The 565,793-nt window shown below is 39.1% G+C and overlaps 2 protein-coding genes and 1 pseudogene across 5 annotated transcripts; 1 reads left to right on the top strand and 2 right to left on the bottom strand.

Moving 5' to 3' along the window:
* Positions 1–45,927: 45,927 nt before the first annotated feature.
* On the bottom strand, positions 45,928–76,380 carry STK17B (serine/threonine kinase 17b). 2 transcript variants are annotated; one of them, XM_055398019.2, is made up of 9 exons: positions 76,127–76,380; positions 74,649–74,733; positions 66,314–66,475; positions 60,124–60,336; positions 56,386–56,530; positions 55,154–55,280; positions 52,678–52,726; positions 51,345–51,524; positions 45,928–49,115 (listed from the first exon to the last, which is right to left on the bottom strand). In XM_055398019.2, the coding sequence occupies exons 3-9, from the start codon at positions 66,433–66,435 to the stop codon at positions 48,833–48,835; spliced, it is 1,119 nt and encodes a 372-aa protein (XP_055253994.1). In that variant the 5' UTR covers positions 66,436–66,475; positions 74,649–74,733; positions 76,127–76,380; the 3' UTR covers positions 45,928–48,832. The 2 variants fall into 2 exon arrangements, with proteins under 2 accessions (XP_055253994.1, XP_055253992.1); XM_055398017.2 differs by lacking the exon at positions 74,649–74,733.
* Positions 76,381–102,672: 26,292 nt separating this feature from the next.
* On the top strand, positions 102,673–103,664 carry LOC129537615 (histone-lysine N-methyltransferase SETMAR pseudogene; annotated as a pseudogene).
* Positions 103,665–104,952: 1,288 nt separating this feature from the next.
* On the bottom strand, positions 104,953–551,145 carry HECW2 (HECT, C2 and WW domain containing E3 ubiquitin protein ligase 2). 3 transcript variants are annotated; one of them, XM_055397171.2, is made up of 29 exons: positions 551,072–551,145; positions 361,172–361,498; positions 274,652–274,759; positions 258,773–258,867; positions 253,360–253,435; positions 241,812–241,981; positions 239,061–239,203; positions 230,810–230,910; positions 228,732–230,081; positions 227,578–227,673; positions 217,990–218,140; positions 217,223–217,326; positions 216,585–216,709; positions 206,113–206,298; positions 191,201–191,335; positions 185,206–185,308; positions 182,795–182,891; positions 167,107–167,190; positions 160,668–160,777; positions 150,739–150,859; positions 149,140–149,253; positions 138,833–138,985; positions 136,958–137,056; positions 132,839–132,968; positions 131,622–131,768; positions 130,825–130,939; positions 127,493–127,578; positions 126,359–126,471; positions 104,953–107,142 (listed from the first exon to the last, which is right to left on the bottom strand). In XM_055397171.2, the coding sequence occupies exons 2-29, from the start codon at positions 361,461–361,463 to the stop codon at positions 107,031–107,033; spliced, it is 4,716 nt and encodes a 1,571-aa protein (XP_055253146.2). In that variant the 5' UTR covers positions 361,464–361,498; positions 551,072–551,145; the 3' UTR covers positions 104,953–107,030. The 3 variants fall into 3 exon arrangements, with proteins under 3 accessions (XP_055253146.2, XP_088684800.1, XP_055253149.2); XM_088828674.1 differs by lacking the exon at positions 551,072–551,145 and adding an exon at positions 550,139–550,256; XM_055397174.2 differs by lacking the exons at positions 361,172–361,498; positions 551,072–551,145 and adding an exon at positions 292,904–293,275.
* Between the last annotated feature and the right edge of the window lie 14,648 nt (positions 551,146–565,793).

The following is a 565,793-nucleotide window of genomic DNA, read 5'->3' as shown; positions in this document are numbered from 1 at the left end:
CTAGGAGTAAAAGTTACCAAGGCGCCATCCCTTCAGCACAGGCTAGGGGAGTACTGAAATAAGCAGTTAAAATGCAGTGCTGACAGCATGGAATTGTGGTCCTCAGGGAGAACACAAAATACAAGCTTCTTAATTTCCTACTGAAAATGTGGAAGGGATGTGAAAAGTGCATGGCCAAACTGTTGAAAGACAGAAAGCAGAAATACACACATGCGTATATATATATACACACATACATCCCAACCCCAAAGAAAGGCAATGCCAAAGAATGCTCAAACTACCGCACAATTGCACTCATCTCACACGTTAGTAAAGTCATGCTCAAAATTCTCCAAGCCAGGCTTCAACAATACATGAACCGTGAACTTCCAGATGTTCAAGCTGGTTTTAGAAAAGGCAGAGGAACCAGAGATCAAACTGCCAACATCCACTAGATCATCAAGAAAGTAAGAGTATTCCAGAAAAACATCTATTTCTGATTCATTGACTGTGCCAAAGCCTTTGACTATGTGGATCACAATAAACTGTGGGAAATTCTTCAAGAGATGGGAATACCAGAACACCTGACTTGCCTCTTGAGAAACCTGTATGCAGGTCAGGAAGCAACAGTTAGAACTGGACATGGAACAACAGACTGGTTCCAAATCAGGAAAGGAGTATGTCAAGGCAGTATATTGTCACACTGCTTATTTAACTTATATGCAGAGTACATCATGAGAAACACTGGACTGGAGGAAGCACAACCTGGAAACAAGATTGCCGGGAGAAATATCAATAACCTCAGATATGCAGATGACACCACCCTTATGGAAGAAAGTGAAGAACTAAAGAGCCTCTTGAAGAAAGTGAAAGAGGAGAGTGAAAAAGGTGGCTTAAAGCTCAACATTCAGAAAACGAAGATCATGTCATCTGGTCCCATCACTTCATGGCAAATAGATGGGGAAACAGTGGAAACAGTGGCTGACTTTATTTTGGGGAGCTCCAAAATCACTGCAGATAGTGATTGCAGCCATGAAATTAAAAGACACTTACTCCTTGGAAGGGAAGCTATGACCAACCTACACAGCATATCAAAAAGCAGAAATATTACTTTGCCAACAAAAGTCCATCTGGTCAAGGCTGTGGTTTTTCCAGTGGTCATGTATGGATGTGAGAGTTGGACTGTGAAGAAAGCTGATCCCCGAAGAATTAATGCTTTTGAACTATGGTGTTGGAGAAGACTCTTGAGAGTCCCTTGGACTGAAAGGAGATCCAACCAGTTCCTAAAGGAAATCAGTCCTGGGTATTCATTGGAAGGCCTGCTATTGAAGCTGGAACTCCAATACTTTGGCCACCTCATGAGAAGAGCTGACTCATTTGAAAAGACCCTGACGCTGGGAAAGATTGAGGGCAGGAAGAGAAGGGGACGACAGAGGGTGAGATGGTTGGATGGCATCACCGACTCAATGGACATGGATTTGGGTGGACTCTGGGAATTGGTGATGGACAGGGAGGCCTGGTGTGGTGTGGTTCATGGGGTCACAAAGAGTTGGACACGATTGAGCGACTGGACTGAACTGACACATACACACATACACACACACATACAGAGAGAGAGAGAGAGCCTTCCACAGTGGCACAAGAGGTAACGAACCCATCTGACAATGCAGGAGACAAGAGATGCAGGTTCAATCCTTGGATCGGGAAGATTGCCTGGAGGAGGGCATGCACACCCACTCCAGTATTCTTGCCTGGAGAATCCCATGGACACAGGCACCTGGCCAGCTACAATCCATAGTGTCACAGAGTCACAAAGAGTCAGACAGCACTGAAGCAACTTCAGTTCAGTTCAGTTCAGTTCAGTCGCTCAGTCGTGTCCGACTCTTTGTGAGTGAATCATGAATCACAACACACCAGGCCTCCCTGTCTATCACCAACTCCCGGAGTTAACTCAAACTCATGTCCATCGAGTCAGTAATGCCATCCAGCCATCTCATTCTCTGTTGTCCCCTTCTCCTCCTGCCCCCAATCCCTCCCAGCATCAGAGTCTTTTCCAGTGAGTCAACTCTTCCCATGAGGTGGCCAAAGTATTGGAGTTTCAGCTTTAGCATCAGTCCTTCCAATGAACACCCAGGACTGATCTCCTTTAGAATGAACTGGTTGGATCTCCTTGCAGTCCAAGGGACTCTCAAGAGTCTTCTCCAACACCACAGTTCGAAAGTATCAATTCTTCAGTGCTCAGCTTTCTTCACAGTCCAACTCTCATATCCATACATGACCATTGGAAAAACCATAACCTTGACTAGATGGACTTTTGTTGGCAAAATAATGTCTCTGCTTTTTAATGTGCTATCTAGGTTGGTCATAACTTTCCTTCCAAGGAATAAGCCTCTTTTAATTTCGTGGCTGCAATCACCATCTGCAGTGATTTTGGAGCCCAAAAAATAAAGTCTAACACTGTTTCCACTGTTTCTCCGTCTATTTCCCATGAAGTGATGGGACCAGATGCCATGATTTTTCGTTTTCTGAATGTTGAGCTTTAAACCACCTTTTTCACTCTCCTCTTTCACTTTCTTCAAGAGGTTTAGTTCCTCTTCACTTTCTGCCATAAGGGTGGTGTCATCTGCATATCTGAGGTTATTGATATTTCTCCCAGTAATCTTGATATCAGCTTGTGCTTCCTCCAGCCCAGTGTTTCTCATGATGTACTCTGCATATAAGTTAAGTAAGCAGTGTGACAATATACCGCCTTGACATACTCCTTTCCTGATTTGGAACCAGTCTATTGTTCCATGTCCAGTTCTAACTGTTGCTTCCTGACCTGCATACAGGTTTCTCAAGAGGCAAGTCAGGTGTTCTGGTATTCCCATCTCTTGAAGAATTTCCCACAGTTTATTGTGATCCACACAGTCAAAGGCTTTGGCATAGTCAATAAAGCAGAAATAGATGTTTTTCTGGAATACTCTTACTTTCTTGATGATCCAGCGGATGTTGGCAATTTGATCTCTGGTTCCTCTGCCTTTTCTAAAACCAGCTTGAACATCTGGAAGTTCACGGTTCATGTATTGTTGAAGCCTGGCTTGGAGAATTTTGAGCATGACTTGACTAACGTGTGAGATGAGCGCAATTGTGCGGTAGTTTGAGCATTCTTTGGCATTGCCTTTCTTTGGAATAGGAATGAAAACTGACCTTTTCCAGTCCTGTGGCCACTGCTGAGTTTTCCAAATTTGCTGGCATATTAGCACACAGCATATAATAAAAGGCCCTAAACAAGGGTGGATGGTTGTTGGAAGAATTGAAAGTAGTTCTGAAAGTTTGGAGAGTAGATGAACAATTTAGAGAAAATCCGGAGATGAAGCTGAGGTGACACACAAGTGCTGTATTTTAAAGGACTCTCTAAAACAGCATGTAATAGTGAAGAACTAATCTGACTTTATTTTGGATCTGTTTCTTTTAACTTTTGGGTTCTGTTGTTTTCACTACAAGGTAAGAATGTTGTCTATAGCCTGAAATGCACATGACAGCCCATTCTCAAGGCTCTGACCTGTAAAGGTGTAATAGTTTCCATTCATACAGAGAGTAAAAAAAAGGAAAAAAATTTTTGCAGAACAGAAAATAACATTTGTGTTGTGGGAGCTTTCCTGAAACATCATGACCTGATCTACCTGGACAGCTGCAAGAACAAAGAATTCTGACACCATGAAATTTGCAACAACCAGCAACATCCTCTCACCTTTGAGTATAAAGAAGATTTGAATTCTAACTTGGTTAAGATGTTTCTTTGCAACACTAGTCCACCATCTTCTCTGTCTGCTGGGCTTTCCAAATAAAGTTGTTACCTTGCCCCAACAACTTTTGTCTCTATTGGCTTGTCATGTGGCTCTATGAGCTTGGACTGGGTAAGAGTGCATGTATGTGCTAAGTCGCTTCAGTCATGTCCAACTCATTGAAACTCTGGCTCCTCTGTCCATGGGATTCTCTAGTCAAGAATACTGGAGTGAGTTGCCATTTTCCGCTCCAGGGGATCTTCCCAACCCAGGGATTGAACCATGTCACTTACATCTCCTGTATTAGGAGGTTGGTTCTTCACTATTAGCACCACCTGGGAAGCACCTGGTAACTGTGGTATGGAGTTTAGACTTCAGGGACAAATGACTGCCACAGAAAATTGTTTTGTTCAGAAATAAGATCTCATCTTAAAATTCATAAGGAATTTCAAGGGACCTGGAAGAGCTAGAATACTCTTGAAAAAGAACAAAATTGAAGGACCACACTTCATGATATTGAAATTTAGTACAAACCTACAGAATCAAAACAGTGTTCAACAGATAGAGCTGGGAAAACTGGATATTCACATGTTAGAATGAAGTTGGCCTAACACTATATACAAAAATTAACTAAAAGTGGATCAACGTCCTGAATGTAACAGGTAAAAATATGAAATTTTTAAAAGAAAACATAGAGAAAAATCTTTATGCTATTGGATTTGGCAATGGTTTCTTAGATATGAAACCAATTGCATAAGCAAAAAAATAAAAAATAGACAAACTAGACTTCATCAAAATTTAAAACCTTTGTCCATCAAAAGACTCTATCAACTGAGTGAAAATATACCCAACAGAAGGAAGCAAATATTTGCAAATCACACATCTGATAGGGGTTAATAACCAGAATATAAAGAGAATTTCTAAAACCCAACAGTAACAATCTGATTTTTTTCATGGCAAAGGATTCAGTAAGACATTTTCCAAAACGATATTTACAAATGGCCTATAAACATCTGAAAAGATGCTTGACATCACTAACCATCAGAGAAATGCAAATCAAAACCATGAGATATGGAAAGATGAAACACTTGGATATAGAAGATATGGAAAAATTGGAACACTTTCACACTATTGGTGGGAATGCAAAATGGTGCAATCATTATGAAAAACAGTATGGCAGTTCCTTAAAAAATTAAAAATAGAATTACCATATGATCCATCAGTTCCACTTCTGGTATTTTCCTAAAAGAACTGAAAGCACAAGCATATGTGTACACCATGTTTATAGCAGCATTATGCACAATAATCCAAAAGGTGGAGGAAACCCAAGTGTCTATCAAAGGTTCTATCAAAGGATGAATGAATAAACAAAATGAGGTAATACAATGGGAAATTTTTTTATCATGTGCATACTAGTATTTAGTTTTAAAAGTTATACAGGTACATGAAAAATTCTCAAATAGAGCAAAATTTTACACAAAAATATGTCTCCCTAGCATTCCTGACCGATCTTTCACCTCTCCAGAGACAACCAATGTTACTAGTTTCTCTGGCAGACCTTGAGAAATTTCTATACACAAACATATATATCTCTTTCATTTGTACAAATCCTTGCATAAAACACAATCTATTCTGTAATTTGCTTTTCCTACTCACAATATATCTCAGAGATGGATCCATATCATGCACTCATTCTTTTTGATACTGCATAGTGTTCTGTTGCAGTTTCTCCATGATTTCTTAAACAATTCATTATTGATGGCCACAATAGTAATATATTCAGACTTATGGAAGAAGGAAATTCTGACACATGCTACAATATGGATGAGCTGAAACTGCAATACTTTGGCCACCTCATGCGATGAGTTGACTCACTGGAAAAGACTCTGATGATGGGAAAGGTTGGGGGCGGGAGAAGAAGGGGACGACGGAGAATGAGATGGCTGGATGGCATCACTGACTCTGTGGACATGAGTTTGAGTGTACTCCGGGAGTTGGTGATGGACAGGGAGGCCTGGCGTGTTATGATTCATGGGGTTACGGAGAGTCGGACACGACTGAGCGACTGAACTGAACTGAACTGAACTGAACAAAGGCATTGGGCTTCCCTTGTGGCTTATCTGGTAAAGAATCTGTCTGCAGTGAGGGAGACCTGGGTTCGATCCCTGGGCTGGGAAGATACCCTGGAGAAGGGAAAGGCTACCCACTCCAGTATTCTGGCCTGGAGAATTCCATGGACTGTACAGTCCATGGAGTCGCAAAGAGTCGGACACGACTGAGCGACTTTCACTTTCACAAAGGCATTATGCTAACTAAAATTAGTCACAGAGGATAAATATGTTATGATTCTACCCACATAAGGTATATAGTCAATTTATATAAATAGAATGATAGTTGTCAGGGGTTATGAGTAGGGGGAATGAGATACTATTTAGCAAAGGGTACAGAGCTTCCATTTTGCAAGATGAAGAAAGTTCCAAAGTTGAATGGCAGTGATAGGTGCACAATGTGAATGTACTTAATGCCACTGAACTGTACACTTAAAAACGGTTTAAAAATATAAATTCTGTTTTATGTATATTTTACAATGACTAAATTCTTTTTTAAAAAAAGAAGAAAATTGAAGCCAAATGAGGAGGAAGAGGAGAAATGACAGGATCATATTTGCATTTCTGAAAGAGCACACTAGCTTCATTATAGTGAAGAGGGAAAGGTAAGGTGAAGGCAAGAAGGGGTCCTGATAGGAGGCTACAGGAGTTCGCAAGAGATGGTGGTGGCTAGAACTGGGCTAACAGTGGAAGTGAAAGAGAGTAGACAAATTCAAGAGATATTTAGGAGGCGGTTGCATTAGAATGTGAATGCTTAAACAGGAGAAATAATGTTGAGGATCATTTTACTGCTTTGTATACCCGTATGGAATGATGAGGTAGAGAAAAGAGGAAGAGAAGTGGGCTTTAAAGAGAAAGTGATGAGTTCAGTGAGGGACATGGCAACTGTGGGATACCTGCAAGACATGCAAGTGCACATGTGGCCGGTAGATACTGTACATAGTTGGGGGGTTTCCCAGGTGACACAGTGGTAAAGAATATGCCTACCAATGTAGGAGATGCAAGAGACACAGGTTCCGTCCCTGAGTTGGGAATATCCCCTGGGGGAGGATGTGGCAACTCATTCCAGTATTCTTGCCTAGAAGATTCCATGGACAGAGGAGCCTGGTGGGCTATTGTCCATGGGGTCACAAAGAATCACACACAAATGAGCACACAATTCATTATACATAGTAGTCAAAGCTCAGAGATAGTTTGGGAGCTAAGGACATGGATTTGAGACTCTGTCATATAGGTGACATTCAATCCATCGATCCATAGATGAGATGACCCAGGGAGTGTATAGAACAAGAACAGAGGAGAATCTAGTATAAAAAAGCAAACAAGGTTAGAAAGAAGGAAACCTAGGAAGGAGAACCAAGAAGTGTCCAAAGAGAATTGAAAACAGAATATAGACTTGTGAAAACCAAAGAGAAAAATATTTCAAGAAGGAGAATTTGGTCAACACTGTCAAATGCTTTGGCACATAGATTCAAAAGTATCCACTGAATAAATCAATACAGAAATCAGTGGTGAATGTGGCAAAGGGATTTCAGGGGGATGTGGGTCCAGATACCAGAGGCGGGAGAATGAAGCGGGGGAGACTGTCAGTTTAGACAAACATTTGAGTTATGAACAAGAGAGATAGACTGGGGATTGTGGGAAGGCATGGATACAAGGACCTTATTTTTTCAAACAGGAGTGTTTTGCTTCTATTTTATGAAAATAGTAAGGGAGAGGATGAAGATGAAGGAAAAAGTTAAAAGGAGATAGAATTACTTCCAGATGAAGAGACATCTTGTAGGGACACTCGTAAAAGGAAGAAGGATGAATGGAGATGTGGGTGTTGTGGGTTTGTTGGTGTGTAGTCGGGGGTCATTTCCAAAAGTGAGTTTCATTTTCTTTGTGATGTAGAAAGTAAAATCACTTGAAAAGAACTAGATGGAAAGTAGGTGTCAGGGGTTAAAGGAAATTTTAAGTCAAATGGAAAAGTTTTGAAATGACTACTTGGCAGAAAAGGGAAGAGAACAGAAGTGATCGAGGAAATTTAGGAAAGGCCCAGATGAAGCCGAAGCCTCTGAATTAGTGACAGAAATCTATACTTCAAAGATGTTCAACAGACCAGGCCGGGCTCAGAAAAGAAAAACCCATTTCCCAGGCTGGTATGTCAGCAGGATGACTTTTAACTCACAGACAGACTAAAGAAAGAGACAGACAGGCCACTCAAGATTGGCAGGCGCCAGGGTTAATAAACCAGGGAACTTACATGTGAGACTTGTCTTGGGTGCTCACAAGATGCATAGATCTCTGCACATACCTGCCAGTATCTTCAGTTTATATAGAGGCATTAATGGGGTTCAGTCACATAGATATGGTCCAAGTAGTCTCAACAATACATTGCTCTATAAGACTGTGTCTTTGCAAACAGCTCCCACTGTGAGAACAGAAGAACATACATTTCAAGGACAGGGGAGGGGATGGGATGCCTCTGATTGCCTGGGTCCACCGTATGGGTCAACAGGCAGTCACATGCTCTCAATGACCTCCAACAGCAACAGAGCAAGAGAATGGGGCATCTGATAAGAGTGGAGTTGAAATCATCTTGAACCTAAAACAAGTAGAGGAGAAAGGGCTGTTGAATTGACTAGGTGGTGGTCTTCGTGAGGGTAACACATTGGGAGGCACTAACCATCAAAGCAGAAAGGATAGGAATGAGGGTGTTGACTACTGACTGTCATTTCAGAAGTCAAGCAATTCCAGGTATTGACAAGGTCCCCATAGCCATAGACATAGATGATGGAAGTAAAGGACTTTGGCCATGGGTGATCAAGGAACTAAGCTGCTAAGGCTACACTTGTTCCCCTGAATGTTGAAGTAACAGAGTGGAAAGGAAAACCATGAGCGAGTCCTCAATGAATGAAGCAGGAGACAAGGAGAGCAGGGGCTATGAGACTAAAATCACTAATTTTTCTTTTTTTTACTATAAAACAGAGAATAAATGTTGAAGACCCCTTCTCCTGAACTTGGGATGTTGAAGAATTGAAAATCCCACATAGAAAAAAAATCTTCAGGGAGAGACAAACTTCAGTCAAAACCTGGAGTTAGGGGTAAGGTTCAGAGACTGGGGAAAGGTATAGGATGTTTTCATAGCCCCAGGGCACAATGAAAAGATCTGAATACTTGTAGATTAATGGAAGGTTGAGTCAGCCAAAGAGAAGCAAAAAAAAAAAAGTAGAAAGTAAGAACATGAGAAACAAACCAGAAAAAAAAAAATAACCTTTAAGTGCTCACACCACTGGCAGTAACCAAGAGATATACAGAGGTGTCATTGATTCAGTAACCGCCCTGTGCGTGCCTGCTAAGTTGCTTCAGTTGTGTCCAATTCTTTTCGACCCTATGGACTATAGCCCACCAAGCTACTCTGTCCATGGGATTCTCTAGACAAGAACACTGGAGTGGGTTGCCATTCTCTCCTCAAGGGGATCTTCCCAACCTGGGGATTGAACTCGGTCTACCTGCATCTCCTGCATTGCAGGCAGATTCTTTACCCACTGAGTCACCTGGGAAGCCCAGTGATCACCCTACATGCTGACAAAAGAACTAATCCCAACAGCTCCCAGAATTAAAGTATTCCTGTTTAGAAGGAATTAGGGTAATTGGTAGAATCCCTGTACCAACTGGATTACTTCATGGAGGGTACTTGTCTACAGGCCAGCGAGAGACAGAAGGAATTACAGCAATCATCCAGACAGAGGCGAACCTGGAAAAGTCAGCCATTAACCCTTTCCCCATGTGCAAATTTTTCTTCTTCGGTCCTCTGCTGTCTCATGGTCTGTTCACCCAAAACTCAAAAACCATAATTGAAAGAAGCATCAGGGAATCCTGACTTTCCACATTGCCTTCATTTCTAGCTCCCCATTGGGGTCAATCTTTCATTGGTAGAATCCTGTTTCTAAATTTGTCTTCTGTTGTGCACCTTGCCAGAATCATGGAAAGAAATACTTTTTTAAAACTTGCAAAGAGAGTTCTTTTGTATTTGTCACATTGTGATCCAGTGACACTATAATAGTGTCACCACCTGCCTATACAGGAGATGCAGGAGACACAGCTTCAATCCCTGGGTCAGGAAGATCCCCTGGAGGAGGGCATGGCAACCCACTCTAGTATTCTTGCCTGGAGAATCCCATGGACAGAGGGGCCTGACAAGCTGCAGTCCATGGGGTCGCAAAGAGTTGGACGCGACTGAAGAGATTTAGCACACAGCATACACGTGATCCCTGTCAAGCAAGAGGAATGTGGCTCCTGGCACTGAATTCCCACGGTAGTTCTCATAGCAGTCAGTAATGTCACCAAGTAGTCTGTAGCTGAGATATAATCTCTGTCCTCACCATTCATGTTAAGGCAGGTTCAAAAACCTGACATATTTCCAAAAATATTAGGAATAAGTTTTTGATTAGATGTGTTGGACCATAGGACTCCTCAAAATTACAGAAAGACACTTTATCATTCCTGTTATTTGTCTCCTTGAAAGACTGCATCACGCAGTCACTTAGTGCTTAATTTGGGTAGCATGATCTATAGGCTTTTGACTAACTAATCTACAAAGAAGGAAGTTCATTTAAGAGAAGGTATCTGGGAATAGAAGCTGGTTACTTCAGTTTAACCAAATATGAAAGACCACATGAAGAAGAGAAGTTGACTTGCTGATACTTTGGTTCCTGGAGTGTCAAGATCAGTTGCCTTTATGACCTTGTGTTTTCTTTGATGGTTTGGGTGTTTTTTTTGCTAAAATGATTTTATTAGACATGAACAAATGCTTGCTTAAGGATTTTATGCCCAAATTTGTGCTGATTCTAAGGGAATCTTTTATGAGAAGATATTTTATTTTCCTTTCAAATATATTATGTAAGTTTATGCTGCTGAGTTCTGACTTAAGTTATTAGTTACTACTCATCTTTTCATCTTCCATTTTTGAAACTGTAACATGTGTGAAAGGAAGGCGTGTGAGTTATACATGTTCCTTTTGAGGAGGTGTGACAGCTTTTTATGATTGTGGGGCGTGGTGTGAAGCTGAGAAAATTGAGTGTACAACTTAAAGCAGAGCTCAGAATACCATATTCTCTGCCCATGCCCTTTTCTATTTATGAATCTGTATTCATCCTCATCTTGCCCAGTGGACAAATATGTCTTGAACACCAGCTACGGGCAAGGTACTGTTCTAGGCTTGAGAGAGACAGTGGGACAGCCAAGACCTTGGCACCTGTTCTCATAAGCAAAAAGAGACAACTAGCACGACAAAATAGGTATATTAATCAATTACTTATTTCAGATGGTGAAAAGAAAATGAAAATGAAACAAAAAGAAAATGAAACAGGGTAATGAGAGAGACTTGCAGTCAAGGAAATTCTCTCTTAGGAGGAGACGTTTAAACTGAGACTTGAATGACGAAGACAAACTAGCCTTTCAAAGATGTCAGGAGTGAGTTTCCCAGGTAATGGATGAAACTGAATGTGAGAATGAAATTGACACATTCAAGGGCCTGAAGAAGGCCAGGAACACAGTGAAGAAGGATCTTATTTTAAACAGGTGGAGAAACTATGAATTGAAATGGTGTGGGAGTGGAAGCAGGAAGGCCAGTTAAGAGTCTCTTGGGGTTTTGACTTCCCTGGTGACTCCGACAGTAAAGTATCTGCCTGCAAGGCAGGAGACCTAGGTTCGATCCCTGGGTTGGCAAGATCCCCTGGAGAAGGGAATGGCAACCCACTCCAGTATTCTCGCCTGGAGAATTCCATGCACAGAGGAGCCTGGAGGGGTCACAGAGAGTCAGACACAACTAACACTTTTATTGGTATAGGTCAGGGAAGTAACAATGGTGCTTGAATTTGGAGAAAGCAGTGGATATGGCGGAGAAGGCAATGGCAAGCCACTCCAGTACTCTTGCCTAGAAAATCCCATGGATGGAGGAGCCTGGTAGGCTGCAGTCCGTGGGGTCGCTAAGGGTCGGACACGACTGAGCGACTTCACTTTCACACATTGGAGAAGGAAATGGCAACCCACTCCAGTGTTCTTGCCTGGAGAATCCCAGGGACGGGGGAGCCTGGTGGGCTTCCGTCTATGGGGTCGCACAGAGTCGGACACGACTGAGTGACTCAGCAGCCACAGCAGTGGATATGGAGAGAAGGGATATATTTGGGAGAAAATCCCAATAGGACTTTCTGATAGACAAGATGTAAGTAATAAGACTAGGCTGAAATGACTGGGTTTTTTTTGTTTGTCTGACTACTTGTTTGTTTTGGTCTGAGTTGCTTGGTAGATGGTAGTACATTTAACTGAAAGGGGGAAAGCAGGGGTGGGGAGACACATGCTGGACGGTACAAGAAAATTGAAAAAAAACACTGGGTTTTCAAACACAGTAAATGTAAGATGCCTATTAGCCATCCAAGTGAGACACTGAGAAGACTGAAAGTTATACAACTCTCGGTATAGCTCTGAGAATGAGATGGCTGGATGGCATCACCGACTCTGTGGACATGAGTTTGAGTGTACTCCGGGAGTTGGTGATGGACAGGGAGGCCTGGCGTGCTGTGATTCATGGGGTCGCGGAGAGTCGGACACGACTGAGCGACTGAACTGAACTGAACTGAACTGAAGGAACAGATTAGAAGTTCAGCCATAAGCAGATGGTAACTGAAGCCATGAGATTAAAAGGAATCGAGAAAGACAGAGTAAACAGAAACAAGAAAGAAAGGTGGTCCAAGGATCAAGCCCCAAGGCTCTCATATTCTCTTTCTGAAAGCTAGGAATTTAAAAATTACATACTCTGTCAACCCTTTAACAAAGAGTTATGCAAGAACAAAGAGTTACAACAGATATCTTAGATACAAAAGAATCCTATGACATTTGGTTGACAATTCATGCATGCGGTATTTGTGGAAATCCCGAGCTATATATGGACCAATTCCCATAAAAACAAATAACGATGCTGCTTTATTACCACACATTGACCTTCAACTAATCAAAACCAGATCTGGAAAAACACAAAGTGATGGCACTTGGTTTCTTTGAACACTAGAGGGAGATATATACAGCTGCAAATCAGAGAGAGGAAAAAACTTTTTTTCCTATACAATTTGTCTTTCACCATAGAGTCACAGAATATTAAAAATTTTTATATTCCGGCAATCATTGAGAAATTGATCATATCTTAACAGTAAAATTAATTACACATGTTTGGAAAGTAACCAGTTTCTTTGTTAAACCAGGTTTTGCTGAAAAGCTATTTCATATATGCTTATTATATGCTATATTTTCCAGCGACATCTTAATCATTTTTCTCTTGGGAAAAGTGAAGCAATAATACAGAAATCAGGCCATTTTTATTTAGAGAAGCATCAGTTCTTCCTCCCAAGGAATTCTGGTAATATGCTCATTGTAATCGGAAGTGTCAAAAGCTTTGACCCTGGACCTTATGTCTGTGGACGCTGGGAACGTGCTGTACTTCATCACGTTCAGTGTTTTTCAGGTGACTTAAAGGTCATTGGAACCGACTTCATTCTGGGCTTTTTATTTGCCCGATAAAATGCTCTTCAACTTTGCTAGGTAATCGCATAGATATGTAGTATTTTCATGATTGCTTGGGGCAGCTAGAAAACTTTCCCTTTATTTACTTTGGTAATCTTTCCAAGGAACATACTCTAAAGTGTCCTCTTTTCCTGATCAAAGGTTGAATATGAGCCTGATCCAACAACTCTCAGCCTACCAAATACTTTCTTTGACCTTGTAACTAATTCAACACTGAAATGCTTCTGGTAATTGAAGGGGGAAAAAATGTATTTTCTATTCATAGAGAAGGAATCTAGTACAGGAAAAGAGGTAATTTTCTGAAATCAAACTGGTGTGAATCCTGACTTTGGATGGATGTTAATTAAATGTATTGAGGTGATTAGTTCAGACATATATCAAATCATTATGCTAAACAACTTAAACTAATACAATGTTACGTGACAATTATATCTCAAAATAAAAATCCTAACTTCATCTCTACTGGTGGTGAAGGCAAACATTACTTTGCATTTCTGAACTATTATTTTTTTTTTCTATAAATTGAAATCACAACCTTTTAGAATTGTGGAGCTGATTCAGATATTGTAGGGAAAGCATCTAGCTTAGCTCCTAGGGAAAAAAATCAAGCATTCCAAGTTCCCTGGGTCTCCCTCTCCTTCCATGTGAAATGCTTTATAAAACAACACTGTAAATCATATATTCACAGATTGCATGCTATAAGGCATTGGTCAAGTGCTGGAGTTGTGTACAGAATGTGACCTGAGCTGCATCACAGCTATATTGTCCTGTGCTCTACGGGACAAAGACAGATATAGGACCTTTCCAAGTGATCAACCACTCATAAATATGGGCTCGTGAGTCAGGAGAGCAGAGGGGTGGCATTGGAAGTCTGCTGAGGACTGCTATCCCTGGAGGAATGACTTCCCCTTTCCCTCCACAATGTAAATTCCACCTCCCCACTCCCATCAAAGTCCAGTTCCGATCCTCCTTTTTCCAAGAGATATTCCTGGCCTAAATCAACTCACCCTCTCCAAACACCTCTAATATTTACCCAATTCAATCATCTGGCAATTCATGCCTGGCATTCCTACTTAACCATTTCATTTACACGTCTCTCCCCAACCAGGTGGGTTCTTATAAGGCACAGTTGATATTATGTCGTATTTTGTAGTGCTTAACTTTAATATACGTCATAGTCTCTACATAAGGTAGGCTGTATTTGGATATATTTCCATGTCAGTTTTCATTCAGTTTACTTTGAAACTCATTCACATTAACTGTGTAGGTAGTTTAGAGCATTCTGATGACAACATCTAAAATTTATCTCTTCTATTTAAACCGTAGATTAATAAAAAGAAAGAACCCAAAGCATAACATATTAGGCTTACATTTGTACCATATACTCTGGTATCTCTGCCGTGATTTTTGATGAGTATTCACTTTCATTTGGAACAGATTAGTTACCATGATGTAATGAACATCACTCACAGATAAAATACAGCAGAGTATATGATAAATACCTTCATCACCTGCAAGCCATTTTTTTAAACCTCTTTGTCAAATCTTATTAACAGTCAAGAAAACTATGAGTGGTAATATGACACCTGTAAAACTCTGAGAGTTGGCATTCATGACTCCATTTTTACATACATAGAATGGAAACAGACAATGAAATTTTATCATTATTTTTCTTTTTAATTTTTTTATTGAAAGATAATTGCTTTACAGAATTTTGTTGTTTTCAGTCAAACCTCAACATGAATCAGCCATAGGCATACATATATCCCCTCCATTTTGAACTTCCCTCCCATCCCCCTCCCCATCCCACCCCTCTAGGTTGATACAGAGCCCCTGTTTGAGTTTCCTGAGCCATACAGCAAATCCCGTTGGCTATCTATTTCACATATGGTAATGTAAGTTTCCAGGTTACTCTTTCCATACAACTCATCCTCTCCTCTCCTCTTCCCACGTCCATAAGTCTATTCTCTATGTCTGTTTCTCCACTGCTGCTCTGTAAATAAATTCTTCAGTACCATTTTTCTGGATTCCATATATGTACGTTAGATTACTATATTTTTTTCTCTTTCTGACTCATTTCACTCTGTATAATAAATTCTAGGTTCTTCCACCTCATCAGAACTGACTCAAATGCATTCCTTTTTATGGCTGTGTATATATACCATAACTTCTTTATTCATTCATCTGTCGATGGACATCTAGGTTGCTTCCAAGTTCTAGCTATTGTAAATAGTGCTGCAATGAGCAATGGGATACATGTTCAACCCTGGTTTCCACAGGGTATGTGCCTAGGAGTGAGATTGCTTGGTCGTATGGCAATTTTATTCCTAGTTTTCTAAGGAATATCCATACCATCTTCCATAGTGGTTGTATCAGTTTACATTCCCATCAACAGTGCAGAAGCGTTCCCTTTTCTCCTTTCCGCTGGAAAGGTCCAGCGTCTACAGTTTGTAGAACTTTTTGATGCGGGACCTGATTAAACTTAAAATCTTTTGCACAGCAAAGGAAACTATAAGCAAAGTGAAAGACAACCCTCAGAATCGGAGAGAATAATAGCAAATGAAACAACTGACAAAGGATCAATTTCCAAAATCAAAAACTTTTGATCAAAAATCTAAAACTTTTTGGCGAGTGTGAGGTGACATCTCATTGTGGTTTTGATTTGCATTTATCCAATAATGAGTGATGTTGAGCATCTTTTCATGGTTTGTTAGCCATCTGTATGTCTTCTTTGGAGAAATGTCTGTTTAGGTCTTTTTCCCACTTTGATTGGGTTGTTCACTTCCTGGCATTGAGTTGTATGAGCTGCTTGTATATTTTAGAAATTGATCCTTTGTCAGTTGTTTCCTTTGCTATTATTTTCTCCCATTCTGAGGGTTGTCTTTTCACTTTGCTTATAGTTTCCTTTGCTGTGCAAAAGCTTTTAAGTTTAATCAGGTCCCACTTGTTTACTTTTGTTTTTATTTCCATTACTCTAAGGAGGTGGGTCATAGAGGATCTTGCTTTGATTTATGTCATTGAGTGTTCTGCCTGTGTTTTCCTCTAAGAATTTTACAGATTCTGGTCTTACATTTAGGTCTTTAATCCATTTTGAGTTTATCTTTGTGTATGGTGTTAGGAAATGTTCTAATTTCATTCTTTCACATGTAGCTGTCCAGTTTTCCCAGCACCATTTATTGAAGAGGCTGTCTTTGCCCCATTGTATATTCTTGCCTCCTTTGTCAAAAATAAGGTACTCATAGGTGCATGGGTTTATTTCTGGGCTTTCTATCCTGTTCCATTGGTCTATATTTCTGTTTTTGTGCCAGTACCATACAGTCTTGATGACTGTAGCTTTGTAGTATAATCTGAAATCAGGAAGGTTGATTCCTCCAGCTCTACTCTTCTTTCTCAAGACTGCTTGGCTACTCATGGTCTTTTGTGTTTCCATAAGAATTGTGAAATTTTTTGTTCTAATTCTGTGAAAAATGCCATTGGTAATTTGATAGGAATCACACTGAATCTGTAGATTGCCTTTGCTTGTATAGTCATTTTCAAAATATTGATTCTTCCTACCCAGGAACATGGAATATCTCTCCATCTGTATATGTCATCTTTGATTTCTTTCATTCAGTTCAGTTCAGTTCAGTCGCTCAGTCGTGTCCGACTCTCCTCGACCCCATGAATCACAGCACGCCAGGCCTCCCTGTCCATCACCAACTCCCGGAGTACACTCAAACTCATGTCCACAGAGTCGGTGATGCCATCCAGCCATCTCATTCTCCTTCGTCCCCTTCTCCTCCCGCCCCCAACCTTTCCCAGCATCAGAGTCTTTTCCAGTGAGTCAACTCGTCGCATGAGGTGGCCAAAGTATTGCAGTTTCAGCTTCATTAGTGTCTTATAATTTTCTTTGTACAGTTCTTTGTCTTCTTAGGTAAGTTTATTCCTAGATATTTAATTCTTTTTGTTGCAATGATGAATGGGATTGATTCCCTAATTTCTCTTTCTGATTTTTCATTCTTAGTATATAGAAATGCAAGTGATTCTGTGTACTGATTTTGTAATCTGCAACTTGGCTAAATTCACTGATTAGCTCTAGTAATTTTCCAGTACTATCTTTAGGGTTTTCTATGTACAGTACCTAAATCAAATCCCTTATGATTATACAGTGGAAGTGAGAAATAGATTTAAGGGATTAGATCTGATAGAGTGCCTGATGAACTCTGGACAGAGGTTCATGACATTGTACAAGAGACAGGGACCAAGACCATCCCGATGGAAAAGAAATGCAAAAAAGCAAAATGGCTGTCTAAGGAGGCCTTACAAATAGCTGTGAAAAGAAGAGAAGCGAAAAGCAAAGGAGAAAAGGAAAGATATAAGCATCTGAATTCAGAGTTCCAAAGAATAGCAAGGTGAGATAAGAAAGCCTTCCTCAAATATCAATGCAAAGAAATAGAGGAAAACAATAAAATGGGAAAGATTAGAGATCTCTTGAAGAAACTTAGAGATTCCAAGGGAACATTTCATCCAAAGATCGGCTCAATAAAGGAGAGAAATGGTATGGACCTAACAGAAGCAGAAGATATTAAGAAGAGGTGGCAAGAATACACAGAAGAACTGTACAAAAAAAGATCTTCACCTCCAAGATAGCCAAGATAACGTGATCACTGACCTAGAGCCAGACATCTTGGAATGTGAAGTCAAGTGGGCCTTAGAAAGCATCACTACGAACAAAGCTAGTGGAGGTGATGGAATTCCAGTTGAGCTATTTCAAGTCTTGAAAGATGATGTTGTGAAAGTGCTGCACTCAATATGCCAGCAAATTTGGAAAACTCAGCAGTGGCCACAGGACTGGAAAAGGTCAGTCTTCATTCCAATCCCAAAGAAAGGCAATGCCAAAGAATGCTCAAACTACCGCACAATTGCACTCATCTCACACGCTAGTTAAGTCATGCTCAAAATTCTCCAAGCCAGGCTTCAGCAATATGTGAACCGTGAACTTACAAATGTTCAAGCAGTTTTTAGAAAAGGCAGAGGCACAAGAGATCAAATTACCAACATCCGCTGGATCATGGAGAAAGCAAGAGAGTTCCAAAAAAACATCTATTTCTGCTTCATTGACTATGCCAAAGCCTTTGATTGTGTGGATCAAAACAAACTGTGGAAAATTCTGAAAGAGATGGGAATACCAGACCACCCTACCTGCCTGTTGAGAAACCTGTATGCAGGTCAGGAAGAAACAGTTAGAACTGGACATGGAACAACAGACTGGTTCCAAATAGGAAAAGGAATACGTCAAGGCTGTATATTGTCACCTTGCTTATTTAACTTATATGAAGAGTACATCATGAGGAACGCTGGGCTGGAAGAAGTATAAGCTGGAATCAGGATTGCTGGGAGAAATATCAATAACCTCAGACATGAAGATGACACCACCCTTATGGCAGAAAGTGAGGAGGAACTCAAAAGCCTCTTGATGAAAGTGAAAGAGGAGAGTGAAAAGGTTGGCTTGAAGCTCAACATTCAGAAAAGAAAGATCATGGCATCTGGTCCCATCACTTCATGGGAAATAGATGGAAAAACAGTGGAAACAGTGTCAGACTTTATTTTTTTGGACTCCAAAATCACTGCAGATGCTGATTGCAGCCATGAAATTAAAAGACGCTTACTCCTTGGAAGGAAAGTTATGAGCAACCTTGATAGTATATTAAAAAGCAGAGACATTACTTTGCCAACCAAGGTCCGTCTAGTCAAGGCTATGGTTTTTCCCGTGGTCATGTATGGATGTGAGAGTTGGACTGTGAAGAAAGCTGATCGCAGGAGAATTGATGCTTTTGAACGGTGGTGCTGGAGAAGACTCTTGAGAGTCCCTTGGACTGCAAGGAGATCCAACCAGTCCATTCTAAAGGAGATCAATCCTGGGTGTTCATTAGAAGGACTGATGCTAAAGCTGAAACTCCAATACTTTGGCCACCTCATGCGACGAGTTGACTCACTGGAAAAGACTCTGATGCTGGGAAGGATTGGGGGCAGGAGGAGAAGGGGATGACAGAGGATGAGATGGCTGGATGGCATCACCGACTCTGTGGACATGAGTTTGAGTGAACTCCGGGAGTTGGTGATGGACAGGGAGGCCTGGCGTGCTGTGATTCATGGGGTCACGGAGAGTCAGACAGGACTGAGCGACTGAACTGAACTGAACTGAACGGTTAGTCGCAAAGAGTTGGACACGACTGAGTGACTGAACTGAACTGAACTGAACTGAACTGAGGGTTAGTTCTCCGGTAGTCTAGGGTCTTGGATTCAGTGCTCCCACTCCAAAGGCTCAGGGCTTGAACTCACCCCCTCAGTGTACACAGAGGCAGCAATGAGACTGTTCCTATAATTATTTATTATTCAAACTGCAGAATAAAAGGATGCTGAAGCTGGAATAAGGATGCTCTTCAAGGTCATGGTGGATAAAGACTCACCCGTGAAATGAATCACCTCTTCCCCAAGTGTCAAACCATAATATAGGAAAGTCCTTGTCCTAAATCTTTACTGAACATCTCTGTGATGTGATCCTCGTGCAATGTGGTTTTGTTTTAGGCTGACCCCATTCCCTTTAAGGAGCACCTAGACAAGGTTCCATGTTCAAGTGAACAATACAGGAATGTGCCTTCAAATACTATTATAATGGAAGCAACATTATTTTCCAATGAGTGGTATGGTAATTATTTCTTGAAGAATACTCAGGTAAAGGTGACAGTTTTTGAAAAATAAATGCAGAAAAAAATATGGAAGCAGATACCGTCCCCTTGTTTTTAATCATTCACAAATCTCTTAGCTGCTGACTCAAACATTTAATTGATATTATCTTCTAAATTCTACACCATTTCTCCCCCTTTTCATATACCATTCCTTAAATGGGTGGTCTTTACCCACTTAATCCATTTTCTAACTCTTACTACTTGATCTCTTTGAAAATCCTCTATACTCTGGCTTCTACTTTCTCAGTCCATTCAACTAGACTAATATCATTAATTGACCTTGACCCACATTTCATTTTTCTTAACTACTATTCAGAATTGGAGAAGGAAATAGTGATCCATCCAGTATTCTTGCCTGGAGAGCCCCATTGACAGAGGAGTCTAGAGGGCTACAGTCCATGGGGTCTCAAGAGTCAGATATGACTTAGTGACTAAACTACCACCACCACTATTCAGAATGTGATGTTGCTAATTACTTCCTGCTTAAAATGCTCTCCTTTGTGATCTTCTGTGACTGCCCAGCCTCATTTTAGTTCTTTCATGCTTTTCTGGCTCTTCTTTGCTTGTCCATCCATTTGTAGATATTTCTTAAAGCTCAGAGTGTCCCCTCACCCCTCAGATCTCAGACCAATGGTTCATCTACTCTTAAAGCTTTTTTATCACCTTAAGGTTTATGGCTCCCAAGTCTGTGTCCCCTGCTATGTTCTCTGTCACTTGAACATCTATCTATGTCCAATGATCCACATGAATTTTCCCTTGAATTCCCTTTTAATGTAATTCTGTCCGGAGCTACAGAAACAAAACTGATCTTCTCTTCCCAATTTTTTCATTTTTTTCTGCAGTCTGTACTCAATATCTTGAGTTCATCTTGGTTTCCTCCTTGTCCTCCAAATCCTGTCAGCTTCTGTCATTACTTTTCCATAGAAAGTCTTACAGATCATTTATTTTTTTCTAATCCTACTGCCACTTTTTAAATCTAGAGTCCACACACATAGATAACTGTATGAGTCTTTAAATTGGGTCTCTTTGGTTGGTTGGTTTTCTTTTCTTTGTTTGGTGTTTGGTTTTGGTCCCTAGTCTATAATATACACACACTTAAAAGCAAAACAAACAAACAAACACTAAAATGATGCATAACAGCTCCATCTTGGGGTTTGATGTTCTCAAATTCTATTTCATAAGACTATCTTCCAATTCCTTCCTCTTTACCAATCCATTCTTATCTCCCACCACTTTCTTCCCTATACAGTCTCTATATTGTGCAACATAGAACTTCTACTCAGGTTGTGATCCTCCATATTTCAACTAGGACTTCCCAGGTGGCCCAGTGGTAAAGAATCTACCTCCTAAGCAGGAGACCTGAGTTCGATCCCTGGGTTGGAAAGATCCCCTGGAGAAGGAAATGGCAATCCACTCTAGTATTCTTGCCTGGGAAATCCCATGGACAGAGGAGCCTGGTGGGTTATAGTTCACAGGGTCACAAAAGAGTTGGATGTGACTTAGTGACTAAAAAACAACAATATTTTGGATAAACTTACTTGTCCTCTATATCTTTTTTTATTTAACTTTATCTCAAACAAATTCAAAGGTACTCTATCAATTAAGTGTTTGCTCAAGCATCCAAATGGTCTACTTTTTTTTAAACAAGAATTCATACAATGTGAACTTCCAATGTATAAACATTGTTTGCTTAAATACTATTCTCTCTTCTTTACCATGCTCAAAGACCACTTTCTCTACAGTCTTCCCTGACCCTCTCAGGCCTGATATCCCCCAAATATACCTGGCATAGTTTTAGACATATAATTGAACAGATGCAAAAATATTCCATTTGTTCTATATTTTGGAGAAGAATGACCTCAATGAAGTTAATTGCTTTCTCAGACCCAAAGGATACACATATAAATTAACAGGGAAATAGGATATATTTCTAGGTTAAAATTGGTATTATTAGTAGAAGAAATAAATAGAAATGAATACTCAGTGTTAGTCTACTTTCAGTGAAATTAAGCCATAGCTTTTATAGTAAATTAAGCCTACTAGAGTCAATTAAATACCTATCACTATAGTGTATGTAATAATCATTATTTCTGTTTTTATAAGCTTTTCTCTAATTACAAAAATAAAAAATTGATACCATAATGGTGAATATATGTAATTATATATTTGTCACAGAATGTACAACACAAAGAGTAAACCTTATGTGTTTGTATGTATGCACACACACACAGATTGCTGGGTCTGTTCCAAAAGGCCTCTGAGGCTCCACCCACTCCCCCACACCCCCAGTTTTTACTCTATGTGCTTCAGTTTTGATAGTTCCTGTGACCTGTCTTCAAGTCTTCTTTTCTTTTCTCCTGCTCTTATTCTTTCTAATTTATCACTGAAAAATCTTGAAAACGCTTTCATTGATGAGCTCCTCTCTAAGCACCTGCCCTCCTATATTTCTGCCTAATAACACACTGAGACCAGTGTCCAGTGGGCCTCTCAGAGCAAAGTCTTTTGCTCCTCCCTCTCCCCCTCCAACTCTGTCTTGTCCTGTCAGTGGGAATCTTCCTTTCATAAAGGATTTCAATGATAAGTCTTGTCCTAGGAACTGAGATCATGCTTGGTGAGTTTCTAGTCAAATTTTTTTTTTCTATTTTTCAATCCTTATTGACCAGAAGGCTCTTCTAGAAATCAACACATCATGACTCTGTTCTGTATCATGTACCTTCCAGGTGACCTTCATGTGGAATAAATTTGGAAAACTGCAGGTTCATTTCAGTAAAGTGGCATTGAGCAAGTTATATGTTCCTATCCCTGTTGGAGGGTTTTTTCTCCTCTGTCAAGGGAATCTTCCATCTGCAATTTGAAGGAGAGAGTTTCCACTGATCGCGTTTCTGCCAAGGCTTTGTCTCATCATGCCTTTCCACTGCTCCAACACACATACACACACACACAGACCATATACCACTTCTAGGATCCAGTATAGTTACTGTTTCCACACTCACATACAAAACTCTTTTCTGTTACAACATGGTGAACACTGTCACAAAATCATTATCTCTATAGGATGGTCTTTTGGATTTTCAGTAATAATCTTACATAGTACTGATGTGCTCAGCCATGGCCGACTCTTTACAACCCCATGGACTGTAGCCAGCCAGGTTCCTCTGTCCATGGAATCTTATATAGAGAGGTACTTAAATAGGACATGGTACCTAGCCAAAGATATCCAGAAGGTTTGCTCAGAAACATTTCTTGTTGGGTCAGCCTTTATTAAATCCTCCCCAGGAGATGATATTTTGGGAACAAAATATTACTGGTAGAGAGACGCATGTGAAGTTTCCAAAAGCCCAAGAGTATGTAACCAATGAAAGGATAAAATTTCAAGGCCTGTACAGTAAAGCAGCTGTTAGATGATTTACTGGAAAATTCCTTCAAAACATAACAGAGGCTTCCTACTACAAAGGAAATCTTTTCCTTCAAGTCCATAACATTAAAGTTCAATATGATATGCTCTCCAAAGACCTCTCTAATAACATCTGGGGTTTTCATGATCACCTTCACCTTAGGGATCTGACTCTCTTTTCATTGCCCTGAATAGCTAGGGCACCACTGGTGTGAGGCTCACGATGTGTGTCCTCAACTTCATGGTTTCATTCCTTTTGTGCAGTTTCCAGTGTCAATAACAGAGGCTAGGACTTCATTTTTCAGGCATACCAGTGACTCATGCTAAACTAAGCAAAGCAGATAACCTCTCACTTTCAATTAGAGGAATTATCTTAGACCTGCCAGCAGGGCACTGTGTGGATTTATCAATACAAAGCAGCAAAGAAAAGTGAAAAGCAATACTTGTAGGGTGAAGGGACGGGTGACGGAGACAAGAACACTGTTTCCAGTGCCTCCCTCAGCTTTCTTAATGGGTGACTGACACAAGGAATGACTTTCTCGGATGCTCCGGCACCTGAGTGATTCAGCCAAGTCCTGGCAGAGGCCTGCGAAAGCGGCCAGAGACTGAAGATAACTCCACAGAGCGGAGACTGTGGGGGCACCTCTGTGACCAAATGGGCCTAAAAGCTCTTAATACGTCCCCAAACCTAAACTTCCCCATCTAACCTCATCCTTGACTCTGCTGACCTACAGGACCATTTCTTAGGAGTTATCAGAAACGTGTTGGACTCTTCATAAGGTTGTATTTACACATAAAACACCTTCTGGCTCAAACTTCAAGGAGGACCCCATCTGTACACAGGGCACCGTTGAACCTGCTGAGGGGTAATCACTCCTGGGACTTTGATCCATGGGGGAAAAGCGGAAATGGCAGTGGAGGCAAGAGACACAGTGATGTGAGCTGAAGTCAGAATCAGAGGTGGTCCCTGCCGCTTGCCTCCTTTTGTATTTTTAACATGCCAGTCAGTTCCAGCCTGCCTGTCCCTGGTTGTGCCAGAAGCATGGCCAGGACATCACTGCAGACAGGAGTCCCCCCAGCAGACAGCCCCTTGTTGGGTCACTGATTAACAATGAGGAGTCTGCTCTTCCTTGTTTGGATGTTCAGACAGAAAGAACACGGCTTCAATACGTGTGACTAGCTGATTGAACCTCCAGGCTAAACATTCATACTTTTCTTAAGAAATGAACATGGAAATGGTCCAACGGCAATGGGAATGCTGATGCAGGAATGACTTGTTTAGTAACTATGACACTCATCTATGACACACGAGTCAAGCATCCAGAGTCAGATGCTGGCATGGGCTGATGCTGTGGGAACGGGAGCAGAGAGCTATCAGCACAGGCTCCTGCTCGGCCTCCTGTAGCCACAAGCAGTAAAGGTTTGAGTCGCTGTGTGGGTGACTCAGCTTTGCCTCTGTTCTCAGAAGATAAATTCGATGTCACGTGCTTGACTCTTGGTGAAATAAGTTATTCTGGGAAAAATGCAAACAGACTTCAAAAAAAAATTCCAGTCAATATGAAAGTTGCCCTATCAGAAAAGGTGCATATTTGGGCCATGACAAGAACTTCTTCGTTCCTTGTGAAAAAATATTATCTTCAAAGTTGTTGAGAACTGTTTACCACATGGACCCTTTGAGTTGTGCTGATAAGGAGGAAAGCAAACATCACTCCCAACCATGCTTCACTGGGCTGTGGGGACAGCATGCCCCCACGCTGCCCCCTGGATGAGGCCAAGGAGCAGCTGTGAAGTCTGTTTTCATGGCAGCAATGAATGGTCCCAGGGCTTATTGTTTTCCTGTGGCAGGAGATAAACCTGTGATCCATTGGAGAGTTGTCTGATCTAAGTGTTGGACAGCTTCCCGTCTGCACTTTGTGGAGGTGTGTGTCCCAGGAGGCAGGTCCCCTTGCCCTTCTCTCATCCCCCTGTGCTGACAGACCAGTGCCCTCATTCAGAGCTCAGGCAGCAAAATGCTCATAGCAGATCGGCTCAGGCCCAGGGATGACTCATGCCCTACCATTCCCCTCGGCCAGTGATTGGTGCAGGGATCAAGTGAAAAAAAAAAAGAAAACACTGCTTAGAGGCTTTGGGAAAGGTTTTCCTCCCTAATAAAAAGGAACCTTGACATGACTGAGCAGCTGGATTAACCCTTCCTTCAACCCTACCTCTGAACTTCTTGTTTAGGGAGAGGATATACTTCCTATTGTTTAAACCCCATTGGATATGGTGAAAATTGCCAAGGAAAAGCATTCTTACTGGCCTTATTGGTTCTTGGTGGTAAGAACCTAAATTTACTTTCCACCTCTGAAAGAGAGCTACAAGTCTCAAGCTATTAGCTCCTACATAAAAATAAGTACACAAGCACAGTGAGCTGTGTGAATCAAGGCAATTGCAGTTGAATTTGCTCATCTGTAAAATGGGATTAGCAGCAGTAACAACTGCAGAGGTTTATGATGATTTAGTACAGATAAAGCTCTTAAAATAGAGCACAGAGACTCAATTTAAATGTCAAATGTAATTATTATGAAGATGAGACAAGAAGGATTGATCATCTTGGGTTAAATTAGGGCTACCAACTAGAAAAGATTACAGCAGAGCCTGGTAATATAAAGGAGACAATAATTGCAGTTTAACAATGTCTTCATCATGCTCATTCTCTCCAGAGTAGATCGGTGACCTGACTGTGACAGCAGCTCTTATCCCTTTCATCTCCAAGCTTGGTTCAGTTTACTTGCAGGGGAGGGCTGAAAACTGTCCCAGAGATGGCCCTGCCCTGCCCCTGTAACTTGTGACTATGTTACCTTACATGACAAGAGTTCGACAATGTTTGTGTATCTGACTCAGTGCTTCCGCTTCCAAAAATCATTACCAGGAAATAACACAAAATTCGCCGATAAATTTATATCCAATAATATTTGTTTATATGGTAATTTTGTAAGCCAAGATAAGATACAATCTAAAATGCCTGGGAATCAAAATACAGTTCAGTTCAGTCGCTCATTCGTGTCCGACTCTTTGCAACCCCATGAATCACAGCACACCAGGCCTCCCTGTCCATCACCAACTCCCGGAGTTCACTCAAACTCACCTCCATCGAGTCAGTGATGCCATCCAGCCATCTCATTTATGATATGGGCTTTCTAGGTGGCACTAGTAGTAAAGAACCTGCCTGCCAATGCAGGAGACATACAGAGACCAGGGTTCGATCCCTGGGTCAGGAAGATCCCCTGGAAGAGGGCATGGTAACCCATTTTAGTATTCTTGCCTGGAGAATCCTATAAACAGAGGAGCTTGGTGAGCTACAGTTCAGTCCTCAGTCATGTCCGACTCTTTTCAACCCCACATCTTCCCTGTCCATCACCAACTCCCAGAGCTTGCTCAATAATCATGTCCTTCAAGTCGGTGATGCCACCCAACCATCTCATCCTCTGTTGTCCCCTTCTCCTCCCACCTTCAGTCTTTCACAGCATCAGGGTCTTTTCCAATGAGTCATTTCTTCTCATCAGGTGACCAAAGTATTGGAGTTTCAGCTTCAACATCAGTCCTTCCAATGAATGTTCAGGACTGATTTCCTTTAAGATGTACTGATTGGATCTCCTTGCTGTCCAAGGGACTCTCAAGAGTCTTTTCTAACACCACAGTTCAAAAGCATCAATTCTTCAGTGCTCAGCTTTCTTTATAGTCCAACTCTCATGTTCATACACGACTACTGGAAAAACCATAGCTTTGACTAGATGGACCTTTGTCAGCAAAGTGATGCCTCTGGTTTTTAATATGCTGTCTAGGTTGGTCATAGCTTTTCTTCCAAGGAGCAAGCATCTTTTGATTTCATGGCGGCTACAGTACACAGAGTTGCAAAAATTTGGATAGGAATGAATCAACTTAGCAGGCAGGCACACATGCAAATTGTGATACATTCACTGCAAAAGATGTTATTCTCTCTAAAATTTAAAACAAAATGACAATGTTCTTAAATATAGTGATGAGTACAAGGTGGGCAGAAGGCAGAAACAACATTGTGTTTGGCATTTTATCTTAACAACATTAAAAAACATTTTTTAAAGACTGAAAGAAATATATCTCCTAATTCCATTAACAAAAGAAAGGTTAAATAAGTTTGGTATAGGGACATAATGGGCTTCCCTGGTGGCTCAGTGGTAAAGAATCTGCTTCTAGTGCAGGAGTCACAAGGGCCATAGGTTTGATCCCTGCGTTATGAAAAATCCTCTAGAGGAGGGCCTGGGGACCCAATCCAGTATTCTTGCCTGGAGAATCCCATGGAAAGAGGAGCCTGTTGGGCTACAATCCATAGGGTCGCAAAGAGACGGACATGACTAAAGCGACTTAGCATGCACATAGGCACATGATAAAATATTTCAAAATTTTTAAATGAGTAGACTTGAGTCATATTAAGGCAACACAGATGGATCTTAATAAATATATCAAAACAAGCTAAACAAAATATTATATTATTTAGGCACACGTAGGTATACATGTGCAAGCTTGTATGTGTGTGACAAAACTAAGAAAAAAAGTGGTGATAAATATAAATATGGGACAGTAGTTCTCTCTGGCAGCAAGGCATGGGGTTAGGAGGAATAAGGAAAATACAAACAGATAGAGGTCAGTTCCTACCCTGTAGTTCCTGACAGGGCACAGGGTCTTTTGCTATTCATTACATTATACAGTGATAAATAAACAAAATAAAAGATGTCCATGCCTGAGCCACTGACAACAGTGTGACACAACTGATAATTATGATTTATTCAGTTCTCACATTTGTTAAAAGATGAGGTTAATGATGACTTTTCCCCTTTATACATTTCTGCTGCTTCTGCTACTGCTGCTGCTAAGTCGCTTCAGTCATGTCCGACTCTGTGTGACCCCATAGACGGAAGCCCACCAGGCTCCCCCGTCCCTGGGATTCTCCAGGCAAGAACACTGGAGTGGGTTGCCATTTCCTTCTCCAATGCATGAAAGTGAAAAGTGAAAGTGAAGTCGCTCAGTCATGTCTGACTCTTCGTGACCCCATGGACTGCAGCCTACCAGGCTCCTCCATCCATGGGATTTTCCAGGCAAGAGTACTGGAGTGGGTTGCCATTGCTTTCTCCATTATACATTTCTACAATTTCTAATTTCTACAATTAGCATTATACTTAAAAAACTTACATTTAAAACAGTAAACAAATCTAGAAAGCCTATGCTGCTACTGCTGCTGCTAAGTCACTTCAGTCGTGTCCGACTCTGTGTGACCCCATAGACGGCAGCCCACCAGACTCCCCCATCCCTGGGATTCTCCAGGCAAGAACACTGGAGTGGGTTGCCATTTCCTTCTCCAATGTGTGAAAGTGAAAAGTGAAAGTGAAGTCGCTCAGTCATGTCTGACTCATAGCGACCCCATGGACTGCAGCCTACCAGGCTCCTCTGTCCAAGGGATTTTCCAGGCAAGAGTACTGGAGTGGCTTGCCATTGCCTTCTCCGAGAAAGCCTATAGCTATAAAAATTCAAAAGACAAATTATACCTGAGTCTGGAAGAGCTAGTATTTCCAAATTTAAGTCAGCCAATTGAATCAGAAGCTCAGGTTTAATTGACACTAAACTACAAATAGTCAGTGGTTATATTAGCTAGACCTGATTTTATTTTCTTAGTCCTGATGATCCAGATTCTTCTCTGAGAAAATGACCACACTGGGTCCTAGCTATAAAAATTTAAAACTGCTATTTTTTCTTATAATTAATTATAAGAGCTAATATCAATTATTCAGTACAGTTCAGTCGCTCAGCCATGTCCGACTCTCCGCGGCCCCATGAATCACAGCACGCCAGGCCTCCCTGTCCATCACCAACTCCCGGAGTACACTCAAACTCATGTCCACAGAGTCGGTGATGCCATCCAGCCATCTCATTCTCCGTCGTCCCCTTCTCCTCCCGCCCCCAACCTTTCCCAGCATCAGAGTCTTTTCCAGTGAGTCAACTCGTCGCATGAGGTGGCCAAAGTATTGCAGTTTCAGCTTTAGCATCAGTCCTTCCAATGTATGCCAAACACTGTGTCAAGTGCTTTTCATCCACAGTCAGATTTAATGCTCACACTAAACATATGATAGTTAGTAATATTGTCAAAATGCGACAGATGACAAAACTGAGGCACAAAGAATGTACGTGCCTTGACCAAGATCACACAAGTGTTAGTCCCTCAGTCATGTTTGATTTTTTGCAGCCCACCAGGCTCCTGTGCCCATATCATTCTCTAAGCAAGAACACTGGAGTGGGTGGCATTTCCTTCCCTAGGCAATCTTCCCGACCCAGGGATCAAACCCAGGTCTCCTGCATTAGGCAGATTCTTTACTGTCTGAGCAACCAGGGAAGCCCCAACCAGCAAATAAGGGAGCTCAAAATTTGGACCCAGAGTTGCTATGAATCAAGCTTCCTCCTGAGCACAACTAAAAATTCTCACCACGTGCTGATCTCAATAAATATGTGTCTACCAAAGTGGAAGTGTAATAAGTGTGAGAGAGGAGCCTATAGTTTGGTTCTCAGAACCACGTGTGAAAGCAGATGTACAGGCATGGCTCTCCAGGGCAGGGATCTGAAGATAGAAGTTGGTAAATTACAGACCCCAAGGATATATAAAAGGAGCACTAGCATGGCTCTGAGGCCATGACTACTTAGATTTATAGCCAGGTTTCATCACATATTAGTTTTGTGACCTGAGAAAATTACTGGAATTCTCTGTGCTTCATTTCCTATGATTGTACAATTATTAAACAGTAGTAACTACCTCACGGAGTCATTGTATGTGTTAAATGAATTAATTTACGTAAAGCACTTAGAACAATGCTTGGCACATAGTACTTCTTGAAACATTACCTATTATAATTCTGATGTATATTTCCCCAGTGCATAATCTTTTCTCTCTCTCTCACTGTACATTCATCTGCTGCTGCTGCTAAGTCGCTTCAGTCGTGTCGACTCTGTGCGACCCCATAGACGGCAGCCCAGCAGGCTACCCCATCCCTGGGATTCTCCAAGCAATAACACTGGAGTGGGTTGCCATTTCCTTCTCAATGCATGGAAGTGAAACGTGAAACTGAAAGTGAAGTGAAGTCATGTCCAACTCTTAGTGATCCCATGGACTGAAGCCTACCAGGCTCCTCCGTCCAGGGGATTTCCAGGCAAAAGAGTACTGGAGTGGGGTGTACATTCATCAATTGCTTTGAATTATCTGGGAAATGAGTTCAGTTCAGTTCAGTCGCTCAGTCATGTCCAACTCTTTGCGACCCCATGAATCACAGCACGCCAGGCCTTCCTGTCCGTCACCAACTCCTGGAGTTCACTCAAACTCATGTCCATAGAGTTGGTGATGCCATCCAGCCATCTCATTCTCTGTCGTCCCCTTCTCCTCCTGCCCCCAATCCTCCCAGCATCAGAGTCTTTTCCAGTGAGTCAACTCTTCGCATGAGGTGGCAAAGGTATTGGAGTTTCAGCTTTAGCATCTGTCCTTCCAATGAACACACAGGACTGATCTCCTTTAGTTAGAATGGACTGGTTGGATCTCCTTGCAGTCCAAGGGACTCTCAAGAGTCTTCTCCAACATCACAGTTCAAAAGCATCAATTTTTCGGTAATCAGCTTTCTTTACAGCCCAACTCTCACATCCATACATGACCACTGGAAAAACCATGCTGCTGCTGCTGCTGCATAGCCTTGACTAAACGGACCTTTGTTGGCAAAGTAATGTCTCCGCTTTTTAATGTGCTATCTAGGTTGAGCATAACTTTCCTTCCAAGGAGTAAGCATCTTTTAATTTCATGGCTGCAATCAGCATCCGCAGTGATTTTGGAGCCCAGAAAAATAAAATCTGACACTGTTTCCACTGTTTCCCCATCTATTTCCCATGAAGTGATGGGACCAGATGCCATGATCTTAATTTTCTGAATGTTGAGCTTTAAGCCAACTTTTTCACTCTCCTCTTTCACTTTCAGCAAGAGGTTCTTTAGTTCCTCTTCACTTTCTGCCGTAAGGGTGGTGTCATCTGCATATCTGAGGTTATTGATATTTCTCCCGGCAATCTTAATTACAGTTTGGGCTTCTTCCAGCCCAGCGTTCCTCATGATGTACTCTGCATATAAATTAAATAAGCAGGGTGACAATATACAGCTTTGACGTACTCCTTTTCCTATTTGGAACCAGTCTGTTGTTCCATGTCCAGTTCTAACTGTTGCTTCCTGACCTGCATACAGGTTTCTCAGGAGGCAGGTCAGGTGGTCTGGTATTCCCATTTCTTTCAGAATTTTCCACAGTTTATTGTGATCCACACAGTCAAAGACTTTGGCATAGTCAATAAAGCAGAAATAGATGTTTTTCTGGAACTCTCTTGCTTTTTTGATGATCCAACAGATGTTGGCAATTTGATCTCTGTTTCTCTGCCTTTTCGAAAACCAGCTTGAACATCTGGAAGTTCATGGTTCATGTATTGCTGAAGCCTGGCTTGGAGAATTTTGAGCATGACTTTACTAGTGTGTGAGATGAGTGCAATTGTGCGGTAGTTTGAGCATTACTTGGCATTGCTTTTCTTTGGGATTGGAATGAAAACTGACCTTTTCCAGTCCTGTGGCCACTGCTGAGTTTTCCAAATTTGCTGGCATATTGAGTGCAGCACTTTCACAGCATCATCTTTCAGGATTTGAAATAGGTCAAATGGAATTCCATCACCTCCACTAGCTTTGTTCGTAGTGATGCTTTCCAAGGCCCACTTGACTTCACATTCCAAGATATCTGGCTCTAGGTGAGTGATCACACCATCGTGATTATCTTGGTGTTGAAGATCTTTTTTGTACAGTTCTTCTGTGTATTCTTGCCACCTCTTCTTAATATCTTCTGCTTCTGTTAGGTTCATTCCATTTCTTTCCTTTATCGAGCTCATCTTTGCATGAAATGTTCCCTTGGTATCTCTAATTTTCCTGAAGAGATCGCTAGTCTTTCCTATTCTGTTGTGAGGGAAGGTATAAATAAATACAGAATGGAAAAATAACCTTTATAATATTAACAGATCCACTTTTATGATATTGACTGAAGGCTTAAAAATGCAGAAGCTTGTTTTCTTCAATAGTTGAAAGAATATAATTCTAGGACCAGGAGATGTGAGCTCAGGTCTTGGCTCTGTCAGTAATTATACAACCTTGGATAAGTCTCAATTGTATCAGCCTTATTCTTCTCATCTGACAGCGGAGGGGATGATGCCAGGATGGCCCGCCAGAATGCTTTATTCTGGGGCATTTTGGCAGGTTTGTGCTTTCGTTCCATGACCCACACTTGGTGAGCAACTGCTCTGCCAGACTAGGTACTGGAGTTGGGACATGCAAAGTCTGGTACTTTGAGGAATTTATGGCTAAGGAACTGCAGACCTGACTGAAGAGTGTGCGTGTGTATGAGCCTGCAGCACTGGGTAAGGGCTGAAAGCAGATATACTATTTCAAATGATGATTTCCAAATCCTAGAAAGCACACCAACAACACAAGAGGGAATAATACGGGCATTACCTTGCCTATTCAGAAACAGGTTTTTGTTTTTTGTGGTTTTTTTTTTTTTTGACCCAAAACATATGCACGATTCCATGGAACTTTCTACCTATAATTGCCACCATCTGAAGTATTTTTGTTTTGCATTTGTTTTGGATCCTTTAAGATGCCACAAAACTATAACTCACTTTCTCAGGACAGAACATTTTATTTGTTTGGCAGAAATTTTTCCACTGTCTCTGTTCAATTATTAAGTTGTTAGATAGAAAATAATGATATTACCACTCTTCATGCTTATCACCCTTGACATTTTCCTAATAGAAACTTCGTTCATTGACTGAAATCCTGTTTGATACTATTCAACATCAAAGACATTTGGTATACCAATCTCTTTGGAGAAAAGGATGTGTGTCTTTAATTTAGTTACAGATGGAACTGAATTTGATAGCCCCAGATTATTTGCCAATAATATTTCTGTAGCCACAAATAACTGTCAACTCAGCATTTTAGTTTTGAGTCAGGTCAGGAAAAGGCCTACTTTGGGTCTGATTAATCATTTGTTTGTACATTTTTTTTTTCAGATGTTCACGTAGTGCCCATGTGCACTGCCATCAGAGCAGAAAAGTCCACCAAGCTGACCAAAGCCATAGCTTGGTGTTGAATTTTAAGCTTTGACTCCCCAACCCAAAACTCTATGCCTGTGGTATCTGCATAAAGGAAGCAGACTCCCCCAGAATAAAAATCTAAAGATTTTTTGTTAACCTATCATCACAATATTTGATGTTCCTTAGACTGGGCCAAATTTTCTTAAATATTGATTCTCAAAATGTAATAAAAATAGAAATACAAGTGGCTAATAAACCATGAAAAGATGCCTGGCCTCATAAAATATGAAAAATTAAATTTAAAATATAATAAAATGAAAATTGAAAATAAAAAGTAAAATTTAAATAAAATATAAAAATTAAAATACAATATTTTTATAATATTGGTAATCTCTTGAAAACTGAAAATACTCAATGTTGGCAAGGATGAGTAAGAGGAGCTCTCACTTAGCTGTTGGACATTAAAATATTCGTTCAGTTTTCCCAGAAAGGAAAAAAATCCCAATATTCTATATATTCTTTTACTTTAAAATTCTACTTTTAAGAAATTATATTCAGAGGAAATAACAATGAATATACACAAAGATTTGCATACAAGAATAATTGCTGTATTGTTTCGATAATGAAGTTAAAAAAAATTAAATGTCCAAAAATAAGAGATTGGTTAAATAAAAGATGCTATATCCATACAATAATATAGAATAGAATCATTAAATATGTTTTGTGGCAATAATACATTTGTGATTTATTAAGTAAAAAATTATCATCATTATAGTGGTTATACCTAAACAAGGGATCTAATTATTTTTCATTATTTTTCATTTTTTGTTTTTCTGTATTTTCTAAGGTGAATGCATTTACCACTTTAATAAAAATTATAAATTATAATGTAATTTTTATTAAAAATTATATAAACTATAATGCAAGACTTCTTAAATATGGATAAAGTTCTAAATGCTATTAAAGCAAATAGATACTAGTATTCACCCCAGAATCTCTGTGATAGTAACTTTATTAAAATTTATATTTTACTAGTCTATATCAATTCAATCTAAAGTAATTTAGAATGTAATATTTGTTGAAGACAGTGTAAACATATAGACATTTTGTATAATATAGTAGTTTTTCACTATTTCAGTGGACAAAGAGCTGAGATTTGCAAACTTGCACTCTCCGTGCAAAGCACGTGGAAATAATAGGAAGAGCTGACAGATGTAGGTACTTTTGAAACTGAGTCCAAAATAATAGGGGTAGAAAGCCAACACTCATTGGTATAAAGGGTGCATGCACTAAATTCCTGTCACTGCCCCTCACTGGCTGCATAACCTTGGCTGACTCACTAACTCCAGGAAAACAGGAATAACAATAATATCTACTCCTTCCAGCGACTGTGAGATTTAAATGAGAGAAGGAGTGACAAAAATAGAATTTGAAATACACATGGCAAAACAAGTAAACTTTAGCTAAAAAATGCCATCCATTGGTTCATCATCTGATTGGTATATCAGAAGCCTCCTACTCAGGTCTTTGTGCCCAGCCAGAGGAGGACGTCAAACAGCAAAATCGGTCAACAACCACCCACGTTGCTCTACTTGCTCATGTTCCCCAGGGAATAAAGAGTGCAGTCCTTGGAAAGGAACTGAACTTGGAAATACCCTTGCATTCCTACTTTGTGTGTGTGTGTCTTAATGGAATCCTTTTGTAAAAACTAAGAAAAAAGCAGTGGAAGAAGAGGCTTTGTTCACCATATTTAATATTGCCAAGCCTTGGGGAACAATATACTCACTGCTTTGAGACCCAGATCCCAGCAGGGGTGAGGCTTCAAGGGATCCTCTTTGAATTCCATAATTCTTCTCTTTTCTTTAAGGTTGCTTAAATGCTACCAAACTCTTAAGTCCCTGGACAGATGAAGGTCACTGAGTAAACTGGTAAATGTTGCTAAAGCCAGGAGATGAGTGCCTCAGTACAAGGAAGGGCCTGATTTATTTCTTCAGAGCCTGAGCATGAGGAACAGTAACCACATTATGTGGTAAAATAATTAACCTGGTAAAAACAATGATCACTTACAGTAAAAACGTAAGAAAAGTTGACTTAATCCAGGGAAATGTTGGTTAATTTACTGATGCTTTTTGTTGAATCAGTAATTGAAAACTCTAGCTCCATGTTCCCTAAAGTAATAAACCCCTCAGTCCTGAGCAGGTCTGGGGGGAAAAAAAATGTTTGCCTCCTGGAAAGGACAAAAGCTAATTTTTTTTCAGATTTTAAAGAGAGATATAATTTAGAAAAGGGATAATCACAAGCAACATTTTCTGCTGAGAACAAAAACCAAAGCAAAAACATATTTATGGACATTCCCAAGAAACCACTATGGCAAATCTCATTGGAACTTTAATTCATGTGGAGGCTTTGAAACATCAGCACACAGCAGGAAATGAAAGGGCATTTGAAAAATAAAGGACAACACCAGCTTCTCTATCCATACCTCTATAAATTGCAAAGAAGGTCCTTATTTTTAGCAAAATTGCTATCACATTTACAAACAACATTTTTGGAGATGTGTCCACAGTTTAGTGCCAACAGTACTCTGTCACTACAAATCTAAACCCACCAGAATAGTCTGTCTTTCAAAAGTAGTTTTGCCTTAAAATACATTCACATGGAGAGCAGGGAATGAGAACTATCATGTATAATGAAAAGTGGGGGCCTGAGAACAAGAGAAATATGCTGGAGAGCTCAAGAAGTATACAGGGAAGCAAAGTTCTTTTTTAGCTCCCGGAGAATTCCTCAGCAATTAGTGGTTTGTCTTGAAATGATAGCAGTTGCAAGAACTGTGGCCAGAGACCCATGGTCTGCCTACATCATGGGAATATCCCTGGCCTCTGAGACGAAAGAAATGCATAGAGTTATGGAGGCACAAAATATGTTTTTCAAAGCTTGATAGGCATCTCTTTCAATAATATATGAAACAAACAAAAGAAAAGGCAAAGAAAAATTGTCCTTGATCAGGATTTAACAGACATTTCAAGGTGGTGGAATGTGTTAACACTGTAAAGTATTGTTTATGAACAAGGAAATGTTTCAGTGTGCCAAGCTACCCTCCAAGAAGTATCTTAAAGTTTCGAAAGAATAAAGTCCAAGATAAATGGTTGTGGGATTTTGTCGCTAAGATGACTAACTTCCTGGTATTACTCAAAAAGATATACAATACAGTGTCATGAAGAACTTCCAAAATCATCAGAGTTTAAGGACAATATATTATTTTAGTTTTACATTTTTTGCTGAAGCAGCTTTGCTCCCTCCCCTATCAAATACCTGATTATAAAAGAAATGCATGCTTATTGTAGATAATCAGAAAGCATGAAGAAATATCATCTATCACTCCACCACCCATCTGCCAATATGATTAGTATACTGACAAGTTTTTCTTGACTTTTCCCTATATGTATATTTTTAATGTAGTTGAGATTACAGTGTGTGTATGCATGTGCATGTCTTTTCACATAATGTATCACAGAATTATCCAAGGTCATGGAGAACACATCACAATTGTCATTTTGCTTAACTTTGTTTCCTGCTATTGTATATTTTACACATTCTTTAGTACATTTGTATAATCTTAGTGTTCTGTTATTTCAAGTAATGAGCTTTCATTGCTTAAACCATTAAAGTATTATACGTTATATTTATTTGCACACATATGCATCTGTCTCAGTTTTGGTGCTGACACAAAATATTTATCTTATATTTATTTTCTTTGATGCAGTTCCTCAGAAATTAAGGAGACTCGTTTGAATCTCAATTATGTAGAAAATTAAAAATCAATAGTGAAAGATAAATATAGCCCAATTTTTAAATGGGCACAGGATTTAAATAGACATTTCTTCAAAGAAAATATACCAATGGCTAGTAAGCACACGACAAGATGCTCAACTTCATTAGTCATTCAGTTCAGTTCAGTTCAGTCGCTCAGTCGTGTCCGACTCTTTGCAACCAAGTACAAATCTAAACCATAAGAAATTTAACTTTATACTCACTAGGATGTCAATTATCAAAACGACACTAACAAGTATAGGGAAGGATATGGAGAAACTGGAATCCACATACTGTTGGTGGGAATGTAAATTGATACAGTCACTTTGGAAAACACAGTGGTTCCTCAAAGGTTAAGCATAGAGTTACCATATGACCCAGCATTTCTACTCCTAGTTATATACTCAAGAGAAATGAAAAAAATATATCCACACAAAAACTTTGAAAATATATATCCACACAAAAACTTGTATTAGCAACAATATTCTTAACAGCCAAAAAGTAAAAATGTAAATGTTCAATAACTGAGGAATGGGTAAGCAAAATGTGATATATCCATACAGAAGAATATTATTCAGCAATAAAAAGGAATGCAGTGCTGATATATATGACCATATGGATGAACCTTGAAAATGTGATGCTAAGTGAAAGAAGCTAGTCACAAAAGATCATTTTTTGATTCCATTTCTATGAAATGTATAGAGTAGGCAAACATACAGAGACATAAGGTAGTTTAGCAGTTGCCTAGAGCTAAGAAGTTTGGGTTTTCTTTGTGGGGAGATGAAAATGTTCTGGAATTAGACAGTGGTGATGGCTGATACATTTTAATAAATATATTAAAAATCATTGAATTGCACACTTTAAATAGGTGAACCATTTGGTATGAAAATTATGTTTCAATAAAGCTGTTATTTAAAAAGAGCACTCAGCACATTGTGGAAAATGTTTGACACTGGCTCATTTTTCATAATTTAAATGTACCAGTAAGGACCCACCATATTTTTGGCAAGAGAGTTTGCCTGACTGCAAAGCACTCTTTGGTATCAAATTTCTTTAAACGTGTTTGAAATGTTCTTACAGTCACAGGAGATAATTACTACAGTCTCTAGTCAAGTTTCAGATGGTTCACTCATAGATCCCTGCCTTTTTAAGAACAGAGTTTAGACTATGCTTCCTGAGTGAAAGAGTTACTTTTGAGAGAAATTAATTTAACTCACAGGCTTTTACTATAATTCAAAGTAAATGTGAGCTTCCTTATCCAGGAACTGGAAAAAGATTTATTTACATTTGCAATCATTTTGACAAAAACTCTATATAAATCTCACATATAGAGGTTATTTCCATTTCCAACCATTCTAAGAATAAATGTAGTCTAGCCAGTTTAATTTAGATGGACTTTGTTTGTTGTTTAATTTTCACAGGCATTTTAGACAACCCACAAATTACACCTATTCCAACAATCACACAGTGGGGCTGGGGTAGGGGAGCGACCGTAAATATTTCTGTGGTTATTTTTCAGAAAATATAATTTGCCACTAGGGATGACTTTTAAAGTTGATATTAATCATTTTCACTTTTGCATGAATATACTCCTTTCTGAGATGCAATTTTCATAAGAGGGAGAAAACCTGAGTACAAAGCCTTAAAGGAATTGGGAGGGGGAGCATAAAGAAGGAACTGAGGTGCTTACAGAAGTAGAGACAGGTTTACCTACCACCACTCTGGCAGGGCAACCCATAAACACCTAAGTGTCTTATGCTCCTATCTCTGTTGATAGAAATGGTGGGTATGCTACCAAAAAAACAAAAAACTCTCTGAATTCATTCCATTCTTCATCCAATCAGTTCTCTTCATCCTATATTAGCTCTCTCCTCCCAAACCATGTCTTACTGAAGACGCGCCTTCACTGCAGGTTAATATGACTCCAATATGGAGAGCTGCATTGTGGAAGGCACTGAAGGGCGTTGTTCAATTTCACTGACCCACCCCAAGTTAGTTTCCTCATTCAGTCAGCTATGCAGGGACAACACCTTGGCTTCATGGCCAGCCACAGCACTGACCCAAATCAAGCAACACATTCCAAAACCAAACTCATTTTCCTCTCAAACATGCTCCTCCTCCACTGTTACCTATATTACTAAATTGATTACCATTGAAATGGTTACTGTATTGCTGATCCTGCTCAGAGCCAGTTGTCTCCCGTATCTCACTGGGCACACTGCTGAACCCAGGAAATGCAAGGTGGGCGCCAAGAGGCTGGAAGAAGACTCCAGGAGTAGGAGCTGCAGACATGTTTACTTTCTCCTGGCTAGCACAGGAGCCATAGCAACAGCCATAATCTAACCTCACATAACATAGCCTCTCTGCAGTCTCAAGTCCTTCTCAGATGGTGCTTACATAGGCACACCACACAAAGTAGCCCATGACCAAGCAAGTACCTTGTGGTTGCGCATGTGCAATGCTATAAGTGATCTCAACTGTTACACAGTCATTATTTACAAAATGTGGGGTGAGAGAGCCTGACCACGCCTTCTTAGCTAATTTGTTCTTTCCCTCAGTTCAGTTCAGTTCAGTTCAATTCAGTCGCTCAGTCGTGTCCCACTCTCCGCGACCCCATGAATCACAGCACGCCAGGCCTCCCTGTCCATCACCAACTCCCGGAGTTCACTCAAACTCATGTCCACAGAGTCGGCGATGACATCCAGCCATCCCACTCTCCATCGTCCCCTTCTCCTCCCGCCCCCAACCTTTCCCAGCATCAGAGTCTTTTCCAGTGAGTCAACTCGTCGCATGAGGTGGCCAAAGTATTGCAGTTTCAGCTTTAGCATCAGTCCCTCCAATGAACACCCCTACAGTTACTCAAAAGAAAAACTTGAAAATCATCCTTTATATGCTCCATCATCTTATACAGCCAAGAAATGAGGAACTCTAGCAGTTCTATACCTCAAATCTCACTTGAATCTGCCCATTTCTCTCAGCTCCCTCAGCCACCACCATTTCTTACCAGGATGACTGAAATAATTCTCCCAAGTAGGTCTCTGCTTTCAAATTTACCTCCTTTCAATAGTCTCCACACAGTGTCCAAAGAATGAAAAACACAAATTAAGATTATGTGAAACTGGAACTTCCCTGTGTTCCAGTGACTAAGACTCTGTGTTCCCAATACAGGGGCCCAGGGTTTGATCCTGGTTCAGGGAACTAGAATCCCACATGCCTAAACTAAAAGATCCTGCATCAGCAACTAAGACCCGGTGCAGCCAAATACATATTTTTAAAAATATTATGTGAAACTCTCATTTAAAACTAACATCTCATGACCTTCAAGTAAAAGGCCTGCCCCAGCAGCTGCCCTCCTCTCCCGGCCCTTGTCTCACCTCTCTCTGGAGATATTTTTGGTCCCTTCAATGAATCTGGCATTTTGTGCCTCAGGGCCCATTCTGCCTCAGGACCCATTCTGCCTGAAGAAGGTCTTCTGATGAAGTCTATTTAAGCAGCAGCTTTTAGGACTTCTCTGATGGTCCAGTAGCTAAGATCCTGTGCTCCCACTGTAGCAGCCTGGGTTCAATCCCTCATCAGAGAACTAGGTTCTGCATGCTGCATCTAAAGATCCCATTTGCTGAGGCACAGTCAAACAAATATTTAACTGGTCTTTCCTACTTAGCAAGCACTACATAAATACTATGACTTAGATGATTCAGTCCTAACTTTAATTGACTTTATGATACGTTTTCAGTTTCTAATCAAGCATGTATAAATTGAAATTTAATCTATTTTCCTAAATGATGCAGATTCTAATCACTTTCTCCTGTCTTTTAAAAATTTAATACTGGATAATTATATTCCAATCTGGTGTGATAGAAAGGGCAAAGAAGGCATTTGAACCCAGGTGGACTTGAGCTCAAATCCCCACAAGTGATAATTAGGTAACTGAAAAATTGCTTAATCTGAAACTCAGTTTGAGGAAATCTACAAAATGAAAGAAATACAGTCATCCCTCAGTATCTATGAAAGATTGATTCCAGGAGAATTGAGAATAGTGAAGTCTGCAGATGGCTTCAGTTCAGTTCAGTCGCTCAGTCGTGTCCGACTCTTTGAGACCCCATGAATCACAGCACTCCAGGCCTCCCTGTCCACCACCAACTCCCGAAGTTCATTCAAACTCATGTCCATCGAGTCAGTGATGCCATCCAGCCATTAGTCCCCTATAAAAAATACAATATTTGCATATAATGAACCTATGCACAACCTTGAATGTACTTTAAATCATAAGATTTCTTATAAGACCTAATACAATCGTCGCAACACAAATTGTGCTTTTGGAAAATTTCTGGAATTTTTTTCAAATATTTTCCATCTGCTGTTGGTTGTATCCATGGATGCAGAACCAGTGAATAACAGAGGGCCAACTGTATTCAATTTGCAGAGTTGTAAAGATTAAATGAAACAGTATAAATAAAAGGGTCAAATATAATTCTCAACTCATTGTGCGCCCTTCAGTCAGTCAGTCAATTCAGTCACTCAGTCGTGTCCAGCTTTTTACGACTCCATGGACTGCAGCACACCAGGCCTCCCTATCCATCACCAACTCCCAGAGTTTACTCAAACTCATGTCCATTGAGTTGGTGATGCTATCCAACCATCTCATCCTCTGTCGTCCCCTTCTCCTCCTACCTTCAATCTTTCCCAGAATCAGAGTCTTTTCAAATGAGTCGGTTCTTTGTATCAGGTGGCCAAAGTATTGGAGTTTCAGCTTCAGCATCAGTCCTTCCAATGATTATTCAGGACTGATTTCCTTTATGATGGACTGATTGGATCTCCTTGCTGTCCAAGGGACTCAAGAGTCTCCTCCAACACCACAGTTCAAAAGCATCAATTCTTCGGTGCTCAGTTTTCTTTATTGTCCAACTCTCACATCCATACATGACTGGTGGAAAAACCATAGCTTTGACTAGATGGACCTTTGTTGACAAAGTAATGTCTCTGCTTTTTAATATGCTGTCTAGGTTGGTCACAACTTTCTTCCAAGGACCAAGCTGCAGTAAATTTAATGGCTGCAGTTACCATCTGCAGTGATTTTGGAGCCCCCCAAAATAAAGTCTGACACTGTTTCCCCATCTATTTCCCATGAAGTGTTGGGACCAGATACCATGATCTTAGTTTTCTGAATGTTGAGTTGTAAGCCTATTTTTTCACTCTCCTCTTTCATCAAGAGGCACTTTATTTCTTCTTCACTTTCTGCCATAAGGGTGGTGTCATCTGCATATCTGAGGTTATCGATATTTCTCCCAGCAATCTTTATTCTAACTTGTGCTTCATCCAACCCAGCATTTCTCATGATATACTCTAAGTTAAATAAACAGGGTGACAGTATACAGCCTTGACGTACTCTTTTCCCTATTTGGAACAAGTGTGTTGTTCCATGTCCAGTTCTAACTGTTGCCTCCTGACCTGTAGACAGATTTCTCAAGAGGCAGGTCAGGTGGTCTGGTATTCCCATCTCTTTCAGAATTTTCCAGTTTGTTGTGATCCACACAGTCAAAGGCTTTGGCATAGTCAATAAAGCAGATGTTTTTCTGGAACTCTCTTGCTTTTTCGATGATCCAATGGATGTTGGCAATTTGATCTCTGGTTCCTCTGCCTTTTCTAAATCTAGCTTGAACATCTGGAAGTTCACAGTTCACGTACTGTTGAAGCCTGGCTTGGAGAATTTTGAGCATCACTTCGCTAGCATGTGAGATGAGTGCAATTGTGTGGTAGTTTGAACATTCTTTGGCATTGTCTTTCTTTGGAACTGGGAATGAAAACTGACCTTTTCCAGTTCTGTGGCCACTGCTGAGTTTTCCAAATTTGCTGGCATATTGAGTGCAGCACTTTCACAGCATCATCTTTCAGGATTTGAAATAGCAGAACTGGAATTTCATCACCTCCATTAGCTTTGTTTTTTAGTGATGCTTCCTAAGGCCCACTAGACTTTGCATTCCAGGATGTCTGGCTCTAGGTGAGTGATCATACCATCATGATTATCTGCATTGTGAAGATTTTTTTTTGTATACTTCTTTTGTGTAGTCTTGCCACCTCTTCTTAATATCTTCTGCTTCTGTTAGGCCCATACCATTTCTGTCCTTTATTGTGCCCATCTTTGCATGAAATGTTCCCTTGGTAACCCTAATTTGGGCCCTTAGTAAACTATATTCTTCCTCTTTTAATTAACATCTTATGCATCTCTGAATAGACATCTTCACAGGTGATATTTTTATATAAACACACAACACACCTATTCACATACCATAAAGAACTGAACTGAAAGATCTTCAAAAATTCAACAGATACTTAGATACAATGTTGCATGCTGTTTGGGACATGGGAGCAAAGCCTAAGTAATTAAATCTCTTACAAATTTGATGATATAAGTGGCCTCAGCCACTGGCCATTGTAGTTATTCTATTTCTGGGAATAAAGGAGACAGGTTTATTTGCAGTATCCCATGCTTAATCATTAGTATTAAATGAATTAGGACCAGAACTAATCAAAGAAGCAAATAGCTGATTACTGCTGTTTTGTTGAAGAAGTAATTGATGTTCACACAGGTTTAAGCAGCCAAAAAGGCCCCTAAATAAATGACACAGCTCTTTTTCTCCCTTTATAGCTTGTTTTCAATGGTCTTTAGTCTGTGATTACTTAAATATTCATTTATTTCAGAAGCCTTTTTGTGCAAATCCCAATTAAAAAACCAATCACGTTCTTAATAAATTGGGCTAACAACTTCTTTCAAAAGAAGAAACAAGTAAATTGCAATGTTTCATTTCTAAAATTTGATTTCCTATGACTGTATAGGCAGTGAATTCAGTTAAAACCAGGAAAGCCTCATAAATTTACTCATAGTGATTGATTAATATAAGAAAATATATCTGTGACATGGAGAATCTTTCTTTGTTCAATAATACTGTCTTCTAATTTTTTCCACATACATTTTGCACTCATTTGTTTACTCAGTAAAACTAGAGTGACTCTACAACTTACAATTGTATCTGTAATTGGTGACCCACTTGCATTTTACCATCTGGCTAGAAATATTGGTATAATTAGCACATATCTTTCTTTTGGCCTTTCAAAGGGGTATTACAATCACTAAATTTAAATTCCAATGGTGAACCACAGAGGGCGGAATCCTTCCGACTAATTATAAAACAATCCTTTTTTTTTGCTTATTCTGAAAGTTTACCACAGCATGGAATTGGCATGGAATCTAAATGTGAGATATTATTCATTTGATGCTGACCACATTTGCACCCACCCTTGCACATTAGAGATATTCTTGAACAGTTCATACTCCTAGAGCAGAATTCAGTAGTTGTGACGAGGCACTGTCTGACCTGCAAAGCAGGATTTAATAACTGGCCCTGTATAGAAAAATTTTGTTGACATTTTTCTGGATGATCTAGACAGTCTAGATATAAATGAAAGAATGTATACCAGTATGAGCTGAAAGGAAATGAATACAAAATTTATAAAGAAATATCATTGATAGGAATTAATAATTAATAGAAAGAGGTGCAGTAAGAGAACAAAATTTTTAGAATGACACCTAGAGATTTAATGCCGTGTTACCTAAGGGAGATAATATGAATCCAGGAAGTTCGGGTGAGGAGGTAATACAGAAAGGGAGAATATGATCATCAATTTACTTAGAGGTAGTTTAAATTTGAGGATCAGTTCAGTTCACCTATATCCAAATAAAGATAATACATGTAACTTCAGTGACTAGGAGAAAAAGGGGCTACAGAGAAAAACTAGGGAGTGCCTGTGTGTCAGAAAAAGAAGATATGGCACCTGAAAGTGCTCACACAACTGAGAAAAAAGTTCCAAATTTTTAATAATACCTCCTTCCTACGAATTGTCAAGTCTGCACATCATTTCTCTCATCACACTTCATACTTGGTGATTTTGCTCATCTCTTTGCAACACGGTGCACTGCCATACATTGACATTTTCTAAAAGTATTACTTAGAAGAAGTGAATAGCCCTTCTTGTTTTCAAATTTATGTGCTTTATCCAACAGACTGGGTCTAATAAACACAGCTGTATTAGAAAAGGAGTTCAAAGACGATGTGGGTCAAAGGCTAGAGGGACTCCAGGCAAGGAGGTTAGCATTTAGGAATAACAAATTTAGAAGTACTTTACAGCAAAAGACAACCACAAATGTAAAAAATATGCTTTTTAATTTGTAACCAAAAGGATCATTAAGTTGATGCAATTTTTTTTTACTGGAGTATTCCAAACAATTGTAGGCAATATGCCTTAAGCAACATGATTACTGAATGAAAGCTGAGATGGACGCCAGTTGTAATTTGTGTGAAATTTATACTTGAGTTTAAAGTTCTTTAAACTTTCATAAAATTATAAACTAATAATTCTCCAAATTGGAAATCAGATAACTTAATTTTAATACAATTCAAAATTAAAGTACAATTGCTTATACAACAATGAAAAAGGACAAGTTTCCAAGTCAGATATCAAACTGAAAATTCAAATATAAACAGAGGAAATGTAAACAGTTATAAAATATCAAGTTATAAATGTTACTTACTTACAGCAAGGCTATTCAAATTTTGGTCTATGAATGATTTGTGACTCATTCAAAATGAAAGAAAGAACTTGTGCCAGAATGGAAATCTATTATGTCACAAATCGGCTATTTCTTTTATAACAAGACTTTCCTGATAAAGGAAGCAGTGTGCTGATTTATATTCTGGCACAGGTGCCTTATCTCATTACAACCTGGAGAACAGGTCCTGCTTACTTTCTTTAAAGTGCCATGATAATTTTACTGCTCAGAGTTAGGTTAATTTTAGTGTGGGGGGAAGAAAGTTGAAATGACACACGATTGTCAGCTATACCTCTTCAATTTTTAATCCCACTGATAAAAAGATCCTAACCAAAAAGCAAATTATATTTTATAAACTCATCACAATATAACATTAATCTTCAGATGATTACCAACATCTATTCACCTTGAGGGGATCTCCATATTCCCATTTCAGTGACATATATCAACCGTTTTGATTAACACTTGCTTTCAATCTTGCGGGAAGAAAATAAGAATTATTTTATAATTATCAAGAAAAAATTTAATAAGTAATAGTTATTTGTGAATAAGTTCCTCTAAAAATTGGTTTATTCTCATATATCAATCAGAGAAAATTTTAAGTTCATCTTTATGAAAAAATTGAACTCTTTCTTATACTGTTTGGGTAACAACTAGTTGCTTTTACAATGAAAATTGGTAGGGAAAAAGGTACAGAAATTTATACCCCTATGTATTCTATTAACTAAGGGGAAGCAGATAAACTATTTTAAGATTCCTCAGAATAAAAGTAAACTGGCATAAAATATTTTTTAAGAAACAGTTTATAATTCAAAATTCAAACATCGCTTGATTTGAATTATATGGCATAATTCCTCTGGAAATTAAAAAATATAATAAGGTCTTTTGTAAAGGTAATAGTTTCCTCTTTCTCCAATGACTTACTAAACTTTACCTGCATTAGCTTAATACTGAAGGCAAATAAATGGACAACCAATGATTCAGAAAATCTCATCAGTTTTAGATATACAGAAGCCAAATTAGCTTCTGCAGTGACTAGTTTACTGAACCGATAACTACTTCTTAAGGAAGTTAAATGTATATTTACATGTCTTACTATGAGAGCTTCTTCAGCACCTGAGCTGAGTGCAATATACTGAAGGGAAGAAGCTCTAACAGAAAGTTGTCTAAGGACTTATTTCATCTATCTATACATATATACATACATCTATACAAACTCATTTACACATATACACACACACAAGCAGAAATAACTTTTCCTTCAAGAAATGTTGAAGATGTAAAAGGAATTCTCCATTTACCTAAATAAAGCAATCTGATGGTTATTTAAAAGTTTTTAAGTTATTTGGAATCTCACAAAATTTCAAGAATTTTTTTAGAATAACATAATTCAAAGGGAAAAAACTCAAGGATTTCTTTTGACAAAACTGAATTTCTTTTGACACAGTATCATGGTTGCAAAGTTACAGTTATCTTAACTTGATAGCATGAGTTTAAATAGTCTCCAGGTGCAAAGTCATCAAAGATTACCCAATAGGAGTCAATCCCCACCCCCTTAGGACTGAACACAGTCACCAGCCTCCCATCATTCTGCTGTCCTTGGACTATTACTTGCAGTGGCCCCAGTGAAACACCATTAAAGGCCACTCTGCTGAGCCTTGTCACACACTAGGAAGAGTTCTTCACAACTTTGGAAGAGCTTGATGTCATCCTGTTTTATGATCACATTCACCTTGCTACTGCTGACTGGCATTGTGCTAGCAGTCCTACTGTGCTATGATATGTTTATGCATACTTTTACAACTCTGAATGATTGGCTTGTACTCCAAGACTCAGAATATACTTAAAATTCTGCAAGTTGTGTAAGCCTGTCAGTACTTTCTTCTACATTCAATTAATAAATATATTTCATTGACTGAAAATAGAGCACATTCAATTTCATCTAAGTATCTTCTACTCTAGAGAATCTGGAGGATGAATACCCTCTACACTTGTATAGCTTCTATTCTCCATCTTTCAGACCTTTTTAAATCTGAAGTATGGTGAGAGTGAGGAAAAGACATTTGAATTAAAAATGATGCCATGCTGTTCTTTTCTCTGTTTTAACTTGTATAGAATATCCCTAATCCAATTTCTAACCCCTCCTCTGCTCTGGTTAAAGGAACTGTCTCATATAGCAGATCATATGTAATGCAGTTTCAAAATATCCATGATTGAAAAACATTTTCAAGTGTTAAATATCTCGAGCATCTACAGAATAGCTATATTTTCATTTAAACTTGAAACTGTTATCCTAAACAAAATTCTGTCAATAGAGGCATGGTGTGGGACTTACCTTGGAGAATCTATTAAATTCAAATGTCTTCATTTTGTTTAGTTTACATCAACCATAATATAACCCAAATCACTTTTTTCCTGATATGGAAGACATTTTGATAAATTCATTTGAACCCAAACTCTTTCATTAACATGTAAACTCACAAGTACAATTTTATTTTTGTTATATATTTAAATATTTTTTGAAGAGTTGATATCTCAGTATAGGGAATGAAATTATGCTAGTCACTACTAATTTAGCATTCAAACACTTCCCTAAATTCTTCAATGCAAAAGTGAATTTACAATATAAACATGCCATATATGAAACTACAAACCACAATCTCACACTGGAGTGGATTTCAGATTCCAGATTCAGTTCAAATGGGGTAAGGAGAAAAGTGCTAACAGAGCAAATCTGACACAAGTTCGTGGGGGTTGGGCAATGAGTCATCAAAGCGGAATCTTTTGGACACCATGCTGCTGTCCTCCGGGATATTCTCTTTGTCTTCTCTGTCACTGCAGGTACCATTACAAGAGGGTTTGTAAGTCTTGTCCTCAGAGGACCTTACTGTATTATCCTGACTTTGAGAGGAACTGGAGGTTTCTTCAGGGTGAAACAAGTTTCCAAAGTCCCACTGCTGTAGCCAAGAATGAGAAAGGCAGATTTCGGCTGTCGGCCTTTTCCTTTTAATGAAAGCACCGAGAAAAAATTGAGATCTAAAAATCAGGTTGGAAATGTCTGTAGTTCAGTACATTATACATACCCATAGTACAGGATGGAATAATAATAAGAAAAGTGGAACACCTACAGTTTGTTTAATTCTGACATGTGCTGAAAATTCAATTTATCATGAAGCTTACAGACAGGACTATCTAGTCAAAACACTTGGGAACATATTTTAGCTTCACAAATAAATATCAGTAAAATTATAAAGACTCTTGGGTTTATAAACCCTTTGAAGGAAAATACATGTAAGTAAATTATAATCTCTATTATTAATTACTTTATTCTTAAAAAGTAGTAACAGTTAAATCTTGAAAACAGAGACTACTCTTCAAAGATGTTTACCTAATATTTTTAGTTTTAAAATTTTGCTTTCTCTTGTGAAAGCAACATGGTCAAACATCACAATATTTCAGAAAGCAAGAAAACTTCAACCTTAACATAACCACCATTACCATTAGAACGTAGGTTTCCTTAGTCTTTGTTTTGATGTTCAATTTTTATGATTATAAAACAATTAAGGTGCTCATTACAGAAATTTTAGAATCTAAGTGAAAAATATTTAAGAAAACTAAACAGTTTAAAACCATAAACACATAGAATAATTTATTTCTATTAAATAACCATCTATGAGTGGTAGCCTGCCAGGCTACTCTGTCCATAGGATTTTCCAGGCAAGAATACTGGAGGTGGGTTGCCATGTCCTCCTCCAGGGGAATCTTCCTGACCCAGGGATCGAACCGCAACTCTTACGTCTCCTGCATTGGCAGGCAGGTTCTTTACCAAGAGCACTACCTGGGAAGCCCAAAATAGAGCTAGTCAGTGTTTGTTAAGACTTGCATTAAGTGTAGGTTTTTTCCTTAAGCAAATAAGGAAAGTGAATCCTCCAGGAGGTTAAGTAACTGTCAGAGAGAGAAGACTTGACAAGTAACAAAACCAGGATCCCGGCCCAAGACAGTATATCACAGCTTCTGAGTTACATGCAGCCAAGGCATTTTAAGGGCTTCCCTGGTGGCTCAGAGGTTAAAGCGTCTGCCTCCAATGCGGGAGACCCGGGTTCGATCCCTGGGTCGGGAAGATCCCCTGGAGAAGGAAACGGTAACCCGCTCCAGTATTCTTGCCTGGAGAATCCCATGGATGGAGAAGCCTGGTAGGCTACAGTCCATGGGGTCGCATAGAGTCGGACACGACTGAGCGACGGAACGGAAGGGAAAGGCATTTTAAGGTAAATATGGCTGACCTGGAGGCTTCCCAGGTGGCTCAGCAGTAAAGAATTGACCAGTAATGCAGGAGACATGGGTTCCATCCCTGGGTTGGGAAGAACCCCTGGAGGAGGAAATGGCAATTCACTCCAGTATTCCTGCGTGGAAAATTCCATAGACAGAGGAGCCTGGTGGACTACAGTCCATAGGGTTGCAAAGAGTCAGACACGACTGAGCAACCGAGTACACACAGACAGGACTTATCCAGGTAAAGAAAAGGAGGTCAGCTTTTTCTTTTCCTGCTTTGAAGTTGCCAATGAGTTTTAAGTAAGAGGTAAGAGTTTTAAGACATACTTTCAAGTACCTTCTTTAGTAGGCAGAGTATTTGCTCCTTAAAAATTTGACAATGAGTATTTGAACTTGTTTACAACTATAGTTATTTCACTATAAATAATTCATAACAAAGTCTTATCATAACCAGTCACGTATATTATAAATTTTGATGTGTGTGTTCAGTTGCTCAGTTGTGCCTGACTCTTTGTGACCCCATAGACTATAGTCCACCAAGCTCCTCTGTCCATGGAATTTTCCAGAAAACTGGAGTGGGTTGCCATTTCTTCCTCCATGGGATCTTCCTGACCCAGGGACTGAACCATGTCTCCTGCGTCTCATGCATTGCAGTGGATTCTTTACTGCTGAGTCATCAGTTCTACTACTAATTATTTTAAGGAATTTCAGAGGATAGTAGCAGGTTGAGAGAGAGATAACCCAAATCTTCTCTTCATTTCAAGATTTCCTGTTATATATTTAATATTTCCTATGTTTGAAGTTATGGATTTGTCATCTCATACCACCTCTCTTCCCATTTTACCTGAAACTTGAGAGAGCATACATCTAATAATTTTATATTGTTTTATAACGTATCTTTCTTAATAGTCATATGTAATTTATTTTGTAATAGTATTTAAGTAAATTAATATTACTTACTCTGGATTTTTTACTAAAAGGCTCTGGATGAAGTCTGTGGCCAGCTGTGAAACTGATGAAAAAGTTTCTTCCGAATAATCTACATTAACTTGAGAAATATTGAGGTATGTTTCCTGATTATCTTCTCCCACAAACGGGGATGTGTGAGTTAATAACATATATGCTATTACACCAACATTCCTGAAAAAACAAATAACTGAGAAGATGGGGACTTAAAATGTGTGTTAATCTTAAAACATTTATATAAAGTAAAATTGATTCTCAACATATTCCTGTCCTTAAATCTTGTGTAGTTAAACTACAGATTTTAAACTGCTTTTCAAAGTTCCCACAGTTTACTATTAAAGCTGAAATAATTATGCTGTCTCAAAGTTTGCCTCACAGAAAAAGATTGAGGGAATGCACATGTATGTTATATAAAAATAATGTATTAAATATGTATCATTACATCTACAGTCTGCTCTTCACACAGATACCTGTTTATCAAGTACACAAAGCTGTCCTGAGTGGCATTTCCCAAATGGTGTTCAATGACACAGTAATGATCTGTGAGACATAAATAGTATTCCATACAAACAGAGGTTGCAGGTTTGGTATAGCACAGTATTGGGCAGACAGATTTCTTTTTAATTGCAAAACTTTTAGAACCATAAATATGTTAATGACAACTTCTGTGTTCAGGAACCAGAAAAAGACAATACATATATAGCACCTATTTCACCACTTATTTAGCCATAGGACCCTTTTTTCTTAGCAAATCCATTTCATCCCCCTACATGGCAAATTAAACTCTTCTGATGGAGTCAGTCCACCACTGTGGTCTCAAGTAAAGTTCTGGTATCAATGCCATCTCTACCCTATAATATTCTCTCTGTGTCAACCATATAAACTCACAATACCCAAGAAATACAGTCTTATAAAAATAAAACTTTTAAATGGATCTACTCTCATTTTTCTATTGAGTAAATATCTTCCTAGTTCTACTGGACCTAGATCATATGTCTCCCATCTGGTGCTTGTCTGCTGCTTCCTTCATGGTTATTAAATAGCATTCTATCTTTATTATAGAACATATAGCATAGTACTGTGACTATTTTGTCCTTTCACCAGAAGGAGTCTTCCTCCAGGAAAGGGATTTTCCTATTTATTCCTGTACTTTGGCTCAGAGCCAAAGTGTTACTAAAAAGAATGAACAGGTAAATGTTTTCCTGTGGCATAATAATGATACTCAAAATCTTTTAAAGATAGCCTTACTACTATTTACATTTTGAACCAAAGAATATGTGCTAACCAGCTTTCAATAAAGGAATACAAGTAATTAACAAAATCTTACCACATATCTGTTGCTGTGGTAATGGGATCGTAGTTCAGGATTTCTGGAGCTGAAAGAGAAAATAAAATTCAAATTCAATAATGACAAATCTAAAAACATGAAAATTACTTTGCAGTAAACTGGATTTAATTTTAAAGAATTACCAACATATCAGTAGAAATTTAGCACAGGATAATAAATTCTGTGCTAAATTTCTACTGATATATTGGTAATTCTTTAAAATTAAATCCAGGAGGAGAAGGGGATGACCAAGAGTGAGATGGCTGGATGGCATCACCGAATCTGTGGACATGAGTTTGAGTGACCTCCGGGAGTTGGTGATGGATAGGGAGGCCTGGCGTACTGTGATTCATGAGGTTGCGGAGAGTCGGACATGACTGAGCGACTGAACTGAACTGAACTGAATGTTTAGAAAATTATATAACCAGATGGTTCAAAAGCACCAATTATATTCTGGGAGTAACCAGTAGCTATGCAGTATTTTTTTTTTTTTAATGATTAAGATTAACCTCAGAAAAAGCAATTATGAAGAAGCAAAATGTTAGGAGCTAAAATCTTTTTACAATTTTAGTTTTATTACTCTGTTAGGAATTAGTTTGAGTTATTTTATTAGAATGATTTCAATTTTTCTGTGAAGAGAGCTGATCACTGAAGAATTGATGCTTTTGAACTGTGGTGCTGGAGAAGACTCTTGAGAGTCCCTTGGACTGCAAGGAGATCCAACCAGTCCATTCTAAAGGAGATCAGCCCTGGGTGTTCATTGGAAGGACTGATGCTAAAGCTGAAACTGCAATACTTTGGCCACCTCATGCAACGAGTTGACTCACTGGAAAAGACTCTGATGCTGGGAGGGATTGGGGGCAGGAGGAGAAGGGGACGACAGAGAATGAGATGGCTGGATGACATCACCGACTCGATGGACGTGAGTTTGAGTGAACTCCGGGAGTTGGTGATGGACAGGGAGGCCTGGCGTGCTGTGATTCATGGGGTTGCAAATAGTTGGACACGACTGAGCGACTGAACTGAACTGAATGTTGAGAAAATTATATAATCAGATGGTTCAAAAGCACCAACTATATTCTTGGAGTAACCAGTAGTTATGCAGTATTTTTTTTTTAAACGATTAAGATTAACCTCAGAAAAAGCAATTATGAAGAAGTAAAATGGTAGGAGCTAAAATCTTTTTACAATTTTAGTTTTATTACACTGTTAGGAATTCGTTTAAGTTATTTTATTAGAATGATTTCAGTTTTTCTTCTCCGGGTAAACAGACTCATACGCATTCAAAAATGACACTATGAACAAACCAGCTTCCTCGAAGTGTTTTAGATTTTCAAGTAGATTAAATATCCCTTTTAAACTATCTAAAACCTAGTTTCCTAAGCAATTAATTTTCCACTGTCTCCTCCTTTGCCCCACCCCCACCAAAAAATTTAATGGTAAACATAAATTCTCTATACTTTCTGAATATTACTATAAATTGCAAATTAGTAGAGTTCAAACTAGTGTCTATACTTGAATAACTTTTTAGTTTCACAGTATGGTTTCATAACTTCTCCAAGCATAACAGTCTGGTTAATAAAGCCTTTGAGTCACATATATGTCAGCCTCCGCTGCACCACCTGCTACCTTTTCACATACTTCTGTGAGCTATATTATCTATAATTACAACCATTATTCTAGGACACTGTAGCCTCTATCAGCATTTAGAAGTTAGTAATTTGCTTTGTTTTTCATTTTGGGAAAGTCAGCTCCCTTACTGAGTAGCACCTGTTCTGTTTACTTGTATCTTTTCAATGCCTGAATAGGGATATCAATATGGGCAACAAGAAAAAAGTGCAAAAAGATTGTTACTACAAATTAAAATACTTTACCATTTATGTGCTGCATTCAGTTCAGTTCAGTTTAGTCGCTCAGTCGTGTCCGACTCTTTGCGACCCCATGAATCACAGCAGGCCAGGCCTCCCTGTCCATCACCAACTCCTAAAAACATCTTTCATCTCCATGATCTAATTTGTTGATTTAGTACAATATTCCTAGATTATCTAATAATAGGCTTTACTTAATACCCTTCTTTTTCAAAATCCTCCTTTTACAACTCTCAGCAAAAACCTCACTAAGACAGAAGTAAAAGTGACATCTATCAAACAAAAAGTCTTCAAATGCAGTAACACTGATTCAGTTTTCCTCTTTTCTCACTTTCTTCTGCTTCCTAACTTCCTTTTTACCTATTTTTCTTTATGTTCAAAGCTTTTACACACAAACATTAAACTTTTAACTTATATGTCCAATGTCCTGTAAATTGTGATCGTCTCAATTCACTATCATTCATTTAAATGTGTCAAAACCAAATTTCAATGCACTAAAATACTTGAACCAAATATATCCTGGAGTTACATACCCTAAAATAGTTCTATATAGGTATATCACTTATTAATAAATTTCAAAGTGGTATATAAAATAAAGGAATTCTTACCCAAGTATTCTGGTGTTCCCATGATTTCCCGAAGTTCACATGCATTTCCTATTTTTCGAGACATTCCAAAATCTACAATTTTTATGTCCCCAAGAGGATATATGCTGCTCAATAATATATTCTGTGGCTAATAAAGCACAACAAGAAATGATAAATAATATAAAACAAGGAAAGAATACTAAAATCAGAGGTAACTTAAATAGAATTTGTTTAGCTATTAAACATTTATTGAATCATCCAGCAAACATTTACTGAACTACTACTTAGGAGGAGCTATATAGTCAATGACAAATAAAGAAAAAATATACATACTTCAAGAGTATTCTTGGTTTTAATAAAAAAGGTGGATACATTGATTGATTCACTGATTATGTTATACAGAATACTCAGTAGTAAAGACTGCTTAATTCTGCCCATAAGAAAGTCCAAGAAGGCTTTGCAGTAGAGATGATGCTTAAGATGAATCCTGAAGGCTAAAGAGAAGCATGCCAGTGAGAAAAGTGGTCTAGGGAATAGCATGAAAGAAGCCATGAACAAATAAAAAATGCATTTACACCCAGAAAGAGCTAACGGTTCAGTACAGCTATGGTTCTGGGTCTGACTATCCCCAGGATTGTACCTGAGACAGAAAGAGGCATGGGAGAGATCGTCCAGGAAGGGAAGAGTTCAGTGTTCAAACAATGAGAGACAATCTGATTCCGATTTCAAGGTTCTTGTATGGTTACAGAGGAAGGATAGGAGAAAGGATAGTAAAACGAGAGGCTGAAGTGGTACCTCAGGGTTTGGGAAGGGGCCTGAATGGTCTGGGGCGGGGTGTGGAGAAAGGAGAAGCCAAAAGACTAAAAGCCTCAAGAGAAAGACGAATGAGTATAATGGGAGCAAAGGAGTAAGGACTAGCAGGTTATCTAGAGGCAGCTGAAAATTAAGTATTTCAGAGACAGACAATTTTATAAAACAAAAAGTCCAAGATGTGGCAATAAGAACAGGATGGAGTGACATGATGGTAGCATTAGAACACATGTAATGATGGTTTTTTGCCCAGTGATTAATCTGAGCTGCTCACACATGCAGTCTTCTATCAGTCAATACAGAAGTCAGTCCACGCAGCGCATGCACAGTCTAGACAAGCATGACCTATTGTTTCCTCTCAATACCAGTTTGCAGTTAGTTGTGCAAAGCAAGAGCATAGAAGGAACAGAGATGTAGTGGTACTTAAAACTATATTACATTACCTTCAAATCAAGGTGTACAATGTTATTCTGATGTAGGTAATGAACTCCTTCAAGTATTTGTTTAATGAGTCTGATAATGTCATTTTCAGAGACCATTTCAGCCAACTCAGGTAAACACAAATTGAAAATTTCTCCACCTGCAGCACTGAAATAAAATTCAAAGAATAGAAACTTGAAAAATCATTGATCTAAAAATGACAACTTTTAAATACTATATACCTTTAAGTAAAAGATATGGCCACCTAAACTTTAATCTCTCTATATACACACATTTAATGGGGGGTGGTGGATGGTGCTGGGAGGGATTTTTAAGAAATAAAATAAATGACAAGAATAGTTTAATGTCTGGGTGCTAGTATTTACCTATGAGCTCAGATCCGCTCTATTTTACTCATTTATTCATTATATATAAATAAACATACCTGTCATCTGTATATAGATAGATATTTTGTCAGAAATCATGCAAAAAAAATCTGACGGGGATGACAGAGAAAAAAAATCTAGATGGTTATTAATAAAAATTTATAAGGTATGTTTGGGAATATCTCAAGTAAAGCCTACTCTATATGATAAATCAGAAACTCATTTATTTCACAGAACACTATTTTCCCCCTTTTGGTTCACTCCTGTATCCACAGCAACAAGAAGAGTGTCTGACACATAGAAAGTTCGTAGTAAGTGTCTGCTGAATGAATGAATAATGGAATAGACAGTCATTCTTCAGAGCAGCTGAAAGTACAATTCATTAGTCTTGGTGACTGTCAAGAGGAAGAAGCATGTCATATATATCTAGAGTCACAAGAAGGAAAAAGAATCAGTGGTCACAAATCTGAGTCTCATTGAAAATCATAGAACTGACCCTTCACACCTGCAGAGGTAACCAGGCCATCAGGTCATCTGTACAGAGCGTGCCAATTAGAACCTGCAGGGCTTTGTTGCTTCACACTTTACAGTATTTCAGAGAAATCTGTCAGACAGCTGCTAAGGCACATGTGGGAATGCTTCAATAATGTTTACTTCATATCTCAATGACTTCCAGCCCCCTAAAACTCCCAGAAAGTTCATGAGAAACTAACTTCAAGATCTGACTTCAAGGTTTCATAGTAAAGGCGATCTGCGTATGAAAAATTTACTTTGCTATAAAACATGTAGCAGTGACCTCCAAAGTTAGGTACCGGAAGACAACATTAGAAATTCATTCATCTAAAAAAGAAACTAATCTTTATGAATAGCTAATATTCAGACTACACATGTGGCCCCTCAGTTTACACATCAGTTGTTTATTTGTCATAACCCTGCTCAAGGTCTCCTGAGGGAAGAGGGACTCCACAGGCCAAGCTACTTAGGATACCTCACTTCTTCCCTTTCTGGTTATGTTATTCAGCTTTAATGAAATGAATCTTCTCAAAACAAGTGGGTAAAATATATTCCTGCAAAGACACTACAGATAAGGTTAATAATGCAGTCATAAGCAAATAAGAAAATGAAGAAATACTTCAGATTCTCTTGGAATAAGTTGTTTGCTAGGCCCCTTATAAAATACATCTGATAAGAAATCAGACCAAATAATTAAAAATTAAAAGAAAATTGTATGGAATATGGATTCCTAGCCACTATTAAAATATGGAAAATACCCAAAACTATGGGAAATACCAGAAAGATCTAAATTCAGTATCCAGCAGTGCACGGCAGCATAAAATGCTTAGGTGAAAAATTCATTCTTGAACACTTCATAATTATTTATATACCAACACTGACATTACACTCTCTAAAGTTGATTTAATAGACAGAATCCTCATTAATTCTAAAATTCAAAATAAAAGAAAACCACTTGAGAAAACACATGTAAAGCACTTCCCAGTGCCTAGACATAAGAGGACAGCAGGCTGCTTGTGGAAATACCTACTAAAACAAGGCAGCCTAACTTCCATTCAGACTCTGCCTAACTAGTTACCTGAGCTGGGACAAAACATGCTTCTGTTTCTTCTACTGTAACATAGTGATACATAACAAAAAATGACAGCTCTAACTTCACTGGCTTGCTGTAAGAATTAAATCAGATAAGTCACATAAAGTACTGAGTACAACAGATGTTATAAGGATCAAAGCAGATCACCTATAGTATTTAATACAGTGTCCGACACACAGTAAATAATCAATAAATATTAGCTATTATTATAATGAGTCAACAAATATTAATTCCAAATCTAGCCAACATCCAGCCTTTCTGAATTTGGGGGCTGTTTGTTAAACTCTGATTATGAAGTCAACTTTAAAAGTCTTTTCTAAATTAAAATTCATTTTTAGAAACACTGTATTATCTGTCTATATATATAGAAATGCACACAACATATTCTTAAGTGGGAAAAAAGGATTATAATACCATACACTTAATAGATCACAATTTTGTTTCTGAAAGTGTACATACATAGAAAAACAAAATAATTTCAAAATAGAGGAATATGTCATAAAAGTAACCACTGTTTACAAATGATTTCTATTTTCTATACATTCTAAATTTAACACAATAAATAGATGTTACTTTTATACCAGGAAAAGCATCCTAAGGGTTTTGGGTTTGTTTATTTCAGTAACGAGATCAAACAAACACTGTGACTGTCAGCCAATCATACTGTCTCTACCTCTTAGGTTGACCAGCTGACCAGTGTCTTCTGTAGGACTGCCATTTTTCCCACAAAAGAAGGAAAGCTCTTTACCATAATTTACCATAGCTTTCCAAAGATGAAGCTATGGTAAACAGAAAATGAAGAGGAGTTAAAAGGAGGAGAAGAAGTGATAACACAAGAAGCAGAAGTTAGCAGAAACTGGAAGCATAAATGGAAAGCAGTGAGGAGCAGCAGACTAACAGACCCTTTGTTAAAACAAGGCACCCAGACCAGTGACTACAGAGAAGAAAAAATATCTCTGTAATCAGAGAAGCCACTTATATCATTATTGTCCTGAAAGGTAAACTCAGATATCTATTTCTACCCTTCCTCTCTATTGAAGAGTTTGCCCCTTGAAGGAACTCAACTAAGAAATTCAGAAATTTGGAGTATTTATGTTTTTTTGCTTATGTGCTCGTATATACGTTGTGCATCTGTGAGTGGATGTGATAATAGTACTTTAGTACAGTTACACTGTCACATAAATCTATGTACTATATACTACATACATCTCCATTTGTCTTTTACAGCTTTCTAAAGCACAGTTTAGAAATTAGTAAGGAAGTCAAGAATATCATTTAAAAAACTCCCATAACACAATAAAGTTAACATGATGAAGATTAAAATCAAACTACATGGTTTACCTTTCATTCATGCAAGGTTACCTTTTTATTCACCTTGGGTAACTTCACTGGATATGCTTTTCAAATGAATATACAAATTATTTCAATCCTATCTGCCCATCATACTGTTGTGCAGAAAACTTCTATTTTCTGTGCCACTGGCAATGAAAGTATACTCAATTTCACTACTCTCTATAAACACTGTATTGTCATTTGTTTACTGAATGCTGTTTAATTCATTTTGGGGTATCTGTGTGAGGCTACACATTATAAGTTTTCTGAAAATATATGAATATATACTATGTTCCTCTAATATTTTATTAACAGGAATCTTTACAAGTTCTTGTTATACTTTTATCATTTTTGTTCTTGACATTTCAAGCAACCTTACCCACCAATTCAAGTAGGTACTATAAACTTAACTTCAATTTTTTAAAGAGTATACTTACTATTCCAATATCAAAATGATTTCACTTGTATTTTCATAGACTTCATGAAGATTAATCACATGGGGACAAGATTTTGCCAATTCAAGTACTGCAATTTCATGTAGAATCTCTGCTCGACAGTCCTGTCCCCTTCTTCTCTTTTTCAGAAACTTTGCAGCATATTCTTGTCCAGTAGATTTTGATATACACTGTCTAACTACAGCAAATTTTCCTCTGGGGAAAAAGTAAGAACAAAAGTTAGTATAACACAGATACTGTTCTAACTTTATCAATCCTTCAAACATCCATGCCATTAGGAATTTACCCTTGCTCTTTTAATCTAATCAAATACTACATGTACTTTTATAAAATTTATAGTATCATCACACAAAAATACAAATGGCAAATGTAACATAAGACATAATTATATTTATTCTTCACCATCATATCATTAACATGATACATCACCATTGTAGGGAGAGATCTCATTTGCCCACCAACTCCATGCCATACTCCTGACATGAATTATTTTGTTTAAGTATGATAACAATCCTATAGAGTAAATAGTATTCTGTCTGGCAGACTCCAGAGAAAATATGTATCTTGGTCTACTCCCCTCTGCTAAAAATTTTAGCTTTCCTTCAAATGAAAAAATTAAATGCAAAAATGGGTATTCATCTTATTTACTTCTATTACTGTAAACATTTTGCCTTTCAACATCACTTTTGACAACCTTTGAAGCTTTCTATCACAATTTGTCAGTTGTTTTACCAGAGTATCTGTTAGTATTGCTCAGTAGTCCACAAAGCTTGTAACAGATATCAAAAGTATACATGTCCTATGGAAAGTATCCAAAGACACTTCATGATTAACTAAGAAAATTCATGGTTATCAAAAGCTATGTACAAACACATTATTAAAGTCATGTTTATTGTTTTAGGAATAAACATGTTTTAGCTCTATCTAATAGCAGTGCTCAACATTTCAGCCAATTTTTGAAAGACTCTGGCAAACCTATGTATTCTAAAGTAAAGATTGTGAAAGTCGCTCAGTAGTGTCTGACTCTTTGAGACCCCATGGACTACACACAGGCCATGGAATTCTAGGCCCGAATACTGGAATGGGTAGCCTTCCCTTCTCCAGGGGATCTTCCCAACCCAGGGATCAAACTCAGGACTCCCACATTGCAGGCAGATTCTTTACTAGCTGACCACAAAGGAAGCCTGTGTATTCTAAGCCTACAGTTTCCCCAAATCTAGTTTCCCAAAGACTCAAGCTATTTTGAGTCAGATTGTTTTAAAAAACTAATAAAAATTATTGACTGCCTACACAGAAAATGTACACAGGCTTTTAAAAAGAAAGTTTTACATACAATTCCAGAGGGTTTTTAGATTTCAAAGACTATCCATAAACTTCCTAAGCCTGGTTCATGTGTTCTAAAATTAAGAACCTCTATCCTAAGGCTCAAATGACTCACTGAATACCAACAAATCAGGTATAAATAAAAACCATACATTGGATTTGGGGTAGAAGGCAGGGACAGAATAAATTGCTTATGCATTTTTACTTACTATTGTCAAGGGCAGGATGACAAAGATCCCTACTCTTTATATTCTCAATTTCCTCAAAATTGGTGCCAATGAAAAGCACTGACAGGAAATCAAGATGAAAAGGTACAGCTACTAATGTAAAAAAAATTTTAAGAAAGTGGTCAAGCTATAATTTGATTCTTTTACATATATCACAATAAATACCAACTCAGAAAATTTGCATGCATAAACTTATTTTTTGATAGAACTTTTCATTTAAGAGTTTAGAATGTTTAATTTGTATTTTCTCACCATATGCAAAAGGAATACAAATCAAAGCATTTCAATGAGCTCACAGAAAAAGTCAATCAGTCCCTTTGTTTTATATTCAAAGTGTCCATGTCTACAGATTTTATACTGGATAAATTGAGTCAGACCAAGATTAAATGACTCATGAAAGGTCATATATGGAAATAGACTGCCATGACTTAAATTGCGGGATGTGAAATCCTAGCTTTCTATTCTAACGTCTACAAAACAATTCCTTCAAGATAGTTTTTTTTTTAAAAGAAGTAGATTCACTTCTGCCAATTCTTATTTAGATTCAGAAGTGAAAATTTGTCTAAAACAAAAAGGAAATTTTAAGTTTTATGAAGAAATTCATCTTGTAAAACTTAGGAAACAGAAGCTAGTTAGCCAAGAACTCTGTCCATCTGAAAAAGTTTACAGCACCAGCTGTAACAATTAAGTTCTGCTGTAATTTTATAATTATATCTACAAGCCAGAATTCTCTCAGAAACAAAGAGCAAAATTAAATACTAACACTTTAACTGTTTCAGGTATTCTCATGAGGCTTACAAGAATAGTAATTGTTAATGCAGAGCAAAGATGACCAAACAATATTGGTAATTACTTATTTGCCAATGTTTATCGCTAAGTAAAAGCCTTATGAGGGACAGAAACCCTATCTGTCCTAATTATTAATCAAAATCTATACTTCACTAACACATAATAGAAACTGAAATATCTGCTGAATGAATGCAAGAGTTATGGACCTAATACAGTACCATACATTGTGCTATTCTGCATACTGTACTTAAAGTATTTACATTTTTAAACCTTTTTTGAAACTCAAAATTTTACACACATTTATGTGTGTCAATCGCTGTCGTGTCTGACACTCTGTGATCCCATGGACTGTAACCCACCAGGCTCCTTTGTCCATGGAATTCTCCAGGCAAGAATACTAGAGTGGGTAGCCATTCTCTTCTCCAGAGGATCTTTAAATATTTTTACCATAATTATCAGATGACTTAGGGGGAAAAACCAAGTATTTGTTTTCCATTCTAAAATGCTAATTGTCATTTAAGAGTATCCAAAATAAGGTGATGCTAGTGGTAAAATATCTGCCTGCCAATGCAGGAGATGTAAGACATGGGTTCCATCCCTGGGTCAGGAAGATCCCCTGGAGAAGGAAATGGAAACTCGCTCCAGTATTCTTGCCTGGAGAATCCCATGGACAGGGGAGCCTGGTGGGCTACAGTCCATGGTGTTGCAGTCGGGCTACAGTCCATGGTGTTGCACAGAGTCGGACACGACTGAGAGTCTAAGCATACACATAAAATAATACTTAACACATAATGTCCCTATACGAAATTTAACAGAAACATTTAGGAAAATTTAAAACTCTTAACAATAGTACTTAATGCATAACCTAAAAGGGCAAGGCAAACTAGATTTCCCAGCAGCTAAAAGGTGTAGTTAGTTACCCTTCTACATTCTAGAACAGACAATAAAATGTGAAAGGAGGGGGGAGGGTAAGCCACAAAAGAAGCTGACATTTATTTCGGCATCTGCCTCTCCCTTCTAACCACAAGAAGTCCTATGAAACCTTGATTCAGTTGGGGGAGGGGTGGAAAAAACTTACCCAACATGTTAAAAAACAGGAACAATGCAGTTTTTTGAGAACAGTCAAAAATTAACTGCTAACTTTTACATATCTTATTCTAGTTTGTTTAAAGAAAAATTCTAAAACATTAAACATCTTAATATTAATTTAAAAACTGATTTATGAAGATAATTTTGTAATCATCACATGCTAGAGTAATTATGTTTGTATGTTTCAAAATGTATAAGCCTCAGAAGAAACAAGATTACGATCCTAATTTTCACTTTGTAAAAATGTGGGATAATATCAAAATTGGTAAAATATTTAAAGAATTTAAAGCAAGTTCATGGCAGATGAAAGGTCATGACTTCAATTTATAAGGTTTATTTATGAGACATATCAATATTTACGAGTTGACTCATTAGGCCATATCAACTAAAAGAAAAAAGGTCTCTTTCATGAAGTTATTAAAAGATGAAATATTAGGAATCTGAATTTGTTTTCATCAGAGTTTATCATGAGTTTTTGCTCTAAAATGTTATAAACTGAGCCAAGTTAATGATTGTGATTTATGATGGCACCCCATTTACAAAACAATTTCAAATTATTAACACTGTTTCCAAAGTTTATGTTCTCCAAAACCATCGAAGAAAAAAAACCAGTCTAGCTCCCACACAGGCTATCTCAATAAAGTTTTATTGTATTCTGGATGGTAAGATATTAACAATATTGCATCCATTCTAGACTGTTTCACTTTAATAAAGACACTCTGATGCTGGGAAAGGTTGGGGGTGGGAGGAGAAGGGGACGACGGAGAATGAGATGGCTGGATGGCATCACCGACTCTGTGGACATGAGTTTGAGTGTACTCCGGGAGCTGGTGATGGACAGGGAGGCCTGGCGTGCTGTGATTCATGAGAGTCGGACACAACTGAGCGACTGGACTGAACTGAACTGAACTGAACTGAGGATAAAAAGCTACAAAGTGATCCAGAAGAGGATACATGGATCAAGGAACACTGTTTGGAAATCAGGTCATAAGATGACCATCTAAGGAAACTGGCAATGTTTAGCTACATTCAAATCTCTAAAGGATTTTTACATGGATATTAAATGCAGCTACAAAAGGGGAACTATGTATAAGGTAGAGATTAGCAGAAAACAGAATTCTGTGTCTAAGTGCCCACAAAATGAAACAGACATATTCTGAGGAAGTGAGTTCCCTATTCCTGAGACATTCAAATCGAGGCTGGATAAAAAACTTGTCAGGAAAAATTGCTGCACTGCATAAAAAATTATATTAGAAGGCCACTGACCATTTTAGTTCTTCCAAAGCAAAGACTCTATGACTATTTAATGAGTAATGAGACACAGTCAACTAAAGAACACTTACTCTTTCCTGTATAATGCAAAAAGAAATAATTACAGACTTAGAACTAAACTATTTCTTGAAAATACCCTGAAAGGTTTTAAAAACTATATCTTTTCATAAACCATTAAAAGGCCCAAATATTTTGCAAACAAAATTAAATAAATAAATATGCCTGGAATTATGAAATAAATATGCTTTCATATTTAGTTCTTAGTCCACTCCAGTGTTCTTGCCTGGAGAATCCCAGGGACAGGGGAGCCTGGTGGGCTTCCGTCATGGGGTCACACAGAGTTGGACACGACTGAAGTGACTTAGCAGCAGCAGCAGTAGCAGCAGCTAATGACATAGATATTATCACCCTTATTTTGTAAAAGAAAGACTGCTCCCAATATCTGACAAGTGAAAAAGCCAGGACTTGCCTTCATCTTTGACATTAAAGACCACCAAAACAGAATTATTTGGCATGTTTCAGTCATTTTTTGTTTTCACACTGAGACTATCAAAGACAAAAAATCATTCATACTATTTTACTATGCATCCATCAACACAAACATGGGCTTTACTATTTTAACATAAAAATCAAACTAAAGACAGAAAATGATCACCATCCTCCCTTTGTTAAGTGTTTAAATTTAAAGCTCAAAATACTGAATACATTACAAATTATTTAGTATATCTTTTGTAATTTTCATATATATTCATACAGTAGTGTTAAATTTAGGTCTCATAATCTCAGGTCACTCCTCGGCCTGAAGGAATTTATACCTTCGTTAAACCAAAATGGATCAGTATCAGTGTAAATAAATACAGGTTTTACTTACAGAACATGCATTGTTTGTCATATGGAATTATACTATCAAATATGAATTAATTCATTTTGTTTAGAAAAGAGAAGGAGGAGAATCTGCGCATTTTTTTAGGCCAGCACAATATTCTAAGAATTAGAAAAGCTATTCAACAAAAACTTTATAGCATTCTACTAAATATTTTATAAATATTAACTTGTTTAAGACTCACAACAACCATATAAAATATATACGATTACCTGCATCCCCACTTCTCAGAGGAGAAAACTACAGAACTGAGAGGTACAGTAATTTGAGATCAAATAGCAAATGGCTAACCCCAAATTTGGATGTGACAGTCCACTATGCTAAGCTGCCTTTCCTTGGACAGACTCAAGTAAGAGCCCTGACTTCCCACCATGGGCTACGAAGCAAGGTGTGATATATCATACATGCTCACTAACCCTCCATGGATTTGATTTCCAGGTCACTTAAGACTAGATCCCTGTACAGTATCAGCAGAGATGAGGACTTTTCTTTCTAATCATTGCTAAATAATAATCAAGTGAGTTTTATAAAAGTACAGACAAAGAAACCCCATGATCTTTAAATACACACACATCAAAAGTTTCCTTACCTTCCCAGTTCTTTAGATGTAAGTGTATAAAAATTATTAAAGTTTTCCACTTTAATTGGAGTTTGAGGAGTGGTAGTTAGCATGCCTGAAATACTTCGGCAATCAAATCTTCTCCTCAACATGATGACTCCAAGATAGGCTTCTTCAGTCACTTATTTTTATCTATTTAAAAAAAGAGAAGATGCAGGGTATAACTGATATGCAATTAAGAAAAAAAAGATGTTATCTCAGACAGGATATGCGTTATACTGTACAGCTCCAAATATAGCCATAAGGTACAACCAAAAAAAAAAAAAAGAAGAAGACGGAAGAAAATTTAAAAGCATATTCTACCCAAAAAGAAGAAAAAGAGCAGACACATAAATTGGTATCACCTATGGTACTTGAACTAAGTTACTTAATTTCATTTCAGAATAAAATGCCTGTAAGACCTACCAAATTCTTTTAAAAAGTTAAAATTGTAATATAATCAATTTCACTTTAAAACTTTGACTCTTTAAAGTTGTATCTTCACATAACAAGATAATTTAACATAGAAAATTATTCATTTTAAATTTATTTTACATGGGCAAACAAAAATAATGGTAAATTCACATGTTGTGAGTTATATTACTGACATCTGAGTCACTAAAAGAAATAGACTTGTTTCAAATAGACTTGTTTCATGGCCCTTAGATTCAGAACCCAGCACAGAGCCTGCTATGTATGAAGAGCTCTATAATTTTGTCGGATGAGTGAGCAACTACACATAAAGCCCTATTCTGGAGTTCTAATCTATATCTGAAGCTCATATTTGTCTGGAACTTTTATAATATTTACAAGTGTTCAATTTTAATATTAAAACTACTATTTCACATTAATTGAACTCATATAATGACAGACTACATATTTTTAGATACTTCCTTCTGTTATGCCTATCAGAAGATCCAGTATTATTCTTCTAGCATACTCTTACAAGAATCCCTAAGCTTTTTTCCTTCTCTGTCTCAATTTTCCTCCATTTATTTCCTACTTGACATGTTCTATACCTTCCTATATTCAAATGCCACCTATATTCAACTTAGCAAGTGAACAGTGTGATTAGAGGGGAGTGTTTTCAGTTTCCATATTTCCTTGGTTTTATTTTTAAGTCAGCATTTTTTTTCTCTTGGCTTTTGGAAAAACAAAGACCTAACGAGTTTTGAGGTACATTTCTAGTGTTCCAAAATTAGCAGAGTACCATTCTGAAAATAACATTTGGACTGAACCACATCTAAGTCTGAATCCCATTTATCCATCATACCAGTTATGAGGCATTTACCTTTGCTGCTGTTCTGAGCTGAGTTATGTCCCTCCCTTCAAAATTCCTACCTTAAAGTCCTAATCCCCTAGTACCTCAGAAACTGACTATATTAGAAGAAAGGGCCATTAAATGTGTAATTAAATTGAGGCCATTAGGGTGGGCCTTAAAGCAATACGCCAAGTCAAGTATTTTCATTAAAAAAATGTGATTAGGATACAGAAACACACAGGGGAAGACCAGATAAAGACACAGGGAGAAGGTCATTCACAAGCCAGAGAAAGGCCTCAGAGAAGCCAAGCCTGCTGACACTTAGATCTCAAAATTCTATTCTCCAGAATTGTAAGAAAATTAATTTCAGTTGCTTAAGTCACCCAATCTACAGTACTTTGTTACGGCAGCCTAGCAAAGTAATACAGCTACTTTTAAAAAGAAAGAAAGTAGTATTTCAAATGTGTTGGAGGGATACAAATATAACAAACAGGGGTTTCAATCTTATTATTTTGTTCAAATTAAAAATAAATAATTAATCACAGACAGAGTTGGTCCCTTCTTTTCATTCCGCTAGCCCTGGGTCGGAGAGCTTATCATTTCCTTGCCAACATATGTCCCATTCAGACAGTTTTGTGATTTACTTTGCATTTCTCCTGATTACTAGCAAGGAAAGCTGCAATTCTGCTGCCCCTAAAGTATGGATGAATCATAGAATGTATCTTGCAGTGCTCTAAATACTAAAAATTAAAATACAAACTCATGAAGAACGACACTGGTACAGTGCTAGTCGTGAAAGCACATCATGGAGTTCAATAAACAAATACTGTTAGTACTCTCTAAAGATCTCCAGTGACAGTCCCTGCCACTGTTGAAGAGCTGTACCCTATTTCCATATACAAAACTCTCACCCCAAGTTAGCTTAAACTAGTTCTTAAAATTTGTCTTTTTTATTCTGTTCTGGTGAACTATTTATATACTTTAGTTCTGATGGCACTCAGTTTCACCGTTCACATATTCCTCTCTGAAAAATCAATATGGTTACCAATTTCTATGCTTAGTCTTTTTTTCTTCAGGTCATTCTTGGGCTTTAAGATTTTTTCCCTAAATTTAAAAGTCTATAGATTTGTATGCTTATGATCATATTTATGTTATTAGCATATGTACAGGATGAAGGGATATACCTGTATCAAAGATACAAATTGGGCTACATTCCCAACACTGTTCCACATCAGGCCTTAGGAATCATGAGCACAAGAACACATATTTACCCATAAAGACAGAGTATAGGCTCTTGATTCTAAGATGTTCACCTCATCTAGATTCTAGAATCTAAGATGTTTATCTTATGCTGTAATACATCAGCTAAAAAGCAACCTATGATAAGAATCTAGTAAAACAGATATATTTTATAATTATTTTCTGTTCTCAAGTTTCAAAAGAATCAATGTGAATCTTAGATGTTGTCAAAGACATGCTTAATGAAGCATGATTTATAATAGTGGAAAAAAGCCAAAAAGCTTTCAGAGTGAATGCATCCCAAAGTTTAACAAGAAGGAAATGGTTAAATATACCTAAATAACAGGATATTACATACATAAAATAAAAATTGTGCTTTCAAATATTTTAACTCATATAATGAGAAAAGGAAGACAAAACTTTACAGTATGTTAATTTTTTTATAAGTATATACGTTTGTTATATATAATTTTCACATATGTTTTAAATAATATTTTTAAATATAAAAGCAAATAGATGAAAATACAGGAAACTATGACAATATACTAACAGTGGTTATCTTTGGATTGTGAAGTTATGGCAGTGTTTATACTCTCCTTTGTTTAAGTTATCTATATCAAGCTAGCATAGCCAAAAAATTAACAAATGCCTTTGGCTAAGATGGCTGTGAATATATATGACTAGACTTGAAATGCAGAAACTAACCCATGTGCAACAGTAAAACATATCTCTTTACACATTAAGGGTTTACTTGACTGAAAGTACATGAGCCATTATTGCTCAGATTTTTTTAAGGTCTCAGTGTTTTCTCTGCATTTATTTAGAGCAGATGGTGTTCATTATGCAAGTAACAGGTCCATTCTTATGCAAAGACCATACATGCATTTAGGGTAAATACTAAGCAAGAATCAATACCCTGTTTAATACCACCCAGAAAAAAACAATTTTATAAATTCTGAATTAATGTCAAAGTTCTATATAATAAATAATAATTTGTAACCTTAAGATACATGCCTTTATTATTATATTACTTGTGAAAATTCAAATTCAACTCAGGATCCCTCTAAAAAAATCCAAAGTGTGATATATAAATATTATACTAACAGGTATTAAGTTTTATAATACCTATTTAGTTATTAGAAGGAAAATAAAACCTAGTGTTTTTTTGGACTGGAATAAATCGTGATAATATAAACATGGCCTAATAATCAAGCTACTTAATAGCATTTCCTAATACTAGACATTGGTGTATGCTTAGTCTTTTACCCTAACAAATTTTTCCCCTCACACGTACTGTTGGTCATCACAATGGATGAATGGCCTATATATATTTGTATATTTGTATGGCTACAAATGCAGCTGTAAGCAGTGCTGGACAATCAGCAGTTTTTAAAATACATGCTGATACAAAAATCATTTTTTGAATTGTGTTACATTTCACTCTGGCTCTGAACATGCTGGAAACACAAGCTACGTCCCAGAAAAAAGGAAAAACACATTTCTGAAGGTTAGACTTTAAACTTACCTACAGACTGCTAATACACCTATATTACAAACCGCTTTAGGGATCTATACAGCATGCCCTAAGTGTATGTTCCTCCTATTTACAGCACTTGCACCAGCTGCCACAGAATAGATTTTTTCTATTTCCTATCCTTTGGCCAATTTTGTATATAACAGAGCAAGAATGTCACCTTTGTCCACCAATCCCTCCACAAACACCATGCTACCCTTTACGTAAGATTTAATTCTTGGGTACATGAAGGTTATCAGTTAATTTTCTGTCTTTCCTTGCATCCTCCTAAATTTCTCACCAAATTCTCTTTAACTCCAACAAGCAATCACCAACCTTTTCTTGCTTTCTACCATTAATTCACAGACCTATAATCGATTCTAAATTACCAATAATCTGTGCTAGTTATTCAGTTGTGTCCAATTCTTTGTGACCCCATGGACTGTAGCCTGCAAAGCTCCTCTATCCATGGAATTCTCCAAGCAAGAATACTGGAGTAGGTAGCCATTCCCTTCTCCAATGGATCTTCCCAACCCATGGATTGAACTGGTGTCTCCAGCATTGCAGGCAGATTCTTTATTTTCTGCTGAGCCACCAGGGAAGCCCAAATTACCAACGTATCACTTTAAAGAACTTTACTCCGTGCATGTGTGCTAAGTTGTTTCAGTCATGTCCGACTCTTTGCGACCCTATAGACTGTAGGCCACCAGGCTCTTCTGTCCATGGGATTCTCCAGGCAAGGATACTGGAGAGAGCTGTCATGCCCTCCTCCAGGGGATCCTCCTGACTCGGGAATCAAACTCCTAGTTCTTACGTCTCCTGCATTAGCAGGTGGGTTCTTTACCACTAGAGCCACATTGGAAGCCCATAACACTTTATTAGGCTACACTAAAAAAAAAAAAAAATCTCAAGGGACCTAGTAGGCAAAATGTGTATGTGTGTATGTGTGAGCAGGTACACAGTTATAGACATAATCAGGCACTAAAAACAGTAAGAGAATAATAGAAGAAGGCAAGATACAATAAAGCTTCCAATTGCACAGTACAGGCAGGTATAATGGAATCTCAAGTTTATTTGCAGAGATTTTTTTCTTCATTAACTCTCATTACAATAATTACAACAAGAATTCAGATGGGATCAATGAAGGAAGGAAGAGAGAAAACATTAGGCTTGATCTGGACCTAAGTTTACTAGAAGAAAGCAAATATGATGTGATCAATAGTAAGACAAAAAAAAAAAAAACCTCATAAACCTCTAAATAGCTCTATTTTTAAATGCTCATCATGATATTCACCTCAAAGTTATCTTATAAAAATGTTTTCATAAAATCTAACACATCATATGACAATAAATAAAAACATCTAGAAAATTAAATTGTCTCCTTTGATCCCTGCATTAGCTCCCTGGTACCTAGTTCAAGCCCTTACACCGAGACACACAAAACCCTTCGTGGCCAGCTTCATTTCCTGCCACACTTGTATCTCATATTTTGCCTCCACATCTCTGTTACACTTCTCTGTCTGAACATCCTTTCTACCTTTCCTTAAATGGTTAACTTTTTATTTAATCTTCTTACCTCAACAAAAAATGTCATCTCCCCCAGGAAGCTTTGCCTAAAACCCACAGGTTGTCTTTAATGCCTGTCCTTTATGCTTCAAACAGGAGGACCCTTGACATACCTCTTTACCTCAACATGTAACATGTTAGACTGCAGTTATATTTAGTGTCTAAAGGATAGCAACCATTTGCTTTCATGCCTAAACTCCCCGCATGGTGTCTGGCACCTGGTAGGAATTTTTAAAAATGTCTGATGAGCTGAACTTAATATTGAATATTAAGTTAATATTAACTTAATATTTCTTAAGAATTAAGAGATACAGCAAGAAGAATTTTTAGGTACATCTCATGTCTTCGAGGGTTTAGCAGAATTTGAGATCCATCTTGAAATTATAATATTGGGGCTTCAAATGCAGCTAATCTCTGCTTAATTCAATATTTGGCTAAATAAAATAAGAAATATTTTAAATTGCTATCAGAGAACTTCAGTTTTAAACAGGATAGCCATGAAGTCTGGAAATATGGATAAAATTATTAATATAATACCAACAGATAATTTATTCTGCATTTACCTATCTTTCCAGACTAGGTAGCCACATGTTATTATACCCCTACTTCAGCTAAGAACATAAGTATTTTAAGAGCTATTTCAATCAGGAAATCCAGATACTTGTCCTGCAAAAGGACTGATAAATTAAGATCCTCATGAAGAAATCTGAAAAGCAATGGAAAGCAAAGTAAGGCACAAGATTACAGGGGGAAAATTTTTTTTCTTTCTGCATGAGAATTTACAGCTACCAAGTTTTCCCTATGAGACAGAGGAACTGGAGATTTATTTGTTTAGAATTCATCAAAATAAAGAACTTTCTACTAGTGTGGCAGAAGGATCCATTTCTAATTAGTCATTGATTAGAAGCAAAGGTATTGGTGTAGGGAAAGGGAAGATGATGATTTTCAATTTCACGGAAGAGACCATTCCTTCTATGTATTCTACTAACAGGTTCATTGTTTTTTTTTTTTTTTTTTAAAGATTGAATAGAAAGTATAATCCAATAATTTAATCCTTTGAAAAATCACAACAAGAAGCCAGCTAACTGACTCTAGTCTAACCAGTCTAGTAAACACTATCCAAAGACTAAAGTCCCAGGTAATGACCTTAGACCTGATTTTGTGTCACTTCAGTAAGGCCAGGTGCTGTCTCTTCCACCTTCAGAAGGAGAGTTAAACCCTATAATCGTGAACCAGGATGGAAAGATGTTGAGAACGGAAATATAGTGGGCCAACAAACATACAGTGCTTTTCATTCATCAGATGGAAAATTAAGTTTCTATTGTAAAATAAAGTACTGTTTACTTACAGCATCTCTGAAGTACTGTTTATTCAGTAAGTATTACAATGCAAAATGAAATATGATACTCAGATTAAAGATGAAACTATCATTTCACTGTTAATATTAAAATGTTTAAATGCTTAAAATATTAACTATTCCCTCTTTTAAAGAAGTTGCAAAGGGTCTAGGACACCACTGCTGTATATAAATGAAAAGAAACTCACTAGTTCAGATGTTTCAAGTGGTCCTGAAGTTCAAGGTTACATGTATTTTTGGGGAAAAATGATAAATCAAAAAAATCAAAAGTTCACAAAGCATGTCCTGAAAATTACATTTGTCACAACATATTTATATAAAAACAGGTAACTTAATTCTTACACACATTTGTTAACTGAAAATAGTCAAAGAAATCCTTTGATAAAAGTCTATCGTAGAATACAAAATACTTAAAATCACTGAATTTTGTCATCAAAATTGTAAAAAACTAAAATAACCAAAACATTTAGTTTTCACAAGCGGAAAGTAAGTACATAAATGGTTGTTAATGTTTTTGACACAACCAATACCCACGGAACAGAAAGAATTCCTAAAAAAAAAAAAAAACCCAAAATCCTTTAAAAGCAATACATCTAGTAGCACTGTCCTACTTAGCTGCCAGTACGCACTGCGATTGTACACACAATTGTAAGACAATTTTAGGATTCAGTGAAAGTGTCAGCAATGGATTTCCTTGATTCCTGCATTTAAAATTAGGTCTCTAAGTAAAAACAGCGAAATTTTGACAAGGAAATCTCTTATAATTATCAAACAGCTTCAAAAACCAAGCATGTAAAACGTATTTAAATGTTTACTTAACATTAGTAAAAAAAAAAATTCTCAGTGCAAGTTTAAAGATAGAATTGTTTGATTGGAAATACGCTATCAAATGCCTGTATCTTCTTCAGCTTTGACAGTGATCAATTAGTCAAGTCTCAACTTTCCTGAAAACTGATTCTATCTTAAGTGAAAGCTGCTCAGTTGCATCTGACTCTTTGTGGCCAGGATCCTGGAGTGGGTCACCTTCCCCTTCTCCAGGGGATCTTCCCAACTGAGGGATAGAACCCAGGTCTCCCACACTGCGGGCAGATTCTTTACCAGCTGAGCCACAAGGGAAGCCCAAGAATACTGGAGTGAGCAGACTATCCCTTTTCCAGGGGATCTTCCCTACCCAGGAATCAATCGAACCAGGGTCTCCTGCATTGCAGGCAGATTCTCCACCAACTGAGCTGAGGGAAGCCGGATTCTATCTTAGCCAACCAGTAATTCAGTTTTCAATGAGCCCAAGAGAATCTACAACTATTCTGTCCACACACAAAAATGAAAGGACTTCGATAACACAATTTTTACTTTTAAAACTTGAATATATTGCCACGTAAATATAGCTCACCTTAATTTCAAGTCCATATTTTAGAAAAGTGATGTAAAATGAATGATAGGTGCCTCAAGAATAAAGCAGCTATTAATAACTTCAGCTATTAAAACAGAAAAAAAAATTAAAAACTGGACATCTGTTCAGAGGAGGATGAAAGGGAAAGAAGAGGAGTTTTAAACTAGGACACTGCTTCTGTGGACCAACTTTTTCAAACACACACCATTTTATGGGCATGTGGTTTAATATTTGTAAAACAAACACTTTGGAAGTTGCTGAAAACTACTTCTGGACAATTTACTATAAAACTAGTGGTGAATCAATGACAAAGTAGGTTTATCATCTTTTAATCAGATTGTGTGCCCAGGCTCAAAATGCCAGGTTATATATGCTGCCACTTGCCCAGCCATCTCAGTAGACCATGCTGTCTCAGGGCACACATTCTCAAACTCTTGAGAACCTTAAAGGGCAATCAATGTATCACACATCACTGCGTATCAGTACCAGAGATGTAAACATTACACGCTGGCGAAACAATCAGCGAATGTGACACACAGACCTAATATAATTGAAATCTTATATCAGTATGTGGCTTTAAAATGTTTTCTTTTCCTTAATTTCAATTTGCAGATTGATGTTGGAGGGCCTCTGTCCCATCACAGCCAGAGGAAGAACTAACATCAGCTACTAGCCGCCCGCAATCTCTTTCAGCTTCGTCTCTAAGGGAATTCAAATGAAGCGCTTTCCTTACATAAAACAAAGAGTTGAGTAAATGTCAAAACCGTAGCCGTCACGCAGTTGTATTACACGGTGTCAAAATAAAGCCAGATCGCAGGAAATCACGGAAACAACTGCAACGCGACTTCTCTATTCACTGACTTTAAAAAATCTGTTCATAAGTAGTCACTGAAAATGTCCCACAAGATGAGCACAAACTCTCCCGATGAAAGGCAGCTGTGAGCAGGACGTGTCCATGAGTCCAGATGTGAACACGTCCCGGGCCCCACACCCCAGCTGTGAACTCGGGTAGGAGCAGAAGGAACCACGTCGACGCGACGTGGAAAGTGCGCGAGCGAGCCGGTGGCGAAGGGGGCTCCCGCCGGATGCGACCCGGGGAGAGACCGGGCCACACACACACAAACACACACGCACGCACACACGGACCCGGCTGAGAAAGGTACTGGGAGGTCCAGCCGCCGCCCCGAGCGCCGCACCCAAAGGAACCAGGGAAGCAGGACTCCGGCCGGAACGCAAGGGGGTCCGGAGCAGTCGGGCCACCCTGGGACGACGGTGTCTGAGCCCACCTTCCCCAGGCCGGAGGTCTGAACCGACCCCGGATCCGCCCACACTGCCGGCATCCCTCCTCGAGACCCCTCCCACGTTCTGGGTCTCCGTTCCACCCGTAAAGGGGGCTGCTTTAGGGGTCTGGAGTCGCAGCCCCGAGCCCACCCGCCAAACCCAGTAGAAAGAGGACGCGCGAGGCGGAAGACACTGACCGCTCGGGCCGCAGCAGTCCTCCCGGGGCTGCCCCCTCCAAGGGGGCTCCACTCCCGCCCCACGCAGGTGGCCACGACAGGACACGTTCTCCAGCTCTAGCCCCTTGAGGTGCCGGGTACTTCCGAGCGTGGCGGGACCCACTTTTACCCTTCCGGACAACGGCCAACAGTTGTGACCTGACCTCCCCAGTGAGGTGGCTCCCGACTACGGCGGCGAAGACGGTGACGGGAGCGTACAGTTGAGGTTTGAAAACTGCAGCCGCGTTGCGGGGCAGGGCTGTAGGCTAGAACCCACCCCCTCGGTGTCGAGAACCAATCCGAGCGCGCGCGGAGGGCGGGGCTGTCACGTGACGGGCGGGGCGGGGCGCCGGCCTCCAGCGCGTGCTGCGGGGCAGGGCTCAGCGGTGAGGGGGTGCGGCAGGCGCCGGCCGTCGGAGGCTAGGCGGAGCTACACGGCAGGTGGGGCGCTCCAGCAGTTACGGCGAGGGAGGAGTGAGGTGGGCGGTAGCCTGACCGCGCAACCGGCTGTAACTCCAACCGAGTGCATCCCGGCCTTCAGAGTGGTCAGTCCACGAGGACTGAGTATCTGCAGACTAGGGACCGGGAAGAAGCAAAATTAGTCGCTGCTTCGGACTCATTCCCAAACTTATGTGCCTGTTTTCAGGCTGTTCCCAGTCATCTTCCTTATCACCTGAAAACACTCGGCCCGTGGAGACTCCAGTTTGCTATAACTTGGCAAGCATCAACATCGCTTGGGGATTTATGGAACTTGGGCTCCACCTCTCTAGTCTGCTCCAGCGAATTGAGGTCTTCTGAGGCGTGACTGAAGTCAGTGTAAGGAGAGTCCAAATAAGATGAATTGTTGTTTATGCATTTAGGGTGCTAAGGGAAAAGATGAAAGCCCTTCAGCAAGCTACTCAGGATCTGTTATATATTCAAGAGAAAGAAAATTTTGCAAGTCTCGTGGAAGACGCAGTTGAAGGGTATTTTAATAACTGTATAAGACTATTGGAAAAATAGGGCTAACCTGGTGGCTCAGCGGTAAAGAGTCTGCCTGTCAATGCAGAAGAGACAGGTTCAATCCCTGGTCTGGAAAGATCCTCTGGAAAAGCAAATGGCAACCCAATCCAGTATTCTTGCCTGGGAAATCCCATGGATAGAGGAGCCCCGAGGGCTACAGTCCATTGGCTTGTAAAGAGTCCACAACTCAGTGACTGAACAACAACATTGGGAACATATACCGGGAGGAGAATCGTTTTTTAACAGATTTCTCCAAGCAGATTCCCATCAGGCCATCCATTTCCTCCTCCATATTGTATTTTTCCCAAGATAAGTACATAAAATGACTCACAGAAGTCTTCTTGTTACTTAACTGCCTCATCCCAGTTTAATGTGTTTATTCCCTAAACCATATCACTTGGAGAATATTGCCTTCATCTATCTACTTTCTTGTTGCTAACAACTGGACTGACAAGAGAAGTCTAAAGTTAAGATGCAGAAAAAATAAAGCTGCATGCTGAAATGGATTTTTCAGCTATCGTTATCTAAGAATACAAAAACAGTGAGACTTTCCATCTTTTCTTTTAGGAACACGGGGTGGTTCCTAGAAGGCTTAGCACTGGGCCAGTAACCTACAGAAATCTCATGCCTGCAGAATGGTGGTGATTTCTGTTTTGTCTGTGCTTGTGTGTGTGTGTGTTTAATCCTGGACCTCCTCAGTGTCAACATTTGATCAATAGGCAGCTCTTAGCAGTCTCTTCACAGTCTATCTTCCCTTCTGTTACTAACCCCATCTAACCACATCCCTTTACACTACAGACCTTTCCTTCTCCCATCACTGCTTTAAACCAAACTTCCTTGTGGTCACAAGCCCTCTGCTCTAACCAATCCCTGCTAGGCTGGCAAGTCTTTTCATGTCTTGTTTTTTCCTACTTCTGCCTAGGCTCCAGCTTTTCAGCATCCTCCTCATCAGCACCTATTCATAAATTTCCAACTTGAAGAAGTTACATCCTCCAGAAATCACAAATCTTTACTGATTTCTGATTTCTACTCACAGCCTGATCATCTCTTTGCCCTCTGTTCCTAGGTGCAGGACTTATACTCGTTCCTTGTGTTTCTCTTATGCCCCTAAATAGATTGTTAACCCTTGCACCTGAGGTCAGATTTGCGGGCTAGCACTTGTGTGCTTAGTTGCTCAGTAGTGTCTTACTCTTCACAATCCTGTGAACTGTAGCCCACCAGGTTTCTCTGTCCATGGGATTCTCCATGCAAGCATGCTGAAGAGGGTTGCCATTTCCTTCTTCAGGGGATCTTCCCAACTCAAGGATTGAACCCATGTCTCCTGTGTCTCCTGAATTGCAGTCAGATTCTTTACCTGCTGAGTCATCTTATATCAAGAGCATTCAGCTACGCTTACTTGGTCTCGGGCTCTGTGGTACAAGTAACAAGAAATTCCTGGTATTGAGGAATAGACTGTACCATCTGTGATTTTGCAGTAAAACTCAGGAGTCAAAACACCCTTTCATCCTACCTTATTTACTAAAGTCATTCATAGTCATGTCAAAGGTGCATGTCCTTGCCTTCATCCCTCGAGTGGGAAATACCCCTGTGACCTCCTGGTCATTCTGTGGTCATTGCTGCTGACCATACAGTTCAATAAACTGATCCTTGAACACCACACACTGACAAGAGATGGTGATTGTTATGGGCTGAATGTGATTCCACCAAATTGATGCGTTGAGGTCCTAACCCCCAGTACCTCAGAATGTGACATTGTTTGGAGATAGGGCCTTTATAGTCCGTGGGGTGACAGAGTCGAACACAACTAAGTGACTGAGCACGCAGGCAAGAGCATACAGGTGGGCCATTATCCAAGATGAAAAGATTACACCTCAGCAGAAATGAAAAGGCAGCCTACTGAATGGGAAAAATATTTTCAAATCATATATCTGATAAGGAGTTAATATCCAAAATACATAAAGAACTCATAGAACTCAATAGCAAAAAAAAAAAACCCATTCTGATTTAAAAATGGGCAATCTGAATATACACTTTTCCAAAGAAGACATACAGATGGCCAACATGTACTTGAAAAAAATACTCAACATCACTAATCATCAGGGAAATGCAAATAAAAACCATAATGCAATATCACCTCATACTTCTCAGAATACTTATTATAAAAAAAAAAATGTTGGTAAGAATGGGGAGAAAAAGGAATACTTGTACCCTATAGGTGGGAATGTAAATTGGTAATGGAACTATGGGAGTTCCCCTGAAAATTAAAAACAGAACTGCCTTGTAATCCAGAAATGTCACTTCCTGGTATTTATCTGAAGAAAATGAAAACATTAAGTGGAAAAGATATATGCACTCCATGTTAATTGCAGTATTATTTACAATAGTTAAAATAGGGAAACAACCTAAATGTCCATCAATAGATGACTGGATAAAGAAAAAAAATATATATATACATATATTTGTGTATATATATATACACACAATAGAATATGATTTAGCCATAAAAATGATGAAATTTTGCCATTTATCCAATATAAACAGACATCAAGGGCATTATTCTAATAGAAATAAGTCAGACAGACAAATACTGGATTATCTCACTTACACGTGGAATTAAATACAAAACAACACACACACATACTCACACACACAGTTTGTAGATACAGAAAACAGACTGATCATTGCCAGAGGCAGGGACTGGAGAATAGGAGAAAAATGTGAAGGCAGTCAAAAGGTACAAGCTTATAGTTATAAAATAAACAAGTCATGGGGATGTAATATACAACATGGTGACTACAGTCACCATATTACACTATATTGCATATTTAAGAGTTGCCAATAGAGTATATCTTAAAAGTTCCCATAACTAGAAAAAGATTTTTTTTTTGTTAACTATGTAAGGTGAAGCGGAACTAAAAAGCCTCTTGATGAAAGAGGAGAGTGAAAAAGTTGGCTTGAAGCTCAACATTCAGAAAACTAAGATCATGGCATCTGGTCCCATCATTTCACGGGAAATAGATGGGGAAACAGTGGAAACAGTGTAAAACTTTATTTTGGGGGGCTCCAAAATCACTGCAGATGGTGATTGCAGCCATGAAATTAAAAGACGCTTACTCCTTGGAAGGAAAGTTATGACCAACCTAGATAGCATATTAAAAAGCAGAGACAAATGCATTCTTTTTAATGGCTGAGTAATACTCCATTGTGTATACGTACCAAAGCTTTCTTATCCATTCGTCTGCAGATGGACATCTAGGTTGCTTCCATGTCCTGGCTATTATAAACAGTGCTGCGATGAACATTGGAGTACATGTGTCTCTTTCAATTCTGGTTTCCTCGGTGTGTATGTCCAGGAGTGCGATTGCTGGATCATATGGCAGTTCTATTTCCAGTTTTTTGAGGAATCTCCACACTGTTCTCCATAGTGGCTGTACTAGTTTGCATTCCCACCAACAGTGTAAGAGGGTTCTCTTCTCTCCACACCCTCTCCAGCATTTATTGCATGTAGACTTTTGGATAGCAGCCATTCTGACTGGTGTGAAATGGTATCTCATTGTGGTTTTGATTTGCATCTCTCTGATTATGAGGGATGTTGAGCATTTTTTCACGTGTTTGTTAGCCATCTTTATGTGTTCTTTGGAGAAATGTCTGTTTAGTTCTTTGGCCCATTTTTTGATTGGGTCATTTATTTTTCTGGAATTGAGCTGCAGGAGCTGCTTGTATATTTTGGAGATTAATCCTTTCTCAGTTGCTTCATTTGCTATTATTGTCTCCCATTCTGAAGACTGTCTTTTCACCTTGCTTATAGTTTCCTTTGCTGTGCAGAAGCTTTTGATTTTAATTAGGTCCCATTTGTTTATTTTTGCTTTTATTTCCAATATTCTGGGAGGTGGGTCTTGGAGGATCCTGCTGTGATTTATGTCAGCGAGTGTTTTGCCTACATTCTCCTCTAGGCGTTTTCTAGTTTCTGGTCTTACATTTAGCTCTCTAATCCATTTTGAGTTTATTTTGGTGTATGGTGTTAGGCAGTGTTCTAGTTTCATTCTTTTACAAGTGGCTGACCAGTTTTCCCGAGGTGGATGAAACTAGAACCTATCATACAGAATGAAGTAAGCCAGAAAGAAAAACACCAATACAACATACTAATGCATATATATGGAATTTAGAAAGATGGAAATGATAACCCTGTATACAGGACAGCAAAAGAGACACAGATGTATAGAACAGTCTTTGGGACTCTGTGGGAGAGGGTGAGGGTGGGATGGTTTGGGAGAATGGCATTGAAACATGTGTATTATCATATGTGAAACGTATCGCCAGTTCAGTGTCGATGCGTGTTACAGGATGCTCGGGGCTTGTATGCAGGGATGACCCAGAGGGAGGATAAGGGGAGGAGGGAGGTGGGAGGGGGGTTCGGGAGGGGGAACTCATGTATACCCGGGGCGGATTCATGTCAATATATGACAAAACCAACCAATATAATATTGTAAAATAATTAGCCTCCAATAAAAATAAAAATTAAAAAAAAATAAAAAGCAGAGACATTACTTTGCCAACCAAGGTCTGTCTAGTCAAGGCTATGGTTTTTCCAGTGGTCATGTATGGATGTGAGAGTTGGACTGTGAAGAAGGCTGAGCACTGAAGAATTGATGCTTTAGAACTGTGATGTTGGAGAAGATTCTTGAGAGTCCCTTGGACTGCAAGGAGATCCAACCAGTCCATCCTAAAGGAGATCAGTCCTGGGTGTTCATTGGAAGGCCAGTTGTTGAAGCTGAAACTCCAATCCTTTGGCCACATCATGCGAAGAGTTGACTCATTGGAAAAGACCCTGGTGCTGGGAGGGATTGGGGGCAGGAGGAGAAGGGGATGACAGAGGAGGAGATGGCTGGATGGCATCACCGACTCAATGGACATGAGTTTGGTTAAACTCCGGGAGTTAGTGCTGGACAGGGAGGCCTGGCGTGCTGTGATTCATGGGGTCACAAAGAGTCAGACACGACTGAGCGACTGAACTGAACTGAAGGTGACAGATGTTAACTACATTTATTGTGGTGATCATTTGGCAATATATACAAATATCAAATCTTATGTTGTACAGCTGAAACTAATGTTATAAGTCAATTATACCTCAGTTTACAAAAAAAAAACTTTTGAAAAATGGATTATGACGCAGACTACACAGACTAAAGGACGACCACTGGAGGACAGATTGAGAAAGTGGTCATCTGTAAGACAAGTGGAGAGGACTCAGAAGAAACCGAAACCACTGACTTCTGGCCTCAAGAACTGTGAGAAAATTTATTTCTGTTGTTTAAGCCAACAAGCCTATGGTAATTGTTATGGCATCCCTAGGAAACTAACACAGCGGTGCTCCTCAGTCACTCCAAGAGAACCCCAAGAAGTAACCAGGGATGGAGGTCTTTTCTGATCATGCCAGCACACTCACCACATTCTCTCCATTGAAAGTGACCCTCCCCAATCACACGGGTCAGTCACCACATGCTGACCACATGTCAGTATGATATACTCTGCATGTAAGTTAAATAAGTAGGTTGACAACATACAGCCTTTCCCAATTTTGAACCAGTCCATTGTTCCATGTTTGGTTCTAACTGTTACTTCTTGACCCGCATACCAGTTTCTCAGGAGATGGGTAAAGTGCGCTGGTATTTCTATCACTTTAAGAATTTTATACAGTTTGTTGTGATCCACACAGTCAAAGGCATTAGCATAATCAATGAAGCAGAAGTAGATGTTTACCTATAATTCCCTTGCTTTCTCTATGATCCAACAAAAGTTGACTATTTGATCTCTAGTTCCTCTGCCTTTACTAAACCCAGATTATGCATTTGGAAGTTCTCTGTTCACATGCTATTGAAGCCTAGCTTGAAGGATTTTGAGCATAACCTTACTAGCATGTGAAATGAGTGCAATTGTATGGTACTTTGATCATTCTTTGGCGTTGCCCTTCTTTGGGATTGGAATGAAAACACCTTTTCCAGTCCTGTGGCCACTGCTGAGTTTTCAGAATTTGCTGCCATATTTTGTGCAGCTCTTTAACAGCATCATCTTTTAGGATTTGAAATAGCTCAGGGGGAATTCCATCACCTCCACTAGCCTGGTTCAGAGTAATGTTTCCTACTCAACTTCACCCTCCAGGATATCTGGCTCTTGGTGAGTGGCCACACCATTGTGGTTATCAGGGTCATGAAGACCTTTTCTGTATAGTTCTTCTGTGTATTCTTGTCACCTCTTCTTACTCTCTTCTGCTTCTGTTAGGTCCTTACTGTTTCTGTCATTTTTCTTGCCTATCCTTGCATGAAATATTCCCTTGATATCTCCGATTTTCTTGAAGAGATCTCTAGTCTTTCCCATTCTATTATTTTTCTCTATGTCTTTGTGTTGTTCATTTAAGAAGGCTTTCTTATCTCTCCCTGATATTCTCTAGAATTCTGCTTTCAGTTGGGTCTATCTTTTCCTTTCTCCCTTGACTTTCACTTCTCATCTTTCCTCAGCTATTTATAAAGCCTCCTCAGACAACCACTTCGCCTTCTTGCATTTCTTTTTCTTAGAGATGATTTTGGTCACTGCCTCCTGTACAATCTACAAACCTCTTTCCATAGTTCTTCAGAAACTCTGCCTACCAGAACTAATCCCTTGGATCTATTCATCTTCTCCACTGTATAATCATAAGGGATTTGATTTAGGTGATACCTGAATGACCTAGTGGTTTTCCATACTTTCTTCAATTTAAGCCTGAATTTTGCAATAAGGAGCTGATGATCTGAGCCAGAGTGAGCTCCAGGTCTTGTTTTTGCTGACTGTATAGAGCTTCTACATCTTCGGCTGCAAAGAATATAATTAATCTGATTTTGGTATTGATCATCTGGTGATGGCCATGTGTAGAGTCGTTTCTTGTGTTGTTAGAAGAGAGTGTTTGCTATGACCAGTATGTTCTTGTGACAAAACTGTTAGCCTTTGCCCTTCTTCATTTTGTATTCCAAGGCCAAACTTGGCTGTTATTCTGGATATCTCTTGACTTCCTACTTCTGCATTCCAGTCCTCTATGATGAAAAAGACATCTTTTTTTGGTGTTAGTTCTAGAAGTTGTTGTAGCTCTTCATAGAACTGTTCAACTTCAGTTTCTTTAGAATTACTGGTTGGGGCATAGACTTGCATTTCTGTGATACTGAATGATCTGTCTTGGAAACAAACTGAGATCATTGTGTCATTTTTGAGATTGTATCCAAGTACTGCAGTTTGAACGCTTCTGTTGACTATGAGGACTACTCCATTTCTTCTAAGAGAATCTTGCCCAGCATCAGGCTTTACTTTCACCACCAGACACATCCACAAATGAGCATCATTTCCACTTTGGCCTAGTCACTTCTTTCTTTGTGGAGCTATTAGTAATTGCCATGCACTCTTCCCAGTAGCATATTGGACACCTTCAGACCTGGGGGGCTCATCTTCTGGTATCATATCTTTTTGCCTTCATTCTGTTTGTGGGATTCTTGTGTTAAGAATACTGGAGTGGTTTGCCATTTTCTCCTCCAGTGGATTACATTTTGTCACAACTCTTCACTATGACCCGTCCGTCTTGGGTGGCCTTGCAAGCCATAGCTCATAGCTGCACAGAGTTATGCAAGCCCCTTCACCAAAACAAGCCTGTGATTCATGAAGGGGCATAATCACATTAAAGGTAAAAATAGATGAAATTAATTTTAGCAGTACATTTTCCTAATCCCATATATCTAAAATATTGTCTGTCATTTCAACATATGAAATGATTAATGAGATATTTTGGTTTGGCTTCCTGGTGGCTCAGACTGTAAAGTATCTGCCTACAATATGGGAGATCCAAGTTCAATCCCTGGGTCAGGAAGATCTCCTGGAGATATTTTACAACCTTTTTTGATATTGTCTTAAATCTGGTGTATTTTACATGTACAACATATCTCAATTTAGATGCTAAATTTTCATCAGAAACACTTGATCTGTATTTACATTGTACAAAATTTGAAAGAAAATGAAAGTGGAAGTTGCTCAGTCATGTCCAACTGTTTGTAACACCATGGACTGTAGCCTGCCTTGTTCCTCTGTCCATGGAATTCTCCAGGCAAGAATACTGGAGTGGGTAGCCTATCCCTTCTCCAGGGGATCTTCCTGACCCAGGAATCAAACTGGGGTTTCCTGCATTGCAGACGGATTCTTTACCAACTGAGCTCAAGAAACCACTGAAAAAAGACTCATATCCTTACCTTGTTTCAAATGTAAAAGTTTTTAGTAACTGAACACAGCACCACTTTCTGATTTCAAATTTAATTAAAGTGACATAGAATTATAGATCCATCACATTACATTTCAAGTGTTTCATAGCCACATGTGGCTGGCAGCGCCAGTACTGGACAGCACAAGTCCAAAGGGCTAGACACATGTTTGCTAATTGCCTCTGAACCTTAAATTGTTTAATGCACTAGACACAGTGTAGGTTCTTGGTACATCATGGCATCAGAGTAATTCAGTTCAGTTCAGTTCAGTTCAGTCCAGTTCAGTTCAATCGCTCAGTCGTGACCGACTCTTTGCGACCCCATGAATCACAGCACGCCAGGTCTCCCTGTCCATTACCAACTTCAGAGCAGTTAGGAACTTCAAAAACCCTTAAGGTTCAGTAGTCCTATTTCCTTATATTAGAAGAAAGAGTACCTAGAATGGGAGAAGTTAAGTAACTTGCAGAAGATCATACAATTAGACTATCAGCATTCATCTGGACAAGAATTTAGGTCTCCTTATTTTTAATCCTGAGGTCTTTCTACCTCATGATGGCAGACATTCTTTAGGAAGAAAGAGGATTTTTAAATTTACTTGACTAATCACTTGAATAATATAGGCAAAGAAAAACATACTTATAACCTAGTTGCATTTGTATAACCTGATAAAGACAGGGCAAGCTAGAGTATTTCAGGCCTCCTTCCACTGTGGTCTGGGGGCCAGGTGGTCTAATCTGTCAATCCAGTTTACCTCTGCTTATCACTGCTTCTTCTGCTTGCAGCTGCCTCACTGCACATCTCTTCCTCCCGCCTCTGGAGCATCCGGCCACATTTCTCTGTCGCAGCTGTCCTCTCCCAGCTGTCTACCACAATTTGTTTAAGGCTGTGCTTCAGAGAGTCCTTTATATTTGCAAATCAAAGTATTCAGTAGAAACTGCAGCAAAGTTGGAAAAGAGCTTTTATCCAGCCACAAACATACCAAACTCTGAGGTCCTGCTTCCTGAGGGTGGGCGTGTTATTGTGTGTGTGTGTGTGTGAGAGAGAGGGAGAGAGAGAGAGTGGGGCGGGGGGGGCAGGCGAGAAGATGGACATGTGGTTAAGTGTGTGACATCGGACAGACCTGCACTCAAGTCCCAGCTCCACCATTCCTAGGTGTGTGGCCTTGGGCAGTCCTCAGTCTCCTCCCCTGCAGAATGAGGACAGTAGGAATAGCTGCCTCCAGGAGATTTCAGTGTGAAAGAGCGCACAGAGAGCCCAGTGCCTGACAAGAGGAAGGCCCCACTTCACACAAGCTGATGTTACTTTCCAGTAGTCTTCAGGCTCCCTGAGGATGAGGACTATGTGTATCAGGCTCAATACTGCATCTTGTGACTAGCAAAATCCCTGAGACATAGTAGGTCCTAAACGAATACTTGTCAAATGATGTTATAAGATACTTATGATTTCCCTCAAATCTTCTAACTGATGCTGAGAGAGAGAAATGGAGGGGGGCGGGGGCGACATGGTGATAAGGAAAGGGGAGAGAGAGGTAGCTCCTTCCCTCTTCAGAATCTACCTGGAGGTGACACCAGGCTCACAATGAAACTGTAAGTTCAACAAATAGTGACGTCCAGAGGGTTATGCACGATAAAAGAATTAGTCATAGTGTTCAAAGGGGAAGAGATATGGAGTGGAGCAAGTAAATATAGAGTGTAAAATTGTCATTGATTTGATCTGAGTAGATAAATGTTCTGTCCAACAAAGCACCTCCTTTTGTACTTCTAAGACCCTTCTTTTACCAACTGCACATTCCGTGAATCTTGACCTGGTGTCCCATTCCCCAGAACACATGACAGGTAAGAAACAGTAAAGCTTCCAGGAATCTTTCACTAAGCAAGTCTTCTTATAACAAGAGAGCACATGTATAGATAAGGCAGAGCTAACTTTTAACCTCCTTCTTGGAGGTGATCTTTGCCTCAACTGGCTAAAGGTGACAATATAAGCAATGAGAAGGCTCATCTACTCCACTAGCTGAGTCTTTTCCTGGCATAAAAATGTTGGTAATGTGGGAAATGATAATGATGATCACTAGATATACAAGTATATAATAAATGCAAGAGGAGGGGCTAGAATGATCCATGTGACGATGAATTCATATAAGAGACATTGAGAATATTCAAAGCATCCTTGAATGTTTTCAGTAATTAGCCTTCCATTTAGATTTACAGAGTGGCACTTTATATCTTAATGTAACAAAAAGATATAAATATAGAGCTGTTCAGAAACCCTTTAAAGGGCATAGCTTATGAGAAAGTGGGTCTGTAGTTTACTAACTATGAGATTTTGAGCAGGTTATAATATCCCTATGCCTCTCTTTTTTTCATCTGTAAAGTATAAATTATAATATGCTTACCAAATAGCGTATATAGTAACAATTGGTCATAAATTCTGATCCTGGCCTTGTTCTAAATTTGATGTTTTTGTTAACATTTACTCCTTACACTCCTGTGAGTAAAGTACTATATTTGCCTGCTTTAAAGATAAGAAACTTCAAGAAACAAGGAAGTAATATACTATACAACTAAAACCTGAGTTACTCCTGGAGTAGTAACAAGATTTAAGGCCTTTTACTGTGGATACTATATAACTGTAGCTATGAACAATAGAGTACAGGTTCTTGGATGTTTAATTCACTTTAGTCGCTGGAGTTCTGGCTCTTTTCATTCTTTTGTTTCCTCTCATACCTCCATTCCAAAATTCCTTCACTGCTAAAATAATTTTACAAGTATATAACAAATACAAGAGGAGAATGGTGTAGAATGATCCATGTGCAATGGATTCGAGTTAAGAGATATTGGTATGAACTAATGTTTAGTTTAATACAGGTGCTGATGTTTACATATAGATTTATTTATAGATCTCTATGTGTACATGAGTTAAGACACATATCTTCTTGCTCTGTCAGCTGAGAGCACATAAAAGCAATGACACCCCAAGAGCAAAGTACACCTCTCACGCGTGTCTTGGTTTCTAATATTGCTCTTCAACAAAAGGAAACAAAGCTCTTTGGAGAAATTGATGCTTCTAGGACTGGGGCAGGAAACACACAGCTGCACCTGGAACACTGTGTAGTATGAGAAAGAAGGAAGTGCAAACCAACCAACAAACAAACAAAACGACTACACAAGGATGGTGGTGTGTCAAAGGGATTTGGGAGCCAAATGGACAAGCCCCCAGTGATCAAAGCTAGAACAATTTGAGCTATATAATAAATGAAGTACTAGTGGATTATATACCAAAGTATAAAGTAAATATCTGTGAGTACGTATAAATATAAATGATTGAATAAGTAAATGGGAAAGAATAGACAAACCTCTCATGCAGAATTATGAACACTTTATGTAGCCACTCCACCCTCAAGTTGGCAGAGTCTAACTCCCTACTTCTTAAGTATGGGTTGTGCATAGTGACTTTCTTCCAAAGAGCACAGTATGGAAATGGAGAAGAAAAGAGTAACTTTATGGTGAAGACCATGAAAAATAGTATATCAAGACAGGGGTTCAAGGTTAACACCAATAGTTGTAAGTCATTTTGATAATATGTACCCATTATTTGATGTAATGCAAATGACATGTTGCCTCTGTGGTCTTCCTCCACAAAACCCATAATCCAGTTCAACCATGAGAAAAACATCAGACAAATCCAGTTGAGAGACATCCTACAAAATACCTGACCTACAAAATACTTCTCAAAACCGTCAAGGTCATCAAAACGGAGGTAAGTCTGAGAAGCTGTCAAAATCACATGGAACCTAAAATGAATGATGACTAAACATAATGTGAAGAAAGCTGATCGCCGAAGAATCGATGCTTTTGAACTGTGGTGTTGGAGAAGACTCTTGAGAGTCCCTTATACTGCAAGGAGATCCAACCAGTCCATTCTAAAGGAGATCAATCCTGGATGTTCATTGGAGGGACTGATGCTAAAGCTGAAACTGCAATACTTTGGCTACCTCATGCGACGAGTTGACTCACTGGAAAAGACTCTGATGCTGGGAAAGGTTGGGGGCGGGAGGAGAAGGGGACAACCAAGAATGAGATGGCTGGATGGCATCACCGACTCTGTGGACGTGGGTTTGAGTGTACTCCGGGAGTTGGTGATGGACAGAGAGGCCTGGCGTGCTGTGATTCATGGGGTCGCGGAGAGTCGGACACGACTGAGCGACTGAACTGAACTGAACTGAAACATAATGTGGTGTCCTAGATGGAATCTTGGAGCAGACAAATGACATTAAACAAGAGATTGATAAGGAAATCAGAATAGACTATGAACTTTAGTTAACAGTAATGAATTAATATCAATCACTAATATGACAAAATGTGCCTTACAGATGTAAGACACTATCATGGGAGACTGGTTGTGCAGTACTCTCTGGACTATCACTGTAATGACTATGTAAATCTAAGTGTTAGTTGCTCAGTCATGTCCCACCCTTCGCAACCCCATGGACTATATATAGCCTGCCAGTTCCTCTGTCCATGGAATTCTCCAGGCAAGAATACTGGAGTGGGTAGCCATTCCCTTCTCCAGAGGATCTTCCGGACCCAGGGATCAAACTTGGGTCTCCTGCATTATAGGCAGATTCTTTACTGTCTGTAAATCTAAACCTGTTCTAAAATAACAAGGTTGTTTTAAAAAAAATAAATGAATCTGTTATTGCTTATAATATGCAAATTTAGGGAACTATAGATTCAGAAATTAGAGTTGGAAATAACCTGTGAGATCAAAGGAGAGGACAAAACCCCACTGAACAACCAAAATAGAGTCCTGCTATTATTTTTGCAGTCTATTAAAAATATAATTATAATAATAATTTGATACAGGCTCTATCCTGTCAACCTTCAAGCAAAGTTTCCAAGTCTTGGATAAAAATACTTATGATAAGATGTAGAATAGGATCCAGAGAATTGTGTGCTTCAATAGAATATATATCACCTAATTACAATCATAAAGTATATCTTTCATCTAACAATTCTCAAACTGTGTTAGGGAGACCCCAGTACCTTTTAAGGAATCTCCAAAGTCAAAACTATTCTCATAATAATATTAAAATGATATTTACCCTTTTCACTCTTATTCTTTCACAAGTGTATGGTTTAGTTTTCCAGAGATTACAGAATGTGTGATATTACAAAAAGTTAATGTAGAAGCAGTTATGAGAATCCAACTGCTTCCTATTAAGCTAGAAATCAGACAAATTGCAAACATGTAAAATAATACCATCCTTATTCACTTCCTTTGTTTTGGGTAGTATAGCTATTTTTCATAAAATATATCATTTATGTTGACATAATTGTTATTATTGATATGTAATTGTTACTTCAAAGTAATACATCTTTTTAAAATTTCTCTTAATTCATAAATATGTTAAATATTGATAGAAATTACCTATATAAGCAAAAACTCTTTGAGATCTTTAGTAATTTTTGAGTGTAGAAAGTTTGAGAACTGGAAAGATGGAGAATTACTGTACTAATCATAGTGACCAGTTTGCTCTTTCAGCTTTGGGACACTTGTCATTCTATTGTCACCGTGTATCTCAGCCCCTCCAGTGTTTTAAGAATTCCTCACCTTCTGAGTCTATAGAAGTGAAAGTGCCACATACTTGTTTCCAGCCTCTCTTGCGGCTAGATCAGAAGCAGTTACCTTAGGTCCTATCAAACTACCTGAACACATTGAGCCTTAGAAGCTGGAGAAAGTGAGGCTGGGGTCACATACAGCTTTATAATGGAAGCAGAAGTGGCAAGGAGATAAAGTCCTAGAAGCAGTAGCTCTAATGCACCTCATTAATCCACTGTTAGCTGTGTCAACAGCACCTATTGCTGTAGAATCCTGTATTTCGGCAGCAGTGGTGTCTTCACCTGAACAATCTACTTATGTGAATCTGGTTATTATTCCTGGTTATCTTGTCCTGACACTGAAATCTCCAGCTGGGACCTCTGTTCTATGAGCGGCACAGTGTGCTTTAAATAGTATTCCTTTTCAACTTTAAACATCCAAAGATGCTTAATGCTTGCAATTAATAACCTGACTATTCTACCAAAATTGGTTTCTGAGTTAACTTCCATCTTGACCTCTTTCAACACCAGCCTTTCTGAAATTCCGTAAGTGAACCAAGAGTAATTAAAGGAAAGAAAAAGCAAAATAAACTCACCCTTTACTTTATCTACTATAGAAAACAAGCAACTACACAAATAAATTTAAATGTTTACATTTTGAAAGATGAAAATAACTTTTGGCCTTCTACTCTAAACTTTTACCTACGTTTTGGAATTATGATCCAACTTTCAACCAGCACAGTATAAGATTTTCATGTGTTCCTTCCCAGTTATGCAATTTCTATAAAACAAGCAAGAGGCTCTGAAGAGAATGACTTATGACACCATGCCATGTGCTTAGTTCATTATAAGTCATTTCAAGGACCTCCAGTCATTCTGAGCCAATCAAAACAGAAATGTTCTAACACATTTGAGAGTATCTCGTTTTATAGAGTGCTTAAGAAAGGCAAGAAAAGCACGCTAGATTTCAAATGTACCAAATTATCCAGAAAGGATTTTGAAACTGGTTCCTGTTAGGTTACTTTTCTTTATTATTTAATGTGGTATATAAAATATAATGCTTTTCTGTTTGAGCTCCTAGGACCTGGAATGGTTCTGCCTTTTAAAATTTGGCAAGCAAATTATAAAATATTTTTATTGTGCTCATTTTCTTGCTAGATTTCAAAAGTGAGAAGTACGAAGACAAGTTAGGCTCTACAGATCTCCCAATTTCATGTTAACTCAGATGAAGAGGGGCTTAAATTAATTTTGACTAGAAAAAGCATCTTCTATAATTGAAATACTACCTTAGATTAAGGATCCTTTGAAGTAGTGTCTCGAAATAATTTAGCAAAAACAGATGGGGGCAGTAATCCATTGCTTTTTCCCTCTCATGCTCTTTGTCCAGGTTTGAGTTTAGGGTCTTGGATCTGGATATTTCCATATTTAACTTCTCAGAGGAAAGGTCTGTTTACGGGAGAAGTCAACAGAAAAGCATTCATCAGCACACCTTACCTTACACTTTACCCTGAAAAACAGGCAGATGTAATGACCAATGATAACCTACTTCTTGCAAACCTAATTTGGGGGTGCATCTTTTAAAACATGAGGTTTTTGAGGGTGTATTTGAGAGAAGCTGCACAGACAAACTCATTTGTCTTTATTCCTTCCTGTCTCTTACCTGGGGTGTCTTTTTTCTCTACTTGCTAAGAACAGGAAATTACAGAATAAAGATTTGATCAGTTCTCATCACTTCAATGAGACTTGCTCAGTTTAACTTTGGCCAACAGCACCTATATATTTGCCCAAATAAATTACACAACGCATCAGAATAGAATAGTTTTATGTAGTTTTAAGTCATCTTTTAGTCTTCCAAGCCTGGAGTTCTTCTCACTATTAAAAGCCTATCTCTGAGAAGGTTGCCCTTTCAAAGTAAAAATAGGCAATACCTTTGAGACATTTTCCATTACTGGTTGACCTAGAAAAATCCCCTTCTCGAAGCTCAGTCCTGAGCAGGTGTAAGAAACTTCCCAGCCAGTCATGCATGTGAACGTGGCAGAGGACAGACTAGTACTAATAGCACCTGAAGTCTGGACAGCATTTTAGAGTGAATAGAGAGCTTTCACACACAATATTTTGTCTGAGCTTCAACAACCCCACATTTATTGTAAGCAAGGCTAGAACTGTTCCTTGTTACAAATGAGAATGGACTCTGAGAGTGACTTTCCAAAGTGAGGTGAGGGCTCAGCCTAGAACTGCAGACTGTAGACCTTTCTGGGCCACCCCTGAGAGAGGACTGTCCAGAGAGCAAAATCATCTGACTATTGTTCTCTCCTCTCCCACCCTAGTCGTTTACTGAAACATTACAGGAAGCCCAACAACAGAGCAACCATGAACAATGGACAGGAAAGGAGAGCCCAAAGGCCAGATGGCAAGGCAGGCTGAGCCCCTGGAGGATGCAGCACCAGGAGCCTTGGTGTCACCCCAAGCTTCGTGATCACTTCTCCCCAACCAGCCTGGTCATATTGATTCCCTGGATTGCCTGAGGTCATTTTGGGTGAGAATTAGGAAAATCAGGAATGATTTATCACCTAAAGAAATAAGATTTAGCACAGAACTAAGAATTCCAAACCAACAGCCAAGGTTTGAGAAAGAAATTTAAGAGAAAGGAATGTACCTGCTTTTAAAAGCTGAAATTTCTGTGGCAAGACTAAGTACACAGGATTTAAGTTTTGTAGTGAAATGACAGGAATGTTCTAAACAAAGCATGGCGATACTTCTTCATGCAAAATGCTAAGTATATATCATTTCATTTAATTCTTGCCACCTGCCTTGAGGTCACCATTATTATTCTTGGTTCTCATGTGAGGAAGCTCAGGCTCAGAGAAGTTGAATGACTGGCTTAAGGTCATACAGCTAGAAATGCAGACAAAATTTGAACTCAGATGACAAATTCAACATCCTGCTCAGTATTACTGCACTGCATCCTAAGTAGTAGGTTACTTGTTCTCATTTTTTATTTCCCTTTGTGTCCCATCTTCAAGACTCATTATATTATACAGATGAGTTTTTTAAAAATATTTTATTTTCTTTATTAGCTGGAAAAGTTTTTATTGTAAGACATTTACAATCATCCATTCTTTGGTTGCCTGCAAGTACAACAAAGTTTATTAGGAAAAGTCAGAATAAATTAAATCTGTAACAGCTTACAAAATAATGAGTTTGTATTACTATAGCAAAAAGCTACTTACCTGGTATCTAACTTCTAAGAAGCAGGAAGTATGCAAATAACTCTTCTGAGAAGCAGAATAGATGTTACAACAAGCATTCATATGTGAGAAGATTCACTTTGGTGGTGATTATGTCTTTTATGTGTACTCTGTAATTATTTGGGATGTTATAAGACTTCAATGATAGGATACTGCAGAAGCTTTCCCTCTGATCTTCCAGTGACTGACTGCTCTTCCACCTCCAGTTCTCACCTGTCCATTGCTGCGCCCTGTTCTTTATAGCACTTTTTATCATAATTAATAATTATGGATTTATTTGCTTACTGCCTGTCTTCCCCATGAGACTATAAACTCCCAACAGACAGGAATCATGACTTTTATTCAGCAGTGTTTCCCCAGCACCTATCATGGTGCCTGGAACATAGTAGCAATTCAATAAATGTTGATAGGATGGATGGATAGATGGAAGGATGGATGATGGTTGGATGAATGGATGGACAGACATGTGAATATTCCCAGTTTCCAAAGATTTGAGGAATAGGTGAGTTAGTAATCTGGTCCAGGGAAGGCTGGATAACTTTTGGGACCAAGGTAAGTCAGTCATCCTTTCCCTAAAAATAAGCCTGAGAGCTGATGGTAAGGAACTTTGAGGCCAGTATACTGGGGCAGAGTAGAAAGGGAAGTCAATATACTAAGCATTTACCAGTTGCACAGCAATGGGCTCAATACACATTATTTCATTTCACATAAAAGTACTGCATGAGAAAGGAATTTTTTCTATTTTACAGATGAAAAGAGTTAGACTCAGATTGGTGAGATTACCCAAGGTCATTAAACAGAATACAGAGAGTCAGAATAGGAACCTTGATTTATCATATGTCAAAGACCATACGTTTTTCCTTTTAAAACAAATTTGCTTTCTTTAAAAATTTTTTTAATTGGCCTGTAACTTACATATAAGAATTGATCCTATTTTAGGTGTATAGCTTGATAAAATAAAAAAATATATATACATCTTGCAACCACCATCCAGATAAATAACATAATCCAACTTGATTATTAATAAACATTAATTTATTTAAATAATAGTTCCTCATTCTGAGATTGCCTTTCTCTTCATTTGGGTGTTAAAATTTATTACATTTTATGATAATAATTGTAAGAGTGTATGATACTTGCAAATTGTTGTCAGCAAATATTCAACTACATGTAAAGTTCATAACACTAAATCATTTCCCTGCCCCACTAACCACATTTTTTCTTTTGGGTTGTATATGGGGCTGAATTTTATTGCTACATGACACCCAAGTGGGAAAGCCACTGCTTCACACCATTCTCTAAAACCTGGGAATTTTCATTCTTTTATTCAAGAATAAGCCTAATGTTCTCATCAACATCCTATTTATTAATGTAGCAAGAATGTTTGGTGAGTTCATGATAGTGATACGTGATTATTAACTAAAGTCCATGCTTTATTCAGATCTCCTTGGTATTTAGATGATGTCCTTTTTCAATTCCAGTATTCTATCCAGGATAGATACCATTGTACCTCATTAAGTTCCTCTTTGTATGATCATTTCTCTGTTTCTCAGGGTTTTCTTGGTTTTGATAACCTTGATAGTTTTAAGAAATACAGGCCAGGTATTTTTTATAATGTCCCTATATTGGAATTTGTCTGTTTTTCTAATGGTTGAACTGCAGTTATAGGTTTTGGGAAGACCACAGAGGAAAAGTGTTATTTTTATCATATCAAGGGAATATACAATCCACATGATTTACGACCATTGATATATTGGCTTGATCACCTGGCTGAGGTGGTGTTGGTCAGGTGGTTTCACTTTAAAGTTTCTCTTCTCTCCCTTCCCTATTCTGCACTGTGCTCTGTGGAAGGGAGTTATTATGAGCAACTGACATTTAAAGGTGGAGTATCTACATAAATTACTTGGAATTCTCCTGCACGGATAATTTATCTCTTCTTCATTTATTAATTATTCAAGTATTTATTATCAATATGGACTTATGGATATTTATATGTTGTATTTTAATTCAGTACTACTTTTTTTTTGCTCAAATTGTTCCAGCTTTTTTGGTTGGCTCCTAGATCCCTTTGACATCCTCCCATTGCAGGTCTTTGTTTTTTAGTATTTCCTTACTTTCCAGCACTACAAGATGCACCAGACTCATCTTGTATGTTTCCCAGAGTCAGTAAGTGCTAACTTTCAAAATATGATTTTAAATATATATGATTTATACCTTAACTAAGGACCTTAACTCAGGACAGGTCAAAGTCATGTAGGAATCATTAGTTTACTCGTATGTATGTGTACAACCATCACCACACCCAAACTGTGTAGCTGGTTAGAAAAGATCTGTGCATATACTCCCACCACAAAACTACTGGCATTCTTGCTTGGTTCCAAGATTCAGACAGCCTATTATCTTCATTCCTCCTTAAACATCATTTTGAGTGTTATAACAGACAGTTTAATTGCAGATGAGAGAAAACAAACCCAAACATTTTAGCTCCAAATCATCAGTAGTATTGTATGAGGAAGAGATTCTGATGATATAGACATTGCTTTTCAAACCAACGAGTGCATACCCCAAGTTACCCAATGTCTGGCCAAGGAACAGACAAAATTAAAGTGGTAATGTACTGGGTCATCACATTTCTTTTATATCTGTGGCAGTGGGCAAGCAGTTGTTATTAAAGCTAATGGGAAAAATTCGTATTTTCAAATTAAAACCAAGTCTAATGATATATAAAAGTTTTACTTGAAAGTAAATGAAACATACATATGATTTTGTGTTGGTGGAGCTGACTTCAAGCTACATTTCCATATTTGGCGCATCCTCTATCACTACTGGTGATTTGATGCAACATTTAAGAAATGTTGACATGGTTTTCTGATTGAAACTGGAATAATAGTAAATCTTCCCTAATTGGTGAATAGTTTCTTAGCAAACTTAAAATGGTTTGTTCTGTTGTTTTGTTCTGTAAGAGGTAGGGAGAGCGTGTACTGGTAGTGTCATGACAAGGTTCAAGAGTTTGGATTTGAGTTCCATTTTCCAATGCCAACTAAATACCAGATAGACATGAATTATTATTATGTTCAAGAATGTAGTGTTGCAAGAGGTAGTATTTTATAACAATATTATAAATTATCAAAGAAATATATATTTGACAGAGATTAATGGTTTGGAAATTGCTGGCTTTTCCTTTTAGTTCATTCAACTAGACATCAGCTAAACATCTTTTGATATGACCTATAATAACTCGGCAATAAAACATGTGAAATTCATTTCTATCAATATATACAATGTATCTTTATTAGATATTCTCATTTCAACTTACTGTTACTCCAAAGTTTACTTTGCTATATGAGTCAACCTAATATCTGTTTAGAAGAAAGTATCTATTTAAAGGGAAAAAAATGTCATTAACAGGTAACATTTTTTCATCAATAAATAGAGGAAAATATGAAAAAAAACTTTTTTCCATTCCTTGATAAAGGGGTTAAACGCTTTCTGGGTAAAGGATGAAATTTTTTTAAAAAAACAAGAAAGACTGCTTGTAGGTGATTACAACGATAGCGGGAATTGTGCATTGTTAAAACATTCACCATGTGAGTTTCAAGTTTTCTTAAAAGAATATAATGAAGGTAGATAAATTTATCATAATGAAAGCACAGTGGGGTCAAAGGTTATAGAGAGAATATTATGACACAATAACCATGAAGTCAGTGTCATAGGTTAATCTCTTGCTCTTCTCTTTCAACAACAATATCAAACTTCAGTTAGTTATAGAAGATGAGTCTTTGCTTTAATTGCTCTTATGTGATATAGGAAATTCATTTCTAGTTTAAAACACATGAGTTTACTGGCACATCTATTTCATGAAAACTTGACATAGATTCTCAGCTTACATGAATGAACACAAATTGGTTTTCAAAAAGATACTAGTAAGCATGCATCATTTTCAAGTATATCATTTAGTGACTATCTACCCTTCTAGCATGTATTCGCCTTTATCCGTATCTCCTATTAATTGCCATGTCTCAGTAGGATTTATTTGGTCAGTTCACTTATATTACCAGCCAGTCATAAAATAACATTACAGAGTAAATCAAGTGTTCCAAACTGGAAGACCTGCAAGGTAAATTCAACCTACAGACTTATTTGCTTTGATCCACCCAGTATTAAGGGGCTTCCCTGATGGCTCAGTTGGTGAAGAATCTGCCTGTAATGCAAGAGACCCAGGTTCAATCCCTGTGTCGGGAAGATCCCCTGGAGAAGGGAATGGCTACCCACTCCAGTGTTCTTGCCTGGAGGTTCCATGAACAGAAGCCTGGTGGGCTACAGTCCTTGGGGTCACAAAGAATCAGACAGGACTGAGCGACTAACGCTTTCACTTTCACCCAGTATTAAAGAGACCTAGAAATACTAATTTTAGAAACCTAAAGTTTTAGATTTCTGGGTTTCTCCTGACAAATAAACTCTGACCTGAATCTTTCAACACTGACCTGAATTTCATGTGAGTAGAATTTGCTGGAGCAAAGTATTACAATGCCTCCTTTAGGCAAACCTACCATTTTCTATTGCTTACACCCAGCCAGTTGCACTCAATGAATACACCCAGCCAGATGCTTGTTTTACTGTTGTTTTACTTGCCTGGCCCCTGTAGGCTTGTGAATATGTGACCCCTCAATTAGACTGATGTGGGTGGTAGTGGTGGTGGTAGTGTGCATATATGGTTACGAAATAAGCATTCAACCAAGATGGTTTAGCAAATAGTCTCAACTCATGTGAGTTAAGAGACTATGAATTGTGTTAAATCATTCCTTTAACATTAATTTATGCACTACCAAATAGTAAAATAATCTTTTAGGGATAAACAAAATAGATTCCTAATTGTAAGTATCATGAAAAGAGAACTTCCTGTATCCACAAAGCTGCATACTAATCCAATGAGACCTTTATCCCTACTTTGCTCTCTTTCTTCTTGAGATTTTTTCCTCCCCAAATGTATCACAGAAAAATCATAATCTATTTTTTTTTAAGAAGATTTATTTTGGATTAAGTGATTTCATGATGCAACATGGTTTTAAACAAAAATAGAGATCAGTATGAAAATAAAACAAATTGTACACATAAAATATCTTTCCCTCAAAGCATTTCAGAATCATAAAAAAATTAACACAAAAGTCAGAGGTTCAGGTAAGGATAAGAATACAGACTTTCCAGAAAACAAGCAAGTCTACATTTCAGAGTCCCAGGCTCCATTTAAGACCACCCATGATTCATTTATAGGATGTCAACAGTCTGCATTATTTGCTTGGAGAAAAAAAGATGAAATTTAAACATAAGGTAAAATGAGAGCTGTATAATCTCAATGTCAATAGCAAATACTTCCCATTATTGTTCTCTATTAAAAGTAACATTGAATAAATATGAGGCTTAAATCAACTCAACAAAAATAGAAACATAGCTATTAATTATAATATGGTGTAATAGACACAATGGGTGGAATTTGTGAAATTTGAAGGCTTAAAAAAATACACCACCTGTGCTCCACTGAAATCTTAGACATAAATGTGGCATTTTTTTTACAGAGCCTAAATATTAAAAAGTAATCATTATTATAAAATTAGATTAATACTTTCAGTAATAGGCAAGAGAGATGCATGTATCTTTATTTACTTTGGAATGCCTGCATCCCTATTATAAAAACATGTGATATTATGCACTTTCTAACATATTAACAACCTCAAATTTTACTTATGATACCATATAAAGAAAAATAGGTTGTAATACCATCTCTTAGAGCATTAAGGTCCTAAAGGAACATTCAGTTTTGTGTGTTTCCTGGTTAGTCCTTCCAAGGTATTTCTTGAACATTATCCATCCTTTCTTATAGAAGGTGATAGTAACCAGAAGTTTACTGATTCCTTAGCTGCATCAGTAATATTTGATTCAGCTTGAATCATACACCATACCTATCAACACTGCTCAGGGTTGTAATATCTTAAAAGAAAATTGGATAAAGATATCACCTGCCCAAGGCCACTCCACATAAAAATTTCATGTGTAAGTTTAATTTTCCTGTGTTTCCCAGAAACCATACAACCAGGACCTTCCAATTCTGCTGAACTGCCTTATAGATTAAATCTAAGCAAATGTATTTCAGTCTTGATTAATTTGTTGAAAAATTGGAAATACAGATTAGGTCTCTATGTGCAATTCAGTAACCCAGTTCTTAGGTTTTTTGCTTATACATGACCAGGGAACACATAAGTTACCATTAGAAACCATGAAAAATGTTTCGGAAGTGACTGTAATGTCAAAGAATGTCTGCTAAAAAACAAATTAAGCAAAAGAAATGTGTCAAGCAATGTGTGCTCTCTTTTTCCCTAAAGTTCAATTATAGTAACAACAATTAAGTTAAAAGTAATCCACAACACAATTTAATGCTAAATCGTTGGATCTCCTAATTAAGCTATGGTTAGCTTTAATACTTTTGGACTAAACTCTGTTTTGCAATACAGAAAAATGTTATCACCCTACTGAAGATAAGGGAATCCACCAGGTGGATTACCAAGGAGTGCTCTTATTGGGAAGCACATAATTCTTTTTTCTCAAAGTCAGAAACCAAAGTATATGTTTCTACCCACAGCCTCAAGCCATAAGGTGATCCTTTCACCCTTGTTTTAAGTTTCCCCCTGCAACAGTACTGTTGACTGTTCGGATATGCGTAGGGCACACATGTTCAGCATATCCTTTATGCTAGCTCCTTGGAATGCAGTTACCACTCCTGAATCTTGCCAGTTGGTCCATAATTAGCATTACATTCTTGGCAGGGGTCGGGGAGAAAGTGGGGCCGGGGAGGGGGCACCACTACTGGTTCCATCTTTTCTGATTTTTTTGTTTCTATTATTCTTCTAGTAGGCAGCAAGTGGTTGGCCTTAAAACACAATTTAAAAGCTTGATGTCTCTGACATCCCTTTGCTTCCATGTGAGACAGGCACAACTAGCTAGAAAACACAATTGAATTAGAAAGGCAATATAGGCTTCGCAAAATTAGAACCTAAGTGAAAGTGACATTCTCATTGATTTAAACTCAATTTTATAGAAGTAAGGTGTCTAAGATTTAGAGTATTTTCACTCATCAATTAAATCAGAAGGCAGGTAAGAACACAAAAGGACCTGAAAGTCAGATTCAATTTGAGGGTGAGGCCATGGTCTTTATTTGTATTTGTACTATGCAGTGTGGTTTAAGTGTTTTGTAATGATGGTGTAGCATCATTTCATCGTCAATGGGAGTTTCCTGAACTGGGTTGGATTGGAAAGACTCTTCATTATCAGATGTTTTCCTTAGTTAGAAGTGATCAAGTCATAATTTGTGCAGAAAGAAGAAAAAAAGTTGGATCAATGTGAGGAAGACAAAGAGGAAAAGAACCTGCAGTGGTCCCTTCACCCAAATCACTGGAACTCAGCTATCAGGGTTTTCTAGATCCATCCTTGTTTAAAATTAAAAAATAAAATCAGGCTTCTGATTAAAGTGCTATTTCATTATCTTGCTTCCAAATACTATTTGAGAAAACTAAACTTACTATAATATAGAAATCCACCAAAAGCAATCAAATCTTGCATTTTGTTTTTAATTTCTCATAATACGTAGTAAAATGGAAACTTATATTAAGGATATTGGGAGTTTTTTCTATGAAATGCTAATTTCTTCAAGGACTTTTCTGAAGGTGTCATGTCTCAAAAGTGTTTGAAAAAATGAGAGTTCTGGTAGACAAGCAGCTTGCAAATTTCAGTGAAACTGGAATAGGCTGGTATACATATTAGTGTCCACGTTTCTCAAGATGAAACCTGGAACAGTAGCTGTGAAGTACTGAAACTGATTTCACAAGCCACCTGTGAAAATCAGCCTCAATGCAGACAGGACCTGATACCTTCTACTCCACGGAGTATGTGAAGATCAAGACAAACTAAGCACCTGAAAGCATTGAGAAACTCTAAAGCACTGTTTAAACATATTCCACCATTAATCATTTGAATGCAGTTTTTTAAACTTGATTGTTATACAAGAGAAACAAATTTTCCTTCATTTATTACAGAACTTTTACTTAATTACAAATATAACAGATGCTAGAAAATTGCAACCACACTTCTCTGGCCAAGATTCATTCATTATTTTTTTGCACAAGGAAAACATTTTGACCCCAGAGATGGATGCGCTCAGGAATTGGGATTTTTAACACTGCAAAGGTATATAGGTTGGTGCAAATGTAACTTTGGTTTTGCATTTCTGAACTTTGCCATTTGATGCTGGAATACACTCTTAAATGTGGTTATGTTATACATAATTTTAATGTGCATTTCTTACTTTATCTTTTTTACTAATGAATTATTACTTGTTGTTTATTTTATATGTATTTTAAGCTATGGAAATTATGTTAGACAAAAGGTAAATTCAGGCAATTTTCTTATTTGAGTTCAAAATGGGTGGTAAAGCAGTGGCAATAACTCGCAACATCAACAATGCATTTGGCCCAGGAACTGTTAATGAACATATAGTGCAGTGGTCGTTCAGGAAGTTCTGCAAAGGAGACAAGAGCCTCGAAGATAAGGAATGCAGTGGCTGGCCATTGGAAATTGACAACGACCAATGGAGAGGATCATTGAAGCTGATCCTCTTACAACTACATGAGAAGTTGCCCAAGTCAAAAATTCTATGATCGTCTGGTATTTGAAGCAAACTGGAAAGATGAAAAAGCTCAGTAAGTGGGTGCCTCATGAACGGACCGCCAATCAAAAAATAGCCATCATTTTCAAGTGTTATCTTCTCTTATTCTACGCAACAATGAACCAGTTTTTGACCAAATTGTGACATGCTACAAAAAGTGGATTTTACACAACAACCAGCGATGACCAGCTCAGTGGGTGGACCAAGAAGGAGTTCCAAAGCACTTAGTAAAGCCAAACTTGCACCAAATAAAGGGCCAAGGTCACTGTTTGGTGGTCTGATGAGGGTCTGATACACTATAGCTTTCTGAATCCCAGTGAAACCATTACATTTGAGAAGTATGATCAGCAAATCGATCAGATGCACCAAAAACTGCAATGCCTGCAGCCAGTATTGGTCAACAGAAAAGGCCCAATAATTCTCCATAACACCCAAGAGCAGGTCACACAACCAATGCTTCAAAAGTTGAACAAATTGGGCTATGAGGTTTTGCCTCATCTGCTGCATTCATCTGACATCTCACCAACTGACCACCACTTCTTCAAGCATCTCAACAATTTTTTTTGCAGGGAAAATGCTTTCCAAGGGTTCATCAAATCTTGAAGCACTGATTTTTATGCTACAGGAATAAACAAACTTATTTCTCATTGGCAAAAATGTGCTGACTGTGATGGTTCCTATTTTGATTAATAAAGATGTGTCTGAGCCTAGTTATAATGACTTAAAATTCAGGGTCCGAAACCATAGTTACTTTTGCACTAACCTAATACACCATAGTGCAGATGAAAAGAAACAGGGAAACTATTGAACTTAATTGTGTCATTTTGGGGATAACTTGAAGATCCTTGGGTTGGTCCATCATGGTTCAGTTCCCCACCTTCACACTTTAAACCCTGTGTGTAAATGCACTCTGGGCTTCCATGTGCATGCATGTGTGCATGGTCAGCTGTATCTCTTTTGTGACCCCATGGATTGTAGCCTGCCAGGCTCCTCTGTCCATGGGATATCCCAGGAAAGAATACTGGAGTGGGTTACATTTCCTTCTCCACTCCATTTCCTTCTTCCACACTTGACTAGTATCATCATACTATTATACGCCATTAGGTATCAACAGAAAGAGCATTTATATGATTTTTTTTTTTAGCATAGTATCTCCCACATATGAAGTCGTCACTGGAACTCCCAGATGGAGCAAGATGTTCTCTTGATTGTAGAACATATCAAATTTTACTTAAAATATTTTCTGAACCTTGGTATGTATTCCAATAGACTGTAAGCTTCTTGAGGACAGATTTTGAATCTTGTAGCTCAACCATCAACCATAGCAGCTGGCACAGAGTGAATGCCAATGTCTCTTCTCTCACCTAAGAGATGTTCTGCATATATTTGATGTATCATGACTGTCTTTTATAAAATGGTATACTATATGCATCATTTATGAACATTTTAAAGAAAACAAGCCCAGACAGCCAAATTATCTAGGTTCATAGTCCAGAAGAAAATATTTATGGATATTTCTATTTGTAGAATATATTAAAGTTGAATTTATTCTGTAGAAATGTTATTTAATGTTTTAAATGGCTATTATCAGATTCTTTTGTTTATACTAATGAAAAATAAGAGATTGGTTACCATGGTATTCTGATGTGATTAGGTACATCTTGGATAATTTCCAGTTCTGAGAATGGTAGCAATTAATGATTATACTGGTATTTGGAAAGAAATAATTAAAGAGATATTTTATTTCAAATCTCTTACCTAATAATACAGAATATGACAACAAAGTGTCACAAACCAAAATGCAAGCTAACATGGTCTATGAAAATAGTTTTGAAGGAAATGCTGTATTTTTGAAACCTTCTATCAGCTGCTTAGGGAATGCCAGCTCTGAAACATCTTATATACCATCAAAAATGTGTTTTTTTAAAAGTATGTTCTACTATTTTCCCTTATAATGAAAAAAATACAAACAAGTAAAAATAGTTTGGAAAATTAAATATATACTTATATTCATGGTAAGTAAGTACAAACTAACATTTCCAGTTAAGATTTTTTTTTTCTTCTCTTTCTTTCTGATACAATTATAGTACACAGATAAATCTTTCCTTCTTTCTTCCAGATTGTTGTAACCTTTTTTTCCCAGAATGTTTCTCCACACTGCAGTACCTGCCTTTAGTGTAGGAATACAAAGAGTAGTATTCCTCTTGAGGGTCCCCATAGTAAATGTAGTTTAACCAGCAGAGTTATCAGTTCTTACCATCATCAACCATCTATGAAAACCATGCATTTGACCTCTATAAAACATAAGGTTGCTAACACCCTATAACAGGAATTCCATGGCTACTATAAATGTTGTTCTCAAAGAATTGTTTGGGCAATGCCTGTAATACCATAGGCTGGCAAACCAAATGTTTAATCCAATGCTTTTATTACCCTCAATTTAACTTCATTATATCGAACACCTGGTTAGTTGCGTCCATAAGTCAAGAAATAAACCATGATGGTGAGTAACCCCAAAGTAATAAAAATGAAAAACACCCTCTGATAAACGAGGCAGAGACAACGCTAGTGATGTCATGCAGTTTCTGAGATATTATAGAAAAACTGTTTCTTAATATTGATAAGAAAATTATGCATCAGTGAAAATGCAGACTTAGAAATATAGTACTGAGACTTTCAATTTGTGATGTCTTCACTGATGAGGGAAAATTGAATTCTTATTACTAAAGAGAGCTGATCTCTTGGGTCTTGCTGATGGCTCCCTAACTGAGCTTAGTGTTTAATGAGGCTGTACAAATAAAAAGCAGTGGGGGAAATACGAAATATCTGTATTAAATGCCATCCTGTAAAGTATTTGATGGATGGAAGAGTCTAATGCATTTTAAATAAATGCATATCATACTATCACATATAGTGAGTCTTAAAAAATTATTACTTAGATGCACAGTCCTTGTAGTGGTAGACATGGCACTGTGAAGGAAGTTTGATTTAGAAGCTATTTTCTATTATACTTGTCAAGTGATGGAGTTGTTGTTAGTCATATTATAATGTCCCTTCAACTTTGGTACATTCAGTGCAAAATATTTTGGGGAATTTTTTGTACCTTTATAAAAATAAAAGGCCTTTTTGTTCCCTTGAGAGTGCTTAAAAGGATACATACAAGCATGATGCCCGAATAAGCATGGAACATGAACATGGAACAGATGATACACATAGTATGATAGGTAGATTCTTATCTACATCTTAGAGAACATAAATATAATGAAACTATAAAAAATAAACAGAACTCACTGTGTACTTTTTTCCTGATACGCTGTGATTAATTGCTAATTATTTTAAAATTGTTTTCATGCATTATAAAGCATAAAATCTGTCATTAGTAATTCATTGTATAACAGTTTGTCTTCAGCCATAATTACACACATATCACTTTGCATATACATTGTCACAGACCACCTTATTGCAAATCTTAAAGGTTACCTCATATTGACTTGGTTTCATTTTCCACTTGTGTCCCATGAAAGCTGAAACCTATGGTACACACCATGCAGGTACTCATAAGCAAGAAAATTAATACTCTGTTATAACTTAGGGCTTAAATGAATGTATTTTCAGGAAATATATTTGTTTTTATTATACTATTTAACTTGCACTAATTTGGAGATTGGGCCAAGTGCTGTCAGTTTGGCTTGAACCATGTTCAAAGATAAGTTTCATGATTCTCCTGAGTCTCTAAAAGTTACCATGGAGCTGATCGTGTACAGGTTCATCTTTGTCTTGGAACATAACAAATGGAAAAAAGTTTGGCAGTCAAGAACTGTTGATTGAAAGACTGCTGGGTGGTTCCCTGGGCATCAAGCTCACCCAAATCCTTCCGAGAGGATCATCATCACTATCCAGTACCCAAATGTGACAGAGCATCCATTCCTGGAAAATAACAGCATTCAGTTTTACTCTAATGGAAGCGATGTTGAAACTTCCAACATTCAGTCATTCTTCAGGAAGGCAGCTTCTGGAATTGCCTGTCTACACAGAGCTGGGCATTTTGCCTCCAGGTCACTCAAGTCCAAAGGTACTGGTCTCTTCAACTGCTGTCAAGAGTTTTTCATAAAGCATGGAGAAGGATGGGTATGGAGGGAGATCCAGACGGTTAAAACAAGTGTGAGCTCTGCAAACAGAAGAAGCAGTACAGAGTTCAGAATGCTTTGAATGAAATGAGATCCTTTCTTCTGGTGTCTGCGCATGCTTGTCTTTCATATTCAAATTGGTTTGTTGCCAATTTTCACACTCCGTTTGGAAACACTTTGAAAATGTTTTGACTTGAACAATTCAGAACCGAATTCTTTTAAGGGAAATAATATCTTAAAAATTTTTTATTTACGTTTTCACAGTCATTTAAAATCCATATTACATATATATTACTATTTGTTTAGTTGTCTAAGAATTACAAAGACAAGTTTGTATTTTTATTTCTCTTTTGATGTTAGGTTTCCCCCCCCAAAAAAGTCATGAAGATAAGCTCTTGCAAAGTAATTTGTTTTCAGCGTTGGCATTTGCCTGAATGTTTCTTAAAAAGTCAATGGTTTTGCATTTTTTCATTTTGTTGGTCAGGGAAGAGCACTGAGTGTCTCTGAAGACCTCATGGCTTAGAGTTTTGGGAAATTCCCTGGCTGGACTTTCCTGTCGTAGGCAGTAGACCATTGTTACTTCTTTGACTCCCGTGCTATAATCTGATTTCTCCTAATTCATGATGCAAAATAATGGCCATTTAAATCATTATGTTACATTCTTTTTTAGAAATACCTCCCCTTTGGCCAAGATAGGAAAAAATATGCTTTCCTGTTATTTGCACCTGAATCACAATAAAAAAATAGACAACCTCCAAACAGCACATCTTATCGGGAAGCAAATCTGCACTTTTGACATGAAATAGGAAGCAATTTATTTGGAATGTACAACAGTTTGTTTGCAGGAGCTAAACAGCTTTGCTTTTAAAAACTGCTCCTGAATTAATATGGAATTTTAGGAGCTGTGATCATTAACAGGCTGTTTTTACAAAATCACATGGTTTTAACCTTTTATTCTTATAAATAACTTTAATATGTATGAGATAAATATAGTTATACTCCTAGTTGCAGTGTAGTGTTGTGGAAAGATCAGAGGTTTGCAGTTGGAGAAACCTGAGTTTGAATTTCAGCATTACTGACTAGCTATGTGATTTGCAGTGAATTATTAAAAAACCTGCCACTCAATTTCTCATCTATAAAATGAGAATCATATTATTTGTTTCAGAAGGATATGAGGATTAAATGAAATCATAGAAACACTATTATTTGTCTCAGGAAATATGAGAATTAAATGAAATCACAGAAACACACTTAATACAATGCCTGGCTCACAGTGTTTGACCAATTAATAAGGGGTGCATTTTTAGCTACATTTCATTACCATCAAAAACATTTACTCTGATTGCCTTCATTAAATTGCCAAAGGATAATCATGACTCGTGGAAACTGAGATAACAAAGAGATAATAAATAAAGCAGGTGTGTGGCCGCATAGCTTATTAAAAACATTAACACAAAGGGCGCTGTCATATTAGAAAAATACAGATCTTCCTCAGCTTACAATGAGGTTACATACTGATAAACCCCTTGTAAACTGAAAATATCATAAGTCAAAAAAGCATGTGATAACACCTAACTAACTGAACATCACAGCTTAGCTTAGACTACCTTGTACATGTTCAGAACACTTACATTGGCCTACAGTTGGGCAACATCATCTAACACAAAGTCTCTTCTATAATTAAGAGTTGAATATCTCATGTAATTTAATGAGTTACAGAATGTTTGTATGGGTATGGAATGGTTGTATGTGTACCATTTTTCTTTTTTCACCCTGGCTGACTAAGAGCTGAGGCTCACTGATGCTGTCCAGCATCATGAAAAAGTATAGCACTGAATATTGTTAGCCTAGGAAAAGATCATGACTCAAAACTAAAAATATGATTTCTATTGAAAGTGTATCACTTTTGTGTGTGCGTGCTCAGTCATGTCCAACTATTTGTGACCCTATCGACTGTAGCTCGCCAGGAAATCTTCCTGACTCAGGGACTGAACCCACGTCTCCTGCGTTGACAGGCAGATTCTTCACCACTGAGCCACCAGGAAAGTCTCATAACATTTTCAAACCACTGTCAAGTCAAAAAATTCTAAGTCAAACCCTCCTGAGTCTGCGACTGTCTGTACCAATTTTAGGACACAGAAATAGAACTGGCTCAGAGTTTACAAGTTCTTGTTATTATAAACTCTAGAATATGTTGGGGGAAAATCATTTAATCAATCTTTGCAATCAAATACTTTTTTCATAAACCATTTCAAAATTGCATTTGACATAGTATATATTATACCTCCTTACATCAGAGCCTTAACTCGGGTCTCAAGAAGAACATTTTACTTTTTTAAAGAAACTGAACTAGCATACTGAAAGTCTTAGAAATGGTTTAAATATCTATCTTGTGTAAAACACTGGTATAAAAATACTAACTGAAAACTTTAAATCTGTTACAGGCAAAGGGGAAGAAGAAGCAGAGAAATGAAGTATATTTTGAATATAATTATCATCCAGGCTTTGTGCGTGAGACCCATAACATTCATTATCCCATTAGACTAAAGACAGTACTTCTTTTAAATGAAATTTAAACATTTTCACTTCATTGGCTACCAACAAGGCTGAGACTCTTTCGCCAAGTCAGTTTATTTGTAACACCTCCTGTTTTGTGATCTACATGTTCATCTACTTTGCCCATTTATTTTTTTCTTCAAAAATTTTTATTTTGATAAATATACATCACAAAGGATGTTTCATATTAATCATTATCAAGTATACAATTCTGTAGCATTAAGTATATTCACATTGTTCTGCAACCATCACCATTATCCATCTCTAGAGATTTTTTCTCTTTCCAAACTGAAAATCTTTACCCATTGAACTCTAACTCCTATTTTCTCCCACCCCGACAACCACCATTCTATTTCCTGACTTTATGAATTTGACTACTCTAAGTACTTCATACCACCCTGAATGCTCCAAAATCACTGCGGATGCTGATTGCAGCCATGAAATTAAAAGATGCTTACTCCTTGGAAGGAAAGTTATGACCAATCTAGATATCATATTAAAAAGCAGAGACATTGACTAGAGTCCATCTAGTCAAGGCTATGGTTTCTCCAGTGATCATGTATGGATGTGTGAGTTGGACTGTGAAGAAAGCTGATCACCGAAGAATTGATGCTTTTGAACTGTGGTGTTGGAGAAGACTCTTGAGAGTCCCTTGGACTGCAAGGAGATCCAACCAGTCCACTCTAAAGGAGATCAGTCCTGGGTGTTCATTGGAAGGACTGATGCTAAAGCTGAAACTCCAATACTTTGGCCACCTCATGTGACGAGTTGACTCACTGGAAAAGACTCTGATGCTGGGAGGGATTGGGGGCAGGAGGAGAAGGGGACAACAGAGAATGAGATGGCTGGGTGGCATCACCGACTCGATGGACATGAGTTTGAGTGAACTCCGGGAGTTGGTGATGGATAGGGAGGTCTGGTGTGCTATGATTCATGGGGTCGCAAAGAGTCGGACACGACTGAGTGACTGGACTGAACTGAACTGAAATACTTTATATAAGTGGAATCATACAATATTCATCCCTTGTGATTGGCTTATTTCACTTAGCATTTTCCAGGTCCATGTTGTAGCATGGGTTGCAATTTCCTTTTTTCCCTAGCTGAATAATATTCCATTGTTTGTATATACTATGTTTTGTTAATCCATTCATCCATTGATTGACACTTGGGTTGTTTTACATTTTGACTATTGTAAAAAAGTATTGCTATGAACATGGGTTCCAATTTTTCTATATCCTCTCCAACACTTGTTTTTTTTTTCTTTGATAAGTCATTCTTATGAGTGTGAAATAAATTTATCATCTAAAGTTTTAGGATTTCTTATTGACTTGTAAGAAATACTTCAAAATAAAGAGATTTACTCTTGTATTATCTCTCACTAATCTCTTCTAGCCTGTTCACCTTTTTATTGGGTTGGCCAAGAGGTTTCCTCAGCTTTTTCTGTAACATCATATGGAAAAATTAGAATGAACTTTTTGGCCAACCCAATATATAGTTATGCATTTTATTTATAGAGCAATATTAACCTGATTACCTGCTACCCATTTTTAATACATTGTCTTTCTTCAGAGTGCTGCTGTGATAAGAAATGTTGAAAAGATGATCTCTAATGTTTACACCTAACAGAAGTTGTTCACTGTCTTTCTTTGCTTTTGGTAGTGCTAGTGTACCAAACAGTATGACAGATCAACTTTTGGGACAAGTCTTAAAAGAGTAACTCATTTTATATAGGTGTAATCTCAAATAGATATGTGTGAATTCATTTTTGTGAACTGAACCATACTGGGGAAACTAGGAAATAAAATAATTCAAGTAAACCCTTTCTCTAGTTAAGCAATAATCCCTGAAGTGAAAGTGGTAGTTGCTCAGTCATGTCCGACTCTGTGATCCCGAATTCTCCAGGCCAGAATACAGGAGTGGGTAGCCATTCCCTTCTCCAGGGGATCTTCCTGATCTAGGGATTGAACCCAGGTCTCCTGCATTGCAGGCAGGCTATTTATAGTCTGAGCCATTAGGGAAGCCCAATAATTCCTGATTAAGGTTTCTTAGGACAGGACAGGACTGTAGGTGTAGTATGTCTATCACATGCTTGTTAAGCCTGTTTCTTCCCTCTTGATAACCAAATAATTTCTCTCAACTGAAGGTTAATTTTACCTCATCAAGAATTAACAAAATAATCACATACATGAGGATGACAATTCATAAACAGTAATGTTTGCAGCCATGAAATTAAAAGACGCTTACTCCTTGGAAGGAAAGTTATGACCAGCCTAGATAGCACATTAAAAAGCAGAGACATTACTTTGCCAACCAAGGTACGTCTAGTCAAGGCTATGGTTTTTCCCATGGTCATGTATGGATGTGAGAGTTGGACTGTGAAGAAAGCTGATCGCCGAAGAATTGATGCTTTTGAACTGTGGTGCTGAAGAAGACTCTTGAGAGTCCCTTGGACTGCTAGGAGATCCAACCAGTCCATTCTAGAGGAGATCAATCCTGGGTGTTCATTGGAAGGACTGATGCTAAAGCTGAAACTCCAATACTTTGGCCACCTCATGCGACGAGTTGACTCACTGGAAAAGACTCTGATGCTGGGAGCGATTGGGGGTAGGAGGAGATGGGGACGACAGAGAATGAGGTGGCTGGATGGCATCACCGACTCGATGGACATGAGTCTGAGTGAACTCCGGGAGTTGGTGATGGACAGGGAGGCCTGGCATGCTGTGGTTCATGGGGTCGCTAAGAGTCGGACACGAATGAGCGACTGAACTGAACTGAACTGAATGTTTGAATCTTCCAATTAACTTCTTATGCATACTTGGATTGAATGATGAATTTTAATTCACTATGGTCTTGTGGTATGAAGAATTCTAAGATGATCTGCCATGACCCATGCCTTTGTATAATCCCCATCTTTTAAGCATGACAAGGGACCTGTAATTTGTAACCAATGGAATATGGCAAGGGTGAAGATATATTGAAGATATAATTAAGTCTCACATCAGTTGATTTTAAGTTAATTAAAAGGGTGATGACCCTGAACTTGGGCCTGACCTAATTAGGTGAGACTTTTAAAAGAGCATCTAGAAATCAGAGAGTCTCACTGTTGCTAGATTTGAAGAGGTAGATTGCCATGAATTCTGTAGATGCAAGGAATAAATTCTACCAACAACTTAAGGTAGTTTGGAAGCAGGTCCTTCCCTAGTTGAGCTTCCAGATGAGAATGCAATCCAGCCAACATTTTGATTTCAGCTTTCAGATGCTGAGCAGAAGACCTGGCTCAATCATGCTCGGACTCCAGATTACAGAAACAGTGACATAACCATGTTGTTTTAAGATGCTAAATTGGTGGTAATTGGTTATGCAGCCTTGGAAAAGTGCTACAGGTCTCAATGCAGTAAAGTAGCCTAAGAAGAGGTAGTTAAGTGTAATAAGTGTAATATAGTAGCATCACCCCTATCAAGGGCAGTGGTGCGGCAAAGCTGGGAGTCAACAGCAGTCCTTTTATCCCAGGTTTCTGAGCAAAAAGACAGGAACTCTGAATGTCTCTGCTGTTCAGTAACTTATCCAGTAAATCCATAAGCCTGGATACTCATATTTTTTATTCAGTTCTCAACACAAAAGGAAGGACTCGACAACTTTTTGGATCCTCTTCAGTCATAAGATATAATCACCATCATTGATCCTTAACCTAAAGCTATCACAGATTCCTAAATTGCACCTGCTTGCACAATATATAGTTACTATAACAGCACTTTCCTTCTGAATAAACTGAACAGCTCCTATGAAAAATGTTTCATGAGGATGGAGAAAGTATGCGTTGTTGAGGGGGAAACTGTAGAAAGATTAAATGATTCCCCCAAAGTCAAATCAAGAATAGACCACAACCTTGGGTCCCTAGGGGAAGTCCAACATTAAACTGAAAGCAGGGAAACTAATGCTTTGGTTTTTTTCACTTTTGGAAGCCTGAGTGTTCATTTCATCCTACTTCATGACTTTAAACTGCTAGTCCTCAACACCTTACCAGATTACACACATTTTGAGGACAGAAATTAGAAAAAGCTTCAAATATTTTTTAAATGAATGACTCAATCAAAACATACAGGAGCTTCAGGGAAAACGGTCCAGATTTGGTCAGTTCAGAAAAGTCTGGGAGATGCCAGGGGATTTTTCAGGTGCTCTAACCAACAAGTTCTATCTCATGCTCACCACAAAGCAGAGATATTCAGAGAGATATAGGGGGAACTCATCAGAATCATCCAAGAAATGTGTTTACAATGGAGATTTTAAGTGCACCCCCTTAGATGCTACTTTAGAAGGTCTGGGGTGGGCCTAGTGATCTGCCTTTTAACTGTCACTCCAAATGAGTCTGATGCAGGCAGGCTCCACTATTGGAGAGACATCAATTACATTAGAAATAAGATATCTATATTGGCTATTCTCAGCAGAGTTTTGTGTGCTTGCAAAAATTTCAAAACTCCTTATAAACAAGACAGCATTGCTAATAAGGAAATTGAGGAATAGTGTGGTTAAGTAAATTGCCCAATATTTACCATCAACTTGCTGTGTGAGCCAAGAACAGGGGAAAAAAAAGCAAAACAAAACACAATCCTCTGAGGCTTCTCACACCCCCTCTCCCACCCCATTCCATGTCCTAAGAAAACTCTAGCTGAAAATAACAGAAGGGCCCTTGGACTATGTTGATATTGGCAGCAAAAGCACATCCAGTTATTCAGTCTCAATAAAAGAACATTTTTCAAATCTTTCAAAGCCAGCCACACTAAGGCTATAATGAGTTTACCTCATTTTACTCTATGCAGCCAGAACCACTCAAGGAGGGCAGGTCTGAACTAGTCTTTGGGAAATCATGCTGGCATTAATATAAAGAAGATTTAAAAGCCCTCCAGACATCTGCTCTGACTTAATAGATCTCTTGGTGCTTTCTGGATTCTTTAAATGTTAACCAGGAGGTCATATGCTTAACCCTCTTTTCTTTCCTATAGACACAGACAAGTCAATTATCCAAATCCAATGAGCCCAAAGTATCACAATTATATCTGAAGTTTCATAGATCGATTAATTGATTAATGTATTTCTGTGTGTGTATGCATTTATAAAGTGATTCTCCCAGAAGTGACTTTTGGTAGCTTATAAGGACTCAAGGCCTCTATTTGAGGCCAAGAAGAAATTAGAATCAAGATTCTAAAGAGAGAATGAGAAAACCATAGGCTTCATTTTATCTAGTAGATATAGCCCTAGAAATAAAATGTATATAAATCTAACAAATCCTTTTTATTTTCATTATCATTTAGAATGTGTTTTGTCAGTACTCTCTTTTCAGTTGGCAGTGGTGCCTAATCCTTCTGATTTGTTTCCTTACTCCTATTTCAACCTTTTCATTGAGTAATTAATAAATCAAAAACAAATACTTAAAAGCATTCTGGAAAATCCCTAAAGGATATTAGAATATCACACTTTAATGTCATGATTTCTTTGGAAATGGGAGCATTCCTGACCAAGTTTACTTGTCAAGCTCAAATTCTCCCCATCTGAGCCCGGCTTCCCCACAAGGAAATCAGGTGTCCAGGCAGTCTTGCTGGCAGGGCAGCCCGGATGAAGGGGCAGAGTCGGCCAGGAGCTGGGCTGTGAGGTGGGCAAAGACGGACTCTCTTCTTAGGCTCTCCAGGGCCCCCACACCTGCAGACTCTCTTGGATTAGGTACCCCCTTGAAAACCCCATATTTGAAAGCTTGGCATTCCTATACAAAGTGCCCTGATAAATAAAAATTAATTATGCAACTTACATTTCACTTATTCCTTAATTCGTTGAACAAAGAAGTTCTGAGGTCATACTGCATGCCAGACATTGAGGATGGATAGTCTGGTCTCTGTCTACAAGAAGTTTATACTCTGACAACAAAATGTGCAGGCAAATGGGACCTGCCAAAGGTTTCGCAGTCTGTGCTCTATCCTAGGGGTCTGAAATGCAGCCTACCTTTGACTCTGCTCACCAACTCATAATTCCTAGCTCAGGGCTGCTTTTCTCCAGAAAACTATAAGAAACCTTTGTCTGCTCCCAAAAGATTCCTATGGGCTATTAGTGACCCTGCATACAACGAATTACGAGTCTGCTCTGTGGCGTCAAGAAAGGCTTTAGAGAGAACACTATTTGTGCCAAGCCTTGAAGGATTTTTAGGTGTGTAGGGTTTTTCTGGTTCAACAACAAAGAGAAGGACGTTCCCAGCGGACTGCCCAGAAGTGAGAGGAAGCACTGCAGGAAACTTGAGCACTAAAGTGCTTGAGTGACAGGAGCCCAGACTGGATGTGAATGCAGAGACCTTTTCCATTCATTCCATGCATTAAAGGCAGCTAGAGAGTGGGTGTGGAGCATGAGGTGGCACAGGTGCTATTAAACACAACAGGGAATACAGGAAATGGACAAGGATGAAGACCATGAATTTAGAGCTTTTAACTGGCATGAGAAATACACAGTTACCAATCACACAGAGTGACCAATTCAACTGAAGTAATTCAGCGATTGCTTTGTTAGCCTAAATTTATTAACATAAATAAAGCTATAACTTTTGTCATAACTTTTATAAATATTCACAATTTCTCTTTTATCCCCACTAATATTTTCTCAGACCATGGAATTTAGGGCAGGAATTCTCACTGAGACTAGTTCACAAGTTTTTGTGCAATCCTGGTGGCACAGCACAACCCTGACTCTTACCAGGTGTTCAGTAAATGTAAAACAAAGGAAAGGAATTCTATGGTACTTACTACACCCACTACACGCATGTGATACGCCATTTGGCAGTGATGTTGGTTATCTGTTCACTGAAATATCTGTTAGTCCCTTCTCTAGGTTTAGGTAATTAGTATCTAAATGGTTATTAGAGGAATTAGATTAACTAATATCTTATTCTAAAGTCTTATTAGGTTGCCTGGGTTAAAATGAACTGGATCTATAAATACAGTGTAGAATGTTCCCACAGTGGGAATTCCTGCATGGGGGATAATCAGCAGAAGAAACTCTTCAAACTGTGCCTGGTAAGCAGGTCATGTCTCACCTGTGGGTAGCCCCGGGAAAAGATGAAGAGCACATACTTTTCAAATGTAAGAATTTAAACCCAACAGGAGAAAACCCAGTAAGGAGTAGTTCCAGATTGAGAGCTCAAACAAAATACAAATATCCTGGCTGGATACAGCACATTTCTTAAATATCTTAAAATTGTAAAATGCCAGGTGAGCTCTGAAGGCTAGGGACTAGTGACAACAGTCAAAATAGCTGAATTAATTGAATGATGTGTTAGGCATTATTTTAAGCACTTTGCCCACTGTAAGCAATGGCAAACCTAGATAGCATATTAAAAAGCAAAGACACCTATTATACAGAGCGAAGTAAGTCAGAAAGAAAAAAACACCAATACAGTATATTAATGCATATATACGGAATTTAGAAAGAGGGTAACGATGACCCTATATGCGAGACAGAAAAAGAGACACAGATGTAAAGAACAGGTTGTTGGACTCTGTGGGAGAAGGCGAGGGTGGGATGATTTGAGAGAATAGCATTGAAACATGTATATTACCATATATGAAATAGATCGCCAGTCCAGGTTCTATGTATGAGGCAGGGTGCTCAGGGCTGGTGCACTGGGATGACCCTGAGGGATGGGATGGGGAGGGAGGTGGGAGGGAGGATCAGGATGGGGAACACATGTACACCCATGGCTGATTCATGTCAATCTATGGCAAAAACTACAATATTGTAATTAGCCTCCAATTAAAATTTTAAAAATACAATAAAAAAAGCAAAGACATCACTTCACCAACAAAGGTTCATATAGTCAAAGCTATTGTTTTTCCAGTAGTCATGTATGGATGTGAGAGCTGGACCATAAAGAAGGCTGAGTGCCAAAGAATTTATGCTTTTGAACTGTGGTATTGGAGAAGACTCTTTAGAATCCCTTGGACTGCAAGGAGATCAAATCAATCAATTCTAAAGTAAATCAACCCTGAATACTTGGAGGAATTGATGCTGAAGCTGCAGCTCCAACACTTTGGCCACCTGATGCAAAAAGCTGAGTCATCAGAAAAGACCTTGACGTTGGGAAAAGATTGAAGGCAGAAGGAGAAGAGAGCAGCAGAGGATGGGACGGTTAATAGCATCACCAACTCAATGGACATGAATTTGAGCAAACTCTGGGAAATAGTGAAGGACAGGGAAGCCTGGCATACTGCAGTCCATGGGGTGGCAGAGAGTCAGACATGACTTAGCAACTGAACAACAAAACATCTCACTTCATCTCTAAAACAACTTTGTAATGTAATTACTAGTGCCTATCCCAATTGTTCAGATGAGGGTATAAAGACAAAAAAGTGATTTTGGCATATCTTGTCTGGAATGGTCCAGAGTCATATGTTAAACTTAAGAGCTTACCAAAAATATTATGTGCTATGGCTTAGCATGACAGGCAAAGCCACATTCAATTCAAATGAGCTGCTTGTTCTCACAGGGTTAGATCCTAGAGAAGGGAGATAGTCAATAGGTACACAAAGGTATAGCATACTTAAGCATCTTTAATAAACTAATATTCCTAGTCATCATGGGTATATCTTTGTTAGCACATGCTGATTCAATGGCAGGATACAATAAAACCTTAAAATATTATTAGAGAGCATGAATTGAGTAAGAAGGAAGAAAGGGAAAGGGTGGTAGATGGCCTTATATGAGATTAAACCATGGAGCAGACAACTTTATTACAGGAGAGTCTTCTGCCAATTTCCCCTCAACCAAGGCCCGTCAGCTGACCAGCACACGGTGGGGAGTTGGGAAACCAGGGAGGGATGCCCCAAGACAAGTACAAAAAAGAGGTAGCACCAAGGGATCCTTACAGTCTCTGTCTCTTGTTCTGAACTTTTTTTTTTTCAATTAAAGAGAGTGACATGAGCTCCTCACTTACTTTCCTATTTCCTAGTTTACAGTTCAGTTTGCCAGTAGACAATGCTATCTGTACTAGAGGAGGGAGGGCTGAATTATGGATGACACTGTAAAAAGTAAAGCAATACTTCATGATACTGAAAGATGTTCATGATTTCTGATATTTGGTAAACAAAAAGCAGGTCACAAACAGTATATATGCTCTGATTGTATCTTGTTTTTAAATGTGTGTCATGTATGTGTGTTGGGTACGAATGAGTAGAAGTATGTTTAGAGGTTATCTCAGTAGTGGACTTCATATATTTTTATTATATATTACTATAATATTTATTAATTATAGTATATTAATGATATACTATCAGTTCAGTTCAGTTGCTCAGTCGCGTCCGACTCTTAGCGACCCCATGAACCACAGCACGCCAGGCCTCCCTGTCCATCACCAACTCCCGGAGTTCACTCAAACTCATGTCCATTGAGACGGTGATGCCATCCAGCCACCTCATTCTCTGTCATCCCCGTCTCCTCCTACCCTCAATCCTTCCCAGCATCAGAGTCTTTTCCAGTGAGTCAACTCGTTGCATGAGGTGGCCAAAGTATTGGAGTTTCAGCTTTAGCATCAGTCCTTCCAATGAACACCCAGGATTGATCTCCTCTAGAATGGACTGGCTGGATCTTCTTGCAGTCCAAGGGACTCTCAAGAGTCTTCTCCAGCACCACAGTTCAAAAGCATTAATTCTTCGGCGATCAGCTTTCTTCACAGTCCAACTCTCATATCCATACATGACCATGGGAAAAACCATAGCCTTGACTAGACGGACCTTGGTTGGCAAAGTAATGTCTCTCCTTTTTAATATGCTATCTAGGCTGGTCATAACTTTCCTTCCAAGGAGTAAGCGTCTCTTAAGCGTCTCTTAATGCAGTACTTGGATGCAATCTTAAAAATGACAGAATGATTTCTGTTCGTTTCCAAGGCAAACCATTCAGTATTACAGTTATCCAAGTCTATGCCCCAACCAGTAATGCTGAAGAAGCCGAAGTTGAACAGTTCTATGAAGACCTACAAGAGCTTTTAGAACTAACACCCAAAAAAGATGTCCTTTTCATTATAGGGGACTGGAATGCAAAAGTAGGAAGTCAAGAAACACCTGGAGTAACAGGCAAATTTGGCCTTGGAGCACGAAATGAAGCAGGGCAAAGGCTAATAGAGTTTTGCCAAGAGAACGCACTGGTCATAGAAAACACCCTCTTCCAACAACAGAAGAGAAGACTCTACACATGGACATCACCAGATGGTCAACACCGAAATCAGATTGATTATATTCTTTGCAACCAAAGATGGAGAAGCTCTATACAGTTAGCAAAAACAAGACCAGGAGCTGACTGTGGCTCAGATCATGAACTCCTTATTGCCAAATTCAGACTTAAATTGAAGAAAGTAGGGAAAACCACTAGACCATTCAGATATGACCTCAATCAAATCCCTTATGATTATACAGTGGAAGTAAGAAATAGATTTAAGGGTCTAGATCTGATAGATAGAGTGCCTGATGAACTCTGGACAGAGGTTCGTGACATTGTACAGGAGACAGGGACCAAGACCATCCCCATGGAAAAGAAATGCAGAAAAGCAAAATGGCTGTCTGAGGAGGCCTTACAAATAGTTGTGAAAAGAAGAGAAGCGAAAAGTAAAGGAGGAAAGGAAAGATATAAGCATCTGAATGTAGAGTTCCAAAGAATAGCAAGGAGAGATAAGAAAGCCTTCCGCAGCGATCAATGCAAAGAAATAGAGGAAAACAACAGAATAGGAAAAACAAGAGATCTCTTCAAGAAAATTAGAGATTTCAAGGGAACATTTCATGCAAAGATGGGCTCGATAAAGGACAGAAGTGGTATGGACCTAACAGAAACAGAAGATATTAAGAAGAGGTGGGAAGAATACACAGAAGAACTAAACAAAAAAGATCTTCATGACCAAGATAATCACGATGGCGTGATCACTCACCTGGAACCAGACATCTTGGAATGTGAAGTCAAGTGGGCCTTAGAGAGCATCATGACGAACAAAGCTAGTGGAGGTGATGGAATTCCAATTGAGCTATTTCAAATCCTGAAAGATGATGCTGTGAAAGTGCTGCACTCAATATGCCAGCAAATTTGGAAAACTCAGCAATGGCCACAGGACTGGAAAAGGTCAGTCTTCATTCCAATCCCGAAGAAAGGCAATGCCAAAGAATGTTCAAACTACCGCACAATTGCACTCATCTCACATGCTAGTTAAGTCATGCTCAAAATTCTCCAAGCTAGGCTTCAGCAATATGTGAATCGTGAAGTTCCAGATGTTCAAGCAGGTTTTAGAAAAGGCAGAGGCACCAGAGATCAAATTGCCAACATCCGCTGGATTATGGAGAAAGCAAGAGAGTTCCAGAAAACATCTATTTCTGCTTCATTGACTATGCCAAGGCCTTTGACTGTGTGGATCACAATAAACTGTGGAAAATTCTGAAAGAGATGGGAATACCAGACCACCTGACCTGCCTCTTGAGAAACCTGTATGCAGGTCAGGAAGCAACAGTTAGAACTGGACATGGAACAACAGACTGGTTCCAAATAGGAAAAGGAGTACGTCAAGGTTGTATATTGTCACCCTGCTTATTTAACTTATATGCAGAGTACATCATGAGGAAAGCTGGGCTGGAAGAAGCACAAGCTGGAATCAAGATTGCCAGGAGAAATATCAATAACCTCAGATATGCAGATGACACCACCCTTATGGCAGAAAGTGAAGAGGAACTCAAAAGCCTCTTGATGAAAGTGAAAGAGGAGAGTGACAAGGTTGGCTTGAAGCTCAACATTCAGAAAACGAAGATCATGGCATCTGGTCCCATCACTTCTTGGGAAATAGATGCGGAAACAGTGGAAACCATGATATACTATAATACATACTATTTTTTATTATATATTTGATTATATATTACTATATATGTATTTATACTATATACCCATCTTTTTATTTTTACCTTCTTGGCATTTTTGTGAAAATTTTTCTTTACATGGGTCTTCCCTGGTGGCTCCAGATGGTAAAGAATCTTCCTGCAATGCGGGAAACCCAGGTTCAATCCCTTGGTTGGGAAGATCCCTTGGAGAAAGGAATGGCAACCCACTCCAGTATTCTTGCCTGGAGAATCCCATGGACAGAGGAGCATGGCAGGCTATAGTCCATGGGATCACAAAGAGTCAGACATGACTGAATAACTAACACTTTTCACTTTTCTTTACATAAGATTAAAAAGTGAAAAAATGTCTCGTAATACAGGGGCTAGGGAGTAAGGGGCACAAACTTATGTAAAAAATAAGCTATAAGGATATATTGTACAACATTGGGAATATAACCAATATTTTATAATAACAATAAATGGAGAATAATCTTTAAAATTGTGAACCACTATATTGTACACTTGTAACTTACATAATATTGTATATCAACTATATGTCAATTTAAAACTTTTTTAATGAAAAAACTTTATCTTTAAAAATGATTTTACTTTTAAAGTTCTATTCCACTGGAAAAGCTATCTCCCTGAGACACTCATTTCATAATTAACTCTTACTTTTTATTTTTTAATTTGGGTCAGGATTGCACTTATAATCATCTACAGACACAGCCATTTTCTAAAATGAGTGTTTCCCTCCTTTGGCAAAACCAACACTCCCCTATTACGAAAGCAGCTCTCCCACTGCCCTGTCCCATCGTCCTACTGGGCAAGAGCCTCTGGGAAGAACACATAAAGTCTACACCACCCTGGAAGAGAGGATCTGACCTGCATTTTCCTGCAGGCATGCAAGCAGCCTGTTTTTCAGAATGTGTAAGACAGCATTTGCCATAAAGTGAATTTACAGTCTCCAAAGCCCATCAGAGCACAGGGGACAGGAAATCTACAGAAATGCAAAATACAAAGCTAACTACCAACCAGGAAGCAGAGGAAGTGCAGTAATGTGCTCAAGTTAGCCACCTCCACAGAGACACGGCCTGCCTCCATCATTATTTACTATCTGGTCTCTATTTATTACCAAAAGATAGAAAAAGAGAGCCACGGATTCAACTTGTTCTGGCTTCAGAGACACCCCTATAGACTTTAATACACTTTTTGGCCCAAGTTGTGAGTAGCATTATTTACTGCTACCGCAATAAGGACTAGGAAGTCTGAGAAAAGAATGAGACTCATTTGCTTCCTTGAAGGCTGAAAGGCCCTCAATCCTCCATGTCTAGAATAAGATGCCCTTCCTTCTGCTGGGACTGTCTGTCTTCATCCTTTACAGCCACTTTCACTACCACTTCTCCAGGGTACAGCCTCCCCTGCCTGACACAAGATGATGCCAGACTTCCTAGGGAATACACATTTTAAGGAAGAAGCATATCCATTCATTTTGTATCCAGTGTACAATGTAACATTTTTAACGTTAGACATCATCTCACAAATAAGAAAAGGAAATACATTGGGGTTGAATAGCTTGGTACAGACAAGTTCTTTAGTTCTACTATTAAACCTAGTAGGAAACAGCAGGAATGATGGCTTTAGTGTATCTGTGCTGATAGTAGGAAAAAATGGACTCAGCCATATATACCATCTCTTTAGATCAGAGCCAATCTTACAGATCTTTTTGGCACTTAACACGCCACATTTCATGATGACAGTTATCAGTGAAGAAATCATTTCTGATAAAACTGTATGGTCATGAGTTGAAGTTCTCCTTTTATGTTTTTCTTCTGATGTACCACTTTTGTGAAGCAAATTTTAATAGTTTCAGCAGTATGGTGGCTCCCAGAAGAATCATAATAACAGGTTTAAAAGAACAAAGAAAACATACTATCCTTAAGGACTTTCATGCACATTATTCTCACTCGTCACAAATACTCCTTGAGCATGGCATTGTTATTTCTACTCTTCAGAGATAGATCCAGGCTCGTAGAATCATATAGCTAGTGTATCAAAGGGCTTAAATCTGCACTCATATCTCCTAAGAAGGCTATGTATGTTGATGAACCAGTGAAGTAGAATAGTCAAGTAGCTCTTTCCTCCCACTGGACCTAAAACATTAGAGCCTGTTACAGGCGAGGTATGAAAATGGTCTGCTTGCCTGATGTACCTCATATCATCTTTATGTATGACTTTTACAATCTGGGTAGATTTGGAATCTAGAACCTAGAGCCTCAGGTCACAATTACGAAAGGAAGAAACAACAATGCCTGTTGCCCAACTGTATGTATGCAATGCTATGAAGAACCCCACCATTTATGATGAGTCAAGTATATGAACTTCCTGGAACTCCGGGGGAAGTAGACAAGTGAATATGGCCTGACCCCCAAGATTCTTCAGTAACCTGTCAGTGCTACTTATTGATGAACTGAACCTAACAGACCACCCCTTCCCTGGCCATTTAAAGGGGAGAAACAGAGGCTGAGAGATCAAGTGGTCTTTTCTGATCCCAGAGTCAGCTGGTGGCAGAGGTGGGCAAGAAATCCCAACCTCCCAAGAACTCTAGGTCTTCTAACTTCCAACCCTGCACTCTTTCCAATAAGCTGCAGCCTGACATATATTACAGATGATATGGCAGAAGTAATAATAGCAGCCATCATCAGCTGGGCCAGGGTCAGCATTAAATGTTTTATATGCATGATTCCATTTAATCTTCAGAATTACTGACCTACAATGTAGATGAGGAAACAAACAGAGGTTCAGAAAGATTAAGCAACTTCTCCAAGACTACACTGCAGGCAAGTAACAGAACTGGGGTAGAGCTTTGTCTTTTGAAGCTAAAGTTTGTTGTTTACACCAAATTGCCTTTCTCTGCTCACCAGGTTTGGTGAAAATTTCAGGGATTAAATATATATTAGTAGCTGATATATCTGCCTACTATTACAGTTTAAAGTAAATCTTTACAAAAAGATTTCAAGAGAAAGAACACAATTCATCTGTCCTTTCTTGCCTCTTTAATGCATCCTTGAGTTTCTCAGAAAGCTGAAAGGCCCTACTCAGAGAGTGCAAGTCTGCTTTTGTGTTGCAAACGTGGTTTAAGGGAGAAAAGTCATGTTTCAGACATAAGGAAAATAAAATAAAATTCTTCTTTAAATAATGAAATTAAATCTTTTACATTTGGAACACCAAGTCAGCCAGCTAATACTTAGATGTTTGCATGCAAGCACCTCTGTTCACAGATTGAGATGTACCCAAAGAGGTGACTCAGGTCAGCCCTGAGCGAGCGCTATTTATTGCTCTCTGTATCTGTATTTTCAGCAACACTTTTTTCCATGTTTATGCTTAGAACACTATTCTTAAAAACCAGTGCCTTACAACTGCTAAGAAGTCAGTCTTAACAAGTTTCTCAAAGTCATCTGTACAATTGTCTTGGTATCTCCAGGGGATGGTTCCAGAACTCCCTCAGAGATACCAAAATCCATGGATGCTCAAATATAAAATGGCATATTATTTGCATCTAACCTATGCATGTCTTCCTGTATACTTTAAATCATCTTATGCTCAGTTGTGTATGACTCTTTGTGACTCCATGGACTGTAGCATGCCAGGCTCCTCTGTCCATGGAATTTTCCAGGCAAGAACACTAGGGTGGGTTGCCATTTCTTACTCCAGGGGATCTTCCTGACCCAGGGATTGAACCCATGTCTCCTACATCTCCTGCACTGGCAGGTGGATTCCTTACCACTGAGCCATCTGGGAAGCAAGTCATCTCTAGATTGCTTGAAATACCCAGTACAATGTAAATGCTAAGTAATAGTTTCCAACATGTAGCAAATTCAAGTTTTGTTTTCTGTAACTTTCTGGAAACTTTTCAAAAAAGTATTTTTGACCTGTAGTTGTTGGGAATCTGTGGTTGGCTGAATCTGTAGATGCAGAACTCATGGATACACATGATTGACTGTAAACTCAGGATAACATCATCAGTAACTTAATTTCACTTGGGAAGATTTAACCTCCCCAGAAAGCAGTTTTATTATTAAAAAAATTAAATAAATAAAATACTATTTTATTATTAGTAAAATGAGAGGCAATCTGAAATCCTTTTTACTCAAAAATTCAATATATTACTGCTGATTGATAAAGGAGTTCTGAAACTAACTCTTCTCTGTTCCTCTTTATTTGCTCCCTGCTTTCCTTCTGCTTCAGTTCCAGTTTTATCCATTCAACCCAGTTTTTTTTAATTCACATATGCTGCCTTACTAGTCTCTTATATTTATTAGTAGCAGCAGAAAAGCAATTTTTTCCACTCAAGGAAATATATCATTTTATTATGAATGAGAGTACAATGCAGAGAGGACTCACAAGGTGGTAAGGCATGTACGAGATTGAAGAGGCATATTTACATGATTTAATTTTCATAAGAAACCACAATGGTCATTTTTAGTGAAGGGATTCAAAATAGTTAAACTTAAAACTTAAAACTAGAGCTTCTGAAACAAATTAGAGCCACAAGTATGACCAACATTGCTTCTCCTGTCGTTAACAAATGCTTTGGTTCTGTTGTGTTTTGTATTTTAAGATATGTATGTATGTACTTCAAGTATGATCAGGAATATTTTTCTTTCCATCATTTAGAAAGGTAATCCAAGATCAACTCATTCTAAAAGCTTTTTCCACTCTTTCAAACTTTCGACATAAAAACGGCAATAAGTCAACATACACTTAAGCTAAAGTTCCCCCCTAGAGCACTGTAGTGACAGTAAAGAAAGGTTTTCTACTTTACCTGGGAAGAGCAGTGATTTTCCCCCATTTCTCCACACAGAATCTTCTTGGGCCATTACTGCCTCGGAGAGAAGCAAATCCTTCATAGGGAATGCTGGATGTGCCTGTAACAAACTATCAACCCAAGAAAACAGAAGGAAAAGGTGAAGCCAAGAGATCAGTCTCTAGGAAAGCCTGGCATCATTCATACACAGAGGTCCTGGGGAAGAGCAGTATGCTGCTCACTGGTGGTAAAGTTCAAAAGATAATACTATATAGAGACAGAATAACTATAATGTGAGAATTCTGACAAAGAACTGGAGAATCCCAAGGAAGGGCAATGCATTATAAAGGGAAAGGGGATGTGGACAGTTTGTAGAAAATACAGCATCCTATAGATCCTTTAACTTAGAAGCTTAAACCATGGATACTTTCCATTGGAGATTAATAAAGTGGACGTGTCAATTAACCTAAGTCTACTTAGCATCAGTCCCTGATCAATTTGAGGTGAATGAAAAATAAAAAGAACTTCTAGGCCTGCAAATTTGAGACTCAGATCTGTAATCCAAAGGAGCTAAGATCCAGCCTACTTGTAAGATTTTGTCTGAGCAAACAAAAGGCTTCCTCATGTCTGATATTTCTTTAGCTGCAACCAACAAACAATTTCCCTGTATAACTATAACACCATAAGAAAATAATGAGTTAGTTTTCCCAGTATTCTTAAACTTCAACGTTATCTCAAATTTGTGGAAAGTTAGATGAAAGAAAAGAAGGGACTCTCTATCAAGGAACTGGATTTCTTGATAAATGAGACTGAAGATTCTCTCTTTCTGTTGACAGAGATGCTGGCCTGCAGAGTACTTGGAGGGCCTTTGGATGAAGGGATCAAACTGCCCTGAAGGCGGATATTGTCCTGAGGACTCTTGGATGGCAATCGGCACTTCCTCACAACTCTAATAAGATGCTTGGACTAGTTCGAGATGTTCTGCATAGTGATGGAACCAAAGAATAATGCAATCAGAAACGTCTGAAAACAGTATACTCAGAATATGCAGATAAACATGGGATATATTTACTGAATATACTTAGCCATTATTAAAATATGAAATTCCAACAATAATTAATGCATTAAAAAGATTAACTAAAGGCATCTTACCTGTAACAACCTCAGTCGTTGTTCATTGTTGAATCTTTCCACTGCAGCCCAGAACCACCGAATTACGATGTGATTGTCATGATATCCTATCAAACCAATCATGAAAGCTAGTATTACTTTCAGTTTTCTATCTTAAGTCACTATGACACTGGCATGTCAACAAAAGACTCCCAGACATAAATCATCATCTTGGATTCGTTAAAGGTTATTTACAATTTTAGACCAAGGAATAACACTATTAATGTGATCACATGAGTGTCCAAAGTAAAACAAAACACGAAATGGAACCAAGAAATCTGTTTCCATTTAGAGGTCCCTAATGAAACCAGTGGAGAGAACAAGTGAGTTATCGTTAACCATATCATTTTTGAAAAACATAGTTGCTGGTATTAGAAATGCTTAAACCTTTCATTCATTCAAGAAATAATTTTCTATAGGAATCTGAGCAAACTCCAGGAGACAGTGAAAGATAGGGAAGCCTTGCGTGCTGCAGTCCACGAGGTCGCAAAGAGTTGGACACAACTGTGTGCTGAACAACAAACCACTATGCCAAGCACTGTACTACATCTGAGGATTGAGGGTACAATAGCAAAGAAAATAGACCCTTAGGGCTTCTGGTAAAGAGAGAGACATAAATCAAATAATTATACAGATAAACATATACTGCAAACTATTTTAAAACTATATATAATGTTCATATTTTAAAATCAAATTACTTTTTGTTAACAAAAAGGGAAAATAATTACACTACTTTCATTCCTTCAACGAATAAATTTCAAATAATCATCAACCTAAGTGTTACTTTTACTCCATACTGTAGTAGAGTTTAATAAAATGTCAATAGTATCATCCCATAGGAGGATTAAGCGAGTAGCAGTGGATTCCAAAAACTCAATGGAGAAAAATTAAGTTCAGAGAGAAGGTTGACAAAGATCACGGCACAGTTAGTGATTCAGACCAGCTGACTGACATATTCAGTGTGCAGAGAGCTACTCTAATTCTGAGTCAGCAGCAGTTAGTCCTGAAGAGAAGGTGGGTAGAAACCATTTTCCTTTGAATTTTTCCTCACATGGATTTTGAGGGGACTCTTGCCTTACTGTTTACCATTGGTCAGTGATGCCCTTTGGAGAAGAAAGGGATCCAAATGAAGGGTAAATACAACTAGATTAGACACGGAAATCCAGAGGCTCATTGTCCTGCCTTTGGCGAAGATTAGCTATTTGGTGCTGAGAAAAGAGTTTTGTCGTCTATAAAATAAGTGCATTGGCTCTTCATAGCTTTAAAGTTTTCTGACCCTTTGAACTGGCCCTTTTATGCCTCTCCTTTGCTGGCTGTGCCAAAACCATTTAGAGAAGGAGGAGGAGTGAAAGTATCTGATCATATTCGCTACAAACAGCTGCCCTGTGAACATATGGCAAATGGCAGCAAAGCCGCCCCTTCATTCAGTGCCAACTAGCTGGATTAGCAAACATGGCAACTGGGTATCTTGCCCTTTTCCTGCCCCTCCCTCCCCCAGCACTCTCTTCCCAAGGATTTTATTTGATAAGATTGACAATAAGCAAAGAAATAGGTACTTGATTAGTCATACACAGAGAATAAAACTCTATCCTATGTAAACACAAAACTGGCTGATGTGATTGAATGTTAGACTCTCCTGGGGGTGTGCGTGGTGGGTAAAGAACGAGCTAATAGTATTTATGGTAACACATAAGTTACGCAGCGTGTTGGAGAAATTCTATTTTAGTGAATGAAACTGGTTTAGTTAACAGTTATAACAGCCAAGGCCTATGTGGATTATACAGAGGGCCAATTGGTAAGGACTTATTAGCAGCAATGGACACTGCAGTTTAATCCTGCCTTTCAGAGAAAATGGGCAGGCAAAGCCAGCCCAGGGCAATAGTGATGGACTGGAAGAGCCAAGCAGAAGCCAAAATAAAAGAAACTGAGCCAATGTTAAGGTATATTTTTACTCTGTAGTTTTAAGTTTTTTTTTTTCCTTTAAATCTCTGTTTCCATTTACTAATAACTGGAGAACTGCTCAGCTCTAATTTTAGTCTGCTAAGTGATTAATTCAGGGACTTAAAGCTTATATTCTTCACTCTCCAAGTTCATAATTACTGCTCACCTCTTACATTCTAAGTTAAAAGACAAAAGCAAAACCCAACTGTCATTTGTCATGACTTTCTGAAGACTTAATAACACTACAATGCTGCTGAGTCACTTCAGTCATGTCCGACTCTGTGTGACCCCCTAGACGGAAGCCCACCAGGCTCTCCCGTCCCTGGGATTCTCCAGGCAAGAACACTGGAGTGGGTTGCCATTTCCTTCTCCAACACTACAATAAATTTCAGAAAATGTATTTGTTCTTTGCTTGAAAGTATTGAATAAAACTAACTCTGGGTTAGCATCAGGTCCCTTTCCAAGTGTATTGATTCAGCAATCAAATCACAATGGCTTTAATGCCAACTGCTAATTGAAAACTTGTACTGATCTATAGAAATGCCAGTCCTAAAGCTTCCTATCTGATGACGTGTCCAGTTTTAAGCTGCTTCCCCAGTGGCTCAGCAGTAAAGAATCCACCTGTAATGCAGGAGATGGAGGAGATGTGGGTTTGATCCCTGGCTGGGAAAGATCCCCTGGAAGAAGGTATGGCAACCCACTCCAGTATTCTGGCCTGGGAAATCCCATGGACAGAGAAGCCTTACGGGCTACAGTTCATAGGGTCACAAAGAATCAAACATAATTGAAGACACTGGGCACGAATGCAGTTTTAAGCTAATCTTACAGCAGTTTCCTTTTTGGTTGAACCTAATGCTTGAATTCTAAAAGAGTTTGTTCAACAAATTTGAAATCTGAGAACTGTATCTTATTCTATTCATGAGTTTCAACTGTGAATTACAACTGGTAAGTAGTTCAAGTGAAATGTAGAAAAACGATGTTTGCTCATTAAGAAGTTAAGAGGGTGTGCCTCTTCAGGTTTGAGAATGAAGACAGAATAGGTGGAGTTTAACCAGTCAGATATGAGCTCCTGATGCTTCACTAACAACACCATAAAAAATTAATTACTGTTCCTATGGTCACATTTCTTCACCAACAATTAAGACTCATGACATCCTCAGATGGTGCGTAAACAGTCCTCCTTCCACTTGACAGATGAGACTGCTAGGAGAAGAAGGGCATGTACTTGCCCACGGTCTCAAAGGAGAGTGTGTCAGACCTATGATTAGAGAGCAAGTGCCTCTGCCTGTCCTGCATCCAGATCCACATGTTGAACCACTGGCCTCCCTTTAGTCTGAAACTTAAAATCCAGCCATCTATAAGTCAAATTTCACCTCCTCTGTATTCTGTGTTGTTTCTCCAGTCACTTAGGTCTATTTCAGCTGTGCCTGCGATGACCAGTTCTAGTTCTCTTGCATCAAAAACAGATACCAGCCTGGCATCCACCACCTGTGGAATAAAAAGAATACGGGGCATGGTTAAGAACCTGGGGAGGCCTCAGCTACAATTACACTTCATCTGAAGAGGAGGGCACAAGGAGTGCTGGGGATACGTAGATGCATTCTGCGGAGGCACTTTTAAAACTGCAAAGTTCTCTACAGATATATTTTTAGTAAAAGGCTGATGAACTTTTCAACAGAATTTTTAATTTATAATTGGTCACTAGTGAATTCTATTTTTTTCTCTTGGAGAAGATCTAGTGCTCCAGTCATTTTCATAGTTTATTTTTATTTTAGCGATGGGGGCTTTTTCACAAAAGAAGTCACATGAAATACTTTTTACAACTCATTCTGACCCTTGGATACTATCATTTCACATACCAGGCATGAGATCTGATTATGCATATCTAAGCATGAGTAAGATGCATAAGTTAAATGTTATTAGTGGTCATTAAACTCTCAAATGCTATTTGAATTCAGGTCATTTTATTTCAATGATTCCTTGTAACAGGGCAATAAATTTTTTGTATTCTTGAAACAGATAGGAAAAATTATTGAAGTGTTTAAATTGAATTAGCAACAGTAAATACAGCAAAGGAGAAATGAGAATATGACACATATGAAGTAGAGTGAGATGGACCAAGGTATAACTGGGGTCAGCTGAGAAACCCACTATAGCTGGTTGTCTTTACCTCATAGAAGCCACGCACTAAGCTCTCTGTCTGCTGCACAACACCCCTCTCAATCCTCCATTTCACCATCCTCTCAATGTACTCCTTCTTGTTCTTCTCTGTGACTGGGATGTTGGCACCCCCTGGTTTTAATTCTCGTTCAGTAATCTGTGATTAAAAAACAAAAAGGCTGACCATAAAGCAATACGTTTGATGATATAAGACTACTGCTACCAATGAGCTGGAATCAGCCGCTAGCTGTCCTAGCCCTGGGAACATTTTACAAGCAGGAGGTCAGTACCAGCACAGAGCTGGGCTTTCAGCAGTGCTCAGGGAAAACAGGCAATAAGTTGATGTCTGAGCACCTCCGTGGCTAAATATATATGTGCCACAAGTGCTCCAGGTTAAGCTTTAAATCCACAAATAAACCTTCTAAATGAAAACAAAGAGGTTTCAAATTCTGTGTCACTGCTATTTGAATGTCTGACAAGACATTATCACAAATTTCTTTAGTATTCAGAATCAATTACATATAGAAAGCAAATATTTAGGTAAAGGTTTACCTTAAGGAAGCAGAATTACATTCAAGCAAACGTTAACTTGAGACCTACTTTCCAAAATATGAAATTTAGGAGACCAGCCGGGTATTAATATCTAACTTCCGTCTATGGGGTCACACAGAGTCGGACACGACTGAAGTGACTTAGCAGCAGCAGCAGCAAGAATATTACTTATGAAACAGCATACAACTTCTGAAAGAAATTTTTAACCAACTCTTTTACCAACTAAAAAAAAGAAGTGTTTTCAAGCCTTTACCAAAATAGTGTTTACTTTCCCCCAGCCTCAAAACAATCCATTTTAGTTCTTAACCATGAATGAGAGTTAAATACAAGTGCCAATTGAATATTTTAATATTCAACTCTGTGGTAGCATGGATTTTTTAAAAACTATATTTTATATCAGGTACATTCTAATATCTTATGAGGATATTTTAGTTGGAAATAAAAAGAAGATTGCTTACAGCACACAGTTATCACTATCTATAAAATAAAACATCTTAATCTGAAGCTGGCATTATAATAACCTTTGTAACCAAGATTATTGTAACTGTACATAAATCTGGGTTTAAACCACCCAACCAGCCACAAATAAACATTTGATCTTAGCCACTGAATTAATCCTTCACCAACCAATAGTCTTCAATTACCACACACAATCACCATTATTCACACACAGACCTGCCCAAAAACTTCTTCGTTCACAGTGAACGTGAGGTCCAGGATGTCATGGATGTCATTGTCTTTCATCCACTGCAGGCTCTGATGGAACTCTTCATCAAGGTATTCTAGATCACTCAGGTCACAGAGACTAAGATGACAAAGAGAAACAAATATGTAGGCATGGATATTAGCAAAACCCAGAGTCGTGAAGAAACTAAGAATTAGCGACAAGTACAATATCAACTAAATAGGCAGTGATTTCTGGAATGTGTTTTGTCAAAGTCAGTAACCAAAGCAGTGAAATAATTCAGAAATAAATAAAATTTTTAAATCCTGATATGTTAAATGCCTTAAGAATCACTCAATTTGTTTTATCTTTTACACAGAACTAGAGGTGCAAAGAGTGGCTGTCGTTTGCACAGCCACCCACAAATAATGCCAGAGGTGGAACTGGGACTTGGGTTGACAACTTCGGTTCAGTATTCTTTGGCTAGGTTAAACTATCTTAAATTATCATTTTCCTAATTAGAAATTCTTTGTACATTTCTATACTGTACTTTAACTTTTTTTCCCCCAAAAGCTCTTTTCCCCCAAAGACTAGAATCTATGATCCACATTCACATATATCGCTTTTTTCTTCATGGTTCTTACGCTTTCTATGATTTTGAAAACTGAAAGCCACAGAATTGCTCTACAGTTTTAATAGTTTTCTATATTTCTCTCTTCTTTCTTCATTGCTGAGAGAAGTTCTACATGAGCTGGAGCTACTATTACATGTCCCTGTTGTAAAGGTGGTAGCAACTGATTTGCTTTGTTGTTTTGGAATTTCCTCCCCTCAGCCCAGTTTCAAAGATGATTTTGTTTAGTTCAGTCTACACATATATGAGACATCAAGTATGTGCCAAACATCTTAATAGCTACTTGATAAACAGTTACTGCCCTCAAGGACCTAATGGTCTACTTGGAGAAACAAAGACACAAGTAGATAAGTTGATTTAAGGTGATAAGTAATAGCCTAGGGTGGATAACACATTATTTGTGCACTTTTTAATATGCATGTTACACTTCAGTTAAAATAAAAAAAGGTACGTAAGGTAGATACAGGGACCTCCCATAGCAAAAATGCAAGACATTTATTTTGACCTGGAGACTGACTGATTTTTCTGATTATATTTTTCATTTGGTTCCATAATGCTTTCACATACAGGGTCTCCACCAAAATGTTACAGAGTAGGAATACTTATCTCAATTTTACTGATGAGATCAGGTCAGGAATGTTATATAAGTTGCCTGATGTCACACAGCCAGTAGGTAGCTGGGACAGAACTTGAAATCAGATCAACATTTAAAAAAAATTTTCTCATTTTTAAGATGAGAAAACTGCAAATCAGTAACTAAGTCAAGATCAAAAGTGGCTGGGGAAAAGCTGTTTTGATCTCCTGATTTCTTGTCCAGTGCAAATTCTACTCCTTCCCCCCTCTCCCACAACGGTATTACATTTTCTCCAGCAACAAATGATATCTTCAGTTTACTCTGAACAGTTGATTTAAGACACAGCTCAACCTAATCCATGTAAACATTTGAAGATCAAAACTAATCTTTGGACAGTTTTTAAATAGATTATTTATCAAGCACTGTAAGTGCCAAGTGTTGAAGCTATAATACCTGATATGATCAACCAAGCTGCATAATCACGACCTGGAGATTTAGATGAAGCTTTTTGGAGTAGATGATACTTCAGGATGTTTCAAGCTAAAGAGGTAAAGGGGAATGAATAAAATGGAGAAAGGGAGAAAAGAGAGGCAGGAGAAGACAACCTGAACTGAGCACAAAGGGATGGAGCATACAGATATTCCAAGCATATGGGCAGCACCAGAGAGTTAACCACAAGACAGAATGTCCAGAGAATGAGGCTGGAAATGTTTCTAGAAGCTGCTCTTGAATGTCATTCTAAGGAGCTTGGTGATTCAGAACTACTGAAAGGTTTTAAAACAGGCAATGACACGATCATATATGAGATGTGACTTTAAACTGTTTATCCAGAAGTGGCAGTGTAGAGGATTATTTATAATGGGGGATGGGGTAGGTATCATTGGGTGGAAACCAATTAATAGACCACTACAGTAACCTGTCCAAAGTAAGATAAGGATTTAAGTTAGAGCACAGCTATCAGGGTAGACTGGGAATGTGTTCGATCGTGTCTGACTCTGCAACCTCACGGAACGTAGCCCACCAGGCTCCTCTGTCCATGGAATTTTCCAGGCAGGAATATTAGGGTAGAGAAGATGAACTTTAGAATTATTTAGGAGGCAAATGTGGAAATGAGTAAACCATTTTTAGTGGGTGGGTAAAAAGAAGCATATCTAAAATGAGACAGCAAATGAACTCAAGTGACAAGATAACTGATTCGCTGCCAGTCTTGAGGGCCACTAGTTGAAAAATTCCTAAGGCCACAAGTTTAGCAGGAAAAACAACCTGAATGATTTGTGACCTGTACCATGGGAATGGGGTGGGAGGTGGGGAAGAGAGGAAAGTGTGCTGTGCATTTACTACCCCTGTTTAAGGGTGACTCCCAATTTCTGACCAGAGTGATTTGAGAACGTTGGCACTGTGAACTATGACTAGGCACGTGGGAGAAGGTATATTTTTAGGTCAGGAGAAACTGATGAATCGAGTTTTAACCATGTTGGTTTTGAGGAGCCTGTGAGACATACAAGAAGAGACATTAAATAAAATATTGACTGCTTGAGCTTACAACTCAAGAGAGATCATATCCAAGGGTGTGGACTGGAGAGTCAGTAGATGCGACAGCTGAAGAGATTTCTCATGAGAACACATACAGAGAAAAGAAGGGGGACCAGAATGGAAGCTTCAGGAGTATCAAGGTTAAAGGGCAAGTCAGGACACCCACAAAGGAGGCATAAAAGTAAAAGGTGAACCCAGAGAGCATAGTGTCATGGACACCAGAGAAGGAAGAAATCAAGAAAACTGGATGGGTCTGGGAGGGATCAATACTATCAAAAGCAGCAGAGTGGTCTATTAAAATAGAGACTAAGAAACATTCTTTAAAAGCTTCCATAGGTTATTGGTGGGAAAAGAGCTAGACTGAAGCGTGTTGAGGGCATGTCAACAGTCAGTATAGACTACTCTTTCAGGAAGTTTAAATGGGAAGATAAACGATAAGGCAATGAAATGGAAAGATGCAAATGGGCCAGAAGAATCAAGAGAGGCAGAAGGCCAGTGTCCAGGTGCTCAGGGCTTCACTGGCAAAAGTCTTCCTACTGGCCCTCTTTAAGAATCCATTAGAAATACTTTCATTTGAGGTCTAGGCTTACAGAAAGCAGATACATGGATACATGGCCTTGGTTAGGGAATGAGCTGGTCAGAATCATGTAATCATGCTGCACTTTCTTGTTGCAAGTTTGAGCTACTACTCTCACAGACAGTTGCTTTCTGTTCAGCCTTGTAAATGACTACTGATTACAGGACAGAAACTGTTTGCTCTATATTTTACGATAATTGCAATCTTTCACTGTGGTAACAATGAAGAAAAAGTTCTGTGAATGCTAAATTTTCATCTGCCATCATAAATTACTGCCTTGCATATAGAGAGATTTCAAGAAAAATATGGGACTTGAAAAATATGGCCCACCTCTAACAAACAAATGTTAAAAATGGAGAGTGAAAATTTGAACCAAGAATAAGCAGTTGAACGTTTGCTTAAGGCAAAATGTAAAATGCATTTTGTGAAAGATGGGGGGCTATGAGTCACCAAGACTAATCCACAACTATTCTATTAATAATTGGCATTAATACCACAGGAATTTCAGCACTGTATTTGAAGTACAATTGTTTTGAAGAAACATGTGTAGCAACAAATGAGAATGAATTACTCAGAGTAGAGCAAAACTAAGCCTTTGGAAACAAGACAGGAATAAAGGATCAGAAGCTGGAAAAACCCAGTAACCATATTTGAAATTAGATTAGTTGATTAGTTTCAGAAATCTAAACCACTATTAAGTACATAATAATAGATGTGAGATAGTCAAAACATGACCTTGACAAAAGATTCTTTTGGATAAAGAAAATACTTCGTTCTTTACCTGCAAATTACACAAGCAATAAAAATACTCTTACATTCTGAGGAGAGCCTTATAAAAGGGCCGTGTGAAGAAGGCATCCAACAAATACTGGTGAATTAGTGCAAGACCAAGGATCCTACCACTGAACCGGAACCTGTGAAGGAAAAGCAGGAGATGGTTTACATGTCTTGGAGCAGTTTTTAAATGGTTCTGTTTCCTCTCAAGAATGCCTTCCAGTTCTAACCACCTAAAATTTTCTAAGACGAACTGCCTTCCAGGTTCATGAGAATTTGTATGCACTGTAGGCTGTGTCTTCATTAGTTGATTTTCACATCTACTTATAGCAGAAATCTGTTTCAATCTGATATTCAGAGAGATACTTCTCCCCATGTCAGTGATGACCAGCATGTAGCACTCTACATGGCCAACATGAAATCCCTGTTAGCATGACAGTGATATTTCCTTAAGTCACTTGTAAGAAATGTTGACAGAATGAGACCAGTAATGGTGGGGAAAACGTCCCCTTGTAGTTTGTGTGCATGAATATTAGCAGGATTTCTCTAGTGCAAACCTAGTAGCAGTTCCCTTTTGAGGAAAAGCCCAGTCCTGGAGTGAGAAAGTTCCTAGTTCTATTCTTTCTCAAACCCCTCTCTTAACAGTAACTGTCACCATCCAAGAATTATGCATGTGTACATTTGAGGGAGTTTCCTCATGGGACATTCTGTTCTCTAAAATTTCAGTGCTCAATTCTATTCTGAATCACTTCGGAAACTTTATTAAATATATCTGTCATGACTGGATTTGCTGAGATGTACATATATTTTCTCTTTCAAAAATATTCAAGTTTCTAGCCTTTTGAAAGCCTGATGCCTTCTGAAAGTGTAAATCCACACTGAGGTTCATAGTGTCCAACTGTAATTTTAGTGTTAGGCAACCATCTTAAGATGAATGTCCAGCAGCTTTGTTTTTCTTTATTTCCACTTAGGTTAGCATAACTGCAATAGCTACTCTTAGGAGGACTTCTAATTGTAGTTAAACGGAAGTTAATTTGAAGAATAAGTCCTAAACCTTAATGTCCTCCACCCACCAATATTAACCTCATGACTCAAAGAAATTTTTTCCATGATTCCTATTCACGTTCTTTTTGTTTGTTATTATAGTGAAAACAGAAACAAGCAAATGGGTTATACAGATACTTTAAGTCTATAAATGAAGGCATGTAAAAAATGTCACAGAGTGTAATTTGAGGTTTTAAGAATAAATAATTCCCAGATGGGAATCCTATACCAGCTTTACTTGATTTTGTGTGAAAAATTAGGAGCGGGGCAATTCCTGGCTACAAACTTGAAACAGTGACTGGGATAAGTGGCTACTGCTGTGACCCTACACTCCTGCCTGCCTGCCAGGGTTCTCTTCCACCATCAGTTCCTCTAAGCCACTCTGTCTTCCTGTCCTCCCTCCCATTAGAAAACCAACAGGCCTAGCTGCTCTGCCCCTCCCTACATGTTAGCTGCTTCCCCAAGGACTGTTCTAGAAGCTGCCTGACCTTTGGGTCAGGATTTTGCCCTACTCACCTCCACCAGTCCCCTGTCACAGCTCAGAGTCACCCAAAGCTTCAGACAAGGATTTAGGATCTTGCTAAGAACCTAACATCATCTCAGGAAATGTTTTCTCAGGAAAAAACCTTTTGGATTCTACCCAATTCACTTAAAATTGGTCTTACAGAACATAATCTGTTCCTAGATTGGAGAGTGCCTATATGTTAAATTTGATAACGCAAACAAGAGTCAAATGAGATAATTAACTGAAAACATGATTTTCTAAAAAAAAAAAAAAACACAACATTTTTTTTTTTTAAAGTTTAGGTGCTGATAAAAACTAATATCACAGAAAATCAGCTAAAGAAAAATTTGGGGAGAAAAATACTTACCATTCATGGTGATTGTCTACAAAGGCAGACATGGGACTTATTTGTACTGTGTATGTGTCATTGGCTGAATATTCAAATAAGCCATAATATGGGTTAAAGAGTTCTCTGGATACCAGGAAGAAAAACTCTCTGGAAGGTCCACTGTAATCCAGCCTTTAAAAAATTCACAAAAAGAGCAGTCATTATTTTTTTTCTATTTATTAGGCACATTTTACACAGTGCTCAACTTTCTGTAAAACAGGAAGTCTAATTATCAAGTTTGGTGGTGGTGGTTTAGTCATTAAGTCATGTCCAGCTGTTTCAACCCCATGAACTATATAGCCGGCCAGGTTCCTTTGTCCATGGAATTTCCCAGGCCAGAATACCAGAGTGGGTTGCCATTTCCTTCTCCAGAGGATCTTTCCAACCCAGGGATCGAACCCATGTCTCCTGCATTAGCAGGCAGATTCTTTACCACTGAGCCACCAGGGACATACCAGGACTGTCCAAAATACTACATGTTAAATGATCATGACTCCTGATTGCAGATATGTTGTGACCCAAAACAGCAATTTTTTGGGTCAATGTTCAATAATGTCCATGTAAATGTTCATTTACATGGAACATATCCAAAAGCCAATTATCAGATAATGGAGAGATAGGCAATATGCCAATACCTTGATTGTATAAATATGCATCAAAAGGTAAATAACTTAAGTGCCCAGAGTCAGGCCATGGGGAGAGAGATTGCAGTGGGAATGCCTTATTTAAGCAAGTTAAACCTGAGGGCATCAGTTACATACATCCATGTGAACATGGAGTCATTTTTTCCAAAACACTTTTGCTGCTGCTAAGTCACTTTAGTCGTGTCCGACTCTGTGCGACCACATAGACGGCAGCCCATCAGGCTCCGCCGTCCCTGGGATTCTCCAGGCAAGAACATTGGAGTGGGTTGCCATTTCCTTCTCCAAAACACTTTTAAATGGGGGCAAAAAGAGACTTCAGTGAATTGGTGAGAGGATATTACAGATACAAGGCCTCCTAGGGAGATCAGAGGCAAAAGATGGAATGATAGGGTTCAGATGAAAATTTTAAATTATAAAACACCAAGGAAAATTATAGACAAGAAAAGTGAGGGTGTCTAAAGCTTCCTTGGGAAGGTTTGAGAAGAGGCTGAAATTCTAGCACCTGAACAACAGTGTAAATTCCATTTTACTTACAAAGACATCAGGGTCAAAGTAAAATCTGAGAAATGATTGTGTGAGGTTTGAGGACTGACAAGCGGCAAACAATGCTGAGAACAAAAAATGCACCAAAGAGGGGTATGTAATAAAGCAATTTGATATGCTCAATTCAAAATGAAAAAATGCAAAGTACATCTATCTACCCTATGGTAAAAAGTTGACATAAGGGTTCAAAGACAGGAAGGAATTCTGAAGGGGGAATGAAAGCAATGGATAAATTGGGGTGGTGGGATTTAATAAGACTTCTTTGTTCACTTTATTTTTTTCCCTCTATGGAATTTCCTTCAATGGCCACTTTTGTATTTTTTTATGACAAAGAAAAAATTCCATACATGTGGTATGGAATTGTGTGATAGAGAAAAGGATCTTATTATAGGTAGAAGAGGGAGCTGGAATAATAGTAAGGAAAATTAAAAGGCTTTCATACATCTTAGTTGAAAGTTTAATAGAATTTTCTTAAAACAGACATCAGCTATCCACATACTAAGTTCTTAAGTTTTGCCATATCTGAATATATATGCACTACTACTTACTTAATATTTCCAGATTTACTTGCTTTTCCAATGTCACCTTGTCTTACACAATATTTTGGAATTGTGATGTGTTAGCTTTACTTCTTTTCTAACATACATGAAAATAAACACATAAATATTAAAATAAAAAATATCAGTCTATGTAATAGGCCAAGGCAGCTTCTGGTGGTTTCTTTCCACTGTCCTAGTTCTGGTTTCTGACACCACCACCACCAAGTAGAATACTTATTCCACTTGAACATTCTTCACACATTTATAGGCTTTCCTTCAACAAATATGTGAGTGCCTATTAGGTTTTGGGTATTAATCTAGATGCTCAAGATGCAAAGTTTTATTTTTATGTCATTTTCTACAAGACTCTAAGTTCAGCAGTGTCTGTGTTCCTGGTCCCTGTCCCCTCCTCACTCATGAACAATCTCCTCTCAAGGCAGGGCAGGGAATTCCCTTGTCACGTTGGTCCTCTGCTCTGAACACTCTCTTAGGTGTCAAAGTCTGACCTAAGGGGTGTGTCTCTACTGATCACAATACTCAAGGTGTGGTCTTGTCAGCAAAAAAACAGCGCTCTTGACCTCTCTTCTTGGACACTTTTCTCCACTACTGCAGCTTAATGCCACCCTGCCTTGTGGGCAGTCACTTTACTTTGTTGACTCATCACAAGCTAGTCATCAGCTCAAACCTTTCACCTATGTTGCTTTAAACTAGGACTCTCCCACCCTGTCTGCACGTCGCTCTATCTTTTTAAAACCTAAGCACTAGACACTAATATTAATACTTGCCATGCTAAATTTCACTTTGTGAGATTGAGTCCATGATTCTAGTCTACCTAGATCCCTGTGGATGCAAAACATCTCTCTAAATTTCCTGCTGATGATGAATTACATCAGCAGACACCTGTGTCTTTTCAGAAACAGAGAAAGCCAATCAAAAGTATCTTAGCGGTCATTTTGTCCATCCCCTCACCTCACTGAAGAGATGACTCGGGCTGAAGGAAATCACTGACTTGTATCAAATGAAAGCTGCAGTGGAGGATCCAGGCCTTGACACAGGTTTCCTGACCCCATGTGTGATGTTCATTACTCTTTACAGTCCACTCTTCAATATATTTAAAACTTTCATCAGGACTAAACACAACATTGCTTATAGAGGAGACGTCGGAAAACTGTGACATGCAGGCCAAGTCTGGTCCAGGCCCTCACCTTGTAAAAAAAGTTTTACTGGAACACAGCCATGCTCATTTGTTTGTGTGTTGTCTGGGGCTGTCATGATGGCAAAGTGAGTAGGTACAACAGGGAACGGCCTGAAAAGCTGAAAATACTTACTATATGGCTCTTTACAGAAAAAGTTTGCCAACCTCTGTTACAGAAGAAAGTAGGAGGAAAATGTTACTTTATTAAAAAACCTAGCTTACTCTAAATCCTCTTCTTTAGTGAAGATCATTTCAAGAAAAGGTAAAATCACAATATCCTAGGGTGCATGAAATCTTCAGGAGTGGCCACAACTACTAAGCAGGAAGCCATGAGCCCTGGCCTGGAGGCAATGTATCTAGGTCTAGGAGGAAAATGTATCTTGCTCAACTGATCAGGCTTTTATCTGCTCTTTTTTTTTTTTTTTAAACTCCAGCAGCACTGATACAGTTACTCTAAAGTGAAGACATTTTTAAAGTTTGATTTGATTATAATCTGAAATTTAGAACCACATATCTGACAGCAGGTTGTTGATTACAAATTACATATGTCTACCTAATTCAATAAGACGTGTCCCAGCAGGATACCTTATGCATGCGCTTCCTGTAACGTCTTAGCAACCTCTTCCATATAAATAGTTAATATGACTCATATCACAGGGATCATTTGTTACATTCCTGTTTTGCCAGTTAGGTTGGTTCCACAGCTAAAGACTTGGCACGGATATACAGAAACTCCGGACAACGGGTGTGTAGCCACACAACAGCTGCATCTGAGGGCATTTTGGAATAAGCACAGATGTCTTTAGGGTGGCAATGTCTTTTTGAGCCCCATGAAGTGCTGATAAGGCATTTTAAACACCATCACGTTGCTGGGCTGACACCACCCAAGTTGAGAGTGGCATCCAATATTTCTTAAATAATTTTATTCTCTTGTTCTTTATGTTCAATTAAAAATTACCAAAAACAAAGTATCCCAAAGGAAGCAGACTATAAAATGAAAGAGGATAGTGGCATTGGGAAGTCTGACTGTCATTTTCTATACGTTTTCTGGAAGACAGGTTTTCTTTCTTACAAGCTGGTTCAGGCACACGTGGTCTACACACCTTCTGATTCACTCCCATATATGTAGCAGCAAGGCATTAGTTCTTGAGGCACTAAAGAAGTAATAGATGAGTAGGGAATTTTGTGAGCAATTAATACGACAAAGTTTTACCTGGAGATACCAAGCCAAAGCCTAGAAATAGAAGCACCTTCCTTCAGCATGGTTTGGGTCAGTTAGGTTATCCTGCAAATGTCTCTCTTTAGAAGAAAACAAGCAACACCTTAGTTTCACTTGAAGCTTAACAAATATCTGAGGAAACATTGGTCAAGGTTAGGACCCGAAACAACTTCTAGACCAGTCAGATGTAAGAGTTGCTGGTTATTTTATAAGTAGGGACTCAAGAAAACCTTTCAGATCTCATCCCCCATCTAGTTTCTTGCATTTGCCTAAGTAGAAATATCACAGGACGTGCTCACCTGTACTTAAATCCCCAAACTAGAACTGTTTGCACACATCCCCTCCCTAGTCCAAGTATGGCTTTGCAAGACGGATGACTGATGTCATACAGAAGGTACCTTACATATAATGAACTCATTCTTTCTTAAAGAAAGGTGCCTTTTATAGAGTTGGCCAAGGAGGACAAAAAAACAGAGGCAATCACAGTGTAAACATCCTCTCTTGATCCAGGCCATTATTTCCTTACTTGTTTTGGGTACTAAGAAGTGAATGTAAACCTGAAACTAACACACTATTATAAATCAACTCGACTTCAATAAAAAAAAAAAAGAAGTGAATGGCCCAGGATGTCCTACGTGAACACAATAGTCTACATAGCTAACTTCGACATCAACAAGCTTTAGTTGCTAAAACTTTTAATTCAGAAGAAAATAATACACTGAAGAATATGCAGTACTTGTGGCTCCCCTCTTAAAGAAGCAATGTCTAGGCAGACAGAAGCCCAAGAAGCAAGCAGACCATGCAACTGCCCGCCACACTCAGTCCAGGTGACTCAGTTTCCAAGTCATTCCTCCACTGCTGTTTTTCTTCTACTCCCCACTTTGCAAGAGCAGATAACCAAATTAGGCTGGGTGGAAATTTAAATGACTAGAACAAAATCTCCAGCTCTGACCACATTAAATCACAGTGTTTGCTTAGAAATTGTCTGTATTTCATAAAAAGCCAAGCATAACATGACATTAACTTAGTGAGATATACTAATCACTTATCAACTAGCATAATTACATAAAAAGGCTCTAGAATTATTTTTACATTTTTAATTGAATACAGGTATCTCTAATATTCTGGGGTTAATTCTACCTCACATGGAATTTGTAGCTGTCCTATAAATTTACGACCATGACACTTCTCATCAATTTCTCTTGACTCAGCTCTTTCATTTCAGGAAAAATCCATATAGGATGTGTCAAGACCTACACAAAGAAACCCCTTAGAACAGAACTGAAGTCTCTGAGTGAATCTGCTAATTCACACTCTTTTGGAGAGTAGTCAGACACATTATTCTGAAAAGATAAATCCTTCGTCTTTATGCCCTCACTAATCTATTGTAAATAAAGACCTTGATCTTGACAGCTAGAAAATACTATCAGTGAGATGGTATCCATAGAAATTGCAACATATTGTTCCCTCATTGATAACAAAGTTGACTTTGGCAACATAATACTCTATACATACCAATACCTCTACTAATTCAGACTTTCCACAGAATTAACTCTCTTTATAGACTTACTTACTCTACTGACCTCAAGTGCAAAAGGAAGCATACACATACCAAAATTACCCTGGTGGCCCCATCACGCAATAACGAAATAAGAAAAGTTGTTCATGGAAACAGTTTCTGAATCTCCCCAAATCCTGTCTCTATGCTATCTTTTAATAAGTGATCTTTTTAGAATAGCTTTTGATTTATAGAAAGGTTACAAAGACAGTAGGGAGAATTCTCATACACCTCACACCTAGTTTCCCTCTTAACATTTTACACAAGTATACTATATTTGTTACAATTAATGAACTGATATTGATAGATTATTAACTAAAACTTACACTTTATTCAGACTTTTTTCACTTTTGCCTAATATCCCTTTTCTGTTCCAGGATTCCATTCAGGGTACCATACTACATTTAACTGCTATGTTTCCTTAGGCTCATCTCAACCTCATCTTAAGCACTTCTTAGGCACTTCTGGTTTTTGATGACTTTGACAGCTTTAAGGGGCACTGGTAAGGTAATCTGGTAGAATGTCCCTCAGTTTGTGTTTATCTGATATTTTTCTCCTGATTAGACTGGTGTTACATGTCTTTGGGAGGAAGACGATAAAGGTAGTGTCATTCTCATCACATCATACCTAGGATATATACTGTCAACAGGATATGTCACTGTCATTTTTTTATTTTAGCCTTGATCACCTGCCTGTATGTTTGTAAGGCTTCTCCACTGTAGGCTTACTTCTTTCCCACCCCTTTTCATAGGGTACTGTTTGGAAGGAAGTCACTATGTGTAACTCATAAGGAGCACTGAATTATGCAGAAAATTATTTGGAAATCTTCTGCAGAGGAGATTTGTCTATTCTTCTTCATTTGGTTATTCAATTATGTATTTATATCAGGATATATTTATCTTTACTTCAGAGTTCTAATCCAATACTACTTTATTTTGTTGCTCAAATTATTCCAGCTTTGACAAATGGGAGTTCTTTCAGATGGTTCGTGTGTCCCTTTGACATTGCTGTGAATTGTTTTGAGTTTCCCTATACTTTCTGGTACAAGATGCTTCAGACACCATCTTGTACCTTTCCTGCCCCAGTCTGAGAATCATCCATGTCTACAAGGAGCCCTAGTCCCCTTTACTGAAGAACAATATTAAAAGCCAACATCTACGCAGTAGTTGTATATTCTCTTTTAATACCTATTACTAGAGCTAAACATGACAAAATTCCAAAATAACACATTTTGAGGACATTAAAATTAATGAAGGAAAAGGGACAGAAAATTTTCAGCTCCATTCTAGAATTCCACAGAAAAACCTAGGTAGCTTTTCTCTTTGGGTATTTATTAGAAACCAGAAAGAAATGTTATAATCTTTAATTTTAATGTAATAAGATGGCAAAGGCTAAAATCACTTCTTAATTTTATGTTGTTTTGAGGTTAATCTTGCAAAAAATTTGATGTATTCCTAATGACTTAATAACAAAATAAATTCAATATCTAATAATACATATGTATGATACTGACATGATAAAGCATGAGATCAGAAATAACCTGGCCCTATTCCAGCCTCAATAAGCCTTATGCAGAGATTGTCCCTGAGGGCTAAGGTCACACCTCAAAATATCTTCCGTCTTATTTTCCTTCTGGGGTTACAAGAAGAAGACAGGTAATGGAGGCAGGAAATATTTGGACATTAGTGGCAATTAAATAAAGAGGTTTCAACCCCTACTCTGTCTGGGCCTCCTCCTAGTAATGGATGTCAGTCCAGATCATGGGGAGACAGCTTTAAGATGATAAAGCATGATAAGCATCTGTTCTATTCAAACCTAAGTAACAGCGCTTCCAAAGACTCTTGACTACATCTCTGAGATCTCAACAAACTGTGGTCTAACAATTATGGAAGACAGCTGGAGCTCTGAGGGAGGAAAAGTATTCTCATCCAAATTAGGCTGGTTATGTAAGGAAATACTTGGAATCCCATGCATACCTGTGATTAGGCTAAAAACATTTGCCTTCATTTTCAACTGTGCACCTGCATCTTTAAGGCAACAAACAAAGGCTAGAAGTCCACTAAGGCTCATCGGCAACAAAAGACTCAAGACGCAGGCAAGCTTCTCAGACTTTCTCACATTATATTGTTTTCCCATCTAATATTTTATTTTAGTCTAGGCACAGCTGGGAGACACTACATTTAGCAAGATAAATTATCAGTCACTAGCTGAAATAGTGAAAAGACCCATGGGTAGGAAAAAAATTCATATAGATTAGAGTTCAAGAAGTGAAGTGAAAATGTTAGTAGCTTAGTCGTGTCCTGCTCTGCAATCCCATGGACTGTAGCACGTCAGACTCCTCTGTCCATGGAATTCTCCAGGCAAGAATACTGGAGTGGTTGCCATTCCCTTCTCCAGGGGATCTTCCCAATCCAGGGATGGAACCGGTGTCTCCCACCTTGCAGGCATATTCTTTACCGTCTGAGCCACCAAGGAAGCCCAGAGTTCAGGAGTTTTTCCTAAATCCCAATATTGGTTTAAGAATCCTGTATGGAAGACAAGAGGCCTAATTTTGAATTTTAATTTTGCTATTATCTAGTTTGACTAGCACATGAAAATTATTTTATAGTTTGACAGCTCCATTTCACAACCAAATACCACATGGCTGAATTTGTTGAATATTATTAAGATTCCATAATCTACTTTATTCCTGGGCAAGACTGAGCGTGTAGCCATAGAATGATCCATAACAATAGGAGTTAAGCAGTTGAAGAGAAGACAACTGAAATTCCAGCAATCATGATATTTTTAAAATTCACTCTAGTGATGTCTACAAAGAAGGTGCTAAGACTCCAAACCTAAACCTGAAATGAGGAAAGAGGAATGACTCTAGGAGAGATGAGAGCTGCCATCGTCTGAAGAGTCATAAAACCACTGGCATGCCTATTTGAATGGAATAAACACTGTGTAGGAGTCTTCATGCGTTCATTTCCTAACTTTATCTCCACGAGCACGCATGGAAGAGTCATAGAAGGCTGGACTCTCTTTATGGTGGGGAGTTATTTTGGGAGGTGTGCCAAAGACAGAGAAAAAGTGGGGACAGAAAAATAAGAACTAAGGCCTAAAAGTTACTGCTGGGGAAGGGTCCAGGTAGAATAGGAGGATTTTTTTCCCCGCTTTTTCTTTTTGTCTCTCTCTCTTTTTAATCGAAGTATAGTTGACATACAATATCAATGTCAGATACATTTTTATAAACTGTATGATAACCACCAAACCATCATGAGTCTAGTTACCATCTCGTCAGCATGGAAAGCTATTGCACTGTTACTGACAATATTCCTTGCTATACGTTACATCCTGTGACTTATTTATTTTACAACTGGAAGTCTGAACTTCTTAATACCCTTCGTCTATTTCACCCATTCCCCCATGCTCACATCCCCTCCCCTCTAGCAAACACTGGTTTCTAACTCGTGATTCTAAAACTGAACTTTTTTGACAGGTGAAGTATGATTTACTTTGCATTCCGGTGCACATAACAATATCATAGATGTTGAAATGCAGTTCCTTGTTTTTTTTCTCAAAGTCCATGTCTTGAACCTTCTTATATTGTTGGTGGGAATGTAAAATGGTGAAGCCACCATGGAAAACAGTATGAGGGTTCCTCAAAAGAACCAAAAATAGAGTTGCCTTATGATCCAGCAATCCCACTTCTGGGCATATAACCAAACAAAACTCTATAATTTGAAAAGATACATGCTCCCTATGTTCACAGCAGCACTATTCACAATAGCCAAGACATGGAAACAACCAAATGTCCATCAACAGATGAATGGATAAAGAAGATGTGGCACATATACACAATGGAATAATACTTAGCCATAAAAAGAAATTATGCCATTTGTAGCAACATGGACAGACCTAGGGATTATCATACTAAGTGAAGTAAGTCAGAAAGAGAAAAACAAATACCATATGATATCACTTATATGTGGAATATAAAAGATGACACAAATGAACTTATCTACAAAACAGAAACAAGCTCACAGACATAGAAAACAAACTCGTGGTTTTCAAAGGGGAAGGGATGGGGGAGGGATGGAGTGGGAATTTGGGATTAGCAGATGCAAACCATTATATATAGAATGGATAAACAACAAGATCCTACTGTATAGCACAAGGCACTATATTCAATATCCTGGGATAAACCATAATGGAAAACAATTTTAAAAAGAATGTACATATATATAACTGAATCACTTTGCTCTACAGCAGAGACTAATACAACACTATAAATCAACTATACTTCAATTTTTAAAAAAGCACATTTTCCTTTTCAGAGAAAGAGTTAAAGAGAGAAGAAATGAAATTAAGATTCTGCTCTCAAAAATGATCTATAGTTATGAGCTTTTACCAAAGAATCTTTATGTCAAATGATTTAAAAACCAGGGGAAGCTTTAAAAAAATAGCTGAAAGGTTTAAGCGTATAAGAACAGCATTTCCTGCCAGAAGGATTTCCTGTTTTAGGCAACCACAGGGGACGTTGTGGGGAAACATCCGCCTGCAGCCTCAGCCCACGCTTCAAAGGCCACTTCTCTGTGCTACTCACCCTTCCTCCCCGACGAATGTGACGTACAGCTTATTTCTCTGCAGGTCTTTTCTGGAGTAGCCCATAATTTGATTAAAAGCATCTTCGAGCAAGTGATCTCTTCTGATAATTAACCTGTCCGTAAAGAGACAATTTGAAATAATACAGACGATTTCCTAATCCTTATCTTTCCAGAACTGAGCACTTGCTATTTAATTTCCATTTACCACAACTAGGTGAAAAGTGGGATGACTTACTATCATCACTGTCTGCAATAAAGCACATGTCTGTCTTTAACTCTTAATAGCATTAACAAAAGTTACATCAGAGAATCACTGGTAAATAGAGCACCCCACCTAAGACCTGTAAAAACAATGCAAAAGTTCTTCTGATGGTCAAATTCATTTATCCCAGGAGGAAAATGATTTAAAAACAACATACACACTTACAAAACTTTTGTTTATGAAAGGAAGATTAAACCTAGTAGGTAATATTTTAAGCATTCTATGTAATGAATGCACCTAGACCAGGAATTCAATTCTTAAGTAGCTAGAAAGATGACAGTGAGAACAAGAAAGATGAATTCTTAGTGTCCTTTAAAGAAGAGGAGTTTACGTAAATTTCTCTAACTTTAAAATTAGGTGAACCTTGAAACTCTATAGGTGACAGATAAAAATGAATGATACTTGCAGTTGATTAATCTACTTAAGACAATGGCAATATAAGTCATCTCTAAACAGGTGTCAACTTGCCCTTAATGCAAATAGTAATGGAAAGGGAGATGACAGGGAAACCAAAGGCATGAAAGTTTGATCAGCAAGATTTTCATAAGTGAAGCTCAGAGACGTACAGTGTTTGGAGCAGATTGATGTTTTTTGAAGGTGATGAAAGGGGAACCTGCAAGTTCAGTGGAGCAAGCCCTGCACGGGGGCAGTGAGCTGTGCAGCTGCCGGGCTGGGCACTTTTTCTGGCACACCCAGGCCATTGTGGTGCTACAGTCAGACCCCCTCCTCTGTCCTCTCTCAGAAGGCATAGTGATCTTTAGTGGGGACATGAGATGGGGTGGGGGTGGGGCTGAAGGGAGTATGGGCAAGTGGGAAATTCACACAATTCTGGGCCAAACAACCTGACGATCTTTCAATTTCCCCATTTAAAAGGAGGTAGATAAAGACAGGCAGAAACAACATTCATGCCATATTCTGTCGGACAAGTGAAGCTTATTTCACAGAAGGAAACAGAGCTAAGCACTGGTGGTATACTCCAATCAGCCAGGCAGTGATGTGCAACACATCACCATGCAGCCTTAACTCTAGTGAATATGTGAACAGTCAACAGAGAGGTACTTTTCAAGAGAACAAAAATAAATCAGCTTTTAATTTTGCTTATATTTTTACATGAAACATGATTGTCACTTTCCTGTCTGCTTTAAAACCTTAAGTTTAATTGTGCTTAATTCAACAACTATATTTTAGGTGATATTGTGATTTACACACACCAAAATAATTATGTCAACTAAACAAATTCTGGTCATCCCAAACCACAATCTATTTCCTACAGTCCCCAAAGCATCACATCCTATTACCATCTACCAATCCTGGGGTTTGTATCATTTTGACTTACTTTAATTTCCCTGGGCCTTGTCCATATCCTTTAGTCTCTAACTTCCTGTAAAAGTTCCTTAGTTTGGCTTCAAAGTCTCGCTTGTAAGGGGCTGGAGCACGGGCATTGGCACGCTGAGTACCTATAGCAAACCACAAAGAGACAAGGGAATGGATTTGATGTTCATCACATCACCATGAAAAAAATATTACCATGGGGCTGAGACCACAGTTAACAAGTAAAAGGAGGCTGCACTTTCAGGTTCCTGCACTTTCACCTCTCCAAGTCGAAGGATATCACAGGGCTTAACCAGGATCTTAAGATGTCTTAGATGTCTTCCCTGTGGCCTTTTGGTTGAGAACAGCAATTCTGTTCAAAGAATTAATAGTGCCTATGTGTTAGTCAAGTATGTTCCTCTTTTCAGCCCAAACTAATATGAGTCAAACAGAGTTACTCATGTCTAATGGTGAGATGGTATCGCGGCAGTTAGACAGGAAGTCACAATGTGAAAGTACGTGATATACAAAGCAAGAACAGTGAGTTTCCATACTTGACGAAAAAATTCAAAAAGTTATTTTTGATATGTACTATAATGTAACCAAGAAATACTGTAGACACATAATTACATACATTTCATACTACAGGGTAGAATACTGATCTAAAACAAAATTCAGCCATAACTGCAGAAAGCCCACGTCTCCTGGTTGTGTGGAGTAAATAACACTACTATTTGCAGTGTTCTTAATACGTGACAAGTACTGTGGTTACCTACAGATTATCTAAAGATGTTTTACATATCATTCCACAGCAAGCATAATTAATAAAATATAAAAGCAACATAGTTCATTCCCCTTTCCATAGAAAAATCTGGTTCTGTGTTACACTGTGACTAACTGACAAGCTGGGAGACAAAATCGATGGTGGATATGGGAATCAGCCACCATGACAAAAATACGGGATATTTCCACTAAATTTCACAACACAATAAAAGACACAAGAAAACAAACTTGTGATGTTTCTTACATTACACACCATGTAAGCTCCTTCCATATATCCTTATGCATGAATCAACTAAGTGATGATTATTTTTTACTAATACTGTTCAGCAACAGATGCTCAAAATGAACAAGGTCAAGTTGATGGAGTGGATATCTTGGTTGGGAAGACAGAAATAGTACATATCAAACAACTAGAGAATGGTTAAGTCCTAAACTAAATGGTATACAAACTCCTATAAAACGGAATAAAACTATAGCCCGGCTCTATAAAACTAAAAATAAAAAATAAAACTATTTATTTTTAAAAATATTAATAAAAAATAGAACTATAGCTCAGGTACAGCTAGGCTGTACCTGGCCCTATCAATCTATTTTGTTTGCCATGTAATGTTTTTAAATTAACTGTCAACATTTAAAATTTAGGAGATTTCAAGTAAAAAAAAAAAATCTGATTTCTTCTGAAAATTATCTAGGGTCTTTTGTAACAACTGGCTTGCATTTCCCTAGGAGAACAGTTGCCCCGTGAGGTGAAGCCTGTGCTCCCCACTGTGCCACAGCTTCTCAGTGACAATGCATTTGAGACCAATGTTACAGAAAAGTAATAGTAAATGAGGATAAACAGAGATCAAAATGTTATTGGAACCAGGCTTTATAAACACGGGAGAACCCATAGTCTATACTGAGGCAAGGCAGCAAGAGCTGGAATAAGCATTGCCTACACGTTCACAAGACACTGTGGAGACCCCACTAACCTAGAGCAGATGGGGAATGCTGGAAAGTAGAATATTACATCAGTCAGAAGTTTGATACCAAATCATGAGAAGACTTTTTAAAAACCTAGACAAGAAGTGTGAGCATGATGCAGCAAGCAGGGGGAACCCTTTATAGGTTCTTGAGCAAGGATATAACAAACAAGTAATGTTTTCTTTTAGAAATGATTTTCAATGTGTGTTGAGTGGATTAAGGACGGGAAGGAGGAAAAATGAGGGAGGAGATTCAGTTAGGAGTAGTTGTGGAAACAGAAGCCTAAGGGGATGAGGACTAGCCTGGGCTGTGGTGACTCAGAGGGGCTTTTACAATGTGAAATAAGAACTGGTAACCATAGATAAGTAAGGAAGAGAAATAGGAAGCTCACGTGGTAATATAAAACCTTTTAAACAGTAACAAGAGTTGTCATTTGTTGTGTCTGCTATGCAATAGGGACCATTCACTTCACAAAGCGGATCTTGGGAAATCCTCACAAGTCTAAGAAGCAGGCATTGTTATTACTACCGTCACCACCACTTTGTAACTAAGGAAGCTGAAGGCATATGCCAGTGAATGGTAGATTTAGGCTCTGAGCCCGTTCTGACTGACGCTGGAGGATGGGGGGCATGTGAGGCTTTATACAGACTAAGCTGGAGATGACAGCTGTTCAGGTGGATATACCCTATCAGCACTTGAAAATATAGCACTGGAGTTTCAGTGTGAGATCCAGGCCACACTTGGGGACTAAATGAGCCAGCGTATGTGTGGTACAGCACTTCATGCAGTGCCTGCTGCATCAGCAGCCCCATGTAAATGCTGTTATTGTGATTATCTGCATAGCGGTAAATACTAAACACATGGGGAAATGCAGTGGGATCTGGGGAATGGAATTTAATAAAATTATCTATTGATTAGTAATATGTGCAGAGTTCTATTGGCATAATTACGAATCTTACCCAAAAAGCTATGTCATAAAGGAAACAAATAAACTTGACCTTAAAAGGCCTGGGATACAGAAGGCTCCTAGGCAGTAGTTCTCAATCTTGAATGCATATCAGAATCACTGAGGATGCTTTTTAAAAAACCCAATATTCAGGCCACAACCAGGACATACTACATGAGAATCGGTGGGGATGAGACACAGACATACGTGTGTCATGCAGGTCTCCAGATGATTCCAACATGCAGCCAAGGCTGAGAACCATTATCTCCCACAAGAAGGTCAAAACGAACCAATGAAATCTCTGGGCACATCCAGGGACAAAGTGGGGGTACTTCCCATGTATTTGTAAGACATCCTCTGCAACATGAAGGAACATGATCTGCATAAACTCTAGTCTCTTCTCTTGGATGGCTGAGGGACAGAGCCCTGCAGCACAACTCCAGTCAGAGTGGCAGAATGAAGCTGTTGCGGCTGCAGTCTGAGTAACTGCAGACTAGTGAACCCAGACAGCTCAGAAAGCAGCCATGATGAATCAGCTTTCAAGAGCACAGACATTGATAGGGAAGAGGAAAAAGAGGAACAAAAGACTGAAAATCTTTCCAGACACAAAAGAAACACAATTCTTCAAGAGCTGATTACTTTTTAAAAACAGCACATATTCTACTGCTATATAATTTGAGATGCTTAAAAGGATGTGGGAAATGCCATAATGCATTCCATCAATAGCAACACAGACACTTAATAAAAATGAGCTCTAACTCCATTTAAGCTCTAGGTAAAGGAATTCAATTACGGAGACACTGGAGACAGGAACTGTTAAACGCAAATATTCTTTTGCTAATAGTTGTATTATGAAAAAATCATTTACACATTACATCATGGTTTAAAAATTACAGTAAATTATGCTGCTGGCCCTTGTCAAATTCTTAATGCAAGTCAGGTGCAACTGCCAAGAAAATCCAGGGCAGAAACAATATTACTTCCACTTTGGAAATAAAGAAAAAAAAATGTCTTGGAGAGTGAGCTCACAGAACTGAATAAGAATCATAACTGCAAATGAAGTTCTAGGATATGATTCGCTTAGAGAGAGTCATAGTCTTCACGGTCTTAAAAAAGGAAGTCAGATACAGAAGGTCAACACTGCATACAAGAAGTGATCAAATGAAAGGCTGATTTTACGAAGAGTCAGTATTATGTTAATTATTTGCAAGAAAAATTTCAGTAACAGATGTAAGACTTTAAAAAGAAAAAAAACATTGCTAAGCAGTTCTAAAGCATTCCCATGTAATGCTGTTAACATTATTTCCATAGACTCTTACAAAACTGCACAATTCTATACAAACTTAAAGAATTCTACCAGACAGAGGATTTCTTTTCTTTTCTAGGTGATACTAAGAAAAATCTTGGCATCAAACTGCTAAGAAGTCTGGGTCTTCTCTGATGCTGGGTGTGACACCCAGAACCCGGAATGCTCTGATGACTGGCCCTTGGTCTGTGGTGGAAGGGTGAAGCTCAGCCCAGTTCAGCATGGTTCCAGGCCTCTGAACTGGGATGCCTCAGAAGAGCATTTCTTTTCTGTCACTTTCTAAAAACAATAAATGCTATGATTTTCTTTTTTATAATTCCCTGTTAATGAATGAGAATAAACTATCAAGCACTCAAATAATTTCTGGAAAACTCTATCTTCTGGACCATAGATCAACAATGGAATTAAGAAAAAACTCAAAAGTAGCTGGTACAGAGCATAAGCAAGGAAGTCCTAGCGTTTTTGCTTTATCCTCTTAGAGTAATGGAAGGTCCTCACATCACTGTTTTGACCTTGTGGATAATTCTACTTACATACCATGTGTTTAAAAAAAAAGAAAGTCTGATATCTGATTTTTCAAATGTTGGCAAATTAAAAGCAGTTTATTAAAAGAAGGCTGGAGGGCATGCCAGGGACTGGTATCCTCTGAGAACACCAAGAGTGGGGAACAAGGAAGAGTCACAACAGAAACACAAAAATAAAAACACCTGCATATTGTGACAGAGACGGTAGTATTTGGTTCCCCTTCAGTCTTTGGAATCATACCCGCCCCGTCCCCACCCACTAATGAAGAGCTTCCTTCATTTGTATTGTTTGGTTCCTAGATCATCTTTGTGGGGCTGAGCCAAGAGCCCCACAAATATACAGCTCGAACAAGTAGAAAGCTAGGATACCAGAACAAAAGCAAGGATAAAACTGCTTTTCTAAAAACAAGTATAAAGCTACTTCAGAGACTGTGAGGGAGAGGAGGGAAGGGAGAGGGCGAAGGGAAGTGGGAGGAAGACAAGAGGGAAGGAGGGAGAAGGGGGAGAGAAACAGGAAAAGAGAAAGTGGCGAGAAAGGGAGGGAGTGGGGCGAGAAGGGAAGAGAAGGGTGAATATTCCTGAAAAGCGCTGACAAGACAAGCAAAAGCTGGGGTGATAAGGCTCTGGAGGGAAAGGGGAAAAGAGGGTCCTCAAGACAGCCTTCAGTGAAGACCCACACGCTCTTGAGTGCTGTTTGGTCTGGTTACTTCCCTTGAGCAAGACCTGGTGCTCCACTGGCTTCCAGAGGTTCCAGCTCAAGTCAAGGAATAACAGCTCTGTCTGAAGCTACCCTCCAATATGAAACAGCCTTAAGGCACCGAGGACAGGAAAGCAGGGAGAGATGTCATGTACTGATAAAAGTCTCAGCAAACGGTAGGTTAAACAAATTCTCTGATGTTCAACATTAGAGCTTTGGTCAGGTGGAAAATTCACATAAGTGAGCTCATCTCCAACAGTATCAGATAAATGAGGTGCTCTTAATTCCTAGAAATGTGCAGCTACTAAAAGTCCTGAAATAAACTTCTGGGTCCTATATTGGGCATAATAAACCATACAGTAATTGGAAAGGTCTTTTCCTTCTGGCATAACTAAGGTCAGGACCGGCACTATAATGCCACTAATAAAACTAGAAAAACAAACCTTCACATTCCAAAATTTTGACAACTTTAGGTGAGCACTATAACAGCTGCAAAAAGCAGTGAGTCAAAATTTCCAAAGCCCTTCTCTCTCCTGCACTTGAAAAGACATGTAAATGTGCTTGGAATGAGGAAAAGTGTGGAAAGTTTAGCAGGTTCCTAGGCGTTCCGAAAGATCATTAAAATTTATGACTGTCATAATTTTCACAATATTATTTCTCACACCACTAAAAGGGATGAAATTCTAGTCATAAGAAAGAATATAAGACAACTTTCAAAAATCCATTTGAAATGTTTTCATAAGAACTTCAGGAGTATTGGTAGAAGAAGAGGCTATTTTACTCAAAGAAACAGAGATTCTTTTCCACAGGGTAAATGAGGCTAGTCCTGCCTTTGTATCATGTGGAATTAGTTATAGCTACTTCCGTTGATATCAGGCAGTACATCCCAATTTCAAGATCAAATAAAGCCCACTGAAAGAGAGTAGGCCAAAAATATGGAGATGATTCTTCCTGAAAATTAAAACCACCACAAACACTGCAAGCAATTTAGATATCTTTGGAAATCGTATAACTCTCAATCTGCTTCCAGAATGCATTTATTGCCACCATGAATTACTCATGTACATTTGTGATGCTACATGAAAAGAAGAAACTTAGTCACCATTTAGAATGTTCATAGAGTCTCAAGAGTGTCAAACTCATCATTGAGAGAATACGCCATTGCAGGGTCCAGAAGGGACAGAATCTAGAGACCTACCTTTTTCTCTGGGAGGATGGGGCCACAGTAAAGGTCTGGAAAGGAGAGCTTTGACTGGAATGAGTGATACTCCAAAGAGCTTCAATAATTTAACCATAAGCATGAAGTGAAGGGACAACCCATTTAAACACCCCCGTAGGTTCTGGCTAAGATTAAGACCAGTCAGAATTATTAAAACTCTAGGCAGTTAGTTCAGTAAATCAGGAATAAGTAGATTCATCAGTTCAGTTCAGTTCAGTTCAGTCGCTCAGTTGTGTCTGACTCTCCGCGACCCCATGAATCACAGCACGCCAGGCTTCCCTGTCCATCACCAACTCCCGGAGTTCACTCAAATTCATGTCCACAGAGTCGGTGATGCCATCCAGCCATCTCATTCTCTGTCATCCCCTTCTCCTCCCGCCCCCAACCTTTCCCAGCATCAGAGTCTTTTCCAGTGAGTCAACTTGTCGCATGAGGTGGCCAAAGTATTGCAGTTTCAGCTTTAGCATCAGTCCTTCCAATGAACACCCAGGATTGATCTCCTTTACAGACCAGTTATTAGTGGTTCAAATATTAACAAATTATACTTCTCAATTTCCAGAAAGAAAGAAAAAGGGATAAACTAACATTTATTGGATGCTTGTCATGTTCTAGGTACCAGGTAAGGTGTTCTTCTCCAGATAACTATGGGAGGTGATTGTTATTATTTCCATATTAAAGAAAAACAAATTCAAATTCAGGAAAGACAGTAAATTGCCCAAAGTCACACACAGTTGGTAAATGACCAAGGCCAGTAGTGAATTCCATTAATCTTTCTCCTACTCCTTTAACTTACCCCTAGAGTCATATACTTTTTTCCCATCCTGTATCATCAAAACAGGGTCCCTACTTTGTTCTAAAGTTGGCCTGTGCTTTTGTCTCCAGTGTCCTGCCTTCCCGCAGGCCTGTGCTTGCTGAATTCTGCTTCTTCACCCCACTCAACAAACCACTTTCCTCCCACCCACACTATCTGACCTTAACACATACACAAACACTTCACTTCCACATCCTAAAATCCTTTCCTTAATTCTTCTCCTTCTAAGTATTGCCTTGTTTTGCTTTATTTTCACTTCCATGTTTCATGAAAAGAGTATTTTTTACACCCTTTTTCTACTTCACATCTCCTATCATCCTATAACTGTTAACATTCCAGTTTATGACCTATTAATTCATGGAAACTGTTCTGGGAAAGGTCATATAAAACTTCATGATCTTCAAATCTACTAGACTCTTCTCAGGCCTCATCCTTCTTGACTCCTTTGAGCACCTGGCCCTGTGAGCCAGTCCTTCCTCTTTGAAACCTGGCTTCCCTGAAAAGATATTCCTAATTCTCTTCCAAAATCCACTGGCTGTCTCACTTGCATCCTCAACCCCGTCTTGAATATTGGAGCTGCTCATGTCACCATCCTTTATTTTCTCTTGTTTTCCATTGACCTGTCTTCCCTAGTTCCTCTAATCTACCCTGTGGGCTTCAACTGCCACCAGCAAACCTGTGTTCCTAACTGCTAACCTCTCCTGAGCTCCAAGACTGTTTTTCCAGCTGTCTTTGGGCATCTCCAGTTGGATGGTCCAAAGATTCCTCAATAAAACATGTCCCAAACCAGTTTCCTTTAACCCCCTCCCCCCTTCAATCTAACCTTTTCCCTTTCTTGGTAAATGGCATTACCATCTGCCAGGCAGTCAATGTGGTGAGGACCTCAGAATCTGCCTTCACTCATCCCCGCCTAGACTCAAAGTTCTAGAATCTACGTAGATCCAACATAGTCTTTGAATTAACTTCCTTTTCTCCATCACCACTGCATGCTAAGTCGCTTCAGTCATGTCCAACTCTTTGCGATCCTATGGACTGTAGCCCATCAGGCTCCTCTGTCCACGAGATTCTCCAGGAAAGAATACTGGAATGGGTTGCCATGCCTTCCTCCAGGGGATCTTCCTGACCTAGGGACCAAACCCATTCTCTTATATCTCCTGCCTCCACAGGCAGGTTCTGGTAAAGAACCTAGCGCCATCTGGGAACCACTACAGTCCATCCCTTTATCACGTCACCTGAGTTAATGCAACAACTTCCCAGATGGTTTCTCTAACTCTAGTCTCTCATATTCTAATACATTCTGCACATGGCCACCAAACTGAACTTTGTAAAGCAAGTTCTACTCTTCTGTTTGTAAATTTTCAGTGGCTCCACATGGAATACAAAGTGAGGCTTCAGTAACCAACCAACTCTAGCCTATTTTTCCAACCTGAGCTCTGAGAACTCGCCTTCACTTGTATGTATTAATTTGTCCTAAACTGCTTTATGCTTCTGTGGTTTAGCTCATGCTACTTCTTTACTTACAATGTCCTCGTTCCTTTGGACCATCTGATAAAATCCTATTCATCATTCTTCAAGGCTTCCCTTCACACCGGTTGTATATACCTTTCCCTAAACTCCCCACCCCCATACCTTGAAGGAAGAATCATTCCCACATCTGTGTTCCCAATACATCTCTTCATTACAGGACTAACCACAGAGCTTTCAGTCACTTGTTGACTCACTGCCCCACCATGAATTTTCAAAGGCAGAGACTGTACTATTCATCTTTGTGGCACCAGGGTCTAATTCAGTGCTTGGATCATAGCTGGATGCTCAATAAATCTCTGTTAAATGAACAAATTAATAGGCCTTTTCCTGTTTGTGGTATTCAGTTAGTCTGTAGCTTCATTTTGATACCAATATATGAAAACAAAAGTTATATGTCAAAGAACACAAAGCAACTTTTAGTGACACAGACAGAGTTTGGATTTCTATTAAAATAGTTTTAAATTCTGACAGCTGCTACGGTGTGAACAACATATAGCTTATAGTAAGGATAAATACAGCTGATGTTTCGTCAACATCATGACTACTTTCCTTAAAAAAACACTCATTTACTAAGCTGCGTTATCTACTTTTTATTGGTTCATTCATTCATCCTTCTGTTCACATCGTACCTCTTTCAAACAGAATTTAAACTTAAAATTTTTAGTTTATTTCATTTATCAACATGTTCTACCTGTCCATGAATCTCTGGTCTTCCTATCTAATGCAATTAGTGACTACTGAAGGGAAAAAATTATCTAAGACCAACCAGCTAATTTTAATTCTGTATTATTTCTTGAAATTGGAGATTTTTTTTTATTATTCATTGAATCAATCTCCTAACTAGAATTTTTTAAATACAAAAAGCTAACGTAGTATTTTGTGCTCTAATATTTTCTAAGACCTAGTAGACACCACATGACATAATGAAAAGTAAATTCTGTATCAGTGTATTTCATACTGTTAATATTTATCCTCCTATTTTGGAATGTCATTATCTTCCTGCCAAAATGAATCCCCATGGAAACAAGCCATTTTAAGAGATAGGAAGTGCCATAGAAACCTGTGCTAACACTACAGATGTACCCAAAGTGTTCCCTTACTGTCCTTTATGAGGATAGAACATTTGACTTTGGGGCTCAATCCTTAGAGAATTCACTGCCTGCAGCAGGTGGACTCACCTGGTGAGTTCTGGGGAGAGGACACAGGGGAGCCACGTGGGGACTGACAGTAGCTGGGATGGAGTAAGGCATGTGGAGGCACATATGACATTATCTCTTCTTCAAATAAACTGGGGAAAGACAAGAAACAAAATGTATACTTTAGCCAAAGATACAGGTAAACGCTTTGTTTCAGCAATTAGTAAGTTGATCTCTCCCTTTGGCTCATTCCATCTGAGGTCCAGTTCACATCCCAAAGAAAGCATCTGTCCCCTTTCTTCTGTGGGTAATCCTTGGGACAAAACGCTGGCTGTTTGCAGCTTTTGTGAAACTTGCAGTTATTTACCTGTTTTCCCACCAACTTTGGACAACATAATTTCTATTGTGTCACTTAAATAAGTGAGTTTGAGTTTGTGCGTTCATTTGAAAATAGACTGGATTTTTTATTTTTACATTTGAGAATAAGATTTAAACACAAGAGATGATGTTTATTGAGGACCCATAATAAATACACAGAGTATGTTCTATATCTTCATTCCAAGACATATATAACAGGATCTTGGCCTTCAAAGAACTCAGGATTTCACTGGAGAAGTAAAAGCAAAATATAACAAAACACCTTGTAAATTATTACAACTGCTAAATAATTAGCTTTCTTATTTACTCTGACTTTATAATATTTTTTAAATGTGAGGATTTTGATCTTATTCAATCTAGTGTCTTCTTTCTGCTCTATAGTGCAGTTTTGATTTCTATTACTCTCCTAAAAGATAGTAATCAGGAATCTGAGATCCTGAAATCCTAGACTTTTAATTAACTGCTACAATAAAGAAACATATTATTGATTGTCAAATATACAAACACTTGACAAAACAGAATCAACAACCTAAGAGTACTTGTGCTTTTTAATTAAGAGGTAGAAGTAGCTTTTCTTTAAAGTTAGTCAAATCTAGAAATCTGTTAAATTTGTTTTCAGAAAACATTGAGAAAAGGTGGCAGCAGTTTAGTCTTCACAGATTTAAGGAAAGAACTCCTAAGGATTATAGAAATGGCTTTCAACTGAGGCAATTCTGCCCTTCCCTGTACTCTCTGAGGACATTGGACAATGTCTGAGGACATTTTTGGTTGTGGTAACTGAGAAGGGAGTGCTTTTGGCATCTAATGAGTCGGGGTCAGAATGTTGATAAACATCTTACAATGTCCAGAAGACTGCCCTGCAACGAAGATATATCCAGCCCAAAAGGTCAGTAATTTTAAGGCTGAAACTCTGGGCTATACTAATAGCAATACAATAACATCTTGATAGTTCTTTTCTGGTCTTCATTCATCTGCACACGTCTGCTAAACAACTATAAACCACTATAGTAAAAGCATTTTTAGATAACATATTGTTAAGCCATCTATCCACTGTTAAACCATAAAAATCAAAAGATTTAGAAACAGAAGCAATAAGTACCTGTATTTGTAATACCAAATTAAGCTCCAAAACAATCAATTCTCTTTCTCAATAAATCAATAACCATTAGAATAATGTGAAATTTAAGTTGATTGCTAAGGAAAAATGCCATATAAAACAGTTGATACCACAAAGGTTTAGAAACTCACAGCAAAATTAACAGTAGCAATTAGCACCCTCTCCTTGAACATCTATATCTGTGTCCCTTTGCTCCATGACACCTATCATTTCCTTTAAATACAACCAATATGTGGAAAACTTTCGTATCAAGAAAGAAAATTTTCTACTTGAAAAATTTAATACAGAGACAGTGAACAATATAAAAACACTCAAAACGTATCATCTAGGATTAATACATATTTACACTATTATCTGGAGAAGGAAATGGCAACTCACTCCAGTGTTCTTGCCTGGAGAATCCCAGGGACGGGGGAGCCTGGTGGGCTGCCGTCTATGGGGTCACACAGAGTCAGACACGACTGAAGCGACTTAGCAGCAGCAGCAGCAGGAGCAGCACACTATTATCTTTTGCTTCAAACATACATACATACGGTGAATATACCTATATATCGGAGAAGGCAATGGCACCCCACTCCAGTACTCTTGCCTGGAAATTCCATGGACGGAGGAGCCTAGTGGGCTGCAGTTCATGGGGTCGCTAAGAATCGGAAACAACTGAGCGACTTCACTTTCACTTTTCACTTTCATGCATTGGAGAAGGAAATGGCAACCCATTCCAGTGTTCTTGCCTGGAGAATCCCAGGGACGGGGGAGCCTGGTGGGCTGCCATCTATGGCGTCGCACAGAGTCAGACACAACTGAAGCGACAGCAGCAGCAGCATACCTATATATAGCTGTATCTATACATCTGTGTATGTGCATATTGTATAGGAAGTCTCTTTTGAGCTCCTCTATCATGATTTTAACATATCCTTCCACAATTTTAAATGTTCAACATATGTATACAGGAAAAATATATAGTTTTGCCTTATGTGTTGCTAGAAATTATATAAATGATTTACAAGTGTATTACATTCTTAAACTATTTTACTCAACAATATATTTCTGATATCCATCTGTGTTGCTATATAAGGGATCTACTTTACTACTTTTACCTGCCATGTAATATATAGTCCATTCTATGAATGTTTGTACATGTGTGCTCAGTCCCTTCTGTCATATTTGACTCTTTGCGATGCTATGGACAGTAGCCCACCAAGGTTCTCTGTCCATGGGGTTCTTCAGGTAAGAATATTGGAGTGGGTTGCTGTGTCCTCCTCCAGGGGATCTTCCTGACTCTGGGATCAAACCCCCATCTCCTGTGGCTCCTGCATAGCAGGCGGATTCTTTACTGCTGCGCCACCAGGGAAGCCCTATCTATGAATATATCCATTTATTTATCCATAACTTTCTTGACAAATGCTGATGTTTCCCCCAACTGTCTGCTTTTATCAATAATGGTGCAATGATTATACTGTATGTATGATCTTGTATACACATAATAGAGCTTCTTAGTATACATATGGTATATATCTAAAAGCAGAGTTTGCTCAGTCATTAGAGTAGGTTTTCTATCCGTACAAGACACTGTCAAGTTGTTCTTTGAAGAGTTTGTAGAACTGCAATACCACCAAATACAGACAATATGGAGTTCCCATTGGTATTATCAGACTTTTTTATTTTTTCAATTGAATAACATGAAATAGTATCTCATTATTTGAAATTGTATTTTATGATTATTATCATTTTTTCATGAGTTTATTGGCTATTCATGCTTCGATTCTTTTGAAATGCCTTTTTATATCTTTTATTCATTTTTCTTTTGGATTATTTCTTTAAAATTGATTTAAAAGCATGCTTTATGTATTCATGATATCTTTATTTTATATCATGCGAACATAGTCTTCTAGTTTGTTGCCTTTATGTCTTTATGTGTGATGTCTTTCATTACATAAATTAACAATTCCAATGTAGCCAAATTTATCAATCATTTCCTATATAAGCTCTGTACACTTTTTATAATTTAATAGAATATATGAAATAGAATGCATGGTAAGCTGCTTCAGTCATATCTGACTCTTTTATGACCCCATGGACTGTAGCCCACCAGGCTCCTCTGTCCATGAGATTCTCCAAGCAAGAACTGGAGTAAGTTGCCATTTCTTCCTCCAGGGGATCTTCCAGATGCAGGGATCAAACCCATGTCGCTTATGTCTTCTGCACTGGCTGGCAGGTTCTTTACCATTAATGCCAAAATAGAATAAACAATAACTAATACAGAAAAGTTATTTTAAAAATTTTAAGTTTATAATAACTATATTGGAAAACAACTTTACATGGGTTTATTTTGAAATGAATAATTTCCTGGAGCTGTATAATCTCTATATTGCAGTTTGCTGATATTCAAGTCCATTTTTATCAGGCATGACTTTCTTTTTTAAGAAACAGACAATGTATATAGGTAAAAAAAATAAATCAGATACAAGAATATAAAGTACAGCAAAGAAAATCTGGCGAATATTTTTATAATAATTTTAAATGGAATACAATAAATGAAAACATCGAATCATTACATTGTACACCTAAAACTAATATAGTTTTGTAAAAATCAATTATGGGCTTCCCTAGTGGCTCAGTGGTAAAGAATATGGCTGCAATGCAGGAGTTGCAGGAGACATGGTTTTGATCCCTGGGTTGGAAAGATGTCCTGGAGAAGGATATGGCAACCCACTCCAGTATTCTTGTCTGGAGAATCCCATGGACATAGGAACCTGGAGGGCTATAGTTCATAGGGTCACAAAGAGTAGGACACAACTGAAGCAACTCAGCATGCACACACACAAATCAATTACACGTTAATAAAAATATTTTTATTAAAAAGTAATTCATGTTCTACAAAGTTCACCCAAGAAAATATTTTTAAATAGGAAGAAGAAACAAATAGACAAAGTATGAAAACAGACATAGAGATTCCATTTATGTAATGAACAAATGCACTGCCTGAGTTTATAGTTACTGATGGAAATGACTCAAACTCCAAAGCAAAGTAAAAAATAAAGAAATGAGAGTATCCCAAAATGTTTCAATAATCATTAAATATTATTTATTAAGCATGCACATGTAATATATTGTTGCTGCTGCTAAGTCACTTCAGTCGGGTCCGACTCTGTGCGACCCCATAGACGGTAGCCCACCAGGCTCCGCTGTCTCTGGGATTCTCCAGGCAAGAACACTGGAGTGGGCTGCCATTTCCTTCTCCAATGCATGAAAGTGAAAAGTGAAAGTGAAGTCACTCAGTCGTATCCGACTCTTCGCGACCCCATGGACTACAGCCTACCAGGCTCCTCCACCCATGGGATTTTCCAGGCAAGAGTACTGGAGTGGGTTGCCATTGCCTTCTCCGAGTATATTGTTACAGTATAAAATTATTTATTTGCTAATCCAAATGAAGTAAAAGTCTAGAATTAAATATCATTTATCACATGTATGTAATAATTATAAAGCTATTAATATATAAGTAAATTTCTCATGTTTTTCCAAAGGCTCATTAACTTCAGAAAACATGTCTATTTTCCTAAAGGTGAAAAGTGCAGTCTTTCTCTATATACAAATCAGTTTTCAAATATTTTAAAATTCAACCACATAACACATAGAAACTCATGCAAATTATAGTGCTTACCAACATACAAACATAAACTATATTGTAACTCAAAATATTTAGGACTACATCATTAAAGGTTACTTAACCAAGAGAAGGTATACAATAATTGTGATTTCTGTTTTGTAATCACTTTTGTTTTTACTAATTCCAACAGTAGAATTCTTTAAATAAAAAACCACAGACTTTTAGAATGAATCAAAAGAGTCCTATCCCAGGCAAAATTCTGTAATAAAACTTACTATTTTATCAACAACCAAACTATGGTAGAAACATCATATTCCACATTAATTGACCAAGAATCTTCATGAATATCTGGCATGCTACAGCCTCCTTTCAGAACTGCCTAAACACCACAGTTGAGAGTTAGCATCACTGAGAAGCGACCCCTACCCACCAAATAGGTCATGTTCAGGATAAAATGAAGGAAAATATCCATGAAAAGTGGTTATATCCCTTTGAGTTATGTTCCAACTGCAGAGTAAAAGAAAATGACTTTTTGGCTTTAGTTTTACAAATATGGCAGCAATCAAGCATGCAGTATAAATGGTTAGAGTTAAGATTCTCATGAATAATATGAATGAGACTAGTAATACTTTGGAATAAATAAAACATTGCTTGATAATGGCCCAGCATGACTTCCCTTTAATTCTATGGAGATTATAATAGTGGGTGTCCCAACCACTAGGTAAAGCAAAATATTATTGTACTCTGGTCTCCTACATTTGAAAAATAATCAAAACTGAAAAAGTTTCTTAAACCTTGCCATTTCCATGCTAAACTACCCTAAAGTTCAAAACCAAAGCCCATTTAACCATTAAAAAAGAAAATATAATTGGTCAGTTTTTATCAAAGTCTATCAAGTTGGCAGTGAGTACCAGTGACCAAATTTCAACTTTCTTCTCTGATTTCCCAAACTTAAATTCTCAAAGCCATAAAGTAAATAAATAACTTCAAATCAGCAAAAGGGGACAGAAAACATTCTGAGAAAAAAATTTTGGAAGAAAATACAAATACAACCTTTTACTCTCATGCGGTAAGCAAGGTATAACCTTCTGCCTTATTCTGTGATGGGACATTCTACTCACTGGTCTCTTTCCCTTTCCCAATACTGCATCCTCTGCCAGCAGGGTAAAACAAAAATCAAGTTGATTCCAGCGATAAGAAATGAAATTTGAAATGACTTATCACTAAATCAGTATCCTGTATCTCCATCATGAGTATTCCACAAGTCTTTTAGAATAAAAGAAGCACTTACGGGCTGCCAATACTAGCATATTATTTGCTAAAGTGCTCCAGAATGCCTGATAATAGGAGATTTCCCACTTTGAGAAGGCATTACATACCTCAGCAGCATGACAAGGTCTGCATCACTTGAAAGACGCACCAATCCTGGAGTCCCTTCAGTTCGAATAAATTGGATCTTCTCCCTATTCAAGCAAATAAAGAATTCAAATATGTGAAGTAAACATTGGTGACATAATTCAGTACGTAAGGAACTATTTTTTTTAAAAAAGAATGGTCACCACATTTTTTTAGTACCTATTGTGTGGTAGCTACTGTGCCCTAGGAATACACATCCAAGTAAAACGTGATCCTTGTCTTCAAGGAGGACTCTCATGAGCATCAACATCATCCATTTCCAACAATGATAAAAAAAATATTTTATTGCTCTCATCTTTTGCTACTCAAATACTACTACAGGTAGCAGTACCATCCAACCAATAAAATTCAGTCTCTGCTTTGAGTTAAAGTCTTATTGTGGAACAGGCTGGACCATTCAGATTGATTCCGTGTTATTCCAAATAGGATACTCATTTATTTTCCTTACGATATACCTCTACATTATGCATGATGAGCACATTTCTACTTGGAAGCAGGTACTATCTGCAAATTACATATTCAGTATAAAAGCATATGGCTCTTTCAAATAACTGAAACCTAAAAACATCCTCAGTTACTACGGTTGGTGAAACAGACTATATGTACACTTGTGCAAATGTGTATATACTTATATATACACATACCAAACACAATTTTGGACCATTATTTATTACAGACATATGTGATAACACCAGTGTTCATTTGTTTGAAGAGTCACTGTTTTGTTAATCTCAATTCTTTATATGAATATAAATTCAATAAAATTTTTTTGGTTGTTTCTGCTTGTTTACATTATGCCACTTCAAAGTACACTGTATCAATTTTGATAAGAAGATAAGAAATAACATAAACTGGGTACTGAAAGCATTGCTTCTGATAGGAACATAGAGTTAACACAAATATACAGTTTTGCTCTAAGTGCTAAATGATAATATATTCTGATTTCTGTATACTAGGAAATAAAGTATAACTATCTGATATAATCGAGAAGGCAATGGCAAGCCACTCCAGTACTCTTGCCTGGAAAATCCCATGGATGGAGGAGCCTGGTAGGCTGCAGTCCGTGGGGTCGCTAAGGGTTGGACACAACTGAGCAACTTCACTTTCACTTTTCACTTTCACACATTGGAGAAGGAAATGCAACCCACTCCAGTGTTCTTGCCTGGAGAATCCCAGGGACGGGGGAGCCTGGTGGGGTTCCGTCTGTGGTGTCACACAGAGTCGGATACGACTGAAGTGACTTAGCAGCAGCAGCAGCATCTGATATAAGTATTTGTTTAGATTTAGTTATTTTCTATAGAGTATCTTATTTTCCTATTTGATAGTTTCATAAAGTGCTAATTAATTTTTATAATCCAAAATTCTAATTTACCTGTAGGCTTGAAAGGAATGAGGTGAAAGACAAGGTTCAACTGTTGAGACCAAAAATGCCCTAATGTGGGCTCTTAACCACACAGCTTACTGGGAATGATAAACTGAGTTTAGTCCTAGGCTTCTTCTGCTTAGATCGATTTTACACAGTGTGTTAGTACATGAAGCACCTAAACTTTGATAGTTTCAACTTTTCTGCCTTTTATTGCCAGTATAAATAAGTTTTACATAATTTTATATAATGTTATATTACAGCCATATTATATATACCATATAGCAGCAAGCTACTGGAAATACAGATATAGATATACATATAGGTGAATGGTAGGCATATATATAAAGGAAGGAAAAGCCAGCCTCTCCTTTCTGCTTATGGTTATTTCAGTCTGAAGTCTCAAACCAAGCAGAACATTTTCCCTCAAGTGTTATAATCCTATATCTGAAGTACATGATGGAAACCAAGGTCCATTATCAGGTAAATGGTTTTTTGATAATAGATATAAAAGTTGGTTTAAAGAAAGCTAAATCAGAAAAAAAATTATCTTGGAAAAAAATGAACTTGACCAAAGAAGTACTCTTATAAGCGTGACTAATAATATGTTGTGATCTTGAAGAAACAAAAGCTACCTCTGGTCTGTCACCACAATGGACTAGGCAAACAACAAAACCAGAAAACAAACAGGCTGAACTCTCTCTTCTGCTCATTTAACTGGAACCACACGGAACAGCTGAGTGATGAAAAAGATAGCATGCTCTTGACTGTTGCTTGTATGGGTCCTATGATATCCTGTGGATAAGGAAGCAACCACAGCTTCCTGAGTCAGAAAGATGACAGGGTGAGGGAAAGAAAGGGAAAGACAATGGAGGAAATATGCCAATTGGGAAACTTCTCATCACTTTCCAGATATTAACTATGAGGCAGTGAAGACAACTGGCCTGATTCTTTAGGCCAGAAAATATAGAGGTTTGGCTTCCCTGGTGGCTCAGACAGTAAAGAATCCACTTGCAATGCGGGACACCTGGGTTTGATCCCTGGGTTGGGAAGGTCCCTTGGAGGAAGAAATGGCAACCCACTCCAGTATACTTGCCTGGAGAATCCCCATGGACAGAGGAGCCTGGCGGGCTACAGTTCATGGGGTTGCAAAGAGCTGGACATGACTAAGTGACTAAGAACATACCAGAGGCAGGCTGAAACTAGTTCTCTGCAGGGCCAGCTAATTTATCACAATGACGAGATGGGTCATATGCTTCCAGGAACAAGGCACTGGAACATGGTATTTGATATACATCATATCACTGTTGTTCAGTCTCCAAGTCGTGTCCGACTCTTTGAGACCCCATAGACTGCAGCGCCAGGCTTCCCTGTCCTTCACCATCTCCCAGAGTTTGCCCAAATTCATGTCAATATTCATTCATTCAGCAAACAATTTCTGAGTACCTACTATGTGCTAGGCATGGTATCATATACTGGGAGTCAAATAGGATGTAAGACACTGCCCCTTTCTCAAAGAGTTCATGGTGCAGTGGAAGAGAGAGAGAGTCCATGGGCAATGCCAGCATGACATGAATATATTTAAGTTATTCCATTCATTTAACTGAGCCCTGTTTAGGCCTTCTCTTCTATTAACTCCTTCATAGAATTCCTTCATGTAAAAACAAAAAAGGCATTGGTTTATTGACTGTCAAGAAAGAAGACCAAGGCTGAGGAAGAGAAAAAAGTGGGTAGTTATCCTCAGAAATATCACCAGTCTTTCCTAATGGGGGGAAAAATGGGAACTATTCCTAGGTTATGAGGTATTTGCCCAATATTCTTTAGTCCAGCATTTCTTAAACTGGCATCATTGCCAACTAGAAATCTACCGATGTAGAATACTAGAAGAATTTTAAAATGCTGTGTTTCCACTTTGATGATTAAAACTGCTATTATGAGGTAAGCATATTTTGGACAAGCTGGATGACATTTATGACTAAACACTACAAAGTGACTTCAACTCCCATGCTTGCATTTACAAGACACTTATTGCCAAGTGATCAGAGGTGAACTTTTAGAGTGTTGATGAGCAGGGCTTGATGTTAAATATGATAGCTGTACCTGTCTGCTACTAACATGCAATTCTTTCACCATTTAAAAAGACAAAACTTTTCTTGGCAGTATTAATTGCAAATTAAATGAACATGATGAAATAAGGCAAGGTAATGTATATGTAAATTGCCATAGGCTAAAGAGAAAACAAAATAAATGGACTTAAAAAATGCTAAACAAAGCATTAAAGATGTTATGGTTTTTTCTAAGAACAAAGGTTTTTTAATAGTTTATAAGTAGAAAAATGGCAGTAGAATCATCACAGGATATGTTTAATGATATAATTTTCTTCAGTACTGTACTTGGGGGTATACTATTAAGTGAATTGGCTCATCACATAGATAAAAGTGAGCTATTTGTTAAGCAAGAAAAATTATGACCAAGATAATGCCACAGATACATGTGATAGACCATCAGACACAAAAATCAAAAGAATCAAATCAAACACAAGTGAAACAAAAAGCACAAATATATCTTTCCACTGACACTGGTCTCAACATTGGTGATTTGGCTTCTGCAAAACAAAATCTTCTTGCAATATCATTAATTCAAATGTTTTTAGTTGTTGTTGTTTTTACTTAATTTATATTTATTTTGGTTTTATAGCTTATAAAGCTGTAAGGATACGGAGTTTATGCAAGTTTTATATTTGTACACATTCTACGTTTCACTAAATACACTTGGTTAAAAATCACTATTGTAGATTTGAAATGTTTGTTTTCCTTTTAGGATGGAAAATAACAGATTGGATCCTAAAAAATTTCCATGAATCCACCCAGTGTCTGAAATAATCATAACAAGTTTGAGAAATATTGTTGAAGATTCATATGACTCTGATTAGGAGGACTTTTGAAAGTTACATTAATATATTCACTCAAGTTTATTTTATAAATTTACAGAGTTAGAAGAAATCTGTGGTAATCCTCTAATTTCTTTATTGCCTTCACCTTAATAAAGAAATTCTATTCAAATTTAGTGGTTTATTATGAGAATTAAGATTATATTGGCTTCCCTGGTGGCTCGGTGGTAAAGAATCTGCCTGCAATACAGGAGACACAGGTTCGATCCCTGGGTTGGGAAGATCCCCTGGAGGAGGAAATGGCAACCCACTCCAGTATCCTTGCCTGGAAAAATCCCATGGACAGAGGAGCCTGGTGGGCTACAGTCTATGGGGTTGCAAAGAGTCAGACACAACTGAGTGACTGAGCATGCAATATTATATTCAAAGAACATTTTATCATTTGACCATTTCCTCATGGGCATGTTGCTCACTGTACCCTTTACAACACACTCCAGCACTTCCTCCAGCACTGTACTTTCTCACACAGCCACTCAGTTATAACTTCAGTTCCTTTTGAATCATGAGATTCTGGAGGGCAAAAGCCCTTCCTCCGTTATCTCTGTGCCTTCCAGTACCCAGCACTATGCTGTACATATAAGGGCTTAGTAAAATCAAACCAGGCAAATGATCAGTTAATACCAAAATACATTTGGCTCCAAACAAATTTCCCTGAGTCCATTCAGTATTTGGAATAAACTTATCTTTATAGCATTTTTTGTTGTGGTGAAGAAAAGAGAACCAGAGAAAGCTAACACTATTTACTGAAACAGAACCCACTGCAGGAAGTACAAAACAAGTAAAGACAACTTCTTCATAAGAAAACACAACTGTTATATAACTAAGAGATTCATACAGATACTAGACTGTATACATAGTGACATCTCAGGAAAAAGTTGCTGGCTATTTCTGTCTCTCAGATGCCTGTAGAATTCAGACCTTGGTAACCACTTCCTCCCAACGCGTAGAATCACCCCAGAAGATCAACTCAAGCAGAAGATCATTTGAGGACAAGGAACATAGTCTTAAGACCGGAATTCCCACAGAAAATAGCCTCACTGAAACCAACCAACATTTTGGTGAAGTTAAAGTAGGGCACGTGATCAAAAACAATCAGAAGCACCAATGCCTCTAAACCACAACACTCTCTGGATTTCAGACTCTGCACACATGTTTCCTGTATGATGATGTTGCTGTTGTTCAGTCGTCCAGGCGTGTCTGATTCTTTGCGACCCCATGGACTGCAGCATGCCAGGCCTCTCTGTCCCTCACCATCTCCTGAAGTTTGCCCAAGTTCATGTCCATTGCATCGGTGATGCCATCCAGCCATCTCATCCTCTGGCACCCTCTTACTCTGTAAACAGAAGGTTCCTGTATACAGTTTAGTAAACCTTCAAAAATATATACATTGTGAAAAATTGCCTCAGGGCAATTTTAGAGAAATCCCCATGACTTTTCTGATGGAGTAATGTCAAGAAAGGAAAATCAGTACTAATGATTCATATTTCCGATTACGGTCACAGGGCATGGTCTGGCTTGAGGTAAGAACCAAGCAGTAGAAAGGTCAACTTTTCTTTCTACTTCCCATTATATTGGTAAGGTTTGAAAATACAGATCTATTATTATCTCACCGTGCTAATGGATACACACAGGTGAAATCAATTAGTCATATATTTAGAAGCAATATTTATTGTAAGTGGATATAAATCAGCTCTGTGCTAAGAATTCAGAGAGTTACTTAACTCTCTCTGCTTGTTTTCTCATCTTGAAATAAGTATAGTTACAGTATTTGCCTCATAGGTTGGTGGAAAGTATTCAATCAATAAATGCAAATAAAATGCTTAGCACAGATTATTATATAGCAGCAAGCAAAATTTTCAAAATATTGAGTATATTATCAGATAGGTCTCATAATTATTTATTCCTTTTTTCAACAGACAGAATGATCTATTGAAAATAGAGCCAAATTAGATGTCTGGTCATATATTCCTTTTTCTGCCTCTATTGTTGGCCAGTTGTTTTAATCCTGGTATTTATCTTGGTTAATTCCACACATACCTATTGAGTACTTCTATGATATCCACTAGATAAGACTCTGGCCTCTCTGTAATACTGAAATTAATGCTTTGAGGACCAAAGAGATAATACATATGAAGGGTTTGAAATCCTCAAAATTTAACAGATAATGGGAAACATTATTCTCAGTTAAACATATTCTCAGTTAAAGCAAAATAAAGCAAAACTATTTTAATACTAACAAAAGGAATTTAGTTATTACATGCAAAAAACATGTGGCTATAAGACACATGTTGGAATCAGACATTCTTAACAGTTTGTACCCTAAATCCATCATTATTCTGAAGAATATCTAGGTTATGCTAAAATGTATAGCTAGAGGTTTATATTTTCTTATGAATTATAACAATTTATTATGTATTCGATACAAGTGTTTTAATTGAAAAGATATTCAGGAATTGAACCTATGTTATATAGGCATATATTTTATTTTAAAATAAATATATATATGAAAGAAAAAAACAAATGGGTTACAATATAACCCATTAACATCAAAATGGACAAGTCTGTTAAACAGTATGTAAAGGGGTAGACAAGGATACAGCAGTATTTTTTAAACAGTGATATAAAATGACAAGGTAAATGAAAAAAATAACTTGAGACACCAATTTCCAGATAATCGTACTATAAAATTGTACTAGCAGTTTTCTAGATTTGGCAGTCATTATTTAGAAAACTATAAAAAAAAGTTCACTCATAACAGAAACAAAAACATAAAATACTTTTGGAAAACCTAGACACAAAACTTTCAGTGCCTACATACATAAATAAATAAATAAGAAAACTGTATTGTAAGAAATGCAAAGGTTGAATGCATGAAATATTATACCTGTAGAATAAAAAATGGAAAACTATAAACATCTTAATCATATGCAAAGTAACTTAAACTTTTTAAAAATGTCCATCAAAATCCCAATATAATTTTAAAAGTTAATAACATTATTCAAAATTTCATCTTAATACTCAAAATAATGCTACATGCTAGAGAATTTTAGCCAAGTCTTCAAAATAAATAATTGTTATGCTACCATTTCCTGGAATCTAAAGTAATTATTGGAATATACAAAAATATATAAATTGATTTATTAAAAAGAGGTATTCTGTATCTTTATATATGTGATTCTGTACACTGGAAATATAGTTACTTACCCCATTGAGGTAAATAATTTTAGGTGCTATCATTAAGTCCCAAATATACTGCTATGAAATTGATTAATTTATCAAATATTTCTCAAACATCCACTTTATACAATATTAGATGTGAGGTACTATGAGAAGTAAGAAGTTATAAAATGAGTAAAATATAACTTGATTTCATGTAGCTTATACTTGATTTGGAATATAAGAAAACATATGGTAGAAAAATATAAGATTTTTTAAACATTTTAAGCACAGGTGGTAATATTATGCCATTTTTATTGTAAACTATAAAATTCAGACACATATGATACCTGATTTTTGGTATAATGGCACTCTGATGGGTCTGCAAGAATGTTTACTATAAAATGTACCTTCAAGGTAGAGACAGTAATAACTTATTCAATGGGATGTATTAATAGTATCCATTTGTATGCAGGACAATGTGCTTGAAATAAGGGCATTTTAATTTTAACCAAATTAATTTTTCTGAAGACAGTTTCCATAACTACTCAAATTCATTAAGACAAAAAAATATATTATTAACATACAGGCTATGTATTTTTTATTTGCTTTGTAAGATTCACTAATAATTTTGCAATTAAATGTAGATATAAATTTAAGATTTCATTAAAATACATTTTTAATATCAGAAATATTAATATATTATTCTCTATGATTAAAAAAATAGTTTATTATTCTCTTGGGTTTAGGGAGAATCGAGGCTAGAATCCTTAGCATTGAGGCTAGAATCCTTCCTGATACCGTACTTTGCTCCTCACAGAGTCCACATCTGATGAGCTACTGAAGAAGGATGCCATTTTGCTGAACTCTTTTTTGATACATGCAACAGAATATAGCAAAAATCAACAATAGAACAGACATACCTAAAACATGGCTATTCTTCATGCAAGAAAGATGTTTAAAACCCTAACTGAATCCTTTGTTAGCCAGAAAATATAATGCTTTGGAGAAATATCCAGTAGATGAATATATTTAAGAACTTTATTTATGGAAAAATTTAACAAATACCTGGGTATAATACTTTAAGAGATCTAAACTAATCTTGGCTATGAAAATTTTTCTTTGGGGCCTTTTTTAACCTTAAGTGATTGACTGTCTAGTTATTTTAAAATTAACAGTTATGAAATTCCACATAGGGAAAATGTGAAAACTAGACAATTATGTACATTTTGATGTACATGTCAAAAAACTATACACTACTACAAATTGGCATATCCATTTGCATAAAACATAAGTAGCAATTATTTCTTCTGCAGAAGCTGTGGAATAGATCTAGGACTAAGGATCTGTGTTCCTTACTATCCTCAGTTCAGTTCAGTTCAGTTCAGTCGCTCAGTCGTGTCCGACTCTCTGCGACCCCATGAATCACAGCACTCCAGGCCTCCCTGTCCATCACCAACTCCCAGAGTACACTCAAACTCATGTCCACAGAGTTGGTGATGCCATCCAGCCATCTCATTCTCTGTCGTCCCCTTCTCCTCCCGCCCCCAACCTTTCCCAGCATCAGTCTTTTCCAGTGAGTCAACTCGCCGCATGAGGTGGCCAAAGTATTGCAGTTTCAGCTTTAGCATCAGTCCCTCCAATGAACATCCAGGATTGATCTCCTTTAGAATGGACTGGTTGGATCTCCTTGCAGTATAAGGGACTCTCAAGAGTCTTCTCCAACACCACAGTTCAAAAGCATCGATTCTTCGGCGATCAGCTTTCTTCACAGTCCAACTCTCACATCCATACATGACCACGGGAAAAACCATTGCCTTGACTAGACGGACCTTGGTTGGCAAAGTAATGTCTCTGCTTTTTAATATACTATCAAGGTTGGTCATAACTTTCCTTCCAAGGAGCAAACGTCTTTTAATTTCATGGCTGCAATCAGCATCTGCAGTGATTTTGGAGCCCCAAAAAATATAGTCTGACACTGTTTCCACTGTTTTTCCATCTATTTCCCATGAAGTGACGGGACCAGATGCCATGATCTTTGTTTTCTGAATGTTGAGCTTCAAGCCAACCTTTTCACTCTCCTCTTTCACTTTCATCAAGAGGCTTTTGAGTTCCTCTTCACTTTCTGCCATAAGGGTAGTGTCATCTGCATATCTGAGGTTATTGATATTTCTCCCAGCAATCTTGATTCCAGCTTGTGCTTCTTCCAGCCCAGCGTTCCTCATGATGTACTCTGCATATAAGTTAAATAAGCAACGTGACAATATACAACCTTGACGTACACCTTTTCCTATTTGGAACCAGTCTGTTGTTCCATGTCCAGTTCTAACAGTTGCTTCCTGACCTGCATACAGGTTTCTCAAGAGGCAGGTCAGGTGGTCTGGGATTCCCATCTCTTTCAGAATGTTCCACAGTTTATTGTGATCCACACAGTCAAAGGCTTTGGCATAGTCAATGAAGCAGAAATAGATGTTTTTCTGAAACTCTCTTGCTTTCTCCACGATCCAGCAGATGTTGGCAATTTGATCTCTGGTGCCTCTGCCTTTTCTAAAACCTGCTTGAACATCTGGGAGTTCACGGTTTACATACTGCTGAAGTCTGGCTTGGAGAATTTTGAGCATAACTTTACTAGCGTGTGAGATGAGTGCAATTGTGACTTGAAAGATGATGCTGTGAAAGTGCTGCACTCAATATGCCAGCAGATATGGAAAACTCAGCATTGGCCACAGGACTGGAAAAGATCAGTCTTCATTCCAATCCCAAAGAAAGGCAATGCCAAAGAATGCTCAAACTACCTAGGTAACAATATTTCAATCCTCACATTAGATCTACAAGAAGATTACTGTCTGAGAAGATGGGTATAATTCACCTTTGGATGACTTCTAAAATGTCAATGACTCTGCCATGATGTTTGCCCCTCAGTAATTTGTTCTGAATCTTGAACCAGAAGACTCATTCCTCTGTGCAGACGTGGAGCAGTCAAGGATGGTTTCATTGCTTACATGTAAAAAAGTTTAGAACAAAGTTTCCTAAAGAACATAGTGGAAGCACAACACTAGAAAGCTGTCCAGCACAGAAATTAGTTATGGAATGCAAGAGACCATTCCTGTATTTTAACCATGCCCACAGAATTATACGATGCCATGTATACATACGATCCATCTTAAGAAGAGTGATTTAGAAAACCAGTAAATTTAGGGGAAGTTACTTTAAACTGAGTCCTTGTGATATAATCAAGACGTGAAGGACAGGCTACTAATATATTACTTTAAATTTCCTGTATCCTTTCTATTGCTTACATAGTATCAGGGCAGTAAATATACTATCTCATTTAATCTTCAAAAGGGCACTGCAAGTTAGAAACTCCAATCCCCATCCAGATGAGGAAACTATGACTTGGAGGAGCTAAATGCCTCATTCAAAGTCTGGTGAGTAAACCGCAGAGCCAGAATTCAACCCAGGTCTCTTTGACCCTGAACTCTTAAGATCTATATTCTACTACTTTCTAAGTGTCATTATTAATGCTGATCTCCCAGCTGGGAAACAGACCAGGACTCTCCAACAACATTATGTGGTTGTCCGTGAATTATCTTAAGTATTTTTTAAAAATTCATCAGTTAAGCCTATGTAATTTTTTCATAAGAAAAAAGGTTTCAGTGCAGATTTCCTGTTACATATAACTTGGTACAACAAAGTTCAGAGGTTTGTCACATTGGTTCCAGACATCTGAAAGAACAGTAAACAAATGAGAAAATGATGACAGACAGCAAGGCACGTCGTAACAGGAAACGCATAAGGATCGCAAGGGGGAAATCTATGCTATTTTGAACAAGTGGATCAGATGTTAACTGAGATTAATATTCTAGCCAATATTAAATGCAGAAAAACTCATCTGTTAGAAAACGGAACAAAAAATTGGTTAGAAAATTTGAACACTGGGGTTTGTTTTAAGAAAGGTAGGAAATGGCAACCCACTCCAGTGTTCTTGCCTGGAGAATCCCAGGGACGGGGGAGCCTGGTGGGCTTCCGTCTATGGGGTCGCACAGAGTCGGATACGCCTGAAGTGACTTAGCAGCAGCAGCAGCTTTTAGAAATTTTAACTTTTTATTTCATAAAATTCTGTATTATTTGATAATTTCACAATGGCATGCACTATTTTTAAAAATGAAAACAAAATTAACCATATAATTTGAACAATAACGAAATTCCAGGGCTCTTAAAATAGGGTTATGGGAAGAAAGAGAAGGTCAGAGTCTGCGTTTGCTTCTATTCTGGTGAATCCTGGGACACATATTCATTTGCCTTTTGTAGCTCAGAATTTCTTGACTTCCAATTTATTGATTTACTAGTGACATAAATAGGAAATGGCCCAATTTATTCAGAACAGAAAAAAAGTATCATAGATTATTCTCATGGGAAGGAAATTTTTCTAGAACATACTCATGGAGGAATTGACCTTTAGTCCAAAATAATTATCATCAATGTTTGAGGAAAGCTGGGTTAGTAGGGAGAAGATCTACTGGTTAAATTCAAGTATTACACAAAAGGGAATTCTCAACTCTTAAGTCAGTTTTATGGTATTTGGTTCCTTGTTCATAATACAATATTGTACAAGTACCAACACCAAAATTTTATTGACTTTATATGCATTCCATTCATCTATAAAATATTCTTAAAAGGTTGTGTTTTTAATGAATAGACTTGTCTTTGGATAAAATCATAGGGCATTTTGTATCAGTCTTTATTTTAATGTTACAGAGCTTAGTAGGATTACTCTCTTTCACTAAGAACCAATGTAGTAATCCAACGAGACACAATCCATTTGACGGAGCTACAACTTTTGGATGTTGAGTTTTCTGAGCAAATAGATCTCTTCTGAGATTGAAAAAGAGAAAACAACTTGGTAGCATGTACATTTGCTTGACAGTTGAAGTTAGAGGAAACAGAATTTTAAAAATAGCAATTGAAAGCAAAAGCTATATATCCCAATGCATGAAAACCCATAGCTATTCTACAGGAAAAGGTACTCAAGGTGCGTCTCAAGGAAGAGAAAGCTGTGTATGGATACAACTAAACAAAGTGCTTGCTATCTTCTGGAGGGCAAGGAATCATACAAGAAAAATGAAAAAAGAACAAAGCAGAGGTGTACCTATTTGAATTTCCCAAAGGCTGATACTTATTTCCTCCTTATATTATGGAGAAAATAAGAAGGAATATTTTTATCTGTGCCACCGATGAGTAACAATGTACACACACTCAAGACAGGCTCACAGCTACCTTTGCTACTTTTGAGCCATGACTCAGCAGTTTCATTCCATGCATAAATCTCTTATCAAATATATGACTGAAATATGAGATTAAAGAACCCCAGCTTCCCCGCCTTCATTTGTGGGAATGTTCATTACAATGCAGTTTTTAACTATATGAAACAGAATGTTTCTTTAGATGTACAAACTTTCCCATCATGTAGTTACAATAGGCAAAGTGCTGAACTATCAACAGATTTTCAGGCTAAAAGCACATAGGGACACACTCTGTGTAAGAGCAACGTTATTCCATTGATTGAAGTTCCTGCTTCTTCCTACTTGTCATGACTGCTCAAGCTTTCTATGGTCAAATTCTATAAACAGTTATAGAAAGTGTAAATGGAAATTTATTAATAAGTTTTAAAATATGATGGAAACTTATTTTAAAATCTATCAAATAATATCTTAGCAACAGATTATCACATGAGATTGTCCTTAATTGAGGACCCCAGGTGTCACTAAAAAATAAAAACCTTCAGCAATTTTTAGGAGATTAGAGACTTCAAAGACTCTAAAAAGCAGAAGGAATAAAACAAAACTGGGGCTGCAGGTTTTTCCTCTGTTAGGACCTGTTAAGGTTCTGTCAAGTCATTAAGGAATAATGATAATGTGAGATGCCTTGTTCCGGAGAAGGCGATGGCACCCCACTCCAGTACTCTTGCCTGGAAAATCCCATGGACGGAGGAGCCTGGTAGGCTGCAGTCTGTGGGGTTGCTAAGAGTCCGACACGACTAAGCAACTTCACTTTCACTTTTCACTTTCACGCATTGGAGAAGGAAATGGCAACCCACTCCAATGTTCTTGCCTGGAGAATCCCAGGGACGGGGGAGCCTGGTGGGCTGCCGTCTATGGGGTCGCACAGAGTCCGACACGACTGAAGCGACTTAGCAGCAGCAGCAGCAGCAGAGATGCCTTGTTCAGGTAGATTATATAATCTTATTTCTCTGACAATAGAGATCTTAAGATATGTTAAATTAATAATAATGTGGAGTAAAAGAGCAAAAGTGGAAAATTGTGTGAGTTTCCTTTTTCTCATTCTTTTTTCTTGGGACAGGGTTCTTTGAGAGGAATGAATATTGACTACAAGTGAGGGGAGGAGCAGGTTGGAGCTGAAGACGGTTAAGAGGGAGTGATTTGCAAAAGAGGAGGGATTTTGTTTGTATGTTTGTTTGTTTTGCTTTGCAGCCCAGAACCTCTTAAGATCTCTCATTACAGAACTGAGGGGCTTGTTTTTGCAATGTTACTTTTACAGAATACTCTCTAGAGGCCCATGGTTTGCTGAGTAGATGCTATAATATAAAATATACAAAATGACAGCTTGTATAATTTTTCCTGACTGAGAACAGCATGCTTGTCAAGTTGGGGAAAACACTGACACCTGAGTTAGATGTTAGTTAACTATGTGAAACCAGGATTTCTATATAAGCAACAATAGTAGTATCATACTTGGAATTATGTGAAGCTTTAGCCTTTAGAAACTTTAGAAAGTTTTAATGATTACTTTTAAGATATGAGAGACTAAGAACATCGTAAGAAGGATATTTGGTAATTTATCTCCATATCAACATATACGTACATTCACTATATTTGCAAAATGTTACTAGATATTTTAGCAGTAAGGAAGGAGAAATAATTAATTGGATAAGATCCCTATTTGCAAAGAGCTTATAATCTAATTGGAAAATAGAGCATAAGGACTTGAAAAGTCAAAGCACAAAAGTCACATAACCAAAATAGTAGGAAGGACAGCTTGATACATTAAATAATCAACAATCAAATTAGTGTCTAGACCAGAGGCTATTATACCTAGATGTGCCATTGAAATTATGTGGAGAAGTTTTAGGAAATTAAATGCTTGACCTTTACCTAGACCTCCTGAATTAAATTTCTGGGCAGGGTATGGGAGGATAGAGGGCATAAATTCAGAGAAGGGAGGTAAGTTAGGGGAAGCAAGACCTGGCATTTTGGACTTTATAAAACTCCCCAGTAATACTGACAAAAACAGTTCTACACAACTCAGGGGAACAGTATTTGAGAACTGCTGTCATGGGCCAGGATGGCACTACTGGGCAAACATATTTTTGCCATTAAAAGTGGCATGTAGACTAAATGGGCTTTGAGTTACGTAGGATTTCAGCAGAAACTCTCAATTCTTTCCATCTCCACCTCTCTGATGCTGAGCACACCAAAGGTGAGAAAGACTAGACTATAGACTACATCATGAGAGTGAGAGTCCACCATGGAGCCGAGAGGCTTCAAGGAGGGGCTTCTCACACTGACTTTAAAAAGAAAGATCTTGCCACACACAGAAGAAGAGCTTGCCAGGGAAAAGGAACAGCATGTACTCAGGAAAGTAAAACTGGGTTTGAAGCAAGATGCACTGAAGAGTTGTTTAGAAGAGAGGGGTCATACAGGGGAATGCTGAACTCTGGAGAGGGTCAGATTTCTTCTTTGAGTTCCACTGTGTTTTTATTATGGAAAAATATCAGTACCAAGTCTAAGATTTTATGTCTCAATTTGATAAACAGTATGCCACTTTTGCTTATTCATGCTACATCCAAATAGTTAGTGTCTTATTATATTCATTATAATCTACACATCTAGGATGCATTCCTGGCTATGAAATTTTGTTTCTTTTTCATATTCTTTAAAGATGGTTCTAGGTTCTTTAGTCAAATTTATTCAATTCTCATACTTAACAGAGAAAAGGCAGGACTGCACTGATCTGATATTGGTGAAGAAGTATTTGTGCACAAGATGCCTTTGTTCAGAATGCCAGAAAGCAAAAGTGAATTTCCAAGACGATTATCAGTGTTACTGAAGATTTAATGCTTGGGGCTTATGCAACTTGAATTAAATACCAATATTTTGATTACCTGAGTGAGTGATTCCTGGTAAGATCAGGTTGACGCTCCTGCAGAATTTCAAAGATGTTGGGCTGGCGTAGAAATGCGACAATCTTGTCATTGTAAGCTGAAAAAAAAAATATATATATATATATATGCACACATACATATATAGTATGTAACAATATTTTCAAATCTTTTATTAATTTTATTCACATAAATCCAGACTTCTTTTGTTTTCCTGATTAATATTTCCTGTATTCAGTCATAGTTTAGAACCCCTGTGCTGTGCTGTGCTTGGTTGCTCAGTTATGTCTGACTCTTTGAGATCCCATGGACTGTAGCCCACCAGGCAACTCTGTCCATGGGGATTCTCCAGACAAGAATACTGGAGTGGGTTGCCATGCCCTCCTCCAGGGGATCTTCCTAACCTAGGGATTGAACCTAGATCTCCCCCATTGTAGGCAGATTTTTTACTGTCTGAGCCACCAGGGAAGCCCAAGAATACAGGAGTGGGTAGCCTATCCCTTCTCCAGGGGATTGTCCCAACCCAGGAATCAAGCCAGGGCCTCCTGCATTGCAGGCAGATTCTTTACCATCTGAGCTACCAGGGAAGCCCTTAGAACCACTATAGATAACTAAATTCCAATTTGTGTCTGTCCTGCTGTATGAGTACTGGGCTTAGATGTTAGGTATGAGTGATTTAAGCACTCATTAAATTCATTTGATGAGCCATATTTATCATCAAATTGCAAGATGAGATCATCAACAAGATTCTAATACTGATACTAATACTAATTCTAGATATTGAGACTTATTGCTACAGTTTACTAAAATCAACAAAATAAGCAATTGCTAGAAACGGAAAACCATCTTCTGATTAAATGTCAGCCACCCACAGGGGTAAAGAAGCAGAACAAGAGTTGCTAATCTATAAGAGTTGCCAACAGCAACTACTGAAATGCAGAGGCAAGCCATTCCCAAATTCTAGGTGGAAATAAATGCCACTAAGTCACAGGGTAGCTCTTTACCAAATCAACTACACCAACAGCTACAATACAACAGCATCATCCATTATGTACATTATATTTTATAAGGAAAATCTATATCACAGCTTTGGCTGGCTAATGTCTATAGAAATTTTAAATGTAATTAAAATTTATTAAAGGCTCTGCTAATATTCTTTTGTCAAGAAAACTAACTTGCTTACTTAAGATAATTCATCTTGACTACATTTCTATTTCTAATCTGAAATACAGACACATTTAAATCACAGAACTGAGTATCTGAATCTTCAAACACCAGAGATTCTAGTTCAGTTAATACTTTTGTGTTGATAAATATGATTAAGAAACATGCCTTACTTAAAAATATCAGTCAAAAAAACCACATAATTCTCTAGTCATCTGCCACTTCAAATTTTAACTACATCATGCTTATTTTAATTAAATGTGAATGAAATTTTAAAAAATACTATCTGCTAAAATGGAATCTCATTATTGAACTCAAAGTGTCCTAACTGCACTTTTCACCACATATAAATAATAAACATACTTTTATAGCTGAAATCTTATCACTAGATTTTTACATTTCATCTAAGATCAGAGGCTAGATAATTTTTAAACTACAATTTTATAGTACTTTAAAATTCTATGTGCAGTACTTAGCATCAAATTAGTAATTATACAATAAAAGATAGACTATTTGATTTCTACTCAGAATTTCTTCTTATATCAGTGGTTCTCAAACTTCTTTAGGACATGTGCACTGCATTATATTTCATGGTAAATCTTTCTTTAAAAAATAAAAATTTTAAGATAAAACCAGACAAATGAAGAGCTGCTCAAATTGAAGATGGAACAGCCCATTTGCTAGCCTACCCATTCCACCTGCCTTAGGGGCTCCAGGTTTGAAAACTGATCTACTTCAACCTCATCATTTTACTAACAACTCAAATTGTTCTTTAGGCCTACTGGCCTATATTCATTTATATTTATTTTACAATTGTGGTGCTTTTGCTATCTTGAATTTGCCACAGAACCCCTTAAGAATGTGCCATCATTACTACTACAGGCTCACACGCCATTTAAACTCTGTCTCAAGTACTAGATATATATTAAATAAATATTTGTTTGTTCAAATGCCTAATTTAAAATGGCCACACAATCCAGTTGCTTTAACAACCTATTTTTCCTTAACTTCAAGAATCTAGCATAAAGACTTCACACAGAGAAGGCAGACCAGTATAAAAATTCTCAGCCTACAGGATTTTACAAGACATAAGTGTTTGATACTCAAATCAGTTTTTTTAGGGAAAAAGCAACTGTTCCTCGGTACAGAGCAAACGTAGCAGGCTGACAACAGGGAAGTATCAGCAGAGAATGCATGGTACACATCGATATGAAAGCAAACATAAAGACTTTGGGGAAGAGATGACATACCCACTGGAACCATGTCCTGGTACTGTGGCCTGCTGACTGTATTGAACGTACTCGATGGCCTGGGAAGAACTGGTGGTCCTGCATGTCGAGAATCTTCTCCTACCTGCAAGCACAAGCAGTGTTTATGTTCTACACTAAATCCTAGAGTATTTTACAATGGTATCCTAAGCCAAGTTGTTCAGAATACCAACAACAAGCATTGCTAAGTACCAACTGATCAGAACAGAGGCTAGCTTGAAGAGCGGACACAGGACTCTGAAAAGCTCTGCTTCAGTTGCTGAACTGAGGGAAGAGGTTGGGGTATCCATGCCCCTGAGAGGGGCCCAGGCTGTGACTACTGAGCAAGCATACAGAAGGAGCTCAATATGCCTATGGGGATGTAGATGCTGAATACATGTTCCTCTGAACTAACTTCCACCTGACAGAACACAGGCCTGCAACAATATATCAGAGAGAACGCTTGGGTGGGACAGAACTGATCCGGGCAGTGCCAGGATATACCTTCTTTTGGCCAAGCAAGTCAGGGAATCCCCTGCCTCAGCAGAGGAGGAGCTGAAGAGCAGCAGTCTTCATGAGAGTTTCCGAGTTGGATTATCTCCTCAGAAGCAATTTTACGTGCTAATTAGTGCACCCAGAGCAACAGCTCTTTCTGGTTTGAACCTCCCACACCAGCGAGCTAATCATAGCAGGTGTGGAGGAGCTAAATAGGGTTTCCCCAACCCAAATTAGTTTTTTTTTTTTTGCCTACTGCAGACTTAAAAACTCATATATACAAGTAGATAAACAAAAATGCCCATTAAGAGTCTTACCAGAAAACTTTAACACTGCTTTAGCTTCTGTTTTAGCATTTCCCCCCCACGTTACAGAAGTATTTCAAGACAATAGGAGAACAATCATATGAGAGAGTTAAGAGAACAAGAGGCAAAATAACTTCCTGGATTTATAAATTTGTGCATTTATTTTTTAATGCGTTTTTGTTTTATTTTTATATTTTTAAACTTTAGTTAATTTGTTTATTTTTCATTGGAGGATGGCTGCTTTACAATATTGTGTTAGCTTCTGCCATATATCAACATGAATCAACCACAGGTGTACATACATCCCCTCCTCCTGAGCCTCCCTCCCACCTCCCACCCTATCCCACCCTCTGGGTTATCACAGAGCACAAGGTTTGAGCTCCCTGCATCAGACAGTAAATTTCCACTGGCCATCTAACTTTACATATGGCAATGTATATGTCTCAATGCTACTCTCTCAATTCATCCCATCCTCTCCTTCCCCAACCATGTCCACAAGTCTGTTCTCTATGTTTGCATCTCCACTGCAGCTCTGCAGATAGGTTCATCAGTACCATCTTTTTAGATTCCATATATATGTGTTAATATGCAATATTTGTTTTTCTCTTTCTGACTTACTTCACTCTGTACAGGCTTTAGGTTCATACACCTTACTAGAACTGAGTCAAGCATGTTCCTTTTTATGGCTGAGTAATATTCTGCTGTGTACATGTACCACAACTTCTTTATCCGTTTATCTGTCAATGGACATCTAATTGTTTCCATGTCCTAGCTATTGCAAACAGTGTTGTGATGAACAGTGGGGTACATGAGTCTTTTTCAATTATAGTTTCCTTAGGGTACATGGTCAGTAGTGGGATTATTGGGTCATATGGTAGTTTTATTCCTAGTTTTTTAAGGAATCTCTATACTGTATACAGGTCAAGAAGCAACAGTTAGAACTGGACGTGGTACAACAGATTGGTTCCAAATTGGGAAAGGAGTATGTCAAGGCTGTATATTGTCACCCTGCTTATTTAACTTATATGCAGAGTATATCATGAGAAATGCCAGGCTGGATGAAGCACAAGCTGGAATCAAGATTACTGGGAGAAATATTAATCACCTCAGATATGCAGATGACACCACCCTTATGGCAGAAAGCGAAGAGGAACTAAAAAGCCTCTTGATGAAAGTGAAAAGGGAGAGTGAAAAAGTTGACTTAAAACTCAACATTTAGAAAACTAAGATCAAGGCATCTGGTCCCATCACTTCATGGCAAATAGATGGGAAACAATGGAAACAGTGACAGACTTTATTTTCTTGGGCTCCAAAATCACTGCAGATGGGAACTGCAGTCATGAAATTAAGACACTTGCTCCTTGGAAGAAAGGCTATGACCGACCTAGACAGTATATCAAAAAGCACAGACATTACTTTGCCAACAAAGGTATCTCTAGTCAAAGCTATGGTTTTTTCAGTAGTCATGTATGGATACGATAGTTGGACTATAAAGAAAGCTGAGCACTGAAGAATTGATGTGGTGTTGGAGAAGACTCTTGAGAGTCCCTTGGACTTCAAGCAGATCCAACCTGTCCATCCTAAAGGAAATCAGTCCTGAATATTCATTGGAAGGACTGATGCTGAAGCTGAAACTCCAATACTTTGACCACCTGATGCAAAGAGCTGACTCACTGGAAAAGACCCTGATGCTGGGAAAGATTGAAGGCGGGAGGAGAAGGGGACAACAGAGGATGAGATGGTGGATGGCATCACCGACTCAATGCATGTGAGTTTGAGTAAGCTCTGGGAGTTGGTGATGGACAGGGAAGCCTGGCCTGCTCCAGTCCATGGGGTCGCAAAGAGTCGGACAGGACTGAGCAACTGAGCTAACTATACTGTTCTCCATGGTGGCTGTATCAATTTGCATTCCCACCAACAGTGCAAGAGGATTCCCTCTTCTCTATACCCTCTCCAGCATTTATTGTTTGCGGATTTTTTGATGATGGCCATTGTGACTAGTGTAAGGTGATACTCATTGTATTTCTGATTTGCATTTCTCTAATAATGAGTGATATTGAGCATCTGTTCATGTATTTGTTAGCCATCTGTATGTCTTCTTTGGAGAAATGTCTGATTAGGACTTCTGCCCACCTTTGGATTGGGCTGTTTGTTTTTCTGGTATTGAGTTGAATGAGTTGCTTGTATATTTTGGAGATTAATCCTTTGTCATTTTTTTCACTTGCTATTATTTTCTCTCATTGTGAGCATTTTCTTTTCACCTTGTTCAGTTTCCTTTGCTGTGCAAAAGTTTTTAAGTTTAATTAGACCCTGTTTGTTTACTTTTGTTTTTATTTCCATTACTCTAGGAGGTGGGTCATAGAGGATCTTGCTGTGATTTATGTCAAAGAGTGTTTTATGGATGTTTTCCTCTAAGAATTTTACAGTTTCTTTGAGTTTATCTTTGTGTATGTTTTTAGGAAATGTTCAAATTTCATTCTTTTATACGCAGCTGTCCAGTTTTCCCAGCACTACTTAATAAATCAGTACTTTTAAAATACAGTTTCTATTCCTACCCACTCAAAGCCTCATAATCATTTTATCACACTGCTTCAGTTAGGTGTTTGGTGAGGGTTTTTCTAAAGGCCCTAACGTGAAAACACTGTCCCCTTCCTTCACTGCCTGCTTATCCTTCAGAACGTTCTCACTCATTCTTCAAAGTGCAGTTCAAACAGCCTCTCCTCGATAAAGCTTTCCCTTCCCTTCAAGCTGATGTCAAATGCCACCTTCTCTGACTGCCATAGCACCTGGGGGACATTTTTAAAGCAGCTGCCATTATTAACAGTCTATAAAGCATTTTTCACTTATATTGTTATTCATCTGGATTATAGTTAAGTTTTATGTATTCTCTCCTTAGTAAGAACACAGGGACACATGTCATTTTTTGTATACCTCACATTAACCATGTTTCTACACTACTGGTGTTCAACAATTATTCATTTGTTGGATGGAAGAGATACCCAAATTTCTACTACCCAGAATATTTGCTAAATGAGTCTAAGAGAACGGCTGGGAAGACTTGTGAATGTAACTAGAATTTTCCCACTCCACTTCTCTTGAGTTATTGGCTTTGAGAAATGAAGCCAATATATATATGAAGCCAATGAAATCTCCTCTTGGGGTAGATTTTGATCATTAACTATATCTTGTTCATCATTCACCAAACTTATCGTTTCAATCTACCAATATATACTTTCCATTCTGTCAGTAAGGTGCCTCTTGTCATCATTTCCTAGAATAGCCAAAGTTCTTCTTGACACCCTGCTTCTTCAAACCAGACCATCAGACTGTGGGAAAGCCATGACAGATGTGCAATTACTACAGGATGTGTGTGCTTCCAACAGCTGAGCCAGAAGGCACATTCACCTCAAACGTTTTACAATGCTGGGGCCAAATACTAAGACTTTATAGGGTCATCTTAGTCCCACTGCTCAGTTTCCATCCATAAGAAGAAAAATTTTCATTCCGATTTTAAGGTGGACCTTAGTATCCTTACTACTAGACCACGAAAATAATTCAAATTCTGAGGCAGATGAGTTGAAAGAAAATATAAATAAAGTTACTAATCTCATGCACGTTGTTCTGATCAGACTGAACAGTCAGCATCATATCGTGAAGTGGAGATAAGGCAAGTATCTAAAGGGCACAGGTTGTGTGATAAAACCAGGCAGGGCCCTAATATGCTACATATGATGTACAAAGTCCAAAGGTAAGAGGTCTATACTGCTTTTTAGGTGAATGTATTAGCATCGTCCAGTTTACCACTAATGGTTTATATGACAGCCAGGTAGAGATTTATTAGCTACTCATAAAACATACATATTTTTGTGCATACCTCATCCTGCAATATATTTATATATAATTTTTATATGAGCTTCTTGTGTGTACTCGTCTATGTCTACACTTTTAACCAGCAAACACACATGATCCTTAGAGCCAGTACGTAAATCGTGAGGGGAAATTCCAAGAGTGGAATTCTGGTAAATCAAATCCAGTTATTTATTGCATTCATAATCTTTTCTTATAATAGAAGCTACAAAAATATTTGACATACAATATAATACTGAAAAGATGATATGCTCACAGACAAAACGTGGAAAAGGAATGCAGGAAAATAATCTTAATTCCACTTGTCTAAGGGAATTTTTAAAAACAATGTATATAAAGTGATGATATATGACATTCAAAGCATAAGTCTATTGTTGCTGTTGTTCAGTCACTAAGCCATGTCTGACTCTTGCAACTCCATGTACTGCGTATAGCACACCAGGCTCTTTTGTCCTTCACTATCTCCTGGAGTTTGCTCAAATTCATGTTCATTGAGTTGGTGATGCTACCTAACCATCTCACCCTCTACTGCCCTCCTGTCTTGTACTGAGGAGAAAATATTTGACATAAAACATTCCTCTTTTATTTATTTAACCTGCAACCAAAAAGGAAAACAGAGAGTATTCCTTTTTTCTATTTTGGTTAGGTTATTGGAGAGCCCTCATGTGGTTACCATGGGTCACTGCAAACCAGCAAAGTAGAGTACAGTAGAGCTTTTAATTCTTAATTCTGCCCATTTTCTCTGGGCATTTCATGTATAGAAATCAACTCTCATATATACCCTAATTTTAAAGAAGATTAGAGAGGATCACAACCTCATAGCCCAGGCCGGAGATTTTCATCTAATCCAGCAATCCTCGCTTAAGAAACTTCCCTACCTTTAACCCAATTTTAATCCCCAATTAAAATCTCAGGGACAGAAAAAAAAAAGCCTGGCAGGCTTCAGTCCGTGGGGTCGCAAAAGTCAGACACGACTGAGTAACGGAGCAAAAGTTACATTCATTTCTTCCTATGAAGTTGCTATCAGGTATGCCAAAAGGCTCACCATCACCCTCCCTCTGTATTGCATTATGAATCTTCTCTCCTCACCCACTGAACTTAAAAAAAAATCTAATTCTTCAACCTTTCCTCTAATGTTCTAATTTTAAACTTGCAATTTAGGTTCTATTTGTTTCCAGAGAAGCCCTGTCAACATTCCAGTACTTTTCAGCCTCCAAATGATAGTCTCAAACTAGAAAAACAAGGCAATAAGAAAGAGCCAGCAGAATTCAACAAATCCCACATCCTGAATTCCTAGCAACCAACAGGTCAGTTGCTACAGCTGGACTCACCTCGCCTGCGCTGTGGCTGCGCTGCCTGGTCAGGTGTTGCCGATGCACCAGTGCGCTCGTGGGTCTGCTGCTCTGAAGCGGGAGTCGGGGATCGATGAAAGTGGTGGTTCGGGAGTTGTGGTCAACAAAAAATGCCTAGGAAGCAATGCATTGAGTCAACAGTCCATATAGACCACAGACTTGTCCTATCGTTTCACACATTCAGGAACAGACCCACTTTGGAGTAATAACCTTAGCTCTGTTTTCTCGTAATTTCAAATCTTCGGGAGAATTACTCCTTCCTCTCTCAGGACAGACTAGAACACGGGAGCAATGCTTAGACTAGATTCAGAGTGAAGAGAGCAGGAAGGAACACGGTCCCTGTGTTTAGGAAATACTCTTAAGAGCCAATCAAAGTTAGGATCTTAGAAAAAAATCACCTGATTGGACATTTGGGCTTCTCTTAATTGATGCTAAGTGCATACTGCTATGGGATATTACCAAGTTCTTCTTTCAAACATCATTGACTTCTCTTGTCCTTTTATGCAGTCAGCTACCAAGCCCTCTCCCCATTTTCCCAATCTAGAGTCTCCTCTATTTGCCCCATCCCAGCCTGGCTACCATTCACTCCACTATTTCAGGACTTTCTCTTAAATGTAAAACTATTAATAGTTTCTCGGTTGTTTCACATCTCTAACAACCTTGATTCACTGAATTGGCACCTCGCTATGAGAATATATTTTTCTAAAAACTTTGACTATATCTCCATTCCAGTCCAAAGCCTCTACTGGCTACCTGTTATCTACAAAAAAAAAAAAATTCCAACCCTTTGGTCACTTTCCTAAGACTCTTTCAAGTCTCCTTATTTGCTCTTCCAGTTTAGTCATCAGTCACACATCTAAATTCTATCACATTCAATGACTCTGGGCAAGTCACTTAAGTTCTCTGGGCTACAGATTTCTTATAAAAACATGTCTCCCTCTCTCCCTCATTCATAACAAACATTTCTCCCCCATAATGTGACAGGAGGGAGGAAACCATGTCTGACACATTTACTGCAGAATCCCTAGTGACATGAAATCATGAATGAGCATAAGCCATTTCCCTCAGTTTTGCAGTAAAGTCTGCAAGCAATGTAGAAAGGCCTTTTAAAATTCTTTTTAATTCTAAAGCTCTTCACAAGAGCTATTTTTCATTATCAGTAAGAACCAAATGGTAGTAAGTTTTCAAAGAAAAATTCATGCAAGGCAATAATGAAGCCCATTATCTCAAGGACAATTAAAAATGTAAGTTTTCCTTAACCAGGTAAAGTTAATTAGGTCATCAAAGATAAAAAGGACTATTAGGAAAGCCTGGAAACTCATTACTTATTAAAATGTCAGGACACAAGCTATATGCTAAATAACCTAAGCAAAATAGAACTGACAACTCAAACTGATGGAGCTCCTTTAACAAAGTACTATACCTGAAAGACTAGGAAAGAATACATCTAGATAAATCCCAGGGGAAGATGGTATATTTATGCCAATTTAAAAAATCACCTTTCCATTATGAAACAAAATGTTTCTCTAGATACAGAATCAGGAAACAGGGCACAATAATTTGTAAGTAGCTCCCAAATAGGCGGATAATGAATTCTTTCAAAAATAACCTTAAGCAGAAAGTGCACTAGAAACAAAGCAGAGAAATAACCAGAACCAGAATTGTTGGCCCTTTTCTCAATGTCTGATTTCCAGGTACAGAGATTAGATTAAATGGAAGTCATGTAGGAGATGGTGTCATCAAACTTATATCCCTGGGTAATGTTCCCTTTTTTCATAACCTACCAGGTGGAATGTCTTACTTCTCTGATCCTGTTTTTAAAAAAAAGTACATCAATTGTAAACCCTACACAGGCTTGTACTGACAAGCTCTGGTCTCAAATGTGACACCAGTTCCTGTTTGATTTGAGCTTCTAATCAACATCTGGATATTACTTCTGCCACTATTTAAAATGTCATAAAATAGAAATTCAATTATTTTTATAAGTAGACATTTCAAAATAATATCATATCAATCTCACATCCTCTTTAAGAAGATTAAGCTCTTATTACTTACAACAATAATATGAACCATGCTAAGGGGAAAATGCAAAGAGTACTAAAATAGAATTGCCTACTTACTCTACCTAATTTCTTAGGCATGTTTTGAAGGTGCAGGTGGCCATTTAGAGGTAACAATGATGCACCTGTAATTGTAAGGACAAATGGGTGTGTACATCTAGGTCAGTTGTGATTTACATGGAATGTCACAGTATAATTTGATGTTAAGAGGTTAGTCTAAAATCCATTCTCTAAAGAATTATACTGTAAATGTCCTCAGGATAGGGACTCCTTACTCACCCTGTTCTCTCTGATATCTTTTAGGGCTATGTCTGGGAGAAAGAGGGTGCTCAGAAAATAAACTTCCAAAAACTTGAATAGCAGACTCTTGACCAAAATGCAAGAAGACAAATGACAATGAACTAACCAAGTATTAAAAATCACATTTTTTTTTTTACATAAGCATAGAAAGACTGACAAGTTTGAGAAAAATAAATGAAAGAAGTGTGTGTGTGTGTTGGGTAAAACATGTGGAGAACTGAAGACTACAAAACCACAAATAAGATAGAAGGTTTCAAAAAAATCTCAAATGAACATGTGTAAACTACCAAGTTAAAACTTGAGAAGTCGAAGACAAAGTAGTGATTAAATACTTGCGATCCAGAAGGACAAGCGTGGGTCTGAGCCCTAGCTCCACTAGTGACATCAGTTCAGTTCGGCAAACTACTTCTTCTTTATTTTTTTTCTGTAAGAGGATGATTATTCATTTAATCCTTCATACAATTTCTCTACATTTTTTAACTTCCTATTAAGTTTCTATATACCAACAAAGGTATATTCTGAAGGCAAAAGGAGAAGAGGGCAGCAGTGGATGAGATGGTTGGATAACATCACCAACTCAGTGGACATGAACTTGGGCAAATTCCGAGTGTCTACTTTTACCATAGCTTTAGTGTCTAGGTTTAGCATAGTGTCTAGGTTTGTCATAGCTTTCCTCCAAGAAGCAAGCATCTTTTAATATGATGGCTGCAGTCACCATCCATAGTGATTCTGGAGTCCAAGAAAATAAAATCTGTCACTGCTAACACTTCTTCCCCTTTTATTTGCCATGACATGATGGGGCTGGATGCCATGGTCTTCATTTTTTGAATGTTGAGTTTTAAGCCAACAGTCTTCTTTTAAACTACTTCTTTAAACCACAATTTCTTTTCTGTTAAATAAGGACAGTAATGCCTACATCAAACAAAGGTAAAATGAGATGGTTCATACAAATTTTTGAACATAGTCTCTGTGACCCCTTAAATGTGACTTACTAATATTACTATTATTATTACTAATAATAGTTTTAACTTCTGAGACATTTTTCTAAAGATCATAATTTTTCTCCCTACAGTCTATACACCAAGATCAAAAAAAAAAAATGGTGGAGAACCAGTAAAGCTGTACTTCCCAGGCTCCTTCTAGCTCTGTATGGCCTAGATTAAGTTCTGGCCAATGAGATACAAACAGTGTGCCACGTGATACTTCTGGACAACCTCCTTGCAAGGAGATTTTCACAGCATGAAGTCCTCCTTCTGTTCTTCATCCATTTAGCTTCCTAAAACAAAGACATGAACCATAGAGAGCTCTAGCAGCCATACTGAACCTTGAAGAGTTTGGCTTTTAAGACTGAGTGGCCAAGCAAAAAACTGTAAGGAGCTAGGGCTCTTACAATTTAAGGAACCACCCTAAAACCTACAGAATGCCTACCTCTGAAGTTCTTCATATGAGAGAATAAAATCTTGCATATTAAACTTTGTACAGGTTTCTGTCACAGGGTAGCCAGACCAAATCGTAACTGATGCACTGTCTCAGCACAGATGAACACATAAGCCAGCTACCAACATTATAAATAAGATTTTTCATTATTTCATAAATAATGATATCTTATTGTTGTTCACCTTTAATACAGTTGGGTAATGGTTCAAGGTTTAAGTGAAACATAGCACTGGGAAAGAATAAAGCTGACATTTGAATCCATCTTCCTGACTCCAAAGCCCAGTGAGCAGTGCCTCCTTCCCCTCTCATCTTTTCTTATTTCTCCTCTTTTTTTCCCATTCTTTCTTCCTCCTGTTTTTCCTTTTGATGTTCTTCTCACTCTCCTCACACCTCACATAGTACTTGAGTTTAGAAAAACATTTACATATTTATTGAATTAGGCCGACAGTAACATTCACTTTCAACACTGACAAGCCCACGACTGATGCTGAACAGCACACTGCACTTCCTGTGCACAGTCCGCGGACTGCTACCCTGCTGGATTCAGGGCTGTGGGTGGGGGAGAGGCGCTGGTCTGTATTCCACAAGGGGCTCAGATTCAGAGAAGATGGAATGTGTATATTGTTTACATGAGCTTTTTAAGTCTGCCAGATACCTGGGGAAAGTCCCTATTAAGACCTCTTTCGAAGCCGCGCCTAGTGCACCAGCACTGGCTAAGGGCAGCACTCAGAAGCAACTTCTCTCAGCATGAGCTTGGGCTCTGCTCTGTTAACTGTGTGACCCTGGACAGTGTTTTGCTACATCCACATAAAGGAGATGACTCAAGTCCCAACTGAGTCGTGGAAAATGTACTCTACTTTAACATGAAGAAGAAAGCATAAACAAATACCACCCAGAATTTACTTGCCATTTCTATTTGTGATGCACAAATCAATTATGTCACAAAAGTGGATCATGTTCCCACAGGATATCCTAAGTAGCTCAAGTCAGTAACAAAGCTGACTACTTTTTTTCTTTTTTTAATTTAATTTGGGTCACTTTTTATGTCATCATTCTTGAGTGATCTGCCTTTATTTATGACATTTTCTACCATGTATTAATAAATACAGACTAAGGATGCAGACCACATAGAAAAAGCAATTGTATCAAAAAAACGAATCTTTTTCAGATCAGCCACTAGCTAAGCAAAATTTGAAAACATAGAGTCACTACTGTTAAGTTTCATTAAGGAAATTCACTCAAGCTTCCCCATGCTGGATCAACTAGAACTAATAATATAATAAAAAACTGAAAGGAATGCAAATATCCAAAATCAAATCTCATTCTAAAAACTTCTACCCTTTCACTGCTTCAGGGCATGGTCAGAGTCAGAAAATATGAGCTGGTTGGAGCCAAGTGGTATTTTAGTGAGGCCAAACAAAATACACTTCTCTCTTTACACAATTCTTTTTTTAAGTTTCTATTATTTTAAGAAAAGAAAAAGCCATCAGTATTTGTGAAGAAATACCAACCTCAGGCTCAACAAATCTAAGTCACAGAAGTTTGAAATTGTTTCCAGTTAACATTTTGCCAAACCAGGAATCCATGTTAAAAGACCATGTAAAAAACAAAATAAAACAAAAAGCACTTGTAACTATGCTACAGAAAGACAGACATCAGATCTTCTTTCTTTCCCTAAAAGAACAATTTAAAGATTAGAAGTGCTACATACTGAATTTGTTCTAACTTCTAGTTTATCAACTCTATAAAATCTTAAAATGCTCAAAAAAGTTAATTGTAATCTAATTTCTATAAAGATTTTAATTTACTCACACATTCTCTCCCTTCAAAAATTTAAATCTCCTCTCAGCTCCTGGTCCCCTCTCTAGCATTTCCCCAATTATAAGGAATAAACATGCCATTATTTTCTCTATATTATATACCAGACAGATCTCTGTTACCAAATGATAGATGAAAAGGCCTGAATGATATAGTTTATTATAAGTAAAAAACAGTCATGCTAACATTTTCTACCATTTGGTTCATTTGAGGGAATGAGTGGTCATAAATATCTCATGACATCTGTATCAATCACAAAAAAGTTAAAGTTACTTTGTTAAATTGTGATGATCAGAGAGCTAAAGTCGATAGGAGAGAAAAACAAGGATGCAAGGCACTGGGTTAGAGTTCTGGAAACAGCTGATCAGTTAGTAGCTGTGGATAAGTAAAACATTCCCCACACTTCATACATAAATGTTAGCTCAAGGCAGGGCAGGGCAGGGGGGAGGCAGATTTTGTGTTGGGAGTGGTGGTATTTAGGTGTTAAGACATATAATACAGGGAAGCCAGTGACATGCTGGGGATGGCTTGGACCAGCTTTCATGAACTCATGGTGAAATTTCAAGGAATTATGGTAGCTGGTTGATGATGATGCTGGCAGCCTGAAATTGGCTATGATGAGAGAATTTACAACATGGAAAATGGCAAATGCTACAGATCAGCCCTCTTCCCCACCACCCCTAAGGAGCTGGTTGCTAAGCATTTACCACTACAGAAAACCAAGAATGAAGTTATCTAAATCAGTACATTTTAGGTAATACAGAAGGGCATTACCATGAAATCTGAAGATAGTATACTACATTTTTTATAAAGATCCAATGCTGGTCAGAGGACAACTCTTTAAAAGCAAAAGGCAAAGGCCATCTTCACATTTGAGCAGTTCCTTCAAGACTCCATGGTACTAGCATTTTATTCAAAAATACATTCGCAAAACTAAACTCTGCTCTATTCTCTCATTCAGAAAGGTATACAGCCTCAGAAGATTCTTCACTTAGGCCTTTGTGTGCATTTGCAAGAGTTACCTTTTGGTCTAACAAGTATGTACCCCCTTAAAAATAAGTAAGAGACCCTCTAAAAGTGTGCTATTTAAAGTTTAATTTCATTTCTACTTGGAGTGCTATGTAATTGGAGGTGATTAAACCAGATCACCACCACAAAGTTATTAGCTGTTTCAAAGTAATTAAAGAGATGCACCACAAAAATAAGAAACACAGTGCTCTAATAGGCAAAAAGAAAAAAAAACAAAAACAAACCATAGTTTTCCAAGTGTAGAACTTACTCAGCTAAAAGACTTTTGGGATTCACTTGAAACCTCCAAATATGAAGTTGCATTATACTCATTAAGATGAACCTGACCTCATAAACTGTGGCCATGAGCTTCATACAGGATTTTAACCAGAGTCTATGTCATCACTTGGGCAACTTCTCCAGCCACACAGGCTACTAGAGTATGGTAAAATGAGAATCCTCAAGCAGGCTAGGACTGTGGTAACTTTCCTGGTACAAATGTTTTCTCTCTTCTAAAAAGCTATCCTAACCATAACTGCTACTTGCCATGGTCATTCTACTTGCCAAGTTGAACATTCAGACCACACTGATACTCAACCCCCCAACCTGACATAAAAAGTCACAATGTCCTAGAGTTACAAAGCTTGGCTTTAGAAAGCTTTGGGAAAGGACGTTTCACGTTAAATAAGGAGATGGTTACCATTTTACATTTTTCTTTAAAGAACCCATAACATTTATATCACTTTTTTTAAAGTCCAAAGTTTCTTAGCATTTCAATTTAGGCTCAAGTAGAATGATCTGGGGAAAGCACCTGTGAGAGAGCCCCACAGTACTCTACTGTTTGACAGTACAAAACAAAGAAGCAGGAAAAAAGGGTTATTCCATATTTGCCATCTGAAAGGGGAGACAAAAAACAAACAACACTTTTTCCAAAAATTAAACCAAACAATAAGTTCACTATATAAACTTAGGAAATGTCAAGCTTTGTCATAACTTTCTAACTGTCCATGTCTTTTGAATCATTATTCTCTGTTATCCTTAACTCTCCGCAATAGTGCTTCCACAGATTTTACTCCACTGATATTGATCTGTGATGGTGAATTTTATGTGTTAACTGGGCCAGTGGGTGCCAAATGATATTCTGGATGTGTCTGTTGGTGTTTCTGGAAGAGATACACCTTTCAATCAGTAGCCTGAGTTAAACAGATGGTCCTCCCCAACGTGGGTGAAAGTGAAAGTGTTAGTCACTCAGTCCTGTCTGACTCTTTGTGACCCCATGGAATGTAGCCCTCCAGGCTCCTCTGTTCATGGGATTCTCCAGGCAAGAATACTGGAGTGGGTTTGCCATGCCCTCCTTCAGGGGATCTTCCCGACCCAGGGATCAAACCCAGGTCTCCTGCGTTACAGGCAAATTCTTTACCATTTGAGCTACCTGGGAAGCCCTCCAATGTGGGTGGGCCTCATAAAATCATTGAAGGTCAAAACTCTGAGTAAGAGGGACCTGCGTTGGCCTGACTGAGTAGGAACATTGGAGTTTTCTTGAGTTTTGGGTCGTGAGCCTGCTGGGTGCGCACACTTGGGTTTTGTATTGGATCTTATACCATCAGCTCTAGTGTGTGTGTGTGTGTGTGTGCGTGCACTTGTATCTAATACAGGGTTCCTCAATATTTTCCCATTACTTCTTCAAAGGAACCAAACATACCCACTCAGTATGTGTTCTTTTTTCCATTTCTTTACGTAGGTGTTTTCCTTCCTTTCCCATGCCCTGTTTTCTCTCCTCCACAATCTAATTTTATAAAAATCCTACTTATCATTTAGGGTTCAGTTCAAATCCAATCTTTACTATGAAAACTCTCCAGGTATTCCATTCCAGAAATGTCATTCTGCATCTATACTAGTGCATGATGCCTATTCTGTGTTTTCATAATACAAATCAGAGGCACTGAAGTAGAACAGTCTTGGGGAGGGTGCCTAGTGGTTTTACACAGGAAGGGCATGATTCTGTGCAAATGCATGGATCTGATTTCAGTTCTGGTTCTAAGAAGAAAGCTACTTCTCTTGTGAAGGATGTTTCTAAAATGCTATCTTCATGACCATAGCTTATAGAGTATGTAACCACCACAGAAGAAGGCCAGTAATCTAGCAAGAGACAAATCTAGCAGAGAGACCACAATAACAGAGGACTCTCAGTAGAGAAACTGACAATGTTCTGGGTCATTACACAGGTTTAAGGCAGAAGCAAACACTTGAGGGCAGACTACCCTGCACTGGTCAAGAACAATACGGACAAAAGGAACAAGAACAGTAAAGTGACCCCTATTGTGACAAAATCATTTTGTTGGACCACCTTGGTTAAGGGAGATCAGCAGGCTGTTAAGAGGAGACATGGGACACTACACTAATTCTACACTGCATCTTTGATAAGTCACTGTGTCTTCCCATTCGAGAAAGGATTCAGCCATCAATAACAAATCTTTATCATTTTCATAAAAGTCTAAATTGAAACTGTTTAGTTATTGTTCTAGATTCTTGCTTCAACCTAATCGTTCAAATCAAGATTTTAGTGAGCTGGGTAGGAATAACCAGGTGAGTAGCATTCCTGACTTAGTGTGCTATGTGGTCCATTTTATTCTGTAGGTGTCTTCATAATCCATATTTTTGCTTTTCCCAAACTAAGTAATAAAACTCTAGAGATTTTTAATTGTACTGCTTTTATTTTCTACACTATAAGTAATAAGTCAATTACTGAATAAATTGTGTTAATTATAATCATAATTTTTTTTTTCCATTTGTTATCCCATGATTATCTAAGTGGATGCCAACCACAGCCCCAGGAGCTGGACAGGACAGGTTACTAACTCTCGCTTTAGAGAAAACTGAGGTTTGTCGAAGTTAGATCAGACAGTGATGGATCCAGGAATCCTGATCCATTGCAGCATAATTTCCTCAAATTCTTCAAATTAACAAAGGGAAGGAAGAAAAGAAAGGAGTGAAGAAGGGAGGGAGGAAGAAAAGAAAGAAGAAAGGAGGAAAGAATAAAAGGAAGGAAGAAAGAACGAACGCTACTATGTTAAGTAACATTTGGTTTTCCTTATTAAAACTCATAATCTTCTACAGACATATTATCCCCATGAGCACATACTAATGACCAAACCCAGCCAAGAATCAGAAGCATTTTAACCAAGTCACATTTTAATACTACTGATGCATATTTCTTGCATAAATATAAAAAGTTTATATCAACACTGTAACCCAGATCCTAAATTACCCTATTTTTCCACAGTCCTGAGAGTGTACAAAAGTTTAAGAATTATTACAATAAGAAGAAAGAAGAGATTTTCTTTCTATACTGGCCTACTTTCTTTGTGTAAATGTTTTGTTTCAAATAAGACAAGTCAAAATGTGTCCTGTATGTTAGCTGAAAATCCTAGACTTTAGGTTCAACAAATATGTATATATAGATGTTAATCACAGTCTCATGAGGACTATTCTGCAGAAAATAAAACTTGGATTAATTGCTAGGATAAAAATAATTAAGAAAATCAAGTAGTGAAACAAAATACTAATTAAAACACAGTGTGGAATTGTGAACAAGATACTTTTCCAAATGTAATTAAAAGTAGAACTATATCATCTAATCCTTAAGACTAAAGAATCAAAGATCTATAAAATCTAGGAGCTAAAAAGGGAAACCTAGTCTTCCTCTCGGAGAAGGCAGTGGCAACCCATTCCAGTACTCTTGCTTGGAAAATCCCATGGGCAGAGGAGCCTGGTAGGCTGCAGTCCATGGTGTCGCGAAGAGTCGGACATGACTGAAGTGGCTTAGCAGACGCATGCACGCATGCAAATTTCAATAAAATGTGAACAATAATGATAATACCCAGCTCATAAACTGCCATGAGGTCGAAATAAAATAATCCATGAACAAATACCTTAGTGAAGTGCCTGGCACATGGACTGAGCCAAATCAATGTAGGTGTCATCACTGTCATCACCATCATAATCATCTTACTTAGAAGGCCTGATAGTCTGTTCTTACTCTTTAATTCATAGTCAATGTTAAAAGAATATTTTACTTCTCTTCTTTCATGTAAGTCAAGGACATTTTTCACCCTAGAACTCCCCCAAAAAGCACACCAGATCTAGAATTTGGTGAAATCTCAGCCAACTTAAACCCCTGGCCTTAAGTAATGAGAAGAAAAGTCTCTTCTAAATTGGAGACAGCTAAACTGCAGTACAAGCATAATCACTACCCTGTTCAAACATGTAATGTGAAAAATCCAAGACAACACATGGAATAAGAGAGGTCAAACCAGGCAAATCCTAGGAGCTACGTCCAGTGAGTGCACAGAAGGAGGGGCGGGTGGCAATGGGGAGAGAGCCTGGAAGCTTGCTTGTTTGTCCAAAGCAGAGATCACCGAAAAACTAGGAATCTACAGATGACAAATTCCATTCATTCATCAAACCTGTTTGGAGAATCTTCTATACGAATGGCACTGGGGTTGAAGAGGGAGTAATTAAAAAAAAAATAAACAGAAGAACTCTCAAGGAGGGGCTCATCTGCTTGGGAAGACAAAACAAGTCAACGGCAACGCCATGAGACACATAGGTATAGGCATCATAAAACAGTGCAAGGGGGACTGTGGGGATTCACTTACGCCTGGAGAGCCAAGAGCAATCCACCCACTCTGCTGCCCTTCGATGGTGTGTATGAAAGCCCCCACCCTCTCAACCATGGTAGGAGACCATACCACATGCTCCCAGAGCACCGTTTACTGCCTTCACTATAAGAGCTAGAAGATGTGTATTCACCTCCTCCCTGGTGAGAGGCAGGGTGACAGCATAGACTCTGGATCTGGATGGACTAATTTAAATCCAATTCTACCAGACAGTAATTATAGGACCTTGGTCAGCTCACTTAGCCATGCTGCGCTTCAGTTTCCTCTTCTAAAAAATATGGATTAAAAATAGCAGTTATGTACAAGGTTGCTTTGAGAATGGAAGGAATTAATCTAAGTGTATAGCCACATCTAGCACATATCGAGTAGTACACGCTACATAATACTACACTGTGAGCTTGTATCATAGTCATCACAGTGGCAGGCTTATAGCAGGCATTCGCAAGTGTGTTGAATGGCAAAACTAATGAAAACAAAAGGAAGATGCCGCACTTGAGAAAAGAAGATGGAGCCAAATTTCATAGGCCTGAGCAGCTAAATTTGACAACATTTCTCATGAGAACCACGTCTTTTCATGCAGGTAAGGATTTGGTCATCCTATTCCATGTCAATTCTAGAAATTAGTCATCACTGTGGGGAAAAAAAAACTCACAGTATTTAATAGGTTTTGATGCTACATTAAATGGGAAAAAAGTTTACTCCCTTTAAACATTCTAGAGGTAAAGCAATACATCAAAAAGGGGCAGTTAAAATTTCAGGCTAGTAGAAAACCTGTTAACGACGAAGGATGGGAGCTATGATTTTTAAAGTACAGGCACGGCAAGAGCCTCTCCCAGATGTTCTTTCAAGCTATTTTTCTTTATTGGAAGTCAGTCATTTGTAAAGAATGGATGAGGGGAAGCACAGGGAGATATACCTGTTTTCATTAAGGTATCCAGCTTAGCTAAAAATCTTATTAAAGTCTTAATGCACAAAGCAGAGGAATTCGGCTAAAGTGATCATCTTCCAAGACTGTCTGGTAATTCATTCTGTCCACAAGGCCAGGGGTCCTTCCACATCTTTCATGCCACACATCATTCAAAAGAAAAGTCACCAGCAACCTGTGAGGTCAGCTATCTCCCAACTCACACTCAATGCTCTTAACAATGCTTACAACTTTAGGCTGAAACCCTACATATGTCCAAACCCTCAGGGAAGAAGATAAATGGTTATATTACCCACACAGTCGAGATAATGTTTACCTCTGTTTAACCATCGAAACTTTTATAAAAGTGATGAGACAGAACTTGTTCTTAAGAATACATCGTAACTCATCTTAAATAGTATTCTAAGTTCAACTTAAACTCTTCTCAAGGTTTAGGTGTTATTAATAAGAAGCTCTCTCCTGAAGCATGTCTGGCAAGTTATGACTGGCAAGAAAGGAACCTCACCTTCCAGGTCTGCACGATAAGTTCCCAATTCCCTTCAGCTAAGGACACAAAATGACTTAAGATGTTAAGTCTCTGCACAGAGCAGAAATACATGCAGTATTATCTCAACTTGGGTTTTTCCCTGGACCTGTGGTTTCCTAATGAGCATAGATCCCCATGACATCAGGAAAAATACTGTCAGAGTTGAGAACAGAGCTGATTCTTGGTCTGCTAATACTCTTTTACATGCAGGCATAATACCATCAGTATTTTCCATCGTCCTTTCTTGGACTACCTGCACAATTTCCATTTAGTAGAATGTTTACAAACACTTGGCACTAGCAAAGTGCCATCCTCCTCGAGAAAGAAAGAGCACAGGAACTGCCAAGTGTCCCTGAAGGTTCCCCGTGTCCTGGAAAGGCTTCCCTGCCATCCCACCTGACTCTGATATACCGCTATTCTACCTGAGGTTTAGGGACCTAATCACAAATCCATTCTCTTTCATCTATTCTGAACTTCATGCTTACCACTTCTAATCTTCTCTGGATGGACAGGGAGGCCTGGCGTGCTGTGATTCATGGGGTCGTGCAGAGTCGGACACGACTGAGCGACTGAACTGAACTGAACTGACTGAAAAATTTTACAAAACTTAGATCAGTAGTTTCAATGAAAGTCTGAGGGTTCCTCCTATGCATTAAAATGTATCCATGCAATTTATAATATCAATTTTGACTGCTTCTAAGTTCTCAGATAAGACTGCTGGAAGCTGAGTTCAGGATGAGCAAGATACACTGTGGTATTTTTGCTAGAGGGTACTTTAGGGAAGAATGGAATGCACTGAGTACTTTCCACATTCCACTCACCTTGAATGCTCTTCCCTGGTATGGTTTATTTCTCACTTCATTTACGTCTGCGTGCCTGCAGAGCTTAATTTGTGAGTCGTTCCCCAGACACCCTCTATAAAATAACTCTCCACTCCTGCCTTTTCCTAGACCCCATATCCTGCTTTTCTTTAAATCAAAACTTTAATCAGCTCTTAGCATGCTTGGTATTTACTTGTCCATTGGCCATCTCTTTCCATTAGAAAGTTCTATGGAGTAGTTGGCTGCTCTGTTTTGCACAGGTGTTCAATAAATATTTGTTGAATGAAAAAGTCAAGTATAGTTATTGTAAATATTTTGTCAACTTAATCCTCCCCACACTACAAGTCACGTATTTCAAGTATTTTTACAGACAGGGAAACTGTTGGTTGGTTTCTCAATACTTGGAGAGCATAATATGGTGTTTAGGAGCAAAGACCCTTGAACCAGACTGCATGGGTTAGAGCCCAGCTCAGACATTGCCCATCTCTAGTCACTGGGCAAGCTGCTGAACCATTCTGCACCTGAACTCTGCATATGTAAATAGCAATAGTAACAATAGTACTATCTTACAGAGTTATTGTGGAGAGCTTAAACATAAAGAACTTAAATAGTTCATGGCTCCTAGTACATGCTGAACAAGAGTTAAATAAACAAAATCTTGGCTGAGAAAAACCTTAATAAGAATTACTAACTTTTTCACTTTGATTTCTTACTCATACAACAACGTCCTGATAGTAACCCAACTTTCTGATTCATTTGTCTAAGAAGGAAGTGCAGATGTGGTTAACTGACCTGTGTGAGAGTTACGTATTTCTCCTCATAAATTAATCAATCCTTGAATGTTGTTTAATGTGCTAACAAAATCAGGGTTTTGAACCAACAAGACTAAGGCCCAAACCCGGATGGTGTCACAGACACACCTTGTGTTGTTGCTTAGCAACCTCCTAGCCACCTTCTCCAAACAATGCCACAACTTGTATTCAACTACCCACAACACAGCTAGGAAAAGGAAGTATCATTGCCTAAGAAATCTCTTCTCTAATCAGTAGAAAATGGTGAGAGATTACAGTTCAAAGAATATCCATGCAAAGTGGGTGTTTTGCCCATCAAGTGCCCTGACTCCCATACACTTGAATATACCACTTCCAAAAAGGGTAGCAACTGCTGATGGTAACAAACAACCTACTTGTCCAGGAGATGGAATTTTTCCCCTCACAAAGGACTTTCAGCCTTCACTTGATGGGTAGAGCCAAGTGCCAAAGTCACAAGGTCACACAGTCATGTGGTGGCTTCCCCACAGCCACTCCTACAAATTACCTTGCCCTGATGATCGTGTTTCATTTCCCAGCCCCTTGGCAGCTCCAGTTGTTTGTTTGCAAACATGTTGAGGAATCCCACGAGGTCCCGGTTATGCTGGTAGCGTTCAAAGTGGTGGGTGTCCCGCCGGACTTTGGTGATCATGTGCTTCAAACATGTGTTGTTTGTAAACATGCGGTAGGCACTCTGGAGAGAAGGATGGGAAACCATGTTAATCTGCTTTGTGACATGCAAAAGCAACACATAAACTCCCATGGACATATTTAATCTTCGGATGGTATACCATATTCAGTGTAACTCTAGACCCACACAGGAGACAAAGCAAAATAATTTTGATTAAAGTAAAATAGACTACAGAAAGTCAGGGAGTCTTCACTAATGAATCTAGTTTTCTAAGGAACAAGAATGCTGTAGAGTTTCATTCTACAGGAGATGTAAGACCTTAAAGATGATTTCAGGCAAAACCCACACAGTCAAAATTACACCATGCAGGAAACAAATATACCACCTCACAGAGAGCCCCAACATAGCCAGTATTTCCTCCAGCACAAGATCTCTGGCTCTTTGGGTGTATGCCAATGAAACAGTTGGCACACAGTTAGGAGCCAACTTGTATAGAAAAATGGCCATAAATCTGAATATTAGAAGTACATGCAATGGGCTGAGTAGTTCTCACTGAGAGTCAGATTCAACTGAGACCACAGCAAATTAGAGTTTTTCATCTCACTTGTGCTTAAAAGCATAATCTTAGTAAATAGAATAGCAAGCAGAATTACCTAGACTGTATAGCTCAGTATTTTTTATCTTTTTTCCATCTCTAGTCTTCCTGTACACACACACACGCACATACTCATACACACACATTACCTATACATGGCTAAATTTACATGATTGAAATACACATTGAATAAAACTCCATTATACCAGCACACATAAAAAAGTGATTGTTCTGTAAAATGTCATCAGTGTCATCTTCTGATACTTAAAGAAGAATCCAGAAAAAAAAAGACCATAAGCCATGGGCTGTCCTCATGAGTCAGTCAATAGATACTCAACACAGTACCATGTGCCAAGCAGTAGAAAAGGAGTAACTGTATAGGCTATTTCCTTGAAGGAATGTGATATTCATGAAACTGACCCACCATGAGGGATCTCTCCTGGAACGCTATTCTCCTCAGATAGATTCAAAAGGCTTTGGATTCCTCCTACCTTTAGTATCCCAGGGATATCAGACTGAGTGTGGAGGCCTACAGGCTTTACTTTATGAGTTCTGTTATTTATTTTCTTTTAGACAGACCAAGGTAAACCCGAAAGAAATCAGAATCTCTGGAAATAACTTCACCTTAATAAACATTTACTGTGCTGGTTATTGAGAATAAAAGGTGAATAAGTAAGGCTAGTCAACAATGCTCCTGTCTTTCCAGAGACCCTCAGAATGTGTCACGTTGGGGTCAGACAATTCATTGCCGATGGGACTGCCTTCAAGAGCTTTCTTTCCTTTAGCATGATGAGCACAGCAATTGGCCATGTATGAAATGGTGGCTGCTCTCAGTTTGGGGTTCCTGGGTTTCTGAAGGACTCCAGGGATCAGAGAACCCTGACAACTCAATTTGGAATGAGAAACAGACCTCTGTTAGCTTAAGCCACTGAGACGCGTTGGTCACCATGACTGATGTATAACTCACACTACACAAAGTAACTTTTCTACAGTTATTCCGATTGATTTGCTATCATTAACCTTTTGCTTTGTATGGAAATTATTTTTCCCCTTTGAAAATGGAAGGCAGGAAGGTCAGACACATTAAACTCTACTCAAATACTAGTGTACTAGTTCCTTAGTACACCTGAGTAGAAAGTATTTTGAGATCACATTTCAACCTGATAGTCTAAATGAGAGGAGGTTTGACGGCTGTGAGAAATTATGAGGTTCAGAGTACAGAGCACTGCCAAAGCAGGCAGGCCCACGCAGGGGCTCTGGGCAATTAGAGCATGAGAGAATAAGAAAGTGATACCGTGAAAGCAGAGAAGGAGACTAATAAAAGAAGTCAGAGGCTGTCAGAGACTAACATTAGCTAACTAATAGTTTAGCCTGTGGCTGACCCTGCCTTGGAGTCTTATGCACAATCAACAAGGCATCTGTTTTCTGTATTTGGCTGCATGTTGCTGATTTATTTTCACACAAGCCATTGCAAGCATAGAGGCCGGAGATAACACTAGCCTCTGTGACAGCGACAGTAATGAACTTTCAAGTCATACTCCCTAATAAGTCTCTTTGGGAACAAATTATTGTGGGATAATTCTGTCAGATAAATCATTTCTAAACAGGTGTATCTCTTGTCACCCCCGCCTTAACCCTCCCCCACATTAAAATAAGTAAATAGGCCACATCCTGATTCTTTATCTGGGGCACCAGAAAGGCTCCTCACTCTGCTAAAGAAAAGCAGCAGAACTGCATTAGGGCAAGAAGCAGTAGTAATTAGGTGAAGGAACCCATCCCAGCCTCGGGCACGAAGCAATCCCCTGGGATTGGACAGCTCTTTAAGCACAGGAGACTTAAGGCTGGTCTGATAATTAATTACGTCCTTTCATCTTCCCCTCTCCACTCGGTGAAATGTGTAATATAGTGCCAAGTTCCACTGATCTCTGCAAAAAGCATCTACCAAAGTAAAATTTAAATATAAGAAAGATTTCTCTCATCAGTATCTAGCAAACAACCTTTAGAATCATGGCTTTTTCAAGTCTGAATAATATGCACATGATTATTAGGGTCTATATAAAACACATAAGGCAAACAGGAACATCCCTCTAGACTCCGGCTACATGTTAATAAAGAAACTACATATATACTTACTCACATATATATGTTTACTCATGTATGTTTATATATGTGGTATGTGTAACATATTTATACATGTCTATATTTATATCCAGGCTTCCCTGGTGGCTCGGTCGTAAAGAATCCGCCTGCAATCCGGGAGACCTGGGTTCAGTCCCTGGGTTGGGAAGACCCCTAGAGGAGGGCATGGCAACCCACTCCAGTATTCTTGACTAGAGAATCCCCATGGACAAAGGAGCCTATCAGGCTGCAGTCCATGGGGTCACAAAGAGTCGAACATGACTGAGCGACCAAGCATACATACATATGCTTATATACATATCCATCTATTCTATTTTTGAATATATATTTTATGTTTATTCAATATATATAGTATTGTTTTAAAATGTACATTATATATATGTATATACATACATATGACCAGAAGTATACTTATTCAGAAAATATTTATACTCCAGTTCATACAAAACTATGGTGAGGTTTCTAATCACAGCTCATGGATAGAGACAAAGAAAGTCATTCAATCTCTGCCTCAATTTGCTCAACTCTATGATGGGATACGGAGAAGGCAATGGCAAGCCACTCCAGTACTATTGCCTAGAAAATCCCATGGATGGAGGAGCCTGGTAGGCTGCAGTCCATGGGGTCGCTAAGGGTCGGACACGACTGAGCGACTTCACTTTCACTTTTCACTTTCCACTTTCACACATTGGAGAAGGAAATGGCAATCCACTCCAGTGTTCTTGCCTGGAGAATCCCAGGGACGGGGGAGCCTGGTGGGCTTCCGTCTATGGGGTCACACAGAGTTGGACACGACTGAAGTGACTTAGCAGCAGCAGCAGCAGCAGCATGATGGGATAATAGTAACTGCCCTGATTTCTTCATAGGCATGTGGGATTCAAATCCGGTGGAACAAAGGGTGTAAAAGTGCATTGAAGAGATAAAAATCACTGTAAAAATATAGAGTTGAACTAAGTACAAGGATATATAAGGGATCATACCTACCATCACTGTGTTCTAACAGATCAATGATAGTAGTAAAACTGTTTTCTACTTTCAGTCTTTGAAGATCTTGGGCAAGCATTCCACCTTCTATTAAGGGAAGAAGGGTCTCATAACCTCTTATTAATTATGTGCTAAGCCCTGTTCTAAACCCTGAGGATACAGAGATGAGCACAACCTAATCACTCAAAAGAATGGAGAGGGAAAATTACAGGGGAAGGTGGGAGAAAGGGGTTCACTGGAGGCAGAAAAGAGTTTGGGAAACAGAGGTCACAGTAACAGTGAAAATGCTAAAATACACTGATAAAACTAGCAGAGCTAAGAATTCAGTTCAGTTCAGTTCAGTCGCTCAGTCGTGTCCGACTCTTTGCGACCCCATGAATCACAGCACACCAGGCCTACCTGTCCATCACCAACTCCCGGAGTTCACTCAAACTCATGTCCATCAAGTCGGTGATGCCATCCAGCCATCTCATTCTCTGTTGTCCCCGTGTCCTCCCACCCCCAATCCCTCCCAGCATCAGACTCTTTTCCAATGAGTCAACTTGTTGCATGAGGTGGCCAAAGTATTGGAGTTTCAGCTTTAGCATCAGTCCTTCCAATGAACACCCAGGATTGATCTCCTTTAGAATGGACTGGTTGGATCTCCTTGCAGTCCAAGGGACTCTCAAGAGTCTTCTCCAGCACCACAGTTCAAAAGCATCAATTCTTCAGCGATCAGCTTTCTTCACAGTCCAACTCTCACATCCATACATGACCACTGGAAAAACCATAGCCTTGACTAGACGGATTTTTGTTTATCCTTTCTCTAATCCAAAACTCCCTTTCCCAGTCCTTTTGGTTGTTTCTTGTCTTATCATTCTAGTAAAGAAATAAACACTGCATGGTTGGATGAATGATCAACTGAGTATTAACTGAATTTCTTTGTGGAACTTCATTAAAATTACACTCCTGAGAGCTTAATGTGTTTTGTATGGTTAAGTGTTTGAAGAGTTAGAAGTGAAAAATATTGAGAAGAACCGAGAGGAAACGATTGCCACTTGGCAACAGAATAAGAAAATTATATGTCTTATCAATCAACCAACTTATCAATTAATTAATCACAATCAATGCAAGTAATAATCAAACCTCCTTTTTTGGGAGCAGGTTTTTTAAGTGTTATAGTGATCTTATGTCCAGGATTACCTTGCCCAGTCTTAATTTACTCTAAGTCTATTATTTCTAATAACACGTTAGTACATTATTGCTAAATAAAATCTTTCATTTCCCAGAAATCCTTCATCAAGAATAGGTATTCTGAATTCATGCTTGGAAAACATTATCACTGCTGCCATAGTTAATGTATACAAAGGCTCACAAGGAAGTGGATGTGAGCATCTGTATATATTATTCCCTAAACAAAATTTATTATAAACAAAATCAATTAATATTGTTTCTATAAGATATATGCTAGTATATGGAAATAGTCTTGTTTTAGGCAGTTTATCTTCACAATATTTTTAATCATAGGGACTTTATATTTTTCTCATCTGGCTAAGAAGTAAAATGGAGGGAAAATTAAACTTATTGACAAAACTAACTGTAATTATCAACTCATCTATTTTGCAATAGCACAAGTTTCTGACTTATAAGAATATATTTGAGTATTTTAGAACAATATTTTTCTTCATTAAGTAGAAAGGAGTTTATATGATAGAATTAAGGTGTTTCTAGAACATATTAAAAGCTAAAGTAGTAATTATTTAGTGCTTTCCTGGTGGCTCAGATGGTAAAGGTTGGCAAGATTCCCTGGATAAGGGAATGGCTACCCCCTCCAGTATAAAATAATCATTTGGTATGTATGTTGGAAAATTATTTAGTTGCATATAATGAAATGTATGTATGTTTGACAATTATTAGACAAACACGATCATCCCAAATATCAAAGACATGACACAAAGAATTAAATCTTGAGTTACCAGGGGAAATGGTTTAAGATAATTTTGGAAACAATCTGATCATAACCAGCAGAGGGCAGTAGAATATACCTTAAAGCAACTACAATGGAAAAATAGTAAAAACAAACACACACACAAACAAAAAACAGTACTTTGTTCCTCAAGCTTTCCTTTAGAGTTATGGCAACTATGTATCTACTTAATTTTTGTTCTTGTCAATAAATATGATTAGGTATCCACCAAAGAACTTTCAGAGCTAATAAATGAATTCAGCAGTCATAAGATACAAGATTAAAATACAGAAATGTTGCTTTTCTATTATTCACTAATAATGAGTTAAGAGAGAAAGCAAAAAAACAATTCTGTTTAAAACTGCCTCAAAAAGAGTAAAATACCTAGAATACACTTAACCAAGGATGTGAAAGACTTATGTCCTGAAAACTATAAAACATTGATAAAGGAAACTGAAAATGTTTAGAAAAGGAAAGATCCTCTGTATCCTTGGGTTGGAAGAATTAATATTGTTAAAATGTCCATATTAAGGCAATCTACAGATTTATTACAATCCCTATGAAATACCCATGGCATTTTTACATAGAACTAAAAAAAACAAAAAAAATCCTAAAATTTGTACAGAAGCACAAAAGACCATGAATTGCCAAATCAATCTTGAGAAAAAAGAACAAAGCTAGAGTGACCATGATCCTTGACTTCAGACTATGCACAAAGCTACAGTAATCAAAACAGTGTGGTGCTGGGCACAAAAACAGATACATAGATAAATGGAACAGAACAGAAAGCCAAAAATAAACCCACATACTTCAAGTCAATTAATCTATGACAAAGGAGGCAAGAGTATACAGTGGAGAAAAAACAATATCTTCAGTAAGTGGTGCTGAGAAACCTGGACATCTACATGTTAATGAATGACATTAGAACACTTCCTCATACCACATACAAAACTAAACTCAAAATGGATTAAAAACTTAAATGTAAGACATCAAATCATAAAACTCCTAGAAGAGCACAAATGCAGAACACTTTTTGACCTAAATCATAGAAATATCTATTTTTTGGATGTCTCCTAAAGCAAAAATAAACAAATGGGACCTAAACTGAGCATAAAAGCTTTTGCATAGCAAAGGAACCCTACTAAGTGGGAGAAAATATTTACAAACAATATGACTGACAATGGGTTAATATCCTTGACTAGAATATAAATTATATAATCAGATCATACAACTCAGTATCAAAAAATACAAACAACCCAATTAAAAACCATGCAGATGACCTAAACAGAATTTTTTCCAAACAATACTTACAGATAACTAACAGTGTTCAACATCACTAATCATAAGAGAAATGCAAATCAAAAGTACAATGAAATATTACCTCCTACCTGTCAGAATGGCTATTATCAAAATATCTACAAATAAAAAATGTTGGTGAGGATGTGGAAAGAAGGGAACTGTTGTACACTGTTGGTGGGAATGTAAATTGGTACAGCTGCTGTGGAAAAGTGCATGAAGGTTTCGTAGAAAACTAAAAATAGAACTACCCTGTGATCCAGCAGTTCCACTCCTGGGTATGAATCTGGGAAAAAACACTAATTTGAAAAGATACATGCACCCCACTGTTTACAACACTATTATTTACAATAGCCAAGATAAGGAAGCAACCAGTTTCCATCAACAGATGAACAGCTAAAGAAGACACAATTATCCAGCCATAAATAAATAATGAAATTCTGCCATTTGCAACAATGTGGATGGACCTAGACAGTATTATGCTTAGTGAAATAAGACAAAGACAAACACAGGATGTTATCACATAATACATGAAATCAAGAAAATACAAAAATGAATATATATAACAAAACAGAAATCACACAACAAAAAAGATGGTAGCTTGAAATTGGCCACAGTGGGAATATTAACACTACAGAAATCAGCAAGTGCAAATCAAGTCTTAATACTGTTTTATGGGCTGTCTAGACTAGAAATAAATAAACTAGAGACTTATGGACTGGCTGGCTGTGTTTGCAAAGTTTTATTGGAATATAATCGCATCCATTCATTTACATGCTGTCCTTGGCCCAAAAGCTGAAGATATTTATGCTCTGGCCCTTTCCAGAAAAAGTTTGCTTGCTGCCAGTTTCTAAACATAAGTTCTAGATTTAAGAAATTGGTGAATAAAATAAAATGCTAATAATATAAAGTTCAAATTATGCTATTACCTGCAAATAGCACATATACACACAAACAAAATTAAAAAAAATAAGTCCAATATTCAAAAACGATTATCTGGCTCAACAAAGAAGGTGCTGACCTCATTGACTATGTGAAAAGTATCAGCTCTTTCTCCAAGATACATTCTCACCATCTCTACTGCACTAGTCCAAGTCCTTTCCATGTCTCACCATAGGGCCTTTTCACTTATTCCCAGATAACAAGTTTGCCTTTTAAAACCTATTCTCAACATAGCAGGTAGAAGAAACTTTAAAAAAAAAAAATCAAAACTACATCCCCATATGAACTCCTTTAGGAATAAAACCCACTTAGAATGAAGCCCAAATTCCTTGCCAGATTACACAAACCCTACATTTTGAAGCCCTGCTCACCCCTATGAACATACCATATACTACATCAAACTCATTCCTGTCAAGCCTTTGCTCTTTCTTGGCAAGGAAAGTTCTTCTCTAAGACCTTTACCTTCCTAGCTTCTTGAAATTTTATAACATCTAGGAGAAGTCTTTCCATCCACCTGATCTAAACCAGCATCTCCAATAGCTTGGCCCCCTACTCACCCCTACTCACCCTAGCCCAGCTGTTTCAGCTGCCTCATGACTCATTTCACTGCCTGAATTATCTTTTTTTGTTCACTAGTTCATCTTTATTCTACTCTTGTCTTGTTTAACCACTCTATCCTGAGAGTCTGGAATGTACTAGGCAAATTATGGGCATTTAATAAATATTGGTTGAATGAAGGCATAAACAAATGAACAAGCAAAGGAAAACTTGTGTTACCTGATTCCAAGTTCAAAGCTCTTGCCACCACAGCATGACTATTGTTTTACAGTGACAACTCTAAATGTTATTCATTCTTCCTTATATGAAAGCCTTCAATCTCCTAGAACTGTTTCGTACATGAGTTTAGATTCCTGTAACCTGGCTTCTGAAAAGAAGATATATCATCCTGCTGGCAAAGGTCCATGTAGTCAAGGCTATGGTCTTCCCAGTAGTCAGTTGTTTAAGAGCTGGACCATAAAGAAGGCAGAGTGCCAAAGAATTGATGCCTTTGAACTCTGGTGCTGGAGAAGACTCCTGAAATTCCCTTGGACAACGAGGCGATCAAACCAGACAATTTTAAAGGAAATCAACCCTAAATACTCATTGGAAGGACTGATGCTAAAGATGAAGCTCCGGTATTTTGGTCACCTGATGCAAACAACTGACTCATTGGAAAAGTCCCTAATGCTGAGAAAGACTGAGGGCTGAAGGAGAAGAGGGTGTCAGAGGATGAGATGGCTAGATGGCATCACCAACGCAATGGACATGAACTTGGGCAAACTCCAGGAGATGGTTAGGAACAAGGAAGCCTCGCATGCTGCAGTCCATGGGGTTGCAAAAAGTCAGACAAGACTGGGGGACCTAACAACAACAACCTGGCTTCTTCCTACCTTTCAAATCTGACTTTTGCTAGTGTCCTATGCTCTCCACATACCAGCAATACCAAATTGCTACACTAATAATTCAGTTTCGGTAGTTCTACAAATTCAAATTACTAAGACAGCCCTGCAACTTTATGAATCTCTTATTTTGTAAATGATGCTCCTTCTACCTAGAGAGCTCTGGCCTATCTTATTTCTAGGGTAAACTCCTACTCAATCTTTAAAACTATCAGTCTTTAAAACCTTCCACTATTGCCTTTCTACAGCCTCCAAATCCAAGAATGTCACTCTGATCTCAGAATAGAATCTAAATCCCCTGCCATGCCCCACAGGCAGATCTATGATCCGGATCTTGCTGACTTTCCAATGTCCAGTGTAATACCACACCACTCATTCTTTCTATCACCACACAGCAGCCTCTCTGCCCTCTTCTGAGCCCTAGGGTCTGTGCTTGTGCTATTTCAATTGCTCCAAACACCACTACTCTCCTCCCGCAAAAAAAAAAAGAAAAAAAAGAACTACCATGACCTCCCACACACATTTTATATATTTTAAAATATTCCTCTATTTATTGATTTATTTTTTCAGATTACAGCAATGCAATATTTTATATTCCTTTGTTCTTTTGGAGAGCCCATAATCATGATCTCAAAGCCCAATCTAACCAATGCTTGTTGTCAGCGCTCAGATATCTGGTTATATTTGTGCAGGAAAAATAAAGTGGTCATTAAGAGTACAGAGTCAGCATCTCTGGGATTTTAACCCTAACAATCCCTTGAGCAAGTTATTCCACCCCTCTGTGCCTCGGTTTTCTTCATCAGGAAAAGACAGAAGTTTTATCGAACTCATAGGTTTCTATGTTTGGGCTAAATGGTTTAAGACATGGGTAGTACTTAATGCTGAGCTGGAACACATGGCACTTGGTAAGCTATCAGCTATTTCCATGCTTACTGTCAATACACAAATGAGGATAATCTCCTTTGGCCTATTGCTTTTTTGCTCACATCCTCTCAGACTGGCTACTCACAGGGTTAGAATGCAGCACGGTGAAGAACTCTGGGCTGATGAGAAACTTCACGGGGGGAGACTGTAACAGCAACGTGAGCCTGGATCTGGAGGTAGAGTGGGGCAGGACGTTCTCCCGTCGGAAATCTAGATGGGGCAGACCACAAAGGCTTTCAGGGAAACCTTTGGACGTGGTGGAAACATACTTATTCACTTGCATTTATATTTTAAAAGAACACCTATATCATTTACTATTATTTTAATCCTCAAGATATTTTTTTTGTTATCTTTAAATTCATGTGTAAAACCCAACTGCTCTTCATCACACTAAAACGTAACTCAGTAATGTTCATAGTCATTATTAACATTTTAACACATCCTGAGATGTTTCAGGTGATCAGATTCTTTCTTTATTCACTACCGCACAGATCCAGAAATTTAAAGTAATTTATATTCTATTTGGTTTTGTGATTCTTAGTACTAAATAAAAAGTCAAAAATTAGAAGAGGGGTCTGGTGAATTTGACTTTTTGAGTTGGATTACCAGATCTTAATGAAGACCAGAAATCCTTTTAAAGAAACTCTCATTTCTTGGAAACCCTTACTTATTTGTTTTCTACTTTTGTGAGATTACAAAACAAACCAACCCTCAGGCTCTTACCTGCACTGGCTTGGTGAAAGTCGGCTTCCTCCCCGGCCCCATCAATAGCATTGCTATTTTCCTCAGGCCTCTCATTGGTCATGGTTCTGCGGATACTCTGGTATCTAAAATCAGGAGCCTAGAATTAGATCACAGCAGCCTCGAAAACATGGGGCTCACCACTGCCCCAGAACTTAGACATTTTCACCATCTTCCCAGCCTGGGCCATTTCCTCCCCCAAACTCACTCCTCTACCTTCGGGGCCATCTGTTAAGTAAGTAAATCATTGAATTTAATGTCTTCTGTTCAAAGTTTGTGGAACATTTTCCTAACAAATTAATAAAACATTTTTTTAAATTGTTGCCTCTAATCAAAGAAAACTAAATTCCCATATTGTTAAGAATAACTTTTGTTCCATAGCAATTCATTTTTGAAAAAGAAGGACAGATTTTAAAAGTTTAGGCAAATAATAAAGATGCATCACAAATGAAGATTCTAGATATTTCAAAAGCTATTTGGCTTCAAATGACAAATATATATGCTCCGTTGTACTAAAAATCAATGCCTTGGGTTGATTATTACTTATTTCCTCTCTATAGTTTCCAAGCAAGCTGTGGATGTGAGCTTAATACTTTTCAACCAAGAGACAGACAGTCAATGAAGTCTATGAATAAAGAGAGGCCACAGCTCCGCCTTAATGATAGGACACCCAAAGATGAAAGGGGCAACCGCATTTTCCATTTCGCACATGTAAAAATTAGCCCAACCACAAAACTGCCCATCCTCACCGCCGGTTCAGCTGCTCCATCTGCTGTATGGAGTTGGACCTCTGCAGCACCTGCGGGGCAGGGGGAGCTGTGGGCCGCTGCCACGTCGTGGTTCTGTTTACGTGATCCACGTAGAAAATCCTGCCGTGGCTGTCAATGCGCGCCTCCCAGTCTAAACAGCAGTAATGCATGGAGAGGGATTAGGAGGAGCAACTGAAGCCATTGATGTGGCTCATTAAGCAGCACATGTTTATCTCTCTGACATGCTATAATTTGGGGCTAATAACATATACCTGGCTGCATAATCCAGCAACCCCCCCCACCCCTAGTCCACACCAGAATGTGTTTCACCAGTCAGTAAACAGCCCCTGAGTGCATAACCAACCCCTTAAAAAATTCCTGATCATGGGGGATCCCCCTCGATCTGCCTCCAATACTCATCCTTTACATATAAGTACCAGCATTTAAAAAATACTGGTTGGTATCATAATATTTTAGATATTCACATCAAAATTGGTATTGATGTTTATTTTCACCAAAAAAAAAAGATTTTTCTGTTTTTTCCCCAATTTGGAAGAAAGATTCACAGCTGGAAATTTCCACATGCACATTTATACACAATTTTAGTAGATGTAGTCTTCAGAAGAAATTGCTATCCTAGTCATCAAACAGTATCATGAATTTCCATTTGCACTTTCCCAAAGAGGAATACATTTCCAGAGCAAGGTTAATGACTTGTTTCCAACCTCAAATAAATACCATGTTTTAAAAGATTATTTAATTTTCTGTTTAAGGAATCTTATTAAATGTATTAGTCTTTGTTAATAAACATATATGAGCACATTCAATAAACACAGCAACCAGACTGGTCTTCAGGGCCAGATATCCCACCTCTATGAATTCTCTAAGAGGCCATTTCCCTATTAAAATAAGCAGATCATGAGTTGATCTTTACAAAAGGCAACAATTTTAACTTGACTGCAGTTGGGAAGGCTAATTCATATATGAAAACAGCAGAGATCTATTCTTTAACCAGGAAAGTTCTTTATATAATGCTATTTCTATGGCAAATATGTTTTGAAATTAATAAGCACCTTTCTCTTGAACAGCTCTGTTAATATCAAAACTCTCCATGTGATCACACAGTCTATCAACAGAAAACATGGATCTAAAACTAGAGACCGAGAGGAAAGTATGCCTGCTCCTGACCAGCTATGGCATTTACTCTGTAGGTGAGCGGAACACGTATTCCAACAAAGTCTTTAGGATTGCAAAGACTGGCATGGTGGACCAGCCAGCACCAGAAGACCACTGAGGGCTGCCTCTGCTGGAATTGGAAAGATTTCCTTCTGTTGCTCTCAGCCTGTCATAACTTACGACATATGGCAAGGGAAAGAAAACTTGGGCTGAGGAAAAGCAGAACAGAAGACAACAAACAACTCCATGTCGCTCATGCTCCAAGGTGATATGGACTCATGACGAAGCAGGCTGCCAAACCTGAATTATTTGAGGGCAGTTACAATCTCATCAGTAGGACAGTTGCAAAAGACCATGTGCTCAGCCTGCCATATGCGGTCAAACGGTAAGGACATAAAAGCACGTTCAGGAACCATTTTTCAAACCCTTTGATCCATTCCATTGTTTTGCTCTGCTCTTCACATAGTTTCCCATCTCCAAGATTCTGAGAACAAGTATTCCCACTGCATTCCTCTCTCATCAGAGCCAGGATGATTCAAGCACATGCTGTACGTCAAATCAAACGCACATGGAAACAAATGGCCATTCCTTCCCACCAAGAATGTTTACAGTAGCTTCCAATTTTTAAAAAATGTAGAATAGGTCAATTAGGAATAAAAACAGAATAGAAACCAACTAAAGGAAGCAGAGAGAGAGAGAAAGATGCTGCCAAGCTCCCAAGATAAGGTTGTAACTAAAATTTGGCTCCAAGTTTTCTGGCATTTGAGTCAGAAAAGAAAACACACTGTTGCATACTTTCCATTTTCTGACAAAAGAAAATAAAAAATTAACTTCAGGAATAAGGTGAAACTTTTCCCTTGAATAAACTATAAAAGAATTTACGCCATGAAACATGACCTGTATGAGGCCCATATGGGTAGCAAAATGGAGGGGAAAGGCTTTGAGGGAAAGGGGTAATCTCCAAATATATTCACCACTGTACCTTGCACATAGCATGTAATAAATGAGCAAATAATTTAAATAAAGTATAGCTATAAAAAAGAATGAATCTTGTATTCACTTTCCACAAAGGCCAGGAATAACTTTAATTTGTATTTCAGTAAAGATGTCGGGAAGATCCCCTGGAGAAGGAAATGGTAACCCACTCCAGTATTCTTGCCTGAACAATCCCATGGACGGAGAAGCCTGGTAGGCTATAGTCCACGGGGTCGCAAAGAGTCGGACACGACTGAGCGACTGAACGGAACAGAACGGAAAGATATTTCTATACAAAGGGAAGAAGGACTCTGTGGGAGAGGGCAAGAGTGGGATGATTTGGGAGAATGGCACTGAAACATGTATATTATCATATGTGAAACAAATCGCCAGTCCAGGTTTGATGCATGAGACAGGGTGCTCGGGGCTGGCACACTGGGACGAACCAGAGGGATAGGATGGGGAGGGAGGTGGGAGGGGGGGTTCAGGATGGGGAACACATGTACAACTGTGGCGGATTCATGTCAATGTATGGCAAAACCAATACAATATTGTAATGTAATTAGCCTCCAATTAAATAAATTTATATTAAAAAAAGAAAACAATTTCCAAAAATTTGTTTTCTCAGAATATGGGATGCTGGATGCACATTATGACTCTCCCTATCAAATATCGAATCTTTACACTGAAGTTTTTACCTAAATCCCCATAAAGAGAAATGCTATTTTACTGGTCTTAAGTGGACTCTTGACATTCAATTGGGAAAGACTGCTATGCTATTGGCATATTCGTGAACTACACATCCATGCTTACCCAAGTAGTTGATACCCTTCCATCCAGGCAAAGACAGCAGAGGTGCCTATAGGAAGGTCAGTCCTCTATCATTATATATCAAAATTACTTTTCAGGAGGCAGGGGTATGGTTGCTTTAATATAAGTTTTCATATGAGGCCTGGTTTATTCTTGGTTAAGGAAGCAAATCAGAACACGTTGTCCGACACAAGTTTCATTCACAGCTAATACTAAAATCAGACAGGCAGGGTTAGAAGACTGGGATCTTAGCATTTACTTCCTTGTCTTGCCACGCTGTAAACTGGGGGTATATAAACAGTATGCTGTGTGTGTTTGTGTGTGCACACGCATGCATTGAACTAGATTAGTAAATAGAAAGCCTGTATCTAGCCATGGCTTTGTCACACTTTTGCTGTATGACATTCAACAAATTATGACACCTCTATGGACTACAGTTTCTTTACCTGAAAAATTAGAGGACAGAAGCAACCATTGCTAAGGTCCCTTTCATATCTAAAATAACGTGAGTCGGCAAATGACATGCATTTTACTACATTAGGTTCAGTAAGGACCTAGCACCATCTTATGTCTGGGCCAGAATTTCCAATATAGACTCTAAATCCATTCATACTTTTTGTCCAGAGGCTCTGGGGTCCTGAAAACCACCCACTAACTGCACTTCAGTCACTGCAGCTCCAATATTATCTTTTGTGCATTTTGGTCTTCCACATAAGACTTCATTTCCATTAAGAGTTTCATGGCAATAAAAAGGTTTGAAAACCATCATGTAGAGAAATGTATCTCAAGGTATGAGGCTCTGAAACTATGTGTGAGAATCACTGTGAGGATCAGTGTAAATGTAGATTCCCAGGAGATATCCCAGCTCTTCAGAATCAGACCATCTGAAGCCAGCATTCAGTTATCTACATTTTTAATAACCTTCCCAGGTGGTTCCTAAGCACACTAAAATTTAAGGAACACCCACACAAATTAATAAGAACTTTAAAACGTAGCTAATTCAGTGTACAAACCCATGGAGCTAATGCTGGACTTCTCAGAGGTCATGAAGTACAGGCTCACAAGAAATGAAATTTCAGTCTAAATACTCCAAACTGAAATCCAGGAGCAATGGGACACTTAGATACCCTGAGATTCAAATATATTAATAATATCCCCCTTTAAATAGCTGGACAATAAGGGGAAGTTGCAGAATTAGAAAGCGTCAAAATCTGCACCAAGCCACTGTCACAGTGCCTATCCCAGAGGCAGGAAGGTAGAGCAGGTGAGGTCTTAGTTTCAACTTTTGGAATCAGCCCACATGGGCATGGAGCCGGGGTCAACCACAAGGCCCCTCTTCATCTCGTCATTCTTCTTTCTCACTCCTTTCACACTAGACCTTGGTCTCCGCTGGACCACCCAGGTGATCAGACGAAGACGTGAACGCATCTCAGTGAATGCTGAGGCTGGGAAGAATCAATGTCTAGACAGGATGAGTCACATCTCAGGGAAGCCAGTGCCGAACTGTCTACATGAATCAAAGTGGTGAGAGGACTGTGAGTGGGGCCTGACTTCATGATAACTGGATTTAGAAAAGTGAAACACCTGAGTACTGTGAAGTAAACTTATACGCTCACTATAAAAATGATAATAATCATGGTGTCCTCACCAAAATGGTGAGATGACGAAGTTATAATGAACTAAAGGTACTTTTAAGGAAATAATTAAGCTTTGTAATAGATGCTACAAATTTTTCCTCATTGAAACAATCAAGGAATTATAATACCATTTGTATAAAGTACAAAAGTAACTTAAATTTGTCTATGCTTTTGGGATTTAAGACAGTAGGTGCCCCTGCCCTTTGGCAGTGAGACTGTGAGGGGGCACAAGAAACAAGTGATGTGATGCTGGTTGCCCAAGTGGGCTCAGTTTGTGAGAATTTAGCAGGCAGAATGGGCTCTTTTCTGTATGCATGTTATGTTCGAATAAAAAGTTAAAAAACATAAAAAAATCTAAAACCTCTTAATATTCAGTTTTTAAGAAAGAAGCTTTTTAGATTAAAAGCATGAATTTTTTTTCTCAGAAATAACTTTGAGTTCCTAGAGACTAAGAGCCCCTAGCTTTAAACAGAGTAGAAATTCTATAAGATTAATTGTACTTTTAAGATTCACTGCCTTCTTTTAAACCTTTATTTCAAAGGATGTTCTAATAACAAAAGTGCACAACCACACAAAAAAATGGTAACCATTCCCCTGTGTCTTTCCAGGGCTACCCATTTAAACCCACCATATAAGTAATACACTAGTCTAGATTCTATAAGAGTCCACTGTTCATCAGTGAATTATTCATCCTGAATCTATTCCTATTCCTACCCTTTTGGGGGAAAAATAGTTTTCAACAGCTTCCTATTGTCTCCAGTGCAGACATGGGTTAAGTCACAATTATACTGGAGGCAGTAAGAGAAAAATAAAATAGCTTTTCAGAAGGGGCTGAGCTGACCATTCTTTTTTTCTCACTCATCTTAACGTTAAAAAGACCAAAATTCGTCATGCTGATAACATCTGAGTGGGCTTCAGCCCTGAATGGCCTCCAGCTACCAGCCTATCAATCATCTCAGAATAAGATACAGCAGATTCTTAAGGCACTCAGTACATATTCAACTCAACCAGCTTCCCTGCAAGGGTCTCAAGAGTGCCATGCCGCTTTTAAGAACCAGAGCTTTCTTATTTTGTATGGCTCATTGGAATGTCTCTCAACCAGTAGTTGGGGTTATATAGTCTGCAAGGTCACAGTACAGGGTCCATGGCCTAAAGCAAAAATAAGAGTTTGAGAACCAATCGGTAGATCATCATTACAGCCGAGGCAGTCTTTGTACTAAGTCCAAGATCTGTTTCTTGATCCTGAGATAGGAGGAATAAGGCTGGAAGAAGCAAACAAAGCAGGAAACCTGCTTTACATAAAATGAGATCAAACAGATGTTCAGAGACTAAGTTATAACCCTGACATATAGATGACCACACAGTCAGCTATAAGAGTGAAGAAGCATAGCAAGGACATCTCTGTATCCCCTTAATTGAGTTTGCAGATCTTCAGAGAGAAACAAGCTTTATTGGATGGTTTCCTCACTGTATGTTGCTGCTGCTGCTGCTAAGTCACTTCAGTCGTGTCTGACTCTGTGTGACACCATAGACGGAAGCCCACCAGGCTCCCCCATCCCTGGGATTCTCCAGGCAAGAACACTGGAGTGGGTTGCATTTCCTTCTCCAATGTGTGAAAGTGAAAAGTGAAAGTGAAGTCGCTAGTCGTGTCCGACCCTTAGTGACCCCACGGACTGCAGCCTACCAGGCTCCTCCATCCATGGGATTTTCTAGGCAAGAGTACTGGAGTGGCTTGCCATTGCCTTCTCCGAATCTTAAATCATAGAGGAGGAAAAAATGTTTGAGATTCTGTCTCAACTTTTGTGTGTGTTAGTTGCTCAGTCGTGTCTGACTCTTTGCAACCCATGGACAGGGGCTCGCCAGGCTCCTCTGTCCATAGAATTCTCCAGGCAAGAATATTGGAATGGGTTGCTATTCCCTCCTCCAGGGGATCTTCCCAACCCAAGGACTGAACCCCAGTCTCCTGCATTGCAGGTAGATTTTTTACACTCTGAGCCACCAGGGAAGCCCATCTCAACTTTTATTAGTAAGAAATCTTAAGTTACTTATCTGGGCTTTGCTTTCTCCATCTATAAAGAATCAGGTCAGTTGATTTCTACCCATTGATCTATAAGTTACAAATAAGACTTTCTTGACCTACTTCACAAAATTGTTACAAAGAATTTTTTTTAAAACATTTAAGATGCATTATAAACTGTAAAGCACTACATAAGTTTTAGGTATTACAATGCATGCACACACTCTAAGTCACTTCAGTCATGACCAACTCTCTGTGACCCTGTGGACTGTAGCCCACCAGGCTCCTCTGTCTGTGGGGATTCTCCAGGCAAGAATATTGGAGTGGGTTGACATGCCCTCCTCTGGGATCTTCCCAACCCAGAGATCGAACCCATGTGTCTCTTACATCTCCTACATTAGCAGGCAAGTTCTTTACCACTAGTGCTACCTGGGAAACCCCCAGGTACTATAACAAGTAATGTTAAAAGTATAACCCTAACCCTTGGACTGCAAGGAGATTCAACTAGTTCATTCTAAAGGAGATCAATCCTGGGTGTTCATTGGAGGGACTGATGCTAAAGCTGAAACTCCAATACTTTGGCCACCTCATGCGAAGAGTTGACTCACTGGAAAAGACTCTGGTGCTGGGAAAGATTGGGGGCGGGAGGAGAAGGGGACGACAGAGAGTGAGATGGCTGGATGGCATCACTAACTCGATGGACATGAGTTTGAGTGAACTCCGGGAGTTGGTGATGGACAGGGAGGCCTGGCGTGCTGTGATTCATGGGGTCACAAAGAGTCGGACACAACTGAGTGACTGAACTGAACTGAACTGAACCTTAAAATAATTTAGCCAGGTCATTTAAGAGACCGACCAATCTGCACACTCAAAGTGGATCCCCTTAGCTGAGGGTCCCATGAGACAATATGTGAATGCAGAATGCCATAGCTCTAAGTTAGAAGGATGGCCAGAGACTGCTAGCAGCAGAGCTGCCCAGTGAGGAAAGGAAGGCAGAGAACTGGCCAGACAGGACAGACAAACAACACAGGCAACCAAGTGATTAAATAAACTGTCAATAGATGAGACAGACTGGGAATAGGAGAGAATAAAGCAGTGTGGGGACAGAGTTTCAACAGTAATCAGGTATGCTCAGACATAATCTGTAACTGATTAATGATAATGTAAAACCCCAAATTTGCAAGTTAATAATACATAAGAAGGAACAACTCAAGAATTTTCCTCCTGTTCATCAGTTACTCATTAAATTGGATATACTACTAAGGTGTTTTTCTCATTTTGGATATATTAAGTTATTAAAATGAACAACCAATTGTTAATTTCTTTAAATCCTAAAATTTTAGTATTACATCTGTGTAATGCAAATACCAGTGTTGAAACAAATGCATGGAAACAGCACAAAGAGTGGACATAATTTCAACAGGAAAGTACCTGTCTTTCTTAAATACAATCTAGAGACCAAATTATGAGTCCAACAGAATTCAGATGTAGCCAGGAGTCTACAGCCATATCACCCCAAATGCACCCGATCTCATCAGAGGTGGCCAGGAGGATGCCATTTATCCAAACACTGACACAACGCCATGCCTCACGTCCAGGTGCCTGAAACTCCAATTACTTATTATTAATCCACATACGCACGTAAACAAGCTCTCCCACAATTCTCTCCTGATGTTTCCAATTCAATTTTCTCCAATTATATCTATATATCACCCAGGAATATTTTTCTTTTCTGCCCCTAATGTTTTCTGCAAGGGTAAGTAATAAGGAAGTCTCCCTCCCCAACCTGCAACCTTCTTAACATGACACAATGGTTAATCTCTTGGCTTATTTTTTAAAACTGCTTAAAATATATGTTTCCTATGAATAATCACCCTCATTTATCCAAATATATTAGCAAGGGGAGGATTTGTGCACAACAATATTTCCAAATGATTAATTCAGTATTTCTACAAATTGCACATAGCATCCTTCAGCTCTTTTGTCAGAATTCACCCAAACTAACCACTCAGCATTTTAGCCTTTTAAATGCATACTATCTCTCCTCTCTTATATCCCACCATTTTTAAAACACAGAGGGACAAAAGGATCAGCTTCTTGCCATGATCACATATAAGAGAGTGAACAGAGAGATGAATCAGAATGAAAAGCAATAAGGCAGAAAGATGTATTTTCCAGTAAGTTCTTAAATGCAGTATTTCCTGTTATTAATATCACTGTTTACCAAAATGCTTTGCTCTCACCGAGTAATATTGCTTTAAAGGATTCTAGAAACTTAAATAGAGTTTAAATTACATCCAGCCTATGATTGGCCATGGGCATCACTCAGCTCTCTGAATTTAGGTTGCATAACTTTCCTAGCATCCCTAGTCCTCACCCATGTTTCCTTTAAATGCTATGTGTTTCTTGAAAGTGAAGGAAATGAAATACCTTTCAAATCCCCAGATAATCATCATACTCCAAAAAACATAATAACTTCTGAAATTAATAACATTTCTCTGGATATCCCTAAGAGAAAAACCAGGACCCTGTATTTAATGACTTAAAGTGTTACAAATAAATAAAAAACAGTATAATACATGGAGCTAAAGCTTTTCTAAGAGATTCTACCTATTTGTTACAATCTCTATATGTGTAATAATTGAAATATTTGTGTAATAATTAATTATACAATAATTGAGTATTTGTGTAATAATTGAAAATTCATGCTGTCATTAGGCAAATTTAAAGTTTTTCGTCCATAACATCTGGATTTCTTTCCCTTTATTTACTTTCCCCAGCTGCCCTTTCATCGGATGGAACAGTGCCAGCCGGGAGTCGACAGCTAAGCACTTTCCAGACTGTATCTGCTCAGTCGAGTGACAGCTGCCAGCTCCCTTCTGGGGTCCTGGGCATCCATCCTTTAAGTCCCATGGGTCCTGTCACCCTTACACCCTCTGGTCAAGGTGAGCCCTTTAGTTAGCAGTTCCTCACTTGGTGGGAGAGCCTCGTCCACCCTCTGGTACCGGCTAACATCCTGGCGAACTGAAGGCAGCGATCGCAGTGGCTGGTGGCCGTTGGATTGACAACCTAGGATTAAAGGTAAACAGTTACCTGGGTATTGTTTTCCCCTTCAGTGTCAAAACAGCCCTTGTTAAAAAAAAAAAAAAGAGCTTTACATAAATCCTGGGGGCAGTCACATTTCCCATCCCTCCCTTCCTCTGCCTGTTCCCACACTGGCCTCGGCCCTAGTCATGCACCAATCCTTTAGGGTCACACAGTGACCTCAAGATAATGAATGGAGAAAAAAATATGGAGGAAGAAAAAAGGAGATACTTTAGGTAGCAAATAAATTACAGAATAAGAAAATCATTTCTATTTCTGAGTCTATGCTATTTAGGCATATGAGATTATCCTCGGACTTTTTGATGCATCTATAATAGAACAGTTTGAAGGAATCATTCTACCAATGCACATTCACTGAGACAGAAAGCAAATTTTACATGTAAATTTGCATCCTCAGACACTCAAACAGCATATTTCCAAGTGTCAGAACACATCACCTAACTTAGTAGACATTTCTTATACTGGAGAAGGCAAAAAATGACTTCTGACGCAAAGCACACATGAACCTTCTGTTTTGAAGCTTCATGCAATAAGGAGCGACTTAAGATATTCCAGAAAACCTCACAGATAATACTGGTAGATGCTGCCAGCCTGTCTGGTTTTGTATCTACACACCTAGAAATTCCTTATTAAACGCTTCTTCACACTGCCCAGATGAGAGAACCGAGCCCTGGGCACATGAATGCAATGGTGCACGGCATGCACATGCGCAGTTTGCTCCTGTACATCTGCCCTTAGGCACTCCCGGCCTCCAGGGGTGTATGGACCACAGGCTCTTCCCCCCAACAGGCCAGTTTCCTAGGGAAAGCAGGTGCCCACAGTGATACAGAGCCTTGAAGTTCAGTTTTTGACAGCCCTCTTATTTCAGCAATAGAAGATCCATTTAAAAAAAAAAAAAAAGCTGTTGAGCCCAAAGGTGAGGAATTCAGCTAATGCTTGACCTGCAGCATAATTCACAGTGAGGGACAACCCTCTGAGCAGGTGCGCCTGAGACACGGGCCATATTGTCTTTTACATCCTACCTCCAATCGCGCCCTCCTCCTGGGCAGTGGCCCCTTCACAAGCCCCTGGGGTATCCCGAGCAGCACCCTCTTCTTGGGGCTGGCTCTCAGCAGCAGCAGCAGCTCCCTCCAGGCTGCCCCTCCGCTGCCAGACCTCCCCCACCTCCTCCTGGTCAGGTACAGGGGCCGAGTCTGACCCTGGCCCTTCCTCCTCTCCACTGGGCACCTGCACCACAGGTAAGGAACCAGGAGTGCGTATGGGATCCTGGGACCCTTCAGCAGGGCCACTGCTGGTGGGCTCTGCTGCACAGGCTCCATCTTCCTCCTCCTGAGAAGAAAAGGCTGGAGTTTCAGGAAACCGTGCGCTCTCAAGGGATGAGCACCGTGTCTCCACCGAGGAGAGCTGCGTGGTAACGCTCTCATTGCAGGAGCTGTCGGCCCCTTCCAGGTCACTCTCTCCCTCGGGCCTGGTGCTGGCCTCGCTCACGCTCTCTGTCCTGGCAGGGTCACTGGGTTCTGTTTCTGAGGACACCTGGGAAGGCTCAGACCCCTGATCGAGGGACTCTGTCTCACTGACAGCTCTTCGGCTCCCCCCGGACGTGTCAGAAGTGCCCGTGTCGGCCCCACTTGTGGGCTGATCCACTTCCTGAGAGCCACACAATTCAGTGCTGCCCTGGTCCACACTCGGTTGAGACTCTGGGCCATTCTCGCTTTCATCTGGGACCGGGCCTGAGGGTAAAGAGGTCTCCGCAAGCTCTGGAAGATTTCCCAGCTTATCCTCAAAGGAAGCAGCTTCATTAGTGGAGGCTTCCTCGGTCTCCACTGGGTGGTCTTCTGGCTTTGTCTGAGATGTCAGGCTCCCATCATCAGTTCTTGATGCCCTGCTAAACATGATCAACCCTCCTTCCTCCTCCAAGGAGGATGGATAGCCCAGGTCTTGCTGGAACTCGTGGTCTTCTTCATCTGAGTCGATATGAAGCATTGCATTGAGTCTTGTGTCAGTGGGAAAACTACTCCTTAGCTTTGGAGAGGCTCCCACAGACCTCTCCGAGCAAGTAGCTGCACCTGACCTAGAATGGCCGTTGTGTTCAATAGCATCTAAATAATCATTGAGTGAATCCTGACGTCCTCTTGGAGGTGAGGTCCTTGAAGAAGTAGAAATTAATTCTTCTGTGTCTATTTCCAGAGTAGAACTAGTCCTGAGAGAATGCTTGGGGGTCCCATCAGCACTTTCCTCAGAAACTGGTCCATTGGAACAAACTGGGCTGTCATGATGGCCCCCTGGCATGTCCTCCTCATCAGAAGGACTTCCTAGGTCTCCGTTCACAGAACTGACTCCGAGTATTGTGCCAACAGCTTCTGGAGAGGCATCTGAAGGAGAAAACAGCATTTATAAAAACAAAGGCATTATTATGAATTAACTTTTAATATCCTAATCCTTTTGCCACCAATCAGTTCAAAGAATTCAGTCATCCCATTGAGGGCTCTTCACAGCAAGGGTTCCCAACCCCAGAGGCACACACTGGAAAAGTCCACACAGCAGAAGGTGAGTGGCAGGCAAGTGAGTGAAGCCTCATCTGCATTTACAGCCTCTCCACATCACTCACGTTATGCCTAGCTCCTCTTCCTGTCAGTTGCAGCATAATAAATGGAATGCACTTGAATTATCACAAAGCCATCCCCCATATCCCTGGTCTGTGGAAAAACTGTCGTCCATGAGACCAGTCCCTGGTGCCAAAAAGGCTGGGGACTGTTTTACAGTTATCACCAACTTGCTAAGATTCACTACTCACTACTAAACAGGTATATCTATTGCTGGTCAGCTTGACACATGAGGTTCTACATGTTCACCACTGCTGAAAATCCCACATCCCAGTTTCCAAACACAGATAAAAACCTAAGTGAGTTTTTTTTTATATATATAAACAGGCTTTTATATCTGCTTGGAAAACTTCAGCAGCTATTTTATGTTCAGAACAGGACACAAACAATTCCGTTCAAATGTAAACTGACAACAGAGTAAGATTCAAATGTAAACTAACAACAGAGTAAGATGTAACAAGTTCTACTACAGTGATGTATTTACACAGATATCTCACCTTCATGCACAGAAGATGTGACCTCCACTCTGAACTGGAGGTACCCACTCACATGGTCAGCTGGGAGCCTTCTGCCAAGGTTGTAGCTGAGCATCTGATCACTGCAAGAATAGAAATGGTTCTTTCATCCTGCTACTCTGCTGTCAGGCTTCATCTTCTTCCTACAGGTCACCCCCTAAACCCCACATATTTCTCTTAAAACTTTCAGACTCATGAGAAAATGAAAAGGCATGTTAGAGTCAATGTAATATTATTCATTTGTACAAATGAATGCTTATAAACCCAGGAATAAAAGGGAATCTTATCACAAGAAAAATTATTAGTAAATGCAATACAATATTGTTATGATTTTTTAAAGGGCACTGCTGTTCTCTCACTGCTAAGAGTGATCAGGAAAAGGACATTTAAAAAGCCATCAAGGAGCTGGAAAAGGCCTAAAATTTTGAGTGTTTCCTTACTCAAGTGTAAATGAATAGAGCATTCCTTAGCATTTAGCATGAGGCAAGAATAATGGAGTGGGTAGCCATTCCCTTCTCCAGGGGGTCCTCCAGACCCAGGGATTAAACCGGGTCTCCCACACTGCAGGCAGATTCTTTACCAGGGAAGCCCCTCTAAAAAGACAGACACATGGAATTCCCTGGTAGTCCAGTGGTTACAACTCCGTGCTTCCACTGTAAGGGGCAGGGGTTTGACCCCTGGTCGGGGAACTAAGATATGCCATGTGGTGTGGGCAAAAGAAAAGACAGATGAGGTAAGGGTCATCACATGGAGGGTACAGAGCTGCTATATTCTGAAGAAGAGGAGTGGGGAGTCAGGAAAGAGCCGTGTGAGAACAGGCCAGGCTCTGATAGCTGCTCCAGCTGTGTGAGGGGCAGGGGGCTGCAGTACCTCCCCTTTCTCATTTGTAGAATAAGGGGCTCGCTCTTGGTCCTCACTTGGTGGGGGTGACTATCACTGATTCTCTGGGCAACTTGTGAGAGATACTGATGGGATGGCTGGAGAAGCTGGCTGCACCACCTGGAGGGGTCTTGTTGCCATACTGGCAGGTGGAGTGGAGGGGCCCACACAACTGGACCTGCCTAGCTTCTGCTCCATCTTAGCTCCAGACTCAGGCTATCGGCTTCCTTGAGGATGAAATAGTTGATATTTTTCAACTCTGTGTTTATTTATCAAATTCAAATACAATTACATTATTACCTTGTATGCAGCAACTTTCATTCTGAATCTGATGCATTCTTAATTAAGGAAAATAATCAAAGGGATAGAACCAAATCACACCATCTCTGCTCTCACACTGCCCTCTAATGGCAACTTAGGAGGAAAACACAAGGCCTCCACCTAATACTTGAACCACTGTAGAGTTCAGAGCCTCTAGTCCCTATTGATTACTAATCGACACGACTATTTCCCTTGTTCTCTACCTCCTGGGCATAATTTTAAATAGATGTTACCTGTTTAAAAGAACACATGCTAACGTAAAATCCAAGTTCAGCTCTGATGAATTTCTTTGGCTTCATACAAAGAACTTCTTAAAACAATAAGATTGTTTCTTTTACTTTTTCTTTTTATCCCTATAAATTTTGTAATAAATATTTGATTGATGCTCTTAAAATGCTTTGTTTCCCCCATCTGAGTGCTAACACCTTAATAAGGGCTATGCATGCGTCATATCCTTCGATCCTCCGTGTCAGCCATGTGCTGACCCCGTTTTCTAGAAGAGGAAGCTAAGGCACAGGGATAGGTAACTTGCCCAAGGCCAAACAACAATTAAGTGACAGAACCAGGATTGGAACACAGATATTTATGACATAGAAGCCCCTGCTCTGTAGGCCCCAGATCATATCTCATTTTATGAGCACTTTCCGTAATCCTTGGCTGCTTTAAGTAGCACGGATTTTAACGATATTTACTCATGGTTCATCCCAATGCAATTGATATCACAATGTTTTGTGTACTTAAGCTGGTATTTTAAGAAATTTTTTTTCTGTAAAGGGATGTTTTGGCATTAACTATTAGATGATACAAGTATGTTAAATGCTATTACATTAGAGTGTTCTAATAATTCTACAATGACTAACCTGCATAACAGAAGTGATGTCTTTTTCCTTGACTGCTGTCTTCCAGCCTTTAGACAGTGCCTGACATGCAGAGACGCTCCACCTTTGTCCACTAATCCATGAACCCAGCAGCAAACTACCTGAACCTGCTCTCAGCAGTGTGGTCCTCACCCATCTCTTTGGACATTCAGTCTTGGAATAATAAAATTTTCCCTTCTTTGATAAAATCAAATTGACTTTCCTCTCCTCCTCTTTGGGCAACAAAAGTGTTGGTGTTGATGATGAAGACTTAAAAAAGTGATGGATTAATTTAGAGAAGAGCTAACATCTATTCTACTCAAACTCTTCCAGAAAATTGCTGAGGAAGGGAAACTTCCAAACTCATTCTATGAGGCCACCATCACCCTAATCCCAAAACCTGGTAAAGATCCCACAAAAAAAGAAAACTGCAGGCTAATATCCACTGAACATAGATGCAAAAATCCTTAACAAAATTCTAGCAGAATGCAACAACACATTAAGAAGATCATACATCATGACCAAGTGGGCTTTATCCCAGGAATGCAAGGATTCTTCAATATCCACAAATCAATCAACGTAATACACCACATTAACAAACTGAAAAATAAAAATCATATGATTATCTCAATAGATGCAGAGAAAACTTTCGACAAAATTCAACATCCATTTATGATAAAAACCCTCCAGAGTGGGAATAGAAGGGATATATCTCAACATAATAAAAGCTATATATGACAAACCCACAGCAAACATTATCCTAGATGGTGAAAAACTGAAAGCATTTCCCCGAGAGTCAGGAACAAGACAAGGGTGCCCACTCTCACCACTACTATTCAACATAATTCTGGAAATTTTGGCTACAGCAATCAGAGCAGAAAAAGACATAAAAGGAATACAAATTGGAAAAGAAGAAGTAAAACTTTCACTGTTCGCTGATGACATGATCCTCTACACAGAAAACCCTAAAGACTCTACCAGAAAAATACTAGAGCTAATCAATGAATACAGTAAAGTTGCAGGATATTAAATCAACACACAGAAATCCCTTGCATTCCTATACACTAATAATGAGAAAATAGAAAGAGAAATTATGGAAACTATTCCATTCACTGTTGCAACGAAAAGAATTAAATACTTAGGAATATATCTACCTAAGGAAACAAAAGACTTGTACATAGAATACTACAAAACACTAGTGAAAGTAATCAAAGAGGACACTAATAGATGGAGAAATGTACCGTGTTTGTGGATTGGAAGAATAAATATTGTAAAAATGAGTATACTACCCAATCAATGCAATCCCTATCAAGCTACCAACGATATTTTTCACAGAACTAGAACAAATAATCTCACAATTTGTATGGAAATACAAAACACCTCGAATAGCCAAAGCAATCTTGAGGAAGAAAAATGGAACTGGGGGAATCAACCTGCCGGACTTCAGGCTCTACTACAAAGCCACAGTCATCAAGACAGTATGGTACTGGCATAAAGACAGAAATATAGATCAATGGAACAAAACAGAAAGCCCAGAGATAAATCCACGCACCTATGGACACCTTATCTTTGACAAAGGAGACAAGAATATAAAATGGAGAAAAGACAGTCTCTTTAACAAGTGGTGCTGGGAAAACTGGTCAGCCACTTGTAAAAGAATGAAACTAGAACACTTCCTAACACCATACACCAAAATAAACTCAAAATGGATTAGAGAGCTAAATGTAAGACCAGAAACTAGAAAACTCCTAGAGGAGAACATAGGCAAAACACTCTCTGACATAATTCACAGCAGGATCCTCCAAGATCCACCTCCCAGAATATTGGAAATAAGGCAAAAATAAACAAATGGGACCTAATTAAAATCAAAAGCTTCTGCACAGTAAAGGAAACTATAAGCAAGGTGAAAAGACAGCCTTCAGAATGGGAGAGAATAATAGTAAATGAAGCAACTGATAAAGAATTAATCTCCAAAATATACAAGCAGCTCCTGCAGCTCAATTCCAGAAAAATAAGTGACCCAATCAAAAAATGGGCCAAAGAACTAAACAGACATTTCTCCAAAGAAGACATACAGATGGCTAACAAACAAATGAAGAAATGCTCAACATCCCTCATAATCAGAGAGATGCAAATCAAAACCACAATGAGATACCATTTCACACCAGTCAGAATGGCTGCTATCCAAAAGTCTACATGCAATAAATGCTGGAGAGGGTGTGGAGAGAAAGAAACCCTCTTACACTGTTGGTGGGAATGCAAACTAGTACAGCCACTATGGAGAACAGTGTGGAGATTCCTCAAAAAACTGGAAATAGAACTGCCATATGATCTAGCAATCGCACTCCTGGGCATACACACCGAGGAAACCAGAATTGAAAGAGACACATGTACTCCAATGTTCATCGCAGCACTGTTTATAATAGCCAGGACATGGAAGCAACCTAGATGTCCATCTGCAGACGAATGGATAAGAAAGCTTTGGTACATATACACAATGGAGTATTACTCAGCCATTAAAAAGAATGCATTTGAACCAGTTCTAATGAGGTGGATAAAACTAGAGCCTATTATACAGAGTGAAGTAAGCCAGAAAGAAAAACACCAATACAATATACTAATGCATATATATGGAATTTAGAAAGATGAAAATGATAACCCTGTATACTTGACAGCAAAAGAGACACAGATGTTTAGAACAGTCTTTGGGACTCTGTGGGAGAGGGTGAGGGTGGGATGGTTTGGGAGAATGGCATTGAAACATGTATATTATCATATGTGAAACGAATCGCCAGTTCAGGGTTGATGCATGTTACAGGATGCTCGGGGCTGGTATGCGGGGATGACCCAGAGGGAGGATAAGGGGAGGAGGGAGGTGGGAGGGGGTTCGGGATGGGGAACTCATGTACACCCGAGGCGGATTCATGTCAATGTATGGCAAAACCAACCAATATAATATTGTAAAATAATTAGCCTCCAATAAAAATAAAAATTTTTTTTAAAGTGATGGATTTTAGCTAGGAAGTAAATGTTTAGTACGGATTCTAAGAATGGGATCCATTCTTTTGCTCATTATCATATTCCGAATACCCCAAACAGTGCTTAACATTTAGTAGATACTATACGTATACACATCCACATATTTGTTGAATAAATATAACAAATGAGACTCTTAACTTTGAAAAAAGATTTTTAATAGACGTTAGTGCTGTTTTTCACCCAAACTGACAAGATACTCCTCAACTCTACCGTCTGTAAGTACAGGAAAGACTCCCTATTCAGAAATTCCAAGTCAGGAGGGTTTCATCCTTGCTGAGTGACTACCAGGGGATTCACCTGGTTCTTACTCAGTTTCATCTGACTCATCCTGCCTCTTTCTTGTGATAGATAATTGTGTACCCTATATTATATATTATTATGGTATATAATTACAAAGAATAAGTGCCAAAGAACTCCCACTGCCTGATTGAGACATTTTCTCACTAGTGTAATCAGAGCAAATGACAAAGCATGGGAAAGTGACGTGCTTTTTGGACAGAATGCAAGTCACTCTCTGAAAAAATGTCACATTCAAACCAATACTCTTGAAATAGGTAATCAGTAAGGAGTTTCAGCTCCTCCTATAAAATTTTACCATATGAAACTCCAATTACTTCAGAGAGTTGCAGTCTTCAAAACACATAAGTAAAGAAAACTCATTATTTTTCAAGATGTATCAATTACTTGATAGAAAGTAATGATCAGATTAAAAATATATTTAGATGATAAGAGTAGATACACTAATATGTAGTATCATATTTATTTAATAAAGCAAATCCCTAAGTATCAGGCAATGCTTTTAATATACTTGTGTGGAAATAGTTCATAATTCTGGCATATCACAAATTCATGCTAGACTTCCTTCTAGTACACACAGAATCTATGCCAGGCAGCATTATGTGTCCATTCTTTAAAAGACTGAATGAAAGTCAGCAAGTTAACAGGAGATTCAAGCACTAATAAGGCTTTATTTTTCCTTGATCATTCTTACAGGTATACATAAATGGACACTTCTGTCAAAAGTCACAGATATTATATAAATTATATGATTATACTCATGTAAATTAAATTATAAACATATTATATTTCCAATAGCTAATTCTCACCATTTATAATTTTTCATTTTCTATCAATCCTAAAAATAATTTTTAAAAACTTCCCAAAGCTGAAGGTCCAATCCTTTGGCCACCTGATGCTAAGAGCCAACTCATTGGAAAAGACCCTGATGCTGGGAAAGACTGAAGGCAAAGGTAGAAGGGGCAACAGAGGATGAGATGGTTAGACAGTATCACTGACTCAACGGACATGAATTTGAGTAAACTCCAGAAGATAGTGGAGGACAGAGGAGCCTGGCGTGCTGCAGTCCATGGGGTAGCAAAGAGCTGGACATGACTTAACAACTGAACAACAACAAAAGAGTATTATCTCCACTAGAAGCAATAATTGCTATTTTTAAAAAATAATTGCAATTTCCCTGTTTTATGAAATTCTAGAGTGAACTCCGGGAGTTGGTGATGGACAGGGAGGCCTGGCGTGCTGTGTGTGATTCATGGGGTCGCAAAGAGTCGGACACGACTGAGCGACTGAACTGAACTGAACTGAACTGAACTGATGCTAGAATTTCAGCATAATATTCCTACTTTATGTGGTCTGGCTCAACCATTGCCTCTAATGGACAGAGAATTAGATTCCATTCAGTTCAGTTCAGTCTCTCAGTCGTGTCCGACTCTTTGCGACCCCATGAATCACAGCACACCAGGCCTCCCTGTCCATCACCAACCCCCGGAGTTCACTCAAACTCAAGTCCATCGAGTCGGTGATGCCATCCAGCCATCTCAATCTCTGTTGTCCCCGTCTCCTCCCACCCCCAATCCCTCCTAGCATCAGACTCTTTTCCAGTGAGTCAACTCGTCGCATGAGGTGGCCAAAGTATTGGAGTTTCAGCATTAGAATCTTTTAATTTCAGATTTCAAAGGGGTTTTTGAGATCATCTGCTCTAAAGACTTTATTTTTCAAACGAGGAAACTAATGTCCAAAAAAATCGTGACTTCTCAAAATACTAAGAGGACAGTTAATTAGCTGCAAAGTGCCTATGAATGATCAACCTCTCAGCTGGACAAGTATTCCATCACTGCCATGCTTAAAGTGTGGCAGAGAAGTCGAGATTCTGGAACAGACTGATCTGCTCAAATCCCAGCTCCACTACTGGCTTGCTAGCCTCAGATTCCTCATCTCTGAAATGGGTATAACAACACTGTTCACCTCGCAGAGTTGTCGAGATTATAGAAGCAGATGAGAGTAATTTACTTAACTCCTGACATAGAATAGGGCCGTACCATCTTTTTCTGTTTACTTTTGTTTACTATTGCTGCTATCACAACTACAGCTACTGTTTATCACTGCTACTGCTGACTACCACCACTGTTATCATACATTCATAAAGTTCTCCTAAAATGAAAAGGATGCCCCCTAGTGCTACCTCAGAGCAGCTGTGTTACTGAGTTTGCTGGTACTTACCGTGTGAAAATATATACACCATGTATAATAAGGAATGGAGGCATGTTATGATTTCTCAACTACTTGCTTCACAGCTTACAAAAAGCTAACAGAAAGGAGACAGATGTCAAACCACATTTTAAAATTCTCTCAATGAGTAATTTCTAGTTGCCTAAATGAATGTCTTAGAGCTCTAAGTACATGTCTTAGAGCTCCACACCATCTCAGGGTCTAGGCTCTGTTTTAAATGGCCCTAAAATAAGGTGGTTTGGTATCTCAGGCATAACAAAAATCCCTGGATAGGGTTAATCAGGATTGGGAGGTGTCAGCCTGATACTGGGATCCTGTTCTAAGGAGAGGCTGTTATAGCAAGTCTTCAATATACTCAAAAATCAATTGAGCACTGTGACATTTTACGCTGAAATGTTAATAGTAGGTATATCTTGGAAAAGATAGATAACTCAAAAAAGGTACATGAAAATAAAGTCCTTTTTGTCCTGCACATTTTAAGGCATATACCAGCACTTTCATTTTTAAAAGAAGAATGTTACCACTTCTTATCAGTGAGAAAAGCCCTAGGACTTCAAAGTATCATTTCAGTTGCTTCAGTGGAAACTACTTGCAACAGGATCCCTGATTACCCAATGGCTTGCCGCTCCAGTAGCCTCTGGACTGGAATGGTGAGCTTCCCCAGGAAACGCTTAATGATAGGCCGGCTCTTAGCAAACTTGTCTTTAATTTCAATCTCTAAGACATCAGTAAGGAGTGCAAAAAAGGAGTATTTCTGAAAACAAAACATAACACAAGTCAAAAAAGAAATATGAAATTATGTATATCATTTTATTAATATAAATGACTATAAGAAAAAATAATACCTCTTAAATTCTAAAGACATAGAGAGTCTACATTGCCAGGAATATCTGCAACAATTGTCAATCCTTTATTCACTCAGAATCATGAACAGTCACAAAGATTAAAAAGCAACAGTTAGGATCTAGATGACAAAGGAAGCGCCTTCAATCATCCAACTCTTCTGGGTTGAATAGTTTGAGGAGATGCTATCAAACATTAAATTATGCACAATACAATTTTAGTGCTCACCACATTTATTGTATTTTAATTCTTTAATATTTAATATCCTCTTATATGGTGACTTAAAATTAACCAATACTCTGATTAACAGCAAACTTAATTACTGATCCCATGGTATTTTGAAGTTGCACATCATCGTCTTCACTTAGTGGTTAAAATAGAAGCACCTAAGGAATATTATGATTTCCCTGGTTTACAGCAAAACAAAACAATGTTCAAATAGAAGTTACTTAATTTAAAAGGCACACAGAGACATTTCTCCTGGGATAGAAAAATAAAAGTATGACGTTAAGATAAGCTTTGTTGTTTTCAGAATGCCACTGGAAAAAACTGGATCGGATATTAATAAGGATATAAAAGAAAAACAACCAGCTTTACTCACTTACAAACACTTTCACATATATTACAAAGATAAAGTGTTCCTTTTTATGATGAGGGTCTCAGAAAAAGTGAATGATGGAGCCAGAAATCTAACCTGAACCATCTGTCTCTGTCCCTGGTAGTGTCTAGGCAACAACAATGATGTCTGACTAGTGCCAGCCAACTTTACACTCAGGGGTCACTATGTTTATATAGTCATAACAATTTAATTTCCCCAAAGGGCCATGAAGTTTAGCAGTCTGCTTATTGCTTAGAATAAGACAGCAGAGTTTAAACACTACTTCTGCCCCTGGATAGCTAGTTACATGAACATTTTAAGCTTTCATTTATTAATCACAAAAATAGAGAGATGAGAATATCATCCCTTACATACCCTTTATCATGCCTGCACTGGTAACATGGCTAAGAACTCTGTAAATATTAAATGTTAGAAAAATAAAATTATTGCTAGTATCATTACTATCTCCACTCTTTGCCTTCTAAGTGATCATCTTGTGATGATCTAAGCTTCTAATGTGTTAAATTAAGTGGTATTCCTTTAAGAGTTATTCACTATTTGGAGACAGTATTTCAAACCAGGAATAAAAAAATTGGCAATATTTAGCCACTAACATAACCATGAAAACTGCCCAAGAGAAACATCTTGCTGTGCTGGCAAGTCTCAAACAGCCACAGCTTTTCTCCAGTTGGTTTTGGAACTCTTGAAACTCTCTCTCCAATGAAATACTGTTCAGCATTGTTAGAACATATTATTGTCATTAAACATTTAGGGAGTGATTTAATTAACTGTGGGACTCCCATGCCAATACACGTTTGTCTTAGCTCAATTGGTAAAGAATCCACCTGCAATGCGAGAGACCCCGGTTCGATTCCTGGGTCGGGAAGATCTGCTGGAGAAGGGATAGGCTACCCACCCCAGTATTCATGGGCTTTCCTTATAGCTCAGCTGGTAAAAGAATCCACCTGCAGTGCGGGAGACCTGGGTTCAATCCCTGGGTTGGGAAGATCCCCTGGAGAAGGGAAAGGCTACCCACTCCAGTATTCTGACCTGGAGAATTCCATGGACTGTATCGTCCATGGGGTCGCAAAGAGTCAGACACGGCTGAACGACTTTCACTTTCAGAAACACTCATTAAAACTAGTATGTGAACTGTGTCTTGATTCCCTGAGAAATGGTAGGAGAACTCACGCTTTGCTCCCTAGAAGGGAATCAACATCTCTGTTCAGTCTGTGACAAAAAAATATTTCCAATGGGAAAACCCTGGGCTTGATTTCACTAATACGGCACACTGCAATGACTGGTAGCATATTGTAGCTATGAGAAAGTCTGAAGTATACCATCAATACAATCTGCCTTCCCTCAGGATGACAACTCCTCAACTGCTTTGTGTAATTAACCAAAATCTAGAAATCAAAAAAACATTTGCCAAAGCCTGTAGGGAGAGAAATTCCTTTAATTTATATTGAGTTTGTGCTAGAACAAAATATAAAAATTTTAAATAAAAATGGGATCGATATTACTGACTTTTCCTTCTACCTCAGGCTTCCATATGGCTCTGCAAGGCACTGTTACTGATGCTGTCCTTACAAAATTTTGATATTTTGTCCATCATTAACTTTTGCCTTGATTTTGATTTCTTTAAAAAAATATTACATTGAAATATTAATTTTGATCACTGAGTCTTTCGAACCCTATAAATAACACATCTGAGGGAAGTCCCTCATTTGCTTAACCCTAGACCCACCCCTGGTTAGAAGGGAATATCTCATTTTCATTGTACCCTTTTTCTAACAGAACTTCCAGACACCTCAGCCATCTTACCCACACCCATGAGCAGCTCAATGATACAGAGACTAGTGGAAAGAAATGGAGTTGGCCAACTTCTCGTCAAGCAGAAGGTCTCTGATGATCATCTTACCTCTCGGTGCCAAATTGGATTAGTGGTGTTACTGATGATAGTAGACCTCCTCTCCTGCCCATGGTGGGCACAGGTGGGGAAACTGCTCTTCTTCCCTGGCTGAATGGACATCTTAAGATAAGGGTCAGGATTGAAGAACATCCCTTTCTTTAGCCCAACTGCTCTAAGATCTTTAAAGAAAGAAAGAGAGGTGGAAGAAGGGAAGGAAAGAGGGAGAGGAAAGGGATAGAAGATAAGAGATTCATATATTCTGATTAGAACAAGCAGATCAATGGCAATTCGTTCTTAAATAATTACACAGGAAACTCTAAACAGAAACTAGTCACCAAAACAAGAACAAAATTAATCACTCTATGATTGCTTAGATAAGTGAAGGCAAGTAGGTTATGACTAACTCCAGCAAAGGGTCCTTTAACAGGTTGCAGAATGAAGCCAAACTTGTATCACCACCTTATATACCTCAAATGACTTTCCTGGGTACCATTTTGATTCTAATGTGTGCATCTTCACCACCTTTTTCTGTGTAGCTTGGCAACCAGCACTTCACACAATGTCTTAAGAGAGATCCTTAGTAAATACGGTATTTAAAAAGAAAACCAATATGCTCTTTCATGAGATAAAAGTGAACCTTCTACATAAACATACGAAATGCAGAGACTTAAGTTTAATTGGGGATGAAACTTCAGGGCACACATTCAGCTGTACCATATGTAAAATGTCATATATATTCTACAAATGAAATGAATGTTAGATGAAAAAGGGAGACCAGAAATATTTCTAAAATTTGATTGTGTGAAATCTGCTATATTAAATATATGTGAGGTTATTTTTTCAGTAGCTTGTTAAGTAACTTAAATATTTGTTTAAAGTCCCGTAACTCATCTTAGATTCACCAGTTGTATTTCACACAATATGAGCTGCTAAAATTTCTGGCTAACATCTGGCTAGTGAAGAGACTAACACTTTTTAAAATGGTCAAGCTAAAGGATGCAAAAATGTCAGTAAATAAAGCTGGTTTCACAGGATCCCCAATGCCTTTCTTTGGCTTGAGAGCTAAGTGACCTTGAAAGCTTCTGGAGAATAAACAGTTTCTAGGAGAAGGAAATGGCAACCCACTCCAGTGTTCTTGCCTGGAGAATCCCAGGGACAGCGGAGCCTGGTCGGCTGCCGTCCATGGGGTCACAAAGAGTCGGACACGACTGAAGCAACTTAGCAGCAAAAGAAGCAGGTAACTTTACACAGTTAGGCTCAGTGTTCAGTTCAGTTCAGCTCAGTTCAGTCGCTCAGTCATGTCCAACTCTTTGTAACCCCATGAATCACAGCACACCAGGCCTCCCTGTCCATCACCAACTCCCGGAGTTCACTAGAACTCATGTCCATTAAGTCGGCGATGCCATCCAGCCATCTCATCCTCTGTCATCCCCTTTTCCTCCTGTCCCCAATCCCTCCCAACATCAGAGTCTTTTCCAGTGAGTCAACTTTTCGCATGAGGTGGCCAAAGTATTGGAGTTTCAGCTTTAGCATCAGTGTAGGGAGGTCCTAACCACTGACTCAGAGAAAGAATTCTGTGGATAGGCTCTGTCCTTGTGGCCTAGATAACATGTGATGAAAACAGACCAGGACTGTTTAATGTCTCATAACTGGCAGCAGAGGGAGGCAGTCTAACACATCAGAAAAGATTGAAAAACTCAACCAAGAGGACCTTATGTTAAGAACACTGCATGGAAGATAGTAAGATCTTTGATCTAAAAGCCTGTGGGAGAAGGGAAAGATTGAGCAAAGAACTAGACAGGCACTTCAGAGAAGCTGCTGTAATCTCATTAGCCTCACGGATCCATCTCTGGCAAGTCCTAATATGGAATCATTATTAATACAGCATTTTAATATTAATACTTGCATTTTACTGTCAATTTAATAATGCTACATGTTTTCACTTGGTTTTATTTGGTAACTTTGAGAAAAAATGCAATTTGAGTATTTTCTTATCCTTATTGTTGGGCTTGCCTCTGACTCAAAGACAAAGGAATGATATTCTTTAGCTGTTAAAGGGTTTTTTACTTCTTAGGAAGGGATTTCTTTGCAGTAAACAAGTACATGTACATAAATGGCTGTCATGAAGTCTGACAGAGCTAAATTATTCATGTAAAACACTCCTTTGAAAAAATAGCATCCACCAGAAGATTAAGCCACAGCGATGAAAGATGTCACTGTTAACCCTTTTCTACAAGAGACACTATACAAATAAGTCTCCATTAATAAATACAATAAACTACCAGTTATTTGTACTCTAATTATACAGTTCACTTTATCCATATCTTGACTTCCTCTTTTATGTTTTACATATTTTATTGCTCATAAATATGCATAACACCTAATAGGCTAAAGACGGACTCACAGTCACAAAGGTATAACAAGTTAAATATCTTTAATTTCTTACTTGGAGAAGAGGTTTAAGACTTTCATCAAAAAACAGTTTTTGTTTTATCTGTAGAGTTCAATTATTTGTGTCCCTACTTATTCACAGATAATCAACAGCAGAATATTTGCAGATAGATATTCTACAGAGCTTAAATGCTCTCCATAAAAACTGTCATCAACTGGCAATATGCTACACCAGATGAATTATTTAGAATAACCATTATAAAATTGCTTTCATCTTCTATACTTTTTAGACATTTCTGTATATCATCTGCAAATACCTGATCAGATGGTAGGAAATAAAACAGATTTCAGATAGTCAGCCTCCATGTGTACTGTGGCGGAGGTTGGGAAAAGTTGTATATAAAGGAAAAGCATTTGGCTATGCCTGAAGCTTATTTTCTGCTTTTCAGGAAAATGTCTTGGGATTTTCAGCTCTCATCTGGTCACTCTTGAATGGTGGATTAATTAACATTCCCTCTAAGGTCAAAATCAATATGTGTGTGTCATGTTTAGAAAAATATTGATCACTTGAAAGCTTAGGGCAGTTCTTCTAAAATAAGAAAAGTGTGGTATGGGCAAACTAAGTTTTCTGGGCCATGGAGGTTTGCCAAGTGTTCCTTATCTGTAAAGAAAGGATTCATTTTTGTTTCTGCAACCCACCCTGCACCTCTCCCCTGCCACCCACCCAGAACCCTGAAGCACAGGTAGCCAACTGAAATATTTTCAGAAGAAAGATAAGGGGGGGTGAGGAGTTTATCACAGGCTGTGGTACTAAGTATTTTTAAATACTTAGATTTTAAAACCCTGAGGGTTCCAACCAAAATATATCTATTGGTCAAATTTGAACTATTTATAGCCTCTGAGATTTGCCAGAGAACTGAAGCAAAAAGGTAGTCATGGTAAGTAACTTCATATGGGGAGGGGAAGGAACACACTAGACCAGAAATGGATACTACAATGGCCTTGGGCCAGAAATGAGCTAACACATGAGCTTCCATCATACATGATAATCATGCATCCATGGATGTGTGTTTTCAAGATCAGCCTCCTAACTTTCACTATTAAAAATGTCAATTTTCATGAATAACATTTTCTGCAGTGAAGAAAAAGTGAATCTATTGATAATTTAAGTTTCAGGAAGTACCACACCAATAAGATGAAAACATGGTGACAGACATCTGTTAGAATTTATCTTACATGTGCTGCAGTACAGTTGTCTGTTTCAAAAGTCCATTTCAAATATTGATTTCCTTAGAGAAATCAGTAGTCATGTATGGATGTGAGAGTTGAACTATAAAGAAAGCTGAGCACTGAAGAATTGATTCTTTTGAACTGTGGTGTTGGAGAAGACTCTTGAGAATCCCTTGGACTGCAAGGAGATCCAACCAGTCCATCCTAAAGGAAATCAGTCCTGAATGTTCATTGGAAGGACTGATGCTGAAACTGAAATCCCAATACTTTGGCTACCTGAAGAACTGACTCATTGGAAAGACCCTGATGCTGGGAAAGATTGAAGGCGGGAGGAGAAGAGGACGACAGAGGATGAGACGGTCGGATGGCATCACCAACTCGATGGACATGAGTTTGAGTAAGCTCCAGGAGTTGGTGATGGACAGGGAGGCCTGGCGTGCTGCAGTCCAAGGCATCACAAAGAGTTGGTCACTACTGAGTGACTGAACTGAACTGAGAATATTCTTCACTTTGCTGTCATTGCTCAATTGCCAAGTTGTATCCTACTCTTTGCAAACCCATGCACTGCAGCACACCAGGCTCCGCTGTCCTGCACTATCTTCTGGAGTTTGCTCAAATTCATGTCCACTGAGACAGTGATGCTATATAAGCATCTCATCCTCTGCTGTACAATTCTCCTTTTGCGTTCAGTCTTTCCCAGCATCAAGGTCTTTTTGGCTGTTAGCATCAGGTGACCAAAGTATTGGAGCTTCAGCTTCAGCAGCAGTCCTTTCAATGAATACTAAATGTTGAGCTCCTTTAGGATTGACTGGCTTGATCTCCTTGCAGTCCAGAGGAAACCCAGGAGTCTTCTCTAACACAACAATTCAAAAGCATTAATTTTTTGGTGCTAGTCTTCTTTATGGTCCAACTTTCACATGATGACAGGAAAAACCATAGCTTTAACTATACAGACTTTTGTCAGCAAATTGACATCCGTGCTTTTAAGTATGTTAGTTATAGCTTTCCTTTCAAGGAGCAAGCTTGGCTCCTTGGCTTCATGGCTGCAGTCACAGTCCACAGTCATTTTGGCAATCAAGAAAATAAAATCTGTCACTGCTTCCACTTTTCCCCCATCTATTTGACATGAAGTGATGGGACTAGCAATGGGATTATCTTCACAACTCAGATAATCAAGATGGTGTGATCACTCACCTAGAGCCAGACATCCTGGAATGCAAAGTCAAGTGGGCCTTAGGAAGCACCACTATGAACAAAGCTATTGGAGGTGATGGAATTCCAGCTGAGTTATTTCAAATCCTAAATGATGATGCTGTTAAAATGCTACACTCAATATGTCAGCAAATTTGGAAAACTCAGCAGTTGCCACAGGACTGGAAAAGGTCAGTTTTCATTCCAATCCCAAAGAAAGGTAATGCCAAAGAATGCTCAAACTACCATACAATTGCACTCATCTCACACACTAGCAAAGGAATGCTCAAAATTCTCCAAGCAGGCTTCAATAGTACATGAACCGTGACCTTCTAGATGTTCAAGAAGGATTTAGAAAAGGCAAAGGAACCAGAGATCAAATTGCCAACATCCATTGGATCATTGAAGAAGCAAGGGAGTTCCAGAAAAACATGTACCTCTGCTTTATTGACTATGCCAAAGCCTTTGACTGTGTGGATCACAATAAACTGTGGAAAATTCTGAAAAAGATGGGAATGCCAGACCACCCGACCTGCCTCCTGAGAAATCTGTATGCAGGTCAAGAAACAACAGTTAGAACTGGACATGGAACAACAGACTGGTTTCAAATAGGGAAAGGAGTACACCAAGGCTGTTTATTGCTATCTTGCTTATTTAACTTATATACAGAGTACATCATGAGAAATGCTGGACTGGATGAAGCACAAGTTGGAATCAAGATTGCCAGGAGAAATATCAATAACCTCAGATATGCAGATGACACCACACTTACGGCAGAAAGCGAAGAAGAACTAAAGGGCCTCTTGATGAAAGTGAAAGGGGAGAGTGAAAAAGCTGGCTTGAAGCTCAACATTCAGAAAACTAAGATCATGGCATCTGGTCCCATCACTTCATGGGAAATAGATAGAAAAACAGTGGAATCAGTGACAGATTTCATTTTGGGAGGATCCAAAATCACTGCAGATGGTGACTGCAGCCATCAAATTAAAAGACACCTGATCCTTGGAAGAAAAGCCATGACCAACCTGGACAGCATATTAAAAAGCAGAGATACTACTTTGCCAACAAAGGTCCATCTAGTCAAAGCTATGGTTTTTCCAGTAGTCCTGTGTGGATGTGAGAGTTGGACTATGAAGAAAGTTGAGTGCCGAAGAACTGATGCTTTTGAACTGTGGTGTTGGAGAGGACTCTTGAGAGTCCCTTGGACTGCAAGGAGATCCAACCAGTCAATCCTAAAGGAAATCAGTCCTGAATATTCAATGGAAGGATTGATGCTGAAGCTGTAACTCCGATACTTTGGCACCTGATGCAAAGAACTGACTCATTTGAAAAGACCCTGATGCTGGGAAAGATTGAAGGCAGGAAAGAGAAGGGGACGACAGAGGATGAGATGGTTGGAAATGGCATCACTGACTCAATGGACATGAGTCTGAGTAAACTCCAGGAGTTGGTCATGGACAGGGAGGCCTGGCATGCTGCAGTCCATGGGGTCACAAAGTGTCGGACACGACTGAGCAACTGAACTTAACTGATGGGACTAGATGCCATGATCTTAGTTTCTTGAGGGCTGAGTTTCAAGCCAGCTTTTTCCTCTCTCCTCTTTCACCCTCTTTCATCCAAAGGTTCTTCAGTTTTTCTTTACTTTCTGCCATAAGAATGGTGTTATCTGCATATTTGAGGATGTTCATATTTTCCCAGCAATCTGAATTCCAGCTTGTGACTCATCCAGCTCAGTATTTTGAATGATGTACTCTGCATATAAGTTAAATAAGCAGGGTGACAATATATATATATAGCCTTCTCATACTCCTTTCCAAATTTTGAACCAGTCCATTTTTCTATGTCTGGTTTTAACTGTTGCTTCTTTACCTGCATACACATTTCCTAGGAGACAGGTAAGGTGGTCCGGTATTCCCATCTTTTTAAGAATTTTCCACAGTTTCTCATGATCCACATAGTCAAAGACTTTAGCAGAGTCAGTGAAGCAGAAATAGATATTTTTCTAGAACTCCCTTGTTTTTTCCACGATCCAATGAATGTTGACAAGTTGATCTCTGGTTCCTCTGTCTTTTTGAAACCCAGGTTGTACATCTGGAAGTTCTCGGTTCAGGCATTGCTGAAGCCTAGCTTGAAAGATTTTGAGCATAACCTTGCTAGCATGTGAAATGAGTGCAACTGTACAGTACTTCAAACATTCTTTGGCATTTCCCTTCTTTGGGATTGAAATGAAAACATCTTTTCCAGTCCTGTGGCTACTGCTGAATTTTCCAAATTTGCTGACATACCGAGTGCAGGACTTTAACAGCATTATCTTTTAGGATTTGAAATAGCTCAACTGGAATTTCATCATCTCCACTAGCTTTGTTTGAAGTAACGCTTCCTAAGGTCCATTTGTCTTCACACTCCAGGATGTCCAGCTTTAGGTGAGTGACTACACTATCATGGTTATCTGGGTCATTAAGACCTTTTTTGTGTATTCTTGCAACCTCTTCTTCATCTTTTCTGCCTCTGTTATGTCTTTGCTGTTTCTGTCCTTTATTGTGCCCATCTTTGCATGAAATGCTCCCTTTGTATTTCCAGTTTTCTTGAAGAGATTACTAGTCTTTCCCATTCTGCTATTTTCCTTTATTTATTTGCATTGTTCATTTAAGAAGGCCTTCATGTCTCTCCTTGATATTCTCTGGAACTGTGCATTCACTAGGGTGTATCTTTCCCTTTCTCCCTTGCCTTTTGCTTTTCTTCCTTCCTCAGTTATTTGTAAAGCATCCTTAGACAACCACTTTTTCTTTTTGCATTTCTTTTTCTTTGGGATGGTTTTGGTCACTGCCACCTGTACAATGTTACACACGTGCATCCATGGTTCTCTGGGCATTCTGTCTACTGGATCTAATCCCTTGAATCTGTTTGTCACCTCCACTATAGGATCATAAGGGATTTGATTTAGGTCATACCTGAGTAGCCCAGTGGTTTTCCCTACTTTCTGCATTTTAAGCCTAAATTTTTCAATAAGGAGCTTAAGATCGGAGGCACAGTCACCTCCAGGTATTGTTTTTGCTGACTATATAGAGCTTCTCCAACTTCAGCTGCAAAGAACATAAATATATGATTTCGATATTGACCATATGGTGTTATCCATGTGTAGAGTTGTCTCTTGGTGGTTGGAAAAGGATGTTTGCTATGATCAGCATGTTTTCTTGACAAAACTCTGTTTGCCTTTGCCCTGGTTCATTTTGTACTCCAAGCCCAGACTTGCCTGTTTTTCCAGGTATCTCCTAACTTTTGCACTCCAATCCCCTATGATGAAAAGGACAACATTTTTTGGTGTTAGTACTAGAAGGTCTTGTAGGTCTTCACAGAACTGGTCAACTTCAACTTCTTTGGCATCAGTGGTTGGGACGTAGACTTGAATTACGGTGATGCTGAATATTTTGACTTGGAAACGAACTGAGATCATACTGTTGTTTTTGAAGTTGCACCCAAGTACTGCATTTTGAACCCTTTTGTTGACTATGAGGGTTACTCCATTTCTTCTAAGGGATTCTTGCCCACAGTAGTAGGTATAATGGTCATTTGAATTAAATTTGCCCATTCCCATCCACTTTAAATCACTGATTCCTAAACTGTTGACTCACTCTTGCCATCTCTTGCTTCAGTTCAGTCGCTCAGTCGTGTCCAACTCTTTGCAACCCCATGAATCACAGCATGCCAGGCCTCCCTGTCCATCACCAACTCCCGGAGTTCACTCAAACCCATGTCCATCAAGTTGGTGATGCCCTCCAGCCATCTCATTCTCTGTTGTCCCCTTCTCCTCCCGCTCCCAATCCTTCCCAGCATCAGAGTCTTTTCCAGTGAGTCAACTCATCACATGAGGTGGCCAAAGTATTGGAGTTTCAGCTTTAGCATCAGTCCTTCCAATGAACACCCAGGGCTGATTTCCTTTAGAATGGACTGGTTGGATCTCCTTGCAGTATAAGGGACTCTCAAGAGTCTTCTCCAGCACCACAGTTCAAAAGCATCAATTCTTCGGTAATCAACTTTCTTCACAGTCCAACTCTCACATCCATACATGACCACGGGAAAAACCATAGCCTTGACTCAGTTCAGTTCAGTTCAGTTCAGTCGCTCAGTCGTGTCCGACTAGACGGACCTTTGTTGGCAAAGTAATGTCTCCACTTTTTAATACGCTATCTAGGTTGGTCATAACTTTCCTTCCAAGGAGTTCAGTTCAGTTCAGTTCAGTCGCTCTGGCATCTTTTAATTTCATGGCTGCAATCAGCATCTGCAGTGATTTTGGAGCTCAAAAAAAATAAAGTCTGACACTGTTTCCACTGTTTTCCCATCTATTTCCCATGAAGTGATGGAACCAGATGCCATGATCTTTGTTTTCTGAATGTTGAGCTTCAGGCCAACCTTTTCACTCTCTACTTTCACTTTCATCAAGTGGCTTTTTAGTTCCTCTTCACTTTCTGCCATAAGGGTGGTGTCATCTGCATATCTGAGGTTATTGATATTTCTCCCAGCAATCTTGATTCCAGCTTGTGCTTCTTCCAGCCCAGCGTTCCTCATGATGTACTCTGCATAGAAGTTAAATAAGCAAGGTGACAATATACAACCTTGACGTACTCCTTTCCGTATTTGGAACCAGTCTGTTGTTCCATGTCCAGTTCTAATTGCTGCTTCCTGACCTGCATACAGGTTTCTCAAGAGGCAGGTCAGGCGGTCTGGTATTCCCATCTCTTTCAGAATGTTCCACAGTTTATTGTGATCCACACAGTCAAAGGCTTTGGCATAGTCAATAAAGCAGAAATAGATGTTTTTCTGGAACTCTCTTGCTTTCTCCATGATCCAGCAGATGTTGGCAATTTGATCTCTGGTGCCTCTGCCTTTTCTAAAACCTGCTTGAACATCTGGAAGTTCATGGTTCACATATTGCTGAAGCCTGGCTTGGAGAATTTTGAGCATGACTTTACTAGCATGTGAGATGAGTGCAATTGTGCGGTAGTTTGAGCATTCTTTGGCATTACCTTTCTTTGGGATTGGAATGAAGACTGACTTTTTCCAGTCCTGTGGCCACTGCTGAGTTTTCCAAATTTGCTGGCATATTGAGTGCAGCACTTTCACAGCATCATCTTTCAGGATCTGAAATAGCTCAACTGGAATTCCATCACCTCCACTAGCCTTGTTCGTAGTGATGCTTTCTAAGGCCCACTTGACTTCACATTCCAAGATGTCTGGCTCTAGGTTAGTGATCACGCCATCGTGATTATCTTGGTCGTGAAGATCTTTTTTGTAGTTCTTCTGTGTATTCTTGCCACCTCTTCTTAATATCTTCTGCTTCTGTTAGGTCCATACCATTTCTGTCCTTTATCGAGTTCATCTTTGCATGAAATATTCCCTTGGTATCTCTTATTTTCTTGAAGAGATCTCTTGTTTTTCCTAATCTGTTGTTTTCCTCTATTTTTTTGCACTGATCGGTGAGGAAGGCTCTCTTATCTCTCCTTGCTATTCTTTGGAACTCTGCATTCAGATGCTTATATCTTTACCTTAATTTACCTTGATTCATGTATCTAACATTCCAGCTTCCTGCAATATTGGTCTTTACAGCATCAGACTTTACATTCACTACCAGACACATCCCCAGCTGCACACCATTTCTGCTTTGTCCCCAGCCACTTCATTCTTTATTGAGCTCTTAGTAATTTCCATCCGCTCTTTTCCAGTAGCATATTGGACATCTTCTGACCTGGGGGCAAGGGGACTCATCTTCCAGTGTTGTACCTTCTTGTCTTTTCATTCTGCCCATGGGGTTCTCACGGCAAGAATACTGGAGTGGGTTGCTGTTTCCTCTTCCAGTGGATCATGTTTTGTCAAAGCTCCTCACTATGACCCATACATCTTTGGTGGCCCTGCACAGCATGGCTCATAGCTTCATTTCACAAGCTCTTTTGCCACAACAAGGCTGTGATCCGTGAAGGGGATTCTTGACTTTTTAAAACTGCCAATCAAGTTTTGTTTTTAAATCATTGGCTTTCAAACTTCTTTTGACAGTGACATCTGCATGAAATTCATTATACTGAAACTCATTTTACACATATACATGTGTATATATTTTGTGTGTGAAGATTTTCAGTTTGTAGAAACTAGTGTTCTATGAAAAACATTTCCCTTTGGTGTTTAAACTCTATTTTTTTTCTATTCTTTTTTTAATTGCTAGCTTCAACTAAATTAATCTTATAAACCACAAATGAATTCCAACTCACAAGCTGAAACGCAGTGCTTTAGTTGCGTGATAAATATACAACAATCAGAATATTTTACTAACCAGAAAATAAACAACAAAATATCATCTTCTCCATTGTCCAATATTTATATGTATTTCTCTATAGAAATAGGAATATCTCTTGGGTCTTTTTATACCTTGTCTCTGAATTTTTCCTTTCTCTAAATGAGGTAAGCACAAATTGTTTTCAATTATCAAAGCTCTATAGTGGGATTAGCACATATTTCATTACAGTTTTTCTTAAGTAACAATCTTTTTATCACCAAAAAACTTCCTAGATGGAATAATTTCTGAGTATAAACCAATAATTTAATTTTACCTTGGTAATAAATATGCTTGAATTTCCAGAAATATTATAAAAAATATTCTGCATATCATATTTAAGAGTCTATAGAAATAAACAACTGTTCCTAAGTTTGAATTGCACACTTTCAAACTGGACATAGTGTTTAAAGATATCCTTACCTGACAAAGTAAAGCTAACAAGCTTCCGAGAATGCTGATTTCCTGAAGCCCCTCCTTCCATGCCTTCTGCCCCCATCTGCAGAGAAAAAACACATATCTGAAGTTTCAAAGGAATATAATACCTTCCTAGGGAACCACATATGTTTGCAAATATGATGATTTTTGTATCAAACATGTATTGCAGTACATGACTTCATTTGCTACAAAACTTGGAATCGACACACAAAAGCAAATTCTCAAAAGATGACAGAAAAGGTCAAACCTAAATTTAATCTTTACCCAAAATGTAACCAAGCCACTCCAGTACTATTGCCTAGAAAATCCCATGGATGGAGGAGCCTGGTAGGCTGCAGTCCTCCAGGGGTCGCTAAGGGTCGGACATGACTGAGCGGCTTCACTTTCACTTTTCACTTTCACACACTGGAGAAGGAAATGGCAACCCACTCCAGTGTTCTTGCCTGGAGAATCCAAGGGATGGGGGAGCCTGGTGGGCTTCCGTCTATGGGGTCGCACAGAGTCGGACACGACTGAAGTGACTTAGCAGTAGCAGCAAAATGTAACCAACATGAACTTTTAAATTCCCTGGGATAGGAATCAACCTACTTCATGTCTTTTTATTTCTTTGATAAGAACATAGTTGATATGTAGTAAATGTACTTATATTGCTATTATAGTATTAAAACATGCCCTTAAGTTAAAAATCAAACATCAAATTTCTTCCAATTAGGAAAACCTAGAATACACTAAACAGGTGATTTATATCAAATTCATTCATATATAGGTAAAATTGTCTCCTCCTGATAAATATTTCTGAGTGACCATGTGGATGTCCCATCGCCCTCACAGGCTCCTATTTTATTGTGCTACTGGCATAGGACACATGCTATCACAATTAGCAACAATAAGAACTTGCAATCCTATTGTATTATTACCACGTTGTAAAGCTTTTCCTAAAAGCTTCTGAGTAAGTTATATCTCACTCATTTATAGGCCATGGAGCAGATTAAGTCTTTCTCTCAATTAATGTATAATTAGTGCTCAACTCATGGTTAAAAAAAAAGAAAAAATCTTTTAGGAAAAAAAGGTTTTGTGGTTCTTTAAAATAGAAGTCTGCAATACTGTAAGAAACAGAACTGATGGCAGAATATATTTCGAATAGTTAAGAAACAGAAACCACATTTTAATTCTGAAGGTTAGATTAAACCCTTCCATATTATCTTTGTGGCATTCCCCACCTCCTTTAAAAATCATACATTACCAAGAAATAAAACTTTCACTAATCTAAGCAACGTTGAGCAACTTGAAACTAAATTCCACTTAAATAATGAAAAATAGATTTCTACTTTCTGTGTGCTTTATGTACTTAGTCACTCAGTCTTGTTCAACTCCCTTTGATCCCATAGACTGTAGCCCGCCAGGCTCCTCTGTCCATGGGACATCCCAAGCAAGAATACTGGAGTGGGTTGTCATTCCCTTCTCCAGGGGATCTTCCCTACCCAGGGATCAAACCCAGGTCTCCTGCACTACAGGTAGATTCTTTACCATCTGAGCCACCAGGGAAGCTTCAAATATAATTAAAAACTCTCCACCCTGCTAGGTAATTCTAGCCAGTTAGTTTCACCTCTGACTTTCTTTCTCTTTTTGGGGGGCTGTTGTGGGGTCTTCCATGTGGCCATAGGCTTCTCCTATTGGGAAACATAGGCTCTAGAGCTCATGGGCTCAGTAGTTGTAACTTGTGGGATCTTAGTTCCCCAACCAGGGATTGAACCTGCATCCTCTCCATTGGAAGGCAGATTCTCAAACCCTGAACCACCAGGGAAGTCCCTCATGACTACTTTCTGTACCTTAGTCAAGACTATCCTGTATGACACTTAACTACTTCCTGATTGCTTCACATGTCATTTGTAAGAGACTAGAGTACCATCCAGACATCTTTCCTTTGTTCCACCAAATGCAAATAGTCTTGAAAGAAGTATCTGAGAAGCTCTTCAGGGAAGGAAATGAGCTGCCATCCTAACCATATGGTCTCCTGTATCACATATCCTTTTACAATGAGTCAAGAATTTTTTTTAAAAAGTGTGTGTTCTCTGTCATGTGTACTTTGACGTCATTTTCATTCATCAGAGTACACAGTGATGTGTGTCACTTGGAACAGGAAATCCTTCACTTCAGGAACAGATAAAAGTGACCATCACTCACTACCATGCATTGTTTTAATAGAATTAACAATGTTGATTATGAGCTTTCCTGCATTAATCTATGAAGGGAGTTTATTTAACATTCTCTCTCTAAACAGAGTTCAGATGTGTTTATTATTACTGATGTCACTATATCTGGTGGTCAGCTTTGGTCTTTCCTGGCTTTACTGTCATGAATGATAAAGCTGATTTCTCTGAGTATTAGCTCATATGAGCATTCACCAGAATCCTGGTGAAGGACACTGTTTGCCTATGAATTATGTGAGAATTATTTCATATTAGCCTTTTGCCAGACAGGGAACATATTTAAAAGGAGAATTAGAGGGCGTTTTCCTTAGTTTTGATAACATCTTGCAACATTGAAGGCTTTGAATGATAAGACTATGGATCTTTTCAGAGGCCCATTGATCTCACTTGGCATGAAAAGACATCATGTTTTCAGAGGGGGCACATCTCCCTGGGCAGTGGGGTCCATTTGAGGGGAGGCTATGATTTTTAAGATGCCTGGCACAGGAGGGACACGTGTTGCTGTGTCTGTCTCAGATATAGTCCGTACTACCTTACTTTTCGCCACTTTGTAGTCCAGCAGTGTGGGGACGGTGAAGGCAGGAAAAAGCAGACAGTGATGCTGTCTGGCCAGTTTAGTGCTGTCTTTGCTCTATTTAGCCTGGGAATGATGAGTCAGATGGGTATAACACAATATAATAAATCACAGATGCTTGCTGAGAGCCAATCAACCTCCCAATTTTAGCACCACCAAGAATTAAAATGTGGTTTCTACTGCCCAACTATTCCTTGCATCTGATTGTGGAATAATCATACTGAAAGGGGTTTGTGAATATCAATGTTGTCAGTCAATCACAATACCTACACACAGGTCATATACCTAGGTGACCATCATGCTGTCATAGAAACCCAGTGCTCAGCCCACAATGAAATGCCGATTGGTACAGCCTCTCAATAATGGATACAGACCCAACATCTCAAGCGTGGTCAGAAATCTATTGACCATCAATTCCATTAGTCAGTCTTCGAACCAAAATGTTCTATTATGATTGTGAGTGTTGTATCTATGAAGCTTTTCAGCTGGTCTAAAATCTGTCTGAACCAAATTAATTATCTCCAACTGTCCACAGGCTTTGACAGAATAATCTCAATGCAAAATCAATGAAATGAGCTCAATGCTCACCAGGCTGTAAGCTCCCCCTGCCATCAGTGATATCTGATCATGGAAATTGCTCAAGTCTAAGAAAATCTGAATCCAGAAAGTCATGTTCGGAAGCTATGATTTAATTACACACACAGTTAAGCTTTCATGTTTAAACAGCCCCACTTTTCCAGTTTTGTAATCTTTTTAGAATATTAATTATAGCGTATTCCAGTGCTTATTACTACGTGACATGACTACAGATTTTCTAGTCAACAATTGTTATTCTCTCTGCGAACCTTCAAAGTCTTATATAGTAAATGTGGGTTATTTTTAATGTTTTATACTTTGTTCACTTCAACAGAAACTCAAATATAATTCAAATGTGAGCAGAGTACTTAGACATTGAAAATTTTACACATATTGTTCCCTCTATCTCAAATGCTATTCCCTCCCCCTTTTCACCTCAGTAACTTCTATTCATCCTTCAGATTGTCCTGTAAACACGCCTTCTTCAGGGAAGCCTTCCAAGATCTTCCTGATCAGGATGAATCTTGCTAGTATATGCTCTCAAAGCCTCATTTTACTGTCACTCGTAGTAATTATCACTCAAATAAATACAATTTAACTGATGTGTCTTTCGAGCCCAACCAAACAAGAGAGCTGTGTTTTTGCTTATCATTTCATTCCTAGTGGTGAGTATAAGCCTGACACTTGAGCCACCCAGTGAATATCTGTTTGAATGAATTAATAAAAGGGAAAGATTACTTGATATAGTTTTGGTGGGTCACAGAATTTCAAAATGCCATCTGCAGAAATTACTTTCTGAATTTCAGGGAGTAAACCTGTCCACTAACCTATTTCCAAAAACACATACATCTGTAAATGTGTATACATATATATATATAATATTATGATTTTATACTATGGGAATTGCTATTTTTCTTCTGAATTTTCATGACCTGATTTTTGTTAATGACTGATATGAACTGCAATAATTTACATATCTTGGACTCTAAGAATCTCCCCAAACTATTAAGTCCATGTGTGCTCAGTCGCTTCAGTCATGTCCATTTCTTTGTGACCCTATGGACTGTAGCCTGCCAAGCTCCTCTGTCCTTGGGATTCTCTAGGCAAGAATAACGGAATGGGTTGTCATTTCCTTCCCTGGTGATCTTCCCGACCCAGGGGTCAAATCCATGTCTCTTATGTCTCCTATAATGGCAGGCGGGTTCCTTACCACTAGCGCCATCTGGGACAGCTATCTAAATCCAACCATCCATATACAATGGAATGCATTTTGTGAAACTGTTAGATTCTAAAGTTAGTTGGTGAAGTGAAAAATCACAAAATTGTGAAAAGTAATTCTTAAGAAAGTACCATATTAGAAATGGACATACTCTCCTTCAAAAGTCCAACACAATCAGTTTCCTCCAAAGCTAAACTAGATATCTACTTCCTTAATTAAGGACCTGGTAAAGAGATTGGCTTCTGTTGAGTAGCCATACTGAATATGTGTGCTACCTGTAGGCACTAGAGCTCAACTCAGCATCAAGAGGGATTTGGCACTAAGACCTTCCAAAGGAATAGCACATTCACAATCCCCATCTCACACTCTCTTTCTGGTGAAAGCCTGCTAAGCTGACTGGCAGGTAGACTCACTCACTATGTAAATTGCTTTCTTTCCCCTCTCTTTTACCCACTGAGTTCATGTAAACTAAATTCACATAAGATGCAATGCCACCATTTCCTACCAACCAGCCAGCCCAACAAAGTTTAAAAAACTTTCCATGATGGCCACTCACTAATTTCCGTCATGAAAAGGTTCCCTAGAGAGTTGACTATATACAGAATTATTAATCAAGCCACATTTTCCCACTGATTTGTATCATGGAGTTAGTTAAGCCATCCTCCTGTAAGTTATTTCCTTTCCCAAAACGGCACCCACGCTGTTATGTGTTTCCTTTTTCATTGTTTCCCATAACCTTGCCAGAGCTGCAGAGGCAAAAATAGACACCAAGGCCTCTGGAACTGAGGCTCGAGGAAGTAGGCACAGAGGGGCACTCACCATCACAGCTGGGTTCTTCACCGTGATGCAAGGGGTCGTGGCTCGCAGGGCTCCACTGATGCCGTGGTAATATTTGAAACAGATTTTTATCTCGGCTGCAAGTTAATTGGAGAAAAGCAATAATTTAAACACAGAAACAAGTCATTTGGGCCTCACCTGAGGAAATCCAACAGGCTGCTTCTAGGCAAATCACATTAAGGACTCTGAATGACCCCTCCTTTTCCAGTCAGAGGCAATAGATTATACCAAGTCTTGTTTGATTTTATAGGCTTCTCTGAAAATTTCTAAAAACAGCCCAAATATATTAGAAAAACAGTGCATTAAAAACAACATGCCAAATATAGTGTAAAGATAAGAACAGAGGAGCTCCTGATGGACAAAACGCAGGTTGGACCTCTGCACCCCTTACTATTCACCCCTCACATCAGGAGGCAGAAATTCCTGTCTCCATAGTACAGAACAGGTAACTCAAACCAGGGCTCTGCAAAAGCCTAGAGGTGTGGGATGGGGAGGGAGGTAGTAGGGAGGATCAGGAGGGAGGGGGCACAGGTATACCTATGGCTGACTCATGTTGATGTTTGGCAGAAATAAACACAATACTGCAAAGCAATTATCATTCAATTTAAAATAATTTTTTAAAACAGTGTTGAGGTTTGCTAATGGTCAAAGAGAAAATGACAGAGTCAGGATTCAAACCCCATTTGTTCCACTCAGAAGCCTTCACTCCTATCCTCTACAATAAAGACAGGCAGCAGCTGTCAATGGAAATAGAAAGGAGCAGACTAAGAAGTATGAAGGAAATCTGTAGGTGACTCTGCAGTGAGAAAAGCTGGAAACCTGTATTATTTCAATTTTCTGGGGCTTCCCTGGTGGTCCAGTAGTCAAGACTGTGTACTCCCAAGGCAGAGGGCCTGGGTTCTATCCCTGGTCAGGGACCAAGATCCCACATGTCTCAACTAAGACCTGGCACATTTCAGTTCAGCCACTCAGTCATGTCGGATGCTTTCCGACGCCATGGACTGCAGCACTCCAGGCTGCCCCGTCCATCACCAACTCCCAGAGCTTACTCAAAATCATGTCCATTGAGTCAGTGATGCCATCCAACCATCTCTCTGTTGTCCCCTTCTCCTCCTGCCTTCAATCTTTTCCAGCATCAGGGTCTTCTCAAATGAGTCTGTTCTTCGCATCAGGTGGCCAAAGTATTGGAGTTGCAGCTTCAGCATCAGTCCTTCCAATGAATATTCAGAACTGATTTCCTTTAGGATGGACTGGCTGGATCTCCTTGCAGTCCAAGAGACTTTCAAGAGTCTTCTCCAACACCACAGTTCAAAAGCATCATTTCTTGGGCACTAAGCTTTATTTATGGTCCAACTCTCACATCCATATGTGACTACTGGAAAAACCGTAGCTTTCACTAGATGAATCTTTGTTGGCAAAGTAATGTCTCTGCTTTTTTAATATGCTGTCTAGGTTGGTCATAGCTTTTCTTCCAAGGAGCAAGCATCTTTTAATTTCATGGCTTCAGTCACCATCTACAGTGATTTTGGAGCCTCCCAAAATGAGGCCTCTCACTGTTTCCATTGTTTCACAATCTATTTGCTATGAAGTGATGGGATCAGATGCCATGATCTTAGTTTTCTGAATGCTGAACTTTAAGCCAACTTTTTCACTGTCCTCTTTCACTTTCATCAAGAGGCTCTTTAGTTCTTCTTCACTTTCTGCCATAAGGGTGGTGTCATCTGCATATCTGAAGTTACTGATACTTCTCCTGGCAATCTTGATTCCAGCTTATGCTTCATCCAGTCCAGCATTTCTCATGATGTACTTTGCATGTAAGTTAATTAAGCAGGGTCACAATATACAGCCTTGACATGCTCCTTTCACAATTTGGAAACAGTCGTTGTCCCATGTCCTGTTCTAACTGTTGCTTCTTGACCTGCATACAGATTTCTCAGGAGGAAGGTCTGGTATACCCATCTCTTTCAGAATTTTCCAGTTTGTTGTGATCCACACATCAACAGCTTGGCATAGTCAGTGAAGCAGAGTAGATATTTTTCTGTAAGTCTCTTGCTTTTTCTATGATCCAACAGATGTTGGTAATTTGATCTCTGGTTCCTCTGCCTTTTCTAAATCCAGCTTGAACATCTGGAAGTTGTCGGTTCATGTATTGCTGAAGCCTCGCTTGGTGAATTTTCAGCATTATTTTGCTAGTGTGTGAGTTGAGTGAAATTGTGCAGTAGTTTGAGCATTCTTTGGCATTGCGTTTCTTTGGGATTGGAATGAAAACTGATCTTTTCCAGTCCTGTGGCCACTGCTGAGTTTTCTAAATTTGCTGGCATATTGAGTGCAGCAGCAGCATCTTTTACGATTTGAAATAGCTCAACTGGAATTTCATCACTTCTACCAGCCAACCAAAAAAAAAAACTTTTCCCCAAGTGAGTTCAATGCAGTCACTAGACAAGGATCAGACTGAGAAACCACCAGTAAATATACATCTGTATCTTCACAGGTATGTATGTGTATGTATATATATATTAGATATTACTACAGATATACACATATATATGTGCATGTATATATATATATGTATTTATACATTATATAACTTGAACTTGATAACAAGACTACAAATGCCAATTATTGTTTTTGGAAACTAAGTACAATTACCATGAAGCCAATGTATGTCAAGGAGTAAAACTGAGAGTCAATGAAATTTTTCTGTATACAGAGCATGCACTGAAGTTTAACTGAGAGATGTCTTTTTCCCAAGGTTTCATTTAATAGAGGCGACATTGCTGAAGGGCAGAGCCCAGAGGAGAGTCCTAGCCTACCAGAGTGGGATTCCTCTCTCAGCTGAGTCCCCTGGATTATTAAAAAGGGGCTGCTCAATGTGATTCCCCAAGGAAGTTAATCTTGCACTGACTTTCCTAACTGCACCAAATGTCCTCATACAGAGTATTTAGTTCGCTTATTTTAAGAAAAAGATACAATAATTAAAGAAAAATCCTATTTTAGGTCTATATAGGAATATTATATATAAAACTCTAATACTATATTTCCCATCAGTTAGAAAAACACTAAATCTCAAAAAAAAACAAGGTTTATCAAGGGGTAAAATATAGAATCTTTCCATTATGTTCGGTAATCACGATGCAGTAATTCAGAATGCAGTTGGCATTATCAAGCGAAAGCTTTTAACCATACCCAGTACTATGTTAGACAGTGCGAAGGAATTAGAGAAAGGAGTCTGGTCTAGCAGGTATTTTATGGTACAGCTGTTAAGATGACAAAATCCAGAATACAAACACAGAAAAGGCAAAGTACCAGGGTACAAGGGTGGAGATTGTGGAGATTCGTGAGGGCATGCTGGAGTCAGAAAGGCTTCACAGAACAAACAAAATCAAACCTCCAGCTGAGAAAAACGAGGTGGGAGAGAGAGAGGAGTGAGGAGCAGCAAGAGCAGGGAACCAGGAATGAGCATGCTGACTGGAGGGCCAGCAAGATGACCTTGGCAGGAATTCCCGGGGAACCCTAAATGACTTGACGGAGCACTAACACTGGGTTTTAATGATTACAGAAACAGTAATAATTGTGTTCAGTTCAGTTCAGTCACTCAGTCTTGTGCAAATCTTTGCAACCCCATGGACTGCAGCACGCCAGGCTTCCCTGTACATCGCCAAGTCCCAGAGGTTGCTCAAACTCATGACCATAGAGTCAGTGATGCCATCCAACCATCTCATCCTCTGTAGTCCCCTTTTCCTCCTGCCCTCAACCTTTCCCAGCATCAGTGTCTTTTCCAATGAGTCAGCTCTTCGCATCAGGTGGCCAAAATATAAGAGCTTCAGTTTCAGCATCAGTCCTTCCAATGAATATTCAGGACTGATTTCCTTTAGGATGGACTGGTTGGATCTCCTTGCAGTCCAAGGGACTCTCAAGAGTCTTCTCCAACACCACAGTTCAGCAAATCACTCTCCCACTTGTTTTCTCCAAGAATGACAGCATGTATTCTGCAAGAACAAAGCTAAGTCATGAACACAAGGCCTGTCAAAGTAAAACAAAATCGGCAAAAGGTGGGAATTCTGTGGGCATGAGCTCATTAGGATTGCGTTCTATATGCTGGGAAACAGCAGCATGTGAATCTGCCTGCAGCAGTGCCTCACAGATCTAATCAATAGTGAGTGAGCAGCTTGTTTTTCAATAAAGAGAAGTGCATTTTTACAAAATATCTTCCCCCTGCCTCTCAAGTTAGGACACCACCTCCTCTTTTGCAAAGTTTTAACAGTCAGCTAGGTAACAGAGCTCCAAAAAAACATCTATTTCTGCTTTATTGACTATGCCAAAGCCTTTGACTGTGTGGATCACAACAAACTGTGGAAAACTCTGAAAGAGATGGGAATACCAGACCTTCCTCCTGAGAAATCTGTATGCAGGTCAAGAAGCAACAGTTAGAACCAGACACGGAACAACAAACTGGTTCCAAATCGGGAAAGGAGCATGTCAAGGCTGTATATTGTCACCCTGCTTATTTAACTTACATGCAGAGTACATCATGAGAAACGCTGGGCTGGATGAAACACAAGCTAGAATCAAGATTGCCGGGAGAAATTTCACTTTTCACTTTCATGCACTGGAGAAGGAAATGGAAACCCACTCCAGTGTTCTTGCCTGGAGAATCCCAGGGACAGGGGAGCCTGGTGGGCTGCCGCCTATGGGGTCATACAGAGTCGGACATGACTGAAATGATTTAGCAGCAGCAGATATGCAGATGACACCACCATTATGGCAGTAAGTGAAGAAGAACTAAAGAGCCTCTTGATGAAAGTGAAAAAGGACAGTGAAAAATTTGGCTTAAAACTCAACATTCAGAAAACGAAGATCATGGCATCTGGTCCCTAACTTCATAGCAAATAGATGGGGAAACAATGGAAACAGGACTGACCTCATTTTTTTGGGCTCCAAAATCACTGCAGATGGTGGCTGACACCATGAAATTAAAAGACACTTGCTCCTTGAAAGAAAAGCTATGACCAACCTAGATAGCATATTAAAAAGCAGAGACATTACTTTGCCAACAAAGATCCTTCTTGTCAAAGCTATGGCTTTTCCAGTAGTCATGTATGGATGTGAGAGTTGGACCATAAAGAAAGTTAAGAGCTGAAGAATTGATGCTTTTGAACTGTGATGTTGGAGAAGACTCTTAAGAGTCCCTTGGACTGCAAGGAGATCCAACCAGTCCATCCTAAAGGAAGTCAGTTCTGAAAATTCATTGGAAGGATTGATTATGAAGCTGCAACTCCAATACTTTGGCCACCTGATGCGAAGAACTGACTCCCCTGATGCTGGGAAAGATTGAAGGCAGCAGGAGAAGGGAACGACAGAGGATGAGATTGTTGGATGGCATCACTGACTCAATGGACATGAGTCTGAGTAGGCTCTGGGAGTTGGTAATAGACAGGGAGGTCTGGTGTGTTGCAGTCCATGAGGCCGCAAAGAGTTGGACACGACTGAGCGGCTGAACTGAACTGAGGTAAGAGACTAGGAAACTAACAGACAAAAGAAGTAGCTGCTTATTTTTATCTGTACAATGTTGATAACCAGACCAGCTTTGCCAGCTGACTCGTTTTAAGTGCTATTTTATTCCTTGATAAAACAACAATCTCCATCCCCTGAGATAAATTATAATCCCTGAAACTATAAAATAAACTCATTCTGAACTGTGCACAGCAGATTTTGTGGACACGGTCACCAAAAACCACAGAACTGATAGCTTTATAATGCTTTAAGATTCGGTGTAAAGACATGGGGACTTACACAGATCACTTGTTACAAAACCAAATGCATAGGCTAATTGCCAGAGAGAAAAACCCAGTACCAGACAGAACTAGCTATTTGCACCTGGACTGAAACTAGCCACCTCGTTCAGCAGGACAGAAGCCTTCTGCCCCTAAAATATAGGAACGTTTCATGCTGAGTAGGAGGTTTCACCTTCACATATTATGTAGTGTTTGAGGAGGTCATTCAAGATTATAAAAAATGATGCAACTAAATAACATCCCCTCTTGAGGAAGTGAGAGCAGCACTTTGATAAATGTCTCTGAACATTTTAGTTATGAGAAGAGGTAACTGGGGAGAACACTCAAGAGGGTGGATGAGAGAAGTTGGTGTTCATGTTTCTATTTTAGCTATTTTAACCTCCAACTGCAAGAGGAAACAGAAAGCTATTCCTGAGAAACAGATGCAAGAACAGGTGAAAGCAAATCCAGGCATGATGACAGAGCATCAGATAAGACAGGAGCCACTGGTCACAGGGCCAGCACAGCTCACAGGCAGTAAAGCTGGAGGATATGAACTAAGGAGAATTCCACCTGGGAAGGGTTTCTCCACAGCCGGATGTGGCAGCTACATCACCCCTGCATGCTAAGTTACCTCAGTCGTGTCTGATTCTGTGCGACCCTGTGGACTGTAGCCTGCCAGGCTCCTCTGTACATGGGATTCTCCAGGCAAGAATATTGGAATGGGACCATGTCTTCTTCCAGGGGATCTTCCTGACCTGAGGATTGAACCCTCATCTCTTGTGTCTCCTGTATTGCACGTGGATTCTTTACCACTAGTGCCACCATTTGGGAAACCCAAAATCACCTCTAATTGCCTCAAACTCTGGAGAGGGAAATATATACATATCTATGTACACATATTTTATGTGATTCTTTTGGATTATAAAAGGCAAAAATATTTTCTTCTAAAAAATCGTGTCATTAAACATGTTGTCTCAGAGACAGTAAGCCAGGAGAAGAGTGAGGCCTCCCACTGTAACCTATAAGGACCTACAGTCAGGTGGGCCAGTTCTCACCTCAGAGGAAAGTGGCATCTTCCTCTCTCTCAGGTCCCCTCTGAACAGTTGAAGCCAGTCATGGATCATGGAAACATATTTTGACCCCTTTTAAAAATCTTCTGGACATGTTTATTTATAAAGTTATGAAAATAAGGTTTAGCAGCCTCTAAGTGCTGATGAAATGGCTGGATGGCATCACCAACTCGATGGGCGTGAGTCTGAGTGAACTCCGGGAGTTGGTGATGGACAGGGAGGGCTGGCGTGCTGTGATTCATGGGGTCGCAAATAATCTGACACACGACTGAGTGACTGAACTGAACTGAAGTGCTGATAAGACAAAGAAGCCCTCTTATTTTCAAAATTTTAATTTACCAGCTTCCATAAATACAAATGAAGATGTCCCCCAGAGCAAGGACATCTCAACTCCATGTCCACCACAGATGGAAGGGCGATCACTGTCCAAAGACGACACTATATACTTGTTGGGAGTGGTGGGAAAGCGGAAAGAACTTAAACCTGTTCCCAAGTAAAGGAGTTTCTGTAATCGTGCCATGATGACATTGCATTTTAAAGCAATCATTCTACCATTTGTTTGAAGAAAGAATATACTTCTGAGTTTATATATAAACGAAGCATTTTTAGAAAGATCAAACTGGTAAAAGTGGTTGTCTTCAGGAAGGGGAAATTGGTGACTGGGGCATGAAGTTGGGAGCTATTACTTTCATTTTTGTGTGTCTTTTTAACATTATACTCTTTTCATCTGTTATCTGTTCAAAATTTATTTTTAAAACAAATCTCAACTCAGCTACATTAACTCTGCTGCTGCTGCTGCTAAGTCGCTTCAGTCGTGTCCGACTCCGTGCGACCCCACAGACGGCAGCCCACCAGGCTCCCCCGTCCCTGGGATTCTCCAGGCAAGAATGCTGGAGTGGGTTGCCATTAACTCTAGGCATTAGTATAAGATTCCATTTCAAGCCCTCTTTGAAAAAAAGGTTCTACAGGCCACTTTCTGCAAGAAATGATTTTGTTTCAAAGACTAGGATCTTTGAAACATCATCTACCACATTAAATACCTTCAAGATTCCCTGAGGTAGTAATTAATAGCTTACTCCTTTTTATAAAACCTGAATTTCCCTCAAGTTTTAGAAGTTGACTATTTTGAACCATAAAGACGGATGGAAATGTCCTTCATTTAGCCATTTCTATCTCATTAAAATGAAATAATTTTTAAAAATCAAGCTAATTGCAATAATTCAAAAAACAAGATTTTAACCACTGCCTTTGTGCTTTTAATAAATTCTTAATATTATGATTTCTATTGATAGGCTCTTTTATTCAGAGGCCACAAGTTGAAAAAGAGTAAACACATTCCAATTCTCATACTTTTGACAAAATTCACCCGTAGTTCCAGTAACGTGCTCACTTGGTTATATGTTACCGCATCATCGTCTCTTTAATGAGAACAAATGCAGCCAGAAGGCTTCCCTCGTGGCTCAACAGTAAAGAGTATTAGGTGTGGAAGATGCCCTGGAGAAGGAAATGACAAACCACCCCAGTACTCCTGCCTGGGAAATATGGACAAAGGAGCCTGGCAGATTACAGTCCATGGGGTCACAAAAGAGTCAGACAGGATTTAGTGACTAAGCAACAGCATGCAGCCTGAAAGAACAAGGGCTTCCCCTGCTTAAGCTCAGAAAAACAATCTTGAATATCAAAGACAGACTGCATCAGTGAAATGTGGCACATCCTAACAGGATGAGAGAAGGCACTGGAACTAAAACATAAAGTATGCTCGCAGAGCATGAAAAGAGCCAAACCTCTCTAAGGGGCAGAAAGGCCCTTCTGGTGTTGGTTGAAAATGACTTAGCAAAGGAGACAGTTAGAGCAGGGGCTCCAACAATACAAATAAAAAGCTGAGGTTCTCCCCTTTCCCCCTACCCATTAAAAGAAAGTGAAAAGTGAAAGTGAAGTCGCTCAGTCGTGTCTGACTCTTTGCGACCCCATGGACTATAGCCTATTGGAGTGGGTTGCCATTTCCTTTTCCAGATCTTCCCAACCCAGAGATGGAACCCGGGTCTTCTGCATTGTAGGCAGATGCTTTACCATCTGAGCCACCAGGGAAGTCACCCATTAAAAAGCCACCCACAAAGGTTCTGTTTCGAACTTGAATGCCAATCAGAGGTGAGGCTGTCACTTACACAAGCCACATGCATCCATACTGCACAGCTTCCTAATCCTATCTACTTCCCAGGGCTGAGACAGATAAGATATGTGAAAATACTAGATAACTTATACAAATAGCAACGTTCTGTTATCATCATTAATGATCCAAAGCAGTTCAGTTCACTACACAGCAATGTAGTTGACTATTTCTAAGCTCATACTGATCCAGGATTTAGTGAGTTCTTGAATGGAGCCTGGCAAAAAGTTGGACTTAACCAAATACTTCATGATGGCTGAGGACATAGGTGAACAAATAAATGGAAGGGATGAAGGAAGGACAAAAAGCAGGTCTGAATGAATGAATGACCAAAGTCTATAAAAGACTACATAGAATAAAATAGATGTTCTAACATGCCAAGACAATTTTTGAAACCTCTTAGATGTCAAAACTCAAGAATATACATTGCACAGGTGATCCATTCATTTTCCATGAGCACAACCTCATTTGAGGAATTTTGACAGTCTTGCGACAAGTGAGTGTACATGAAGCTGATCCTCCTCTCCAATGTCTAGGAAGGTCATTTACCTAAAATTAAACCTGTCTTTGTCCTTCAAATTCATCCCAGTGGGCCCTGTAATAATATAAGTCTGGGTCACCTGCCTCCTCTGGATGTTTATCCAGATAAACAAAAGCCATCTTTACTTTCAGAAACAGTGTAAATAGTGCTCAAATCCAGGTTTGCCCACAAACTTGAGTCAATTTTCAGAGAATTTTACTTTACTTGGACTTCTGATTGCTGCTGCTGCTGCTGCTGCTGCTGCTGCTAAGTCACTTCAGTCGTGTCCGACTCTGTGTGACCCCATAGACGGCAGCCCACCAGGCTCCCCCGTCCCTGGGATTCTCCAGGCAAGAACACTGGAGTGGGTTGCCATTTCCTTCTCATTAGCTAAAGATAAATGTTCCTTCTGAAGATGAAAGCAAAAGTTTTTAACGTCATAAGTTTTAAAGATCAGAGGTTGAAAACATAGATGTGGTTAACCCATTCCCCAATCCCAATTTTTTTTTTTTATGGTTTCACACCATTATCTCCAGAGATTCAAGCAAAACTTCATTATGCTGGGAAGTCCCCTTAGATCTGCTTAAGCCAGACATGGAATAAAAAATAATAAATTGATGTCTAAAAGACACGGACTACAACTCCAGGAGTTGGTGATGGACAGGGAGGCCTGGCGTGCTGTGATTCATGGGGTCGCAGAGTCGGACACGACTGAGCTGAACTGAACACTTCTAAGCACTGATATAAATACCACCTGAGGTTTATACACTGAATGGATTTCAAAGGGAAAGAAACGTGTCCTAGGGGAGAACCCATTCTGATGAATGAAGATAAGCTTATTCTAAAGCCAAAACTTTCTATACTTTCTATTCACTTTCACTTTAACTTGTACAGCTTAACTCAATCCTTAAAAAGGTATCAATGAATATTTCAAGTTTCACAATCATTCTGCACAATAACCTCACTGTGTGAAGAATTTAGGTGGAAATGCTAAAGTAGAGGAGAAAACCAAAAGCATTCCCAATTCCTAACTTCAATGTCAAGCCCACTTCTGCTAAACATTAACAGTGAGATGTAAAGGAAGACATTTGTCAAGACAGAGATGCTCACTATATCCTAATCAGCCAGGACATTCCGTTCCGTTCTGTTCCGTTCTGTCGCTCAGTCGTGTCTGACTCTTTGTGACCCCGTGGACTGTAGTCTACCAGGCTTCTCCGTCCATGGGATTCCCCAGGCAAGAATACTGGAGTGGGTTACCGTTTCCTTCTCCAGGGGATCTTCCCGACCCAGGGATCAAACCCGGGTCTCCCGCATTGGAGGCAGACGCTTTAACCTCTGAGCCACCAGGGAAGCCCATAGCACATTACAAATCTCTAATTCACACTTCATGGAGAAAGAAAATCAATCATGGCAAGTGGGTTTTTTTCAATTCATAATGTTCCAAATTACAGCAGCATCTGGTACCGACCTCTTCCCAGGTGTTTGCATGAGCCCCATAATGTGAATCTGCATACTCCATCAAAAGGCAATCATTCCTAGAAGTCTTCAGCATTTTAGAGCAAACAGGAAGGTTTTCCCTGAAAACCTCAATTGGCAATATTTCTCAGCTAGATCAGCCTCTTAAACCCAGGGATCTTTTCAAAGGAGGAATCTCTTTGAAAATAAACCCAGCTACTTCCCATTCCATTTTTTACCAGATTCTTTTATCACTTATGCTTCTCATTACTTAGAGGGAGCAGCTGGACCAGTGTCAGAAAGTAAAGATGAGAAATAGGCAATAAAAACAAATTGCCCATAATCTCACCTCCCAGATACAACCATTGTTCACATTTTGTTAAATCTCCGAGACTTTTTCGTACATGTTGTATTAGCTAGGAGAGGATGAGATGGGTTGGATGGCATCACCGATACAATGGCCATGAGTTTGAGTAGGCTCCGGGAGTTAGTGATGGACAGGGAAACCTAGTGTGCTGCAGTCTATGGAGTTGCAAAGAGTGGGACATGACTGAGCAACTGAACTAATGCTTTATATATCTGCTTCCCGCTCCCCTCACTTACTGTTACATGATGAACATTTTCTCTTAACAACCACATTATGTGTAAGGTTTAAAGTCAAACCAGAAATTGAACTCTGACAAAAAAGACACTCGTTAGAGAAAGCTAGGAAATGCTGACCTACCAGTAAAATGGTCAAACAAATTATCTGATGTCTTTAATGGCAATTCAAAAATAGCTGTTAATATCTTAAATGACTTTTTATATTATAGAAGTTTTACATGCTTCAAAAAAGATATGCTTACAGCAGATTTCCATTTTTAATCAAACTGAGATCCAACTAGTCTATCCTAAAGGAAATCAGTCCTGAATATTCATTGGAAGGACTGATGCTGAAAATGAAACTCCTACTCTTTGGCCACCTGATGCGAAGAACTGACTCATTGCAAAAGACCCTGAAGCTGGAAAGATTGAAGGCAGGAGGAGAAGGAGACAACAGAGGATGGGATGGTTGGATGGCATCACTGACTAAATGGACATGAGTTTGAGTAAGCTATGGGAGTTGGTGATGGACAAGGAAGCCTGGCAAGCTACAGTCCATGGGGTCACAAAGAGTCGGACACGACTGAGCGACTGAACTGAACTGGGCTACCATTCTTAAGTACCAGTATCTCTGGTACCAGTATATTCTCTCTCTTTCTTATATTAAACTCCATATAGAAAACTTAATTCTTACTATGGAGTTAAACAGCTCAGAAACATTTTAAAGAGCTCACTTTTTTCTCTATTGCAGAAAAATAAATTCTGGAAATGTAGAAGTTAACCTGGACAGACCTGTAAATCATTTATATGTATACATGTATCTATGTATATGTGTGTATATATGTATATATATATAAACTATATAGAAGTACTGCATACAGGATGTGTGCTTATAAATAAATATAACATCAAATCAACTGGGTAATGGTTATTTGCAGCCAATCACTGATGCCTAGTAAATGACCTCTATGGTAATGTGCCCAAGATTGTTGACTCACTGGAAAAGACTCTGATGCTGGGAGGGACTGGGGGCAGGAGGAGACGAGGACGACAGAGAATGAGATGGCTGGATGGCATCACCGACTCGATGGACATGAGTTTGAGTGAACTCCAGGAGTTGGTGATGGACATGGAGGCCTGCTGTGCTGTGATTCATGGGGTCGCGAAGAATGGGACACGACTGAGCGACTGAACTAAACTGAACTGAACTGAACACTTAGAAAGACCAAGACCCAAAAGCAAAACTTATTCTTCTGCTGGGAAAAATAATAGTGAAGAATCCTAGAGGAAAATAAAACTCTTAAATTAACTGAAATCTTGAATTATTCTTTCTGCCCTTTGAAATTAATATAGTACTAATTATAAATGAATAACAAGGGTATATAAAATGTGTAGCATATTAAAATAATCACAGAATTTATATAACATACATTTATCAGATATATGTTATACACACACACCTAGAGACATACATACACTTTTTTCAAACCATAGAAACATTCTCTAATGAATATTTCCCAAAAGAATATATTTTACAGTTTGGGGTGACATGGCATACATTTATAAATAAGAATCAAAAACCTTTACAATAAAATTCATAAAGACTTCATAGATTTCTGCATATTTCTGAAATGTTCAAATACAAACTTATGTTAACAACTGATGAACATAGATGCAAAAATCCTTAACAAAATTCTAGCAATCAGAACCAACAACACATTAAGAAGATCATACATCATGACCAAGTGGGCTTTATCCCAGGAATGCAAGGATTCTTCAATATTCGCAAATCAATCAACATAATACACCACATTAACAAACTGAAAAATAAAAATCATATGATTATCTCAATAGATGCAGAGAAAGCCTTTGACAAAATTCAACATCCATTTATGATAAAAACCCTCCAGAAAGTGAGAATAGAAGGGACATATCTCAACATAATAAAAGCTATATATGACAAACCCACAGCAAACATTATCCTCAATGGTGAAAAACTGAAAGCATTTCCCCTAAAGTCAGGAACAAGACAAGGGTGCCCACTCTCACCACTACTATTCAACATAGTTCTGGAAGTTTTGGCTACAGCAATCAGAGCAGAAAAAGACATAAAAAGAATACAAATTGGAAAAGAAGAAGTAAAACTTTCACTGTCCGCTGATGACATGATCCTCTACACAGAAAACCCTAAAGACTCTACCAGAAAACTACTAGAGCTAATCAATGAATACAGTAAAGTTGCAGGATATCAAATCAACACACAGAAATCATTTGCATTCCTATACACTAATAATGAGACAATAGAAAGAGAAATTAAGGAAACTATTCCATTCACTGTTGCAACGAAAAGAATTAAATACTTAGGAATATATCTACCTAAGGAAACAAAAGACTTGTACATAGAAAACTATAAAACACTAGTGAAAGTAATCAAAGAGGACACTAATAGATGGAGAAATATACCGTGTTCGTGGATTGGAAGAGTAAATATTGTAAAAATGAGTATACTACCCAAAGTAACTTATACATTCAATGCAATCCCTAACAAGCTACCAACGATATTTTTCACAGAACTAGAACAAATAATCTCACAATTTGTATGGAAATACAAAAAACCTCGAATAGCCAAAGCAATCTTGAGGAAGAAAAATGGAACTGGGGAAATCAACCTGCCGGACTTCAGGCTCTACTACAAAGCCACAGTCATCAAGACAGTATGGTACTGGCATAAAGACAGAAATATAGATCAATGGAACAAAATAGAAAGCCCAGAGATAAATCCACGCACCTATGGACACCTTATCTTTGACAAAGGAGACAAGAATATAAAATGGAGAAAAGACAGTCTCTTTAACAAGTGGTGCTGGGAAAACTGGTCAGCCACTTGTAAAAGAATGAAACTAGAACACTTCCTAACACCATACACCAAAATAAACTCAAAATGGATTAGAGAGCTACATGTAAGACCAGAAACTAGAAAACTCCTAGAGGAGAATGTAGGCAAAACACTCTCTGACATAAATCACAGCAGGATCCTCCAAGACCCACCTCCCAGAATACTGGAAATAAAAGCAAAAATAAACAAATGGGACCTAATCAAAATCAAAAGCTTCTGCACAGCAAAGGAAACTATAAGAAAGGTGAAAAGACAGCCTTCAGAATGGGAGACAATAATAGCAAATGAAGCAACTGATAAAGGATTAATCTCCAAAATATACAAGCAGCTCCTACAGCTCAATTCCAGAAAAATAAGTGACCCAATCAAAAAATGGGCCAAAGAACTAAACAGACATTTCTCCAAAGAAGACATACAGATGGCTAACAAACACATGAAAAAATGCTCAACATCCCTCATAATCAGAGAAATGCAAATCAAAACCACAATGAGATACCATTTCACACCAGTCAGAATGGCTGCTATCCAAAAGTCTACATGCAATAAATGCTGGAGAGGGTGTGAAGAGAAGGGAACCCTCTTACATGTTGGTGGGAATGCAACTAGTACAGCCACTATGGAGAACAGTGTGGAGATTCCTCAAAAAACTGGAAATAGAACTGCCATATGATCCAGCAATCGCACTCCTGGGCATACACACAGAGGAAACCAGAATTGAAAGAGACACATGTACTCCAATGTTCATCGCAGCACTGTTTATAATAGCCAGGACATGGAAGCAACCTAGATGTCCATCTGCAGACGAATGGATAAGAAAGCTTTAGTACATATACACAATGGAGTATTACTCAGCCATTAAAAAGAATGCATTTGAACCAGTTCTAATGAGGTGGATGAAACTAGAGCCTATTATACAGAGTGAAGTAAGCCAGAAAGAAAAACACCGATACAATATACTAATGCATATATATGGAATTTAGAAAGATGCAGATGATAACCCTGTATACGAGACAGCAAAAGAGACACAGATGTATAGAACAGTCTTTGGGACTCTGTGGGAGAGGGTGAGGGTGGGATAGTTTGAGAGAATGGCATTGAAACATGTATATTATCATATGTGGAACAAATGGCCAGTTCAGGGTCAATGCATGTTATAGGATGCTCGGGGCTGGTATGCGGGGATGACCCAGAAGGAGGATAAGAGGAGGAAGGAGGTAGGAGGGGGGTTCGGGAGGGAGAACTCATGTACACCCAGGGCGGATTCATGTCAATGTATGACAAAACCAAGCAATATAATATTGTAAAATAATTAGCCTCCAATAAAAATTTTTAAAAAATAAATAAATAAATAAAAATTAAAAAAAAAAAACTTATGTTAACACTTAGGTACTTACGCTCCATGAAATAGGGCCCAGGCTCAATTCTCCATACAATTTGCCCTTTTTGTGTTCCAGTCACACCCCTGTTTTTAGAATCCCAGAAGTTGGCTGGAGAATTCTCATCTGGAAAAACCAAATAAACACTTTTTAAGCTTATAATTATAACTTCTTTGCCTTTCCTTAGCTCAAAGATGTAGTATGAGTTGTATAATAAATGGAAAAAAATAAAGAGGGAAATATTAATGAACACTATTGTTAATGACGATTGGTTATTTAAGATGGCAGAGTAGAAGGACATGAGCTCCTCTTCTCCTATGAGAACTCCAAAATTACAACTTACTGGTGAACAACAGTCAACAGGAGAATGCTGGATCCCACCAAAAAAATACACGCTACTTCCAAGGGCAAAGAAGAAGCCCAAGCAAAATGGTAGGAGGGGTGAAATTATGTTTAGAATCAAACCCCATACCTGACAGAAATGCTCGAAGAACTCAAATTAAAATCTTGTGCACACCAGGAGACTCCACAGAGACTGAGCCAGATCTGTCTTTGAGTGTTTGAGTGTCTCCTGTGGAGCTAAGGGTCAGCAGTGCATTATAGGGGACTGGAATGCAAAAGCAGGGAATCAAGAGATACCTGGAGTAACAGGCAAGTCTGACCTTGGAGTACAGAATGAAGCAGGACGAAAGTTAACAGTTTTGCTAAAAGAACGCACTGGTCTTAAGAAACACCCTCTTCCAACAACACAAGAGAAGACTCTACACATGGACATTACCAGATGATCAATAACAAAATCATATTGATTATATTCGTTTAAGGCAAAGGTATAGAAGCTCTATACAGTCAGCGAAAACAAGACCAGGAGCTGAGTGGCTCAGATCATGAACTCTTTATTGCCAAATTCAAACTTAAATTGAAGAAAAAGGGAAAACCACCAGACCATTCAGGTATGACCTAAATCAAATCCCTTACAATTTGACAGTGGAAGTGACAAACAGATTCAAGGGATTAGATCTGATAGAGTGCCCAAAGAACTATGGACAGAGGTTCATGACATTGTACAGAAGACAGTGATCAAGACCATCCCCAAGAAAAAGAAATGCAAAAAGGCAAAACGGTTGTTTGAGGAGGCCTTGCAAAGAGCTGAGAAAAGAAAAGAAGCTAAAGGCAAAGGAGAAAAGGAAAGATATACCCATGTGAATGCAGAGTTCCAAAAAATAGCAAGGAGAGATAAGAAAGCCTTCCTCAGTGATCAATGCAAAGAAATAGAGGAAAACAACAGAATGGGAAAGACTAGAGATCTCTTCAAGAAAATTAGAGATACCAAGGGAATATTTCATGCAAAGATGGGCTCGATAAAGGACAGAAATGGACCTAACAGAAGCAGAACATATTAAGAAGAGGTGGCAAGAATACACAGAACTATACAAAAAAGATCTTCAAGACCCAGATAATTACAATGGTGTGATCACTCACCTAGGGCCAGACATCTTGGAATGTGAAGTCAAGTGGGCCTTAGGAAGCATCACTACGAACACGGCTAGTGGAGGTGATGGAATTCCAGTTGAGCTATTTCAGATCCTGAAAGATGATGCTGTGAAGGTGCTGCACTCAATATGCCAGCAAATTTGGAAAACTCAGCAGTGGCCACAGGACTGGAAAAGGTCAGTTTTCATTCCAATCCCAAAGAAATGCAAGGCCAAAGAATGTTCAAACTACCGCACAATTGCACTCATCTCACATGCTAGCAAAGGAATGCTCAAAATCCTCCAAATCAGGTGTCAAAAGTACGTGAACCTTGAACTTCCAGATATTCAAGCTGGATTTAGAAAAAGCAGAGCAACCAGAGATCAAATTGCCAACATCCGATGGATCATCAAAAAAGGAAGAGAGTTCCAGAAAAATATCTACCTCTGTTTTATTGACTATGCCTTTGATTGTGTGGATCACAACAAACTGTGGAAAATTCTGAAAGAGATGGGAATACCAGACCACCTGATCTGCCTCCAGAGAAATCTGTATGCAGGTCAAGAAGCAACACTTATAACTGGACAATCGACTGGTTCCAAATCAGGAAAGGAGTATGTTAAGGCTGTATACTGTCACCCTGCTTATTTAACTTCTATGCAGAGTACATCATGAGAAATGCCGGGCTGGATGAAGCACAAGCTGGAATCAAGATTGCCGGGAGAAGTATCAGTAACATCAGATATGCAGATGATACCACCCTTATGGCAGAAAGTGAAGAAGAACTAAAGAGCCTCTTGATGAAAGTGAAAGAGGAGAATGACAAAGCTGGCTTAAAACTCAACATTCAGAAAACTAAGATCAGGGCATCCAGTCCCATCATTTCATGGCAAATAGATGGGGAAACAATGGAAACAGTGACAGACTTTATTTTCTTAGGTTCCAAAACCACTGCAGATGGTGACTGCAGCCATGAAATTAAAAGACGCTTACTCCTTGGAAGAAAAGCTATGACCAACCTAGATAGCATATTAAAAAGCAGAGACATTACTTTGCCAACAAAGGTCCATAGTAAAAGCTATTGTCTTTCCAGTAGTCATGTATGATGTGAGAGTTGGACTATAAAGAAAGCTGAGCACCAAAGAATTGATGCTTTTGACCTGCGGTGTTGGAGAAGACTCTTGAGAGTCCCTTGGACTGCAAGGAGATCCAATCAGTCAATCCTAAAGGAAATCAGTAGTGAATATTCATTGGAAGGACTGATGCTGAAGCTGAAACTCCAATACTTTTAGCCACCTGATGCGAAGAACTGACTCACTGGAAAAGTCCCTGATGCTGGGAAAGATTGAAAGCAGGAAGAAAAGCAGACAACAAAGGATGAGATGTTTCGATGGCATCACCGACTCGATGGACATGAATTTGAGTAAGCTCCACGAGTTGGTGATGGCAGGGAAGCCTGGCATGCTGCAGTCCATGGAGTCACAAAGAGTCGGACACGACCAAGTGACTGAACTAAACTGATTGCGACTGACTTACTTATTTACTTGCATTTACAAGGGAGAACTAGGGAGAAGAGTGGGCAGGTGGAAAGTAAATGGCATGTCTGGACTTAGCCAGGTTGGTCACTAAACTGCCAAAAGACAAAACTGCAAAGAACAAAGAGTATGAATGTTCATCAACCAGCAATGAGGGGACACATAAAAAGAGAGTGGGTGAGCTCCTGTCTATAAAATCCTTTAATAAGAAAAAAAAAAGATGAAGAGCTAAGCTGATAGAATATAAGAGGATCAAGATGGGGTTAACGAGGGGATATTAAGCTAGGAAACTGAGTCAAGACACAGCACAGGTTTGCCATGGAGAGTGTTCAGGAAATGCTAAGCAAGTCAGCACGTTGGCTGAGATAATTGTTCATAATGGTCACCAGTGGGTTACCTTGACACAACAGAAGAGAAGGAAAGAGGAAGAAGGATAGAAAGGACAGATCCAAAGAACAGGCCTGAAAGCAGCATTCTCTCTAAGCTCTCTGACTTCATGGCACTAAGAAAATGGTCATATTTGTAGGACACACTGGGGTACATGAAAGAGACACTGAACACGTAAGTTGACAATAGGGGTGCTCTGGCTGCCCCAGGCTCTGCCCCACCACGAAGGCAGAAGGGATTCATGTTCTTTAACCTGCTCACATCGCACTAGTTTGAAGCTCGGTCCTAAGGTCCTGGAATAGGAAATGAAACTAAGGATGTGACAAAGGGACCATTCAGAGTTTTACAGGTACACAAGTGTGTGTGCAGAGACACTGGCTCTTTAAGTCAGATGCACCTCATTTTCATCCCCAAACCTCTTTCCTAGGAGGGAAGATTAGGCATACACTTTAACTGAGAGCTGGAATTAAGCAGACAGGGTGAAGTCAGTGAGCTGCTAAAACAGGAAAGGTAGAAAACAGGTTCAAAGTCCAAGGGAATAGTCCTGAGAATAAAAACCTCAATTCGTAAGAACATAAAAGAAACAGAAAGTGGTCCATGCGAAGGGTCGGATAATCCAGCTCTGAGGGATTTCTGTCTGTGGTTTCCCTCGGGGCCCACTGGTTTTATGACATTGAGAAGTCAAAGAGGTCTGGGAGGAGTGGTCCTTTCTGCTGTCTGTAATCAACATAGCATAAGTCAAAGATTCTTTATGGTGAAAGGCCAAGAAGCAGTGTCACCTCCTCTCAGAAAAACAACACAAGGCAATCCACTCCATTCCATCATAGAAATACAACCACACTGATATTTAGAAGGCACTCAAGTATCACTTAAAACTGGATTTGAAAGATGGCATGTGGCTATTGGAGGCACATGCTGCTCACTGCCTCTCCCTTGAGCCTCTTCCTTGTCAACTGAACCCCAATTCTATCCAAGGTAACAATGTATCCAGTTAAAATAGTTACCCTTAAATGCAGCTAAGGGTGGCATGCGGCCAGTGCATGTGGGTTGAATTCTACTAGGTGGGACTTCTGGGGGAGCTATTATTTTTAAGATTGATAAGAGGACACTCAATCATCTTTTGGCTCTCCCTCCCACCTCCTCTCTTCTTAGATGAGAGCCACAAGCTAAGGATGACAGAGAAAGAAGCTAGAAACATCCATGATGATCCTTTGAACCCTGAATGGCCCTCAGACTTCTTGCTACTGAGGTAAAAATAAATTCCTAGTTAGTTAAGCCCCTGTGGTTGGGTTTCTGTTACTTGTGGCCAAACACAATTCCTAACAGACACAACTACCATCCTAAAAGTCATTCAGTGATTTATACCCACGAGGCCCGCCTTGAACCAGAATCACTGAGACTGGATCACTTCTCCAGTTGAGACAACAAAGGTAGCGTCTTCTTTTCTAAAACATACTTTAATGGGCAAAGTTGCCTGCATAGGAACAGAGACTCTCATGTTTTCACAAACAGATGCATTGTACCAGCTGTTGGTCGCATGGAAGGCTTCAGGAAGCTGGACCCTGAGGGGAACAGAACACAGACACAGGGAGTAGAAGGTGTCTGTCCAACTGTTCAAAATGCCAGACAGCTATGCACATGAGAAATTTTCTGAAAATACTGTTGTGTCAGTTTCCTCTTGAGGCCTCAGGAAAGACAGGCAATAACAAATCTCATTTTAGGATCACAACGATAAAATGCAACTTTCACAAAATTACACTTCTTAAAGTGTGACCTCACCGTAAGAGGGTTGCCACTTCTACTATTACTAAACTTTTTCTGCCCAAGCCATCAGTTAAGCCAAACCAAGTACATACTTCTGGCGTATCAACCCTAGGGAGATGCAGCACTGAAGAGCAGAAACAGAGGGGAGGGTGGGGGTAATGAGACGAGAATTATCGGAAGAGGACTTATCCCTACACAGAAGTGATTCCTGGGGCTTGACACAACCCTTTGTATGTTCCCTGTAGGAGAATCGTGTCAGAGAACCAATGCCAGCATCTTCTGTTCCAGGAAGAGCCACTAGTAACTTTTTCTTTGCCTATTACATTCACTTCGAGGTAGAAATACTGCACTGCATGAATATCCTCCCTTCGTCTCAGAAGTCAGAAATAAGGGAGAACGAGTTACGGGTGCTTCCTCCTCAGACCCTTTACCAAGAAAGAGACCTAGAGTAAGGTGTTCAAATCACCTACCAGCTCATGGGGTTAGCATAAACCATATATCTCTGACTTTAGCTCCTATCATTGGTTTATAGGCAATGTGGACAACTCCATTTGGTTAAATTTATGATATTTAAAGAAATAAAGGCGAGTCTCTGGAAGCAAAATGTTGAAAATGTATCGTGATCATTCAGACTCATAAGGAACTCAAATGTCCCATATATGATGAGAAATGAATCAGAATTAGGATGAAAAGGCCCAGTTCAGATGCTTGATGGGTCTGCTCTTTTTTTTAAGCCCAAAATGTCACAGTGAGAAACAATCCTGTAAACCTTCATGGGGAAGGTCTTATTCCCCACCATGCATAGTGTCTTTCACATAGAAGTTACCCAAGTTGGTTAATATTCTGGCTATTCTACATGGAAATTTTTCTCTGATGAGATTATAGTTCTGATAATTCATCATCCCTGACAGATAGCAGCACTCTTGTCATTGAGTGACCTAGAGCCAGACATCCTGGAATGTGAAGTCAAGTGGGCCTTAGAAAGCATCACTACGAACAAAGCTAGTGGAGGTGATCGAATTCCAGTTGAGCTATTTCGAATCCTAAAAGATGATGCTGTGAAAGTGCTGCACTCAATATGCCAGCAAATTTGGAAAACTCAGCAGTGGCCACAAGACTGGAAAAGGTCAGTCTTCATTCCAATCCCAAAGAAAGGCAATGCCAAAGAATGCTCAAACTACTGCACAATTGCACTCATCTCACACGCTAGTAAAGTCATGCTCAAAATTCTCCAAGCCAGGCTTCAGCAATACATGAACCATGAACTTCCAGATGTTGAACTGGTTTTAGAAAAGGCAGAGGAAACAGAAATCAAATTGCCAACATCCGGTGGATCATCGAAAAAGCAAGAGAGTTCCAGAAAAACATCTATTTCTGCTTTATTGACTATGCCAAAGCCTTTGACTGTGTGGATCACAATAAGCTGTGGGAAATTCTGAAAGAGATTGGGATACCAGACCACCTGACCTGCCTCTTGAGAAACCTGTATGCGGATCAAGAAGCAACAGTTAGAACTGGACATGGAACAACAGACTGGTTCCAAACAGGAAAAGGAGTACATCAAGGCTGTATATTGTCACCCTGCTAATTTAACTTACATGCAGAGTACATCATGAGAAACGCTGGGCTGGAGGAAACACAGGCTGGAATCAAGATTGCTGGGAGAAATATCAATAACCTCAGATATGCAGATGATACCACCCTTATGGCAGAAAGTGAAGAAGAACTAAAGAGCCTCTTGATGAAAGTGAAAGAGGAGAGTGAAAAAGTTGGCTTGAAGCTCAACATTCAGAAAAGTAAGATCATGGCATCCGGTCCATCACTCCATGGGAAATAGATGGGGAAACAGTGGAAACACTGTTTTATTTTTCTGGGCTCCAAAATCACTGCAGATGCTGATTGCAGCCATGAAATTAAAAGATGCTTACTCCTTGGAGGGAAAGTTATGACCAACCTAGATAGCATATTGAAAAGCAGACATTACTTTGTCAACAAACGTCTGTCTAGTCAAGGCTATGGTTTTTCCAGTGGTCATGTATGATGTGAGAGTTGGAGTATAAAGAAAGCTGATTGCTGAAGAATTGATGCTTTTGAACTGTGGTGCTGGAGAAGACCCTTGAGCCCTTGAGAGTCCCTTGGACTGCAAGGAGATCCAACCAGTCCATCCTAAAGGAAATCGGCCCTGAATATTCATTAGAAGGACTGATGCTGAAGCTGAAACTCCAATACTTTGGCCACCTGATGCGAAGAGCTGACTCATTGGAAAAGACCCTGATGCTGCGAAAGATTGAGGGCAGGAGGAGAAGGGGACAACAGAGAGATGGTTGGATGGCATCATCAACTCAATGGACATGGGTTTGGGTGAACTCCGGGAGTTGGTGATGAACAGGGAGGCCTGGCGTGCTGCAGTTCATGGGGTCAGAAAGAGTCAGACACGCCTGAATGACTTAACTACAACTTCAACAAAAGCAGGGGTTTGGCAAACTGCCCCACTCTGCAGTCAAAAATCAAACTATAGTCAGCCCTCTGCATATTCAATGGGTTCCTCCTTATCCACAGGTAGTTTGACATCTACGGATTCAACTAACCATGGATTGTGTGGAACTACAGTATTTATACTGAAAAAAATCGAGTATTAGTAGACCTGGGTAATTCAAACCCATGTTGTTCAAAGATCAGCTGTACTCTTTAGGGCTACTCCAGTTAATTTTGTTTTTAATACTATAACTACTTATGTTAAGTCTGCTTCTCCAAAGGAAAAACAAAGTATTTGGACCCAGGAATAAAGAAGCCGGCGTATAAGATTACACCACACAAAACTAACTCTCTTTTTTATTAGAGTACAGTAGCTCAGAGTACTTTCTCAGATTTGGTTAATTATATGAGAAACAGTCTCTTTCGCTTAATGAAAACCACATGATTTTACCTTGTCTTAAACAAAATCTCTATATAAACTGATTAAAAAACTCTTCTACACATTTGCTTCCCAAGTGTCTCAGTGGTAAAGAATGCACCTGCCGATGCAGGAGCCACGGGAGACGTGGGTTCAATCCCTGGGTTGGGAAGATCCCCAGAGGAGGAAATGATATCCCACTCCAGTATTCTTGCCGGGAAAATGCCATGGACAGAGAAGTCTGGCAGGCTATAGTCCATGGGGTTGCAAAGAGTTGGACATGACTGAGCACGCCTGCACCTTCCCCTTTAACTAACTGATCCTCCACGGCAATGACTGCCTAACTCTATTGCTCACAATGAATACCCTGGGATTCTTCAAAACACAGATTTCTAGTTAGTAGGTTTGTTCAGGATGCAGGAATCTGAATTTTAGCGAACACCTCATTCAGTTGATTCTGATGCAATACTACAAAAATACCTCACGTGGAAAAAACTGTTCCATGGTAATCTCCAGGGAAACTGAGCAGTCACATCTGCCACGTACATCGCATTTCTTTCCTTCCTTCACTTGAATGGCTTTTATTGACCAACTACTGTGAAAGTCAACACCCCATCTCCTGCCAAAAGGAGATGCAGTGTAGTAGGAAAAGACTGGCATGTAAGGTACAACGCAATACTGAAACTGCTGGATAGAGGTGTGCACGCTTTAGAAAGTATTAAAGGAGAACCAAACAGGAATGATCAGCATTCCCTGAGACTGTGTATAATGAATATGGTGCTGGTCTATCAAGTTTGAAACGTCTTTGGGAGATGAATCTGGAGCTATACTTTCGGAGATCTACACTTTTTTTTGTTTGTTTTGTTTTTCACTTTTTATTTTTATAATTTATTTATTTTAATTGGAGGCTAATTACTTTACAATATTGTATTGGTTTTGCCATACATCGACATGAATCCGCCCCAGGTGGACATGTGTTCCCCATCCTGAACTCCCCTCTCACCTCCCTCCCCATCCCATCCCTCTGGGTCATCCCTGTGCACCAGCCCCGAGCATCCTGTATCATGCATCGAACCTGGACTGGAAATTCATTTCACGTATGATAATATACATGTTTCAAGGCCACTCTCCCAAATCATCCCACCCTCGCCCTCTCCCACAGAGTCCAAAAGACTGTTCTATACATCTGTGTCTCTTTTGCCATCTCGTATACCAGTCCATTCTAAAAGAGATCAATCCTGGGTGTTCATTGAAAGGACTGATGCTAAAGCTGAAACTCCAATACTTTGGCCACCTCATGCGATGAGTTGACTCACTGGAAAAGACTCTGATGCTGGGAAGGATTGGGGGCAGGAGGAGAAGGGGACGACAGAGAATGAGATGGCTGGATGGCATCACCGACTCGATGGACATGAGTTTGAGTGAACTCCGGGAGCTGGTGATGGACAGGGAGGCCTGGCGTGCTGTGATTCAAAGAGTTGGACACGACTGAGCGACTGAACTGAACTGAACTGATACAGGGTTATCGAGATCTACACATTTAAGCGAGTCATTAAGGTATTTCAATCCATTTCTCCTTTTCTTTCTTAGAAAGGAAGGTTAATTATATTAACTTACTATATGATTGTAAAGATTAATTTTAAAAAATAAATTCTTTTAAAATGCCACTGAGACCTAAAATAACATAAACATAAAGTCTTTCATGCACCAAACTCTTCCTTTCCCATAATATTTCTCACAGAGAGATCAGTGTGAAAGTAATCTTTTAAAGATTAATTTTTTCTGTATGATTTTTGGATTCCAGAAAATGTCCTATGAATAGGTTTTGAAGATAATAAAAAATATATATAGGAGATATGACCAGACATATCAAACATATCCAAATATAATTTGATTTGAAAATGTTTCTATGTCTATATTAATATTTCTAAAACCTCCATTCAATACTGGAGATAAAACAGGAACAAAAAAAGTAGTCAAAGTCCTCACACTTCCATCAGGCAACCTAGGGAAATGGAAAAAAGATGAGAAATTTTGTGAGAAAGACGCCACGTGACAGACTGTGCCAGAGATGAAAAATGATGCTTACAAATTTTCTTTTGCTCTAAAGCAATTACTCCCTATATTTTCTCATAAAATGGCATAAACATCTAAATTGATGTAAAATTACTTTGGGATACAAATTGAATATCCCTATATCCTGAGATAAGATCATAAAGGAGCCTCAATTTATTCCAGCTACACTCAGAAATTAGATGCCTTGTCTAGGATTTGGGATTTAGAAAGCAATCCTAAAGTATTAATATAATGTGAATCAAAATGATCATTCTAGACCTGGGCAAAAATACACCTTCACAGGGGCTGCGTGACTGTTAAAACTCTGCAAATTTACCTGCAAGTGCTAGGCAAGTTATGTGAGAGGAAAACTCTGATAATGACTGAGATTTGAACTAAACTGCAGGGAAGGGGTGACTCTTTACCATTGATTGTACCAAAGAGAGCAACAATCTTATTAAGTGCTGTGAAAATTCCCTAACAAACTGCCTCATGAATCGGCACACTCTACATTTGTTTTTAACCTGATGTCCCTAGAGTCCCAATTCTGTACACTAACACCCTCTCTGAGTGGAGAAAAAATAGAAAAGAGTGTGTATATCAGACATATTTAGAGATTGCCATGATGACACCATGTTATCAAATGAGAATTTCCCCACTGGTGACTATGGCTTTGGAACCACTTGAATGGCATTTTTCTTAGGGAGACCAGAAAGTTTTGCTGATTATAATGTGCTGGAGATGAGAGAAAAAGACAGTAGCACATTACAGGACAGAGAAAGCAACAGGGGCTGAGAAGATACACTTGCAAGAGGGAAAGGTCTGCCCTTGGGGATGTTTGCACTGAAGTCCGTGTCTCACTGCCTGCAAGGGAACAAGGGAGCATTTGGCATGGGGATGGGGGAGTGGAGTGGGGTGCATATACTGATTCAGTGCCATACACAGCCACAGTATGAGAGAGGTGTGTTATTGTTGTCTCTACAGGAGGCCTCACCAGGAGTGGCAGAGCTCAATCCAAATTATATGTTTCAGTAGATCCATGCTGGGTGACATAATTTATAACCAACTCCTAAACCATACCCCTGAGGTCTCCTCAACATTCAGACCTCCATACATGCTGGGCAGAGGCTGGAGGCCCTGCTAAGCAACTTCCTATATAAAATACCTGATCCTAAACTAGTCAGTTAAACCCTCATTTTGACAAGGAAGGAGTGGGGGAACCACAAATAGACCAGTGAGAGAAATACTTGGACTCATTTCGGTAAATACCTCCCCAGAGTCTCAGTCAGAGAGGGTTTAAAGAAGAATTCATTTTAAAAACAGGCATCCCAGGTGGCACAGTGGTTAAAGACTAGCCTGCCAATGCAGGGCACACAGGAGACACAGATTCGATCCCTGGGTTGGGAAGATGCCCTGGAGAAGGAAATGGCAACCCACTCCAGTATTCTTGCCTGGAGAATCCCATGGACAGGGGAGCTTGGCGGGCTACAGTCCATGGGATAGCAGAGTTGGACATGCATGCCTGCATAATATTTACATGTAAAAAAATAGATCCCTATTTCTTTCAGAGTAAAATTCAAAGTCTTTACAGAGGTGAACAGTGTCCTACAGGACCTGGCAGCCCCAGTCTCCATCCCTCAAAAAATTACAGCTCTGAGTTCATCTTTCCCTACTTTGCCCCTGTACCCACTCAATCCACTCCAGCCACAACAGACTCCCTGATAGTAAAGGGGATCCACCACACAAAAATATGCCACTTTGAGCTGAAAGTAATTAGTTTTCTGCTCTATTCTTTAAATCTAAAAGCAAGACCCAAATTTTCATCTGTAAAGTCTCCCTCTTCCATACTAGAAAGAGTAAAATGACTCAATCACTACTCACCAAAGGAGAAGGAACTAACTTCAATCTGCATAACAAACCTTCCTAAAATAACCCTTATCTTCCAGTAGTTCCCCCCATATATTTACCTTCCCACAATTTACCAGCTCTCCCTTTGTCTAGTTCAGTTCAGTTCAGTTCAGTTCAGTCGCTCAGTCGTGTCCGACTCTCCGCGACCCCATGAATCACAGCACGCCAGGCCTCCCTGTCCATCACAATTTATTGCCCTTTTTTAAAGTAGGATATAAGCCCAAGTTTAATCACCCTTTCTGGTTTTCATATACAAGAAGGCTTTGTGTAAGTAAAAATAAAAATTCTAACAGTTATTAAAATTTGGGTATCCTTTTTCCTCTTAATCTGTCTTCTGTCAGTCTAATTTGCAGGCCTGGTAGCCAAATCTAAGAGAATAAAGCTTTTTTTTCCTCCTCTACACTATCCTCAAAGTTCTGTTCAGGATTCTGCCTCAGGATCTATTTGTCTGAAACTTTCCCCCCATATACCCACATGGATCAGTCCTCTCCTTAAATCGTTTTTCTCTTTTGCTTGCACATAACCATCTCAATGAAATCTACCCTGACTGCCTCTAGCATTCCCGGAGTATCTTACCCTACTCAATTTCCTTTCCAAAACCCTATCACTATCTAACACACTATATAATCTACTTATATTTGTATATTGTCTTTATCTCCAAGAGGTAAACCCCAAGAGGTCAAGAACTTTCGTCTATGCTGTTCACTGATGTAACTGGAACAATATCTGGTACATAGTAGGAGTTCATAGTTAGTTGAATAAGAGATGTCTTCATATATTCTTTTAATTATGATGATATAGTATTAAGTGTATATCAGTATTATACTGTTAAAATATACAAAGGAGGAAATAAAATTCTCACCAAGGAATGCATAAAACCTTTTTTAAAGAGATCTCTGTCATTTTCAAAATAGAGAAAAACAAGGACAAATTTTGCTAAGTTCTATTACACTAACTTAACAAGATCAATTTACTTAAACTCTCAATCTTTATGACAATAATTTTGTATTAATTCAATCACACTTATACGCCTAGTTGACATTCAACTTTGTTTATATCTTAGACAGTCTGTCACACCAATGCACAAAAAGATGAGTTAGTTTTCCTCAGAACACATGATCAATTTCTCGCAAAGGTCTCTGAAACATATTAAACAAGATTTTTTCCTGATGAAGACTTTCAGAGCATTTCTAAATTAAGATTTATCTTTTTCCTCAGCTGAATGTTTTCCTATAGAAAACTCAAATTCCTTGATAATACATCAAATGGAAAAATCACTAAAAGTTTACTTACATCAAATACTCTATTTTATTTGGCTATTATAAAAATTTATAATAAATATCATTGTGAAAAAAGAATATTCAATTTGTAATAGTTTAGTTTAATGTTAGAAATATAAGCAGGAATTAGGCACTCTTTGTAAAATTTGAGACTTAAAAATGAAGTATACACTGCTGTCAGTACATAATTTTCCCCAACAGTTCGCATGGTTGTTTATACTTTTATAATGAGAATGTAAGCCTAAGCTCCTTTAAAGGGTCAAGCATGGTCAGCATATGGTATCTTGGTAAACACCTTGGCACAAGATCCACCTTAGGAATATTATATAACAATAACACTGAAATACCACAATACCCTTCCTAGTACCAAAGCTGACAGGTTAAAACAAGACTTTTTTATTATTAAAGAACTTTCATGAGAAAGAGCAAGTAAATGATATTTTTCTAAAGGTCCATAATTTGAGGCAAGATGATCATAGGCTAACAAAAGTTAGAAGGGAGACTTTAAGGCCTAAAAACAGAAAGAAAACAATTACAGAAGTGATGGTGGAAATGAAATTCAAAATTAATTCAACACATATTTACTGAAAGAAAGCTGAGTGCCGAAGAATTGATGCTTTTGAACCGTGGTATTGGAGAAGACTCTTGAGAGTCCCTTGAACTGCAAGGAGATCCAACTAGTCCATCCTAAAGGAGATCAGTCCTAGATGTTCATTGCAGGGACTGATGTTGAAGCTGAAACTCCAATACTTTGGCCATCTGATGCGGAGAGCCAACTCATTGAAAAAGACCCTGATGCTGGGAAAGATTGCGGGCCAGAGGAGAAGGGGACGACAGAGGAGGAGATGGTTGTATGGCATCACCGACTCAATGGACATGGGTTTGAGTGGACTCCAGGAGTTGGTGATGGACAGGGAGGCCTGGAGTGCTGCAGTTCATGGGGTCGCAAAGAGTTGGACACAACTGAGTGACTGAACTGAACTGATATTTACTGAGCAAACCCTCTCTGGAGGGCCGTATTCTAAGTGACAGGGATTTGAGGGGGAATAGGATTGGAAGGACTGATGCTAAAGCTGAAACTGCAATACTTTGGCCACCTCATGCGACGAGTTGACTCACTGGAAAAGACTCTGATGCTGGGAAAGGTTGGGGGCGGGAGGAGAAGGGGACGACCGAGAATGAGATGGCTGGATGGCATCACTGACTCTGTGGACATGAGTTTGAGTGAACTCCGGGAGTTGGTGATGGACAGGGAGGCCTGGCGTGCTGTGATTCATGGGGTCGTGGAGAGTCGGACACGACTGAGCGACTGGACTGAACTGAACTGAACTGAGGAGAGTCAAAGTCCCTGTCCTTGTGAAGACTTTGGTCCAGTGGGGAAAGCAATGAATAATCAAACACAAAATAATGTGAATGCCAGGTAGTGTACTAAATATAAAGTCAGGTGGTGGTAACATGACTTAAAGAAATATAGCCAGGGAGCAGGAGAGGAGTGAGGTTGGTGGAAGAATACTATTTTCCATAGGCTGTTGAGGGAAACATTTGAACAGGGCCATGAATAAAGTGAAAATGTTAACAAAGGAAAATCCAAGCACCCTGAAACAGGACAAGTCCTCCATGTTCCCAGGAACAATAAAGCGATGCAGAGTGAATGATGAGGCAGAGAGTAGGAGAAGATGAGATGGGAGAGGTAGGCAGGGCCAGCTTGCAGACATGAACACTAGAGAGCTTACCTTGCACTGGGCACTGTTCTACTGTGTTGCCTTTATTAACTCATTGCAACGTCTAACAATCCTTTGAGGTATCTTTATGAGATTTTTAACAATGAGGAAACTAAGGCACAAAGAAGTTAAGAAATGCACTACAAATCCCAAAACTAGTATATGCAGCATGAATCCAGGCTGTCTTGCTCCAGAAGCCACGCTTCTCAATGCTATACCACACCATCTACCTAAACCACAGTGAAGAGTCTGGATTTTACTTGGAGGATAATGGAAAGTCACTGGAGAATTTAAAGCAGGAAAGTGACATGATCTGCATCTAATAAAAAAAAAAAAAACCCTTCTGGCTGCAGTGTACAGAGTACATTGTACAGGGGTAGAGAGGATGGTACACCATGACGTTTTAAGCCCAGGCCCAGCACAAGCCTTGGAGCCATAATCTAAACATGACCCTCCTCCCATCACCATCGTTCCTGTGCAGACAGAGCCGCCAAGCTATAAATATCCACCCTTAGTGCACAAGGCTCTGAACCCATTCCAGGCTCTTCAATCCAATGACCCTGGGAGGTGACTCATCTGCCTCTAAACTCTCTCCAAGCCCAACCATCACCCTCACTAAGTCCACTATTAACTCCTTTCCCCTTCTTTATTCAAATGACTCCTGAAAATCCAACTATCCCCACATTCACATTCAACCTTAATCAGCCAACACAGGAAGTTCTGATTCTCCATCACTTATTAATTCAATAAAACCCTTAATGCAGCATATTTAATACATCACTAGCAGTTAGTCCACAAGGACCCTCTATTCACCAACAGAGTATGTTTTTTGTTTTTAGGTACATACCATTTATTATAGGTGCAATGACAGTAGTATACTGCTTGATAACCATGTTAACCAGCCTTTGGCTGCTAGCTGAAGCTAAGATCCTAGAACTTCATAAAATAGCAGACCCAAGTTTAAAGTCCATTTTTCCCATTTACTGTATGACCTTGGCCAAGTCTTAAAACTGCAAATATTCCATTTCTTTCTTCCATAAAATGATAGCAGCACTCCTAGCTCAGAACACTGTAGGGAGGATGTGCGTACAGAATGTGAACCTGGTACATACTAGGAGCCACATGTCTAGGTTTTTAAATCTATTTCATCCTTCTTAAAAAGAGCTAAGTCTTTAATACTCAGAAAGCACAATTTCCCAACTTTATTTAGTTTTAACTTTTTAAATGTATTTCCTTTAAAGAAACTATTTTATTCTGATTTTTCAAAAATACAGTTAAAGCAAAAAAGCATACTTATTTATATGTTTTGGGAAATTTTTCTTTCTTAGGCAAAGGATGCCAAATAATCAGGCAACAAAAGTGCAGGCCACAGGTACAGTGATATTAATAGCACATTAAGCCATGTACTATGCCATGCAGCACATTCTCCCACGTAGAGGATCTGCCTAGTTCTTGGATAGAGGGTCACTCAAAGCTGAAAGCTCTTTCAGTGAGCTTCAAGCCTGACTTAAAAAAAAAGTAGGGACTTCCCTGGTGGTCCAGCGGCTAAGACTGTACTCTCAATGCAAGGGGTCCATGTTTGATCTCTGATCAGGGAACTAGTTCCAACAGGCTACAACTAAAAGACAGCCAATTAAGTATTTAAAAATAGGAAGAAAGGAAACAGGCAGAGGCACCCTCATCTCTATACACAGTAAATCCAAGACTGCATACAGTTTCAACTTAGGAATCTCTGTCACCCACTGTGTGCATAAAAAGTCACCAGAAATTGCACTGTTTTGACTACATATCCTTATTTTCTTTCCTCTGATTATTTTTTATGAATACACTAAGCTCTCACTCATAGATAATTCCTTCTAATACTAAATGAAGTTTAAAAGCAACCTCTAGATTCTCCAGGATGTCTTTTTTACACTGGATTTGATAACTGAAGATCCTGGGAAATGCACCATCATAAAATATAGTGTTTAGTACCAAACCATCCTTTAGTTCAGAGTAAATTACTACTTTGATCTTAAGAAGCTCAGTAAAAAGAACTTATAATAAGGACTGGAAACCATAATAGATAATTTAAAGAAGGCTATTGCCCTTATTGACGTGAACCAGATACTTGTCAGGGTTAACCCAAACGAGTTCTGAAAATATGAATTAGAAACACGTGGGAGCAATCTTTCTGGAACAGTTACTGCTACTGATTCTAAAGAATAATTTTGAGGAAGGGGCTACTCCCTTGGATCCTGCCCCAAAATGGCTTTATCAGAAGATTGATAACCTTCCCAGAAATTAGATTGCTCACCTGAATCATTACTACATCATCAATTTCCTTTTCATTAAACTGAGCATGTTATTCAATAAGGATGCTCCTGGCATTCTAGTGGATAATTCCTCGTAAGTATCTGTCCAGTACATTATAGAAATATTTAAGGATCCCTGGCTCTCACGCACTAAATGCTAGGTATGCTATTTGCCAATAAAAAATAACATCCCCAACCCCTTTGAGAACCATTTTCGGTATATAGCCAAAAAAAATTTTTTTCATTTGAAAATACTAATTTGAAAAAATTAAAATAGAATTGAAATTTTGCCCTGCCTTCATCCCAGTTTCTAAACAATTAAAGCAGATTCAGAAGGTCTATAGAAAACTGGGCCAGTTTGCCACAGATGCCGCTAGAAAATATTTTTTAAAAACATGGTTTTATTCTTGAGTTAAAATTTTCTTGTAAGATTGTTAAATCAGTACTCCCTAGAATGTGAATTCATATGAATGAATACCTTTCCACAAAAATATTACATTACAAGTAAATCGGTTTTAACATCTCATTCCCAGAGAGAACAGTTTTTAAATCCATCAAAAACACTATTATTCCAGAGGCAGATGACCTGTCATGAAATCTATTTTGACTCAGTCTAATGCCATTTTCAAAGCATTCTTGTAGGTAGAACCTGTACTTAACATCACAGTAAAATAATTCATCTAAAACCAGTGAAACTCTAGAAATTCACAGTGAGGGGACTGTATAGATGTTTCTAAAAATTTCACAAAAGCTTTAATCCCAGCACTAATCTGTCGAGATGTCAAATGACTAAACGTGATAAATGCACCAGATAATTTGTTAATAATTGTTCCTAACTAAGCTGAGAGAGGACAGTATTAAGAATTTTTCAAAGAGAAAGGCAGAGAGAACTATAAATCCCAAGCAGTTGGGCATGGAAATCAGAGAGTGGAATTCATTTCACAGAACTTTCTAATACCTTACCTCAAAAAATCCCAAAGAGTTCATCTCCACTTTCACCAGGGCAGAATCCATCATTTCAAATCAGATTTAGGAAGCAGCTGGAAGAAACATTTCATTTTCCTTAAAACAATGCACCTAGCCTACCCATTGGCAATTTCATTCATAGGAGTGGCCAGAACTGAAGTCTAAGAGGGTCTGGAGTCCTAATGTGGTGGGGAGGGAGCTGCAGATCCACTCCTGAAGCTCTTGCTGCTCCTCTTCCCCCGAAGTTCTAGAAATGAAATACTGAGTGGGACTCAGGCAGGCCGCTGAGGAGACTTCTGTCCAGCTATGAACTGAAAGCTGCCCCTGCCTTTCATCAAGACTTATCACTGTTCAGGCATCCGAAGTGAAAAAACAATCATGTACCAGTGTCCCTGAGGCTGAAGCAGCCATGGCCACGCCCCTGTCAAGCACAGGATGCAATCGCCCCATCCTCCCCTCACTTCCTTCCTTTGCTTTTCCATGGGAGAATTCCAAAGAACTAGTTCTGTGGGTACACACACATACACACACACTCACGCACACAGTGGCCTGATGTCAATAAGTTGTTATCACAAAGAGGGGGGTTTTCTGTTTGATTTACTCAGAAAAGAGTGGCCACTATATGGGGAACTCTAATTTATTGTTATCATTAATCAGATACAGGCTTCATTTAAGTTACTGAAATAGGCTCACGGCATCCTAGCCAATCCAGAATGGAGTCTGTGGATTTGTGATTTCAAATTGTAAACAAAACTGAACTGAACTGAACTAAAACTTTTTCATATATCAAATTGCTTTCATGAAAACCCCCAAATGTGGTTATCAATCCAGAGGTTATTTTCAGACCCTACTTCTAAAGCAAAAATAGACACAGTCACCAGTTTAGCGGGTGCTGCTATTTTACTCTAGGAAGAAGTTGTGGTGGGAGACTCTCTAGTCAGATGCGATGTTCTTCAGTGGAGAAATGGGCTTCATAACACTGTGTGTCCACTGGGCTGTCGTAGCAACTCTGAAGTACTGGCTGAATTGGGTGAATGCAATCAAAGGCTACAAGACCATCTCTTTCCAGCAAAACTTCCAGGAAAGCAAGATGAGATGCCTCATTTGTCATGCTTTGCTGTGAAGTGGGGCAGACTAGATTTAAGTTCCATGCTACACTTGGTGGCTGTAATTTCCTTTCCACTGTTCTCTTAACTGAGACTTAGTTTGCCGTGAAGCTTCAGAACTTTGGACTGTTTCTGGAATAGACTGAGTGACCACAGCAAGCTTGGAATTCCAGAACCACCACCACCCTGCCCAGGCTCTACTGGACATGCAAACCAGTCACATTTTAAGACAAATCATTGTGGATTTCTGGGTGTGTCCTAGCAAACAACAATAATAGCAAGCAGGTATGGAATGCCTACTCTGTACCAGGAACCACAGTAAATGCTTTTAAAAAAAATAGTCTCTAATGAATGCTCTAAACCATGCTCTAAAACTAAGGTCAATGGTGTTATTAGGTCCATTTTACAGATGAGGAAGGACTTTCCTGGTGGCTCTGATGGTAAAGAATCTGCCTGCAATGAAGAAGACCCAGGTTCAATCTCTGGGTCAAGGAAGACCCCTGGAGAAGGGAGTGGCTAACCACTCCAGTATTCCCACCTGGAGAATTCCATGAACAGAGAAGGCTGACGGGCTACAATCCATGGGGCTGAAAAGAGCTGGACACAACTGAAGTGACTAACTCTTCACTTTTCACAGATGAGGAAACTGAGACTCACAGAGAGGAAGTGATAACAGCCAGGATTAAAGTCAGATCTGAATAGACCCAAACCCAAGCTCTTTTACAATACACCACCTCCCTCAAATGACACTGTGAAAATGCCAGTGTCCTCGCTGATTAATAGGTGGCCAACAGGCCCAAGGCAGCCTCAGTCACCATTAGGAGATTAGAAAAAGTAAGCTAGAAAAGATGAATATGTTTCCTACTGTTGGCATGAAAGATGGCTACAGCCTATGAACAAGTCTTCTCAACAGTGTGAGCATCTCTGTTTTCATCCCGAGTTTGTTTAACCCTTGTTAAACCCAATTTTGTTTTACCTCCACTCACGCTCAGGTCCCTGGACCCACCTGATGCTCCCATCACTCTGGCCCTCTCAGCCATTATTCTTTGCCTTCCCAATATTGTAACACTTGCCAGATATGCCACTTTAGCTGAACTCTAGATTCTGGCCCATCCATGTGTCACCGACATTCACGGATGACAGGCTATTTTCCTATGTAAAGGAAATCTTCTTCCTCAAAGCACAAGCCTTTGTCATGATGGAATATAGATCTCCTCAAGTTGATCAAGAAAGAAACTTATAGAGTGGAACAAGGGAGATAAGATGACTGTTACAGGTTAGCCTTAAGGCCATCACATACACCCTTTCATAGCCAGTACCTCTTCACTCACAGTAATCTACTGTAGTAAGAAGATACAACCAAAGGAGAATAGTGTTATACCTTGAAAGTTATATATGCCATTCTTACCTTTAAACCACACCTTTGAAGAAAACACCAAAAAAAAAAAAATCAACAGCAACAAAATGGTAAAGCACATTAATGTCAATTTTGTATCCATATAATACCTTAGCATTTTTGCCTGTTATGTTATCATATGGCACCAGGCACTGGGAAACATATGTGAACAAGGCAAACATAGCTCCTGCTCTTTCTTGCAGAGCTTCTATTTTAGAAAGAGAGAGAAATATAAAATAACAAACATAAATTCTTTAGTTGTTATTACGATACACGCTACTAAGGCAAAAGAGAAGGTGGTAAGGAAATGGCTGAGCTGGGGACATGACCCAGGTCAGAGAAAAAGAGAAAGCTTCCTCACGGAGTTGGTGTGTGGACTAAATCTTGAAGGATGACTAGGAATGGGGGAGGGGATGAAAGAGGAGAGAGAGCTCTTTCCAGATAGTCAAGAGCTGTGGAGAGGCCGTCAGATGGGAAGCAACATGACCTTTTCTTTTTCTGCAATTTGTTTATTCATTTATTTTTTCCTTTTCTCCCCCCCAAGCTTTAAACTTTTTATTTTGTATTGGGGTACATAGCCGGTTAATAATGTTGTGGAAGTTTCAGGTGAGCAGCAAACGGACACAGCCATACATATATGTGAGCTTAGTCACTCAGTTGTATCCGACTCTTTGTGACCCCGTGGACTATAGTCAACCAGGCTCCTCTGTCCATAGGGATTCTCCAGGCAAGAATACTGGAGTGGGTTGACATGCCCTCCTCCAGGGGATTTTCCTGACCTAGGGATTGAACCCAGGTCTCCCGCATTGCAGGCAGATTCTTTACTGTCTGAGCCACCAGGAAAGCCCCAGCCATACATATATATGTATCCATTTCCCCCTGCAAACCCTCCTCCCATCCAGGCTGGCACATAACATTGAGCAGAGTTCCATGTGCTATACAATAGGTCCTTGTTGGCTATCCATTTTAAATACAGCAGTGTGTACATGAACTTCCCAAAGTCCCTATCCCTCCCCACCCCCACCCTAGCAACCATAAGTTCATTTCAAAGGCTGTGAGTCTCTTTCTGTTTTGTAAGAAACTTTTTAGATCCCACATATAAGGGATGTCACATGGTATTTCTCCTTCTTTGTCTGACTTACTTCGCTCAGCATGACAGTCTCTAGGTCCATCCAACAACATGACCTTTTCAAAGACTGAAGGAAGACCAGTGTGACTAGAGCACATAGGATGGGGGAAAGATGAGGCCATGGAAAGACAACAGATTGGACATTTTCAGCATCAGTGTATAGGGAGAGAAAAGGAAGCTTAAGAATAAGGGAATGGAAACTGTCCCTCTCCCCTTTCCGAAGCTCTCGTTCTGAAAGGCCAATTGATGATCACAGTTAACATTCTAAGCAAGGATGCTGTGGGTGGAACTGTGATTTGTGGCTGCTGAATAAATTAATCACATAAATTAAATTAAGTGATTAAAGACATTACTTAACTAAAGTAGCTTACTTCCTCAAAGTTCACAGAATATTTATTAAGAGTAAAGTAGAGAAGAGCAAAGCACAATTCTCAGATTATAATACAAACTGGCAATGAAAAAATTCAACAGTGTCTCTGCCAGCTATTTTTATGCTGGCACCAAAGCACAAAACAGAATCCAGGTTAGCACATCAGGAAGCAACAATCCCTTTCCTGAAAAGCCCATTATGATTTTCCTTTGTGTTTATGCCTTTTGCATGCCTGAGTCTGACATCACCCATATGCATTATTGAAGTCTTGCAGCAAGTGTCTGCTATCTGCTACAGTTTGAACTGCCTGCTTTCTCTTCAACATTGTGTTCATAAAGCAGCCAGATGAATGCTCATTTCATCATCACTCTGTTTTCGGGTTCCCAAAAATCTTCCAATGGAAATACACATTGGCTTGTGTATAAATCAGAAAGCTTTTGAAAATAAATTTTAAAGTGAGACAGCTGCTAAAAGATCAGGGGGAGAACCCTCAAATCTCAACTCAAGTAGACACATGTATATGAAACATGTTTTCATATAGATGTTTTTTTTTTTTAATTTAGCTTAGAAAGTGGTAGCAATCAAATACAATAAAAATAATAATGGCTATCATCTGTTATCTATTAAGAAACTATGTTCCAGGCACACATTCCCTCATTTAATCCTCAAAATAATCTTCTGGAATTGTCACTACAATCTCTACTTCACAAATTAAATGGGGGGTAGACAGATTGAATTACTTGCTGTTAGTTACATAGCAAGAAACCAGCTGAATTTCAAAGCTAGGATTTACATGACATCAAAGCTTATCCATACATTCTGCACTGCTATATAATTCCCAGCAATAACTACCTACCACTCACCAGTGCCAAGAACGGTGCTGATATTTCAGAATCATTAACTGATAAGAGTTCTCCCAGCAATTCTGAGAGGTATTGCTATCCTTAACATGAGGAAACAGTTTGGAAAGGTGGAGTAATTTGATCAAGGGCACACATGGCAAGGTTGAAAGGCTCAAAGGAAGATTTTCCAATAACCTGCATAATTTCACATCCGCAACATTCCTGGGTTACTCACAGTTCAGTAAAGATAAGTATGGGCCTGTTACTTTCTTAGGGTTTTGCAGTTTTACCTGGGAAATTATCATTATGCCTAGGAAAAGAGTAAAGTCCCCAAATAACTGATTTTCTTATCCTAAATGAATAAGGAAATCTCTTTATCAATGCCCATTCAAGTCAAAATGCCACGATTCTGATTCTCTGCTTTCATAAACAAGAATAAATGATCCTTACTTTTCTGACAAATACACAAACATAGTATAATGTGCCAAAAACTCTGAAAGGCATAAACAAATAAGTGGTTCTTTAAAAAAAAAAGTAATTTCCACTAATGAACTAAAGATACAGCTATGAGTGGAATCTTTTATTTGACTGATGTGTATTTTGGAGCTCTAAGAATATATTATTTTTCGATATGGGTTAATTTGGTAGTAACACCTAAAAATGTAGTATTTTTCCTTATCAATACATTTTGTATTAAGTTCAGATTAATGTAAAGACAAGTGTTTTTAAAAGAAATATTAACATATTATATACAATTATATACAATCCCACAAGACTCATTCAATTCATAATAACCAGTTAATTACATGCTTAATGGATTCCATTGCTATGCTAGTTCTTATTCCAAATAAAATTGTATTATTATAAAGCAAGGTGAATTAAAGAATAGATTTTAGGCATTTAAGCTCTGAAAATAAAATGAAAAAGATGCAAAATTACTACAGTAGAGAAGGATGCAGAATTATTTTATTTGCGTATGTGTGTTTTGTGTTTCTGTCTATAAAACGAGAACATACGCTTTTCCACTAATGCTTTGTTAATGCTTGCGATTGGAGGAGGGCGTGGCAATCCATTCCAGTATTCTTGCCTGGAGAATCCCATGGACAGAGAAGCCTGATGGGCTACAGTCCATAGGGTCACACAGAGTCAGACACAACTAAGCAACTAACACACACACACACACACACACACACACACACACACACACTTGAAATAGCAATGAATCCGATAATATCCTAGAGATTCTCTGCTGAAAGCACCTATATAGAGACTCCAATATATTCACATTAGCGGACATTTCAGAATTATAGTGTGCAATAATGTAGACTCTAATACAGAGATTTCCAAAAATCCTGAAAGAGTACAACTCAAATTCCATTGTGTACTAGAATCACCTGGTGAGGCTCATGTTGAAACTTTAGACTAAATTTCACAGAGCAAATCAGAGAAATTCTGATTCAGTGGACATAAGGATCTTAGGAGTCTTCACTGTTACACAATTACCCGAGCTAACTCTGGTACCAGTGGTCCTTAAACCACACTGACCTGTAATCTCAAAATCTAATAGACCGTATATGTGCGTGTATATGTATATGTGAGGTATACATATATGTAAATGCCACGTTTGATTTTGTGAATTTGTTTTAGTAGAAAACTCAAAAAGAAACATGCTTCTTTGTACCTGTGCAGTGTTCCCTACCCTAACAATCCTCATGTTAATTATTTCCAATCCATCATAAGAGAAAAACTATATACTAAGAAGACAAACAAGTACAGGGAAAATGAAGAGACAGGAAGGAACACTAACAAGAGAAAAAAAAGTTTTTGTCTGTATTCAAATCTAGAACAGTGTTCCTCAAAATATGGGCCATGGGTCAGCACTGGGTCATAAGCTGGCTGTTAATGACCCGAGAAAAGTACAGAAATCACGCTTGAGCCTTCAGAAGCTTTTACAGAAATTTGTCAAGAGTAATTTTAAGTCTGTTCAATACAATAATAAAAATGTGGGCTTATATTTTGTGGATCTTATTTTTTATTCCATTTCATTTTTCTAGTAACTTGTTTTTATTCTAATTTACAAATGATCAGTGTCTGTGATAGATCTGACTAACCACAGGTAATCTGAGAAACTCTGGTAAACTCTAGATGGAAGAACGGTCATGTTTGGGAGCCTCCTAGCTCAGGGTTTGCTAAAAAAAAGTGGCTTTCTATAACATCATTTCCAAAGGTTAGGGACCAGAAACAATTTATTGAATGAATGTCTGAACTAACATGTTTAACTTTTCATAATAACTCACTCTGAGTCTGTCAGCAGTGCACCAATCTATGTATTACATTGAATTGACCATCTTTTCTTTTAGCTTGTACCACCTCTTAGAATAATATTTTAGTAAAAGTTCCTAGAAATTTACTTTCAGGAGCAAAAAGCAGTCCTTGTTTCACTCATGGTAATTGTGTATCTTTCAACTTGCAAAGAAACCCTTGAGTTTTAATATTTGAGAATTCAGTGATGAGCTTTTATCACCACATCTACTGTATAGATATACTATCTATACCCTATCTGTGAATCTTTGTTGACATGAAACTATTGTTTCAGGCTGTTCTCAAGAAGCAGCCTGGTCCTCTTAGCATTGGGTCCCTATCAGCTATCTAACGATATCTAAACAGTTATCTAATTGCTCTTTTGGGCTATGACAACAGTAATATGAAGCACAAGATATCAGTACATTATTTCAGTCATAAATATTTACATAGACACAGATCTCATTTTGCAGTTTTCCTGTCTCCTAGTAAAATTTGAATAATAATTCTCTTATTGAAGACCCACATTCTGAACAGAATTGAACCTAAACGCGAGGCAAATTCCTACAGTTTCTGTTTCAGGTCAGTATATCCCTTCATGCCCCCCTGAGTTGCTACTTTTGCTCTACAAATGTTGCCAAAAATAACTTTTCCTCTTCCCAGTTAAATATGGTATTTATAATAGGTGGGAATGGAGAATTTGGGAGCATGAATCTGTACACACAACAGACAAACTCACAATTATAGCAATTTTCACTCCTAGCTGTCAAGATTTGTAGCCAGGAAGAGTGAAAAATGAAGGTGGTTGTTTTTGTTTGTTTGTTTGTTTTCTTTTGCTCCAAAGTAATTACGCTCCCTTTTTAAAAGAGAATAAAGCCAACTTCTGTGTTGCTTAGAAGTTATGTCACACACTAAATTTGTTAATTCTGTTTTCTTAACATTTTTAATCCAATTTAAGACATTTTTTCATTTAGTGAGTTTATATGACTAAGAACTTTCTGACAGCTTGAAGGCAGCACAGAAAAGCACTGGTTCTGCTGCCAAAACGGATGCCTGTTAGCTGTGTGACATTGGCCCAGTGGGTAACCTTCCACAAACTTTAGCTCACTCATCCCCATTTATAAAATGGGGATAATAACAATGTATAACCAGCACAATTTTGAGAGGATGGTAAAGCTCTATAAAGCAAGGAGACAGGGTGCCTGGCACAGAGTACTCACTCACTACTGGCAAACACAGATTCAAGTGTTGCCTTTATTCTCAATAGAGAAGACGCTAAATCACTGGATTATTTGAAGAAGTTTTCAGAATTTTACTTTGGTGACAAATATGAATATTAAGTAGATTAATGACAATTACTAGGAAGGCAGTTGGCCAGATGAACTAACCTCAGAAGTCACTTGGAGCCAGTTTATCTAACATGACTCTACCAGACTTCAATTCAGTACTTTCATTAAAATTCAAGTAACAATGTGGGAGAAAAAGAATTGCCTTTCACTAAAGAAATTAAAATTATGTCAATTCCTTTTATTGTACTACATACATTTGCTTCAGCTTCAGCAATCTGTTTGGGAAAGTAGAGTAGATAAAACTAAAATCACAAGACATATTTGTAAAAGTAGATGGCATGCATCCAAAATGCCTTTCCTGGAACAAACTGTAACAACTTGATTCACTGCCGCCCTTTCCTACCAAACTATATTTAAGGATCTGTAAGCATTTCCATTATGAACAGCTATCATCAGGATTTGTCATTTTACCTTCTAATATGTTTTAAAGTTTATGTATAAACATCATAAATAATAATCTCTTTTAAAAAAGCTTTTGTTTTTTAAATTTAACAACTTCTTTCAGTAAAGAATACTTTCAGTACAGTACAGAAGAATTCCTTCAGTACAAGGTGAGGGATACCATAAATAACAGAAAATTACAGATTATTTTATATAGGAAAAAATGTTTTAATAAGATGATCAAGAAATATGTGGAACCAGAGATTATATAAATTCAGTGGTCATTGTCTCATGAACTGCAATAATTTGAAACTAGAAAAGTGTCCAAAAAGATGAATAGGTAAATTATGACACAGCCATTTTATAGAATATTATGCAGTTATTACACTATGTTCCCAAATAATTTTTAATGACACGGGAAGCATTCATAATATTTAATAATACGTGGAAAAATGTACTGCAGAGTTATATGTATGTGAAAGTCACTCAGTTGTGTCCAACTCTTTGTGACCCTATGGACTATATAGTCCATGGAATTCTCCATGCTAGAATACTGGAGTGGGTAGCCTTTCCCTTCTCCAGGGTATCTTTCCAACCCAAGGATTGAACCCAGGTTTCCCACATTGCAGGCAGATTCTTTACCAGCTGAGCCACAAGGGAAGCCCAAGAATACTGGAGTGGGTAGCCTATCCTTTCTCCAAAGGATCTTCCCAACCCAGGAATTGAACCGGGGTCTCCTGCAATGCAGGAGGATTCTTTACCAACTGAGCTATGTGGGAAGCCCAGAGTTATATGTATAATATGAACTTAACTGACCTTAAACACACATATGAAATTTATAAAAATAAAGTTGTAAAAAGAAAATTCAAAATATTCAGAGTAGTTATTGTTTAGAAGGAAGACTTAAGGGGCTACCCAGGTGGCTCAGTGGTAAAGAACCTACCCGTCAATGCAGGAGAAACAGGAGACTTGAAGTAGATTTCTGGATCAGGAACATTCCCTAGAGGAGGAAATGGCAATCCACTCCAGTATTCTTGCTAGAGAACCCCATGGACAGAGGAGCCTAGCGGGCTATAGTACGTGGAGTAGCAGAGTCACACACACCTAAGCACACACACATGCATGCAGACAGACTTAAATGTCCTTGTATTCTTTCAAATTTTCTAACTTTTCAGAAGGAACTTGCATCACTTTAATGATTAGAAAAGAGAGGCTTCAATCTGGCCTAATGTGACAGAGAAATACAGAAACAGTAATAAATTTAAAAAGGAAGTTAACCTTACAAATCTATCCTGACACTTGAAGATATTACTTATAGTGTGAATTTATTAAGTAGTCATTCAAAAGGAGTTGTTATTTATCAAATGGAGTTGGCCAAAAAATGTGACCTTGTAGCTAACCCACATTATCCACAAACCTTCTCTCAAGATACTAAAAACCACAAGTATCATCCATCACAAAAGCATCTACAGGGAAAAAAACACAAATTCAAGATATATCTGATAAAGGAACTGTTAAAAAAAAAAAAAAACGAAGCAAAAGAGTCACATGAAAACTAGTTTGACTCTGAATTTAAAATTGTATTTAAAACTCCAAGTACTGAATATTCATCAACTCAAAGAAATCTGCTCCAAATGGAATTATGACATCAATTTAAATCAAACATAAATATACTCAAAGAATTCAGATTCCCAGGCTATTTCAGTGCCTCTCTACCTTCTACTGTAAACACAGAGGTGTGAGCCCACATATATACATAAACATATAACCCAAGAGAAAAATCATAGTAAAATCAATAACAACATTCATGACCACAGATATTTCCAGTTTCTCTTTAAAACAAAAAAAAACCTTGAATAAATTTTACTGAAAAAATAAGTTTTACATTTTTCATCAAGATTACATTATTTCTAATTTATATGGTCCATTATATGTCAGCTATTCTGCAAAGTATTTTACTTAAGCTCTATTTTTCAGTATGTCCTCTTTACCAATGTTAGAAAATCTGGTCCATGTGGATACACTGTCATATTCAATCCACTCTATCAGTCTGTGTTCTTTGAGATAAGAACACAGAAGATACTTTCTTAATCATCATATTCCAAGAATTATCCAGTGCTGGGAAACACCCAATATACATTTTTGATTAAATGAATAAGAACTGATTCTCTATCCCAGATAATCACGATAGTGTGATCACTCACCTAGAACCAGACATCCTGGAATGTGAAGTCAAGTGGGACTTAGGAAGCATCACAACGAACAAAGCTAGTGGAGGTGATGGAATTCCAGTTGAGCTATTTCAAATCCTAAAAGATGATGCTGTGAAAGTCCTGCACTCAATATGTCAGCAAATTTGGAAAACTCAGCAGTGGCCACAGGACTGGAAAAGGGCAGTTTTCATTCCAATTCCAAAGAAAGGCAATGCCAAAGAATGCTCAAACTACTGCACAATTGCACTCATCTCACACGCTAGTAAAGTGATGCTCAAAATTCTCCAAGCCAGGCCTCAACGTTACATGAACCAAGAACTTGAAGATGTTCAAGCTGGATTTAGAAAAGGCAGAGGAACCAGATCAAATTACCAATATCCGTCGGATCATAGAAAAATCAAGAGAATTCCAGGAAAACATCTAATTCTGCTTTATTGACTACATCAAAGCCTTTGACTGTGTGAATCACAACAAACTATGGAAAATTCTTCAAGAGATGGGAATACCTGACCACCTTACCTTCCTCCTGAGAAATCTGTGTGCAGGTCAAGAAGCAACAGTTAGAATCAGACATGGAACAACAGACTGGTTTCAAATCGGGAAAGCAGGATGTCAAGGCTGTATATTGTCACCCTGCTTATTTAACTTAAATGCAGAGTATATCATGCAAAATGCCAGGCTGGATGAAGCACAAGTTGGAATCAAGATTGCCAGAAGAAATATAAATAACTTCAGATATGCAGACAACACCACCCTTACAGCACAAAGCAAAGAGCAACTAAAGAGCCTCTTGATGAAAGTGAAAGAGGGAAGTGAAAAAGCTGGCTGAAAACTCACCATTCAGAAAACTAAGATCATGGCATCCAGTCCCATCACTTAAAGGCAAATAGATGGGGAAACAATGGAAACACTGACAGACTTTATTTTCTTGGACTCCAAAATCACTGCAGATGGTGACTGCAGCCACAAAATTTAAAAACGCTTGCTCCTTGGAAGGAAAACTATGACAAACCTAAACAGCATATTAAAAAGCAGGGACATTACTTTGCCAACAAAGGTCTGTCTAGTCAAAGCTATGGTTTTTCCAATAGTCATTTATGGATATGAGAGGTGGACCACAAAGAAGGCTGAGCACTGAAGAATTGATGGTTTTGACCTGTGCTGTTGGAGAAGACTCTTCAGAGTCCCTTGGACTGCAAGGAGATCAAAACAGTCAATCCTAGAGGAAATCAGTCCTGAATAATCATTGGTAGGACTAATGTTGAAGCTGAAGCTCCAATACCTGGCCAACTGATGTAAAGAGCTGACTCATTAGAAAAGACCCTGATGCTGGGAAAGATTAAAAGAAGGAGGAGAATGGGGATCAGAGAGGACCAGATGGTTGGATGGCACCACTGACTCAATGGACATGAGTTTGAACAAGCTCAGGGAGATGGTGAAGGACAGGGAAGCCTTGCATGCTGCAGTGCATGGAGCTGCAAAGAGTCGGACACAACTGAGCAACTGAACTGAACTCTATCCAATAACTCTGAGTTATTTCCCTCAGACTTTGCTTTAAACATCTTAAGTATGAAACATTTTATAACTTTTTGCTGTTAGTCGCTCAGTCATTTCTGACTCTTTTCAACCCCATGGACTATATAGCCAGGCTCCTCTGTCCATTGGACTTTCCAGGCAAGAATACTGGAGTGGGTTGCCATTTCCTTACCCAGGGGACCTTCCCAACCAGGGATGGAACCTGATTCTCCTGCATTGCAGGTGGATTCTTTACCACCTAAGCCACCAGGGAAGCCTCACTTTATAACTTATCGGTCTCCAAATATATGTTATTTTGGAGCAACCAATAAAAACTTAAAGAGTTGAACAGTCAGAAAGCAACATCTAAATAATCTCCTTATACTGACTGACAAGTAAAATAAGAAGAATCAGACAAATATAAATTCTAATAGTTTCTCATCTTTAGGGGAAAACATAAGTTACAAACTCTATAAAAACTACTATTTGGGGACTTCCCTGATGGTTCAGTGGTAAAGAATCTGCCTGCCAATGCAGGAGACACAGGTTGATCCATGATCCAGGAAGATCCCATACGCCTCAAAGCAACTAAGCCCATAAGTAACAACTACTGAATCTATGCTCTAGAGTCCAGGGGTTACAACTACTGAAGTCCACACACCTAAGCCCCTGCTCCACAAGAGAAACCACTGCAATGAGAAGCCAGTGCACAACAGAGAGGAGCCCCCACTTTCTGCAACTAGAAGAAAGCCCTCATAGTAATAAAGAGCCAGCAGAGCCCAAAATAAAACTACATTAAAAAACTACTCTTTGAAGATGCTCAAATTTCATAAGCAGATCAAGGAAGTTTTAATAACATTCAGTTCAGTTCAGTCGCTCAGTCGTGTCCGACTCTCTGCAACCCCATGAATCACAGCACGCCAGGCCTCCCTGTCTATCACCAACTCCCGGAGTTCACTCAAACTCATGTCCACAGAGTCGGTGATGCCATCCAGCCATCTCATTCTCTGTCGTCCCCTTCTCCTCCCGCCCCCAATCCCTCCCAGCATCAGAGTCTTTTCCAGTGAGTCAACTCGTCGCATGAGGTGGCCAAAGTATTGCAGTTTCAGCTTTAGCATCAGTCCCTCCAATGAACATCCAGGATTGATCTCCTTTAGAATGGACTGGTTGGATCTCCTTGCATTACTCTCTAAATAAAATAGAAACTAAGCTGGTTGAAGCCATACATCCAGTAGCTTGGACATTCAGTGCTAAAACACTGAATAAATAATTAAGACCTTAAAGAGAGAGGAGAATCTCAAATACAACCTAAGAGGAAACATATTGTGGCTACTTTTAGTTCTTTATGTGCTTAAGTTTATATATTTGGAAGAATTATATTCCTGATTTATGGTGCTAAAAATTATCCTGGTGTAAATTCTTCTAAATGGCATAAGAACAGTTAATTTACAAATGAGGAAAAGCTTCCATTTTACAAATTGATCATGCAATAACAACTGTAACATCTGAAATGGCTTAGAATAAACTTTTCTCCCCACTTCTTGCCAGCAGATTAAGTCAATACGGCTAAATTAAAAGTAGAAAATGTGAACCAAACAAACAAGCAATATACAAAAGAGAAAATGGAAAAGAAAATGAAGAAATTTTTTCTCTTGGCAAGAGCCTACTTGGATGCATTCTCACACAGCATTTTTACAGGTCTCTGAAAACCAGCTTCCATTGCTAATTTTGTGTTCAGATTACTCTTCTACTCATTACTCTGAGAGCAGCGAAGTCAACATATTCTTCCTCTTTTGGGCTATGGGTCAGTGAGACTGCCGTAAGTACAGCAGAACAGTTAAGAGCCCAATGTCAGGAGTCAGGCTGCTGGGTTTAAATCTGGACTCTGCCATGTCACCTTTTGGTAATTTTGGCTAAATTGCCTTAAGCCCCATTGGTGGTGGTGATGATGGTTTAGTCACTAAGTTGTGTCCAACTCTTGCGACCCCATGGACTGTAGTCCACCAGGTTTCTCTGTCCATCAAACCCAGGTTTCCTGCATTGCAGATGGATACTTTACCATAAATCCCATTGCATAGAGTCAAAATAGCATAATGTGATACAGATAATAGATATAGCATGCTGAATACATACACACACGTTTGTTTTAATTATGAAAAGATAGATTAAAAAACAAAGCCACCACAAATGGCTACCTACAGAAACAGTGAAGGGATAAAATATAACACTGCTCTTCAAACACTTTCTTACACAGTTTTACCACTGTACCATTGTAAATGGTACAATTTGAATATTTTTTAAAAACTGCACCCATTAAAACACATACATTTTTTAAACACATGAGCTCACAACAATATTAAAATATGCATAGCCATTCACCAAAAAGAAGTAAACCTCTTAATCACAACTGGAAATAACTAGGCCACTAATGTCATGCATTTTTAAAACAGTCATTGAAATCAAAGAATTAAGCATTTACTTTGACATTTTCAGTATGAACTGTATTTCAGAGTAACAAAGATGCTGAAGCTGATGGGGAAACATGCATCTTACATAAGCATTCCAGGAAATAAATGTGGAAGGAATAAAATTATTAGAAAATACACAATTTTCTAACACCTAAGAAACAAACCTAAGCAAAAATATTATGTGACATATCAGTGGGAAACTTTCTAATGAGGACATTAAGGTGTCATAATCTGAACCCGCAAATCAACCTTAGCATCAGGAAGAATGGGAAAACCAGATGTTAAGGATTTAATGTATCTTTTGATTGAATGAAATGCGGAGTATTATAGCACCACTAATGGCCGAAATCAATGCTGGTCAAGACCTCTGCATAAACTTCAACTTCACAAGAAATATGGGAGACTGTCGAGCAAGTTAAAAGGTACTGCTATTGTTTTCCAATTGTTAAGTCATGACCAACCCTTTGTGACCCAATGGACTGCAGCACACCAGGCTCCTCTATCCTTCATTATCTCAAGGAGTTTGCTCAAACTCATGTCCATTGAGTTGGTCACACCATCCAACCACCTCATCCTATTGCCCCCTTCTTCTCCTGCCCTCAATCTTTCCCAGTATTTGGGTTTTTTTCCGATGAGTTGGCTCTTCACATCAGGTGGCCAAAGTATTGGCACTTCAGCATCAGTCCTTCCAATGAAGATTTAGGGCTGGTTTTCTTCAGGATTGATTGTTTTGATCTCCTTGCAATCCAAGGCACTCTCAAGAGCCTTCTCCAGCACCACAATTCGAAAGCATCAATTCTTTGGTGACCAGCCTTCTTTATGGTTCAACTATCACATCGGTACATGGCTACTGGAAAAACCATATCTTTGACAACAGGACTTTTGTCAGCAAAGTGGTGTCTCTCCTTTTGAATACACTGCCTAGGTTTGTCATAGCTTTCCTCCCAAGGAAAAAGTCTTTTAATTTCAAGGCTGAAGGCACTGTCCACAGTGATTTCTTGGAGTTCAAGAAAATAAAATCTGTCATTGATTCCACTTTTTCCCTTCCTATTTGCCATGAAGTTATGGGACCAAATGCCATGATCTTAGTTTTTTGAACGTTTAGTTTTAAGCCAAATTTTTCACTCTCCTCTTTCACCCTTATCAAGAGGCTATTTAGTTCCACTTCACTTTCTGCCATTAGAGTAGTATCATCTGCATATTTGAGGCTGTTGATATTTCTCCTGGCAATCTTATTCCAGCATGTGATTTATCCAGTCAGGCATTTCCCATGATGTACTCTGCATAGATGTTAAACAATCATGGTGACAATATACAGCCTTGTCAAACTCCTTGCCCAGTTTTGAACCAGTCAGTTGTTCCATGTCTGGTTCTGTTGCTTCTTGACCCACATACAGGTTTCTCAGGAGACAGTTAGAGTGGTTTGGTACTCACATCTCTTTAAGAATGTTCCACAGTTTGTTGTGATCCACACTGTCAAAGGCTTTAGCACAGTTTGTGAAGGAGATGTTCTTCTGGAATTCCCTTGCTGTCTCTATCATCCAACAAATGTCTGCCTCTTTGAAACTCAGCTTGTACATCTGGAAGTTCTCAGTTCACATACTGCTGAAACCAGACTTTGCTAATGGGTTCTGTGTGTATGATGGATCACACCTTAAGCACTCAAGCCTCTGACCACTCTGCCTCAGCCTTCACTTGCTGTTTGCACAAAGACTCAAGATCAGAGAGATGAGAAAAATGAAAGCCTTCTCAGGTCTTTGCTGAGTATAACACAGACCTGTATATGTGTGTCTCTAGATATATCATCTATAATATATCAAGGTTTTTCAAAGTCCTGCATATTATTCTTTCACATATTTTTTAGCCAGCCGTTTACATGCAGTATCACCAACTCAGGCAGTTATGTTAAACAGTTACCAGTGACTGCTGTGTGTGCTTAGTTGCCCAGTCAAGTCCGACTCTTTATGACACCACGAACTGTAGCCCACCAGGCTTCTCTGTCCACAGGAATTCTCCAGGCAAGAATACTGGAGTGAGTTGCCATGCCCTCTTCCCAGGGATCTTTCCAACCCAGGGATCAAACCCAGGTCTCCCACATTGCAGGCAGATTCTTGACCGTCTGAGCCACTACAGAAGCTCAGTGATTATTTTTTCACAAATATCTTGAAGATATCGTGATTTGCTCTGAGTAAACTCTTCAGTTTAGTTCAGTTCAGTTGCTCAGTCGTGTCGACTCTGCGACCCCATGAATCACAGTACACCAGGCCTCCCTGTCCATCACCAACTCCCGGAGTTCACTCAAACTCATCGAGTCGGTGATGCCATCCAGCCATCTCATTCTCTGTCGTCCCTTTCTCCTCCTGCCCCCAATCCCTCTCAGCATCAGGTCAAATAAAGAGAAGTTCCATGAATTGGGCCTTTCCAGAGAGCAGCCAGATACATCAAACAGTGGCAATTCTCTAAGTATGAGGCTTTGCAGGGAGCTGGGAACCCATTCTGCTCATGTTTGTATCTGTCCAGCTGTTGGTTTTCTAAGTCACCTTGGTCATAAAAGTTTTGGTTTTCAAAGCTACTGTGCAGTTTGGCCTAGGGAGTTAGAAATAAGGTAAGTTAAAACATTGGGAAGCCAAAACCTGTTATTCTAGTTGAGATTCAACCTGTTTCTTGAACAAATGCTCCTCTTGTACTTCAAAATATTCAGCTGATTTCAGAATGCCGAAAAAGTTAAGTTTGAAAATTCTCTCCAATGTTCTCATTATATTTTAGAGAAAACTTCTGAAGATCCTTACTTTACCATTCAGAACTGCTTCTCCTCACAAGGATCCCTTGAAGATTACATTAAGTTATTCCTATTGGCCTTCTCAGTTCAATGAGTTGTCACTTTCAGGAAGCATATATGCTTAAAGCATGATCCTTAGGAAACTAAAAAGTCCTTTACAGACAATGTTCTTTGACCGCAGGTGTCACTGACAATAACACATGGTTATCATGTCACTGATTGTAAAGATCCCTCATCACAAACTCATCCCTCCTAATGAAAAAACAATTAAGTACAACATGCCCTTCTGACCATGGGGCTATGAGAGCAGTTTCTATTAAAGTTTTATCTTCATTTCACAATGCTTCTGCACCTTTGTTGTTAACAAGTTGTAAACCAGTATAGCAAACGAAGTAAATGTCCATACACAATGTCTAATACAAATGAATCAACAATGGAATTTTCAAGGTGTTCACTAGCTTATCATGGTATAAGGGATTACAAAGGGACAGATTCCAGCCTAATAATAGGCAGAAAATATTTTTTATGTCAAAATTAGTAAAAGTAGAAGAGAAGTTCTGGGAAGTCAGGAAGCAGATACTTACCTCCTACCAGGAGGGCAAGAATTTCCCAGAAACCAGACTCAGATGGGGTTGGAGGGGTCATTAGTAAGGCAATAATATCCTTACACTAAGGCTCTCTGTAAACCATGATTTGGAAGCTTAGTATGATATTAAAAAGTGAACTTTCCTAAACTGCCAAGAGTGTACCATATAACACAGAGCAAGGCTGACATTAATTTTTTAACTAATTTAAAATGAAATAAAATTAAACATAACCTTAAACAAAACAAAATAATGAAGTTCCTTAAGAGTTAAGATTAAAAAGAGGTAAATGAATGAACCAGTACTCCCCTTTATGGTTAGAAGCAAACTTGCTTTAGGATCCTAAGTAATTCTTCTAAACCTCAAATCTTTGGATCCCTAAGGGTAGATTTTTGAAGATACTGAAATCCATAATAGAAAGTAAAATTTGTATGTATGTATATATTTTATTTTTCCCTGTAAAGAGGGCCCACAGCATTCATCACACTCTCAAAGGATTAATTATAAGTGCCATAACAGTAAATGTATCATAAATTGCACCTAGCACCATATTAAAAGGATTATACACTGTGGCCAAGTGGGATTTATCTTAGGGATGCAAAAGTAGTTAATATGCAAACATCAATCAATGAAACACACCATATTACAAAAAATGAAAAGAGGAAAACCACCTGATCATCTCAACTGATACAGTAAAAACATATGTGAAACAATCTAACATTCTTATGATAAATATACTTAACAAACTAGGAATAGAAGGGCATTTATGAAAAACACACAGATAACATCATATGCACTGGTGAAAGACTGAAAACATTCTCCTTAAGATCAGGAATAAGATAAGGACATCTGATATTGCCACTTCTATTCAACATTGGACTCAAAGTTGTAGACACAGAATTAGGCAAAAAAGAGAAATAAAAGACATTTAAATTGAAAAAGAAATAAAACTATTCATGGTAACATGTTCTTATATAGAAAATCCTAAAGAATCCACAAGAAAAATACTAGAGCTAATAAATTCAGCAAAGTTACAAGAATGAAAAAATTAAGTTTTATTTCTACGTGCTAGAAAGAAACATCCAAAAAATAAGAAAGCAATTCCATTTACAAGAGCATCCAAAAGGATAAAATATCTAAGAATAAGTTTATGCAAGCAGGTGAAAGACTTACATGTACATTGAAATATATATAACATTGCTTAAAGAAATTAAAGACGACATACAGATTCAATGCAGTAACTATCAAAAGTTCAATTGATTTTTCTTAAATAAATGAGAAGACTGATTTCAAATTCATTTGGAATTTCAAGGGGCCCAAAACAGTCAAAACAATCTAGAAAAAAGACCAACGTTGGAGACTTTGTACTTCTTAGTTGATAATTTACTACAAAGCTACAGTAATCAAAACAGCATGGTACTGGCATAAGGATAGATATACAGATGAATAGAACAGAACTGAGAGTACAGAAATAAGCCCATACATTTATGGTCAATTGATTTTTAATAAGGATACTTAAGGACTTCCCTGTAGCTCAAACAGTAAAGAATCTGCCTGCAACGCAGGAGACCAGGGTTCAATCCCTGGGTCAGGAAGATCCTCTGGAGAAGGGAATGACAATTCACTCCAGTATTCTTGCCTGGAGAATTCCATGGACAGAGAAGCCTGGTGGGCTACAGTTTGTGGGGTCACAAAGAATCGGACATGACTGAGCAACTAACACACACAAGGATACTTAAGATTATATAATGGGGAAAGAATAGTCTCTTCAACAAATGTTTCTGAGATAGCCAGATATCCACATATAAAAGAATGATAAAGCTAAAACTAATAAGCACTGCACAGGGCCATCAAGACAGACAGGTCACAGTGAATAGTTCTGGCAATATGTGGTCCATGGGAGGAGGAAACAGCAACCCACTCCAGTATTCTTGACTGAAGAACACCATGAATAGTATGAAAAGGCAAAAGACATGACACCAGAAGAAAAGTCCCCCAGGTCAGGTGTCCAGTGTGCCGCTAGGGAAGAGCAGCGGGCTTAAGACTACTAATAGCTCCAGAAAGAATGAGACAGTGGGGCCAAAGTGGAAATGATGCTGTTGTGGATGTGTCTGGTGGTGAAAGTAAAGTCTGATGCTGTAAAAACGATATTGCATAGGAACCTGGAATGTTAGGTCCATGAATCAAGATAAATTGATCATGGTCAAGCAGGAGATGGAAAGGTTGACTATCAATATCTTAGCAATAAGTGAAATAAAATGGATGGGATTGGGTGACTTTAATTCAGATGACCACTATATCTACTACTGTGGGAAAGAATTTCTTAGAAGAAATGGAGTAGCCCTCAGAAAGTGAAAGTGTCAGTCGCTCAGTAGTGTCTCACTTTTTGCAGCTCCATGGACTATAGCCCTCCAGGCTCCTCTGTCCATGGAATTCTCCAGGCAAGAATACTGGAGTGGGTAGTCATTCCCTTCTCCAGGGGATCTTCCCAACCCATAGATCAAACCCACATCTCCTGCATTTCAGGCAGATCCTTTACCATCTGAGCCACCAGGGATGCCCTCATAGTCAACAAAAGAGTCCAAAATGCAATACTTGGGTTTGAGTTCAAAAACAACTCTAAGCTCTCGGTTTGTTTCCAAGGGAAACCATTCAACATCACAGTAATCCAAGTCTGTGCTTCAACCACTGATGCCAAAGAAGCTTAAGTTGACTGGTTCTATGAGGGCTTACACCACTTTCTAGAACTAACACCAAAAAAAAGATGTCCTTTTCATCACTGGGGATTAGAATGCAAAAATAGGAAGACAAGAGATACCTGTAATAACAAGCAAGTTTGGCCTTGGATTATAAAATGAAGCAGCACAAAGGCTAACAGAATTCTGTGAAGAGAATATGCTGGTCATAGAAAACATCCTTTTACAACAACCCAAGAGATGACTACACATGGGCATCACAACATGATTAATTATATTAATTAATATAGCTAAAATATTAATCACAATAATATGACTAATATGGAAAACAGATTGATTATGTTCTTTGCAACCTAAGTTGAAGATGCTCTATATAATCAGCAAAAACAAGTCCTGGACCTGACTGTGGCTCAGCCCATGAGTTCCTTATTGCAAAATTCAGGCTTAAGTTGAAGAAAATAGGGAAAACCACTAGGTCATTCAGGTGTGACCTAAGTCAAATCCCTTATGATTATACAGTGGAGGAGGCAAATAGAACCAAGGAATTAGATCTAATATATAGAGTGCCTGAAGAACTATGAGTGAGGGTTCATAACACTGTATAGGAGGCAGTAACCAAAACCATCCCAAAGAAGAAGAAACTCAATAAGGCAAAGTGGTTAGAACCAGACATGGAACAACAAGGAGGTTTTACAAATAGCTGAGGAAACAAGGTAAGTGAAAGGCAAAGGAGAATGGAAAGGCTATTCCCAACTAAATGCAGAGTTCCAGAGAAAATCAAGGAGAGTCAGAAGGCCTCCCTAAATGAACAATGCAAAGAAGTAAGGGGGGAAAATGGAATAGGAAAGACTAGAGATTACCAAGAAAATTGAAGATATCAAGGGAACATTTCACTAAAGGATGGGCATGATAAAGGACAGAAACAATAAGGACATAGCAGAAGCAGAAGAGAAAAAGAAGAGGCGGCAAGAATACACAGAAGAAATACACAAGGTCTTAATGATCCAGATAACCAGCATGGTATGGTCACTCACCTAAAGCCGGACATCCTGGAGTCTGAAGTCAAGTGGGCCTTGGGGAGTATTATTGCGGACAAAATTAGTGGAAATGAAGGAATTCCAGCTGAAATATTTCAAATCCTAAAAGTGCTGCACTCAATACATCAGCAAATTTGAAGAACTCAGCAGTGACCACAGGACTGGAAAAGTTCAGTTTCCATTTTAATTCCAAAAAAGGGCAATGTCAAAGAATGTTCAAAGTACCATACAATTACACTCATTTTACATGCTAGCAAGGTTATGCTCAAAATTCTTCAAGTTAGGCTTCAGTAGTGGGTGAACTGAGAACTTCCAGATGTACAAGCTGCGTTTTGAAGAGGCAGAGGAAAGAAAGAAAGAAAGTGTAGTCGCTCAGTCATGTCTGAATCTTTGCAGCCCCATGGACCTGCCAGGTTCTTCTGTCCAGGGATTTTCCAAAATCCTTCAATCTAGGCTTCAGTAGTGGGTGAACTGAGAACTTCCAGATGTACAAGCTGGGTTTCAAAGAGGCAGAGGAACCAGAGATCAAATAGCCAACATTTGTTGGATTATACAGAAAGCAAGGGAATTCCAGAAAAACATCTACTTGCTTCACTTACTATGCTAAAGCCTTTGACTGTGTGGATCACAACAAACTGTGGAAAATTCTTAGAACTTTGGGAATATAAGACTACTTTACTTGTCTCCTGAGAAACCTGTATGTGGGTCAAGAAGAAACATTTAGAACCAGACATGAAACAACAAACTGGTTCAAAATTGGCAAAGGAGTAAGACAAGGCTGTATAATGTCACCCTGCATATTTAACTTATATGTACAGTACATCATGCAAAATGTTGGGCTGGATGAATCACAAGCTGGAATCAAGATTGCTGGGAGAAATATCAACAACCTCAGATATGCAGATGATACCACTCTAATGGCAGAAAGTGAAGTGGAACTAAAGAGCCTCTTGATGAGGGTGGAAAAGGAGACTGAAAAAGCTGGCTTGAAACTCAACATTCAAAAAATAAAGATCCTGGCATCTGGTCCCATCAGTTCATAGCAAATAGAATTGGAAAAGTGGAAACAGTGACAGATTTTATTTTCGAGGGCTCCAAAATCACGTGGACGGTGACTAGAACCATGAAATTAAAAGATGCTTGTTCCTTGCAAGGAAAGCTATTACAAACCTAGACAACATATTCAAAAGCAGCGATATCACTTGGACAACACAGGTCCATATAGTCAAAGCTATAGGTTTTTCAGTAGTAGGTAATATATGTGAGAGTTGCACCATAAAGCATGCTGAGCACTGAAGAACTGATGCTTTCAAATTGTGGTGCTGGAGAAGATGCTTGAGAGTGCCTTGGACTCTTGGACTGCAGGGAGTTCAAATTAAATGAAATTAACCCTGAATATTCATGGGAAGGATTGTTACTAAAGCTGAAGCTCAAATTCTTTGGCCACCTGATGTGAAGAGTCAACTCGCTGGAAAAGACCCTGATGCTACAAAAGATTGAAGGCAAAAGGAGAAGGGGACAGCAGAGGATAAGATGGTTAGACAGCATCACCTACTCATCTCCAGGAGACAATGGAGGACAGAGGAGCCTGGTGTGCTGAAGTCCATGAGATCACAAAGAGTTGGACATGATTTAGCGACTGAACAACCACAATACCCATTGGGAGGAAAGGAGACATTTGGAAAAGCAGGAGAGGTTAAAGGGAGAATTTTAATCTATACCCTTTTAAATTTAAAGAAACTTTTGAGCCATATGACTAGATCACTTAATCCAAAGAAGGCCGTTGTTATATGGTCATTCAAATATGGCAAAATATTCTGCGATAAAATATTTTAACACAACTATTTCAAATAAAATTAGAAACTAGACACACTTTCAAATTTTGCAAATCACTGTAGTCAAGAGAAAGTTGATGAAGCCCAAAAGGATGGAAGGAGAGTCTATATATTTGATTGGGGGAGTATGTTCTCTGTTGGCAGCAATGAATACTTTGTCTTCATTTATAAATAATCTGGCACTAAAAAGAGATCTACAGCGGTTGACTCATATGGAAACTGCACTTCCATCTTGCTTCACTATGATGGTCTTAAACCAGGGTGGTTGACATGATCATGCCATATTTTAAAAATGTAATTGGCTTCAATATTAAAGAATCCTATTGCAGATGACAGCAGGACTACAAGTAATTTTTATTTTACTCTTTATATTCCCTGTATTTTCCACCTTTTTCCTGAGCTTAACCTTCATGATCAGGAATAAAACAATGTTTTTTATAAGACAGATGACTCTAGAGGCAGTATGGAGGAGGAACTGCAGTAGGAAGAGACTGACAGCAGGAACATCAGTCAGAGTTCCTGGATGGAAAGTAAAGGGAAAAATGACAGGGATCTGAATAAAACCAGAGGTAGTCAGGGTACATGGTATAAATAGGTCAGATGAAGAGGTGCTGACCAGACTAAATGGATAAAATAATGAAGAAAAATTCAAGAATAAGTCCCAAATTTCTCAGTTGAACTAAACTCAGTAATATTATTGCTGAACTGCCACTAGCAATATTAGAGAAAAAAAGAGGTGGGTCGGTTGCAGGACCAAGATGGAGGCAAGTTCAGTTTAAGCAAGAGTAAGTTTGATGGATCTGGGCCCATTCCAGTAAAAATGTCAAATCAACACTGGAAATACAGTAAAAGCACTCAGAACTAGATGGATTGGTGGTCTAAATGTATAGATGTTAGCTAAAGCTATGGAAGAAATGGAGGAGATTGTTCAGAGTTTCAGAGCAAAATCAGAATAAAATAGCCTAGGATAAAAGAAGAACACCAGTCCTTAAGGTGAAAAGAAGCGTAAAGGAAGGAACAGAAATAAACGTAAACAGGTAACTAGGATCAACATTATCAAATACCGCAAAGATGAAAGGATAAAGCCTGAAAATGTCATTGCACTTGGCAATGACGAGGTCCCCAGGGAGTTTAGTGGGAGCAGAAACAGTCCAGTGTTGGAGTCTGGAGCTAGACTGCTATGGGTTGAAGAGTGAGATGGAAGATGAGTATTCCAACCAATTAAACGTACTCAGTTTTTAACTGAAGGATAATTGCTTTACAACAAATCTAATCATTGAATATCCAACTTTCACACTGTATATATACCATTCATTGAAAATCTTTAATAAGTGAGACTAGAAAGTTTATCCTCCCTTTTATTTGATGACAAAAGGTGAAGAAATTTAGTTCAATAGTTAAACATATCCCCTGTGTTCAAGTCCTGTTTCTATCACTTATTGCTTGTGTGACTTTGGACATATAATTTTACACCTCTGTCCTTCAAAATCCTCATGGGTAAAATGGAGATGGAAATTGTACAATTTCAAGAGATTGGTGAGGAGTAGATGATGTAACTCATGCAAAGCAACTATTTGAGTATGGGCCCACTCAAGATTCAGATGTTATATTTCCTAATTATTCTATCTGTACAAAACCAGAAAGAAATTAAACCTGGATCTCCCCAACTGAAGTTCTAATTATTTCATTTAGGACTTCTCATTAAGCTTTCTCATTCACTAGACAAGGAACATTCACTGAGCCTCTTCCATGGACCAAATATGTGCTGGATCCCAAGACAGAAAAATGATTAAGTTTTGGTCCCAACTTTTACAGGCCAGAGGAGGCACTGGCTACATTGAATAAAATCACTGATACATATTTGTGTTAAAAAAAATCACAAGTTGACAAGTAGAAAAATGGAAGAGTTATTATAAGGGTTACTTATAAGAGTTGTGAAGAAGCAAAAAAAAGAACACAAATTTATATGTACTTACACAATAAAATGATGAAAAGAACACTTGATGTACCCTGTATTTTTTACAATCTTTCCTTACAACGTTCAAGATGGAGAAATATACCATGCTTATGGATTGGAAGAATAAATATTGTAAAAATGAGTATACTACCCAAAGTAATTTATACATTCAATGCAATCCCTATCAAGCTACCAAGGATATTTTTCACAGAACTAGAACATATAATCTCACAATTTGTATGGAAATACAAAAAACCTCGAATAGCCAAAGCAATCTTGAGGAAGAAGAATGGAACTGGGGGAATTAACCTGCCAGACTTCAGGCTCTACTACAAAGCCACAGTCATCAAGACAGTATGGTACTGGCATAAAGACAGAAATATAGATCAATGGAACAAAAGAGAAAGCCCAGAGATAAATCCACGCACCTATGGACACCTTATCTTTGACAAAGGAGGCAAGAATGTAATATGGAGAAAAGACAGTCTCTTTAACAAGTGGTGCTGGGAAAACTGGTCAGCCACTTGTAAAAGAATGAAACTAGAACACTTCCTAACACCATACACCAAAATAAACTCAAAATGGATTAGAGACCTAAATGTAAGACCAGAAACTAGAAAACTCCTAGAGGAGAACGTAGGCAAAACACTCTCCGACATAAATCACAGCAGGATCCTCCATGACCCACCTCCCAGAATATTGGAAATAAAAGCAAAAATAAACAAATGGGACCTAATTAAAATCAAAAGCTTCTGCACAGCAAAGGAAACTCTAAGCAAGGTGAAAAGACAGCCTTCAGAATGGGAGAAAATAATAGGAAATGAAGCAACTGATAAAGGATTAATCTCCAAAATATACAAGCAGCTCCTGCAACTCAATTCCAGAAAAATAAATGACCCAATCAAAAAATGGGCCAAAGAACTAAATAGACATTTCTCCAAAGAAGACATACAGATGGCTAACAAACACATGAAAAAATGCTCAACATCCCTCATAATCAGAGAGATGCAAATCAAAACCACAATGAGATACCATTTCACACCAGTCAGAATGGCTGCTATCCAAAAGTCTACATGCAATAAATGCTGGAGAGGATGTGGAGAGAAAGGAACCCTCTTACACTGTTGGTGGGAATGCAAACTAGTACAGCCACTATGGAGAACAGTGTGGAGATTCCTCAAAAAACTGGAAATAGAACTGCCATATGATCCAGCAATCGCACTCCTGGGCATACACACCGAGGAAACCAGAATTGAAAGAGACACGTGTACTCCAATGTTCACTGCAGCACTGTTTATAATAGCCAGGACATGGAAGCAACCTAGATGTCCATTGGCAGACGAATGGATAAGAAAGCTTTGGTACATATACACAATGGAGTATTATTCAGCCATTAAAAAGAATACATTTGAATCAGTTCTAATGAGGTGGATGAAACTGGAGCCTATTATACAGAGTGAAGTAAGCCAGAAAGAAAAACACCAATACAGCATACTAACGCATGTATATGGAATTTAGAAAGATGCAAATGATAACCCTGTATACGAGATAGCAAAAGAGACACAGATGTATAGAACAGTCTTTGGGACTCTGTGGTAGAGGGTGAGGGTGGGATGATTTGGGAGAATGGCATTGAAACACGTATGTTGTCATATGTGAAATGAATCACTAGTTCAGGGTCAGTGCATATTATAGGATGCTCAGGGCTGGCATGCGGGGATGACCCAGAGGGAGGATAAAGGGAAGAGGGAGGGGGGAGGGGGGTTCAGGAGGGGGAACTTATGTAAACCCGGGGCGAATTCATGTCAATGTATGGCAAAACCAACCAATATAATATTGTAAAATAAAAAAAAAAAAGAAAATAAATAAGAATTTAAAAAAAAAATTCTAAGCTGCTAGTTGATTAATTTCTTTTGCATGCTTTATAAAATATTAATCACTTATTCTAAATAGCTGTGTTTAGTCTGTTTTACTTTTCTCTGCATTTCTCAATAACTTCCTGGCATTAACAATGAATCTCTTGACTCACCTGTTGGTTTCTTTTCTGTAACTCATATGCAATAAATCACATGGAATCTCATTAAGATGTAAATGTCTTCTCTGCCTTACAAACAACAGCTTATTTACTTAATCACAATATAAAAGTTATAGTTAATGAAGAGTATTCAATCTTATAATATGATCTTAGTAGAGAGAAATAAATATTTCTTCCTGTAAAAGACCTTCCTGAGATCCTGTATTATTAGTTACCCCTCTCCCTTAATAGCCTATAAGCTGATACTATAACCTCCCAGAAAAAAAAGCACACTGTTCACCTAGGTGGGACTCTAAAGACCTAGCTTCAGGTCTTAGAAGATCATTTATGGGATTCCCTGGTGGCTCAGATGGTAAAGAATCCACCTGCAATGCAGAAGACCTGGGTTCATTCCCTGGGTTGGGAAGATTCCCTGGAGGAGAGCATGGCCACCCACTCTAGTATTCTTGCCTGGAGAATCTTCATGGACAGAGGATCCCGGCAGTCTACAGTCCATGGGGTCACAAAGAGTTGGACACAACTAAGCAACTAAGCACACATAACGTGCTAGGAAAAAAGCACACTAGTCACCTAGATAGGACTCTGAAGACCTACCTGCAAGGTCTTAGAAGATCATTTTTCTGATCAAGGGTTAGTTCTTTATTCTGAACTTCAGTGACGGAGTACTGAAAATACCTGTTGAGCATAGCCACGGTTGTTGAAAAAAAAAAAAAAAACTAGAAAGTTTTATCCAGTGCTCTTCAAATTCCCAAGTCCAATACTAATGTGAAGTATTTTATTGAAATGTAACTTACCTGGACTAAAATAACAGCTATAGTAGATGAATTTTGTTTTCTTAATTACTTACTTTAAATTAGTCCACAGGAAACTAATCTGATGGGAAGTCAATCTCTAAATATCTGCCAAATATGTTTCATTTACTACAAAATATCTCACTTAATGTGGAAAATGTCAGGACGATGCAGAGCTGTGTATCCTGAACTCCTTTCCACTAACATATACAGATGTGCTACCTCCACCTCCATCCTGGAAACTGTTTGGAAAGAAGAAACATGAGCTCTAACCTTATGAAGAATTGGACTAAGGAGAAAGTAGAATGACAAAATTCACTGAACAATTATTTACTGACTGCCTATTTCATGCCAGAAACAATTCTGGAATACATGCATGAGCTAAACAACAACCACAAAAACTCCTGTCTTCATGGAACTTACATTGTAGCAGGGGACAGAAGAGAGTGATAGACAATAAACAACGTACATAAGGAAAGTTAGGGAGTGTACTGGAAGGTGTTCAGTGTTTGGAGGAAACAGTAGAACAGGTTAGAGGCTTCAGAACAGGAAAGCACGATAGAATTCATTCACGAAGTAACACTGGAACAAAAGATTGAGTAAGACTGGGGAGTTAGTCTCTATGTTCTGGGCACAGAGAAGGAATGTGCGATGGTGCTTATGCAAGAGCTTGCCAGAAAATGCTTGGAGAGGAGCAAACAAATAAAAGGAAAATTTTTGATGATTTAAAAGGAGCAGATAAATTAAGAGCAATATAAAGAAAGATAGCACCTGTCTGAATTAGCTTTTCCTGCAGTCACTTTATACAGAGTTGATCTGTCTTGGTTAGTAAGCTGGATACTCCAGCACTGCAAGTTAGAAAAAGGCAGGAGAAATCTCAACCTTCTATGTTCTGAATCTCTTTTCAAGAAAAATTAAAGCCTCAGGGCCAAGACCATCTCCTTCCTAGGCAGTGTTTTTCAAATACAATGAATGAATGGAATCTTTATATAAAGAGAAAAAAAATTCTGGCATGATTCCTAGCATAGATAAGTTCTTTTTACTATAATATTAAATATACACAAATGTATAACTAAATGCCAATAGTGCCAAACAAAATTATAAAGCAAAATATTATGCATTAAATACAGGCAAAACTAGAAAACAAATAAAACTCTAATTAACAAAGCTCATTTACTGTGATCGATGATGGTGTTTGCTGGAACTATAATGAGATCATAACACTGACTACTAAAGCAAAAGTTATGTTGAGTTAATCGTGAAAATAATGCATGATGCTGGGTGATGACTCAATTCTTCTCATTTTTCTTTATTAAAGCTACTGTGAAATTTTTGTCTTGGGCCCTTTCTTGGCACAAGCACATCAAGCTTACCTTTTATCTTTCTCATAAGTTCAGACAAAGCAGGATTACATGGTAACAGTGACATTATAAGTACAAATGCTATAAACCGGTGACCTAATGAGTCACAATATTTTTAAATATGAATACTTTGGAGAAGGAAATGGCAACACACTCCAGTATTCTTGCCCGGAAAATTCCATGGACAAAGGAGCCTGGCAGGCTATACAATCCAAGGGGTCACAAAGACTCGAACATGACCGAGCAACTGAGCACACAGGTGCTGGGTCCTGAAGAGGCAGATGATCCCAGGAACAAAAACACAAAGTTTAAAATTCTTTGTAAAAAATAAACCCCTGAGAAGACACTTCATGTCCCCAGGGATCAGTATGGCCGTATTTCAGCCTACAGCAGAGGAGAGACCACTGAAGTGTGTACGGTGTATGACACAGGTAAGAGAATAACAGGTCACATTAGAGCATCTGTCTCCCTTACTGTGAATTTCGGGATATCATTTAGCAACTTCGTTATTTCACTAAAAAGTAGCAGCAGTAGACAATTTTTATCAAAATCAAAGCCTTCAATTTGTCTCAATTAGAGTTTATGAATGCTGAGTTATGAAGAAACATCCCTTAAAATACAATTTCATTATTCTTATTTACAGAAAAGTCAATTTCTAAAGACTAATTTTTTGCTTTTTCATGACTTTCTTTAGGTATATGGATTTGACGCTTTATGAACTGAACTGAACTGATGGTATGTATTGGAGAAGGCAATGCCTGGAAAATCCCATGGATGGAGGAGCCTGGTAGGCTGCAATCCATGGGGTCGCTAACAGTAGGACACGACTGAGCGACTTCACTTTCACTTTTCCCTTTCATGCATTGGAGAAGAAAATGGCAACCCTCTCCAGTGTTCTTGCCTGGAGAATCCCAGGGATGGGGAAGCCTGGTGGGCTTCCACCTGTGGGGTTGCACAGACACGACTGAAGTGACTTAGCAGTAGCAGCATGGCACCCTACTCCAGTACTCTTGCCTGGAAAGTCCCATGGACAGAGGAGCCTGGTGGACTGCAGTCCATGGGGTCGCTAAGAGTTGGACATGACTGAGCGACTTCACTTTCACTTTTCACTTTCATGCACTGGAGAAGGAAATGGCAACCCACTCCAGTGTTCTTGCCTGGAGAATCCCAGAGACGGCGAAGCCTGGTGGGCTGCCGTCTATGGGGTCGCACAGAGTCAGACACAACTGAAGTGACTTAGCAGCAGCAGCAGCAGCATAGTATGTATTATGTCATCCACTTAGATGCTATTATTATTCCCATATTATAGATGGTGAAACTGAGGCACAAAGAGATTGCATACTGTGCCCACAGGCACACAGCTGATTAGTAGCAGGGTCACACTTCAATTCAGATGCCTGGCTTCAGAGTACATGGGTTACACTATCATGCTATACCATCTGATCCTTACCTGTGGGCTTTAAACATACACCTATTTTCTTTTTCCTTAATATATTTATAGCATCTAATCATATGTATGATATTCAATATATAAGAAACCTAAAAAATGTAATAAGGATTGAATTTTTCTGTGTATCAAAAGCAAAATATTCTGGCAGTTTTGCAGAAGTGAAACCACTAGGGTTACTAGTTGTGTTTATTTCTCAGACTCAAGAGTCACTATCCACAGAGCTGCTTTTTGATTATTATATGTTATATGTTGGCTCCTGTTGGCTGGGAAGACTAGCACTGGGGGCGTGGCTACTGCCATGATGAAAAGCACCCCTGTGAAAAACCAGAAGTATAAACCTTTCTAGGCAGCAGGAAAGCAAGTTCCTAGAACTGGAAGCATGGATAGATTGGTACATAATAAACTGTAATCGAAGTGCAATGTGTTGTGAATTAGTCACTTCACGGGCCATTCGGGACAAATTTTTCACCTGTGTCTGGTTTCTCTCTCCATATAGCACAGCGACCTCATGCCATTAACTGAAGAACATTCCATTCATGAAATTAACTGTTGTATTGTGGAACTGTCTGTTGCTGGCAATGGATGTATTACCAAGAAGCCTTACAGAGAGACATTTCCTTAGTGCAGCATTTTCTAAAGTGCATCTTGAGAAACCTTAGTGCTTTGAGAAACTACTAAGAAAAGCGTCTCCTGGTCAAATATGATAGACACAGCATGCTGCCCCTTGGAGGTTCATTAACATTCACTAGCAAATATCAATATAAATACTCCCAGAAGCCTTAAACTGACTTGATCAGGGGACTCTTTACTACATATACCTACAAACAGCCTGAGGACTACAGTTTGAGACTGTGACTTGAAATTCCCACTATTGTGGATCTTCCTCCTGACTCTGCAAGAAGTTTGATCTTATCAGGCTCCTAGAAGTTAGTTAGAATCAGAACTGCAGACTAAGTTGACAAAGAAAAAAAGCATCTTGAAGGGGGTCTAATTTCTGCTTCTTCTGGTCTTCTAGGAAAACTACACAGAAAGTCAAATTATCACTAGAAGTTTGGTAGCAAGCAATCAAAAGTAGGGGAATAACTTCAGATGTTTAAAAGTCTCTGGCTACTCGCATCTGATACATGCACATCTGGCCCTTGGGACCACACAGCCCTTATCTTGAGCCAGCACATCCACTCCCTGGACAGTGATTGGATGGACACTGCCAGGACTATACTGCTCACTCTACACTTCTGAGACTCCTTCTGATTTTTCATTATCTCTTTGGATTTTTTAAAACCTTAGTTCTAGCATAGCCAGGGCTTGGAATAATAATACTTTATTATTCAGTACTTCCTCGGTGTCAGGTATTTTATGAAGTACTTTTACTCATTAGCTCATGATATTTTCCTTACAACTCCATGAGGTAGACCCTACCATGGCACCCATTTCTTTTCATGAGGTAACTGAGACTCAAAGAAACTATGTAACTTACCCAATGTCACAGAGAAAATGTAGCCAAGCCAAAATTTAAATCCAGGCCATCAGTTTTTGAAATCTATGTTCTTCAGTAGCAACTTCAGTGATTTAAAGACCTGAGAACTTGACATGTTCTTTAAGATGACTTGGCATGTTCTTTAAGATAACTTGGCATGATCAATACGGCAACTTTATAGTTTAATTCTGAGGGAATTACTTTTACATTCCTGTCAGAACTCTTTCTACTTCCTTAAACTATCACATATCATGACTTCTCAGCAGCCACTGATCGCCTCTCACACTGAGCAGCAGAAGTCATTGTGTGGAATACTAAACACACTAGAAGTGACCCTGAGCAGGTTATTATTCTGTGCCTTGATTTTCTTATCTGTAAAACAAATTATATTTCCATTAAGTCATAACATGGCAGGGATTACACTTTCCTGTGAATGCATTTTTAGCCTCCTGGGGAAAATAATGCCATCTAAAATCTTGTTTTTTTTTTTATTAATACAATACTCTCATACTTAATGCCTATTGGGGCCAATGCATTCAGGCTTCTGGAAACAAATATACATTGATACAAAACCTATCAGTATAAGAAACAAGATAAAAATGGACAAAAGTGGATTAAGACTTCACAATAGGCAAGAATGTTATTTTTATTTGTGATGAATGGACCAAGTATTTAGACCAGGGAATTTTCTGATTTGAACTTTGTATGTTGTCTAAGAAATTCCACATTGTGATATTCTTGCACGCATTGGCATTGGTGATAGGTTATCTTCCATTTGCCTCACTCCTGCTCCCATCCACTTTGCACCCTTTTCACTCTACTCTCTGCCCTGGGACACTGACTTGTATTGACTGCATCACTGAACTCCATTGCTTTCAAGAATGAAATTGGATTTAGTCAATAGGTAGTATCAGCAAGAGATAGAAAGGAGGGAAAAGAGGAAAGTCGGGATATTAAACTCCCAGTCCTAAATGTATAGCTCCTCGGCAGGTTATATAGTTCCTCCCAGGTGACCATCTCCTCCTGGCTCTCTTTGTCTCCAGGTTCTAGCAATGGCCCCCTCTTCTTGCATCTTCAGGCCTAGTTGGTAATGGTACACATTCCACTGTTACTAACCATATGTCACCCCCTGTGATTTCCCTATGCCCTCCTCTTACCCTTGTAAACAGTCCCTATATCAAAGGATCTTCAAATTACCTAAACTTAGATGGCCATCTGCATTCTGCATGGACCCTGACTGATACAGAACTCGATCAAGAACACCTTGTGCCATTTTTTTACTGAATGAGTATTGTTCTCATCATAATATTTAATTCTTATGAATGTATGTTTTAGATTGTCGGATCTTACATTGAAACCCAGTGTAATCCTATAGAGTTTTCATTTTTGAGGTTTAATTCTTATATGCTTTCTCTCTCATACTGCACTTGACTTCTGAGGACCAGAATAAGAAGATATATATTCTAGCTCCAGATATTATATTAGCTTCCTAGGACTGCTATAAGAAAGCATCACAAACTGAGTGACTTAAAACAACAGAAAGTTATTCTCTCAGAGTTCCAGAGGCAAAAAGCTTGAAATCAATTTGTTCAAAAGGTCAGACTCCCTTGCCTCTTCCTAGTTTGTGATAGTTCCTGGTAATCCTTGGTGTTCTTTGGCTTATAGCTGCACCACTGCAACTTCTGCCTCTGTTTTAACCTGGACGTCTTCTCCATGTCTTTGACCTCTCCTCTTCTTTTAAGGATACCAGTCATCGGATTTAAGATCCACCTTAATCCAATATAGCTTTATCTTAATTAATGATATCTAAGATATAATTTCCAAATAAGGTCATAGTCTGAGGATTCAGGCAGACATGAATTTTGGAAGGACACTATCTAACCGATTTATAGATATGCTATGTAAATTAGTTCAAATAATTTTCTATTTCAGATTCCATTTTTATCTGTAAAATAGATTAAGATTGGTATTAGAATATAATAAATGGAATAATATTGTCCTCTATCTCCTAGTCATGCTAATTGCTTATACAACTCTTTACAGAATTAAGTCTATATTTCACTAAACACAGTACTTTATGTAACTTCTACTATTCAATTCAGACAGGCACGTAAGATGAAATTTATTTTCTGGGTCAGGGTTATATAATCTTTAAGGATCCTTCTAGTTCTTTGATTTTAAGTTTTAGACTCATCAATTAAAATGCTATGTACAGAAGCTTAAAAAACTGTATCATATAAAAGAAATTTATTCTTTTAATAGTAAATGTGAATGTTCAAGTCAAGGACTTGGGAAAGGAGATCTGTTAGTGTTTAGTCAGCAATGAAACACAACATATTCCATCTCTAAAAATCAGAATAGTAGTTTATAAATCTCAGAAGTAGGAAAAGTTAATGAAAAAGCATTAATCATTTCCCCTCTGTTTCGTCGCTCAGTCGTTTCCAACTCTATGCGACCCCGTGGACTGTAGCCTACCAGGCTTCTCCATGCATGGGATTCTCCAGGCAAGAATACTGGAGTGGGTTACCGTTTCCTTCTCCAGGGGATCTTCCCGACCCAGGGATAGAACCCGGGTCTCCCGCATTGGAGGCAGAAGCTTTAACCTCTGAGCCACCAGGGAAGCCCAATCATTTCCCCTAACTAAATATAAAAATGACAACAGTATGTTTCAGAAATATTTCTGGAAAGCAGGAAAGAAATACAAGAGCAACAGAAATCAACACTGAAACAACAGTAAATAGTGAAAAGGAAGACAAGAAAATATCACTGTTAGCACACAAGACTTACATACCCAGAAAACGACTCCAGAAAAGAATAACACGATAATAAGAGTGACAACACAGAACTATTTGTTTTCTATTTCTTTCATTACCTAAGGTATAAGACAAATTAATTAGATAAAGGGAAACTACATTTTGCCATAACTTAACTAAGAATAATATCCTTTCCTCCATTCTTTACCTAAACTTGGGGCTGGCTTTGTAACTATAGTGAGTCAATAAGCGCCATCCTTTAGTCCATGAGAGAGTTCAGACCATCTAAAAGTAGACACAGGAGCCAGACAGATGGATGATCCATCTAATATCCTGGATCGGAAAAATCATCTAATTTACCCCAGATCATATAGTTAGTAGCAGTGCTAGATCTAAGCTCTGTTTTTATAATTCCAAAACTCCATAGACTTTCTAAGAGAAAGAAAAATGGATTTGCAAGTATTCTTTTTCAAATGTTTGCCACTTAATGGGGACAAAACAGTCTTTTGAACAAAAGGGAAAACTGGGTATCTACATATGAAAGAATAAAGTTGGACTATTAGCTTATACCACATACAAAAAATAACTCAAAATGGATCAAAGACATAAGCATAAGAGCTAACACTATAAAATTCTTAGAAAGCCTTGTAATTCATGACATTTCATGTTCAATGTAAACAACATGAAAATAATTCCATCCCAGTAGCAGACCACCTTGGGCTAAACTTTACAGGCCAGTGTTACTTATCCACCACTGTCTGAAGTAGAAATTTTCTGGTAAAGAACTCTAAGAAGCCCTATTTTAAGTTTCCACAATTTTAAGTTGCCAACTATAAGAACAGCAACTCATGATCAAGCTCTTCCTTCAAGTCAAGTACAGTGATATATGCACTTTACATTTATTGATTCTTTTCTCCAGTCCCATAAGACTTATGGTGCCCATCCGACAGATGATGAAAGTGTAATTTATATAATGTGCCCAGGTCCAGGCTGCCAGTAGATGACAAAGATGGAATTCAAATCCAGACTTACTGAACATCAATGCTGATATTCTAACCACGTAGTCTCCTACATAAGACTGAAAGATGTTTGAACTTACAGGCCTAACTGTTCTCAAAAGGATACTTCAAGTTATAAGCAAATGTTAACATATCTTTGAATAAAAGGTTCAACAGCCTTTTAATGCTGTGTCTATTGACATTTTCAAGACAAGAAAATAGTGGCACTGGATGCTGCCAAGCTTTCAGTACAAGGAAGGTTCTCTGGAGATTTAAATAAACTCCTGGAGAAGATGCTAATACAGTAGGAACTCAATATTATATTATGAATAATTGAACTGCAAGAGTAATAACTGGGAACCACCTAGAATAATAAAAATGCTAGGATCTGGAAATATGGAGAATTTGTCTAATAAGAAATTAATTGGCTTTCTCCCTCAGGCCAGTTTCTCAGGAACCTTTTCATAAACCTAAGAATCAAATCTCAGATTTTTAACAATCTTTCTAATCACAGTAAATAGCATTTGTTGCTTTTGTAACCTTCACTGTGGGATTCTTGATGCCTTTCCAAAAAGGATAACCTAATTTTAACTACCAACATTGCAGGAGAAATTGCATCACTCCTGTTACATACATCAGTAAGGAAATGAGACAGACAGAGGAAGGAACAGATTTTCAAGTTGGGGGGAAGGAGAGTACAGCATACGACTAATGCCTGCGTACCTCTGAAAAAGATACAGCATTTTCACTGTTGAGTGAAAAGATAAGCTTGGGTATTGTATTAAAATCAAGCCCTTTGACTGAAACAGGATAGCCCAGAAATAGTTCAGAAGCACGGGATATTTGAAACTTGAAAATGGGCTTTCAAAGACGCTATTTTTACAAACCAAATATGCACAGGAAATTCTGTTATTCTACTTCTATTCCATAGCTTAAAGAGTTGTATTGTCCTAGCACAAAGATTTTCTTGGACTCAATCCCAGTCATGTTTACTTAAAAATCATGAAAATCTCACTAAATATATCTTATCCCAGACAGCATCTTCCTAACAGATGCCCCTCCATCATTTTCCAAGGCTGAATGGGAACCCTTTTGCCCTCTCTCTGAGCCACTAACCTGCATTCTCAGGAAATGTAAATACAAAGTTTAAAATAATTTTCTTATATTCAACTAGTGTCTACTTAAAATACAATTTTAAGATTTCCATGAAACCTAAAAAGGTATACAACTTTATTTGTGATACACACCTTAATCAGTCAGCAGGCTTGTACCTGCTATCATTTGAGTGATTTCTAATTTCATTTCAGAGCTAATAATAGGCTTCAGTAAAATGATACAATGTTTCTGGAAGGATTTTGCAGCATCCCTCAAATTAAATGTGCACATTCATTGCCTACAATTCAATGCCTAAAAAGTAATTTTTTAGAAGTACTGATACAGATGCTCAAAATCATAAATGTAAGAATATTTCTTGCAATACTAAATTTTGGGACCAACCCAAATAACCCTCAAAAGACTAATGATTAAATAAATTATGCTACAAGTATATTAATGAATATTACAAAGAAGTTAAAAACATCCCAGGAATGCAAGGATTCGTCAATATCTGCAAATCAATCAATGTAATATACCACATTAACAAACTGAAAAATAAAAATCATATGATTATCTCAATAGATGCAGAGAAAGCCTTCGACAAAATTCAACATCCATTTATGATAAAAACCCTCCAGAAAGTGGGAATAGAAGGGACATATCTCAACATAATAAAAGCTATATATAACAAACCCACAGCAAACATTATCCTCAACGGTGAAAAACTGAAATCATTTCCCCTAAAGTCAGGAACAAGACAAGGGTGCCCACTCTCACCACTACTATTCAACATAGTTCTGGAAGTTTTGGCTACAGCAATCAGAGCAGAAAAAGACATAAAAGGAATTCAAATTGGAAAAGAAGAAGTAAAACTTTCACTGTTAGCTGATGACATGATCCTCTACACAGAAAACCCTAAAGACTCTACCAGAAAACTACTAGAGCTAATCAATGAATACAGTAAAGTTGCAGGATATCAAATCAACACACAGAAATCACTTTCATTCCTATACACTAATAATGAGACAATAGAAAGAGAAATTAAGGAAACTATTCCATTCACTGTTGCAACGAAAAGAATTAAATACTTAGGAATATATCTACCTCAGGAAACAAAAGACTTGTACATAGAAAACTATAAAATGCTAGTGAAAGTAATCAAAGAGGACACTAATAGATGGAGAAATATACCGTGTTCGTGGATTGGAAGAATAAATATTGTAAAAATGAGTATACTACCCAAAGTAATTTATACATTCAATGCAATCCCTATCAAGCTACCAACGATATTTTTCACAGAACTAGAACAAATAATCTCACAATTTGTATGGAAATACAAAAAACCTCGAATAGCCAAAGCGATCTTGAGGAAGAAGAATGGAACTGGGGGAATCAACCTGCCGGACTTCAGGCTCTACTACAAAGCCACAGTCATCAAGACAGTATGGTACTGGCATAAAGACAGAAATATAGATAAATGGAACAAAATAGAAAGCTCAGAGATAAATCCACGCACCTATGGACACTTTATCTTTGACAAAGGAGACAAGAATATAAAATGGAGAAAAGACAGTCTCTTTAACAAGCGGTTCTGGGAAAACTGGTCAGCCACTTGTAAAAGAATGAAACTAGAACACTTCCTAACACCATACACCAAAATAAACTCAAAATGGATTAGAGAGCTAAATGTAAGACCAGAAACTATAAAACTCCTAGAGGAGTCACTCTCTGACATAAACCACAGCAGGATCCTCCAAGACCCACCTCCCAGCATATTGGAAATAAAAGCAAAAATAAACAAATGGGACCTAATTAAAATCAAAAGCTTCTGCACAGCAAAGGAAACTATAAGAAAGGTGAAAAGACAGCCTTCAGAATGGGAGAAAATAATAGGAAATGAAGCAACTGATAAAGGATTAATCTCCAAAATACACAAGCAGCTCCTGCAACTCAATTCCAGAAAAATCAATGATCCAATCAAAAAATGGGCCAAAGAACTAAACAGACATTTCTCCAAAGAAGACATAAAGATGGCTAACAAACACATGAAAATATGCTCAACATCCCTCATAATCAGAGAGATGCAAATCAAAACCACAATGAGATACCATTTCACACCAGTCAGAATGGCTGCTATCCAAAAGTCTACATGCAATAAATGCTGGAGAGGGTGTGGAGAGAAGGGAACCCTCTTACACTGTTGGTGGGAATGCAAACTAGTACAGCCACTATGGAGAACAGTGTGGAGATTCCTCAAAAAACTGGAAATAGAACTGCCATATGATCCAGCAATCGCACTCCTGGGCATACACACCGAGGAAACCAGAATTGAAAGAGACACATGTACTCCAATGTTCACTGCAGCACTGTTTATAATAGCCAGGACATGGAAGCAACCTAGATGTCCATTGGCAGACGAATGGATAAGAAAGCTTTGGTATATATACACAGTGGAGTATTACTCAGCCATTAAAAAGAATGCATTTGAACCAGTTCTAAGGAGGTGGATGAAACTAGAGCCTATTATACAGAGTGAAGTAAGCCAGAAAGAAAAACAGCAATACAATATACTAACACATATATATGGAATTTAGAAAGATGCAAATGATAACCCTGTATACGAGACAGCAAAAGAGACACAGATGTATAGAACAGTCTTTGGGACACTGTGGGAGAGGGTGAGGGTGGGATGGTTTGGGAGAATGGCACTGAAAAATGTATATTATCATATGTGAAACGAATCGCCAGTTCAGGGTCGATGCATGTTACAGGATGCTCGGGGCTGGTATGCGGGGATGACCGAGAGGGAGGATAAGGGGAGGAGGGAGGTGGGAGGGGGGTTCGGGAGGGGGAACTTACGTACACCCAGGGTGGCTTCATGTCAATGTATGGCAAAACCAACCAATATAATATTGTAAAATAATTAGCCTCCAATAAAAATAAAAATTAAAAAAAGAAATAATATTAGATAGTTTTATGACAAAAAAAGAGAAGTTAAAAACAATACCAAGATTGAGGGATGTCCAAGATGTACTGCAAAGTGGAAATAAAAGCAATTTACAGAAGAATATATCTAGCAAAATATTTTTTGTTTAAAAGTCTATTTTTGCATCTATATATATATATATGTGTTCATGTGCATTATTACACATAATCCATCATTAATATTTCTTACCTTTGGTGGAGAAAGGGAAACAATCTGTATTTTTTGTAATTTTTACAAAAAATACAATATTCTTGTAGCAGTTTTTAAATAAATTTTCTCTTTAAAAACTCTAGCTTTACAAGTATTAATCATCCCCTCCTCTTACCTAATATTTAAAAGTATCACATCAGGTAACAGTATACCCTTTCAGTTAACAATTAAAAAAATGTTTTATATACACAGATATGAATACACTTTCACAGATACTTTTAAATGAAACGAACATTTAAAGAGCTTCATTTGTATCTTAGCAAAAAAATATTTTCTTAATGGCAATATTTACTCATCAATATAATTTCCAATAGAAAATGAAATTCCCCAGATGAGTGAAAATATTGAATCAAAGGATGGTAACTGTTTATGAAATCACCAAACGGAGGGAGTACCAGTGACAACTAGGCAGGCATCCCAATGAGAGAAACTTGCCACAAAAACCTTAAATTACTAAAAGAAAAAGGAAACGGCAAGCTTTCATCAGAAATTCAATAATCAAGCATCTATATAGTACCTGACCATTTAACAGATCTTGGATTTAATTTGGGAGGGGGTTGTTTGCAAGCAGCAATTTTTTTATTTTATAGTCAAAAGGAAACTTTATAACTAGTGTCCAACATGAGAATACAAGTAGAGGCTTTTAGCCATAAAAGTCATGCACAAAGCACCTGCTCAGCACAAGTTACTTCAGCAATTTCTGCTTTGATTGTTCAGTCCCCCTGAGAGATATTATGCTCCATAATGTTTCCCTGTCAATCATTTAATGGCTTTTTTCAGAATGAATAAAGCAGTATATTTAATGTGTTTTTCATGGTACCAAATACCAAAGTATACCTTTGACAGTAGCCCAGAAACCCCACCTCCACTCTAGAAAAACCAAGCTAACAGAGCAGACAAAATTTCTATGGTTGACAATATAATTTGGGAGACCAAATAAGTACTTATAAGGGAAACTTAAATATTTGTAAACCATATAAAGTAAGAATTCCATTCTGTTCCGTCGCTCAGTCGTGTCCGACTCTCTGCGACCCCGTGGACTATAGCCTACCAGGCTTCTCCGTCCATGGGATTCTCCAGGCAAGAATACTGGAGTGGGTTACCATTTCCTTCTCCAGGGGATCTTCCCAACCCAGGGATCGAACCCGGGTCTCCTGCATTGAAGGCAGACGCTTTAACCTCTGAGCCACCAGGGAAGCCCAAACATAAATCCCTTTGCCTTAGGGTTTTTTATTCTTTTGTCACTATCCCAACTAATAACCAGCTTTAACTGTGCCAGTTTAGGTAGCATCACAGGCAGAGAGACAGTAAGTACAAAACAGCCACTGGCTACCAAAATGATGCTCAACTAAATGCATTTTCATTCTTTATTTGACAGTTGATGTAATGTGCAAGAAAATGTTTCATAAATATGTTTTAAGGAACATTATCATACTAACAAAGTAACAGATCACTAAAGGCTTCTGTTTTCCACACACACTGGGATTACATATAAACTACTTCTAAGGAAAGGTAGACTCTGCCATTAAAAATTCATCTCATGAAGTTAAAGAGTTTCCATAAGTGTAAACCTACAAATCTTCAAGATGCCATAATTTTCTAGATGTCCTTTCCAAAAGACATTTATACTATGCAGCTCATTTCTGCAAAATGTGACTTGATTACCAAGTCCTCAGCAACTTACGTGATTTATTTTAGGAGACTGACTCATTTCCCTAAAGCTTTACAGCTATCTCTTGTTAGTGAAAAAATTCTAAAGCTTAAAAGCTCTCAAGGAAATGAACCAAAACATTCTGGAAAATACATTATCTGCAGGGAAGATAACAATGGCTATAAGACCAGAAGGTACAAGGAAGTAACAGGGAAGAAGAAAGGCAAAAGGTAATAGGACTCAGATCTTTTGAAGTAAATTTGAAAAACAGGAACAGGTCTGTCTCCCATCTTAATATCTGTAACCAGATTGTAAGCCAGACACTTTTTTAGTTTTCACAGGTTGTATATCAAGCATGTCGTCCTAATTCAGCACCATACTGTCAATATTTTCTATAGCACCTTGCCTTTCTTTTAAAATTATGTTATAACAATATAGTTTGGGCTTTATATTCACCTAAGATTAATGTTTTAGGTAGGTGCCATTTGACTTCGATAATGTACAATAGAACCACTTACTGGCTGTGGCTGGCTAACCATGTTATATTAGGTTTTGGCCACATGCAATTAAGTTTTAGGGAAAAGTTTTCTGTTTGCATACATACAATAAACAGCTCCCTTACAGTTAAGGGATCTGCAGCAACTTGCAGTATCCACATTGGATAAACCTGATTTTTGAAATCTTTGTTGATAGGTGGGGAGACACATGATGCTAAAGTAGTCCTGTTCTATGACCAATAGTCAAAAAACATAATTCTCCCTATGACTCTCCTTCACGAATGTTTACTTATCTGCCCGAAGCATTAGTCACGCTTCTTTCTGCCATCTCTGCTAGGATAATGTAGGAATAGAGGGTCTTCAAAATCTTTTCCTAAATCTCTCAGTAGTAGAAATTGATGTTCTCATTTCCCGGCACCCAGTAAACCTGGCTTGAGCAGACAGGAAAGTCTGGAGGGTCTTTGGAGCCTCTTCTCTTTCCCACAGCACACCTTATCTGAGTCATGAGGATTCTGCTGATACCATCTTCAATAATGCCCTATACACATTCTACTTCCATCAGTTTCTCCACTATCTGTCCATACTCTCTGTCACCCTCACTGCTACCAGACTGTGACCTACAATTCATTCTCCCGCAGCAGCTAAAGTGATCTAAAAAACCAAACTTGTTTTTTGCTTCTTAAAATCCCTCACTGGTCTCCCCTATACTTGGAATAAAACCCAAACTCCTTATGCTGGCATATAGAGTTCTCTGTGATCCAACTTCTGTCTGCCTGACCCCCATCATGTCTCACGTCCCCCTTATCTACTCTGCTCCAGCCACACTGGTCCTCTTTCTGTTACTGAAACCCGCCAAGTTCATTCCTGTCTATGAATTATGCTACAACTATTCCCTCTGCCTATAAATTTCCTATCTCTGACATTGGCATGGCCTTTTCCTTCTTGTCATTCAGCTTATAAGTGTCACTTTTCAGAGAGGCCTTTTTTGACTCCCAGTATAAATCTACCCGATCATTCCTATCAGATCACCCTGATTTTCTATTCGCATTGTACTTGCTCACCTATTTGCTGTCTTTCCTCTCTAAAATGTAAGCTCCACAAAAAGAGATCCACTCTGTCTTATTCACTGCTATATCCCAGGATGGAGAAGGATGCCTAGCACCAAGCAGGTGTACAATAAATACTTCATAATGAATGCTTACAAGGAGAGTTCAAAGAATATGAGCTTTCTGGTACAAAAATGTTACATTTCCAAAATGACTATATGGCATTTATGTGGCAATATAACTTTCAAACACTTTCACAGTCATTTGTTTAATCCTCCCAATAACCTTGATCCAACCAGTCCATTCTAAAGGAGATCAATTCTGGGTGTTCATTGGCAGGACTGATGCTAAAGCTGAAACTCCAGTACTTTGGCCACCTCATGCGACGAGTTGACTCACTGGAAAAGACTCTGATGCTAGGAGGGATTGGGGGCAGGAGGAGAAGGGGATGACAGAGAATGAGATGGCTGGATGGCATCACCAACTCAATGGACATGAGTTTGAGTGAACTCTGGGAGTTGGTGATGGACAGGGAGGCCTGGCATGCTGTGATTCATGGGGTCACAAAGAGTCGGACACGACTGAGCAACTGAACTGACTGAACTGAACCGAACTGAACTGAACCTTTTAGAAGTTCACCATGACATTTTTTTTTTTTATTAAGGGCTAACTATCACCCTGGAACCATTTCCCTTACAATGCTTTTAGCAACCTTTCGAAGATAAAATTTTCAAAAATACAATAAAACATAATACAGCATTAATTGTTGTTGGGTGAAAACATTTTACTACTGCCTAAAGCAAACCCAATACTGGATGTAATACACATAAGAAAATCTTTATTATTCAGTTTAATTAAAGTTGTAGAAAAATTAGCCTGTTCTCATATGCTGTCTCTCAATTTCTGAGGATTCCAAGTCAATTAAACTAGAATTTTAAAATGTATTAGGGATCCCTACTGTAGCAAACTGTGTATTCTACAGTTCATCAATCTTACTCTTTCAAGAGAAACATAGGGTTTCAAATAAGATGAAAATAATAGTCTCCATAATCTTATAATCTAGGCTAAACAAATATCCTCATGGTCCAAAAACTCGTAAAACGTAACCAGGTCACTAGACCAACATACTAGTGTACAACTTTAATAATTTCTAGCAGCAAAACACCTTAAATAGTCATTAACAAATGTTTTCATTGGATTGTAGATTAATTTCTTTGTAAGAAGAAATTTTTAAAAAGTACTCTATAGTTAACTTCAGGCAAACATGAAAGTTATCAAAGATCTTGTTTATCTCCATTTTTCCCAGTGGAATCAGATGCAACTGGAACCTTATTAGTTTCAACAAAAACAGATTCAAAGGCAGCTTCCTGCTCATCCAAAGAATCAGCAGCTGTGGCTCCTTTAATTAGTGTTGTGTTGGTAAAAGACTGTTGCTGCTTGGAAATTTTACTGGATTCCAGAAGTTCACCATGATTCTTCCTTTCCCTAACACAGACAGAAGATGCTAAGTGATTTAAACCGGGTCATACAGTGAGGCAGTACAGTGCTGCGACTGAAACCTAATTGCTGGACTCCTTGCTCAGTGCTCTTCCTACTAAGCCTAAGTTAACACATGAAAGCATATGCTGAACTGGAGCCTTCTGCCATGATGTGCTCTGTGTATGTATGCACTTACAAGATTATACTGAAGTTATTTGTTCACATCTCCTCTCCCACATGCTGTATGTTCCTATAAAACAAAGCTGATGTTTTATTCATCTGTTTATTTCCAGTGCCTAGTACACTGCTTGGCACATGGTAAGTATTTAAATGCTTGTTGAATTTAAATCATAGCCAAGTGCTCTTCTCTGTGGAAACCAGACGGGTTATTCTCTATCTCAAGACTGAAGGTTTCACTCTGAATACATAAAAACCCTTTAATGGTTCTTTTGAAAAGCCTCAAAAGTTCACATCATCCATCACCTTCTGAGTTCTCTCACTGACAACTCATGTACCACAAGTTGCAGGGTTGAAAGTGAAAGTTGCTCAGTTATGTTGACTCTTTGTGACCCATGGACTGTAGCCTGCCAGGCTCCTCTGTCTATGGATAGATTCTTCCAGGCAGGAACACTGGAGTGGATAGTTATTCCCTTCTCCAGGGGATCTTCCCGACCCAGGGATTGAACCTGGGTCTCCTGCATTGCAGGCAGATTCTTTACTGCCTGAGCCACCAGAAAAGTCCAAGATGAAGGGCTTAAATGAGTCCAAATGAGTTCCTCCAAATCAGTACTCCAATTCACTTTCTATTTCTTAATGTGAACAAAGAGTATATAGAAAATCTAAGATTTATTTAATCTGAGGTCAGAGGCTAGTGACATAAACTATATTTTTGTCCATGCTCTGACTGTGAGAAAAAAAAATAGTCATAATGATTCAATAAGAAGAACACTGAATGGGATATAAAGAATCACAGGTTTCAATCCAAGGCAACGACTCTTAACAGCTATGTGGATGTTTACTTGCAGGTTTCCATCAGCTTCTCAGTTTCCTCATCTATAGTTTACAAATGTTCTATTATCTTTAGGGCCCTTCTGGTTCTAAAGGCTTCCCAGGTGGTTCAATGATAATCCATCTGCTAATGCAGGAGATGCAGGAGACTAGAGTTGGATCTCTGGGTTCAGAAGATCCCCTGGAGAAGGAAATGGCAATCCACTCTAGTACTCCTGCCTGAAGAGTTCTATGGACAGAGGAGCCTGGCGGGCTACAGTCCATGCAGACACAAAGAGTCAGTCACGACTGAGCACACATGCCCCGTCCCTGATTCTACAGAATCTGTTACTCTGTAAGCAGTCCTGATTATCATGTATTGTCCTCAGTATTTTATCCACATCCCCAGAGTCTCTGAACTCAAAATAGCTAGATGCCATAATCAGAGTTAAAAGTGCTATAATTAAATTTGACTGTGGTGGTAATAGTCAAATATACATAAATCAATAAAACAATGACTGACTGACTAGGTGGGTGGGAGGGGTTCCTCACCTTCCACTGGACTTTCTCTCAAGATGCAAAACCTTTTGAATAGCAAAATGTAAGTTCCACATGATTATTTCAAAATGCTGAAGAGCCTAAAGAAACAGTCCCTCTTAGCACTAAGCATTTACTATCAAACCTTAACTTAAGAAGACTACAAAGTCTTATGAAGAGATTAAAATCCAGGGAGTGTTGGACTCTTTTTAACTGAGCTAATCAATAAAAGGGCTTCCCTGGTGGCTCAGAGGTTAAAGCGTTGTCTGCCTCCAATGCGGGAGACCGGGGTTCGATCCCTGGGTCGGGAAGATCCCCTGGAGAAGGAAATGGTAACCCATTCCAGTATTCTTGCCTGGAGAATCCCATAGATGGAGAAGCCTGGTAGGCTACCGTCCACGGGGTCGCAAAGAGTCGGACACGACTGAGCAACTTTACTACTACTACTAGTCAATAAAATGGGCTCTTATCTTAGTCTTTTAAGGGAGGCCTGGCATGCTGTGATTCATGGGGTCGTAAAGAGTTGGACATGACTGAGCGACTGAACTGAACTGAACTGAGCTCAAGGGGCCTACCTATCTCACAAAGCATTGAACACTCATATGCCACCAGGAGTGCCAAAAAGAACAGGCAGAAGAATACAACTGGTGATGGTTGTTCATAGTTTCTGAAACTTGGAAAGCTGGTTGTTAGATAGCTTGAAATTGGCCATGGTGGAAGTCTTTATATGATAGAAATCTATGAACACTACAAATCAGAGGGTATTTTTTAAAGAGCGAGCCAGGTAATACACTAATGCAAAGCAATTAACTGAGCAACTAGCTGGGCTCACTCAAGACTCAGATGCTATATTTCCTAAGTCTAGAATTAGGAAAGACTCTGGGCAAAACAGACAACACAAACCAACAGAAAACAGACAGAAGATCTGATTTCTAGCCCTATATTCCACTGATTGGCCATGATACCTAGAGTGAGTCTATGAACCTCTCTTTTGTTGACTAAAATGCAAAAGAAGTGAAACAAAGATCCCTTTAGAATCTAAAAGTTAGGATTTTAAGGTTCTCTATCTAAGTCATACCTACCCTAACTCCTGAGGTCTTCTTACAGGAAATGCTCCATAAAGCAAAACCTGGATAGCACCAAGACATTGCTCAATCTTCCCTCCAATGTGATAGCACTACTTCAGTCTGATGCATTGGGCCAATCAACCGTGCTCAAACCTGGCCAGAGTTTATAAATTCCCAGGATCTCTTAACTAATGAGCTGAATCAAAAAAAAAAAAAAAAATTTCCAGAAAGCCTCCTACGCTGATTTAAGGATTTCCTTCAGATTTAAGCTAAAGGCTCAGAAAGGATTCCTGGCCATTTTGTCAAGCATGTGCTGCTTCTATATTCTGTTGCCACGGTGAAGTTAAATAAGGAGCCCTCTGGCAAGCAGGCAGGAATGAAAAGTGTCATGCTGCTAGAATAAGATACAGAAGAAGCACATAATACCAGAGCCAATATCCTAATACAAGAGCTTCTGCCTTGAACCTAAGCCACCATCCCGAGCTCAACATACAATAAATTCCTTAAAGGCAAAGACTGTGTATTATCCACAAAATCTGGCATGAGAACCATGAAAGATCTGCTACAGTGAATTCCCTGGCTGGGCAGAACTTGAGGTTAAATAACCTGAGGTTGGTATATAGGCAACAAATAACATTTAGATAAACATTTCTCCCAGAGCAGCAAAGGACTCCTCAAAATAGCTGCTCCCTCTTGAGAAGGCAGCACAGATTTATCCCACAATGTAGGATGGCAGTGTTATCCTGCATGATTGGATCATGAAAAGATATAAATACTCTTGTTGCTCTTCCAAGTGTTCTCATTTCTGGATGCAAGGATTTGTAAATATCATCATCATTCTACTGTCTCACTCTTCAAAATAAAAATGCACATAACACGTTTGCAGGGAAATATTTAATTGGTAAATAGCAACAGTACAGTTTGGACATAGTCCTAAAAGTGATAAGAAATATATCATCCAAGAGGACCAATTTGTCAGTATACATACTGACAGCCAAAAAACTTTTTTTAACATTCAGTCACAGAGAACAGAACTTAAAAATAGACAGAGTGGCTTAAATTTAGACTGAATTCTAGAAAATGATCATATATATCCAATCTAACTCTTAGAAATGGATTTTTGAGAAATTATGGAAAAGGCAGGGAATTATTCAATATTTAAGTCCATCTGCTGTGTTTAGGTCCAGATAAGAACCTAAGCCATTGAAAACAATTTCTAAAGTTTCCTAGGAATACAGGAGCCAAAAAATCTTGGAAATCCAGTCCACAACTAAAAGTATTCTCTAAATCAACAATATTCTGAATCTGAATTCTGGAAGAACAACCCAGGTGTAATACATCACTGAATTCAATTGTATGTCAAATTGAAATACAATCTATAGGACACAGAATCCTTAGTTTTTCGTTTTAAAATGCTCATTGATTCAACAAACTCATACTGAATTTGAATTTGGTACTGGAACTAGGGATCCAAACATGATTAAGGCATGGTCAGTCTGTGACCTCATAGAATAGAGCAGAAGGCACAGACCCACCAATGGTAAAGATACAGGATCCTAAGAGCTGTGATAACAACAGCCCATCCAGATAAATACAGACTCTGGAGCTTCAAATGCCATACAAGACAAAACCTCAGCTGGAGGCAGCAGCATCTTTTAATTAAGCACCAGGCTCTGTGGTGAATTCAAATAGTGTTCTTTCTTTTAAGTGGGTGCTACCATTTCTAAAGATAACTTTTTTTCTAGCCAGAAGAAGAAGGAAAAAAACTACAAAGCAATGGAAGTTTAAAAAAAGCAATCTGGGTTCAATACTAAGGCTTGTGGAAAGGAGGACAGCCCTTTACATGACACAGGGTGCCAAAGCCCAGGCATCTAGGGGACCTTACATAAAAGGAGACACACCAGAAGATGCCCAGACTCAGGATATGATGGTGCTGGGGTGGAACTGGAGCGGGACGTTGTTGAAGTAGAAAGAGAGAGAAAGGGCAGCCTGAGAAGGCCTTAAAGCTCTTGAGAAGGCATTTTTAATTCAAAACGCACATGTTTGATCAGAATTACATTGGAAGAAGATCATGTTTTTCACTTTAAGAATTCTTGCTCAGTTATATTCCCAGCATTTAAGCAAATACCTACTGTATTCATTTCCTAGGGTCATCATAACAAAATACCATAAATTGGATACTCTCAACAGAAAAGTATTATCTCACAGTTCTGGACACTGGAAGTCCAAAATCAAGGTGCTAACAGACTTCTGACACTGTGAGGGCAGGATCTGCTCCAGGCCTCTCACCTTGGCTTGGAGATGACTGTCTTCATATTTATATGGCATTCCCCCTGAATGGCATGTCTTTATCCAAATTTCCCCTTTTCACAAGGACAATAGTCAGATTAAGGTCAATACTAATGACCTTATTTTTAACTTGATTACCTCTGTGAAGACCCTCTCTGTAAATAAAGTCATATTCTGAAGTACTACAGTTAGGACCTCAGCATATAAATTGTCAGGAGACATAATTCAACCCATAATATCTATATTATAAAAGACATGGTCCCTGCCTACAAAGAGTTTATAAGCTAATTGTGAAGTTAGGACTGAGTCACATGAGACAATTCAAGAAAAAACATTCGGAGGATGTAATCGAATTATAAGCTCTGTGTTTGGGGCAAAAGTCTCTAGGGTAGTGGTTCCTAAAACACATGATCATTGGCCCGTTCATAATTATTGCCACATCTTGGTAGCACTATTTACTTGGTGCTTTTTAATTTCTACTCTTTTAACCTAAGTAAGTTAATTATAGTCCATTAATGAAAAAGAAGTATCCTTGCTAAAAATAGTAAGGCAAACTTAAAAATAAACACATCATTGTTAAAATTTTTATTTTTTAATATAAATTTGTTTTAATTGAAGGCTAATTACTTTACAATATTGTGTTAGTTTTGCCATACATTGACATGAATCTGCCATGGGTATACATGTGTTCCCTATCCTGAACCCCCCTCCCACATCCCTCCCCATCCCATCCCTCTGGGTCAACCCAGTGCACCAGCCCCGAGCATCCTGTATCATGCATCAAACCTGGACTGGCGATTCGTTTCACATATGATAATACACGTTTCAATGCCATTCTCCCAAATCATCCCGCCCTCGCCCTCTCCCACAGAGTCCAAAAGACTGTTCTATACATCTGTGTCTCTTTTGCTGTCTCGCATACAGGGTTATAGTTATCATCTTTCTAAATTCCATAAACATGCGTTAGTATACTGTATTGGTGTTTTTCTTTCTCGCTGACTTCACTCTGTATAACAGGCTGCAGTTTCACCCACCTCATTAGAACTGATTCAAATGTATTCTTTTTAATGGCTGAGTAATACTCCACTGTGTATATGTACCACAGCTTTCTTATCCATTCGTCTGCTGATGGACATCTAGGTTGCTTCCATGTCCTCGCTATTATAAACAGTGCTGCGATGAACACCGGGGTACATGTGTCTCTTTCAATTCTGGTTTCCTTGGTGTGTATGCCCAGGAGTGCGATTGTTGGGTCATATGGCAGTTCTATTTCTAGTTTTTAAAGGAATCTCCACACTGTTCTCCATAATGGTTATACTAGTTTGCATTCCCACCAACAGTGTAAGAGGGTTCCCTTTTCTCCACACCCTCTCCAGCATTTATTGCTTGTAGACTTTCGGATAGCAGCCATTCTGACTGGTGTGAAATGGTACCTCATTGTCATTTTGATTTGCGTTTTTCTGATAATGAGTGATGTTGAGCATCTTTTCATGTGTTTGTTAGCCATCTGTATGTCTTCTTTGCAGAAATGTCTGTTTAGTTCTTGGGCCCATTTTTTGATCAGGTCGTTTATTGTTCTGGCATTGAGCTGCAGGAGTTGCTTGTATATTTTTGAGATTCTTTTTTTTTCTTTTCAATTTTTATTTATTTTTTATTGGAGGCAAATTATTTTACAATATTATATTGGTTGGTTTTGCCATACACTGACATGAATTTGCCCCGGGTGTACATGAGTTCCCCTTCCTGAACCCCCCTCCCACCTCCCTCCTCCCTTTATCCTCCCTCTGGGTCATCCCTGCACGCCAGCCCCGAGCATCCTGTAACACGCATCGACCCTGAACTGGTGATTCATTTCACATATGACAACATACATGTTTCAATGCCATTCTCCCAAATCATCCCACCCTCACCCTCTCCCACAGAGTCCCAAAGACTGTTCTATACATCTGTGTCTCTTTTGCTGTCTCGTATACAGGGTGGATGAAACTGGAGCCTATTATACAGAGTGAAGTAAGCCAGAAAGAAAAACACCAATACAGTATACTAACGCATATATAGAGAATTTAGAAAGATGCAAATGATAACCCTGTATACGAGACAGCAAATGAGATTAATTCTTTGTCAGTTACTTTATTTGCTATTATTTTCACCCATTCTGAAGGCTGTCTTTTCACCTTGCTTATAGTTTCCTTTGCTGTGCAGAAGCTTTTAATTTTAATTAGGTCCCATTTGTTTATTTTTGCTTTTATTTCCAATATTCTGGGAGGTGGGTCATAGAGGATCCTGCTGTGATTTCTGTCGGAGAGTGTTTTGCCTACGTTCTCCTCTAGGAGTTTTATAGTTTCTGATCTTACATTTAGATCTTTAATCCATTTTGAGTTTATTTTTGTGTATGGTGTTAGAAAGTGTTCTAGTTTCATTCTTTTACAATATTAAAATTTTTAAAACAGTCCATAAACTATATGAAATCCTCTCACCTTAGTTGTTAACACAGCACTAAAGGCTGGTACCCTGCAGAGAGCTCTTTGAATTGGGAAATCACAAGACAATTTTAATCAAATTTGTTACCATCTATCTAACCTTGGATAAGCAAGTTAACCTATTGCATTTCCTCATCTAGTTTCCACTGTCAGGTGGCATAGTTAAAATTAAGTGGTTGGTTGCCATAACAATTGTAGGAAACGTGCCCGAAAGAACTCTCTAAATATAAAAGCACTCTAAACATAGTATCATGGATAAACTGGAAGGGAGCCTGAAATCTTAACCTTAAATCTGCCTTCTTTTTCACTCTAATTTGGAGCTCTCCCTTAATCCTTTGAGGTTTACCATCACTACACTGACTGCCCACACCATCCCTCGCTTATCTCACCTGTCAGTTCATGCTGGTCTCTATAGGAACACCGAGGCCGTTCAGCAACAGGTGGCCTCATTTTAGTCTCCCTGTGCTTTATGCCTTGAGAACAACGCAGGGAGACCTGCCTCAGCTTTTGGTCTGTTGTTGGTGATGATCACTGCTCTGCACTTCACCTCTGCACCCAGCTGTATCTCACCAGTGTTGTCAGAAGCACCAAGAACACGGTCCCCTGATTCTCTCTTCTTTTCTGCTTTTGAGTGAAATGCTTTGCTTTTCCACAAATAGTTCAGAGCCTGATGCCACATGCATATTTTCTTCAAAAGTCGCTCTCTCCAGGGGACTGGAGAAGAGCTGTCAATCAGCTTGCCTTAGAAGCAAGAGATCAGAGGAAGGCATTTTCCCCAACAGTACCATTTTCCATCCCACTTTACCTGGTTCCAGTCAGCTCAATTTCACCTTTGACCCTATAACATCTCTGTAACCTTCAGTCTTATAACATCACAATTTGAAACTTGAAAATCAAATCTCAAAGTGTCTTCTCCCCGTCAAAGCGATGGTTTTTCCAGTAGTCATGTATGGATGTGAGAGTTGGACCATAAAGAAAACTAAGCGCCAAAGAATTGATGCTTTTGAACTGCCGTGTTGGAGAAGACTCTTGAGAATCCCTTGGACTGCAAGGAGATCCAACTAGTCCATCCTAAAGGAAATCAGTCTTGAATATTCACTGGAAGGACTGATGCTGAAGCTGAAACTCCAATATTTTGGCCACCTGATGCGAAGAACTGATTCACTGGAAAAGACCATGATGCTGGGAAATGATTGAAGGCAGGAAGAGACAGGGATGAAGGAGATGGTTGGATTGCATCATCGACTCAATGGACATGAGCTTGAGCAAGCTCCGGGAGTTGGTGATAGACAGGGAAGCCTGGCGTGCTGCAGTCCATGAGGTCACAAAGAGTCAGACATGACTGAGTGACTGAACTGAACTGAAGCCCGTATTTTTCAAAATAAATTTTATAACTGGGTATTCAATTAACTGTTACATTAAGCAAGCAAGACTCATTGGGTACAGCTTAGCTCTATTCTTATACCCTGCTGCTTGTCCTCATCTGCTCTGGGGGACTAGCTCTTTTCCTACCACTGGATGGAATGAGAACAGGCCCCTTTATTTTTCTGTCATTCTGAGATAATGAAAAGTTCTTTGGTTACATCAAGTCACAAGAATATTCACTTCTGCAAAGAAAATGTCTAGTCCTGTGTCAGAGGCAAAATTTCTAGCTTCAGTTAATGACCTCTTCTCTCTTCACATAAGCCTGCTTCAGGCAGAAAACCTTCAGAGAGAAAAGGAAACATGGCTAGATTCCACCATGTGGATTGTTTACCACCAGTTTCTGATTCTCAGGGTAACAGTAAGTTGGAAAGAAGAGAGGATAGGAGGGAAAGGAGGTCTAACTGAGCTGGTATGGCCACAACCTCGTGCTCATACTCAGCAAACTTGGAGTAGCTCTCTCTCAAGGGGACCTTCCTAGGTTCTGAAAAGATACTCTGTTTCTGAAGATGTGTGTGAAAGTCACTCAGTCATGTCTGACTCTTTGTGACCCCATGGATTGTATAGTCAATAGAATTCTCCAGGCCAGAATACTAGAGTGGGTAGCTGTTCCCTTCTCCGGGGTATCTTCCCAGTCCAGGGATCAAACCCAGGTCTCCTGCATTGCAGGTGGATTCTTTACCATCTGAGCCACCGGGGAAACCTAAAGATTCTCACCTGCAATTTCTTTGATGTGGTCACTTACAGTCCTCTTCCCCCCAATGCTGGGACTCCATGAACACACTTGGCCTTTTTTTGCCAAGGTCTTCGGTCCCATTCTTTTGGGTGGCCCCTGGAAGACAGCAGCTTTCCATCTAGTTCTTTGAGTAGGTGTGACAATGACCCCACACTAGCCCTGTTGTGGGCAGACTCCACTCCTGATTCATAAGAAACATGCATTCTTGTGCCAACAACTCAGGCCATGCAGGCCATTGCCAGCAAGCCCTCCTCACTCAGAGGTCCAGCACAGGTTTTTACCTCTAGAGCCCTCAGGAGAGGGCCAGACACCAGTCCACTGTGTCCCTCACACTGCAGAGGACACATGTGAGCCTCTCAGAGCAGTTCCTCTGACATCCTTCTCAACTGATTTCTGGTGGAAGGAAGCACATTACCTGTCAGAGAGAAGGAACAGGCTCCCCAGGGCATGGACAATGCTCCTAGAAAAAACCCTTCATCAAATTAACAACTCTGAACATCTGGGTGACCAGGTAAGGGTCACAGGAATGATTCTGGATCACCTCCTTACCAAGTGCTGTTTGGGTGGTCAAGCATTTCACTTTGGAATGTGGATGTGGCCATCATCTTTCACCTGGGGGCCTCTGCTGAGAATGACAGAAACCTAGTTCTGTATTAAGATCCTTGCACACTAATGAGGCTATTCATCAACTGAAGTACAATTGCGATCATCACATTTCCTACATACAGTGTTTCACTTTTATTTTTTAACTCAACAAATACTTTATCCAAAAGTAATGGGAGGTACTTGGCAGTACAGCCAGCAAATGGAAACAGAAAAAATGTGCTCTTTGCCTGGCTCAAATATGCAGTTTCATCACTATCAACATCATTACATTCAATATTCCTTATACTCTTATTAAACCAACTCCTGTGCATAGCACCTTATACGTATGCAGAAAAATTCTACTGGGGATTTTATTATTTCCCATGAGACTGCTACTGTTATCAGAGAGGGTATGTAATCTGTTCATTACACAGGAAGCAAGTGGTAAAGCAGAGATTTAAACACAGGTCTATCCAACTTCGTACCCTAAACACTTGATCTCTAGCGTCTATTATGTAAGTTGGGAGGTTTATGACAAAAGATAATAGAGCATAAGCTACAAAGTCAGAAAAATTTCAACTCCTCCTTATTCTAATTGAAAACAGCTTGAAAAAGTTAATTAAATTATTGGTCTATTACTTTGGCTATAAAATGAAAACACTAATAACTGCCTCAACTAGACATCTGCTGCACCGCACAGCATCCATCTCTCACCCCATTCTCAGCAGTGCATGATCTAAGAGAATTCAGATTTGCAGCACGATCCCACCCCTACCTCCAGGTGGAACCCGGGTGGTTTGGAGGACAATTTCCATAGGCTAGTCTCCTGGCCACAGTCATCTGTCCAGGGAAGGGCTTAGATTTGTTTGGTTCTTCTTAATCACGGACAGATCCCAACTGATACACTACTCCATAGGGTCGTTTTAAGAAATAAATGAGGTAAGATGCTGGGAGGGATTGGGGGCAGGAGGAGAAGGGGACGACAGAGAATGAGATGGCTGGATGGCATCACTGACTCAATGGACATGAGTTTGAGTGAACTCCGGGAGTTGGTGATGGACAGGGAGGCCTGGCGTGCTGTGATTCATGGGGTTGCAAAGAGTCGGACATGACTGAGCAACTGAACTGAACTGAACTGAACTGAAGATGTATAAAGCACTTAGCTTAATGCTTGGCAAAAATAAACTTACATTTATTCAATGTTTGGTGGTACTATGGAACATGAATTGGACTAGAGAATGTCAGACTGAACAGATTACTTCTGTAGCTAATAATAAAGGCCTAAACAAAATGAGAATCAAGAGATGACAGTATAGGACTTCCCTGATGGTCCAGTGGTTAAAACTCTGTGCTTCCAATGCAAAGGGATGCAAGTTTGATCCCTGGTTGGAGAACTAAGATTCCACAATGCCCTGTGATGTGGTTTACGAGAAAAAAAAAAAGGTGACAGTGCCAGGAATCATTATTAAATTAAAACTAAAAAATATATATAGCATTTCCACTAACAAAAATAGGAAATGAAGAAGAACTTGTGTGGCATGTCATTAAAATTGTTTTGAACAAGCTGAGTGTGAGAAATGAGTAGGATATTCAGACAGAAGTAATCTTGGGAGTTTTACAGACATTCTTCATGTCAAACTCACAGTTTTCAGAAAAACATCCAAGATTGCTTAGAGTGGAAGATGCATGTTTTGAAAACATGGCCAAAAAAGTGAGTGTTTGAAGCAGTAGAGTTCAGGGAGTAAATTTATTTGTATTTAAACATACAGTGCTTTCCATTTTAAAGATGGAGTCCATGGGTAAGGAAACAGCAATCTAAAGGCCAATACTATTGTATAATAATTGGGGGAAAAAGTAGAATGACAGCACTATATTATCTTAAATATAGATGTTTTAAAATTTTTTTCAGATGCCTGCTACACAGTAAACTCCTAACATTGATGTGCAAACAAATGAATGGATGAATACCAAAAATAATCTTTTGAATAAAATCATTAAAAGAAAACTACACAGATGGACAACTGGCACATGAAAGGAAGGTAAACATCGCTAATTACCAGAGAAATGTACATCAAAACCACAAGGAGGTATATCACCTCACACCTGTCAGAAGAACTATCATCAAAAAAACAAAAATGCTGGTGAGGATGTACAGAAAAAGGAACCCTTCTACACTATTGGTAGGAATGTAAATTGGTCCAGCCACTAGGGAAAACATTATGGTGGTTCCTCAAACTAAAAATAGAACTACCCTATGATCCAGCAGTTCCACTCCTGAGTGTATAAACACTAATTTAAAAAGATATATGTACCTCAATGTTCATAGCAGCATGTTCTATAATAGTCACAAACAAATACTCTTAAATGTATTTGATAGCTACTCTGGAAATGAAATACCTAATGCATAAATTATTCCACTTGATTGAATTTCAGATTAAACTGCAGTTTTTCTATCGCCTTGGAAATCATGCTGGTTTAGAACCTACATAATACTCAAATTAATATACTGCATTATTTAACAGTCATGTATTAGGTGCTGTGTATAATCCCCAGAGCTCAAGCTCAAAAGAATGGATTTTGTTTTCTGTAAGTAGAAGTAACCCAGTAAGTATGTCACTTTAATCTGAAAATCCCTTCTTCTGGACTCAGTGGCTAAATTCGTCCTGCTGCTTTAAACCACCAAGAAAATGGTTTCACTATTATTAACAATAGCCAACATAAGGATGAAAATTTACAATCAGTAAGCTCTTACGAAGAGCCTAGGCAGTTTACTAAGAATATTATATGCATTATCTCATTTAATTCTTATAAAACTGGCATTTTTCTTCATCCTTTTTTTTTTTAAGATGAGGAACCTGAGATTTAAAAACATTACACAATTCTCCCAAGCTAGTAAGTAGACGTGAATTTACTAGACTGTCTGACTGCAGAGCCTGTGCTTTTAACCACTGATAACCTCAGAATTTCCCAAAGTATGCTGCATGTGACAATCCTGGGTGGGCAGCCCACAGACAAAAGTTATTTATTAACAGTTAATGCATGTTAGAAAGAAAAACAGCTAACAGCAAATCTTTCCCAGACCCTGTGGCTTAGAACAACAAGGTCAGGGTAGATAACCAGTTCTTTTTCTTTAATCAGACGGTTTAACGAAAAGGATAAATAGTACAAATGGTAATCCAATACTGTGAAAATCAAGAAAGTAATAATTAACTAGAAGTTGAAAAACACTGGACTATATTTTTCAACACACAAGGAGAAAAATGAAAACTGGTTCACAGGACACTTAAGCCCCAGTCTTGACTGCCCCCAACTACCAGCACTGTTTCACCATTCTGGACCTTAGTTTTTCTTATCTATAAAACATAAGCTTAAACTTTGGGATCTTAGAGCTCAAAAATACATGATCCTAATGCCTTGGATCATTATTGCAATTTTTATTGCAAGAGAAGATTCTTGAGAGTCCCTTGGACTGCAAGGAGATCAAATCAGTCAATCCAAATCAACCCTGAATATTCATTTGAAGGACTGATGCTGAAGCTCCAATACTTTGGCCACCGGATGCGAAAAGCCAACTCACTGGCAAAGACCCCCATGTTGGGGAAGATTGAGGACAAGAGAAGGGGGTGACAGAGAATGAGACAGTTGGATGGCATCACTGACCAACAGACATGAGTTTAAGCAAACTCCAGGAGATAGTGAAGGACAGGAAAGCTTGGCGTGCTGCAGTTCATGGGGTCACAAAGATCGGACACAATTTAGTAGCTGAACAGTCTTTAGAGATACAATCAACATAGATGCTGAGAGGTATACTCAAAGGACAGTCCAGACAATGTCGGTAAATTATCTTTTTGTTACTGATCCATTACAAGAGAATAAGCTGATCCAGAATGTGAAATACCTACGTCAGTAAGTATTTAGTTTAGATGATTTTTTACAGCACAATCTTCTCAATGAAGGAAGCTTCCACGTTAATTTACATTCTATAGAAAGTTTCTTACTGAGTCACAGATCAGTAACAAACAGTTCAGTCCATGTACCTGAAGTGGCCTGCACATAAGAAATGGCACATATATCTTCTTGAAGTGTTTTTCTTTCAAAGAATCCGAAAAACAGGCACAAGATAAAAGGTTAAGGGGAATTTAATAGTGAGCCTGAAACAAATTTAATATTTTCTGCCTCTCTTTAAAAAGTGTCCATTTGATTTTTCATGGAAAGCTATTTGTGCTGATTGCCCAAGAGTTCTTACACAATAAAAGCATTTGGCTCTTTTTATTTGGAGAGTTTAGGAGGAAGCAATGAGTTCAGTTCAGTTCAGTTCAGTCGCTCAGTAGTGTCCGACTCTCCATGACCCCATGAATCACAGCACGCCAGGCCTCCCTGTCCATCACCAACTCCCGGAGTTCACTCAAACTCATGTCCACAGAGTCGGTGATGCCATCCAGCCATCTCATTCTCCGTCGTCCCCTTCTCCTCCCGCCCCCAACCTTTCCCAGCATCAGAGTCTTTTCCAGTGAGTCAACTCGTTGCATGAGGTGGCCAAAGTATTGCAGTTTCAGCTTTAGCATCAGTCCCTCCAATGAACACCCAGGATGAGTAGCACTATTAAATTTGTGAGGGGTCAATTCTAATTTTGGAGACAAACAAATTATAAATCTAGTGACTTCTGGAAGCTATCTGCAAGGTATTAATAGCTATAATTTGGAGATTCAGGGCTATAGGTACATTGTGATCATCTCTGGAAATCTTAGGGTATACATGAGACTTTCCAGAGGGAGAAAATATAATTAGCTTCTGTTTTAAGAACAATGTTCGCAGTCAAAGTTTCCCCAGATACTGTTTTGACATTTTCAACTTTTTTTCTTTGTATTTCCAATAGGATCTCTACATTGCCCAAACTGTCTAAAGATTCTTATTTCGGATCCAGAAGGACATGTTTTCCCTCCATATTAGTAGTGCTAAAAGTCATTCGGAGCAAACTGAACAGTGCAAAACATTAGCAATTAGCTAAACAAAAACAAATCACACTTCCAGGTAGGAAGAAAATGTAAGCCAAGAGAAACAACAATCAAAATGCATACTGTGCCAATAAGCCACACCTCACCAGCCCTATATTCCACCCAAATCCTTCCCCTTTGGGACTTATTTCTATAGAGACCATCTCTCCGTTCCACAAATAAAACTAGATGTTGCTAGGAAACAATCTGGCTTCTCAGGACACAGCTGAAAAGGAGTGGCTGCTTCCTACTAAGAGGTATAGAAACCTGAAGCTATTTCTGCTGTATGTGTGTTTATGAAACTTATTTCACAGAACCCAAGAGAGAACATGTTATGCATATTCCTTTAGTCATGACAGCCTTAAATTCAGGACGTCACTCAGACAGACGCCAACATTCTTTTCTCATCCTAGCCCTGCATTCATTCTCTACTTTCAGGTCTTCTCTAAATTCATCATCTACCCTATCTCCATATAACAGGGGCCAAGAAAACTGTTTTGCATATTTTCAAATTACTAAATACTAATTTGAAAGATTTTTCCCATCATATCATTGATTTTATTAAACTTTTGAAAATTCCACATGGGTTGGAGTTACTATTTTGAAAATTTTATGTCAAATTTTTGTTACTTCTTTTTTCCTTTCTCAACTTAATAGCCATCCCAGTGGCTCAGTTAGGAATGACTGCTGGTACAAGAAAGGCTCACTACTGAGGACTTAAACACGGATGAAGATTTTTTCCTTTGGAGTGCCAGTCTAAGCTCTTTCTTTCTTCTCTGTAATCCTTGGCTCTTAATCTTCTTGACTGATAACTTATGATGGTTACATGTATATAACAAGTCAAGACATCACATCTTTTCAATAGAGTCCAAAGCACAAGAGAAAGTGGGGGGTTAAAGACTCTCTTCATGAGGCTCTGGCTTTTCCTTAGAAAAGGAAGTTGCCCCAAAATCTTCCCTTTACACATCATTGGCCAGAACTGGGTCACATGTACACTCCTAGACTACTCACTACTTGGACTGCCACATCAGTTTAGACCCTTAAGTCTAGAGACGGCCTACTTGCCCTGAAATCAAGGGCTTGCTGCCCACCTCCTAAACCCATAATGAAGCAGGGATCAGGAAATGGCTGTCAGTTAAAGATCACAAAGCTGCCATCCCTCCCTTACCACACGGAATGGCCAAGTTGTCGCAGAAGTAAGGCTGTCTCCAGTCTAGAGGTCAAAATAATCCATCCAGAATGAGATGGACTAGCCACCGGATAGAAAGGGCTGTCTCTCCTTAAATCAAAGCCTCTTACTCTCACTTTGAGGTCCCAGATAAATCAATCTTTCTTTTAAACACAGTTGTGGTTCTGTGACTATATAAATGACACATGTTTAACGTCTCAGATGTTAGTACCCGGGCCTTTTAAAGTCATTTACTGTGGAAGACCTGTTAAAAACCAACAGTGTGTCTGAAAATACCACATATCTCATTCTACCTTCATGATACTTCTGTTCCTGAATGCTTGTCTCTGTGTTCATCCATCCTCTTAAGAGGTCTAAGGACACTAACTCCTCACACCTTTTCCATGCTAGGGATCTAAGACTATTTGAAAACATACTAAGGAGACAAACATATGGGACTCAAACCATCATTTATTACTTATTCAGAGTTCTCTGGAAATGGCTAGATGGGGAAATTAACTGGAACCTCTTACTGCCCATCCTAAATCAAAAGTAGGGGAGAAACTTCTGCTCCGGGCCATATTGTAGTAATCAGTTCCAGACTTGTCTTCCTAATGAAATGACTGTAAAACTAGTAAGCAGTTATTTTATGACATTGCACAATAGACTAAAATCCCAGAGAGAAGGGAAACTCATATGGTGACTCCATGACCATCCTGATCTTATCCAGGGAACAAGTTCCTGAGTACAGCACAGGAAGCTAGAGTTCATGACAGTTCTAATGAGCTAAGGAGGCAGCAGTCAGAGTCTGGGTCAACTGAAGTGGCTAGAATTTGCAGGCAAGGCACTGGAAAGAGTGATGAGGGAATTAAAGGCCAAAGGTCCACATGGGGATCCCCCACAAGCCTTTGGCCATGGTCTGGGCTGCATACGTACAGGGTGACACTACCAAGGCTTTCCAGAGAGTAGCTGCTCCAGGGCTGAGAGTGCAGTGGAGTTAAAGTACTCAAGCAGTTCTGGAGAACACTGGAATTACAGCCCAGCCAGAAAGAAAGGTTAACGTTCTAGGCATCTGGCTAAGACATCAGAAATGGCATTACTTAGGAATAAGCACAAAGTCCTAGAGTAAAACCCACAATAGACCTACTCTAACAAAACCCCAAATCAAGTCCTAACAAAATCCATCAGTTCAGTTCAGTTCAGTTCAGTCACTCAGTCGTGTCCGACTCTCCGCGACCCCATGAATCACAGCACGCCAGACCTCCCTGTCCATCACCAACTCCCGGAGTTCACTCAAACTCATGTCCACAGAGTCGGTGATGCCATCCAGCCATCTCATTCTCTGTCGTCCCCTTCTCCTCCCGCCCCCAACCTTTCCCAGCATCAGAGTCTTTTCCAGTGAGTCCATAAAGGAGACTAAACCTGAAGACTGAATCCCATTAAGTTAGAAGAGCTGGATAACTATATTAGGCTTTCCACAGATACATTCTGACCAAGTGTTAAATCATACCTAGTAAGTTCAGGGAAATAAATCATCCAACCAGAATAAAAATTAGCATTAAATTTAAAAGTATGCCACACAACTCAGAATTTCTACAATACAGAATCCTCAATGTCTGCTGTGAAGTGAAAAAAATGCAAAGAAACAGGAAAATGGGACTCACAGATAACAGAAAAACAGACAATAAAAACAGACCCTTGGACAAGCCCCCCTCTAAGATTGGATATGGCAGAGAATTTAAAGCAGATGTATTCAAATCAATTCAAATAACTGAAAAACGATATGGCCTGATAGAATTAATATATATCAGACTCTCATAAGAGAAATTAAAGCTATAAAAAGGGAAATGCATAGTCTATCAATGAAAAGTCAAATAACTGAAACTTTTAAATCCACTAAACAGGCCTAACAGGAGAATGAAGAAAAACAAAAAGAAAAGTTGGCAAACTTTGTAGAATCCAAATACTAAAGAAAATAAAGAAAAATTAAGCAGAGCCTCAGAACCTTAAAGAACAACATGTAACATATGTGTAACTGAAGTCTTAGAAAAAGTTCTCAGAAAAAAAGAAAAAAGAATTAATGACAAAACTTTTCACAATTTTCATTAAAAATATTTACTTAAAAAGCTTAAAGAAACCCAACCAATATAAATAAAAAGAAAATCACACCTAAGTCAGTCTTCATTCCAATCCCAAAGAAAGGCAATGCCAAAGAATGCTCAAACTACCACACAATTGCACTCATCTCGCACGCTAGTAAAGTCATGCTCAAAATTCTCCAAGCCAGGCTTCAGCAATATGTAAACCGTGAACTCCCAGACGTTCAAGCAGGTTTTAGAAAAGGCAGAGGCACCAGAGATCAAATTGCCAACATCCACTGGATCTTGGAGAAAGCAAGAGAGTTCCAGAAAAACATCTATTTCTGCTTCATTGACTATGCCAAAGCCTTTGACTGTGTCAATCACAATAAACTGTGGAACATTCTGAAAGAGATGGGAATCCCAGACCACCTGACCTGCCTCTTGAGAAACCTGTATGCAGGTCAGGAAGCAACAGTCAGAACTGTACATGGAACAACAGACTGGTTCCAAATAGGAAAAGGAGTACATCTAGGTTGTATATTGTCACCTTGCTTATTTAACTTATATGCAGAGTACATCATGAGGAACGCTGGGCTGGAAGAAGCACAAGCTGGAATCAAGATTGCCGGGAGAAATATCAATAACCTCAGATATGCAGATGACACTACCCTAATGGCAGAAAGTGAAGAGGAACTCAAAAGCCTCTTGATGAAAGTGAAAGAGGAGAGTGAAAAGGTTGGCTTGAAACTCAACATTCAGAAAACAAAGATCATGGCATCTGGTCCCATCATTTCATGGGAAATAGATGGGGAAACAGTGGAAACAGTGTCAGACTATATTTTGGGGGGCTCCAAAATCACTGCAGATGCTGATTGCAGCCATGAAATTAAAAGACGCTTGCTCCTTGGAAGGAAAGTTATGACCAACCTTGATAGTATATTAAAAAGCAGAAACATTACTTTGCCAACCAAGGTCCGTCTAGTCAAGGCAATGGTTTTTCCCGTGGTCATGTATGGATGTGAGAGTTGGACTGTGAAGAAAGCTGATCGCCGAAGAATCAATGCTTTTGAACTGTGGTGTTGGAGAAGACTCTTGAGAGTCCCTTATACTGCAAGGAGATCCAACCAGTCCATTCTAAAGGAGATCAATCCTGGGTGTTCATTGGAGGGACTGATGCTAAAGCTGAAACTACAATACTTTGGCCACCTCATGCAACGAGTTGACTCACTGGAAAAGACTCTGATGCTGGGAAAGGTTGGGGGCGGAAGGAGAAGGGGACGACGGAGAATGAGATGGCTGGATGGCATCACCGACTCTGTGGACATGAGTTTGAGTGAACTCCAGGAGTTGGTGATGGACAGGGAGGCCTGGCGTGCTGTGATTCATGGGGTCGCGGAGAGTCCGACACGACTAAGCGACTGAACTGAACTGAACTGAACAAGTACATTATAGACAAACTGCTGAAAACCAAGATGAAGAAAAAAATATTGAAAGTAGCCAAAGGGAGAAAAAGAGACACATGACATACAGGGAAGCAAAAATATGATGACATGTGAGGAAGACACAGAGAAAACTTGAAATTAGCTAAAGAAGAATAGCACTTTTCAAGAGATTTATTTCCCAAAATATTTTCCTAGCTATATCTTTTGGCTAATTCTCGATTTAGACCTCTGATCTATACTCTAGAAAGTGAAATAAATACAAAAACACCAAGATTTTGTTACTTTGGTCACTTGGGAATAAGATAACCATGGCTTTCCTTTCCTTAGAGGGATGCAGAAACAGAAAGACGGTGGGGGAAAAACTATAAAGTAATAGGAATCATTGTCTTAAGTGATTCTAGCATCTTACAGATTAAAGTGTTGTGGTTGTTTAGCCGCTAAATCGTCTCCATTTCTTTTGCAACCCCCATGGACTGTAGCCATCAGGCTCTTCTGTCCATGGGATTTCCCAGGCAAGAATACTGGAATGGGTTGCCTTTCCTTCTCCAGAAGATCATCCTGACCCAGGGATCAAACCCTCTTCTCCTGCTTTGGCAAGCAGACTCTTTACCAAGCCACCAGGGGAGCCCACAATTTAAGATATTCACACACAAAAAAGGAATCACCCTATGCAAGAAAATAAAATTATATCCCAAAAAATGTCACATAAAAAAATCATCTAAGAAAACACAATATGCTATTTGTAGCTTCATATTCAGTTCAGTTCAGTCGCTCAGTCGTGTCCGACTCTTTGCGACGCCATAAATCACAGCACACCAGGCCTCCCTGTCCATCACCAACTCTTAAGCATTACAAAATCTTAAGTGAGGGAAAAAAAAGGAAAAAATATGAGAAAAGTGAAAATAAAAATGTTTCATAAAATCCAAAATGGCAAAATTACATCAAACCCACAAGAGTTACCTCTAAAGTCACATCAAAACTGCAATATTCTTTTGTGAACAGAATAGATATGAGATATAAACATATAATTTTAAAATCATGTATCTCCCTCACTATAAACATATATTTAAACACACCAGGGGAAAATGCTGAACTCTGAAGACTTTTCCTCCCCTTTTTCTTTTTGTCATAAGAGGAATTAGAAAAATTAAAATTCATTGAATTTTTCTTTCCATCTCTTGCTATCTAGCATGAGTCAGCATTACAATTTACATAAGTAAATACAAATCAATTTTATTTTCAGTTCAGTCACTCAGTCGTGTCCGACTCTCCGCAACCCCATGAATCACAGCACGCCAGGCCTCCCTGTCCATCACCAACTCCTGGAGTTCACTCAAACCCATGTCCACAGAGTCGGTGATGCCATCCAGCCATCTAATTCTCGGTCGTCCCCTTCTCCTCCCGCCCCCAACCCTTCCCAGCATCAGAGTCTTTTCCAGTGAGTCAACTCGTCGCATGCAGTGGCCAAAGTATTGGAGTTTCAGCTTCAGCATCAGTCCTTCCAATGAACACTAAAATTGTCCAGAGAAACAAAGTGCAATGGGTTTAACATTTTAATGAAATTTCAGCAAGGATATTACCTTTGCCTCAAATAGGGTTTCTCAACAGTGTGCTGACATGTGAGGATAGATAGTTCTTTGTTGTGAGGGGGTGTCGTCTGCATTGTAGGATGTTTGGCAGCATCACTGATCTCCTGATTTCCCCTATCCAGTTCTGCCAAACAAAAACATCACCAAACACTGCCAAATGTCCCGTGTAGGAAGTAGGCAAATTGCCCCTGGTAGAGAAGCAGTGCATTAACTAGTTTTTCCCACCCTACTCCCACTCTATTCACACACACACACACAAAGTGCTTGGCTTATAATCTACATTGAAAGGAACAATATCTTCTGATAGGACATCTGTTGTTAACTTTATTTTTAAAGAACTCCCTTCATTCAGTGATAAAGTTCTCCAACTTTGGGGAATGTTAAAATTTTCTTACTAGATTTGATTTAGATTTCTTTATGACGGGTTAGTAGGTTTTACTTTTGCTTTCAACTCAAGTAACAGATATTATATTTTCTGGGACATGCGTATTCATCATGCACTCACCTATGAAAAGAGATGCAAATCAGCTAAACAGGGTTGGGACACTTTTATTAAAACAAATAGCAACCTATTTCTAAGTCATTTGTTAGAAGACTATGACACATTCTTTACCTAATTGATCTAGGTCATATCAAGGAATTTTGAAATAAAAAGATACTTTAGACTGCAAGTTATTCTTAATGTAATTCAACCTTCTGAAAATACAGAACATTTTGTATATCAGTTATCTAAATCTGAACATCTTTTTCATTGGTTTAAAAATACTAGTAAATGTTTATAGCCATCTCTTTCCAAAATGCACCTAATGATCAAGGGTAAAGTGAAGTTTTAAAAAGAAAATACTGCTGGTTCTGATGTTTAATTAGGGCAGAAATTAACCACAGAATTCATATCAGCAAAGGTATTTATAATTGTTGATTCCCCTACCCAAAAGAAGAAGAAAAAATTCCCAGGATATGTTTTAATTTATTATTTTTAATTTATATATGTGTTTTAATTTATGTATGTGAATTTCTTCCCAGGAGAAAACACAGAATAGTATAATGTCAGAGCAAAATGTATGTGCTAAATAACAAGCAAGTCTAGTTCATTTGACTCACCTATGTGATACAGTCCTATCCAATCACTGGGATCCACCTCCTCTTTAATGTCCCAGAAGATGATGAGGTTCTGGGCTTGCCCCAGCGTGTACTCATACATACTGGCCGTCAAGCTGGAGCGGCTCTCAGAGGTTACCAGATCTGTGTCACTGTTGGCCCGCTGTAGGGTCATATTCTCGGTCATGGAGCTCTGGGCAGCCAGGCTCTGGAGGTTCTCTGGACTCAGGGTGTACCGCATCTGGGGATTTCGACGCCTTACAAAAAGCAGGTGCTCCCGGGCTGAGCTAGCCATCCCGTCTGCCTCTCTGAGGTTGACTTCCTACAAAGCTGTAGAAACAAAACATACAAAACATTAGCATTACAATGCAAGGAATTACATTTAAGCTTCCCAGACAATGACTTTATGAGTGTTTGTTAAAGCCTAACCCATGCAATAATCACTGTCAAAATAAAATGTAACACTCTACTGTCAACTGATGATGTCAGAAACAATGTCCATAGACTGAGGTCACATGATGGCAAAGGTCATCAAACACCTGTGGCCTCAATTTCACTACTGGGCACAGTGTCCTCATAGCAATTAAGAAGGGGCTTCCCCTACCATCCCTTTAATGTCTATCCTTCCTCCTTCAGAAATAGCATCCACCTCTCCTTCACCCAACTCACATATTTATTTGTTGATGCAATTAAATTTTAAAATAGCAAGACAGAAAATTTTGACCCATGTTAAACAGAGTTGAAATACACCAGTGAGGACAAGTTCATGTGCTCAATTTTCTTCTCATGGGAATAAAACCCACCAAATCCTTCTTCAGGAACTTGCCCAAATGTTACCTCCTCACTTACATATAGTTGACCATTCCATTTAAAACTGCAACATCCAAGCATTTCCCACCCCTCCTTCCTTGCTTTACTTTTCTCAAAAGCAATTACTATGATCTGATGTACCACAGAGTTCAGTTCAGTTCAGTTGCTCAGTCGTGTCCGACTCTCTGCGACCCCATGAATCACAGCACGCCAGGCCTCCCTGTCCATCACCAACTCCCAGAGCTCACTCAGACTCAAGTCCACAGAGTCGGTGACGCCATCCAGCCATCTCATTCTCGGTCGTCCCCTTCTCCTCCCGCCCCCAACCCTTCCCAGCGTCAGAGTCTTTTCCAGTGAGTCAACTCGTCGCATGAGGTGGCCAAAGTATTGCAGTTTCAGCTTTAGCATCAGTCCTTCCAATGAACACCCAGGATCGATCTCCCTTAGAATGGACTGGTTGGATCTCCTTGCAGTCCAAGGGACTCTCAAGAGTCTTCTCCAGCACCACAGTTCAAAAGCATCAATTCTTCGGCGATCAGCTTTCTTCACAGTCCAACTCTCACATCCATATATGACCACGGGATAAACCATAGCCTTGACAGAGTACCATGTACTTATTTGGTTCTTGTGTATTTTCCCCCACAAGAAGGTAAGCTTGGGGAAAGAATAGTCTCCTCAATAAAAGGTGATTGGAAAAACCGGGCAACCATGTGAAAAGAATGCAACTGGACCATTGCCTTACACCATACACAAAAAACCAACTAAAAATGGATTAAAAACTTGAAGACCTGAAACCATAAAACTCCTAGAAGAAAACACAGACCAAAATTTCTTTGACATAAATCATTGCAATATTTTTTTGGTTCTGTTTCCTAAGGCAAAGGAAACAAAAGCAAAAGTAAATAAATGGTATCTAACTAAACTTAAAAGTTTTGGCACAGTAAAGGAAATCTCTGACAAAACAAAAGGACAACCTACTGAATGGAAGAAAATATTTGTAAATGATATGACTGATAAGGAGCTAAATATTAGGAGACGATATATACTGATAAGGAGCTAAATAAACTGATAAGGAGCCAAAATATACAAAGAGCTCATGCAACTCAATATCAAAAAAAAAAAAAACAACCCAATTAAAATATAGGCAGAAGATCTGAATAGACATTTTCCCAAAGAACACATACAGATGGCCAACAGGCACAAGAAAAAATGCTCAAAATTACTAATTATCAGGGAAATGCAAATCAAAACCACAATGAGACATCCCCTCATACCTGTCAGAATGGCTACCACCAAAAACCAAACAAATAACAAATGTTGGCTAGGATGTGGAGAAAAGGAAACTCTCCTGCACTGTTGGAGGAAATGAAAATCAGTACAGTCATTATGGAAAATCATATGGAGATTTTTCAAAATATTAAAAATAGAACTACCATATGATATAGGAAGGAGATCAAATCAGTCAATCTTAAGGGAGATCAACCCTGAATATTCACTGGAAGGACTGATGCCGAAGCTAAACTTCCAGTACTTTGGTCATCTAATGTGAACAGACAACTCATTGGAAAAGTCCCTGATGTTGGGAAAGATTGAGGGCAGAAGGAGAACAGGGCATCAAAGGATGAAATGGCTGGACAGCATCACCAATGCAATGAACATGAACTTGGGCAAATTTGGAGAGACGTTGAGGGACAGGGAGGCCTGGCTTGCTGCAGTCCATGGGGTCACCAAGACTTGAACATGACTGGGCAACTGAACAGCAACAACAATGATACAGCAATTCCACTTCTGGGTATATATCCAAAAGAAATGAAAGCAGGATCTCAAAGAGACATCTACATTCCCATGTTCGTTGCTGCGTTATTTGCAATATTCAAAATATGCAGACAACCTAAGTGTCATTTAACGAATAAATGGATAAAGAAGATGCAATATTGATGTATGCATGCAATACATACAATGGAATATTATCCAGCTGTGAGAAAGAAGAAAATCCTGCTGTTTGGAACAACACAGCTGAACACTGATGCCTCATGCTAAGTGAAATAAGTGAGAAAAAGAAATGTATTATCTCACTTATATGTGGAATCTAATTTAAAAAGAAAAGTCAAACACCCAGAAACAAACCAAAAGAGTGGTTACCACAGGCTGCAAGACGGGAACAATGGGGAGGTTGGTAAAGGCGACAAACTCTCAATTTTCAGATGGATAAGGTTCGAGGAGCTAAAGTGAACGATGAATGACTACAGTTAATGACACCATATTATACAATTGAAATTTGCTGCTGCTGCTGCTGCTAAGTCACTTCAGTCGTGTCCGACTCTGTGTGACCCCATAGATGGAAGCCCACCAGGCTCCCCCGTCCCTGGGATTCTCCAAGCAAGAACACTGGAGTGGGTTGCCATTTCCTTCTCCAATGTGTGATTTGCTAACAGAGCAGAATTTAAATGTACTTATCAAAAAAAATAATAAATGAGGTGATGAATGTGTTCATTAACTGGATGGTGGGAATCCTTTCACAATGTACATGAATAACAAATCATCATGATGTAAACATTAAACATCTTACAATTGTATGATCAATTATACCTCAGTAAAGCTGAGAATTAAAAAAAAAAAAGAATGTAAGCTTCACAAATGCATCTATTTGCTCACAGCTTCGTCCCCAGTGTTTCCAACAGTGCCTAGTAAACAGTTCAGTTCAGTCGCTCACTTGTGTCTGACTCTTTGCAACCTCATGGAGTGCAGCAAGCCAGGCTTCCCTATCCAGCACCAACTCCTAGACCTTGCTCAAACTAATGTCCATCAAGCTGGTGATGCCATCCAATCATCTTATCCTCTGTCATCCCCTTGTCCTCCTGCCTTCAATTTTTCCCAACATCAGGATCTTTTCCAGTGAGCCAATTCTTTGCATCAGGCGGCCACAGTATTGGAGCTTCAGTTTCAGCATCAGTCCTTCCAATGAATATTCAGGACCGATTTCCTTTAGGATTGACTGGTTGGATTTCCTTGCAGTCCAACAGTCTATCAAGAGTCTTCTGCAACACCACAGTTCAAAAGCATCAATTCTTTGGCACTCAGCTTTCTTTATACTACAACTCTCACATCCATACATGACTACTGGAAAAGCCATAGCTTTGACCAGATAGACTTTTGTTTGCAAAGTAATGTCTCCGCTTTTTAATATGCTGTCTAAGCTGGTCATTGTTTTTCTTCCAAGCAAGCATCTTTTAATTTCACGGCTGCAGTCACCATCTGCAGTGATTTTGGAGCCCAAGAAAATAAAGTCTGTCACTGTTTCCATTGTTTCCCCATCTATTTGTCATGAAGTGATGAGATCGGATGCCATGATCTTCATTTTTTGAATGGTGAGTTTTAAGCCAGCTTTTTCACTCTCCTTTTTTACTTTCATCAAAAGACTCAATTTCTCTTTGCTTTCTGCCATAAGGGTATTTTTATCTGCATATCTGAGGTTATTGATATTTCTTCTGGCAATCTTGATTCCAGTTTATGCTTCATCCAGCCCAGCATTTCACACAATGTACTCTGCATATAAGTTAAATAAGTAGCAAGACAATATACAGCCTTGACATACTCCTTTCCCAATTTGGAACAGTAGTTAGTACAAACTAGGTATCAATAAATGTTGAATAAGCAGATCAGTGGCCAGTGAGCATCCTTCTCCAAGATACCCGTTAAGTTCCTAGAAGACACTCCTTACTGTCTCCTAGATACTCATGACTTAACACCTTGAGTCCCTTTTCTGGGCCTGTCCTTTGCCGCCCCTGATTTCTAGCTGGTCCACAATATTTCTACCATCTAGATCATAAGTTATTTCCTTTGGCTCCCATCTAAAAGAACAAAGCCTTTCCTGTTGGAACTTAGATTCAGCCCCCTGCCTGCTCACTTTGAGTCTAGTCATAGATACCCATTTTCTTCTCCATTGCCAGACTCTGACAGAGATTCTTTCCAAGACCTCTGTACTTTACTCAAAAAACGAAGATCATGGCATCTGGTCCTATCACTTCATGGCAAATAGATGGGGAAACAATGGAAACAGTGACAGACTGTATTTTCTTGGGCTCCAAAATCACTGCAGATGGTTGACTGTAGCCATGAAATTATGTATGGCTCTATAGGCTCTACATAGAATGAATATGGCTCTCTTCTTCACTACCTCTTTCATGACTGCTTCATTCACCAATAGGTTTATGGATTTAACATTTACTCTGCATCCCCAGTACGTGCCGGCCTCTTCAACATATTACATCTTTTCAAAAGCCCACTCCTATAAGGTGTTCTAGAATGTCAACAAGAACTTCCATTAAAAAAAAAGAGTAATCCTTGGTTCAATGGTTACATTATTAACTAATAATCTTGGATACCTAGTCTGAGAGAAGAAAAGAGGATTTCCTAATTTTTCCCATCCCCTCATCCATTTTCACAAACACTTGGGTGAAGGTGAAAATTCTGCCACTGCCAAGGTCACAGTACTTGCAAATATATTTATTCAATTAATTTCTGCGATAAAGTTGATTCACACTTTCACTGGGATTGCTGGGCAAGATGTCCTGTGTAAAAATGACAGAAATAAAGTGAACAGAGAAACTAATACTCCTCTTCATAAATTTAAATTAATACTCCTCTTCATTAATTTAAACTAATATTCCTCTTCATAAATTTAGCTCTTGCTTTCTGATATGGTATATAGTAACTCTGACATCATATAACCCATAACTGTTACACAACTTCAAATCCATGAAGCCTAAATTCAGGTCAACCTCTAATGTGAGGTTTCATGAAATTTTCATTTTAGTGAATTTTAACAGGCCATTCTTTGTCTGTAAACCCAGAATGAGCTCAGCACCACATCAGTTTCAAGAAGCACTATATATAATTAAATCCTAACACACTGTAGTAAAATAGAAAATGCAGGCTGTACGTAACTATTTCCCTGGAAGAAACAGGCCAGAACCTTTACTGCTTTAAGCCACAACAAAAAAACACCTGAAAATTACTCTACTCTAGAAAAAAAAAGGGGGGGAAGGGATGTAAATGAAAACTATTTAATCAGAAAGATAGGTAAAACACAATGGAATAAAGAATAAGTTCCAAACTCTGATTATGAGTTTCAGTCATCTCTCCACTATTAAGTTGCTCTGTCATCTTGAAAAATTTATTTTAACTCTGTGCTTACATCTTCCCATCAGTATAATAGAGACATAATAACACCTGGTTCCAACATAGAATTTTGGAGAAAACTAAATGAATCAGTACAGGTAGAACATTTAGAACAGTGCCTGGCATATAAGTGCTCAATTGTGTTTAACTATTAATGATGTTATGTGACTATATTCTACTTTAATTATACCAAGTAGTACTGATTTTAATACTCCCCTGATCCCCACAATTATTGGGAGAGTAGATTATCAGCACCCTCAATTATTCAAAGCATAGTCCCAAAAACAGAAAGAAAAAAAAGAGCCTTGTAGGCAACGAGGAAAAGCTATTCAACCTGGTATTAATGACACTTCATGTACATCTACAATTTGTTCTTCAAGTATGTGATAGAGCTAGTAAATGCTCATGGGGCATCAGGAAGTGACAGTAATAGAATATTTATAAAATATTTAACATTTTCCAAAACATTTTCACTTCTACAATCTCAAGTGAGACCCCAAAATAATATGAATTAAGTTTGAAAAATGCTATCATCTCCGTTTTCAGATGAGAAAACTGAAGATCTGCAAGACAAAAGATTGGCTGAAGGAGATCTGAGGTAAGTCTTAAAGGATTACAGGAAAAGAAGAAATGCATGAAAAGCATTCATACATCCTTACTAGAAGGATGGTTATGGAGAAGCAAGCAAGGAAGAGGGTATGAGAGGGAAGAAACAAAATGAAAAACAAGTTCTGCAGACATCTGTGTCTCTTTTGCTGTCTCACATATAGGGTAATCGGTACCATCATTCTAAATTCCATATATATGCGTTAATATACTGTATTGGTGTTTTCCTTTCTGACTTACTTCACTCTGTATAACAGGCTCCAGTTTCATCCACTTCATTAGAACTGATTCAAATGTGTTCAATGGCCGAGTAATATTCCATTGTGTATATGTACCACAGCTTTCTTATCCATTCGTCTGCCGATGGACATCTAGGTTGCTTCCATGTCCTGGCTATTATAAACAGTGCTGCGATGAACACTGGGTTACACTTGTCTCCTTCTCCTCCCACCCCCAATCTTTCCCAGCATCAGAGTCTTTTCCAGTGAGTCAACTCGTCGCATGAGGTGGCCAAAGTATTGGAGTTTCAGCTTTAGCATCAGTCCCTCCAATGAACACCCAAGATTGATCTCCTTTAGAATGGACTGGTTGGATCTCCTTGCAGTCCAAGGGACTCTCAAGAGTCTTCTCCAACACCACAGTTCAAAAGCATCAATTCTTCAGCAATCAGCTTTCTTCACAGTCCAACTCTCACATCCATACATGACCACTGGAAAAACCATAGCCTTGACTACCCGGACCTTTGTTGGCAAAGTAATGTCTGCTTTTTAATATACTATCTAGGTTGGTCATAACTTTCCTTCCAAGGAGTAAGCGTCTTTTAATAACAGTGTAAGAGGATTCCCTTTTCTCCACACCCTCTCCAGCATTTATTGTTTGTAGATTTTTGGATAGCAGCCATTCAGACCTGTGTGAGATGGTACCTCATTGTGGTTTTGATTTGCATTTCTCTGATAATGAGTGACGCTGAGCATCTTTTCATATATTTGTTAGCCATCTGTATGTCTTCTTTGGAGAAATATCTGTTTAGTTCTTTGGCCCATTTTTTGATTGGGTCGTATATTTTTCTGGAATTGAGCTGCAGGAGTTGCTTGTATATCTTTGAGATTAATTCTTTGTCTGTTCCTTCGTTTGCTATTATTTTCTCCCATTCTGAAGGCTGTCTTTTCACCGTGCTTATGGTTTCCTTCGTTGTGCAAAAGCTTTTAAGTTTAATTAGGCCCTGTTTTACCACATCCAGGAGGCAGTGGCTGCTTGGGCACCGGAGGGCCGAGAGGAGCTGATCCACATTCAAAGCAGGAGGCGCGGCCTTGAGGAGATACCCCTCGTCCAAGGTAAGGTACAGTGGCTGCGCCTTGCTGGAGCAGCTGGGAAGAGATACTCCACGACCAAGTGGAATATAAGAATCCAGTGTTCTGGGGAGGAAGGAACAAGATGGCGGAGGGATAAGACGGCGAGACCACTTTCTCCCCAACAAATTCATCAAGAGAACATTTGAACGTGGAGTAAAGTCCACAAAACAACTTCTGAATACTGGCAGAGGACATCAGGCTCCCAGAAAAGCAGCCCATTGTCTTCTAAAGGAGAGAGAAGAAATCCAGCTCCACCCACCAGAACACCGACACATGCTTCCCTAACCAGGGAACCCGGACAAGTCACCCGTCCAACCCCACACACAGCGAAGAAACTACGTAATAAAGAGAACTCCACAAACTGCAAGAAGAGGGAAAGGCCACCCCAAGCAAAGCAATATAAGCAAGATGAAGAGGCAGAGAAATACCCAGCAAGTAAAGGAACAAGATATTTGCCGACCAACACAAACAAAAGAAGATGATATAGGGAATTTACCTGATAAAGAATTTCAAATTTTGATGGTGAAAATGATTCAAAATCTTGAAAGCAGAATGGAGTTACAGATAAATAAGCTGGAGAAAAGGATTGAGAAGATGGAAGAAAGATTTAATAAGGACTTAGAAGAAATAAAAAAGAGTCAATATACAATAAATAATGCAATAGATGAGATCAGAAACACTCTGGAGGGAACAAACAGTAGAATAACAGAGGCAGAAGACAGGATAAGCGAACTAGAAGATAGAATTGTAGAAATAAATGAAACAGAGAGGAAAAAAGAAAAACGAATTAAAAGAAATGAGGACAGTATTAGAGACCTCTGGGACAATGTTAAACGCTCCAACATTCGAATCATAGGAGTCCCAGAAGAAGAAGACAAAAAGAAAGACCGTGAGAGAATACTTGAGGAGATAATAGTTGAAAACTTCCCAAAATGGGGAAAGAAATAATCACCCAAGTCCAAGAAACCAAGAGAGTCCCCAACAGGATAAACCCGAGGCGAAATACTCCAAGACACATATTAATCAAATTAACAAAGATCAAACACAAAGAACAAATATTAAAAGCAGCAAGGGAAAAGCAGCAAATAACACATAAGGGGATTCCCATAAGGATAACAGCTGATCTTTCAACAGAAACTCTTCAGGCCAGAAGGGAGTGGCAAGACATACTTAAAGTGATGAAAGAAAATACCCTACAGCCCAGATTACTATACCCAGCAAGGATCTCATTCAAATATGAAGGAGAAATCAAAAGCTTTACAGACAAGCAAAAGCTGAGGGAATTCAGCATCACCAAACCAGCTCTCCAACAAATGCTAAAGGATCTTCTCTAGACAGGAAACACAGAAAGAGTGTATAAACTTGAACCCAAAGCAATAAAGAAATTGGCTACGGGATCGTACTTATCAATAATTACCTTAAACGTAAATGGGTTGAAATTTTCAAAAAGGCTAGGAAACAATTCTCATAGCCATCAATAGTTCAGTGTTGAGTTCATGAATAGTTTTTAAAGTTTGGGACAAACTGTAGTATTTGCTATTTGAAGTACTATTTGTAATTGGCATATTACGATGTAACATTGGTCTTCATTTCCAACTTAAAACACCTAAAAATGCCTAACAGGTTTTTAGATTTGTGAACTTTAGTTGAAATGTATTTTACGATGTTACTAAACCTGCAGAAATATTGAAATATTTCAGAGAACTCATTCACTGTACATTTAATTTATTTTATTTATAAAAGTTATGAACTGTAGAAAGTTTTACTTGTTGGGTCAAATGCTTGTTGCTTCAAATGCTTGTTGCATTTGAAGTGCTAGTTACAAGAAAATCAAATACCATCAATGTATAAATGCTATTAACTTTTTAAAGGACTCTGGAGTATAAGTAAGTTTGTTTAAAGAAATTTAGTCTGTTCTACTTGTAAAAAAATAAATAAAATTGGAAAAATAAATAAATAAATAAAAGAAGAATTAAAAAAAATTAATTATGACATTTTAATTCTACTTCTTTGACTTAGGATGAACAGAATGCTAGATTTCAATTTATGTTTTAGATTTCTAATTTAAAAATAGATATGCAACAAGCAACAAAGGTTTACTGTATAGCACAGGGAACTCTATTTAATATCTTGTAATAACCTATGATGGAAAATAATTTCAAAAATAATATATATGTATTTGTATAACTGAATCACCTTGCTGTGCACCTGAAACATTGTAAGTCAACTATACTTCAATAAAAAATATATATTAAGAAGAAAAAAAAATTAGGCCCTGTTTATTTTTGCTTTTATTCCCATTACTCTGGGAGGTGGGTCTTAGAGGATCCTGCTGTGATATATGTCAGAGAGTGTTTTGCCTATGTTTTCCTCTATGATTTTTATAGTTTCTGGTCTTACGTTTAGATCTTTAAGAAATATACCATGTTCATGGATTTGATGAATCAATATAGTGAAAATGAGTATGCTACCTAAAGCAATCTATAGATTCAATTCAATCCCTAAGAAGCTACCAACAGTATTGTTCACAGAACTAGAACAAATAATTTCACAATTTGTATGGAAATACAAAAAAACCTTGAATAGCCAAAGCAATCTTGAGAAAGAAGAATGGAACTGGAGGAATCATCCTGCCTGACTTCAGGCTATACTACAAAGCTACAGTCATCAAGACAGTATGGTACTGGCACAAAGACAGATATATAGACCAGTGGAACAAAATAGAAAGCCCAGAGATAAATCCATGCACCTATGGACACTTTATCATTGACAAAGGAGGCAAGAATATACAAGGGAGAAAAGACAATCTCTTGAACAAGTGCTGCTGGGAAAACTGGCCAACTACTTGTAAAAGAATGAAAATAGAACACTTTCTAACACCATACACAAAAATATATTTACATTTTGAATTCTAAAAGGAACTCAACCACAGCTCTTAAAGAATTGCTTCTATTTAAAAACAAAGTTAATTCCAACTTCCAAACCACCCACTTTAAAGGAACTTTTAGAGCCAGCACTTTCAAGCCAGTTGCCGCATGCAGTGTGATATGAGATAAGGAAGAGAAGAGAAGATCAGAAGAAACTTGGGCAAAGAATGTGAAGTAATTTACTTGGAACCTCACCAGTGAGCAGGGAGCCATTCCAGGATCTTAAGCAGAGGAATCAAAATATGAAATTTAAGCATGAGAAAATAAATCTGATAGCTTATGAAGGACTGATATTAAGAGGAAGAAAACAGAGATGAGGAAAACAGTTAAGAGCTAACTGATTAGTTAAGACATCTGGCACTAAGTGTTAAGAATAGATTTCATTAAGAATAGAATTCAGTTCATGTTACAGCAATATTTCAAAGTAATAACACAGTAAATCAGGAATATTTCAAAGAAAGAGCCCCAAAACTTCGTGACATACTGGATATAGGTGATAAAAGTGAGGGAGCAAATTAAGACTCAATTCTGGATTTTCAATCTAACTGAAAACAGAATCCCAGAGGCATTGATGAGGCCGAGAAAATCAATACTACTTTGGGTATTTAAAATAAAAGCAATACATCTCAGTAACTGTGTCCCAAAGACTCTTCTGAAGGTGGGCCTGAGTTGCTGGTTATTATGAGGCCAGGGACAAAATAAATACTCAAATGCAAGTTTCTGCTTAGTAATGGTCTTAGAATTTATTAGTTACAATTGACTACACCAATATATCTCTAAAAGGATCAGCTCAGTGTTTAAAAACCTCACTCAGATGTTTTACTCTACATAACTTGGATTAATAGAAAAGAAATAAAATCAAAATGCTGAGATTACAATAAGGCTAATCACTGTAATCATTACCAAACCTGCTTTGGAAAACTTCATTTTTCCCTTATAATAAAAGTAGTGTATTTTTCGGAGAAGGCAATGGCAAGCCACTCCAGTACTCTTGCCTAGAAAATCCCATGGATGGAGGAGCCTGGTAGGCTGCAGTCCGTGGGGTCGCTAAGGGTCGGACACGACTGAGCGACTTCACTTTCACTTTTCACTTTCACACATTGGAGAAGGAAACGGCAACCCACTCCAGTGTTCTTGCCTGGAGAATCCCAGGGACGGGGGAGCCTGGTGGGCTTCCGTCTATGGGGTCGCACAGAGTCGGACACGACTGAAGTGACTCAGCAGCAGCAGCAGCAGTGTATTTTTTAAGAGCTCATGTCTCCATAATAAACAAGATCAAATACCATGTAGAAATCAATTTGCAAAGTTGCATAAAAATTTTAAAAATTAAACTACTCTACAGTTAAAATTTTAGTTTATAACTACTGTATTTCAATGCAATGTTCTCTTATGGGAAAATCAGTGTTACTCAAACAAAAGGTAATGACTGCTTCATATTTTCTGTTGATATCTAAGAATTCTTCACATATGTCTTGGTTTCATACCTATGCTTTTTGCAATAAGAAAGACAAACCTTCCTTGGACTGTCATCCATGAAAAGCTTTAGCAGATGAAGCTAATGGTAAGGGAAACTGATTAGTAGTCACCATATTTATTAAAAACATAGCTTGTCCTTTAAAGCTCCTTAGACAATCCACCCCACTGTGAGCCTCTGCTGAGGCTCTATGTCCCATTCGCAAATGACACAATTTAACATGATATAACACTCCCTGAGGCGGGGGGAGGGGGGACACCCTCCTCTTCTAATTATGATTAGGTCTGCAATAGGTTGCTCTCTCACATTAATAGACACCTACTTAAACAACAATCAAAAACAAAATCACCTTTATTCCAGAGGTCGAGAGAGTTATAATTACTACATAAATTGCAAAATGCCTTAGTAGACACAACTTCATTTCCAAAAGCAGCAGATTTTATTTAGAAGATAAAGACAGCAGCAGATGACAAATACATTAAACAACTGGTTTTATCTAAAATATGTTTCTTAAAGAATCTGGAGGTCAATTTATTAAATTTCACCTAAACAGCAAACACTGAAAATATTCATTATGAAAAGATTTTTACAGACTGGAAATACACCCTCAGATTTTAACTTCTTAGACTGAAAAAAAATAATGACTAACATCTTTGTTAACCCTTCAAATTTCATCAAATACACCACATGCATACACATACACAACACATATACATATATTATACATCAAAATCTATTTGTGTTTTACTATATAAATGAAGAAAACAAAGTGGAGTGAATTATATTTATATCAAGAGACAATAAAGAAAATACAATGTGTCTGCAATAAGCAGAGATGTGAGAGGTCTAGGAAGAGAAAACAGCAAGCCATCAACCCCGCAAGGCAAGGCGTCACCTGAGATGAAGAAGTGAAAGTTTCTCAGTAATGTCTGACTCTTTATGACCCCATGGACTATACAGTCCATGGAATTCTCCAAGCTAGAATACTGGAGTGGGGAGCCGTTCCCTTCTCCAGGGGATCTTTCCACCCAGGAATCAAACCCAGGTCTCCTGCATTGCAGGCAGATTCTTTACCAGCTGAGCCACCAGGAAGCCAGAGATGAAGAAAGCTATCATCAAATTCTCAACTAAGACCCCACCCCAGTGGCTGTTCACAGTGCATACTTGCTAACAGAAAGAATACTCATTATTCATTGTTTATCATACATAACCATAACCCAATGCTAGCTTACTCAGCAAGGATGTGCTAATAAAATGATTAAGATCAGATAAATCCCTCCTATACAGTCTACTAATAAATGATTTCAGGGCATTCAACAGAGACCGTGGAGTGACTGAAGATGCCCCTCATGTCCTCTTTTCAGGTGTTAGAGTATCAGTTCAGTTCGGTCGCTCAGTTGTGTCCAACTCTTTGCAACCCCATGAACTGCAGCACGCAGGGCCTCCCTGTCCATCACCAATTCTCGGAGCCTACCCAAACTCATGTCCATTGAGTCGGCAATCCCATCCAACCATCTCATCCTCTGTTGTCCCCTTCTCCTCCTGCCCTCAATCTTTCCCACCATCAGGGTCTTTTCAAATGTGTCAGATCTTTGCATCAGGTGGCCAAAGTACTGGAGTTTCAGCTTCAACAGCAGTCCTTCCAATGAACACCCAGGATTGATCTCCTTTAGGATTGACTGGTTGAATCCCCTTGAAGTCCAAGGGACTCTCAGGAGTCTTCTCCAGCACCACAGTTCAAAAGCATCAGTTCTTCAGCGCTCAGCTTTCTTCATAGTCCAACTCTCACATCCATACATGACTACTGGAAAAACCATAGCCTTGACTAGACAGACCTTTGTTGGCTAAGTAATGTCTCTGCTTTTTAATACGCTATCTAGGTTGGTCATAACTTTCCTTCCAAGGAGTAAGCACCTTTTAATTTCATGGCTGCAATCACCATCTGCAGTGATTTTGGAGAACAAAAAAATAAAGGCTGACACCGTTTCCACTGTTTCCCCATCTATTTCCCATGAAGTGATGGGACCAGATGCCATGATCTTAGTTTTCTGAATGCTGAGCTTTAAGCCAGCTTTTTCACTCTTCCTCTTTCACTTTCATCAAGAGGCTCTTTAGTTTTCTTCACTTTCTGCCATAAGGGTGGTGTCATCTGCATATCTGAGGTTATTGATATTTCTCCCAGGAATCTTGATTCCAGCTTGTGCGTCTTCCAGCCCAGCATTCCTCATGATGTACTCTGCATATAAGTTAAATAAGCAGGGTGACAATATACAGCCTTGACGTACTCCTTTTCCTATAAGGAACCAGTATGTTGTTCCATGTCCAGTTCTAACTGTTGCTTCCTGACCTGCATATAAGTTTCTCAAGAGGCAGGTCAGGTGGTCTGGTATTCCCATCTCTTGAAGAATTTTCCACAGCTTATTGTGATGCACATAAAGGCTTTGGCATAGTCAATAAAGCAGAAATAGATGTTTTTCTAGAACTCTCTTGCTTTTTCGATGATCCAACGGATGTTGGCAATTTGACCTCTAGTTCCACCTGGGGCGAATTCATGTCAATGTATGGCAAAACTAACCAATATAATATTGTAAAATAAAAAAAAATAAATTAAAAAAAAAAATAAATAAAACCAGCTTGAACATCTGGAAGTTCATGGTTCACGTATTGCTGAAGCCTGGCTTGGAGAATTTTGAGCATTACCTTCCTAGTGTGTGAGATGAAATTGTGCAGTAGTTTGAGCATTGTTTGGCACTGCCTTTCTTTGGGATTGGAATGAAAACTGACCTTTTCTAGTCCTGTGGCCACTGTTGAGTTTTCCAAATTTGCTGACATATTGAGTGCAGCACTTTTACAGCATCATCTTTTAGGATTTGAAATAGCTCAACTGGAATTTCATCACCTCTACTATCTTTGTTCGTAGTGATACTTCCTAAGGCCCACTGGACTTCACATTCCAGGATGTCTGGCTCTAGGTGAGTGATCACACCATTGCAGTTAACTGGGTCATGAAGAATCAGGAAATGCAATTTTTCCTCCAGGCTGCTGCCCTTTAGAAAAAGGCTCTTCTCCCCGCAATTTTAGCAAATATGTTATGATCCACAATGTAATAATAGACCACCTATAAATTTGGAAAAGGGGTAGACACAAATAGACATAATTTTACATTCCAAAAGTTGTTAATTTTAAAGACTGAGTCCAACAGAGCTTTCAAGCTGTTGATTTAGTATTAAACCAATGGATATGCAGCCAGATAAGTAAGAGAAAATAATTAAGATTTGGTTTAACTGTTTTGAGATTAACTGCAAATACTCTATACTCCACAAGTACTTTCTTCCATTCCCTTTGCCACAACAGCACTAAGTCAAATTCACATCAGACCCAATCTAGGCCATCATTTCTATTTGTAGTTTTTAATGACTTTAGCATATTATTTATTTATATTTTTTCGTCACACTACTTGGTCTGTGGGATCTTAGTACCCTAACTAGGGAATAAACTCAAGTCCTCTGCAATGGAAGCATGGAATCTTAACCACTGGACCATCCTGGCCATCACTTCTTGAAAGACCTCTCCAATGCTCATGTTTCCCCCAGACAATCCATCTACTCCCTCCCTGTAGCACTCTTTCAGTGACAACACCCCCAATCAAGTAGAATACATAATTAAAGGGCTACAGGAGAAGTGAAAAAAGGGGCAGGAGTGGGACCTAGTTTAGGCAGGGTGAATAGACAGGCCTCTCACAGGTAGTGACAATTAAACTGATTAAGCTGAGACCTGAAGTTAGCAGGCCATTGCACACTGCAGGTGAAAGGTGAGAACAGCATGGATTTCAGTGGTGTTTCTGGGGGTTCACGGTGGAGAAGGGAAGGTAGTTTTTAGTGGATTTCTTTATACTACCATAAGCAAACACAAAGCTCTTTACAAAGTTCCTCCATAAAAGAGTAGCTATCTGTTCCTAATGAAAATCCTTAAAGCATGCCCAGCATTGCTCATGCCATCCTCTCCACCTCCTGCACCTACTCCATCTTCAAGGCCTTAGGGTCACTTTCATCTTGAAGAACACGGAGACAGAAGGCAACATTCCTACTACTGAATTCTAGTGGTCTCTTGTACGCCATTCTTATCACGTGTACTTCACAATGCCTCAGAATCTAATTATAAATATTCATGTCTCGCCAGATTATAAACTCATTGAGGACAAATCACTGTTTCTCTTACATGCTATATCCTCTGTAAAATAATAATTTTTATAAATATTTTTCAAATACATGAACAGATAAGAGTTAACTCCTACTAATGAGAAAATAAGAATATAAAATAATTAAACAACACTATGAATATATGTTGAATTTTCTTTAGATTTAGCCACAATAGCCATCCAAAAAAGATTAATACTGTATACTATCAACTATATGTGGAATCTAAAAAATGAACCAAATTATTAAAACAAAACAAACTCACAGATATAGAGGACTAACTAGTTGCGATCAGCAGAGAAAGGGAAGTAGGGAGTGGCAAGACATAGGTATGGGATTTAGACACAAACTACTATGCATAAAATAAATCAGCTTCAAGAATATATTGCACAGCAAAAGGAAAAACAGCCACTGTACTGTAATAACTACAAGTGCTGTATAACCTATAAAATATCGAACCACTGTTAAATACCTATTAACAGTGGTTAAATATTGTAAATCATCTATTACTTCAATTAAAAATAAAATAATAATTAATTAAATACCAATACCCAAGATTTCCATGGTATATAGAATGATCTAGAAGAACTAAAAACTTAAATGAATATATAGTGTGTGGATAAGCAAATAGTTGTAGTCAGTTTCATGACCCTGCTTATTGATACCAAGCTTAATTTTGATCCAAGTATTAAGATAAAAACTGTTTTGAAACTGTTTCCAAAAGGACTATCTATATTTTCACAGCACTACAGTCTCCAATATTTTTTGACAAAGAAAAAAATCCTTTTTACCTAGGTATTCGTTATCCAGTCACACACTATTAAGAAACTGAAGAAGAAAGCAAAAATTTCACAAAACAATAAACTGAAGACTTTTTGTATGAGTCTCCATTCATTTAAAGTTGATCCCTGCCACTTATATCTCTTTCAGTTGGTCCCTCACTGAAATTCAGTTGCTCTAATAAGAAATTGATGCAAAGAGAAACTGCATGAACTAATAAAAGACTCAGAATTTCATAAAAGTCAATTAAAATGATTTTGAAGAACTAGAATCATAGGCTAAATCACTGATTGAAGGGTCTGGCAAAGTTAGAACAGTTGATAACTGAAGGAGAAAATTTTAAGCACAATTTGAATGTCATAAGATTAAAAAGAGGCCATGGGAAGGCTGATAGCAGCCTGGCACAATTCTTATAATATGACTTTCATGATTGGGTCAGTCAGTCAGTTCAGTCGCGCAGGCATTCCCGACTCATTGAGACACCATGGACTTCAGCACACCAGGCTTCCCTGTCCACCGCCAACTCCCGGAGCTTGCTCAAACTTATGTCCATTGAGTTGGTGATGTCATCCAACCATCTCATCCTCTGTCACCCCTTCTCCTTCTGCCTTCAATCTTTCCCAGCATCAGGGTCTTTTCAAATGAGTCAGTTCTTTGCATCAGGTGATCAAAGTATTGGAGCTTCAGCTTTACCATCAGTCATTCCACTGAATATTTAGGACTGATTTCCTTTAGGATTGACTGGTTTAATCTCCTTGCAGTCCAACGGACTCTCAAGAGTCTTCTCCAACACCACAGTTCAAAAGCATTAGTTCTTCAGCACTAAGCTTTCTTTATGCTGCAACTCTCACATCCATATATGACTACTGGAAAAGCCATAGCCTTGACTAATGGACCTTTGTTGGCAAAGTAATGTCTCTGCTTTTTAATATGCTATCTAGGTTGGTCATAACTTTCCTTCCAAGGAGTAAGTGTCTTTTAATTTCATGGCTGCAATCACCATCTGCAGTGATTTTGGAGTCCCAAAAATAAAGTCTCTCACTGTTTCCATTATTTCCCCATCTATTAGAGATGAAGTGACGAGATAGGATGCCATGATCTTAGTTTTCAGACTTAGTTTTAAGTCAACTTTTTCACTCTCCTCTTTCACTTTCATCAAGAGGCTTGACAAATATCATACTATGTATTATATAATTTTTTTGAAAAAATTAACTCCCCCAACCCTCCAAAAATATCAACACTTCACTTTTCCTTTTTTCACTGTAGTAAGTAGGCCATGTTTGTGATTATAGAAAAAGCTATATTGGATCATGTTGGATCATAGAAAAAGCAAGAGAACGCCAGAAAAACATCTATTTCTGCTTTATTAATTACGCCAAAGCCTTTGACTGTGTAGATCACAACAAACTATGTAAAATTCTGAAAGAGATGGAAATACCAGACCACCTGACCTGCCTCCTGAGAAATCTGTATGCAGGTCAAGAAGCAACAGTCGGAATCGGACATGGAACAACAAACTGTTTCCAAATTGGGAAAGGAGCATGTCAAGGTTGTATATTGTCACCCTGCTTATTTAACTTCTATGCAGAGTACATCATGCTAAATGCCAGGCTGGATGAAGCACAAGCTGGAATCAAGATTTCTGGGATAAATATCAATAACCTCAGATACGCAGATGACACCACCCTTATGGCAGAAAGTGAAAAGGAACTAAAGAGCCTCTTTATGAAAGTGAAAAGAGGAGAATGAAAAAGCTGGCTTAAACTCAACATTCAACAAACTAAGATCATGGCATCTGGTCCCATCACTTCAAGGTAAATAGATAGGGAAACAATGGAAATAGTGAGAGACTTTATTTTGGGGGCTCCAAAATCACTGCAGATGATGACTGCAGCCATGAAATTAAAAGACACTTACTCCTTGGAAGAAAAGCTACGACCAACCTAGACAGCATAAGAAAAAGCAGACATTACTTTGCTCACAAAGTTTCGTCCAGTCAAAGCTATGGTTTTTCCAGTAGTCGTGTATGGATGTGAGAGTTGGACCATAAAGAAAGCTGAATGCCAAAGAATTAATGCTTTTGAACTGCAGTGTTGAAGAAGATTCTTGAGAGTCCCTTGGACTTGCAAGGGGATCCAACCAGTCAATCCTAAAGGAAATCAGTCCTAAATATTCATTGGAAGGACTGAAGGTGAAGCTGAAACTCCAATACTTTGGCCACCTGATGCAAAGAACTGACTCACTGGAAAAGACACTGAAGCTGGGAAAGATTGAAGATGGGAGGAGAAGGGGACGACAGAGGATGAGATGGTTGGATGACATCATCGACTCAATGGACATGAGTTTGAGCAAGCTCTGGGAGTTGGTGATGACAGGGAAGCTTGGTATGCTGCAGTTTGTGGGATGGCAAAGAGTCGCAAATAACAGAGCAACTGAACTGAATTGAATTGTAATTATAAAGTAAAGGTTAGGACCTTCCTTGTGGTTCATCTGATGAGAAACTGCCTTGCAATACAACGGACAGCAGTTCAACCCCTGGTCCATGAAAATCCCACATACTGCAGGGCAACTAAGCCTGTAGGCCACAACTACTAAAGCCCATGAACCCTAGAGCCTTTGCTCCAACAAGAGAAGCCACCACAATGAGAAGCCCACATGCCACAGCTGGAGAGTAGTCCCCAGCCACCACAACTAGACAACACCTGGCGCAGCAACAAAAACCCAGCACAGCCAAAAATAATAAACAATTATTTAAAAAAAAACCTAAATGTTATATGTAAGTTTAACTGATTTCCATAATTTGACCTTTTGTTTGTGGAGATTAAACCCTTTCCCCTAATCACTATGAAATGTGGCTTCCCAGCGTAAATGGAGTCACTTTAAGACTCCTGCTTCTCTGGTATCTCTTGTCTATGCTCTGCTACCACACTCACTCCATGTTATCTCCATAACCACCTTATGATGGAGCTGTAAATCCAGATTGCATTTCCAGATGAGAGCACCATGCTAGTGGATGACACAGCTGAGGAACACATTTAGGTCTTTAAAGCCTGGTTCTCTTCCTATATGTCACAACTCCTTGTGGCAACTATACCTGAGCCATATCATGTGCTACCTATGGTTACCCACAGAACTGTGTGGGGGTGAGGAAGAAATCTTCTATTTACAGGATTTAAAATCAGTGCCTTACATTGAAACATGTATATTATCATATGTGAAACGAATCGACAGTCCAGGTTCGATGCATGATACTGGATGCTTGGGGCTGGTGCACTGGGATGACCCAGAGGGATGATATGGGGAGGAAGGTGGGAGGGGGAACACATGTACACCCAGGGTGGATTCATGTCAATGTATGGCAAAACCAATACAATATTGTAAAGTAATTAGCCTCCAGTTAAAATAAATAAATTTTAAAAAATTCAAAAAATAAAATAAAATCACCTTGCAGGTGGAAGTTGGTATGATGCTTAACAAAAATAAAATAAAATCAGTGCCTTAAATTCAGGTGTCAAGCAGCCTCCGGCTGCCAAAGGAGAGTTCCTGAGCTGACCTGTCATGCTTTGTTCCTGCCTTCTCACTCTCATTTTTGGCCCACTTACTATAAGCTTTTCAGACACAGAAAGTCATCATTTATTCATTTGTTATGAGCCACAGATTTATTACATCAACTTCATAAAACCATAATATTGTTAAGAAGCAGCAAGTTCCCTCTCTTAAGACAGTCTCCGTGGACTCTGACAACCATGTGATGTGAAGGCATGATAAAGAGGCCCCACAGAGTGGCTTTGCTGATGGCAGCTATGCCAGAACAGGACAAATCAGAAAAATCATATCCCTTTTGCTCTTCTCCTCTCACCCGTTCATTTTTTAAAAGAATAAGGAATATGTATTAGACTCTCCTTAAGCAAGCACATGAAAGTTTGTACATAAAAATTCTGTGGTAAGCAGAGATGTAAAGTTCTAACTCCCATGTCAATGTTGGGATTGGTTTTCATGGCATTTCAATATATGTTAAAAGGAAAACAGCGCTGGCTTCTTACCTTGAAGATACAGGGAGGAAGAAGGAAATTTGTGATGTCAAGTCTGGGAAGTTTGCCTGTCTAAACTACCAGCTTTCTTCTGCTCAAATGCCTTGATGTATACAACTCATCCTCAGGGACCCTAACAGCTCTCCGGCCAACTTCAGAATGACATGTCATTAAGTTCTTACACAAAGCAACTTGGTCTTTTCCACTTCTTTTCCTTCCCATTAGTTTCACCAAGATGTCCAGCGCAGTATTAGTGACATGGAAACTATTCTTATGGAAGTCAAACAAATATGGAATGAAGAAAGGTTTAAGTTGGTGGAAACATTTCTATAGAAGAGACAATTCTTACAAAATAATCATAGAACCATTTTAGTTAGGTTATATATCAGATAAAGTTCTATAACTTTAAGTAAAATTGCCAACTTTTCTCTAAAGATGCTAAAAAAAATCATTAGTTTCAATGAATCAAATTATTTTAACTTATTAAATTTTTAGAAATTGGATTCCTACTCCAAATTCAATACGCTATAAGAAGCTGCATTTTAACTAATAGATGAAAATCTATTCAAAGAAAAATCCATTCAGTTTATAGATATTTACTTTTGCTTAAAATGCTACACTATTAAATTTATAAAACTATCATGGCCTTATAGTGTCAAACATAAAATCTCATTAAATGTAAATAAATTTTAACTGGTTGTAATTGAGGGAAAATCTCAAAACACTAGGCACTTATTCTTTACCTCATTAATCTAATTCTTTTCTTAAAAGAAAGATCCCAGTGTAAACCAAAAACTCATTCTCTGCCACGATCAATCTTTCTATTGTGATATACATATAACTGGGATAAAGAAAAGATTTTGAATCACAAGTATCAGCCCTTCTCCTCTCTTTCTCTCCTACTCAAAGAAGAAAGCATTCTCCTCCTTGCTTTCTGGAGGTATGGAGACATTGGTGGTCAGCTGGGCTGAGAACCAGGGAGATAGCTATGTTTTGACTCCAGCTTCAATCTACTGTGCCTGAGACCAGGCTCACCCCTGGGCTCGTCTGCCACTTTTCTTTTTTTCTCTTTTTGGTTAGGCAAGTTGGGTTGGGCTTCTGTCACAGACTTCAGTTCAGTTCAGTCGCTCAGTCGTGTCCGACTCTTTGTGACCCCATGGACCACAGCATGCTGTAGGGAAAACCACTAGACCATTCAGGTATGACCTAAACCAAATTCCTTATGATTATACAACGGAAGTGAGAAATAGAATTAAGGGACTAGATCTGATAGACAGAGTGCCTGATGAACTATAGACAGAGGTTTGTGATGTTGTACAAGAGGCAGGGATCAAGATCATCCCCAAGGAAAAGAAATGCAAAAAAGCAAAATGGCTACATGAGGAGGCCTTACAAATAGCTGTGAAAAGAAAGTGAAAAGCAAAGGAGAAAAGGAAAGATATTCCCATTTGAATGCAGAGTTCCAAATAATAGCAAGGAGAGATAAGAAAGCCTTCCTCAGCGATCAGTGCAAGGAAATAGAGGAAAACAATAGAATGGGAAAGACTAGAGATCTCATCAAGAAAATTAGAGATACCAAGGGAACATTTCATGCAAAGATGGGCTCAATAAACGATAAAAAATGGTATGGACCTAACAGAAGCAGAAGATATTAAGAAGAGGTGGCAAGAATACACAGAAGAACTGTACAAAAAAGATCTTCATGACCCAGATAATCTCAATGGTGTGATCACTCACCTATACCCAGACATCCTGGAATGTGAAGTGAAGTGGGCCTTAGGAAGTATCACTACAAAGCTAGAGGAGGTGATGGAATTCCAGTTGAGCTATTTCATATCCTAAAAGTCACAGACTTAGGAATCCTAGATAATAAACTGGAGATGTCCCACCACTTAGTAACAAAACCTAGATAACGGGGGAAGCAGGGAGGGGAAAACTGGAAAGTCCAAAGAATCTGAGTTGACTTTAAAAAAACAGAGAGGGGCAGGGGAAAAAAGATAAAAAAATACATGATGATGGGAACGGAGATATATGTACAAATTTCCAGCTATAAAATAAATAAGTAGTTTTGAGGATCTAATATACACCTCAGTGAATACATATGAAACTTTGTAAAAGGATAGTAAATTTTACCACCACAAAAAAGAAATGGTAATTATATCACATGATGGAAGTGTTAGTTAGCTATAGTGATAATTAATCATTTTCAATATATAAGTATATAAAATCAATACCTAAATTGACACAATGTTATGTGTCAGTTATATTTCAATACAGCTGGGGCTGGCAAGGGGAGAACCAAAAGGGAAAGACTGCAGGGATTAAGCATGAAGAACATTTTTTCTGGGAGATTAGTATAAGGAAGAAGGCAGACAGAAGAAGGAGCTATCAGGAATACGACAATCACAGAATGTGTCTACCATATTCCAGACCTCAACCCAAATCCTAACCCACCATGGGATGGGGCCCAGGAATCAGATTGCTCACATGTTTCCCAGTTGGTGTTGATGAATGCTGAAATTTGAAAGCTACTGATGTAAGAAAGTACCAGCTCATCTCTATACAGTTCCAAGTTTAATAACTGAGATGCTCTCTCTCCAAGTTTATTAAACTAATTTTAAAAGAACCAGAAGTCAAATGAGAGACTATAGTCTTTCTAAAATTTAATTTTACTTCCCATAAAATTTAGAGCAACATAATCATTTAAACAATAAAAACTTAAATAACACAAAATCTTATTTATTCATCTTCATTCTTATTCCCAAAATTTTTCATGGCATATTGCAATACAAGTCAACATGCTAAAAAGAAGTCAATGAAGAAAAGCCAGGGGGAGCAAGCCAGGGATAAAGTTTACACCCAGAACTCTTGCCATTCAGCACAACTCAGATACTAGAAATAGGCCATTGATTTGTCTCTAAATTTCCCATTAACAACTTTCCAACCAAAGATTCACAAAGATCACAAGACTAATCCACACTGATGACCCCAAAGCTCTAAGGAAAAAGAAACATGGACCAATAAACACATCCTGGTATATTTTCAGAGTAGGGCTTACCAGTGGGCCACAGGCCAATGAGACAATCCTATGATTTCAGTAAATCAATTCCAGGGGAGGGAATATAAAAACACAACTAAGCCTCATCCACAAGACCAGTGAGGATCCATGATAAAATTGTGACCTCCAATAATGAGCTTATTTTCTGGTAAATTTGCTTTAACAGTAATTAGTTCTATTCGAAGCATATGTTTAGGGAAGTCAGGAAGACCTTAATTCATACTACTCTGCCTACAGAAACCACAATTTATAAGCAAACGAATTCACTCACACAAGAGAGGAGAAGGTAGACTCCATTCCCCTTTAAGAAAACAGATTTTTATGACTGAAAACACCAAATCTGTAATGTTTTTACACCAAGCTAAAATTTAAGAACATTCTAATCAGGATCTGCATATATGATCACAAAGTAAATGTCTGACTGTTTGACAAAAGATTTAGGATTATTAATGACATTTCAGTTCAGTTCAGCTCAGTCGCTCAGTCGTGTCTGACTCTTTGCGAACCCATGAATCACAGCACGCCAGGCCTCCCTGTCCATCACCAACTCCCGGAGTTCACTCAAACTCATGTCCATCGAGTCGGTGATGCCATCCAGCCATCTCATTCTCTGTTGTCCCCTTCTCCTCCTGCCCCAAACCCCTCCCAGCATCAGAATCTTTTCCAGTGAGTCAGCTCTTCGCATGACATTAGTTTACTTCAAATGCAGCTTTAAGATATTATCTGCTTTAATGTTTAGTAATAGCTTGTATTCAGTTATTTTAACAGAGTTCTATCTTTATATAAACTGTTATGGAAAAGTTACATTTAAATCAGGAAGCTCAAGTCAACTAGGGTGGGCTCCGTAGTTTAGCGCACACCCAGAGCTCATTAGCCCCACCTAATGACAGCACATCTAGACCTCTGTAGCAGCTTTAGAGTAAGGAATAGAGAACCTTGGAAGTCGAAACTTCAAAAACAAAACTGTGACATGGAGCTTCAGGAAAACCTCACATAAAATACTGCCTCGCATTCAGAAAGTACAACACCAAAGGAAAACGTGCCAACCTAATTTTATCACAAAAAAATAAGAGTTGAGGGAATAAGGAAAAGAAATACTTTTTAGGGCTTTTTTCCAATTATAAAAATAACACATGCTCAATATAAAATTTCAAAAAAGATGAGAAAAGAAAAAGACAAATATCATCTATAATGCCAGCACCCAGAGATGCCAGCCCACTGATATTCTGGTCTGTAAACACATGAATAGCTATTTAAACATATAGATGAAATGAGATCATACTGTAGAGTACAAACTGTTTTGCATATGTTCTTTTCATACAAATTCTAATGTGGACATTCATATTAATAAACATAGCACTATACCATCCTTTTTAATAGCCATATAACATTCTATCATGTAATATTTCCTAATTTTGTTAATTCACTCGAGATGGTCGTTTTCTCATTGCTGTAAACCATGTTGTAAACACATCTTCTCACATTCATTAACGGACACTTAACTGATTATTAGGATAAACTATTAAAAGTGGAACCTTCGGATTCTAGGGTGTTGAAGAGTACTTTTTTTTCCCCAAAAAGAGGAACAATAAACATTCCTCACACTTGAAATGCAGGTAAGGTGGCTATTTTCCTTCCAGATACCTTCACTGATACTGAATGTCATCAACCTTTGCAGATAGTTTGTGAGTAAGGGAACAGTTCAGAGGAAGAGTTCTACAGCTGGGTTCAAATTTGAGCTCTGCCATGGACTAGCTCTATGACCTCTGGAAAGTTAACATCTCTGCAGATTTCTGTGAAGCAGAGACTGTATCATTATACCTACAATAAAGGCTTATTTTTAAGGATTAAATGAGTTACTACAACACCTGATACACAATAAGGATAAAATAAATATTCACTCATTATATTAGATAGTGCCTATCTGAAAGTGAAACAAAGTTCATTTTTTTAATTAATTAATTTATTTAATTGGAGGCTAATTACTTTACAATACTGTACTGGTTTTTGCCAACATAGACATGAATCAGCCACGGGAGCACATGTGTTCTCCATCCAGAACTCCCCTCCCACCACCCTCCCCATCCCATCCCCCAGGGTCATCCCAGGGCAGCAGCCCTGAGCACCCTGTTTCATGCATCGAACATGAAAGGGCAATCCGCTTCACATATGATCATATACATGTTTTAATACTACCCTCTCAAATCATCCCACCCTCGTCCTCTCCCACAGAGTCCAAAAGACTGTTCTATAAATCTGTGTCTCTTTTGCTCTGTTGCCTATAGAGTCATCGTTAGCATCTTTCTAAATTCCATATATATGCGTTAGTATACTGTATTGGTGTTTTTCTTTCTGGCTTACGTCACTCCGTATAATAGTCTCCAGTTCATCCACCTCATTAGAACTAATTCAAATGTGTTCTTTTTAATGGCTGAGTAATATTCCATTGTGTATATGTACCACAGCTTTCTTATCCATTCGTCTGCTGATGGGCCTCCAGGTTGCTTCCATGTCCTGGCTATTGTAAACAGTGCTGTGATGAACATTGGGGTACACGTGTCTCTTACAATTCTGGTTTCCTTGGTGTGTATGCCCAGCAGTGGGATTGCTGGGTCATATGGCAGTTCTATTTCCAGTTTTTAAAGGAATCTCCACACTGTTCTCCATAGTGGCTATACTAGTTTGCATTCCCACCAACCGCATCCTCTCCAGCATTTATTGTTTGTAGACTTTTTGATAGCAGCCATTCTGACTGGCATGAGATGATGCCTCACTGTGATTTTGATTTGCATTTCTCTGGTAATGAATGATGTTGAGCATCTTTTCATGTGTTTATTAGCCATCTGTATGTCTTCTTTGGAGAAATGTCTGTTTAGTTCTTTGGCCCATTTTTTGATTGGGTCGTTTATTTTTCTGGCATTGAGCTGCAGGAGCTGCTTGTATATATTTGAGGTTAATTCTTTATCAGTTGCTTTGTTTGCTATTATTTTCTCCCATTCTGAAGGCTGTCTTTTCACCTTGCTTATAGTTTCCTCCATTGTGCAAAAGCTTTTAATTTTAATTAGGTCCCACTTGTTTATTTTTATTTCCGTTACTCTTGGAGGTGGGTCACAGAGGATCCTGCCGTGCTTTATGTCAGAGAGTGTTTTGCCTATGTCTTCCTCTAGGAGTTTTATAGTTTCTGGCCTTACATTTAGATCTTTAATCGATTTTGAGTTTATTTTTGTGTATGGTGTTAGAAAGTGTTCTAGTTTCATTCTTTTACAAGTGATTGACCAGTTTTCCCTGCACCATTTGTTAAAGAGATTGTCATTTTTCTCCATTATGTATCCTCGCCTCCTTTGTCAGAGATAAGGTGTCCATAGGTGCGTTGATTTATCTCTGGGCTTTCTATTTTGTTCCACTGATCTATATTCCTATCAGAGTTCATTTTTTTAAATTTGCATTTATTTGATTCTTACTGGGATTAAACATAGGCCCTTTAATTTTAATAAACTATTTTTACTTTATTGGTCATTTTTCTAAAGTAGTCAATCATATCATTTACAAATAATGGTGACTTCTGATATCTTCCTATTTTATTTTTCTGGAATAATTGCATTGGTTAGAATTTGTAAAACAAAGCTGAGAAAAAGTTGTGATCTTACATATGCTTAAATATTTGTATATATATATCCTTATATCCTTCATGACTTTATGGTAACAAAAGCATTTTTAAAGTATTCCAAAATTCAAAAGTATAAAAAAGTGATGGTACAGATAGCTTTTTAAATATAGGATCCTATAAAGTAACTGTTAAATATAAATTCTGCATTGTTTATAAATTGTGGCATTTAATAACGGCATTCCTTTGGAAAAAAATCTTTGATATTTAAAAACAAATCTTTACTAACTAAATTTGAATACACCTTTAGTAAAGATCATAGTAATATTTAACACTAGGAACATGAAATATAAAATAAAAAATTGTTATATTACTTAGAGAAGTAAAGGAAATTCATAAGACAATAATGTAGCTTGCCCAATGATCCCAAATCAACTATATTTTGTTAAAGAAATATATAAATAACAGAAAATTTTTAAACCACCATTTGTAACCAAAAAATATTGAGCCATTTAACTTTAAGTATCTGCATTTGGATCTAGTATTTTTGACTCCTAGTGTTTTTTCATCCTAAAACATCATGTAAATTTCAAAAGAAAGTCTCATTTCTCACAGTTCACACATACGCCCACATTTTGAGAAGGAGCCTGAATTATCTCTAGATATCAAATCCTTCAGTACAAATTAAGCCCCTTAATTGCTAATCCCCAATTTAGGGCTACTAAAGTCACAGAACATGTTAGTTTTCTTTTTTTAAGTTAAATAATAGAAAAGACACTGTATTAAAACTCAATACTAAGTCAAATATTCTGAAGGATCTTCCCCAGGTCTTAACAAAATGTATGGGCCTGCTTTCTGTTTGGGCTTCCCCAGTGGCTCAATGGTAAAGACTCTGCCTACAATGCAGGAGTTGCAGGAGATTCAGTTTCGATCCCTGGGTTGGGAAGATCCCCTGGAGAAGGGCATGGCAACCCACTCCAGTATTCTTGCCTGGCATATACCAAGGACTAAGGAGCCTGGTGGGCTACAGTCCACAGGGTCCCAAGAGTTGGACACGACTGAAGAGACTTCACACAGCACGCTTTCTGATAGCCTGAGAGCTACAAACCTAGAAGCAAAATTATGGAACAGAATAAAAGCATTGTTTACTGAGCACTTAAAATGTGCCAGACCCTATGCTATGAGCTTATACTATAGTCATTATCTCCTTCACCTAGTAAGGAAAACATTGTCATCCCACTGGCTTCACACTGGCTTTGCCACAGAGTCTTTCCAAAGCACCCTGAACACAGATTACAAATTGTTCTTTGAGAGTCATTACGGACCAGCTGCTCTCTGAGGAAAGAAGACGAACCATCAGGGCCACAGGCACTGCAGACACACTTTAAGCTTGGAGTGGTGAAAGACTGATTACTGGAGATCACGACAATCAGCAAGTAAGAGTAACCATATCCCAGGGCACAGGACAAGGTAAAATGACACTTAAATATGACCAGGAGACCTTCCTTTTTACCCTCCTGGAATACTATCTTTGAATAAGAGTGAGCATGGCTAAGAAACACTGGATTTGCTGTCCTACAGAATGTAAAACAAGGGAAGTTTACCAGGCAAAACACACTAATTCAATGAAGCAAAACCCATGGATAAGTTATAGCACTTTCAATAAAAGATGCTTCAAATTTAAACAACCTATGTTTTCTTTATTCTTTAATACAACAATGCACCTACCATGTACACGGACTGTTCATTTGGAAGAGCCAAAAGATTTTTAAATAATAAGTTCATTGGTTCCTTTGTATCTATTCACAGTACTCCTATTCCGGCAACAAGCTCAAAACAAGAGATCCAAATTAAGCCTAAGAAATAGAAATCATCTGGAAAAACATCAATCATGCCTAACAAGTAGATTTGGTATAGAATCAAGAAATAAATTCTAATGTTGAGCTGCTGACACGTTGGGCAAGACACTAGAAATGTCAGTCTTTACTCTGATTTCGTAAAGCTTTGATCATATCAAGTTCCAAGTGCTTGTTTTTGCTTCATTTTTACACAGAAATTTAGAAATAAAGGGCTTCCCTGATGGCTATGGTTTTTCCCGTGGTCATGTATGGATGTGAGAGTTGGACTGTGAAGAAAGCTGATCGCCGAAGAATTGATGCTTTTGAACTGTGGTGTTGGAGAAGACTCTTGAGAGTCCCTTGTACCGCAAGGAGATCCAACCAGTCCATTCTAAGGGAGATCGATCCTGGGTGTTCATTGGAAGGACTGATGCTAAAGCTGAAACTGCAATACTTTGGCCACCTCATGCAACGAGTTGACTCACTGGAAAAGACTCTGATGCTGGGAAAGGTTGGGGGCGGGAGGAGAAGGGGACGACCGAGAATGAGATGGCTGGATGGCATCACTGACTCTGGACATGAGTTTGAGTGAACTCCGGGAGTTGGTGATGGACAGGGAGGCCTGGCATGCTGTGATTCATGGGGTCGCGAAGAGTCGGACACGACTGAGCGACTGAACTGAACTGAACTGATGGCTCAGAAGGTAAAGAATCCGCCTGCAATTCAGGAGACCTGAACTCAATTCCTGGGTTGAGAACATCCCCTGGAGAAGAGAATGGCTAGCCACTCCAGTATTCTTGCCTGGAGAACTCCGTGGACAGAGGAGCCTGGCAGGCTACAATCCATGGGATTGCAAAGAGTCGGACACGACTGAGTGACTAACACTTTCACTTCACTTTAGAACTGAAAGGGCTCTCAGAGAAAACCTCATCCAATTCTTCCATTTTTAAGTAACACCAGTAGATTTTCTGAGTGATGTGTGATTTTTGTTCCAAGGTCACTCTGTTTATAATTAATAGACCTAGAATTAGGACCCAGATTTTTCAACTACAAGCCCCAGTGCATAGTATTTCTACCTATCAATTATGTTCTATTTGAGGTCATCTTGTATATAATATTAGCATAACAAAGATCACTTCAAACACTTCTTTTTTAAAAAAAAGTACACTTTTAAGAATATGTGAGTTCCTCAGTTATCTATCTCCAGAATAAACTGCATTGGAGAGTCAGAAGTAAATTATCTCAACCTACCCTGACCTATGTTGACTTGCACTGACTGTAAGCTTACCTAAGTCACTTAACCACACTGGTCCTTGATTTATCTTACCTATAAAAGCTAAGACATCTCCTAACTCTATAAATGTATATGTGTCTCGTTTATAAATCAGAATAACCATGTCTGTCTCCCACTGCGTTTTCTTTTCCCTCACAACAAACTTTTAAAAAGCACTACTACCACAAAATCTGAAAAGAACAAGAGTCTATGGTTAAGAAGCATGCCAGAATATGCCAAATTGTTTATCAATAAAACAGAGTATTTGACCCAAAGAATCAAAAGGGATAGTACTCACAATTCTTTAAAGCCTTAACACACTAGGAACTGTTTCCCTTTCCCATGTCCTCTACAAGTTCTATTATATTATATAACTGAGTTACCCAATCTCTGAAGTAAAAGGTATTCTAATGCTAGGAATATCTGTTACATCAATACTTCATGGCACCAACAATGGATGAAAATCTGTGACCTATATTGCTAAGGACTAAAATAAATGATACATGCCTTTTAAAAGCTCCAGAGTGAAAATTCTGAAACCAGATGATGAAGAAGACGAGAATGGAAACGTGTTGACCTAATAACCATACATCCAGGTGACTAAGTACTAGGCGTTCATTAAGCATTTATTTTATGTCCAGTATACCATGTTAGGCACTGTAGAATATACAGAAGAAAAAAAAGAAAAGAAAACTTGGTTCATATTCTCTAGAAGCTTACAATCCAGTTGAGCAAACAACATTAAATAAATAACAAGCAGCACAGAACTACAGAAATTAAACGATAAATTCTGCACATGAGTGACTGAAGAATTATTGATAATTAGAAATGATATGCAAAATAAATTAGCCCAAAGAAATACAATGAGGGACACCAGACTTTTTCATAAACTTTGGATTCTACTCAACCCACTATACTTTTCTTCAGGGCAAATTCTATTATATAATTCAAGATGACAATGACATTTCTGGATCCATTAATAGTGCTTTCCAGATGGCCAATTCCTGGTTATGCTTTAATCAGGTCTTAGCTCAAGAGAATCATAAAACTTAAGATTTTAAGTTTTCACTATGTCCCAGAAATATAACCAGAACAGGTTCTTTTTTATTAATAGGTCTTCCTTTAAAACCATTTATTTATAAAATGGCATATCTGGTGGCTCATTTGGTAAAGAATCTGCCTGCAATGCAGAACACTGCCTGCAGTGCAGGAGACCTGGGTTCAATCCCTGGGTCAGGAAGATACCCTGGAGAAGAATGTACTGAATTTTTAAGTAAGTGATAAATTTATATGGGCTTTCCTGGTGGCTCAGTAGTAAACAATCTGCTTGCAATACAGGAAATGAAGGTTCAGTCCCTGGACTGGGAAGATCCCCTGGAGAAGGAAATGGCAACCCACTCCAGTATCCTTGCCTGGACAGAGGAGCCTGGTAGGCTACCGTCCATGGGGTCACAAGAGTCAGACATGACTTAGTAACTAAACTATTACTACCACCACCAAATTTATATATCTCCAAACCACAACCACCACAAAAAAGAAAAAGAGGCACTGAACAAAATAAAATGATCATTCATTATGCTTAACAATCCTGAGTATTACTGGAAATAAGTTAGGTCAAAACAACTGTATTCTTTATCTCAACATTAGAAATGTAGTCTCTAAGGAGACCCATGAGTGAACAAATGAAAAGATTAGAAGATAAAATGTAAGGGAAAGCCTTAAGGGAGTGACCCAAGCAGATGAAACAAATAGGTAAGAGGAGCAGATGGAGGAAAGCAGCTCTCACTGCTCTCTATCCCCTGTTCCAGGGAGACTTCCAAACAAAAGAGCAATACCCTCGACTCGCACTAGCAGTAGGAAAAAAAATGCAAATTCTCCCATTGTTCCAGTGATACTAAGGCCAAGGCTTCTGAGCCCTGGAAGAAGTTCAACTTGGAAGTTCTGTAGTCACCAAGTAGCAGTTAGTCACAAGGGTATGAAATAACACAATTCTGTCTTCCATAGCTGATCACCAGCAATCACACCAATAGCCCTGTGTGTGCAGAAAGGGTGTCTCACCTCTCTTGTGTGATTAGAACATAAGAAAAGCAGCAGTGGTTCTTGTAAAAGACATCTATTCTATTAATTACAATTGTTAGCATGGGTTACTAACTAAGAGATGAAGTCTCTAAAATATAAGAGTGACGCTTGAGTGCCTGGGATGTTTGGCAATAGACTGAAACGAATCTGAAGTAGATTCTTCATGCAAGTCAGGCCGTATGCTCCTCTCCTTCACAACCACCACCCTGACAGGGAAAAAAAGCAAAATGTAAAGTAGAAATTTTAATAGAAATGAGAGTTCAAAACCAAGGCTGGGCTTCTCCAGAATACTAATATAGAATGACACCAGTCTACATTATGACTATAACAGAAATAATTTGTAAAGAAATAGCTAATATTGTGTACCACTGTTTTAAACTTGCTTATATAATGTCCTATTGTATAAGGTGAAACCATTTCCAAGGTGACTTAATTGAACTACCTGATCTCTTTGTTCTCTGAATTCTACTAGACAATGGTTCTTTGCAATAATTCTCCTCACCAAAAGACACTGTACATTTTACACTGTTGCAATTAGGCAGTAGTTCTTGTCCAGTGACCCTCTTCCCCTGAAAATCCAGAGGCAACTGAGCTACCTATACCCTGCTTAGTCGCTCAGTTGTATCAGACTCTGCAACCCCATGGATTGTAGCCCACCATGCTCCTGTGTCCATGGGGATTCCCCAGGCAAGAATACTGGAGTGGGTTACCATGCCCTCCTCCAGAAGAGTGTCCCAACCCAGGCATCGAACCCAAGTCTCTCTTGACAGCAGGCAAATTATTTACCATCTGAGACACCAAGGAAGCCCAATGAACCAATTAGCAACATTCATTATCTGCACTTCATTTTGACCCAAGAAATAAAATCAAACTGTGCTGGCAGTTTCATGTAAAGAAACAGAGTACTTCCCCTTCCTCCCTCCTCCACCTATGAGAAGTCAGGTCCTTTTATTTTACCTTGAAATCTATCTCCCGTCCTTCCTTCTTTCCTCCCTTCCTCCTTCCCGTCCTTCCTTTTTCTTTTTCTCCAGAAGCTCTTTTACCAATACTTCAGAAGAGGGATACATTAAAATTGCCGCCCACTTTGGGGGCCCTTATCTTCTCTGCTGCTTCCAATTTCATGTTGGATCTTCCAACATGAAACATTACGAAAATGGCACCCAAGAAAGCATATGCTGCCACGATAGCACCAGCTGTTATTGCCTCATTTTTCACTTTTAAACATACTTCAGAACTCCCAAATGAAAGACTGTATACATTATATAGAAAAGAAAAAAAATTTAGTTTAGATCCACAGTAAAATAATATTGCTGGGACTCAGAATTACAGCCTAAGTACCATCAGTGTTTCAGGTATGTTGTGTTTTAACAGTGGGGGCTCCACCAAAACTAAAGCAGATCCTATTTCCCTGCAAGATATCAAATGACAGGTTATTGATAACTAAGCTCAGTATTTAATCCACTTTCCATTATAAAATTACCAAACAATCAAGAAACGGAAAAAGCCAAAGGAAAACCTGAAGTATTATTCCCAAAATTTTATGAACAAGAGGCAAACACAGTCTGTAATTATCTCGTTGGCCAATCTCAAAGCCGTAAGCATTCTAGGAGGGCAAAAAGTTAATGCCACAATGACAGTTTATGTGCCAGTTAGGCAAGGGGATGAGAAACCTCCAAAAATAAGATAAGATTACACATTTCTAAAACATTCACTTAAAGGAGGGGGTGATAAAGCACGCATTTGCCTCGAATCCTAACACCCTCCTGCAAATGTGGTTCTATATACACCTCAATGGAAGGTGAAGGAGTTCACAGCTTTAAGAGTGAACATGTTTTATTTCAAACTAACAAATTAAAGTATTTGGCAGTAATTTTTTTAAGCAGATGGACTGGAATATTTCGGGAAATGCTAAGGGGCTGATTTTCTATTGCTTTTTAGAATTTCAAGTTATAAAATAAGATTTTGGCTAATCTAGTCTTTTTCTAAATTCAGCAGTGTTTATTAAAGGCACCAAGCTTTAACTTTCTTATCTGAATTATCAGTGAAGCAGTAATTAGCTTTAATTAGGAAGGCAAATTCACATGGTCAAAATAATGCTGGATTTGGTGACTTTATTCTTCCAAAATAAGGAGAGGTTAAAAAAATAACCATGTGCACAGAACAAAATGGGCCCAAATTTATACCATGATTTTCAGGGTGCTCTTAAATTCACTATTTATTCTTCTGCTTTTAAACCTAACCTTGTCTTCAGGAACCTGCCTTATTTTTCACTCTTTCCACGACAAAGATTAGAACATTTTCTCTACAAACACCTATATTTATATTAAGTTCAAACAAACTCATGTTTCCTGTGTCAGGCAAATCCATGGCCATTCAGGCTGACCACTGATCCAAGAGGACACTAAATAAAACTGAATCTTTGCAATTTCTTGATTTACATTACTTTATCTATATAATTCTACTGAATATTCTACTGGATACAAATAAATTATTCCTCTTTCTTTGGCTTCTTCCTTAGATCAATCATCTGGCCAATATTTATTGAACATCTGCTATGCACACAGTTTTTCAAATAATCACTTTCACAGGCTGTCCAAAAAGCTATAAATTTTGCTAAGATCCAATCCCATAACCTCTTCATTGGCTCTCTAACATACAAGACTGTAAAAATATTTTTTAGTAACTAGAAATTTAGTCTAGAGGATTAGAATTCTCTTCACCACACCTACATACTAAAAGAATCCAATGAACAAGAACAAATGATCCCCCACCTTGTCCATAAATTGGACAGTGAGAAGAATCATGTTATTCATATCTGCTAATATTTGGCTCCTGAAATCTGGATAATGAGTTGGGTTAATGATTTAAGTTGTGTGCTAAAAGGAGCTGGCTCTCACTGGAGCAGGCTCTCAGGAGCTGACTGCATGCATCTCTTCCCAACCTCTGGAGACCTCAAGTTGGCAGCCCAAGATAACCAAGAGGAAAATATTTACACCCCTGTAACTATCCTTAAAATATTTCCCTCTCCTGAAAGTTGTCTAAATCTATTCTGCCGCTGGATTCAGATGGTAGGAGTTTAGCTAGCAAAGGTTACCTTTTACATTAGGAAACCATCACTTGTGAGAAACAGAAAAAACTAACAGAAAATTATAAGATCCTCAGCCCTCAGGGAACTTGAGGACCCAACACAAAATACTTCTGAAGTTTGCAAGGGGGGGGGGTGAACATTTGAAACTGTCAGGAAGAGCTCACAAAGTAAAGGGAAGATGGATTTGATAGAGAGCTTAATTGATGGCTATGATTTTGGTCAGCCGGAAAGAGGGGAACAGTCATCCTGGGGAGAATACTGAATGGCCAGAGGAAGAGAGGTAACAGTAAGATGAAGGACTTCACTGGTGATCCGGTGGTTAAGGCTCCGAGTTTCCACTGCAGGTGGCACAGCTTCCATCTCCGGTTGGAGAAGTAAGACCCCACATGTCGGGTGGCATGTCCACAAAACACACACACACAGAAGAGTAAGGTGAGCCAGAAAAGTACTGTGGGCCTGTATGCTTTGACCTGGAAAGCTAGAGGTAGAGGGAGCTACTAGGAACAGTCTTTCCAATTTGGCTTGACATGTTATTTTTCTGATCTTTAACTTCTTTCTGATCTCTGATAATGCCAAGTCCTTTGGTTTTCAGTCTGGTTAGACTAGCATTCACACTAGTATGAGCACAGCACACTGTTGTGCCACTTGGTAACTCTGAGCCTCCTGCTGGGACATAACAAATTATAGCTGATGCCAGCTTGACCTCATAAAGCCAGCTTGGCTTCATAAAGGTCACATTAGGGCTTCCCAAGGCAATGGTTTAGGATAAATTTCAGCCTAGCCCTTGTCTTCAGCAAGTTGCAAATTATTAGAATTTAAATGAATGTGATGCTCATCTTCAAGATTAGAAAAACTATGCATATGTATTCTTTAAGCCATTCACTTGGAGTCTCAAATGTCTCTCCCCTCCTTATCTTTGCACCCTATAAATACTATACCACAACTACTATTCTTAGTACTAACCTGTTAGTATAACCTCTATAGACTCTGGAATCAAACTGCCTGGAAGGGGTGAAAGGGAAGGATGACAGACATGGGATGTGGCAGGGAGAGGACGGGAGGAGGACCCACTATTTATCAAGACCTTTCTCTGGGCCTTTTTGCAGATCCCATTAAATCCTCACAGCAATCTTGTGAGATAGGAAGACACTGCGGCTTAGTTCAATACTTTTATTATTGGACTTCCCATGCTTGTTAAAATTTTGATTTCAATAACTGACCACTCTCTTCCTAGGTCTATGGGCTCAAAGTGAGGAAACGGCTGCAGAGCATATGTATCTCCAGTCTGCTACATGCCCATAAGGGTAGTCAATATAAAACTGATGAATAGAAATAATGCCAGAAATGGCAATTAACTTTCCAGGTAAAACTTGAAAAATTAAAAATAATAATATTGGATTTTGGCAATACAAATTATTACAACATAAAAGGAAGAAAAGAGAAGGTCCTTTCCATTTGTGAGCAAAATCCTTGATGCTCCTTTTATCCCACCTCTTATGTCTTCTTCTTACTGAATAAATTTCATGTTTCCCTAGACCTCCCTTACAACCCCTCCAGTCCAGGCCTAAGACTATCCCCTACTTTTCTCTTGCTAACAAAAAAAACTTTCATTTCCTTATAAAATAGCAGATAGCAACAAAGTCAAATAATTATCAACATACAAATGACTGACAACCCCTTCATTTTCCTAGTTGTTTCTTTAAAGAGGAACATTTGAATTAAGCAAATGAACTAAAAGGAGTATCTCATTGGTAGAGCCTCAAGTTGTTTGGCATATGTACAGCTTTATCAACACCGACCCATTTCCAGGCTTCAGTTACTTTGAAAGAAAACTAGGAGAGGAGAGGGTTCCTTATGAGGCAGGTCAACCTTTACCGGAATTCTACTGTTGAAAGCAAAACTTCTCAGACTTCACTTGTCAAGACACAATTTCTGATTCAGTAGGATTGGGGTGGAGCCAGAGTCTCCATTTCTAAGCAATCACCAAGTGTTGAAGGAGCTGCCTGGCTGCAGACTGCACTTAAGAGTAGCACTGCTTGAAGCTATTCCACTTCACTGCTTGTTCTGAATGCCTCCACTTCAACACCCAGACTTGCAAAATGTATGAAGGTATAAGGTCTTCTTTCAATCTAAATCTCAGGAAGGCAAGATCTGTAACACTGGGAACTGGACTTGGGGAGGAAAGAAACAAGGGAGAGGATGACATGCACAAATCAAGACACACATGTGTGCAGACCAAGCCTGCAGGTATTCAAAAGAGAATCACAAAAAGGTTAGATTGTTGGGTTTTCCTGCATTTATCTGAGTTATCTCCTAGGGAGACTTTTGGTTGTCTAAAATGTCTTTCAGTAAGTGAATGACAGCTTTCTTGCACTGTAATGTTACCTTACAGAAGAAATGAATTTTCTAAATGGGAGGGGTCTGATTTGATACCCAATCTCCTTGGAAGGAAAGTTATGACCAACCTAGACAGCATATTAAAAAGCAGCGACATTATTTTGCCAACCAAGGTCCGTCTAGTCAAGGCTATGGTTTTTCCCGTGGTCATGCATGGATGTGAGAGTTGGACTGTGAAGAAAGCTGTTCGCCGAAGAATTGATGCTTTTGAACTGTGATGCTGGAGAAGACTCTTGAGAGTCCCTTGGACTGCAAGGAGATCCAACCAGTCCATTCTAAAGGAGATCAATCCTGGGTGTTCATTGGAAGGACTGATGCTAAAGCTGAAACTCCAATACTTTGGCCACCTCATGCGACGAGTTGACTCAATGGAAAAGACTCTGATGCTGGGAGGGATTGGGGGTAGGAGGAGACGGGGACGACAGAGAATGAGATGGTTGGATGGCATCACCGATTCGATGGACATGAGTTTGAGTGAACGCCGGGAGTTGGTGATGGACAGGGAGGCCTGGTGTGCTGTGATTCATGGGGTCGCAAAGAGTCGGACACGACTGAGCGACTGAACTGAACTGAACTGACAGGGCCAGAGGTGAGAGCAAAAACAAAGATCTTTTATTTTTATTGAACATCATTGAATCACTGTGTGTGTGTGTGTGTGTACAAATTGACACTAGCAGAGAAAACTTGGTAAGAAAAAAAAAAAATAGAAAACTGAACAAAATATGTAAGTACTTTACAAAAATAAAATGTAAGTAGCTACCTAGAAAATCCCATGGATGGACGAGCCTGGTGGGCTGCAGTCCGTGGGGTCGCTAAGGGTTAGACATGACTGAGCGACTTCACTTTCACTTTTCACTTTCACACATTGGAGAAGGAAATGGCAACCCACTCCAGTGTTCTTGCCTGGAGAATCCCAGGGAAGGGGTAGCCTGGTGGGCTTCCGTCTATGGGGTCACACAGAGTCGGACACGACTGAAGTGACTTAGCAGCAGCAGCAGCAGCCAATAAACACATGATAAAAAGATAAATATTATTTCACATCCATCAAATTGGCAAAACTTAAATAGTCTAATGATACTAAGTGTTAACAAGGATGAGGAGCAAGAAGAATTCCCATATACTCTTGTTTTGAGTATTACAAATATGAAAGGGTGCATGCTTTGCAACATAGCAATTCTACTCCTAGGTACATCCCAGAAAGATACTAGTGGATTTTCATTTGAAAAATCCCTACCAGGATTATTTGTAATAGGGAGAAAAAAAGAAACAAACTAAATGTCATTTTTAGAAGAATAAACGTGGCGTTTTCAAACTTTAAAATATCATAGAGCTGTGGGAATGAACGAACTAGTTATCCAAAATCAACATGTATGGGGGAAGCTATAGAGAAATACATGCAACATATTATAAGTACATATTGCAGAAAAGTGACAACAAGCAAAATAGTAACTCATTGTTTAGGACCCAAACATAGGTCTACAGTTTCATGGAAATAAGAAACAACAAATTCAAAAGAGTAGACGGTTCTGCAGGAAGAAGGTGGTGTTTTATTTTTCAAGGTATTCAATAAAAATATGGGCCTTGGTTATACTTTTTGTATATCTCACATATTTTATAATAAAAATTTAGGACCTTGTCTTCATAAACTGGTTACCATATTCCCTTAATAGATAACTGATAGCAAGTGTCTGCGGAGAAGGCAATGGCACCCCACTCCAGTACTCTGCCTGGAAAATCCCATCGACAGAGGAGCCTGGTAGGCTGCAGTCCATGGGGTCGCGAAGTCAGATACGACTGAGCGACTTCACTTTCACTTTTCACTTTCAAGCATTGGAGAAGGAAATGGCAACCCACTCCAGTGTTCTTGCCTGGAGAATCCCAGGAACGGGGGAGCCTGGTGGGCTGCCGTCTATGGGGGTCGCACAGAGTCAGACACGACTGAAGCGACTTAGCAGCAGCAGCAGCAGCAGCAGCAGCAGCAAGTGACTGCAAATAAAAGTTATATTCAAGTCATATCACTCTAAAGTTTACTAAAAATCATTAGAATTAGTGCTATGACTCAAAAGGAGCCATGTGAGTACACTGAATAATCTTCTGCTTTCTAAATCAGTGGTCTCCGAAGTGGGGTACACTGGGCTCAAGAATAAAATATTCAAACATATTTATTCGTAAAAATCCCTCTATTTCTAGCTCTTGTCCGTTACATAATATACATAATCTTGTTGTTTTTCTTCAGTTGCTAAGTCTGTCCGACGCTTTACAATCCCACGGACTACAGTCATAGACTGTAGCATGACTGATTCCTCTGTCCTCCACTATCTCCTGGAATTTGCTGAAATTCCTGTCCATTGAATTGGTGACACTATCTAACCATCTCATCCTCTGCTGTCCTCTTCTCCGTTTGCCTTCAATCTTTCCCAGCATCAGGGACTTTTCCTGATGAGTCAACAGGCAACTATTTGTATTAAAGTATCGGAGCTTCAGTTTCAGCATCAGTCCTTCCAATGAATACTCACAGCTGATTTCCATTAGTCTCTTTGTAGTCCAAGGGATTCGCAAGTCTTCTCTAGCATCACAATTCAAAAGCATCAATTTTCTGGCACTCAGCCTTCCTCATACTCCAACTCTCATATTGAAAGTGACTACTGGAAAAAACCATACCTTTAACTATACAGACCTTTGTCAGCAAAGTGATGTCTGTTTTTAATGCTGTCTAGGTTGGTCATGGGGCTTCCCTCGTAGCTCAGTCAGTAAAGAATCTGCCTGCAATGCAGGAGTCCCGGGTTCAATTCCTGGGTTGGGACAATCCCCTGGAGAAGGAAATGGCAACCTACTCCAGTATTCTTGCCTGGAGAATCCCATGGACAAAGGAGCCTGGCAGGCTACAGTCCATGGAGTCGCAAGAGTCAGACATAACTTAGCGACTAATCTACTACTACTACTAGGTTGGTCATAGTTTCCTTCCAAGGAGCAAGCGTCTTTTAAGTTCATGTCTGCAATCATCCATAGCCATTTTGGAACCCAAGAATATAAAATCTGTCACTGCTTCCACTTTTCCCCTTCTATTTGTCATGAAGTGATGGGACAGGATGCCATGATCTTAGTTCTTTTAATGTTTTTCAAGTCAGCTTTTTCACTCTCCTCTTTCACCCTCAAGAGGCTCTGTATAGTTCCTCTTCACTTTCTGCCATTAGAGTGGTATCATCTGCATACCTGAGGTTGTTGATATTTATCCCTGCAACCTTGATTCCAGCTTCTGAGTCATCCAGTCCAGCATTTTGCACAATGTATTCTGCATAGAAGCTAAGTAAGCAGGGTGACAATATACCACATTGTCATACTCCTTTCCCAATTCTGAACCAGGAATTCTTCCAGGTCTAATTCTAACTGTTGGTTCTTGACGGACTGACAGGTTTCTCAAGAGACAAGTAAAGGGTCTGATACTCCCATCTCTTTCAGAATTTTCCAGTTTGTTGTGATCTACACAGCCAATAGCTTTAGCGCAATCAATGAAGCAGACGTAAATGTTTTTCTGTAACTCTTCTGCTTTCTTCATGATCCAATGAATGTTGGCAATTTGATCTCTAGTACCTCTGCCTTAAATTGAAGAAAGTAGGGAAAACCACTAGACCATTCAGATAGGACCTAAATCAAATCCCTTATGATTATACAGTGGAAGTGAGAAATAGATTTAAGGGCCTAGATCTGATAGAGTGCCTGATGAACTCTGGATGGAGGTTCGTGACATTGTACAGGAGACAGGGACCAAGACCATCCCCATGGAAAAGAAATGCAAAAAAGAAAAATGGCTATCTGAGGAGGCCTTACAAATAGCTGTGAAAAGAAGAGAAGCGAAAAGCAAAGGAGAAAAGGAAAGATATTAAGTATCTGAATGCAGAGTTCCAAAGAATAGCAAGGAGAGATAAGAAAGCCTTCCTCAGCCATCAATGCAAAGAAATAGAGGAAAACAACAGAATAGGAAAAACAAGAGATCTCTTCAAGAAAATTAGAGATTCCAAGGGAACATTTCATGCAAAGATGGGCTCGATAAAGGACAGAAATGGTATGGACCTAACAGAAGCAGAAGATATTAAGAAGAGGTGGCAAGAATACACAGAAGAACTGTACAAAAAAGATCTTCATGACCAAGATAGTCACGATAACGTGATCACTGACCTAGAGCCAGACATCTTGGAATGTGAAGTCAAGTGGGCCGTAGAAAGCATCACTACAAACAAAGGTAGTGGAGGTGATGGAATTCCAGTTGAGCTATTTCAAATCCTGAAAGCTGATGCTATGAAAGTGCTGCACTCAATATGCCAGCAAATTTGGAAAATTTAGCAGTGGCCACAGGACTGGAAAAGGTCAGTCTTCATTCCAATCCCAAAGAAAGGCAATGCCAAAGAATGTTCAAACTACCGCACAATTGCACTCATCTCACATGCTAGTAAAGTCATGCTCAAAATTCTCCAAGCCAGGCTTCAGCAATATGTGAATCGTGAACTCCCAGATGTTCAAGCAGGTTTTAGAAAAGGCAGAGGCACCAGAGATCAAATTGCCAACATCCGCTGGATCATGGAGAAAGCAAGAGAGTTCCAGAAAAATATCTATTTCTGCGTCATTGACTATGCCAAAGCCTTTGACTGTGTCGATCACAATAAACTGTGGAACATTCTGAAAGAGATGGGAATCCCAGACTACCTGACCTGCCTCTTGAGAAACCTGTATGCAGGTCAGGAGGCAACAGTTAGAACTGGACATGGAACAACAGACTGATTCCAAATAGGAAAAGGAGTACGTCAAGGTTGTATATTGTCACCCTGCTTATTTAACTTATATGCAGAGTACATCATGAGGAACGCTGGGCTGGAAGAAGCACAAGCTGGAATCAAGATTGCTGGGAGAAATATCAATAACCTCAGATATGCAGATGACACTACCCTTATGGCAGAAAGTGAAGAGGAACTCAAAAGCCTCTTGATGAAAGTGAAAGAGGAGAGTGAAAAGGTTGGTTTGAAGCTCAACATTCAAAAAACAAAGATCATGGCATCTGGTCCCATCACTTCATGGGAAATAGATGGAAAAACAGCGGAAATGGTGTCAGACTTTATTTTTTTGTTCTCCAAAATCACTGCAGATGCTGATTGCAGCCATGAAACTAAAAGACACTTACTCCTTGGAAGGAAAGTTATGACCAACCTTGATACTATATTAAAAAGTAGAGACATTACTTTGCCAACAAAGGTCCATCTAGTCAAGGCTATGGTTTTTCCCGTGGTCATGTATGGATGTGAGAGTTGGACTGTGAAGAAAGCTGATCGCCGAAGAATCGATGCTTTTGAACTGTGGTGTTGGAGAAGACTCTTGAGAGTCCCTTGGACTGCAAGGAGATCCAACCAGTCCATTCTAAAGGAGATCAATCCTGGGTGTTCATTGGAAGGACTGATGCTAAAGCTGAAACTGCAATACTTTCGCCACCTCATGCGACGAGTTGACTCACTGGAAAAGACTCTGATGCTGGGTAAGGTTGGGAGCGGGAGGAGAAGGGGACGACAGAGAATGAGATGGCTGGATGGCATCACCGACTCTGTGGACATGAGTTTGAGTGAACTCGGGAGTTGGTGATGGACAGGAAGGCCTGGCGTGCTGCGATTCATGGGGTCGCGGAGAGTCGGACACAACTGAGCGACTGAACTGAACTGAACTGAACCTCTGCCTTTTCTAAACCCAGCTTGTACAGCTGGAAGTTCTCAGTCCATGTACTGCTGAAGTCTAACTTGAAGGATTTTGAGCATAAGCTTACTAGCATGTGAAATGAATACATCCCTATGGTAGTTTGAACATTCATCAGCATTGCCTTTCCTTGAGATTAGAGTGAAAATTGACCTTTTCCAGTCCTGTGGCCACTGCTGAGTTTTCCAAATTTTTTGCCATATTGAGTGCAGCACTTTAACAGCATCATCTTTTAGGATTTGAAATAGCTCAGCTGGAATTCCATCATCTCCACTAGCTTTATTTGCTGTAATGCTTCCTAAGGTGAGTCATGAAGATCTTTTTTGTATAGTCCTTCTCTGTATTCTTGTCACCCATTCTTAAAATCTTCTGCTTCTGTTAGGTCCTTACCATATTTGTGCTTTATCGTGCCCATCCTTCCACGAAATCTTCCTTTGATAACTCCAATTTTCTTGAAGAAATCTCTATTCTTTCCAGTTGTTTTCCTCTATTTCTTTTCATTGTTCATTTAAGAAAGCTTTCTCATCTCTCCTTGATATTCTCTTGAACTCTGCATTCAGTTGGGTATATCTTTGGCTTTCTCTCTTGTCTTTCACTTCTCTTCTTTCTTCAGCTATTTGTAAGGCCTCCTCAGACAACCACTTTGCCTTTTTGCATTTCTTTTTCTTAAGGATGGTTTTGGTCATAGCCACTTGTACAATGTTACAAACCTCCGCCTACGGTTCTTTGGCACTCTCCCAGATCTAATCCCTTGAAATTTGTCACTCCACTGTATAATCATAAGGGATTTTACTTAGGTCATACCTGAATGGCCTAGTGGTTTTCCCTGCTGCTGCTGCTGCTAAGTCACTTCAGTAGTGTCCGACTCTGTGTGACCCCATAGACGGAAGCCCACCAGGCTCCCCTGTCCCTGGGATTCTCCAGGCAAGAACACTGGAGTGGGTTGCCATTTCCTTCTCCAACGTGTGAAAGTGAAAAGTGAAAGTGAAGTCGCTCAGTCGTGTCCAACCCCTAGCGACCCCACGGACTTCAGCCTACCAGGCTCCTCCATCCATGGGATTTTCTAGGCAAGAGTACTGGAGTGGCTTTCCATTGTCTTCTCCAAGTGGCTTTCCCTACTTTCTTCAATTTAAGTCTGAATTTTGCAACAAGGAGTTCTTGATCTGAGCCAGTGAGCTCCAGGTCTTGTTTTGCTGACTCTATAGAGCTTCTCCATCTTTGGCTGCAAAGAATATAGTCAATCTGATTTCAGTACTGATCATCTGGTAATGTTCATGTGTAGAGTCGTTTCTGGGGTTGTTGGAAAAGGGTATTTTCTATGACAAGCATGTTCTCTTGCCAAACCTCTGTTAGCCTTTGCCCTGTTTCATTTTGGACTCCAAGCCCAAACTTACCTGTTACTCCAGTTATCTCCTGACTTCCTGCTTTTGCATTCCAATTCTCTGTGATGAAAAGGACATCTTTTTGGGTGTTAGTTCTAGAAGGTGTTGTAGGTCTTTATAGAACTGGTCAACTTCAGCTTCTTTGACATCAGTGATTGGGGCATACACTTGGATAACTGTAATGTTGAATGGTTTGCCTTGGAAATGAAGCAAGATTATTCTATTGATTTAGAGGTTGCAACCAAGTACTGCATTTCAGACCCTTGTTGATTCTATTTCTTCTAAGGGATTCTTGCCCACAGTAGTATATATAATGGTTATCTGAATTAAATTCACCCAATCCTGTCCATTTTAGTTCACTGACTCCTAAGATGTTGATGTTCAATCTTGCTATCTCCTGCTTGACCATGCTCAATTTACCTTGATTCACAGACTTAACATTCCAGGTTCCTATGCAATATTGTTCTTTACAGCATCAGACTTTAGTTTCATCCCTAACACATCCACAACTGAGTGTCATTTCAACTTTGGCCCAGCCACATCATTCTTTCTAGAGCTATTAGTACTTGCCCTCTGCTCTTGCCCAGGAGCATAATGGACACCTTCTGACCTGGGGGAGCTCATCCTCTGGTGTCATATATTTTTGCCTTTTCATATTGTCTATGGAATTCTCCAGGCAAGAATACTGGAGTGGGTTGCCATTTTCTCCTCCAGTGGACCATATTTTGTCAGAACTCTTCACTCTGACCTTTCCATCGTGGATAGCCCTGCACAGCATGGATCATAGCTTCATTGAGTTACACAAGCCCCTTCACCACAATAAGACTGTGATCTATGAAGGAAAATGTACATAACAGAAATAAGTATAAATTAACTTATATATGTATGTGCACAGTGCTAAGAGTAAGTCACATAAAAAATTTTCATTGATCAGTGTTCAAAATTTAAAAAGTTTAGAATCCAGTATTCAAAATGACCACTGACTTTAAAAACTACCCATCCAAGTAACCTATACCCAAACCCTGAAGTTTAAAAATAGAAATTTTGGAAGAGGACCACATTCACAAAGAGTTTTATTAGTGAAAAATACCCTGAAGTAGATGATTAAAACTACAACCTGGTATCAAACCATGTCTGAAAACTTTCTGTAGATCAAATTTTACATCAGGCTTTAAAATAAATATTGATACCAACGTCAACCAGTGCAGTATCAAGTCTGGATGTGTTAGTGTTGAATATTCTGTTTAAAAATGAAGAAACAGAAATCATTTGGAAAATTCACATGGAAACAGGACACAATCTAGGAAACTGATTGCCTCTCATTAACACAAGAGCTAAGTTAACATTCTCCAACTGCTTTCAGCTATTGATATTCATTTCCGAACAGGCAGGACACATTTAGAAAATGGCACATCACCAGAAAGTGTGGGTGAGGGTGTGCAATTTTGCCTATTACAATGCAGCCAGAATCTTTCCAGAGCCAACTTCAGGAGCCAGAGAAGAAGGTTTGCTGCATAAAACCTTTACATTGGAGTGTAATCCTCCTACAAAATAAACTATATAAAATTGAGTAGTATCATCTCACTATAAATAGTCATTCATTGAGGATGCATTTTAAAATAAACTTTTTGGCCTTTAAACTAGTGATTCTGGCTATTGACAACTGAATTCATAATTAAAAAGATATTTTCACTCAATGTATAATAAAGAATCTACTTTTACCTCTTAATAAAAATGAGATGACTATTTATTGACATGTATAATTTATCAATTTAACAATGACAGAAAAATATAAGAACAGACACATTAGGCAGCTATGATAAAGGCTTGCCTTTGGGCAGAAGCAGAAACAGAGGTAGGTGGATACTAAAACTATCATTAAGCCATAAATTGAGGGAAATTAATCTATTTACTAGGATTAGTGTGCATTTTACTCGAATAATATTGTTTTCACACCAAGTCAAGGAAAAACTTCTCAAAAGCATTTCTTTGAATACTAATTTGGAAAATCTCACTAAAGGGAAGAGGTCTTTAGTAGTACCAATTTATACCGGCATCTATTTCATGACTTGTAAAGGAGGTACACATCTCTTAAAAAGATACAAAGTTCATACAGAAAACTATCTGTCATTTCACATCTGAGAATAGAAAGAGGTATCAAAAATTTCTCACCCTGTTTCTTTTGCTGACTATTTGTTAAGGTGCATCACAGGATGAAATAGATCATGCCAAGACAGATAAGTTTTTGATGAAAGCATTTGCTATGATTTCTTATTTCTTCCCACAAGTTCATGAGACAAAGTAATCAATCTAATATCCAGGCTTTTGAAGCAGTGGCCCTTTTATTAGAGTGTATTTGCTGCTAAGTCACTTCAGTCGTGTCCGACTCTGTGTGACCCCATAGACGGCAGCCCACCAGGCTCCCCCGTCCCTGGGATTCTCCAGGCAAGAACACTGGAGTGGGTTGCCATTTCCTTCTCCAATGTGTGAAAGTGAAAAGTGAAAGTGAAGTCGCTCAGTCGTGTCTGACCCTTAGCGACCCCACGGACTGCAGCCTACCAGGCTCCTCCATCCATGGGATTTTCTAGGCAAGAGTACTGGAGTGGCTTGCCATTGCCTTCTCCGAGAGTGTATTTAGTATATAATAAAAAATATGGTCTGCCTCATACTCCCACCCCATAGCCTCAACCCCGTGGCATAGGAAGAGGGGACTGATCATTGATGGGTCTCACAGCTTAACAAAGTTCTCTGATGCACAGCAGTCCACTCTGGGTCCATTGCCCCATAGTTCAGCCTTCTGAAGAGCCTCAATGACCGAAGTCTCTTCTCAGTGGTTTTCTCTGAGAGGCTCAGAAGGTCCTGGGCAACACAGCCTCTACCCACCGAGTTTGCTACCCCTGATGCAGTTGAACAGTTCCTCCTTCAAACCAGGGGCATCACTGAGAACCTGTCCAGGTTGGAGAGGTCCTAAATTTATTCACCTTTTGTGCTAGAACTCTTTCAGCAGTAAATAATGAGATTGGAGGGGAGGAGTAGAGAAAGAAGGGGAAAGCAGAAGGGAGATGAGAGGGAAGGAGGAAGAAAGGAGGCTCACATAACTGAAAACTCTATGGATGGATATGTCATACGTCATAGCTTCAGACATAGTTGGATCCACAAGACAGCATTAGAGCTTGATCTCTTTTTCTCCATCTCTCACCTCTGCTTTTCTCTCTGATCCTCATTTTCTAGCAGGGTCTAATGCCTTCTGGTCACTCCAGGCTTACATCTTCCAAGTCTTACTCTTTCGAAAGATTCCCAATAAAATTTCCAGAATGAACACTTATCAGTTCCAATCAGCCTCAGTTGGGTTCTCTGCTCATCCCTGAGCCAATCACTGTGGTCTGAGCAGTTCAAGGCCTTCCATAGACCCAGACTTGATCATATGTCCACCCAGCAACTGGAAGAGGGTGGTTTCAGAAAGCAAACCCAGGTGCTACTACAGAAAAAAGAGCATTTAGGTAAAACCACAGCTGATCGCAGGACCCTCCTCATTCGATTCTGGTCTTCACACTCCATCCCACATTCTCCCAACCTAGGACCCTTCATCCCTCACCATGTCTGTCCAGGATAGGCCCTCTCAACATATTTTCCTAACACAGGAAACTCCATGTGGTGTAATGACCCTAAAGTCAAACAATCTGACTTCCAGTTCTGGCTCCATCACTTCAGCAAGTTGAATAATGTCTCTGTGCCTCTGCTTCTTCATCAGAGAGAGAAAAAAAAAAAAAAAACAAGACAGGCAAGTGTAGCACGTCTACCATTAGGTTGATGGGACAAATAAATAAGATGATATAGGCAAGAGAGTTCCTCGCATGAAGTTCTCTCTCAAAATATGTTACGTATTAATATTCATGATTGGTTAACATTTCACTAACACTGCATCATTTTTGCTTATATTTTGAGACATTTTATAAATGCAATTTATAAAAGATACCACTGAAGAACACAGATAAGATAAGCAGGGGGTATATCTGAAGAGTGTTTTCTAAAATTATACTTCCTAATTTATCTTCTCACCATCAATGTATGAATGGAAGCATTTCACTGCATCCTTATACCAAACTGAGTATTATTTTCTAATCCTTCTCAGAGCCATTATGAAAAAATTCCTTAATAACTAACAATTAGATCTATTTTCAATCCACAAAAGACTAAAAACACCTAAAAAGTCTAAAAATACATTAATTATTTTCATCCAAAGCTCTCACTGATTTCATATTGTGTCTATTATCTAATTTGGTTACTGATAAACTCAGAAAAGAAGGAAGCACAGCCTAAAATTTGAGTGTTTAGGAAACTAGAATTCTGAACCGAAGAAGACTGAGCTTTTTTACCCTAAAAGGAATACAAAAAATCTAGTTAGAAATAATATTATGTCCTCAGCTCATTAAAAGCAAAAGCTAAGTGGATATATGAAAAGAAGAAATCAGTCAATTTTAATGTGTGGAAGAAAGTTGTAATGAATATTTTTCCAGCAGTTATCTAATAAGCATTTAGTCTATTCAACTCATCAAATTGCTACCATTAAAAAAATCAAATTCAATTTCCTTATTAAAGTTAAAAATTAATAGGCCATTTACAGGAAATCTTATATGCCTTTTAAAACAAAGAAAACCTTCTCTGCTTTCTCAGCTTTCAAGTGTTTCAGGAGGAAAATTCTAAACGGCATGCAGAATGCATTTATCATCAAAATCCTCTAAAATGTCCCAAGGGATTTCATTTTCAATAATGCCATATTTTAAAACAAAGTCTATGTATGCTATTAATTGATTTTTCTTTAATTCTTTTCAAATGCTTGTTGCAAAAAGAAGAACTTTGAATGAATGCTTCATACTCCTTTGAAGTGGAATTTGAGTAAAACTGACAGAAAGATGCTAAGCTCCCCCTGCAGGCCTGACAGTTTGGAAGGGTGGGGAACTGAAGACCACCACTGTCTGGCAGGAGCTGAGCACTTCATGGAGCACACAAGTCTCCAGTGACTCAGATACTAATCTGTGAGAAACTAAAGTTTAAAAGAGTGAAATCAGAGTTTCCTTGGTGACAGAAGAGGTTCCAGACAAAGGGAACACCTGACCTAGGCTAGGCTCTGAAGAGTAATCAGATTTAGACAGACAGAATGGGAAGGACAAACCATCCCACTGCAATCCCTGGGCAACACACTATGGCTCCCGTGAAAATGGATGCATTTCCAAAGACACGTCTCCTTGCAGCTGGTATGTAACATCCTCATGTTTCCTACTGTTCAATAATGTACAAAGATCTTACATTGCCCAGTAGCTCTGCAGTCACTGTGGTCTGACCATAAAGTTCTTTAAAGTAAGACTGAATATCCTGTTGCTTATACCCAATAACCAGAATAGGTAAAAAAGGCATGTCAAGGGGAAATAATTATTGTTTTTGTTATTATCACTATCTGTTTTAACTTTACTCTCAACAGTTGCTTTTTACACCTAATTTCCATAAACATTTTCATAGAAGAATAGTATCTAAAAAATTATGCCAGAAGTACCAGAGGAGAGCCAATTCATAACAAAAGAAGTAACCCAGCCCTGCAAGGGGAACAGGGCAGTCTAAGATACTAGAAAGCAGGCTTTGTTGCCACTTGCTCCATTTTTGGAAAATTCTGTACTGATCCGTATTGCCAAATAAAGACTCATTCACAGCATCCTGTAAGAATATCTAGCAGCCAAGGCTATGGCAAAGACAACCTCTAAACTGTAGTATGTAGAAGAGAGGCTCTTTTATAACAAACTTGATGGTTACTAAATTTCATTCCTAGAGAAAAGTGGAGTCAAGCAACACCTATTAGAACACGTGCTGGAACCCCAGTTGGGGAGAAGCAACACAGCCAATATCAGAGCCAAAAGGAAGGGTACATATAAGCCTCAAATACTGAGAATTGGCCACAACAGCAGAGCATAAACTCATTCCACTAGAATACTATTACTCAAGTACAAAGCCACCTTATCCTTTTCGTATGTAGTGAATAAAGAAGCAACAGTGCAGAAAATTGACCACTGTGGGCCTAATGGGGAAAAAAGTGCATACAAGTTGGTGATAGAATAAGGAAGTGAACCCAGAGCTTTTCATGTCACTTCCAGCTCCATCTCAGCCATATGTCTCCCTCATCTCTCTCAAAAGGAAATTGGGAATAAAATTCCCAAAGTACCAGCACCCCTTGGCATACTATTCGGCCTTCTATTACAGACAAAAACATGAGAAAGAATGCATGCTTGCCAACAGGACTGCATGCTCTCTGACTACGATCATCAGTAAGTTCTCAATCTTCTCAACAAGAAGTGCAACTGACAACCAGGTGGAAAAGCTCCTGCTAGTGCAGGGACGTCTCAAATGTCAGTAGTACAATCACAATTGAAAATGCCCCAATATATTTCTCAGACTACCTCTGATTGACAGTCACTGAGTCAGGAGTTTCCCAGTGGTCCAGTGGTTAAAACTCCACATTCCCAATGTAGGGGGCACAGGGTCAATCCCTGGTTGGGGAACTAAGATCCCAGATGCCAAACAGAGTGGCCTAAGAGGAAAAAAAAAAAAAGTCACTGGGTCACTGAGCCATAGCTACTCACTCTACTCCACTGCCCAAGTCTCCATACAATGCATAGCCAAGTACATTACACTGTAAACACAGCACTCAATATTTCCAAGGGCAAACTCAGAGTCTGTCTCTTCTTTCTCCACCAGCTCACTCTCTAGACAACCTTATTTCTATAAATAGAAACTGCCTTAAGAGCTCTGAGTTATCTTGGACTCTTTCTCCCACTCCACATTTTCTTCTTAATCTTGCCCTGCCTTTCCATTCCTCTTTCCTGAAGGACTAAGATATTCTCTTATCTCATCTCCCTGTCACTGGACAACCTGATCTCCTCCTAGTCTGTCTTAACACAGCTCTATTTGCTCATCATTCATGTTTAGAAATACCTGAAGGACTCCCAACTGCCTACTAAGCAAAATACAATGACCCAGCATTGAGAACCTTTCTTAACAAGACCCCCAGAAGATTTTCCTGCCACACCAACTATTACTCCCCTCAAAATATGTATCTTCTAATCTGTGCATTCTTCCCCAACCCAGTCCTCACCTCAGCCATGTGCTTTCTATAATTTCTCCCAATGAGAGAGAGGGCTCTTTTTGAAACATCTTTCCATATTTCTAGCCCAATCAGTCTGGAGGTCCTACTCACAAAGCTTTCCCAACTTCTCCAACATAAGATTTCTTTCTCCTTCCATCCTCCCTCCTCCACACAGTACTTTGTATTTTATTATCCTCATACATTTATTCTGGTACAGACACTGAAGTGAGGAATAAATGTTGGATCTGGATTATTCCATGTGTGATAAAAGCTTAATTTATGTTTAGCGACCCACTGTCTGAATCCACTAGAATTGGATGAGGTCTCCCCCAGGTCCCAAGGGTGGAGCAGGGGATTCCAGAGGTCATTAACACATCCCATCTGCCAGCCACAGTGAGGGGTTCTGGGATGTTCATGCACATCATACAAGGCTTGGCAATAGTACTCAGTCAGAATCCAGTCCCCAGCTTTTCCTCAGGGAGCAGGAAAAGCACTGAATAGGGCGGATGGAAAGCTGGATGGGACAGAACTGAAAGGCGAGACACATCACTTGACACCTGCAATGCACCAGGCAGAGCCTAGTCGCATCCCTGAAGTTTTCAGTTACAAGTAAAAAATACTCTTTCTTGTTTAAGCAAGTTTGAGGTCCCTCACCACCATAAATCCAACCTAAAACATTCTTTCTACTGTCTGTTGGCTACATAAGCAAAATGTCTAACCCTTAGTCACGCTTCCCCTCCATTCTTAGCTCAACCATGACTTTGCACATTATAAATTTGTACAAAGACAAATGTGCATTGTACTAATTTAGTACCTGTACTCAAAAAACCTTTTCCATATGGGTTGAAAGTAAACATTTTAATTAGAAGGAAATAAAGGATTTAATTTTAGCCCTTTGCAGTCTTTCCATTCATCACCTTATCACCTGTAGTCAGAAGACACTGAAAAGCTCTTATTAACAAGTTTCAGGAAGATTTTGCATTCATAATTAAACTCTTCTGTAAAAACCCATCTCTGCTTTCAGGATTTCTTAAGTACTCATGGCATATGGTAAAGCAGGTGTTTGCCAGCAAATGTTTTTTAAAAGATCTTTTCAAGACCACAAACTGGTTTCTCCTTCTAAAATTAGAATATTACAATTTTAGCTTGGATTCTCTGACCCTTCCAATTACATATTAATTCCATCCTATTAAAGAAGCCACAGGCTGATTAGGTGCTGCCACAAGAGGTGCAGTTATGCTGGTTTTCTTCAAGACCTGAGTAAGCTTCACAGACGTGATTTATGCCAAGAATATATATGCTCTGGAAAAATAAGCACATATGTGTCCAGCCACATTGGGATGTTGTGGACTCACTTACAGTTGAAATTAGGAGCAGTGCTGAGTTGCTTCAGTCATGTCTGACTTTTTGCAACCCCCTGGACTGTAGGCTCCTCTGTCCATGGGATTACCCTGGCAAGAATACTGGAGTGGGTTGCCATTTTTTCCTCAAAGGGACCTTTCCGACTCAAGGATAGAACCCACAGCTCCTGCAGCTCCTACATTGGCATGTAGATTCTTTACCACTGAGCCACCTAGGAAGCCCTCAAACTCATCTCCTAAAAGACATTCCAGGATCTTGCTCCTTTCCAGGATTAACTGACCCTCAGTTTCAAGTCCCAGCCTTTCCAGGATTAACTGACCCTCAGTTTCAAGTCTCAGCCCTCAGGCTTACAAACTCAAAAACACAGGCGGCACTCCACCAAGCTGGATGCATTTTCAAAGGTGAACTTTCATAAAACAAGCTTCTGGACCAATACAGAAAATTAAAATGCCAATAAGTATGGTTAACAAAAAACAATCATAATAATAATAACTATCTTTAGATATTAGAAAACTATTGGTATTAGGTACTAAAAAATTTAAAGTTCACCTAATCACTCTATCCTCTCCCATAGCTAAGCTCATGAAAGACAAATCATAGTCATAAGATTGCTTTGGTAAGCACTGAAATCAAAGAAAAGGGGACTTAGATGTCCTTACAAATGTACCTCAGTCAAGACAGCTAAGGAAATGTCATTCCTACAAGAATCCACGTCAACCTGCCACACTCCCTCCCCATGGAGAGTTAGCTGTGCCATGTCGAAGCCCCCCTCATTTCACATGCCTTCTAACTGTCCTATCAGGCTTAGCTACATAATTCACAGAGCTCAATCCAAAAGGAAAATGTGGAGCTCATAGTTCAAAAAGTGGGATAAAAGTGCCACAAAGATTCCAAAATACAAAATGTCTCCTTTCTTCCATTCTCCGTCTCTTCTTCCCTCCCTCCTTCCCTTTTTCCTCCTCTCCTCCTCAACCCATCATGGTGTTATTTAATTTGCCACTTAAAATCTGCTTCCGTCAGTAAAGAGATATTCACAGGGCCAGTACAGAACTTCACAGGCACCCAGGAGCCCTGTTCCCATAACTTGGCGTAAGTGTGCAGCCCACCAGAGAGCAGGATCCCTCTGCTACCAGGTCCCTCCCTGGTTGGACTGACAAGGTCTCAGCCGGGGCAGTGAAGTGAAGTGAAGTCAAACAGGCATCTGCCCTTGCAAGGTGGCATGTGCCCAAGCCACGGTGGACAGGCCATCCCAAATCACTGAAACCCCTAAGTCTGAGCACACTCAGTACCTGGATTGGGAGTGGGCAAGGGGTTCATTCACTCTTGTTGCACTCAATATGCCAGCAAATTTGGAAAACTCAGCAGTGGCCACAGGACTGAAAAAGGTCAGTTTTCATTCTAATCCCAAAGAAAGGCAATGCCAAAAAATGTTGAAACTACTGCACAATTGCACTCACCTCACACACTAGCAAAGGAATGCCCAAAATTTTCCAAGCCAGGCTTCAACAGTACATGAACCATGAACTTCTAGATGTTCAAGCTGGATTTTGAAAAGGCAGAGGAACCAGAGATCAAATTGCCAACATCTGTTGGATCATTGAAAAAGTAAAAGAATTCAAAAAAAAAATCTACTTCTGCTTTATTTACTACGCCAAAGCTTTGACTGTGTGGATCACAACAAACTGTGGAAAATTCTTCAAGAGGTGGGAATACCAAACCTCCTGACCTGCCTCCTAGAAATCTGTATGCAGATCAAGAAGCAAGTTAGAACTGGACATGGAACAACAAACTGGTTCCAGTATACTGTCACCCTGCTTATTTAACTTATCTGCAGAGTACATCATACGAAATGCCAGGCTGGATGAAACATAAGATGGAATCAAGATTGGTGAGAGAAATATCAATAACATCAGATATGCAGATGACACCACCCTTATAGCAGAAAGTGAAGAGGAACTAAAGAGCTTCTTGATGAAAGTGAAAGAGAAGAGTGAAAAAGTTGGCTTAAAACTCAACATTAAGAAAACTAAGATCATGGCATCTGGTCCCATCACTTCATGGCAAATAGATGGGAAAACAGTGGAGCAGTGAGAGACTTTATTTTGGGGGGCTCCAAAATCATTGCATACGGTGATTGCAGCCATGAAATTAAAAGAAACTTACTCCTTGGAAGAAAAGTTATGACCAACCTAGACAGCATATTAAAAAGCAGAGACATTACTTTGCCAACAAAGGTCCATCTAGTCAGAGCTATGGTTTTTCCAGTAGTCATGTGAGAGTTGGACTATAATGAAAGCTGAGCACCGAAGAAATGATGCCTCTGAACTGTGGTGTTGGAGAAGACTCTTGAGAGTCCCTTGGACTGCAAGGAGATCCAACCAGTCAATCCTAAAGGAAATCAGTCCTGAATATTCATTGGAAGGACTGATGGTGAAGCTGAAACTCCAATATTTTGGCCACCTGATTCAAAGAACTAACTCACTGGAAAAGACCCTGATGCTGGGAAAGATTGAAGGCAGGAGGAGAAAGGGACGACAGAGAATGAGATGGTTGGATGGCTTCACTGACTCAATGGACGTGAGTTTGAGCAAGCTCCAAGAGTTGGTAATGGACAGGGAAACCTGGCGTGCTGCAGTCCATGGGTTTGCAAAGAGTCAGACATAACTGAGCAACTGAACTGACTGAAGGGGTTCAAAACCCCAGTGAGTCACTATGGTTCTGCCAGCCCAGGGTGGGAATGTCCACCACCATGCTTTATACCAACACACCAAGGCGTGTGTATATTTGGACCCTGACTCTCTCTGCATCTAGACTCCCATCCAGTCAAGACAGGAGCAGGCCTGGACAAGGGTACCAGGAGGTGAAGAAGCAGACACCCAAGCACCTGTCCCAGGGAGGTTGGGCTCCATGCTCTTGGTCATGCTCAGGTGTCCATCAGACTTCACTTACAAAAACTACAAACTCAAAGGTAAAAGCATCCAGAATTTCTAGAGAGCAACTACAGAGTACTTCACCCCAAGCACAGAGCCCTTCTGGTGGGACCATCTTATATGACTGTAAAGCCAGCCTGCTTGTCCCAACTTCCATTTTCTTTTAAATGTCACTGGGTATGCCACAGCTTCAACTAGCAATCAGTCCAATTTTGCCTATAGCTACAACCTGATAGCTTACTTCAAGAAAATAAAGGTTCCTCTATAATTAACCAATTACTTTTTAGACTGGTATTTTAAAGGGTAAGCAACTTCCACAATGTGTATTGATTTCATAATTGAACTAAAAGAAGCATTCTTATTTTCCTTATTTCCAAGCCCTTCTATAGCCCCAAACACTGACAATATCGACCACTGGCCAAGTGTAGCAATAACCACAGGCTGAAACTGCCTCAAGAATGCATTTATCTCCATTCACTTACTTATTCAATGGACTTAACAAAATTGTGTGCTTACATACCAGGCATTATGCTCTGTGTTACAAAGTTCAAGAAGCACACAGTCCCTTGAAGAGCGCACACCAAAACAGAGAAGACAGACACAGAAGTGGACAATTTCATTTGATAAGTACTATGAGACCATTTGTCACGGAAGCACAAAGGCAGGGTATTCAACCCAGCCTGGTGGAGTAAGATTAAGGTTTTCCAGACATTTTCCATCAAGGAGTGAGAACATTTTCCCCAAGAATACGGATAGCACCTTGGAGCTACACATTCCACCTTGGAGTTGCTGCTGCTGCTGCTAAGTCGCTTTAGTCGTGTCCGACTCTGTGCGACCCCATAGACGGCAACCCACCAGGTTCCGCCGTCCCTGGGATTCTCCAGGAAAGAACACTGGAGTGGGTTGCCATTGCCTTCTCCAACCTTGGAGTTACACATTCCTTTTTCCTCAGAATCTGTCATATGAGAACACACCACCTCCTCCAAAGTACCAAGTAGTCTTGCCCCCCAAAAAAAATCAAGCCAGATCTGTTCAAGACTTCAGAACCAACTACCAATTTACAAGTAATACAGGGCACAGGGGACCATATTAAACTGGTCACAAGGAATACAGTCAGCAAAATCCTGTGAGAAACTCTTAAAAGGACAAATATCTCAATTTCTTCAAAAAATAAACTACAAGAAAAAAATAGGTAGAAAAGCACTCAGTAGATTAACAGAGACTTAAAGGACATACACACTAACTGCAATATGTAGGCCTTGTGTGGAAGTTTTTGAATCCTTGTGGGGGAAAACATTATAACATTTATGAGACCAAGATATTTAATGAAATTAAGGATCTGTTCATTGTCCAGATGTGATCATAACACTGTAGTTACAGTTAAAGGAGCAAGAAGTATAATGGTTAGGGCTCCAAGCTTTGGGATCACATTTTCTGGTTTCAGACATCTCTTCGGAGACAGGGCAACAAAACTTTGAATAAGATGACTTACTCAATGGTTGCATGTCCTCATCTCTAACACAGGAAATAATAATGGTAGTTGCTTCATTAAGTCGTTGGAGGATTATGAGATGTACCATGAAAAAGCATTCAGTACAGTCTCTGGTTCACAAAAATCATCCATTCTGTTTTTATTACCACTGAGGTGATGAGGAACCTTTTTAAAACCTTTCTATTGATTGCCCTCAGCTCAGTTACTCTGGACTAGATTCCTTCTTCTACCCAACCAGATACCTGCAGGACATCACTTAGAGGGAGTTCACCATTCACATCTGTGGTCCTCTCTATTCTACGCCTCCCCTCCCAGCTGCCAAATTCACAAACCCATATTCCTTTTCTTTACTGCCCAATGGGCTTGCAAAGTGTAGTCCCAGGAATCAAGGATTCTCCTGAAAATGGCTCTGGTTCATCTCCTTGGTTAAATCTCTTTGGATAAAATCTCTTTCAATTCATGCATTCGTGCCCTAATTCACCCCAGTGGGACCCAGGCATGGTCCTCGCATCCCTGCAATGGCAATCTCATGCTTCTTCTCCACTCCAGGCTTATGTTGTGTGTGCTGAATTCAACAAACAATGTCACTGTTTGCTGCTTATCACTGCCTTTAGGCTACAGAACCAAGTCTGAAAGTTTTTACCCTCTGCTGCAATTATGACCCTTTCTCCACTTCAGAGTAGAGAAGGGCAAGCCTCCTGGTAAATCCTTAAGACCAGGGTTGCCTTACACCTAACTCATTCCTCCAAGGCTACTTACTTGGTGCTTTGCACATGTAGACACCTGAAAATTCCCTCCTGTTTTTTTATAATACTTAGAAGAATGAAATAAAGCTAGTTTATATGTCAGAGTCTGGAGAAAATAGCATACAAAGATGGGATGCTATTGGGAAACCAGTGTAGAGAAAGTGATAGTGTTCTTAAAATCTCCCATTCCAAAAGGAAAAAAAAAAACTCTAATTCTTCCTGACTTCTTAGGAATATACCTGGGCTGTCTTTCATAGTTACACTGCTAATTAGCTGTTCAGGACTCCTGGTAGATGATTTAACCTCTCTAGGCTCCAGCTTTTTCATCTATAACATAAGGATGTTGGATTACAGGAGCTCTGAAAACTCTCTCAGCTCTAAAGGTATGATTTTAAATATTAGAAATAAAAGTCCCAGATGCAAATGTTGATCCAGTGTTGGAAGCAGGTGGACCCATAATCACTGACACTATTTTCTCAATAACTATGAACCAAAAATGTTTCATGATGACTAAAATGAACACTAAAAGAACTATTAACAGCATTATAAATTCTAATAATAGCATAACATATAGCAGTTGGCTTAAGTTGCCAACTAGATTACTAAAGTCACACAGTATTAGTCTAACACCTTGGGAAATAGAATCATAATGTTAATATTAATAACTTACTGGCACAGAGTCCAGTGTATATTCAAATGCTATCGATACATGGTAGCCAGTCTGACAGCTGCTGAGTTCATTCATTTAATTAGGAATTTTGCCCTACATGATGTTCTGTTCAAGCTTTAGAGACTGCATCATGCTAAGGAGAGACTATCTGGACTGAGCTAAAATAATTATTTGGTTTCTCTTTCTTGCTCCCCTTTGTTCCCTGGAATTTAGGTATAAAATTGAGCTATCAACCACTTTTGTTCAAGGCTGACCCACCTTAACCACCATGTTGGAATGCATCCAATGCTACAAAAATATATCTAGAGACAGACATATTTCCAGGAAATTGCACAAGACTGAAAAAAAAGCTTGTAAATAAAATCACAGACTCACAGTCAGCACAAAAGTAGGATTTCAGCTAAGTATCCTGCCAGTCGGAATCTGTTTGCAGCCCATAATTTTACCTGTCCAGGAAACTCCATTACAATGAATCTAACAGCCACAGTACATAAAGGCAAGGGTTTGTTAGCAGCCATAGCAAAAAGCTGCCCCAATGGGCAAAAGGGTGGTCTCAAAACAAAATCAACATAATCATGTCATCATTTTTCCTCACTGGCTATGGAAACATTATATTAGAAAGGAGGGGATAGGTGTAACTTAAAGAAGTAGTATTTTAGTGATGGAGGTCAAATCATCATTTCAGTCTTTCTTAAAGTTTTTGCTACTGAATGATAAAGCGGAAAAGAAATCTAGACACTTGGGTGCAAGAGCCAGCCACAAGAGACAACCAACCACTGAAAGGAGGATCAAAATCGACAGAAAGTATACCTGCTATTAGAAAATATGAAAGATGATCTTATGAGCACTGAGCTAAATTTTTTTTATTCTTAAAATATCTCATTGTAAGTATAGCATTACCTTGCATGTTCTTCATAAATCCCAATCCAGGTAAGTTTACAAAATGTCTTTAGGTTGGTTGCTTAACCTTCCACATTTGTGTGCTGTGCTTAGTTGCTCAGTTGTGTCCGACTCTTTGCAACCCCATGGACTGTACCCACCAAGCTCCTCTGTCCATGGGGATTCTCCAGGCAAAAATACTGGAGTGGGTTGCCATGCCCTCTTCCAGGGGATCTTCCCTACCCAGGGATCGAAGCCAGGTCTCCCGCACTGCAGGCAGACTCTTTACCATCTGAGCCACCAGGGAAGCCAAGAATACTAGAGTGGGTAGCCTATCCTTTCTCCAGGGGATCTTCCTGACCCAGGAATCAAACCAGGGTCTCCTGCATTGCAGGCAGATTCTCTACCAGCTGAGCTACCAGGGAAGCCCTAAACCTTCCAAGTTTAAAGCACCTCATTTTTATCTGAACCTGAAATTATTCCGAGCATCTGCAGTTGTATGACACTTCTAAACAATTTCAGGCAACTTGGCTAGTCTATAGAATCTTTTAAGAAGCAAGTTACAAAGTGACTCACTTTGGTGACCCAGAAGTATTTTCACATCTGGCAAGTACATCATTGACTCATTCAAGTGCACAGCAAGCACCTATTACATGCAAGGCACTTGGCAGAGTCAAGGGAGATCTGCAATTTCAATAGGACAATATCCTCACCATCAGGGAGTCCACAGGCCAGTGTATCAGACACACGAGCACATCAGGTAAGTACCTAACATGGAGATGCTCCCTGAAGCAGAAGAGGACAGCACAGTCTCAGGGCCCAACACCAACTGAAAAAACATTCAAAACACACTGGAAACCTGAGGATATGCAAAACACTCTCATATCACCCTCATCTTTTAGAAATGAAGATATAAAAAATTCATAAACAAAGTCAGGAAAAGAAATCAGTGCTTTCACATATTATTTCAAATGCCTGTCATTTCCTTTGTCTAGGTACCTATTTCAGAGTTGCATTAATGCGTATTTTAAATGACCTAAGACGTAAGTCAATGCGTTTAAGAATAAAATTAATTCTCATTACACTTCAATTTAAGGTTTCCAAGTTGAAGCCACTAACCTTAGGAAAACAGATTCGTAAATAAAAGCAGGCTAGTAGCCAGAAGAAATTCAGTGGGGAAAAAAGTACAAACATATTAATGAAACATATATTGAACTTGAACAGAGGGAAGGGTCTTTGAAGCACAAAGTTCAGCAACCTAAAGCTACGTAGGGCCCTTCTGTGAGAAAGCATCGGCTTATCTACCACTTCCTAATTGGATCCCCACTTGTAAGGTTTATTTAAACTTCTATAGAATAAACAAGGTTACTGCCTCACCATACTGAAAAGTTTTATCAAGAAAATGTCACAACCCAGTTGAAGTCGGCATACACACCGAGGAAACCAGAATTGAAAGACACACATGTACTCCAATGTTCATTGCGGCACTGTTTATAATAGCCAGGACATGGAAGCAACCTAGATGTCCATCTGCAGATGAATGGATAAGAAAGCTTTGGTACATATACACAATGGAGTATTTTTCAGCCATCAAAAAGAATGCATTTGAATCAGTTTTAATGAGGTGGATGAAATTGGAGCCAATTATACAGAGTGAAGTAAGACAGAAAGAAAAACATCAATACAGTATACTAACGCATATATATGGAATTTAGAAAGATGGTAACCTGAACCCTGTATACGAGACTGCAAAAGAGACACATGCATATATAACAGTCTTTGGGACTCTGTGGGAGAGGGTGAAGGTGGGATGATTGGGGAGAATGGCATTGTAGCATGTATTTTATCATAAGTGACCAGTCCAGGTTCGATGTATGTTACAGGATGCTTGGGGCTGGTGCACGGGGATGACCTGGAGGGAGGATATGGGGAAGAGGGAGGGTTCAAGAAAGGGAACACATGTACACCCGGGGCGGATTCATGTCAATGTATGGCAAAACCAACCAATATATTAATGTAAGATAATTTGCCTCCAATAAAATAAATTTTAAAAAATAAATAAATAAATAAAAGTCAGCAGAGGAATTCAAAAGGCTATCATTAATTCAACAAATGTTTATGATATACTATATTAGTTTAACTGGCTGCGACAACAAAATACCACAGACTAAGTAGCTTAAACAACAGAAATTTATCTTCTCACAGTTTTGGAGAGCAGAAAACACATCAAGAGCAGCAGCATTCGCTCTTCCAGGCCAGTTTCCTTGGCTTATAGATGGTCACCTTCTTCGTCTTCACATGGTCTTTCCTTTGAGTGTGTCTGTGTCCTAATCTCCTCTTATTATAAGGACATTAGTCATATGGGTCAAGGCCCACCTTAATAACCTTATTTGAATATAATTATCTCTTTTAAAACCCATCTCCAAATACATTCCATTCTGAGGTAATGAAGGTTAGAACTTCACCTGTAAATTTTGAGGGGGCATAATTCAGTCCATAATATACCTAATCTGTGCCTACGAGAATAGCATTGAAACATGTATATTTTACCATATGTAAAACAGAGGACCAGTGCAAGTTCAATGCATGAAGCAGGGCACCCGAAGTCAGTGCTCTGGGACAACATAGAGGGATGGGGTGGGGAGGGATTTGGGATGGGGGGCTTCAGGATGAGGGGGACACATGTATATCTATGGCTGGTTCATATTGGAAAAAAAAAAAAAACAAGAGCAGAACATCAGTGTTTCACCCATCTTGATGGTACTTAATTTAGTTACACAAATGTAGTAATTTCAGCTCAGTTCAGTTCAGTCGCTCAGTCGTGTCCTACCTTCTGCGACCCCATGAATCACAGCACGGCAGGCCTCCCTGTCCATCACCAACTCCCGGAGTTCACTCAAACTCATGTCCACAGAATCGGTGATGCCATCCAGCCATCTCATTCTCTGTCGTCCCCTTCTCCTCCCACCCCCAACCTTTCCCAGGAACAGAGTCTTTTCCAGTGAGTCAACTCGTCGCATGAGGTGGCCAAAGTATTGGAGTTTCAGCTTTAGCATCAGTCCTTCCAATGAACACCCAGGATTGATCTCCTTTAGAATGGACTGGTTGGATCTCCTTGCAGTACAAGGGACTCTCAAGAGTCTTCTCCAGCACCACAGTTCTAAAGCATCAATTCTTCGGCGCTCAGGTTTCTTCACAGTCCAACTCTCACATCCATACATGACCATGGGAAAAACCATAGCCTTGACTAGACGGACCTTTGTTGGCAAAGTAATGTCTCTGCTTTTTAACATACTATCAAGGTTGGTCATAACTTTCCTTCCAAGCAGTAAGCACCTTTTAATTTCATGGCTGCAGTCAGCATCTGCAGTGATTTTGGAGCCCAAAAAAATAAAGTCTGACACTGTTTAAGGACCAATAATTAACAGGCATCAAACCTAATGAACCATGGACTATAACTGATAAATCATGCAACCATACTGAAAGAAAGAGTAGGAAACAGGAATGAAATGAGAGGTACAGAAAAAGGAATGAGCTACTTTCCACAACTAGATGCTGGAGCTTTCGTATAGCACAGAGAATGGGGGACCTTCATTCCAGTCACAATGCCTACAGGTTCCCAGTTGCCCACCCAGAAGCTCATCTGCTTCAACTGCAGTAATGCTGTTGAACAGCACTGAACACATACAATTTAAATCGATCCAAGCAGGCTTTCTGGACTTTAAATCTACTATAATATTGCTGTTTCCCTCTCCTTAACTACTTGGTCCTGCAACTATCTTTACCAAGTATAGATTTTCAGGATCCAGGAAGAGTCATGTCAGTAATCACCACATTACCAGTCTGTCCAGATCATAAAAATCATGTTAGGTAGCTTACAATCATCCTCCCAGACTTGCAATCCAAACCCTTGATCTTCTTCATTTCTTTGGTTCCTCCATTTTGGAGCATGAGTTGTATTGATTGTAGGATCAGAATAGAAAAAAATAAATTATTTCAGGCCAGAGCTTAAATTAACTCCATGAAAACAATGAGTTAAGTAGTTTTAAAATATCAGTAACAGCAGGAATGAAGGGCAGGAAAACAGTACACCATTTCTGAAGGGGAATTTAGAAACAAATGTCAAATTCTTTGCCTTAAAATTACATATTTTTGACCCATAATTCCATAAACAGAAAATTTCCCCAAAGATGTGCATTAAAATATGAGTGCCTTTATATTGATTACATGATATATAGCATCAAAATCTGGAAACAACCTTAACACTTAAAGTAAAGAAATCATGGAACATTCAAAAGACAGAATACTAAAAATGTCTACTAAAAATATTTATGGATATGGAAAATGTTTCAACTAAAATTAAGTTTAAAATTTTTAAGCTGTGCAAAACAGTGCTATACCATGACCCCAGAGTTTTCAACTATACCACATTTATTTTGGGTATGCGCTACATATGAATTTATGTCCTGAATTTAGAATTCAATTTTTTCTTAAGATGAAATTACACACAATAAATCTGTTAACATATACAAAAGCAACACAATATTGACAGTAAAACAAAAATGAGTGAATCTTGGAGGTCAACTAGAACATTTTAAAATTCTCCACACAAGAGCATCCGATGCCACAGCAGATACATATCTTCCTTTCATCCAGCTCAGTAGCTCTCCAGATTTCATACACATAAAACTTCTGCACCACGTAACACACAAAACTCTTCTACACTCTTCTTTATGATTGAAGGATTTTTTCATGGGTGCTTTGACTTTAACCTCCAGTGACTACTATATGTATATACATATGTATATATATATTTCTTTTTAAATGTATATTTTATATGCATAGATATAAAATGTATATTATGTGTTCCTTAAATATATATTTATATATTTTTTAATATATATGTATGTATATGTTTCTGAAAATGTGTATATATTCATAAAATATATTTTATATATTAAATATATTTTATATGTATAATATATGTGGATATGTGTACATATATCCTTCATGTATATTTTATATACACACACATATAGCATATATGTGTATGCACTTATCTGTGTGAGTGTGTGTTCCTTAAAAATGGACAATCTGGATATACATCAGAACAGCAGTAGAATGGTAGGTTAATTGGTTATTCTCTTGTATTTTTCATTAATCTGCAATCAGAAGAAAATATTACTATTTCAAGAAGATAACAGACAAGGCTTTTTCTTTTCCTTTCCTATATACCTGATCATGTTACAAGGAAATCAGAAAAAACAATGTCTCTTATCTAGCATTTCCCCAGTTAATGATCCAGAACCACTCTACCTAAAATTCGGTGCTTCAAACACAGCGGGTGTAACTCCTGTCTCTCTGAAGAGGCCTACTCAGAGCTGTTTGTCCACACATTAGATAACCTCAAATTGTTTAGGTTCTGGAATTCCTTCACTTTTTACTTTTCTGGTCTGCTACCTCTGAGCCTGTTTTCAGTCAACCAGCCACTTCCTCTTCTGGCATGCTGTTTCTATCTGCTTTTTAGTGAGAAACTAGATAATTATGTCATCACTGTTCCAAATTTAGATGTGCCAGTCGATGGGGTTTAACATTGCACCTATAGCCTCAACACACATGCTTTTATTTTAATGCATAAATTCGGACATACACTTTCATTTTACAAAGGCCTTCTTTGTCCTCCACATTCTTTAAAAGCTGTTGTGTTGAGGATGAACTATGTGCCTCAAACTGCCCTAGTGCTCTACAAGACTAACCCTTTGAACTCTCACAACAGCCTTAAGGGGTAAGGAAAAGATCCCCCATTTTACAGTGTGGATTCCGGGTATAAACCCAGGTATGCTGCTTCTCACAGATATGTTATCAGATAACTGGCCTCAAAGTAAGCAAGGTACTTTTAAAGAAAATGATCTGCCCAAATTTTCTTATCATTGTGCAAATAATAATCTTGTATATTCATTAGGACTCAATTTTCATAAAATCTTAGCAGTCATAAAGACCTTCAAATCTATCTTAGTCATAGAGTCAAACCCTTTTGTAAATAACAATTTCCACTTTTCACATTGTAAAAATTAACCACTTCTTTCACAAAAGAAGAGACCCACTGAGTTTACAATTCTGTGCTCCATTCCCACACTCAAGGCTTTCTTAACATATGAATATATGTTGAAATAATATAATGGTTTAAAAACACGTGTTTTGAAGACTGGCAGCCCTGGTTTGAGTCCCAACTCTCCAATTTATGAGCTCTGTGGCTGTAGGCAAAGCTCTCAACCTCGCTGAGTCCCAGCTTTCTTACTAGCCAAAGACAAGTAACTGTACCCACAACCTCTGAGTCTTTGCAAGGTTGAATTAAATAACACGTGTGAAGTACACAGTACCTGTCACTTAGTAAATGCTTAATAGATGTTCTTAACATTTATAAAGTTTCATGCCAGTTCAGCATTCAGCCAGATGTTCAGTTTCACAAAATAGGCCTTGTATGCAAATTAAGAGTTCATTATAAAAAGCCCTTCAACTACAAACCCCTTCAGAATTACCTATTAAGAAGAAAAATGCAGAATGCTACTAATTACTCTTCTGAAATCAGTAAGTGCTTAACTAGAAGATATTTTTTAAGGTAGTCTAATTTTAGCCTCAAAAGCTAATTTTTTCTTTGAAGCAAAAATGAGATACTAGGCCTGTTGCTCTTGTTAACCTAGTTCTTCAAAAAATATACACCAATTCTAACTTTTGAAAATCCTACTGTTCTAATTTTTGGCTCTACAATTTCCTATTGTCATCATCCTACATTCGAATGCACACACATCGAGAGTCTGGGACTCAGCCTCTCACCTGTAACAAGGTAATAGCATGTGTCATGAGGTCTTGTGGCTATTACATGAGATATCATAAGGTGTTTCATGTAATGCTTTTACAGAAAGCACTTGCTGGATGGAGCAGTTATTCATTAATTACACAAATCTTTCTTTATAAATTGAATACCAGAGAATAACTGTTCAATCTGGTAGTCTACACAATCGTGGAAAGCACAAATCCTGAACTGGGTAATGATTATGAAGAATTATAGATATCACTGTTAAGCAAGTTGTCAATATTTCTCAGCAACAAACCTGCACTCCTTCTGGATAAAATATCACAGGGATTCCAGTAAGAAGGCTATTCACATTATAACTTTGAAATGGCATTTGGAGCCTTCACATTTCCCTAACAGATAGCATATTAAAGAGCAAAAGACATTACTTTGCCAACAAAGGTCCGTCTAGTCAAGGCTATGGTTTTTCCAGTGGTCATGTATTGATGTGAGAGTTGGACTGTGAAGAAAGCTGAGCGCCAAAGAATTGATGCTTTTGAACTGTGATGTTGGAGAAGACACTTGAGAGTCCCTTGCTCTGCAAGGAGATCCAACCAGTCCATCCTAAAGGAAATCAGTCCTGGGTGTTCATTGGAAGGACTGATGCTGAAGCGAAACTCCAATACTTTGGCTACCTCAAGCGAAGAGTTGAGTCATTGGAAAAGACCCTGATGCTGGGAGGGATTGGGGGCAGGAGGAGAAGGGGACAGAGGATGAGATGACTGGATGGCATCACCGACTCCATGCTAAGTCACTTCAGTCGTGTGTGACCCCTTAGACGGAAGCCCACCAGGCTCCCCCGTCCCTGGGATTCTCCAGGCAAGAACACTGGAGTGGGTTGCCATTTCCTTCTCCAATGTGTGAAAGTGAAGTCGCTCAGTCGTGTCCAACCCATAGCGACCCCACGGACTGCAGCCTACCAGGCTCCTCCACCCATGGGATTTTCTAGGCAAGAGTACTAGAGTGGCTTGCCATTGCCTTCTCCGCCATGGACATGAGTTTGCATAAACTCCGGGAGTTGGTGATGGACAGGGAGGCCTGGCGTGCTGTGATTCATGGGGTCGCAAGAGTCAGACACGACTGAGCGACTGAACTGAACTGAACTGAACAGACACTTGCCATTACTAATCTCCGAATTTTGGAGTGGTGATTATTTGATGTTTGTTAGGATCAATGTTTGAGTTCAAAGAAGTATAAGACATTCCTTTTTGTACAAAGCACAGGATGTGTGTAAGGCAGTGGTTCTCATCCTGGCTGCATATAAAAATCAGCTGGGGGATTGAAGAACAGGTGATCCCAAGGAGGGCGATTCCCTGAAGAAACTCAGGCCAATAAAAACTGGGCCCTGGGATGGGGCCTCAGTATCTGTAGTGTTTTGTTTTAAAGTTTCCCAGATAATTCTAAAACACAGTGAAGAAAGAACTATATGTGTCAGGAGAAACAAGAGAAGCAGGCAAGAAAGTTCTGGAAAAAGAGAGCTGGCCATTTTACCCCATTTTGTAGATGGCCTTTTCACTCTGCTGTTTTCTTTGCTGCACATAAGTTTCTAAGTTTGGTGTCGTCCCACTGTCTATTTTTGCTTCTGTTGTCTGTGCTTTTGGTGTCCTACCCAAAAAAAAAAAAAAAAATCACTGCCAAATCCAATGTCAGGAAGCTTTTCCTCTATGTTTTATTCTAGGAGCTTCATAGTTTTAGGACTTTACATTTAAGACTTTAATCCATTTTGAGTTAATTTTGGTATATGGTATAAGGTGAGGGTCCATCTTCATCTTTTTGCATGTGGATATCTAGTTTTCTCAACACTGTTCATTAAAAAAAAAAAGACTGTCCTTTCCCTAATGTGCAGCCCTGGCACCCATGTTGACGATCACTTGACTAAACACTTGATTTATTACTAAGGCCTCTTTTTCAACATACATAAAGCAAAACTGTGTTCCTTTTGTAAATATTATTTTGTAAACTGCTTCCTTCATTTAACATAGATAATTGATGATCACCTTCCCTTGTATTATTGTTTTTTCCTATTATTTTAAAGGCTTTACTCTGAAAGTAACACATGCTCAATGCAAATGAGAAAGGTAAAGAAAACAGTATACGTCATCAGTAATTCCACAGCCAAAGTTAACCACTGCTAACAGTTTAGTACATTTATCCAGAACGTTTTATTTTTTTAAAATGAAAATCTTTTTCCAGATTGTAGTCTCATATCCTACTATTTTCCACCCACTACACTTTTGGTACCTGACCTAGAGCTACAAACGAAGCATCACCTAGACCAGGGCCTCACACACAGAAGGCACTCAAATACTTGTTGAATGAATGGAATGAACGAAGAGATGTGTGAGCTCAATTAATTTAGTTAGTCCAGTTAGGACGCAAACAAGTACAAAAATAACTGCAAGACAGAATGGCAAATGTTACAACAGAGCTACGGTAGGTGCACCAAAGCACAGAATAACACCCACAATGTTAGGTCACTTCCTCCAAAAGAGATGGTGCCTACTTTGAGTCTTAGAGAAGGACCACAAGAAGACGCACAGGTGAACAAGCAAAGGGAGAAAAATCAGGAAGGGAACCAAAGCAATAAGCAAAGGAAAGGAATAAGAGAACAGCATAAGGAGGAAATAGTGGAGTTCATCTCCAAGGGAAGATAAGAGTGAGTGTGTATTTGTGCACCTCTGTTTGTGCACATATGTGTGTGCATGTGTGATCATGTTTGAGGGACTAAGAAGTCTGTGGCAGAACACCAACTCACGAAGCTGATAAAGCATGAGGAAGGCAAATCACAGAGGGCTTTGAATGTACCCTCAAGAATTTCAACTTCATCTTTAAAACTATGGGAGCAACTAAGGCATTCAAGAACGAAAGTTATATACTCAGGGTGGTACACAGTTCTCTGGCTGTTTGTTGGGTGGGCGACAAGACTGGAAGGTGTGAGCAGTTCTACTGCATGATTCTAAGTCAAAAGTGACGTGGGTCTGACTCACCCAGCACAGAGGTGTGAGAGGGGAAAGGAGAGGACAGAGATCAGCTAGCAATTATCAAGGAGGAAGAGTCAGGAGGGCATGGTGAGTAATTAGGTTTGGTTACTATGAGGAGGAAGAGTCCAGACAACCCCCAGTTTTCTAAAAAGCAGGGTCACAAGAGAAAAAGCAGTTGAAAAACAAACAAAAAAAAATGTTGAGTTCCACTGGGTACATGTGGAGTGTGAGGTATCTGTGACGCGAGGAAGGGGAGGGCTCCGGAAGAGAAGGCACAGAGAAACTGAACTGGGAGCAGAGCACAGAGTGGAGGGCAGGGAGGAAAAAGAGATGAGGCCAAGGACAAAGGGCAGAGAACATGAGCACGAGACAGGGGAGCGAGGAAGATGTGTCTGGGAAACAGACTGGGAAGGGAAGGGGCCATAGAGTGATACTCAGGAAAGGAAGGAGACGGCTCACTACCATAACAGCACAGGTTGTAAAACTAATCTTGAAAAGAGGAGTTTTAAGAGGAAAAAGGTGATTAAAACAATATGACAGAGGAAGATCCTTAGAAAAATAAAGAAGAAACAATAAGGTCAGTAAAAAGAGTAAAAAGCAGAAACTCTCTAAACACGGGAAGACAAATCCCTGAATCACTTAAGAACTGGATGTCTTTCATCATTCCACTCTGTCCTATCTCTTACCAATACCGAATACAGCATCTATAATTCCCTCACCTATATCATGCAAAACATGACAAAACTTGTAAATTTCATAGAAGGCGTGATTGTATTCTAGATGCAGATTCTGGCACCATTCTCCCTGTGATGATTTGACTTCTTTGATGGGCAAAATCCGCCCAGATCTCACTTACTGCAGCCTTTTGTTAGCTTGTAAAGGGGAGGGTAGGGGGAGAAAGAGGGAAGAAAGAAAAGGAAGGGAAAGGGAAGGAAAGAATGAAGGAAGGAAGCAAGAGAAAAAGAAAAGAAGGGAGAAAGTGAAAAAGAGAAAGAAAAATGAAAGGGGAGGGAGGAGGAAAATAGAGAAAGAAAGAGAAAGAAACAACTTAAAAAGAAGGGCAAAGAGCAATTCAGAAAGTGAGAAAATGCTCTTGAAGCTCTACCAGAAGACCTCACACAGGATCAAACATTTCTGTTAGCAAACTAAATGGTATTTTCAGAGCTCTCCAGAGCCTCCCTCTGAGTTGCTTGCCTGTTTCCCGACTTTAATGTTGGCCAGCGGGATTGAGCAGTCAGACAGAGCTCCTCATTATGTCACAGTACAGGGAGGGTGGCCAAGCTTCGCACCATTATACACTGCAGATGCAATCCCCCTAGGCTCAGAGAAAAACTGATTCTGGAAAAGCCTCAAGCCCGTGAACTCTGCCAGCATTACACAAATGAGTGTTCATAATAGAAAAATAAACTGAGCATCACTGAGCATCCTCTCAGGGCCCAGGGTGTGGGTGGGAGCCTTCCTCTGGAAAGGACAGAAATGGGAAGAAAACACGTGGGATGAAGCACCCTTAATTATTAACGCATACTCTGCCCTATTTTTAGACAGGTTTAATGAATGGAATGATATTTTACCTTGGTGACAAAAACTGGGACCCAGCATCCAAAGTAACTATTAAACAAGAATAGAAAGCTCAGTGTCCACCCCTGGTCCATGTGATTCCAAATATAAATTCAGAGAAATTTAGCAGCTTTACTTCTACTTGTTTCCTCATTAGGAAAGCAGGGCTAATATTAAATCCTCAAACAGAAGATTTAAATAAACTGCTATTATTGCTGAAGTGGTGCCATGAAAGATGGGTAACTATCATTACATCATCAACTCTGGTGATAATGTTCAGATTAGCTCATGAACAAAGGCCCCGTGTTTATTCTTAGACAAATTTAACACTATACAGATTTTGCTTATTAATGTACCAATCATTGGAAGGACTGATGCTAAAGCTGAAACTCCAATACTTTGGCCACCTTATGTGATGAGTTGACTCACTGGAAAAGAGTCTGATGCTAGGAGGGATTGGGGGTGGGAGGAGACGGGGACAACAGAGAATGAGATAGCTGGATGGCATCACCGACTCGATGGACATGAGTTTGAGCGAACTCCGGGAGTTGGTGATGGACAGGGAGGCCTGGCGTGCTGTGATTCATGGGGTCGCAAAGAGTCAGACACGACTGAGCGACTGAACTGAACTAAACTGAACTGAACTGATGATGATGTTGAGACCTTAGCCCTGAAGTAGAATTGCATGCCACCCTCCAGGGAAAGAAAGTGGCCTATTCCATCAGAGCACCTGCAGAAATGGTCTCCAAACAACTGTCTTAAAATTACAATACCATGCTAGGCAACATCTTGTCAGAGAATTTGACATAAATGTCTTCTAAGATAGGGACCAAATGTTGGATGAATTTAGTCACCTCAAAACTGTAGTATAACCATAAATGCAATGGCTTAAATAATTTGATATTGCTAGGAGATAAAAATTTTCATATAAAACCACAATTCTATTAGATCAGTGTATTTACTAGGCGGTATTCTCAGGAGTACAGAGAAGTAACAGCTATCCAAAATGTACCAGCTTTAACAGAAGTCCTTGGGTCTTTCAAGACACTTGTACTGGCTAGTAAAATGTAAACAAGCCATAGTTTTCATTTTGTTTTCTTAAAAAAGGTATAGTCTTAGATCTACAAATTAACAAATGGAATAGTTTCAAGGACCATAATGTTTGTGAAACCCCATTTATTATGCTTTGTCTTTAAAATGGGAACGCACATGTACACATTCTAAGATTGGGAAATATCCGCTAAGACTACCATTACCACACTGAGCAACAGAGCCATATGCATGAAGGTCAGTCTGCTCATATTCTCCAATACAATCCCATCTCTCAAGGGCATATTGTAAGGAACAGAATCAAATCCCTTCTTACATTCAAAACAACAAAGCACCCAATTCCCTGCTTAGAATAAACACCAGGAAGAGCTAAGGCATGTCAGACCATAATTCTGACAAATATTTCCTCCCACATGTTAAAAAAAAAAAGAGCCACATGTAAAAATAGCTCTTTTAAAGGAGATCAAGAAAGGAAAAAAAGTCTCAAAACATAAACACAAAACCATGATTCTGTTTCTTTATATTTCTGAATTGATGGACTAAATAACAATAAAGCAGGGGAATTTATTAAAATGATATTATAGAAGAATATGTAATGGCATGGGGAAGTGTTCATAACACTATAGATTGTTAAAATAATAAAACACTTATTTCAAGACAACATATACATTAAGGTCCTAAGTTTTTCACAAAGAATACACATACACACACCACATTAAAAAAAACTCCTGCATCCATATGAACCCCAGAGGAAAAAGGAGCAAAGTTAATTTTTCTAACATGTTACCTCTAAATGGCTGGATTGCTAATAAATTTTTTCCTCTTTATTTTTCAGGATTTTCCTATTTTCTACAATAACCATGACATTTAAAGTCAAAGTAGCATCTAACCTGTTTCAAATATTGTGGAAACTAAATTATATCATTCTCGGGGTACAACACAAAACTCAGTACCTACACATAGTAAGTAAGCTGAGCACCAAAAAATTGATGCTTTTGAACTACGATGTTGGAGAAGACTCTTGAGTCCCTTGGACTGCAAGGAGATCCAACCTGTCAATCCTAAAGGAAATCAGTCCTGAATATTCATTGGAAGGGCTGATGCCGAAGCTGAAACTGCAATATGTTGGCCACCTGATGTGAAGGACGTATTCATTGAAAAAGACCCTGATGCTGGGAAAGATTGAAGGCAGGAGGAGAAGGGGACAACAGAGGATGAAATGGTTGGATGGCATCACTGATGTGATGAACGGGAGTTTGAGTAGGCTCCGGGAGTTGGTGAAAGACAGGGAAGACTGGCGTGCTGAAGTCCACGGGGTCGCAAAGAGTCGGACACTACTGAACAACTGAATGGAACTGAACTGAAATATTAGTTTAAATTTTTATGTAAAATAAAGTTAGTAACTTATTCTTGTAATCTTATTTAAATTCTTCTTTCTTAAGGTGTACTTATATCGGGAGATGGCCTCAAGAAACATGAAATTTACAGAGACAGTGAGTTTCTGGTATTGTTTTGCTTTGTTAATCAGAAGAAAATATAATATTATAAATTAGTAGGCTCCTAGAAGGGTAATCTAAACATACTTTTCAAAATGGTGCTTTGTTTTCATGTTTTGTGAGAAGCTATAAGGTTTCGCAAGGGCTCAAAGAGGGAGATATAACCACCCTATCATCTATGATACTCAAAGCTATTTATTCTCAAAGACACTGTTATAATTCAGTGGTGTTAGAGGGATACAGCTAATTTCAACAGGGACTAATAAGTGATCAGGAGAGAGATCAAAAGAACCCACTTCATGGAATCACACAGTAAAGAAAGTCCCATAGAATCAACATATTTAATCCAATTCCTTTCTTTCAAACCACTAAACTAAAAAAATTCCAAAAGAAAATAGCCTTGGGATGTGAAGGACCAGACCAAAATGCCAGTGAGCACTTTACACACTCAAGTTTACACACTTTACACACTGCCCTTTCAGCAATCCAGGAGGGCCCACCCACTTGGCCCCCAGCCTTGGGAAGTGGGTCTTGTAAACTAGCAAATAATCCACAGAAACACTGGCAAGATGGCAGAGCAAAAGGTAAAGAATAGAAATGTACTGTTTCCTTCTTCTAATAGTTGGATGATACTCTGACTTTTGTTACTGTAACTGAAGTTCATCTGCAGAGAAGATTACAAGGAGGGAAGAGCTAGGCAGTCCAGGGGAAGGAGGTGGCTGAGAATTAGGAAAGCCAAAGGACTTACAAGTAAGGGCAGAGACACACTTCACAGCCAGGGCTGACTCCACACAAGAGCTCTTTCTCTCATATTGTCGCCTCCACACTCCACTACAACCACAGCAGAGCAAGAGGAGTTAGCAGCAGTCCTTCTTTCTCACACTCAGCCCACTGAGGAAGATGCCAAGTAAACAGGTAAATAAACACAAGTAGATGAAGATGGTCAAAACGTAAAAACTTCCAGATATAAGATAAGAAAGTACTATGGATATAATGTCCAACGTGATTAATATAATTAACACTGCTGTATGGTATATATGAAAGTTGTTAAGAAAACAAATCAAGCCAATCAAACCAGTCCGTCCTAAAGCAAATCAACCCTGAATATTCATTGGAAGGACTGATGCTGAAGCTGAAGCTTCAATACTTTGGCCACCTGATGTGAAGACCCAACTCGTTGGAAAAAGACTCTGATGCTGGGAAAGACTGAGGGCAGGAAGCCAAGGGGGTGACAGAGAATGAGATAGTTGGATGGCATCATCGACTCAATGAACCTGAGTTTGAGCAGGCTCTGGGAGATGGTGAAGGACAGGGAAGCCTGGCGTGCTGTAGTCCATGGGGTCACAAAGAGTCGGACACGACTGAGTGACTGAACAACAACAAAGAGAAAAAATCCTAGGAGTTCTCATTACAAGGAAAATAATTTTTTTCTTATTCTTTTATTTTTTATCTATATGAGATGATGGATGTTCACTAAACTTATTGAACTTATTGTGGTAATCATTTCATGATTGTCAAATCATTATGTTGTACATCTTAAACTTACACAGTGTTGTATATCAATTATATCTCAATAAAACTGAAGAAAAATGACACACATAAACACACAAAAGACATAGGTATCCAACTGCCTGGAACATCCCATTCACTCTCTAGACTAGGACCTCCTTGCAAGGATTTTATTTAACTATTCTTGATAAGCTCTAAGAACACTTCAGCCAAAACCAAATAAAACAAACAAAATTAAACAGTATTTGTTCAAAGGCTGGAGGCTGGGGGCACCCCTCTTTCTCTTTATTATTTTTGCTCTTTCTGCCCTGTTTCATACTCCCTCACCTGTTGCCCGGGCTTCCCAAGAGGCTCAATGGTAAAGAATCCACCTGCCAATCCAAGACACACAGATTCGATCCCTGGGTCAGGAAGATTTTCTGGAGGAGGAAATGGCAAACCCACTCCAGTATTCTTGCCTGGAAAGTCCCATGGACAGAGCAGCCTGATGGGCTACAGTTCATGGGGTTGCAAAGAGTTGGACACGACTGAGGTGCATGACACATGCACCTGTTGCCCGGCAATGACAGGCGATATACGTGCCCACAAACTAAATTTATTCACAAATCTGCTCCCATTCAATGCAGAGAATTCCTTCAAAGCATTTTTTAAAGATTTATTCTTTAAAAATAAGAACCTTCATATGCAGCTGGTGGGAATGCAACATGGTGCAGCCACTTTGACAAAGAGTCCAAATTTTAAATATAAGTATTCATTTACTGTATAACCCAGCAAGAGCACACCTAGGTGTCAACCCAACAGATATTAAAAAATATGTCCATATAAAAGCTGTACAGGAATGTTCATAACAGCATTATTCATAATAGCCAAAAAGTGGAAAACAACTCAAACGTCCATGCTGGTGAATAGTTAATATATGATATGCCATACAATAGAATACTATTCAGCAATATAAGGAATAAAGTACTGATTTACACTGCAACATGCTGCTGCTGCTCCTAAGTTGCTTCAGTCGTGTCCAACTCTGGGCGACCCCATAGACAGCAGCCCACCAGGCTCTTCTGTCCTTGGGATTCTCCAGGCAAGAATACTGGAGTGGGTACTGCAACATGAATGAACCTCAAAAATATGCTAAGGGAAAAAAGCCAAAACCAAACCAACACATATTGTATGATTCCACTCATATGAAATAGTCAAAAAAGCAAATCTAGAAATTCAGAAAGTAGAATATTTGTTGCCGACGGCTGAAGATAGGGGAAAGGATTAACTATAAATGGGCACGAGGAGTTTTACGGTGATGAAAATGCTCTAAAACTAGATTGTGGTGATGCCTGTACAGCTCTGTAAGTTAATTAAAGACTACTGAATTATATAGATAAAATGAGTGAGTTTTATGATAAACTATACTTCAATACAGCTACAAGAAAAGGGCACAGTGCCTAGACTACGAAAAAAACAAGGTTTATTCTACTCCTACTGCACTCCAAGTCTAGGTAATCCCTATACTTAATGAATTTAAAATATAATGGAATATTACACAAAGTTTTTTTAAAAAAGAGAAGCTTTAGGGAATTCCTTGGTGGTCCAGTGGTTAGGACTCAATTTCATTGTCGAGGCCTGGGTTCCATCCCTGGTTGGGAAACTAAGAACCCACAAGCCACATCACGCAGCCAAAGAAAAAGAGAGAGAAAAGCTTTAGCTTTCTGACTGATTTGTTTATTAACCAAGAACTGTGTCTATAATGCAAGGAAACCAACCACAATCAACCAAGACTAATTTTCAAGATGTTATCAGACAGCTGATATTACTTAAAATAGTAAATCATCTAAATATCATTTGCAAATTGTCTCAATTCCAAACTCTTTAATACTCTGTCCATATATTAGTATAATAAATAAAACAGATTTACTCCAAGTGTACAACTGGCTTCCAAGGTAAAGATAATTACAATAAATAAATGCACTATGATTCTGGATTAGCTCTTCTAAGATTTCACTTAATGTTAATATGATCCAGAAAGAAAAACACCAATACAGTATACTAACGCACATATATGGAATTTAGAAAGATGGTAACGATAACCCAGTATGCGACACAGCAAAAAAGACACAGATGTATAGAACAGTCTTTGGGACTCTGTGGGAGAGGGCGAGGGTGGGATGGTTTGGGAGAATGGCATTGAAACATGTATATTATCACATGTGAAATGGATCACCAGTCCAGGTTCGATGCATGATACAGGGTGCTCAGGGCTGGTGCACTGGGATGACCCAGAGGGATGGGATGGGGAGGGAAGAGGGAGAGAGGTTCAGGATGGGGAAACACATGTACACCTGTGGCAGATTCATGTCAATGTATGGCAAAACCAATACAATACTGTATAGTAATTAGCCTCCAAAAATATAAATAAATAAAGTGGAAAAAAAATAAAAATATGATCCAAATAGAACCGAGAGACAGTTTCATGAATAACTTTTTCAAATAGGTAGAGGTTAAATATCTGAATCTGGGTGGAAATTTTAAATTTCAAGCCTAAAATAAAATCCTGATTTCAAAACATACATGACCATTTAAAATGGTATACACTATGATTTAACGCTTAAAATAAAGACAAGCAAATCTCTTAAGAAAAACTAACAACCAAAAATGCTGCAAATAGAGTAAAACAAATGTTTGTGTTTGATAGTAACATTTGGTACAAAATGTGAGGATGAGCACAGAATGTCCCAGAAACAACAGGTACACACTGGTTCACACTGGTCAGAAAGCCACTGTGCCTTTGTTACCTGAGAGGCAGCATACGGACTGGCGTTTTCCCAGACTACCAGTTTCCATGATGCAAGGCCACTGGACAGAATTATGGTGACTTTCCTGCCCCTCACTAAAAAGCTCCAGTGTAAGTAAATTACTCCCACAAACCACTGAGGAAGATGTCCAGAGCCATGGCCAAACCTGCGAACAGTTTACAGAAGACTAAATAGAAAATAAAATTACATAGTCCATTAGGTGTCAGGCCTGTTAAAGACTAGATTATCAAACTGAAGTTATTGAACACTCCAGCAAATTCATCCTCAGCCAGAAGACAAAGGATTGAGGATGAAAGGGTGGGGATGAAGAGTAGGGGGAACAGAGATGAAGTACATTTTTCTTTCTGATGTGCTAATTTAAGGGTGTTACCAAAGTATTCTCTTTGAAAGAAAAGTTGGGTGGAAAAAAGATGCATTCAAAAGCAATTAACATCAATAGCAGCAATTAAATGTTGCCACACTTTTTGGGTCTTCATCATCTTTAATTTTGCATTATTTATTTTTGAAGGTGTCAGATAAACTGCCCTTTTTGAACAAAGTTTCAGTTAAAAAATTCAATAGATACATTTTACTGACACAAACAACAAAAACTTTTCAAATTTGTAATGCTAGAGAGCAGAGCTATGACCTTGACAAAGATCTTGACTCTTCAAAAAAAAAAAGGCAAATGACAGAAACTCTGCCATAAAGTTGAAGGAGAAATAGAGATGACAGATTAAAATAAGTATATTCAAGATATTTCAGAAAAATCTGCTTGAATATTTCTAATAAGTTCAGAAATAGCGAAGATAATAAAAATTCAGCTATGTCTTTGCTACTAAAGGAAATACTTTATTTTTAAACATTGAATTTCTGCGTATCTGAATTCTCAATCCAATTATCTTTCAAAGAGTCAATTAAGGAAGTCAGTGTACTAAGTACTGTCCATTCCTTTTAAAAAACATATGTTTCTTTTGCCTGTCAAAAGTCTTGTTGTTCAGTCACTAAGTTGTGCCCGACTCTTTGTAACCCCATGGACTGCAGCATGCCAGGCTTCCCTGTCCTTCACTATCTCCTGCAGTTTGCTCAAATTCACGTCCACTGAGTCGGTTATGCTATCAAACTGTCTCATCCTCCGTCATCGCTTCTCCTTTTGCCTTCAGTCTTTCATTGCCTTGGGGTCTTTTCCAATGAGTCGGCTCTTTGCATCAGGTAGCCAAAATACTGCAGCTTCAGCATCAGTCCTTCCGATGAATATTCAAAAGTCTGCTGCTCAGTCACTGAGTCGTATCCGACTCTTTGTGACCCCATGGACTGTAGCCATGGATTCTCCAGGCAAGAATACTAGAGTGGGCTGCCATTTCCTTCTCCAATTCAAAGGTCTAATTGGCCATAATTCAAACAAGAGACTGGAGGAAGAGCATCTTCTTGGTGCTTTTAATCCTTTAAGTCAGTGAGATTACAAGCAGATTTATACAATAGCCAACATTACCTACTAAATATGGGAAGGGTGGGGGAGAAGGTTATTTATTTATTATTCAGAATTAGTTTCCCTCTACAAGCATTTATGACTGTTCAGTGTTTACATACCTAGCCCTGACTACAAAGACAAGCTGTTCACTATCTGAAAGGAAAACCAACATGTAAGCAAATATATTACAATTCAACTCTAAGTTAGAATTGAGTTGGTAAGAGGAGTAGTGACTAAACCCCATAACACCCCTCTTTTCCCCAGTCCAAGGCTTCAGTGATGCCTCACAGAAGTCATTGCTTTTGTGTTCAGTTCTTAAGGATGTTTAGGAATTCATCAAGTAGGGAGAGGCATTCCAAGCCCAAAGTCATGAACATCTGAGAGCAGGACTTGTCCTGGAAAATGGCCTGAGTAAGCCAAGTGGGTAGAGAGGGAGCTGAGGCTGGGCAGAGAATTGGAATCCAGATCACAAAAAAACACATATGCCATGGTGACAAGCTGGCAGCAGGGGGCTACCAAAATAGGAATTTTCCACTGATGAGGTGATCAGATTTCCATATTAGAAATAGCATTCTAGTAGAAGTGTGGAGAATGGTATTGAGAGAAGAAAACCTGAAGACAATCATAATGACCCCAAACAACAGAAAAGATGGTATAGATATTTAAAAGGCAGAATTCCCAAATTCAATATTCTGTCAGACGGGAGAGAGAAGGAGGGCAGTTACAGAAGGGACAAGTTTAGGAACAAGTTCCCAGATGTCGTGGTCCAACTCGGTAGATGGTGTTGCCACTTACAAAATCCAAGCACATGAGGGAAGGGCATGCCAACAGAGTGGTGGGTAGGAGTAAGTCCAAGATAGTCTTGGACATTCAAGATATCCAGTACAGAACTGAATATATGAAATCCAAAAGTTTAATGTTAGTACAACTTCCCAGTATATTTTCATATGCAAAACTCTCTTCGGGTGACAGATAAAATGATTCGTGTTTATTCATTCCATAGATTCTATTGCATTTTTCCAAGATGCAAGTCTCTCTACTGAAGATTCCTTAAGGCTTCTGTATGTGGAAGAAATAACTCTAGATTCAAAGTCAACACTCAGATTACAAATATTGACTTTGCACACACTCTGCGATCTCCAGTGCTTGCCCACTATAATCTTCTGTAAAATGTAGATGCTTTCTGCCCAGCACTACTAGGAGGGTTAAATGAGGTAATGCATGGAAAGGTGCAGCATGATACCAGGCACACTGTAGATGACCAAGAAAAGTTGAAGAATACAACATATATCATTCTATATACTCAGAAAGTTTGTGAGCTGGTGGGAAGATGAGATGTGTATAATAACAATGATATAATGTAAAAGACGATGTACGCCTCTAAGGAGATTAAAAGAATGACAGCTGGTCAAAGGAGGGAGAGGCCACTTACAAAAAAGATTTAAGGAAGAACTTTCATATAAACTGGACCTGAAGAACAAGTAGGATTTAGACATGCAGAGACAGAGAGAGAAGGGCAGTCCTTTCCAGGTGCTGGGGAAAGGCAGGATGGCATCATCATGGGCAACTGTGATCAAAGAAGCTGGCTTTATATTAAGGCTCTGACACTCACTAGCTGCATGACTTTAGACAAAATATTCAACCCAAATGAGGATAATAGCAACTATCTTTTAGTCACCATTAGGATTTTATAAGATAAAATAGGTTAAGTCTCTTAGTGCAGGGCACATGGTGGCTAGCATCATTTTTAGCAGAAACACAGAGACAGGAAATGGAGGGAAGGCCAATCTGGCTACAGCAGAGTTCACAATGCTGAATAGTTTGCATAAAATGGAAAACAGACTATAGAGGTTAAAAAAAGAGAGAAAGAGGATTTGGGACTTTATTCCTCAGGCAAGAAAAGCCACTGAAGGTTTTACAGCAGGAAAGGAATATGTATGTCCTCTATCTTTCCCAATACGACTTTTTATTTATAATACAAGGAAATTTAATTGCAAAATCATGTGTTTTCCACCACCCATGCTTGACTGCACACAGAAATTCTCAATGACAACATCTAGAGATTGAAAAGACTAATTCTAGACTAACTTTAAAAACAAAATAACTAGCTGAAATAGCAGGTGCTCGCACATATTTTTTTTAATTTTAATTATATGTGAGTGTGTATGTATATGTCCTGAATCACTAAAAAAATACATACCCCTTGGGCCATGACAGCCCCAGAAACTATAACAGCTCTGAAACATAAAACTCAGAGAATATTTATTGATGTTTTGAATAACTGTTTTTTTATCAATGACAACTGCAATATACTGGTGATTATTATGAGAAATGCTGATTAACGTTTTCCATACATACATATAAATGTTTATATATACATATATGGAATACATTTTTACATACACACATGTACATATATAGTAATTCTCATACATTTACATTCTATCAGTATGACTAACACAGTGTATCAAGTATATCAAGTATTTTTTATACTTGTCACACTCATATTCTTTTTATAGCATGTTTGCTCCCAAATCTGAAGTCCTTATCCACTCTTCATTTGCCACTGAACTCCCACTGGAGTTAAAAATCATCAGATTTCCAATTCAGATAATGCTTGACTTTTCCTCCAAGGAGCTTATTTTGCTTTATAATTAGTCTCAAATTTCTTAAGTCCTGTGAGACAGTAGGTATGAAATAATATATAACCTAACTGGCCTGTAAGACAGAGTAAATATTCTTCCTAAAAGTTTACCCCTCAAGAGCTATGGCACTGAGAAGGCCATGTGTTTTGTATGTCACTCAAATGTTAACCTGATGTTAATATTTGGATGATGTTTCTTCATCTAACTATTCTGTATCACAGTAATTCATTTTTTCCAAGCATTTATTGAGTACCTGCCATTTGCCAGACATTATGAAAGGCTGAACTAGAGATCAAATTGCCAACATCTGTTGGACTATAGAAAAAACAAGGGAGTTCCAGAAAAAAAAATCTACTTCTGCTTCATTGACTATGACAAAGCCTTTGACTGTGTGGATCACAACATACTGTGGGAAATTCTTCAAGAGTTGGGAATACCAGACCACCTTTCCTGCCTTCTGAGAAACCTGTATGCAGGTCAAGCAGCAACAGTTAGAACCACACATGGAACAACAGACTGATTCAAAATGGGGAAAGGAGTATGTCAAGGCTATATACTGTCATCATGCTTATTTAACTTACGTGCAAAGTGTGTGCATGTGTGCTTAGTTCTGTCCGACTCTTTGCAACCCTATGGTCTGCAGCCCGCCAGTCTCTTCTGCCCATGGGATTCTCCAGGCAAGAAAAATGGAGTAGGTTGCCATTTCCTGCTCCAGAGGATCTTCCAGATCCAGGGATCAAACCCACATCTCTGGGGTCTTCTGCATTGCAGGCGGATTCTTTGCCACTGAGCCACCTGAGAACATCCTTATATGCAAAGTACATCATGCGAAATGCCAGGCTGGATGAAGCACAAGATGGAATCAAGACTGCCAGGAGAAATATCAATAACCTCAGATATGCAGATGACACCTCCCTCCTGGCAAAAAGTGAAGAAGAACTAAAGAGCCTCTTGATGAGGGTGAAAGAGGAGAGTGAAAAAGCTGGCTTAAAATGCAACATTCAAGAAATGAAGATCATGGCATCCAGTCCCATCACTTCATGGCAAATAAATGGGGGAAATTTGAAACAGTGGCAGATTTTATTTTCTTGGGCTCCAAAATCACTGCAGATGGTGACTGAAGGCACGAAATTAAAAGGCACCTGCTCCTTGGAAGAAAAGCTATGACAAACCTAGACAGCATATTAAAAAGCAGAGACATTACTTTGCCAACAAAGGTCAGTATAGTGAAAGCTATGGTTTTTCCAGTAGTCATGTACAGATGTGAGAGTTGCACCATAAAGAAGGCTGAGCACCAAAGAATTGATGCTTTTGAACTGTGGTTCTGGAGAAGACTCTTGAGAGTCCCTTGGACAGCAAGATCAAACGAATCAAGCTTAGAGGAAATCAAGTCTAAGTACTCACTGGAAGGACTGATGTTGAAGTTGAAGTTCCAATACTTTGGCCACCTGATTGAAGAGACAACTCATTGGAAAAGACCCTGATGCTAGGAAAGACTGAGGGCAGAAGGAGAAGGGGGTGACAGAGGATGAGTGACTGGATGGCATCACCAACTCAATGGACATGCATTCGAGCAAACTGTGGGAAATAGCGAAGGACAGAAAGCCTGGCATGCTGCAGTTCATAGAGTCACAAAGACTCAGACACAACTGAGTGACTAAACAACAATGAACAACCACTGATTATTAGTAAACATTTATGAGTGAATATCAAGTTTGAGTTCAGACATTGGAGATTTTAGGCTCTTCATTTTTGTATCTCAAGGACCAGCTTAATATCTGGCAGCAGGAATTGGAAATGAGTGGTTCCTGACTTGACTGAGTGAATCACAAAACCATTATTCAGCAATGACACTGCCTCAACTCATCAAGAAGGTAAAGACATACCGGGAACTTCAAGAGCTACTGCCAATCCCGAATAAATGGAAGTTGTATTGATCTTACAACCTGCGTTTTTCTCCTCAACAGTTTAGCATAAGTGTTTTCTCATTTAATTCAAACTTTTCAGCATAGTTTAGAAGCTATATAATTATTACATAACTACATAATTTTTCTAGCCATTCCCATTTACTGGAAATAGCCCAAAGGTCCTCTTTTTCTTCATTTTCATGAATAATATTATGGTGAACATCTTTCTGCATAAAATTTATATGTATTTCTGATTATTTCTTAGAATAGGAACCCAGAAGTAGAATTTAAAGGTCACATTTAAAGTTCTGATGCTGTACTGACAAACTGCTTTCAATAAAAAGCTTGAATTCATTCTGGCTGCAGAATATAAAAGTACTAATTTCATTGCACCTTTGCCAACATTAGGCAGTCTTAATTTTTTAAATCAATCCTAGTTTGCTAATTTAAACACATTAGACAAATAAATGAAAATAATGTTATTTGCATTTAAAGGTTTCAAAGCAAGAAATCCTGAAAATACTTGGGAATGCAGAAGAAAATAACCTATTTTGATAGGGGCTTAACTTGGAAAATGATTCTGGGTTTATTACTAGAATCCACAGGCAGTTTCAGACATCTTTTATCTTTACTGCTAACCTTCTCAAAGTCAAATTGAGAGTCCTTCACTCTAACTGTTCACATTACACTGAATTCTAGGGCTTATTTCTCACTCTTAGACTCAACAAGATATTTCAAAGCATGCATTCTTTTAAATGGACAAGAATTAAATTTTTTAAAAATATTCAGTATACACTAAACATCAGTGTTAACAAAATGCCCAACACCTCTAAAGAACTCAAGGAAATCCAAAAATTCCTTTCCTCAAAGGTTTTATTTCTTTTAACTTCATTATTCTTAATCATTCTGAGTTAAGGATTAAGCTGCATACCCTTGCAAAGAGACCTGACATTGTTACAACAAAATTCACCTGTGTATTAATTACATTTCTACTATTTTCTATAAGCATATGACAACAGACAGGATAACTTGCCAATTTATATTATTTCTAAGATTCCATTTTATTTCAAGTTCTACTGTGTATTTTATTTTAACCTTAAGCATTTTTTAAAGTGTCCTTCCTCAAAAACAAAACAGATACAGTAAACTCCTTGCTCAAAATGGAATAAGAAAGTCATCTAAAATTCTCAAATGATTCCAAACAGTGAAAATTACATGTGAAAACCATCTAAAGAACTAAAAAACTTCCTTTCTTCAAGTTTTTTAACTAAGATCCAGCACCTTAAATTATCAACTTTTAGAAAGAAGAAAAAACAGCACACAACTTGATATAACTCAAGATAAAGCAAACTGAAAACCCACCATCCCATGACCTAAAGACAACACAGGCATTAGAAGTAGTCTGACCTCCTTAATATATAGATACATAAAACACGTACATACATATACAAATACATACATGAAATATTCCAAAATTAATTAAAATATATGAGCATTTCAAATAATTTTCATAGAAACAATTCCCATGGCTAAGAAAAAAAGATCAAAACCTAATAAAGCATTATTGCTGCTATTAAAAGAGTGAACAGTAGACTTTGGGTTACACAGAACAATAAAATTCCCAAAACATCCTGCATACTGACATAAAGTACCTTTATATTTTGTCAAACAAAGATATTTAAAAGAAAAAAAAAAGCACAGTTAACACCATTTTATCACTATACCATTTAATTCCTTAGGTTAAATAATCAGCTTTAATAAATTCTCAGTCCATGCTTTTCTAAACTCACAAAAATTTGTCTCAGAAGAATCGGGAATGACTTGCCTAGACTGTACCCAAATAAAGGACGACCACTGCCCCCTCCACAGCTCCATTTCTTGTCCACATCCCCTGCTGCTGCTTCTTTTTGTCCTCCACCCTTTCTCTGTCAACAGGACAGTCACCCACCCTGGACCCAACACTTCAGAAACTAAGGTCAAGGCAGATTTGGCTTGAAGGACACAATGCCCATAGATGGGGGCAAATTTCCAATAGCAAGAAAATCCTTAAATTTTCCTGCCCTAATGGGTTCAGTTAAGCCACTTTCCAAAAGTAAAGATTTTTCTCTTTGAAATATAAACGTAGAGACAGATAAGGAGGAAAGATAAAACGAGTGCAAATAACAACATAATGAAACCACCTACTTATTTTGATATCCTTGTGCAGAAATTGGTAATTTCAGTAACAATATACAGATTTTCATGTAATAAAAAATAATCCAGAACGGCACATTTTTTTTAATCCCTTTTAAGAAAACCCTAAAATAGAATAACTTTTTTAAAATGATAAGTTTTAAAAGGTGACTAACTTATGTTTTCTTTTCTGTGAAATTCTCCTTTCAAAGTTTGCACAGCATTAAAGAGATAGTTGGAAGGGATGCCAGAATGGTAGAAAAAGATAATTTTTAGGAACAAACTACCAATTCTCAAATCAGCACTAGTAGTCTAAGTCCTCCATGTGTTTTGTATTTATATTCGTAAGAGCACAGGGTTTCTCCTGCTTTAGATTTTTTTTTTTAATATTCCTTCAAAATGTAAAAGATTCTCAAATATGTAAACCCACAAGTACCATCATAGGTCAAAACATTAAGTGACTTAATCTTACTTCTAATTAAATATAAAAGGAAAATGATATCTTCTGGTTTGAAAATGTGAATGCTTCCACATCTCTTGAGCATTACATAGAAAGAGTTATTGCATAATTTTCTGAAGCCAGAAGTAAGATTAGTATATACACCATTTTACTAAGTTTCAGCTACTGTACTTTCCTCAATAAAGACCATTACACAGGATGAATCCCACTTCCAATTCTCTTCTAGCACTCCCTCAACCCCTAATCCCCACAAACGATTTAGATTACAAGCAAACTTACTCACTCAAGTCACCTTGAACAAGCAAATTTCACATAGTTTTCCATGGATCTAACTCCCATAGTTTTATTGATCTTGAAATATTTTCAAAATAAGTGTTAGGACTTACATTTAAAAATAGTCATAAAATATAATATTCCTATTTTGCTTTAAAATTTAGTCTCAAAGATCAGTAAAAACACAGTGGTTTTTATACTATGCCCTATTTATTTGTCTTCATTTAACCAACTCTGGTCAGAGAAGGCAATGCCACCCACTCCAGTACTCTTGCCTGGAAAATCCCATGGATGGAGGAGCCTGGTAGGCTGTAGTCCATGGGGTCGCGAAGGGTCAGAAACGATTAAGTGACTTCACTTTCACTTTTCACTTTCATGCATTGGAGAAGGAAATGGCAACCCACTCCAGTGTTCTTGCCTGGAGAATCCCAGGGATGGGGGAGCCTCGTGGGCTGCTGTCTATGGGGTCGCACAGTTGGACACGACTGAAGCGACTTAGCAGCAGCAGCAGCAACCAAATGTGGCAGAGGGATTGTCTATGTTTGTTTTGCTCCTTTCTTCCTTCTTTCCTCACTTCTACCCTTCCTTCCCTCCTTCCAAACTGAACTACATACCATTCTATAATGGATATTTACAGTGAAAATGTGAGTCAGGACATTATTGTGAAGTTTCCTTCCCTCAGAGAGAAAATATGCTATAGTAATATGCTGCTGCTGCTGCTAAGTCGCTTCAGTCATGTCCGACTCTGTGTGACCCCCATAGACGGAAGCCCACCAGGCTCCATCGTCCCTGGGATTCTCCAGGCAAGAACACTGGAGTGGGTTGCCATTTCCTTCTCCAATGTGTGAAAGTGAAGTCGCTCAGTCGTGTCCGACCCTTAGCGACCCCATGGACTGCAGCCCAACAGGCTACTCTGTCCATGCAATTTTCTAGTCAAGAGTACTGGAGTGGCTTGCTATTGCCTTCTCCGAGTAATATGCTACCAGAACATATTGTCAAATTCACATAACTGAGGGTCCCGAAATGATAAAAAAAATATTGAAACTTTTTATGTTCCAAGAGGAAAACCAACAGCTGACTCCTCTGTGTGTTACACATAACTTCACCCTGATGATGAAGGGAACTTCCCTTCTCATCACTTTCAGTGCTGAATAACTCCCTCCCTTCCACTGCTGCTCAGATCTCATGACTATTCCTTCTTTCATTCAATAAGTATGTGCCAGGCATTGTTCTAAGAAACAATGGAGAGCTGGAGCAGTGATGGTCCCTGCCTAGTGGAGCTTATGTTGGGCGGAGGGGGCATGCTCTTTACCCAGCCTTGACGCTGCCAACACCAACAAGCAGTGGTATGTGGGCTGGAGCCACGTTCTTATGCAGGTCCGCTGTTAACAACTGCAGGGTTCAGAGCAAAACTACAAATGGAGGCTGCCTCACCTCCTTACATCTGTCTAAATATTGAAAGGCTATAAATTAAGCTAATGAATATATTTTATTCTCCTACGTTGACCCTCATAATGGCTTGAAAGGCCAGGTTTGAATTGAGAATACCAGTCAGAATGTGGTGTCAAAGGTGCCACCAGCTCTATCCAACAAAAGTGGTCTCACTCAGGCATACTTGTGGGCACTGAGCCAGTTCATCAGCCTCTATTCACACCTTCTGCAAAGACATCCTAGACACCCCTTGAACCTAAGCGTATGCACACTGACTTCCTAGTCTGCCCTTCGTAGGAAATCCACAGAGGTCAAACAGGCTCTAGAAGCAGATTTGGGGCTTTGAAACAAGAAAATTGTTCAGTGTCTTCAGTATCATTTAAGAGCTGAAAGAGAGAAAGGGGAGCAGAGGAGTCACGGGCAAAGGGAAAAAAGCCTACTATCCTAATGCCACCAAGTGATCCCACCACTTCCCACCACGGTGTTCTCCATCCAGGTGGCAAACAGCAGAAGGAAGGGGAAGCAGGGAAAGAAGAAAGCCGGTATTCTGCTACTGCAGGAGGGTGTCTCCTGTAATAGTAAAGTTGAGAGCACAGCCCAGAAGAACCGGGTTGGAAAAAAAGAAAGTAAGGGTAAATAAGTGAACTGATATTACCAACCAAGCCTCTGCTGAAGACCAGTACTGCCCATCTCATAGGGACAGAAATACAACACAAAGATTTCATCATAAGCAGTGTTTAGAAAGTTTATTAAATTATACCCAATAATTTAAAGTACTTTTCCCTCCACAGGCTTTGCTCTGCTCTTTGTGAGCCTTCCATAGCAGAGCCAACCCAATGATTCCTGCTGGCAAACCAATCACAGATGCTTCTAATCTGGGGGCAGCCCATGCTTGCTTGATTCAAAATGTCAGAGGCCATGCTATGCCTGGCTAAGCAGTGTGTCGGGACTCTGGTATGGCCACCCCCCAATCACAGAGATGTAGTCTACACTCTCCTGGGCTCACCTACTGGATGCTTCTTCTACCTGACTAATTCATTCAGTCCCTCCAAGCCAGAGACACCTGGCAGCACGACTGTCTCACATGATCGTCATAGCAGTTAATACCCCTTCCTCTTCCTCTGTCTACCCACCAGGCAAATGCATGGGCTTCAGGGGAATGTTTATAGATCCATGCCAGCCCATGGGTCCATAAACCTCTACATCACATTACAGTCTATATTGTGTTATCCTTCCACCAAGAACACAATTCTCCCTTTCTTCCTCCACACCAGCCTTGACCTTATAAGAATTCAAGTTCACTCCCTTTTCTCCCTGACATATCTCTTTTACTTGATTTGAATTATTTATTTGTGAGTTCCTTGGGATGGAGTATATGATCAAACATGTTCAGTTCAGTTCATTCACTCAGTTGTGTCTGACTCTTTGCGACCCCATGGACTGCAGCACACCAGGCTTCCCTGTCCATCACCAACTCCCGGAGTTCACTCAAACTCATGTCCATTGAGTCGGTGATACCATCCAACCATCTCATCCTCTGGTGTCCCCTTCTCCTCCTGCCTTCAATCTTTCCCAGCATCAGGGTCTTTTCAAATGAGTCAGCTCTTCACATCAGGTGGCCAAAATACTGGAATTTCAACTCCAACATCAGTCCTTCCAATGAACATTCAGGACTGATTTCCTTTCAGATTGACTGATTCGATCTCCTTGCAGTCCAAGGGACTCTCAAGAGTCTTCTCCAACACCACACTTTAAACGCATCAATTCTTCAGCACTCAGCTTTCTTTATAGTCCAACTCTCACATCCGTACATGACTATTGGAAAAACCATAGCCTTGACTAGACAGACCTTTGTTGGCAAAGTAATGTCTCTGCTTTTTAATATGCTGTCTAGGTTGGTCATAATTTTCCTTCCAAGGAGCAAGCGTCTTTTTATTTCATGGCTGCAATCACCATCTGCAGTGATTTTGGAGACCAAGAAAAATAAAGTCTGACACTGTTTCCACTGTTTCTTCATCTATTTGCCATGAAGTGATGGGACCGGATGCCATGATCTTTGTTTTCTGAATGTTGAGCTTCAAGCCAAACTTTTCACTCTCCTCTTTCACTTTCATCAAGAGGCTCTTTAGTTCTTCTTCACTTTCTGCCATAAGGGTGGTGTCATCTGCATATCTGAGGTTATTGATATCTCTCCCAGAAAACTTGATTCCAGCTTGTGCTTCCTCCACCCCAGCGTTCCTCATGATGCACTCTGCATAGAAGTTAAATAAGCAGGGTGACAATATACAACCTTGACGTACTCCTTTTCCTATTTGGAACCAGTCTGTTGTTCCATGTCCATTGCTTCCTGACCTGCATACAGGTTTCTCAAGAGGCAGGTCAGGTGGTCTGGTATTCCCATCTCTTTCAGAATTTTCCACAGTTTATTGTGCACACAGTCAAAGGCTTTGGCATAGTCAATAAAGCAGAAATAGATGTTTTTCTGGAACTCTCTTGCTTCATGTATCTGCACTCAAATACTGGAGGAGGTTTTGAACATACCTTTTACATTTAGGAACCATGCTTTTTATATACATTTTCTCATTTACCCTTCACAAAATTTCACAACTATTATTACTATCCACAGTTTTATCCACTGAGTTCAGAGAGATTAAACAAGTTATTCAAGATGACAAAGTTAGAATAAGTGTGAACATAGCAGAGTTCTACCTGTACCTGTGAAAGTTCAGTCACTCTCTTTACACTGTTTATTTCCTGCCTGATGAATGGCTGCTGACTGTAGAGACTTACCTATCAGTGTTTGGCTACATTTTGCCTTAGATATCCTGTAAAAGACTGATACACAATAACGAGAATAAAAATTACATTAACAAGGCTTTATAGTTTAAAAAGAACTTTTAAAATAATTTTTAAACACAAAGATAGCAAAAAGAAAGAATATGGACTAAATAGCAATTAATGAAAGAAAAAACAAACTAACTTGTTTAATAAAGCAAAAGATGATAGTTTGAAGAGATCAATAGAGCACAAAATCAGAAGTTAGCCTGATTTTTAAAAAGAAGAAAAACAGAAATAAGCAACACTAAAAAAGATAAAGAGATTGTTTCAGATTTTTACCAATAAATTTGAAACTCTAACCCAATCTGGGAAAATATAAATATACCGATCATTCAACAAATACTTATGGAGGACCTTCTATATGCCAAGCCCTGGGTGTGTTAGAGTCAACAAATACATGAAGTCCCTCCCACTGTAGAGCTCTCTGAGCAGAGCTCGGGATGTTGAGGGATAAAGAAAAATAAATATGTAGTATGTCACACAGTGATAGGGACCAAAAGAAAAATAAACATGGCAAGTGGAGAGAGACAAGGAAAGAGGTTCAACTTTTAATGAAGTGGTCAGGAAAGGACAGAGTCACATGGGTCAAAGGGGAAAAAAAACTACTTGACTTGTTCAAGTTCTGTGAGGAGAACAAAGAGGTAACATGATCTGAAGTCACTTTAAAATAAACACTACTGCAGAGACCAATAATTCTGGGAGAAATTTGAAAAGTCATAAAAAAAAAAATACTACCTCTAAAAAACAGGATGTTTCTAATAGCTTTATAAGTGAACTCTATCTAGCCTTTGAAGAACTGATAAACCCTATATGGAAAGCTTCTGAATATTTATGAGCCTCACAGAACCCGCAAAACAAAGCAGACGAGGCTACATACAGAGCTCTCCTTGCCACCCCTACCCTCTTCTCCAGCACCATCCTCTACACGCACACATATATACACACACTACTTCACACGCCAGTGTTTCCCAAACCTCGATCACTCCAGTACCATCTTCACAACTTTTAACATATTCAGATACCACCTATAGTACATTTAAATATCACAACATTTATTTAAACTGATTGGCGACTCTAAAAGATAAATTTCCACCACTATCATAAATGGAAAACTTGTATCGTTTGTCAAAACTAATTAAAATAACTGCATGCCCATTACAATTTTTAAATATTCATCTGCAAACTACCTAAGAGGAAGTCACGTTCTGCCAGTACTTTGTGTTGGCACATGAACTGCATTTGGAGAAACACTGCCACAGGCCAAACTCCCTATGACTCTAGGTATAAAACATTTTAAATATCATATTAAAAAATCTAATACAGAAATTGTTTTCAAGAACAATGTATCAATAAATTTTATTCCAGAAATAAAAGAATGGCTCAACACTAGGAAATCTATTTATGTGTGCATATGTTAAATTTAATATATGTGCATGGGTTTATATACAAATAGAAACACATGGATAGACTACAAAGCACATTCAAAACCATTCACTATCACTCTTGAAATAAGTCATACCCAACTTAGAGAGAAAAACAGGCTAAGAGGGTCTTATATATATGACTTTGCCCCCCTCCCAGGGTACATTTGGCAATGTCTGGGAACATTTTTGATTGTCATGACTGGAGTGACTGACACTTATATACAGTAGATAGAGGCCAGGAATAAACACTCAATAATGAACACATAGGACAACCCCCATGACAAATAATTAAGCAGTCCAAAATATCCATAGTAGCGAGGTTGAGAAACCTTGGCTTAGAGGACATACAACATCTAACTCCAAAATCTGGCTGCACGTTCCAGGACCCTTTCCATTGCACTGCATTTCTATCACTGAATGAAAACATTATTCCTATGAAAAAAAACACATTTTGAATTCCAAACAACCAATTCTAAAACTTACCTAAACATTAAACATACCTGAAGACTCATAATCAAGAGAAAGGACACGAGGATTTGTCTTCCCCCAGTGGAACTACAAGTAAGGAAAGTTAACACATTTCTTCCACCACCAGGGAATGGTCAGATGGTTTAAGAAAAGTCAACCAAAATGTGCGTCCAGCTACTTTTCTCCTTGACATTAACATTCCTCTTTGACTCCAACATGCCCTGGAGCCCTGGGTCCATCATTTTAAACTCTTCTGGGAAATGTTATAATAGGCTAGTGTGGTTTAAGTACTGTTTGCTTACACCATTTATACAGTTTAGGTATCAGGGAGAAAAAAGATGGACTCCTTTAAATAAGCAGGTATTTTTATTCCTCTGCAACTGAAAGAGTACTGCTTTCTGAAAAATGGAAAGAGACATAAATATGTTACCTGACTTTTCTTCTGTTAAATCTCCTGACCTCCTTTTTCTAACCTGCTTTCGACTCTTTAACTACAAGTGCAGAGGGGAGAAAGGAACAGTTAATAAGCCACCCTGTGTCAAACACAGAAGCTTGCATCCATCAGTCTCTGGGGATATTCAAGATAAACAAGCTAAATATCTCCACCCTTCCCTGTGGTGCAGCTAAAATACAAATTATAAAACTAAACCAGTAAACATTTTCTACAAGATCACAATTGAAGAGCCTGAAAAAGAAAGCTACTGGATTCTCACTGCAGCTGACGAGTGTGAACTGTTTTGACTTTCAAAATTCATGGATTATAAAAAGCATCAGTGTGTGTGGAGGGTTATGTGTAGGATGAGTAGGTGGGGGTATAATAAGAAACAGTATTTTGGTTCTTCAGCAGATTTAATTCCTTCATCCCAGCCTCCCACTGGTATATGAGGATATGTAAATTACCCCAGAATGAGCCTCTCCATCTTCGTCCTTCTGCCTCTTTGTCCTCCATCCCTCATCCCCTAAAGACATCTTATCAGAGAATGAGCACTTGCTTCTTTCACTTTTCCTCCGTCTTCCCTATCTCTGAAGAGAACTCCATGATTTCCTACAGGATTTCTTCTTATGAATATTTTTATCTTGAGTTTTCAAATAGCAAGTTATTACTCTTAAGAAATATTTCTTCCAAAATCAGGACAAAAAATAAATTGTTAAATGTTTAAATTAGTTTCCAGCTTAAATATAGAAAATGTTAAAGGGTTAAATAGAATTTTAACATTTTCTTTTAAAAAAGATTCCCTTTCTTACATAGTACTTCATAATATAAAAAAAACAACAAAAAAACCCTTCCAGCCCTCCACACTAAAGACTTTTAAATATTTTTAAGTGGGATTTTAGTAGTACTTTCCACAAATGTGGGGATATTTTTAAAACTTAGGCACCTATTTTTTTTAATTGTATGATCAAAAAAAACCCAAAGAGCTTATGGACAAGCAGTTGTAGTTATTATGTAGCACTGCAGTTTTAATTATTATGAAACTAATTTAATAGTGACTTATTTTTTCCCCTCAGAATTGTAACCAAAAGCAATTAGTAGTAAGAACTTCTTCCCTATCCTCCTGAAAATCTCTGAAAATTAGACTCTGTGATCTGTGATAATACAGGTGCAATAAATAAATTATTTTTAGAATTTTAAAGTATTACTGCATTCCCAAATGTGAAATCACTAAGCACCAGACTGTAATTAATAAGCTTATCAATCAATACTTCCATTCATTTTCTGAAATAATTCAAAAGAAACGGGTTTTTAAAGCAGGATTAGCTGCCATATTGCACACTGCAGAGGTGCAAATTAACTCCACAACCCACCTTCAAGCCTACTGCGCCAATACCTTCATCTCATTTATCCAACAAATACGTGAGTGCCTGATACATGCCACACACAATAGCAGTGGTTGAAAACCCCGTGATGAACAAGTATAGACGGCCAGTCATAGAGCTTACAACTTGGTATTAAATAAGTAAGCACATACATAAGTTTATGATTACAAAGTATAAGTGCAATTGAAGAAACAAACAGGAAAGACTATGTCAGAATAAGGACGACACTGTTTTGTAAGGTTAGCACTGCATGAGAAAACTGTATAATTCAAAGAATAAAGCTGTAAGAGGCAAGCAGACAGAGGATGATACATGAAGGCTTCTAGAAAGGTCAGCAGGGGAGTAGAGGGGGAGGAGTGTGAAAGGCAGGGTAAAGAGAACAACAATCATTCAGAGCAGGCCCTGAAAATCAGGGTAACGTGGGTTATGACATCACTAATAGAGCAACCTGATTGGTTCCCTCACCACAGTCTGCTCACTAGACAATCTGTGAAGCAGGACAGATTCTGATACATTATTCTGTATGCACAAGCTCCCATACCCCCAAAGGACTAGGCAGGTAAGGAAAATTAAGCCGGCTAGAAAAACACCTCATGAGAAAGATGGGAATTATGAAGACACTGGTAGAAACCTGGAAAACAGGCAGCCAGCAACTGACACTCTCACCCATGGGGCCAAACATTAGGAACTTTTTTAAAAAGATGCTAGAAATTTAGATTTTTTCATGTGACAAATCCCAGTTTTTAAAGATAATATGGGCGAAATTAAGTAAGTTTGAGGACCACCACTCTGCAACCTTCTTGCGGTATTTTATGTTACTTAGATATAAAATTCCTAAATCTTCAACTTTTTTGTTTTACTTTTTAATCTACAATTAACAGTGTTTCAGACCAAGAAAACAAACCAAAATCTATTAGACAATCCATTCCACTCTTATTGTCCTTCATTCTCTTTTTTTAACTGACACATAACTGACATAAAAAACAGCATTAGTTTCAGGCGGACAGCATAATGACTCAAGGTCTGCATATATTGCAAAATGATCAGGAGAAGTCTAATTAACATCCATCACTATACATAGTTACAAATTTTTGTTCTACAAATTTTCAGATCTACTCTCTTCAGTTCAGTTCAGTTCAGTCGCTCAGTCGTGTCCGACTCTCCGCGACCCCATGAATCACAGCACGCCAGGCCTCCCTGTCCATCACCAACTCCCGGAGTACACTCAAACTCATGTCCACAGAGTCGGTGATGCCATCCAGCCATCTCATTCTCCGTCGTCCCCTTCTCCTCCCGCCCCCAACCTTTCCCAGCATCAGAGTCTTTTCCAGTGAGTCAACTCGTCGCATGAGGTGGCCAAAGTATTGGAGTTTCAGCTTTAGCATCAGTCCCTCCAATGAACATCCAGGATTGATCTCCTTTAGAATGGACTGGTTGGATCTCCTTGCAGTATAAGGGACTCTCAAGAGTCTTCTCCAACACCACAGTTCAAAAGCATCGATTCTTCGGCGATCAGCTTTCTTCACAGTCCAACTCTCACATCCATACATGACCACGGGAAAAACCATTGCCTTGACTAGACGGACCTTGGTTGGCAAAGTAATGTCTCTGCTTTTTAATATACTATCAAGGTTGGTCATAACTTTCCTTCCAAGGAGCAAGCGTCTTTTAATTTCATGGCTGCAATCAGCATCTGCAGTGATTTTGGAGCCCAAAAAAACAAAGTCTGACACTGTTTCCACTGTTTTTCCATCTATTTCCCATGAAGTGATGGGACCAGATGCCATGATCTTTGTTTTCTGAATGTTGAGCTTCAAGCCAACCTTTTCACTCTCCTCTTTCACTTTCATCAAGAGGCCTTTGAGTTCCTCTTCACTTTCTGCCATAAGGGTGGTGTCATCTGCATATCTGAGGTTATTGATATTTCTCCCGGCAATCTTGATTCCAGCTTGTGCTTCTTCCAGCCCAGCGTTCCTCATGATGTACTCTGCATATAAGTTAAATAAGCAAGGTGACAATATACAACCTTGACGTACACCTTTTCCTATTTGGAACCAGTCGGTTGTTCCATGTCCAGTTCTGACTGTTGCTTCCTGACCTGCATACAGGTTTCTCAAGAGGCAGGTCAGGTGGTCTGGGATTCCCATCTCTTTCAGAATATTCCACAGTTTATTGTGATCCACACAGTCAAAGGCTTTGGCATAGTCAACTTAGCAACTTCCAAATACACGTTACAGCACTATTAACTACAGTCACATGCTGTACACTACACACCCAAGACTTGTAAGTGCTAGTCTGTACCTTTGCCCCCTTTTACCCATTTCACCTTTGTTCTTTAAATCTAAACACTTCATACATATTTTAAGCATAGATAACACTGAAGATATAACAGCATATCTCACATCGTTCTATACTTTATATGTAAACTGTGCTGTCTTTAAATGTTCAAGTCTACCAAATGGTTGTTGCTTTTGACCCCTTATAGCAGTCCACCTAAAGAATACTTAATAAGCATTTTCAGCACAATGCTAAATCTCCATTCTCAGAGTGCTTATAATACTGTGGATAAGAAAATAGTCGCAAAAGAACAATTAGAAGACAATGAACACCAGTACATAATTAAATCTGAATGTATAGAACAAGTTAACATAGTAAGAAGTCACAGAAATGAGATTCTGAGAGACTGGCTTACCAAGGAGGATTTGGATAGGCACAGAGGAAGAGAAAAAATAAATCATACAATAGAGAGATAGAATAAGATTTGAAAAATGTATATTATTCAAGAATAATACTTGAGGACTATTGGCCAATGGTTTGCTACTGGTCTATGAAATAAGTACAAAAATGGAAGTAAGCAGTTAGAAACTTTTCTAGTATCTTGACACTGTCCTGACATCCAAGCTTGTAGTCAGTGGACTTTTCTCGTTCAGTTCAGTTCAGTCACTCAGTCGTGTCCGACTCCTTGTGACCCCATGAATCACAGCACGCCAGGCCTCCCTGTTCCTCATTGAACCAAATCCCGAAGTTCACTCAAACTCATGTCCATCAAGTCGGTGATGCCATCCAGCCATCTCATTCTTTGTCGTCCCCTTCTCCTCCCACCCCCAATCCCTCCCAGCATCAGAGTCTTTTCCAGTGAGTCAGCTCTTCGCATGAGGTGGCCAAAGAATTGGAGTTTCAGCTTCAGCATCAGTCCTTCCAATGAACACCCAGGACCGATCTCCTTTAGAATGGACTGGTTGGATCTCCTTGCAGTCCAAGGGACTCTCAAGAGTCTTCTCCAACATCACAGTTCAAAAGCATCAATTCTTCGGCAATCAGCTTTCTTCACAGTCCAACTCTCACATCCATACATGACCAGGGGAAAAACCATAGCCTTGACTAGAGGGACTTTGGTTGGCAAAGTAATGTCTCTGCTTTTTAATATACTATCTAGGTTGGTCATAACTTTCCTTCCAAGGAGCAAGCGTCTTTTAATTTCATGGCTGCAATCAGCATCCGCGGTGATTTTGAAGCCCAAAAGAATAAAGTCTGACACTGTTTCCACTATTTCCCCATCTATTTGCCATGAAGTGGGACCAGATGCCATCATCTTAATTTTCTGAATGTTGAGCTTCAAGCCAACTTTTTCACTCTCCTCTTTCACTTTCATCAAGAGGCTCTTTAGTTCTTCTTCACTTTTTGCCATAAGGGTGGTGTCATCTGCATATCTGAGGTTATTGATATTTCTTCCGGCAATCCTGATTCCAGCTTGTGCTTCTTCCAGTCCAGCGTTTCTCATAATGTACTCTGCATAGAAGTTAAATAAGCAAGGTGACAATATACAACCTTGACGTACTCCTTTTCCTATTTGGAACCAGTCTGTTGTTCCATGTCCAGTTCTAACTGTTGCTTCCTAACCTGCATACAGGTTTCTCAAGAAGCAGGTCAGGTGGTCTGGTATTCCCACATCTTTCAGAATTTTCCACAGTTTATTGTGATCCACACAGTCAAAGGCTTTGGCATAGTCAATAAAGCAGAAATAGATGTTTTTCTGGAACTCTCTTGCTTTTTCCATGATCCAGCGGATGTTGGCAATTTGATTTCTGGTTCCTCTGCCTTTTCTAAAACCAGCTTGAACATCTGGAAGTTCACAGTTCACGTATTGCTGAAGCCTGACTCTTCTCGTTGGACAAGTCATAGACCAGTTAGAGTACCATCAAACTAACAGGCAGGGTCACGTGTGGCACAAGCTGCATGCCAGAAATATACACGAGGTCTACATCACAACATATTAGCACTTTCACGTTTGTCATCAACTATAACCCAACAGTGTATAAAACTCAGAAATCATTTCTTTCTTCAAGAGGCAAATTATTTACTACAGAATTGCTGAAATCAGTGACTGATAAAAGATGGAAGATTAGTTTGAAAATAATAGGATGACTTGCTTCACTTTGGATAAAAGGTTTAAATAAATATCCTGAGCTTGCTAAAATTGCTTTAAAAATCTAGTCTTCCTTTCCTGTCAAGACAGGCTTTCAAAAATGGTTTCTCTACTATGAGTGTTATCAAATCAAAGCCGAAAACACTTTAGGTAGACATTATGCCTTACGAGTAGCATGTCATCAGCCCTGTAATTTTTGTAATTTTCTTCTTTTTTTCCTATGCTATGTTTGCTATTGTTTACTGAAACGTCATTTTGTCTGGTGAATCTAATAATAAAAAGTTTGGGCTTATATTTTATATGTATGGTTCCTGTTTTATTTTGCTAGTTAGTAATTCATAGTATCAGCCCATAATGTATTGACAATTAAAATCTTAAAAAAAAGAGGAACTGACCCTTCTGCACAGATAATTTGAGAAATATTGACCTAACCCCAGACTGCTAGAAAAATAAGCCAGAATTATGCAAATATAGCTTTCCCAAAGGCTATCTTTTCTAAAATTTGGGATGTGCTGCTTGGTAATAGACTAGGAATCAAATTACACTGAACCAGAAAGTAAGAAAATTTCTTCAAGATGCCCTGTTTGGAAAAGACTGGAGCCTTTTAGTAAGAATCGGTTAAGCTAGGTACAAGCTATATATTCCATTCCTCATGAGCTTCTTGCCAGGGAATATGTTATAAAATCAAGTCACAAACTAAATTAAGCCAGAGGTACACTTACTACTGAGCAGGCACCAGACCTGTTTTGTAATTCAAGGAAGTCCCACGTTCTCCTTCTGTACATCCTACTACCAACTACGACAAAAGACACTCCCGGAAAGACATCAGGGCATCTTGATGGCAGGACAAACCAGTATCCTGGGGTCCCTGACCCAGTGGTGACTCCCAGGCTTCCCATAGCTCATTTATACAAAAGGCATTCATTTCATGGATGAAAAATTATTCCCAACATCCATTAGGGTAATGAAATTCTCTGGTGTGGATTTCTGTAGTAATACTTGAAGTTCTAAATAACTGATACTGAGGTGTTTATTCCCTATGTAGAAGTATCCAACTCCTTGTGACCCCATGGACTGTAGTCCACCAGGTCCCTCTGTCTGTGGGATTCTCCAGGCAAGAATACTGGAGTGGGTTGCCATTCCCTTCTCCAGGGGATCTTCCCAACCTGGGGATTGAACCCAGGTCTCTTGCACTGCAGGCAGATTCGTTACCATCTGAGCTATAGGGAAGCCCCACCTGAAATAATAGGCTCTAAGAAGAAAATTAGGCAGGGATCATGCTATTTATTTTGAAGTACTTTTGGACTACATTGACCCACATACAACAGAACAATTTTAAAGGCCCATTTAGTCAAAGCCATGGTTTTTCCAGTAGTCATGTATGGATGTGAGAGTTGGACCATAAAGAAAGCTGAGCACCAAAGAATTGATGCTTTTGAACTGTGGTGTTGGAGAAGACTCTTGAGAGTCCCTTGGACTGCAAGGAGATCAAGTCAATCCAAAAGGCAATCAATCCTGGATACTCACTGGAAGGACTGACGCTGTAGCTGAAGCTCCAATACTTCAGCCACCAGATGTGATGAGCCAACTTATTGGAAAAGGCCCTGATGCTGGAAAGATTGAGGCAGGAGGAGAAGGGGACAACAGAGGATGAGATGGTTGGATGGCATCCCCGACTCAATGGACATGAGTTTGAGCAAGCTCCCGGAGACGGTGAGGGACAGGGAAGCCTGGTGTGCTGCAGTCCATGGGGTCACACAGTCAGACACGACTGAGCAACTGAACAACAACAACAAATTCCAATAGTTCTCCTGAAATAAAGTCTCTCTTTGATGCCGTGAATAAATCAACACTTGCTCATCTCCCATTTTAACAAGGAGCATAAAGTTGGCTTTAGAATATTTGGCAGGTATCAGTGTCAGACTAGAAGTTAATTGCCTTGTTTTGTTTTTACCTTTCATTTGTTTTCAAAACAATTTCATTCATTGTTTTGTTTTCATTTCATTTGTTAATTACCTTGTTTCATTGCTACAATTACTTTCTCTTAATCATGTAATAATGATACAGCACTACCTTTTAAATTAAATTTCCTTAAATTAAAACCAAATTTAAGACCGAAATGATAATGGCTTACTTTAAAACAAAAGGCTTCTGCGTATCATCTCAGAGAACTCCCTTAGAGAATTCTCACTTAGTAAAGTCAGACGAACCTTAGTTTGTTGCCTGCTGCCTTCCTGCCTACCTGGTTGTCCTCTCTGAATTTCTGCCTCTCCTGGTCATGCCTCTCTGGCTCCCCACAGTCTTCCCACTCTGCCTGTCCCATAGTGTCCCATGTCTCCACTACTCCATGCAGCACCTTGAATACCAGGATATGTCACTTCTCTGTGTCCCTAGTGCCATGCCCATATCTTAGGCACAGAGAAGGAGCCCAACAGATGTCTGCCTCGGGACTAGGACTGATTCCATTTACAACCATTAAAAAGAAACAGAAAACATATTTAATATCAGTAATTTACATAAGTGCTTTATACACCACCTCAGTTAATGCAGCCTTCAGTCTTGTGAGGCATTTATCATTATCCCTGTGCTATGCTCAGATGCTCAGCCATGTCCTACTCTTTGCGACCCCATGGGCTGTGCAGTCCGCCAGGCTCCTCTGTCCATGGGATTCTACAGGCAAGAATACCAGAGTAGGGAGAGGGAATAAGGTGGGAAGAGGCTAAGTCCCTGTCTGTTCTCAAACCCTTAGCAGGTGGTGGATTCAGGATTAAAACTCCCACTTCATGTGAAACTGACTTTTCTCTGCCACCCAGGTCCACTTTCACAGGTTCACCAGCATAGCAGACATGCAAAATCACTATCAACAATTTCTCCCATAACTCCCTATCAGTAACTCAACAACTGTACCACCTTCCCTCAAAAACCAAACAAACAGGAAAGAAAGATTATCAGCAGTTTGGTTCAGCTGTGACATCTGCATCTTAACCAGTCTATGTTCTGAAGAACATTTATGCACTTTCTTATGTCTTGAAAACACATGAGTGTAAAATCCCACAATAAACTCTGCTTTAAAAAAGGAGAAATTTATGCTAGGAAGCATTTTGTCTGATTGCTCCTCACTTCTTGAGATCAACCCAGCCCACTCCTGATGGCAAAAAGGCAAAAGCTTCCCTGAAACACTCAGAGAAAGACAGATGCAGATTCACAGACCACAGGTATTCTGACAGTTTCCTTGTTTTACACCAGTGTCGGGAGTAGTTGGATTGAAGGAAAAATTTTACATTCAAGCCAAGAAGGTCAGAATGATGAGAATTATGTGAATTAGGCATATTTACTTTTTTACGCTCTTATACATTTTCCATAAGTCTTACAAGTGAAAAAAATACTACTTTTTATAATTCGGGTGGAAATTTTTATAATTTTTAAAAAGAACTAAAGATTTCTTCTCACCAATAAGCAAACTTGAGCATAAGCTAAGTGTAATATTATCTAGAATTTACTTTTAAATACTACAGCAGAGCAATATGAAGTGTATGTGTGTGTTAACTTTAATCTCCCATCCTAATTGGGACTGTACACTCTTACGGCAGTCAACTGACACTGACTCAAAAGAAGCACTCTACCTTCTTCTCCAATCAAAACCAGTAATTTCTATCATAGGTCTTAAGATGTTAGAGACAAGATTCCACTGTCAAATTAGTGAAGATGAAGATGAGTTCAAAAATATAATGATTAAGTGCAGTGTGGTATTCTGGATTGGATTCTAGAACTAGAACAGGATATCAGTGGGAGAAAGTCTGGAGTTTAGTTAACACTGATATGCCAGTGTTCATACTCAATCCCTGGTAAAGAATCTACCTGCAATGCAGGAGACCCCAGTTCGATTCTTGGGTTGGGAAGATCCACTGGCAAAGGGATAGGCTACCCACTCCAGTATTCTTGGGCTTCCCTTGTGACTCAGCTGGTAAAGAATCCACCTGCAATGCGGGAGATCTGGGTGTGATCCTGGGCTGGGAAGATCCCCTGGAGAAGGGAAAAGCTACCCACGCCAGTATTCTGGCCTAGAGAATTCCATGGACTGGACTGTATAGTCCATGGGGTTGCAGAGAGTTAGACACGACTAAGCAACTTTCACTTTACTTCACTTCTTTAACAACTAGATCATAGTAATGTGGAAGGTTAACAAAAGGAGAAATCAGATAAGGGGAATATGAAAACTCTGTATTATCTTTGCAATTTTCCTATAAATGTCAAATTATTAACATTACCAAAAATAAAAACCTATGAGCTTATAGACCATGACATTAAGACTAGCACCTTAATCTACAAGGTCCTATGGATAGCCTCTGTTCCACCAGATTCCTGTCCATATCCAAGAGTAGGTAGCTAGCTAACAAAGTATTCTTGCTAGAATATTGTTTCAATAGACCCCGGGAAAACCTATCATGCAAAGTACAACTAAAAATCACCAAAAAATGAGAGACTGCTGGGAATTCACAGAGCTTACAGAACATGTTGTACAGTTCTTTTGTACATTCTTGCTAACAAACATCTTTATGTGCAATGGAATGAAGTCTGAAACTTGCTTTCATTATTACCCAGTAAGAAAGCTACTCCTAAGTATTGGAAGTTAGTGATGTTTTACAAATAAATCTAATAGATGTACATAACCAGAATAGCTTAGATTGTTTTGTAATACAATACTCAATACAGCTTTTTCAACTGTAGCTTTTAATGGTGGATGTGCATCCATGTCCAGTAAGAAAGCAGAACAGAGACAAGGAGACAGGTAGGTCTGAGGAAATTCAATCAGGTCTCACAGGAGGAAATACATGACTAATAATTCACCACAGATAAGAAAAAATTATAAGGTCAGAAAACACACTGAGGGCAGCACAAAACTAGCTAAAACATAGAACAGTATGGTTTTAGGATCTACAGTTGAGAGTATACAATAAAGCAAGTTTCTCAACCATTCCTTAACGCTGCTCATACTTCTGCCAAAATCCAATGAACATGGGGCATATGAACACACTGGACAGGAATGAATAAGGGCAAGAAGAAAAGCCTGATTTCATCTTCCCAGCCATCTAATGCAGTAGATTATATGTTACCGTTCCATTTTACATGTGGAGAATTGACATTCTCTTGTAGGTAAAATATTAACTGGCCCAAGCTCACAAAGCAGTGGGACAGAATGATACCCAAACCTGTCACTTCAAAGCACTTTCTCCAATCTCCTCCAGTCTCCCTTCTATCTGACCACTACTGTGACAAGTGAACACCAGAAAGAAAAACCCACGATTAGCTGCCAACTCACAACTGATTTTATACGGAAAACATCTAACAGAGATAATTATAAAATATTCTCTTCACAATGTTTCAGAAACGTATATATGAATATTAGTGAATTATTTCAACCCTTTCATTTTTAACCCAATCACTGTCCACAATGTGAAGTTGCTTTTACCAAACTTGGAAGCTCACCTAGAAGACTTGAGGCAATGCTAAGAGCACTATGAATGCCAGGAAAATTTTCTCAGAATGTCTAAGTTTACTTGAAGTGAAGTAATGCAAAACAGTATTTCTATGTTAAAAATAAGAAGTATGTATAAACTAGAATGCTATATCTGCATGAATATTAAAAACAATGCCTTTCAGAGAAACTTCACACTCTCAACACACTTTGAACTGTGCTTCAAGCTTCCGGGAGTTTACAATTCTCATAGAAGTATTTCAGTGGAAATTTTTAAGAAACATCAAATGATCTTTATGTCCAGGTTAAAATTTCACATGCAGTCCCCTAATACTTAAAGAAAGTTCAAGGACATGACAACTCTCAGGCTTCCACTTTTTAGTATGTCAACTTTTTAAAAAAATATTGATAAAGATTCCTTAATTTATTGTTTATAGAGACCATAAAACGTTGAGTGAATTACCTTCCTCTCAAAGTTTCATTTTCCTCTTCTAAAAAATGAGTCCCACAGCAAGGGCTCAAAAGATGTTGATGATGAAACTGATGGTATCTTTGATTAATGTTCACCTACATCTTAAGGAGATGTATATGCCAAATTTTCCCTAATAAAAATGACATAAGACTTTTAAATAAATCACTTTAAATGATCCAATGTATTACCAAGCAATTAATTAAATATTAAGGTAATATTGGTGCCTACATGATTGGAAATTGACTAATTAATGGAAAACAAAGTTAAGCATATTACTTTTTAATTACATAAAATCAACATTATCACCATCTTTTCCTCTCTATGGGAGGCAGAACACAGTCACCCTCCCCCATTTAAAAAAACTTGCTGCCTGAGGCAACCACAAGCTGACAGATTTCCAAAGTCAGTGTGGAGAGTCAGTGGCAAAAACACCAATACTAGAACCCTGGTATCCTAGCATTATAATTCTAGGCTCCACTGACCAGAACATGATGCTCCTTCAAAAAGCAAAACAAAACAAAACAAAAAAGAAGGCTTTTCTATTGTGCACATCCAAGGCATTGTCAACACATCACTGCTTCATTGTTCTGCCCACTCTTCATCAGAGCAGTCACAATTATGTGGTCATGCCTGGTTCTTTTCCTAATTCTAATAAGTCAGAAAAGAGAGAATTCCATATTCCTACAACTTTTCATTCTTCTCCGGAACTCCAAATTCACTATTTAAGTGTTTCATTCAATGACTTGAGTAAAAATGAAAGAGGACAGTCAAGTATCTAGAAACTCTGTTGTTTCTCTGATCTGTGTTAGTGAAATTCCGCAAAAACGGTGGGATAAGATATTACTTATCTGTGCAGGCAGTTGTGGTTACCCAGAACTAGAAGACTGATTTGACTAATGAGAACAACTCTAGCCAAGACACTCTCTAAGAGTTTTCTCAGAAATAAAAATTGAAATGAGGTTGAGGGTTACAACCACATGCAGAAATCACACCATAAGGAATCAATGTTCCTGCACATAATTAAACTGTAACATTTAAGACAAAAGAATTTTCTGGTACTGCCAAAGCAAAACCATCATTCTAAGCATTCAACTGGCTGTTGGCTTTTGTGGATTCCCCTCATCTGATGCCAGGAGTGATTAAGAATGGTAATTTGAAAGGGAATATGATAACACATCCAGGAGGAAAATTACGTATTTTTGCCATTTCTCATCACATTTCTTTAACAAATGACTAAATTTTATTTGGTAATAGGAACTCAAACAAGTTGAGTTTTATTTTAAATATTTATTATAAATACATCTAAAAGGCATTTTATTATTATTAAAAACTCAGCCAAGATATATTCTAGTCCTGCCACTAATAATAATTCTCTTTATGATCTTGGGCAAGTCACAACCTATTTGAACCTCATTTCGATATCTGTCAAATAAATAATAACCCAGATGCTAGGTTCAAAAGTTTAAAAGGATTAAAAAATTAATAGGGAAGTATGCTAGGAAAATATATACATAAATTCAAAGAGTTTACATAGCCAGATTTAAGACAATGGGCATGCCCCATTCATGCTCTCTTTCTTTCTTTATGAGGACTGGAATCCAGGCATGATGACCCAAATTTAACCACACAGATGAACAACACTACACTTGGGGATGGCAGAAAAACAATTTGGGAAGAACCTAAATGATCATGAAGACCAATGATGTCCAGCCACCTGTCCAAACGAACTGGAACTGTCAAATGAAAAACAAACATCTCTGTTCTTTTGGCCACTATTTTATTGGATTTCTTTGTTACAGCAGCCTACCCTACACCAACTAATATAGTTTTTAAGAACTAAGCACTAAAATGAATCAGTACAAACCAAATCCTGTTTACAGATATTTTCTGCTTGGTCCTTACGATCTTAGTCAGCACAGTACTTTGCGTGTTTGTTTGTTTAATTTGTACTTAGATGTCAACATTTAAAAAAGAGACAATTTTGTATAATGATCCAAGAGTCTTTAGGAAAAAGGGGAAAAATTAGATCTGGCAACAATGACAAATGGCAACACTTGGAACTGAACAGACGTGTCCCCTTCAGAGAGGACATGTGCTATCCCTATAACCTCCAACCATTATAACAGGCCTGCTTTATTCATTTCGTTTTCCTATTCTTAAGCTCTAGTAAATACTGGACTTTGCAAGTTCTCATTAAATAAAATTATGAACATTTAAACTTTGGGGGATTTATATAATGCTATGAATTTCAGGCCTGGATAGCAACAGATTAAAATAGTTAATTTCTGCTAAACTCTCCTCCATGATATCCTGCCTATTAACTACACTATGTCTAATAGATATCCATCCCTACAGAGTCCATATCACCACATCCTTTCTCACTTGAATTACTGCAATAGCCTACCAGACTCCCAGCCTTCCATCTTGCCCACATATTCATTCAGAGCATTAAAGCCAGAGCCACCTTTTCAAATTACAAACTTAATTCCCTGCCTTCCATGGGTTTCACAAATACCTTATTTGTGAATTCCTGAATTCCTTATCATAGTTTGTGAAGCTGTCCTGTAATATACTTTAAAATACAGTGAGATGATGAGATATATAGTTAATAGTCCAAGTTCCCAAAATCAAGAACTCACTCCTCTTAGCATTACCAAGACCCTATTCAGGTATCCACCCTCCTCTAGAAGCTACTGTACAAAATCCTGACCATTCTATGGAAGGTATATAAACTTCAGCCTTGCTTGAGTTATTATAATTTGTGGCCTCTCTGTTGTAAACACCTGAAATTATTTGCTAACCAACTACAGTCAGTGTTTTTCAATTCCTTAAATATACCATATTTCCTCTTACCATGAGTTCTGTGCATATGTTCTTCCCTCTGCCTGGAACTTTCCAACTTCTAACCTTCATCTGGTCAACTTTTATTTCAGTTCTCACTTCCTTCGAGAGATTATCCCTGGATCTTAAGACCAGCTTCCATTCCCCTTGACATGTATTCCAATAGCAGACTTCTTTCTAACTCTGAGAAACTCTGTACACAGTAGTTCACTAAATAGAAGGGACTCCAAAAATAGTTTTTCATTGGTGAAGTGACTGATCAAGAAAAAAAAAACCTGAGTTCCAAAATGACCTTCAGAGCAGAGCTTGTCTGAGCTACCGTAACATGGGCTGACTCTGTTACAACAGCTTAGCTTCTACCTTAGAAACGCCTTACTAAGTTGAATGTTTTTTGAGTCTATGAAGAAACATTCTCTCTCAATTCTGAGTCTTCACACATGCTAATCCTTGTACCTGGAACACTCGACAGCTTCTTAACATTAACCTAGCTCCAGATAGCTGTTTAAGGATCATCGTTTTTGGAGAAATCCTCCCTTTGTGCTCATCAGATCCAACAGAAGACCCTACAGCCGTCTCATCATTACATCATATTTACTGACCTTTGTTTTGTAATAGTCTCTTTCCTTAGATACATTATAAGCTCCTGGTGGAGGGGCCACTTCTGACGTGTTTATCACTACATTGGCAACACCTAGTACTGTGTCAGGCACCTATCATTATGACCCAGGTCACATCCCTCCGTCTTGGCCACAATGCCATTATCTTGCTATAATCTACATATATCTCCACACTTTGTTTTACTTATAGTAACACTAATAAAGAGAAGGAAAAGATAGGAGGACAAACAGGAGAAAAACAAGAGAGAGAGGAAGAAGCAGAGATGAGTTTGGTAAATTTGGCACAGCTTCGGACATGACTAAGCGACTGAACTGAACTGAGTGAACCCTCCTGTCTAGACTACTCCCCAAAACATCTTGTTTTAAAAAAAAAATACATTCAAAATATGTAGAGGTTAAAAAAGGTGGATAACATATATTTTTTTAGCTATAATTTTTTCAGGCCCATAGCATACCTGGTGTGGAGACAAACCCAACTGGGATGCCTCCTTACTATTTCTTTTATCTTGAATAGACCTTCAACTGCATCTTAACCAAGTTAGTCTGGAGACTAAGATATGATGCTTCACTAGTATGTTTTAATTCTTCCTGGAAACCAGGAACTGGGAGGCTGGTCAATCTTTTGGTAAACAAATAAATTGTAATGTTGTGAAAATGTCCAAACTGATGCCACCTATGCAGAGTACATCATGAGGAATGCTGGGCTGGAAGAAGCACAAGCTGGAATCAAGATTGCCAGGAGAAATATCAATAACCTCAGATATGCAGATGACACTACCCTTATGGCAGAAAGTGAAGAGGAACTCAAAAGCCTCTTGATGAAAGTGAAAGAGGAGAGTGAAAAGGTTGGCTTGAAGCTCAACATTCAGAAAACAAAGATCATGGCATCTGGTCCCATCTTTTCATGGGAAATAGATGGGGAAACAGTGTCAGACTTTATTTTTTTGGGCTCCAAAATCACTGCAGATGCTGATTGCAGCCAGGAAATTAAAAGACGCTTACTCCTTGGAAAGTTATGACCAACCTAGATAGCGTATTAAAAAGCAGAGACATTACTTTGCCAAAAAAGGTCCATCTAGTCAAAGCTATGGTTTTTCCCGTGGTCATGTATGGATGTGAGAGTTGGACTGTGAAGAAAGCTGATCGCCAAAGAATTGATGCTTTTGAACTGTGGTGTTGGAGAAGACTCTTGAGAGTCCCTTGTACTGCAAGGAGATCCAACCAGTCCATTCTAAAGGAGATCAATCCTGGGTGTTCATTGGAAGGACTGATGCTAAAGCTGAAACTGCAATACTTTGGCCACCTCATGCGACGAGTTGACTCACTGGAAAAGACTCTGATGCTAGGAAGGATTGGGGGTGGGAGGAGACGGGGACGACAGAGAATGAGATGACTGGATGGCATCACTGACTCGATGGACATGAGTTTGAGTGAACTCCGGGAGTTGGTGATGGACAGGGAGGCCTGGCGTGCTGTGATTCATGGGGTCACAAAGAGTCGGACACGACTGAGTGACTGAACTGAACTGAACTGAACTGAACCCCTCCCTAGAGAAACTGTGAGCAAGCTCCCTACATCGGCTGGGAATTACCAATCAATGGCCTCTATTTGCTTCCAAAATGCTATGCTTCTAGCACACTGGTGTCTATCATTGACATGGCCCTGCCATAATATGAAGCAGCCTCAACCACCAGACATAAAAATTGCTTTTTAAATTATTCTGAATCACAGCACCCAAGAGACAATTCGTCTCTCTTCCTTTTCTCACCTTGTATCTTACTTCCCTTTCCACCTTTAACGTGCAGGTTATGAGACAGAAAGGCTCCTATTCCTTAATTTCAGCAAGATTGTATGTATCCTTGTCCTGGCACCAGAAAAGGAATAAACAGATATAATTTCATTCTTGATTTTCCATTAGTAATGGGTTTAATTAGGCAAGTTAATCTGTTTTGTTTTTCAGTTGTTGTGTTGTGTCTGACTCTTTTGTGAACCCATGTACTGTAGCCCACCAGGCTCCCCTTGGAGGAAAATATATGTTATATAATTTTTCCCAACCACCACATATTTTGAGAAAAGTTAAACTGCCAAGTCCAAGGGATTTCCCAGGCGAGAATACTGGAGTGGGTTGCCATTGCCTTCTCCAGATCTTCCCAACAACCCAGGGATCAAACCCACATCTATTGCGTTGGCGGGCAAATTCTTTACCACTGAGCCACCAGGGAAGCCCAAGTAGTCTGTTACTGTCACCTTAAATTAGGCTGCCTTGTTTCTGGCTCAGCTCACCCTACTATCAAACAGTATAATGTCAATAGTTAGATTCCAGAATTTAATGAAAAGGCTCAGATGAAACCTTTACAGTCTCTTCCATTTTTACTTTGCATGAAGAACAAGAAACCAAATTTTGCTTTAGGCTGAAATAGAATACTAGCCTCGTGTAAAATGATTATTGTACATAATCTATATCTGTTCATTTATTCCCATGAACTGTCTAACCCAGTGCATCTGCTATCTTGATACTGTTCATGAGTTATCAGCTGGTCAGGGGATTATGTTTATTTCTTTATTCTTGCTCCTTGATTTACTATCGCACACTATTCCCAGAATTCTGATTTCATTTGCTTTCACTGATAATATGAACCTGCTAACAAGTCCCCTCTCTGTGTCCTAGACTAAACGAGATCAGACAATTGAAAAGAGTACGTACAAATGTTAATATCCAGCTATTTATTCTCCTACTTCCCAGGTGTATTTCCTGACCACAGGAAAGGTTCAGTCTGGCTATAAATGAGTCTTCAATATGTGTCAGGGCCTCCTGTCATGCCATAAAAAATCTTTACTCTGCTTTGTTCTTAAATTATTCAGCTCTTCCCTACCACACACACTAACCACTCATATGTCAGTATTAATAAACAGGAATAAATTATTAGTGGCAACATATTCTGAGATCTCAGTTCAGGGAGTGTGAAACATCATGGGAGCATCTGTTACTTTTCTCTTCTTTAAATAATACACTCAAAGACCACAGAAGAATCTTTGCAGCCTTAGAAATGGAACAGGGGTTGAAATGATGGCTAAATCCTCTCCTATTCTCCTACGCCTCACTCCACTTCCCATAAATATCAGAAGAGAGGCTGCATATTCTGGGGAATGTAGGCCAGCTGCTGTGACGCAGGAAGGAGATTTGGGGCTCGGAGATATAAATTTTTCAAAGAGCTAAAAGTAGCTCCCAAGAGCCTACTAACACAACCCCCCGCCTCAGCTTCAGACAGCATTTCCATCGTCAGTCCCTACTTTGAAACAAGATGGTGCCCACTTTGCCTCCTCTGGTGGCTCCACCTGGCTGGGTAGGGTTAACCGGGATGAACAGGGCACTTTTTGTGCTTTTCTTGCTTCCAATCATTTTAGGGTAAAACCATCTTGCTACAAGTCTGAGATACCAAAATAAAATTCTATTTCAACTGCCACAAAGCTCCTCACAACTAAATGGGGGAGTTTTTGAAATGGCAAATACTAACTTAACAAAGCCACTAACTCCCAAGGTAATATAGTCTCCTTCAATCTACACAGATTTGTACAACAAAATGACTAAAAAGAAAACAAACTGTCAATATAACTAAAAACATGTTTCTTCAACTGCTAAACAAACTAGCTTCTAAAAAGCCATATTTAAGGCTTAATTTTTCACAGTACTCCCAGAACAGGAAAAATAGATACTCCAGTCTGTAAAAATCAGGGCTGCTTTCAGAACATGGGTAATGACTCCAATTGAAGAAACACAAAATCAGGATCAGTACTAAAATAAATATGGGTTGGTCCTTGCCACCACTGTGAGAAACAGACTGTTTACCAGCTGGTTTTGTTATTATCTTAAATACTGCTTCCAACGGTACTTTGGAACAGTACTTCCAACAGTACTGCCAACAGTACTTACCTATGCATAGGAAGGACAAGATTTCAAATATATCAGTGTTTAGAAATTTTATACTGTCTGACATCAAATTTACCTGTCACAGGCAGACGTTGGTTGAGTTTGGTGTAACGCCTTGTGTGACACACTGAAAGATAAAAAAGACTGGCTAAAGGCAAATTACAGGGCAATTTAATTAAAGTCTCAAGCACACTGCACTTAGAGCCTATATGTGAGAATACTGTACACCTCCTTATCATAAACCTTTGTAGGTCCAATTCCTGTGGAAAAATCAACCCTAATTGTGGTTATTCTTCCCCTCCCCCACCTCACCTATTCCTAATCAGTAGTCACTTTGGAAATGCAGGGGTGACATAAGTTTGAAAGAGCAGAATTAAAGTGCAAGAAGCAGAAACAGCTTGGAAAATTAGACCTTAAAGATGAACAGTCATAAATTACGTTGTCACTCTGCTTTTGTCCAGAATGTCAGAAATTGGTCATTTCATTATGATTCACGTCATCAAATAGAGATTTGAGTTAATAAGCATTGTTTGTTAAAAGAAAGATCCAACTACCTCCAGGTGAATCACTAGACTATGAAAAATTTAATCTGATTTCTTTCCACTCTAACACCTATGGGAGAATAGTTTCAGAGGGGAAAAAAATGGATGATTGCAAATTCAGAATTTGGGAGCACTTTAGAACAATCTGGAAAGGTAAAGTAAACCCTTAGGAACTGTATGACATTCTAAAAGTTCAAGCTCTATTTTTCTAAGTGGCCAGGGTTGGATACAGAGGATACATTGAATAAGTCAGTGATTAACAGAGCTCATGGAATAGTAACCTGATATTATTACCAAAACACAAGTTTCTGTGCCCAATGCACAGTGAGGCCAAACAATATCAAAATGATGAAGTTTGGAACAGAGAAAGGTTTACTGCAGGGCCATGAAAGGAAACGGGTGATTCATGCCTTGAAAACCTCAAACTCCCCAAAAGCTTTCAGCAAAGCCCTTGTATAGAGGAGGTGAAGGAGGGGTGTGGTTAAGTTAGTTATTGCAAACTTCCTGGTGTCAAAGCCTTTGTTCTTGTGATCAGGTCATGGTCAGGTAATGATGTTCCTATAAATCTCCACCAAATGAATGTTATTCTCTGTTCTGACATGAAAGAGCAAAGTCCCAAGGCTGAACTTTCACCCTCCAAGGTCCACAGGTCCTGACTAAGAGGAGGCAGATCTCAGTTGGTGGGCTTTCAGGACCAGGTCCCCAGACCCTGGCCAGCTGTCATCACTGAGGGAGCCAGGTGCTCAGGACCCAAGCAGGACCCAAACCCGGAAGAGGTCCTGCAGACTGTGTCCTATGCAGCCTGCTGCTGCTATGAGGTGGTAGAGACAGGGATGAGCGAGACTTTCGCCACTGCCTCAAGGCCTGGGCCCAGCCAGTGGGTGGCCTTGGTGAGGGCTCTGGAGCCCTGCAGGACAGAGCCCTGAGCCTGTTTCCTGGGCCTCTCAGCTCACTCGCTGGCCCAAGACGGGGTAAGCTGGAAGGGGAGAAGGCTGGGATCTGCCCCTTACCTCACTCTCCTCCTGACGACTGCCACTCCACCTACACTGACTGAATGCACTCACTCACAGTCGCTCACTGACAGTTGGCTGCTTGTGGGCAGGACCCATTGCAGCACCGACCAATGGCTGAGCAAGACCACCAGTGGCCCTGCAGTAGGTAACCTTTGCCTGGTAATAGGGTTGGGGTGTGGAATGGCGCACAGGAACCACTGAGTGCTAAGGAGGCTGCACTCAGCTACACTCTATCACAACAGGACACCACTCTGATGCTCCTATAAAATGTACGCAAAACCTCTGGCTTTGTCCAATTCTGAGCCCATTTTAGTCTTCCTGGTTCACCTAGCCGCCTGGCTTGCCACTCGGAACTGTGACAGCTGTGGCAGCATTCTGCATAAGTGACAACTGTTGGGGGTCACAGAACTACATGAGAGAGCTAGACTAGAAAGATCAGAAATGTCACCAGGCACTCACTTTCCAGAGAATGTGTCTAAATTCATAAATTTTAAAAGCTAGCATGCTCAGCCTCACAAAACTCCTACTGTCTATGCATCTATGTCCACATTAATTTCCAGAATTTTTCTATTGATAAGCAAAAAGAGAACAATGAGAAAAAATAACTTATTGATATCCACTAGAGTTTGCCATGTGATGCCTTCACCCCCACCCAGGACTCACCTCATCTTGAAGAGGGAAAAGTAGTTACATGGCAAATGATTTTCAAGAGGCACAAAATACAATCTTCTGGATAGGAACGGAGAGCTACAAGTCGTTTCCTCCAGTATTAGTCTGCCAAGTGGCTATCATGCTACATGAATAAACTGAGTGTTGATTCAACCAAGACAGAAGCTTCTGCATCTCACTGGGTCTTTGATGGCCTATAATTGAACAGGCCCAGAACTCCCCACAAATCATCCATTTCATGTGTGGGACACACAACACCCATCTCATAGCTAGCTCATCTAACTCCAAACACAGAAGCCAAGAAAATGGAACTAGTGAAAAGGAAGGAGAGGACAAAAATCAATTCCTATTTAATTTTGCCTAAAGTCATTCCTATCTAAGAAGGGAGTAAACTATTCTGCTTTCTCTCTCCATATCACAGGCCTCCTGCTCCTAGGAAAAAACTGAGTTACCACATACCATGAATCAGCTTCAGTGGAAGACCTGAACACCTTAACATCATTATAGAATTTCCAGGAAACTGCACCCCTAGATATAAACAAAAACAAGGAAAGATACTGGGAAAATCTTCTGGGAATGTAGAATGTGCTAGTATTTATGCGGAGAGGGTTGGAGGTGGGAAGAAGGAAAGGCTGTGGGTGGAAGGCAATAGATTCCAGAGGAATTCAAACACCCAACCTAAAGACAGCTAGATAGATCCAAAGATGGAAAAACTTACCAAATCTAGGATTAGGACGTGGCAGAGTTCTTGGCCTACCAAGCAGACAAGACAGGACACAGATAACTATAATTATGAAAAGATTTCCCATAAAACCAGGGACAGCCTGAACCAGGGTGAACAGACCAGCTGAGCTGTGGCTGAATGGCACTCCGTAGAAAGACTGAGGAATCCAACAGAGATAGTCAAGAGCTTCAGTTGTTTCTTCTCTACCATATAGAGGTCCCTCCCCGGCATCCTCCATACCACTTCCACAAATGACCTGTCTGAGTGCATCTCAACTGCTCGTCATAATGACTAACAAGGGAGATGAGAAAGGAGCAAGCCGTTGTCAAATTTTAGAATATCTATGAATACTTGAGCTTGTTAAAAATTAAGAATCCAAGGCCCCACCCCAAGAGAATCTGATACAGGCAGTTCTAAGAAGTTCTAGTTATAGTCAATAAAAAAGCCAGCACAGCAGCCTCAGATTCATTCTGGCAGCGAAAAAGGTACCCACACACTCCATAATCCTCTGAGAAGTTACTACAAAGAAGTTCGACAGAATTACCCACATTACCTTTAGTTGGAGAGTTGTGACTCCAACTTGGATCACATTCTATTAGGCAATCACCTCATAGCTCAGTTAATCCCAGAGTTAGTCAGAGCCCCTCCACCCTCAACCTTGAGCATTAGAAAAGAAAAAACGACTTTTGTCTTGTTGAAAACTTTGAGTTTCTAAAACTACACAAAGGAATCATGAGCAAACATGTCCTGATACTTTTCTTTTTGCTTGTATAAGTCTTACTCTCAGGTCCCTTTGCTTTTATATGAAGAGAAGCCTGGTAATATGAGAGAGAACAGAGACCAGCTTGCCAGCCTCTTATCAAAGCTTACCAGAAAGAAAAGCTGAGTAACCTGCCTGGGCACAAGCTGTTGCTCTGAACCAAATCAGCACACTACCATGACAGTTTCCTTGGTGCCAAAGTGTTCTTTGAAAGTGGAAATACATCTCTGAACAAAGAAACCAAGTCCTTCCAACAATGAGAAGTAGTAGTCTGAAAAGGAAGAGCCTATTCAACTTTTTTTTTGTCATAAAAGCAAGGAACTATTGCCCAAATGGCATGAATATCAGCACAAGTCTAGAAGTACCCTAGAGTCTCAAGCTGGGACTAAATGGATTGTTAACAGAAACTCTGAACACTCCTAAGTTCTTGTCTGAGGAACTCAACCACTGTAGGACCTTAGGTGAATCACTTAACCTCTGAGGCTCATTCTACATAGGAAGTGGTATGGCTTGGATGGCAGAAAACATGTAAGAATTTTGTGTAAAATGTTAGTCAACAAATATTTTAACATATTTTTATCACCATAATTGCTATGCCTTTAAGACTTTAAAAAACTGAAAAAGCAAATATTTGCTCTATTAATGACCTGGAGCTTCCCTGCTGACTCAGATGGTAAAGAATCTGCCTGCAAAGCAAGAGACCAGAGTTCAATCCCTGGGTCAGGAAGACCCCTTGGAGAAGGGAATGGCAACCCACTCTAGTATTCTTGCCTGGGAAATCCCACAGACAGGGGAGCCTGGCAGGCTACAGTCCAAGACGTTGCAGTCAGACACAACTGAGCAACTTTCACAGGAACAACATTAATGACCTACTCATTAATCTTTAAGTTATGATGCTAATCTGTAACCATGAATGAAATTATTCAGAACATAGTCATAATCAAGTATAGGAGAGAAGGAATATATTTGTGCCTAAGGAATTTCTGGGTTCAGTCTCTGGGTGGGAAAGACCTTCTAGAGAAGGAAATGGCAACCCACTCCAGTATTCTTGCCTGAAAATTCCATGGACAGAGGAGCCTGGCAGACTACAGTCCATGGGGTCACAGAGTAGGATGCAACTGAGCATCCTACTCTTGAAGAGATTAGTGAGCTTCCCTGGTGGCTCAGTGGTAAAGAACCCACCTGCCAAAGTAGGAGAGGCAGCTTCAGTCCTTAAGTGGCTGATAGAGGACTGCATCAAACTAAAAGTTTCCTGTACAGCAAAGGAAACAACAGAGTGAAGAGACAACCTACAGAATGGGAGAAAATATTTCCAAATAATACAATCTGATAAGGAGTTACTATCTAAAATATATACACAGAAGGAACTCAACTTGATAGAAAGAAACCCAGTTTGAAATTTGACAAAGGATCTGAAAAGACATTTCTCAGATGACGTACAAATGGTCAATAAGTATATGAAAAGAGGCTCAACATCACTAATCATCAGCAAAATGTAAATTATAACCACAATGAGATCCCTCACACCTGAGTGAAGGTCTATTATCAAAGAGATAAAAGATAAGCATTGGTGAGGATGTTGAGAAAAGGGAACCCCTGCACGTTGTTGGTGGGAATGTAAATTGATACAGCCATTACAGAAAACAGTAAAAACAGTATATGTATAACGGAATATTACAACAGCATTTAAAACTAAGGAAATCTGTCATTTATGATAAGGATGAAACTGAAGGACACTATACTAAATGAAATAAGCCAGGCACAGAAAAACAAATATTCCATGATCTCACTTATGTGGAATGTAGAACAAATTCATAGAAGCAGAGTACAGAATGGTGGTTACCTGGGGTTGGGGGTCGTGGGGATGAAGAGGAGAGATAAGGAAATGTTAGTCAAAGGGTATAAAGCTCCAGTTATGTGGGATGAATAAATCTAGAGATCTAATGTACAGCATGATGACTATAGTTGTTAACACTGTACTGAATATTGGAAATGTGCTAAGAGAGTATTTCCGGTGCTCTCATCACAAAAGAAAGCTATGTGAGGAGGTGGTATATTAACTAGCTTGACTGTAGTAATCAATTCACTATGTATATGTATATTAAATTATCATATTTTACAATTTTTAAATGGCTTGTAGAGATTAGTAAGCTTCCCTGGTGGCTCAGTGGTAAAGAACCCACCTGCCAAAGTAGGAGAGGTAGCTTCAGTCCTTGGGTTGGGAAGATCCCCTGGAGAAGGAAAAGGCTACCCACTCCAGTATTCCTGCCTGGGAAATCCCAAGGACAGAGGAGCCTGGAAGGCTACAGTCTATGGGGTTGCAAGAGTCAGACATGATTTAGTAACTAAACAATAACAACAAGGTAACTAAATCTCAAATATCATCTTCTTTTATCATACATGTTCCTGAAACAAAAAATAGAAACAACTATGGGGAAATGCAATATTTTTAACCATTACACTTTGTCCATGGAATGATTGCACAAAGACATGACTGGTCACCTAATTACATACCAGAGGGTACCAGGAACTAGAAAGGAAAAAAAAGAAAAAGAAACTACATAAAACTACCCTCAGCTCATTGGTGTTCTTCCATCCATCAGTATCTTTACATTAAAATCTCTCTTACCAACCTCCTCTAACCCAGGCTTCACTTAACCAATCATCTCACATAGTCAGTGTTCTTCATTTCCTCTGTAAAACACACTAATGTCCTTGGACCTCCTAGGGGGCTGCCCTCCAGCCTTCCTCTGTGCCTCTTTTTTGACCAGTTAAGCTGTGTGCCCCTAAAAGCCAAATGTGTTTGTTCCTGACTTGCTTACGCCAGTTTTACTTGTCATTATAATTATATAATTTAATTTAATATTATGTAAACCATAGAAATTCAAGACCAAAAAGAACTGGTTGTTTCCATGGAAACCAAGTTAAATGCTTTAGAAAGATTTGGTAAAGGCAAGTAACTAAAAATATTTCTGTCAAATTAAGAATGAGTGGGGGGTTCTGCAGGCAAGAATACTGGAGCGCAATGGCCAATACTGGTTGCCATGCTCTTCTAGAGCACTGTATTTCCTGCTGCCCTAGCCACCAACTCCCCTGAGTACCTGGTGCTGCCAGAACCCCTGTGACCCAAGCAGCTGCACCACCTCCACAACTGGCCCTCACAGGGGCAAACCCAAGTATTTCAGGGCAGCCTAAGGAGCAAACCCCAGTGGACAACCCACATGCAGAGGGAAATAAAACCACAGTTGAAACCCTGAGGCAGGACAACAAAGGAAGAAGACCCAAAACCCTCCCACCAGCTGTACAAGCTGCAGATTAAATACACATGATCAACTAGGCAGATTCTGTGTCTATAGAACATATAAACAATCACTGAGAGTTCCCACAAAAGAAAACGCACTAGTTCTGGCAGCTGTGGACATTGGAGGCAAAAACACAGAGGAGTAGGACCAAATTCGAATCTAAGCTGCCCCCACAGCAGGTCCAGAGATCAGCACAGTGTTAGAGGACATCCTGGGAGGGGAGGTGGACTGTGACTCCCAGCGAGGGAAAGGACTGTGACAGCAGTGACTCAAGAAAAACACTGATTATTATGTTTTGACTCGTTCTGTAGATTCTTTGGGATTCCCTGGTGGCTCAGCTGGTAGATTCTTTTGGATTTTTTTTCTTTTTTTTCTCCTTTTTCCCCCCTCTCTTGTAGTTGTCAATTTTATTGGCACTATAAAATCTAATTAAGCTTTTGAGCTTTTTTTTTTTTCCTTTTTTTCTCAGCCACATTTTTTTATTGTTGTTATAAACCTCTGTCTCTATGTTGGGCTTTTGCAGTTCTGGGAAGTTTTCCTTTTTTTTATCTCTTTTTTTAATTTTAATTCTTAATTTTTTAAACCTATTTTTTTCTACATTTATTCCTTTGCTTTTCCTACTGTTTTTTTCCCCTTGCAGTTAATCTTTAATGTATATAAATTTACCTTAACGATCTCTATTTAACTTTGTATATGTATTCTTTCCTTCTTTTCCTTCATTCCTTTCCTCTAAACATAGTTGTTAGTTTCATTTTCATTGCGTTATTACCCAATTGGCACCTTGCTTTAGTTTTGTTTTCCAATTTGTGCTTTAGATAGTTTTATTCTGGTAGACATAATTTTTGGTTCCCTTTGTTCGCTGAGTCAATCTATTGTACTTTATTTATGTCGAGTTGTTTTGATTTTGCTTATGGGTGTATAAGTATATCTGTATATTAAGTCACACTTTTTATTGTTGTTATAAACCTCTGCATCTACATTGGGCTTTTGCAGTTCTGTGGAGTTTTCCTTTTTATTCATTTTTTCTTTCTTCCATTTTTTTTTTCTCTTTTTTATAATTTCAACATTTAATGTTTTAGAATCTATTATATTTTTTCTACATTTATTCCTTTGTTTGCCTTTCCTACTGTTCTTTTCCCCTTGCAGTTAATCCTTAATGTATATAAATCTTCATCTACCTTTTTCTAACTTTGCATAACTATTCTTTCTTTCCTTTCCTCTCAACATAATTGTTAGTTTGGTTTTCATTGCTTTATTCCCTACTTGGCACCTTGCTTTAGTTTTGTTTTCCAGTTTGTGCTTCAGTTAGTTTTGTTCTTAACTGGTAAATATAATTTTTTATTTCCTTTGTTCGCTGGGTCAATCTATTGTGCTTTTTGTTGGACTGTTTTGACTTTGCTATATATTTGAATACATATATATATTTGTATATATTCCATTATTTTAATTATTATTTGCCTGATTTTGTAACTGCCGTTTGTCTGGGGATCATCTTTGGTTTCTCATTTTTGGATATTTGTTTTAATCTCACTTAATACCATAACAAACCATTTGTGGAATCTTCCTTCCTGACCAGAGATCAAATCCTGAGCCTTTGGAGTGAGAGCACTGACTCCAAAACCCTAGACTACCAGAGGAGGGGTATCAAATAGTGAAAACTCACTCAAAGGAAACCACTGGAATACAAGACACTGCATCCCCCAACCACCAGTAGCACCCTGCGCAGGATGCTTCATCTAAACAACAAACAAAACAAAAATACAAACCCAATCATCAGCAGACAGGATTACCACCTCACTCAGCCTTGCCCATCAGAGAAAAAACAAACAAACAAAAAATCAGCACAAATCTCACCCTATACAAAGCTTATGCAAACCACTGGACCAACCTTGCTGCTGCTGCTGTTGCTGCTAAGTCACTTCAGTCGTGTCCGACTCTGTGTGACCCCATAGACGGCAGCCCACCAGGCTCCCCCGTCCCTGGGATTTTCCAGGCAAGAACACTGGAGTGGGTTGCCATTTCCTTCTCCAATGTGTGAAAGTGAAAAGTGAAAGTGAAGTCGCTCAGTCGTGTCCGACCCTTAGCAACCCCACGGACTGCAGCCTACCAGGCTCCTCCATCCATGGGATTTTCTAGGCAAGAGTATTGGAGTGGCTTGCCATTGCCTTCTCTGGGACCAACCTTAGGAGGGCAGAAAGCAAAAAGAAGAAAGAATTCAACCTTGAAGCCTGGGAAAAGGAGACCTCAAACAAAATTAAAAAAATAATAATAATGAAAAGGCAGAGAAATACAACACAAATGAAGGAGCAAACTAGAAACACAGATGTCCAAATAAATGAGGAGGAAATAGGCAAACTACCTGAAAAAGAGTACAGAATAATGATAGTTTTTCTATCAAAAACCTTAAAAACCTTAAAAACAAAATGGAGAAAATGCAAGAATCAATTAACAAAGACCTAGAAGAATTAGAGAATAAACATGCAGGGACAATACAATTATGGAAATTAAAAATACTCTAGAAGGAATCAATAGCAGAATATCTGAAGCAGAAGAACGAATCAGTGAGCTGGAATATAAAATGGTGGAAATAACTTCTGAAGAACAGAATAAAGTAGAAAGAATGAAAAGAGATGAGGACAGTCTCAGAGACCTCTGGGAAAATATCAAACACACCAACATTCAAATTATAGGGGTCCCAGAAGAAGAAGAGAAAAAGAAAGAGTATGAGAAAAATTTTGAAGAGATTATAGTTGAAAATTTCCCCAACATGGAGAAAGAAGTAGTCAATCAAGTCCAAAAGGCACAAAGAGTCCCATACAGGATAAACCCAAAGTGAAACATGCCAAGACACATACTAATCAAACTAACAAAGACTAGACACAAAGAAAGAATATTAAAAGCAGCAAGGAAAAAACAAGTAACATACAAGGAAAACTGCATACGTTTAACAGTTGATGTTTCAGCAGAAACTCTGCAGGCCAGAAGGAAAGGGATATACTTAAAGTTCTGAAAGGGAAAAATCTACAACCAAGATTACTGTACCCAGCAAGGATCCTATTCAAAATTGATTGAGAAATGAAAAGCTTTCCAGACAAGCAAAAGTTAAGAGAATTCAGTACCACCAAACCAGTTTTACAACAAATGTTAAAGGGACTTATATAGTCAAGAAATACAAGAGAAGAAAAAATATCTACAAAATCAACCCCAAGCAATTAAGAAAATGGCAATAGGAACATAAATATAAATAATTACTTTAAATGTAAATGGATTAAATGCTCCAACCAAAAGACACAGACTGGCTGAATGGATACAAACACAAGACCCATATATATGCTGTCTACAAGAAACCCACTTCAGACCTAAAGACACATATAGACTGAAAGTGAGAGGATGGAAAAATATACTCCATTCAAATGGGAAGCAAAAGAAAGCTGGAGTAGCAATCCTCGTATCAGACAAAATAGACCTTAAAATAAAGAAGATTACAAGAGATAAGGAAAGACACTACATAATGATCAAGGGACCAATCCAAGAGAAAGACATGACAATTGTAAATATCTGTGCACCTAATATAGCAGCACCTCAATACAACAAACAGTAACAGACATAAAATGAGAAATTGACAGTAACACAATAATAGCAGGAGACTTTAACACCCCACTCACACCAATGGACAGATAAACAAAACAGAAACTTAATAAGGAAACACAAGTCTTAATTAAATGATATATCAGATGAGATGGATTTCACTGATATCTTCAGGACACTCCATCCAAATGCAGAAAAATACATCTTCTTCTCAAGTGCACATGGAACATTCTCCAGGATAGACCATATCCTGGGTCACAAATCAAACTTCAGTAAATTTAAGAAAACTGAAATCATATCAAGCCTCTTCTCTGACCACAACGCTATGAGACCAGGTATCAAATACAAAAAAAAAAAAAAAAACTGTACAAAACACAAACATATGGAGATTAAACAATACGTTTCTAAATAACCAATATGTTACTGAAGAAATCAAAAGGGAGATCAAAAAATTTCTAGAAACAAATAACAATGGAAATATGACAACTCAAAACCTATGGGATGTAGCAAAAGCAGTTCTAAGAGAAAGTTTATAGCACTACAATCCTACCTCAAGAAACAAGGAAAACATCAATTAGACAACCTAACTTTACACCTAAAACAACTGGAAAAAGAAGAACAAAAAAAAACCCAAATTAGCAGAAGAAAGTAAATCATATAGATCCAAGCAGAAATAAATGAAAAAGAACTGAAACAATAGTAAAGCTCAATAAAACTAAATGCTGGTTCTTTGAGAAGATAAACAAAATTGACAATCTTTTGTCAAAATTGATGAGTCTTTAGCCAGACTCATCAAGAAAAAAAAAAACAGAAGAATCAAATGAACAAAATTAGAAATGAAAAAGGAGAGGTTACAATAGACAATGCAGAAATACAAAGGATCGTAAGAGACTGTTATGAACAACTACATGGCAATAAAATGGATAACTTGGAAGAAATGGACAGATTCTTAGAAAAGTTCAATCTTCCAAGACTGAACCAGGAAGAAATAGAAATTATGAACAACCCAATTAACAAGCACTGAAATTAAAATTGTGACCAAAAAAAATCTCCCAAAAAACAAAAGCCCAGGACCAGGTGGCTTCACAGGAGAATTCTAGCAAACATTTAGAGAAGAGTTAATGCCTATCCTTCTAAAACTCTTTCAAAAAATTGCAGAGGAAGGAACACTTCCAAACTCATTCTGAGGCCACTGTCACCCTGATACCAAAAACCAAAGACAACAAAAAAAGGAAAACTACAGGCCAACACAGATGCAAAAATCCTCAGCAAAATTTTAGCAAACAGAATTCAGTAACACATCAAAAAGCTCATACACCACGATCAACTTGGGTTTATTCCAGGAACACAAGGATTCTTCAATATACACGTATTAGTCAATGTGATACACCATATTAACAAATTGAAGGATAAAAATCATATGGTAATCTCAACAGATGCAGAAAAAGCCTTTGACAAAATTCAACACTCATTTATGACTAGAACTCTTCCAAAAAATGGACACAGAAGGAACCTACCTCAACATAGTAAAGACCATGTATGATAAGCCTACAGGAAACATTATTCTCAATGGTGAAAAACTGAAAGCATCCCCGCTAAGATCAGGAACAAGACAAAGGTGTCCACTTTCACCCCTATAATTCAACATAGTTCTGGAAGTCTTAGCTACAGCAATCAGAGAAGAAAAAGAAACAAAAGGAATTCAGATCGGAAAAGAAGAAGTAAAGCTCTCACTGTTTGCAGATGACAGGATACTGTATATAGAAAACCCTAAAGATAGTATCAGAAAATTACTAGAGCTAATCAGTGAATTTAGCAAAGTTGCAGGATACAAAATCAATACACAGAAATCACTTGCATTTCTATATAGTGACAACGAAAAATCAGAAAGAGAAAGGAAGGAATCAATCCCATTCACCATTGCAACAAAAAGAATTAAATATCTAGGAATAAACTTACCTAAGGAGGTAAAAGAACTGTACACAGAAAATTATAAGACACTGATGAAAGAAATCAAAGATGACATAAGCAGATGGAGAGATATTCCATGTTCCTGGGTAGGAAGAATCAATATTGTGAAAATGGCTATACTACCAAACACAAGCTACAGATTCAATGCAATCCCTATCAAATTACCAATGGCATTTTTAACAGAACCAGAACAAAAAATTTCACAATTCATATGGAAACACAAAAGACCCCGAATAGCCAAAGCAGTCTTGAGAAAGAAGAATGGAGCTGGAGGAATCAACCTTCTTGACTTCAGATTATACTACAAAACTACAGTCATCAAGACAGTATGGTGCTGGCACAAAAACAGAAATACAGACCAATGGAACAATATAGAAAGCCCAGAAATAAACCCACGCACCTATGGGTACCTTATTTTTGACAAAGGAGGCAAGAATATATAAAGGGGCAAAGATAGCCTCTTCAATAAATGGTGCTGGGAAAACTGGACAGCTACATGTAAACAATGAAATTAGAACACTTCCTAACTCCATACACAAAGATAAACTCAAAATGGATTAAAGACCTAAACATAAGACCAGAAACTATAAAACTCTTAGAGGAAAACATAGGCAGAACACTCGATGACATAAATCAAAGCAAGATCCTCTATGACTCACCTCCTAGATTAAATGGAAATAAAAACAAAAGTAAACAAGTGGGACCTGATCAAACTTAAAAGCTTTTGCACAGCAAAGGAAACTATAAACAAGGTGAAAAGACAACCCTCAGAATGGGAGAAAATAATAGCAAATCAAACAACAGACAAAGGAGTAATTTCCAAAATATACAAGCAGCTCATACAACTTAATGCCAGAAAAAAAAACAACCCAATCAAAAAGTGGGAAAAAGACCTAAACAGACATTTCTCCAAAGACATACAGATGGCTAACAAACACATGAAAAGATGCTCAACATCACTCATTATTAGAGAAATGCAAATCAAAACCACAATGAGATATCACCTCACAACGGTCAGAATGGCCATCAACAAAAAGTCTAAATGTGGAGAAAAGGGAATACTCTTGCACTGTTGGTGGGAATGTAAATTGATACAGCCACTATGGAAGATGGTATGGAGATTCCTTAAAAAACTAGGAATAAAACCACCATATGACCCAGCAATCCTACTCCTAGGCATATACCCTGAGGAAACCAAAACTGAAAAAGACACAGGTATCCCATTTTTCATTGCAGCACTATTTACAATGGCTAGAACATGGAAGCAACCTAGATGTCCACTGACAGATGAATGGATAAAGAAGCTGTGGTACATATACACAATAGAATATTACTCAGCCATAAAAAGGAATGCATTTGAGTCAGTTCTGATGAGGTAGATGAACCTAGAACCTATTATACAGAGTGAGGTGAATCAGAAAGAGAAATAAATATCATATTCTAACGTACATACACAGGATCTAGAAAAATGATACTGAAGAATTTATTTACAGGGAAGCAATGAAGAAACAAACATAGAGAATAGACTTATGGACATGGCGAGAGGGGAGGAGAGCCTAAGATGTATGGAAAGAGTAACATGGAACCTTATATACAGTTCAGTTCAGTTGCTCAGTCGTGTCCGACTCTTTGTGACCCCATGAATTGCAGCACGCCAGGGCTCCCTGTCCACCACTAACTCCCAGAGTTCACCCACACTCATGTCCATCGAGTCGGTGATGCCATCCAACCATCTCATCCTCTGTCGTCCCCTTCTCCGCCTGCCCCCAATCCCTTTCCAATGAGTCAACTCTTCACATGAGGTGGTCAAAGTATTGGAGTTTCAGCTTTAACATCAGTCCTTCCAATGAACACCGAGGACTGATCTCCTTTAGAATGCACTGGTTGGATCTCCTTGCAGTCCAAGGGACTCTCAAGAGTCTTCTCCAGCACCACAGTTCAAAAGCATCAATTCTTCGGCGCTCAGCTTTCTTCACAGTCCAACTCTCACATCCTTATGTAAAATAGATAGCCAACAGGAATTTGCTGTATGGCTCAGGAAACTCAAACAGAGGCTCTGTATCAACCTAGAGGGGTGGGATGGGGAGTGAGATGGGAGGGAAGTTCAAAAGGGAGGGGATATATGTATACCTATGACTGATTCATGTTGAGGTTTGACATAAAACCACAAAATTCTGTAAAGCAATTACACTTCAATAAAAAAAAGAAAAAAATGAGCAAAGGATTGCGGGAAATCTTAAAATTCTAGAATTTGTCAGTTTGACTGCCTCACAAGAGTCTTTAAGTACTTTCTCCAGTGAAGCAACTGGAATTGGAAAGCATGGAGGACTCACTGTAGGTACAGCTTATGCAAGAAAGCCTATGAGGAACTGAATATACTGGAAAGTGGTGATTCAGAGTTTTATTTTTATTTTTGCATCATTCCATGTTTTCCAAATTCTGTTAATCAAATATTGCTGGAGTCAGAAACTATTTTAGACATTAAGAGTTAAATACAAATTTACAAGTGAAGAGTATTACAAATTCAGATGCACATGAAAGTGTGAAAACGTTAGTTGTGTCCCACTCTTTGCGACCCTATGGACTCTAGCCCACCAGGCTCCTCTGTCCATGGGATTTTCCAGGCAAGAATACTGGAGTGGGTTTCCATGCCCTCCTCCAGGGGATCTTTCTGACCCAGGGATCGAACCCAAGTCTCAGAAAAAAATGATTTCCTACATAAAACACTCAAGATACATTTTAATGATGAGCCCCAAAAGATAAAGCTAGAAATGTTATAATACATTTTCATGTAAAATGTACATAAAAAGGAATTACTTACCCAACATAAAATGCTCTACACATAGGTAGACTATTAATATTACTATTGATAGCACACGTGATGACAGAAATTCAGCTTTTATGTTGCTCTCTTCAGTATTTAATTTGTCCTTTGTGTGCAACTCTTCATATTCTAAGATGCTGTTAGTGATGTTTCTTCAGAAAGCCAGGTAAATTGATGATAAAATATCTGGAAAGCCTTACGCAGACCTTATCATAGCATTCCTGTCATCTGTCACCCCAGCAGCTCCCTGCCCCCAGATTTCAGGATGCTGCTAGGCAGAAGGGAGACAGATATGAAGGAGGCAAAGCAACTACCTCAAGAGTATTCAGAGCAGGCACAAGACACTGAAGCCAGCCTGAAAGGAAGGACACTGGTTTCCCTCAAAAGAATGCACAGCTCCACCAAGCACAACCAGTAGCACAACCCTGTCCCTCACCCAAGCCCTAACACAGGGCAAACCTCCACTCAGTCCCCAGGAGGACAAATCACCCAACTAGAGCTGGCCTCCATCCTGAGCCTCGTGGGACCTTGAAAGACCGACCAGATGAAAATGTTTACCATCTGGGGCAGGCAAGAGTGGTTAGTGAAGTCCCGTTTGTCCTTGAGCTGAGAAACAGGAGTTCTCCACTGTCACAGGGACAGGAAGGGGAGAAACAGGGAGATGCTAGGGATGAACAGCCACCACCCCCTGCTCTCCCAGCTTGCACACCAACTCCCCCTCAGCCTCACCCCCACTCTCCCCTCTGACAAATCCAGCTAACAAACACCCAGGAAGTCTCAGCCCACCGTAGCAAAATTACTTCCTGATTCCACAGGTACCATTTCTGGAAGTGATTTCCACCCAGAGTCATACCTGCACAGCATGAAGTAGAAACAGGAAAAATAACAGCACTGCTTCTCAAAGAGCAAGTCAAATCAGGTCTCTAGAGAATATTTACATTAAATATAAAGCTGGCTACACGACAGGTCTGATCTGTTGTGGCAATTCCCCTCTTCCTGATGCCATGCCCTTTTAAAAAACCGGCATACCACACACACAAAGTGGTAAACGGTGTGGGAATTCAAAAGGAAAAAGCAAGGGAAAACAGCAAGGGAAAGGAGACCTCCACAGTGTCTCAGACCTCAGACTTCATTTGTCTAGGACCAGACTTAGTATCTGAGTCTGGAAAACTCTGGAGTTTGATTGCCTGGTTGCCACATTCAGAGTAGACCCTTCTCTCAGGGGTAAATTCACCTTACTGTAATTTATAAGATCCCTGTGTGTTGTGTGTGTGGTGGAGGGGGTGCATGTGTGTAAACACATATACACAAAAAAATGTCACTGTATTAATTTATGGGGGAAACTGTCAACAACACAGAGGCAAATGCATTTCTTTCTACAGGCACATTACATGGAAACAGAATAACAGAGCAACAGAGGAAAACTGCCATCTCTGCCTATCCAAAAATATTCCTCTTTATTCTTGATTACTTCTGGGAACAACATATTCCTATTAAGAGAATCTATGATTTAGATGGCTGGGTGGGCACATGTCCCAGGTCTGGCCAGTCATGGGGCTCAAACTGCCCCAGTAACTGGTGAGATTGCTAAACCATGAGAATATGAGCTGGGAGACACAGAGAGCCACCTGAAGGAGACAGCACTGACCGAAGATGAAACCAAATGGTGAGCAGAACAAGGAGATGGAGAGAGACACTGTCTGACAATATCATTAAATAAGAGAGTCAACCAGGAGCCTCCCTGAACTTTTCATTTAGGAGAGACAGTGAATTCCCTCCTTTTCTTGAGCCACTTTGAGGTGGATTTCTACCTCTTACAAACGAAAGAAAGTCCTGATTAACACTTAAGAGTTTTGACAAAGAAAATGGAGTTGTACTAAGAAGAATTTATGACTTGAATGTTTAATCAACATTCATTTAAAGTAGTTTAATGCATCTGTGTCTATGCCAGGGCAGCTCATCCTTGGTCTGTTCTTTGACACCTGACCAACCCCACCTGCCCTGACACATTCCTTTAAACCATGCTCATACAGCCAATCCACCTGGCAGGCCTGCAGTCATTCTGTCTCTGCTCCATTTAACTCTCAGAGGGCAATCATACATCCCTTGTTCCCAAGTCTTTAACTGGATGCATCACTGAATCCCAAGAATTCAGGGTAATCAAAAACCACTTAATAAACTGTTCATCCTATGGCATCCAAGAGAGTTACTAAATCCTCCAAGTTAAATGCTACAGACTCCTCCCAGTGAATTCTAGCATCAAAAAATCATTTACTGAAGCAAAACTACAGAAACAACAGTTTCCAACTATTAGGATATTTCAATATTTTCAACTAACGTAAACACATAGTTCTTATACTCTAATTAAGGTGGGCTCTTTAAATCCACATTATCTTGATTATCAGGAGTTATTCATGCGCAATTCTATAAGAAGTTCAAGGACAAGACAGAATTGTGTATCTTTGTAAGTTTAACTCCTACTATAGTTATTTTTTGGAGCAAATAAAGGCTGCAGAATACTACTTCCTCAACTCAGACACAAATTCTGTCTGTAGTTAGATTTGTCGATGGCCTCCCCCCATTGCCACTTGCCAGTTCCTTATCCTCATTAACCAATGCCTTGCAGAGAAGCAAACGCTGTTTTCTCATCAGGCTGTTGTCATCATTTGTTTGTATGTCTCCACACTAAAGTCAGCTCTTTGGAAGACTTTATGACTAGTCTAGCACTGTGTCTAGCAGATGCTCTATAAACATTAGTTGAGTGGATTTAATTAACTACATTTGTCAGGCTTTTACCAGAATATCTGGTTTACAACCTTTATGTCACTGTTCTGTTTCAGGCATCAAGGAAAGACTGGACAAGAGTCATAGATGCTTGGGATCGGCTCTCCCTTCAAGGACAGGGTAGAGACAGAGTTTCTTCCACACAAGCTTTCAACCTTTGTAAAATGCATGCTGCAATCTGCCTAAAACTATCTGGACCAGGTTCTGGAGCCTGACCTAAAGGTGTCAGATCCAGACTGGACATGAGAAAGGCCACTGACCTTCAAGGTAGCCAGCCATGAAAGTTCAACCTGAGGAGGGATGAAATGTACTGAACATTGATTAAGCACCTAAATAAAATGCTTTCTCAGGGTATTTGAATGCATCCTGTACAGAAAAAGCTGTCATATAGTAGAAAGACATACACACAAAAAAAAAAAAAAATCAAGAAAAAATAAAAACAAACTCTAAAAGAGGAGAAGCCAAGAAAAATCTAAATCTATGAGGATTCTAGGAAGAAGGAAATATCTATGACTTCAGAGAACAAGCAGGAGACAACACAGCAAGAAGCTAAGTATCAGGAAAGGACTATAGCTACCGTTACGTGGTCTGAAATTTCCTTTACAATATAATATGAAGAGCCAATTTATCAAAGTGCCTCATTAAAAGACAGTAAGTTTTCCAATAATCTTTACCTCTACTCATGAGTTGAGGTTGTCTGCTATCAAAGTGGACGTAAGACATCAGTTTTTATTCCTGAAATTTGAGATGTTCAACTTGTGAATCGTCTATAAATATTTCCAGGGAACCCCACAACTCCATGAAGGAGTGTAACCTAGCACATTCACAAGGCTGGACTCAGAAAGCCAGTCTCAGGCTAGATTCTGCTCTCAGAGAAGGTTTACTGGAAGATTTTGGTTGCCCAATGCTAACTCTCAGTTTAAGTGAATTCTGCCTCTACAATATTATCATATTTTCCTCAAGGGAACTTCTTAAGCAAAGGGAGAAACACCTGAAAAGGCAGAGACATAGACTTTATTAAACTTACAAAATAGGTGCTAGGTGCATTTTTAAACCCTCTTACAAATTAACATTTGTTTCCATATCTGGGAGTGGGGGGCACTAGTGAGAGACCTATAGCCCTCACCTACCTCTAGCTACTGGAGTATATTAGTTAGGGATACAGAGTCAGGTGTTATTACACAGAAACTGAAAAGGAAAGTGGCTTAAATAAGAGCCATACCTGTGGCTTAACATTTAACAGTCCAGATGTAACCTGGCCAGGTAGGAAGAGCGTCTGCTTCTAATTCCAAATTGTTAATTTCGAGTCTCAGCATATCCCAGTCAGCAAGAAGGAGAAAAAGAAATAGAGAGCACACCCTTTCCCCATCGGCCAGATTTTGTCACATGATCATGCTTAGCTCTAGGGCAGCGAGGAAACTAATCTCTACACCAGCAACTGAAGGCCAACTGAGTGGAATTATACTGCTCTACAGGGCTACCGAGGTGGCTCAGGGGTAAAGAATCTGCTTGGCAGCACAGAAGTCACAGGAGACGCAGGTTCAATCCCCGGGTTGGGATGATCCCCTGAAGGAGGAAATGGCAACCCACTCCAGAATTCTTGCCTAGAGAATCCCCATGGACATAGGAGGCTGGTGGGCTACAGTCCATGGGGTCACAAAGAGTGAGATACAACCCAGCAACTAAACACACACACACACTGTTGTACATCGCTTATAAATTTCCTTCCCTGTGCAGCTCCCATCACCTAAGGGAACTTGCATGAGATCTGTCCTTCATGGTAAAGATTATATAGGAATGCAACTCACTGCTTAAATAACACCAATAATAAATCCATTATAAAGTCATTACAGAAAGCAGACAGATGTTTACAGAGAAAAGGCAAAAAAAATAGTCAATGCCCTGACAGATAATTAGGCAAGTATTATATTAAACAAGAGCTGGATGACCTGAGACTAAAACACATCTCTGTTCCCAGCATTCTTCAATTAATTAGAGATTCTTGACTCACGTGGAAAAGGAACCGTCCCTGCTCTACTGTGAAAGGCCCCCAAACAGGTCACCAGGTAAAGTAAAGCCACTGATTAAAAGATAAAGTCCTTGTTAGTCTTCCAAAATGGAGAAGGCAATGGCAAGCCACTCCAGTACTCTTGCCTAGAAAACCACATGGATGGAGGAGCCTGGTAGGCTGCAGTCTGTGGGGTCGCTATGGGTCGGACACGACTGAGCGACTTCACTTTCACTTTTCACTTTCACACATTGGAGAAGGAAATGGCAACCCACTCCAGTGTTCTTGCCTGGAGAATCCCAGGGATGGGGGAGCCTGGTGGGCTTCCGTCTATGGGGTCACACAGAGTCGGACACGACTGAAGTGACTTAGCAGCAGCAGCAGCAGTAGTCTTCCAAACTGTATTTGTATTTGTTAGAGCTGCTGTAATAAACCATAACTGGGTGTTTTAAACCACAGAAATGTAATGTCTCATAGTGCTGGAGGCCAAAAGTCCACAGTCAAGGAACAGGGTTTGCAGAGTGGGCTCCTTCTGAGGGCCAATCTGTCCCTGGCCTTGTTCCTTGACTTGTGGTTAACCATTTTCCTCTCTATCTCTTGAACATTTTCCCTCAAAGTGTGTCTCTGTGTTGAAATTTCCTCATATAAGGACATCATCCAAACTAGACTAATATTCACCTTAATCAACTCATTTTAACTTCATTACTTCTGTGAAGACCCTATTTGCAAATAAGGTTACATTTCCAGGTACTGGGGATTAAGAATCCACCTACAATGCAGGAGACCAGGGTTCGATCCCTGGGTTGGGAAGATTGCCTAAAGGAGGGCATGACAACCCACTCCAGTATTCTTGCCTGGAGAATCCCCATGGACAGAGGTGTCTGGCAGGCTACAGTTCATGAGGTAGCAAAGAGTCAGACATGACTGAGTGACTAAGGACAGCACCACTGGAGGTTAGGACTTCAAAAGATGCATTTAAGGGTGGGGACATGGTTGATTCAACCCACAACACAAACATAAAAGCCCCTTAAATCTGAGACCATACTTACTACAGTAGTCATTACATGCTTTTTAAAGTCTTTCTATTGGAAAATATAACAGATACAGAAAATGCATAAGATATAAATATGCAGCATAACAAATAATTATAAAACAAGCACCTGTGTAATTGCCATTTGAGTCAATAACAGCAATGTCAGTAGCCAGGAACCTCTTACTGATCACAAATCTTTCCTTCTTCTAAGTGTTATTAGTATTAGTTTTAGGGAAAAGATGTCCTTTTTTTCTTTATTGTTTTTATACTTCTGAATACACCCCCAAACAATATAGTTTGGTTTTACCTGTTTTTAAACCGCATGTAACAGTAACTCCAGCTGAGCTATTTAAAATCTAAAAGATGACGCTGTTAAAGTGCTACACTCCAAATGTCAGCAAATTTGGAAAACTCAGCAGTGGTCACAGGACTGGAAAAGGTCAGTTTTCATTTCAGTCGCAAAGAGGGTTAATCCCAACAAATGTTCAAAGTACCCATACAATTGGACTCATTCCACATGCTAATAAGTTTATGTTCAAAATCCTTAAAGCTAAGTAAGCTTCAGCAGTACATGAACCAAGAACTTCCAGATGTGCAATCTGGGTTTAGAAAAAGCAGAGGTACTAGAGATCAAATTGCTGACATTCACTGGATCATAAAGAAAGCAAGAGAATTCCAGAAAAACATCTACTTCTGCTTCATGGCATCTGGTCCCATCACTTCATGGCAAATAGATGGGGAAACATTGGAAACAGTGGCGGACTTTATTTTTCTGGGCTCCAAAATCACTGCAAATGGTGATTGCAGCCATGAAATTAAAAGATGCTTACTCCTTGGAAGGAAAGTTATGACCAACTAAACAGCTTATTAAAAAGCAGAGACATTACTTTGTCAACAAAGGTCTGTCTAGTCAAGGTTATGGTTTTTCCCATGGTCATGTATAGATGTGAGAGTTGGACTGTGAAGAAAGCTGAGCGCCGAAGAATTGATGCTTTCGAACCATGGTGTTGGAGAAGACTCTTGAGAGTCCCTTGGACTGCAAGGAGATCCAACCAGTCTACCCTAAAGGAGATCAGTTCTGGGTGTTCATTGGAGAGACTGATGTTGAAGCTGAAACTCCATTACTTTGGCCACCTGTTGTGAAGGGCTGATTCATTTGAAAAGACCCTGATTCTAGGAAAGATTGAGGGCAGGAGGAGAAGGGGACGAGAGAGGATGAGATGGTTGGATGGAATCACCGACACAATGGACATGGATTGGGTGGACTAGGGCAGTTGGACAGGGAGGTGGACAGGGAGGCCTGGCGTGCTGCGGTTCATGGGGTCGCAAAGAGTCGGAAATGACTGAGTGACTGAACTGAACTGAACTGCTTCATTGACTACACTAAAGCTTTTGACTGTATGAATCACAACAAACTGTGGAAAATTCTTAGAGACAGGAGTACCAGACCATCATACCTGTCTCCTGAGAAACCTGTATGTGAGTCAAGAAACAACAGTTAGGACAGGACATGGAACAACTGACTGGTTCAAAGTTGGGAAAGCAGTATGACAAGGCTACATATTGTCATCCTGCTTATTTAACTTCTATAAGTTAAGTACAGAGTACATTTCGCAGAATATATCATGCAAAACGGCGGGCTGGATGAAGCACAGCTGGAATCAAGATTGCTGGGAGAAATATTAAGAACCTCAGGTATGCAGATGATACCACTCTAATACCAGAAAGCGAGGAAGAATTAAGGATCCTTTGATGAGGGTGGAAGATGATAGTAAAAAGCTGGCTTAAAACTCCACATTCAAAAAAAGAAGATCATGGCATCCGGTTTCATCACTTCAAGGCAAGTAGAAGGGGAAAAATGAAAGCAGGGACAGCTTTTATTTTCTTGGGCTCCAAAATCACTGTGGCCCTGAAATTAAAAGATGCTTGCTCCTTCGAAGGAAAGCAATGACAAACCTAGTTGCTGCTGCTGTTCAGTTACCCATCCGTGTCCGACTATTTGTGTTCCCATGGACTACAGCACAACAAACCTAGACAGGATATTAAAAACAGAGACATCACTTTGCAAACAAAGGTGCATACAGTCAAAGCTATGATTTTTCTAGTAGTCATGTACGGATGTGAGAGCTGCATCATAAAGAAGGCTGAGTGCTGAAGAACTGATGCTTTTGAACTGTGGTGCTGGGGAAGACTCTTGAGAGTCCTTTAGATTTCAAGGAGATCAAACCAATCAATCCTAAAGGAAATCAACCCTGAATACTCAATGAAAGGACTGATGCTAAAGCTGAAGCTCCAATACTTTGGCCACCTGATGCAAAAAGCCGACTCATTGGAATAGATCCTGATAGTGGGGATTGCAGAGGGCGAGACGGCTGGACAGCATCACTGACTCAGTAGACATGAATTTGAGCAAACTCCAGAACATAGTGAAGGACAAGGAAGCCTGGCATCCATGACATCACAGAGTCAGACTCAACTTAGTGACTGAACATAAAAAATATTAATTTTTCTATCCCTTAACATATTTGTAATATTTATCCTCATATTGCACATTTTAATGGTTTCAGAGAATACTTCATTAACCTAAACTCAATTTTGCACATGAAAACTCTGTTTTCTGATTTTTACCATTTTCACACATTTTTAACATTTTTGCATCTTTCAATGTCTATATCAAAGTCATACCTGTAGACAGAAACTACTCTGACTAAAACTTACTTTTATAGTTTTTTCCTTACAAAAAACAAAAAAACACTGGTTAAAGGTTCTATCTATGCAGGCAGATTATAACACAAGCAATTTTCTTAAGTGTTGCTTCTACAGACACTTTCCCAGTAAGACTGAACAAGAAATGATAAGCAAAACATATTTACCAAATGACCTGCTTTGTTTCAGACAATATTATAATACTGTAGTTTGAACTACAGTATTAGGCCCATGGGCTATTTCTCACAAGGTACATTAGCTGCCAAGGAAAGGCCAGAGAAGGCATGATTCAGCAGTTTGAAGGGACAGTCATTTGTCAGGATCTAGTTGACAGGCTTCCCCAGTGAGCAAAGAACCTTAAAGGAATGATGACAATGTAACCTGCTGGGCTACACTGACCTCTGAGGCTTGCCCAATGCTTGAGTTTTCAATAGTGAAAGATTTGTCAGTTCTATTTGAGATGTGCAGTACTCTGACCTTGCCTCCCTGCTTACCTATCTGAACTGTATTTCATTCGTAATCTCAGGCTGGACTCTGACTCTAGTCTGATTTACTCACCTCTGGGTTAGCACCCTGGCCATGCAGAGGTAGACAGACTGCTAAGATCCAAACTCTTGCTTAGCAGTCTCCATCCAGACTTCATTTCCTGGTCCTGATCATCAGTTTTATTGTTCGATCCCACTTAAATTTCAGTTCTAACAGTGATGTAACTCCTCTCTAAACTGAATCACAATTAGGAAGTTGTCTTCTGTCACTCTAGATGTATCTCTGTGAAGTAGAAATGAGCTAAATAAAAAAGGAAATTAAGAATACTACAGACATGAAGTTTTCACGTTTAAGTTCTTTCAATAATAAAATAGCTTTTCCTTTCAAATGTATTACTAATTTTTAGTCACTATAAATGTTATTAGCTAGCAAGCCAACTTTATTTCTAGCAATCAGAGATAATCACTATTGTTCTGGCATATATCCTTCCAGACTGTTCTTTTCTATTCATAAATACACAGGTAAATATGCATAAAAATGAGATCATGATATAATTTATACTACTATTTTATTACTACCTTTCTTGTTTTAAAAATATATTGTAGAGACCATTTTGTGACACTAAATTTTTCTTCACAACATGACTTTTAACTGCAAAATAGAATTCCATTTTAACAATGTACCATAATTTATTAGCCAGCTAATATTTAAACAATCTTTTTCATGAAGGTGTATGTTTGATCAAGAACACCTAGTTCTTACCTTCTGCCTTGCTAATCTTTTACACCTTAAGACCAAATACAGTCAATTATAACAAGATGCTAAAGGAACATTATTTACAACCAAGAAAATTAATGACTAAAAAGAATTTCTAGTAAAATCGATAAAGATTTTAAACCTGTCATGCCTTATTGCTTGCACATAGCAAGACAGTACTTAACATCAAAATTTCCAATTAGGATAAACTCTAAATATTTGGCTTTATGCCCAGTGAAAAGTCCATTGTCTGCAAGAGCAACTAGGAAATCCAATAAAATCCAAATGTTCTCATCTCCATCACAGCAGACCAGCTCTATCTTCTGGGTAAGTTAAGATAAACAGTTAACTTACACTATCTGCTGCGTAAGTTAAGCAAAAGTCAAAGAAATGCAATACCACAGAGACCAAAAACATAAGTCTCACAATGAAAACAACAAAGAGACACACCCACTTCATTTTCTTAAGAAGAAACACAATTACTGGTATAGTCAAGGACAGGGGCAGGAAGTTAGATGCTTTTCTTTTTTATATAATTTTTATAATTAGATGCTATTTCTTACAAACATTTATATAAGATCTTAAAAGATCAAAAATGTTCAAGCTATTGTTTAAAAGTGACAGACTACAGAAAACAACTATTTTGAATCATTTCACACTAGGAAGTAAAAAGACTAATATTTGTGGACCCCATCTAACAAAAGTTGGCTTCTGTTTATTGCTAAAACTATTTCAGATGATGAATCAGAATACACAAATCCTTGAATTTAATATGCTTTTTTATATGTGTGTAAGTTTTCCCCACACTATAGAAAGATTTACATTCCTGCAGAGAAGCCTATATGCAGGTCAGGAAGCAACAGTCAGAACTGGACATGAAACAACAGAATGGTCCCAAATAGGAAAAGGAGCACGTCAAGGCTGTAAATTGTCACCCTGCTTATTTAACTTATATGCAGAGTACATCATGAGGAACGCTGGGCTGGAAGAAGCACAAGCTGGAATCAAGATTGCCGGGAGAAATATCAATAACCTCAGATATGCAGATGACACCACCCTTAGGGCAGAAAGTGAAGATGAACTACAAAGCCTCTTGATGAAAGTGAAAGAGGAGAGTGAAAAAGTTGGCTTAAAGTTCAACATTCAGAAAACAAAGATCATGGCATCTGGTCCCATCTTTTCATGGGAAATAGATGGGGAAACAGTGGAAACAGTGTCAGGCTTTATTTTGGGGGGCTCCAATTGGGTATTTTTTCTTTTTGTAGCTTGAGGCAGTTGTAAAATAACTTAATGTAGCTTTTTGCAACTGTGTATTCTATAGTATTTTTTTTCATTCGGTGAAATTTTAACTGTTAATGTTTATGGCATTGTGCTTTATACCACTTATTAAATAAAAATTTTTTTAAAAAATCACTGCAGATGCTGACTGCAGCCATGAAATTAAAAGACGCTTACTCCTTGGAAGGAAAGTTATAATCAACCTAGATAGCATATTAAAAAACAGAGACATCATTTTGCCAACAAAGGTCCATCTAGTCAAGGCTATGGTTTTTTCAGTGGTCATGTATGGATGTAAGAGTTGGACTGTGAAGAAAGCTGATCACCGAAGAATTGATGCTTTTGAAGTGTGGTGTTGGAGAAGACTCTTGAGAGTCCCTTGGACTGCAAGGAGATCCAACCAGTCCATTCTAAAGGAGATCAGTCCTGGGTGTTCTTTGGAAGGACTGATGCTAAAGCTGAAACTCCAATACTTTGGCCACCTCATGCAAAGAGTTGACTCATTGGAAAAGACTCTGATGCTGGGAGGGATTGGGGGGCAGGAGGAAAAGGGGACGACAAAGAATGAGATGGCTGGATGGCATCACCGACTCGATGGACATGAGTTTGAGTGTACTCCGGGAGTTGGTGATGGACAGGGAGGCCTGGCATGCTGCGATTCATGGGGTTGCAAAGAGTCGGACACAACTGAGCGACTGAACTGAACTGAACTGATACTAAACAGAGTATCCAGTAATTTTGTTTAAATGGTAAACATGATTATGAATTTCTCTTAAACTTAGGTATATAATAATCATTCCTGCTTTGTAAGAGAATCAATATGAATTGAAAATTACACCAAATTCTGAAGAAACATTCTTTGGGCTTCCCAGACGATGCTAGTGGTAAAGAACCTGCCTGCCAATGCAGGAGACAGAAGTGGGTTTGATCCCTGGGTTGGGAAGATCCCCTAGAGGAGGGCATGGCAACCCACTCCAGTATTCTCGTGTGGAGAATTCCATGGACAGAGGAAACTGGCAGGCTACAGTTCATAGGGTCACAAAGAGTCAGACACAACTGAAGCAGCTTAGCACACATTCATGTATTCCTTTCATAAACTTCTGCAATCTGACTTCAGGATTCAAATCTTGCCTGAAACTCTCTTCTACATGGTCATTGGTGGGTGACCTCCTTCAATGTATAAGCAATAATTCTCATTCTTGAATTTCTTTTTCACAGAATTTTTTTACTGTTGACTATCACTCTTTCTTGACGTTCTTCACTGTAAAGTTAATTCATATATTGAGACCCACAAAATGGAGATCAACTCAGACGTCCTGCCCACATCACAAATCTAAACCTAAGTCAGCCTGCACTTACAGGAAACATCTGCCAAGAAACCCTAACATACATCAGTCACAATTCTCCAACTTAGCTTTAGCTAGCTTCCCTTACCTTAGAAAATTGAATCTGCCAGACTTATAAGGAAATACTCAACCTTCCAGCCAATCATTCTTGCTTCCCTGCTGCCTCCTCTAACTCTCTATAAAACTACCTCCTGCCCCAAATCCCTCGGGAACAGTTCTCAACAGCTTGTGGGGAATTCCCACCATTGGCGAGTTATTTCCCTTAACAATGGACATCAAACTCATTATTAAAGTGTATTTTTTTTTCCATTTGACATTACTCTCCAGTTTTCATCACCGTACACCATTCTGAACCACTTCTTACCCTTCTCTTACTTATCTGAGTTAATTCAAGTATTACCCAGAGCCTCATGAGATGGGCATAGATAAAAGTCTATAGGTGGGCTTCCCTGGTGGTCCAGTGGTTAAGAATCTGTCTTGCAATGCAGGGGACACCGGTTAGATCCCTGGTTCAGGAAGATCCCACATGCAGGGTGGCAACTAAGGCCATACACCACAACTACTGAGCCCACACGCTGCAACTGAAGCCCATGCAACTAGAGAGAAGCCACCACAATGAGAAACCCGGGTATCACAATGAAGAGTAGCCCCTGCGCACCATAACTAGAGAAAGTTCACACACAGCAGCACAGACTCATCATAGCCAAATATAAATAAATATTAAAAAATAATGAATGGCTGTTACCAAAAAAAAAGTCCTATAGGCAAAGACAGAACAAGGCATGACCTACCCTTAAGGAGAGAGATGCAAGAAACTAATATTTCAGCCAAAAATGATAGGAATTATAAAATATGGCCAGATTGATGGAAGAGTACCAGAAAGAAATATTTAAGCCATAAATCAGACTTGAGGGTTTATGGTCAAAGAAGGCTTCTTGGAGAATGTGATGCTGACCCACAGGGTTTGTGCCAGACACATTTGTATTCCCCGAAGTAGCCATCAGGCCCTCAGCTGCCTGGAAATCCTCCTAAGTGCTCCCTTGGCAGGTCTCTGGTCTACTTCCATGATAGCTATTTCTTTCTTATTTTCATCACTCTCCTCAAAATTTCCAGATAGCCTCTATTGTCTCTCTCAGACAGAGAAACGTCAGAGAAAACCCGCAGCTTCACAGAAAACAGAAATACAGCCTATTAGAGAATTCTTATTACTAAAAAATGAAGCACAGAGTTCAAAGGATGCTACAAAGAGTTATTTTATTATTCCCTAAATCACCATTTCCAGACATGACCACTTTGAGAGGCACAGGGAAGTCCTTCCTCTATTCTGCTTCCCTGTGGTTTCTGAAGCGTCTTCACTCCTCAGTCAGAGTCCCAGACTCCCTCTCACCCTCCTCTGCTGCCGGCCCAGAGTCTCCACCATTCCATTCTCCTTCAGGAGAAGCAGAGTGGAGGCCAGAATGGTAGTGAAGGGGATGATCTTTCCATTTCAGAGAATTGAGGGAAAGGAATTTCCAGATCCAGCTGAGACTGGAGTCTCTGGGACCCTCTCAACATAATACCAGACCTAAAACTCCTCCAAATCTCCATCCCACCTTACCAAAACATCCTGTTAACCTAGGTTGGTCAAGGTCCCAGAAGGGAGATGGTTATACTCCAAGTCCCAGGAAGGTTGAATGTGGTAGGGCCAAAGGGATGAAAATCCCATTCCTTCTCATGGGCTTTTATGTTTTCTATGACGTGAAGTCTCTCAGTTGTGTCCAATTCTTTGCAACCCCATGGACTATAGCCCACCAGGCTACTCGATACCAGAGTTCTCCAGGAAAGAATACTGGACTGGGTTGCCATGCTCTTCTCCAGAGGATCTTTCTGACCCGGGAATCGAACCTGGGCCTCCCGCATTGCAGGCAGTTTCTTTACCATCAGAGCCAATAGCTTCTTTAAATCAATGCTTTTGAACACTGGTGCTGGAGAAGACTCTTGAGAGTCCCTTGGACTACAAGGAGATCAAGCCAGTCAATCCTAAACGAAATCAGTCCTGAATATTCATTGGAAGGACTGATGCTGAAGCTGAAGCTTCAATAATGTGACCACCTGATGTGAAGAGTCAACTCATTGGAAAAGACCCTAATGTTGTGAAAGAGTGATGGCAGGAGGAGAAGGGGGTGACAGAGGATGTGATGATTAGATGTCATCCCCGACTCAAGGGTCATGAGTTTGAGCAAACTCTCAGAGATAGTGAAGGACAGGGAAGCCTGGTGTGCTGCAGTGCATGGGGTCACAGAGTCAGACAAGACTTAGCGACTGAATGACAACATAGCTACTTTCTAGGAATCAAATTTAGGTAAGCTAGAAGCTAACAATTGTTTTTGTCAGTTATTAGAAAATGTATTTCACACGCAAATAATGGTTCTTCTTCAGAAACACTATTTTGTTCAAATTCTGCTCAACACTATGGATTACATACAGTAATTCTACTATACCTAAAAGAGTTTTGAGATCCAGTTAATTGAAGTTGTGGGTTAGCCAATGAAAGTCAAAAACAAGTTTATAACTCCCCCATAATTGAAGGTACTGAAACTCATTCAAGTTCTTCATTCATTCAGCAAATATGAATGAAGCATCGGTCTCATCTCTGATACTACACTAGGCTCTGGGCACACAATGGAGAACAAAACAGATATGTCTACTGCTTAAAGACAAAGGAGGAGCTAGATAAAAAACAAGCAAATAGAGCATCACAAATGGTAATAAATGTTTGCATTACACCCTGCAACAATATTATACTCCAAGGCACAACACAACTGCCATCAGGCTCTTCAGCAGGGTAAAACAGTGACCAAGAAAAAGTGGCAGAAAATTGTTCCAAATTGTTGGTCTAGAAGACATCTGCATTTAACTCTGATTTGCAAAACAACAGCCTGGAGAAGTCTACAGGCTGATGACTCACTGGACCAAAAAGAACCAAATTGATGCCCCATATACCCATGAGTTTTTAAACAAACATACCCTTAACGTGGAAGGCTTCCTATGTGGCACAGTGGTAGAGAATCCACCTATCAATGCAGCATATGCAAGAGACGTGAGTTCAATCCCTGGGTCAGGAAGATGCCCTAGAGTAGGAAATGGCAACCCACTCCAGTAATCTTGCCTGGAAAATTCCACGGACAGAGGAACCTGGCAGGCTACAGTCCATGGGGTCACAAAGAGTCGGGCACCACTGAGCACACATGCATGCACCTTTAACTTGAGCCTTGAACAATATCCAACCCACACAAGTTTCAGAACACATTTACATGACAGTTGTAATTTCCACATACCCAATAAAATCTCTTTAGTAGTAACCGCAACATCTCACTCAAATGACCCAGCCCCAAGTGGACAGAAGCCACGGAGTGGTTCACCAGGAAGGGTATCTCACAGACATCTCAAAGAGAGGTGGCTTTTTTAGAAGACTTCTTAATTACCATGGCAGAAATTAAGCAACTCTTGATCTACACTCCTTGTCTCACTGTCTTCTCAACGACATTTTTACGGTCCTGGAAGCTCCACAAATGTCTCAAGGGCTTATGAAAACAATTGCAGAGGACTTTCCTGGTGGGACAGTGGATAAGAATCTGCCTGCTAATGCAGGGGACATGGGCTGACCCCTGGTCCAGTAAGATTCCACATGCCTCGGGACAGCTCAGCCTGTGCTCCGAAACTGTTGAGCCTGAGCTCTTGAGCCCGAGCTCTTGAGCCCAGGAGCCACAACTACTGAACATATGTCCCACAACAACTGAAGTCCCCACACCCCAGAGCCCATGCTCCACAATAAGAGAAGCCACTTCAATAAGAAGCCTGCACACCGCAACTAGACAGTAGCCCCTGCTTGCCCCAACTAGACAACTAGAGAAAGCCTGAGTGCAGCAATGAAGTCCTAGCTCAGTCAAAGTTAATTAATTGATTGATTTTTTTAAAGCTGGAAAAACATCTCCTAACTAACCCCCATTTGATTTGAAATTTAAACTGAAGGAGGAGGGAATAATCAGAATTTCATCTCCAAATATATATGCCCCCTGCAACTCCAATCTGGGCTTTGCACATGAAGGGAACAAACTTCTCCCTCAAACTGCTTTCTAAGGAGCTGGAAGCTACTCTCTTACACCAATACTTCTTTTTTTATACCAATTCCACTTTAATGCTCACAAACTCTACTTTCCAGAATGCAGTGAGGTTGAGAGGAACTTTGATCCATAAAAATGAAGTCAATCATTGTAGAAGTTCGGTAGAACAATAAGCAAGTAGTCTCTGTGGTATACAAAACTTCTGGCTTGGAAATTACTTGCAATGTTTTCAGATCATCCAAGAATAAATTCTCACCCATATAAAAAGATAACAAGGACAATGAATCAGAAAATTCCTGTTTTGGACAACAGATCCACAAATAATAGAGACTATGGTAACACAGCACATAGCATTCAACCCTCTAGCTTAAAGCCCAAAAGGAGATTATAAAACCTAAAAGGTAAACCCAGAATAAGGATACCAAGAATAAAGATAAATAAGGCTTACATCAAGAATGAACTGACTTCCCCTCATATAAGACTAAATGGGGAGAGAAGTCAACATGGTTCTATCAAAACATCTCACAGCATAAAAGGCACAAGTTATACATAAAATTTTAAAAGAGGATAGAGTATACTTCAGATCAATGGGAAAAGGAAGAATGGGATAATAAAATAATAATAATAATAGGCACAGAGACTATGATTAACTACTTGGAAAGAAAATTCATAGACTCCATAAAAATACAGGCACATCTTGCTTTATTGCACTTAGTAGAGATTGCATTTTTTTTACAAATTGAAGAACTGTGGCAACCGTGCACTGAGCAAGTCTACTGGCGCCATTTTTCCAACAGCATTTGCTCACTTTGTGTCTGTGTCATGGGAAATAGATGGAAAGACAGTGGAAACAGTGTCAGACTTTATTTTTTTGGGTTCCAAAATCACTGCAGATGCTGATTGCAGCCATGAAATTAAAAGATGCTTGCTCCTTGGAAGGAAAGTTATGACCAACCTTGATAATATATTAAAAAGCAGAGACATTACTTTGCCAACCAAGGTCCGTCTAGTCAAGGCTATGGTTTTTCCCGTGGTCATGTATGGATATGAGAGTTGGACTGTGAAGAAAGCTGATCGCCGAAGAATCGATGCTTTTGAACTGTGGTGTTGGAGAAGACTCTTGAGAGTCCCTTATACTGCAAGGAGATCCAACCAGTCCATTCTAAAGGAGATCAATCCTGGGTGTTCATTGGAGGGACTGATGCTAAAGCTGAAACTGCAATACTTTGGCCACCTCATGCGACGAGTTGACTCACTGGAAAAGACTCTGATGCTGGGAAAGGTTGGGGGCGGGAGGAGAAGGGGACAACCGAGAATGAGATGGCTGGATGGCATCACCGACTCTGTGGACATGAGTTTGAGTGTACTCCGGGAGTTGGTGATGGACAGGGAGGCCTGGAGTGCTTTGATTCATGGGGTCGCGGAGAGTCGGACACGACTGAGTGACTGAACTGAACTGAACTGAACAATTTTTCAAAGTTTTCCATTAATTACTGTATTTGTTATGGTGATCTGTGACCAGTGATGTTTGATGCTACTATTGTAACTGTTTCGGGGAACCATGACTATGCCCATAAAAGACACAATGAACTTAATCGATAAATATGTGTGTGTTCTGACTGCTCCACTGACGGGCCAGTCCTCTATCTCACTCCCTCTCCCTGGGCAAACCTCTTTTCTGAGACACAACAATAAGAAATTAGACCACTTAACAACGTTTCAATGGTCCCTAAGTGTACAAGTGAAAATAAGAGTCACGTGTCTCTTATTTTAAATCAGAAACTAGTAACGATAAAACGTAGTGAGGAAGATGTGTCAAAAGCTGAGATAGGCCAAAAGCTAGGCCTCTTGTGCCAAACAGTTAGGCAAGTTGTGAACACAAAGGCAAAGTTCTTGAAGGCGATTACAAGTGCTACTCCACTGAACATACAAATGATAAAAAAAGCAAAGCAGTCTTATTGATGATATAAAGCTTTAGTGATCTGGATAGAAAACCAAACCAGCCACAACACTCCCTTAATCCAAAACCTAATTCAGAACAAAGCCCTAACTCTCTTCAATTCTATGAAGAATGAGAGAGGTGAGGAAGCTGCAGAAAAAGAGTTGAAGTTAGCAGAGGTTGGTTCATAAAATTTAAGGGGAAAAGCCATGTCTATAATATAACAGTACAAGGTAAAGCAGCAAGTGATGCTGTACAATCTGCAGCAAGTTATCCAGAAGATCTAGCTTAGATAATGAATGAAAGTGGCTACAATAAGCAACAGATTTTCAGTGTAGACAAAACAGCCTTACATTGGAAGAAGATACCATCTAGAACATTCATTGCTAAAGAGGAGAAGTCAATTTCTGGCTTCAGAGCTTCAATAAACAGGCTGACTCTCCTATTAAGGGCGAATGCAGCTGGTGACTTTAAGTTGAAGCCAATGCTTATTTACCATTCCGAAAATCCTAGGGCCCTTAGGAATTGGGCCAAGACTACCCTGCCAGTGCTCTACAAATGAAACAAGAAAGTCTAGATGACAGCACATCTGTTCAAAACATGGTTTACCGAATATTTTAAGCCCGTTGTTGAGACTTACTACTCAATTAAAAAAAAAAAAAGATTCTTTCCAAAATATTACTGCTTATTGACAATGAACCTGGTCCCCCAAGAGCTCTGATGGAGATGTGCAGTGAAATTAAATGTTTTCATGCCTGCTAATGCAACATTCCAGGGCTTCCCAGGTGGCTGAGTGGTAAAGAAACCACCTACCAATGCAGGAGACACAGGAGATTTGGGTTCGATCCCTGGGTCAGGAAGATCCCCTAGAGAAGGAAATGGCAACCCATCCCAGTATTCTTGCCTGGGAAATCCCATGGACAGAGGAGCCTACCAGGCTACAGTCCATGGGGTCACAAAAGAGTTGGACATGACTTAACAACTAAACAAACGCAACATCCATTCTGCAGCCAATGGACAAGGAGTAATTCTGACTTTCAAGTCTTGTTACTTAAGAAATACATTTCATAAGGCTGTAGCTGCCACAGATAGTGCTCTTCCTCTGATAGATCAAGGCGAAGTAAATTCAAAACCCCTGGAATGGATTTCCCATTCCAGGTGCCATTAAGAAAATTTGTGAGTCGTGGGAAAAGGACAAAATATCAACATTAACAGGAGTTTGGAAGAAGCTGACTTCAACTGTTATGGATGACTTTGAAAAGTTCAAGACTCAGAGGAGGAAGTAACTGCAGATACAGTGGAAACAGCAAGAGAACTAGAATTAGTAGTGGAGCTTGACGATGCAACAGAACTGCTACAATCTCATGAAAAATTCTGAATGGATAAAGAGTTGCTTCTTATGGATGAGCAGAGAGTAGTTTATTAAGATGGAATCCACTCCTCATGAAGATTCTATGAAGACTGATGAAATGACAACAACAGATGCAGAATATTACAAAAACTTAGTTGATAAAGCAGTAGCAGGGTTTGAGAGGATTAACTCCAATTCTGAAAGAAGTTCTGGTGTGGGTAAAATGCTATCAAACAGCAGTGCATGCTACAGAGAAATTGTTTGTGAAAGGAAGAGGCAGTCAATGTGGCAGAGTTCACTGTTGTCTTAAGAAATTGGGCTTCCCTGGTGGTCCAGTACTCTTGCCTGGAAAATCCCATGGACAGAGGAGCCTGGCAGGTTATAGTCCATGTGGCCGCAAAGAGTCATACATAACTGAATGGCTGAGCACTTGGTAGTCCAGTGGTTAAGAATCTGCCTTGCAATGTAGGGGACAACGGTTCAATCGGTGGTTCGGGAAGACCCCGTATACCGCAGGGCAACTAAGCTTGTGCACAACTACTGGGCCTGTACTCTGGAGCCCTCAGGCTGCAACTGCTGAGCTCTCGTGCTCCAACTACAGAAGCCCGCAAGCCTCACAGTCCGTGCTTCCCAACGAGAGAAGCCACCACAACGAAAAGCCCACGAACCACAACTAGAGTAGCTCCTGCTCTCTGCAACTAGAGAAAGCCAGGAGGAACAACAAAGTCTCAGTGCAACCAAAAAATAAGAGGGGGGGGGGAAAAAGAAATTGCCACAGACACTCCAACCTTCGGCAACCACCACCCTGATCAGTCAGCAGCCATCAACATCAAGGTAAGACCCTCCAACAAAAAGATTACAATTTGCTGAAGGCTCAGAAGATGGTTAGCATTTTTAGCAATAAAGTATTTTTAATTAAGATATGCACATTATTATTTTAGGCATAATACTACTACACACTTAACAGAGTAGGCTATAGTGTAAACATTACTTTTTATGCACTGAGAAATAAAAAAATTTATGTGACTTGCTTTATAGCAGGATTTTATTTACTCTGGTGTTCTGGAAGCTAACATGAAGTATCTTTAAGGTACACCTATAAACTCCAAAAGGACTCGAGTTAATTTAAAAAAAACAAAAAGAAATCATCATGTCATTTACTTGAAACATTCTATTTAAATTGCATTAGTAGCTTTCCACAGGTCTTCAATTAAAAGACCCAAATCCACAACAGGACTGAGAAGTCTATACACGGCCTGGCTTCAAAATTCCTCTCCAACCATGAACTTGACACAACCACACTTCCTCCTGCTCTCTGTGCTTCAGCAACAATGGCCTCAGCCAGGGCCCAAAATGCCCTCCTCCATCACCTCCTTATTGTGATTGAACTCTAACCTTACTTCAGAGTTTAGTTCAAGGTCACTTCCGGAGAAAAGTCATCCTGGACCTTCCCAAGCAGGTCAGTAACCTTCACCAGACATTTCTATATTACCACTTACCTCTCCTTCATAAATTAAGGTCTATTATCTACTAGATTGAAACTCCACAAGGGTAAGGATTTTTTTCACACAATTGACTTATAACCACCATGTAAGAGACACTCAGTAAAGATCTGTGAAAGTAATGTGAATAAAGAACTGAACTAAAACACTGATGATCACATAAATTATCTTGGCGTGGAAGCAGACATCCTGAGCATAACTCAGAGGCAGAAACCATAAATGAAAAAACTGATCAATTTGACTGGCAAAAAAAATGAAAATCTCTATCAAAAACATTTTGAACAAACTTAAAAGTCAAATTAAAAACTGGGGGAAATATTGGCAATATCACTGACTAGAAGGTGATAGCCTTAAAAAACAAAAAGCTATTTACAAATCAATAACCCCCCAAAAAATGTGCAAAAGACACAGACACGCAGTCTCAGAATAATAGTTTCTGAACATAAAAAAGTTTACTATCAATAGAAAATTCTTCAGAATTTTATACAAAAATGATTTTTATCTACCAAATTGACAATTTTTTAATTCAATTTTCATTGCTAGAAGAAATGAAAACCAGGTTTCATATATTCCAAGTGGGAATACAAATTTGTGGAACTTCCCTGGAGATCAGCAATAAATATTTTGCAATAAATACAAAAATGAATATAGCCTTTGATGCAGCAATTCCTCTTTCAAGGACTTAGTCCAAGGAAAAAAAATTCACTAGAGAATTATTTATAAATAATGAAAGACTACAATAATGAGATACCACTACACATCTATTAAAATGGCCAAAATCCAGAACACTGACAACACTGAATGATTTGAGGAGGTAGGGCAACAAAAACTCTCATTCACTGCTGGCTGAAACGGAAAATCGTACAGTCACTTTAGAAACAGTTGGGTGGTTTCTTTTTTTTCTTCAAACTTTAAACTTTTTATTTTGTTTCGGGGTATAGCCAACTAACAAGGTTGTGGTAGCTTCAGGTGAACAGGGAAGGGACTCACCCATACATATTCATGTACCCACTCTCCCCCAAACACCCTTCCCATCCAGGGTGGCACATAACATTGAGTAGAGTTCCATGTGCTATACAAAAGTTTGGTGGATTCTTACAAAACTAAACAGGTCTTTATATATGACTGAACAATCGTGCTCCTCAGTATTAATCCAAAGGGGTTGAGAACTGATATCTACACAAAAACCTGGTCAAGGATCTTTCAGTTCAGTTCAGTTCAGTTCAGTCGCTCAGTCGTGTCCGACTCTCCGCGACCCCATGAATCACAGCACGCCAGGCCTCCCTGTCCATCACCAACTCCCGGAGTACACTCAAACTCATGTCCGGTGATGGCATCCAGCCATCTCATTCTCCGTCGTCCCCTTCTCCTCCCACCCCCAACCTTTCCCAGCATCAGAGTCTTTTCCAGTGAGTCAACTCGTCGCATGAGGTGGCCAAAGTATTGCAGTTTCAGCTTTAGCATCAGTCCCTCCAATGAACACCCAGGATTGATCTCCTTTAGAATGGACTGGTTGGATCTCCTTGCAGTATAAGGGACTCTCAAGAGTCTTCTCCAACACCACAGTTCAAAAGCATCGATTCTTCAGCGATCAGCTTTCTTCACAGTCCAACTCTCACATCCATACATGACCACGGGAAAAACCATTGCCTTGACTAGACGGACCGTTGTTGGCAAAGTAATGTCTCTGCTTTTTAATATACTATCAAGGTTGGTCATAACTTTCCTTCCAAGGAGCAAGCGTCTTTTAATTTCATGGCTGCAATCAGCATCTGCAGTGATTTTGGAGCCCCAAAAAATAAAGTCTGACACCGTTTCCACTGTTTTTCCATCTATTTCCCATGAAGTGATGGGACCAGATGCCATGATCTTTGTTTTCTGAATGTTGAGCTTCAAGCCAACCTTTTCACTCTCCTCTTTCACTTTCATCAAGAGGCTTTTGAGTTCCTCTTCACTTTCTGCCATAAGGGTAGTGTCATCTGCATATCTGAGGTTATTGATATTTCTCCCAGCAATCTTGATTCCAGCTTGTGCTTCTTCCAGCCCAGCGTTCCTCATGATGTACTCTGCATATAAGTTAAATAAGCAAGGTGACAATATACAACCTTGACGTACACCTTTTCCTACTTGGAACCAGTCTGTTGTTCCATGTCCAGTTCTAACTGTTGCTTCCTGACCTGCATACAGGTTTCTCAAGAGGCAGGTCAGGTGGTCTGGGATTCCCATCTCTTTCAGAATGTTCCACAGTTTATTGTGATCCACACAGTCAAAGGCTTTGGCATAGTCAATGAAGCAGAAATAGATGTTTTTCTGGAACTCTCTTGCTTTCTCCATGATCCAGCGGATGCTGGCAATTTGATCTCTGGTGCCTCTGCCTTTTCTAAAACCTGCTTGAACATCTGGGAGTTCACGGTTTACATACTGCTGAAGCCTGGCTTGGAGAATTTTGAGCATGACTTTACTAGCGTGTGATCTTTATAGCAGTTTTATTCATGATTGCCCAAACTTGGAAGCAACCAAGTTGTCCTTCAGTAGGTGAATGGATAAACTGTTGTACATCCAGACAACGGAATATGATTTTGTGCTAAAAAGAAATGAGCTAGTAAGCCATGAAAAGTCATGGAGGGGGACTTCCTCAGTGGTCCAGTGGCTAAGACTCCATGCTCCCAATGCAGGGGACCTGGGTTCAAACCCCAGTCAGGAAACTAGATCCCACATACTACAACTAAGAGTTTGCAGGCCACAGCTAAGACCCAGTGCAACTATACATATATATAAAATAAAAGTCTATGTGACATTCTCGAAAGACACAATTATGGAGACAGAGAGATCAATTGTTGTGGGAGGAGAGCAGATGAAGAAGTGGAGCACAGAGGATTTTTAGGGCACTGATATTATAACGATGGATACACGTCATTATACATTTGCCCAAGCACACTGAACATACAACACCAACAGTGATGTTGATAATGGACAAGGCTAAGCACATGTGAGAGCAGGGGCTCTAAGAGGAACCTCTGTGCTTTCCTCTCAATTTTACTGTAGCTAAAAAAATGCACTAAAATACTTGTCTTAATAAACGAAAAACTGAAAGTAGAAGAAACAAATTTTAGGACCAAAAAATGCCAATAAAATCATGTAACAGAAGAATATTCAATGACATGAGAAAATATTAATAATATAATAGGAAAAAAGGTGGGTTTCAAACAAGGTCCTGGATTTATATTCAGTATCTTTTGATAAACCATAATGAAAAAGAATACAAAAAAGAATGCGTGTATATATATATACCCACTCCACTGTTCTTGCCTGGAGAATTCCGGGGACGGCGGAACCTGGTGGGCTGCCGTCTACGGGGTCGCACAGAGTCGGACGCGACTGAAGCAACTTACCAGCAGAGGCAGCAGCATGCTAAGTCGCTTCAGTAATGTCCAACTCCTTGCAATCCTATGGACTGCAGCCCACAAGGCCCATCTGTCCATGGGATTCTCCAGGCAAGAATACTGGAGTGGGTTGCCACACCCTCCTTCAGGGGATCTTCCCGACCCAGGGATTGAACCCATGTCTCTTACATTTCCTGCACTGGCAGGCGAGTTCTTTACCACTAGCACCACCTGGGAAGCCATATATACATATACGTAAATATGCATAACTGAATCACTTTGCTACGCAGGAAAAATTAATACAACATTATAAATCAACTATACTTCAATAAAGTAATTTTTTAAAAAGACGGGTTTCAAGCCAATGTAATTTTGGTTTCCCATGTAAAACATGTATGTAGGGAAAAATTAAGACTGGGAAGACATACTAAAATGTCAACATCAGTTTTCATTAAGTGGAGAATTTATGGTGACTTTCATTGTTTTATTTCACATTTTCCACAATGAACATTTCCATTCTGTAATCAGAGAGAAACTAATAACAATGATTAATAATAACTAACATTATTATAAAATTGCTTACTGTGTGCCAAGTACTATTCTAAGCCCTTTATATACTACCTCATTTATCCTATGAGGAGGGATTCCCAGGGTATCTCAAACGGTAAAGAATCTGCCCACAATGCGGGAGATCTGGGTTCAATCCCTGGGTCGGGAAGATCCCCTGGAGAAGGAAATGGCAACCCACTCCAGTATTCCTGCCTGGAGAATCCTGTGGACAAAGGAGCCTGATGGGCTACAGTCCATGGGGGTCACAAAGAGTAAGACACAACTGAGCCACTAACACTTATCCTATGGGGAAGATAGTAATGGTGTGAAAACAGCTACTATTCTTATCCCCATTTTACAGAAAAATAAAAGTAATTTAAATGAAACAAGAGCTATTTATTTGCTAATTTTCTTAAATCCGATTAAGAAAATTAGCATTTTCCAAACATCAACCACTCAAAAAATGGTTATTGTTTTGAGTGGCACTCAAACAATCAAGGCACTACACCAATATTAAAATCATCAAACTCGGGGCGCAGGCTCAGATTCAGGGAGAGAGAGAGAGGGGAGAGAAGGAAGAGGAGACACAGTCAGTCACAATTCGAACACAGAAGAATCAGGAATTTTGTGCCACTTTTTCTAGCTTCCTAATGTAAGCAGAGTTCTGAATTCAGTTACAGAGCTTTATATTGAACCTTATATCCTTTCCAAACTGTAAAATCTTTCCTTTCCAGGGGTTACATGAGCACACTTTCTGCAATCAAGTGTCACATTTCACAGTGTTCTTCATGAAAAAGAACTCCACATACTGCAACCATTCAAACATGGCTAATTCACCAAAGCTCTTTTCATCCCAAGTCAATGAAATTGCTTCATACACATCCTCTTTTCTTCCCGACTCTGACTACATGCTGGCATATCCTGCATGTAAAATGGAAGATTCTCAGCTCTCTGGACATGTAATCCCTGTTAGCTATGATCCAGCTAATGAACCTGCCAGGCTGAAAACACTGTGCCTCTGAAAGCCAACATCTGCAATGGTGGTAAAAACAAAAGATGAAGAATGCTCAAATATATTTCCAGAATCACTTGGAAATATATTTGATAGACAAAATTACCATAAGCTATACAGTTTAGCTGAGACTGGCATGAAAAAAACTGAAACATCTATTTACTATACCAAATGTATACTGTAATGCATAATTACCATTCAATGGGCACCAGACGTGGTATTAGGCTCGTAATATATTTATCTCATAATGGCCTCACAACAAACTTGGGGGGTATGAGTCAACCCTACTTTTATAACTATGGAACTCAAAAATCAGAGATTTAATAACTGGTTTTAGTTCATAAAACTAATAAACTGAGATTCAAACCTACATCCACCTAATCCCAAATCCAATGCCCTTTTCATTTCACCACACTGCCGCCCTCCATCTAGCAGTTCCCAGTGGACTATCCACCTGAGGGGCCAGTAAGATGTACCTGCAGTCTGCCAATGGCTTAAGGTATTCGTTTCAACAGCACATTTATCAGCTGATCAGAGTCACATCTGACTCATCCATCCCTCAGAAATATCTTGGGATGTGAGGGAGTCTCACACGAGTAGAAGAGGGTCAACTCCTTCACCATCACCCCAGATACTGTGAAAGATCTGGACATCTAAGAAAATTATATAAAAACACTTATATCAAGTTGTCATCAACATTACTAGAGCTAATGCTGGTCTATGGAGAGTTATCCACATCTAGTATTCAGCTGATTACTTCCCATGGGGATATGCAGTAAGTGGGCCCCTCGGCCTCAAACCTCCAGCGTCATGGAACCAACAGGCCATCCCACTCTGCCTAGAGAGTCTGGCAAAGTTAGGATGCATACAACCAAGGCACCCTAAAGCCTTTCTTCATGGAGCTTTCCCTTCACTTTGAAGTATGACTTTAAAAACGTAAGCACCTATTAATACAGTATAAAATATATATATAAAGCAGAAAAAGGGAGGGAAGTATTGAGCATCCTAGCCCATTACTAACGGAGAAGGCAATGGCAAGCCACTCCAGTACTCTTGCCTAGAAAATCCCATGGATGGAGGAGCCTGGTGGGCTGCAGTCCGTGGGGTCGCTAAGGGTCGGACACGACTGAGCGACTTCACTTTCACTTTTCACTTTCACACATTGGAGAAGGAAATGGCAACCCACTCCAGTGTTCTTGCCTGGAGAATCCCAGGGACGGGGGAGCCTGGTGGGCTTCTGTCTATGGGGTCACACAGAGTCGGACACGACTGAAGTGACTTAGCAGCAGCAGCAGCAGCAGCCCATTACTAAAAATCACCTTTTAAAAAAATCACTTTTTAAAAATAATTTTCTTGGTCTTTGGGAAACATCTCTTTCAGTCTTCCCAGAAAGAACAGTGTGGAAAGGTTACTATCTAACAACTGTACTGATGCAACAGTTTACAATAAATATCTAAAATGCTTTCACTCTAAAATAACTTTCCTTATGCCAGTACCATACTGTCTTGATGACTGTGGCTTTGTAGTAGAGCCTGAAGTCCGGCAGGTTGATTCCCCCAGTTCCATTTTGCTTCCTCAAGATTGCTTTGGCTATTCGAGGTTTTTTGTATTTCCATACAAATTGTGAGATTATTTGTTCTAGTTCTGTGAAAAATATCGTTGGTAGCTTGATAGGGATTGCATTGAATGTATAATTTACTTTGGGGAATATACTCATTTTTACAATATTTATTCTTCCAATCCACGAACATGGTATATTTCTCCATCTATTAGTATCGTCTGATTACTTTCACTAGTGTTTTATAGTTTTCTATGTACAAGTCTTTTGTTTCCTTAGGTAGATATATGTTCATTGCAGCACTGTTTATAATAGCCAGGACATGGAAGCAACCTAGATGTCCATCTGCAGATGAATGGATAAGAAAGCTTTGGTACATATACACAATGGAGTATTACTCAGCCATTAAAAAGAATGCATTTCAACAAGTTCTTATGAGGTGGATGAAACTAGAGCCTATCATACAGAGTGAAGTAAGCCAGAAAGAAAAACACCAATACAATATACTAACGCATATATATGGAATTTAGAAAGATGCAAATGATAACCCTGTATACGAGACAGCAAAAGAGACACAGATGTATAGAACAGTCTTTGGGACTCTGTGGGAGAGGGTGAGGGTGGGATGGTTTGGGAGAATGGCATTGAAACATGTATATTATCATATGGAAACGAATTGCCAGTTCAGGGTCGATGCATGTTACAGAATGCTCGGGGCTGGTATGCGGGGATGACCCAGAGGGAGGATAAAGGGAGGAGGGAGGTGGGAGGGGGGTTCGGGAGGGGGAACTCATGTACACCCGGGGCGGATTCATGTCAATGTATGGCAAAACCAATCAAAATAAATAAATAAATAAATAAAATAACTTTCCTAAATATGCTATCGAGTATCTGCAGGCGTACTTCACAATATGAGTCTTGATCACTCAACCAGTTAAGGTGCAGAGGGAAGTCTCACAAAAATGATTCCCAGTGCTTCCCAAACCTAATTTGCATGTGAACCACTTGAGATAGTGTCAGAATGCAGATCCTGAGTAAACAAGAGCATAACAAAATCTGTGGGTCTGCAGTTCTACCAAGCATCCAGATGGAGCTGAGGTGCAGAGCCCACTCTGTAGGAGCACAGGTCTCAGCGACTGTTTCTTCAGTGAGATCCCATATGCCTCTGCTCCCCAACCCTGCCCTGGAGAACTGAGCTTTACAGAAAGTATTTATTGTTGTTGTTGTTTAGTCACTAAATTGTGTCTGACTCTTTGAGACCCCTTGGACTGCAGCACACCAGGCTCCTCAGTCCTCCACTATCTGCTGGAGTTTGCTCAAAATCATGTTCATTGAGTTGGTGATGCTATCTAACCATCTCATCCTTTGCCACCTCCTTCTCTTTTGCTTTCAATTTTTCCCAGCATCAGGGACTTTTCCAATAAGTCAGCTCTTCACATCAGGTGGCCAAAATATTACAGCTTCAGCTACAGCAACAGTCCTTCTAAGGACTATTCAGGGTTTATTTCCTTTAGGACTGACTGGTTTGATATCCTTGCAGTCCAAGGCACTCTCAAGAGTCTTCTCCAATAAGTACTTTAAAGTCTACATACTTTAAAGGTATATAGAAGTAAAGTCACTTACATCAGAACTTTACATAAGGATTCAATTTCACTATACTTTGAAGCAACCACCATTGATAAAGTCCTAGTACTTAAAATTCAATGACATTTTCTATGTATGAGTTAATTATTTATTTCAACTGTTTTCAATCGCAAATTCAGTGGTCATGCACAAAGAGAGGTTGGAAATAGAAAAAGGAGGTAAAGTGGATGGCACAGAAGCAGTAGAGGTTTTTCCAATTAAAATCTGGGTAAGATCATGGATGCATTATCAGGTCAAGAAGCAACAGTTAGAACTGGACATGGAACAACAGACTGATTCCAAATTGGGAAAGGAGTATGTCAATGCTGTATGTTGTCACCCTGCTTATTTAACTTATATGCGGAGTACATCATGCGAAGTGCTGGACTGGATGACGCACAAGCTGGAATCAAGATTGCCAGGAGAAATATCAATAACCTTAGATATGCAGATGACACCACCCTAAAGGCAGAAAGCAAAGAGGAACTAAAGAGTTTCTTGATGAGGGTGAAAGAGGAGAGGGAAAAAGCTGCCTTAAACTCAATATTCAAAAAACGAAGATCATGGCATCTGTTCCCATCACTTCATGGCAAATAGATGGGAAAACAATGAAAACAGTGACAGAATTTATTTTCTTGGGCTCCAAAATCACTGCAGATGGTGGCTGCAGCCATGAAATTAAAAGATGCTTACATGTTGGAAGAAAAGCTATGACCAACCTAGACAGCATATTAAAAAGCAGAGACATTACTTTGCCAACAAAGGTCCATCTAGTCAAAGCTATGGTGTTTCCAATAGTCATGTATGGATGTAAGAGTTGGACTATAAAGAAAGCTGAGCACTAATGAATTGATACTTTTGAACTGTGGTGTTGAGAAGACTCTTGAGAGTCCTTTGGACTGCAAGGAGATCCAACCAGTCAATCCTAAAGGAAATCCATCCTGACTGATGCTGAAGCTGAAACCCCAATACTCTGGCCACCTGATGCGAAGAACTGATTCAATGGAAAAGACCCTGATGCTGGGAAAGATTTAAGACAGAGGAAAAGGGGACGACAGAGGATGAGATGGTTGGATGGCATCACCAACTCAATGGACATAAGTTTTAGCAAGCTCCCAGAGTTGGGGGATGGACAAGGAAGCCTGATATGCTACAGTTCATGGAGTCACAAAGAGTCAGACATGACTGAACTGAACTGAAGTGAAGATAATGGAAAACGGGCAACAGTATATTTCCAAAGTATATGGGGTGGGGGGTGAAACAGCAGATATACATATGAGGAGGGCTGTACCCTTTAAATATCCACATTATTTTGCATCTATGGGACCACAGGGGGTCCCAAGAGGTAGTACTCAGAAGTTTTCATTCAGAATCATAAATTAGAAAGGGACCAGCTTTGCCAAATACACCAAAAACTTGTTTCTTGATATGCTTTACAATGTTCAGTAAATCAAAGTTATGCACACATCACTAAACTACAGGGAAGCAGAACCTTCCATCAGAGAACTTACAATAGAGGAAATTAATTTATTTTCAATGTCCAGGATATTTTTATTTACTTTTTTATAAAATAAACAGTATTAACTTTATTTTACTCACTTAAAATATTTATTTCCCAAAGCAGAGAAGTGCTCAAATAGTACAGGAGTCATGTGTAAAGAACAAAGAAGCCAGTTTGAAGGGGCACCACATTTAGGACAACTGGTGCATCTAAAAGTATAATCAATCAAACACATTTACTTCTAAAAACCCATAAATACATATAAATGGGGGGAGGGTTGTGAGAGAAGTTCTTCTTGAAGAATGTCAGCTACTAGATGAATGAGAACAATAGAATTAGAAAATAATCCCTTTGCACTCCCCAGTGTAATTGATTCAGGCAAGAACGACCTATGAATGTTACAAACAGTTGGGAGAAAACTTTTAGAAACAGGATATTTGCACAACACTGTTAATCATCTATACTCCAATATAAAATAAAAGGTTAAAAAAAAGAAATAGGATATTCACATGATCTCAAGAATGATCACACAAATTACGTACTAATCATAAATGTACTTTATATAAAATATGTGCTTAGCCGCTCAGTCGTGTTCAATTCTTTGCGACCCCATGGACTGTAGCCTGCCAGGCTCCTCTGTCTATGGGGATTCTCCAGGCAAGAATACTGGAGTGGATTGCCATGCCCTCCTCCAAGGAATCTTCCCAACCCAGGAATCGAACCCAGGTCTCTCGCATTGCTGGCAGATTCTCTATTGTCTGAGCCACCAGGGAAACCCTGATTTCCTTCTAGTTCTTATTTTAAAAGCAAACAAAGACCTAGCATAAAATGCCTTCACATTTTGATAGCGGCAGCTCTGCATACATTAAGAGGCTAGGCAGGCTGTTTTGGAATCACCATCAGCCCTGCATCCTGCCCCACTCCCCTTGGGCCCTGCTCTGGCCTCTGGAAAGACAGGTACCCACTGCCCAGCTCAGGCCTCTCTGGCCCCACAGCCTGGGCCTGCTGCTGGGAGAGGAGAAAGGGAGAAAAGCAAGCCCATATAACTAACCATAAATGCATTTACATATGAACAGCTACGGTGGACACCACTTAACCAAGTGACTCCATTTCACAACAGCCAGCAGGAGAATGATCAGACCTCATGTGTGTCCTCGGGGCTTCCCTGGTGGTTCAGAGGTTAAAGCGTCTGCCTGCAATGCGGGAGACCTCAGTTCGATCCCTGGGTCAGGGAAGATCCCCTGGAGAAGGAAATGGCAACCCACTCCAGTATTCTTGCCTGGAGAATCCCATGGATGGAGGAGCCTGGTGGGCCACAGTCCACGGGGTCGCAAAGAGTCAGACACAACTGAGCAACTTCACTTTCACTTTCATGTGCGTCCTGGCAAGATGGAGTAAATGGTATCACCTCAGCTGTCTTCTTGCCAAAAATGCTTAACCTGAATCTAAAAACTGGGAAACAAGCACACAAATCCAGAATGTGGAATATTCTACAACTGGTCTAAACTCTTCAAAACAATCAAATCATAAAACAAAACAAAAGGAAGGGATATAACAATCAAATGTAATACATGAAACTTTATTGCATCCTGAACATTTTAAAAGCTGTGGATAATTTCAACATAAAGTATATGTAAGATAATATTATTGGTTTATGGTTAATTCTCTTAGGTAAAACAGTGATGATAACAGAGGTAGTAAGAGAATGTCTTTATTCTCAGGAAACAAGGAAGTATTTAGAGTGATGTGTCATGGTATCTACAACTTATCTTTGAAAAGTTCAGAAAAATATACACAAATGTAGAGAAAGAATGGGCTTCCCTGGTGGCTCAGATGCCTGCAATGCAGAAGACTCAGGTTTGATCCCTGGGTGGGGAAGATCTCCTGTAGAAAGGAATGGCAACCCACTCCCATATTCTAGCCTGGAGAATTCCATGAACAAAGGAGCCTGGTAGGCTATATAGTCCATGGAGTCACAAAGAATCAGACACAACTGAGCAACTAACACACAAACACACACACGGAGAACAGAATGTGACAGGATGTTAACAACTGATGATAAAGAGTATACGAGTGTCCTGCTTTTCATTTCAATTTTTTATAGTTAGTAATTTTTGAAAAGGTAAAGGTTGAGGGAAAAAGAAAAAAGTTCTTTAATTTAAACATTATTAATTTTTTTTGTTCCCCCTCAGTCTTATTTTCTCCATAAAAGCTTATGTTCCTTAACCTCTTCATGTCTCTTACTATAGACATTTCCAGTATAAACTTCTCTTTGGAGGCCCATAATAATTACAGTTATCTCTGACCTATGCATTCAATATTCCAAATGTATATAGGTCATAATAAAAGGTATATTTAAAATAAAATAAAGCATCAAAAGTTTAATGAACAGAGTCATCCTGTAGTGAACACACTGAGCTATGTGCTAATTTCTGTGCTTTCATTTTTTTTCAAAGCAAGAATTCAACTGTTTCTTCAGAGAAAGTTAGAGAAATCCTGCAGTAAAATTCAAAGCTGCCTGTTAAATCACTGGGAACACAACCTAAATTGGGGGAATTTAATCTACATTGATGATGACAAAGCAGATGACATACATATTCTCTTTTGGCAGTAGGCCCCAAGAAATAGCAAACCAAGCAAGAATTCTTATGGAACAAATGAACACATTTTATAGATGCTGAATCAAAAAAATTTTTAAAAAGTTCTTCACTTTTTTTATGTCCTTATCATCAAAGAAAGTAGAGGATTAAACGAGCAAAGAGAATTAAAGGTCAACTTTAAAACTCACTCCCAATGGAAACAGACGTTACTGTAACCAAACTAACATTTGATTTTACAAAAATAAGGAAAATCCCTCAAAAAGTGACTCCTCATTTTTTAATCTTATTTTCTGACCAAAAACTGCTTTCTGCTAAGAACAGCTTCAAATATGTTAATGAATGATCATCAACAACTGACAGGGTAAATTTAATAATAAGGAAACCAAAATTCAAAATAAAGTTAACTTTCTTTATTCAAAAATAGTAACAACTGGCTGTGAACAATTAAAGATAATCTGTTATAGATTTAAACATTTCTTTCAAGCTACCAAGGGCAAATGATACATAGTACATTCCAACAGTCACAATACTATATTATACTGTGATACGTTGAATTACATTCCCTACTCTCAAAATCAAGCTGTTTAAAAACTACTTTTATATATATTTCAAAATATCAATAATAAGTTTTATTTTCTTTAAATAAAATTTAAGCAGTTTTATAGTTTATTTCCCCCAGCAAATATGAGGAAAACAAGTTTTAAAATTAAAGAAGCATTTTAGAATTCTCACTTTTGCAGTAAATCCATATGCTAAGAATATCCTGCCAAATAAATGAATTGCTTCTAGCGATGACCCATTTTAAAAGAAAAATCTAACTAAAATTTGTGCAAGCGAAATTAAGTGGACTCTAATGGACTACTTACCTCAAAACCTACTTATGTGTTATCTACCTTAAAGCTATTCTAAGAAATAACATGAAATACTGTTCCATAAATAATACTTTTTAGGGGACTTCCCTGGTGGCCCAGTGGTTAAGAATCTGCTTGCCAATGCAGGGGATGCAGGTTCAATCCCTGGTCGGGGCGCTAAGACCCCACATGCTGAGGGGCAACCAAGCCCACATGCCACAACTGCAGAGAAGCCCATGCCCAGATACAAAAGATACCTATAGCAAAGATCCTGATGCAACCAAATACATAATTTTTTTTTAAATAATAATACTTTAAAAAATAAGCTAAAACAAAGCTCTAGATATTATATTTCTATGATACCTGTGGTCTTCATCTATTTAGCTAAATATCTTTTATCGTTTCAGATAAAACAGTGTGTTTTCCTGAAGTAAAATAATCATTGCTTAAGAGTTCTGGCTTCCCTCATAGCTCAGTTGGTAAATCATCTGCCTGCAATGCAGGAGACCCGGGTTTGATTCCTGGGTCAGGAAGATGCCCTGGAGAAGGAAACGGTAACCCACTCCAGTATTCTTGCCTGGAGAATCCCATGGACAGAGGAGCCTGGCAGGCCACAGTCCATGGGGTCGCAAGAGTTGGACACAACCCAGCGACTAAACCACCACCACCAAGAATTCTGTAGGCACTGAAAAACAAGAAAGCAACACTTACTCTGATTTTAAAAATATCTTCATATTTACCGACTATATTTTATGTACTAGAAACTGAATAAATAATTTATATGTATTACACCTTACCTAACCCTAAGACAACCCTCTGAGGTAGATACAATTACTGTCACCATTTTAGAGATGTGAAAACTAAGACTCAAAGAAGTTAAGTAACTGGGGCAGGTTGTCAGGCATTGGCCAAAACCCTGCAACAGAAGTGTGCCTGGGCACATAGCCATCCAGCCCCCATTCAGTTTGGCGCAGTCATGGACCAAGGTCTCACCAGTGGTTCTCACTGGTGAACTAAGTTCCCTCATGAGTGGCGGTGATACACGCACTTTCCATGTCATGTGCTTCTCTGCCTTCTCTCAGGCTGGAACACAAAGGTGGAACTGAGGCAGCTTCAACCAGGCAGATGATGACAGCACCTTACAGGGATGCTGCTGCTGCTGCTGCTAAGTCGCTTCAGTTGTGTCCGACTCTGTGTGACCCCAGAGATGGCAGCCCACGAGGCTCCCCCGTCCCTGGGATTCTCCAGGCAAGAACACTGGAGTGGGTTGCCATTTCCCTAAGGGATGGCAGACTACCAAAATAAAAGAAATGAGCAGTGTTCAAAGTGCCTATCCATCCTGGACCACTGTCCACCTCTGAAATAATAGAAAATACATATACAGTAGTCTCTGGCCCTGGTTCCTGACATAGGGCTCCTGAACCCTAATAATTTCCAGGTGATAGGAGCACTTTTTGTTCTAATGAGGTGACTCTGGGTGAGCTCCAGGGTGAGGGCTGGTCACCAGAAAGAACTGCCATGATTAGAAGCTTGAAATTATTAGCTCCACTTCCCATTCTCTTGAGAAGGCAGAATGGCTAAAAATGGAGTTAATGATCTATCACACATACATGATAAAGCCTCCATAAAAAAATCCCAATTACATGGGATTCTGAGAGCTTCCGGGTGGGTGCACACACCCACGTACTAGGAGCATGAGGCGCCCCAACAGGGAAATAAGCTCCTGCCCTCAGGATCCTCCTAGTCCTCACCCTATATATCTCTTCATCTGAATGCTCATCTATGCTGCATGCATGCATGCACGCATGCTAAGTCGCTTCAGTCATGTCTGATTCTGTGGGACCCCATGGACTGTAGCCGACCAGGCTCTTCTGTCCATGGGATTCTCTAGGCAAGAATACTGGAGTAGATTGCCATTTTCTTCTCCAGGGGATCTTCCCAACCCAGGGATCGAACCCACGTCTCTTAAAGCTCCTGAATTGGCAGATGGGTTCTTTACCTCTAGCGGCACCTGAGAAGCCCCTGTTCATCTGTATGTTTTTTTTATATCTTCTAATAAACTGGCAAACAAAAGTAACTATTTCCCTGAGTTCTGTGAGCTGCCCTAGCACATTAATCTAATCCAAGTTGGAAGGAGGTTAATAGGAACCTCTGATTTGTAGCCAAGTTGAACAGAAGTTGTGAGTAACTTGGGGACCTACTTCTTGCCCTTGGAATGCAAACTGAGGAGCAGAGTCATGGGACTGAGCACTTAGCCTGCGGGATCTGATGCTATCTCCAGGTAGATAGTGTAAGAACTGACTTACGCGGTAAGACACCCCACTGGTGTCCCAGAGAATTGCTTGTTGCGGGGGGAACCTCCAAATATTTGATAAGTAGAGGTGTCCAAAGTGTTATGTGTGAAAGAAAAGGAGACACATGGAGGGATGGGATGAAGTTTTTCCAAAACACTACCTCAAGTCAAAATAAGAGAGAAATATTAAAGAAAATGTTACCAAGCAATGAGCTTCTAACTTTAGAGTCTTTGTTTTGGGGAAGTGTCCTTTACAGCAGCTTAGCTCATACTCTATCTTAGAAACTGGTAACAGAAGTGAGATGCTGATATTATATAAAATATAAAAGATGAGGCAGTGGCTTAGCAATTGGGAGCTAAGGATTAAGAAAGAAGATACTGCTAACTGAAAAAAGTTGTAAACTAGTGATCCTTGTTTGTCACAGTAAAATAGTTGGTCTTCTGTCATCTGAGGCAACCTGTAGGGCAGCTGAGCAACAAGGCTACAGAATCCACTTCTGTAAGAAAAACAGATGCAAAGTTCAGAAATGGAATATTTCTGTAATTTCCAGGTATTCAACCAGAATTAATTATCTAACTTTGATAGGGCTATTGTCACCAAGATCTCCCGGAACTAATTGCATACATTCTTTAGCAAAAAAGTGAAAGATTTTCTTACCTTATACAATAAAATTATCAGTGGTAAGATGCTTCAACAAGTCTATTTCTAAATTAGTTTCATCCCTCCTTCAATGAGAATTGAACAGAAAAGACTAAATAAAATCTTCTCAGATTCTGAAAACTGAGAAATGGAATATTTCATTTCCCCCAAAATTTGAGAAAAACAAATTTTTAATCTTATATACCACAGTCATCCAGTAAATCTTTCATTTCACTTTAATATTACACATATCTAAAAATAAAACAATTAATAGATGTATCATTTTAAAAAACACTTCCTTTAGAAATGTTTGTTTTAATTGGAGATTTTGATATTTTACTTCACTTGTTCTCTCTCTCTCTTATTATCTTTCATTTCGAAATTTATCTAAGGATTCGTTAGAATTTCATTCGAGGTCAAATCATGTGTTTTTTCAAAAACTGGGAACCCTTATATATGGAGAAGGAGAAGGAAATGGCAACTCACTTCAGTATTCTTGCCTGGGAAATCCCATGGACAGAGGAGCCTGGTGGGTTACAGTCCATGGGGTCACAAAGAGTCAGACATAACTGAGCAACTAAATCTCCCCTATATATATATATATATAAATGCAGTGTTATGTTAGTTATTATATGAAACATTGGTTCCTAGAAGATTCAATTAGCCAATTTAAAGACTCACAGTACTTAGTTTCATGTACCTCCACCTATAGAAAAATGGAGACTAGATCTATGAATAAAATTAACTGGAAGAAAACAAGAGTCCAGAAAAACACTAGTCAAAAAACGAAGAAAAATTACAGAAATAAACTTTGTCTAAGAATCGTCTGATACTTTCTATTCCTAAATATATTTTCCCAAGAGCCTACTTATTTATCAGTGAAATTCAGACCATGATGCTGTATTGTTTGCTTATTCAAAAGAAACTACAATGATTCTTATCCCTACATCCTTCTTTCTTTAAACACATAATAAATAAAAAAACACAGAAATTCTACATTTCAACTAGGAATTAGAAGTTGGATTCCATTTAAGTTTTCAGTTTACATCCTAGCCCCTGACATGGCTTCAAGTCATCTAAAATTTTTTAAACTTGAGCAGCTTAAAAATGGGAGATAGAGATGTCTGAGTAGAATCAGAAAAGAATACTTAGCTGTGCCTAATGAAACTGTATTATATAGCAAAATTTGAGATAGTCAGTAAAAAACTATTAATTTGGATATCTCTATAGATGCTTCCATTCAAAAGAAAAAAAAACAACAACAATTACACACTCAAGAGAATTGAAGCCAGGGTCTCAGAGATGTCTGTACACCTAATAAACAGCAGCACTATTCATAATAGCAAAAAGGTAAAAGCAACTCAAGTATTTATTGATGGATGAATGTACAAACAAAATATGATGCATCCATACAACAGAATATTATTCAGCCTTAGAAAGTAAAGAAATTCTGACACATGTACAATGTGGATGAACCTCGAAGACATTATGATAGATGAAATAAGCCAGCCACAAAAAGATAAATACTATATAACTCCACTTATATGAGATACCTGGAATAATCAAATTCATACAGACAGAAAATGGAATGGTGTTTGTCAGGAGCTGGGTGGAGAGGGAGGAATAGGGAGCTTTGTTTAATGGGTATAGATTTTCAGTTTTTCAAAATGAAAAGCGTTCTGAAGGTTGTTTGCATAACAATGTCAATGTACTTAACATTACTGAGTTTTACATTTAAGAATAATTAATTAAGATGGAAAATTGTTATGTGTATTTAACCTCAAGTAATTTCTGGATGCTGGGAAAGACTGAAGGCAGGAGGAGAAGGGGAGAGGATGAGATGGTTGGATGGCATCTCCGACTCAATGCACACGAGTCTGAGTAAACTCTGGGAGTAGGTGACAGGGAGGCCTGGCATGCTGCAGTCTGTGGGGTTGCAAAAAGTCAGACACAACTGAGTGACTGAAGTGAACTGAATTCCTTTAATCTACAAATGGATTTTTTTTTAAGTGTGTATGTAAGGGAGAGATGAGCAAAACAAAGATAAAAAAAATTAAGTTTGACAATCTTGAAAGTAAGAAAGAAGCCAATCAAATAGCATCAGAAGTGTAGCAGGCAGCTGAAAATTCAGTAGAAGGAGGAAACACTTCCAGCATGGATAAGTAAGGACCTCCAAAAACCTAATCCTGCATAAAGACAATGAGAACACTGGAAAAAAAAATTGTAAAAATCCATTTTTTCACAGTTCTGGAAATTAACAATAGGATTACCACACTATGAAAATGATTAAGTCACAAAAAATGGTTGTGTCACAGTAAAAACAGAGAACTTAGTGGCATTTTCATTTCCCTATTTCCATCACTCTCTCCCAGCATCACAATACACTTTAAAATCAGCATCCTTGCAGTCACAGTGACCACAAAAAACAGAACTCTAGCAGGCAATGGGGAGGGCAAATTGTGTCTGGAATTTCGTGAAATGGCTCTATGCCAGTAATCTGTCACTATTTGACCTGGAAGTTACTTTGAAAAGCCTTATTCCCAGTGCTCGAGTTTATTGGACGTAACTCAGAGCTCACTAAATGGAAAAAACTAGCCCCACAGCATTTGTTGAAAACAATAGCTGCAATTGTTTGATAATGCAGATGTCTATGGCAGCAATACCAGCTGGAGCAAAAAAGAAGCTGGCTTAAAAACTTAAAAGAGAGATTTGGAGAATGAAATGTCCACAGAAGAATCTGAAAGGCTCCAACATATTGTTTATGATTGAAAAGGCCACATTCCTGTGTAGCACTATACACATAGCCAAGAAATACCGGAAAGGTCCCCTTTCTTTCTCCTCTGGCTGATTTTGAGGCTCTGTGCATGCAGGAAGTGAAGGCTAAGGCAGAGTTGTCAACTGCTTGGCTACTTACTGAAGGTGTGCCCCAACATGCATATAGAGCTCTTAGCTAAGACAGAGATACTTATTCAGTTCAGTTCAGTCACTCATCATGTCCGATTGTGCGACACCATGGACCGCAGCACACCAGACCTCCCTGTCCATCACCAACTCCCAGAGTTTACTCAAACTGATATGCATTGAGTCAGTGATGCCATCCAACCTCATCCAATCTCATCCTCTATCGTTCCCTTCTTCTCCTGCCTTCAATCTTTCCCAGCATTAGGGTCTCTTCCAATGGGTCAGCTCTTCACATCAGGCGGCCAAAGTATTGGAGTTTCAGCTTCAGCATCAGTCCTTCCAATGAATATTCAGGATGGATTTCCTTTAGGATTGACTGGTTGGATCTCCTTGCAGTCCAAAGGACTCTCAAGAGTCTTCTCCAACACCACAGTTGAAAAACATCAATTCTTCGGTGCTCAGTTTTCTTTATGGTCCAACACTCACATCCATACATGACTACTGGAAAAACCATAGCTTTGACTAGATGGACCTTTGTTGGAAAAGTAATATTCCTGCTTTTTAATATGCTGTCTAGGTTGGTCATAGCTTTTCTCCCAAAGATCAAGCATCTTTTAGTCTCATGGCTGCAGTCACCATCTGCAGTGATTTTGGAGCCCAAAAAATAGTCTGTCACTGTTTCCACTGTTTCCCCATCTATTTGCCATGAAGTGATGGGGCCGGATGCCATGATCTTAGTTTTCTGAATGTTGAGTTTTAAGCCAGATTTTTCACTCTCCTCTTTCACTTTCATCAAGAAGCTTTACAGTTCTTCACTTTCTGCCATTGGGGTGGTGTCGTCTGCATATCTGAGGTTATTGATATTTCTCCCAGCAATCTTGATTCCAGCTTGTGCTTCATCCAGCGCAGCATTTCACATGATATACACTGCATATAAGTTAAATAAGCAGGGTGACAATATACAGCCTTGACATGCTCCTTTCCTAATGTGGAAATACACAGAGATCATTTTGTCATTTTTGAGATTGCACCCAAGTACTGCATTTCGGACTCTTTTGTTGACTATGAGGGCTACTCCATTTCTTCTAAAGGATTCTTGCCCACTGTAGTAGATATAATGGTCATCTGAGTTAAATTCGCCCATTCCAGTCCATTTTAGTTTACTGATTCCTAAAATGTCGATGCTCACTCTTGCCATCTCCTGTTTGACCACTTCTAATTTGCCTTGATTCGTGGACCTAACATTCCAGGTTCCTATGCCATATTCTTTACCACACTGGACTTTACTTCCATCACCAGTCACATCCACAACTGGATGTTGCTTTGGCTCTGTCTTGTCATTCTTTCTGGATATATTTCTCCACTCTTCTCCAGTAGCATATTGGGCACCTACTGACCTGGGGAATTCATCTTTCCGTGTTATATCTTTTGCCTTTTCATACTGTTCATGGGGTTCTCAAGGCAAGAATACTGAAGTGGCTTGCCATTCCCTTCTCCAGTGGACCACGTTTTGTCAGAACTCTCTACCATGACCCGTCTGTCTTGGGTGACCCCACACAGCTTGGCTCATAGTTTCATTGAGTTAGATAAGGCTGTGGTCCATGTGATCATGTTGGTTAGTTTTCTGTGACTGCAATTTTCATTCTGTCTGCCCTCTGAGGGATAAGGATATAAGGCTTATGGAAGCTTCCTCATGGGAGAGACTGACTCTTGGGGAAACTGGGTCTTGTTCTAATGGGTGGGGCCATGCTCAGCAAATCTTTAACCCAATTTTCTTTTGATGGGCGGGGCTGTGCTCCCTCCCTGTTGTTGACCTGAGGCCAAACTATGGTGGAGGTAATGGAGATGCTGGCCACCTCCTTCCAAAGGTCCCATGCACTCAGTGCTGCACTGAGTGTCCCCGACTCTGCAGCAGGCCACTGCCGACCCACACCTCTGCCGGAGACTCCTGGGCACTCACAGATACGTACTGGTTTCAGGTATTTGAGGAAAATCTTTCTAATCGTTAATCAACCACTACGGGAATCAAGCAAAAGTTTCAGTAGCCACATGTGACAAAGAATGTATTCTACAGAATTTATTCAGGGATATCAGTAAGCAAACCAGTAACAGCAACATAGAGTAAAAACACCAAATCTTGGAGAGGGAGGAAAATTTGATTTTCAGTGTTGTCATGTGATATTATTCGAAATTCCCATTTTTCAACAAAAACTGAAAACATACACAAGTAAACAGAAAAGCATGGTCAATACACATGAAATAAAGCTGTTTAAAAAAATATGTTCCTAAGAAGCCCAGATTTGGGACATCCTGCTTCTGCTGCTGCTAAGTCGCTTCAGTTGTGTCCGACTCTGTGCGACCCCATAGACGGCAGCCCACTAGGCTCCAATGTCCCTGGGATTCTCCAGGCAAGAACACTGGAGTGGGTTGCCATTTCCTTCTCCAATGCATGAGAGGGACATCCTAGACAATGATTTTAAATTACTAAAACTATGTTCAAATAATTAAAGGAAACCATATTTAAAGAATTAAAGGATAATTTTAAAACAATGTTTTACCAAAGAATATCAATATAGAAATAAAAATTATTTTTAAAAAGAACTAGATTAAAATTCTGGTGTTTAAAAGTACAATATTGGAAATGGAAAATTCACTAGAGGGGTTCACAGCAGATTTTAATTGTGAGAAGAAAGAATCAGTGACCTTCAAGATATGTTTATTAAGATTATCCAGATTTAGGAACAGAAAAAGAGTGAAAAAAACTAACAGAGCTTCAGAGGTCTGTGAAACTTCAGATACTGTATCAATCCATGCATTCTGGGAATTCCAGAAGGAAAGGAAAGAAACAGAAAGAATATCTGAAGAAACAATGGCCAAAAACTTCCCAAATTTGATGAAAACATTAATCTATACATAAACTCAAGTAGCATAACTAAAAAGAATCCACATCAAGACACATCATAGTCAAAATGTCAAAAGACAGAGAAATCTGAGGACAGCCAGAAAAAAAGTCTCATCACAAGCAAAGAATTCTTGATAAGATTAACAGTTGACTTCTCCTCAAACACTATGAAGGCCAGAGGGCATTAGAATAACATATTCAAAGCACTGAATTGTTTTAAGGTTAACCAAGACTTCTATAGCCCACATAATTATTCAAAAATGAAGACAAAATTAAGACAAGCAAAACCAGAAAGAATCTGACACTATCAAATCTGTCCTATAATTAATACTAAAGGGAGCTCTTAGGCGGAAATGAAAAATCACTAAATATTAAATCAAATCCACCTGAAGAGACAAGAGAACTGGTAAAGCTAACTACATAGTTAAATGAAAAATACAGAATGAATGCATTTTTTTATAATCCTTTTCTATTTAAAAACAACTGCATAAGACAATAATTACAGAAGTGGTAATGATGGGCTTACAACACATAAAGCAAGGAATTAACCCATACTGAAGTAAAGCTTTCATATACTTTGGAAATTAAGTTGAAATTGATCAACTTGTTTTAAATTAATCCAATTGTTTAAATTAAGAATCTCACTGTAAACCCCAGGCAACAGCTAAGAAAATAATTCAAAAATAATCATAACAATATCATCAGGGATGACAGAATAAAGGCCTATGAAAATTACCTTCTCCAGAAAAGCAACAACAAGAAAACTTAAATGGTACACTAGAAAACACACATATTTAATATAGACAAGTAACAAAGGAATTGAGGAACAAAAAAACCTAAGACACAAGGAAAACCAATAGCAAACAAGGTGAATATATCCATCTGATAAACAGCAATTACATTAAATGTAAATAAACACTCAAGTCAAACATTCTAGTTAAACATTTACAAAAGGCAGAAATTAGCAGAAAAAAAATTTTAATGATTCAACTATATGTTGTTTTAAAATTTAGATTCAAAGACACAAGTAGGTAAAAGGATGAAAAAAGATATATCATGGAAACATAACTTAAAAACAGAATTACTGTGACAATGATGACAACAGGCAAAACAGACTCTAAGACAAAAATGGTAACCAGAGAGAAAGAATATTTTATAATGATAATTAAGTCAATTCAAAAGGAGGACATAAAGAAAGATTATAAACATGTATTATAAGGGGCTACAAAATACATAGGCAGAAACTGACAGAGCTGAAGGGAGAAATAGACAATTTAACAACAACAGTTGAAGATGTCAATATTCCATTTTCCATACTGGACAGAACAATAGGAGATCAACCAGGATAGACATGTACCAAAAGAAAAAGAAAGAAAAAGAAAAGATAATTGAGCTTTATCAAAATTACAAAGTTTTGTGCTTCAAATGACACTATCAAGAGTGAAAAGGCAATCCACAGAATAGAAAAAATTTTTCAAGTCATACATCTCATTAGGCTCTAGAATCCAGAATGTCAAAAAAAACAAAATTGTACAACACAAAAATTTAAAAATAACCTTATTTTATTATAAAATTACAAAGGATGTGAATAGATCCTTCTCCAAGGAATATACACAAATGGCCAAAAATCACATAAAAAGATGCTCAACATCATGAGGCATATAGAAAAGCAAATCAAAACCACAATGAAATACCATTTCATACCCACCAGAGTGGCTAAATTTAAAAAGCAATAATAAGTGTTGGTGACGATATAGAGAAACTGGAACCCTCAGACATTGCTCCTTAAAATGTAAAATGGTACATTCACTTTGGAAAACTGTTTGGCAGATCCTAAAATGATAAACATATAGTTATGACCAACCTAGATAGCATATTAAAAAGCAGAGACATTACTTTGCCAACAAAGGTCCATCTAGTCAAGGCTATGGTTTTTCCAGTGGTCATGTATGGATGTGAGAGTTGGACCGTGAAGAAAGCTGATCACTGAGGAGTCACCATATGACCCAGTAATTCCACTCCAAGGTGTATACTCAAGAGAATTGAAAACATATATCCACACAATATACATCAAGGCTGAATACTGCCACCCTGCCTATTTCACATATATGCAGAGTACATCATGAGAAATGCTGGGCTGGATGAAGCACAAGCTGGAATCAAGATTGCCGGGAGAAATATCAATAACCTCAGATATGCAGATGACACCACCTTAAAGGCAGAAAGCGAAGAGGAACTAAAGAGCTTCTTGATGAGGGTGAAAGAGGAAAGTCAAAAAGCTGGCTTAAAATTCAACATTCAGAAAACAAAGATCATGGCATCCAGTCCCATCAATTCATGGCAAATAGATGCGGAAAATATGGAAACCGTGACAGACTTTATTTTCTTGGGCTCCAAAATCACTACAGATAGTGACTGCAGCCATGAAATTAAAAGACACTTGCTCCTTGAAAGAAAAGCTATGACCAACCTAGACAGAATATTAAAAAGCAGAGACATTACTCTGCCAACAAAGTCCGCCTAGTCAAAGCTGTGGTTTTCCCAGTAGTCATGTATTTATGTGAGAGTTGGACCATAAACAAGGCTGAGCACCGAAGAACTTGCTTTTGAACTGTGGTGTTGGAGAAAACTTTTGAGAGTCCCTTGGACTCCAAGCCAGGCTTCAGCAATATGTGAACCACGAACTTCCAGATGTTCAAGCAGGTTTTAGAAAAGGCAGAGGCACCAGAGATCAAATTGCCAACATCCGCTGGATCATGGAAAAAGCAAGAGAGTTCCAGAAAAATATCTATTTCTGCTTCATTGACTATGCCAAAGCCTTTGACTGTGTGGATCACAATAAACTGTGGAACATTCTGAAAGAGATGGGAATCCCAGACCACCTGACCTGCCTCTTGAGAAACCTGTATGCAGGTCAGGAAGCAACAGTCAGAACTGGACATGGAACAACAGATTGGTTCCAAATAGGAAAAGGAGTACGTCAAGGCTGTATATTGTCACCTTGCTTATTTAACTTATATGCAGAGTACATCATGAGGAACACTGGGCTGGAAGAAGCACAAGCTGGAATCAAGATTGCTGGGAGAAATATCAATAACCTCAGATATGCAGATGACACCACCCTTATGGCAGAAAGTGAAGAGGAACTCAAAAGCCTCTTGATGAAAGTGAAAGAGGAGAGTGAAAAGGTTGGCTTGAAGCTCAACATTCAGAAAACAAAGATCATGGCATCTGGTCCCATCACTTCATGGGAAATAGATGGAAAAACAGTGGAAACAGTGTCAGACTTTATTTTTTTGGGCTCCAAAATCACTGCGGATGCTGATTGCAGCCATGAAATTAAAAGACGCTTACTCCTTGGAAGGAAAGTTATGACCAACCTTGATAATATATTAAAAAGCAGAGACATTACTTTGCCAACAATGGTCCGTCTAGTCAAGGCTATGGTTTTTCCCGTGGTCATGTATGGATGTGAGAGTTGGACTGTGAAGAAAGCTGATCGCCGAAGAATCGATGCTTTTGAACTGTGGTGTTGGAGAAGACTCTTGAGAGTCCCTTGTACTGCAAGGAGATCAAACCAGTCCATTCTAAGGGAGATCGATCCTGGGTGTTCATTGGAAGGACTGATGCTAAAGCTGAAACTGCAATACTTTGGCCACCTCATGCGATGAGTTGACTCACTGGAAAAGACTCTGATGCTGGGAAAGGTTGGGGGCGGGAGGAGAAGGGGACGACAGAGAATGAGATGGCTGGATGGCATCACCGACTCTGTGGACATGGGTTTGAGTGAACTTCGGGAGTTGGTGATGGGCAGGGAGGCCTGGCGTGCTGTGATTCATGGGGTCGCGGAGAGTCGGACACGACTGAGTGACTGAACTGAACTGAACTGAACTGAACTTGGACTACAAGGAGATCAAACCAGTCAATCTGAAAGGAAATCAACTCTGAATATTCACTGGAAGGACTGATGCTAAAACTGAAGCTCCAATATTTTGGCCACCTGATGCAAAGAGCCGACTCATTGGAAAAGACATCGATGTTGGGAAAGACTGAAGGTAAGAGAAGAAGGGGACAGCAGAGGATGAGATGGTTGCAATGGCATCATAGACTCAGTGGATATGAATTTGAGCAAACTCCAGGAAATGGTGAAGGACAGCAAAGCCTGGCGTACTGCAGTCCGTGGGGTCACAAAGAGTCAGACGTGACCGAACAACAACAACAACAATCCACACCAAAACTTTTACACAAATGTTCACAGCAGAATTATTCATAATAGCCAAATATTGAGGACATCTCAAATAACCATCAACTGATAAATGGATAAACAAAATGTGATATATCCATACAATACAATTTGGGGGGGAGCTATACATAAGAAAAGCATGCTAACACATGCTACAATATGGATAAACTTTGAAAATATGATGCTATGTTAAAGATGCTAGTCTCAAAAGGCTGCTGCTGCTCCTGCTAAGTCACTTCAGTTGTGTCCAACTCTGTGTGACCCCATAGATGGAAGCCCACCAGGCTCCCCCATCCCTGGGATTCTCCAGGCAAGAACACTGGAGTGGCTTGCCATTGCCTTCTCCGCTCAAAAGGCTACATATTATATAATTCCACTTTTATGAAATGTCTGCTGCTGCTGCTAAGTCACTTCAGTCGTGTCCGACTCTGTGTGACCCCATAGACAGAAGCCTACCAGGTTCCCCCATCCCTGGGATTCTCCAGGCAAGAACACTACCAGATGCAAATCTCAACAGATGGAAACTGGAGAGATGGTTGCCAGGGGTAGGAGGCAGGTGAGATGAAGAGTGACTGCTAAGGATACTTGTCTTCTTCTGAGGGTAACAGGTTCTGATATTACAGGGTGGTGTTGACTGCACAACTTTGTAAATATACTAAAACCCACTAAATGGTACAATTTAAAATGATGGTATGCGAATTGTATCTCAAATAAAGCCATTATTCTTTTTAAATCAGTGAGGAAAATTAATACCTCCAGAATGACTCTCCAAGACAGAAAATAAAACATATTTTGTCTTATAATCATAACAGATCATTGATGTAGACTGCACTAAATGTAAGGATGATAATAATGTAAAGATAAATAATAAACAGTACTAACCCTTAAGAAATTTAATTTTTAACAAGAAACATAATAAATCTTTGAAAGAATTTTGATTCTTACACCTATTTTTACTGTCAAAATACATAAAATGCCAATTTTAATATGATGAACTTTATTTGAAAACTCAATTCCAGCTAACTTTAAACATTAGCCACCACCCAAATTCAACAACCAAATGCTAAAGATAAATTAACTTTAATTTTATCTCCAGTCACACTTCTCTCCAGCACAGTAAGCTCCAAGTTGTGGTCCAGTCTCCCAGCTCTGTTGCACTGTGCGATCCTAGGTTGGGGGAGCCAAAAAATTTCCATGACCTCATTCCTTCACTATTGTCCAAATCCCATGCTCACTTCTCCTTCAGATTTTAGAGAACCTAAGTTATATGCCTTTAGGTATCAATTCAGTTCAGTTGCTCACTCGTGTCCAACTCTTTGCAACCCCATGGACTGTGGCTTGCCAGACCTCCCTGTCCATCACCAACTCCCAGAGCTTGCTCAAACTCATGTCCATTGAGTCAGTGATTCCATCCTAACCTTCTCATCCTCTGTTGTCCCCTTCTCCTCCCGCCTTCAATCTTTCCCAACATCAGGGTCTTTTCCAATGAGTCAGCTCTTTGCATCAGGTGGCCAAAGTATTGGAGTTTTAGCTTCAACATCAGTCCTTCCAATGAATATTCAGGACTGATCTCCTTTAGGATGGACTGGTTGGATCTCCTTGCAGTCCACGGGACTCTCAAGAGTCTTCTCCAACACCACAGTTCAAAAGCATCAATTCTTTGGTACTCAGCTTTCTTTATAGTCCAACTCTCACATCCACACATGACTACTGGAAAAATCATAGCCTTGATCTTTGTTAGCAAAGTAATATCTCTGCTTTTTAGTATGCTATCTAGGTTGGTCATAACGTGCATCACTTTCCTCCAAACACCATTAGTTACTGAGGTTCTTCAGACATGTATTTTATTGATAAACCAGGTCATCAAAGCAAGTACAACTCCCTTCTTTATGTCTTTTTATTTCTTTTACTTAGTAAAGATCCAAAGTGGTCCTTACTAGAACCAAAATCCCTCTACCCATGTTTGGTGTCTGAAACTAAAAAGGTCCGATATTCACATCACCACATATGTTTTGTTGCTCTAGAAGAGGGGTTACAAAACAGATGCAGGCAGCACATGAATTTTGTTTGGCCTGAGTCGTTCTAAAAACATTTTAATTACCAACATATTACACTCAAAGAGGTTTTGTATATACAAACTTAGATTTTTAGCTTTATTTGCTGAACACAAATTCCCATGTGGCAACAACTGGTTAAGATGTGTAGTGACACCCCCTTCTCCTCTGATGAAGAATTCCTCTCCATTCCACAAGGTTTCCATGCATAGCACTTTAAGCCGTTTCATTTGTGACCACCTGGCTCTGGAGGGGTGGGAGGGGGAGAACAGAACTGAAGTCCAGAGAGTTAGAAGTTGCCTCTAATCATAAAGGGAAGACCTCTTCCCTTACCTTTGGTTTCAGGTTTCATGGCCATGTTTCTCTACCTTTGCCAAGCTCTCTGAGTTTCTCACTCCAAAGTGCTTCAAGTTCCTGTAATCACCATCACATCTAACATCTAAGAACCACTCTCATGCTTAAATTACACTGGGGCATTCCTGCAGAGGCATTTTCTGGCCTGGCAAGAAGCAGTGTAATTCCAAGCCACACAAGAGAAAAAACTGAGGATCTCATCCACAGACCAATGAAATCGTCATTTCCAGACTCACTTCTCTTTGAAGATAAATGCACCTCTTAAATTTCTGAACTTTGTGTTAAAAATAAAATGCTTCTCAAACTTTACTGTGTATAGAACATATCTGAAGATCTTGTTAACATGCAGATTCTGATTCAGTAGGCCTGGCTTCCGGCTGATGCTGATGTCACTGCACCAGTGTAGACTACACTCTGAATAGCAAGGAGTTAGAAGATTTACAAAAGAAGAAGAGTTTTCTGAGATGGGAATTATCTCAAAGAATCAACCTCCAAGACTTGACTTTCTGCCATTTTAGAACTACAAAAATGTTCATCTTTTAGTGTCTGTACCAACTTAATACCTGATTTATATAAATGACAAGTTTCCATAATGGTTCATGAAAAAAAAACACATGGTCTCTTCAGTCATTAGCCATTGCTTATTATATGTGTATTCATTTCATGATCAATACTGGGCACAATACAGAGGTATCAGCCAAGTTCTCGTATCTTCAAAGTACTTAAATCTAGTTGGCAAAAACACTAATAGCAAACAAAATAAGTAGCGCATCACTTAAAACAGCAGATGATTAAGATCTTAACTGCTGTAAGACAGCGATTCCCAAGAGTGGGGCATATCAGCAACTAGGGAGAAGATATTAAACTAAACACGCTGTCCCCAACCCCCTCCCAGAGGAGGATACTCACTCTACTCCCAGTCTTACTTCCAATCACAACAAAGGAAGCTACATTACTTCTAGAAGTGCCATATTCTTCCTAAGGGTAAGGCGGGGGGGCGGGGGGGGGGGGGTTTGGGGAGGAAGAAAGGATGCAAAACACAATTTTTAAATGACACACAGAAAAGCAGGTAGAATTGGTGGGTGTTCCAGATGGGAAGTACTTCCTGTGGTAAAAGTGCTGAGGTGGAGATGAGCTAGGGCATCTGTGGAATGCAAAGAAGACCTGCCTAACTGAAGCAGAGAAGAGCGCCCCACCCGCCACCACCCCATTCTAGGTGGAGCAAGTATGAAGTCGGCCTGAAAGAACTTGATGACCACCTATTAACGTTAAAGAGATAAAGAGAAACATTAAAGAAGAAGGCTGAATTCATTTACCTTTAGGTCCTTTCCAAGTTTTCCTCAACTAGAGAACAAAATTCCAATTTTCCTCTAACACGGAATTCTAACCTGCATCATGGCCCTTGCCTGATGTTGAACAAGAGAAATGAGTGAAGAGAATGTGGATGAGTCGAAGTGGATGGTGTATAAATTTAAGAAAAAGAGATCCTAAGTCATGGCATCGGGTTAAATTCCACGGTTGTTCTACATCCCTGGCTCTTTGAGACGTCTCTTGTAGGTCTTATTTTCAACTCAGCCGCTGGTCAGTCAATCATCTGTACAACTCTTCTCTGAGCCCTGTCAAAATTATCCTCATCCCTCTCACATAGACAAGTGATGAATTACACTCCAGGTCTTGCCTGCCCACCCCATGGAAAGGACGTCTCAGTTACACTTCCTTCTCTAGCCAGCTCCTCCTCTACAAAGCACTTATGACACTTCCAACTATGTTGTTTTTTTTTTTCATTTTCTACTTAAGAAATATTTATACATTCAGAAGGCCGTAAAGTTCAGAAGTTAACATAAAAGTAGCCCAAATACCACCACCCTAAGGTAAGAATGTTTACCTTTACAATTTCTGCCACATTTGCTTTGCAATTACACAGTCACTTGTTTATTCACATCCTATTTCCTAACTCGATTCTCTGTCTTATCTGGTCAGGGCCATGTCTGAATATTGACCTCTTTTAACCTATCCCTCAGAAGACAGCCTGGTACATATAAGGCTCTCAATGTTTATTCAATGAATAATGCATGAATGACTTCTGTCCTAGAATGAAATAATGGCCATCACTATAGAAGAGTTATGAGACAAAAGACAATGACTCCATCTTTATTAAAATCCAAATAAATAAAGAAAAGAATCCCTTTTTTTTTTTTTTTGGCCTTGCTACAAGGCTTGCAGGATCTCAGTTCTCCAACCAGGGACTGAACTCCAGCCAAGGCAGTGAAAGCCTGGAACCCTAACCACTAGGCCATCAGGGAACTCCCTGGGAAACAGATCTTTACTTAAGGAAGAGGGTTCAAATTTAAGTGTGTGATATAACTGGACACTCCATATTAGAGTGGGTTAGCTGAATAAGGAATAGAACTGCCCTAGAGCCCTGATCCCTCTTGCCCTGGACAGCACATATATCTGCCCAAAGACATGGACAGAACATAACCCCTCAAAGTATCTTCTAGTTTCAAGATGCCAACTCAATAGCTTAAAGAGGGAAAGAAAAAAAGAAGAGATGGAGGTAGAGGAGAAGAGATGGGAGACAACAGGAGGGTTGGGAAGAGGCAGGGAGGGAGAAGGGGAGGAATGAGTAGAGTCCTATGCAAAGAATCCTAAAACACTAGAGAACATTATTTTTTTTTTTAGGTTACATCAGGGGCAATACAAATCCTGTGCTAAAAACAAAGTCAAGTACCAAGTCCATCTGTCTGAAATGAAGCCAAGCCTAAGGCAAAAGTATAAGAAAGGTCAAGTGCAATTATCAGGCTTCTCCACCTCCTTTTACCTGCACTCCTGGCCATCTAGCATCTTCACAGAATCCTTAAAGCCTGGATTCCTCCCACTGTGGTTCTCTACATGCTCTCAACTGTTACATACATATACACCTGTATTCTCACCCCATCAACTTTATTGGGTCTAAGTTCTATTTCTTTGTGCTCTTATTCTTCCAATAGGTCACTGAGAGATAATATGCTTCTGATTTAAAGGACTGTCCATTACTGAAAATATTACTTTCTTAATTCTTTATAGCCAATATGGACCTCCAACTCTTTCTAATGAAAAAAATGTCTTCCGTTCAGTTCAGTCGCTCAGTCATGTCCGACTCTTTGTGACCCCATGAATCACAGCATGCCAGGCCTCCCTGTCCATCACCAACTCCCAGAGTTCACTCAAACTCATGTCCATTGAGTCCCTATGATTGTAGCAGATTGTTTTGTTAGCAATTCTCCCTTTCCTCCCTTTCCCTGACACGGTTCCATGTGGGCAGAGTATAATACTAAGGCTTGACACTTGATATAAGAGAAATCATTTCTAATTGTGATGTCATAAAGAAACATCTTTCTTGCTCTGCAGGTATCTTACAGCACAGGTAAAATACCATATGAGCACCTTTCCCCTAAACAGCCAGTGTACATTAGTGCAGAGAAGCGTCTTTATACTGCTTGTCCATCACTTTGCACAGCACACACAGATACACATGGGCCATAATTTACCCAGTTTTCACTTTCTTTCAGTAGTTCCTCAAGATCAGAAGGTGCTACATCTTCGCTGTGAATGGAAGAACATGTAGATTGGCTTCTAGGTACAACTTGTTTTCTTCATGAAGTCACAACCTTCTTATCTGTACATGAACCTAATGCTCTGTCAGTTCTGCTTCCTGAGGACTTTTCCTGTCTCATACATAATGGTTAACCAAAAGAAAAATCTCTTCCTCTATAGCACAAGTTTTCAGTGATAAATGAACAAAGCATCACCAAGTGCTCCTCCCTGAACAAATGCCAAAAGCTGATTCATTCTCTGCATGACATCCGTGGTTTCATCCAACCATAAAGTGAAATATTTGCTAGTGTGCACTTGATAGTAATCACTCTTCCACACTCTACTCCACTGATAATATCCAACAGCCAACTGTGTCATTTGACAAAGGAATTCTGTCAATAACTTCTGGCTTCTCTCTGTGGATAATGTTTGTCTTTAACTTTCCAGCTGATTTTCCAAGTGTCTCTTCAATAAAATGACTTATACTTACTTTTGTTACAAGGATCACTTAATGATGCTACTAAAGTTTTAATCTCTTTCCTACTGTTAGAAGTTCAACACATTAATTTTGTAATGGAAAATATCATTGGGTTCTTGTCCTGGGAAACTTGAATGGTATAACAGAGAAGCCACTGTGCTTTGTTTGAAAATGACACCAAAACATCCATGGCTTCACAGAAAAAGTTTCACAACAGGCGATGACTGAGGACTAGGAGCAAATGGATGGCAAACCCAATAAAAAGCAGTTTTGAAAGAGTCATCATCTTATTTCCTTTTGCTTTTTTTATACTTTTCCATTTCAGCTACTGTTTTGAAATCATTACTCTCACAAACTCCCTTGTTTTCACACATACAGATTCACATTTTATATTTGGAATGGGATTTAGTTCTCTTAAGTATGTTTGTGACATTTTGAACTGTAGCATTTTCATTACTGTTCTCATCACTATTTTCACATTGCAATGAACCACTTTTGAACCTCTGATCTATTTTTGTGCAATGGAGATACAACTTAAGACCAGCAATTTTAACAAGTAAACAATGAGCCAATGACATAAAAAGTATATTAACTAAGATGAAGTGCACCACATATGAAATGCAAGTGATATTGACCAGTGCAGTCTTCATAGCACAAACACAAAATTAATACCAGAACACCTTTTAAGAACATAATGGGATTTCTGCTAAATTTACAATCACTCTCACATCTCAAGATCCTACATGCTCTGCTACTCCTACATCATCTTTCTGATTCACATTTCCACGTCCCCCCACCACTCCACCCTCTTGTGTTAGTTTTCTCACTCATCTTTGAACACATCCAAACATATTCTCACCTTCACTCCTTCACACTGGCTGTTCTCTCTGCCTGGAACACTCCCCTCTGGTATCTGTATGAGCAACTTCTTTCACTTCCTTCAAGTCTTTGGTGAGGTTTCTTCATGAAGGCTATTCAACTAATTTATTCTACTTTCTTCCAAAGCATTACCTCCTTCTAGAATGCTATATAATTCACTTATTTATTTGGCTTATTGTGCATCTCCCACTCCCACCTCTTCACTCTCAATAAAAGGAAAACTTCATTAAGGGCAGGGATCTTTGTTTTATTCATTCAGCATCTAGATTCATGGAAGATGCTCAATAAATAGTATTAATAGTTGAATGAATAAATGAATGAGGGAGTAAGTAAAATTTTTTCATTGCTTTTCCTCTCTAACCACCAATCTGTCTGTGGATCTTACTTGAGAATTAAACAGAAAATGGAGAACCATCAAATGATTTAAGCAAGAGAACTACACAAGGTCAGAAGGTGACTTAAAAGTTTGGAGAGGCTGGACTTTTTTTTTTTTTTTTAGTTTTAAAGTCAATCTATGAAAGAAGTCACAATGTTCCAAATGACTAGGTCTTCTTAAGCAGTTAATTTCAATCCCATAATACACATCTCTGTAGATATATGAGCAATGTCTGTGTATATACACATATATGTATACAAATGCACACATTAACCATATCCTGAACCAATCTAGAAGTCAAGGACATTCTTCTATCATATGGGTATTCTTCATAGAAAAGCTATGACTTAGGAAATAGTTAAGACAAGCATCCAACATAACTTTCCTGGTACAACAGTATAAACTGATATGGTGCCCCTTCCAGTTAGTCCCTCTTTTTACTCTCAAGGGGCTTCCTCGGTAGCTCAGATGGTAAAGAGTCTGCCTGCAGTGCGGGAGACCCAGGTTCTATCCCTGGGTTGGGAGGATCCCCTGGAGAAGGAAATGGCAACCCACTCCAGTATTCTTGCCTGGAAAATCCCATGGACGGAAGAACCTGGCAGGCTATAGTCCATGGGGTCACAAAGAGTCAGACACAACTGGGCGACTTCACTTTTCACTCTACTCTCAAGAGTGTCCTTGTCTGAACAAAAATAACTATACAGTCATCCTACTTATAAAGAAGATACATACATTTCTTCTTATTCAAGCATGCCGACCAAGTTTTTGAGGATTTCAATGGAGTGGGTGTGGAAAAGTGACAGCCATAATTTTTTGTAACACCTACTGGCCGGCACTGCGAGCGAACTCTTTCAAACAGGCAATTCTTTAGCAAAGAAGCACAGCCATTATTGTAAAAGTACACGGCACAAGCTCTATATATCTAGTGTTCAAACTCAAACCCCCGTCAGGTCACCTGCATAATCTCCAGTTGTGAGAACGTTCACGTGGTAAGAGGGCAAACCACATTCTTCTCTGCAAGCCCTTTGTCTGAAAAGCTGAGACCCAAACCCAAGACTCTTGTCAGAAGAGAGGGCAGAAAACAAAGGCTCTTCTATTATCCTCATGGCCCAGAGGGGTTGGAAACTAGGAGAATGTGGAGTCAAGTCTTCACAACAACACATGTGCTTTGGTCTCTCAGTGAATTCCAAGAACTTGACCAAACACAAGATCTTGAAATTTGCGTATGTGCTAAGTCGTTTTGGTCATGTCCAACTCTTTGTGATCCTATAGACTGTAGCCCACAAAGCTCCTCTATCCATGGGATTCCCCAGGCAAGAATAGTGGAGTAGGTTGCTATGCCCCCTCCAGGGGATCTTCCCAACCCAGGGATAGAAGCTGAGTCTCTTAAGTCTCCTGCATTGGCAGGTGGGTTCTTTACCACTAAGGCCACCTGGGACACCCTTGAAACTTGCATTCCAATCTGCAAAAACCATGCAGCCATTAGGTCTGCAAACAGGTTTTGTTGAAGCTGCTGTCCCAAATCATAGGAGTTGCCCCAATTCGTGTCAGCCCTAGGTAAACAGGTGTTAATTCTCACCGTGCTCGAAGACAATAATAACATGGGCTTAGAGCCAAAGTAGAGACTTAATACCTCAAGCATAAAACTTTTATTTCTTGTATGTGTAAATAGATGACAAGCAACCAAATACCTCATTCTTTCATCTTTCATCATTTTTATTCTTTTTTTCTTTAAGCATTTTTTTGGTTTAATTTTTTTTTTTTACTTTTTTTATCTTTGCGTTTAACAAATTAAAGACTAAAATAAAGCCAGACTCAAAATCTGAAGTCAGAAGAGGGTGATGAAGAAAATAGTGAAGATTCCTGAAAATCCAGAGTGACCATACAATTTATCATCCAAACCAGGGCACTTTTAAATGTGAAAGGGGATGCATTTGATGATTCAGATAGGGCAACAGGAATAAACCAACTGAGAAGGTGTGGTCACACTTCTAATCTCTCATTCATTTTCCCACACAAAAGCCATCCTGTGTGTAAGGAAGCAATTCTGCCTCTGCTATGTCAACCACATATGCAGTCCTCTCTCTTTGAGGCCAGGCCTGCCTTTCCACAATGGAGCTGGAAAGGTTTGCACTCCACCCTGCATTCCCTATTTGTGTAAAACTGGTTCCATTTTTACTCAGGAATGGAGGCAGTAACACACAAGAATGTGGATGCAGGCCAGGTGCCCAGCAAACCCCAGGCCTGGTGCCTTGCGTTTCTCATAAAGGAACACTTCACAAGAGAGGAAGCAACCTACTGAGAAGGTACACAGATACCAACCGCACATTTAACAATCCAAATTTGAATGTTAGACCCTTTTTGATGCCAAGGCACATGCTGAAACTGGACAGAGCCCAAAAGCCAGCTCTCCAGCAACACATATTCATCCAGAAGAAATAACTAGGGTATCTGTCCTCAGCTACAGGTAACAACCTTAGTTTCTTTGCCTTTTGCTGAAATCAGTGGTGCAGAAGGATTTAGAAAAAAGTAAGGAAATATATTTTTTCCCCAAGATCACAGTTTCCAGGCTAAACAGAGCCAATGCTTACTTTTATCCCATACTTCCTGTTTCAAAGGGTCAAACATTGCTCGTGTTCTTCAGAAAATTTAGTTCTGTGGCTAGTGACTATGAATTTATCGGAATATTTTCCCTCACTAGCATAAAAATGGCAGACCAATTTTGTAATCTAGCTGGAATCTACAGCCCGTAAAGAATCTATAATGGTGGTAGGAGCAGAGATGCTCCAGATGGCTTATCACAAATGTTCAGAATGACTTTAACTTCTTCAAAGACTCCACAGTCACTCAGAAAGATTCACTGCCCAAGGTTGTTCAATGCTGTGCTAGAGCGCACTGTTAAAGCAAAAATCTTAGGCTTTTGCTAAGTGTAGGGGACTGAGCAAAAGACTGATGACCCAACAGTCTTAGGCTGTTAAGTTTTATAAAAGTAGAGTACTACCCACAGCTGAGAGTCTGGGGACAAACGCTGGCAGTCAGGAAACCACCTGTCATGGAGGTAGTAGAAGAAATTCTTTTTGAATTCATGCAGGTTGGACTAAAGTCCTTCCAGGTAGGGGTCACTATAAGTCCAAGGGGCCTTGTGTACTCAAGAACTACTGTTTATCCCAGCAGTACGATAATCTTAAATTCAAAGACATTTTTGTTAATATAACTGTTTAAACTGCTTCACATAATAAAAATTGAGCCCAAAATGTGCCAAAGGAATAATCAAAACAAACAGCTCAATAATGACTTTTTAAATGTTCAAAAAAAGAAGAAACTCACTAGTCAAGCTGCTGGATGATACCGTTATAATGTCTTCTTTGGGAGATGAAAACTATGTCTTCCCCACTGCATCCCATCTTCCAACAGGGAAGTGGATAATTTTTGAAGAATACAATGACTCTTTATGCTGGGCTTCTCTTGTCTGCTGGGAATGCCATCTGTCTCCCACACTATATAAACAATCCCTGCAGGAATCTTCTGATGCCCAAACAGATTAGCAAACTCCAGATTTTCACACCATCAACAGCATCCCCATCCAGATTAGGGTTCTTGCTTTAATAACTCCAAGAATAAGCCTAACAACTGATCCTTCCTTGTTTATAGGTAATGTGAGTGTCATTTTAAAGATAACCTCAGAACATACAGCCATCTGTTGGCTGGGCCGGGGAGGGGGGGGGGGGCGGGGTGCGGTGGAGCTCTCTCTAGGCAACAGAAGAAATGAGCCCTTGAGGGAATAGGAGAAATAATAAAATGAAAATCATACTTATGAGACAATGAGACAATACGAAAACATGAAATTTCACCGGGTTCACTCTACTAATTACGCTTAAATCTTTTTCTTCCAAATTACAAACTATAGAAAACTATTTTTAAAAAAAAGACAAGTTTCACACTTTGACAAACGTATACGTGCAATAAGAATTCAGTTTGCTTGACTCCAAGACAATGAAAGCAGAAATCGTACTGGGAAAGTTTGCCTAAGGTCCACCTCTACCCTCTACCTACAACGATTGACGATGCCTGCCTTCTCCAAGTTCAACAGCGCTTGATCCCCTGTAACTGTTAGCTCTGTATTGTCTCCAAAGACTTCCAACTCTAAAAGAAACAAATGTGCCTGTAAAGATGTTCCTAAATTAATAATGATAATCAAGGAAAAACACCTGAGCTCTGCTAATAGAGAAAAACACAAGGCATGGAAGAGCCAGACCTCTGCAGTTGCACGTCCTCCAAAACGTCTACGTCTAAATCTGCAACCCCAGTTTCCTCCAGGCCCAAAGCCGCGGCAGAGGATGTTCACAATACATTCCAAACCAAAAGGAAATGAAGCCTCTGCTCCCTCAAGAGATGCTCAGATGGACCCAAAAGTCTCAGCTCCCCGGAGAATCAAACCTTGAAACACGTCCCGGTGCCTCTCACCAGCGTCTCGGGGCAGCGGAAGCCGAAATGTCAAATGAATGACCGCGCCGGGGCGCAAGGGAGGAAAACAAAGCCACCTCCCGCCGTCCGGCTTGCGGAGGAAGGGCCGGGCGAGGGCCGCGCACTCACCTGGAGCTCTGCGCCTGCCGCCGCCGGCTGCGAGTGGGGATGGGGCCGCCGGGCGGCTGGGCGCCCCGGCAGATGCCCGGACCCGCGGCCCCGGCGCCCTCCGGCCGGTCCGCGCGCGTCGCGGGGAAAGCAGGCGGCCGCGGGCGCCGCCGCGCGTCGCATGCAGCTCCCGGCTGCGGCGGCCGCTGCCACGGGACCGAGGGACCCTGCGCGGCCGTCTCCGACCCGGCAACCCGAGGCAGCGACGAGAGACGCAGCGCGGAGCCGAGCGCGCCCGGCGCGCCCCTCAGCGGCTCTTCCCGCCGCGCTCCGCAGCGGGCTGGGTCTCGGCGTGCCTTTGTGCTGGCATCCTCCTTCGCTCCCAACGACGCCCCGAGCTCCCCGGGCGGCTCCGCGCCACCGCCCACCCCCGGGTTACGCCGCGCCCCTCGCGCGGCCCGCCGATTCTGTCGAGTCAGCGGCGGCGGGGACGCGCGAAGCCATGTCTTCCGCCCGCGCTCGGGAGGGCACCGGGGGTCCGGGCGTCCTGGGGAGGTTCATCGCCGAGCTCCGCGGCCCGGGCGCCGCGCGTCCCCGAGCGGCCCAGCAGCGCCCGGCTCCCCGCCGCTCGCTCTCCGCCCGCGAGCCGCGCGCCGGCCCGCCCGCGTGGCCCCCTCTCGCCGCTCCCGGCGGGTCGCCCAGCCTCCCTCGCGCCGCCACCTTCCTCGGGCCCGGCGTGCCCAGTGCCCTGCCCTGCCCCGGCGCCCGGGCCCTCCGGAGCGAAGGGTGCGGGCCGCTCACCTCCGGCGGCGCCGGCGCCCCTCCCGCTGGACGCCTGGGCGACATGTGCCCGCACCTCCCTGCAGGGCGCTGGGCTGGGGGCTTCCTGCACGTCGTGGACCAGAGGGAGGGCAGCGGGAGGGGTGAGGGGAGAGGACGGGAGAGACTCCAGACCTTGTCCAGCTGGACGTTCCCGGGGAAGGTGCGGGAGAGCGGGGCGGGTGCAGCCGGGAGAAGGACGAATCCCGAGGCTGCGGCGGAGCCTGAGCTGCTCTCCTTCTGCGACGCCGAAGGACATGAGGGTTCCGAGAGGCGCAGCGGAGGAAGAAGGAGACCCTCTGATATCAGGCAGGCTGGACTCTTCCGAAATGCCCCCGGAAGGCTGAATGGAGGAGTGACATGCCTCGATTTCCCCAAACACAAGGGCAGGACGGTAATACTCATGTCACCTACACGGGGTGTGGTCACGATTAAAAATGGATTGGTGAAAGCGCTCCCAGCTACTTTGCCTAAAGAGGGCACTCAAATTAAAAATTACCGTATTAATACTCTAAGCTTTCTGTTTACTTTTTTTGCAGCGTCTACATTGACTCAGTCCCACTTAGAGGAAAGAGTAAAAATTCGGAGATGTTAAGACTATTATCCCCCATGCATGATATCTATCCAGATAAGGGAAAGATTTGCACGCTTTTACAGTTAAACTGCAACCTTGTGGAGGAAATCCCAAAACGTTTTTTCCCCAAATAACAGATAGCTTTATTGGGGGATTTTTGAGTGTGTACTTTCAGTATTATCCATTTCTTCCCCTTCTCTGATAACAGCTATTCATTCCCCTCCCCCGTCCCCACCCTGGCCCAGGAGTCTTTGTGGTGGTTCCAGAATACTGACACCTCCCACCCTCACTCCCCAGAACTGGCCAGTCATCATATTCCAGACCACAGTGATTGGTTCTGCAATGGGCATATTGGTCTAGGAATTCAATCTGGAACTTTTGCTGAATCAGTTCAGAAAAAGAAGTCCTTCCAACTAGGATAACTAATTTCAAAGGACATAAGCCATCAAATGTAGATATAAGTACCACCAATGCATGTGGACGAAGTCAACTTTAAGGAAGGAAACTTGAGGGGGAGGGGATGATATCTTTCCAGAGTTAGGAGGCAAATATGTCTAAGTGAACTCTACCCCTGAAAGCAATAAATCCACCCCCTTCCCTATTTCCTCAAGGCAGTTTCAGTTGTGTTCTGTCAGGGGTCACAAAAAGCCCTGACTCATTGTTCCTCTGGATCTACCCATCACACACACCGTTGCTGGGCTCCTCCAAAGAACTGACAACTCCACACATACCCCACAAAAGAAAAAAGTTCCTATTCTTGTACCTAGTGGAAGAACAGGGATCCCAAAGGATCCTACATGATGTTCTCTTTGTATAACTTGCTCTATACCCAGCAATCACATACCTGCAACCTTTAACCTCCTGTATTAATTAATCACCATCTTATAATCTAACTTTAAACAAAAAAAGTATAAAAAGAACTAAAATGGATCATTCTTACTGCCCTTAAGTTTAAAAAAAAAAAAAAGTCAAAACGTTTTTCTCTGACCTTAAAAGCAGTCCCACCTATCTTTAAAACTCTCTACATATCAGGCATTAAACTTGAGGCTGAGGCTTCAAATAGAATTAATAGCAAAGTCATCCTAAAATCTCAGATTTGCAAAAGTGTGTAAAGGTTAGCATCTTTCATACTGCACTCCCTATCCTTGTCACCAGCCCCAAACTGGGGTCTCCCCTTCAGAGGATTTCTGACTGGTTCTCATTTAGCCTCTTCTTGAGCTCATTTTTTCACAAGTTGGTCAATTCTGTGTTGAAATTGGCCTAACATTAGATAGTGATTCCTTATATTGAGTTGAAATACTTATTTCACCTCAACAAATCTACAAGGACTAAAGACAGACTCAGAAACCATTTGAATTGTCTATTCCAAGATTTTTACATGACCCCTAGCTGCCACAGCTGCTTATTATAGGGCAAGGTGTCCTGACTCTTCATCATCCTCCTTTACCTCCTTGCAGTGAATATACTCAGGTTTGAGCACTCCTCCTGAAGCATAGCGTTCAAATCTAAACCCGAAGGCAGATCCCAGGAAACAAACTTCGAGCCTCTTCCAGCACAAGAGGGGTCCTAGAAGTATGTTCACTTGCTATTATGTTTCTGTCAGTTTCAAATATAAAATATTTTTTTCTCAAAAGATTGCTGTCTTTTTATTCTAACTTCCCTTCAGTCATAATTTTCCTTGCGTCCAACAGCATTGAAGTGATTACAAGCATTTTGGGGATCTGGCTAAGGGGAAAAGTGCAAGTGAAAGTCATTCAGTCATGTCCAACTCTTTGTGAACCCCACGGACTGGTCCATGGAATTCTCCAGGCCAGAGTACTGGAGTGGGTAGCCTTTCCCTTCTCCAGGGGATCTTCCCAACCCAAGGATCAAACCCAGGTCTCCCAGATTGCAGGTGGATTCTTATACCAGCTGAGCCACAAGGAAGTCCAAGAATACCAGAGTGGGTAGCCTATCCCTTCTCCAGGGGATCTTCCCAACCCAAGGATCAAACCCAGGTCTCCCACATTGCAGGCGGATTCTTATACCAGCTGAGCCACAAGGAAGTCCAAGAATACCAGAGCGGGTAGCCTATCCCTTCTCCAGGGGATCTTCCCCACACAGGAATCAAACCGGTGTTTCCTGCATTGCAGGTGGATTCTTTACCAACTGAGCTATCAGGGAAGCCCCCTGGCTAAGGGGAAGTTGAGTTAATTAACTGGAATAAGTTTATATGGTTCATAGGTATTACAACCCATTGTAACAGTAGCATCTATTCCAGCTGTTCGAAGGCCTACCGTCACCTGGGTCACTTGGTATTGTGACACAAAGGTGGATGGCCAGAGACCAATCAGCAAATGGATGCTTTGGGACCCAGCACAGAAGTGTGCAGTTGATGGAAGTAGATGATGTTTGAAATGTATAGATCCAGAACTAGAATTGGAAAATCCCACATCTTATTCTGTATATGTTAAACAAATTTGATAGAGATTTTCCCAAATTTGTTCACTGTCTTAAAAATGAGTGTGACTTTCCCAATAATGAGTTGTTGACTGGAAAGAAGCTCTTCTAAACTACCAGTAATAAAAAATAAATTTGAATCAACTCTGCTAGTGTAAAGACTGAAATATCTTTTAAGTCTATAGAACAAAATGTGACAAAATCATTTTCATATGAAGAAGAATAAGGAGTATACAGTCAAGATACGTAGGATAAAGTACTGTAAAGTTATGCTAGGCAATCAATTTAAAACATCATGATATTTTTCTGAATTTGGTGATGTCAGTTGCTTGTAATTTTTTTAATTTGTAATTTGTTGTGATTTTTATTTTGAATAAATATTTTTGGAAACTTCTTTCATACTGGTGGATTTTGTTTTGTTTTGGTTTGGTTTTTTTCTGAAAAAAGCCTTTGGAATGTGTATTCTTCAGACTTCACAAAATGTGGATCTATCCCCTGATGAACTTGGTACTCTGAATGTAGTCTAATCAGTGTAGCATTCAGAGAGTGGGAGCTTCCAATAGAAGAAATAACAAATTAAGCACAAAAATAGCTGAGACAGCCATTACTGTCCTATTTTATCTATCAACCATTACAGAAGAATGAAGGACTAGTTACAACTAGGGAATTTAGGGCATGACTGAAAAATGTCCATTTGAATGAAAAAAAAAAAAGCTTTCTTAAATGTATTACAATTTTTCTGTCTTTTAAAAAATTTTTTGTCTTTTTAAAGTATTAATATGCCAAACCAAATTGACTCATCATAGTGGCTGTGATTTATTTACTATTCTGTGATACCCTTTGGACCTATGTAGGTATAAATGTTTTTGCCTCTGTACTGAATAGCCTTAGGCTACTATAGTTTTTTTTGTTGTTGTAGTTTAAAGGTAACTTTTTCCTTTGAACCCCATTTTTTTTTCTACTTACCACCTTTTCTTTTCTTGATAATCTTTCTTATCTCATTTTAAGTTCCTGTTTATGGTCTGGTATGGAACTGATAGCTATATAAACATTCTTTTTATTTTAAATTTTTTTTTTTATTGAAGGATAATTGCTTCACAGAATTGTGTTGGTGTCTGCCATGCATCAACATGAACCAGCCATAGGTTTACCCATGTCCCCTCTCACTTGAACCTCCTTCTCACCTCCCTCCCCATCCCACCCCTCTAGGTTGTTCAGTTCAGTTCAGTCGCTCAGTCGTGTCCGACTCTCCACGACCCCATGAATCACAGCACGCCAGGCCTCCCTGTCCATCACCAACTCCTGGAGTTCACTCAAACTCATGTCCACAGAGTCGGTGATGCCATCCAGCCATCTCATTCTCTGTCGTCCCCTTCTCCTCCCGTGGGGTCGCAAAGAGTCGGACACGACTGAGCGACTGAACTGAACTGACTGAACTGAGTAGAACTTTGTCTAAAATGGCTTGTGGGAGGGAAGAGGTTCAGTGAATAATATAGTTGCATACATTTCATTCTATGTATTTTGGTTGCTTGGAATCCTTTATTATTTTCATCCAATTTCTCACTCACTAGTAATGGTAAGAAGCCCTGAATTCTCCTTTTCACATATTCTCTAAGTAAATATTTAATAACCATTTACTATGAGCTGGGCATTCTTCTAAGTGTTAAGGATACAGAAGTGAAGGGAACAGACAAAATCCCTGCTCTTATGAAGCTCATATTATGGTGGAATAGGGAAGTAAGTAAGTATGTAAAGTCTCTCAGTCGTGTCCCACTCTTTGCGACCCCATGGACTGTAGCCTACCAGGCTTCTCCATCCATGGGATTTTCCAGGCAAGAGTACTGGAATGGGTTGCCATTTCCTTCTGGAGAGGCCAAATAATAAGATGTGGCAGAAAGTGTTAGTGTTTGCAATATCCATATGTTCCTACACATTTTCCAGTCTTTGCATTTAGGAGAGCTATGTGACTACTTATGTGACTGGCTATGTGACTGGCAAATAGAGTTTAAACAGTAATACTGGGAATCACTTCAACAATGGAGTTAAAAGTCCAATGTGACTTCTCTCCTTCTCTTCACCTTCACTGGATGATACCACCTTCACTAGAGGCCATGTGTTGTGTGGTGTCATCCCAAGATGGAAGATGCCTGTGACCCTGAACCATCACTTGGAGGAAAGTTAGTTAACTGATATAAGACTATGATGAGAGCAAGAAATATAGCATTAAGCTTATAGCACCCAGTATTAATGATTCTGACTACAATGGAAATTAATACCTTGAAATAGGGTATTACTATAATTAAAACCTAAAATATGTGGCATTTACTTCAGTGTTCAGCAGCAAATGCAGGAAACCTGGGTTTGATCCCTGAGTTGGGAAGATCCCCTAGAGAAGGAAATGGCTACACATTCCGGTATTCTTACCCGGAGAATTCCATGAACAGAGGAGCCTGGCAGGCTACAGTCCATGGAGAGGGGCAGAGGTCACAAAGAGTCAGCCATGACTGAGTGATTTTCAATTTCAATAGCAAGTAGCAAAGAACTAATATTGGAAACTAGAAAGATGGTGATGAAAGTATTCTGTGATAAAACAATTAGTAAAATATTATTCTTATCACATAACTTATCTTGTGCCATTGAGTCACATCAGTAAGATTAGTGATTGGAAAGAACCAATTAAGTGATAGAAACTACTGGTTGCATATGGCAAAGTATCACAGAAAAGATATGAGTTCAGGAAAGAAGTCACCAGTTTTCAAAAATAAATGAGAGATTACAGAAAGTCTAGAAATTTCTGTCTTTGCAGAGGTGGAAAAGCTGACTGCTTTTACATTTCAAATAGTAAAGCGTACAATTTTTAAAAAACTTTATAGACACCCCAGTAAAATTCAGCCAGAGAAAAGATAAAATTTGAAGGTGTGGTTTCAAATAGTGTCATGGTTTTCATTAAGTTGAAATAGGTTTAAATCTTATATTTAGAAAAACAATGGGTATAGATACTGGCATACAGAAATGACTGGAAACATAAAAATCAGAAACCTATTTATTTTCAAAGAAATTATATTACCGGAGAAACTATCATGACAGTGTGTGTGTGCTGTGCTAAGTTACTTCAGTTGTGTCAGACTCTTTTCGACCCTACAGACCATAGCCTGCCAGGCTCTTCTGTCCATGGGATTCTCTAGGCAAGAATACTACAGTGGGTTGCCATGCCCTCCTCCAGAGGATCTTCCCAACCCAGGGGTCAAACCCACATCACTTACTTATGTTTTCTGCATTGGTAAGTTGGCTCTTTACCACTGTTGCCACCTGGGAAGCCCAGACTAAAAGGTTATCAGTTTGAGATTTAGAACAATTATCATGTGAGAAAGCAGGTTTGGAAATTCTATACACCCGCTAACAAGGAGATCCCTCATTTTATATAGGGCCAGGAAGAACTGATGCTTTTGAACTGTGATGTTGGAGAAGACTCTTGAGAGTCCCTTGGACAGCAAGGAGATCCAACCAGTCCATTCTAAAGGAAATCAGTCCTGAATATTCATTGGAAGGACTGATGCTGAAGCTGAAATTCCAATACTTTGGCCACCTGATGCGAAGAACTGACTCATTTGAAAAGACCCTAATGCTGGAAATGATTGAAGGCGGGAGGAGAAGGGGATGCCAGAGGATGAGATGGTTGGATGGCACCACTGACTCTATAGACATGAGTTTGAACAGGCTCCGGGAATTGAGGATGGACAGGGAGGCCTGGCATGCTGCAGTCCATGGGGTTGCAAAGAGTTGGACATGACTGAACTGAACTGAGGAAGAGTAATAGAAAAGAAAGAATCTCACAGAGGAAAAAAAGGAATGGCTGGAGGTAGAGGGAACAATATACAGTTGTTGTACATTGTACATGTTCAGAACCAGAATTTAATCATGAAACTTCCCAAACTGCTAGGGCAGGTGGGGCTATAATGCAGTGCCTACCCATAGGATTTTTTAATTTACTCGATAAGAGACAGCTGTATGTCTTCCATTCTTTTCTTTTCCAAATGTATCTATTGTTGAGTGTTTTTTATCTATCAGATTTCAGAGGAGGCAGATCTCTTGTTCTTTTGACCATGGGTTTCTAGCTACCCTAAGTTTCTAGTGATAGAGAGAATCCACATCACCTAGAATTCTAGGGAAAAAATGACTGTATTTTCTTAACTAGTGAGAAAATGAATGTTTTTTTAAATACAGGAATGTATTAGGTTTTTTTTATTGTTGTATAACTGCTGCTGCTGCTAAGTCACTTCAGTCGTGTCCGACTCTGTGTGACCCCATAGACGGAAGCCCACCAGGCTCCCCCGTCCCTGGGACTCTCCAGGCAAGAACACTGGAGTGGGTTGCCATTTCCTTCTCCAATGTGTGAAAGTGAAAAGTGAAAGTGAAGTCGCTCAGTCGTGTCTGACCCTTAGCGACCCCACGGACTACAGCCTACCAGGCTCCTCCATCCATGGGATTTTCTAGGCAAGAGTACTGGAGTGGCTTGCCATTGCCTTCTCCGTGTTGTATAACAAATTACCACAAATTTAGTGGCTTAATACAGCATGCATTTTTTTATTTCACAGTTTCTGTGAGTTGAGAATCTGGGCACAGCTTAGTAGGAATTTCTGCTCGTGTCTCATGAGGTGCTTGCTAGGTTATATTCTCATCCGAAAGCTTGACTGCAGAAAAATCTGCTTACTCAGTGTGTTATCAGAATTCATTTCCTCATGGCTCTAGAACTAATGGCATCTTGTTTCTTCAAAGCTGGCAAGAGAATCTATCTTTCCAATATTCTAAGACAGAGTCTTATATAATATACCTTAATCGATGGAGTAACATTCTATCATTTTTGCCATATTCTGTTGGTTAAAAACAAGTCACAGATCTTTTAAGGAAAGGTATTTTATAAGGAGACTTAGCTCATTGTCTGTCACAGGGAAAGGGACATAAATAGATATTTGGTGACAAGAAGGCAAATATATTGGTTTTTACCAATCACTATTTGTTCCTATATTTTCCAGGCCATGTTATTATTAAGTGGAACATGTGACTAGTTCTATCCAATGAAATATAAGCAGAACTAATGGTGGTCATTTATAGACTGAGATGATTAATTGTACAATGTGCCTTCCTTATCTCCTCTTCCCCTTTCCCTAGAGCATGAAGGCCACATGTTGAAAGATGACAGCATTACAACAAAGAAGTCTGGCTGTCTGAGCAATGCTTGACACAAGCCACCCAGGAGAATAGCACTTATGCCCAGACCAAGATAGAGGTAAGAAATAAACACTTCTCATGCCACAAATGACTCATTTGGGAGTTATTTGTACAGAAGGTCTGACGGGTATGGAATATTATGTAGTGGAAGAAGATAGCCTCCCTGAGAAAATGAATCAAATAAAGACCTGAAAAAAGTAAAGTATCAGTCACCCAGGCATTTGGGGGACAAACATTCCAGGAAGAAGGAATAGTAAGTATAGTCATGATGAGATGAGAGATGAATAAATAGTATCTTACTCTATCAGAGGTTAAGTCAATAGTCACCTCGTTCTTAAGATATTTTACAGTAGTGTTTCTCCATCACAAATTTATTTTAATATATTATTTTTAGGAGCTTCATTCATTAATTCAAAAACAGTTAAGTATTTTAGGGACTAATATAAAATATGACTGTAAAATGTGAGTAAATCTGTGATTTTATTGCAAAGATACTACTATCATTAATACTTCTATATTTCTTTATTTTGCCCTTGATTTTATCGTTTCTGCCTGGTAACAAAAATCTTGTATTGCATTTAAGAAAGAAAGCCTAACTGGTAAATTAGTTTGAAAAAATTTAAAGAGTCTCTTTAGATTAATTCTGCCTTTTTAATTTAACAGGCTGTTTGCCACCCCCACCCCCAAGATAGTGCTGGGGAAGAGAGGGGGCAGTACGAGATTATATGGTGATGTGACAGCGGCTGGAGAGCTGGATCCAAATGCCCACGTGGCATCTTCTAGGTCTAGGATGGCCTCTCACAGGGAGTAGCCAACCTGACTGCTTGGGCTGTAGCAAGTCCTACCTCTGGGGATTGAGCTGGTAGAGCTGCTGAAGCCTGTGGCTACTGTGACTCACCATCTGATCTCTCAGCTTCCTCTGAGCCCTGCATTGCTCTCTGGCTGATTGAGCCTCCTCCCAGCTGCTGCTGCTGCTATAGACACCTCTAAATGTGCTACCTACTCCATGGCCTAGGCCATGCTTTCCTTGAGCTCTGCCATGGAATCATCTCATCTTTCATCACCCCTAGCCCAAGACAGTCACTTCATTCTCAGTGCAACTGTTGTCTATATTCATCTCAACAGAATGTGGCTAGTTCTGAAGTCTATCCACAACAGGGAAACTGAGGTAGGTTCATTAAACTCAAGGTTTCACTCTAACTACACTGTACCTCTGAATTTACTTTGATGCAGCTGCCCTCAGGTTGTTGTCAGGGCAAGTGATGAGCTTACTAGAACTTACTAAGGAGAAGGCAATGGCACCCCACTCCAGTACTCTTGCCTGGAAAATCCCATGGACAGAGGAGCCTGGTGGGCTACAGTCCATGGGGTCGCTAAGAGTCGGGCATGACTGAGCGACTTCACTTTCTCTTTTCACTCTCATGCTTTGGAGAAGGAAATGGCAGCCCACTCCAGTATTCTTGCCTGGAGAATCCCAGGGACAGAGGAGCCTAGTGGGCTGCCATCTATGGGGTCGCACAGAGTCGGGCACGACTGAAGCGACTTAGCAGCAGCAACAGCAGAACTTACTAAACCTTAGACAAAAATAGAAGATTCTGGAAGATAGTAGAATAGGAAGGACCAGGAATCTGTCTCCCTACCCTAGACAGTGATTGTACTATTAGAATCTGTATGATGTATTAATAGCTATTTCAGAACACTGGAGTCTCCTGAAGACTTACAACCTCCAGGGGAAGATTTGGATGGTAAACTGTGATTAATTTTGGCCGATTTAAGCTCTTAACACAATAGCACCTACCCAACTCCCACCCCCAGCCATATGCCTGGCAGCTATGAATGTGTACTTGGAGCAGCTTGCACACACCTTACAGGAGACCGTGTGGTCAAAAAGAACACTGTTCTCCAAATATCAGGTATATGTGTAGCTGACTGCTATTTTTGGTCACAGAGGTGCAGACAACGAGGTTGGCAGCCATTGCTGCTGTGTTGTTTCTGATGCTGCTGCTTGCTCGCTTCAGTCATGTCCAACTCTGTGTGACCCTGTGGACTATAGCTTGCCAGGCTCCTCTGTCCACAGGGATTCTCCAGGCAAGAGTACAGGAGTGGGTTGCCATGCCCTCCTCCAGGGATCTTCCTGACCCAGGGATCGAACCCAGGTCTCCTGCCTTGCAGTCAGATTCTTTACCAGGGAAGCCCTGTTGCCACACTACCCTCTCCTTGATGCAAGCCCCTTGCCTTACAGCTGAAGTGTTTTCCATGGGGTTGAAAGAGCTGGTGTCCTTTTCCCCCTTTTGTTTTCTTTTCTTTTTTTTTTTCCTTTTTAGAGGCAAACATTAAAGACTAGGACACTCAAAAACTACTGCTTTATGAAGTAAATTAGAATTTGACTGTGCATTCCCAGGGAAAGGCTCAGAAAAGAGCTGAGAAGACCTTTAGTTTACACCTCAGGCTGATCCTTGACAGAAAGACAGCCTACAACAAAAGAATTAAAAGTGCGGTCCCAAAGAAATATTTGTATTCCCGTGTTCATAACAGAATTAATCATAATAGCTAAAATGTGGAAGCAATTTTTTTGTTACTAAGTGGATAAGCAAAATGTACTATATACATAGGATAAAATATTATTCAGCCTTAAAAGGGAAGGAAACTCTACAATATGCTGCAACATGGATGAACCTAGAGGACATTATGCTAAATGAAATAAGCTACTCACAAAATGACACATTATGTTATGATTATATGATACTGTTATTATGATTATATGATTTCACTAACTTGAGGTACATAAAGTAGTCAAAATCATGAAGAGAGAAAGGAGAACAGAGGTTGCCAAGCGTTAGAAGGAGAGGAAAATGAGGAGTTATTGTTAATGGGTATAGAATTTCAGATTTCAGGATGAAAAGAATTATAGGGACGGGTGAGGGTGATGGTTGTAATACAAAAATGTAGATGTATTTAATACATAAAATGATTAAGATGATAAATTTTATGCTATGTCATTAAAATAAAAATAAACACATAAATAAAATAAAACAAAGCAAATGTCCCTACCTTAACATATCCACCCTCTTGGGGAAATGGAACAACAGACTGGTTCCAAATCGGGAAAGGAGTACATCAAGGCTATATATTGTCACCCTGCTTATTTAATTTAAATGCAGAGTACATTATGAGAAATGCTGGGCTGGATAAAGCACAAGCTGGAATCAAGATTGCTGGGAGAAATATCAATAACCTCAGATATGCAGATGAAACCAGCCTTATGGCAGAAAGTGAAGAGGAACTAAAGAGCCTCTTGATAAAAGTGAAAGAGGAGAGTGAAAAAGTTGGTTTAAAACTCAACATTCAGAAAACAAAGATCATGGCATCCGGCTCCATCACTTCATGGCAAATAGATGGGGAACCAAATGGAAACAGTGACATACTTTATTTTGGGAGTCTCCAAAATCACTGCAGATGGTGACTGCAGCCATGAAATTAAAAGACACTTGCTCCTTGGAAGAAAATCTATGACCAACCTAGACAGCATATTAAAAAGCAGAGACATTACTTTTCCAACAAAGGTCCATCTAGTCAAAGCTATAGTTTTTCCAGTTGTCATGTATGAATGTGAGAATTGGACTATAAAGAAAGCGAGCGCCGAAGAATTGATGCTTTTGAACCATGGTATTGGAGAAGACGCTTGAGAGTCCCTTGGACTGCAAGGAGATCCAACCAGTCCATCCTAAAGGCAATCAGTCCTGAATATTCATTGGAAGGACTGATGTTGAAGCTGAAACTCCAATACTTTGGCTGCCTGATGCAAAGAACTGACTCATTTGAAAAGACCCTGATGCTGGGAAAGATTGAAGGTGGGAGGAGAAGGAGATGACAGAGGATGAGATGGTTGGATGGCATCACTGACTCAATGGACATGAATTTGAGTAAACTCCGGGTGTTGGTGATGGACAGGGAGGCCTGGCATGCTGCAATCAACGGGGTCGCAAAGAGTTAGACATGACTGAGCAACTGAACTAAATTGAACCAAACTGGGGCCAGAGCCCAGAGGGGGCATTTATTTTGAGAAATACATCTGTCACACTATGGGTTGCTCCTGTATGTCTGCCTTCTTTTCCTCTGACCTGCTGGCGCTGGAAGAGATGTTTTTCTTTTAACTTCTCCTTCCTTATTTCTTACTTTCTTATTGTTTTCATCTTTTTAGCATCTTTCGTAAGACTGCTGCTGCTGCTAAGTCACTTCAGTCGTGTCCGACTCTGTGCGACCCCGTAGACGGCAGCCCACCAGGCTCCTCTGTTCCTGGGATTCCCCAGGCAAGAATACTGGAATGGGTTGCCATTTCTTTCTCCCTCCTTAAGACTGCCACTCTTTATAGAATTTTTAATAATATTCATATAGGAAGAGCTCCAGTTAGCATGTTAAATGAATATATATCTTCACAAACTCTTGAGATGAGAAGCCAAAATGAACTTAATGATATAGAAAGGTATCTATCCCCCAAAAGGATAATATTTTTGTTATGTAAAAAATATGATGAATGCTTTAAAAACCCAAAATATTTTTCTTGTTGGCACATTTTTCATGTTGATGAATAAATATGTCAGATAAACCCAGCATTTCCACTTGGCTCAAGATTTCAACCCCAAACAAGACTCTGTTGGGATTGAAGACTATGAGTGATGCTGTAGCTTTTGGCCAAAGAAAGTACATCATTCCCAGAAGCTGTATCATTATTGAAATGTTGCCAAGCAGTTTATGTTGTGATTTAGTTCAAGGTGACTCAGATGAAGCAGGTGATGCAGCAATTAATCTAAGAAGACTTAAAGTGAAATAGAAGCCTAAAAAATACATTGTGAAATTAAAATCAAGGATGGGGTCCTAGAAAAATAATATACTGACCCATGTGGACTGCACAAGAGGTTCCCTTGCTCCCTGGCACTGGAAGAAATGGGAGAGGATAATGGCAGAGGAATTGGAGTATTTTCTCCCCAACTCCCTCATGGACTTGGTGATGCAATTCCAAGGTCCCCCAACGGTCAGTCCTGTTCTGCTACTCCAGCCCTCACTGGACTACAAGACATCATTGCCCTTTCTGCTTATGGATAAAGAACAGCTTCCCACTGGTCTCTGGCTATCTCAACATTCCTGTTAGTTTTCTTAACTCTACCCAAACCTCTGTGAATAGATTTTTCATAACATTCTGTACTACAGTCCAACTCAACCTATGTTCTTTCTGCTGGTCTCTCGACTGGCATTCTTTTCCAGGATACTTGCACTTTGAGAAACAATAGATTTAGACACAGTTAGAAGGACTTTTAAAGGAAATAGTCTTTACAGTTCAGATCAATAGGGTTCAGGTCAATAAATCTCAGATCAACTGCCATCAGGTTATTTTAGATCTAGACTCATTGAGAATTTATATATCAGTTTTGACTGTTAAAAACCCATTTTATCAACTCACCTGGAGATAACAGAATCATAGGGAATATGTTCATGCCAAATAAACTCATAGGACACTTAGTTTTATTTCTAGATTTCCATTTATTAACTTGCAGAAGGGAATCTTTGGCACCAGAACTGTTAGACCATCAGCCCAGGGTTCTCCTTTCAGATGGATAGAGTCATGTAGAGTCTCAAATTACAAATTGGAGGTTTGCATCATGGTGTGTACAGAGTTAGAATTAGAGACACTGGGTACTTTTAAGGGCTTTTTCCATGAATTTGCATCAACACAATGAATTGTTCTTATATACTCCAGGTATTTGCCTACACAAATGTAACAAAAACCAAACAGTATTCACATGGAATACTATAAAGTAATGAGAATAAACAAGTTACAACCAAATAACATGAGTGACTCTCACAAACAGAAAGCTGACTAAAAGAAGGCAGACACAGAAGAGCATAGATTATATAATGCATTAATTGATGCCATTTAGAAGTTAGTGGTTAACTTGGAGTGGGGTGGGAGGTTATGCCTGGAAGAGATCCACGAGGTGGGATTCTGGGAAGTTGGGGATGTTCTCCTTTTTAATCTGGGTGCTGGCTACACAAGGGATCAATTTGTGAGCATTTATCATCAAGCTATACATTTATAATAGGACTGCACTTTTTTGTATTTGTATTATACTGAAATAAAGCTTTTCAAAATTATCAGTACCACTCCCCGCTGACCAATAGCCATCAATTTTGTGTCTCTGGTGGAGTAGTCATTGTCAGTACTGCAGCTTCTATTATGACATTATCTCAAATAATATAGTCCAACATCACAAATATTTTACATCAGCATCTCATACTTTTTGGATGTCTTCCAGATGGAACATAATGATAACGCTCTGGTTCCATTCACAAAAAAAATTCTTAGAAATAATTTCTTAGATTAGGCTATTTTTGGAGAGAGTTCCATTGATCTCTTTTAAACTTTTATCTCAATTTTTATGTGCCTTCTTGATGCATCAGAGCAGTGATGTGTAATACGATACATGCCTTGGGATCTCACCCCACACCTACTGAGTCAAAGCCTCTATAATTTCCCACTTTCTTGTCATATGTATTTTGAAAATGTCTTCTGGATGAATCAGATGCACTTCTCTATTTATAAACCACTTTCTTATTTGA

The sequence above is a fragment of the Moschus berezovskii genome, chromosome 2, assembly GCF_049115385.1.
Source record: "Moschus berezovskii isolate FMDL1 chromosome 2, NW_MosBer_1.0, whole genome shotgun sequence".
Classification (NCBI taxonomy): Eukaryota; Metazoa; Chordata; class Mammalia; order Artiodactyla; family Moschidae; genus Moschus; species Moschus berezovskii.
Note: the sequence above shows the minus strand (reverse complement) of the source record. Positions and strands in the feature narration are given on the sequence as shown.

What these genes read in the sequence shown, in the direction of transcription:
- HECW2 (XM_055397171.2), bottom strand. Translation starts at nt 361,463, where the DNA reads ATGGCTAGCTCAGCCCGGGAGCACCTGCTTTTTGTAAGGCGTCGAAAT. An exon ending in GACCTTGTCATGCTGCTGAG is followed by an intron (nt 160,778 to 167,106) that starts GTATGTAATGCC and finishes GTCTTTCCCCAG; the next exon opens with TTTATTTGAAGAAGAGATAA. An exon ending in AACGACTGAGGTTGTTACAG is followed by an intron (nt 126,472 to 127,492) that starts GTAAGATGCCTT and finishes TTGGGTTGATAG; the next exon opens with TTTGTTACAGGCACATCCAG.
- STK17B (XM_055398019.2), bottom strand. Translation starts at nt 66,435, where the DNA reads ATGTTGAGGAGAAGATTTGATTGCCGAAGTATTTCAGGCATGCTAACT. An exon ending in TTGTACACCTTGATTTGAAG is followed by an intron (nt 55,281 to 56,385) that starts GTAATGTAATAT and finishes GTGCTTTATTAG; the next exon opens with CCACAGAATATATTATTGAG. An exon ending in CTTTTAGTAAAAAATCCAGA is followed by an intron (nt 49,116 to 51,344) that starts GTAAGTAATATT and finishes TTTCATTAAAAG; the next exon opens with GAAAAGGCCGACAGCCGAAA.